This window comes from Mustelus asterias, chromosome 20, assembly GCF_964213995.1.
Source record: "Mustelus asterias chromosome 20, sMusAst1.hap1.1, whole genome shotgun sequence".
Lineage (NCBI taxonomy): Eukaryota > Metazoa > Chordata > Chondrichthyes > Carcharhiniformes > Triakidae > Mustelus > Mustelus asterias.
In genome coordinates this window covers 43,393,270-43,969,985 of record NC_135820.1, presented here as the reverse complement: position 1 = coordinate 43,969,985, position 576,716 = coordinate 43,393,270, and the positions used below count along the sequence as shown (strand labels likewise).

General features: G+C 42.7%; 2 protein-coding genes across 6 annotated transcripts; one reads left to right on the top strand and one right to left on the bottom strand.

Moving 5' to 3' along the window:
* Positions 1–145,800: 145,800 nt before the first annotated feature.
* Positions 145,801–251,238, top strand: LOC144508497 (tyrosine-protein phosphatase non-receptor type 1-like). 3 transcript variants are annotated; one of them, XM_078236470.1, is made up of 10 exons: positions 145,813–146,007; positions 162,143–162,253; positions 218,253–218,343; positions 224,546–224,646; positions 228,544–228,642; positions 233,321–233,458; positions 237,116–237,325; positions 238,305–238,466; positions 244,040–244,257; positions 246,248–251,238. In XM_078236470.1, exons 4-10 carry the CDS (start codon positions 224,611–224,613, stop codon positions 246,462–246,464), a joined length of 1,080 nt encoding a protein of 359 aa, XP_078092596.1. In that variant the 5' UTR covers positions 145,813–146,007; positions 162,143–162,253; positions 218,253–218,343; positions 224,546–224,610; the 3' UTR covers positions 246,465–251,238. The 3 variants fall into 3 exon arrangements, with proteins under 3 accessions (XP_078092595.1, XP_078092594.1, XP_078092596.1); XM_078236468.1 differs by lacking the exon at positions 162,143–162,253 and having other exon boundaries at positions 145,802–146,007; XM_078236469.1 differs by lacking the exons at positions 162,143–162,253; positions 237,116–237,325 and having other exon boundaries at positions 145,801–146,007.
* A 10,928-nt stretch (positions 251,239–262,166) lies between these two features.
* Positions 262,167–508,255, bottom strand: LOC144508496 (rho family-interacting cell polarization regulator 2-like). Of its 3 annotated transcripts, none has more exons than XM_078236465.1 (29): positions 507,912–508,255; positions 422,945–423,071; positions 415,002–415,154; positions 406,028–406,106; positions 399,820–399,843; positions 398,062–398,115; positions 388,886–389,035; positions 382,735–382,798; positions 378,913–378,956; positions 356,333–356,458; positions 352,963–353,108; positions 331,990–332,119; positions 331,029–331,697; positions 328,326–328,465; positions 323,720–323,882; positions 319,995–320,130; positions 313,983–314,144; positions 308,967–309,125; positions 297,375–297,504; positions 296,414–297,079; positions 293,711–293,850; positions 289,105–289,267; positions 285,380–285,515; positions 279,368–279,529; positions 274,352–274,510; positions 269,543–269,745; positions 268,078–268,161; positions 266,094–266,184; positions 262,167–262,447 (listed from the first exon to the last, which is right to left on the bottom strand). In XM_078236465.1, the coding sequence occupies exons 1-19, from the start codon at positions 507,949–507,951 to the stop codon at positions 297,476–297,478; spliced, it is 2,595 nt and encodes an 864-aa protein (XP_078092591.1). In that variant the 5' UTR covers positions 507,952–508,255; the 3' UTR covers positions 262,167–262,447; positions 266,094–266,184; positions 268,078–268,161; positions 269,543–269,745; positions 274,352–274,510; positions 279,368–279,529; positions 285,380–285,515; positions 289,105–289,267; positions 293,711–293,850; positions 296,414–297,079; positions 297,375–297,475. The 3 variants fall into 3 exon arrangements, with proteins under 3 accessions (XP_078092591.1, XP_078092592.1, XP_078092593.1); XM_078236466.1 differs by having other exon boundaries at positions 331,029–331,694; XM_078236467.1 differs by having other exon boundaries at positions 331,029–331,694; positions 331,990–332,053.
* Positions 508,256–576,716: the final 68,461 nt, after the last annotated feature.

Below are 576,716 nucleotides of genomic sequence, written 5' to 3'. Positions count from 1 at the left end.
GTATCTTCACGAAAGGGACTTTAGGGATTCATGAAGGCAATTTGCCACCACCTTCTCAGGGCAGTTAGGGATCAGCAACAAATTAGGGATGAGTTGGTCTTGCCAATGCTTCCCACATTTCAATGAAAGAATAACGAAAACGGATGCTGTGCTATTTAAAATTCTGTTTAAAAGTCTCGTTCTGGCCATAGTTTTGGAGCTAATTGCTGAATATTCTCATTTAAACCTGCCTGAAGGTGCCAAAATTGACACGTGTATCTTTAGCACACAAGTGTTGATTAAAAGCAGTTTCTATGGAGGGGTATGTGTAGCTACCACTGAATATGTGGAGTGCACTGCCTGAGAAATAATGATATGTATCAAGATGACTGAGAGCTGAGAGAGAAGGAGAAGGAGGGATGGTCTGTACCCACATGGCACGGTGGGGAAGGAGGCCACGGCTAATGTGATGGATGTGGGATGGCCCAGGAAGTCACAGCCAAGAGTACTGCTGCCAGGACATGGCTCCAGCGCTGCAACAAATGTAATGTTTTGACACAAGTGGTCAAGGTAAAATCCCATCTCATGAACATACCTCAAGAACTGCATCACAACCAGCATTACAGTCCCAACATATTGCATCCACCACCTAATTAGACACTAAGGGCAAAGTTTAATGTTTGAGACGTCTCACAGCTCAGACATATCTCACAGCTCTTCAACCATGTGCGCCATTACACACACAAACCTGTAAACACACTCATTCACATTAAATCACTCCCTCTCTTTTCCAGTATCAGGTAGAACATAACAGGAAGTAGCAAGATCTATCCAAGGGAGGGGAAACACAACTGCACAGGACCTGAACCTTAATAAGACACATTGCTAATGATTATCAGATGGGAAATGACAGACACTGTGGCCACAAGCAGAGTGTTCATTGTTTATTTTTGATGAAGACTGATTACATTAATTGGTTATCATTTTGTGTTCTTTATGAGGAATGGCTTGAGAGGATTGAGTAAAGATAGTAGACTTTTTGATAGAAGGAATAGACATCTCTCAGAAGCAGTCTTCAAATAGATGGCAGTGATCATTCCCTACACACACGCCCCTCCACCCCCACACACACACATACAGAATCCCTTATGGTGTCAGGTACAAGCAAACAAAACCCAAATTAGCACCCAAAACTGAGGATGCCGCTCAAGTCCTACAGTATCAATAGGATACTGCCCATTTCCCCTCATCAAAGAAACCCTAACAACAGGATGATATACTCACTGTACATTCCAAGAGCCAATTTACCAAGTAACCACTAAGTTCACGCAGCCAAGAAAATATGGAAAACCAACCCAAGAAAGCAGGATAACGAAGGGTTCATTTACCATGCTCGGGCACGCACCCCAATATATATTTCCCAAGCTCCAGCAATAAAACCCAGTCTTTTCCAGGATACATGATCTGTCTGTACCTTAACAGGAGACCAACAAGGATCCTTTAACCCCAAAATAATAAAAGTACAAAAGAAAAATGTGGCACCAAAAGTTCTAGCGGGGGTATGACCTTATCTGTCCTCATGGTGGGTAATGAACGCCCCCCAGAATGTGGGCAGAGTACAAGCATGTAATAGTTTCAGACCTCTTGAGTAACCACGTCATCACGTGACCATTCAATCTAAATTTCATAGGGGCGAATTGGAGGTGCTGTGGTGCATGTAGGTGGAAGTTAGAAAGCAGAGGAGTGACATTTATATACACCGAGGTCTTACAATACCACCTACAAGCTGAATAATCCCAAACTGAAAGCATTCATTTTCACAGCACATTTGACCAAACTAATATTGTCAGCAGAAAAATATTGTCGGAAAAAATTACAGAATGAAAGTAGTCTCAAATGGAAGGAGGTATAAAACATAATTCTCCCATGTTTGGCAAAGTCTTATTAAGTTAGCACATGGTCAAAATGTCAGACATTTGCAGCTATTGCTTCACACAGTATTTTAGCAACAGAATAATAAAATAATTACTGGATTTTTGTTGGCATTACTTTCACTGAGAAATTCTGAAACAAGGAAGTTTGACTGACCATAATATACTGGAAAGCATCTGTGTACAAAGCAAAACCAGCACTTTTTTATCTGGTTACTGGCAGTGGGCTATAACTATACAGTAATTTTCAGGATGCAACTTCCTAATTTTGCTTTTATTCTTAATATTTAACTTGTCATTGTTTCAGTTTTAATGTGAAAAATAGAACATTATCTTCGAAACACATTTCATTGCAAATGCGTCGAATGGAATGTGGTCATTTTTCAACTTCAAGAGGTTAAAAAAAAACCTTTTAGCGTAACACGCAAGCAGCTTCCCATTTACTTTGGTAGCACTTCATTACAGTGAAGCACACACATGTGAGAGATCCGGGGACTTTCACCTTTTTGGCCTATTGCCCTTTCTAGGTGTTATAGGTACAGACTGCTCAAAGAGGTTATACACCGGAATGAGCAATCTGCAACTTATTAGTACTTGAGGCAACAGACTTGTGATTTAATTGATCTGAAACACACGCAGAAATTCTGTCTTGCCACATCATTCATTTCAATATACAAAGGGTCATTTAATAAGGCTCAGCTCCTGCCATTGAAGATCATTAAATATGGACATGGTTCACCAAATGGTTCTATATTTTTATAGTCTTGTTTTCAGCCCATGTTCCCATCTAACAAGTCTTTGTGTTGGGAACAGAAATTATATCAGAGCAAATTATGCTGAATGTGTTCACCTGAAATTTTAAAGTGTATTAACACCTGCCCTGATTAGCAAAGAGGAATTGTAAGTGTATTAAGGAGGAGGCAATGCCTTAGTGGCATTATCACTAGATTATTAATCCAGAAATTCAGCTAATGTTCTGAGGAACTGGGTTCAAATCCTGCCACGGCAGAATTTAATTTAATAAAAAATATCTGGAATGACAAATCTAATGATTGTCGATTGTAAAAAAAACCCCATTTGGTTCAATAATGTCCTTTAGGGAAGGAAATCTGCCCTCCTTATCTGTTCTGGCCTACGTGTGACTCCAGAGCCACAGTAATGTGGTTGACTGTCAACTGCCATCAGGCAACTATGGATGGGCAATAAATGCTGGCTAGCCGGCGATGCCCGTGTGCTATGAATTAATAAAAAAAATCATAGATGTTGCTACATTGTGCTATTCAACCTGAAGCCATTACTCCATTTGATTCTTTTTCCTCCATGAAAAGTTTTCACAATGGAAACAAACTATCAGTGAAACTGGTTTGCAAAAACGTAAGAGATAAAAAAAAGGACATGGTCTCCTTGGTCAGACGTTGTGCCATACTTCAAATTCTTTACAGCTACTCAGATTGAATCATTCACATTTTTCAATTACCCAATGGACTGGACTGGCTTCAATGACCAACAGAGTCCACCTGGAGACCAAAAGAGAATACTGTGGCAGATACATTTAGTTTCTAATACAATAAATCTCTGGCCTTCGATAACAGGTTCAATCCCTGGAAGACTCGGGATATTGAGGCCCTGGACAAGAAGAAGAAAGTGGCACATGACATGCATAGGCAGCTGGGATCAAGTGAATCCCTTGAAGAGTATAGGGGGTGTAGGAGTAGAGTTAAGAGACAAATCAGGAGGACAAAAAGGGGACACGAGATTGTTTTGGCACATAAGGCAAAAGAGAATCCAAAGAGCTTCTACAAATACATAAAGGGCAAAAGAGTAACAAGGGAGAGAGTAGGGCCTCTTAAGGATCAACAAGGTCATCTGTGTGCAGATCCACAGAGATGGGTGAGATCCTAAATGAATATTTCTCATCAGTATTTACTGTTGAGAAAAGCATGGATGTTAGAGAACTTGGGGAAATAAATAGTGATGTTATGGTGAGTTATGGTGAGGTTGTATAAGACATTGGTGAGGCCGAATTTAGACTATTGTGTGCAGTTTTGGTCACCTAATTACAGGAAGGATATTAATAAGATTGAAAGAGTGCAGAGAAGGTTTACAAGGATGTTGCCAGGACTTGAGAAACTGAGTTACAGAGAAAGGTTGAATAGGTTAGGACTTTATTCCCTGGAGCGTAGAAGAATGAGGGGAGATTTGATAGAGGTGTATAAAATTATGATGGGTATAGATAGAGTGAATGCAAGCAGGCTTTTTCCACTGAGGCTAGGGGAGAAAAAAACTAGAGGATGTGGGTTAAGGATGAAGGGAGAAAAGTTTAAAGGGAATATTAGGGGGGGCTTCTTCTCACAGAGAGTGGTGGGAGTATGGAATGAGCTGCCAGAAGTGGTGAATGCGGGCTCACTTTTAACATTTAAGAAAAACTTGGACAGGTACATGGATGAGAGGGGTGTGGAGGGATATCGTCCAGGTGCAGGTCAGTGGGACTAGGCAGAAAAATGGTTCGGCACAGACAAGAAGAGCCAAAAGGCCTGTTTCTGTGCTGTAATGTTCTATGGTTCTATGATGTCTTGAGGAGAATACATATTACAGAGAAGGAGGTGCTGGAAGTCTTAAAGCGCATCAAGGTAGATAAATCCCTGGGACCCAATGAAGTGTATACCAGGACATTGTGGGAGGCTAGGGAGGAAATTGCAGGTCCCCTAGCCGAGATATTTGAATCATCGATTGTCACGGGTGAGGTGCCTAAAGATTGGAGAGTGGCAAATGTTGTGCCTTTGTTTAAAAAGGGCTGCAGGGAAAAGCCTGGGAACTGCAGGCCAGTGAGCCGCACATCTGTGGTGGGTAAGTTGTTGGAAAATATTTTGAGAGACAGGATCTACAGGCATTTAGAGTCGCAAGGACTGATTAGGGACAGTCAGCATGGCTTTGTGAGTGGAAAATCATGTCTCACAAATTTGATTGAGTTTTTTGAAGGGGTAACCAAGAAGGTAGATGAGGGCAGTGCAGTTGATGTTGTCTACATGGACTTTAGCAAGGCCTTTGACAAGGCACTGCATGGTAAGTTGTTTCATAAGGTTAAATCTCATGGGATCCAGGGTGAGGTATCTAAATGGATACAAAATTGGCTTCTTGACAGAAGCCAGAGGGTAATTGTAGAGGGTTGTTTTTCAAACTGGAGGCCTGTGACCAGCGGTGTGCCTCAGGGATCAGTGCTGGATCGATTGTCATTTGTCATTTATATTAATGATTTGAATGAGAATATAGGAGGCATGGTTAGTAAGTTTGCAGATGACACCAAGATTGGTGGTATAGTGGACAGTGAAGAAAGTTATCTCCAATTGCACCGGGATGTCGATCAATTGGACCAGTGGGCTGACGAATGGCAGATGGAATTTAATTTAGACAAATGCGAGGTGATGCATTTTGGTAGATTGAACCAGGGCAGGACTTACTCAGTTAATGGTAGGGTATTGGGTAGAGTTACAGAACAAAGAGATCTAGAGGTACATGTTCATAACTCCTTGAAAGTGGAGTCACAGGTGGACAGAGTGGTGAAGAAGGTATTCGGCATGCTTGGTTTCATCAGTCAGAACATTGAATACAGGAGTTGGGACGTATTGTTGAAGTTGTACAAGACATTGGCAAGGCCACACTTGGAATACTGTGTGCAGTTCTGGTCACCCTATTATGGAAAGGATATTACTATATTACTATATAGTACATAGGATGCTACTGGGACTTGATGGTTTGAATTATAAGGAGAGGCTGGATAGACTGGGGATTTTTTCTCTCGAGTGTAGGAGGCTGAGGGGTGATCTTATAGAGGTCTATAAAATAATGAGGGGCACAGATCAGCTAGATAGTCAATAGCTTTTCCCAAAGGTAGGGGAGTCTAAAACTAGAGGGCATAAATTTAAGGTGAGAGGGGAGAGATACAAAAGTGTCCAGAGGGGCAATTTCTTCACAGAGGGTGGTGAGTGTCTGGAACAAGCTGCCAAATTAGTAGTGGAGGCGGGTACAATTTTGTCTTTTAAAAAGCATTTAGATAGTTACATGGGTAAGATGGGTATAGTGGGATATGGGCCAAATGCGGGCAATTGGGATTAGCTTAGGGGTTTTTAAAAAAAGGGCGGCATGGACAAGTTGGGCCAAAGGGCCTTTTTCCATGCCATAAACCTCTATGGCTCTATAACAGGTCTTTTATTTAGCACCTTTACTATCCACAGATCAAATACTTAAAATCATGTTTAATATCCATTTTACTTATGAATCATGACATAACTCATTCCCCCCATCCACCTCCCCCCCCCCCCCCTTTGCTATTGTCTCAGACTCTTAAATTGGTGCATTCTTCAAATGTGGAACCTGATCCCTATTCTATCTTGAGATGATTGCTGTCCCTCCAGACTACCATTAGAGGATATTTTCTCACTCTAAGTGATTGGGCACAAGGCCATGAATGGTACTCAGTATAGAACATCAGGGGTATTGTTTGAAGATAATGGACAAGATTTTCTAGCCTCCCGCCATGTGTTTCTCGCAGTGGGAAGCATGTGCACCATTTGCCTGCACCTGGATCTTCTGATCCCACCGCTATCAATGGGATTGAATCCACCCCACGCTGCTGGGAATCCCACGACAGGGTTGCACCATCGGCGGGACCGGAAGATCCCACCGGGGTGAATAGCCGGCCAGCCAATATAGTGGACAATATATACTGAGCACATAATGTTCAGAAAAACCACAGTTAGCTCGACATCAGTCATCAGGAAAATGCAGGATTCCATTCTTAAGGAAGTGGTTACAAGGGATTTCTAAAATAATATTAACCAGGGCAATAGGGTTTTAATGTGTAAAATACTCATTAGCTGCTCTTTTAACCCAAGATTCTAAATTTAACAGTATCAGCACAAATTTCCCGGACCTGTAGGAAACCGTGAGGGAAATCAAGTTGAGACAGCAGCAGGGATTGATGGGGCTTAACAAAATGAAAGGTTATTGCTGACTAGACTTGTTCTGATAGTGTGTTTTCACTGCTTTGGAGGTGATCGTAAATACTTTAGGGGGCATAGAGGTTTACAGCATGGAAACAGTCCATTCAGCCCAACCTGTCCATGCCGCCCAGTTTTCACCACTAAGCTAGTCTCAATTGCCTGCATTTGGTCCATACCCCTCTATACCCACCTTACCCATGTAACTATCTAAATGTTTTTTAAAAGACAAAATTGTACCCGCCTCTACTACTGTCTCTGGCAGCTCGTTCACCACCCTCTGAGTGAACAAATTGCCCCTCTGGGCACTTGTATTTCTCCCCTCTCACATTAAACCAATGCCCTCTAGTTTTTGACTTCCTTACCTTTGGGAAAAGGTATTCTCTTGTAGGTCATCTCTTGTAGCTTGGAATATTTTGCCTCTGACCTGGACATCCCTTCCACCTTCAGGTCAGTATGGGAGTCATTTGTGCAGCTCTACATTGGAACCTCAGATGGACCCCATGTGTATCCGTGCACAGGCAGATTTGGCCACTGGTATAGGAGGCAGCAGGAGACTCTCAATGAGGTGGGGGTAGGTTCAAGGAGTCAGAAGTGGAAGCACTTTGAACACAGTCCCTGCTTCCATGTCCATTTTCTCTATCTTCCCTCCTATTGCCCAGCTGCTTTTCCATGCCAGCCAGGAGCTACAGCACACTTCAGCACTGAAGACCACGATGAGGTTTTCCTCCATCATGCTTAGAGTGGCAGACTGAGTGTGAAGAACATTGCATGCACTCAGTTGTCTGCTGCATCTGATGCACCTTGCTACTCTTTCCATGGACATGACCATCAGCGCAAAGACCTGAGACATCATGGCACTCATATTAAAGATAGACTCCACCAATCTCTCTCCAAGGATGCACAGTGCCTTTAGAAATGCTGGCAGAGCCTCACATTTTCTACTACTGGTCCAGAATTGATCACATCATCAATGGTCCCTGTGTGATACTTAATTCTGTCACATCATAGCTGAAAGGTCCAAACTCTCCATCGTCAACCGCAGGAATGTCAATACCAGGCCCTCCTCCCTGCAGCTGTCAAAGTGGCTGTGGCTGGTCCCTGAGGCTTAGCATCTCCATGCAGCTGAGTATAGCTAGCAGTGTACCCTCTGATAGTGGGACTCACCATTGCTGTCGCTGTTTCAAACATCTGGTTCTGCTCACTTTTGGTATGTTTCACCATGTGACAAGTCAACTTGGCTTCCCCAAGGCGGGCATGTATAAATTGGTGGATTATGTGCAAAAATTCCAAGAACAGCACATCCTCAGAGTGAGTAACCTCCTCAGAAGGGACTTCATTCTCCTCGAACACTGTCCCCTTAAAGACACTTGAAGGATTTCTGGGAACTGAAAGATCTGAATTAGAACTATCGAGGTGAGAGATTTCTAAGTTATCGTTGTGTACATGATCACTTTTCATTGCCTGCTGATATCAAGTCAACATGAGTGAGAGGCCATGTGGCTGTGTGATATTTAATTCTGTCACATGGTAGCTGGAAAGGCCCCAACTCTCCATCTCCAACCGCAGGCATGTCAACAGCAGGCTTAACACCAGCCCTCTTTCCCTGCAGCTGTCAAAGTGGCTGTGACTAGATCTCTGCGTCTCTGACTTTTCCTGGTGTTCTGTGCACTCTCCTGCTACAAGGGGAGAAAGAAAAGACCCCTGTGTGTGTGAGCTGTGGAATGTTTTGCGAGGATGGAAGGACAAAATTTATGGATGGTCAGCTGTGAGATGTGACATTGCAATACGATGTGTCAGTGGTGGTTGATGGGATCCAAATGCAGAATAATGTTAAAAAGACAAAGTTAACTCTTCTCTATCTGAATGCATAATGCATCTTAATTCACAACAAGGTAGATGATCTCAAGATGCAAACCAAGGTCAATGGATATGATTGAATTGCAATTTCAGAGATGTGGTCACAGAGTGATCAGGACTGGGACCTGACTATTCAGGGATGTTCATCATTTAGCAAAGATAGGCAAAGAAGAAAAGGAGGTGGGGTAGCACTGTTAATAAGGGATTTAATAAGGATTAAATAAGGATTAGAAGTTAATAAGGATTAGCACATTAGTGAGAGAGGACCTTAGATTGAAGCATTAAGATGTCGAGTCAGTTTGGGTGCAATTAAACAGCAAGGGGCAGAAAATATTGGTGGGGGTTGTTTATAGGCCACCAAATTATAAGGTAATGTTGGGCATGGTATAAATCAGGAAATTACAGCTGCATGTAACATAGGTAATAATAATAATGGGTAACTTTAATTTATATTTAGACTGGGTAAATGTAATTTGCACTGATGCTATAGAAGATAAATTCCTGGAGTGTGGATTTCTGGGGCAGTACACTGAGGAATCAACGAGGGATCGGGCAGTTTTAGATTCTGATCTGATTTGATTTATTATTGTCACATGTATTAACATAGAGTGAAAAGTATTGTTTCTTGCATGCTATACAGACAAAACATACCGTTCATAGAGAAGGAAACGAGAGAGTGCAGAATGTAGCATTACAGTCATAGCTAGAGTGGTCCATTCAAAAGTCTGACGGCAGCAGAGAAGAAGCTGTTCTTGAGTCGATTGGTATGTGACCTCAGAATTTTGTATCTTTTTCCCGATGGAAGAAGGTGGAAGAGAGAATGTCCAGGGTATGCGGGGTCCTTAATTATGCTGGCTGCTTTGCTGAGGCAGCAAGAAGTGTAGACAGAGTCAATGGATGGGAGGCTGGTTTGCGTGATGGATTGGGCTACATTCACAGCTTTTTGTAGTTGCTTGCGGTCTTGGGCAGAGCAGGAGCCATACCAAGCTATGATACAACCAGAAAGAATGCTTTCTATGGTGCATCTGTAAAAGTTGGTGAGCGTCGTAGCTGACATGCCAAATTTCCTCAATCTTCTGAAACTAGTATCCTATCTGAACAGAGGAAATTATGATGGAATGAGGGGCAAGTTGGCTATGGTTCATTGGTAAAATACATTAAAAGATTTGATGGTAGACAGGTAATGGAAAGTATCTAAAGAAATATTTCACGGTCCACAGCAAATATACATCTTAATGAAGGAAGGTAAAGAACATCTCCCACAAATACTAGGGAACCAAGGGGCGAGTGAAAATGAGGAACTGAAAGAAATTAGACTTAATAAAGAGACAGTAATCAAAAAATTAATTGGATTGAAGTTTGATAAATCCCTTGGACCACATGAGCTGTAGTCCAAAGCATTGAAGGAGGCATTGATGGGCTTTCTTAACTATAATGTTGGCATGGGAGTTTAGGACAGGTATTTGGTGATCTGGACACCTAAAAACTTGAAGGTCTCGACCCTTTCTACTTGGTCCCCATTGATGTAGACAGGGACATGTTCTCCTTAATGCTTCCTGAAGTCGATGACAATCTCCTTCGTTTTGCTGACATTGAGGGAGAGATTATTGTCGCTGCACCAGTTCACCAGATTCTCTATCTCGTTCCTGTACTTTGTCTCATTATTGTTTGAGATCCAACCCACTACGGTGGTGTCGTCAGCAAACTTGAAAATTGAATTGGAGGGGAATTTGGTCACACAGTCATGTGTGTATAAGAAGTATAGTAGGGGGCTGAGTACACAGCTTTGTGGGCACGGTATTGAGGATGATTGTGGAGGAGGTGTTGTTGCCTATCCTTACTGATTGTGGTCTGTGAGTTAGGAAAACAGTAAAGTTGCCATAAGGGAATAGTGACCATAATATGATAGAGTTTTACATTAAGTTTGAAAGTGATATAGTTCATTCTGAAACTAGTATCCTATCTGAACAGAGGAAATTATGATGGACTGAGGGGCAAGTTGGCTATGGTTCATTGGTAAAATACATTAAAAGATTTGATGGTAGACAGGTAATGGAAAGTATCTAAAGAAATATTTCACGGTCCACAGCAAATATACATCTTCATGAAGGAAGATAAAGAACATCTCCCACAAATACTAGGGAACCAAGGGGCGAGTGAAAATGAGGAACTGAAAGAAATTAGACTTAATAAAGAGACAGTCATCAAAAAATTAATTGGATTGAAGTTTGATAAATCCCTTGGACCACATGGGCTGTAGTCCAAAGCATTGAAGGAGGCAGCTATAGAGATAATGGATGCATTGGTCATTATCTTCCAAAATTCTATAGATTCTGAAATGGTCCCTGCGGCCTGAAAAGTAACAGATGTAACCCCGCTATTTAAGAAGGAAGGGAGAGAGAGAGAACTGACCATTTGTTTGACATCGGTAGTAGGGAAAATGTTAGGATCTATTATAAAGGACATGGTAACCAGACACTTGGAAAATAGTGAAATGATTGGGCTGAGTCAACATGGATTTTTGAAAGGGAAATCATGTTTGGCAAACCTGACGGTTAAAAGAGCACTCACCTGATGAAGGGGCAGCACTCCGAAAGCGAGTGGATTTTGCTACCAAATAAACCTGTTGGACTTTAACCTGGTGTTGTGAGACTTCTTACTGTGTTCACCCCAGTCGAACGCCAGCATCTCCACATCATGGTTAAAAGAGAACCAGTGGATGTGATGCGTTTGGATTTTCAAAAATCTTTCGTTAAGGTGCTAAACGGGAGGTTAACAAAATTAAAGCACATTGGGTTGGAGGTAATATACTGCTGTGGATTGACAATTGGTTAACAAATAGAAAACTGAGAGTAGGAATTAATGGGTCATTTTGAGAATGGAAGGCTGTGACGAGTGGGGTACGTAAGAGTCAGTGATTGGGCCAGAGCTGTTCACAATCTATATAAATGATTTGGATGTGGGGACCAAATGTAATATTTCCAAATTTGCTGATGACACAAAAACAAGGTGTGAGTGTGAGTTGTGAGGAGGATACAAGGAAGCTTCAAGGAGATTTGGTCAGGCTAAGTGAATGGGCAAGAAAACGGCAAATGGAATATAATGTGAGTAAGTGTGAAGTTATCCACTTTGGTAGAAAAACAGAAAGGCAGAGTATTTCTTAAATGGTGAGAGGTTGGGAAGTGTTGGTGTTTAAAGGGACCTGGCTGTCCTCATTCACGAGTTACTAAAAGCGAGCATGCAGGTGCAGCAAGCAATTAGGAAGGCAAATTATATGTTGGCCTTCGTCACAAGGGGATTTGAATACCGGAGTAAAAATGTCTTGCTGCAGTTGTAAAGAGCCGTGGTGAGTCCATGCCTGTAGTATTATGCATAGTTTTGGTCTCCTTATCTAATGAGGGATACTAATCCCTGGGATGGTGGGAATGTCTTATGAGGGGAGATTGTGAAAACTGGGCCTGTGTTTTCTAGAGTTTTCAAGAATGATAGGTGATGCGCGATTAAATCACTCGGGAGGCTGGATCGTACCCGGGAAATAAAGGCTTTTATTACTAACAAGAATGGAGCATACTATATACAATACAATCCCAGACTAAAGGGTCACCAGGCAGTGCAGTGACCTTTATACTCCTCCAGGTAGGCGGAGCCAACTGGAGTGTACCACAGAACAATATCAACAGGTAGAACAGCCCAACCCTAACCCCAACAGTGACAACAGTAACATATCTACAAGTACCCATAGTGCTGACCAGCTATGGTTCACCACATTCACCCCTCCTTTAAAACAAAGGCCGGCGGGGCAAAAAAAAACAGAACAACTGTTCATATATTCACAAGTTCAGTCGTATTGGAGGACCGCACCGTCTCTGCGACCTCCTCAACACTGGCGGTAACGCCGGTTCTGGTGACCGTGGTGACCTTCTCTCCAAGGCGGTGTCCAGTGACTCCTCCAGTTCCTCACGGACAGGTGGACCTCGAGGTGGCGACAATCTGCTGGACTCGAGCACGCCTCGAGGTGGCGACAATCTCCTGGACTCAGGCAAGCTGTACACGGGAGTAAGAGGATTAAGTGGTGGTCCCGATACTGCCCGTGCCGTGTCAGGAGGGGAGATAAAGGTCAAGGGGTCCCTAACTAGGGGTGTGGGAGCGACTGGGGTTTCTAAGTCCCCTGCAGGCACCAGATCTCTAATAGAGACCGTGTCCTCTCGCCCGTCAGGATATGCCACATAGGCATATTGAGGGTTGGCGAGGAGGAGATGGACCTGTTCAACCAAAGGGTCGGACTTGCGGGTCCTAACATGCCGCCGCAGGAGGACAGGTCCTGAGTACATCAACCAAGACGGCAATGAGATCCCAGAGGAAGACTTCCTAGGGAAGGAAAACATCCTCTCATGTGGAGTAGCGTTGGTTGCCGTACACAGGAGGGACCGGATGGAATGGAGCGCAACAGAGAATACCTCTTGCCAACGGGAGACTGGAAGACCTTTAGACCTCAACGCCAGTAAGACAGCCTTCCAGACTGTAGCATTTTCTCTTTCAACCTGTCCGTTACCCCTGGGGTTGTAACTCGTAGTTCTACTTGAGGCAATCCCTTTTGAGAGCAGGTATTGCCTCAAGTTGTCACTCATAAATGACGAGCCCCTATCACTGTGGATATAGCTGGGGTAACCGAACAGGGTGAAAAGATCTCGTAATGCTTTGATAACCGTGGCAGCGGTCATGTCTGAACAGGGAATGGCAAAAGGGAATCGTGATTTATGGTTCACCACAATAGGTGATAGCTTTGAAACTTATAAAATTTTTACAGTGCATACAGGTAGGTGTAGGAAGAGTATTTCCCCTGGCTGGTGAGTCTAGAAGCAGGGGACACAGTCTCAGATGAAGGGACAGGTCAGGCTGAGATGAGGAGGAATTTCTTCAGTCAGAGAGTGGTGAATCTTTGGAATTCTCTACCCCTGAAGGCTGTGGACGCTCAGTCATTGAGCATGTTCAAGACAGAAATCAATGGATTTCCAGATCATAGATTCATAGAATCTCTACAGCACAGAAGGAGGCCATTGAGCCCATCGAGTCTGCACCAACTACAATCCCACACAGGCCCTATCCCAAGACCCCATGCATTTGACCTGAGCTAGTCCTCCTGACACTAAGGGGTAATTTAGCATGGGAAATCCACCTAATCCGCACATCTTTGGACTGTAGGAGGAAACGGGAGCACCCGGAGGAAACCCACACAGACACGGGGAGAATGTACAAACTCCACACAGATAGTGGCCCAAGCCGAGAATCGAACCCAGGTCCCTGTACTGTGAGGCAGCAGTGCTAACCACGGTGCCGCCGTGCCGCCCAGATGCTAATAACATCAAGGGATAGAGGGATAGTGGAAAAAATTTGCATAAGAGCTAAATGTATCTGTATCTGCCATAATCTATGTGAATAGTGATGCAGGCTCGATGGGTCGAATGTCCTACTCCTGCTCCCATTTCCTATTTTCCTGAGTAAATGCTGAGAGGTTGTTTCCCCTTGGTGGAGAGTCTAGAAGTAGAGGAAATTGATTCAGGAGAAGAGGCTGATTATTTAAGATTGAGATGAGGAAGAATTTCTTCACTCAGAGGATTGTGAATCTTTCGAATTCTGTACTCAGAGGACTGTGGATGTTCTGTCGAGAGTATATTCAAGGTGGAGGTTGATAGATCTTTAGGACTCCAAGCGAACAACAGGATATAAAATTCAGGTGGGAAAATGGAGTTAAGGTCAAAGATCAGCCATGATCTTTCTCCAAGGAGATAAAGAAAGGTGAGAAAATTATAGTCTGTTTTAATCCATCTGGGGAGAAACCCAGAAGTCTCCTCCAGATATTTCATTTCCCCCATGCATTGTTTTAATACACTCACTAATGAATTTATCTTCCATTTCTGCCTGCAACATTTCAACGTAGTGTTAACATGTTTTTAAAATTACAGAGGTAGGTAATTCTTCATGGGCCTAACAAAATTGCAGTATATAATTCCAAGTTTGTCTGTCAGAAATTAATCACAAATCTCCTCCTGGGAAACATTCAACTATCCACTGAAGGATCTGCAAAGAAAAACAGTTGGAAGGAATCCAATTGACAAGTTTACTCACTTAACCCTTTTGTGAACAATTTCAAAGCTATAGTTTATATTTATTAGTGTTACAAATAGGATTACATTAACACTGCAATGAAGTTACTGTGAAAATCCCTTAGTCACCACACTCTGACACCTGTTCGGGTACACTGAGGGAGAATTTAGCATGGCCAACACACAACAGGTCTTTCAGTCTGTGGGAGGAAACCGGAGCACCCGGAGGAAATCCACATAGAAAACCCACATGGGGAGAAAGTGCAGACTCCACATAGACAGTGACCCAAGCTGGGAATCAAACCAGTGCCCCTGGCACTGTGAGGCAGTTACTGCTATGGGGTTTTATTTTACTCATTCGTGGGACAAGGGTGTTGCCGGCTGGCCAGCATTTATTGTCCATCTCTACTACGAGTATAACTCTATGCATGGGTAAAGCTATTTTTGTAGTTCATTCTGCTACAAAAGAAACTGGCATAACAAATATTGATCCTGTTTATTGAATTGCATGGCTGGGTAGCGAAAATCTCATATGTAGTCCAAAGTTAATCAATGGATCCATTGTTTGCCCAGGATAAGATGTTGCAGATTATTAGTGCACGAGATCTCACATCATTGAAGAAATTCAAAAGCTGACTTTTGCATTAGTCACAAACAAAGTGGTAAAACCAGTATGATCCAATCAATTTGATCTTTTCACAGCATGTAGACCAGAACAACAGGGTAGGGAAAGAACCAGGACACGAGACAGCGATTTGGGTTAGCCATTATAGAACAATGCTTTTGAGAGGTGGATAACTCTGACAAGGTTACATTTATTATCCAGCCTTAATTATCTCAATCTTACAACTAAGTAGCTTGCTGGTCTTGTTGGCATTTGAGTTCTCAACATCTGTGTTGCTACTCGGAATCCTAATCAGCATAACTGCCGAATATTATCATGAGTACGCGGCTCGGGTAAGCATAAGAAATTGGAGCCTCTTTTCAAATATGCGCCTGTGGTGTATTTACTGGGGCATCTCCTAGTGCAGGCAAAAAGTTTCCTTCGATGAAGACGTTAAATTGTACGGCTTTATCAACATTTGTTGCATAATTTTTCTGAGTCTCTGCCTGATGGCACCCAATGAAAAAAAAAAATCACTAAGGAAGTGAACGTTGGAACTTGTGGCTAGCCCCATTAGATTACAGAATCTGTAAATAGGCAGCAAGCAACTGCAGTTTCAGGACAGCAGCGGGGTAAGTTTGACATTTACTTCAGACAACAAGACAGCCCAAGGGCTGTAGGCCATCGAGTTGTTGTTTTTGACGGAGAATATGCCCTTCAACAAGACACTCAGTTGATCAAAAGAACTCTGTGGCAACTGTCCATTTTCAAAGGTGTTGTCTCACAAATGTGAGGGCTAGGGCATAGAAATGAGCTATGCCTGGAACTCCATACTAGTTTTGCCGTATTCAAAGTCAAGTGGATTTTTGTGCCAAGATGAGGGGGTGGAAGAAAAAAGTTAGACAAAGCCACACCATTGGGTGATGTGGCTTCAAAATTTTCCACACAATTGTTTACATCTGCTTTCCTAGCTATTAACACTGGCAATGATTTCACCAACGTAGTGTAATAAAGCAAGACAAATATTCCTGGGCATGATGAAATGAACTGGATAGCAAATGGGTGTGACTTATCAATAAAAAGTTAGACTCTGATTCCATTAAACTGCTACCACGTCAGCACATTTCGAGAACAGTACAAATCCATACATTGTACCTCACAGACTAAGATGCTGGAACCTAATCAGACTCAAGAAAAACACCATTTAATTGCTACCCTGTCTTCAAATAGTAAGTAGTCCAGGAACCCATCCATTTTAATTTAAGATAAACTATGCAAACCAGTCTTAGAGTTGTCCTGAGGCCCTCTAGCACGATAGATAAAAGTCAAATCTGTACATATTTTCTTTTCTAAGATTACATCAGTAACTTTGGTACAGTCATCTTTGGCTCTGCCTTGTTTTACTACCTTATATACACACATCCAACAGGAAATGTAAACTTAATTTTAGGATCTGCTCCGTCTTTTGCAATATTGAGATTTGTGAAAGGTGGGCAGTGAATACAAGGTGGTATATGCATTGAGAAGGTTCTGAAGATACCCTAAATTGTATAGGCATAGCTCTAGCAGCTTCAATTGTTTTGTTATAAATCGTATAATAGTAATGAAGAAAAGATCATAGAACAAAGACAAACAATGAACACTGCATTTTGCCAGGAGAGCAGGAATCTTAGGGAAACCTGTAATAGAATACCAATGAGTAAAGTGACAGATTTCCCACAAATGAGAAGATGAGGAGCATTGAGGTTCACCAAAAGATAGTTAACTAAGTATTTGAATTTCCGCATGTCAGCAGTGAAGTTTGCAAGGGTTGACACTGCCTGGGAGAGACAGTCGGAGCCAAAATATGCCATTTGGTTGACGTGTGTTAATCTACATTGAAGTTTTACGATTACAATGCAACTCTTTTAAGTTTATTCCAACAATAATCGACAAATGATTACTAAGAAATATAAATCTGCAAATATTATTTGAGGCAATGATCACAACATTTTAGAAGGGAGAGGTTAGCAATTCTTTGCACTCATTATTTGAATATGGAATACTTTCCCCATGTAGCTAATGAGGGCAGATTATAAAATAAATAACAAGAAATTAGATGAATATTTGAAAAGTAATATAAAAAGCAATGGAGAAAGACAGGAAAAGTGGTTAACTCCAAATGAGGACCTAGAATGAGCACAAACAAGATAGTTTGAACAACATTATTTTATGATTGTTTTAATTTGGTGTGACCTTTTGTGACTAGAAATCAAGATGACTGCTTTCAGATTTGAATCTGGCCAAAGGAAGTACCCAGCAAACAGTATTTAGTGAACTTTCTTATTCGATTCACCCATACAGTAATAGTTGCAACTTTAGATGAATTTGTTTTCAGTAATGTTTCTACTGCACAAGAACGAAGTAAACACAGAAATGAGAGAACTCCCCACATTCAGTCTCTTATGCTACAGCACCACCACTGGCAGCAACAACTGAATGCCACGGAAATGTAAATGCAACCTTGCATTCTATAAATACTGAAAACATTTAGGTTTTCCTACATGTTAACAACATGTTTCAAATGTAAGTTAACTTTTCAGGTCTGTGACACCTAAAACATTTATCCCTCCACAGATGCTGCTTGACCTGTTGAATATTTCCAGCGTCTTCTGTTTTTGTTTCACATTTTCAGCATCTGCAATATTTTGCTTCTGTTTCAAATCTAAATCTCATTTACTGTATCCCTCATTTTGTGAGCACAAGCACGCAATTTGAAACTGCCTCTAATCACACAGATTGACAAAAGTCATTCTGATGCCTCTGTGCGGTGCTCAATGTTGATGATATATCTACACTATCATACTCATAGGGCGAAATTTTACCGGCACGTCCACCCGAAGTTCGTACAATCCCGCCCAAGGCCAACGGAGAATGCGTTCTCCGAGCCTCACCCGCCCCAATTCCCAGGGTGGACATGCCAGTAAAATTCCAACCATGGTGTACAGCGTTTTTGAAGAGACATTCAGATCTAGTTTTAATCTGCACTGTTACTCTTCCCTAATTTGACCATAGAATCTCTACAGTGCAGAAGGAGGCCATTCGGCCCATCGAGTCTGCACCAACCACAATCCCACCCAGGCCCTATTCCTGTAACCCCACATATTTACCCTGCTCCTAGAGTCCTAGAGTCAATTTGGCATGGCCAATTATTCTAACCCGCACATCTTTCGAGTGTTGGAGGAAACTGGAGTACCCGGTGGAAACCCACACAGACACGGGGAGAATGTGAAAACTCTACACAGGCAGTGGCCCCGAGGCCAGAATTGAACCCGGGTCCCTGGGTGCCGCCCCGGAAGTATTGGCTTCCACTTCTCTGCAGACTTGGTTTAGAAATTTAAACATAAATAAAGGACAAAACACTATTAAAGTAGCAGTAATTTGTATTAATCTGTGGACATTTCTTTTGTTGATTGCGCTCAATGCTAGTCATGTATTATGTACGATAACAGAAAGATGCTGGAAAAACTCAGTAGATCTGGCGGCATCTCTGGAGAGAGAAACAGGGTCGATGTTTCGAATTCTCTCGAGCTAAAAGGAGGTAGAAATATGATGGATTTTATACTTCACTGCTAGTTATGTATTGTGCTTTGGATGCAACCTGTTTCACTTGGGTCATTTTTGTTACGTTAAAGGGCTGTATAATTTGAACTTGTTAATATAAGTGAATTGTTGGTGTTTACATTCACTGTCTCAGTTTTATACTTACATTTAACAATTTTATTTTTATTCTTTACATTCACATTCTTAATATTGTCCCCAAATGTGGTCTGAAAGCTTGCTCCACCTGTATTGTGTGATTCCATTTTGTAGCAACGAAGCACATTGCATTCAATACATAGATTACATTTTGTAAAATAGCCACTACAAATGTATGAGCAGTCAGTCTCAGACCTTTGCAGAAGACATGATAAAGGACAGTTCATTCTTCACAAGCTAGCAATAACGGTTTGAAATATTGATTCCGATGGTATTATTTGTACAACCTTGTTAGCACTAGTGGTGCGTGTCTAGAGTGGTGAGTGTCTGGAACAAGCTGCCAGAGGTTGTAATAGAGGCGGGTACAATTTTGTCTTTTAAAAAGCGTTTAGCAGTTACATGGGTAAGATGGATATAGAGGGATATGGGCCAAACACGGGCAATTGGGACTAGCTTAGGGGTTTAAAAAAAGGGCAGCATGGACAAGTTGGGCCAAAGGGCCTCTTTCCATACTATGAACCTCTATGACTCTGGTGCCTGGCTGATGATTTGTCCTTCTAACATTAAGTAGTTGGGAATAATCAGTAACAGCAATTTTCAACTTTTCTTTCACTTTCTGCAATGGGGTCTTTGCATAATCTCTGATTAAAGTGCCATTTAAATAAGGACTTTGCTGCAACATCTCTCTCACTTGACTAATCATAGAATCCCTATAGTGCAGAAGGAGGCCTTTTGGCCCATCAAATCTGCACTGACCACATTCCCACATAGGCCCTATTCCCACAACCCCACATATTTACCTGGCTAATCCCCTGACACTAGGGTCAATTTAGCATGGCCAATCAATCTAACCCGCATATCTTTGGACTGTGGGAAGAAACCAGAGCATCTGGAGGAAACGCATGGAGGAAACCCACTAGAGCCCTCCTATAATATAACTCGCATGATTCAAACTTTTCTGAATTGTCACAGCTCAGTTGCTATTTAGCATATGTCTCCTCCATACGTTGGTCCGTCTTTTGTCAGCTGCTGTACACCACCATCAACAGGTAAAACAACTCTTATTTATTCAGACAAGCCCTTTTTTATCACTCATTCACTAGGACTAATGGTATGAACCATGAAACACATCAATTGACATGTCCTAATTTAAATGATTTTGAGCAGCAAGCTTTTGTGAATTTAACGATGAAAAAGATTATTTATTAGCACTCACTTGCCCTGAAGTTTAAACGTGAGATTATACACGCACTACCACACACACAAAGACTAGATATAGATTAAGGATATAAAATCTGAACGTGTTCAGTCTCTTTTGTAGCAGGCCTTAGTTCATTTCTTTTTTAAAAATAAAGCTTTTAAGTTTGTAATATCTCTATGCCTGTATTGGACATGACAGTATTGTCCATAGTTTATGACCACACTTAGCCTAATAAACATGCACCAGACATTCTGAAAATTAGTGGTTATCGGATCCATGTCTTGCTGTAACCTTTTCAACATTTAATATTCTTGGGGGGCGATTTTACCATTTTGATTCTAAGTGCTGAATATAGGCATAATTCAGATCCGACTTGGAAACCTTTTCTCAGGCGCCCTCATGCGCAATTAGCCTGAAAAAAAAATCGCAAGCCTGAATTGCCCTGTAAGCGGGGCTTATTGTGCCCAAAACGCTGCTGCTCCAAACGGAGCCTTCAACCGCGCATGCACAGTAAAAGAAAATTGAAAAGCGCTCCCCTGCCACATTGCACTCGGGCCAGTTAATGCCTCCCCCGGCCCCCACAGACATTACCCCACCCCCACAACATTAAGACCCACTTATCCCCCCAACCCCTCACCACCCAGACTGATCGCAGCCTCCTCCTACCTTCCCCTCCACCGATCTCAGGCAGAGTGGCAGCGGACCCCCCTTTCTCCTCACTTATCTCAAGCAGAGTGGGAGCGGACCTCCCCCCCTACCCCTTCACTCATCTCAGGCAGAGTGGCAGCGGACCTCCCCCCTTCCCCCTCACTCATCTCAGACAGAGTGGCAGCGGACCTCCCCCCCACTTTCCCCTCACTCATCTCAGGCAGAGTGGCAGCGGACCTCCCCCCCTTCCCCCTCACTCATCTCAGACAGAGTGGCAGCGGACCTCCCCATTCCCCCTCACTCATCTCAGGCAGAGTGGCAGCGGACCTCCCCCCACTTTCCCCTCACTCATCTCAGGCAGAGTGGCAGCGGACCTCCCCCCCTTCCCCCTCACTCATCTCAGACAGAGTGGCAGCGGACCTCCCCCCACTTTCCCCTCACTCATCTCAGGCAGAGTGGCAGCGGACCTCCCCCACTTTCCCCTCACTCATCTCAGACAGAGTGGCAGCGGACCTCCCCATTCCCCCTCACTCATCTCAGGCAGAGTGGCAGCCGAGGCCCCCCTCTTCCCCTCCACCAATCTCAGGCAGAGTGATCCACCCTGCCCCCTCCACCCTACAGATATCAGGCAGAGTGATCCCCCTCACCCCCACCCCGGACCCTCCTGCTCAAGGCCCCCATCTCCTCTGGAATCCGATGGCTGTGTGACACCTCTCTCTCCCCTGTCTCCAATCATTGATGTGGAGATGCCGGCGTTGGACTGGGGTAAGCACAGTAAGAAGTCTCACAACACCAGGTTAAAGTCCAACAGGTTTATTTGGCAGCAATAGCTTTCGGAGTCTCAAGCTCCTTCATCTGGTGAGTGAGGACTTGTGCTCAGAAACAGGGCATAGAAAGACACAAACTCAATTTACAAGATAATGGTTGGAATGCGAGTCTTTACAGGTAATCAAGTCTTAAAGGTACAGACAATGTGAGTGGAGAGAGGGCCAAGCACAGGTTAAAGAGATGTGTATTGTCTCCAGCCAGGACAGTTAGTGAGATTTTGCAAGCCCAGGCAAGTCGTGGGGGTTACAGATAGTGTGACATGAACCCAAGATCCTGGTTGAGGCCATCCTCATGTGTGCGGAACTTAGCAATCAGTTTCTGCTCAGCAATTCTGCCCTGTCATGTGTGGTGAAGGCCACCTTGGAGAACGCTTTCCCGAAGATCAGAGGCTGAATGCCCGTAACTGCTGAAGTGTTCCCCAAGGGATTGTCGAGCGGTGTTCATTCATCCGTTGTCGTAGCGTCTGCATGGTCTCCCCAATGTACCATGCCTCGGGACATCCTTTCCTGCAGCGTATCAGGTAGACAATGTTGGCCAAGTTGCAAGAGTACCTGGTGGATGGGGTTCTCACGTGAGATGATGGCATCCGTGTCGATGATCCGGCACGTCTTGCAGAGGTTGCTGTGGCAAGGTTGTGTCGTGTCGTGGTCACTGTTCTCCTGAAGGCTGGGTAGTTTGCTGCGGACAGTGGTCTCTCCACTCACATTGACTGTACCTTTAAGACTTGATTACCTGTAAAAACTCGCATTCCAACCATTATCTTGTAAATTGAGTTTGTGTCTTTATATGCCCTGTTTCTGAGCACAAGTCCTCACTCACCTGATGAAGGAGCTTGAGACTCCAAAAGCTAGTGCTGCCAAATAAACCTGTTGGACTTTAACCTGGTGTTGTGAGACTTCTTACTGTCCCAATCAGTGAGGCACTCATCCATCCCGCTCCCCCCTCTCCATCAGCACACCTGCAAGTGCTCACTTCCCTTCCCCTCAATGTTAACAAGCAAACTGTATGGAACTTGCTGGAATGCTCTGCCAAACTGCCTGCAGCTGATCTGCCCTAACAAGGGGCAGCTCCATTAAAAACCCAAGGATGGACAGGCAGGAAAAAAATGAGCACACGACTAGCTCCCTGATTTTCTGAGGGTGACCTCGGGGGACTGCTGGATGCAGCAGAGGCGATGCAGGACACCCTCTTCCCCCCAGGAGGACAAGATCCGGGGGGCTGATGGCCATGCGGCCTGAGAGGAAGTCACTGCCTCGGTCAGTGCCAGGGCAGTGGCCCCCCGAACCACGAAGCAGTGCCGGAAGAAACCGTGCAGCAAGGGTGAGTGCTGAACCTCATTTTGCATGTTCCTCCGTATTTCCCCCAGATCCTCCCATCCCCAGCACCCTGCATACTTCCAGCTCCTGACCCCCAAGCACCTCCTTCCTTTCCCCCCAATGAGCCCTGCTGTACTTGCCCTCTAAGGGCCACCACCAGATACTCTGCAGGAGTCACGCCACCATTTATTTCATGGCTCCTTCTGTCTCCACAGAAGAAGACCAAGCACAACATCCATGAGAGGGCAAAGACAGGGGGTAGTGAGCCAGACCTCCAGGTCCTCACCCGCTTTGAGGAGCGGGGGCTGGAGCTCTCCAGAAAAGGGAGGATGCAGGCTGTCAACGACAGCATGGTCGGGCTGCCGTCAAGATGTGAGCACCTGTCATTCCTCCACTCACTTTGAGGCAACTTCTTGGGGGCACGAGTTTAGCGTGCAAGGGGCAAGGTGCAAAGGAGATATACAAGGCATGTTTATTCGCACAGAGAGGGTAGTGGATGCCTGGAACTCACTGCCGGGGAGGTCTTAGATGCAGATACGATAGTGACCTTTAAGGGGCATCTCTACAGCTATGTGAATGGGATGGGAATAGAGGCACATGGCCCCTGGAAGGGCTAACAAATCAAATGGGCAGCCTGGTCACTACAGGCTTGGAGAGCCGAAGGGACTGTTCATGTGATATAATTTTGTTGGTGCTTTGTTCTGTGTTCAATGGAGACATGTGAACCATGTGTTTGGCATCTGGGATTCCTCTCCCTCCTTTGCACTTAACCTTATGTCCTGTGTTGCAGGGACAGATTCGAACACTCCAGGGCTTTCTGGACCGTAGGCCCCAGCTACAGCACCCACCCATCCTGATTATGACAGCTCAGACGAGTCCTCAGAGGATATAGGTGAAGGGACCTCTGAAAGTGGCACCGTTTATCCGTCAGCTTCCACCTCACAACTCACCATCCCAGATACTGACACGTCGTTTTGTCCAGTGAGTGTTGAGGCTTCTGGGTCACTCTCTGGTGAGCACGACACATCTGCTGATGTACATTGGGTGGAGGAGGGAACATCCGAGGCCTCTGGCAAGCGGGGTTCTGCCGGAGCCGAGGACTCTGCTGGCCCTAGGCTATGTACCGGTCCTCTGAGATCACTTCTCCCTCAGCTGCTGGAGATGCAGCGACAGAGCCAGGGAATGCTGACGGCCACACTGGGCCAACTGCGAGGCTGTTGGGAGGAGTCCCAAAGCTTTCAGGTGGACCAGCTATTGTCTGTCTTGCGTGCTTCCCAGGCCAATACTGCAAGGGTGGCGTCTGCAGTGGAAAGCCTGGGGCAGGAGATCCTCACCATGAGTGGCAGGCTCCAAGCGATGGCAGAGTTGCAGCAGAGGGACTGAACAGGCTTTTCGAGATTCTGCAGCCCCTGGCTGAAAGTCTCGAGAACTTGCAGGAGACCCAGCGGGACAGCACTGAGACACAGCGGGCTATGGCAGCAACCCTGGAGAATGTGGCCCAGTCTGAGGTCATGGCTGAGGGCTTGCAGAGCATGGCCCAATCTCAGAGGGCACTTGCTGTGACCATTGAGAGATGGCCCCTGACTCAAGTGGCCATTGCAGAGGGGTCGAACACCATGGGTAGGACGCAAGTGGTCCTCCAGGACTGGTAGTGCCAGAGCTCCTGGAGCTCACTGCAGAAGCACCACTGTCCCATGGAGTGACCCAAGGGCCCACAGGAACCCCAAGGGAGGAGAAAGGACTCGAGCCCATGCTGGGGCCTTCCAGCCAGGAGACTGTAGCTGTGGCAACACCTTCTGACCCCCCTCCCTTCCTGACACCGGCGCATCTCAGGGGCAGTGGGATGAAGAGGGTGTCATTGGAAACATCCCAGACACCTGGAAGCAGGCCAGGGCCCTCAAGGTCCAGGGCCTCCAGCGGACGCCCTGGACCTTGAGGATTGTTTTCACTGGAAAGATGGAGGCTGAGGGGAGACCTGATAGAGGTCTACAAAATTATGAGAGGCATAGACAGGGTGGATAGTCAGAGGCTTTTTCCTCGGGTGGAAGTGTCAATTACAAGGGGGCACAGGTTCAAGATGAGAGGGGAAAAGTTTAAGGGAGATGTGCGGGAGAAGTTTTTCATGCAGAGAGTAATCATAGAAATCATAGAAACCCTACAGTGCAGAAGGAGGCCATTCAGCCCATCGAGTCTGCACCGACCACAATCCCACCCAGGCCCTACCCCCACATATTTTACCCGCTAATCCCTCTAACCTACGCATTCCAGGACTCTAAGGGGCAATTTTTAACTTGGCCAATCAACCTAACCCGCACATCTTTGGACTGTGGGAGGAAACCGGAGCACCCGGAGAAAACCCACGCAGACACGAGGAGAATGTGCAAACTCCACACAGACAGTGACCCGAGCCGGGAATCGAACCTGGGACCCTGGAGCTGTGAAGCAGCAGTGCTAACCACTGTGCTACCGTGCCGTGCCTGGAACATGCTGCCAGAGCAGGTGGTGGAAGCAGGCACATTAGCAACATTTAAGAGGCATCTGGATGGGTACATGAATCAGGAGGGAGTACGGACCATTAAGCGCAGTTTTTTTTTATTTTAGTTAGGGCATCATGATCGGCACAAGCTTGGAGGACTGAAGGGCCTGTTCCTGTGCTGTACTTTTCTTTGTTCTTTTTAAGAACGAGCTGCAGGGTTTATTGCCTTTGTCAAATTCTGACAATTCCACATAGCTGCAACTGAGCCTGGCTTCCTCATGAACTGCAAAAGGTTTTCCTCCATTAATGCCCAGCTGGTGTTTGACCAACTCATGCCAATGTTCTCCCATCTCATTATATCTGCTGCCTCCAGCAGCCCAGGAGTTACTCTCTCTGACCAGGCTGACTTCTAGTATGCTTGGCTGGTTGTCCAACTTCAAAATCCAAGGACGCCAGCAGAAATCAGATACCAACAACAACCATAAGTAAACAGAGCAGTTCAATGGGTAACAACAGTTCTGTTTCTGAACTGGTCTAGGGGGCTCCAATGATACTGCCCTGAGAGAGTGTTAAAGATAATAATGGTGCACTACCTCCTACACGGCACGGTAGCACAGTGGTCAGCACTGCTGCTTCACAGCTCCAGGGTCCCGGGTTCGATTCCCGGCTCGGGTCAATGTCTGTGTGGAGTTTGCACATTCTCCCTGTGTCTGCGTGGGTTTCCTCCGGGTGCTCCGGTTTCCTCCCACAGTCCAAAGATGTGCGGGTTAGGTTGATTGGCCAGGTTAAAAATTGCCCCTTAGAGTCCTGGGATGCGTAGGTTAGAGGGATTAGTGGGTAAATATGTGGGGTTAGGGCCTGGGTGGGATTGTGGTCGGTGCAGACTCGATGGGCTGAATGGCCTCCTTCTGCACTGTAGGGTTTCTATGATTTCTATGATAACATATGAACAAGGAGTAGGAGTCAACCCTTCAGCCCCTTGAGTTTACTCTGCCATTTAATAAGATAACGGCTGATGTGATAGTAACCTCAAATTTGCAACCTGCCTACACCAATAACCTATCACCCCCTTGTTTACCAAGAATATATCCACCTTTGCCTTAAAAATATTCAAAGACTCAGCTTCTACTGTCTTTTCTGGAAGAGAATTTGAAAGACTCATGAACCTCTCAGAAAAACAAATTCACTTCATCTCCGTTTTAAATGAGCAACCCCTTAGTTTTAAACAGTGAAGCCTGGCTCTGGATTCTCTCACAAGAGGAAACATCCTCTCCATATCACCCTGTGAACACCCCTCAGGATCTTATGTCGTTCAATCAAGTCACCTTCTGCTACGATGGAAAAACTACTGTTACAAACAGTTGAAGATGACCATTCACCACATGAAGAGGAGGAAACTGATCACCCAGAGGGTACAGCAGTATCAGAAGGTCTGCAACATCAGTCTACAACCAAAGCTGTACACCAACCAAAAGAGAAAATGCTGGAAAATCTCAGCAGATCTGGCAACATCTGTACAGAGAGAAAAGAGCTGACGTTTCGAGTCCAGATGACCCTTTGTCAAAGCTTTGTCAAAACTGTACACCAACAGTGCTTTGACCATTATTCCTTCTCCCACTGCTACTACAATCTTCATTTCCTTTGCTGGACATCGTCTGAAACAATCCATTTTCCTCCCAATGAATGAATGACCATCCTACTGACTATCATGTCACAGTTGCCATGGAGCTACTTCATAGACAACATAACCAAATGAAAGGGTGCTACACTTTGATCCTATAGGAGACCTTGTGGAACAGTGGCAACAAACCTACTGCTGGACCAGAAGCTCCGGGTTTGAGTCCAACCCCAGGACCTGTTGGCCACAGAAGGTGCATTCATCGCAGTTCAATGGACTGATAATCAGCTCAGAAATCCTTCCCAAAGAGAATAGAAAGTATGGGTGTGAAGGTGTACTAATAACAACAACTTTAATCTCATTGACAATTGGCAAAGGAAATAGCAAGATCCTACTGTCACATGACCTACTATTACTATAGTTCCTCCTGTGGCTCCCCGCCACCTCGCACTGAGTTTTTAGAATGGGAAGCTGATGGTGGTTGATGCTCAGATGAGAGTTTCTTAGATGCTTATGGTTGGTGATCAATGGGAACTGGGATCTCAGATAGCCTACAAGTTACAACATCAAAATGGCCTGTAGTTTGATTGCTTGAGGAAAGAGTAAAGGTAGATGAGAAGACCAATCCAAACTCACCTCCAGTGCTTTCTCCTGCTGATATTGATATGTTGCGAGCCAGTCATTCCTATTGGAATAACAGAGAGTTGATCTTATAAAGTGTACTGATTTGTAAGGCAACTTCATATGGAGTGTATGCTGAGAAGCAGCAAGAAGTGAGCAGGATAGGGAGGTACTAATGTGCCAGCAGCTCTGTGCCAGAAAGCTGTAAGTTGTTAGCAACAGAATAAAATGTTTTGAAGTTGTTGAAGTGGAAGAACGTGCCTGTTTCAAGGACAGCAGCAGTTAATTGTGGGCTAGATAGAGAAGAAGGACGGTTGATGCAGTGACCCATTATAAATTAAGAGTGATGGGGAATGGTGGTGTGGGGAGCTGTGACAGGGAGCTGAAGAGAAAAAAAATGAAACTGATCATAACACAGGATTGACATAAGGCGGATAATTAGCCTATGCTGAATTAGCCAACCTGAATTTGCTGGCAATGAGAAGAATACAATTGAGATTACCACCTAATAAGTCCAAAGATGTGCGGGTTAGGTTGATTGGCCATGTTAAAATTGCCTCTTAGTGTCCTGGGATGCATAGATTAGAGGGATTAGCAGGTGGAATACGTAGGGATATGGGGGTAGGGCCTGGGTGGGATTGTGGTCGGTGCAGACTCGATGGGCCGAATGGCCTCTTTCTGTACTGTAGGGTTTCTATGATTTTCTATGATTTTCTATGAATAACCTATATTATTTATTATGCTACTCAGAGATTCTGTTCTTCATTACCATCCAAGGAAGGGGAATGGGGGGAGGAACCGGTGAAACTTGAACTGCACCTGTGCAGAGCCAAGTGATGACAAAATTGAAATTGGTTGTGGTCCATGGTTAACTAACCTGCCAGCCCTCACTGTCTCATTCTCAATTCACTTGAAGATCGCAGCTGTTCATGAAATCACTTGCTAAAATTAAATTAAGTGAAATTTTTGAGCCAAATGCATAGCGGGGGCAGTGGGTGAAATGGTAAGAACCTAATATTCAGTCACAAGAACATAGGAATTGGAAGAAAAACAAAGATCAATCTAGTTTGCCTGCTACCAATTTTGTTATGGAGTTGACAACTAATGATATCAATCAATAAGTACATGTTTCCACCATCTCTCGAGGGAGCCTGTTCCAAAGATTGGCCTCTAGCTCACTAAAATTTGGGTAGAATTGTATTCAAACGGAGCCACGTGAAGGGGGGAGGCTTATAGAACATAGAACAGTACAGCACAGGAAACAGGCCCTTCGGCCCTCCAAGCCTGTGCCGCTCCTTGGTCCAACTAGACCAATCGTTTGTATCCCTCCATTCCCAGGCTGCTCATGTGACTATCCAGGTAAGTCTTAAACGATGTCAGCGTGCCTGCCTCCACCACCCTACTTGGCAGCGCATTCCAGGCCCCCACCACCCTCTGTGTAAAAAACATCCCTCTAATATCTGAGTTATACTTCACCCCTCTCACCTTGAGCCCGTGACCCCTCGTGAACGTCACTTCTGATCTGGGAAAAAGCTTCCCACCGTTCACCCTATCTATCCCCTTCATAATCTTGTACACCTCTATTAGGTCTCCCCTCATTCTCCGTCTTTCCAGGGAGAACAACCCCAGTTTACCCAATCTCTCCTCATAGCTAAGACCCTCCATACCAGGCAACATCCTGGTAAACCTTCTCTGCACTCTCTCTAACGCCTCCACGTCCTTCTGGTAGTGCGGCGACCAGAACTGGACGCAGTACTCCAAATGTGGCCTAACCAGCGTTCTATACAGCTGCATCATCAGACTCCAGCTTTTATACTCTATACCCCGTCCTATAAAGGCAAGCATACCATATGCCTTCTTCACCACCTTCTCCACCTGTGTTGCCACCTTCAAGGATTTGTGGACCTAGGTCCCTCTGTGTTTCTATACTCCTGATGACTCTGCCATTTATTGTATAACTCCTCCCTCCATTATTTCTTCCAAAATGCATCACTTCGCATTTATCCGGATTAAACTCCATCTGCCACCTCTCCGCCCAATTTTCCAGCCTATCTATATCCTGCTGTATTGCCCGACAATGCTCTTCGCTATCCGCAAGTCCAGCCATCTTCGTGTCATCCGCAAACTTGCTGATTACACCAGTTACACCTTCTTCCAAATCATTTATATATATCACAAATAGCAGAGGTCCCAGTATAGAGCCCTGCGGAACACCACTGGTCACAGACCTCCAGCCGGAAAAAGACCCTTCGACCACTACCCTCTATCTCCTATGGCCAACACAGTAAGAAGTTTAACAACACCAGGTTAAAGTCCAACAGGTTTATTTGGTAGCAAAAGCCACACAAGCTTTCGGAGCTGCAAGCCCCTTCTTCAGGTGAGTGGGAATTCTGTTCACAAACAGAGCATATAAAGACACAAACTCAATTTACATGAATAATGGTTGGAATGCGAATACTTACAACTAATCACGTCTTTAAGAAACAAAACAGCATGAGTGGAGAGAGCATCAAGACAGGCTAAAAAGATGTGTGTTGTCTCCAGACAAGACAGCCAGTGAAACTCTGTGGGGGTTACAAATAGTGGGACATGAACCCAATATCCCGGTTGAGGCCGTCCTCGTGTGTGCGGAACATGTCAAAGGTCAGCTACATTTTCAACTTCAACATTGACTTTCTGCAGCATCCGGAAAGTTCCTAATTGAATCACCCTGGATGGGGCCTCCCCCTGGAGTTGACATACCAAAACAAAGATCATCTGCAGAATTTACACTTGATGTTTTGGAATTTATCCAATACACAAGTCCAGACTCCATGGATGGGATTTTCCGGCCGCGCTCACCCCAAGATCGGAAAATCCTGCCCAAGGTCAACGGACCTTTGCATGGTCCTGTCCCACCCAGTACGATTCCCGTGGCGAGCGGGACGGGAAAATGCCACTCTGTGTCTCAGAGTTGAAACGATAACAGTGAAAGTTGGGTAAAAATCAATTAATCCTGATTAAATGTGAAGAACTCATCCATTACATCCATTGTAGATCAATGGCATTCAGCTTCAAACTATCCTAGATGGAAATGGCAGCTAATCCTGTGACTGAAACTGGCTTCTAACACTAAAATCCTTGAAGACACAAAAAGACCTGCAAAGAACACTGCAAAACATTGCAATTTCCGATAAAGGCTATGTCATCTTTGTCTTTAAGAACCTGGAGACTTGTAAAATCTTAAAAAGTCTCCCAGTCAGTTTTCTAAACCCGGTCCACCTAAAAAGAAATTGAAACTCTTGATTGAAAATTGAAAGTGACTTGCTGAATATTTATCTCTTCGAGGAAATCCTGTAATAATCCTGATATCTGACTCCAGCTATTTCAATTCATCTCAACTAGAATTCTGGAGTGGAGAAGACTCCTTTCTTTACCAGGCACACAATGACTACAACAAGTAGGAGCAGCGCTCCGAAAGCTAATGGCATTTGCTACCAAATAAACTTGTTGGACTTTAACCTGGTGTTGTTAAAATTCTTACTATGTTTACCCCAGTCCAACACCGGCATCTCCACATCACCCTTACTATAAGCCAGACACATGAACTATTCTATCTCAGTAATGCTAATCTCCATGTCAGTAATCTCAGTATAAACAATTCTTTTGATAATATTTGTGATAGTACACAATTTCTCAAAATGTATTTGTGGGTGTGTGCGTGCATGCGTGCTTGCTAAGCGATTGACATAGTATTTAGACCTCTGGAGTGAATGCATGGATAAATAATCCTTTTTATTTAAACCCAGAAAAGCTTGCTACTGTTATTTAATTGACTACACACTCTTGGGGTTAAGAAACATGCGCATCTTCCTCTCCAAAAACTACAGTGATTATAGACATTAAAGGGAAGGGTAAAAGGGTTTCAGTTTACTCCCGACCCTGTCCTTAACAACATAAAAAAAAGTCAAAGCACCTTGTCTAAGAGAAAAGTGTAGTCTTTATTGCACTTAACTCAACCTAAGTAAAATGATAAAAATGCTTCCACAAACTTGAACTTTACACACACCAAGAAGTTGCAGAGTGGGAAGATAAAGTAAACAGGCTTTTTAAGAGTTCAATAAAAGTTAAAGATACACAGATCTTGTAGACTTGGATGATGCCAGACTGGCTCAGTGGTTCCTTAGAATTTGGTGTTGAGGTGGTTTCATAGAATCATAGAATCCTACAGTGCAAGAGGAAGCCATTCAGCCCATCGAATCTGTACAGACCACAATCTCACCCAGGCCCTATACCCATAACCCCATGCATTTATCCTAGCTAGTCCCCCTGACAATAGGAGGCAATTTATCATGGCCAATCCACCTAACCCGCACATCTTTGGACCGTGGGCAGAAACTGGAGCACCCGGAGGAAATCCACGCAGACACGAGGAGAACACGCAAGCTCCACACAGACAGTGACCCAAGCTGGGAATCGAACCCAAGTCCCTGGTGCTGTAAGGCAGCAATGCTAACCACTGTGCCACCGTGCCACATGTTGATGGTTGATTTATCTTTTCTTATGAATATGACAGCTGCTGGATTAATGCTTTAAAACTCTGCCTGTGACATGTGGATAGTCAAGTAGCAAACAGAGATCAAGTTTGCAGCATGGATGGAGAAAGAGAGGGAGAGAGAGAGGGTGTCCACTCGGGATGTTATGTTCCTTGGTTCTTCTGTGCTGTTAGTTTCCAGATTTGCTTGTTTCTCCCTGGTCCTTGGAGTCATAAGATTTATCAGAAGTCAGTTTCAACCATGTGACCACATGATCAATACCTCTAAGATCCACACAAATGATTCAGAACCTCCACCTGAACTATCAATACTCAGCCTCATCCTACTGGCATCTCACAACCATCTCTCACATTAACCTCCACAACTGTTTTCATTCCATCTTCAACATATGTCCCACTTTCCACACTCATAACTCTCTGCATTCTATCATTTCAGGAGGAATGTGGACAACTCCAAAGAGAGGCAGAGAACAGGGGATAGATCTTCAGTCATAGCCACTGTGATTGTATTGGAGGAGGGTAGCTCGAGATCAGCAGAGTGGCACACACAGTAGGTGTTGGTGATGAAAGCCATTGGCCCAGAGACTTAGGGCCTGATTTTACCAGAACTTCGCGCCCGTTTTCAGGCGCGAAATCGTGGTAAAGTTGGGCGTCGGGCCTTTAACGCGACCTGCACCCGAATCTGAGCAGATCGCGCCTTTACCGATACCCGATAGGTCAGGCCTGCGCCCGAATCGGGCGGCCCGACGATTTAAATGCATTTGCATGCATTTAAATCAACTTAATGAACCGCGCACCCAACTCTACCGCCAAACCCCACTTTACCGTCTTCTGGCCCGATCCCCGTCCGTGCTGTAACCGACCTGCAAAATAAAAGTCTGAAGTCGCTGCTGCAGCCTCCGAAGAGCGGGGTCAGAGACTGCAACGGCTCTCTAACCCAGGTCATCCTCTGGTCGGGGCAGGAGGGGGGTGGGAGGAGGAGAGGGGGTGTGACGTCTCATCCCCTGTGGGGGGGGGGGGGGGGGGAGGAAAGGGGGTGTGATGTCTCATCCTCTGGTCGGGGGGGTTCCGCTGCCTGTCTGCGGCCGATGCCTCCTGGCACCATCACTGGTACACTACCAGCCACAGATTACTCTTCCTGCAGGGGCAAGACAGCGGGAGAGATGGCTGTGGCTGGTAGTGAACCAGTGATGGTGCATCCCTTTACACTGTGGAATCGGCCACTGTGGAATCGGCCGGATCTGCTTCACCTTCTTAGCGAGGAATCGCTTCATCCTGAAGGTTTCGTGGGATGGCATGGCCGCACGTCCACTCTGGCAGGAGACATCGGCCTCAGACTGGCAGCCGACCCCCCCCCACCGCCCCCCCCCCCCCGACCAGAGGATGAGACGTCACACCCCCTCTCCTCCCCCCCCCGACCAGAGGATGAGACGTCACACCCCCTCTCCTCCCCGCCCCCCCAACCCCCCCCCCCTCCCTCCCCCCAACCAGGGGATGAGACATCCCTCTCCTCCCCCCCCCCAGGGGATGATCGGTCACACGCCCCCCCTCCCCCACCCCCCCCCCCCCTCCCCCCCCCCACCACCCCCGACCAGAGGATGAACGTCAGCGAGCCGCTCTCTCCGCTTTCTGCTTTTTTCTTTCGAGCCCGGGCGCGCTGTCAGATTTTTTTCGAACTGCGCATGCGCAGTTCAGAGCTCCGATCGTTCCGGCAGCGCTAAGCCCCGGCCACGGCGTGGATCGGGCCGGAGCCAGCAAAACGCGTATGGGCGCGCTGGAAAGAGGATTCCAGGCGCGGATCTATTTGACACCCAGATTCGGCACTTAGGCTCAAAATGGTAAAATTCCCCCCTTAGTGGCAGAATTAGGTGATGAACTGCCACTTGACACCAGTAACTGAAATTTCATTATTTGCACTTTTTCTACCATTGTACTGAATATACTTTTTCCCAATGTCAGCACCAACTCATGTCTTTCATCTTCCACAGATCCTTAATGGGTGATAAGGAGCTGATGCGGGAGGAGGCTGAAGAGTCTCAGAAAAGGGCGAGCATTCTCAGGATGGATTGTTCCATGACTCATGCACATGCTGCATCAGCACAAATATACATATAGCAGTGGATACTAGAGTAAAGATAGCAAGGTTGTTACATGATCTGGCACAAGACACATGCAATAGGAACTAGAACAAGGATGTCAGTGGACAGTTTCTGTTGGAGGGTGCAGGACACTCCAAGCTCTTGACCTGAATGCTGAGCCTTGGGGGAGAGCAACAATTTGTGCATATATACCCCTTGTTCCTGCACTCCCCTTTAGAATTGTTCTCTTTATTTTATCTTGCCTCACCTCATTCTTCTTGCCAAAATATACCACTTCACACTTCTCTGAATTAAATTTCATCTGCCACATGTCGGTCCATTCCTCAAACCAGTCTATGAACTCTTGAAGTTTGACACCGTCTTCCTCATAGTTCACAATACTTGCAAATCTTGTGTCATCTGCAAATTTTGAAATTATGTCCTGCACACTCAAGTCTAGGTTACTAATCTGATCAAGAAAAGCAGTGGTCCTCGTAACAGCCCATATAGACCCTTACTGTATACATTCCTCCAGTCCAAAACACAATCGTTTACCACTACTGTTTCCTATCACTCAGCACATTGTTTCCACATATCATCTCATATCATCTTTCAACTTTTCTTTTCCAGAGAAAAATGATAAATTCACACAATTGCTTATCCTAATCTTATCTCTCGTTATTCTGATTGTGGTCTTCAGTGTCTTTTCAATAGCTGCAAAATCTTTATGTACTGCAGCAACCAGAACTGCATACAGTATCCCAAGGCTTCATCAAAGTGGCAGGATGATGTCAATATTTAAGCTCAGTAGTGACCTTTTAATGCATCACGATATTACATTAATTTAGCTCGCTGCCAATGAGCATTGTTAATTGTCAACCAGGGGCCATAGATCTCTTATTTTTCATGCATATTATTTTCTTCCCATTTAAGTAATAGTACCTTCTGAGATTTATTTTACATGTTACCATGCCCTGGTGCAATAGTGCATGTAAAGCTAATACAAGGACATGAAAAGTGTTGTAGACAAGCACTGGAATTTTTGTCTGGCTGTAAATATGCTGGTGTTTAACACATTTACTACTAACTGGTTCAAAGAGATACTGATTCATTCAAAACCAATTCAAACTCATTCAATGGGAGAAGAATAAAATGTTGGGGTGGGCTGTACGGGAGGGGGTAGTGAAATACTTTAAAAAGGACTAATTTATCTTCAGAGAAAAATTAACAAGGCATGGAATGAACTTCAGAAAAGAATGGTAAAGGCAAATATCCTTTAATAACTTAGAAAAAACTGTATACCGTGGTAGGGGGAGATTGCAGTCTTTGGATTTTGGATGAATGATATGGGCCTTCCTCACCTACGTCAATTTTGTAACCTTAAGTAATAAGAAAAGATTTGTTCATGTTAAAATCACTACAGCAATATGTTTACCCCAGCAAGTTTCATTGCTGGATATTGTAGAGAGGCATTCCTAAAGATCCATGGAGGATATGATAGAAGTGTTTGAGTTATTAATAAACAGAAGTATGTTGTGATCATACAATGTTATTTTATGTATGTACCATATTGGCATTGCCAGATATTCCAAGGGCAATACAAGGAGAGCTGCACATTGGTTATTTTGAGTTTCAAATTTACAGCCCCTAAGCTTGTATACATGCAAATACAAACGACTTATTACACCAGCAAGCATGAACACATTTCCACGTCCCCATTACTATTCTGTGAAAAATACTACCACTTCTAAAACAACAACCACCTTGCATTTATCCACAGAATAACTTACAAAACCACCTCAATGGATGCCAAGCCAAAGCAGGAAATATTAGGAGTGAATACAAACTTAGTTAAATAGATTAAACAGTTTTAAGGGGGATGTCAAAAGGATAGGGAGTGATAGCATCGAGAGTTTATTGGAGGAATTCTCAAGTGTGAGGTCTAGACAGCTGAAGGTGTAAGCTACTGATAGAGTGGCAAACAATGAAGGGTATACACAGGAACTCAGTCAGTGGAATGGAGAGTTTGAGGGAGTGGGGGGGATGGGGGGGGGTGGCGGTGGTGTGCAGCAAGTAAATTCGGAAGGGGGGGGGTCAAGGACTTTGGGGAACTCTGATGGTCACAACATGGAACGAGAAAGGGAAGGTATTGCTGGAGTTGTACAACTGATAATTGAATAGGTAAGAGTGGGAGCAAACAAGGACTCTCCCACTGAACTGGACAATGAAAATGATGGGAATTATTTATACTGGTGTGATTGATTCTGTGTAAGACTGCACAGAGCTTGAGGAATACACAATATTCACAGATGATATTATTTGTAAGCTGGATTAGAGAAATTAATTCGCTGTGCTGGGGATAGATTCCCATTCTGAGAGATTGAAAAAGTGGTTGTGGGGAAAATGGAGTTTAATGAGACAGTCACTGCGATTCTCTGAAAATGAAACAAAGTGCTCCCGCCGGCAGCAAAACTGGAGTGTTTCCCATTGGCATTAGCAGTGTCTGTCAGGCGGGATTCACCTACCTTTAGTATATAAAAATATTCATAGCGATCCCCTAGTGAAAAGGGAAGAATCCCATTTGGTGGTACATCAAATTTTCTATCCACCTGCGATAATTCATGCACCAAAGCCCAGCCCATGTGTACTAACTTTAGAAATTGGAGAGTGAGCACAGGCTGATGAACACTGCAGACAAAATTTAAATGAGGCCTGGGATTTCAAATGGCCCACGTCTTCCACAGTGGGGGGAATTCCTGGCTGCCCTGCTCCATCCCTTCACATCCTCCTAAATGCATCTAGTGCTAAAAATCAATCTTACAAATACTGAAAATTCTTACATTCGAAATTAAACTATTAGAAATTCAACATTACAGAGCACATCAGATTAGTATGGATGTTGCAGAAAATTCTCAGAAATTTTCCATCACAGAATAATTTTTGCCACTGAATAGTTCCCAGCATCATATTTTAACACGTTACATCAAACATAAATGTTCATTATACAGGTTGGAAACACTAAAGATATAGGGCACGATCTTACCTGCTGTTCATGCCACACTCCCGCTGCAGCGAAGTGGGCGAATTTGATGGCCAGCCAAATCTCCGCTCACTGCGACGGGATGAGAAAATCCCACCGGCATGAATGGTGGTAAGATTCCAGCCATATATTTAAATTCCAAATGCAATACTAGCAATTGAAATCTGAGAAGATTTGTTGCATATTACAGTTCACTTCAATTTATTTTTCCAAGACAAAGAAAGTAGTCTAGAATTAGCATGATGTATATTTAATAAATATCTAAAGCACAGGAAGTAGGTATGATTTTTAAGCCAAGTTTCCTTAACTTCTCAATCGTACACTTGATCATATAGCTAGGAGCTTTCTAATCCCTTGCCATTCTTGATGCCACCTTGGAGGAAGTTCTTGTCAAAGATGCTTTATTATTTGAATCGTGACTCATTACATTAACATACATTGTATATTGTAGCAAAATGTTTGTCAGCTTTCTGAATTTATACAATGTTTTCTTATTCCTATCCACTTTGGTTAATACTTTTAAAAATGAAAGATTAACATTAAGAATGGCTTTTATTGTAAATCTTAGTCATAAATGCTAAACCATGGAGACGATTTTGAAACCTCCAACCAAGTGGAAACCCAGTAGTATGGCCCTGAAAATAGACGGAGTGACTTTACCTCCAGTTCCTGACAACGTGGTTTTCTCTATCTTCTCCAGGGTTTATTGTCAATTGACCAAAGCCCTATAGCAGCGTACTCATGGCTATGTAAGTCAGAGTCATGACATGACATGATCCTAATTACCAGTTTAAAATAATACTAGTGTCGGTAAATAGTCCAGCCAAAGAAGGTAAGTTTAAATCAATTTTGTGGGTCAGGATAGACAGAAATGCTCCCCAGACTCCACAGAATACAACCTGGCCACTCTCACATTGTATCCCCCACCAAGCTTATCTTATTCTAGTCCAGGTTGCCTGATATTGCACTGGCCCAGAGCACGCAGACTGCCCTGAGCTGATCATTTTTCTGTCTCCAACTTGCTAGTCTCAGCCCTCAAAGCCTGGCCTTGCAAGGTGGAATGGAATCATCAGTATCAAGCAGTGGGAGAAGAACTCAATAAGATGGTTACTGAAAATTTCACCTGCAATCATAATCTTTTTCTATCAAGTTTTAAAAAGGCATTCCACAACTTAAAATTGCAACAGCAAGACAAATTAAAAAGCAAAAATTTGACATGCTGGCTATCAGATATTGTTTCAAAATGTGAAGCAGCACCATCACATTGAAACTACTGATCTCAATTGGTTACAACTCTCTATAAAGTTAGTTAGTATTCAGTGTGAAAATAAAGACATTGTAATAAAGGTCTGGAGCATGCAGTAAATCAGAAAATGGCCATCAAGCAAAAGCCCAGAATTAATTCCACGTCACTCCTTTCTGGCCTTGAACTGTGTGTAGAGAGAAACAAGAAAATAGCCTTGACTACTCTAATCCCTTCCTCTAGAAGAAATAAATTCTCGTCTGTTGTATAATGTTTATATTTCCACCCTTCATTTAGAATGCAAAGATCGGACTTTCACAGCAAGAAATAAGAAACATAAGAACAAGCAATCAATTCATTTATTGTGCTCTGTATTGACATTGGGTGTGCATCAGATAATGGATGCTTTGATTGTAAAGTATACCTCCTTAGGCCTCAGGGACCAACATCCATTAAAAAAACATTTCTAATAGTAGAATGTCAATGTGACATTTTCCAATTATTGAAACAAATGGAGCATGAATTTGTCCTCACGCAGGGAACAATAAAACTGAACATAATGTTTTGCCAAATGCCTTAGTGAAGTCTTTGTTTCTGACTTTTATAACTTAATAAGTATCAGGAAAAAGTGTCCTTCTTTGCCTATTTTTGTGGGGTGAAGGTTGGGATGTTTCAGAAGAAAAAGGGGGTAAAATCTTAGTGCAACATGTATGATGGAGAGATCCAGAGTGTGTAGGTCTTTTCTTGGGTTATCCTATTAGTCTGCCACCATACCCTGTTCATACATTTATTCCGACACATGGTTATTGTTTTATAATAAAGGTTCTGACGCAAGGATTCACTCATAGGACTGAATTTTACCAGACCCCACATTGCTTGCTCCCTGACATTGTTCCGCTGCTGGGTGGTGGGGGGAGGTGGAGGGTTTGGGGAGAGGGGGTGGTTCCCAGTTGTGGATGAGAAGCGGATTGGATGTGGATCGGCCTTCATGATATCCATTATTAAGGCTCCAATTAGGGCCATGAATGGGCTGGTGGCAATTTGTCACTCACTGTTGGGTCCACTCCCTCCCCCCACCACATGGGATGTCTCCAGTTTCATGGAGTCAGCCACCTTGCAACTGACCAGAAGGCCCATTGGAGCCAGATGTAGGCCGGGTAGGCAGCCCCCATCCAACAATCTGATCAAGAGGAGTTTCCCTTTTGGCCGCTGACTTTCTGAATTTATTATTTTTATTTTATTTACCTGGAGTACCCCAGGATTTTAGGCTTGCCTCCGCAATGCCCATCTCTCCCAGTGGCATTACTGAGGTTTCAGAGCTGCCAGCTTTCTGACTGGGCTGGTTGTTTCAAGAACCTGGCCCCAGTTTTTAATTGGATGGCCTGTGGTAAATTCGGCGAGCAAGTCCTCGTTCTTCGCCTTGATGTCAGTTTCCTAAATTATGTGGTAAAATTCAGCCCTATTATTCTTTGAGGTTGGGGCTAATTTTGCAATAGTTGCTCAAGATCTGCTGGGACTACATCAGTGGGCCTGCGAGTAATGTGGTAACAGGATGGATGGAGCTGGGGATGTTGTGTGAGGTCTGTTTCTGAAAACTGAAATGCTAAAACTCATTAAAACAAGCAACACAAACTGGCATGGGCATAAAGAGGGCAAACAAAGTGCTGTGGTCCATTCCCTGAGTAACAGAATACAGAAAGCAGGAATATTACATTTGTGTAGAACCTTGGTTAGACCACACTTGAATACTGTGCGCAGTTCTAGTCCTTCATATGACAAAAAAGGATATTGAAAAACTTGGTGAAAGTGTAGATAGATTTGCAAGGTTATTGCCCGTAATGAAAGGAAGCAACTATCAGGTAAGGTTGAGCAGACTGAGGCTTCGTTTTCTCTGGAAAAGAGAAGACCTGATAGAAGTCTTTATACTTATGAAGGGGTTTCATTGGGCGGATATGGAGAAATTGTTTCCAATTGTGGGTCTGTTCAGAATATAAGGTTGTAAGATTGACAGGTTTTTGTCAGAGAAAGATATTAAGGGTTACTAAACTAAAGTAGGTGAGTGGAACTAAGGTAAAAATCAGCCATATCCAAATGATAAATATCAGATTGCAAGTAGCAACTAATTTGCAAAGAAAATATTTGCATAGAAATTGATAAGAAATGGAAATCACTGCCACGAGGAGGTGAAGCAGGTAGTATCGATACATTTGAGGGATTCATATATGAGTCAGAACCTATACCATCATTTATCCATAGCATCAGTAAAACTGCATGTTGCCTCAGACCCCTTGGGTGATCTGTAACAAATCACCACCATATGGGTAAGAAGGGAATGGAGAGATGTGAGGAAGCAGAATGAGTTTGATAGAGTTTGAAGAGGCAGGTATGGAGTGTTATCACCAGCATAGACCAGTTGAATTAACGGTTTGTTGTCTGTGCTGTACCATCTAAGTAATACAATTCCTGACTGAGGTCCAGGAGGACAGGGAATATAATTGTGTGAGGAGTCTAGACAGACAAATTCTGTACTGTATTCCTCATAAACAGGAAGGAATATAATTTTGGACAATAGCAGCAGAAATGCAATTGGGTAGAGCAACACTAATTTACAAAATGAAACTAGCCTGAATAATATGTCCCATCTTGGTGGGCGGCACTTGCACCCAGAAGTGGGTGTCTTTCTGACTCCCACCCCCACTGTTGAAGAATGCAGTATACAACGGCAGTTAGCCCATTGTGGGCCTCAGGGCTGGTTTCAAGGCTGCAAGGCTGAATGTATTTCTCCTGTCCACCCAATCACAGCTGGATGCTGGGATATCCAGTGTCCACAGCTATGACCAGGAAGGAAGTCATGGCAACTCATTTAAAAGGCCACTTTGCACAGGCAGTTTCAAATGACACAGCAAATGTGAGAGTCTTCAATTTATGATCAGTATTTATTTGTCGGAGATCGTACCAGACATTGTTTGAGGTGAGGTTCTTCTGTAAATGGTCTTGAAATGTCCAGAATTGGAGATGTTTCTCACCAGTGAGCACATACGGCATACAGTCTGGTCATAGAAAGTCTTTCATGATCTTAATAAGAACATAAGAACTAGGAGCAGGAGTAGGTCATCTGGCCCCTCGAGCCTGCTCTGCCATTTAATAAGATCATGCTGACCTTTTCGTGGACTTAGCTCCACTTACCCGCCTGCTCACCATAACCCTTAATTCCTTTACTGTTCAAAAATTTATCTATCCTTGCCTTGAAAACGTTCAATGAGGTAGCCTCAACTGCTTCACTGGGCAGGGAATTCCATAGATTCACAACCCTTTGTGTGAAGAAGTTCCTCCTCAATTCAGTCCTAAATCTGCTACCCCTTATTTTGAGGCTATGCCCCCTAGTTCTAGTTTCACCCGCTAGTGGAAACAACTTCCCTGCTTCCATTTTATCTGTTCCCTTCATAATCTTATGTTTCTATAAGATCTCCCCTCATTCTTCTGAATTCCAATGAGTATAGCCCCAGTCTACGCAGTCTCTCCTCATAAGCCAACCCTCTCAACTCCGGAATCAACCTAGTGAATCTCCTCCAGTGCCAGTATATCCTTTCTCAAGTAAGGAGACCAAAACTGTACATAGTACTCCAGGTGTGGCCTCACCAGCACCTCATACAGCCACAACATAACCTCGCTGTTTTTAAACTCCATCCCTCTAGCAATAACGGACAAAATTCCATTTGCCCTCTTAATTACCTGCTGCACCTGCAAACCAACTCCTTGAGATTCCTGCACAAGGATACCCAGGTCCCTCTGCACAGCAGCATGCTGCAATTTTTTACCATTTAAATAATAGTCCATTTTGCTGTTATTCCTACCATTGTACTCCATCTACTAGACCCTCGCCCACTCACTTAGACTATCTATATCCCTTTGCAGACTTTCAGCGTCCTCTGCACACTTTGCTCTGCCACCCATCTTAGTGTCATCTGCGATTTTTGACACACTACACTTGGTCCCCAACTCCAAATCATCTGTGTAAATCGTAAACAATTGCGGTCCCAACACTGATCCCTGAGGCACACCGCTAGTCACTGATCGCCAACCAGAAAAACATCCATTTACCCCCATTCTTTGCTTTCTGTTAGTTAACCAATCCTCTATCCATGCTAATACATTACTCGTAACACCGTGCACCTTTATCTTATGTAGCAGTCTTTGGTACGGCACCTTGTCAAATGCCTTCTGGAAATCCAGATAGACCACATCTACAGCTTCTCCATTGTCCACTGCGCATGTAATGTTCTCAAAGAATTCCACCAAATTAGTCAAACATAACCTTCCCTTCATGAACCCATGATGCGGCTTACCAATGGGACAATTTATATCCATTTATAATGTTGAGAAACTGTTTTGTTCTATCATGTTTTCCACCATAGATGGCTGAGACAAGAGAACAAAGGGCGAGGAAGCAGCAAAAGGCCATAACAGCCCTGTATTTTGACGATGATTCCATCCACACCCTCCTCCAGGCTATGTTCACCAGGAGTGAGGTCCTAGTGCCAGCAGACAGGAATCTGCTGGCATTAGGACCTCTCTCTATGACACCTTCAGCCTGGGAGAAGGCAGAGGTCAGCAGCATGGGTGTCATGCCTTGTACCTTGACACAATATAGGAAGAGGCTGAAAGACCTCTTCAGATCAGCAACGGTGAATAAGCCCTCACCCTTGTTCCAGGAGGGAATAGGGAAGGCTCGAAAATGCTGGAGCCTTATGAGAGATGCCTGAGGCCCAAGGCAACATTATGCAACAACGGCATTGTTTGTGGACCCGATGCCTCTGTAGAGGTGTCATTGTGGTGGCAGGAGAAGACCTTATACATGAGGAAGATGCACAGTGTCTTGGCTGCCAAGCATTGTGCTGATCATGCATTTCTCTCTTACCTTTGAATATAAGAACTAGAAGCAGGAGTTGAAAATTTACTCCCTTGAGCCTGCTCCTCCATTCAGTATGGCCATGGCTGATCTCAGCTCAGCCTCATCTCCTCCATCCTGCCTGCTCCCCAGAACCCTTCATCCCACGACTGATTAAAAACTATCTATCTCCTTCTTAAATTAGTTTAATGTTCTGGTGTCCACTGCAGTCTGGAGTAGAGAATTCCACAGAAATGGGATGACATCCCACCGAAGAGTGATAATCTTTGCATTTCCCATTTCTCTCTTACTTTTGAAGTGGGATGACATTTAAGCTAAGCGTGATAATCATTGCAATGTAACATCTACTCTCATAAAAAATGGGCCCACTATTCCAGGGAAAGAAGCAGGACTGGACGTCGAATGTCAGATCTGGCAATCCTGGTGCCACAGGAGGAGAATGTTCTCCTGTTGACCTCAACAGAAGCTACTCGATCCATCAGCAGAGGCAGGATTGGAGGAAAGCATGGATCTGGTGAGTTTGAAAGGAGCTGAAACTGGGACACAGAGGGGGAGAGGGCAAGTGGAAGGCGTACTAATGCTTGGCATGCTTTCATGAATGATTAATGTGTTGTTCCTGCTCAAAGATAGGGAAGCTTCCTAGTGGAAACCTTGTGATGTTGCTGCAAGTTGTGGTTTAATAGTTGCTATATGTCAGATCTCTTGGTTCGTATGCTTCTAATGGTGCTGGCATTGTGACTTTGAATTCTGTTGAATGCTTCCAAGTGGTAACTAATGCCCATTTTTCTGCGTCTCCTATGCAGGTGAAGCCCCTTCAGCAGAAAACGTCAGATTTGTTGGTCCAATTATTGCCTCTGAGGATGAAGATGAACCCTCAGAGGATGCAGCATCCCTCACCCTGCACCAAGCACCAGCACGGATACTGGCACCTAGGCAGGGATTAACATGCCAGACAAGGGCAGGCACAATCTAGTAAAGACACTTCACATTCACACATGTAGCTGCTGGACAGTGTAGTGGAGCAGGCCTCGGGCAGTTGGAGGAGTGGTTGAGATAGTCCGAAGACTGATTCCCAGTCGGATGATGAGCCTCTGGAGTTGTCTGTGAGGCAGAAGATGCTGGATGTCCAGCGCAAGTTACATGGAGATTTGGCGGGTACACCAGAAAGTTTGCTCACTCTGGCCTGGTCTGTCCTTCCAGGCCATTTGCACTGTGATCACCCATTCTTTAGAGTGACAAGCTTTCCCTGAGGACAGACTGGCAACTTTCCCAGATGGGAAAACATACCATCCTGCTGCCACTATCATAGGTATATACTCTGACCTGCACATTATCACCCTGGCTCTGAGGTCAGGGGTCCAGACTGGGAATCTGTATACTTAGCTTCTAGGGCCTCACAGGAAGGCTGGAGGACCAATCGGTCCTCTTGGCAATGGATGAGTGGCTGCTGCTGCCATCTGGCACCCCCCTCTCAGGGCATTTCTGATGGGGCAGCCTCTCCTCCGCCATTGCACAGTCCTGGTCAATTGCTATGGCATCAGAAGCTTCTCTTGTGATTCAACAGGAGTCTTTCAGAGTGGCAGGGCCCTCAAGACCTCAGCCACATGAAGGGCGGCCACCAGAGGTATCCATAGTAATGGAGAAGCAGGTTAGCAGGTGGGTGGGGAGCACTGTGACGAAGCACTCGGAAACATTTTTCAAAAGCTCCACTGTAGTCATCAAATGGGTCACATGGGTGCTCATTGTGTATGTCTTAAATAGATGTGTCATAGCGAAAACATCGCTAAACCTGACATTTAATATCCAGAGCTCCTTGGGTGATGAGAGAGATAGAGATTAAAGTGAAGAAGAAAAAAATGTCTTTGTGACAGAGGTCAGGTGGATAATACAACTGAGAACTAGGCTAAATATAGAAGGTTCAGAGGGGAAGAATCTTAGAATTCCTACAGTGCAGAAGGAGGCCATTCGGCCCATTGAGCATGCACTAACAATCCCACCCAGGCCCTATCCCCCTAAACCCACACATCTACCTTGCTAGTTCTCCTGACATTAAGGGGCAATATAGCATGGCCAACTAACATAACCTGCACATCTTTGGAGTGTGGGAGGAAACCGGAGCACCCGGAGGAAACCCACACAGATACAGTGAGAATGTGTAAACTCCACACAGACAGTGACCCAAGGCCGGAATTCAACCGGGGTCCCTGCCTCTGTGAGGCAGCAGTGCTAACCACTGTGCTGGAAATGATAAAGCAAATAAGCAAAGCAAAGAGGGAGTATGAAAAGAGACTGGCAGATAATATAAAAGGAATCCTAAAATCTTTTGTATGCATATAAATAGTAACAAGATGGTAAAAGGAGGAATAGGGCTGATTAGGGACCACAAAGGGGATTTACGGGGGGGGGGGGGGGGGGGGGGCGGAGAACATAGCTGAGGTATTTGCATCTGTCTTGATCAAGGAAGAAGATACCACCCAAGTCATAGTGAAAGAGGAGGTAACTCAGACACCTGAAGGGTTTAAAATTGACAAAGGAGCAAGTACTGAGTAAGAGGTCTGAAAGGCCAAATCATGATTTCAGCAGATAACAGGATGAGACAGACAGACAATTGTTTAAAGAGCTAGCTCACCATCTCTTCTCAAGAGCAATACATGCTGCCTTTCCTAACAACTCCCACATTGTGAATGAATGGCCTGATGGGTGTTTAAGTAACAGTGAGGCTGTTTTGTATAAATTAGTTATAAAGTGCAGGCATTTATTGTAAAAAAAATCCCTATAGTCAGCAAAAATGTCATCATTATGGAAGTTATTTTCAAAAGTCAGAACTATCTCTGCATTTTAAATGGGTGAGCAGTCCTGACAGAAGGAGGCCTTCACAATTTGTGAAGTGGTGGATGGCCCTTGCAAACATGAATTTTCACAGATTTGGATTTAATAAACAAGATGTTAGTTCACTCGGTGAGGTCTTGAAAAAGTTACGATTCTTTGGAACTGACAGAATCTGTTAATTATAAATCAGTTCTGGAAACCTCCACTATCAATATCTTCATCCTAATGCCTATCAAGTAATCCACTGCACGAGCAGCACAGCCTTACTCAATTGGTCCTGTTATTTTGAAGCTGCTAATGTAGAATACCGTGACACCTGGGTGGCACGGTGGCGCAGTGGTTAGCACTGCTGCCTCACACTGCCAGGGGCCCGAGTTCAATTCCCTGCCTGGTTCACTGTCTGTGCAGAGTCTACACGTTCTCACCATGTCTGTGTAGGTTTCCGCCGTGTGCTCCGGTTCCTCCCACAGTCCGAAAGACGTGTTGGTTAGGTGCATTGACCATACTAAATTCTCCCTTAGAGTACTCGAACACACGCCAGAGTGTGGCGACTAAGAGGTTTTCACGGTGGCTTCATTACAGTGTTAATGTGAGCCTACTTGTGACACTAATAAATAAACTTTAAACCTCACTCCAGCCCATGTTCATTAGAATTTGCATTAAGTCAAAAGAACTTCAAAATCCTGCATTAACATGATCCTCGGCAATCTCTGGTAATAGAAAACATCAGAATCTTGTAGATGCAAACTTGTGCATTTCAAATAAAACAAAATCAGAACTAGGATCAAACTAACCTTACCAAATTCCATCTAACTGTTAGAATCACAGTTTCATAACAAATTTAAAATGGCTACCATTTAGTACTGGCCAAGACATGAATTTTTTTACCAGACAAAATTGTCATTTTTATTACATGGGTATAGTTGCTAGAATAAAATAGTTGTCATTCTACTCTGTCTATAACAAGGACATCAAAATATTCCACGGTATTATGTTTAAAACATCATCTGCAGTGTACAAATATGGTGATAACGCATAGGCTACAATCTCATCCCCCAACTTCCCCACAGATCCCCACATATGAAGCTTGCACTAATTTCATTTCTGGGCTGGCATTTAGCCCCCAGCCCAATCCTCGTCTCACAGCTTCAGCACAACATCGCACCAAGAGCAACCTAACTTTTCACTCTCTCAAATATAATTATAACAATCGTAACATCGTAACATTTCTTAGGTCTGAAAAATCCTGGTGTTCCTGGCAAGTGATTATGCCTGGATGCTAACCACTCAGAAGCTGGAGTTTCTTTTGACATTTGGAATTTTAAAGTGGTATTTCGCCAACAAAGTGCACATGAAAAGTATTTCAACTGAAACAAAATCTGCATTGAAGTCAGACATTCTGGGCTGTATTTAGTGGAGCAGACCAGGGGATCTCCCCCTCCAGCTGGGGTAGAGGGTAAGAGAGCCGTGACCTACTTTTGCGGGACTCTCCTGCAGAATCTCCAGCTGAACTGAGTCTGAAGCTGGGCACTGGAGCTGAGGTCACGGTATAAACGATGGCATGAGAAATGTTGGGAGACCAAAGCCCAGTTTGTTTCTTTTTATCTCTGATGATCAGCCAAGCTGATGATACTAAATTATGAGGTATTGTTGATAGCGAAGAAGATTATTAAAAATTACAGGGGGGTCTTGATCAGTTCGTGGAGTGGGCCGAGGATTAGCAAATTTATTTCAATGCAGATAAGTGTGAGGTGTTGCATTTTGAAAAGTCAAACCAGGGTAGGACTTACACACTGAATGGTAGGGCCCTGGGGAGTGTTGAGGAACAGAGGGACTTAGGAATACAAGTACATAGTTCGTTGAAAGCAGTGTCACAGGTAGACAGGGTGGTGAAGAAGGTGTTTAGCACACTGGCCTTTATCAGCCAGGGCACTGAGCGTACGAGTTGGGACACTGGACGGAATGTTACTGCCACGCTCACCGCAAAACCGGAAAATCCCATCCGAGGTCAATGGACCTTTGCATGGTTCCCCCCTCCCCGCCCGCTACAACTCCCGTGGCGGGCGGGACAGGAAAACTCCCCCACATTATGTTATAGTTGTATAAGTCATTGGTGAAGCTGCACTCGGAGTATTGTGTACTGTTTTGGACACCCAGTTATAGGAAAGACATTGATAAACTGGAAAGAGTACAAAGAAGATTTACGAGGATGTTTCCAGGACTAGTGAGCCTGAGTTGTAGGGAGAGGTTGGCCAGTCTAGCACTTTATCCCTTGGAATGTAGGAGAATGAGGGGTGACCTTATTGATCATGAAGGGCATCGATAGGATAAACGCACATTGTCTTTTTCCCAGGGAAGGGGAATTGAAAACTAGACGACATAGGTTTAAGGTGAGAGGAGAAAGATTTAAAAGGGACCTGAGGGGCAACTTCTTCACACAGAGGGTGCTGCATATGTGGAATGAGCTGCCAGAGAAAGTGATTGAGGCAGGTACAATAGCAACATTTAAAAAGCATTTAGATAAGCACTTGAATGGGAAAGGATTCAAGGGATATGGGCCAAACATGGGCAATTAGGGCTAACTGAGAGGCACCATGGTCAGCATGGACCGGTTAGTCGAAGGGCCTGTTTCCGTGCTGTATTATGACTCTATGACTCTAAGCATTCTTCATTCTCTTTAATTACTTTGCTCTTCCTGCCAGTTCAATGGTACTAAAATCTCCCATGTCGCAGCTGTAAGCTATGGCTCAATTGGCAGCACACTGAGTTAAAGGTTGTGCATGCAAGTCTCAGTCCCAGGACTACAGCAGAAAATTCTAAGCTGATGGTGAAAGTATTACAGTGCTAGAATTGCCACCTTTGGATGAGATGTTAAACCAAGGCTCTGCCTGGTCCCTCAGGTTGATGTAAAAGATCCCATAACATTATTTTGAATAAGAGCAGCATTCTGGACAACAATTATCCCTCAATCAATATCACAAAAGTAGATTAACTTGTCATTATCACGTTACTGTTTGTGGGAGCTTGCTCTGCACAATATGGTTGCCATGTTTTCTACATTACAACAGTGACTACACTTCTAAATTACTTAATTGACTGCAAGGTGCTTTGGGAAATCCTAAGGCTGTGAAAGGCGCTATGCAAATACAAGTCTTTTGTTTAGTCCTTTTTCCAGAACTGAGCTGACGCTAATTAATTTTTCTCCAGCTGCGTTGAGCTTCTTGTTGGCAGACTGTTTGTTCTTTGCAGCCAGTTAAATCCATCAACTCAAATTCTCCTATGCAGAGGGAGTCATGTCAGTTGGAGCTGCCCACAGGTAATTTGAATCAGTTTGTTTAATTAGATGTAAAAATACAATGTTTAGCCAACCAATAAGTACCAGCAGAGAATCTGTCCTCAATGGGGCAAAGTCTGTTATTTTGGATTGTGGCAGCAGCACTGCCATTTGAATATTAACCTTGGGAGCAACAAATGTTCCACCCAGGTTGATGTTTGTATGTGGAGTTGGTGACCTTATGGTGTGTCACATCGGCAACAAATTAATATACTGGGCAGAATTTAATGCCCAGTCTCATGACAAGTTTGGTGGCAGGGGCATTTAATCAGGCAGGAGGGAGTTGGACTCAGACTTCACCCCATCCTCACTGCTACCTACAATTAATTCTAAAAAGGGTCAATAATCAGATCCAACTGCACCCCACCACCAATTCTATTTTAAAGACCTCCCTTCATGTGATCAAACAAAATGTTGTCTTTAATATAGAGAATTGCTCAGGTATGTATTGATATTCAAGTCATTGTATATTCACCAAAACTTGAGAAGTAACAATACTAATAGCACCCAATCCTGATATTGAAGAAACTCAGTTAAAGATTTACTGAATCTGTACTTGATCATTTTAAATTATAATTACCAGATATTTGGTAGAAAGGGGCAGCATGGTAGCACAGTGATTAGCACTGCTGCCTCACAGTGCCAGGGATCTGGGCTTGATTCCCGGCTTGGGTCACTGTCCGTGCAGAATCTGCACATTCTCCCCGTGTCTGTGGGGGTTCCCTCCGGGTCCCCCAGTTTCTCCTCACAGTCCAAAAGACATGCTGGTTAGGTGCACTGGCTATGCTAAATTCTCCCTCAGTGTACCCGAACAGTGCCAGGATGTGGCGATTAGGGGATTTTCACAGTAACTTAATTGCAGTGTTAATGTAAGCCTACTTGAGACTAATAAATAAACTTTTTACTTTTAAGGCTTTTTGATCTATTAAACCTTTCACAAAGCAAATACAATCTGCTGTATTTTGAGTTAATTCCAGTTAGTTAATTTCCTGAAATACCCTTTATTGCATAAAAGCAATTAACTGAACCCGAAAGAACCTTTCCAGTTCTACATTCAACCCAATTTAACTGGTCTCTGCAGATGATAACCTCCAAGCCCCAGTTACACAATAACCCACAGAACATTTTGTCACTTCGGGCTAAATTAAATCCTCAATTGGATGTCCTAATATTTAACAGCTCTTGATTAACATAGTATGTCAAGTAACTTAACTTTGAACTTGCTCACTACATAAATTATTACTTTGCTGGAGGAGAGTGTGGGAACCTGCAGTCCTGAAAATTCCAGGGGCCCAGCCCACAAATGCAATACTTCTAGTGAACCCCTGCTCACCATAGTCTTAAACCAGAGGTCACACCTCATACCCCAGGGACAGAAACTTTCATTCATTTACGGGATGTGAGCAACACCAGCGAGGCCAGTATCTGTTGCCCATCCCTAATTACTCTTGCGAAGGTGGTGATGAGCTGCCTACTTAAACCACTGCAGTCCATCTGGTGTAGATACACCCACAGGGTTGTCAGTGAGGTTTTTAACCCAGGGACAGTGAAGGAATGGTGATATTATTGTAAGTCAGGATGGTGTATGACTTGAAGACAACTTGCAGGTGGCGGCCTTCCCATGTGTCTACTGCCCTAGTTGTCCTTCTAGGTTGCAGGGTTTGTGGATTTGGAGGCCGCTGTTGAATCTTTGCGAGTTGCTACATACATCTTGCAGGTACACATTACTGCCAATGCGCAAGTGGTGGAAGGAGTAATTGTTTAAGGTGGTGGAGGGGGTACCAATTAAAAGCACCTGCTTTGCCCTCAATGGTGTTGAGCTTCTTAAGTGATATTGGATCCAGGCTAGTGGAGAGAATATCCATCACACTCCAAGCTTGTACCTTGTAGGTGTGGAGAAGTTTGAGGAGTTAGGAGGAGAGTTACTTGCCACAGGAGAGGATTCTTAGAGACAGGATGTATGTGCATTTAGAACGGAACAATCTCATTAGTGACAGGCAGCATGGTTTTGTAAGAGGGAGGTCGTGCCTTACAAATTTGGTGGAGTTTTTTGAGGAAGTGACAAAAACGGTTGATGAAGGAAGGGCCGTGGATGTCGTCTATATGGATTTCAGTAAGGCATTTGACAAAGTCCCACATGGCAGGTTGGTTCAGAAGGTTAAGGCTCATGGGATACAAGGAGAAGTGGCTAGATGGGTGGAAAACTGGCTTGGCCATAGGAGACAGAGGGTAGTGGTCGAAGGGTCTTTTTCCGGCTGGAGGTCTGTGACCAGTGGTGTTCCGCAGGGCTCTGTACTGGGACCTCTGCTATTTGTGATATATATAAATGATTTGGAAGAAGGTGTAACTGGTGTAATCAGCAAGTTTGCGGATGACACGAAGATGGCTGGACTTGCGGATAGCGAAGAGCATTGTCGGGCAATACAGCAGGATATAGATAGGCTGGAAAATTGGGCGGAGAGGTGGCAGATGGAGTTTAATCCGGATAAATGCGAAGTGATGCATTTTGGAAGAAATAATGTAGGGAGGAGTTATACAATAAATGGCAGAGTCATCAGGAGTATAGAAACACAGAGGGACCTAGGTGTGCAGGTCCACAAATCCTTGAAGGTGGCAACACAGGTGGAGAAGGTGGTGAAGAAGGCATATGGTATGCTTGCCTTTATAGGACGGGGTATAGAGTATAAAAGCTGGAGTCTGATGATGCAGCTGTATAGAACGCTGGTTAGGCCACATTTGGAGTTCTGCGTCCAGTTCTGGTCGCCGCACTACCAGAAGGACATGGAGGCGTTAGAGAGAGTGTAGAGAAGGTTTACCAGGATGTTACCTGGTATGGAGGGTCTTAGCTATGAGGAGAGATTGGGTAAACTGGGGTTGTTCTCCCTGGAAAGACGGAGAATGAGGGGAGATCTAATAGAGGTGTACAAGATTATGAAGGGGATAGATAGAGTGAACGGTGGGAAGCTTTTTCCCAGATCAGAAGTGACGTTCACGAGGGGTCACGGGCTCAAGGTGAGAGGGGCGAAGTATAACTCAGATATTAGAGGGATTTTTTTTACACAGAGGGTGGTGGGGGCCTGGAATGCGCTGCCAAGTAGGCACGCTGACATCGTTTAAGATTTACCTGGATAGTCACATGAGCAGCCTGGGAATGGAGAGATACAAATGAATGGTCTAGTTGGACCAAGGAGCGGCACAGGCTTGGAGTGCCGAAGGGCCTGTTTCCTGTGCTGTACTGTTCTTTGTTCTTTGTTTGTTCACAGAACTCTCAATCTTTGACATGCTCTTGTGGTCACAGTATGGCTGGTCTGGTGAAATTTCTGGTGAATAGTAACCCAACGGATGTTGACAGTACAAGAGTACAATGGTAGTAGCAGTCAAAGGCAAGGGGAGATGGCTGGATCTTACCTTATTAGAAGTGATCATCGCCTGGCAGTTGTGTGACACAAATGTTACTTTGCAGCCCAGGCCTGAATTTAGTCTTGATCATGCTGCATGTGGACTTTGACTGTTTCAGAACTATTCTTGCTCAAGGACTGCCTACAGGACATGCCCAGGAATGGTGATGGAGGAGTCTGAGCAATTGGTTGTAAGGTTTGATCACTGAGAATGACTTTGTCAGGCTATAGCTTGACTAGTATATGACACAACTCCCCCAGTTTTGCCACAAGTCCTCTGATGTTAGTGAAGAAGACTTTGCAAGGATTACTGGGCAGGATATGCCTTTGTCAACCTAGCCCAATACTGAGTAGCTCGCCGGTTTTATTGTTATTCACCTTTCTGTAACAATTTGAAACAATTGCGTGACTTATGAGGCTATTCCAGAAAACTATTAAGAATATTTGTGTGTCAGGAATTCCAGGCTGGGAAAGGACAGCAGATTTCCTTTCCTAAAGGGAGGACGTTAATGAACCAGATGAGCTTTAATGACAAAATGGCAATTTCATTACTGACACCAGTTTTTGTATTCTAGATTTGTTAATTAGCTGAATTTTAAATGTCACCAGTTGCCGTGATTTGAACTCCAGAGCATTAACCTTTGGATTACTACTCAAGTAACATCACCACTCTGCAACCATTCCCATCTTTTAGTTGACTGGTGTGGATGTATTTTGCCTGCAAGGGTGCTTCAATGGTGTCCACTCCAAGCTACCCAAACTTCACCACATGGTCAACCTGCGGGCAAGTAGCAGGTAATAATGTTCCCTATTAAATCAATTACTTTCTTCTCAGCAATTTATGTGGACTTCTGACACCAATACTATTGAGGTCTATGGAATAGGCAATGGGAAGAATTGCCTTGGAAAGCCTGAGAACTCTCTCAGACATGCCCATTTGCCATTGAAAGGGGGACCAGAAAAGCCACCTTGTGTTTCCATCCATTTGAATTTGGAAAAGGTGTTATCTAATGGTGTATAGGTTAGGTGGATTAGCCATAGTAAATGCACAGGATTGCAGGGAAATGGTGGGGGTTTGGGCCTCAGTAAGATGCTCTAAGAGTTCATAAGTCCATAAGATATAAGTGTAGAATTAGGCCGTTCGGCCCATCAAGTCTGCTCCGCCATTCAATCATGACTGATATGCTCTTCATCCCCATTTTCCTGCCTTCTCCCCATAACCCTTCAACCCATTACCAATTAAAAATCCTTCTAATTCCTCCTTAAATTTGCTCACTGTCCCAGCATCCACCACACTTTGGTTGAAGAGTTGGTACAGACTCAATGGTCTGAATGACCTTCTTTTGCACTGTAGGAATTCTGTGATTCTAAAGTGGGAGGAACCAGTGAGGCCAGACCATGCTGCAGATGGTTCATTGTAGTCTTATAATCCCTTGTGACAGGAGCAGCTCTCTGATAACCTTCCAATCATAAAAAATCCTTTTGTCTTTCTTCATATGAAATTTTAGATAATCCTATGATTTTAGTTTCAGAAACAATTTAAATTGATGTGCATGAAAGGCATTGCACTGCAAATTATCTGCTGTACAACATTTTTACTGCGTATAACATGGAACATACAGCGCAGAAGCAGGCCATTTGTGGGCCAACTGATGTATGTTGGCATCTATCCTCCACATTAGCCTTCTTCCATCCTACTTTGTCTAACGTTATCAGCATGCCCTCCTACTTCTTTCTCCTTCATATACTTCCATGGCTTCCCCTTAAATGCATCAATGCTATATTTGCCTCAAAAATTCCATGTGGTACTTTTGACATTCTAACACTCTGAAAAGTCTCCTGAATTTCCTATTGCATTTATTGATGACTGTCTTATATTTATGATCCCTTAGTGTTGGTCACCCCCACAAGTGGAAACATCTTTTCTATATCCACTCTATCTTAACTTTGTAATCGATTATGACCTAAGTCAATGTATTATTTTCAGCCTGAATGGTGCAGCTTGACAGCATGGTATTTGCCATCTTTTGTAGTAGCCAGGACTGTCCATTGGGCACCAATGAAACTTTAGGCGTGAAACCTCAAGGTGCAAGGGCAATTATTAATCCTGCGACTCCAATTTGCAGATTGGATCAATGTGTCAATTTCTTATCCTTGCAATCTGTCTTTGAAAATTTCTATTGATTGTAACAAGAATAGGCAAAAGCTTGAATTGCGAAATGTCCATATTCTGGTTTCTATTGCCCTCATGTGTTCTTCAACTTGGACCTGAAAGCTGCATAAATAGCTGAAATTCTTACCATTCCTCTCACCATCATCTGGTGACCTATTAATCTGCAGGACAGTAGTAGGGGGAGACAAAAAAAAAACTTCATTTCTGCTAAGCCTCAATGGCTAAGCTGTTTTACTGTATCACATCGACAGAAAGCTGTGGCTCCTTGTTACTCCCCAGCTTGACTTTTCGTGGAAAACCCATGTGCCAAAAAAAGAGCAAAATGCTCTAGAATTTACCAATAATATATGTAGACTGAGTGGTCATGAGAAAACGTGATGACCTATCTACAAAAGAGCTCACGTGTCGGGGGCATGGGAGTTATCCCCGGGAGTAGGGTAGAGTACAAGCATGAAGTGGCTGTTAAGATGGTGAAGAAACTACTCTTCATTATAAGTCCTATGATTTGGGAACCCAACACATTTACATGGTGTCAGGAATTGGCAGTATGGCAAAAGGACTTTGCCACATCAACCCGCTCATCTTTGATGAAAACATTGCAGATAGTTGGGAAAGATTCGAGAAGGAGCGGCGTATTTACTACAGCATTGCATTGTCTGACAAGTCAAAAAAGGTACAGATTTATATCTTATTAAACTTAGCGGGCCCCGAGGCGCTCATGAAATTCGAGTCATTTGTTTTCTAAATGGAGGAGGAAAAAGAGGACCCTGAAATAATTCTAAAAGAGTTTGAGAATATCTGTCTTCCAGAAAAAAAAAATCCTCGACAGACATACATTCAATTCAACAAACCAAAGAGCAGATGAATCAATACAATCTTACACAGCCATCTGAAAATCTTGGCAAAGAAATGAGCGTTTGGAACTCTCACTAACAAACTGATTCAGGATTGAATAGTTTGTGAAATTCACAGTGATTTAGTCCGTATGCAGCTGCTGTGACAATAAGGTTTAAGTTTGCAATCAGCTATTGTATCTGCATGTTAAACGAACAATCAGAAAAAAGCAGAGGTTTTAGGCAAGAAACAAAACTATTCACAGTTCAAAATGCACCCTGCTCCAACCGCAGTGACCAGGGCCCTCAGAGCAGATCACCTGTTTTGCATATGGTAAATAATGCAACAAATGTGGAAAGTGGAATCGCTTAATTAAATGCTGCGAAGCGAAACCACAGGAGCTTTCCTCTGCCATCAGCAACATGGCAGCTGGTAGGTCCTCCAGGGGTAGGAGTGCCAGCAAGGTGAATGAACTGGAGCTCAGCCAAAGCAGTGAAGTGACAGAGCCTCCAACAACATTCTATTGTGAGAGTGTCAACACCATCACAGAAAAGGATGAGATCTTCACCATCCTCAACATGATTTGCAGTAACACACGACTGAAGGTTAAGATTGACACTGAAGCAAAGTGCATCATATTGTTCAGCTGAATCCTCTACAGTGAATGCTCTACAACAACAGGCTTCAGAGATGAAGCATACAGGGACCTCTTCAACTGTGACATCATTGGCAAGCGACCAGTTGTATATCACATGAGACTAGATGGTTCATTACCACCAACAGTCTGTGCTCTGAGAAGAGTACCAGTCGCCATGAAGCAGAAAGTAGTCAATGAGCTGCATTGGCTAACAGCACTAGGTGTCATAACTCTGATAGACGAGGCCACCAAATGGGTTTCAGCAATGGTGAAGAAAGTTGACATGGTTAGTCTATGCATTGACCCAGTGCACTTGAACAAAACGCTGCTCAGACCTCATCACCCTATAAATACAGTGAAACAGGTGATAGCGGACATGTCAAATGCTAAAGTGTTCAACATCCTCGATGTGAAATGTGGAATCTGGCAGAGCCTGTTAGATTAGAAATGATGCATATCTTCATCTCATCCTCGACAGAATCCGGACCATACAGCTCAAACATTATCCTGCCAAATGCAGATTCAGGGTCAATCAGGTTTCTTACGTGGGTCATCTACTCACAGCCAATGGTGTAAAACCCGATCCAGATAAGACAATAGCTATTCAACAGATAGCCAATCTTGTGGACAAACACACTCTACAGCGTTTTCTTGGTATGACAAGTTATGTTTCTACATTCATTCCGTGTTATAGTGAGGTCACTGGAACTCTTTTGTCAATTCCTCCACAAGGATGTCGAATGGTGCTGGCAAGAGCATCACATGCGGTCTTCAACAGACTCAAGCAGGCACTCTCAGCCCTACTATCAGTATTACATTACTTTGACACTTAGCACCTGTATTCATACCAGTAGATGCCTCCCAGCATAGACTTGGCACAGTCTGCATCCAGAATGGCAGACCAATAGGCTTTGCTTCGAGGGCCCTCACTGACATTGAGACTCATTATGCACTGATTGAAAAGGAACTTCTTGCTTTAATCTTTGCTTGTCAGAAATTTCATGACTTTGTCATCCTGCAATTGTTAAAACAGATCATCAGAAACTCCTAACTAGCCTAAGAAAGCCTCTCTACACTTGTCCCCACGACTGCAATGCATGTAGCTAAACGCATGTTGCTAAAGCTACAATCTCAGCGTCATCTGCAAATGTGGTAAGGAGCAGGATTTGACTGGTGGCCTCTCCAGAGCCTTCCTACCCACTACAGATCAGACAGATCATGACAATAGTGGTGCTGTCCTCTTGTTAAATTCAGGAACTCAAAGATGCCTTACAGACAGTCATCACATCCAGACAATTGCATGGCATCATTGTGAGGAGCTGGCCACAGTTCTCAAGGAGCTACCCCATAAGCTCTGCATATTCTTCACTATCAGACGTGAACTAACCGTACAGGATGGACTGTTACTACATGGTCAGCAATTCATCATCCCCACTTCTCTTCAGAAGTACTGCACCCAACAACTTCACCAATTGCTTCTCAATCTGTGTGGCCTGAGAGCATCATTCACATTGGTTTCATTTTTGGGCTGCAACAGAGCCTTAGTAGTAGGAATGTGGTCTTGGTTGTGCTGACAAGGGTAGGGCTTATCGTGCTAGATTTTGCAGGCTGAGTGGTGCAGCATAGTACCTGTATGATCTCAGGCACATTTTTCTAGAACATGCTTGGCTGAGAGTACTGCCTGTTCCACCAGATTGTTTGACTGTGGATAGAAGGGACTGTTCATGATATGCTCAAAGTCCCATGCATGTATAAAGTTATGAAATTCTGTGAATATGAATGGGCGAGCGTTGTCTGTCATGAGTCTCTGCGGGATGCTGTGTGTGGCAAAATTGTCTCTTGAGCTTGATGATGACTGTGTTACTTGTCATGTTTGGCTTTTGAATCTCATCTTTCTGCAACAAAAAGTGGAGGAGGAAAAGGAGACGCGATAAACTATGCACCAGCTGCGACAGTTTAATCCATGTTTCATTGTATTTGTAAATAGATCTGTATTCTTAGCCTGTTTAACTTGTGGGTTACAAAATGGTCTGTACATGATTTCTGATGGCACACACTGTTACATCTCATGCCACCAGATGTTCCAGCTAAATGGGGAAGATGTAGGCCGAATGGTCACATGACAACATGATGGCATGGCTTCAAAAGAGGTCATGCCTTGGAATCGCGGGAGTTATTCCAGGGAGTGCGGGCAGAGTACAAGTATGAAGTAGCTGCTAAGCTAGTGAATAAACTGTTCGTTATAGGTCCTTATTGTTTGTGATTCTGTGTTGTCTAGGAACCCAAAACATGTAAAATCATCTTAAATTACATTCCAAATAATAATGCTTTTGCCCAAGCTTGCTGCATGAAAAACAAGAGTTAATTGCTGGTACAAACATTAAACCAAATACGCAGGTCTTACAATTATAACCTGTAAATATTGGCACACAAGCAATAATCCATTGGTATGTAATGCTTTTTGGTTTGCTCAGTTGGCTGAACAGCTGGTTCATAACGTCAACTGGGGTTCAATTCCTGTACCAGCTGCTGCTTCCATGAAGGTCCCGCCTCCTTAACCTTGCCCCCTCACCCGAGGTGTGGTGACACTCAGGTTAATCACGACCAATCAGCTCTCTCTCAAAGGGAAGAGAAGCAGTCCTCTGGAATGCTGGCAACTTTCAATGCTTATATCTGCAGTTTTAACAGATGCATTAACTTGTCAGTTGGTGTGCCTATCCTGCAGATACCCCAAAACAGTACAATATTTTTCTCCCTGAAGCAATCCCCACCTGGAAGGTGAGCTCGTCAGTCTCTGCTGGAAAGTTGCACCCAAAACCTTTCCACAATGGGAGAAAGAGAATCAGCTGAGAATTTATTTCTATATTGGCAGCACTGTTTCCCAATGGCTCAGAGCTTTGCACAGGGCCCAGTAGCTACAAAATCCAACATGAGCTGGATTAATTCAGGAAACATTGCCTTGAAGGTGACTTCCTCACTGTAGGATTTGAATGTGCCAGTCACATTTGGGTGAGGAAAATGTACTCTAAAACTTAAAAGAAAGTATTAAACAAGTTTTCTGACCCTCTCATCAAGACAGCGAATTCTCCATTATCCAGTTTGTATTGTACTTAACATGTCCACCTTCAGGAAAACAGGGATGTAGGTTGTGCTGGGAGAACACAACAGGTGAGCTGCTCTGTGTAGGAATTCCAGATTTTTAATAATACCCCAGCTATATGTTCTTTTTTGTCAACTTAGATCAAAACAGTTTATCTTAAATATACATCGACTTAGTCTCATTATTTTAAAGACTTGGATTATGTTCTTATCATTTTGCGGAATGTAAGTTTACAATTGTGGCTGGAAAATAGTGAACATTTGCCCTGTAATGTTTTACTACATGACAGCAGTGTGCAAGGTACCTTACTGCCAGTTCAAACTCGGGAAATTTAACCTCAGAATTTACATAAACTCTTTGTTGAGACATTGGCATGACAACCCTCTGGCACAAATGATTCCCTGTATAGCTCCGGGCACTGCAAGCACTCACACACATGAAGTATTTTGTAAGTCGCTGGCTGGCTGCCTCATGTAAAGCCTTGAGGCACTCAGTCCAAGAAAAGAAATAAAAAGAAAGATTTGCATTTATATAGTGCCTTAGACCACAGCAGGGCTTCTCAAAGCATCTTACAGACAATAGAGTGCTTTTACAGTGTAGTCACTCTTGCAATTTAGGAATAATGACAATAAACTCGTACACAGCAAGCTTCCCAAAATAGTATTGTGATAATAACTAGATCACTTGTTCTAGTCATATTGGTTGAGGGATAACTATTATCCAGGACACCAGGGCAAAGAGAAGCGGAAAGCACATGCTCAGGATATTCCAACCTATTAGTCAGGTAAGAAATATTATCATTTTGGAGGACTTCTCTTATCTGTTCTAGCAATTGTGCTTTAAGGTAAACAGAGAATAATAACTTTAAAATATTCCATACAAAAACACCATGGCTGGGATTTTACAGCTCTATGTAGGCAGGTTGGCAGGTGGTATAAAATTGTTCAACATTCCCAGTGCCCACCCACTCCTGGGTCAATTGAGGCCTGGCACACAAGTGACTCCTTCCCCCTGCCACTGAGATTTTACCCACAGTTGGAATGCCACACCAAGTGTACAACCCAGCGGCTTTAACTGCTCAGACTCATAACAGGTAAGGGGATACCTCCTTTCTGGGCTCCCCCTGCTTTCATTGGAGGGCTCACCCCAATGACTTCCCACCACTGAGGTTTCCCTCCCCTCCTGCTCTGTTTACCCGCTACCCCCCAACACCTCCCCTTTAGTAAAGCGTTTGACAAAGTCCCTCATGGTAGGCTGGTGAAAAAGGTTGGATCTCATGGGATAAAGGGAGATGGCTAGATGGGTGGAGAACTGGCTTGGTCACACAAGACAGAGGGTGGTAATGGAAGGGTCTTTTTCCGGCTGGAGGCCTGTGACTAGTGGTGTTCCACAGGGCTCTGTATTGGGACCTCTGCTGTTTGTGATTTATATAAATGATCTGGAAGAAGGTGTAACTGGGGTGATCAGTAAGTTTGCGGACGACACAAAATTGGCAGGACTTGCAGATAGTGAGGAGCATTGTCAGAAGCTACAGAAGGATATAGATAGGCTGGAAATTTGGGCAAAGAAATGGCAGATGGAGTTCAATCCTGATAAATGCGAAGTGATGCATTTTGGTAGAAATAATGTAGGGAGGAGCTATACGATAAATGGCAGAACCATAAAGGGTGTAGATACACAGAGGGACCTGGGTGTGCAAGTCCACAGATCCTTGAAGGTGACGTCACAGGTGGAGAAGGTGGTGAAGAAGGCATATGGCATGCTTGCCTTTATAGGACGGGGCATAGAGTATAAAAGTTGGGGTCTGATGTTGCAGATGTATAGAACGTTGGTTCGGCCGCATTTGGAATACTGCGTCCAGTTCTGGTCGCCACACTACCAGAAGGACGTGGCGGCTTTGGAGAGAGTACAGAGGAGGTTTACCAGGATGTTGCCTGGTATGGAGGGGCTTAGTTATGAGGAGAGATTGGGTAAACTGGGGTTGTTCTCCCTGGAAAGACGGAGGATGAGGGGAGACTTAATAGAGGTATGAAAGGCATAGATAGGGTGAACGGTGGGAAGCTTTTCCCCAGGTCGGTGGTGACGTTCACGAGGGGTCATAGGTTCAAGGTGAAGGGGGGAGATTTAACACAGATATCAGAAGCTCATATTTTACACAGAGGGTGGTGGGGGCCTGGAATGCGCTGCCAGGCAAGGTGGTGGAGGCGGACACACTGGGAACGTTTAAGACTTATGTAGATAGCCATATGAACGGAGTGGGAATGGAGGGATACAAAAGAATGGTCTAGTTTGGACCAGGGAGCGGCACGGGCTTGGAGGGCCGAAGGGCCTGTTCCTGTGCTGTATTGTTCTTTGTTCTTGCCCCACCTCACCGTGGACTACCAGCCTAGGTCAACAGATCAGCTGATAAATGACTTCAAGGCAAACCACCAAAGTTGGGGTATTCTCACCCAACCCTATATTCTGGGGGGCAGGGACCCTGCTCCCAGCATAAAATTTGGTCCCATGATAGACAAAGAGAGAGTTTTGAATGGAATCAAATTTTGGCCCTCAGTGAACTGTGTGGTAAAAATAAGTCAGTTAATTACATTGATCCCCCCCCACCCCCCGCCCCACTGCCCTACCCCACCCCTCATGAACACAATGGAAACTTGTCCCATCCTTACAATGCTTAGCATTTATTCAAAATCTGAATGAGGAGAACGGTTATGGAGATTAGTAGCAGTTCATTCATTCATTTTGACTACAGATTGAAGCAACTTATTTAGATGAGCCTTAGCTCAGTGGAGCTACTCCTACTTGATGGCTTGAATTTTCAGGATGGTGAGAGCTTGGTGCCCGCCATCCTGAGAGTTGGCGGGGAATGCATCGCCACTAACTGTGATCAGCCTGCTGCCATTTTACTCTCAACTGGGAGGCGGTAGCGTAGTGGTATTAACACTGGACTAGTAATCCAGAGACCCAGGGTGATGCGCTGAGGACTCAGGTTCGAATCCCACTATGGCAAATGGTGAAATTTGAATTCAATTAAAAAATTGCAATTACAAGTCTAATGATGACCATGAAACCATGTTGATTGTTGAACCCATCTGATTCACTAATATCTTTTAGGGAAGGAAATATGCCATCTTTACCCGGTCAGGCCAACATATGAATCCAGACCCACAGATATGTGGCTGACTCTTAAATGCCCTTTGAAATGGTTGAGCACATTGCTCAGTTTAAGGGCAATTAGGAGTGAACAACAGATGTTGACCCAGCCAGTGATGCACGCATCCCCTAAACGAATAAAAAAATGACAGCAGGCAGGACCTCTGTCTGCACTTGAATGGAAGTCCCACCTTGGAGAGTTGTTGACCAATCAGATTGGCCAACAGCTCTCCAGCTCCTCAAAGTACAGTGCTGCAGTGGCTGGAAGAGGTACTGAGCCTAAGTCCCTGCACTTCAGGTAAATACCAGAGGCTCTGGGGAAGGAAGGGTAGGGCATTCCCTTGTTGGGGGGGGAATGGAGTCTGCACTTGGATGGAAGTCCTGCCTTGGAGAGTTGTTGACCAATCAGATTAGCCACTCCCAAGACTTCAACACATAACTTAGGCCAACAATAATTGTTGATTATACTGTCAGAGGAGTTATCTTTCAGGTATGGCATAAGAGAGCCCCTAAAAGTATTTAAATAGAGGTTTTCCCATTGATCAGCTCTACATTTATTCCCTAACTCACACTTAAAACAAATGATCTGGTTATTTATTTCATGCTTTCTCTCTTGATGAAGGGCCAAATCCACTTAACTCACAAGTTAACAAAATAAGACTTTGCTGGGGAAATAATTGGCAGATGACTCCCATCTGCCCACTTGAGATTAAGTATTAGGAATTCAGTGATGTAAAACTTACACTCGTGATATCAACTATGTACGGATACCAGTAAATACAGAAGCAGTTCAAACAATAGTTACTGTAACATATTACTCACCAAAACCACAAGCAATAATATTTAACAAGCACTCATAGGCAGGCAACAGCTAATGACGTGATTGCATGTTTTCCCAAGGAGTATCTATGGAAAAAAACAGATGTTTTGGCATGGTACCCAAGTGCTTGACGGGACTAGTCTGGATCTTCTACTTCAAAATAATGCAACCAAGATACACTTCACCAGTAAGCATGTACTAATACCATATACAGCAAATGTATTTCAAACTGGAAAATACTTTCTAAAAAAGTACACATTCATAAAATGACTATCCAGCCTTTAATACCAGAAGATTCTATTAATTCTATACGGCGCCTTACTTAGCACGTGTTTACTTAAATCAGTAAATCGCAATTTGGCAAAGGACTGATTTTCTTTTCCACTATTTATTATGTAAATGTACACTATGGGCGGAATTTTACTGGCACGTTCGCCCGAGGTTCGAACGATCTCGCCCGAGGCCAACGGAAAATGCTGTTGTCTGAGCCTCACCCGCCCCCCCGAATCAGGGCAGGCGTGCCAGTAAAACTTCGGCCTATTGAACTGAATATGTTCATATCCATAACTTGCTCATATTGCTGATATTCGCATTGTCCGCAATTTGTAGGATAGTTTATTTTCTGTTTTATCATTAATGATTAAATATAATTAATGTGATTCAGCAGCAAGATTATTACCTCCAAGCTTCCATCCCAATCACACACCAACCTGACTTGACATTTATCACCATTCCTTTATGGTCACTGAATCAAAATCCTAGAATTCTTTACCTGAGGGGATTGTGGGAATGTCAGCATGAGGATTGTGTGAGGTAAAACACAAATGTGAGGTAATGCATTTTGGAAGGTCTAATACAGATAGGAAATATACAGTAAATGACAGAACCCTTAGGAGTATTGATAGGCAAAGGGATCTGGGCGTACAGGTACACAGGTCACTGAAAGTGGCAATGCAGGTGGAGAAGGTAGTCAAGAAGGCATACGGCATGCCTGCCTTCATCGGCCGGGGTATTGAGTTTAAAAATTGGCAAGTCATGTTGCAGCTTCATAGAACCTTAGTTAGGCCGCACTTAGAATATAGTGTTCAATTCTGGTCGCCATACTACCAGAAGGATGTGGAGGCTTTGGAGAGGGTACAGAAAAGATTTACCAGGATGTTTGCCTGGTATGGAGGGCATTAGCTACGAGGAGAAGTTGGAGAAACTTGGTTTGTTCTCACTGGAGCGACGGAGGTTGAGGGGAGACCTGATAGAAGTCTACAAGATTATGAGAGGCATGGACAGAGTGGATAGTCAGAAGCTTTTTCCCAGAGTGGAAGAGTCAATTACTAGGGGGCATAGATTTAAGGTGCGAGGGGCAAGGTTTAAAGGAAATGTGCGAGGCAGATATTTTACACAGAGAGTAGTGGGTGCCTGGAACTCGTTGCCGGGGGAGGTAGTGGAAGCGGATACGGTAGTGACTTTTAAGGGGCGTCTTGATAAGTACATGAATAGGATGGGAATAGAGGGATATGATCCCCGGAAGGGTAGGGGTTTTAGTTAAGTTGGGCAGCATGGTCGGTGCAGGTTTGAAGGGCCGAAGGGCCTGTTTCTGTGCTGTAATTTTCTTTGTTCTTTGTTCTTTGATTGCAGGGATTCGAGGAAAAAGCCCACCTTTAGCTTCTCAGGGCAACTAGAGATCAACAATAAATGCAGCCCTGCCAGTGGTACTCACATCCTGAGAACAATTATTTGTACTAACCCTTCCACCTGCTATATTATTTTGACAAAAATGTTCAAGTTTGTACCAAGGGACTGCAATGCTAGGAAACTTTCATTCATTTGAAAACAGATTTTTCTTTGTTTATTTACGGGATGTTGACGTTGCTGGCTAGGCCAGTATTTATTGCCCATTCCTAGTTGCCTTTGAGAAGGTGGTGGTGAGCTGCCTGCTTGAATCACTGATGTCTCTGAGGTGTAGGTACACCCACATTGCTGTTAGGGAATTCCAGGATTTTTGACCCAGTGACAGTGAAGGAATGACGGTGATGGCTTGCAGGGAAACCTCCAGGTGGTGGTGTTCCAAGGTATCTGCTGCCCTTGTCCTTCTGGATGGTGGTGGTCATAGGTTGGAACCTTGGTGATGCGGTGCATCTGGTGGGTGGTACACATTGCTGCCACAGTTCATCGGTGGTGGAGAGATTGAATGGTTGTGGATGGGGTGCTAATCAAATGGCTGCTTTGGCCTGGATGGTGTCAAGCTTCTTAAGTATTGTTGGAGCTGCACTCATACAGGCAATTGGAGAGTATTCCATCATGCCCCTGACTTGCACCTTGTAGCTGGCGGACAGGCTTTGGGGAGTCAAGAGGTGAGTTACTCTCGGCAAGATTCCTAGCCTTTTACCTGCACTTGTAGCCACAGTATTTATATTACCAATCCAGTTCAGTTTCTGCTCAATGGTAACCCCCGGGATGTTGATCACATTGATCGCATAAAGAATGTTCGGTTCCATTATTATGCAAAAATATATAATAAATATATAAGAAAAATATATAATGTTTGTGTTTTTGGGACATTAAATAGTATGGGAGTTGCACTTATTTAAGATTATAAAACAAGATATCAAAGCAAGCTCCCGGTACCAGTGAAACCTCCTTCCTAACAGCACTGTAGGCGCACTTACACTACATGGACTGCAGTGATTCAAGAAGTGGAGATGCCGGCGTTGGACTGGGGTAAACACAGTAAGAGTTTTAACAACACCAGGTTAAAGTCCAACAGGTTTATTTGGTAGCAAATGCCATTCGCTTTCGGAGCGCTGCTCCTTCGTCAGATGCAGCGCTCCGAAAGCGAATGGCATTTTGCTACCAAATAAACCTGTTGGACTTTAACCTGGTGTTGTTAAAACTCTTACTGTGATTCAAGAAGGCAGATCACCATTACCTTTTCAGATGTTATTAGTGATGGACCATAAATGTTGGCTGAGCCAGCGATGCCAACATTCCATGAAAGAATGAAAAAAGGCCTAATTTAAATTGGGAACATTTCATGTATCTATGAATTAATTGGAAATGGCCAAATTCCTGGCAGTTTTGTTATGAATTCTCCTCAGAAAACTCCTTGTGCATCTCATAAGCACAATTTAAAAAGCATCCGGGTCTTGATTTTCAGCAGATGGAAGAAGAGAAAGAAATGAATAATGCCTGGACATTCTAAGACCTAAGGGGAAAAATAAATCTTTGGAAAGTAATAGTAGTAGCAAGGATAGTGTCTGCAAAAGGCAAAAAATAACTTTAAAAATGTCACTAAAAATATTTTTTAGGAAGAGATCTGACAAGGGCTGAATGAGCTTTTGTCGAGTGTACAGCTGTCTAACCGGTCTTCACAGGGTAAGACAGTTGATGGCAAATCAACAGTATCCATTTTACACCCAGCCCAAATTTTTTCTCCATTGAATAGGAATAATTTTAACATGTGGTGGATTGATGCGATTTGATTCTAGAGTAGATGATATATTAGGAGGCTGGAAAGCAAGTGAAGCCCAGCCCACAACAGTATTTTAATATCGCATCTGTTGGGAGAAATAACATTGAGTCAGGTCAGCTGAAGCAAGAATTGGGGCAGTTGTCAGAGACCACTGGCAATGCAAGGGAATGATTTTTGGTATACATGTGCTGGTGTGGGAAGGGGAATGGAAGGCAGGAGCAGGAGCAGCTCAAGAATTCATTCCATCTAGGGCTCATGGGACTGCTCTCAGCCCTCCAGGAATCCTCCTAAAAAAAAAATCGCTATTGTTTGTATGTGGTCACTGCTTCCTTGTGTTTGTCTGGTGGGCTTACCACTAAGCATGCCTTACCCACCAAGTTCCAGATAAAGTAGCATTGTGCACTGACAACATTATCAAGCCATGGGTTTTGCATCTCAGTTAGGCAATGGCATGTTTATAGCAGTAACCTAGGCTGAGTTAAAAGTCATCAAAGAGCAAAGGACACCAGTTGGGAACAGAGTAACAATCACCTGATTAAAATTGATCTGAATTGAGAACAAAATATTGCAATGTAGAAAACAACGTGCCAATGCTTTTATCATGACTGACGACTAATTTTACCTCTACTATTGCACTCTATGACAACAAGGTCCAGTCTGAGTGCTGTTATGAAGACATATTTCATGAGGTTTACCCAGATGGCAATTGGAAGCTTGAGAAGATACAGTTAGAAGTATAGTAACATCATCTCTGCTTCACAACAGTTCATTGTTACGAGATGGTTCTTCTATCTTGAACTTGAGGCGTGTGGCTTGGTGAGTAGACAGAATATGGTCATACTTTGATGTGCTTGCATGCCGGAGCCACGACATCTGAGAGAATGTGGACAGATTCCTCCATCCATGGTTGCAGTCTGGTGATGGCCTCTGACAACTCTGCCTGATGTTTTTATGCCTGTCCTTGTACCTCCAGCCTTTTTCTCAGGGCCGATTCCAGAGGATCACCATCGGACTCAGACTCAGCAGGGGTTTGATCTACAGCAGTTCTTTGAGTGTTGTGGAGCTTAGCTGTCACTGCCTGCACCTGCTGTGGAAAATGTCCATCAAGCGATCATTAGGTTGTGATCCCAAGCCTACTTTAGAATTATGACCCACCAAGGTGTGTGGATGTGCACTGCTGCAAGCTTCAGGTAAACGCAGCAATGGGTCTTCCGTAAATGCTTCTTCTGCTCCTCATTTTAGGTGCCCTGGGGTTGGGGCTGAGGCCTTTGCTTGGCATCTTCCTCTGCCTATTCTTGCTGCTGGCTAGAATAAAGAGAAAATATAATTAGTGATTGAATAGGCGGGCTGCTACATCATAAGTCACCCACAGTCATTGTCCACGTATGGTCGATGTATACTGGATGAACATTCATTGGCTTGTTGGGGAAGATCAATCACATTTTCCACGCAGAAACAATCTCTGTCCTGTTCCTCATGGAAAGGCAGTGTTCTAAGCTAAGGGGTACTAACTCTGGTCTTTGCTCTCTCCGGTTGATTGTGAGCTATCTTGTACTGCTGAAAGACAGTTGATAGCCTGTGAGCACTATGGATTCAAGAGCATTTCAGAGGCATGCATGCTTGTTGGGTGTGCTGAGTCCTCTCCAGTAAGGGATTAAACTGTTGTTTGTGCAGGATCTTACATGAAATAGTGATTTTAAAGTAACTGGCAGACATTCAGCACTGATGTCCCATCTGCTGGTAATGTGTGACATCCCTATGGACTCTAATCCTCAGACTGCCTGATGCCCTTATGAGGGTGTGAGTTTGGAGTGTGTAGAAGTTTCACTTACGCTGGTGGAGTACATCAGATCATTCGTTTCCTGCACTGCAGGGCCGTCCTTTATTGTGTCCCACTGTAGTGCTGACCTCCCAGCTGACCTCTTCCCAGGCCGGCTTGGTCAATTAGAAAGACCTCCTGCTCCCATCCTGAGGAAAGGACATCTCCCACTTTCTGGACAGCTCAAGAGAATCCCCAGGGAGGCCTCGTTAAACCGTAGAGCCGAGGGTTTGTTTCATTTGGGTATCATGATAATGCAGAAGTTCACAACACACCTGGTTTGCTGTGGGTGAATGTCTGCGCAGTGTTTAAATATGATGCCAAGAACTCCGACCCCATGAGGTAATGGAGGGACGGATGAATTCCTGCCGACACCACCACAAAATTCAACGAGTTCCTCATCGCTGAATAATTAATTAACTAAAAAATGAAAAATCGAGTGCAAATTTCTTTGCTGCCGCCCAGCAGGAATCATGCCAACATTCCCGCCCCCCCCACCACACTTAGCGTCCAGAATGGAAAATTCCACTCTTTGTCTTTAACTACTTACATTGAATTTCTCTAACTCCCTTTTTACAACTAGAGATTCCACTCAACCCCGGCTCTTCTCCTCCCCAAGTCACATTCCTGGGGGATTCAATCTCCCACAGTACTGTCAGCCATTAGGCAGAAGCTGTGGAGGCATGGAGGCTTTCTTCTGCATCTGGGAGGGCATCTGCAGAATAGGAACAACACTTTAGCAACATTGCTGGGAAGCAAAGTGTAGGTTTCAGGATGACTTAACAATAAGGATAATTAAGACTTTTCAATAAAAGAAATCCAAGATAGAAGACTGAAGAACATCGACCTGGACACCCTGGGACTATGAGGAATGATCATCAACTCCAGGGAAGACTGTCACAGCTGTGTCATACATTGCTGAAGATTGAAAACAGATTGAAGGTCTGAGATTTCAGTGAACCTAGACAACAAAGGAAAGAGCAACAAAATTCCTGTAAGACTGTCAGGAAAAGAGAAGTAATGATGTCCCAATTATATTTTCAGAGGACTGTCTACTTCCTGTTGGGGTGGTAAGAGAGCAACATTTCTCTCTGTATGATGTTGTTGCACTGTGGGCAATGGAATCATAGAAGCCCACAGTGCAGAAGGTCATTCGACCCATCGAGTCTGCACCGACCACAATCCCACCCAGGCCCTATCTCCATAACCTCATGCATTTACCCTAGCTAGCCCCCCTGACACTAAGTCATCCTGAAACGCTGACAATTTAGCACGGCCAATCCACCTAATCTGCACATCTTTGGGCTGTGGGAGGAAACCGGAGCACCCGGAGGAAACCCACGCAGACACGGGGAGAACGTGCAACCTCCACACAGACAGTGACCCAAGGCGGGAATCAAACCCGGGTCCCTGGCGCTGTGAGGCAGTAGTGCTAACCACTGTGCCACCATGCAGCCCAAAGGAATGGAAGGAATTGTTGAGGGTATGGAGACAAGACAGCCTCAGCTTCTGTAAGGAGACAAATCTCCTGTCGATAATTGTAAGGAACAAGATCACTGTACAGGATTCTGCAGCTTCAGGAGTGCTAATGATTCTGCTAGTTTCTGTGCTAACCTCTAGCTCTGGAGGGAAGAAGACTTTCAGCTCTTTAGCAGGGTGATCCTCTATGGACTCTGACATGGTGTCAGGCAAGGCAGTTTCTGTCGAAGACACTTGATGACATTAGGAGATAGATTAAGCAATACATTGGCTTGTTCAGTGGAACAAAGATCTGAATGCTGCTCAGCCGCTAAAAACACAGCTAACTCACCTAAAAAAACAGCAGACTTCATCTGGTGCATCCATGAACTGGAAAGACAAATCATCCTCTAGGGCCTCAATTTCAACAGATCACTCAGTGCTGCAAGTGATTCTTCCCCATCACTCTCTAGGAAGAACCAATTCAGGTCCAGCAGGTCTTCATGGGATGGTTACCATCTGATGCAGTGCCTTCTATATCCACCACTTCTAACCTTACTTCATGAAGAGCTTTGATCTCCGCCTGGAGTCTAATGGATGGTGTATCTGTAAAATAAAGGAGCTTGCTGCTGATTGCATGAACTTCCTCAGCTTCTAGCAGGTGAATTTCCATTAGTTCTAAATAAGAGGTTGAAGACCATTCCACGATAGTGATGGGAATTTCACAGGAATCATAGTGGATGGGGGACGGACCATGCAAAGGTCCATTAACCTTGGGTGGGTTTTCCGGTCTTGGGTCAGAAAATCCCACCGAGTGAGTCATTCAAATGATGAGCATCATCTGATTTTTTTGAGGATTCCTGGAAATATGCCAACTTTGCCAATCAGTAAGGATGTACATTGATGGTTAAAAACATAGAGCAAATCAACAATCTGTCACCCCTTGCATCAAAGAGGAGCAATAATCCTGCCTTTGATTGGTTAGGTGGATTGGCCATGCTAAATTGCTCCTTCATGTCTAAAGATGTGTAGGCTAGGTGGATTAGGTAAATGCATGGGGTTACGGGGATAGGCGGAGCAGAAGGCCTGGGTGGGATGCTCTTTTGGAGAGTCAGTGCAGACGCTATGGGCTGAATGGCCTCTTTCTGCACTGTAGGGATTCTGTGGTTCTATGGTACGGCTGATGTGTCCCAGCCAACAAGCCAAGCCAGTTTGATGAGTGAAAACAAACTTGGGAGCTCTGCTTTTGAGAGGGCTGCCACATTTGCGATTTTGCCCTGCCAGGATATATTCATAACACTCTGCAGACAGCAAAGATGGAAATTGTTGAGCTTCTTTTCTTGATAACTGTAAGTTGTCCATGTTAAACAGCCGTATGCAACAAGGTGCTGAAGACAAAGATCTTATAAACAATCAGCTTGGTCCTAAGGGTCGGGTTGGCATTATTCCATGCATGTTTTGTAAGTTAGCCAAAGGGGTTCATGCGCGCATGAAGCTCTAATGAAGGGACAAATTGCCTATCACTGTATCATCCGAGGTAACAGAATTTGTTAACCACTTCCAATGTTAGTGCGATCAGGGGCAGAGATGCAACACTTTATCCTAACAAGTTACAGACATGTGGGAAAGAGCCCATGAGCCTTTGTAGTTAAATTTTCTTGTGAGTGACTAGCTCGGTGTCATCCACGTAAAGCAGTTCTTTGACTGGGACACAGTGCATTTTTGTCTTCACTTTCAGCTTTGATAGATTGTATTGTAAAGTGAAAGGTGGGTAAATGTACCCTGACTAACCTTGACCAGTTTGCAGGAAACCTTTTTAACTCAGGCACGTGACACGGTGGGATAGAGTCAGGCGAAGACCCTGCACAACTTTAGTGAACACTTTATCAAGGAAAAACAATATTTATCAGACTCTACTATTGTACTTAAACTAAACTCTATCAATCTCTTCACAGGACTCTTCAATAAACAATCTCAAATCTACACTAGCTATTTACTTCTGACACCCACTTCCAAGGTTTTGCTACACCGTATCCACAGGTCCCTATCACTGTATTTGAATTTTTTGTCTGAAAAGACTGGTAATACACCTTCAATAAGGCTGGGACAGGCTGTTCCTCGGTCTTTGAGAGTTGGCTGATGTTACAGGATCTGCAGCCCTCGATTTGGGCTTCTCCTCTTATCTAGGGCTGGTTCTGGTCTTCAGGTTGTCTCACCAGGGTGGACTTCTAGGTCTAGTCAGTCTGATGATGCTCGCCACAAGGTACAAGAAGCTGGAAGTGCAATGCTGCTCGGATGCCAGTCAAAGGTGCTCTCCGGAGACGCTGTTAAAAAGGCGCAAAAGCAGAGAGAGCTGGGCTTCAAGTTGCCCATTTTATTCCCCTCTTCACGCCTTTCTCAAAGATCCTGTGACCTGAGTCCAATACTAACATTGGGCAGGGCCAGAAGATCTAATGAGGTGGCCACTTTGCATACTTGGATGTCACAAAACGTGGTTTTGAACCTTCAGCTGCCAAATGCTGTCCTTGTCACATTATGCCTCTGGCTTTCTACTGAGCTGGATGCCACCAAGTCTGCGTAGCATTCCTCTAACAAAGCAGGTTCACTGGAGGTGTAAACAGCAGTTTATTCTGAAACAATGTGGCCTTTAGCATCTGACCAGGCCACTCCAGGCCTGTCTTGTTTCAACGGGAAGTTGATTATCCAAGGCCTGGCTGCATGAATACTGTCTGTTCCAGTGCTGCAGTTTGCAAATGGCAGAGTTTGGTTAGGTTTAAACTTGGCTTCCACATTTCAAGTTTTTATAGAATCCCTACATTGCAGAAGGAGGCCATTCAGCCCAACGAGTCTGCATCAACCACAATCCCACCCAGGCCCTATCCCCATAACCCTATACATTTACCCGAGCTAGCCCCCCTGACACTAAGGGGCAATTAAGCATGGCCAATCCACCTAACCCGCACATCTTTGGACTTTGAAGCACCTGAAAGAAACCCGCGCAGACACGGGGAGAACGTGCAAACTTCACACAGACAGTGACCCAAGTCAGGAATCAAACCCGGGTCCCTGGTGCTGTGAGGCAGCAGCGCGAACTACTGTGCCATTATCCATGATCATGAGAAATATCAACATTTCTGTAACAATCCTGGAGTTCATGGGTCACCTGATCACAGTACAGCTTGACGTCGTCTATGTGAGTGACTCCTTCCAGGTATGTTGGGAAGGTAAAGGTCAAGAGCTTGGAGAATAAAATGCCAATCAGAGTTGGGTCCTGGACACAGTCCCTGTTTCACTCCATTCTTCCCTCTGAAACTATGAGAATTGAAACCAGTGTATGCTGTCACGGAAGGAGCAGATTAGAGAAAGGAGCTTTGGTGAGCAGGTAATTTCCCTCAAAATCATTGATGAGATCTACATAGAGTGGCATACTCTGTTCCCTACACTTCTCTTGTAGCTGACACATGGAGAATCACAGAATGGTTACAACACAGAAGGATGCCCCATTCAGCCATCATGTCTATGGTGGTTCCCAAAGGAACAATTTACCTTGGGTCAGTCCCCCACGACACTGCACATTCTTCCTTTCCAGATAATAATCTTGAATGCTGTGATTGAACCTTCCTTCACCATACTCTGAGGCAGTGCATTCAAATTGTAACCACAAATTAATGAATTAAATTCCTCAGCTATGTGGTGTGATTTGAACTCATACCCCTGGATTATTGGTCCAGCTCTCTGGATTACTAGCCCAGCAACTTAACCTTTATGTTGCCATTCCATGATCAGGCCCACAATAGATCTGCCACCATGGAAACTGTCCTGTGCTGCCGGATGCACTCAGTCTGCAAGTGAATTAAGTTTTTAAAGTATGATCATAGAATTGAGGCTTTCTCCAAATGGCAGGGTTGTGTGGTATCGTGGTCACTGTTCTCTTGAAGGCTGGGTAGTTTGCTGCGGACAATGGTCTGTTTGAGGTTGTGCAGTTGTTTGAAGGCAAGAAGTGGGGGTGTGGGGATGGGCTTGGCGAGATGTTCATCTTCATCAATGACTTGTTGAAGGCTCCGGAGAAGATGTCGTAGCTTCTCCGCTCCGGGGATGTACTGGACGACGAAGAGTACTCTGTCCGCCGTGTCCCTTCGTCGTCCAGTATTTCCCCGGAGCGGAGTAGCTATGACATCTTCTCCGGAGCCTTCAACATGTCATTGATGAAGATGAACATCTCACCAAGGCCATCCCCACACCCCCACTTTTTGCCTTCAAACAACTGCACAACCTCAAACAAACCATTGTCCGCAGCAAGCTACCCAGCCTTAGGGAAAAATGACCACGACACCACACTACCCTGCCACAGCAACCTCTGCAAGACATGCCGGATCATCGACACGGATGCCATCATCTCACGTGAGAACACCATCCACCAGGTACACGGTACATACACTTGCAACTTGGCCAACGTTGTCTACCACCCCCACGACTTGCCTGGGCTTGCAAAATTTCACTAACTGTCCTGGCTGGAGATAATATACATCTCTTTAACCTGTGCTTAACCCTCTCTCCACTCACATTGTCTGTACCTTTAAAACTTGATTACCTGTAAAGAATCGCATTCCAATCATTATTCTGTAAATTGAGTTTGTGTCTTTATATGCCCTGTTTGTGAACTGAAATCCCACTCACCTGATGAAGGAGCAGCGCTTTGAAAGCTAGTGGCTTTTGCTACCAAATAAACCTGTTGGACTTTAACCTGGTGTTGTGAGACTTCTTACTGTGTTTACCCCAGTCCAACGCCGGCATCTCCACATCACGTTCTTCCAGAACCATATGACTTCAGACTTCATTGCAGCCTTGGTTCAAACGTGGTCAAAAAAGCTGAATTCTAAAGGTTAGGTAAGAGTGACTGCCTTTGACATCGGCAGCATTTAACTGAGTGTGGAATCAATATGCCCGGCTTAATTGAAGTCAATGGGAATTATGGGCAAACCTTTCCACTGCTTGGAGTCATACCTAGCACAAAAGTGGATATTTGCAGCTGTCGGAGGCCAATAATCTCAGACCCAGAGTATTGCTTTTGGAGTTTCTCAGGGCAATGTCTTAGCTCCAATCATTTTCAGCTGCTTCATCAATGACTTACACTCCATCAAAGTGGGGATGATTTCAGTTTTCAGTCCCAGTCACAACTCCTCAAATAATGAGTTTATGCTGCAGCTAGAAAGACCTGGACAATATTTACGTTTGGCTGATAAACGGGAAGTAACATTCATGCCATATGAGCAACAGGCAATGCCAGACTAGTCTAACCATTTTCCCTGGATATTCATCAGCATTACCTTCGCTCGATCACCCACCATCCTGATTGACCAGAAACTCAACTAGACCAGTCATATAAATACTGTGGCTACAAGAGCTGGTCAAAGTCTGTTTATTCTGCTGCGAGTAACTCACACTGTGACTCCCCAAAATTCCAGTATCTACAAGGCACACATCAGCAGTGTGATGGAATGCTCTCCAATTGCCTTGATGAATACAGCTCCAGGAGACGCTCCTCACCAGTCAGGACAAAGAAGTCCATTTTATTGGCATCCATCCATCACAATAAACATTCACTCCCTCCACCACCGGTGCACTATGACAGCAATATGTACCATCCATAAGATGCACTTATGCACTTGTGTTGCACTGTTGCAACTTGCCAAAGCTTCTTAGACAGCAAATTTCAAATCGCAGCCTCTGATGCTCTGAAAGATAGCAAGAGCAGCATAGGCAGCAGCTGAACCTCAATTTGAGAATGACTTCTACTCAGGATCATGAGTTTTTGCCATGGATCTTCATATAACTGAATAGGATGATTCTCAACCTGCAGACCCTTGGGCAAATGGGGCAAGACATTCCATGAGATAGTACATTCCAGAGAGCAGGATTTTCTCCCTTTTATTTCCTTATCTGCCTCATCATTAAGATATTGTGACAGATGCAGCTTGATGGGCAAGTTATACCACCATTGTGAATGATTAATAGCGAGCTTGTCCTAGTCATTAATGTCAATGCGACCAGGCTTCCAGGGGAACTTCAGAGTGTCTCTGAAGCTTTCTTTGTCCTCCCCTAATGTGTTGGTTATCTGAGAGTTAAAAAAACAGGATGTGGCAGTGTAGATTGCTTTCAGCCATCTGGACAAGGTGACCAGTGTGTCGAAGTTGATTTTTGCAGGAGTTTTGCCTAAATGTTTGTGGAGCTGGTTTCAACAAGGATACTAAATGTTTGTTTAAAGATCCTCACATTGAATTTGGAGGATACAGCGGAGGACAGATTTCTTTAGCAATCTCCAGTGTCACTGATACATAGTCAAGGTCTCACTGCAGCACAGGAACACAATGTAAACAAGTGCACTTTACACAAGGACTTTTGTTGACTTGCAGAGATCTTTGTTGTCAAATGCTCACTGCCATAGTTTGTAGAAGGCTGAGCTGGCCTAGCTGATCTGGTGTTGATCACTTCATCAATGGTGACCTTTTGAGAGAGTTGGCTGCCAAGCTATGGGAGGTTCCCCTTCAACATGTGTGGGAGATGGAATATTTGGTGGGCCAAAGGAAACATGCTGTGCCTGTGCTCTCCCTATTTCCTATCTGAACACACCCCATTGCTCTGCTGGAGATGTTCCCCCAAGAAGGTGTTCCCAGCCTACTTTGGCTAGATCCTGCATTATTCTAATAAAATCTTCCTTCCCCTCATCCAAAACCATTTTTTGCAGATACTTTTTTTCTTTTTCCATAACAAACTTAAATTGTATGTGTGTGGTCGCTATCACTAAATGCTTTCCCACTGCCATGAACACCTCTCCAGGTTCATTCCCCAGATTAAGGTCCAGCACTGCACTTTCCCTTGTTGGACCTTCTACATATTGTCATAAAAAGCTCTTCTGAATACATTTCAAGAAATCTACCCCCTCTAAACCTTTTAGACTATGACTATCCCAATTGATGTTGCGGAAGTTGTAATCCACTAATTCAATTATCCTATTCTCATTATTTTTGGTTATGAGTTAAGAACAACAAATTTACTTGCTGTCTACTTTCAATGGAATCAGTGTGGGAAAGCCACGAATTACCACCCTGAAAAATGGGGTAAGCCAATTTTCAGCCTTGGATCTCATAGCATGGTAGTGAATCCGGATACATCAATAGAGGTTGTTGAAAATGTCCTCCTAAACATGGTAGCTCAAAATATCATAAATTAAATTTGTTTGAACAGCACATGTGGTTTGTGGACCATTGCTTTATGTAGTCACTAAAAGTACTCATTCTCATGTCTCTTAATTTGGAATTGGTTATCACCCTTGAAGGCAGCAAATTACCAAGAAATAAGGCAGTTAGTGACAGCAATGAAAAAAACAAAAGAAAGACTTGCAATTATATAGTGCTCATCACAATCACCAGATGTTTCAAAACACTGTACAACCAAATAAGCTGGCACAGTGGTTAACACTGCTGCCTCACAGCGCTAGGGACTTGGGTTCAATTCCTGGCTTGGGTCACTGTCTGAGCGGAGTCTGCACGCTCCCCCTGTGTCTGCATGGGTTTCCTCCCAGTCCAAAAGATGGGCTGGTTAGGTGCATTGGCCATGCTAAATTCTCCCTCAGTGTACTCGAACAGGCTCCGGAGTGTAGCAACTTGGGGATTTTCACAGTATCTTCATTGCAGTGTTAATGTAAACTTACTTGTGACACTAATAAATAAACTTATAAGCATTTTTTGAGGAATTGCCAGTGTGGTAATGTAGGAAACACAGCAGGTAATTTGTGCACAGCAAGCTCCCACAAACATTAATGTGATAATAACCAGATAATCTGTTTTTGTGATGTTGGCTGGGCAGCACGGTGGCACAGTGGTTAGCACTGCTACCTCATAGTTCCAGGGACTCGGGTTCAAATCCAGCCTCGGGTGACTGTGTGGAGTTTGCACGTTCTCTCCGTGTGTGCGTGGCTTTCCTCCGGATGCTCCGGTTTCCTCCCACTGTCCAAAGATGTGGGGTTAGGTGAATTGGCCATGCTAAATTGCCCATTAGCGTCAGGGAGACTAGCAGGCTAAACACGTGAGGTTATGGGGTCTGGGTGGGATTGTTGTCGGCGCAGGCTCGATGGGCCCAATGGTCTCTTTCTGCACTGTAGGGATTCTATGATAAATATTGGTCAAAACACTGAGGGATAATTTCATTGCTTTCTTCAAAATAGCACCATGGAATCTATTATATTCACCTGAGACGATAGATGTGGCCTTGGTTTAATGTCTTATCTGAAAGACAGCACCTCTGGCTGTGCAGTACTCCCAGTAAGAAGTTTAACAACACCAGGTTAAAGTCCAACAGGTTCATTTGGTAGCAAAAGCCACAAGCTTTTGGAGGTTTTTGCTACCAAATAAACCTGTTGGACTTTAACCTGGTGTTGTTAAACTTCTTACTGTGTTTACCCCAGTCCAACACCGGCATCTCCACATCAGTGCAGTACTCCCTCAGTACCACACTGGAGTGTCAATTTTGAGTTTTGTACTCCAGTTATAGAGTTAGACTCAAAACTTTGGACTCAGATGTGAGAATGCCACCAACTGAGCCATGTGTGCTTGGGGTAAGTACCTCAATCACCATGTGGTTTTGCTTTCCTCTCATCTATTCTAGCATAAATCCTATGCTTGGCATTGACATTCAGGCATATTGTTGAAGAAAGACTCCAGAAATCTCAATAAAACCAACTAATCAAAAGTACCTTTGATAACTGACAAAACAGCAATGATACTGAATTTAAAATTTTGGGGTCGACTTCCCACTACATTGCAGTTTTTTTGTGTCAGTCAAAAATAAACACAAACAAGCAGCTGAATGATGTCAGTAGTGAACTGTGGTTTGACAGGAAATACAAGCCGCAGCCCAAAAATGGGCAGTGTCAAGCCAAGTAATAATGTTTATCAAAGGCAGATAAATAACTTTGCAATGGCCTATTTATTTAAAGGGTCAATAGAAGCCACAAATGACGTTCTACACAGCACATCATTTTTTAAAAAATCACCACAAAGAAATAATTTTTTTCAGCAGAGAGTTGTATGTGAGAGTCTGCCACAAAGGCAGTCAGGGAAAATGAGAGGAAAGTTCAAAAACTTTACACTATTTTAGCAGGGAAGGGTTGACATTTGAAAAATGCCTTTCTCTCTCAGTCACGTCAGACACAATGTTAGGAACAAGCTGTTTTTCCACAAAACATTTATTTATTGGTCGATATGTATTGCAAAGTATGTCTATCTTTAAAATATGACTCCAAAGTAGTTTACTTTTCTCATGCCTAGTGGGTGACTCTGGGACAAATGGATGTAATCAAAAGAGGAGAGACAAGTCATTCAGGGGAGAATTTAGGAACAAATTTTAATGGACACCTCTATGGCAGTGGCAGGTTTGGTAAAATAATAGGGAGCTACGCAAGACGTGATCTTGCCACTAAGACATTTACCCAGCAACAGGACTAAATGCAGAGCAGCTACCTTCTGCAAAGAAGTGGGCAACTGATTTGCATAATTAAAGGCCTTATTCAGGGCCATTTTATAGGGAAGGCAGCTCCTGTGGAATTTAACTCTTGCACCTACACTGGCCCCTGAATATCTTTTTTTAAACTTACGTCAGAGCTCCTGGGTTCTCCTGCATGCCTCACTGGGCCTCTGATTGGGCTGGCAGTATCAGGAGCCTGCCTGCCATCCTAATTGGACAACGGGCCCATGGTGGACAACTGCAAGGCTTCCTGTCATGAGATTGCAGAGCCGGCCGCAGCAAGTGCGGACTTCTAGACCTGTTTTTTATCCCAAAGCTCAGGGTACAAGATAGGCCTAGGAAACATTTCTTCGTAGTAGAAGTGACGCACTTTCACCCACAGAAGCGAGCGCAGTTAATAATTTAAAATCTTATGCTGATAGATTTTTTCTTGAAAAAGTCCTAGTTCTGAGTCATGGAGTGGCGATTCTATCAGTCCGCTGCGCTGCTTTTATAGTGCAGCGGGCTGGGAGAAGCGGAGGCCATTTCGCAGGCTCCCCACTGGGCCCCACAGCCTCTCCAAGTCTCTGGCTGCCGGACTTCTAGCATCGTCAGCTCCACACCAGAAATCAGCGTGGAGCTGTATAGTTTATTTAAGTGTGCATTTCAGTCTATTTTGCACCCCATTAGTGGGCCTGGGACTGACGTTTCCGGGCCTGCAAGTGTCTCTGCCCCTCACCCCGCCATGAGTGGTTCACTCGAGCAGGGTTTACTATGGCCCCCCACTTGCAGGGAGCTGGTGGCCTGACCCCACTGGAGTGAAGGGAGCATTTGAGGCCCCCCAGAGGGTCAGGGATAAGGTGGGGATGCCCCCTGGGCAGTGCCACCTTGGCAGTACCAGCCTGGCCCCCTGGCACTGCCCAAGGGGCAAAGTGGCACTGCCCACCAGGCATCAGGCAATGCCAAGGGACTGGGGCCTAATGGGGGTAGGGCCGAAAGGGGTGCGGCCATTTTGATGGGGCAATCAGTGGAGGTGGGGCACCCTGCTGCCATTCTGCATAGGGATAGCGAGCAGAGGCAGGGAGGCCAGCGAACGGGACTGGGCATCGGGGTGGGGCAAGGGGTTGGCCTACCACTGGGGGGGGTGGGGGGGGTCAGAGCTGCTGTGCGGGGGTGCAGGGGGAATTAGGAGATCAGGGTTACTGGGGTTGGGGGGAAGATCAAGGTGGGGGGTTCGAGGCTGGCTGGACATGTTGATAGGGCCAGCGATCAGGCTGTGGGGGGCTTGGAGGGGCAGCGATAGGGGGTTGCTGTGCTGGCCAGCGATGGGGCTGCCCAGCAATCGGGAGACTCGCAGTGCAGAGGCCACTGTGCATACGCCGGTCTTGGCGTTGACAAATCAGCACATGCCCAGTGGCCCGCTTAGCGTTACGTTGCCAGCCTCTCCAACGTGAATAGGCCCCACCCACGGATTTTTGGAGTGATTTATGCTCGTGCACTTTGCAGTGCACAAAGTATGGGAGATTCAGAAACCAGTTTTTCCGCCAATTTGACAGAATTTTTATGAGAGAATCACCCTATGGTTTTATGTAGAAGGTACCAAACTCAATCCCATCTTTACCTGATCATCCACAATCCCCACTAAAGTCACTGGATTGTGATCAGAAGTAAAGAAACTAAATTGATTTTCCTCTTCCTAACGATAGGAAATTCAAGCCAATTGTAGCATCTCTACAGTCACCCTGGGAAATTAACATATTCTGAAAATTGGATTTGGTACCTACTTTTTTTTTGCTACATCATTCATGGAGATTAAAATTAATGGGGGCAAAAAACAAGGAGGTGGGGAGTTGATCAAATACCGGCAACCTCAACTGTCATTTGAAGTATCGGAAGGAGTGCATTGCCTATTTTGTTTATTCCATGTTAACATCAAGAGGTTGAGGACACTGGACCTACTAGCACCATCGCAGCTGCAGTGCTGAAAAGCTGTGCACAGAACTAGCTGCATCTTTAGCCAAGCTGGTTTGGTATGCCTGGCATTGACCTGATAATGTGGAAGATTTTTTTTATTCCTTCATGGGACATGGGCGTCGCTGACTGGCCAGTATTTATTGCCCAGTCTTAGTTGTCCGTGGAGGGCGGTTGAGAGTCAACCACATTGCTGTGGCTCTGGAGTCACATATAGACCAGATCAGGTTAGAACAGCAGATTTCCTTCCCTAAAGGACACGAGTGAGCCAGATTGTTTTATCCAACAATTGACAATGGTTTCATGATCATTAGTAGATTCTTAATTCCAGATTTTTTTTATTGAATTCAAATTCCACCATATGCCGCAGTGGGATTCGAACTCTGGTCACCAAAACATTAGCTGAGTTTCTGGATTAATAATCTAGCGATAATACCACTAGGCCATCGCCACCCCATAAATGTGGAAGATTACGCAGGTGTGTTCTATCCACAGAAAAGGGATAAATCTCACTCAACCGATTAGTGCCCTAACATAAAACCAAAAAACTACAGATGCTGGAAAGCTGAAATAAAAACACAAAATGCTGGAAAAACTCAGCAGGCCTGGCAGCATCTGTAGAGCTCAAGCTTAAGTTCTGAAGAAAAGTTATACAGGCTCAAAACACTGGGGTAAGTTTTCTGGTCCTGCCCACCACAGGAATCGTTGTGGGCAGGACTGAAAATTTGGCAGACCATTTAAAGGCCCATTGACCTTGGATGGGAATTTCCAGCCGCAGGGCTGTCACAACCGAGGAATCTCGCCAATTACCTCTTCTTTCTCCCTCCTACTGCGGTTTTCCAGCATTTTCTGCTTTAATGCCCTTACAGACTCCTCACAATCGCAGATAAAATGATGGAAGGAGTCGTCAATGGTGTTACCAAGAGGCGCCTACTCAACTATATGCAATTCAGGCTCCATCTGAACCACTTGGCTCCAAAAATGGACATTTGAACTTACCGACAGAGAAAAGTGAAAGTATTTATAGATTACTGCAAATACTCTATAAAAAGAGGTACAATTTAAGCGCTAAACAACAGCTTTGCTTTGTCAGCCTCCCACTGTGAAGCAAAAGTATTTCTTTCCAAAGTAAATCCATTGTGGCTTGAAGTGGCAAACCACATTGGTTTCTCATGCCAAGGAGCAGTGGGACATAGTTTCACAGTCAGGATTCCTCAAATGATGCATATTCTATTTCAATGTGATTGTTGCAAGAAGACTTTGAGTGTGGTCAAAGCTGTTCCCCACACAAAGAAAGGATAAACTGGAACTCAGAATGTTACTCTGATCTGTTCCATTGCATTCCAAGTGTCCACAGGGGACTCAGTATTGGCAAAAGAAACTGAGGAGTCCAGTCCATGGTACATTCTCAGCCAAGGAGTAAAAGGAAATGTAAATGTCACAAAAGAGGCTAAAAACAGACATTTCTAATCACCGTATACACAAAAATATATTCAACCAAATCATAGAATCATAGAATGGTTAGAGGAAAGAAGGAAACCATTCAACCCACTGTGTCCTTGGTGTCTCTGCAACAGCAATTTACCTGCTCCCACTCCCTTGACTTTTTCACATAGCCCTGCAAATATTTCCACTTCAGATAATTATCCAATTCTCTTTTTAAGGTCTTGATCGGAAACCTCAGGTAGAGCATTCCACATCTTAACCAGGCACGGTGTAAAAAGATGTTTCTTCATGTCACTGTTGGTTCTTTTGCTAATCACCTTAAATCGGTGTTCTCTGGTTCTTGGCCCTACTGCCAATGAAACTGTTTCTTCCTATTTTCTCTGACCTCTCATGATTTTGAACACCTCTCACAAATCTCCCTTATTCTTCTCTTCCCCAAGGAGAACAGCCATTGCTTCTCCAATCTATCCAAGTAGGTGAAGTTTCTCATCCTGGAACCATTCTTGTGAATCTTTCCTGCAATCTTTCTAATTCCTTCACGTCCCTCCTAAAACGCGGTGTCTAGAATTGAACACAATATTCCAGATGAGGGCAAATCAGTGTTTTACACAAATGTATCAGAACTTTCTGGCTTTTCTATTCTATGCCCTATTTATAAAGCCCAGGTTCTTAAGACAAGCCTCACTATGCATTTGGCTGAGAGATCAGCATCCATTAATCTGTTGAAACAGCTGTTCCCAAGGGAAAACATTGCTTCATTGTCAGCTCTTTTTCTTAGACTTATTTGTGAAATCCACAATGTTTATTTGATACATTAAAGGTCTGGATGATTGACACTTTTACAGGGTTGTAGTAAAAGCAATCTTTTTAAACAGGTTATGAATGAATGACATTTTCGAAAGCTTGTCCATAGATGGCATTGCACAATAGAGTTCTGTATGGAGTGTACATTGGGTGGAAGGGAATGGAAGTTCCATAGGTTGGCATGGTGGGTGTTTAGGGGTGTTTGGGGTTGGATAGAGGGATGTTGGTGGGTATTGAGAGTATGAGAGTATGAGGGGATGGGTTGAGAGGCATGATTTGACATGGATTGGGCATAGGGAGTGGGTGAGGGGGTTTGAGGGTAGAAGCATCCTGCTTGATTGGCATGCAATTCACCATTTAACAGTCACACCCTCCATCACCGATGCACAATGGCAGCAGTGCATACCATCATGAATGCTTTAATCATGGAAATGGTTCATCTTCAGGGATTAAGAATACTCTAGAAGAGTTTGTGTTTTTTAAAAGATGCTGTCCCTTAAAGGGTTAATGCAATGGTTCTGGTTGTTGCTGTTCTTGGATGGGACAGCATTTTACAAGAAAAGGTAATTAAACAGTTTTAAAGAAACTGGAACCTTCTTGACTCCGGTGGACTGTTTACAAAAGGTCAGGTGGCAGTTTATGACTTGGGAAAAAATTCTGTTAATGAGCTGGTAGACTGTTTCTGCTGTGGAGGAAACAAGAAGGATCAACTGCTTGTGTGAACCAGGTGGTCATGTGGGACGCTGAGATAACGCAGGTACAAAAGGGGTCACGTGTTGGGAGTGCGGCAGTTCTCCCCGGAACGTGGACAGAGATGCAGCATGTTAGAGATGCTTAGAGTTAACAATAAACCTTTATTGTTCTAAGCCCTTGGTCGCCAGTACTTCGACAGCTGGGGTAAAGAAGACAACAGTTCCTGAAGTTTCAGACCCAGTCCAAAGAAAACAGTGAGTGGAAGTTGCTCTGAAATTGACTGACTGCAAGATTTCCTCAAAGTCTTCCTATAAAGTACTGCAAGACTCAGCGATTTGTTCACAGACCAATGCCAAGAGACCAACTGTGTAACCTGGACACCATTTCAAGTCCTCCACCATTTAGCATGAATGAATCATAGAATCATAGAATCTTGCAGTGCAGAAGGAGGCCATTCGGCCCATCGAATCTGCATCGATCACAACCCAACCAGGCCCTATCCTCATAACCCCACGCATTTACCCTAGCTAGTCCCCCTGACATTAAGGTTCAATTTAGCATGGCCAATCCACCTAAGACACACATCTTGGGACTGTGGGAGGAAACGGGAGGACCTGGAGGAAACCCACACAGACACAGGGAGACTGTGCAAACTCCACACAGACAGTGACCCAGCCGGGAATCGAACCCGGGTGGGTCCCTAGCGCTGTGAGGCAGCAGTGCTAATCACTGTGCCACTATGCCACCCCATTTATCCATTTCCCTTCCGCTCTTGAAGCAGAGTTCCTCTATTTTATTTGTGTGAGTGTGTATGTGAAAAAGAGTGTTAGTGTATTTAGAAAAAGTACTTTCATCTTTCATACTGAATGTTAATAAGCTTTGCATTTCTACTTGAAAAGTCTGGTTTTATAATAAACTAATAATTTTGTTTTTTATCTGTTATGATGGCCACGGAGGATCGACAATCGATCTCCACATGGGCCTCGTGGAATACAAGCTCCTAGGGAAGAAGCAGGGTGATGACAGAAGACTGATCTTGCTAAGATGATTACATCAGTGATGAGGGTGGGATGGCAGGGGCCTTCATCTGGTGGAGGAGAAGGTGAGGGCCATTAATGAGGTGCTATCTCCAAAAAACCTCACAGAATTTAAATTCTTCCTCGGACTAGTGAACTATTATGGGAAATTTATTCTGAATTTAGTTCCCTTACTAGGCCCCCCTTGCATTCCCTATTATGGAACATCAAAGATGGTCGGAGGGGCGGAGGGAGGGGGTGTCACAGCTGGAGGCTTTCAACAGCATAAACAGCTAATTTATTGGCCCATTTTGACCCCTAAAAGGACCTTATCTTGACATGCGATGCCTCCCTTATGGGTTTGGGCGATACTGGCACGTCGTTGGAGTGATGAAACAAAGAACCTTTTGCATATGCATCTACGATCCTCTCAGATGCTGAGCGTGGGTATTCTCAGATCAAGAAAGAGGAGTTGGCAGTTGTCTTCGCCTTTAAGAAATTCCATCAATACGTCTATAGTAGACACTTCATCATAGCAACAGATCATAAACCACTGCCCGGACTTTTTCAAGAAGACCAAAGTAATATCCATGCCCCCATTGCCTCCACCCAAAGACAATGTTGGGCCTTGTTGCTGGCAACCTAAGAATACCTCCTAGAGCGCCGCACCAGGACCCGGATAACTAACGCCGACACACTGAGTTGTCTGCCATTACCCATAAGCCCGGCTTCACTACCAGCTGTGGAAGAGGTTGCAACGATTTTCAATTCTTTGGACACCTTGCCAGCACCTGCAAGGAAATCAAGGCCTGGACACTAAAAGAACCCAGTCTTATCTAAATTAAACAATTAAACATGTAGTACTACATTGGGGATTCAGCAGACAACCCTCAGATGAAATGAAAAACTACTTAACGAAGAAAAATGAACTTAGCACTGAGGATGGCATTATCATCTGGAATTCCTATATAGTTGTCCCTCGCCCAGTGTGACATCCAATACTTATGGAATTACGCCATAGTCACCCTGAGATTTCGAAGATAAAAATGCCAGGAGCTACATATGGTGGCCTGGCCTTGACGCAGGCATTGCCTACTTGGTCAGACAGTGTGAGTCGTGCCAAGAGAATCAAAAACTGCTCCCCCCCCACCAGCCTCCCTACATCCATGGGAGTGGCTTGATAGGCACTGGTGTAAGAGCATATGGATTTCACTGGGCCTTTTTCATAGAATCATAGAATCATAGAATCCCTACAGTGCAGAAGGAGGCCATTCGGCCCATCGAGTCTGCACCGACCACAATCCCACCCAGACCCTACCCCCACATATTTTACCCACTAATCCCTCTAACCTACGCATCTCAGGACTCTAAGGGGCAATTTTTAACCTGGCCAATCAACCTAACTCGCACATCTTTGGACTGTGGGAGGAAACCGGAGCACCCGGAGGAAACCCACGCAGACACGAGGAGAATGTGCAAACTCCACACAGACAGTGACCCGAGCCGGGAATCGAACCCGGGACCCTGGAGCTGTGAAGCAGCAGTGCTAACCACTGTGCTACCGTGCCGCCCATTTTAGGTTCCATTTTCTTAATTATGGTCGACACGCTTTCCAAATGGTTGGAGATACATCCCATGAGCACCGCCACTTCTCATGATATCATTGAGAAGGATGGGACGCATGGGATACTTGAAGTTCTGGTCTCTGACAATAGCACTGAGGAAAGTAGCAAGGCTACATAGGTCTCCTGAGTAGAAAAAATCAGCTGATAACACAGAAAACTGTACTCTGCTCCAACTGCTAAGTAGAGTTTCACCCTAGTGAGCCTTACAAATAGGCTGTATTCCCAAATAGTCAGGAAAGGGAGATAAAAGAGTTGGGTGAAGGAATAGGGTAAGGCTAAGAAACCATTAAAGGGTTAATTGTACAATCAAGGAAAGAAGAAAAAATAAGTGTAAAACTGACACTTTTCTCTCATCTGTCATGAGTTGTTAGAAAAGGTCATTTAAGCCTCTATTCATGTTGATCAAATATTCACTTATAGCCTATGATCAATCATAATTAGCCACTGTAGAACAATGAATTCATTATAGAACTGATTAGCTAAAATCTGGATTAAATTTAAGACAAAATGTTGTTTGTCAAGAATTTTCATACATCAAATGCAAAAGAGAAATTACCTCCAACCTAATGCCAGTAATGATCATGATAAATAGCCAGCAATGTTCTTTTGTAGCTTTTTCAAAGCAAAAACAGAGAGGAAGAAAACAGGGTCAATGTTTTGAATTTTCATGACCATTCTTCAGAATTAAAGAGAGAGAAATTGTGATTATATTAACTGCACCTTCCATGACAACTTGGTCCATGCCTCCATCATGCCCAACGCTTCACCACCTTCTCATGGATCCTTTCCTTGCAATGTACAAGGTGGAACACCTGCCCTTTTGCCTCTTCCCTCCTCACTGCTGAGGACCCTCAAGCACTCCTTTCAGGTGAAGCAACATTTTAAATGTATTTCCTTCAATTTGCTCTACTGCAGTCGCTGCTGCTAATGTGGCCTCTTCTACATTGGGAAAACTAAATGCAGACTGGGTGAGTGCTTTGTGGAACATCTTTACTCAGCTTGCAAGCGTAACACCAACCTTTCTGTTGATGTGGACCGGGGTGAGCACAGTAAGAAGTCTCACAACACCACGTTAAAGTCCAACAGGTTTATTTGGTAGCACGAGCTTTCGGAGCGCTGCTCCTTCATCAGGTGAGCTTGGTGTTGTGAGACTTGTTTCTGTTGATCGCCATTTCAACTCAACATCTTGCTCACATGCCCACATGTCCATCCTTGGCCTGCTGCAATGCGCCAGTGAAACCCAAAACAAACTGGAGGTGCAGCACCTCATCTCCCAATTAGGCACATTACAGTTCTCAAGACTGAACATTGAGCTCAACAGCTTTAGACTGTGACCTTTCTCCATCTTTATCTTTTTTTATATCTCAAGCATGCATTTCTTACTTCGCAAAAGCCCTGCCCACCCCCCCCCCCCCCCCCCCCCACTGGGCCATCTATCACTTGTTCTTAAGTTTTGCTACATCATTGTGGCAATCTCTCCCAGCTCCCACTAAACACTGTTCCAGCTGTTCCACCCTGTCTTATATATAATCACATTTTCCCCTCTCTTTAGTTCTGAAGAAGGGTCTCAAAATGTTAGCTCTGTTTTCTCTCCCTATGGATGTTGCCAGACACATTGCCCGGAATCTAACCAGCGTTCACGCAGGTGGTATTTTCCCATCTCGCTGCAATGAATGGAGATTTGGTTGACCGCCAAATTTTCTGACTTCACTGCAGCAGGAGCGTGGCATGAACGGGTGGTAAGATCACGCCCATTGAGTTTTTTCAGCTTTCTCCATTTTTACTTGTTCATTCATTACATAATTACAGGCAATCTTCGAAACATTTTTCTCTCATATAGAAATGGCAGAGAACACAAAACACGGGTAAAAGCATATGCTTTTTAATCTATCTTCCCACAGTGAGCGAAATAAACAGGGGCTGAATTTTATGACCCCCCTCCTGCCAGCAAGATTTTCCAGTCCTGATGAAGTCAATGGATCTTTAAATAATTTGCTGCATTTATGGCCCCAACCCCACCAGTACAGGGCTGTAAAATTCCACTATTTTGCTCTGGAAAATGATGAATCAGAGGCAAAGAGATTGTAGAATTACCAGTGACCACTCATTACTTCCACCATGTTGTATTATAGTGCCACAACTAAGCACCATGTTGTATTTTGGGTTCGGCTGTGGTGTCTCAATTATGGGATCTTGAGACCTGCATGTTTAAACATGAACCATTTATTGCTAATAATGAATTATATATAGATTCTTGTTAATGTCATGAATGGTGCTGCTTCTCCCACGCAAGCAGCTTTTAGAGTGTCCTGGGTCTATTACCATGTGACTCTATGCATCATACCATGGGCAGTGCTATCTATTCTCCAGTCACACATTAACCCTTGCTCTACTGAACACCTTTGCATTACAATGGCACGCAGGCATATAATACATTGTACTACATTACAATCACAAACAGCAATGTAAAGAAGTTAATACTATTGCACAGCTATGGAAAAGCCATCAATTTTTCCACTTCCTCACTCCCCATTTCAAATGTTTAATGATTCCCTAAATATACATAATTTGCTAACAATGAAATTGAGATGTGATCTACTCCTAAGCCAACTGCATGAAGCTGTGCAAAGAGGTTACTTAGCAACTTCCTTCCTTTGCTGTAGGGTAGTGTTTGACCTGTGTGGGCTTCTTTCTTAAGTAACATGATGGCTATCAGGAAATTGCCACGAGCAATGACAGTGTGAACCTGGCAACATACCATTCTGAAACAGAATGTTGAGCCATTGAAGTGTTACTTTAACACACAATCTTAATCATTGACTAGTGCAGCTCAGAAAGCCCATTGAGTCTGCACTAGCTCATTTGAAGAGTTAATCCCCACCTTTCACCAATTACCTGTAATTCTTTTCTCCTTCAACTCCAACTTCTGAACAGTCCTATTCAATTTGATTTCACATCCTATCAGGCAGCATATTCCAAATCCAACAAGAGAAAGCCTAACTATCTCCACCTGACATTCAATGACATTGCCATCAGCAAATCCTGAACATTAACAACCTGAGGGTCATGAATGACCAGAACCCAATCTGCAACAGATGCATCAATACTGTGGCTACTGAATTCCCTGTGGTCCAAGGGGTTTCACACATCGAGATTTCGAGTTAAGATCGTTGAGTACTCGTGAGCAGATAACCCTCCCACTTTTGATTTGGCATAATTGTTTTGCCACCCTCAACGAGATCTGCCTTGAATTCAGCTAGTAACATGCATTGCAACTTGGGGTCTAACTCTCAAATTTAACAACACTCTGTAAGGTCCCCAGTGTGAAATGTTTGAGACCAAGACATTTGTTGATTTTGGGATTTTCTGGATTATAAAATGATGTTAGAATGCCAAACCACATGTGTTTGAACCAGAAAATACCACGGCAATAAATAAACTGACGCATAAAGCACTGATGAAACACAACAACACAATAATAAAAATTGTCTTTCTTATCCAAATACAGGATCTTCCATTTCCGTCACCAAAAGTACTGTGGTTAATTTCTGGACAACTGGTGTTTCTGTTCAACAGATTTCCGGACTCGAGAAGCAACAGTGTAATAAAATAAGTGAACATTAACAATGGCAAATCATAGGGCGTGATTCTCCGGCCGCGCTCGCCCCAAAACCAGAGAATCCCGCCCGAGGTCAAAGGACTTTTGGGTGGTCCATCCGGAACCCTCCCCCCCGCACCCAACCGCCCGCTACAATTCCGGTGACAGGCAGGACGGGAGAACTCCCCCCATAAATGTTTGGAGTACAGATTCATCAGTTGAAGGGGGATGGTATGTGGTGATCAGCGGGAGGCTTCCTTTCCCATTTTTGACCCAATGCCATGAGACTTCATGGGGTTTGAAGTCAGTGTTGTGGACTCTCAGGGCAACTCTCTCCAGACTGTAGACCACTGTGCCACTGTGGATGGTCTGTCCTGCCAGTGGAACAGACCATACCCAGAGATGATGATGGTGGTGTCTGGGACATTTTAAGATATGATTCAGTGAGTATGACTGTCAGGCTGTTGCTTGACTAGTCTTTGTGACAGCTCTCCCAATTTTGGCACAAGCTCCCAAATGTTAATAAGGAGGACTTTGCAGGGTCAACAGTGACATTGTTGTTTCTGGTACCTAGGTCGGTGCCAGGTTGTCTCTCTGGTTTCATTCCTTTTTGACTTTGTAGTGGTATGATACAACTGAGCAGCTTGCCAGGCCATTTCAGAGGGCATTTGGGAGTCATCCACATTGCTGTGGCTCTAGTGTCACATGTGGGCCAGACCAGAAAATGACAGATGTTTTCCTCCCCTGTAGGACAGTAGTGAACCTGATGGATTTTACAATAGGCAATGATCACTATTACTAGATTTAGCTATTAATTCCAGATTTATTAATTAATTGAATTCAAATTCCATCAGCTGCCATGGTGGGATTTGAACTCATGTCCCCGGAGCATTCGTTTGGGCCTCTGATTACTAGTCAATGGATTAGCTGTTCTTGCCATGTACAAGCCACCACAATGAACAAGAAGCTGGCTGATTTGTGACAAAGCATAGCTGCATTACACGTGACTGATGACTCCCCTTCGCAGCACAACCATATGTGAACTGTGCACATATAACAAGCTGCAACCAGGAATGCCTTGGGATAGACCAGTGGTGTTCTAAAATGTTCCAATGACGTACTACTTGGAAGGAACCTTACAAAACAGAACCTGTCGCCAAATTATTCTGTTGTGTTCTACACTACCTGACTCTTATGTTGATGCAGTGCTTGCCATCTGGCCCTCAGTGAGCACTATGAGATAAGGAAGAAAAGGAGGAGGAGGAAGAGAGGAAACGGAAGAAGATAGGAGAAGAAAGGGAGGCAGCATCTGGGAACCCATAGTAGGCTTAGAGTTTTACAGTGCAGAAGGAGGCCATTCGGCCCATTGAGTCTGCACTGATCACAATCCCACCGAGCCTCCATCCCCATAACCCCATGCACCTACTCTAGCTAGTCCCCCTGACACAAAGGGGCAATTGAGAATGGCCAATCTATCTAACCCGCACATCTTTGGATGGTGGGAAGAAACCGGAGCACCCGGAGGAAATATACGCAGACACGGGGAGAATGTGCAAACTCCACACAGACAGTGACCCAAGCCGGGAATCGAACCTGGGTGGTCCCTGGTACTATGAGGCAGCAATGCTAACCACTGTGCCACTTTGCTGTCCCAGATCACATTCCCATTGATCAGATTCCAGCTCCACTGAAAACAATCTCATATTGCCATTATTCTTCCACCATTCTCCACTTTTCACCTGCTGGTTCGGAACATCACAGCATCATCTTGGCCAGAAATTTGAAATAAGACACCAGAAATAAAACATATGACAACTTTGTCCAACAATATTTTCAATGACACATACAAAACTAAAACATTTACCCTGTGTATTCCATTATTGTCTATCTTGCAAGTGCTTTGTCTGGCCTAGTTTTCCTCAGCAGTAGGTTTCACAAAGCTGCTGACTTTCACTGTTTTTTTATTCATATGTGGGGCATGGCTGGCCAGCATTCATTTCCGACCCAAGGACGGCAGATTTCCTTCCCTAAAGGACATTAGTGAACCAGATGGGTTTTTCCGACAATCGACGATGGTTTAATTCTTAATTCCAGATAGTTTTTATTGAATTCAAATTTCACCATCTTCCAAGGCGTGATTCAAATTTCAGTCCCCCGAACATTAGCTGAGTTTGTGGATTAATAGTCTAGCGATAATACCACTAGGCCATCACCTCCCCATGCAGGTCATGACAGAAGGCCTTGCATGACACCCTGTAGCAGTTTTGGGCCATATGGGTATGGGTATCACTACCCCAAAGTGTGGTGGGGTGAGTAAATTTAAGGAGGAGTTAGACAGATTTTTAATTGGTAATGGGTTGAAGGGTTATGGGGAGAAGGCAGGAAAATGGGGATGAGGAGCATATCAGCCATGATCGAATGGCAGAGCGGACTCAATGAGCCAAATTGCCTAATTCTGTTCCTATATCTTATTAACTTATGAACTTTAGACTGTGCCACCATAGCATGACAGTAGCAGTCTGGACTAACTTCAGAAGAAGCAATGGCAGAGTTGCAGTGTTAGGAGCATGAACATGATCCTGCTGAGCGAGGACAATAGGTTCTTGGACAATGGAGCCACTACCATTCCACTGTAATCTTAGCAATCTACAACAGCAAAGACTGATGGACTGCAGAGAAAGCTAACATGAACACTGAAAACTTTAGAGAGAATCAGAACATTTGGACACTTGCCTTCATCCACATTCAGTTTCCTTTGCCAATGTCCCTTTCTACAATTCTTATTATTTTAATTTTAAACTTAACATTGGTTCTATCTAACTTTCCTTATTCTGGCATCTTTTTAAATTTAAATAGCTCACTCACTTGTTTTTGTAAATACATGGGGATTCACCATCTAGTCTGGTAGAGTTTGCTTTTTGACTGAACACAACAAAGAACAAAGAAAATTATAGCACAGGAACAGGCCCTCCAAGCCTGCACTAACCATGCTGCCCTTCTGAACTAAAACCCCTTACCCTTCCGGGGACCATATCCCTCTATTCCCATCCTATTCATGCATTTGTCAAAATGCCCCTTAAAAGTCACTATCATATCCCACTATCATATCTAACAGCCAATACAAATTTAGAATCGTAATGGTCCACATGATCGCAATTGCTGTGACTAGGCCAACTACTGACACAATTTGCAAGCATCAGACCACTATTCAACAATTATTTTATTGTCTTCCCTGCAGTGTGATTAAGCCCTAGCTGGATAACTTGTCTGCAGGGACATTCCATGGCTGCTTCTGGGCCCGACTGCTCACCATGATAGGATTTGTGGTAGAAATGATGTGACGCTATTAGTGCCCAACATTATTACAGTATTAATCAGGCAATGACTTACAGCATCCATATATGTGCAAATATCAGGAATTTGCTGTCTATGTTATTCTGCTCCTGCGGAAGTGTCAAGAAGTAAACACGTGGTTCGGTGTGAAATTGATGTGCTTAAATGACGGATGGCCACTAAATTCACAGGAAAATGTTAGGAGTCCATTCCTGTGCAAGTCAATTTTTAGTTTTTCCACACTCCCCACACCAAACCTACCTACAACATGCTGGGAAAACTCTCCTGTATACTTTAGTACGAATTCTTTTATCTGATTGGTTAAGGCCAGTTGCTCTGTTCATGAGATCCAGATAAGCTATACCGTTCGCTGTGCAAAAAAATCTTTCCTAAGAGTCACAGTGCACAAGCCCATAGAAAGTGTATGGTCAAGTGTGAGTGTAAAGGACAGCTGGCTCCATCTGTTCACCACTGACCACAAAGTCTGGACCTATGCACATACAAGAAGGAAAAGATGCTCTCTCCCCCTGCCCCAAATTGTATCATCAATGGGGAATTCTATTAGTGTTGGTATACTATATCACTGGGTCTTTCAAGAATAATACTTGTTTTGATTTCATGCAGAAATTTTTATTGTAGTTCTTAAACTGTAAGAAAGCATTTGTGTGGGTTGTTCTAGTAATAGAATGGATTTTGTAATATGATGTGCATGGAGTAGGGGATGCAGGTTTGTAGTGGTCAATGAGCAAAGTATTTACAGCCTGTAAACCTTTGTGTTGGTATGCACGTAAGACTTACATAAAGTAGGGAAAACAAACAAAACCTGTTCCTATGCTTTGCACGTAATGAAATAATCCATCATGTTATTTTTTTCAACGAGCAACGGTAATTGCGCATGTAATAATTTTTAACATTAGAAGTGCAGTACAGTTACAGAATCACGTGAAACCGCATCAGTCTTTCTCAACAACTACGCATTTCATATACAGAGGAAATTGGTACTTCCTTTGTGCTAAATTCATCTCTCAAGCTTTAGGCTGCAGCGAGATATGTGACGTACCAATCTCTGCTGATGTCATCATAACAACATCTTCAGTAGATCTAACCACCTTCAAAATATCCACATCCTGAAAATCCATTCAGAGGGAAAGTACATTTGATACATGCACAACTAACATCACAGAAAGACGCCTCATTAGCATATGTTGTTTGTGGCTTACTGCTGATAACCTAATTTCACATCCTTGCTTTCGCCCCCAAAAGAAGTGTTACTTATTCCTGTTTTGGTATTTTTAAAAGAACCCTGCTATATGCCCCCAAAATCTTAAACGATGACACTTTAATTGGTGCATTTCCTTACTTGCATAAAAATTTCTGAAGATGGCTGATGTTTTTTCAGAACCTGTCAGGGCCATTTATTTAGATAACAAATATTCCAGTCGGGCATATTATTTGCATAAAATATACCACAGCATCGTGTAAAATACAGGAGAAGAGTAACAACTACTGGCTCAGTGGTGGCATTCTCACTTCTGAGTCAGAAAATTGTGAACACAAGTCTCACATAATACCTGCTGGCACTTCAGTGAGTTGATTCTTTTGGTGGACTCAGCAGCATTTATCACACAACCAACATCCTCAAAATAGCTTAACTAGTTACTTACCTCAGTGCAACTTGAGGGACCTTGCTGTGCAAATTAGCTGTCATGTTTCTCTATAATTATGACAATTCAAATAGTACTTCATTAGCTATTAAAAATATTGGCGCTTCCTGAGATCAAAAAGGTGCAAGATAACTGCATATTCTTTGTTTTATGCAAGAGGCTGTGCAATCTTCATCGACTATCAGGAAAATCAACAGGATCAGATGGTTATACTTCAGTTTTAAGCACAACACGCCAGCTAAAGTATGGCCTCAACATCCAACTGGTCAACTCCTATTAGAACCATAGATCAATAGAATTCCTAGTGCAGAAGGAGGCCATTCAGCCCATCGTATTTGCACGATCTCTCCGAAAGAGCATCTTACTCAGGTCAACTGTACATCAGGAAAGTCCTAGGGCACGATCTTATTACATCTACTTTCAGCGAGGTGAGGTAGCAAGATCAGGCAGGAGGTGAAAAATCGGGTTCGCGTCTGGTTTTCTGCCTCCCCGATCATACCGGCACTGTTTTGTCGGCGAATTCAGTTTCAAAGGGCATGATTTAAATATTAATGACATTCTTTGCATATGTGATTATGTGCTTTGCATGTCATTAACGAGTCCTGGACGCTATTGTCCAGACTCTCTTACCTTTACCACCTCACCAATTGAGGTTCTCCCTGGCGAGAATCACATATGGTCCGCACCAACGAGATAGCCTCACCGAGGAGAGGGGGGGAGACAGGACTCAGAGGCCATTGAAACCCCTGAGTGGTCAGGGCCAGGGCTGGGCAGTGTCCATGGAGCAGTGCCAGCCTGGCAGTGCCTGCCTGGCAGCCTAGCAGTGCCCACTGGACATCCTGGGACTACCCACCGGGCACACTGACCCTGCCCACCAGGCATCATAATCGCCAAAGGGCGGAGCCAGTGGGGTGGAGCTAGAGTGAGGTGGAGCTATGACAGGGGACAGAGCATGGAGACAAGGTGTGAGCTTCACAGCGGTGGGAGGGAGGGAACTCTGCAAGGGGTGTGGTGATGTCTGTGGTGGGGGATGAGGGGGAAACTGGTGGAGGTTTCATTGTAGCTTTTGTTGGGCTTTTGGACTTGCCTCACTGGGACTCTCTCCTGGTACCAGCCCATCATTTTTCACAATTTCCTCAGTGTCTAGGGAGCCGCACTTTGGCCTGCTACTGACTGTTCAACAACTTCACTACTTAGACAAACAACTACACTACTTGCTGGCAGTAGCACTGGCTCTTGGGATGGTGCCCGTCTCCTCAAATGATCTATGTGTTTCTTCAAAGCCTTGTCCTGCATTTTCGTTTCATTGGATAGTGGCCTTGGCTTGGCCAGAACAACTCCTGTGATCCATAAGCCTTCACTTCCTCTGAAATTTTCTCATTTTGCCATCCATGCAGTATCGTATGTTTAATCTTCGATTCTCTATTTGTCCAGTACTTAATTTGCTGTGCGGTCACAGACAAAGAATCCAGGAAGTTTAAGGCCATTACAATCTCTTGTGATACCAGAGGGGGTGGCATGCTTTCTGGTAATGGAAGGTAACTTTAGGTATCTGCATTGGTTATGTGAGCCCTAGCCATTGTTTGAAAGTATATTTATAAGCCAACAAGAACAATGCCCACTGCTATATTCTAACAGAAGCAATTGGTAGAATTATTTTGACTTCCCTGAAAAGCCCTAAAAGTGGTATATGGTCTGTGATGATGGCAAAATGTCTCCTGTAAATGTATTGATTAAACTTCTTGATGCCATAGATAACAGCTAGACCTTCTTTATCCATCTGGGAATATCCTCTTTCTGTGTCTGATAGGGTTCTTGATACAGATCCAATGAGTCTCTCGGACCTGTCATCCATTATATGGGTTAACATAGCCCCAATTCCACATGGTGATGTATCACATTTAAGTACTAAAGTTAAAGTTTATTTATTAGTCACAAGTAAGACTTACATTAACACTCAAATGAAATTACTGTGAAATTCCCCTAGTTGCCACACTCCGGCGCTTGTTCAGGTCACTGCACCGAACAGCAAAAAACTATTTACTATCTTCTTAGAGGAGTTGAAATGCACTAATAAGTATGTTGACTGAAGTGCCTGCTTAACTTGGTTAAAAGCCTATTTTTGTGGTGCCTCCCATCTATCTCTGGTGCTCCATTAACAGCACATGCAATGCTGCTAGCAATGATGATAGATTTGGGAGAAACAGCTCATATTGGTTAACCATCCCAAGAAAGCATTTGAGTTCTGAGATGTTCGTCTGGGCCGGTGCCTCCTTAATCTCTCTCAGTTTGTCCACCATAGGGTGTAACCATCAAGAATCCAACCGATAACCAAGGTAAACCACCTCATTTGCTTGGAAGATGCACTTTTCTCTTTTTAGACGCAGTCCTGCCTCCTGAAATTCTTGGCCAAATGTTCTTCTTCAGTGGATCCTGTTATAAAAACATTGTCCAAATTTAGAATAACTCTGGGCAAACCCTGCAGCAACTCTCCATAGTTGAAAGATGTGGAAACTGCTATGTCCACTTTTTCAAGTTGGACTCAAATTGGATTGAATGGAAGAACAGACTTCTTCTTGAGGCTGCTAGTTTTTTCCTTCTGGGTTGTTTTGGGCTCCCCTGCAGATCACCATGAAGACGCAACTCTCCAATTTGCACTTCACTAAATCCCCCTTGCATGACTACAGTGGTGGCAGGAGTACAGTTCTACACATTTCCCACCAGCCACTGCAATGGCAGAGTCAAAGGATGTCATGAACTTATGGTCCAAAATGATCTTTGTCTGTTCCACCAAGAGAGACTGGCCAATTATCAGGGCAATTTTTTGAATGAAGACAGAGCTCTTTTAAAGCTGCCTTTGTAGTTGTGGACAACTTTACTCTGGAAGCACGACTTATGAAGTTTTAGAAAAACCGGTATACTCTGAACAGCGCCCAGTCAAGCTCTGTTCCTGTGTGTGGACGCTGAAAGGCACAGAGGCTTGCTTATCGTGGCAATTCCTCTCCAAATACAACTTTAAACAGTTTAATACTGCAACTATGTCATGAAGTTTTTATGCAATAGGAATGCGTAGAAAAGATTCTCTCAAAACTTCCTAAGCATTCAGTAACTCAGTAATATATTTGTGGATATATTTGCCCTGGCACGCCCCGATGCTGTGTTTTACACATGTCCCCAGTTTCAACAAACCTGTGAGACTGCACTAGCTCGCTCCATGGCCTCCATCTATACAGCATGTATCTGTGCTTTAACAGGGACTGGCTCGCACAGCAACATCTATAATCTTCAAATCAAATTGAGCTAGCAGCAGTCTTTGATCAACTAAGCCCAGAATTTATTGTTTACTTCGTGAATCATGTGGTTGATTATCTGATGTTGCAGTTGAACTGCAGTTATCTGATGCTGCATTAGGTGTAGCATAGGATGTGACCTCATTATTGTATACGTCCACGTATAATGTAGGATAGCATCTTTGAAGCATTTTCTGAGGTCAATATGTCTTACTTTTATACACGTGCGCAGCTTTTATACAGAATAGGATATAAAGCTGATGTAAACCTGCTAACAACTTTGCAAGTACCTTCGTCATATGTTCTTTTATTACATATGCTCATCCTTTTGATTATACTAGCTGCCACTTTGCAGTACTGCTTTACGAAAAACAGCTGTGAATACCCAAAAAAGTTTTCAATGAGCATTAATCTGGTTAATAACTGCGGCACCTCCTGCAGCACTTGAGTGTTTGTTTCTTCTTCTATCACCATTCACATGGTCATCTGTCACATTCAGCAGGGGTTAAGGCGTTACATTTGCAATCTGAAGGCAAAATGAAAGGGAACGTCTTATATTCCAGAATAAGGCGGTTATTGAATGCGTTTGACACTTCAGCTGGCAGCTGCCAAGCACATTTTTATAGCTGCCCACGCTGACAGAATGATGTTTGACAAGTTAAATTGGGTATTGACTTTACTAATCCACTGAATGTCATCATGTAATCCTAGCAGAAATAGCAAAACCAAAAATTGAAATCTTTCTGTCAATTGTCAGTTGATCCATTTTTTATGCCATAACTCAAACATTAATTTACATTGTCGAGCTATTTAGCAGGTTTTCAATAGCAATATTAAAGAAATGCTTGAGAAATCAATGGAAGAATGCATTTGTTTTCGGTTTGCATTTTTATTGTAATTTTCCTCTCCAGCCTCCACAATCCTCTATGAGAATTAGCTGCAATTGGAGGACGGCCATATGTAAGAAGGACATAATGACGTCCCTCCAAATACCACTGTTACACAACTCAACAGAATGGCCTTCACTCGAAAGGCTCCCACTTAGGCTGGTTTTCCCTTACTTCCAGCAGATGCTGATTAAAAAAACAGTGAGGCTCACCTTTTAAAAAGTTGGACACTTACTCCACATATACATCCCCTAACACTCTGCCTAGGCTGTACTTTGGTTAACATGTTAGATTTTCATGCAAAATATAAAAATGTCCCTACTTTTCTGGTCCACCATAAATTTAAATTAAAAAATCTTATTTTTCTGGGTCCACACCAGCATCCGCTTTACTGGGTACGCTTGGCATTCAGAAAATGTTGTGCAGCTGGGGGTTAAAATCCTATTGAGAAGTGAGTGACATAATTGGTCACAAAATTTAGAGCATTAATTGGGTCCCCCCCAAGCACCTCACACATCTGAAACCAAGCAGTTCAAACGTTGGACTGAGGGATATCTGCTTCAAATTTGCTTTTGACACCTATGAGGAACACAAGCAATTACGTGAAGGAGCGCTATGAGAGCCAGATAACCACCCAGTGTAAAATCAAGAAAGCCACTGGCAAGCCAGCATTTGTTACTCATCCCTAATTGCCCTTGAGAAGATAGTGATCCAAGGTGCTGTTAGATAAGGAGTTCCAGAAGTTTGAAACACATAATGATGAATGAACAGCAATATATTTCTAAGTGAGGATGATATGCAACTTGGAGGGGGAACTTGCTGTAGGTGTTGTTCTCGTGCACCTGCTGCACTTATTCTTCTACATGGTTGAAGTGGAGGTTTGGAGGGTGCTGCCTCGCTGAACAACATCTTGTACGTGGTACACACTGCAGTGTGTGTGATGATGGAAGGAGCAAATGCTTAAGATAGTAAATGCATGACAATAAAGCAGGATGTTTTGTCTTTGAGTGTAGTTGCTTCTGCCCTTTTCCAGAAGAGCGGAGAATATTCCATCAGACTCTGACTCGCACCTTGTAGATGGTGAAATTGGCTTTGAGAAATCAAGATGTGAGTTACCCACCACAGAATACCCAGTCTCTGACCTGCTAGTGAAGCCATTATATTTGGCTTGTTCAGTTGGTTTCTGGTCAAATGGTGCTGATGGTGGGGGATTCATTAATGGTACACCACTGAAGGCTGTGGCGGGGTTGGTGGTGGGCGGGGGCGTTGGGGAGGGAGACTGGACTCTGTCTGTTGGAGATGGTCATTGCCTGGCCCTTATACAAATGTTACTTGCCACTTATCAGTTCAAGCCTAAATATTGTGCCTCAACGTCCAGGAGTGGCAGAGTTGGATTACCAATCCATCCCTACTAATCTTCAATTTTTAAAAATCCTTTCTTACACTGCTTTGTATTAAGGCTGGGCAAGAATTGTATGAGGCAGTGCGCTCCTGGGACCTTTTGTCGAGGCCTTTGGTATTGGATTGAAGGAGACCATGCTGATTTTACGATACTAATTGGGCAGTCAGGGGATGGGTTGGACAGTGAGGATGATCAGGAAGTCTTGCTGTCCAAACCCACCTTTCAGAATTTGGAGGCAGACTTAAAAACATTCCAAAATACCACCCGGAGTCAGTGAAGAAAGTGCCTTGTCCAGTCGAAAAGCCACCAAGGAGCATAGTTGGAAGTGCGCCACCATTAAAGAGCAGTGGTGTTCCATAGGATATGGAACATATTGGGAAAGCAATCCCTCACAAAGTCAAAGGCCCCAGCTAGGAAGCCAGTAATTGACTTTGCTGATCACACTGTGGTGAATTTAAACCCCAAATTGGACCTAAAAGAGTTAGGGTGATGCTTCACCCAGTTGATAAGCCAACTGGAGACAAAGCAAGAACTGAATCCCCACTTGAGGCCAGCAAATGGGACAGGTTAGGGGAAGATTACCTTCTAAAACAAAGGAGTAAGAGAGGAGGGTCTACCCCAAAGCAGGCAGAGATAATGGAAATCATGAGGAGAAGAGCAGAGGAAGCCATGCAGAGATAAGCTCTGGTAAACCAGATGTAACCAAAGTAGTAATTAGATCTGTAAAAGTACCTGGTTTGAACCTGTCAATTCACGGGTTCAAAGGCAGGCCTGACCAGAATACTTCAGCCGAACAGCCAAACTAATTTGCATAGTAACAGCCTTTGCAAAAGACAGCATGTTGTTAGTAATCTGGGAGCTAACAGTCAAGTGAAACACCCGAACCCCAGTGATGATACTTAATCCAGCATCACAGGAAGGGCCTGACAGAGCTACTGATCAGAAATGACATTAACATAAAAAACATTGAGACCTTGAAACAAACCTAATCTGTAAATGAATGTAACCAACCTCTTGAAAAAAAATGCAAGCAGGTTATCTGGGGTCTAAAATTAGTTTAGGGTCATCTGGCTATTGACTATTGCTAGGAGAATGAATGGTGTTTGTGAGAGTGTTTGTTGTTTTATAATTGTTTTTCCTTTTATACTGAAAAGAGAATGAATCTCATTTAATTCCCACAAAGGAGAGGGAAGTGTCTTGATGAGGGAGGAAGAACCTTGAATTATGTACAAAAATATTGAACTTTAAATAAGAGCTGTGGCTTTAGAAATGGGCACAGTAAGAAGTCTCACAACACCAGGTTAAAGTCCAACAGGTTTATTTGGAATCACGGGCTTTCGGAGCGCGGCTCCTTCATCAGATGAGTGGAGAGGTAGGTTCACAAGCACGGCATATATAGGCAAAGACACAATTGCAAGATAATTACAGATTGGAACATTGTTGAAGCAAAGCAAGTCAGCAAAGCCACAGCTGAAAAAGAAACAGGACAGTTTCCCTGACAATCTCAAGACTGATTATTTGCCTGTTGAAGTCAGTGCTGCTCAAATCATGAATCTCAACAGCCACAATGTTCATCATCGACTCCTCATGGACAAGTCAAGGTCTGTTTCATATACTTTTTTTTAACTTACTTAGTATGGACTCAATTATCACTTTTAATCTGTATGAATGTATATGCATGTTTTTCATCTTTTTCTTGTGTTTAGTAGTTAATAAATTCACTCTTTAACTTAAAAAGCCTGTTAAAATGTTCCTTTAAAAACATAAATATCAGGACTGGGAAAGCTATCTGCAAAAGGAGGGATCCTTTTTTATATTAATCTTGTTGCGACCAATTGAGGAGTTTGAATAAAGGAGGGGAGCCAGTTCATTCCTCCTCACCCAAGGCATAACAATTTGGTGGTATCCCAGCCGGAAATTAACAAATTGAGGGATCTTGGCCGGGTTAACAAATCTGGGGAACTGCACCTGGGCGGACAGTGGTGACAAGTGCCGTAACTTCATGAGTGACAGATATGCCAGGCTATGAACTGACAAATTATGGTAGAATACAATTCTGCTGCTGCGAATGGTCCACAGCACTTCAAGGATGCCTAGTTTTGAGTTGCTAGAACTGTTTTGAATCTAACCCATTTAACACAGCGGTGGTACCACACAACACAACACACGGGATGTCCTCAACATGAATGCAGGTCTTTGTTTCCAAAAAGGACAATGCAGTGGTCACTCTTATCATCACTGTCATGGACAGATGAACCTGCAGCATGTAGATTGATTAAGATGAGGTGCTGGAGGCTTCTGCTTTGTGTTGGGATTTTCACCATCGGCAACCTGCAACTATATCCTTCAGGACTCAACTAGCTTGTTCATTCATAGCACTACCAAGTCATTCTTGGTGAGAGTTTGAAGTTTTCCATCCAGGGTCTCTGCATCTTTGCTTGCAAGGGCTGTTCAACCTGGAGGAGCACTGGTTCATCAGCTGAGGTTGATAAGTGGCAATTAGCAGATTTATTTTCCCATGTTTAATCTTGATAACTAGGCAGGATAGATTTTGTCTTGATGGGTCTGGAAATGCCCTTCTGCTCGATTAAGGGTTACAAGTTAGCAAGGAACGAGCTGAAAAAGGGGCTTAGGAGAGCTAGGAGGGGACATGAAAAGTCCTTGGTGGGTCGGATCAAGGAAAACCCCAAAGGAAGGTTAGGGCCGGTCAAGGACAGTAGTGGGAACTTGTGTATGGAGTCAGTAGAGATAGGCGAAGTGATGAATGAATACTTTTCTTCAGTGTTCACCAAGGAGAGGGGCCATGTTTTTGAGGAAGAGAAGGTGTTACAGGATAATAGGCTGGAGGAAGTAGATGTTCGGAGGGAGGATGTCCTGGCAGTTTTGAATAAACTGAAGGTCGATAAGTCCCCTGGGCCTGATGAAATGTATCCTAGGATTCTTTGGGAGGCAAGGGATGAGATTGCAGAGCCTTTGGCTTTGATCTTTAGGTCCTCACTGTCCACGGGGATGGTGCCAGAGGACTGGAGAGTGGCGAATGTTGTTCCTCTGTTTAAGAAAGGGAATAGAAATGACCCTGGTAATTATAGACCGGTTCGTCTTACTTCGGTGGTTGGTAAATTGATGGAAAAGGTCCTTAGGGATGGGATTTACGACCATCTTGAAAGATGCGGATTAATCCGGGATAGTCAGCACGGATTCGTGAAGGGCAAGTCGTGCCTCACAAATTTGATTGAATATTTTGAGGAGGTAACTAAGTGTGTTGATGAAGGTAGGGCAGTCGATGTCATATACATGGATTTTAGTAAGGCGTTTGATAAGGTCCCCCATGGTCGGCTTATGATGAAAGTGAGGAGGTGTGGGATAGAGGGAAAGTTGGCCGATTGGATAGGTAACTGGCTGTCTGATCGAAGACAGAGGGTGGTGGTGGATGGAAAATTTTCGGATTGGAGGCAGGTTGCTAGCAGAGTGCCACAGGGATCAGTGCTTGGTCCTCTGCTCTTTGTGATTTTTATTAATGACTTAGAGGAGGGGGCTGAAGGGTGGGTCAGTAAATTTGCTGATGACACCAAGATTGGTGGAGTAGTGGATGAGGTGGAGGGCTGTTGTAGGCTGCAAAGAGACATAAATAGGATGCAAAGCTGGGCTGAAAAATGGCAAATGGAGTTTAACCCTGATAAATGTGAGGTGATTCATTTTGGTAGGACTACTTTAAATGTGGATTACAGGGTCAAAGGTAGGGTTCTGAAGACTGTGGAGGAACAGAGAGATCTTGGGGTCCATATCCACACATCTCTAAAGGTTGCCACTCAAGTGGATAGAGCTGTGAAGAAGGCCTATAGTGTGTTAGCTTTTATTAACAGGGGGTTGGAGTTTAAGAGCCATGGGGTTATGCTGCAACTGTACAGGACCTTGGTGAGACCACATTTGGAATATTGTGTGCAGTTCTGGTCACCTCACTATAAGAAGGATGTGGAAGCACTGGAAAGAGTGCAGAGGAGATTTACCAGGATGCTGCCTGGTTTGGAGGGTAGGTCTTATGAGGAAAGGTTGAGGGAGCTAGGGCTGTTCTCTCTGGAGCGGAGGAGGCTGAGGGGAGACTTAATAGAGGTTTATAAAATGATGAAGGGGATAGATAGAGTGAACGTTCAAAGACTATTTCCTCGGGTGGATGGAGCTATTACAAGGGGGCATAACTATAGGGTTCGTGGTGGGAGATATAGGAAGGATATCAGAGGTTGGTTCTTTACGCAGAGAGTGGTTGGGGTGTGGAATGGACTGCCTGCAGTGATAGTGGAGTCAGACACTTTAGGAACATTTAAGCGGTTATTGGATAGGCACATGGAGCACACCAGGATGATAGGGAGTGGGATAGCTTGATCTTGGTTTCAGATGAAGCTCGACACAACATCGTGGGCCGAAAGGCCTGTTCTGTGCTGTACTGTTCTATGTTTTATGTACTCACCAGCAAGGATATTCAGAATGATAGTGACCAGACAAGACTGTGCAGCAGAGGGAATTGGAGGTGGAAGATGTCTCGGTTCCTAAACAATCATCTTCTAATGATGAGAATGTTTCAGAATTGGAGGAGAGTGAGCGCAATGAGCTTTATGAAGGTTGAGTTCCCATCTCCAGATCAGCTACATAAATAGTTGCCTGGGATTCCCTAATAGCTTGAAAATTCAGCTCGCCACTCACACAGGAAGAAATGAAAAAGGAAATCCTCCCACATGCTCGCACTGCCTCCGCCACTTGAGCACTACCACCCCCAATCTTTTGTACAAAAAAGTTATTCAATCAAGGAAATGATGAATGCACATCCCCAACAAGGTTCTGTCGCATGTATTGGCATTGATTGTGAAGCAACTGAAAAAGTAAGTTGACATTAAGGGTGCAATAATTGGCATTCATAAGCAAGACAAAGTGGAAATTAAAAAATGGATGCTACTAAAAAAAAGAATATTTTACAACATAACATTTTTATCAAACACTGATCAGAAATGCTTGGTTTATTGCAATAGCTTTCCCTTATACCTCCTACCACTTCCACCTGCTGTATCACTTGTGGCTTCAGCAAAGTCAGGGCGGCACGGTAGCACAGTGGTTAGCACTGCTGCTTCACAGCTCCAGGGACCTGGGTTCAATTCCCGGCTTGGGTCACTGTCTGTGTGGATTTTGCACATTCTCCTCGTGCTGCGTGGGTTTCCTCCGGGTGCACCTGTTTCCTCCCACAGTCCAAAGATGTGTGGGTTAGGTTGATTGGCCATGCTAAAATTGCCCTTAGTGTCCTGGGATGTGTAGGTTAGAGGATAAATATGCAGGGATATGGGGGTAGGGTTGGGTGGGATTATGGTTGGTGCAGACTCGATGGGCCGAATGGCCTCTTTCTGTGCTGTAGGGTTTCTAAGATTCTTCTAAGAATATAAAGGCAGGCGACTCAGATCCCGAGCCAGATTGCTAAAATATTTTTGGCCTATGTCTTCCAGGATTTGGAGCACTTAAAAGTCCCACTAAAGGCTCTTCCACCTATAGCTCTACAGAGGAAGACAAGGCTGCAAATTGGTTACTAGTTGGAGTTGAGGCTGGCAATGGGTGAGACATGGGAGCACTTTGACTGAAGTTTCTGCTTCCGTGGTTTTTTACATCATCCCTCGTCTGGGCCAGCAACACAACACTTCCACCACTCTGTTGAGGATGAGCTTGGTTTACATCAATGACACACTGTATTCCATGAATTAAGAAATCTGCTGTGATAACCACCATGAGGTCCATGGGGAATTACTGACTGATCGCCTTCTGGGGCTCGTTGAGTATCTGCTCCCCTGGTAACAAGCTGTGACCTGCCCAGCTGGAATTCATTACCTGAGCTTTTTATAAAGCCAGCTAGGACTGGGCCTAAATAAAGGCAAAATACTGCAGATGTTGGAATCTGTAACAAAAACAGAAAAAGCTGGAAAATTTCAGCAAAGCTTTGACGAAGGGTCATCCTGACTCGAAACGTTGGCTCTATTCTCTCTCCACAGATGCTGTCAGACCTGCTGAGATTTTCCTGCATTTTCTGTTTTTGTTCCAGGTCTGGGCCTGCTGAACTGTAGTCCCAGGCAGGGATTAGTGTGTGTACACCACGATAGTGGTTTTACTTTGCATTCTGTAATAAACCACGTCCAGTTGGGCCTCCTGAGTCATTACATCTGTTATTCCATTTAAGGCAGATGATATCTCCTGCACCCCTGTTGTCATGGCCCGCATAGATTCATTTGACAGTCATGCTTGAAGCTTTGCCAAGGCAGCCACTCTCTCCATGGCAGATGTTTGAAAGCACCACCGACAGCAATTCATTTCTATTGGATTTGGACTCATATATCTTCTCTGCTGTTGTGGATAGTGTGCATGGCATTTCTATTTTATAACTATACAAACTATATTTGTAATCTTTATCTCTATATAGCTTTATCTCTATCATTTTCCTTCTCAAAGATGACCAGAAAGCTTGTGCTCATTTGGGAGGTGTGAACCACTAGGTTAAAACCCAGCTAACCTTTGGACCCACCAAAGTACAAATATTTGATGCATGGTTATATATCTGCGATTCGAAAGAACTACATTCTTCTAAGAAATCATTGTCATGCATGTCATGGTACTCTACACTGAAGGCTCTGGAAGAGAAAATAAACAGATGAATAATCATGGCAGAGTGATCTTGACAAACACACTCAGACTTCCCCCAGTTCAGTCACTGATGAAATAAAGTTAGCAAGCATGTCAGAGATATTTGTAACTCTATCACCTGGCATCTACATCTCTCCAGTCTGTCCATCTCCAATTGACACGGATGCAGATTTACCCTTATCCTCGTGGCCTCCTACTCTGCATCTGCTTACTGAAAAAGTTGTGGTAGACCACTTCAAAACCACTCCATCTTCCTCATTTTTCGCATTCTCTTCTCCTACGACGAGTGATAGAACAGTCCTGAGATTGACTGAATATCATATATTCACCTAATGGTTGCAGTGCATTCAATGGAGATGACTATCAGGCAAATACATCACAATCAGGATCGACCAGAATTGGAGTGGTAGATAGATAAATGGGGAAGTGCATAGGAAGTAAAGGCTGAGTATTGTTGAAATTTAAATGGATGTTAGGAGTGATGTGATGGAACATGCTTAGTAAAACAGAGTGGTGGGGAGATAGTTGCATATATCATGCAGGTGAATCAACAACTGTATTCACTTTTCCTGACTAAATTAGTTAATTAAACCACCCCCTGGACTATGTTACCGGGGGTACAATGTGCTTGCTACATGCCACCTCCAACCGTGCCTTGTTGGTGAGAGCATCAGATGTCTTCCTCCCAGTCATGGTGAAAAAAATCTCCCTCCTTTTTCTGATTGCACCCAGCAGAAAGCCAAGGGAAGAGTTGGCTTTGTCTGTCAATTCATGTTCAACAACATTTGCCATCTCCTTCCAAAGCCTCCTAGCTCTTCCAAATTCCATTTTTGTGTTGGCTCTATTTAATCAATTTGCAATTGTGCCATGTGGTATGCATCATGCCCCATCTGCAGCTGAGATAGAAAAGTCGGAATGAAAAATTTAATTAGGCACTCAACTTTAAATTGGAGATCCAGCCCATTAAGTTTTCTTCTGACTTTATGCACCATGGCTGAGAACTTGCCTTTGTCTCAATCTCGAGCCCAGTCTCATGCTTTGAAACTTACCAAAGAAAATGGAGTATCTACTGAGCCTAGAGTCAGTCACAATCTCTTCCAACGAACTCATTACTGATCTAACATTTCTAACTTTAGATCAAACCACACAGTAAATAAATTGCAACTAGATAATTAATTTAATTCCATTGTTTCCAATCCCACCCTATAATTAGTTGGGGGAATATCTTACAAACTGCAGATCAGATTTTATTGGCATCTGCCAATTGTACAAAACTGTATCTACAAGTGAGAAGAATTATTCAAAATATACATTCACCAACATGGCCACACAATCGCTAATTTTGGAAAATCATAGTCCTGCAATTAGTTAGATGAAAAAAATGAACATTATATGTCGTCAATGGAAGACAGGATATTTATCACCCTGGAATGAAGTGTTTACTAATCATCCATTGTAAAAATGTTCCATATCATATATTATCTACACAGATTTTTACTCCGATTTTTAATTTTGGCCAAATCCAGATGTATTTGTTGCTATGGTGAAAATTTGGATCAGATAGTCTTGTCATTTTGCATGCTCTTTGAATATACATACATACATAGCCATGCTAGATGTTTGTATTCTGGAAGTTACAGGAAAGGTTGGGGAACCCAGCAGATTGATCCCTGAAAAAAATCAGGACCTACTGATGGAAAAATTATTGAACTGAAATATTAACTTTTTTTCTCTTTCCATAAATGCTGTCTGAACTGCTGAGAGATCCCAGCATTTACTGTTTCTAATTATGAGTAATAGCTGGGGTGGATAATGTTAGACTGTACAGTAAAATGTCTTTCATGACTCTTAGCTTACCTTGTATGCAATTTTAGCATGCATCTGGAGCATTGCAGTGCATTCTGGCCATGAATGAACCATTGAACTGAATTAAATTGAAGCGGCTATGAGTACCTGCATGGGCCCCAGTAGTGCCTGTCTTTTTGTGAGGAATGTGGAACATTCCTCAGTCCAGTACTACTCAGGCCCACTCCCAGAAATCTTTTTCTATGACACCGATGACTGTATTATTGCTGCTTCATGCTCTCATCTGCACCTGGAAAAAACTATCAATTTTCTTTCCAATTTCCACCTCTCTATTACCTTCAAATGGTCTATCTCCAATACTTCCCTTTCCTTCCTTGACCTCTCTGTCTCTGTTTCTGGTGATGCACTGACCACCAATATTCATTACAAACCTACAACTAATCCAACTACATCTCCTAACACCCCATTTCCGGTAAGGACTTCATCCAATTCTCCCAGTGTCTCTTCCTATGTCGCCTGATGATGACACCTTCAAAAATGGTGCTCCTTAACCGAGCTATGCCCCGCCCTGTGGTTGACAGGGCAATCAACTGGGTTCGACTCATTTCCCCCCATCTCTGGCCTCACCTCTTCTCCTTCCCCCAGAACCATGATAGGTTCCCTCTTGTTCTCACTTTCCACCCCACAAATCTCCGCTATTTCCGCCAACTCCAGCATGATGCCACCATGAAACACATCTTCCCCTCACCCCATCCATTAACATTCTGCAGGTACCTCTCTCTCTGTGACATCCTGGTCCAATCCTCCATTACCCCCAAATTATCATCCCCTTCTCGCATTACCTTCCCTTGCAACACTCATCACTTTACCTCCTTCCTCCTCACCGTTCAAGGACCTAAATATTCCTTTCAGGTGAAACATTTCAATTTAATCTACTGCATTCACTACTCCCAATGCGATCTCCTCTACATTGGGGAGATTAAGCACAGACTGGGTGACTGCTTTGCAGAACACTTTTGCTCAGTCCGCAAACATGATCCCAACCTTCCTGTTGCATGTCATTTTAACTCAGCATCTTGCTCTCATGCCCATATATCCGTTCTGGCCTGCTGCAATGCTCCAATAAAGCCCAAAACAAACTGGTGAAGCAGCAACTCCTCTTCCGATTAGGCATGTTACAGCCTTCTGGACTCAACATTGAGGTCAACAACTTTACACTGTAACCTTTCTCCTCCATCTTGACCCCTTTTTAAAAAATCCAAAATGTTTTTTTCTCAATAAACCCCCCCTCCCACTGTGATATCTGTCACTTGTTCTTTTATTTGCTCTCACTGAGCACTGACCTTTGTTCTCCCAATAACATATTCTGCTATCTTACCTTTATGCCACTACCAGCACCTCCTTTTGCCCTTCACACTACCATTAACATTTCCTCTGTCTCATGTCCTACACATCTTTGTTGCAATCTCTCCTAGCTCCCACCTATCACTGATCTTCTACACTACTGCAGTTACTCCACCCCCTCTTATACAGTAAATACACATTTCTCCCTCTCTTTAACTCTGAAGAAGCCATATGGGCTCAAAATAGTGTTTCACTCTCTCTCCACAGATGCTACCAGACCTGCTGAGTTTTTCCTACATTTTTGGCTTTTAATTCAGACTTCCAGTGTCTACAGTATTTTGCTTTATTATAAACTGGTAGCCTTAATGCCCTAGTGAAATCCAGATCATGCTTACATATGATTCAAAGTTGACCCAAAAGACACACTGGTAAAAGTATGCAAACACATTGCAAAAGAGGCCCAGTCACCCACAGAATACCTGACAACTTCGTTCTGATGGGGATATTTATATACTGAGTTGTAGTTTTGATTATTTCACAATATATTTTGCTGGAGATTTCTTCCTTATTACAGATACTTGAGAACACCCAAATATGTAAAAGGAGCAATTCCAAAGGTCATGTCTCTACCCATGTTGCGTGCAAAGATGCACCGAATCTCACTCTAATCATATGATTGAATTCAAGTCGAACCACCATCAGTTTAAAAGTAAAGAAATAATTAATGATATTCAAAGTTAAAAGTGTAGACTTCTTCCAGTTATCATTTTTTCTCCTAACATTCATACTGTCTCAGAACTACATGTATATGATACAGTAATAGTAAAGTGTTTTACTCCCAAATTAACGCTCATAACAAGATTAAAATCTGGATATTTTAATTCAGTTGCTGAAATAGTCATGCTTTATTATTACTAGCTCATGTGCAATGGTAAAGTATTTATTTTGTTACCTAGGGTTAGTTTCAGCTTATCTATTAACTACTTTGTATTGGGATCAGGGAACACATATGTTAGGATAGTATGCAATAAAGTTTCACTATATTTTAGGTCATGGTTCTGTGATTTCCTATATTAAGAGCATTCTTTTAAGACAACTAAAACATGAACTGGCAATTTATTGCCAACCGCAATTTATTTTGATAAATATTGAATGGAACTTGGACAATAACTTGGCAGAATGGTGTTGTAATCTCGAGTGTGATTCTTAGACCCAGAAACAGTAAAATTCCAAATGGTATGTTTATTTCCTTTCTGCCATTACGAGTAAGCAGCAGTATTTATATTGAAATCCATTCATTCATACTGAAGACTATTTCTAGGCTTGGAGCCAACTTTAGGCTGACGTCACACTGCACACTAGGAACACAATGTGCTGGCAGAGGAACAAATATTCACTCTGGTAAAGAACATGCAAACGCATGTCCAGAAAATTTATACTGAGTGGTGGAGCTAGTTAAATAGTCTTAAATCATTTCACCTGGCTTTCATCATGATATGCTCTTCCTCCTAGGACTGCCTCTGGCTGGAAAGTGTAACAAGTACAAGGTCTTAATAACATATATGATGGGAACAGAGTGCAGACGAATTTAATTCCATGATATGTTCACTTACTTAGAGAAAGTTAAACTAGGAGAATGACCATGACAAAACTGAGTCAGTGAGGCAAATTCACAATTACGCCAGGTCACCACCTTTCCTTTCATTACTTGTACCTGTGCCTAGGAGGCCATGACGTAGTAGTATTGTTGCTGGACTAGTAATCCAGAGACCCAGGGTAATGCTCTGGGGATCTGGGTATGAATTCCACCGTGGCAGATGGTGAAATTTGAATTCAGTTTTAAGAAATGTGGAATTAAAATAAAAAGTCTAGTGATGACCTTGAAACCATTGTCAATTGTCACAAGAATCCATCTGGTTCACTAATGTCCTTTAGGGAAGGAAATCTGCTGTCCTTAGTTGGTCTGGCGTTTATGTGACTCCATAGAACCATAGAACCATAGAAAATTACAGCTCAGAAACAGGCCTTTTGGCCCTTCTTGTCTCTGCCGAACCATTTTTTGCCTAGTCCCACTGACCTGCACTTGGACCATATCCCTCCACACCCCTCTCATCCATGAACCCGTCCAAGTTTTTCTTAAATGTTAAAAGTGACCCCGCATTTACCACTTTATCCGGCAGCTTATTCCACACTCCCACCACTCTCTGCGTGAAGAAGCCCCCCCTAATATTCCCTTTAAACTTTTCTCCTTTCACCCTTAACCCATGCCCTCTGGTTTTTTTCTCCCCTAGCCTCAGCGGAAAAAGCCTGCTTGCATTCACTCTATCTATACCCATCAAAATCTTATACACCTTTATCAAATCTCCCCTCAATCTTCTACGCTCCAGGGAATAAAGTCCCAACCTATTCAATCTCTCTCTGTAACTCAGCTTCTCAAGTCCCGGCAACATCCTTGTGAACCTTCTCTGCACTCTTTCAACCTTATTTACATCCTTCCTGTAACTAGGTGACCAAAACTGTACACAATACTCCAAATTCGGCCTCACCAATGCCTTATATAACCTTACCATAACACTCCAACTTTTATCCTCGATACTCCGATTTATAAAGGCCAATGTACCAAAGGCACTCTTTACGACCCTATCCACCTGTGACGTCACTTTTAGGGAATTCTATACCTGTATTCCCAGATCCCTCTGTTCAACTGCACTCTTCAGAGTCCTACCATTTACCCTGTACGTTCTACTTTGGTTTGTCCTTCCAAAGTGCAATATCTCACACTTGTCTGCGTTAAATTCCATTTGCCATTTTTCAGCCCATTTTTCTAGTTGGTCCAAATCCCTCTGCAAGCTTTGAAAACCTTCCTCACTGTCCACGACACCTTCAATCTTTGTATCATCAGCAAACTTGCCGATCCAATTTATCACATTATCATCCAGATCATTGATATAGATGACAAACAACAATGGACCCAACACCGATCCCTGCGGCACACCACTAGTCACAGGCCTCCACTCAGAGAAGCAATCCTCCACAACCACTCTCTGGCTTCTTCCATTGAGCCAGTGTCTAATCCAAGTTACTACCTCCCCATGTATACCTAGCGACTGAACCTTCCTAACTAACCTCCCATGAGGGACCTTGTCAAAGGCCTTGCTGAAATCCAGGTAGACAACATCCACCGCCTTCCCTTCATCCACTTTCCTGGTAACCTCCTCGAAAAACTCTAATAGATTGGTCAAACATGACCTACCACGCACAAAGCCATGTTGACTCTCCCTAATAAGTCCCTGTCTATCCAAATATTTGTAGATCCTATCCCTTATCACACCTTCCAATAACTTGCCCACCACCGATGTCAAACTTACTGGCCTATAATTTCCCGGATTTCTTTTGGAACCTTTTTTAAACAACGGAACAACATGAACCACCCTCCAATCATCCGGCACCTCCCCCGTGAATACTGACATTTTAAATATGTCTGCCAGGGCCCCTGCAAGTTCAACACTAGCTTCCCTCAAGGTCCGTGGGAATACCCTGTCCGGTCCTGGGGATTTATCCACTCTGATTTGCCTCAAGACAGCGAGCACCTCCTCCCCTTTAATCTGTAAAGGTTCCATGACCTCCCTACCTGTTTGCCCTATTTCCGTAGACTCCATGCCCGTTTCCTCAGTAAATACGGATGCAAAAAAACCATTTAGTATCTCCCCCATCTCTTTTGGTTCCATACGCAGTCTACCACTCTGGTCTTCAAGAGGACCAATTTTATCCCTCACTATCCTTTTGCTCCTAACATACCGATAGAAGCTCTTTGGATTTTCCTTCACTCTGTCTGCCAAAGCAACCTCATGTCTTCTTTTAGCCCTCCTGATTTCCCTCTTAAGTAGCTTCTTGCACTTTTTATACTCCTCGAGCATCTGATCTGTTCCTTGCTGCCTGTACATTTCATGCAACTCTCTCTTCCTCTTAATCAGTGTTACAATCTCCCTCGAGAACCAAGGTTCCTTATTCCGATTTACTTTGCCTTTAATCCTGACAGGAACATACAAACTCTGCACTCTCAAAATTTCTCCTTTGAAGGCCTCCCACTTTCCATTTACATCCTTACCAGAGAACAGCCTGTTCCAATCCACACTTCCCAGATCCCTTCTCATTTCATCAAATTTGGCCTTTTTCCAGTTCAGAACTTCAACCCGAAGACCAGATCTATCCTTATCCATGATCAGGTTGAAACTAATGGCATTATGATCACTGGATCCAAAGTGTTCCCTCACACTCACATCCATCACCTGCCCCAACTCATTTCCCAATAGGAGATCCAATATCGCATCCTCTCTAGTTGGCACCTCTATATACTGATGTAGAAAATTCTCCTGAACACATTTTACAAACTCTACCCCATCTAAACCTTTAACAGTATGCGAGTCCCAATCTATATGTGGAAAATTAAAATCCCCTACTATCACAGCTTTATGGTTCTTGCAGTTGTCAGCTATCTCTCCGCTGATTTACTCCTCCAATTCTCGCTGACTATTGGGTGGTCTATAATACAACCCCATTAATGTGGTCATACCTTTCTTGTTTCTCAGCTCCACCCATAGGGCCTCTGTAGACAAGCTCCCTAATCTATCCTGCCTGAGTACCGCTGTAACATTTTCCCTGACCAACAATGCCACCCCCCCACCTTTTATCCCTCTGCCTCTATCCCGCCTGAAACATTGGAACCCTGGAACATTGAGCTGCCAGTCCTGCCCCTCCTGTAGCCAAGTTTCACTAATGGCTATAATGTCATATTTCCATGTGTCTATCCACGCCTTCAGCTCATCTGCCTTCCCCACAATACTCCTGGCATTGAAATAGACACACCTCAAAAGATTATTTCCACCACACTCTACCCTTCCATTTGTGATTTTGCTTGAACTAACCTGTCTTTTTTACCCCTGCTTCACTATCTGCTCTGGCACTCTGGTTCCCATCCCCCTGCAAATCTAGTTTAAACGCTCCCCAATAACACTAGCAAATCTCCCTGCAAGTATATTGGCCCCCTTGTAGTTTAGGTGTAACCCGTCTCTCTTGTACAGGTCCCACCTGCCCCAGAAGAGGTCCCAATGATCCAAGAATTGGAAACCCTGCCCCCTGCACCAGTTCCTCAGCCACGTGTTCATCCGCCCAAGCATCCTACTCCTGCCCTCACTGGCATGTGGCTCAGGTAGCAATCCTGAGATTACTACCCTCGGGGTCCTGCTTTTTAACTTCCTTCCAAGCTCTTTGTACTCACTCTTTAGGACCTCCTCACTCTTCCTTCCCACGTCATTGGTACCGATGTGTACCACGACATCTGGCTGATCACCTTCCCATTTTAGAACGCTGTGCACGCGATCAGAGACATCGCTGACCTTGGCACCTGGGAGGCAACAAACCATGCGGGTGTCTCTGTCTCGACCACAGAACCTCCTGTCTGTACCTCTGACCGTTGAGTCCCCTATCACTACTGCTCTCCTCTTCTTCATCCCACCATTTTGCGCTGTAGAACTAGACTCAGTATCAGAGTTCCGGCTGTCACAGCTTGTCCCAGGTAAAGCATCTCCCACAACAGTATCCAATTCAGTATACCTGTTGTGGCAGGGTATGGCCACAGGGGAACCCTGCTCTGCCTGTCCTTTCACACTGCCATTTCCTCTCCTTACAGTAACCCAATTTCCTGTACTCTGCTGCTTAGGTGTAACTATCTCCCTAAAGCTACTGTCTATATACTTCTCATTCTCCCGAATTAGATGGCGATGGACTCCAGACCCACAGCAATGTGGTTGACTCTTAAATGCCCTCAGGGATGGGCAATAAATGCTGGCCAGCCAGTGACGCCCTCTTCCCATAAAGAAATTTTAAAAAGGAAGCGGGAATGATGCTTAATTTGAAGTTTTATATTAAACTCATTAGCTTTGTCACTGTAAGTTGACATTTCAATAAAGGATCTTTATAGAAGAAAACCTTAAAGGGATACGCTGAGGTGTTTTAATGTTGCTGATCCATTTCTGTATCCAATGGGAAATTCAGAGGTTTTGGAAATGAGAGCTATCACCCTAAAACTGCCATAATTTTTGTAACAACAATGCTCGAAAGGTTTCTAGATGGTGTCATATAGACTTAAGTTGGATGCAATGACCAATATTTTTAAGTGATTTATTTTGACTCCCATTTGTTGGTCCTCATTTTATGTTAATGAAAGATCCAGATGAAGTAGACTTTCCAACCGCAATGATAACATGCATTTGCATAGCATCTTTAATATAACAAAATACTGCAAAGTTCAGGGTCAAAGCTGAGAAGGAGTAGAGCAATAAAGTGTTTCAGTATCGATCATGGAGTCAAATAAAGTACAGATGAAATCAAACTCTCTGGATAAATGCATTTAAAGGAATTATGAAATCATTAATACTGCGAATCATCTACCAGCCAGGTGGCTATTAAAACGCATGCACATTATCTGTACCCTGCTAAAGACAGCATATTTAGTGTAGCTCCCAGCTCTTTACTTCAGGCTGCCTGATGTTACAGATAATAGGCCAGATCTTCTGACCTGTGGCTGGGATTCTCCAGTCCTGCCGCATTGAATAGAGATTTGGCTGAGCACCAAATTCTCTGTTCTCGCTGGCAGCGGCGGCAGGGCATGAATGGTTGGAGAATTTCAGCCAATATCTTTCCAAATGCATTGGTTGGGAGATAAGAAGTAGAGAGGAGAGGCATTGGGAATATCTGATTGACAGTAATGTGACAAGTGATATTTCCCATGGATGTGTACTGGGATCTTGGTTTTGTACCATTTTTATTAATCACTTGAAGGAAGTAATCGAGAGCCACATAACAAAGTTTCCAAATATTAATCAAAAGCTGAGAGTAGGAAATGAACAAAGAAACAAATGAATGGGTAAAATTATGGCAGATGGAGTCCAATATGGGGAAGTATGAGGTTGGAATGTGGACCTTATTCTCAAAGGGGTTGGAAAAAGAAAATAAAAAAGTGAATATTTCCACGGGGCAGGACCTTGGTCAGACACCATTCACAATACAAGGTGGAATCTTCTGCCCTTTCTAGTGGCATCTTTGGAGGTGGAGAGGGTACTTAATCGGGTGAGAGGATTGAGGGTGAGCAACCTTTCTGCCTCCAACTTGATAAAGTTCAGGGTTGGAAGACTCGTGGCCGACCTTTCTGTCCCATGGCAAATTGAGGGCCTCATCCCACTGCTACTGGTTTTAACTTAGCTGCGGGTTGGCCTGTCACCAAGAGGTGCGCACAACAAGTAAACCTTTGCAGGCCGCTTTATCTTCCAGGGGTAGAGGGTCCCTCCTTCAAAGTCACACAGTGCCTGATTGAGGAACCTGGCATCAAGAAGGTGGGGCCCACTGAGATCCAACCCTGCCTTTGCTGCCAAATCCCCATACCCGAGACCCCACCCCGTAAAACCCATCCACTCAATACTTACCTGTGGCCTGGATCACTCCATAACCCTGGCCCTCTGGTGAGTATCTTCCCTGCAGCAGTAACCGCTGCCTGCTCTGTGGTGCAACTGAGCAAAAGAGCTGCTGGCTCTCAGCAGCTGGGACTTCTTCCCCTGGGGTCCTCATAAGAACATAAGAAATAGGAGCAGGAGTAGGCCATCTAGCCCCTCGAGCCTGCCCCGCCGTTCAATAAGATCATGGCTGATCTGACGTGGATCAGTACCACTTACCCGCCTGATCCCCATAAACCTTAATTCCCTTACCGATCAGGAATCCATCCATCCGCGCTTTAAACATATTCAGCGAGGTAGCCTCCACCACCTCAGTGGGCAGAGAATTCCAGAGATTCACCACCCTCTGGGAGAAGAAGTTCCTCCTCAACCCTGTCTTAAACCAACCCCCCTTTATTTTGAGGCTGTGTCCTCTAGTTTTAACTTCCTTACTAAGTGGAAAGAATCTCTCCGCCTCCACCCTATCCAGCCCCCGCATTATCTTATAAGTCTCCATAAGATCCCCCCTCATCCTTCTAAACTCCAACGAGTACAAACCCAATCTCCTCAGCCTCTCCTCATAATCCAAACCCCTCATCTCCGGTATCAACCTGGTGAACCTTCTCTGCACTCCCTCCAATGCCAATATATCCTTCCTCATATAAGGGGACCAATACTGCACACAGTATTCCAGCTGCGGCCTCACCAATGCCCTGTACAGGTGCATCAAGACATCCCTGCTTTTATATTCGATCCCCCTCGCGATATAGGCCAACATCCCATTTGCCTTCTTGATCACCTGTTGTACCTGCAGACTGGGCTTTTGCGTCTCATGCACAAGGACCCCCTGGGAAAGGCCCACCTGCTGGCCTCCTGGTTGCTTGATTGGCTGGTTATTTTGCAGGCTTTTCCAAAAAGAGGCAAGATGGGCCCTTGCTGACTCTCCAACTGGCTATTGAGACTGTGCCACCTTCACAAGATTCTGCCCATAGTGTTCAGAGTTGGGCACCACAAATCAGAAAACATATATTTTTATTTTAAATATATTATCATTTGGAAATTGTCTGGGGCGGGGGGGGGGTGAGCAATGGAGATTTACCAGAATGATACTAAGGTTTATATTGTCATGAGAACTTGTTTCATAAACTTGGTTTGTCTTCACTTAAGTTTACAAGATTGAGGAATGATTTAATCAACTTGTTTAAAACAATTAAAGGATCCAGTAAGTTAAAACCTATGTGTTGGCAGAATCTAAGCCAGAAGACAATCTAAAGATTAGGGATAGGCCATTTAGGAAGCAGTTTTTTGTAAAATTGTGGTCGAAATATTGAATTCACTTCCTTAAAAAGCTGAGGATGTAGAATTCGGTAAAGGTATGGAACAAAGGTAAGTACAAAGAACAAAGCAGCACAGGAACAGGCCCTTCGGCCCTCCAAGCCTGCGCCGCTCATGTGCCCAACGAGACCATTCGTTTGTATCCCTCTATTCCCAGTCTGTTCATGTGGCTATCTAGATAAGTCTTAAACGATCCCAGCGTGTCCGCCTCAATCACCTTGCTTGGCAGTGCATTCCAGGCCCCCACCACCCTCTGTGTAAAATACGTCCCCCTGACATCTGTGTTGAACCTTGCCCCCCTCACCTTAAACCCGTGACCCCTTGTGTTCGTCACCTCCGACCTGGGAAAAAGCTTCCCACTGTTCACCCTATCTATGCCCTTCATAATTTTATACACCTCTATTAGGTCGCCCCTCATCCTCCGTCTTTCCAGGGAGAACAACCCCAGTTTACCCAATCTCTCCTCATAGCTAAGACCCTCCATACCAGGCAACATCCTGGTAAACCTTTTCTGTACTCTCTCCAAAGCCTCCACGTCCTTCTGGTAGTGTGACGACCAGAATTGGACACAGTATTCCAAATGTGGCCTAACCAACGTTCTATACAGCTGCAACATCATATGCCAACTTTTATATTCTATGCCCCTGTAAATGGAATTAAGATACAGATTATCCAGAATCCACATGAATGGTGGAACAAACTCAAAGGGCTGAACGGTCTGCCTTTGTTCCAATGATGTATAATAGTGATACGCTGACACATAATAGTGAGCCTGTTATATCTGTCACTCTATGTGATCTGAGGAAAATTAGGTTCCAGGGGTGTGAGAACAACATTTAAAAACGAATATTGTGGAGCGTTCCTATTTAAACTACATTTTCAAAAATTAAAAGGCAAATAGAAATACTAGTAAGGCGGCTGGTTTGGCTCAGTTGACTGGACAGCTGGTTCATGATGCAGAGCAACGTCAACAGGAGAGGTTCAATTCCCGGCTGAGGTTATTCAAGAAGGCCCCGCCTTCTCAACTTTGCCCCTTGCCTTAGGTGTGGTCATCTTCAGGATAAAATTATACCAGTCAGCTCTCCCCTTTGAAGGGGAGCCTCTAGTTTTCTGGGACTATAGTGACTTAACCTTAATAAAAACTAATTTGGACTTGTAAGATCTAACAGCGAATTTTTGTGAAAAGGTGTTTTAATTAGAAATGTAAAAAAAAAGCACTTGCTTCACGTTCTGTAACGTTACACTGCAAGGGGTACCAATGTTACGTACAAAACCAACAAAGCATTTACATAAAGGTAACAAGCAGCACATCAGATAAGTATCACTCCCATACCATATTTTCTGGTCCACAGCACCATCTAAAGGTTTTGTGCTAATGATCAAGCAAATTTACTTGTAAAAGTAAAACCTTTGAATGGTGTGCTGGGAAGGTAGTAGGTGAGCCACTACTGTCCTCAACACTTTTGGCTGGAAAGACAAAAATTAGCTGGGCCTTGGAAGTTGCTCGTGTGTGTGTATGGTGAATAGATCCCTGAAAGTCATTTGTCATCAATCACACATGAAGAATGACAACTCAGGCATGGTACAATAGGGTTGTTGATACATGTGGAAACATACTGCAGCAGGAATCACCTGAAGAGAAGAAAAAGGAAAGAATGCTGAAGAAAACAAACATCTCGCCGAGCTTTCCAAAGCACGCCTATCAATGTTTGTTCAATAATATTACAACTGAAGAATTAGAAGACAAATTGTTGTGGCTCTGCATGTGTGTATGACTTACCAGAGAGAATGCTGTATTTTAATTCCAGTCAACAAAATATTTTGTTTAAAATGTGAAAATAATCAAGAATAATAAAAATCAATGACATGAACACATCTGTGTAGAAATCTATGTTAAATATCCCCAGATTTTAGGTACATACATGTCATATTCATAGAAATGAATAAAAGCTGACCAACTGGCTCAACAAAGCTGACAAATTAAACAGAATGAGGTGTGGGGGTTTTCATAAAGTTCAAGATGTACCCAACATTCCATCACCAGCAAAGTGAAAGATTGTGACAGAAAATGGAAGATTCTTCCTGATTTCTTGTGGAGAAATTATGTCAAAAAGTTGTCTCACTCGAGACCTGAGCACAAAAATTCAAGCTGGCACTCCAGTCTGGTATGAGGGAGGTTGGCACTTCAGGAAGTGTGGTCTTTCAGATGACATGTTAAAGCAAGGCTTTGTCCGCCCTTTCAGGTGAATGTGGATAATCACTTCGCACTATTTCAAAGAGCAGGGGAGTTCTCCCCAGTGTCCTGACCAAATATGTAACCCTCAATGAAAAAAAGATAACCTGGTCATTATCACAATGCTGTTCTGGGACTTGCTATCTGCATTTCCTATATTACATAGTGACAACACGTCACTGGCTGTAAAGTGCATGGGTGAGTCCTGAGATGATGAAAGGCACTATGGAAATACAAGTTTTCATTTTTTTTCATAGTGTTACTTTATTGTCAGTGATAAGGAGGCACTCTTCTATTTCTCAGTTCAAAGGGATCCTACATGCCCCCCCTCTCAGTTCAGATAGACAATTCTCGCACTCTTCTGCGGGTTCCAATTCACAAAAGCATTCTTCTCCCATTTGGTTTTGCACCACCTCCCTCCTGCCCTCTTTGAATAAATGTGGGTGCTCATTCCTGCTCCTCCCTCCAAGTTTCATGCTAGCCCCACTCAGAATGTTGTTACTTTTCTCTTCCTACCATCAGATCATGCTGGCAGTCTCACCTTCATGCCTTCCCTCCCCACTTCATTTTGTCATTTCTCACCATCACCTTCATTTATTTTCCTCATCCTCCAGTTAATGTTGGGATCCTTTCCACTCACCTCTGTCTCTTGCTCTAACCTGCAATACTGATTGCAGCTCCTACATAATACTGTTGGTCCAGTGGCCGGAATTTGACCACTTGCCACGGGCAGGAATTCTCACCAACACTGTGCAGCAGAGTTCCAGCTCTTGACACAGCAGCAGCAACTGCTCAAGGCTGGCAACAAGAATGAGGAAATGAGCTGGTTCTTGTCTGAACACGAAGCAGTGAATAGTTATTGAATAATTCAAATTTGACTTACACCAAAAGAACATCCAAAATCATTTGATTTCATTTGTTTAATTCAAAATGCTTGTTAATTTGAATTTTCCTGTACAATCAATAACTTTAAATTAAAACTAAAGATGAAATTTAGGGAGACCAAGGAACTTTAATAGGCAATAAACATGGCAAAGCAGCAATAAATAGTCAATAGCATTTTGAATCACATAGCCACAATAGTAAGTTATTGTGTCACGCCCAGTAAAGGCATGTCATATTATGAACTTTCACTCAATAATTTTAAAATTGAACACAAACAAGGTGTAAAGATGGCTGCCACAAATCATGTGACTTGTGACATTTGGACCACAATCAGTATCAAGTCTCTGGCAAATAATTAAATATGGATATCGGTGATGGTACTTCACAACCATTTTTGAATTCACACATCTCATTGCTTAAACGTGGGCCAACACCTAAAGGTTATGGAGATTCCAAACTGTTTGTCTCTGTGTTTCATTCTAGACCAAAAGGAAAATTGAAACTCTCCATGATGACCTCTCTCATCCAAGCAATTCTGAGTGGGGCTCAGAAGTGCTAACCCAGCAATCATGTGATCAAAACTAATTTCAGTGATGGCACCTTTATTACCCGGACACAGCAGATCCATCAGAACAATTAGTCAGAATCAAACCCTGAAACTAGCTGAATGCCATCAAGCAGCCAAAGTACTTAACCTGTTTCAGTTTCAAAGTTCAACCAAGAAAGAACCGCCTAGATATTCAACTACAAGAAGTATCACAAATAGCTGTGAACCTTTTGCATTACAAGACCCTCACTTCAAATTTAAATCATCAAATCTATTCAAGAACCTCAAGCCAGCCGCATGGGAGACCAGAAATCATAAATCAGAGACTGAATTAACTGTAATTTGTAATAGTCCACAATCTTTGGGCCTGATTTTACCAAAACTTCGTGCCCGTCGCGGTAAAGTTGGGCGTCGGGCCTATACCGCGATCTGCACCCGATTCCGAGCAGATCGTGGCTTTACCGACACCCGATTCGGGCACAGGTCCGGCCTGCGCCCGAATCGGGCGGCTCGATGATTTAAATGCATTAGCATGCATTTAAATCGACTTAATGAACCGCGTGCCCGACCCTAGCGCCAAATCCCACTTTACCGACTTCTGGTCCGATCCGCGTGCACGCTGTTACTGACCTGCAAAATAAAAGTCTGAAGTCGCCGCTGCAGCCTCCGAAGAGCGGGGTCAGAGACTGCAACGGCTCTCTGACCCAGGTCATCCTCTGGTCGGGGCGGGAGGGGAGTGGGAGGAGGAGAGGGAGTGTGACGTCTCATCCTCTTGGGGGGGGTGGGAGGGGAGGGAGTGTGACCGATCATCCCCTGGAGGGGGGTGAAGAGGGGGTGTGACGTCTCATCCTCTGGTGGGGGGGTGGGAGGGGAGGGGGTGTGACGTTTCATCCTCTGGTCAGGGAGGTTCCGCTGCCTGTCTGTGGCCGATCCCTCCTGGCACCATCACTGGTACACTACCAGCCACAGATTACTCTTCCCTGCAGGTGCAAGAGAGCGGGAGAGATGGCTGTGGCTGGTACTGTACCAGTGATGGTGCATGGGGGGATCGGCCGCCGACAGGCAGCAGAACCCCCCCGACCAGAGGATGATACGTCACACCCCCTCCCCCCCCCCCTTCCAGGGGATGACACGTCACACCCCCTCCCTTCCCACGCACCCCCCCCCCCCCCCCAGGGGATGAGACATCACACCCCCTCTCCTCCTCCCCCCCCCAGGAGATGATACATCACACCACCTCTCCACCACCCCCCCAGGGGATGATCGGTCACACCCCCTCCCCTCCTACCCACCCACCCCCCCCCGACCAGAGGATGAACGTCAAAGAGCCGCTCTCTCCGCTTTCTGCTCTTTTTTTCACGCCCAGGCGCGCTGTCAGATTTTTTTCGAATTGCGCATGCGCAGTTCAGAGCTCCAATCGGTCCGCCAGCGCTAAACCCCGCCCACAGCACGGATCGGGCCGGAGCCGGCAAAACGCGTAAGGGCGCACTGCAAAGAGGATTCCAGGCATGGATCTGTTTGACGCCCAGATCCGGCACGTAGACTCAAAATGGTAAAAATCCCCCCTTTATCTATATCCAGTCTTTGTGTGTGCATGTGAAACTGAGTGTGTAACTTTGAGTTAATTCAAAGTAAGTGTGTGAGAATAAATAACCAGCTTTATTTTAACCTCACACACGCTTGCTACAGTTCCTGACTCTGCAGAGAATGGTTATGCCTATCCCAATATCCCCGATCATCCCCACTAAATTCCAAAACTCCCAGGTCCATTCTCTTCCCTTTATCAATTGCTCTCCTGAAACCCCATTCCTGTCTCCATCTCAAGGGCCTCAAGGGCAGCATGGTGGCACAGTGATAGCACTGAAGCCTCACAGCACCAGGGACCCCAGGTTCAATTCCGGCATAGGGTGACTGTCTATGTGGAGTTTGCACATTCTCCCCGTGTCTGTGTAGGTTTCCTCCAGGTCCTCCGGTTTCCTCCCACAGTCTAAAGATGTGCAGGTTAGGAGCACTGGCCGTGGTAAATTGACCCTTAGTGTCCCAAGATGTGCAGGTTAGTTGGCTTAGCCATCGCAAATGATTTGATTTATTATTGTCACATATATTAATATACACTGAAAAGTATTGTTTCTTGCATGCTATACAAAGCATACCATACATAGGGAAGGAAAGGAGAGAGAGTGCAGAATGTAGTATTACAGTCATAGCTAGGGTGTAGAGAAAGATCAACTTAATATGAGGCAGGTCCATTTGAAAGTCTGATGGCAGCAAAGGAAAAGCTGTTCTTGAGGTTGGTATGTGTCCTCAGACTTTTATATCTTTTTCCTGACAGAAGAAGGTGGAAGAGTCCAGGGTGTGTGGGGTCCTTGATTATTCTGGCTGCTTTTCCAGGGCAGCGGGAAGTGTAGACAGTGTCAATGGATGGGAGGCTGGTTTGCATGATGGACTGGGCTTCGTTCACGACTCTTTGTAGTTTTTTGCAGTCTTGGACAGAGCAGGAGCCATACCAAGCTGTGATACAACCAGAAAGAGTGTATCTTTGTTGGTGAAAGTCGTAGCAGACATTGCAAATTTCCTTAGCCTTCTGAGGAAGTAGAGGCATTGGTGGGCTTTCTTAACTGTAGCGTCAGCATGGAGGGACCAGGACAGGTTGTTGATCTGGACACCTAGAAACTTGAAGCTCTCAAGCATTTCCACTTCATTCCCGTTGATGTAGACAGGGGCATGCCCTTCTGTACGATTCCTGAAGTCGATGACTATCTCCTTCGTTTGTGGGGGATGGGGCGGGGAAGAGGGCCTGGATAAAAAACATTCTGTCAACAAGTCAGTACAGACTCAATGGACCAAATGGCCTCCCTTCTGCACTGTAGCGATTCCATGATTTCACGGACCACCACTCTAAATATTGACACCCTCCCAATTGCTGAGATCTGAATGTGGAGAGTATTCCATCACACTCTGACTTATGCCTTGAGTAGATGGTGGACTCAGGTTTTGGGGAGTATGGAGGTAATTTACTCACTGCAGAATTCCCAGCCTCTGACCTGGTGTTGCACCATGTTTTTTATGGCAGGTACAGTTCAGTTTCTGGTCAATGATAACCTCCCCAGGGTGTTAATAGTGGGGGGGATTTGTAATGGTAATGCCATTGAAGGTTAAGGAAAGATGCTGATCTCTTTTATTGGAGATGGTCAGTGCCTGGCATCTGTGTGGAGCAAATGTACTTGCCATTTGTCAGCCTAAGTCTGAATGTTGTCCAAGTGTTGCTGCATTTGACATGGTTGCTTTAGTATCTGAGGAGTCGTGAATGGTGTTGATCATTGTGTAATCAATAGGGAACATTCCCACTTCTAACCTATGATGGAGGAAGGGCCATTGCTGAAGCAGCTGAAGACGGTTGGGCTCAGGACACTATCCTGAGGAACTCCTGCAACAATGTCCTGAGATTGAGATTGATCTCCAACAACAACAACTTTGTGCTAGGCATGATTCCAACCAGTAGAGTTTTCCCCTGGTTGTCAATGACCAGTTTTGCTAGAGCCTGGAGTTCAGCTGTTTTGTCCATTTTTGGACCACGGTTGTAATGTGGTCAAGAGCTGAGTGCACCTGTAGAAATCAAACTGAGCATCAGTGAGCAGGTTGTTGTTGTGTAAGTGCTGTTTGATACCAGCGTTGATAACAATTTCCATCACTTTGCTGATGATCATATGTAGACTGATGGGATAGTAATTGGCTGGTTTAGATTTGTGTGCTTCTATTCTATCAATGAGACAGGACATGTGACATTGTTTGTGATTCTGTAATGTAAGATTCAGTGAGAGTATGACTACATCAGGCTGTTGCTTGACTAGCCTATGGGACAGCTCTCCCAATTTTAGCATAAGCTCCCAACTGTTAATAAAGAGGACTTTGCAGGGTCGACAGGGCTAGGTGTGCTATTGGTTTTAGTGCTGAGGTTGATACCGGGTGGTCCATTTAGTTTCACTCCTTTTTAACTTTGTAGCAATTTGGTACAACTGAGAGACCATTAAAGAGTCAACCCTTTTTGACTGTCAGTGTGGAGTCATATGTAGGAAAGACCGGGTAAGGATAACTGACTTCCTTCCCTTTGGGCACTTATGAACCAGATGGGTTTTTGCAACAATTGACAATAGTTTCATAGCCAGCTTTTATTTCCAGGTTTATTAATTCAATTTAAATTCCACCAGCTGCCATGGTGAGATTATCCTGGGTCTCTGAATTACAAGTCTATTAACATTGCCAATATGTCACCACCTCCCCTTTGTTATTTAACTTAATTAGATTTCAAGTTTAGAATATTACTCAATTATTATTCATAGTTACATTGTAGAATTTAACTATTTATGCTATACATTTAATATGATACTTATATTTCCCCAATACCGTTATAAACAACTTTGGCCCCAGTTGAGAGGGGGATAAAAAACATAAATCATCGACCTGCATATCTAATTAATACCTTCAGCCTTCGTCTCTCAGGTCTTGCTGTCTCTGGCTTCCTCTTCTGGACCATTTCCTTTTGTGAAGGTCAGAACAGCACCATCTCCCTCACTGTACTGGATTCTCTCGCTTGCCAAATTCAAAAATTTAAGCTGTCTCCACCTGTCTCCTTCGTGCTATTTAATCATATTGGTATGAACTATGTAAAATATGAATTTCTATTCTGATTACAATCTTTGTTTTGACATTAGAAAATTCAATTACTGAGGACAAACTACAAAACTATTTGTTTTCCAGGAAACACAATGGCTCAAATCTTTCAGTCTCCAGATCGCCGGAAAGCAGATGTATGACCCAAGATGCAAGTTGTGACCCCTCAGAAGTCCTGACTCTGGGAATTGCCTGGGAAGTTTGAAATTCTAGTGGTCGATTTCCCTGCTTGTTGGGACCCTCCCAAAAAAGTCTCCAACTTGGAGTTCAAGTCTGAGATTTTGTACAGTTACAGCATACTAACCTGGATAGTTATGCAGTAAATGTGAGACTGTACAATTTCTGGGTAATTATACAACTGATCCACTCTCCCAGACTCTCACATCAACCACCCGATTACCCACTGAACCCCACCTAACCCCTCTGAACCACACCATTCCCCCCACTAAACAAGACTAGTCCCCGCCACATGACCAGCCTGTCCCTTAACAACTCCCCCAACCACCAGAGTGCCCCAACCCTAGCCTGACCAGCCATTCCTCCCATAACACCCTGACCCCCAACTTCCCCCATCAACCCAACCTGATTACCCCCCCACCAGCTGACACCCCAACTGCAAACCAATTTGATGAGCCCCCGAACCGACAACCCTTCCTGACGCAACCTGACTATCTCCCTGACCCAAATTACCTGCCAATCACCTACTATCTCACCTACCTGCCACCCTGCCCACTTCATTCATCTGCCAGCCTACACACTTACCTCACCCACCTGCCCATTCGCTCATTCATCCACTCACCCATTCACTAACATTCACACTGAACATTTAAATTTATCTTATGGCAGCTAGTGCCATAAAAAAGGGGCTTAGCTTCATGCACCGATTTTCTTTGCTGCTTTCTGTAAGGATTCCTGTGCTGAGGGGGTTCTTCTGCATCATGGAGATGTAGAATTCAGAACGTTATCAATGTATGCAGCTGAGTGGGTAATATTGTGTGGATGCATCGGTGCCATTTCTGATCAGACGTTTCGGGCCATTAAGGAATTCAATTGGTTTATCAACAAACCACGGTGATAAAATATTCATATACGAATCTTCATTTTAAATTACGTACATGCAGAATCCCATTCAAAATGTTTCTATATGTTTACATTGTGATGTTCACATAAAGTGTTACATGAAGACGACTTTGCGGACTGGACGTATGTACCATACACACATCTCGTGCTCACTGGAATTTGGAGGTATTATGAGGATTGGGGTTGTATGCCAAATAGAATTTCTAGATTTACCAGCATCAGCAGTGGCCCTGAGGGCATTGGGAAGGAGGTTTGTGGTTTGTTATTCCTGAGTTGGGATTTTAGGGTCCTGCAGTATTTTAAGGGGGGTAGTTGTTGTTTGCTAATCAGGCAGTAATGAATTTTAAACAATAGCTGAAATATAAATTGTTACGACTGGGTGAGATGTTAAACTGTAAGCAACATATAGATAAAACTATTAAAAGGATCAATTGAGGCAAAACATTACTTAAAAGTATAGGAAACATTGAAAAGGGACACCAGTAAGCAATAAAATCAAAAAAGGAACATCAGATATAATAAAATACGCAAAAAGGATGCAAATAGAAAGGTAGTAAATAATAGAAGTAAAATTAAAATGGTGGCTTTGAGATTTCTTTACTGTGGAACATTGGTGGGGTGATAGAGAAAGTATGTCAACTGCATTCTTGTTTGGAAGGTGAATGGGTTTGTTAATTGATTCTGGCAGAGCAAGAGAGGATGAAAAACAATATGTTAAAGTAAATTAATCCATGTATTCCCTCACTAGTTAATCACATCTTTTTCAAACTATGCAAATAATAAGTACAATTGTCCCCTTGCCAACTTAGGTGCAATTTCATCAAAAGTTTTAAGAATCAAAAATTTATTCAGCTGATTTCAATTTCAAGATTTTTGACAACAACTTGTATTCCTTTTCTTTAACATAGGAACACAACCCTTGGGACTTCACAGAGGCATAAGATAAACTGCATAACAGACCAGAGAAAGATCACAAGAGAACGCACTGCATGCTGACATAAGAACATAAGAAATAGGAGCAGGAGTAGGCCATCTAGCTCCTCAAGCCTGCTCCGCCATTCAATAAGATCATGACTGATCTGATAGTGGGTTCAGTTCCACTTACCCGCCCGCTCCCCATAACCCTTAATTCCCTTAATGGTTAAAAATCTATCTATCTGTGATTTAAACACATTTAACGAGGTAGCCTCTACTGCTTCATTGGGCAGAGAATTCTAAAGATTCACTACCCTCTGGGAGAAGAAGTTCCTCCTCAACTCTGTTCTAAATTGACTCCCCCGTATTTTGAGGCTATGCCCCCTAGTTCTTGTTTCCATTGTAAGTGGAAATAACCTCGCTGCTTCTACCCTGTCTAGCCCCTTCATTATCTTACATGTCTCTATAAGATCTCCCCTCAACCTTCTAAACTCCAATGAGTACAGGCCCAGTCTACTCAATCTCTCCTCATAAGCTAACCCCCTCATCTCGGAATCAACCTGGTGAACCTTCTCTGTACCCCCTCCAAAGCTAATATATCCTTTCTTAAATAAGGGGACCAAAATTGTACACAGTACTCTAGGTGCGGCCTCACCAGTACCCTGTACAGTTGCAGCATGACCTCCCTGCTTTTATACTCCATCCCTCTCGCGATAAAAGCCAACATTCCATTTGCCTTCTTGATTACCTGCTGCACCTGCAAACTGAGTTTTTGTGATTCATGCACAAGGACCCCCAGGTCCCTCTGCACAGTAGCATGTTGTAATTTTTCACCGTTTAAATAATAGTCCATTTTACTATTATTCCTTCCAAAGTGGATAACCTCATACTTACCAACGTTATACTCCATCTGCCAGATCCTTGCCCACTCACTTAGCCTATCCAAATCTCTCGGCAGACTCTCTGTGTCCTCTATGCAATTTGTTTTCCCACTCATCTTTGTGTCATCCACAAACTTTGTTACCCTACACTCGGTCCCGTCCTCCAGATCGTCTATGTATATGGTAAATAGTTGAGGCCCTAGCACCGATTCCTGCGGCACGCCACTAGTCACTGATTGCCAACCAGAAAAGCACCCATTTATTCCGACTCTCTGCTTTCTGTTAGATAGCCAATCCTCAATCCACGCTAACACTTTACCCCCAAATCTTATGCAGCAACCTTTTGTGAGGTACCTTATCGAATGCCTTCTGGAAATCTAAATACACCACAATCCACGGGTTCTCCTCTGTCAACCGCACTCATTATATCTTCTGACACTGTTCTCCAACACTCAGTTTATTCTGAAAACACTAAAGACACTGCAATGGGTGGGCATCAGTTCTGGGAGCACATAAACTTTACACTGCAAACACTTCTCATCCCAGTCATCGTCACTTTGACAAAATATTTGGACGTTGTTTTTCTGTAACATAATACAGGAAATTATCTTCTATCTTTTGTGATAGAATGATTTTATGAGTGCTCAGGAGAAACAAGACATCAGATTCTTCCTGTATCTTGATTTTTAAAAACTGCAACTGCTACAGAGTCCAGCATTTTTTATAAACTATTTCTTATTTTTTACTTTCTTGAGTGCTTTAATTATCTAATTGCCCATCTTGCTCCCTTGTGATCACAAGGCTTCTACTGATTGCTTTAATTTTCATTGTCTCCCCTTAAATCCAAGCAGAACTGTGAATTGTCTATTCCAGAAACAGTATTCAACTACTCTATCTTTCAGTGCATTGGCTGGCCAATAAACTGTACCTGTGAGAGCACAGCGGCTTTAATGTAAAACTTGCAAATTGGCTTCATTTGTGTATATAGGTGAGAATTACACCAATATATACAGCCACTAGATGGCAGTATATGCTCAAAACAAATTTGATGGCGTCCACATCGAGAAATCAATTGAATTACATTTCCAATCTATTAACATACTGGTTCCCTTGACAACACAATTAATCCCTATCAAATCCTTTGCAAGGGCGTGGACTGCAAATATCTGCCAACTGCAGCTATGATAAAGAAACAGTTACATTTCTATAGCGCAATTTCAGGACATCCAAAAAACTTTAGAGACAACAAAGTACTTTGGAAGTGCAGGTATAGGTGTAATGTCGAAAATATAAGAGCTAATTTACACACACAGCAAGGTTCCACAAACAGCAATGTAATAATAACCAGATAAACAATAAATATTGGCCAAGACACTAGGATGAATGTCCCTGCTGTTCTTCAGATACTGCTGTGGGACCTTTTACTTCCACCTAAAAGGGAGAGGGGCCACAATTTAACATTTCATCTTCTCCAATAGTATGTACCACATATGAACATACAAACTGGGAGCAGGAGCATCAAGCCTGCTCAGCCATATCATAAGATCATGACTGTTCTGATTGTAACCTCAACACCACATTCTTGCTTAACCCCGATAACCTCTCGCCCCTTTGTTAATCAATAATCTATCTAGCTCTGCCTTAAAAATATTCAAAGCCTCTGCTTCCACTGCCTTTTGAGGAAGAGAGAAAAGACTCTCAACCTTCTGGGAGAAAAAAAAATCTCATTTCTGTCTTAAATGGGTGACCCCTTATTTTTAAACCGTGACCCCTAGCTCTAGATTCTCCCACAAGAGGAAACATCGTCTCCACATCCACTCTATCAGGACTTCTCAGGATCTTAACAGTTTTGATCAAGACCCCTCATACTCTGCTGAACAAGCCTAACCTTACTTTCTTATCTTTATATCAGTAAATTTTGCAACCATATCTTCAGTGCCTTTATCTAAGTCATTAATATAAATTGTAAAGAGTTGAGGCTCCAGCACTGATCCCTGCGGCACACCACTCATTACATCCTGCCAACCAGAAAAGACCCATTTATGGCTACCCTCTATTTCCTTTTAGCTAGCCAAGCTTCTATGCATGCCAATATATTACCCCCTACACCATGAGCTTTTATTTTCGCAATAACCTTTGAACCTTATCAAATGCCTTCCGGAAATCTAAGTACAGTACATCCACAGGTTCGCTTTATCCACAGCACATGTGACTCCTTTAAAGAACTCCAATAAATTGGTTAAACGTGACTTCCCTTTCACAAAACCATGTTAACTCCGCCTGGTTGCCTTGAATTTTTCTAGTGGCCTGCGAGAACATCTTTAATATTTGCTTCTAATATTTTCCCTATGACAGATGTTAAGCTAACTGGCCTGTAGCATTCTGCTTTCTGTCTCCCATGCTTTTTGAGTAAACGAGTTACATTTACTATTTTCCAATAAGATGGAACTTTCCTCAAATCTAGGGAGTTTCGAAAAATTAAAACCAACGTATCAACTCTCTCACCAGCCATTTCCATTCAAGACCTTAGGGTGAAGACCCTCAGGACCTGGGGATTTGTCAGTATGGAACCCCAACAATTTGCTCAATAACACTTCTCTGATGATTGTAATTTTCCTGAGTTCCTCCCTTCCTTCCATTTCCTAATTTACAGCTATTTCTAGGATTTTACTTGTGTCTTCTATGATAAAGACCGAGGAAAAATATCTGTTCAATTATCTGCCATCTCCATACTATCCATTATTAATTCCTCAAATCCCCTTTCTGTAGGACCAACAATCATGTTTTAAACTCTTTTATTAATTAAATATATCAGTAGAAATTCTTACTCTTGGTATTTATAATTTTAGCCATTTTCCTCTCATATTCTATTTTTTTCCCTCCTCATTAATCTTTTTTGTCATTCTTTGCTATTCTTTCTATTCTGTCCAATCTTCCGACCTGCTACCCATATTTGTGCAATTATAGGCTTTTTCTTTAAGTCTGATGCTACTTTTAACTTCTTAGTTAACCATGTATAGTGTGTCCTCCCCTTGGAAGTTTTCTTTCTCATTGGAATGTAACTATCCTATGCATTTTGAAATATCCCTTTCGTCTGCCACTGCAACTCTGTTGACCTATCCCTTAACCTTGTTTGCTAGTTCACTTTAGATAGCCCTGCTTTCATGTTCTCATAATTATTCTTATTTAAGTTTAGAATAATAGTCTTGGACCCACTCTCCTCTCTCAAACTGAATTTCCAATAAATTCAGTTTGAGAGAGGAGAGTGGGAGGAGAGTGGGCGGCACGGTAGCACAATGGTTAGCACTGCTGCTTCACAGCTCCAGGGACCTGGGTTTGATTCCCGGCTTGGGTCACTATCTGTGTGGAGTTTGTACATTCTCCTCGTGTCTGCGTGGGTTTCCTCCGGGTGCTCCGGTTTCCTCCCACAATCCAAAGATGTGCAGGTCAGGTTGATTGGCCATGCTAAAATTGCCCCTTAGTGTCCTGAGATGCATAGATTAGTGGGTAAATATGTAGGGATATGGGGGTAGGGCCTGGGTGGGATTGTGGTCGGTGTAGGCTCAATGGGGCCCAATGGCCTCTTTCTGCACTATAGGGTTTCTATGATTCTATGAATGTAAAATTCAATCACAGGTCGTCTTTATATTTATCTCTTCCAGTGTTTATTTAGTAAATTTGTTGCCCAGTATGAAACTAACCCATGAGTACCTGAAGTTCCCAGGTCTGATTTTCTGTTTGTACTGTGCCACTTTTGAATTGCACTGAGTGCTGTTTAAATATCACTTACACCTGATGTGCAAGTCCCATGAAGTCAATGGCATTATCAAAATAAAATTTAAAGGGTTTAGTAAGGCCATGCAGAAGACCCAGTTTTTACCAGTTTCAGAGCATCTGGCAACAGTTATTTGGTGTGGACCACTGGCTGCGCAAGACTCATGCATCAAAAGCTGGTGGCACAGCGAGAAAGGCAGTACAAAAGCCACTTCAGTCAGAACAGCAGAGCTCTAAAGTTTGCTTTAGTGATTGGTGCCAGAAGGGTTGCCTGTATAGATCTGAGTGAGGCAAAGACAAAGAATGCTTCCATGGTGAAAAATACATATAAACATTTGTTGACATGATGAATGGTGAAGTGCCCGAGGACAATTGCTGCTTATGGAAAATGGCTCAGCCTGACTGAGCAACTGTAGGAGAGCAAATTAGAAGGATTCAAATAAAACTCTTTCATTCTAATCGGCTGATCAACTTGAGGGTAGAGAAAACACTGGCACTGGAGAAAATGCAGCCAAATGAGTTCCAGCCAAAACCTAGATCCACCATTTGGAATTTGTGGTTGGATGAAGCTGATTGAATTGCAAGACCTGACATAAATCACTGCTAATTAAATCAAGCTACCATTAGGAAATTAGCTTCTTGTTAGTAAATCAAGTAGGAAATTAATTTTATAAATAACTTGGGAGTTGTCTTTCAAGAAAATATAGTGGTAGTGTAACTGGCACGGATAGACCATTCATCTCCGCCTCTATTTGAGTTATTTTATCTAAATGAATCATCTTTTTCATTCAGCATTGCTAAGCAAACTTAAATATGTAACAAAACAGAATCTGTTCCTCCACCACATTTAATCCTGTCAGGTTATGCAAAAATATGCAATCTGTGTGTTTCCTTTTCAAAGAGGCAATTATCTAATGCAACAATAAGACATAATTTAAAGGGTTATTTGGCAACTCTCAAATACCATAAACAATGGTCAATTTCACTGATTGGCATATTTCATGGTAAAATGGACAGAAACATAGTAACAATTTCAGAAAATCCCAGAATCTATGCACTAAAAAGGAAGATGACATGATCAGTCACTGTACACTATTTGGTGTGATATGATGTGCATATAGCTTTAAGGACTGTCTCTTAAATTATCGCCAATCATCACTAACCTTGACAGGATGTGACATATTAGTCCTATGACATGTAGTCAGTCTGCAGCAGTAGGTTGGTGATCAGATGTACTGTACTCTCCTAGTAAATCCATCTTATCTTCCAATAAAGAAACCACATAATTATTTCACCAATCCTCGTATATGATTTATACAGTTACATTGAAGAGAAGCAGAACAACGCTATTGGAGCTGAAATCCATACAAAGTGCAGATGGAGGCTATTTAGCCCATCGGGTGAAAGGAGAAAAGTTTAAAGGGAATATTGGGGGGGCTTCTTCACGCAGAGAGTGGTGGGAGTGTGGAATGAGCTGCCGGATAAAGTGGTAAATGTGGGCTCACTGTTAACATTTAAGAAAAACTTGGACGGGTTCATGGATGAGAGGGGTGTGGAGGGATATGGTCCAAGTGCAGGTCAGTGGGACTAGGCAAAAAATGGTTCGGCCCAGACAAGAAGGGCCAAAAGGCCTGTTTCTGAGCTGTAATTTTCTATGGTTCTATCTGCACTGACTTTCTGACGGAGCATCTTACCCAGGCCTACCCCTGGCCCTAGCCCCATAACCCCGCTAATCTCCCTAATCTACACAATTTGGGACACTCAAGGGCCAATCCATCTAACCTGCACAACTCTGGATGTGGGAGGAAGCACCCAGAGGAAACCCATGCAGACACTGGGACAACATGCAAGCTCCGCATGGAGAAGACCGGAATCAAACCCCGGGTCCCTGGCGCGGTGAGGCAGCAGTGCTGCCTTAATGGTTTCTCATTACACCAATGAACAAATCACACAAACAAATGCTGTCAGGTGGCAAAAAAAACACTGAGCAAGTTGTATTCAAAAACAGCATTTTCTGTTTTTGTTTCAGATTTCAGCATCTGCAGAATTTTGCTTTTAAGCAAGTTGCATTTTTATGCAGAAACTTCCCAGATATAACTAGTGCAGAAAATTTAAGTGAAAAAACTTTCAATGGCAAAAAACATCTCCGTGTAATGGGAGACTGGCATATCATAAATATTATGTTACAGAACAACTGGATTAAAGTGTCAGCAAGTTTGAAAGGCTTGATCTGTAGGAAAATATCACTTTTTTTACAATTTACCGGAGGTTCGACAACATTTTATGGAACAGCCTCTGGTTCAAAAGAGTGCAAGAAAGAATATATTCGAAAGAATATGGGTGGGACTTTACAGCCTCACTCGTCCCGAAACCATAAAATACTGCCCGAGGTCAACGGAGCTTTCCATGGTCCCCCCTCGCCTGCTCTGATTCCCCTGGTGGGCGGGACGGTAAAATTCCGGCCTATATTTGGGAGCCATAGCTTCTGCATACTACAGATAACACTGGTTAGAAAAAACAGACAAGTGAACTGCATTTAAGGCAAACTGAAATGCACTTGCTGATTAATTTTAAACTTCAGGTGCTGCCTATCAAGTATTTCAAAAACATGTAGGGGCCTGACAAAATAAGGATAAATGAAAGAAAAATGAAAAGAGTGTGTTTTCTTGAAATATGGGTAAATTTAATGAAAAAGACATTTACCATTGTTCTTTGTTTTCTTGTGCTATCCTGTTTACTGGGCCCAATACCGTGAACAGATACTGTTTGTTTGAGTGATGTAAGCTAAGCCAATCCGTTTTCTAGAGAGCTGCACTTGAAGCCAATCAGATTACTTAGGGGGAGGGAAAAAGAAAAACGGCGGGAGGCAGAGGAAGCTGCAGTGGGGAGACACACGTGGGGAAGAGGAGCTGTTTCCATGCCGTAAAAACCCAGTTTTAAACGTCGAGGCAAATAATATTCGTAGACTAACATACTTCACAGTATGGGCACAAATATTACTGTGCAGTTAAAGCTCGTGTTTGTCGCAGTTTAGTAACTCGTTTCCTCCAGTTTGAAGTGAAAGGCAGCAAGGTTTAGTCCTGTTTGTTATTTTCATTACTGTTGAGAAAAAGTGTAAAGCGCATCATCTTGTACTCTCAAGCGTGGACGTTTCTGCTAGAAACTGCTGGTGAGGGACAGTCAGCTATAAACGCCAAGCATAGTTTTCACTGAGAAGACGGAGAGAACGAGGATTAGCTGAAGCTAACTTGCTAAGTAGCACTGCCGAGGAGGACAGACTTCAGCGCACTGGACCTGCGTCACTACATGGACAGCTTGCTGCATTTTTCTTTCCTGCTGCATCATCTTCCCGCTCGCAGTGTGTCGTGGTTGCGTGAGTAACTGGAGACTATACTATCAGACACTGAATGGTATCAGCAGTGTGTTGTTGAGGGCGTGTTTTCCTCATATGTGCACCAACGTATGGGCCCCAACGTTTATAAATCCAAGCCCTTGGTAATAATTTGAACTTTCTCAGGGTTGAAACTGTTTAATTGAAAAATCTTTAGTTTGGGACTCTTTACCTGTTTTATGAGACGCAACAATGCAAGAAAATAAATTTATTTTTGTTATTCCTTTTGCATGGTTGTCCTGAACCTTTTCTTATTATAAGGTTTACATACTTACCATTTTAGGAGGCACCGCGCTATTATTAATAGGTTATTACCCTAGATTGCAACTGCATACACTAATCCTTTTCATTCACGCCTGTACTGACATTTATTGGTAAATAGGAAATTTAGCCTAGCTCAACACCAACCGCTAAGAACTCAGGATCCTGTTAATTGAACATTTACATAGTAGCCCCTTATAACATCAAGCACATCACAGGTACAGCTTTACTTAACTCAGCTGGTCAGAGCATATAGTCAGCAGGGGGTTACAAACATAAAACAGGAAAATTGCTAAACTGCTTTATTTCCAGGATGCTCCTCAGATGTCATCTTCAGTAACTAAAGGAGACTCCTTTGGTACGTAAAACACACTGATTCACCCATTCTTAGCAATTTTTCCCAGAAAGCAAGACCTGAAGTTTTTCTTTCCTCGCCCAAAGATTTCCCTTCCTTTCCCCTTTGCTAAAGAAAGGGCTGAAATTCAATAGGCATTCCTTGCACTCTGCTTATCCAGGTGTCCATTCTCCAACAGTGAAATTAGACTGCGATAACAATAGATTACTGGGCCATACAAGTTAAAACATTTTAGTCAAAAACTTAGTGAATAATGAAGCAAAATGAAAACATTTACAATTTTTACTGCAATTATTGCAAAATAAAACAAGTTATTAAGTTCAAAAGGAATTGGGAACAACCTGTCCTGGTTCCCCCCACGCCGACACTATAGTTAAGAAAGCCCACCAATGCCTCTACTTTCTCAGAAGACAAGGAAATTTGGCAAGTCAGTTACGACTCTCACCAACTTTTACAGATGCACTATAGAAAGTATTACAGCTTGGCATGGCTCCTGCTCTGCCCAAGACTGCAAGAAATTACAAAAGGTCGTGAATGTAACCCAATCCATTACGCAAACCAGCCTCCCATCCATTGACTCTGTCTACACTTCCCACTGCCTCGGCAAAGCAGCCAGCATAATTAAAGACCCACGCACCCCAGACATTCTCTCTTCCACCTTCTTCCATCGGGAAAAAGATACAAAAGTCTGAGGTCACGTACCAACCGACTCAAGAACAGTTTCTTTCCTGTTGCCATCAGACTTTTGAATGGACCGACCTTGCATTAAGTTGATCTTTCTCTACACCCTAGCTATGGCTATAACACTACATTCTGCACTCTCTCCTTTCCTTCCCTATGTATGGTATGCTTCGTCTGTATAGCGTACAAGAAACAATACTTTTCACTGTATACTAATACATGTGGCAATAATAAATCAAATCAACTCAAGGAAACTGGCCTTTGTGTTGGGACATGCAAGGTATTAACTGCAAGACTCTCTGATTTGGGGTATGTGGAAGACTAAGAATTATGACTTGGAAGCACTCAGTGAAGTTGGGCTGTAGTAGCATTGAAGTTTGAAAAATAAAGGCAGGTACCACTCAGCCAAGAGGGGGTATGAGACTTGACAATATTTTGAGGGGTGGCTTTCGGGAATGTGGTCTGGGTGTAACAGTAAGGTGCTACAATTTAGGAGATCTAAATACTATTTCTCTCACACCGATTACTGTACACTTAAGGTTATACTCAGGCAATTCCCTTTATGATGGACATTTTGGGTTGCATGTTCTAGGATTAAGAATGACCTTATTTTACTGAGATTTCACTGAAGGTTCAAATTACTGTAGTATTCTTACTGTGTCTTTTATGGATCTGAAAACATTTCACCCAGAATCTGGCTTGTACAAACAAATGCTATGACAAAATATACTAAAACAATTTTCTTTGCGATAAAAAATCCTAGGAATTTCAGGGGCCAGGTGCCTTTATTTCTAGAGTGGCCAGGAACCGAAACTGACCAGATCAACAAGATTTGGCTAGCCTTTTGTGTTGTTTTCACGGTCGGTACTCAGAAACTATTTGGGTCAAAGTATCCTTGGTAGCAGGGCAGTCTCTATTTGAAATGGTGTTCTACACGAAACTGCACTCGGAGTTAAATAGACCAATTGGAAACATCCCAGAAGTTTAGGCTGAACTTTCAGCTTGGAAAAACAGCTAATGTCTCACTTTAACAGCTGTGACATGAAAGGCTTGTTTTGACCTGCATTCACTATAAAGTGTAGTTCAACTGGTGAGATTGAGATACTCAATTAACAAATCTCAACACCCAAGTGCGGCATTACATTGTTTGTGCTGTTTTATTCATTGGTCTTGCAAACTATAGACTGTGATAAATAGCTATAGAATAAGTGTTGCAATCCCTTGAAGTCTGGTTCTATATTTGCTAAATACCTGCACCATCAGTAATTTACTGTAATTCTATTTGTTTATTTTTAATGTAAATCTACAGTTCAACTTGATTAAAATAGTTTGATAGTGCTGTATTTAGAGCCTTTTTGTAGGCAGGAAGACATGGTGATCATCCTATATGGCCTCTGAAACAATGCACTATGGTTAGGAGGTAATTAGTTATTCCATTAGAACTCTATCCCACTCACAGACCACATCATGCTGCAGTTTTCAGTTCATGGGAGACGCAATCTGCTTATGAACATTGCCCCTCTGCCTTGAGCCAGTACTGGGTGAAAGCTTGAATTGTAAGCGATGAAGGCAAAAGAAATTGAATAAAGTCCTAAAATGCATTGGAGATTAGAATAATACTGCAAAAAAACCCCAGAAACTTTCAGGATTTCTGAGTTAGTTGTGCAATTTTGATAATTTCTTTATGTCTTAAAATCTATTGTAAGAATCTCATGGAGAAAACAGCGTTGAAGTCTTCATTATTTGTCTACTTTTTATCTTTAATATTTCTAAGAAAGACCACTGTTTGGATAAGATGTACTCTTTGCACTATCTGGTTTTGCACTCAATGCCAGTATTTTGTTTTGTTTTCTCACAATTCTTTCCACCATGGAGATCAAAACTTTTTTTTAAATTCAGGAATTAAAAACAGAGAATGCTGGAAATACTCAGCAGGTCAGGCAGCATCTGTGGAGAGAGAAACAAAGTTTAAATTTTTTTTATATCCAATCAAAAACCAAATTGGTCCAATCAAAGTCCCTACGAGAGACACATTACAGATCCAAGCTGACAAGACAGGCCCCATTTTTCCTGTCTTGGGCTCAATCAACAAGACCCAAGCTGATAGGAGCAGGTATTACCGAGGAGCTCCACTGCTAGCTCTGAGCTTCATTTTAGCCAAAAGGCCCAGATGGCGTTTTTAAAAATTGCTTCAAATGAAGCCTCAGTGTAATCTCATTGGCTTCTATCAAGTGTAGGGTCAAACTTCTACACTTGATCTTAGCCAAAAGGAATATTGCAGGCTGATGCCCTTTCATCAGAACTGGGAAAAGTTAGAGATATAATAGGTTTTGAACAAGGGGTGTGTCGGAGAAGAAGGAAAGGGAGGTATGTGATAGAGTCAAAGATAGGATGGATTGAAGTGTTACTCTTAAAGGACCAAAGGAAATGGTGATGGGGTAGGAAAAGAAATAACAAAGCCAAAGATATATTGCTGTCCAAAAGTAAAAAGAGGAAAGGCAATGCATGCAAAGAAAAGGAAACAAAATAGTGTGGGATGGGAGGGCAGAATTTATGGTCTAAATTTGTTGAACTCAAGGTTGATCCAGAAAGCTGTAAAGTGCCTAATTGAAAGATGAGGTACAGCTCCTCCAGCTTACATTGTGTTAGTCATGTCATATGCCCTTAAAACCTATTAGAAAGGTGGACATTTAGTTTTTCAAAGAACTATAAACTACGGATAATTCACCTTAACAAATCCAAAGGGTCAGGTGACATGTTTGGTTATTTCTGTGTACACATCTGAACGGATCCCTGGGGAGTTACTTAAAATGCAAGTTGTCTTCCCAAATGCTGATTGACTACCCCTCTTTATTTCGATTGAAGAGATTTAAAATGGCACTATGAGGATGGAATTTCAAATAAAGACACTTTGAAGGCTTATCATAGCTGAAATATTTATGAGATAGCAAACAGTTTTCATTGCGTGACAATTACATTTGCCAGCAACCCATTGTGTGTACAGAACAATGCATTGATACTGTTGCTGCATGATAAAAACTGGCTTGTGATAAGAAAGGTCAGAAATACATTATTAAATCCACAAGGACAGGCCATGGCAAGTCAATCAGTGATTCAAAGACCATAGGGTTGCCACTTTGTCCAACACAAGAGAAGACCCTGCCAGGAAAATCTTCATTGGCAGACATGTGAGTTTAATTCATTTTACCAACAGATTATATTTCTTCACTACAGAAGTTCAACCACAACTTCGACTGAAAATACAACAAAAACGTCAAACCTTCATTTTCTCTTCTTCAGTGAACGAAAAGAAAATATCAGGCCTGCAAAGTTCCCAACCATAATCATAGAATCCTACAGTGCAAAAGAAGGCCATTCGGCCCATCGAGTCTGCACCAACCACTATCCCACCCAGGCCCTTTCCCATAGCCCCATGTATTTACCCTAGCTAGTTCTCCTGACATTAAGGGGCAATTTATCATGGCCAATCCACCTAACCCGCACATCTTTGGACTGTGGGAGGAAATCGGAGCACCCGGAGGAAACCCACGCAGACACTGGGAGAACGTGCAGACTCTACACAGACTGGGAATTGAACCCGGATCTCTGGCGCTGTGAGGCAGCAGTGCTAACCACTGTGCCACCCTTCCCAAATGCTGATCTTGAAGGACTAAAATATGACTAATATTTTCAAACTCTTTTTAGAGATATCAGTGCATGCTACCAATTTTGTAATCATTGGGTGGGTGTTTGTTGCATACATGTTTGGGTGTCGTGAGATGAATGTTCATCATTTCTTTTGATTTAAACTTATCAGAAAGCCAGCTTTTTGTGACTCCTCTTAAAATTCACAGCACTCAAAGGGTTAAAACACTCTTCAAACATACATCTCGCTGAAAAAGGGAAACATTATGCCACATCTCTCCTCAGTAACTGTTGAGCTTCACTAGAACACAGCAGCAGTCAGCTAGAGATATCAGTTTTGGGTATGGGTTCCCTTTCAAAAAAGGCAAATGAATCATACTTTGTTATAAAAACAGAAAATGCTGGAAAATCTCAGCAGGTCGGACAGCATCTGTGGAGAGAGAATGGAGCCAGCGTTTCGAGTCTCGATGACCCTTCGTCAGAGCTATAAATTATGCCTTTCATTAACAGGTTAACTTGGGTTGTGTTGGTTACTGTCTCTGACCCAACTCTCAGCCTCTAGGCTTCACCTATTGTGGGCTAGTTTTGTTAACTATTGGATTTTTAAAAAAATTCATTTTATGGTATGTGAGCATTGCTAGCTTAGCATTTATTGCCCTCTTCTTCAGAGGTCAGTTGAGAGTCAACCACATTGCCGTGGCTCTGGAAGTCACATGTAGTAAGAAGTTTAACAACACCAGGTTAAAGTCCAACAGGTTTATTTGGTAGCAAAAGCCACACAAGCTTTCGAGGCTCTGAGCCCCTTCTTCAGGTGAGTGGGAATTCTGTTCACAAACAGAACTTATAAGACACAGACTCAATTTACATGAATAATGGTTGGAATGCGAATACTTACAACTAATCCAGTCTTTAAGAAACAAAACAATGGGAGTGGAGAGAGCATCAAGACAGGCTAAAAAGATGTGTATTGTCTCCAGACAAGACAGCCAGTGAAACTCTGCAGGTCCACGCAACTGTGGGAGTTACAAATAGTGTGACATAAATTCTGATTCTAGGATCGCATGATAAAGACTCAGGAGGAAAAAAGCAGAAATATTTATGTGAAATAGTGTGACATAAACCCAATATCCCGGTTGAGGCCGTCCTTGTGTGTGCGGAACCTGGCTATCAGTTTCTGCTCCGCGACTCTGCGCTGTCGTGTGTCGCGAAGGCCGCCTTGGCCATGTAGGCCAGGCCAGGTAAGGACAGCAAATTTCCTTCCCTAAACGGCATTAAGTGAACCAGACGTGATTTTCAGACAATAGCTTCGTGGTCAAATTTAATTCCAGATTTTTACTGAATTCAAATTTCACCATCTGCTCGGGTGGGATTCGAACCTAATCTCCCAGAGCATTACACTGGGTCTCTGGATTACCCAGTCTAGTGACAATACCATTACACCGCTGCCTCCCCCCCCCCCCCCCATCCAGACTAGGGGCAGGTTTTGAAGCCAGGAGTGAGAGATGTGATCAAGACTCTCTCCCACCTTCCAGAAACTTCCACCAGCAGCAGGGCCTGGGGAGGGAAACTACATCTCCCAGAAGACACTGCGAAACTCCCAAGATTACATGTAAACACAGAGGAGGCGAACTTCTCCCAGATTCCACTTGACTCCCAGTACAGCAATTCGATCCTCCTTTCCAGTAAAGGGAAAAAAAATCTGATTCGACAGACGTGAGAATTTCGGCGGTTATCCCGAAATGCCGCCTGGGCGCCCGGTGTCGGTGACGTCACTTCCGGCGGAGAGAGAGAGAGAGAGAGAACTACAAGTCCCAGCAGGCAATTGGCGGAGGCGGATGTCAATCATGTGTGTGTGTGTGGGGGGGGAGGTGCATTTCCGGTGTGCTGTCGGAGCCCGTCTCCTTGGTGTGTGAGGGAGCTTGAAGAGATGAAGCGGTAGAAGCGAAGCGGGGGGTGGCGGAATTTCACAGCGTTAAGCGAGGCCCCCCCGGGTGGCACAAGGCGTTGAGACCCAGCCATGGAGCAGGAGTTCGCGGAGATCGACAAAAACGGGAACTGGCCGACGCTGTACCAGGTGAGGGCGGTGCGAAGTGTCCCGGGGAGTTTGGGGGAGCGCAGAGCGCGCGGCCCGGACATTGGCACCCTTATCTCCCCCCCCCCCCTCCACCCGGTCAGCCCCAGCCCCCCCCCCGGGGGGGTCGAGTTACATGCTGGCTGAGTGGAAGGGGAAGTGTTGGCCGGTGGTGAAGGATGCACCTGGGTCCCATATACCGGCAGCTCCTGTGTCGGTTTGGGGGGGGGGGGGGCGGGTTTCTGGAGTGTAAGCAGTCGGTGTGGGAGCCGCTTGCGGATTGTGGCGGGGTGGATGGGGGGGGGTTTGTCCTGTTAATTAATTAGTGCTGTCAACAGCCACTCCAACAAATTACTGTACCAGCGTTCAAACCAAACAATATGCCTCTGAGAGGCACATTGACCCTCACCGGCTTTCCGAGCTTGCACAGACCTAATGTCTATAAGATTACCCCTGGTGTCGGGCAAACTTGATCATGGAAAAACATTGTTCCCTGAATTCATCATCAATCGTCGGGTTGTTAAACAACATCCAGCTTCTATCTTTCTTTCAACCACGAATATTTAACGGTGATTACTGACGCATAAAAGTAAGATTGCGTTTTGAAATGATCTCGATCAAATATCAACCCTACAACATTAATGTGGTCGTCCCCCACATGCTCTCAACGATTCGTTTTCCTGTACATGAGGCTGACTCTTAATTCGTGGAAGTAATGTTGCAAATTCGGAAAGGTTTTGACGTTTAAGTCGGGATGTAAAAATTCACTTGGTCGCATGTATCCAAAGACTAGATTTTTTAAAACTATAAACTTGGGTAAGTATTTTTTTGTTTTAAAAAAAGTTTGGTCCTAGTAAAATGTGCAAGGCCTTAGAATCGTTCACTTTCCTTATTTTGTCTGTAGCAAATGGATCTTTTAATCTATAAAACTCTTTCATTGTGGACGGAGCCAGGTCATATGGCTGTGGAAACTGAAGTGAGTCTGATAAAGCTTTTGAGGGAAAGTTTGAGAGTGATTTCTGAGGTTTGGCATTTCTACCTTAGATTTTGTAAAGGGTCAACAGATATCAGATTGTGTGTTTGTTGTAGGGAAAATGTGTGGCGACTTTGAGACATTTACGTCAGCTTTAATTTAAGAGTGCACTTAATATAGGGGAAATCTTCCAAACTGCTTTGCAGAAGGGAGTGAAAAGATCTGACCAGCCAAATACTGAGTTAAGGAGATGTGGGGAAAAGTAAGAAGGATTTGTATACAAGCTTTTAAAAATCACTGAGACAGAATGGTGAATATTGTTGAGGAAGGAAGCAATAGTTGAGCAGGAATGAATATGGCATGGGATGAGGGCAACAAAAACAGAAAATGCTGGAAAATCTCAGCAGGTCTGACGAAGGGTCATCTAGACAAAACATTGGTTCTATTCTCTCCCCATAGATGCCGTCAGACATGCAGAGATTTTCCAGCATTTTCTGTTTTTGTTGCCCTCATCCCATGTTCTATTTTGTTTCAGATTCCAGCATCTGCAGTATTTTGCTTTTATCGATAGGATGAGGGCAGGAAGTTTCATAACAAAGTTCATGTTAGGTGTAGCCTGGGAGGTTGTCGAGCTGTGGAGAAGTTTAGCATGGTGATGGTAAAAGCATAGTGGCTAAGAAACCTGTCCCAGTTTCAACCTCACCACTTTGCCATCGCTCGGTTCCAACCCATACCCAGGCTGGATCTGTTTGACCCATGGACCACTTCTGCTGATCACTGCAATTTATCCCAGGAAATTGTACAACAATGCCAGATATGCATATTTGAAAGAATTTTTCCTTTGCCATGTAAAAGTTGTGTCGAACTTCCATTTATGCTTCCAACTTCTAAATTTTCAAACTTCAATTCCTTAGTGCTTGAAACCTTTACCACAGTAAACAATTTGCCTGGATTAAGAATGTCAACCCACTGCAGGGTCTTAAACTTCAAATTAATTGCATTTCCTTTTTTACAAAAAATGTCCAATTCTTGAATTTTTCCTTATAGTTTTGGTTTATCTCTGTTCACTTTTGTCTATAACGGTTCATACGTAATATCTTCACAACTAACTGCTAACTGTGCTCGGGGAGCAAGGTGGTTGGTGTTTGCTGCAGTATTTCATATAACAATCCAGCATCTTGATTTTGTATGTATTTGATCCAAACCACTTGGCATATTTGGGTTTTTTTGCTTACTATAGTCCAGCAGTCCACTTAGTAGATCCTGTTCTTAATGAACGCAAGAAGTAACTGTTCCAAACATACTTATCCTGGTTTTGTTCCTTGCTTTGATATTATTGTACTCTTATCTACGTTGGATAGTATTTACCATTATTTCAAGTCCCTAAATCTGACTGTTAGTATTTGGGTTGCCACCTATTTTAAGTAATTTATACAACCTAGTATATGCTGGTCGCAATCACTCGAGCACACCTAGAATATTGTGTGCAATTTTGTCTCCTTTTCTGAGGAAGGATGTTCTTGCTCTTGAGGGAGTGCAGCGAAGGTTTACCAGGCTGATTCCAGGGATGGTGGGACTGATGCACGAGGAGAAATTGACTAGGTTTGGATTGTTTTCACTGGAGTTCAGACGAATGAGGGGGGAATCTCAGAATTATATAATTCTAACGGGACTAGACAGGGTAGATATAGGAAGGATGTTCCTGATGGTGGGGGTGTCCAGAACCAGGGATCACAGTATGCACAATTGTGCACATAATGGTGCTTCCAAGTAGTTTGCAGTGAGTTAGGATGACTATGGACCAGCAATGTCATAATTCAGATTGCATGTAGAATGCCCTGAATAATATCTCTGATTTGACTGGGGAACATAGGAAATCGGAACAGAAGTAGGCTATTCAGCCCCATTTAATACGATCTTGGCTGATTGAACACTTCAATGCCTTTGACACACACTATCCCCATAACTCTTTACGTTATTGTTAATCAGAAATATATCTCTGCTTTAATTCCATTCCATTAGCCTTCCTAATAGTTTGTTGCACCTGCATGCTAGCTTTCAGTGACTTATGGCCAAAGAATTCCTGGCTGCATTTACCTTGTCAAGACCTGTAAGAATTTTGTAAGAAGCCCCACCATCCTAGACATAGTGATGACCAACTGATAATTTAGCTGTGAGGTTTCTTAAAAATGATCTGGTGACACATCACCTTGCAAAAAGCAAAATCGTTTTATCTTGTGTTCTTTCGGGGTGATGTTTCCATGATTGATTGTTTTTTGCATGTCTGAATTTTGATGTGTTTTAGATCTAAGATTTAAACTGAAATTCCTGTCACCTATCAAATTTTGAATCTGGTGTATTTTGGTGTTTAGTGTGGAATTTCCTTTCATACTGTTGATATACTTTCATGGTGAACTTGAGAATTTTAATTTGGAGAAATTTGCTTCTGCAGCAAAAAAATGTTTGTTCTGTTGATCAAGGAACTGCAATTCCTTGACTTGAGGGTGAATTGTAAATCCTACAGAGTATTTGAGGACCAGGACCTCAAACCTGAGAATATGGTCATTGTTTACTGGACAGTGGTGATCCCCAGACTCCTGTATACTTTGGAGATTTGGATGATGTGCAGCAGGCACCTCAAAACACAGGAGAAGTACCAGTTGCAAAGCCTTCGCAAGATTTCTAAATTTGCTGGTAAGAAAGATGGTCCAACAGCAGCATTCTCTCCCAAGCCAACTTGCCCAGCGTTGAGGTGCTAATAACGAAGAACAGTACGGCACAGGAACACCAAGCCTGCGCTGACACATGACCCCTTGCTAAGCCAAAGTCCTTTTAACTCTACCTGATCAGTATCCCTCTATTCCCTATGTAATCATGTATTTGTCAAGATGCCTCTTAACCATTGCTATTGTATCTGCTTCTACCACCACCTCTGGCAGTGCATTCCAAGCACCTAACTATCCTCTGAAAAAACTTGCCTTTCATATCTCCTTTAAACTTTTCCCCCTTTTACCTTAAACATCAAATCCTACAGTGCAGAAGGAGGCCATTCGGCCAATTGAGTTTGCACTGACCACAATCCCACCCAGGCCCTAACCCCATGCATTTACCCTAGCTAGTCTCTCTGACACTAAGGGGCAATTTAGCATAGCCAATACACCGATCCTGTACATCTTTGGACCGTGGGAGGAAACCGGAGCACCTGGAGAAAACCTGCTCAGACATGGGGAGAATGTGCAAACTCCGCACAGTGATCCAAGCTGGGAATCGAACCCGGGTCCCTGGCGCTGAGGCAGCCGTCCTAACCACTGTGCCAATGTGCCGCCCACATGTTCCCTAGTAATTCACATTTCTACCCTGGGGAAAAATATACCAATTATTCATTTTAATCACTAAACCAGCCATGTCAATTATGTATCTAACAGTAGTCTCCTGAAACAACTGGTCTACTTGAAACTTGGTCATGGGCAAGGGAATCCCAGGACGACACTGGAAATGCTTTATGGGTGTCCTCAAAGCATTCCTGAAGAGGAATCCCTGCCAACTCGCTGGTCCCTGGCCTGTGACTGACCAAAAAGAAGGTTCATTCAGGAAAACACCAACGCATTGAGTGACTTCATCAGGGACATGCAGCAATAAAGTTGAGGTGTTGAAGGAAGTGTACCAATCTCCAAACAACCTAGCTACAAAACCCTTCCAAGTATCACTGGCTCCACATGTGTGAGGGTCAGCAGATCACACATTGGACTTGCAGCCATCTCAACCTAATAATGCCAGATTGAAAATAAGTCATCCTCAATCCCAAGGGAGAGAACATTGCAGTTTTGATTTGAAATGTGACTTTTGAATGGATGGAAAATTGATTCTCGTGCGTCCAAATAAATTAAGAAAGAGGAAGAACTGATGTAATATAGGGAATTGTCTGTCAATTTACATTTGGCAAGTTCCCACAAAAACAATGATATATAAATTGTTCAGGAGCAATCTGATACGACCTGAGAGCGAACTTGCAATGGTAACATTGCTTATGGCTGTGTCGCACTAGGAAATGCGTTTTGTTTTTCTCAAAAGTCAATCAAAAAAGTGGCTTAATTTCTGCATTGAAACCTATGAGGTTGCTCATCTTGTAACACACCTACAGTCAGTCACCAGTGGAACTGATGTAAATGACAAAAAATGCTTTGCCGGCTGCTTACAGCCGGTACTTGTCTGAACGGAATTTTGCAAGTGAGCTTGTCCAGAACTGCTTTGATTTGGGTCATGTTCCAGAGTATTGCAAACTTTGAGTTTAATCATCAGCTCTGCTAAGTATGCAAGGAAAGATGTTTGGTAATAAAAGTATCCATTCATTCATAGGTCAGCTATAGCAAGTTGAAGCATCTTAACGCCTACAGTCATGTTAGCTGCAGGGAACTCAATTTGGTGATGTTCATGTATGAAGCATGTAGCACTTGGTTGAAGAAAACTGGCAACTTGTGCCTCATTTTAATTGCTTACAACATTCTGACTGTATGTAGTATCAGTGTCTCTGTCTGGTCTTAGTCAGAGGTTTTAATGACCAAAAATTAATATTGTTTTCGGCTCACCAAAATTTGGCTGCTTTCAAATTGTAACCATGTAGTAGAAACAAATTAATTTATTCTTGTATTGTAGGTCTGGTTTTCTGTTAGCATCTTGTTAAATTATCTAGAATCATTGTTTTGGTCACCAGTTGATTATTTGTGTGCTTTGGATTACAGGGTGGTGGGGGAAGTAACTCATGAATTTCTTTGGGATGTGTACCATTCTACAGCATTGTTGATGGCCTTTTGGGGATTAAAACCAGCTTCACTTAAACAAACAAAATCTGAATTTCGTGATAGTAGTATATCCGAACAGATGAATAAGCTTGTTGGTTTTTGCTTTTATTCTTAATTGCAGTCAATTTGGTCGTCATTGAATAATTTTTCTGATGGCTACAAAGTTAGCTCTCTGAATGATGATTCAGTTACAAAGATGACATGAGGAATGTCATTTTTGCCATCTAGTTCAGACATCCAGATCTAGATTCACAAAATATGTTTAGGCATTGACGAAACACTGGTTTAAACAAATTTTAAAATAGAATACATTTTGAATCCTATTTCTTTTGTTGTACAAATATGTGCGTTTCTTTAGATTTGTTTACCATTTAATATTAAGGTGAAACTCTGAATCTTTCGCAGGTATTTTAGTTTGAACAAGGTACATTTGAAATATTCAGTCCATGTGATGGTGTTTCAATTATAAATATCAAAGGGCAAAAATCAATCATGTTTGGAGATGAAAGTCTGTTTGTTTTGTTGCATTGCTGTAAGGTCGCCAAAGTGCCAGAGGGCCATTGGTTGCTCCCCCCCTTTTCAGGTAGACAGCGTGCTAACTAATGGTGATTTAATCTGAGGTTCACAACACTTCAGGCGAGGGGCAAAGTTAAGAAGGCAGGGTCTTCATGGATAACCCCAGCCAGTATGGGAATTGAACCCGTGCTGTCGGTGCCATTCTGCATCATGAACCAGCCGTCCGACTAACTGACGACAACCCCCCCCCACTCGACTTTTATAAAATAAATGCACCAATGTTTACAAATTACAAGCAAAGATCAGAAGACCAATCTAGGAATGTGTGCCCAGAATTAACAACTCTAACCAGAGTGCTATAAATTTTGCTTATACTTCCCCTCACTTGTATTCTTGATTCAGCTTTCTGGTTAAATATTCTCAAGCATCTGTGTGGTTTTAGAAAATCAAAAGCCGCTTCTCAGCAGTGTAATTAGCTAAAGAGTTGATGCCAAGCTAAAGAAGACAAGTTTGGTCAAAAGTGGTAGATATTAAAGGTGGAAAGGTTTTCCAAGGGAATTTCAAAACTCGGGGGCCTAGATAGATGAATGCCCAGGTGTGGTGGTTGAAGGAAGTTGGGGGTACGTAAGGTCAGAATTGGAGTAATAGAGTTTTCTGAGGGCTGTGAACATGGAGTTGGAGCAGGTGAGGCTATGGATGAGCATAGTATGTTTGAAGCATTGCTGGGCATTGAGTTCTGGGGTAGCATAGTTTTAGGTGAACTCCAGTTTCAGGGTGGAAGGTGGGATGCTACAGCATTGGAGTAGTCTACTCTGAAGGTAACGAAAGTTTGGAGGTTGTTTTCTGCATCAAATGGAGTGGTGGGAGGTACCTGGAGATGGGTGATATGGAGATGTAAGTAGCAATCTTAGCATCTGAGAGAACATGGAATCGGGGGACTTAGCCCTGGGTCTAGTTCATCAATTTTACTGTACTAATCTGAAGCAGTTTTCTCCATAAAATCCCTCTGCCATTGTTATGCCCACTTTTTGAAATTTCTGGTCTTGCTTCCTCTGGTTAGCACTGAAGGTCAACAACTTTCTACCTGAGGAACCTTATCTTAAAATAATTTAAAATTTACATAAGATAAAAACTATTGGAAAGTGCCAGATGAAAATTTGACAAGTTGTTAAATGCCTCTAGTAGAATGCATAATTTTTGTATTTGTAATAAAATGCATGTATTGAATATATCTGTTACAATAATGACTCACATCTGTCTGAAAACAGAACATTTTTAGAATGTGCCAGGCATCAATGTTAACTGAGTAAACAAAATCTTGCTTGGGAAATTCAGTTGACTGCTGTATTGGAGCAGTGTGGCACCTGGGTAGTTGTCCACTTTGCCACTTTCACACCTGATTTTAAACTAATAAGGCAGGGATGGGGTCCACAGCAGTAGGCCAGAGTACAGAGATTGGCGAACTCAGTAAATGGGTCCAGTAAAGCCAAGAGAAATAAAACACAGGAGTGTACAAACGTGACTGGACAAATGGCCTGAGGTGTAACCAAATGAGAAAATGCTGGAAAATCTCAACAGGTCTGGCAGCATCTGTACGGAGAGAAAAGAGCTGACGTTTGAGTCCAGATGACCCTTTGTCAAAGCTCATGTGTTTGCTTTAATGCAAGGAGTATGATGGGTAAGGCGGATGAACTTCAGGCTTGGATTACTAGATACATATGATGTAGCAATTAAGGAGACTTGGATGAAAAAAGGGCAGGACTGGCATCTTAGCATTCCAGGATTTGGATGCTTCAGGTGAGATAGAAAGGGTGACAAAATAGGTGGGGGTGTTGCTTTACTGATTAGGGAAAATGTCAGAGTTATACAGAGAGGGGACACCTTGGTGGGATTATGCAGTGAGGCCATGTGGGTAGAGCTCTGGAACAGGAGCGCTGGGGTTGTACTACAGACCTCTCAACAGCCAGTGGAGGAACTGATATGTCATCAGATTATGGGAAGATGCAAGAACAACAGGGTTGTTGAGATGGGCGATTTTAAGTTCCCCAACATAGACTTGGATTCCTTTACTACCAGGGGCTTGGACGGGGCAAAGTTTGTTCAGTGTCCGAGTGCTTGAGGCACTATGCAGAAAGGACAGATGATTGTTTCAGTGGGGGACCATTTTGGAAAGTGATCACAATTCTATAAGTTTCAATATACTTGTAGAAAAGAACAGAAGTAGACCCGGAGTGAAAGTACTAAACTGGGGGAAGACTAACTATGACAGTATTAGGCAGGAGCTTGGGAATGTAGACTGGGAGTGGCTGTTTGAGTAGATCCACATCCAATATGTGGGAGTCTTTTAAAAGTCAGTTGTTAACCATTCAGGACAAGTATGTTGTGCAGGTTCGGTGAATTGGCCATGCTAAATTGCCCGAGTGTCCCGGAATGCGTAGATTAGTGGGATAAATATGTGGAATTATGGGCATAGGGCCTGGGTGGGATTGTTGTCTGTGCAGGCTCGATGGGCTGAATGGCCACCTTCTGCACTGTAGGATTTCTATAATTGTGAGCTTAATGAAAATGTCAGGAAATTGAAATGGATAAGGCACTTGAGGAATACAAAGATTGCAGGTAAGAGCTTAAAACAGGAACTTGGGGCTAAAAGGCACCACAAAATGTCTTTGGCAGGCAGGATTAAGGAGAATCCCAAAGTTTTTTTGTATGTATGCAAGGAGGAAGAGTGTAGTTATGGAAAGGGTGGATCCACTCGAGGACAGTGGAGGGAATTTGTGTGGAACCAGATGAGGTTGGTGAGTACTTTGCATCAGTATTCACAAAGGAGAATGATGTGGTGGATGGTGAGTGCAGAAAGAAGGATGTTGACATTCTAGGACATGTTGAGATAAAAAGGCAGGTATTGGCGGTTTTGAAAAACATTAAGGTGGGACAAGTCTCCAGGGGCAGATAGGGTCTATCCTAGAATACAGAGAGGCGAGGGAAGAAATTGCTGAGGCCTTGGTCAAAATCTTTGTATCCTCTTTAGCCACGGGTGAGGTGCCAGTGGATTGAAGAGTAGCTAACATTGTTCCTCTGTTTAAGTAGGACAAAAGAGACAATCCGAGAAATTACAGGCCTGTGAGTCTTGCATCAGTGGTGGGGAAATTATTGGAGAAGATTCTCGGGGATAGGATGTACTGGCGCTTGGAAGAGAATAGGCTTATTAGCTATAAGCAGCATGGTTCTGTGAAGGAGAGATCATGTCTCAAACTTGATTGAGTTCTTTGAGGAAGTGACCAGAAAAATTAATCAGGACAGGGCAGTGGATGTTGTATACATGGACTTTAAAGCCTTCGATAAGTTCCTTATGGCAGGCTGATACAGAAGATGGAGTCACATGGGATCAGAGGTGAGCTGGTAAGATGGATACAAAACTGGCTTGGGCATAGAAAGCAGTAGCAGTGGAAGGATGAGGGTGGCAGTGGTTAGCACTGCTGCCTCAGCACCATGGATCCAGGTTCAATTCCAGCCTCGGGTCACTGTCTGTGCAGAGTCTGTACTTTTTCCCGTGTCTGCGTGAGTTACCTCTGGGTGCTCTAGTTTCCTCCCACACTCCAAAGATGTGTGGGTTAGGTGGATTGGCCATGATATATTGCCCCTTGATGTCAGGGGGACCAGCAGGGTGGGGATATGGTCTGGGTGGGATTGTCAGTGCAGACTCAATGGGCCAAATGGCCTCCTTCTGCTCTGTCTCGATTCTATAGATTCTACTTTTCTAACTAGAGGTCTGTGAGAAGTAGTGTTCCACAAGGATCAGTGCTGGGCCCTATATGATTTGGAGGAAATGTAGGTGGTCTGATTAGTAAATTTGCAAATGATACAAAAATTGGGGAGTAGAGGATACAGCAGGATATAAAGAAAAAGCTGGAGTCCTGGACCAAAAATGGCGGATGGAATTTAACCTGGACAAACGTGAGATGATGCGATTTGGAAGGTCTACTGCAGAAGGAAAATATGCAGTAAATGGTAGCGTCCTTAGAAATATTAGCATACAGAGGGATCAAGGCATGCAGATTCACAGTTCCCTGAAGGTGGCAACTCAGGTGGACAAGGTGGTCAAGAAGGCATGTGGTATGCTGGCCTTCGGTGGGGGCATTGAGTATAGGAATTGGAAAATCATGTTGTCGCTGTATAAGACTTTGGTGAGGCCGCATTTGGAGTATTGTGTACAATTCTGGTTGCCACATTACCAGAAGGATGTTGGTGCATTGGAAAGGGTGGAGAAGAGATTTAGCAGGATGTTGCCTGGTTTAGAGGATATGGACTATGAAGAAAGGTTGAACAAACTTGGGTTGTTTTCATTGGCATATTGGAGGATGAAGGGGGGACCTGAGAGAGGTTTGCAAGATTATATGACAGGCTTGGATAGTGTGGATAGTCAGTCTTTTTTCCAGGGTGGAAGGGTCAATTACTCGGGGGCATGGGTTGAAAGTGAGAGGAGGAATGTTTAAAAGAGATGTAAGGGGCAAGTTTTTCACACAGGGTGGTGAATGCCTGGGACGCTCTGCCGGAGGAGATGGTGGAAGCAGATTCTATAACACCTTTTAATAGGCATCTGGATAGATGCATGACTAGGCAGGGAATAGAAGGATATGGACTATGTTGGGGTTTTTTTTTCAGAGACTTAAGTATTGAGCTGAACTTTAGCTAATACAAAGACTCTCAATGACAGTATCCTGGTGAAAGACATTCTTTATGACCAACATATGCTGGGAGAAACGTGCTGGGTATTCCAACACTTCTCTGAAGTTACATTACATTGACAGTATAATTATACAATTCCCAAAAGTCATTTTACCCATCCCCTGGCTCCTTCCAGCTGGACATGAACCAATCATCATCAGTGCAGGTCAATCAATTATTAGTAAATGGCATATACCTTGGCCAATTACGTTTATTCTCTGACAGCATGGGAACAGTGGCTATGAATGATTTCTGACTCTTTTTCCCATGGCCATTTGTTTCTTGCTCCAGACCCTCATCTGGTTTAATGTTTTGTCTATTCATTAAGCTGCGTGGGATCACTAGCTTTGTCCTTGGCTGATGAATGTTCTATTCATGAGGGCAGTCTGGAGCCCATGCGGATAAGAGCTGTACTTCTGTGAGTGTGTATTGTTATAAAGAATATGGTTCACTTTACTTAACTACTTCCCATGATGCCTTACATCCTGGCTAATGGCAGAGTTCTATGCTTTTTCAATAACGCACTTTCAGAAATACATGTTTAAATTCTCTAACTGTGGTTGTGTTTCTATGCAGATAGAACCTCCTGTAAATATATGTATAAGGCAGTCTGTGATTCTTATCCTAAGTTAACCCACTCTGTTCTAATAGTCTTTATTAGTGTTTTAGTCCCAGGGTCTTTTGAAGTCCTCTAACAGACCACATAGAGGCAAGGAAATATTAGGTTAGAAAGGCATCTGTGTTGACACAGACTTGGTGGGCTGAAGGGCCTGTTGCTGTGCTGTATTGTTCGTTGTCTATTCCTGCACTCTGGCCCTTGAACCCACGCAGTGCAGCTTGACCTGAATTGATGACTTAAAATCCGACAAATTCTAAAATGCAGCACAGCCTCGAGATTGAGTTTTGAGACGTTGCACTTGTATTAGGGGGAAAAAGAATTCAAAATAAGTCTAGCTCCAAATGGTTTTTGATTTAATTATTTTGTTTAAGTTAGCTTTAGGGAGCAAAAACTTCTTTCAGTTCAGATGTGTAGAATTAAGACTTTCTGGCTAGATTGTAGATTTTTTAAAGAAAGCTTTTTACTAGCACATTCAGCACAATTTTTCATCAACTCTATTACAAACAGTAATGGGCAAAGGCATCATCTATAACCATGCTTCGTTGTACCACCTCAAACAGGTTTATATAATGTTTTTATTAAAATCATTTGAAACACAATTTTTTTAGGTTTTTGTTTAGGTTTCTTTTCATGTTAATGTGATCCAACAGAGAGGTTGGGAGCCACAAATGAGATGTTGAAGAACCACAGATTGCCACCACCTGCTCTAGCCTATGTAATTTCATAATTACATTGAGTTTGAGGTCAGGTCATTTTTGTAAATCATCAGTAGTTGTCTCAGTGCCAAGCTCTGAAGAACCCCTTCGTAATTTCAGTTGTTTCTCCAGATGACTACTCCTTTTGTACCTATTTTTTGTTTCTTATCCATTCTTTGGGTTCACCCAGAATCATTGCAGCTTTTAGTTTAATTAATAGCCTTTCATGTGGAACTTTATCAGCAGTCAAGCGTATCATTTACGACAGTCCATTTGGGGATAGTCCTTTTTCTTTTTTTAAAAAAAAAGCTACGTTTGGTGAGACGCAACGTTTTGAGTTCATGCTGACTGCTTTTAACTATTATTACACACCGAGTCAATTTTACTTCATGATCGATTTTATAATGAATGGAAGAAAATCTAATGGATCGGTAATTCTGTTTCACCATTTTTGAATGTGCCACAAATCCTGTTTGTAATCGACCTGCTCAGTGGCCATTATTGATACAATCGTAACAAGTGTCTCGCCGACCTCCTGATTATCTCAACACGGTGAGAGAAGTACCAATCTTCACTGGGCATTTATCTGTTTTGAGCTCATTTGACCTGTTTAAAATTTCTAATCTAATTTATAATGGAAGTCATTAATTTTATTTAAAATACCCCTAACCGGAAGACATGTTGCTCATCTCTTCCCTTGTGAAAGTCTGGAGGAAAGATTCACTTGCCATTTCCACCTCATCTTTGTTTTCAATCCAATTGGTGTCTTGTGATTTTCATCTCTCTTTTGAGGTGAGTTTTATTGCTATGCTCGCTGAGATGCTGTAACTTCTTCCGACTCATGGCTTTTCTGATGATGCCTTTAACATGTTTATGCATTTTCTTCCAGCTATCCAGCTGAATGCATTTCATCCTGCAGAATTTGTACAGGCCATTTTTTTTTTGTCAGTTTTAATTTATTTCTTAATCCATCTGGCACCACATTTACTTTGACTGAGCTTGCTGGTTTTGGAAATGTCCTCCATGCTGTAACATTGTTCCACTTGGTTTCTATGAAGGAGCTGTTGGAAAACACATTTTCCTTTCATTTAATCAGATTAAGTGCTTTGAAGTTCTGGATCTGACTCCTAGTCTCGGATTTCTGACTCCCAGAGCATAGAGTCATAGAGGTTTACAGCATGGAAACAGGCCCTTCGGCCCAACTTGTCCATGCTGCCCCTTTTTAAAAAAAACCCTAAGCTAGTCCCAATTGCCCGCGTTTGGCCCATATCCCTCTATACCCATCGTACCCATGTAACTATCTAAATGCTTTTTAAAAGATAAAATTGTACCCGCCTCCACCACTACCTCTGGCAGCCACCCACCACCCTCTGTGTGAAAAAAAAATTGCACCTCTGGACCCTTTTGTATCTCTCCCCTCTCACCTTAAACATATGCCCTCTAGTTTTAGACTCCCCTACCTTTGGGAAAAGATATTGACTATCTAGCTGATCTATGTCCCTCATTATTTTATAGACCTCGAAGATCACCCCTCAGCTTCCTACGCTCCAGAGAAAAAAGTCTCAGTCTATCGAACTTCTCATAGAACCATAGAAAATTACAGCTCAGAAACAGGCCTTTTGGCCCTTCTTGTCTGTGTCGAACCATTTTTTGCCTAGTCCCACTGACCTGCACTTGGACCATATCCCTCCACACCCCTCTCATCCATGAACCCATCCAAGTTTTTCTTGAATGTTAAAAGCATTTACCACTTTATCCGGCAGCTAATTCCACACTCCCACCACTCTCTGCGTGAATAAGCCCCCCTAATATTCTCTTTAAACTTTTCTCCTTTCACCCTTAACCCATGCCCTCTGGTCTTTTTCTCCCCTAGCCTCAGCGGAAAAAGCCTGCTTGCATTCACTCTATCTATACCCATCAAAATCTTATACACCTCTATCAAATCTCCCCTCATTCTTCTGCACTCCAGGGAATAAAGACCCAACCTATTCAATCTCTCTCTGTAACTCAGCTTCTCAAGTCCCGGCAACATCCTTGTGAACCTTCTCTGCACTCTTTCAACCTTATTTACATCCTCCCTGTAACTAGGTGACCAAAACTGTACACAATACTCTAAATTCGGCCTCACCAATGCCTTATATAACCTTACCATATACTCGATACTCCGATTTATAAAGGCCAATGTACCAAAGGCACTCTCCTTATAACTCAAACCATCAAGTCCCACATGTTAAAGTTTATCACTTTATAGTTGACCTGGGATGCTGATACTTCCACATCTAGCACATATTCCAGCTCATTAAAAAAATACCATGCAAGTCCAGAACCACTTGTCATTACTTCCTTGACATGCTTGGTCAAAAAACAATCATTATGCATACCAATTCTGAGTGCAAACCACTTCCCCAATTTAAATAAAATCACACTCTCTTTTTCGGGTCCAACTTAATTGTGCTGAACACAGGTGAGAAATCTGCTGACACTTCAAGAAATAATCATCTGTTTCATTTTTTTTCATGCTTTAGAATTTTACATATATTTGGAAACTTGTTTGTTTTGACAAGTATTTGCATTCCTTTATTCCTGATTTGAGTGTATTTTGATTAGGTCTGCATCATTTGCACCATGGTTGGCACAGTAGTTAGCACTGGTGCCTCACAGCACCAGGGACCCAGGTTCAATTCCAGCCTCAAGTCACTGTCTGTGTGGAGTGTGCACATTTTCCCTGTGTCTGCGTGGGTTTCCTCTAGGTGCTGGGTTTCCTCTCACACTCCAAAGATGTGCAGGTTAGGTTGATTGGCCATGCTGAATTGCCCCTTAGTGTCAGGGCAATGAGGACGGTAAATACAGAGATAGGGTGGGATTGTATAATGGCCAAATGGCTAAATTCTGCACTTTAGGGGTTCTATGATTTCTTTCATGGACAACAGCCCTTGCATACAGTTATTACTGGGCTTCAAACTCTGGGGTAATACAAAGAGTATTGGTGAAGAGTCATGTTGGTATTTTCTGTTCACGAAGGAACAGATTTGGTGTTGGACTTGAGGAAGCCTGGAATCATAATGGCATGGTTATCACGTTGCGAGTCTAGCTTAGTAGATCCACTGGTTTTTTTCCTGCCTGGCAATTTTATATATTCGTATGTTGCATATTCCTCCTCTGTTCTTTTTCACAATATTTGTTAGTTTATAATCTGAACCAGATTATAACCTGAAATGGTGCAGTGTTACTGTTGTCTGAAATCTAGGTGATCACAAGATTTACAGCACGTGGTAATCAAAACAGTGATGAGGTACTCCTGTCTTATCCTTGCTTTATTATTTCAATAACAGTGAGAATTTTTAATTTGTTCATGAGATGTGAGCATTGTTATCAAGGCAGCATTTATTGTCAGTCTTAATTGCCCTTGAAGGTGGTGGTGAGTTGCAGTCTTGCCACATTGCGGGCCATGTGGTGTAGGTGCACAGAGTTGTTGGTGAGGGCGTTCCAGGTTTTTAATCAAGGGACAGAATATTTCCAACTTAGTTTGTATGGAGCTTGGAGGGGAACTTAATGCAGTGGTGTTCCCATGTGCCGGCTGCTTTTGCCCTTCTAAGCAGAGGTCATCGGTTTGGAAGGTGCTCTTGAAGGAGCCTTGGTGAGTTACTGTAATGAGTCTTGTAGATGGCACACACTGCTGGAACTGTGCACTGGTGGTGGATGGAGTTGATGTTTATAGTGGTTGTCAGGATGCAGTTTTTTCTACTGTATTTCTTTAGCTAATGTCAGACAATAGTTTGTGTACTGATGTCATCCACCTTTTTACTCCTAGACTTTTAAGACGTTTTGAGTGAAAGGCTATTTTAACAGAAGGAGAAGACATGGTGGTAAAGTGGAAGGACTGTCTGTGAAATGTATTAGTTGGCTGTTGGAAGTTAGACAGGTAAGATGTAACAAATTAAAGAGCAAGGATTTTAATTGAATCCAGTGGAAGTTGAGGATATGGACGGAGTGACATCTTGGGGCTCTGACACCAACAATACAACATTTGTTTCCCATTTCCCTATATCCATTAAAATATATAAGCAGAAGCCATATCCACACTTGCCAAAATAACAGAAGTAATAGCTATTGCCATGCTCACCCCTGTGCCAATATCATTAACTATCATTACCACAGGTAAAATGAAGCATGAATGTGAGCTGTTGATGGGGACACTATGGTCACCTTCTGTGCTCTGATGTTACGGCTGCATCTTCTTCTGCCACTGGAGGTAATATTCCAGCTGCAGGCCATGGTACAGCTGGGGGTCTACTAATGCAACTAAAAATCCAGCAGGCACTATTTAAACAAAAAGATCATGGTTCAGGTGTGAGGAAGGGCGATGAACTCTGGATTACCCTTGGATAGCACCTGGGAAAGTCGATCAAGTGACAAGAGGCAGCATGGAGTATTACAGCACTTCTGGAAATTTACAATACTTGCATTTGGGGCTTGAAATTAATTTTAGAAGTGCAGCTTCAGAAGCATTCAAACACGATGTCAGTTTAGCTGTGACTTGTATTATGTGGGGTGAGGGAAGAGGCAAAAGCTGCAGCCATTGCACATCTCTGGATACAGTGTACGATATTGGGTAGTGACACCTTCATGTATTTTCACACGTTTAAAAATTACTTAATTGTTGGCCCACACCCTTAGCAACAAGCTTCTTTCCTTGCACACTTAGCAGATTTGATGATTTAACTCCAAGTTTGCAATGCTCTGGGTTCAGTTTTTTAAAAAAAAAGTAGGGTGGATTACTTCCTTTTTTAATCTTGGGGTCCCTGCTGAATTATCCCTGTTGCATGTTGGAAACTTCGTATAAAGAACTGGGTCAGATGCTGCCATCTTGATCAATATTTCAATGTGAAAGATATAATTTGTAGGGTTTGTGTAGGGAAGCAGCAACATATGTGGAAATTTTGGGGCAGGTTAGATTGTGTAACTGCTGACGAGCAGAAGTGACTAAGCTTTCCATCTGTCTTGTCAGCCTTGATTCAGTAATAGGACTTTTGCCTCCGACTCTGGGCTGAGATTCTGTGGTCTCTGCCATTGAGTGTACATTATTCAAATAAGAGCAGTGACAGTGTCTTATTTATTCATCAAGCCAATATTTCTCAACCAAGTTTTAAAAAAATGTATATTTTATTTAATTAGTGTTAGTTGGACATTGTACTAAACATATATATTACAGCACTGACAACATGCCAAGAGTAATTGCCTGTGAAGCACTTGAGGATATCCTAAAGTTGCAAAAGGCGTGATATCTTCCGTCATCCTCTTTGTTACGTAGTTTCCTAGTTAATCCTTACTATCATTTTTGGGAATTTTCATCATATTGAACAAGTCGGAAGCATGTGCCCCAATTCTTTATATGAAGTTCCCAACATGCAGCAGGGACCCCAAGATTAAAAAGGAAGTAATCCACCATATCTTTATAACTGAACCCAGCATATTGCGAACTTGTAGCGAGTGTGCGAGGAAAGAAGCTCATTGCTAAGGATATGTGCCAACAATTAAGTAATTTTTAAACTTGTGATGTGTCACCACTCAGTATTGTACACTATCCAAAAATGTACAATGGCTGCAGCTTTTGTCTCTTTTCCCTCACCCCACATAACACAAGGTATAGTTAAAATGATGGTGTGCTAAGGTTGCTGAAGCTGCACTTTTTAAAAAGCTCCAACTATAAGTATTGTAAATTTCTGCAATACTGTGATCATCGTTTGGGCTATTTCAAAAGTACTTCGTTGAGAATGCGAAGCTCTTCAGAGATGCTTGTAATTTTATGGCTGAGAAAGTGTTTAATTCAAGTCGCAGCACAAACCTGATCACCTGAAGCTGTGATATTAGATTGAAGCTAATTGAAGAGCTTCTGTTGACTCTAGTGAACAATCCTATTCTATTAACACCTGGGGCAGGTTGAATGAATTGAAGCAAGTGATCAGCTTCTATTAACTTGTCATACGCAGGTTTGAAATTGCAATGATGAATGATCAGTCTGTTTTTCAATCATTGCCCTGAACGATCAACCTGTGTTTCAATCATTTCCTTGGAGTACCTTCACATTTGGGCTAGCTTAAGACCATGACGGTTATTTAATGGTAGATCAGAAGGGAAAATTGGCAGGTGTTTCACCTTCTACCAAGATACCACCAACAAGTCTCCTGTTTCACCAGAGGCCCAAACATCCTGGACCACTGCTACACAAATATCAAAAATGCCTGCCATTCTATTGCCCGTCCACACTTGGTAAATCAGATCACAAGGCTGTGCTCTTGCTCCCGGCTTACAAGCAAAAACTGAAATGGGGAAATCCGTCAAAGGTGTGCAATGTTGGTCTGAGGAATCAGATGATCTCCTACAGGAGCTGCTTAGAGTCAGTAAACGGGTCAGTATTGAAAAACACTGCGATCAGCATGAACGAGTACGCCACTACGTAACATTAGTAAGTGTGTGGAAGACAGTGCCAAACAAGTAAATTCATGTGTTTCCCAACTGGAAACCATGGATGTAGAGAGAGCCACTGCTAAAGTCTAGGTCTGAGGTGTTCCAAGTTGGGTGACCCTGACCTATACAAGAGAGCCAGACATGATCTACAGAGATCCATCAAAATGCCAAAAGACAGTACCGGACCAAGCTAGAATCCCAGGCTAGCCTCACGGACTCCCACCAACTATGGCAAGGTCTGTGAGACATACCGGGTGACAAGATGAAGGTAGGTAAAATTGCCAGCTCCAATGCACCCCACCCTGATGAGCTCAATACATTCTCTGCCTGTTTTGAGCAAGAGCATGTCCTCCAACCCGGAAGCCTCGGATGAACCTGTTTACGAGGTCACCATTGCAGATGTCAGAGCAGCCTTTTCGAAGGTCAACCCATGGAAAGCAACTGGCCCAGATGGGGTACCCGGACGAGCACTCGGGTCTTGCGTGGACCAGCTCGCAGGAATATTTGCAGACATCTTCAACCCCTCTTTATACCAATCTGAGGTCCCTGCCTGCTTCAAGATGACCATCATCATCCCGGTATCAAAGAAAAGCCTGGCAGCGTGCCGTAATGACTATTGTCTGGTGGCTCTGACATCCATCATTATGAAGTGCTTCAAAGTTAGTCAGGGCAGAAATCCATTCCTGTCTCCTGGACTGCCTGGATCCACTACAGTTTGCCTATCGCTGCAACAGGACCACAGCAGGCTCCATCTCCCTGGCCCGGCACTCCTGGAACACCTAGATAACAAAGACACCTATGTCAGACTCCTATTCGTAGACTACAGCTCAGCCTTTAACACCATTATTTCTACAATACTTATCTCCAAACTCCATGGCCTGGGGCTCGGTTCCTCCCTCTGCAACTGGATCCTAGACTTCCTAGTAAGGATAGGCGACAACGCCTCCATGATCATCCTCAACCCCGGTGTTCCACGGCTGTGTCAGTCCCTTACTATACTCCTTATACACCTATGACTGTATGACGAAATTTGCCGATGACACCACAGTACAGGGTCAGAACTCAAACAATGACGAGATAGAGAATGTGGTGAACTGACGCGATGACAATCTGTCTCTCACTGTCAACAAAACAACGGAGATAGTCTTTGACTTCAGGTAGCGTAGTGGAGGACATTCCCCTGTCTACATCAATGGGGACGAAGTAGAAATGGTTGAGAGCTTCAAGTTTTTGGGTGTCCAGGTTGCCAACAACCTATCCTGGTCCCTCCATGCGCAAGTCATCGTTAAGAAAGCCCACCAACGCCTCTACTTTCTCAGGAGACTAAGGAAATTTGGCATGTCCACTACAACTCTCCAATTTCTACAAATGCACCATCAAAAGCATTCTTTCCGGTTGTATCAAAGCTTGGTATGACTCCTGCTCTGTCTGAGACCATAAGAAATTAAGGATTGAATGAAGCCCAGTCCATCACTCAAATCAGCCTCCCATCCATTGACACTGTCTACACTTCCTGCTGCCTCAGAACAGCAGCCAGCATAATCAAGGACCCTACGCATCCCAAACATACTCTCTTCCACCTGCTTCTGTCGGAAACAAAGATACCGAAGCCTGAGATCGTGTACCAACCAAGTCAAAAAATTGCTGCTTTGCTGCCATCAGACCTTTGAATGGACCCACCTCACATTAAGTTGATCTTGATCTTTCTCTCTATCCTAGTTATGACTGTAACACTACATTCTGCGCACTTTCCATTCCTTCCCTATGTACGGTATGCTTTGTCTGTATAGCGCACAAGTAATAATACTTTTCACTATATACCAATACATGTGACAATAAATTAAATCTGTTTTTAGTGAACTGACTTTGGGATCCATTATGGAATTTTTTCAGTGCAATTTTAACTAGGCCAATATATACTTTAGCTTCTGCTATTGTTTCTGTATCTTGGGTGCAAAACCAATTCATGATTTGTAGCTGTGATCTGCAGTGCTGATCAAATGTTAGGAGATTCAACATGAACTTGTGGAAAAACCAACAGTTCATGCTCCATCTCCCTGGAGGGTGTATTTAATTGCTTGTTGGGAGAAGATTTGAGACTAGTTGCTACATGAGGAAAAGCACTTTGGTTCTAGGCCTAAGCAAACTCTGTGGCAGTCGGGTAATAAAAATGGGATGTGTTCTTATTGCAGTGACTCAAAAAGGATCTTTGGAAAAAGAACGGAACTGAAAATTTGAGAACTTTCTTCCCAGTCTATTAGTTGCTATTATACATGTGTATTATGTGGTATTTTCAGAAAACAATTTTGTGAACAAAGTGTTATTATCATGCATTTTAGTTGAAGTGTTTTACATGTTGCCATTGTCTAACTTTTTAAGATCCTAAGTGACTTGTGACTGTAGTCAAATAGAAATGAAAGAATCTGTGGCAGGAAAGGAAGCATTTGGCCCATTGTATCTTTGCCAGCCAAAACATATTGGCTTAATTCTAATTTCAGCTTTCGGTTTGAGCCCTGTAACTACTTCAAGTGCATATCTATATATTTTTTAAACAATTAAGGTTTCTGCCTCTGCCACTTATTTCAGGCAGAGACTTCCAGACATTTTTCCCTCCGCTTCACTCTAATCCTTCTGTCAATGAAAATTTATATTCTGGCTATTGACTCGCTCACACCACCACCCCTCTCCCACTGGATAGGACCTCAGTTGCCACATGAGAGAGCTAATGCACCGTCTCACTCGGGCCTTGAGCAATCCTAATACTTGCTGTTGTGTGCCAGCCAGCATGGAAGTAATGCTTGGAACCAACACACTGCTCATTGAAAATTGTGTCTAATTAACACTGGAGTGCTAAACCTGCAGGTGCTTTTTATCACCTCCAGGCAAGTTTACATTATAGTAAACAGCAATTTGGACCAAATGGTATACTGAAAGCAGACCTTCAAACAGGTATAACTTATGAGTGCAGCATCCCTTTTGCCAATTTTCATCTTTTCACCAAATAACCATTTCAATTTATCTTCACTACTGTAAAATATTTTCTAACCAATATATTTGTGCAGAGCTAATACAGGATTAGGAAGATAATTTGCAAAAGGCTCTAAATCATCTTGACTTTCCAGGATCAATGCTCAAATGTCCACACCCTCAAATAACAATTAAAATCACTTGGGTAAACTCTCTACATTATCTTCCTCATGTTCACCACTCTCTGTAGTTAAATTAACTCAGTGCATTTTGTCTCTTCTAAACCTGAGCCCAACTCCCCTGTTGCAGAGTTTGAAGCCACCTGAAACTTTTATTGTTATTTGAATAACCTGTTCCTTTACAAATCTTGAGTAATATCTCTAATAAAGCAAATTGCGCAGATGCTGGAAATCTGAAATTAAAACAGAAGGCACTGGAAATACTCAACACACTTGGCAGCACCTCCTGGAGAGAGAGAAGCAATTAATGAATCAAATATTACTCTTAAAAGTTTTAAATGTTTGTCTTTCGCTTTCAATGGATGCTGCCATTCCTCCTGAGTATTTCCAGCACTTGCTATTAGAACAAAAGAACAAAGAACAATACAGCACAGGAACAGGCCCTTCGGCCCTCCAAGCCCGCGCCGCTCCCTGGTCCAAACGAGACCATTCTTTTGTATCCCTCCATTCCCACTCCATTCATGTGGCTATCTAGATCAGTCTTAAACATTCCTGGTGTGTCTGCCTCCACCACCTTGCCCGGCAGCGCATTCCAGGCCCCCACCACCCTCTGTCTAAAATACGTCCTTCTGATATCAGTGTTAAACCACCCCCCTCTCCCCTCTCACCTTGAACCCCCCTCTCACCGTGAACCTATGACCCCTTGTGAACGTCACCACCGACCTGGGAAAAAGCTTCCCACCGTTCACCCTATCTATGCCTTTCATAATTTTATACACCTCTATTAGGTCACCCCTCATCCTCTGTCTTTCCAGTGAGAACAACCCCAGTTTACCCAATCTCTCCTCCTAACTAAGCCCTTCCATACCAGGCAACATCCTGGTAAACCTCCTCTGCACTCTCTCTAAAGCCTCCACGTCCTTCTGGTAGTGTGGCGACCAGAACTGGACGCAGTATTCCAAATGCGGCCGAACCAACGTTCTATACAACTGCAACATCAGACCCCAATGTTTATACTCTATGCCCCGTCCTATAAAGGCAAGCATGCCATATGCCTTATTCGCTACCTTCTCCACCTGTGGCGTCACCTTCAAGGATCTGTGGAGTTGCACACCGAGGTCCCTCTGCGTATCTACACCCCTTATGGTTCTGCCATTTATCGTATAGCTCCACCCTACGTTAGTTCTACCAAAATGCATCACTTCGCATTTATCTGGATTGAACTCCATCTGCCATTTCTTTGCCCAAATTTCCAGCCTATCTATATCCTTCTGTAGCCTCTGACAATGTTCCTCACTATCTGCAAGTCCAGCCATTTTTGTGTCGTCCGCAAACTTACTGATCACCCCAGTTACACCTTCTTCCAGATCGTTTATATAAATCACAAACAGCAGAGGTCCCAATACAGAGCCCTGTGGAACACCACTAGTCACAGGCATCCAGCCGGAAAAAGACCCTTCCACTACCACCCTCTGTCTTCTGTGACCAAGCCAGTTCCCCACCCATCTAGCCACCTCCCCCTTTATCCCATGAGATCCAACCTTTTGCACCAACCTACCATGAGGGACTTTGTCAAACACTTTACTAAAGTCCATATAGACGACATCCACGGCCCTTCCCTCGTCAACCATTCTAGTCACTTCTTCAAAAAACTCCACCAGGTTAGTGAGGCAGGACCTCCCTCTCTCAAAACCATGCTGACTATCGTTAATGAGTTTATTTCTTTCTAAATGCGCATACATCCTATCTCTAAGAATCCTCTCCAACAACTTCCCAACCAAGCTCACCATCCTATAATTTCCCGGGTTATCCTTCCTACCCTTCTTAAATAACGGGACCACATTAGCTATCCTCCAATCTTCTGGGACCTCACCTGTGTCTAGTGATGAGACAAAGATTTGCGTCAGAGTCCCAGCGATTTCATCTCTCATCTCCCTGAGCAGCCTCTAATTTTTCTGTTCTTTGTCCCAGAGTGAATGACCCCAGGCTCCTCGATCTCCCCTATGGTGGCACAGTTAGCATTGCTGCCTCTCGGAGACCCAGGTTCGATTCCAGCCTTGGGTCACAGTCTGTGTGGAGTTTGCACATTCTCCCCATGTCTGCATGGGTTTCCTCCGGGTGCTCCGGTTTCCTCCCACAGTCCAAAAGACATGCTGGTTAGGTTCATTAGCCATGCTAAATTCTCTCTCCATGTACCCGAACAGGTGCCAGAGTGTGGCGATTGGGGGATTTTCACAGCAACTTCATTGCAGTATTAATGTAAGCCTACTTGTAACTAATAAATAGACTGATCTAGAGAGAGGCCTATAGCTATGTATCAGTTCTATTGCCATTTTCTACACTGCATTCAGTTTCTGGATATTCTTGCTGTAGAATGGCGACTGCAATTTTACTCAGGGCAATATTTCCCAATTTTTATTTCTAACTTTAGTTGCACTGTCACTTGTACGAAACATAGATGTAAAATGGATAACTAGTCTATTATCACCTGTTGTGCAATAGTGTAAAATTGTCCCCTTTTTTAATCACCTTGGATTTGTGCTCTATCTCCCTGATTATGCATCCAAAAATCTGGTTGGTTTTCTATTTTGCAGCTTTTAAGGTGGTGTATGTTGTTACACTCAACACTCCATCAGGGCTGAGTTAATTGGGGAAATAAAACTGCACAGAAGCAGAAGCAATTTATTAGGCGCCCTGTAATTCTGTGCCTCTCCAACAAGGTACAGGCAAAATCAAATAGCAAATGATCTGGACAGATTTGATGGGCAGGTGGGTGGGTGAATGACAAATGCAAAATTAATGAGACTAAAGAAGTAAACAGTGGAAATCTAAGCTAAATTACAGGAATCAAGACCCATCATGGAGTGATCTGAGGGTACAGTTGAATTGATTACTTCGCCTATAGTAAAACTACGCATGTTAGGGAACAAACCTCATCCAGGGGTATTTTTATCAGATGTCCCAGTTTGTTGTAATCTACATGTCTGACAAACATTTTACATTTTCTTCAAATATTTTTATTGTGGATTATCTAAAATCAGGTTGTAGTGGCACACTCTGATCTCTAAGCTGCTGTCAGTGTATCCAGTTCGGGTGCAGTGGAGTCATACTGCCCTACATACTTGGACGTGTGAGCAGAATTCTGCTTGCAAGTGCTGTGTTCAGTGTGAATGGTGGTATCCACTTTCAGAACATATAATGTTTTAGTTTAATCATTTTGCCTGATTACATGTAAAAATTCAGAAACTTTCTGTAATTTCCCCTTCTACATCTAATATATATGATAGTTTAATGACATTGTTCAACTCATCTAATAAGAAGCAAGGGAAGGAGAAAACTAAATCCAGACTGTCTGTCTTCTATATGTGCTGTTTTTAATTGTACATTTATTATTGATTGCGGTTTCTTGTGCAGTTGACTAAAATTAACATCCATCATTCAGCAATGAGAAAAAAATAAATTGAGGAAGGGTGTACATGTATTGGGAAACGTTACCTAATGTCAATCAATGTTTATATCTTTTTTCTAAAAGATTGATGTAATTTTCTCCACTAGTCAAGCAATATCAGGTTTGTGACTAAACAAATGATATTGTCAGTATAAAATGAATATATATAAACGTATCAGATGACAGCCTTTTGGCTCAGTGATCATCACCATTGCTTCTGAGTCAGATTGTTATTGAGGCTCAAGTTAGGCCTTCAGTATAAGTTGCATGTCAATGCCCTCATGTCATGAAGCTTGAAACTACAACCAAGAAGAATTAATATTTGTGCTTGAGTTTGAGAAATCCCTTGTGCAATCTACACAGTTTCAAAACTGGTTGCCCCCACTACACCCAGAGTAATTGAGGCAGCAAATTCAACCCTGAAAGATGCTGTTGTAATGCAGTCCTTGTGTGGTTTGGATCCTCAATGAAGTACTTAAATTATGAGATATGTACTTTAGTGCCTATAGTTTAGGCATAACATGTTGATTTGTAATATTTTAATTTTACCCTTTTGATTCCATTGAATACTTGGCTGTTACCTCCTGAATTTGTTTGTGTTTGTTATTGTAAAATAGTTACATGTTGGCATATTTTAATCTGGCTACTTGGCCTTTTAATAATTTTGTGATGCAAGTTTAAAGTTTATTTATTAATGTCACAGGTAGGCTTGCATTAACACTGCAATGAAGTTACTGTGAAAATCCCCTAGTCACCACACTCCAGCACCTGTTTGGGTACACCTGAGGGAGAATTTGGCGTGGCGAATGCACCTAACCAGCATGTCTTTCAAAGTGTTGGAGGAACCTGGAGCACCCAGAGGAAACCTGCACAGACACGGAGAATGTGCAGATGCCGCATAGACAGTGACCCAAGCTGAGAATCGAACCCAGATCCCTGGCACTGAGGCAGCAGTGCTAACCACTGTGCCACCCTGCAGTGCATTTCGGCCTTGAGGCTGAATATATGTGCCACGTCAAAACCTCGAGCACTACTACAGACGCTGGAAATTTTAGCCAATAGGCAGCATGGTAAGTGATTAACACTGCTGCCGTACAGCACCAGGGTCGCAGGTTCATTTCTGGCCTTGGGTGCAAGTTCTCCCCGTGTCTGCAAGGGTTTCCTCCCGGATGCTCCTGTTTCCTCCCACAGTCCAAATATGTGCAGGTTAGGTGGATTGGCCGTGGTAAATGTGTGTGGTTACAGTGGGGGGGGGAGGGCCCTCTCTTTGAGGACCAGGATCTCAAACCAGAGATTAAGGTCATGGTTTGCCAGGCAGCAGTGATCCCTACACTTGTATACTTTGACTTAATCTACAGAAAACAGCTCAAAGCACTGGAGAAATATTCCAAATCCAGTGGCAGGGAAAGCAGTTCAATAGTATGGTCCTCTCCCAAGCAACATACCCAGCATTGAGGGGCTAATCTCACAAACTAGCTCCATAGGTGGGAAGTGTTATTTGAATGTCTGACACCACCTCCTGAAGCAGTTGCTCTGTTTGAAACTTGGTCAGTGCAAGAAATCCCCACTAGGACAGTGCAAATGCATTAGGGGTGTCCTAAAACCTCCTTAGAGAGAGCAACTCTTGCCTTGTCCTTCAAGCATCATGTGGGAGAGTCTGCAGATCATGTATTGGACTTATTAGCCATCTCAGAACCCACTGAAGCAGAGTGGAGGCAAGTCCTCCTCAATCCTGAGGGATTACCTAATTTAGCCTGCCACAAAAAATCCTGCAGTGCTAGTCATTTGGTCTTTATCTAGAATCAAACTTTTGTTGAAGGAAAAGTCATCATTCGTAGATGTCATTCTTGAATGAAAGCAAGTTATTCTGATACCCATATACCATACAGAGCCCTAAATGTGGCAACCTTGGGACCAAGTCCATGCTGGTTTTTGGATCTTGCCAGTTTTTGGGTTTTTCAAGTAAGGATTGCAAAGGGAAGTTTTGAAAGAAACGGGCAATGTTGGGAGATAAGTCAGGAAATTCTTTAGAGCTGTTTCTAAACCATCACTGCTACTTTGCCAGAAGCATGGTAGGAGTTCTGTTTCCGCATGTAAATGGAGTTCCTGCTCAATGTCAACAAAGTGTTGGTGCTGGAGTGAGCAGTGGCAAGGAATTTCCCAGTTGCACAGTCAGAATAAAAATGAGAGAAAGTCAGGTGATGGCAGCTAGAAACAAAAATCCAGTTTTTGGACACCTTTAATGTTATAGTCAACCATTCTTTACCTTTAGTCCCTCCTGAAACCATAAACATTTACAGTGACAGCTGCCTGGGTTCTGTCCTCGCTGTAGTATCCTAAGCTCAACCAACTTCAGCTGCTCATCAATGACCTTCCTTTCAGCTTAAGGTCAGAAGTGGGAATGTTTGCTGGTGATTTTGTTGACCGTTTGCAGTGACTCAGATACTGAAGCGGTTCATGTCCAAATGCAGCAAGACCTGGACAAGATCTATCCTTGGGCTGACAACTAAGAAGTAAAATTTGCACCACACAAATGCCAGGCAATGACCATCTCTAACAAAGAATCTAGCCATTGTTCCTTGGTATTCAATGGCATTACCTCATTATCAACATCCTGGGGCTACCATTGACCAGAAACTGAACTGGGCTAGCCATATAAATACAGTGACTGCAAGCGTTAGTCTCTCTAACAGCACAGTGGGTGTACCTTCACCACAAAGACTGCAGCAGTTTGAGAAGACAGCTCACCACCACCTTCTCGAGGGCAATTAGGATCTGGCAATGATTGCTGGCCTAGCCAGCAAGCCCACATTCCTTGAATGGATTAAAGAAAAGTCAGAGGCTCAGAATCCTGCAGTGAATAACTCTTCTCCTGACTCCCCAAAGCTTGTCCTGTCACAATCTACAAGGCACAAGTCAGGAGTGTGATGGGACACTATCCTTTTAACTGGATGAATGTGGCTCCAATAACACAAGAAGCCTGATGCCATCCAGGATAAAGCAGCCCACTAGACTGGCATCTCATTCACAAACATTCACTTCCTCCACTGGAGGAGTGGCAGCAGTGTATGCAATCTAGAAGATTTTCTGCAGTGACACCAAGGTTGCTTAGCACCCTCCAAATCCACAGACTGCTACCATCTAGAAGGACAAGAGTTCCCCTCCAAGCCAAGCATCGTCCTGACTTGGAAATATATTGCCGTTGCTTTACTGTCAGTGGATCAGAATCCTGGAGCTCCCTCCCTAACAGCGCTGTAGGTGTATCTACACCACATGGATGGCAGCGGTTCAAGAAGGTAGTTCACCACCATCTTAAGGGCAATAGATTATGGCCCAGCCAACAATGCCCACATCCCATGAATAAGTTTTTAAGTAACACTGGCTCTTCCATCTGAAATTGTGCAAAGTATGAACATAATTAAAACAATATGGTTTGAAATAAGTACTGGGATGTGTTTGAGTAATGCACTACATGTGTATTTACATTTCATGCACAGATGCTGATTCTTGGGGGGTGGGGGGGGGGGGAACTTCAAGGAATTTCCTGCGTAGTCTTGGACACCATGGGCACGCTTGCGTGCACCCAAACAGCACTCCTTAGCTGGGTGTTAATTTTGAGCATTAAATATTTTTCCTGTAATTGATGCTATTCTGTCCAGTACTGATAAGTTTTTAGGCCACAACTGAGCAAAAAGCCACACTTGGTCATTTGCCAAATGACAATGGGTTGTTCTGTATTACAAAACAGGCATTTACTTGTAATGAAGACAAAGTGCTGGAAAAGCACAGCAGATTTGAGCGGCACGGTAGCACCGTGGTTAGCTCCGGGGACCTGGGTTCGATTCCCGGCTTGGGTCACTGTCTGTGTGGAGTTTGCACATTCTCCTCGTGTCTGCGTGGGTTTCCTCCGGGTGCTCCGGTTTCCTCCCACAGTCCAAAGATGTGCGGGTTAGGTTGATTGGCCATGCTAAAAATTTGCCCCTTAGAGTCCTGAGATGCATAGGTTAGAGGGGTTAGCAGGTAAATATGTAGAGATATGGGGGTAGGGCCTGGGTGGGATTGTGGTCGGTGCAGACTCGATGGGTCAAATGGCCTCTTTCTGCATTATCGGGTTTCTATGATTCTATGATCTGACAGCACCTGTGGAGAGAGAAACAGTTAATGTTTCAAGCACAATATGATTCTTCAAAGCTGGGCATTAAGTGAACTAGATGCACTTGTGCTTCAAAAAATGATAAAGAACAGAACGTTGTGAGGCTGCTACTGCTCTTTTACTTTCACATGATAGCAGAAGTGTTTTTTTTAAGATGGGGTAGTAACAGTTTTGCAGGTGCCATTTCCTTTTATATTTGCATATTGAGGAGTTATTTTTGTCCTACTTGCTGTGGTGCAAACAGTAGATTTTGTTACATTTCTAGAAGCTCCTTTTAATACCTCTTTAATAGCTCTCTGACCATTCTGAATCAGTGGGTCATGTGCGTGTGGAAATGTTCCAACCATGTAAAAGGCATTTCCTTAGTGGTCTGAGAGCAAAAGATTTGTGTGTATGTGGCCACCTTTAATTTGAGTGGCTCAAATTAAAATTAACACAATAGTATAATATGATTCTTAATCATCAGAAAGATTAGTTTATTGCAAAAGTACAACTGGAAGTTAATAACTTTATCACTTTTACTTAAGTAAAATGCATATTTAAAAAGAGATATTTGGAGACTGATTTGCAATCTCATCTTTGAGAAATCATTGCAGGTCCGTTGTTTTAATTCCTTCTGTCCAAAGGAGTGTAGCAGCTATGATGGCTTTTGAAGTCTAACAGTCGTAGGTGGGCTTGATAGGTAGATCGGAGGCTACCAGAGTATAAAGGCTCCTTTCCTTAATGGAAACGCAAGTTATTGGCACTTGTGCTAGAGGCCTGGACCAGAACCCGAAGTTTCATTAGCAAGCCAGACTAGATACCAACAATTTTTCTATTTTGGCATAAATGTGAGGATAGGATGCTTCACTCAAGGAGTAATTCCAGTGACAAATTAGTCATCTTTTATAGTAAAACAAACTTTAGTTAATAATTGTTGAACAATATTTAAACATTTAAAAAAAAACTTTCAACTCCTCACTTAGCACTATTTCGATTCCAAATAAGCAGCAACACTCAAATGCCCCTTTAAATAGTTATCAGCCATAAATATGCTTGCTGTAATCAGTGTAGACTGTCTTGAAGCTTTCAAAAAGAAAAATGAGTTTCGGAGCTGCATGCGTGTAAACCTGTCTTCAAATAATTTCCAGCTAGAATTGCAATGTTAAACTGCAAAAGTGATTTCTCTCTGCTACAGATCTAACACTGCACAACCACATCATCATGACCCTATCAATCACTAATCGGAAATCCCAGGGGAACTTAAGTAAACAAAAGTCCATTAACTTGCCACTTGCAAGGCTGAAATGACTAACCAGCTCTCCCAGCATCTGAGCTGATTTTTAAACAAAAACACACTTGGTTGACTGGTTTCTTAGATCAGGGGTGATTTTTATGAAAGCCTTGTTCTAACTCTGATGACTACTAACCTCAATTCTCACATGGCTTGTGGCTGGAGAGCTGTGCTGTTACCGTCTCTGCCGCACATGACTTTTTACAGTTATATAGTTCATAAAGAACTGATATGTTAAATTAAATGAATTTTTGTTCCATAAGGCAAAGCAGTTAATAAAATTGCAGTCATTTGAAGTCTTTCCTGTCAGTATCAATGAATATAATTGCATGTCCATGACACCTATCTTGGATATCCTTGGGGATGTTCAGTTGCATACATGGTCTTATCAGTATAATTTGGCTAACGAACTCTGCTTGAATTGGCAGAATTTTTTCCCACCTGTTATCTCAGTTTTACAACCAAGTCAGTATGTGTCCTTGGGTACAGACTGGAAGGTGGATATTTAATGTAGGCTTGGCGGGTGAACAGACCACTATCAGTATGAAACATTATCTATTTTAAAATTTCCCCTACAACATGAGCAAGATAATTCTCAAAATTAAAGTAACCAATTTCCAATATTTCACTTGAATCACAACTCCCTGGCTTTGGCAGCAGGCAATGATCTCTGGTGTATCAGCTGTTTGTTGGTTGACAATAAACATGCTGCCACAAAATATTTATTGGTCATCCTCTCAACAGGATGAGAGAACTGAAATTTCCTGTTCCCTTCCCTTGTCTGTAATCAGTTTGTGTATTTGAAAATGAAGATGTATGTTTGTTACAGGCAACATGCTTTTCATGGGTTTAAATAAAATTATTTGTTCACATGTTCATCCCAAGCATCTCACCACTAAGTCAATCGCACTGACACACTGACCTGCCAGGGAAATACAGTTAGAGAGTAGTGCACTTTTACAGGCCCCAAAAGGTAGTTTGAAATTCACTTGTTTTGGGAAGAGCATAAGTTGTAGGCTACTGGTGGATGGTCTAGGTGGATTCAGTAGCCAGAGATCTTATAGAAACATTGCAAGATTTCCTTGGAGATGTATCTTCACTAGATAACAAAGTTAGGTACTTGTAGCCTTATCAGGAGGTCAGGTTTTTAATGCTGGCTGACTTGAAAAAGAGCAAGCTTGGAGATTTAATATATTAAATTCTGTTTTTTTATGGACATTCTGCAAACAGTAGCCACAGCGATTACAGCAAACTGTGGTTTCTCCCTGGTTGTTGAGGTAATAAGATTCATTATCGGAATACTATTTCAGTCATATAGACTCATAGAGGTTTACAGCACGGAAACAGGCCCTTCGGCCCAACTTGTCCATGCTGCCCTTTTTAAAAAAAATCCCTGAGCTAATCCCAGTTGCCCGCATTTGGCCCATATCCCTCTATACCCATCGTACCCATGTAACTATCTAAATGTTTTTTAAAAGGCAAAATTGTACCCGCCTCTACTACTACCTCTGGCACCTTGTTCGAGAGACACTCCACCCTCTGTGAAGAAATTGCCCCTCTGGACACTTGTATCTCTCCCCTCATCTTAAACCTATGCCCTCTAGTTTTAGACTCCCCTACCTTTGGGAAAAGATATTGACTATCTAGCTGATCTATGCCCCTCATTATTTTATAGACCTTTATAAGATCACTTCTCCGCCTCCTACGCTCCAGAGAAAGAAGTCCCAGTCTATCCAGCCTCTCCTTATAACTCGAACCATCATGTCCCGGTAGCATCCTAGCAAATCTTTTCTGCACTCTTTCTAGTTTAATAATATCCTTTCTATAATAGGGTGACCAGAATTGCACACAGTATTCCAAGTGTGGCCTTACCAATATCTTGTACAGCTTCAACAAGACATTCCAACTCCTGTATTCAATGTTCTGACCAATGAAACCAAGCATGCCGAATGCCTTCTTAACCACTCTGTCCACCTGTGACTCCACTTTCAAGGAGCTATGAACATGTACCCCTAGGTCTTTGTTCTGTAACTCTCCCCAACGCTCTACCATTAACTGAGTAAGTCCTGCCCTGGTTCAATCTACCAAAATGCATCACCTCACATTTGCCATAATTAAACTCCATCTACCATCCGTCAGCCCACTGGTCCAATTGATCAAGATCCCGTTGCAATTGGAGATAACTTTCTTCACTGTCCACTATGCCACCAATCTTGGTGTCACCTGCAAACTTACTAACCATGCCTCCTATATTCTCATCCAAATCATTAATATAAATGACAAATAACAGTGGACCCAGCACTGATCCCTGAGGCACACCGCTGGTCGCAGGCCTCCAGTTTGAAAAACAACTCTCTAACCACCCTGATCAAAACTTCAAACCATTCTAGGTAGACAGTAGAAGTTGGAAACCATTCCTATACAAATGGAGAATAATTGGGGCGTTATTTGTACTTATGATCTGGTTTCTCTACAGCTCCTTTTGTATTTTGGCTTTTGGTGTTGGAGTCTGGAAGTCCATTAATTTTGTGTTTTTGACAAGTTCCACAGATGATTTTCATTTTGGTATCTCTATTCAAGGAGGCATTCCATCCATGGTTGTTTAATTAGAAACTTTCCCAAAATTTGACAATTGCAAAAATCACTTAACCCTCACCAGCCTTTTTAACATTTATTTTTGAAAGATCCGGCTATTTAAGAAAGTTTTATACTGAACACAATTAGTGTTAAGAATATGACATGCCTTTAGTGGACATAGCAGCCACTGTCTGACCAGAGCTCTAACTTCTAATTGAAAAGGAATTATCCATATTGCTATCTTCATAAACAGACTTGTGTTCCCTCCATCAAGTACTTAATTTGTTTTTAAACTAAATGTCTTGATGTTTGATTTTACAAGCTGCCTTTTTGGGAATGAGCACATTTTTGGGTTGGAGGGTGCAAGGTCAGGCCGCCTTGAACTCCAGTAATACTACCTTGAGATGCAGCAAGTGGAAATTATGCTGGATTTCGAGGGGATAATGTTGGAAGTGGCTAGCTCGGAGCAGCATTGACTCAAACCTGCCAAAGGGTACCATATCGTCCTTAACTGGTCAGGGTGAAAGTTGTGGGTATGTGGCAGGAAAAAAATCATATTACAAAAAATACTTGCAAATTTTACTTCAGTCACATCTCATTTTCTCCTTTCCCTGGCCACTCAATCCCAGTTTGTAAATGTTTAATGTATATATAAACGTGTATAATGGAAATGCATTTAAAACAAGTAAACAATTTAATTTTAGGTAAGGATTTCCATTATAAATGATAGACATGTCAATGCTAGATGTTGACATGAAAAACCAAACTCCAAGTAGTTGGAAAGTAAGGTTTGTGGATATGAAATGTGCACTAATAGACAATTTATCATACAAATATCTATATGTTCATACACTTAAATTTTAGTAGTCATAAATAATTTTGCAAATTTTTCTACAAATCACATGTCTATTATTTTAAGCCGAAGAGCAGTCAAAACATTTTTCTATATCATGGAGAAAAGCTGGCAAATGTAGGACGAGATTTGCAATTGGGAGAAGGTTAACAGTCTCCAGTTCTGAAACGATGCACTCTGTTTAAAACTTTATGACAGAAAGCTGAGTTGCTAGCAAGTGAATTGCATAAGCACACATGAACTCCTTTCTAATCAAGTGGACTGCATTAACATTGTTCTCCGATTATTGCACCAGGCACGCACACATTGATTTAATTCCTCTCTAACTACACTCGTGACCAGCCCTGATTTGCCTTTAAAATGTTTTGTACATAATACAAAGTTTTCTGACATCTTTTGAGAGGTAAAACTATTATGTGACTGTGCCTAATTGTCTCTGGCAGGCTCATTAGCTTGAATCGGATGTTTACACACCAACTTAATTTTTTGTAACTTATCCAATTTGAACATTTTTAGATTAGATGCATTTCAGTGCCTGGGGTTCTAAAGTCACTTTGTGTTCCGCGACAGCTTTTGTTACTGGGGCTATCTTATTTTGAAAGGGGCAAGTTGTAGTGCGCACCTGTGTTTGAGTCTGTCATCGATTTAAAACCATACATTTCCATTAAAAAAAATACAGCAGGACTATTTTAATTCTAAAATACAAAGCAATAGTTATTCTGTATAGAATCCCTACAGTGCAGGAGGTGGCTATTCGACCCATTGAGCCTGCACTGACCACGATCCCACCCAGACCTTATCCCCATAACTCCATGTATTTACCCTGTTAATCCCCCTGACACTTGAGGGGCAATTTACCATAGCCGATCAACCTAACCTGCACATCTTTGGATTGTGGGAGGAAACCAGAGCACCCAAACAGACACAAGGAGAACGTGCAAACTCCCCACACAGTCACATGGAGGCCAGAATTGAACCCGGGTCCCTAGGTGAGCAGTGCACATATCTCTACAGGGTTCTTAAATATGTTGAATATAATTTTACCAGAATACTGGCATGAAGATGTGATTGAGTGTAATCTGGAAAAATAAGTCTGCAAGTCACCTGAGACTTGTAAAAGCAGAACTCTGAAGCAAGTATGTGTTGTGGCAAATATTGCTGGAAAAGATGAAAGCTTTTTTGCTTTCTGGAAAAGATGCAACATTAGAGATGGATCAAAATATTGATTTTTGGTAAGAGTTGATTAGCATGCTGTAGTCTGGAGCAAAGATATCCAATTTGTGACCCTGGGTTACTCGTCTCATAGGGCCTCCTCACTGGCTCACGAAACTAAAGCAACTTGATCCTTTTCTCATAGTTACTTTCTATAGTTACTAATTTGTGTCTCCAGTTGTTTGGAAAAGGTTATTGCCTCAATGATTACTAAATTGGAATACCAAGATCCTTTGATATCACCAAGTCAACATTTTGCCATCTAAACTAAGTGGTGCAATCTAAAGGTGAAACCTTTAAATAACTGGTCTGTACAATATCAAAAGAGGAACATGCATTGATCTCTTTACTGCATCAGTGTTATTCTCCTTGGGACAAATTGCCTATATGAAGCTTAGGTTCATTATTGTGATGAATGTGTACAAAACAACTGTGAATAATGCAGGAAGCAAACGTGTGAAGGGAAGTGTTCCAGGATGTTTTGAGCACTATTTCTGTTCTTCCGCTCCACCACTCATTACTTTGTTATGACAACTGCATATAAAGAATTGAAGGTGTTCAGACTTTGTCACAATTGTACCTTCCATTTATTTTATTAGATTTGGAAAGAAGTGTAAAACTCAAAACCAGCATTGAGTGCATTTATAAAGACTGCAATTTGAAACTGGACCTTTTCTTGTTTATCATCCAAGAATGTCGCAATATTAACATAATTGTGATATAAAATAGAACCAGTTACAAGTGTGATTGGCCCCATCTCATTTTCGAGTACCTCTATCTTTTTGCTTATAATTGCACAGAATTATCAGCTGTTGCACACTTGGTAGCATTCTCACGTTGAGACAAAAGTAAATGCAGTTCAAGTCCCACACCAGACACTTGAATACGGAAGTCTCAGCTGACACTTGTGCTGTGTTGAGGGAGTGCTGCACAGTTGGAGGTGTCATCTTTTGGTAGTGACATTAAACGCATTCTAGGTGTAAAAGATCCCATGACATTGAAGAACAGTAGAGTCATTATTTCCAGTAGCCTAGCCAATATTTATCCCGCCATTGATATGACTGTACCAGATTATCTAGTCATTATCACATTACTTATGGGTGCTTGCTGTGCATAAGATTGGCAGGTTTTCTAGATTGCAACAGTGACTGCACCCACTTCATTGGATATAAAGCAGTTTAGCCATATGGTTATACAAAAGGTGCTTACATAAATGCAAATCTTTCTTTTCCATCCAGAATGTAGCAAGGCAGTTGGTCTGATCCATCCAAACCAGCATTTATGCTTTTTTCGCCCCTCCTACTTCCTCCTCTTGATTACGTGCAAAATCTGAATATTACAGATGCTGGCAAATCTGAAATAAAACCATGCTGGAAATCCTCAGCTGGTCAGACAGCATCTTTTGAGAGTGTTAACATTTCAAATCAATGTCATTTCTCAGAATGGAGAAAGTTTAGAAACGTGATGGGTTTTGAGCAAGTGAAAGAGGGTGGAAAAGAACAAACCAGAAGGGTGAAGATTAAATAACAGTTGGTGGTGCAGGGCCCAAAGGGACAAGAAGAGAAACAAAGTAAATATCAAGAGGTGGTATGAATGACAGAATGGTGGACAGCTAGCTGACATCTGAAAACAAGAACAAACGAGAGTTAAACAGAAAACCACAAGATAGAGGAAGTCAAATGAGGGTAGAAATTACAGCATGAAATTATTGAACTTAATGGTGAGTCTGGAAGGCAATAGAGTACATAATCCAAAAGTGAGGTACTGTTCCTTGAACTTGTGGTGAGATTTGTTTAAAGTTTGTTTATTGGTGTTACAAGTAGGCTCACATTAACACTGCAATGAAGTTACTGTGAAAATCCCCTAGTCGCCACGCTCCGGCACCTGTTTGGGTGGGCTGAGGGAGAATTTAGCATGGCCAACGTACCTAACCAGCACATCTTTCAGACTGAGAAGAAACCAGAGCACCCAGAGGAAACCCACGCAGACTCGGGAAGAATGTGCAGATTCTGCATAGACAGTGACCCAAGCCGGGAATCGAACCCAGGTCCCTGGCACTGAGGCAGCAGTGCTAACCACTGTGCCAACATGACTCTTTGGACCACTGCAGAGACTAAGGACAAGAGGTCAGTGTGAAAATGAAGTGGAGAATTAAAACGAGTGATCAGAGGCTCATCGTGTCTGCACTGACTCCCCGAATGAGCAATTCACTTAGGGCTATGGAGAGAAGGCAGGAGAAAGACACTATGTATTTTCAGATAAGTATAATTCCTATTTGAACGCTGCATTTGAACCTACCTCCACCACAGTTCCAGTGAGTGTATTCCAGACTTTAAACTTGCTGCACGAAAATGTTTTATCCCCTTTTGCTTTTAGCAATTGCTTATAATCTGTGCAGCCTTGTTCTTAAACCTTTCAAGTTTCTTCCTATCTACTTTGTCCAGACCTCTCAATTTTGAATAGCTCTACCAAATCTCTCAGCCTTATTTTCTCCAAGAAACACAGTCCTAAATTCTCCAATTTATCTTCATAACTTAAGTTCCTCCATCCCTGGGACTATTCTTGAGTCTTTTCTGCACTCTCACCAATGCCTTCACATCCTAAAGATTGGACAGTGCCACGGCCGAGGGCTGAAATGCTCTCTCTCATACAAATTCAACATAGCCTCCTTGTTCTATATGCTTTAACCAGTTTATTACCTGCCCTCTCACCTTCAATGACTTAATATTGAAATTTGAACTCTATACTAAAACCCAGGATAAGAAAACTCTTGTTGGGGTATAACCTCATTGCAAAAAGGATAATCACTAATTAAGAATATAAACAAGGTTTATTGGACAAGAAAGATCTTCTAGTTGAGGCATGGCATGATGTACTATCTTTCCTCTGGATCCCAGGACTTCTGGGGTCTTCTCGTGGTCCTTAAGACATGGCCTCATGACTCGAGCCTTAAAGATTTTACCTTCATTAAATGCTCCCCCACTCATCTCTCCTAGTCTACAATTGATGCTGACTGCTGGCTTTCTCTTTCTTGAAGTAATTACCTCAACTTACTTTTGAATTCTAATACTGATCTGACATTGATACTTTGGATGACTTGTAGCAAATTCCTTGCCTTACTTCTGGATTCCTGTGGCAATCCTTAGCCTATAGTCACCTTTTAGATTTCTTGTGGCAAAACTGAAACATTGTCTGTTGACTGGCACAACTACTAATCCCCAATTCATGCCTGGCAAGAGCATTTTTTTAGCAAGTCTCCTGAGATTGTACCTCTTGGCAGATGCAAAGAACCCAATGCTGTCCCCCTATTTTAATGTACTTTTTTGAGGCAACTTTTGCAACAATTCGCCCAAGTCTGAACTTCTGTGTAAATATAACCAATAACGTTTCCAAAATATTTGAATGGGGGACCAATGGCTTCCCTACAACAAGCGAACCTTGACTTTTTCATAGAATCCTACAGTGCAGAAGGAGGCCATTTGGCCTATCAAGTCTGCACCTACCACAATCCTGCCCAGGCCCCATCCCCATGCATTTACGCTAGCTAGTCTCCCTGACACTGAGGCAATTTAGCATGGCCAATCAACCTAAACCGCACATCTTTGGACTGATTTGATTTATTATTGTCACATATTAGCCTACGGTGAAAAGTGTTGTTTCTTGCACGCTATACAGACAAAACATACTGTTCAAAAAGCAGGAATTGAAAGAGTGCAGAATGTAGTGTTACAGTCATAGCAAGGGTGTAGAGGAAGGTCGACTTAATGCAAGGTAGGTCCATTCAAAAGTTTGGCAGCAGGGAAAAAGGTGTTCTTGGGTTGGTTGGTACATGACCTCAGACTTGTATCTTTTTCCTGTCGGGGGTGCATGGAGTCCTTAATTATTCTGGCTGAGGCAGCAGGAAGTGTAGACCAAGTCAATGGGTGGCAGGCTGGTTTGCTTGATGGATTGGGCTACATTCATGACCTTTTGTAGTTCCTTGCTGTCTTGGGCAGAGCAGACACAGGGAGAACATGCAAACTCCACACAGTGACCCAAGCCAGGAACCGAACCTAGGTACGTGCTGCTGTGCTAACCACTGCCACCGTGCCGCCCAGATTCTACTCCTCAGACTATCTTTTTAGCCAATCAGTAACCCAGATTCAGCTCCTGTTTACTGCTAATGCTGGACACTGGTGCCTGAATGTAATAACCCAAGACATCCTTTCTGAATTATTTTGCATTTCTCCACATTGAACTTCATCTGTCCATCCATTCCACCAATTTGCAAAATGTTGAGTCAAGCTTGCAGAATGAACAAACATGTTCGCAAAACAGCTACTGATCTGCATTTGGTTTCCCCAGTGTAGAATTATGCTGTGAACAGTAAGTAGTGTACCAAATTGAAAGTAGTACATCTAAGCTGCAGTTTCACCTGGAAGGAATGTTTGGGACCTAGGGCAGAGGAGGTTGAAAGTGCAGATGATGCATCTGTTGTGTTTGCATGCAACAGTAGAAGGGCAGAAGCTGTTAGTGATTTGAAAAACGATAGAGGTGCTATGAAAGGAACAGACCCTTTGGGATGCTGAAATGGCTGGCAAAGTGGTTTTGTATTATGCTGGAGGTGATCGAAATGGTGGTCTCACCTCTGGCCCTCCTCTCTCTACCTCCTTCACTGTCATCGTTTCCATCCCCCCCCCCCCATCTCTCCCCAAATTCAAGACATATCACTTGACTACCTTCATTACTTCCTTTTGCCCTAAATTAAGTACACTGTCTCATCTCGATCTTAAAACCTCGCATTTGCAACTAGATTTTAAGAAATAGTTAACTGAGAACAAGTTCAGCCGAGTGATAGATGGAGACTGTTTGGGCCTCCATTCCAGGAAGAAGCTGAGAGCCCTTCGGCCTTCCAGGTGAGGGCTGAAGTGTAGTTAGATTGGACGTCCATGGTGAAGGGGGGAAGGTAAGGGTCAGGAAATTGGAACCTGTTGGTGTGACGTTATCAGAGGAGTCACTGAATTTGATGCTGGCAGTATCGATCTTGCATCTATTTGGATTGTTGGGCAATTATCCATTTACACAAGCTGTTTGTATTGTAAAATGCTCCCACTGCCTCCCTTAAATTAATGCACCCATGATTCCAACCCCTTGAATGCATGAGTTTTTTTCCTTTGGACATCTGTACTGTAATTGGTGTTCTCACTTGCAGCGCTGATCTTTTTTGGACTTAAAGCAGTGGGCAATTTGATTGCCGTTGAGTCCAAAAGTTTTCTTCTCTTGTAGAACAATATAAGTAGTTTCAAACTCCAAATGGTGCAGTCACAAACTAATAATGAAGCAACCAATAGCCAAGTGGACAGTTCTCCATTTTGCAGTACTAGCATCTTACAAAGACCTGACGAGAGAGGTTAAGGACATTCTGTCTGTTTGAAGCAAGCTCCGAGCATTTTTCACCTAAATTTTTATTGATTTGCAAGCCGACCACAAGGAGAATGTTTTCTTTTATTCAAGCACTGCTGCCTACATATAACTAGCACTGAGCAATGCTATGAGGAGATCAGTTCTAACAGCCAGCTGCAATTCAAGGGCTTTTTCGCCCCTTTTCTAAGCTCTTAAAACATTTTAAAATAGGAGATGAGCAGCAAGGAAAGGTAAATTCCTTCCCTTACTTTGAAGATTAATGTTCAATTATTAGCTTCAGTTTAACTCCTGGTCACAAACTGAATTTTTTAAAAAATTACTTCATTCTTAAAGCTATAAAGCCAATGCTCAGGGTGGACCGGGAAGACCTAAATCTATTCCTTGCTGCATAAACAATATTCAAACTCTAGTTCAATCTAACTCATGGTCCCCACCAGGAAGACAAACAAGGTCCCAGCTGACAAGATAAAACATTGCAACCCATCTTGGGCTTGATTGGACGCTTGTTTTAAAAAGGGTATAGTTGGATCTTTTGTTTTCCTCAGCCAGTGGATTCCCTGTCTAAACTCATCAGTTATGTACGTCCTGACAGGGCCAACAGAAGTTTTACTGGAAATTTTGAGGTAAAGATGAGAAAAACTAAAGGGCTGATTTATAAAGATAACTTTCATTTATTTTGAAACCTTGACTAATGCTGAAATTTAGGAATACATTTATGTTTGCAATTGAGAATGACCAGGTCATAGGAGTCAATTTTTGGTAACTATTTTAAAACTTGACTTGATATTCAATAGGTAGAAATTTGTAGGTTGCATGGCATGTTAGTGAATCATGACATTTTGTGATGGCAGTGTTTGATTATTGTACTATTCCTATCTTAAAGTTCTTGAGTTATATCTACCAGTGATAATTTAGAAAGTTTGTATCAATTTACAAGAACATAATTCAGTTTAATTCATAGATTCAAGATAAGTAGCAATAGGTGTAGAGGGGACATGAAGAACTTTTTTACGCAAAGGGTGGTTGGTGTCTGGAATTTGCTGCCCGAGTTGGTAGTGGAGGCAGAGACCCTAAACTCTTTTTTTAGAAAGTATCTGGATATGCACCTTAAGTGATGGAAGCTACAGGGCTATGGGCCGGATGCAGGAAGGTGGAATTAGGCACCTGGGTGTCCTCAGACTGGCATGGACAAGATGGGCTGAATGGCCTCCTTCTTTGCTGTAACTTTTCTATGGTTCTATAGAAGTAAGTCTGCTCCTCCATCCAATAAGATCATGGCTGACCTGATTGCGGCCTTAAGCTCCCAACAACCCTTGACTCCCTTGTAAATTAAGAATCCGCCTAAATGCTGGGATGGTGACCTTCTGCAAACAACTTGAGCTATAATAGCTATTGTTGCCAGTCCCATGCCAATGTTTATTCTACACGCAAGCCTCCTCCCATCTTCTTTCTTATAAATCTGCCATTGTAATCGTCTATTCCCTCTGCCTTCATATACACTTTATTAGAGGGAATGTTTGGTCCATAAATTGGCAGTAAGTCTTGCACAGCACAAAGTACAGTGAGGACACATGGGGAAGTGAAGAATATGGGTGACAGATTGTAACGGAAAGGTTACTTATCCAGTTTGTTGCTGAATTCAATTCAAGCAGTCTTCTGACCTATCATGCAACATGGGAAGGCATCCAATCAGGTAGAGGGGGAAAAGATGAGGCAGTAACACGTGAATGACCACTGCTTTATATCTTAAAAATCGAGATCAAGCAAAAATGGTCTAGGAGCATGTTTTTAGTGCTTAGTGCTTGGGAATATTGTAGTTGAGTTACCTTTAAGCCAATTCCAAGTTGTTGGTCTCTCCTGTTCAAATGTTTTAGCCCTGTATGTAAAGTCAATTAACGAGAGAAAAGAGGTAAGATTGCTTAAAGCACCTATTTATGTTCATATGTCTATTAAAGTGCTATGGACCAGAGGACTTTGCAGTGATAGTAATTCAGCAAGGTCTTGGTTTATAATAGTGCTCTGAGCTGAAATTGGCAACGATTTTTTTCTGCTATCACATTAATGGGCATTACTGTCCGGTTGTATTAACTTGATAAACTGTAGTAAGTGTGAATTGAATTCGTAAACAGTTAACTGTTTCTCTTCACAGGTGTTGCCTGACAGCTGAGTGTTTCCAGCACTGTTCCTATTTCAGATTTCCAGCATTTGCAGTGCTATTCTTTTGATACAGCAATAAGTGTTTATTTCTATTCCGCTTTTCAACTTTGTAAAATAAAATGTAGGGATTCACACTTGATGCACTGTTTATCAAGTTAAAAGCCATTTGGACAGTAATATCCATTAATCAAACCGTTCTGACCTGACCTGAAATGTTAACCCCTTTTTCTCTCCACCCATGCTGCCATGTCTACTAAGTAACCTTGTTTATTCCTCCAGTGGTTATTGTGTATATACTTCCGTGTTTTGAGAGTTTGGATAGAAAATGGGTACAGTGTAAGATTAAAAAAAAGACCTGGGGAGAGTGTTTGAAGAGGGTCGCCAGAGGTAGTATCCAGGGTTGCTCGCGTAGTAATACTGAGATGTTAAGGGACTGTGGCCCAAAGGAGGGGGACAAAGGCTGAGGGAAAAGTCACCAAAAAGATATTGGAGTGAAAAGTAAATCAGTTAGGAAAATGTGGGGGATTGCGGAGTATAGAATCGAACAATGCACCGGAGGTGATATATAGGCTTGATTTTAAGGTATATAAGGTATAAGAATTTTTTTCTGATTGCAACTTTTACCAGAGAACGGCATGCTGAATAATGCCTGCAATCAATTTGTTATTTGAACAGTGATGTTAGAATTTAATGGACTGGAATTTCCTCTTGTGCCATAAATGACTCAATGATTCTTGTGATTATTTCAACCCAGTAACAGCTTAATATATGCAGAATAAAATAAAATAGCGCCCTAGATTTTTAAATGCACAGGAAATGTATTAATTATCTGACCAGTTGTCACTAACAGTCAATTGAAGCCAATTTACGAAGTAAAACCAAAGGGCACCAAACAATTCCCAGCTGCAGAAATCATCAATTAGTTTTTAAAATACTCATTTCTTGGCAATCGCACACCTCTCAATATGCTGGAAGGTGTTCCGTTCCAGTCGTCATTGCACCATGGATACGCAGATTAAAAGGGATCTAACCTTTCAGTTTATGCGAAATTGTGTCTCAAATTTGGATCTGACCTCAACACAGCAGAACTGGCCGTATCTGATGCATTCTGGGAGCAATTTGTCAATTGGTTTCTACTCGGTGTGCAATGTAATGAGATGAAATAATTAATATTGAGGATTCAGAATATATATGGAATAATAGGTGCATAGTGCCAATGACAAATGGATGTGCAAACCAGCTTTCTGAAGGATGTAACGTTCTAATTTTAAGAAAAAGATTGCAATGATACAAAAATATCTGTTTACATATGACCTAAAAAAAACAGTTGCTGTTTAACCAGTCTTTCCTGTTTCAGGAAATTGGTGCCATAATTGTCAAACTGTCCCACTGATGATTGCAATAAACATTTCTCAGAAATAAAAACTTGTAACAATATATTTCCAAATGTTTTGGAAACGCAAGTGCTGAATACTTTCCTAGAAATAGCCTGTGGAAAATGCTTTCTGCTGATGCTCCAAATATACCTAAACCATTTACAGCTAGAGCAAGAACTATAGATCAAACCTATTTTGCTAACCACTGTGCACAGTGGTTAGCACTGCTGCCTCAGTGTCAGGAACCTGGGTTCCTGTGTGGAGTTTGCACGTTCTCCCCGTGTCTGTGGGTTTTCTCCAGGTGCTCAGGTTTCCTCCCACAGTCCAAAGATGTGCAGGCGAGGTGGATTGGCCATGCTAAATTGTCACTTGATGTCCCAAGATGTAGGTTATGGAGATTAGCAGGGTAAATTTGTGGGGTTTTGGGAATAGGGCAAGGGGGCAGGCTTGGGAAAAGATGCTCTGACAAGAGTCGGTGCAGACTCGATGGGTCAAATGGCCTCCTGCACTGTAGGGGTTCTATTTGATGAATTGTATAATATTTAAAGTGAAAGTGTTTATTTGTTAAAGTATCCTTCAATGATCCTGTTTTTTGAATGCGTGAGGTTAGGATGAGCATCTTTAAGAGATGCTGCAGATTGTGCCAGAGATATTTGCATGGAGGGCCCGGTTGCACTTGTCAGTTGAGCGAGCTAGATATTCCATAACTGTTGTGTCAATGAGCCCTGCAAAATTGGAGTCAATGGGAATCAGGAGAAAAGTTCTCCATTGATTGGAGTCATACCGCACAAAGGAAAATGGTTGTGATTTTTGGAAGTCAATCATCTCAGTCCCAGGACATTGTTGCAGGAATTCCTCAGGATAGTTGTAGGCCCATCCACCTTCAACTGCTTCATCAGTGTTCAATCAATGTTCACCACCAAGGTGGTGGCAGTGAAAGTGGAAGGTGGTGGATGGTGTACTATTCAAGCGTGCTACATTGTCCCGGTTGGTGTTGTGCTTCTTGAATATTGTTGGAGCTGCACCTATTCAATCAAGTGGAGAGTATTCCATCACACTCCTGACGTGTAGATGGCGGACAGACTTTGGGGAATCATGAGGTCAGTTACTGCAGAATTCTTGGTCCCCTCTTTGTAGCCATTGTATTTATATGGCTGCTCTGTTCAGTTTCTGATCAATGATACCCCCCACGGTGTTAGTGGGAGAATTCAGCATTGGCAATGTCATTGAATATCAAGGTGAGGTAGTTAGATTCTCTTTTTTTCATTTGTGGGACATGGGTATTACTGGCTGGCCAGCATTTATTGCCCATCCCTCGTTGCCCTTGAAGGTGGTGGTGAGCTGCCTGCCACCTTGAATTGCTGCAGTCCACATGCTCTGAGTTGACCCACAATGCCGTTAGGGAGGAAATTCCAGGATTTTGATTCAGCGACTGTGAAGCAACAGCAATATATCTCCAAGTCCAGGATGGTGAGTGGCTTTGAGGGGAACTTGCAGGTGGTGTTCCTATGCACCTGCTGCCCTTGTCGTTCTAGATGGAAGTAGTCATGGGTTTGGAAGGTGCTGTCCAAACATCTTTGCTGGAGATGGTTGTTGCCTGGCACTTGTGTGGTGAGAATCTTGCTTGACAGTTATCAGCCCCAGTCTGAATGTTGTCCAGGTCTTACTGCACATGGGCACAGACTGCTTTAGTATTTAAGGAATGACAAATGATGCTGAATGTTGTGCAGTCATGAGTGAACATTCCCACTTCCTCCATTGTAATGGAGGGACAGTCATTGATGAAGCAGTTGAAGGTGGATGGGCTTACAACTATCCTGAGGAACTCCTGCAATGATGTCCTGAGACTGAGATGATTAACTTCCAAAAACCGCAACCATTTTCCTTTGTGCGGTATGACTCCAATCAATGGTGAACTTTTCTCCTGATTCCAGTTGACTCCAGTTTTGCCAGGGCTCATTGATACCGTGCTTGGTCAAGTGGTGCCTTGATGTTGAGGGTAGTCACAATCGCCTCACTTGATGGGACAGTATTTGGCCAGATCGGCTTTTTATATACAGCACATACCTGGGCAATTTTCTACATTGCCAGGTAGATGTTATTATGCATCTAGCTGTTATGGAGCAGCTTGGCTAGGGGTGTAGCCAGTTCTGGGGCAAAAGTCTTCCATGTTATTGCCAGAAAATTGTTAGAGCCCATAGGTTTGCAGTATCCAGTGTTTTCAGCCACTTAATATCACATGGAGTGAATCAAATTGGCTGAAAACTGGCATTTGTGATGTTGGGGACCTTTTTGGAGGAGGCAGAGATGGATTATACACTCAGCACCTCTGGCTGAAGATGTTTGCAAATACTTCAGCCTTGACTTTTGCACTAGTGTTCTGGACATCTTCCATCATTAGGATGGGCTACTTGTGGAGCTGCCATCTCCAGTTGGTTGTGGGATCTCTTGGCCCTTTCTATTGCGGTTCCACTGCTTGGCATGCAAATAGTCCTGAGTTGTAGCCTCACTAGGTTGACGCATCAATTTTAGGTGCTGCTCCTGGCATACCCTCCTACTATCTTGATTAAATCAGGGTTGATCCTCTAGTTTGATGGTGGTAGTTGTAGAGTTGGGGATATGCTGGGCCATGTGGTTATGGCTTCTGCTGCTGCTGACTCAGTGCCTCATACTCAGTTTTGAGTTGCTGGATCTGTTCAAATCTATCCCATTCAGCGTGGTGATCATGCCGCACCACATAATGAATGATCTGCAATATAAAGACAGGACTTTGTCGTCACAAGGACAGTGCAATGGTTACTCCTACCAATACTGACATGGACAGCTGCTTCTGTGATGGGCCGAGGACAAGTAAGTATTTTTTTTCTGGTTTGGCCTGCAGCAAGTGGTGAGGGAACCAGTCTAGCAGCTATGTCCTGCAGGATGTTGCCAGCTTGGTCATTGGTGATCAAAGAATCCGTACTGTACAAAAGGAGGCCATTTGGCCCATCCATCCTGCACTGACAACAATCCCACCCAGACCCTATCCCCATAACCCCACATATTACCCTACTAATCCCCCTGACAGTAATGGACAATTTAGCATGGCAAATCCACCTAACCCGCATATCTTTGGACTGTGGGAGGAACCGGAACACCCAGAGGAAACCCACGCAGACACCTGGAGAACGTGCAAACTGCACACAAGACAGTGAACCAAGCCCGGGAATCGAACCCATTTGGCGCTGAGAGGCAGCAGTGCTAACCACTGCCACCATGATACCAAACACCACTTGATAATGGGCATTGAAGTGCCCCAACCTCTGCATTCTGTTTTCTTGCCACTGTGCTTGTTTGACTGCTGCGACGGAGGGAGGGATGACGTAGGTGGTGATCAGGAGGTTTCCTTGCCCATATTTGACATGACACCTGAGACTTCCATGGGGTCCAGAGTCTCTTGAGGACTGCCATGGCAACTTCCTCCTGACTGTATACCTGCCCGTGGGAAGGAGATACCCAGGCATCAGTTTCAGAACTGGTACTTGTAAGGGGATGAGTGAATAATGGTGTCTCTTCTGGAAGTTTCCCCATCTCTTGAACTTGGAAAAACAAGAGATTTGATGCGAGGACATTGAGGTAGATTGCAGCAGGAGCAGCAGCGAAGTACATTGCTGTGTTTTTTATCAACAGCAAGGGAATTTTTCTTTTGGTGCTGGTGGGTGCTGTAGATGTAAGTGAAATTCTTTCCTTAATCCTTGTTGGGTTGTTCAATTTCTAATGGCATTGTTGCCATGTGCTGGGAGTAATGCTGGGGTTATTCACCAGTTCCCACCTCTGCTCACTGCTGCTATGAAATACACTAGGGTACCTGGCAACGATCACATGGGAATACAGCTTCCCTTCTATATTCCCACCCGTAGCTCCCTGGCACTAAATGTCAAACCTGAGGGCCTGACCTTCAATCTGTTCTATTTGTGCAACCGTTATTTCATCATGAGCGGTAGAAAAGTGCACTTCTCTGAAGAGGTTCATACAGCCTTTAAATTGCTGTAATTCTGGCTGTTATCCTGCCATCCCAATGGGTAAGCAAGCAAGTAGATTGTGCAAGTTGTGGTGATAACCAGCATTGGCCAGAGTCATTTTAATGTCAAATAGTTCAGAGCACCCACCAAGATGACCAGATAGTCAATCAAAATTGATCCCACTGTTTCACTCCTTTCACACCAGTTTGAATTTTACAGTTCTTAGACCAGCATTGCTCTGAGTGAGATTATAGTTGTGTTGAAAGTTGGATTTGGTTCTTCCCATCCAGATGTGGAATGGGGTCAGAACTCCGATCTGAATTTCAACTCTATTTTGATTTTAATTTCCTATAACGGGTTGCAATATCTGTTTCAGTGGCTTTAGGCTGGCTTCAAACGTTACACTCAGAGGTACATAATTCAAAGTCATTATGTTGCCAGTTGTCCTGGAAGGAATTTTGGACATAGCTCATTAGAATTGATACATCTATTCACTATGTAAATTGCATGTATTATTTAGCAACATTTTGAAAACTAAGTGAGGGGGACAATAGTTGTCTTCTAGTTACTCATTTACAAATGCACTCGGTACTGTATAATTGAGAATGTAGTCAGTTTTCCTGGTGATTAGGTTTATTGCACAAAAATTAGCCTTTAAGCAGAAAAAAACAAAGGTGTACAACCAGTTGCATTTTGTAAGTTTCTAAATGCTTATTTACCTACAATAAAACCAGAGACCATAGCGAGGTAGGAAATGAAGGTCATGTCCTTATCAGTAAATCCTACATTAGTTTCATGTTGGATACTCCATAGCTGAGGAAGGTATCAACATGGAAACTTTTTAATAATTTATGATAACTTGAACTGTTGTCCTGTGTTCCCACTAACAAATATCTTTAAACCATTAAAATAGATTTTGTTTCTTCTGCCCAAAGCACGTTATCTCTGGCAGTTTGTACTTCCTCTGTTCTATAATTTTCTGTTGTATAAACTGAATTACTGGCAGCCACCCTGTCTATCTTTCCAGGAAAAATCACAGGATGAGAAATACAAAAAACAATTGAACATGGATATTTCGGAGAAATAATTCTGTGCTGTTAGTTGGATCATATTCTATAAATAGGGATGTAAATACAAAGGCGTAAGACTTGACAACTACAACACATGCAGGCAGTGAGGCATACCACATTTGTACGTTCTATAAGAAAACTTCTCGTGTAGTTAAATTAAATTTAGTAAAATCAGTAAAATTAATTTGACTGCTGATAGTTACAAAATGTACACCAGTTAAACAAATAACTAGATGTTTGACCAGTGGAATTCAGAATAGTTAGATGTGGAGTGATGTATTTTGGGAAAAGATGGAATGGACATAAACTTTGAACATTCTCAATACATTGGAGAATCATTTGCATTAAGCTCTAGATAAATCTTTCTTCAGATGGGAAAGGTTATTAAAAAGGCAAATCAGTATCTGGTTTTGAGGAATAGAGAAGAGGCAATGATGCTCCAAAGGTGGAGCAATTAAAATTGGATTTCTTTATTAGTCCATGGGATATGGGCACTGCCGACAAAGCCAGCGTTTATTGACCATCCCTAATTGCCCTTAAAGATGATAGTGAACTGTAATTTTGAACCACTGCATTCCATGTGGTGTAGGTACACCTACAGCATACAGCTGTTGGGAAGGAAGCTCCAGGATTTTGACCCAATGCCACTGATGGAACATGAATATATTCTAAGGTAAGATGGTATGTAAATTGGAGAAGTTACACGTAGTGGTGTCCATTTACTTGCTGCCAGCAGAAACCCCATTTGACTATTGTTGGAAGGTATTGTCGAAGGAGCCTTAGTGATTTGCTGCAGTGCATCTTGTAGATGGTAAACACTGCAGCCATGGTGCAGCAGATGTGGCTAGGGTGCTGATAAAGGATTCACTTTATCCTAGATGGTGTTGAGCATGAGTGGAACTGTACTTCTCCAGATAAGAGGGGGTATTACATCATATTCATAACTTGCACCTTATGATCTGACTTGGGAATCAGGAGGAGTGTTAATTGCTGCTGAATTCCCTTCTTGGACCTGCTCTTATAGCCACATTAAGTTTCTGGTCAATGGCCTCTCCAGGATGATGTTGGAGGGTGATTTAGTGATGGTAATACTGCTTGCTTAAGGGTGATGGTTAGATTCTCTTTTGTTGGGGATGGGCATTGCCTGGCACTTCGTGACTGTTACCTACTGCTTATTGGCCTAAACCTGAATGTTGTTTTGGTCTTGCTTGTGGACATGAATGGTTTCACTATTTGAGGAGTTGCAATCATGAGCAAACATTGCTATTTATGACCTTGTGATGAAGGGAAGGTTATTCAAGCAGCTGAAGATGGTTGAGCATAGGACACTACACTGAGGATGTCCTGGGGCTAAGGCGATTGAGCTCCAACAACCACCTTCCTTTGTGCTAGGTATGACTCCAACTAACAATTTTCTCCTGAACCCAATTGACTTCAATTTTGTGAGGGTTTCTTGATTTCACATTTGATCAAATGCTGCCTTGGTGTTGAGTGCAATCTCTCCCATCTTACCTCCTGGATTTCAGTTTTTTTTTGTCCATGCCTGGACCATGGCTGTAATGAGGTCTGGAGCTGGTTGGCAGAACTCAAACTGAACATCAGTGAGCTAGCTGGTGCTAAGTAAGTGCAGCTTGATAACACTGTCATTCCATTACTTTGCTGCTGATTGAGACTGGTGCGGTAATGACCAGATTGGATTTTTCCTGTGTTTTATAGACCGGGCATGCCTGGGCAAATTTCCACATCTGTTCAATGCGGTGTTGTAGCTGTACAACAGCCCTTGCTACCCTCACTGTTTCTTCCAAGTGGTATTCAGTTGAGGGAGGGTGATGTGTTGTAATTAAGTCATTTCCTTGCCCATGTTTGATCTATTTGTAGGGTCCATAGTTGATGATGACTCCCAGGGTCACTGTTCCCAATTCTCTACTGCTGTCACTGGGACATGGCATATCCAGAGATAGTGATGGAGTTTGGGGCATTGGCTAAAAGTTATTCACAAAACTGGTCCCTCTGCATTGTAGGGATTCTGATTCCATATTGAATTCCAGCATTTTCCTGATTGATGTCAGGCTAACTGGCCTGTAGTTCCCTTTTTTTCACTTTCCCTCCCCTCTTTATTTGCTACTGTCCAATCCCAACCAAGATTTGTTCAAACTATTACTTGACTGTAGGACAACTCAAGGTCAACTCAGTTGAATATCATTGGTGGCACAGTGGTTAGCACTGCTGCTTCACAGCGCCAGGGACCTGGGTTCGATTCCCAGCTTGCCCCCGCCCCCCGTGTCTGCGTGGGTTTTCTCTGGGTGCTCCAGTGTCCTCCCACACCCTGAAAGACGTGCTGGTTAGGTGCATTTACCCGGACAGGCGCCGAAGTATGGCGACTAGGGGAATTTCACAGTAACTTCATTGCAGTGTTAATGTAAGCCTACTTGTGACTAATAAATTAACTAACTTTTTGTCGTTTCTGGTGTTGAGGTCAATGAAAGATGGTTTGTCCATCCAGTTTTATTCTTTGACTTTTCAGTGGTTTGCAGTGTTCAAAATGCATGGGCAGCCCTAAAAAGCCTGCAAAGAAAAAAAATCATACATAGAAACCAAACCTGTGAGGGACTACTCTGATCACAGAATCTCATGCTCACTGCTGCAGTTCCTCCAATAGCAGATTCTTTTCTCCTGCTCTACAACTTCAGGAGCAGCAAGAGTGGGAGACAGAACCTGTGATCAGAAGAGTTGAAGCAGTTACCTTGCCCAATCATGATTTTCAGTGTCATGTTACCACCTCCATATTAATTATTGTGGCACAGTGGTTAGCACTGTTACCTCAGTCTCCGGGACCTAGGTTCAAATCTGGCCTCCGGTGGTGGCATGGACAAATTGGGCCGAAGGGCCTGTTTCTATGCTGTAACCTCTATGACTCTCTGTCTGTGTGGAGTTTGCACATTCTTTCCATGTCTGCATGGGTTTCCTCCGGGTGCTTCGGTTTCCTCCCACGCTCCAAAGATATGCAGGTTAGGTTGATTGGACATGGTAAATTGCCCCTTAGTGTCAGGGGGATTACCAGGGTAAATACATGGGATTATGGGGAAAGGGCCTGAGTGGGATTGTTGTCAATGCAAGCTAGATGGGCCAAATGGTCTCTTTCTACATTGTAGGGATTCTGATTCCATATTGAATTCCAGCATTTTCCTGATGTCAGGCTAACTGGCCTATAGTTCCCTTTTTTCACTTTCGTTCCTCTCTTTATGGCAGTATTATATTTGCTACTGTCCAATCCAGCCAAGATTTGTTCAATCTGAGAAATTTTGGAAGATCCCAGATGGTGATCCCTATTTCCCATTATAACTTGCCTCATTTTGCATACATTTAGAAGCCCTTGCAATACGTTTATAGATCTGACAAGTTCAGCCTTTCTTTTTTCTATCTGTTAATTTTTTGGTCATCCTTTTACCAGTATATGAAATTCTTCCAATCCTTGGGTTTACTGGTTTTGGCAATATTAAAAACCGTTTAATCTAATTATCTCTAACCTCTGTAGTTACTCACAGGTGGATTTGTTTCTGTGGAGTTTTGATTTCTCAATAGAATGCAGACTCATTGCGAATTATAAAATATTTCTTTAAATGTTCACCATTCCTCATCTACTGCCATACTGTTAATCTAATTTCTCCATCTGAGCCAATTTGCCCTTCTTACCTCTGTAATTAGTTTTGAACTTAAATTCAATACTCTAGCTTTATGTATCTACATAATTCGCCAATGTATTAACCTTCATATTGATTGCTCTTTCCTAGATGATCCTTTGATATGGAGTGACTAATTATAAAAGATCTAAAATAACCTCTTTGCTGTTTGCTTCTATAATGTATTGTTCTGGGAAACTGTAGAAATCATTCCATGAACTTGTCCCTTGAATTACTTTTTGCTAAGTTGATTTGACAAGTCTATATGAAGGTTGAAGGATAAATTTAATGATTAATTATCATCTAACAGTATAACTACTGTCACCAGCGATTTTTGACCATGGTTATTTATCTCCTCCCATAATTATTCCACTTCTCTTCCATGCCAAGGTCCTTCCACACTCCTGTCTTTATGCCATTCTTTCAATGTCCATATTATTACGATGCTATCCCATTACATTTCTTAACATTTCAGACTGATGACCCTTTGTCATTCTAAAAAGGGATCAGCAATGCAAAGGCAGCATTTTTATTGCCCTTAAGGTAATGGTAAGCTGTTGCCTTGAACTGCTGCAGCCCATGTGGTGGAGGTGCTATTAGGAAGGATATTCCAGGATTTTGACCCAGTGATAGTCTCAAGTCAGGTGGTGTGACTTGGAGAGTGGCCTAAAGATGGTGGTGTTCCCATGCATATGTTGCCTTGTCCTTCTAGGTATTGGCAGTCATGGGTTTGGTTAGTGCTGTTGGAGGAGCCTTGGAAGGTTGCTGCAATGCATCTTGTAGTTGGTGTACACCAGTTGTGGGTGGGGTGCCAATCAAGTGAGCCACTTTGGCCTGTTGAGCTTCTTGAGTATTGTTGTCGCTGCACTCCTCCAGGCAGAGTATTGCATCACACTCCTGACTTGTGTCTTGTAGATGGTGGACATGCTTTAGGGAATTTATATCTATTTGTGATATAAATGATTTGGAAGAAGGTGTAACTGGTGTTATCAGCAAGTTTGCAGATGACACGCAGATGGCTGGACTTGCGGATAGCGATGAGCATTGTTGGGCAATACAGCAGGATATAGATAGGCTGGAAAATTGGGCGAAGAGGTGGCAGATGGAATTTAATCCGGATAAATGTGAAGTGATGCATTTTGGAAGAAATAATGTAGGGAGGAGTTATACAGTAAATGGCAGAGCCATCAAGAGTATAGAAACACAGGGACCTAGGTGTGCAAATCCACAAATCCTTGAAGGTGACAACACAGGTGGAGAAGGTGTGAAGAAGGCATACGGTATGTTTGCCTTTATAGGACGGGGTATAGAGTATAAAAGCTGGAGTCTGATGATGCAGCTGTATAGAACGCTGGTTAGGCCACATTTAGAGTACTGCGTCCAGTTCTGGTCGCCGCACTACCAGAAGGACGTGGAGGCGTTAGAGAGAGTGCAGAGAAGATTTACCAGGATGTTGCCGGGTATGGAGGGTCTTGGCTATGAGGAGAGATTGGGTAAACTGGGGTGGTTCTCCCTGGAAAGACGGAGAATGAGGGGAGATCTAATAGAGGTGTACAAGATTATGAAGAGGATAGATAGGGTGAACGGTGGGAAACTTATTCCCAGATCAGAAGTGACGATCACGAGGGGTCACGGGCTCAAGGTGAGAGGGGCGCAGTATAACTCCGATATTAGAGGGATGTTTTTCACACCGAGGGTGGTGCGGGCCTAGAACGTGCTGTCAAGTAGGGTGGTGGAGGCAGACACGCTGACATCATTTAAGACTTACCTGGATAGTCACATGAGCAGCCTGGGAATGGAGGGATACAAACGATTGGTCTAGTTGGACCAAGGAGCGGCACAGGCTTGGAGGGCTGAAGGGCCTGTTTCCTGTGCTGTACTGTTCTTTGTTCTTTGAATCAGGTGATGAGTTACCCACCCCAGAGTTCCCAGCCTATTCTTGTATCTATAGTATATGTCGAGTTCAGTTTCTGGTCAGTCTTAACCCCTCAGGATCATAGAAATCATAGAAACCCTACAGTGCAGAAGGAGGCCATTCGGCCCATCGAGTCTGCACTGACCACAGTCCCACCCAGGCCCGACCCCCACATATTTACCCGCTAACCTACGCATCCCAGGACTCTAAGGGGCAATTTTTAACCTGGCCAATCAACCTAACCCGCACATCTTTGGACTGTGGGAGGAAACCGGAGCACCCGGAGGAAACCCACGCAGACACAAGGAGAATGTGCAAACTCCACACAGACAGTGACCCGAGCCGGGAATCGAACCCAGGACCCTGGAGCTGTGAAGCAGCAGTGCTAACCACTGTGCTACCGTGCCGCCCTCAATTTCTTGCATTTGTATGATTTCTTGTATGATGCCACTATGTTGATAGTGGTAGCTTTCCACAATGGTAACGCCATTGAATACCATGGGATGATGGTTAAATTCTCTCATTGGAGGTGATCATTGCGTGGCATTTTTGAGCTGCAACTGTTACTTGCCACTTGCCAACCCAAACCTGAATGTTATTCAGGTCTTGCATCTGGACATGGGACTGTTTCAGTATGAGTCACAAATGGTACTGAACATCCTCGCTTCTGACCTTCTGGAGGGGAAGTAATTGATGAAGCGGGTAAAGTTGATTTGGCCGAGGGCAGTACCCTGAGGAATTACTTCAGTGATGTCCTGGACTGAGACAATTGACCTTCAACGACCACAACCATCTTCCTTTGTGCCAAGTATGACTCCAACCACTGGAGTCCATTTTTGTCAGGGTTCCTTGATGCCAGTCTTCACACTCAGCTACACACAGTTGCTCATCTCACCTCCTGAGTTCTGCTGTTTTGTCCATGTTTGGACTAAAGTGTGGGTGGTTGGGGGTATGTTTGATTTCAGACTGCTCTGTGTTCAGATTGTACTTTTTTTTACCAAAACATCTTGCACTTAATATGTTGACATTCATTTGCATGATATGCCTATATTGCAAAGTTCATTAATATTGTCTTGTGCTCAAGTTACAGTCCTCAGTATTGACTGTTTTCTCCTCAGCCCACCATACTGCCCCTGTATGATGCTGTCTGTAAATTTAGAAATGTTTTCTAAATTACAGGTTAATATTGTCAACAACATGATATTGAAGACCTGTATGCTGCCACTGTCCTGATTGTACCATTGAGTTTCAGTACAAGTGGAAGATTCTGTAGCTGGAGTTATTTAGCTTTGTGTACAGGGCCTACGCTAACAGAAGCAGGTAGAGCAAAACTTCAAAGTTCTTATTGCTGCAAATGTACAGCAGTTTCATTACAGTAGGACTGATCAACAGTGAGAGGGAAGAGAAAATTAGTTGAATAGATTTTATTGAAGAGCTAGAATTAGAGCATTGCGCATTCCCTGTAAATTATTTATAGGTACCCCCTGTGCAAGCTGCTCAAGTTGTCCCCTTTATTGTAACTTGCAAAATGGTACCCTGCATTCAAATAAACAGACCTTGCATGATGAAAGAAATTGAGGGAGGGCCATTGATTGAAATTGATAGAGGAAGTGTGATTCTCATTCCAATGAGGAAATTAAAAATATTAAAACAAAGGATGTGAAATTAGCTAATTTTTCCACATTATACTCCATCTGCTAAATGTTTACCCAGTTATTTAACCTATCTATGCCCTTTGCAGATTCAGTGTCATCCTCCACAATTTGCTTTCCCACCTATCTTTGTTTCATCAAATTTGGCTGCAATACACCTAGTCTCGTCAATCAAGTTATTTATGTATGTCATAAATAGTTGATGCTGCAGCATTGATGCTTGTGGCACTTGCTAGTTAATTTGCCAATTTGAAAATGGCCCTCTTTTATCCTGGCACTGTTTCCAATTAGCCAATCCTCCATCCATGTTAAAATAACATACCCACACTATCTTCTGTAGTAACCTTTAGAAATGGCATGGTGGTTAACATTGCTGCTTTTCAGCGCCAGGAACCTGGGTTCAATTCCGACCTTGGGCGACTGTCTTGGTGAAATTTGCACATTCTCCATGTCTGCATGGGTTTCCTCTGGATGCTCTGGTTTCCTTACATTTATTCCCACCATCCAAAGATGTGCAGGTTAGGTGGATTGGCCATGCTAAATTGCCCCTCATTGTCCCAAGATGTGTAAATTAGGGGTATTAGCAGGCTAAATATGTGGGGTTAAAAAGAGTCTGGATGAGATGCTCTGTCAGAGTCTGTGCAGACTCAATGGGCTGAATGGCTTCCTTCTGCACTGTAAGGATGATATGATATGGTGTCTTATAGAACACTTTTTGGAACACTAATAAATTTGTTGAACGCTATTTCCCTTTCATAAAACCATGTTGATTCTAGCAGTAACTCTTGTGATCAAACATTTGGTTGTGGGCACAGATTTGCTTTCCATGTGGTTATTCATGGGTTTGTTTGAAGGGCAAGAGCAATCACCGTTCAGATGTGATGACTCGACCAATACCAAAGCAAAATACTGTGGATACAGGAAAACTAAGTGATGAAAACAGTCAACAGTGGAAAACTGTAAGCATTCTGTCATTGCTCCACACACAGTCGACAACTTCTGGAGTCCATACAGGAGTCAAAATCCAGAAAACTCCACTCTTGTGCTATTAATCTCACTCTTTGAAAACCTTTTAAGTGAGATATAATTGGATTTTTAACGGCATACTTTCTGCAAATGTTTTAGCAGTAATAATGTCAAATTTCCCCAACAAAAATGATTTTTTAATTCACAATCTGAAAATTAAAATTAAAGGATTAATTACATTTTTAATTCCGCGTGATTTGCACCTTCCTTGTTTGCTAACATCACTTGCTGCAGGTCAACATGTCTCCTATTCTTAGAGGGTAAGCTGGCACAGTGATGAGCACTGCTGCCTCACAGCGCCAGGGACCCAAGTTCGATTCCCACCTCGGGTCACTGTCTGTATGGAGTCTGCATGTTCTCTGCGTGTCTGTGTGGGTTTTCGCCAGGTACTCCAGTTTCCTCCCACAGCCTGACAGACGTGCTGGTTAGGTTCGTTGGCCATGCTAAAGTCTCCCTCAGTGTACCCAAACAGGCGCCGGAGTGTGGCAACTAGGGGATTTTCATAGTAACTTTATTACAGTGTTAATGTAAGCCTACTTGTGACACTAATAAATAAACTTTAAGATTATAGGAGAACTTGAGCCGGGAGATGACTGTTGTTGAGTGTTGGTTGGCCAAATATGTTGCGAAGCTGGAATAGTTGGCCTTGTGGTAAAGGGGTTTGAAATTCAGCTCTGCATCAAAGGGGAGAGAGAATAAGAATGCATGTATGTGTATTGTCAGGTTTGGGTCTGTTTGTATTCCAGCGTACAGCTCTGATATTTGATCAAATCTGGTGCAATGTTCATTTTGGTTGGTTAATACTTTAAGTTTAAGTTTGCTTGAATTGTTCAATTCCAAAGGGTCTAATGCATCATAAAATAGCTGTTCAAACTATTATGTTATGCTTGCATATATTTGTGAACTGTTGTCAAATAAACTTTATCAATTGCATCTTTATTAAATTGCATCTTTTATTAAATTTGCATCTTTCACAATAACTTGCTCCTTAGAGCCAACTTTTTTTACATAGGACGTGAACATTGTTCATCTGTTTTTGTTCCAATTTAAATCACCTGAGTTGTGTACTCATTTTGATTTTGTTTCACATCGTCTGGTGACCTTTAGCTTATTGCTGTTCTCTTTAAACCCCTTCATTGTCTTTTCTTTGCTGAGATCTCTTTGTGGATCTGTATTGCGTATGTATAGAATTGATCTGAAATCTAAAATTGAAACAACTTTCACTACCAGCATTTATATTGAAGCAATTTTAAAATATGTTGTACACTAGTTAGCACTGTGTAGAAGTAGCAGCTTACCTGATATTCTGTCACTTTGCATGTTGGCACGTATTAGAGATTGTTTTAGCCAGCTTCTCATATTTTATGAGAGAAGTGAAGAAAATTTGAAATAATAATTGGATGAATTGATGTGTGCAGTGAAGTAAAAGTTTATTTATTAGTCACAAGTAGGCTTACATTCGCACTGCAATGATACCTTGAAAATCCCCTAGGCGCCACACTTCAGCACCTGTTCAGGTATACTGAGGGAGAATTTAGCATGGCCAGTTCACCTAACCACATCTTTGGACTGTGCGGGGGGGGGGGAACTGGAGCACCCGGAGGAAACCCACACTGACACTGGGAGAACGCGCAAACTCCACACAGACAATGACCCAAGCTGGGAACTGAACCCAGGTCCCTGGCGCTGTGAGGCAGCAGTGCTAACCACTGTGCCACCATGCTGCCCCAAGTGGCCATTGTGTACAGGTACTTGCAGATCAGTGCACTGCCTTAATTTCTGTATTTGTGCATTTAAAGAACTGAAGTATATGTATTTTTTCATCCACTAAAAATGAACAGATGGGGATTCCAGCTTGTCACCTATCATTATGAAATTACATTGCATTTTTCAAGCAAGAAAATGCCTCCATTTTTAAACTACAATGAATTCATATTCCAAATGTATGTATTGATCTGTACTACAATGGAACTCTGAGGATGATCAAATTTGTCTTGAACTAGAGGATGAAGAAATACCCCTCATCTTGTACTACAGGCATTTTGCACATTCCGAGAGGAGTCAATAATGTACGAATAGTTCAATTATTTGTGACCAGTGTTTTCCATGTCATTGCCCTTATTGTTTTTAGCCTAAGATACCAGATGACTGAATTACTGCCTTGTGGTTTACATCAATGAGGGTTCTGATGTATTTGCAACATTGAACTTCATGCTCAGCAACATAACCCCTGCAGTTTGAATGATATCCATAACATCATTGCTAACTTTGTGCTCTGTCATAGATCAGATGTTTTATGCAGCAAGCATAAATGTAGATTTAAAGAGCTTGTAGTTATGTAGGTATCCTTTATTTCCAAAAGCACTGCTCCTTTTTTGACCAGGTTTTGTATTCTCTGCCATAAGACATAGGAGCAGAATTAGGCCACTCGGCCCATCGAGTCTGCTCTGCCATTCAACCATGGCTGATATTTTTCTCATTCCCATTCTCCTGCTTTTTCCCCATAACCCCTGATCCACTTGTTAATCAAGAACCTATCTATCTCTGTCTTAAAGACACTCAATGACCTGGCCTCCACAGCCTTCTGCAGCAAAGAGTTCCACAGATTTACCACACTCTGGCTGAAGAAATTCCTCCTCATCTCTGTTTTAAAGGATCCTCGTTTCAGCCTGAGGTTGTGCCTTCTGTTTCTAGTTTTTCTGACTAGTGGAAACATCCTCTCCATGTCCACTCTATCCAGGCCTCGGAGTATCCTGTAAGTTTCAATAAGATTCCCCCCTCTTCCTTCTAAACTCCAACGAGTAAGGTGGCACGGTAGCACAGTGGTTAGCACTGCTGCTTCACAGCTCCAGGGACCTGGGTTCAATTCCCGGCTTGGGTCACTGTCTGTGTGGAGTTTGCACATTCTCCTCGCGTCTGCGTGGGTTTCCTCCGGGTGCTCCGGTTTCCTCCCACAGTCCAAAGATGTGCAGGTTAGGTTGATTGGCCATGCTAAAATTGCCCCTTAGTGTCCTGAGATGCGTAGGTTAGACGGATTAGTGAGTGAAATATGTAGGGATATGGGCCTGGGTGGGATTGTGGTCGGTGCAGACTCGATGGGCCGAATGGCCTCTTTCTGTACTGTAGGGTTTCTATGATGATTTCTATGATGAGTACAGACCAGAGTCCTCAACTGTTCCTCAGAGGACAAGCTTTTCATTCCAGGGTTCATTCTTGTGAACCTCTGCTGGACCCTTTCCAAGGCCGGCACATCTTTCCTTAGATATGGGGCCCAAAACTGCTCACAATACTCCAAATGGGGCCTGACCAGAGGCTTACACAGCCTCAGAAGTACATCCCTGCTCTTGTATTCTAGCCCTTTCGAGATCTCCAAATCAGATTTTTGCATCAGAAGAAGTGTACTTTTGAGTGGTTGAGATGAGGGGAAGAGAGAAGTGGAAGGAAGTCATGCCTTGAAAATGGACATGGTCCATTGATCATTCTGCAGCACCTTCCTAAACTGAAAGTTAGGTTTAATTAATGTTATCAAACAAGTATCAATTCCAAATTAATACTTTATAGTCCCAAATTTATAAAATTATACTTGAATAGCATAGAATCATAGAAACCCCACAGTGCAAAAGGAGGCCATTTGGCCCATCGAGTCTGCACCGACAACAATCCCACCTAGGCCTTATTCCCACAACCCCACACATTTGCCCCACTAATCCCTCTAACCTACACATTCCAGGACACTAAGGGGCAATTTTGCATGGCCAATCAACCTAACGCGCACATCCTTGGACCGCGGGAGGAAACCAGAGCACCCAGAGGAAACCCAAGCAGACACGGGGAGAATGTACAAACTCCCACGCAGACAGTGACCCAAGCCAGGAATCGAACCCAGGTCCTTGGAGCTGTGAGGCAGCAGTGCTAACCACTGTGCCATCCACTGGAATGTGTTCAGTTTTATAAACTTGTATCTTTTTGGTCAGAGTAGGTTTGTAAAAAAAGGACTCTGCAGCAGATAATGTCTTCTCATAGGAACGTTTGATGGGGGCGAACATTTGATTTTGTTCTGCACAATAGTGAGTCAGTATGATTCAAATCCAAAAGATTAAGGATGTTAAATCAAAGTCATTTCAAATAAATGTATTGCATATGATGCATTGCAGAAATCTTGCTGTCTGCCACTTGCACTCAGAACGATGAAAACTTTAGTGCTAGAAGCATGTAGCTACTTGAGAACTGATGCTTCTTAACAAAAATTGTACTTGATCATATATTCTCAATCTAAGATGTACAAAATTTGCAAATTGCCATTGCCCTCAAAGCTTTTTTGAAATCTTGCAAAAGCTGACATACCTTGTGGTATTAAAAGTTTGCATATATACATTGTCAGTGTAGGATACTAAAACTTGAAGTAAACGGTTTGCATGAAACAATGCAAATAAGGAAACTGAATACCCATAGGACTGCAGTCAAACATCTGTTCCCTAGATCAGCTATTGGGGTTCTGATGTTTTTATACTGCAAGATGTCTTGGACTTTATCAGCTTTGTGCAATTGTAACTTGATCTGTTAACTGTAGCAGTGATGTTTGGTAGCTCTTGTTAACCACATTTCTGGCAGGAGCTGTCATGTGTTTTCTCAGAAAGGATTCTACGAGAGATTAAAACAAAGGCTATCCTGGCAGCAATCTACAGGATGTGACACGGCAATGCCTTGGAACTTGTATTTTCTTGTTCTGGTGGTTAATTGTGAACTTGAAGACTTTAACACAACTTTCAGCCCAGAGTATCTAACTTGATCAGTGCTACATGCACAGTCAAAGAATTACTAAATTCCTTGTTGCAGCTACCAAGTTAACTACTTGGGTAAAGCAGAGTCTTCTCTCTTGACCTGAAAAATAATTTTCTCATCTAAAGGTCACAAAGGCAGTGCTTTACAATTAACATCCTTCTCTTGTGGGTCTCCCAAATCTTGCATAATCTCATGTGAGGGCAGAAGTCTCTTGCCAGTTCTGCTCAAACTGTTGCAAGTGAATTTGTGGAAATAACTTGGTGATTTTCCTCCATTTTATTTTTGACTCCCTTCAGAAAGAGTGCTTTCCTCTGCTTAGACTTTTCCAACACAGGCCAACTGGTAAGCTGATGTAGTGTGCAAGGAGTTGGCAGGAATTGTGTTCATTCCAGCTGTTGCAGGACCATGTCACCATTTTTGTAACTTTGCTTTGAGGAATCATGACCGTGCATATAATGTTGTTATCCTGGAGCAGACCCCCAAATGTTTGATACAATAATTTAGGGGCCAGTAGCATTTAGTTTATAATGTAAAAATTGAAATTCAAGATTCTTAGAATGAAGCCACAAGATTCTGCAGGTTTTGAACAGACAAAAAAAAAACCATTATCTTGTACTCTAGCATTCAGGATTAATGAGTTGCATATTAATGAACAAGCAAAACTTTTGCTACTGTACAATAATAGCAAATGTGACCAGGACATGTCCCGTGGATTTCTCAGCAACCCACCCAGATGTCAGTAAGCAGTCAAATAATGTCATTGAATCTTGCTCGGGACCAACTTTCACTTTCAAAGATCAAGCCACTCCAACCTGCACTGCCTCAATGACTGCACACCTTCCAGGATTTCAGTCTCCTCTCCCAGAACACTCTTCCCCTACATTTGTGTGTCTGCACTCCTGCCTCCACTTGCCCAATTTCTGCTCTTCAATGGCCAGCTAGTTTCACTGCGCTAACACTTCCCTGGAGTTCACCAAGCTCCAATTTCTCCAAGTTACAAATAGATCTCCTGGCTCTAATCCTTTCCAACATGGAGCCAGTGACCATCTGCCTCCCCAGGAATTCTTCTAACGTTACAAAGCTGTCAAAGAAGTCTTGGGACTTCTGAGCCCCAACTACACAGCAATTCATTTTGTTTCCTGCAGCCTGTTAACAGCAGCACCTTTTCCTCTGCTGCAAACACACACAGATAAATTGAAACCCTAGAAATTTCTTAAGCCCCATCATCTCTATTACAGTGTAACCTTCCAGGGATCACTGCTTTAAATCAATTGTAGCTATAACTCCCAAAACAACTGTGGGCTGCATTTCTTTGCGAGCAATGTAGAAACCTGGTCTTCAATTCTCTGGTTAAATAAGTCCACCTGTTGTTTTATGGTCTTGCTTTTCTAGCTGTTAACCCATTTAAGTCAACATGGCTACAGCTTTGTGTAGTCTTCAAACTGCTTTAGTTGCATTCATCCCATTTTCTGCAGTTAACTTTCATCTTTCCAGAACTAAAAATTATCTCAATATTACTATGAACTATAGTAACAGAATTGCAAAGTCATTGTGGCAGTTTTATTCATGGTTCAGCCAGCTTTAGAATATTGACTTTTGAGTGCAGTGGTTCTTTAAATGGGCATTAAATGAACTGTTTAAATCCCAGTTACCAAAGAGTTTTAAAACTCAACTATGTAGATTTGGAAACAATATCTTGTATCTTTGACCAAAAGTACAGTAGTGAATTTGGCAGTGTTCAACCAAAGCAGCAATTTTAGATTGTCAAAGTGAGCAGAATGAATAAATGCAAGCACAAAGTTAAACGCAGAAAATGTTTAAAAAATGCAATGAGTAATCTGCATTTGTCGAGGGAAAATGGAGTGCCACTACCAGCTGCTCAGGTTATTAATCCTGCTGATACACAGATTTATCTCATTTATTTTGTACAACTCTAATGAGTTGAAAACCTAGTTTTATATACATTTTTTATGGCCCATATTCTCTCTAATTCTGTTCTACCAGTCAAGTGCTCAGTAAACTCTTTCGTAAGATATTCTCAGAATATGGTACTGCTGCTTATTGATATGCCAGGAAAACTGTATTTGAGTATCGTTATCATTCAATGTGGAATGAAGCCTCGCTCTGTGTTTCATTTAATTGATATCTAATTAGTCCCACTCTCCTCCTCTTTCCCTATAGGGAAATGTTTCTGCTTCAAATGTTTATCTAAATCTCTTGGATGTCATTGAATCAGCTTCCAGTATACTTCCAGGTAGCAAACTCTAGGTCAGAAACATGCTTTGATTTTTAATTCTTTATATTTCATCCTGAATCTTTGTCCTCCTCCTATTGGAAACAATTTTTTCTCTATTTACTTGACCAAATCCTTCATATTTTTGAATGGCTGTCTATTCCAGAACCTCATTCCTGCATTTATACAGTATCTTTCATGACTTCAGAATGTGGATCCCCAGAACATTAGCTAAGTTCCTGGATTAAGAGTCTAGCAATAATACCACTAGGCCATCGCCTCCCCATAAAGAACAAAGAAAATTACAGCACAGGAACAGGCCCTTTGGACCTCCAAGCCTGCACTGACCACACTGCCCGGCTGAACAAAAGCCCCCCACCCTTCTGGGGACCATATCCTTCTATTCCCATCCTATTCATGTATTTGTCAAGGCGCCTTTTAAAAATCACTATCATATCTGCTTCCACTACCTCCCTCGGCAGCGAGTTCCAGGCACCCACCATTCTCTGTTTTTTTAAAAAAAAAACTTGCCTCGTACATCTCTTTAAACCTTGCACCTTAAACCTATGCCCCCTAGTAATTGACTCTTCCACCCTGGGAAGAAGCTTCTGACTATTCACTCTGTCCATGCCCCTCATAATCTTGTAGACTTCTTTCAGGTCGCCCTTCAACCTCTGTCGTTCCAGTGAGAACAAATCAAGTTTCTCCAAACTCTCCTCATAGCTAATGCCCTCCATACCAGGCAACATCCTGGTAAATCTTTTCTGTACCCTCTCCAAAGCCTCCACCATTCTGGTAGTGTGGCGACCAGAATTGAACACTATATTCCAAGTGTGGCCTAACTAAGGTTCTATAAAACTGCAACATGACTTGCCAATTTTTAAACTCAATACCCGGCCGATGAAGGCAAGCATGCTGTATGCCTTCTTAATTACCTTCTCTACCTGCGTTGCCATTTTCAGTGACCTGTGTACCTGTACACCCAGATCCCTCTGCCTATCAATACTCTTAAGGGTTTTTCCATTTATTGTATATTTCCTATTGTATTAGATCTTCCAAAATGTATTACCTCACATTTGTCTGGATTAAACTCCATCTGCCATCTCTCTGTCCAAGTCTCCAACCGATCTATATCCCCTGATGGTCCTCATCACTATCCGCAAATCCACCAATCTTTGTGTCATCTGCAAACTTATTAATCAAACCAGTTACGTTTTCCCATAACTATCAGACAGCAACGGTCCCAGCACTGATCCCTAAGGAAGCCACTTGTCACAGCCCTCCATTCAGAAACGCACCCTTCCACTGCCACCTATGTCTTCTATGACCGAGTAAGAAGTCTCACAACACCAGGTTAAAGTCCAACAGGTTTATTTGGTAGCAAATACCATAAGCTTTCGGAGCAATGCTCCTTCGTCAGATGGAGTGGTCTCTGTTCTCAAACAGGGCACAGACACAGAAATCAAATTACAGAATACTGATTAGAATGCAAATCTCTACAGACAGCCAGGTCTTAAATGCACAGACAATGTGGGTGGAGGGAGCATTCAACACAGGTTAAAGAGATGTGTATTGTCTCCAGACAGTACAGCTTGTGAAATTGTGCAAGTCCAGGAGTCAAGCTGTGGGGGTTACTGATAATGTGACATAAATCCAACATCCCGGTTTAGACCGTCCTCATGTGTGCGGAACTTGGCTATCAGTTTCTGCTCAGTGACTCTGCGCTGTCGTGTGTCGTGAAGGCCGCCTTGGAAAACGCTTACCTGAAGAGTTGCAAGAGTAGGTACATGGTACCTACTCTTGCAACTCGGCCAACGTTGTCTACCTGATACGCTGCAAGAAAGGATGTCCCGAGGCATGGTACATTGGGGAAACCATGCAGACGCTACGACAACGGATGAATGAACACCGCTCGACAATCACCAGGCAAGACTGTTCTCTTCCTGTGGGGGAGCACTTCAGCAGTCACGGGCATTCAGCCTTGGATCTTCAGGTAAGCGTTCTCCAAGGCGGCCTTCACGACACACGACAGCGCAGAGTCACTGAGCAGAAACTGATAGCCAAGTTCCGCACACATGAGGACGGTCTAAACCGGGATGTTGGATTTATGTCACATTATCAGTAACCCCCACAGCTTGACTCCTGGACTTGCACAATTTCACAAGCTGTACTGTCTGGAGACAATACACATCTCTTTAACCTGTGTTGAATGCTCCCTCCACCCACATTGTCTGTGCATTTAAGACCTGGCTGTCTGTAGAGATTTGCATTCTAATCAGTATTCTGTAATTTGATTTCTGTGTCTGTGCCCTGTTTGAGAACAGAGACCACTCCATCTGACGAAGGAGCATTGCTCCGAAAGCTTATGGTATTTGCTACCAAATAAACCTGTTGGACTTTAACCTGGTGTTGTGAGACTTCTTACTGTGCTTACCCCAGTCCAACGCCGGCATCTCCACTTCTATGACCGAGCCAGTTCTGTATCCACCTCTGATCCCACGCGACTTCACCTTCTGCACCAGTCTGCCATGAAGGACCTTGTCAAAGGCCTTACTGCAGTAGTCCATGTAGACAACATCCATTGCCCTACCCTCATCAATCATCTTCGTCACTTCCTTGAAAAACTCAATCAAGTTAGTGAGACACGACCTCCCCTTCACAAAACCATGTTGCCTCTCGCTAATACGTCCACTTATTTGCAAGTGGGAGTAAATCCTGTCTCGAAGAATCCTCTCCAATAATTTTCCTACCCCTGACGTCAGGCTCACCGCCCTGTAATTATCTGGATTATTCTTGCTACCTTAAACAATGGAACAGCATTGGCTATTCTCCAATCCTCTGGGACCTCCCCTGTAATTTGGAGATGCCGGCTTTGGACTGAGGTAAGCACAGTAAGAAGTCAGGTTAAAGATCAACAGGTTTATTTGGCAGCACAGGCTTTCGGAGCGCTGCTCCTTCATCAGGTAAGTGAAGACTTGTGTTCATAAACAGGGCATATACAGACACAAACTCAATTTACAAGATAATGGTTAGAATTTGAGTCTTTACAGGTAATCAAGTCTTTAAAGGTGTAGAGAGAGGGCTAAGCACAAGTTAGAGATGTGTATTGTCTCCAGCCAGGACAGTTAGTGAGATTTTGCAAGCCCAGGCACGTCATGGGACTTACAGATAGTGCGACATGGACCCAAGATCCCGGTTGAGGCCGTCCCCATGTGTGCGGAACTTGGCTATCAGTTTCTGCTCAGCGATTCTGTGTTGTCGTGTGTCATGAAGGCTGCCTTGGAGAACGCTTATCCGAAGATCAGAGGCTCCCGTGACTGCTGAAGTGTTCCCCAACTGGAAGGGAACACTCTTGCCTGGTGATTGTCGTAGTGTCTGCATGGTCTCCCCAATGTACCATGCCTTGGGACATCCTTTCCTGCAGCGTATCAGATAGACAACGTTGGCCGAGTCGCAAGAGTATGTACTCTGTACCTGGTGGATGGTGTTCTCACGTGAGATGATGGCATCCGTGTCGATGATCCGGCACGTCTTGCAGAGGTTGCTGTGTGGTGTCGTGGTCACTGTTCTCCTGAAGGCTGGGTAGTTTGCTGCAGACAGTGGTCTGTTTTGAGGTTGTGCGGTTGTTTGAAGGCACGAAGTGGGGGTATGGGGATGGCCTTGGCGAGATGTTCGTCTTCATCGATGACATGTTGAAGGCTTCGGAGAAGATGTCGTAGCTGCTCTGCTCCGGGGAAGTACTGGACGACGAAGGGTACTCTGTCCACCGTGTCCCGTGTTTGTCTTCTGAGGAGGTCGGTGCGGTTTTTCCTCTCCACTTCTTGCCTTCAAACAACTGCACAATCTCAAACAGACCATTGTTGGATAGTTGGACTATCTACGTACTGTTTCAAGAAGCCCTCCTGGGATACTCCTTACAAACTGCCCCATTCACGCCCCTAGCACTAAGTGAGTCCCAGTCAATTAGGGGAAGTTAAAATCTCCCACCACAGCAACCCTGTTACTTTTACACCTTGCCAAAATCAGTCTACATATCTGTTCCTCTATCTTCTGGCAGTTGGGCGGCCTACAGTAGACCCCCGACATTGTGACTACGCCCATCCTATTCCTGAGCTCTACCCAAATTGCCTCACTGTATGAGCCCTCCGAGGTGTCCTCCCGCAGTACAGCTGTGATATTCTCTTTAACCAGTGCAACTCCCCCACCCCTTTTACACCCCCTCTATCCCACCTGAAACATCTGTATTCTGGGACGTTAAGCTGCCAATCCTGTCCTTCCCTTAATCAAGTCTCTGTAATAGCAACAACATCACAGTGTCAAGTACTAATCCAAGCTGCCTTCACCTGTTACACTTCTCGCATTGAAACAAATGCACTTTAGTCCACCAGACCCTCTTTGATTAGCAACCACACAAAAAAGACATTTTGTTTTTTTTAAAATGTTGTTCGAGGGCTACATGTTAGCCAAAACTGGGGGAACTCCTATGCTCGGAGTTCGATGGAATTATTTACGCCCCCTGAAGGGGTAGATTCACTTCTGTTAGGAAAGTTGGCACATCTAGCATTGCAGAACCCCCTCAGTACGGAAGTGTCAGGTTAAATGATTCCCTCAGGTTTTGAGAGTGGAATCTGATGCCAAAATTTTTAATTAAAGTAGCACCATGGCTTTGGGCAGGAATGTTTTAACAAGTAGTACTAAACCTCTGCAATTAAACTATAAATGTATCACAAACTATTTTTGCAATCATTCCAGCACAGACAAAACCATATAATTCTAAAACCAAAATTATTGTAATTGTGGAGAACTGTTTTTTGGGATTTTGTTCTTTACTGTTCATGTCCCACTATTAGCCCTCAAAAAGGGGATTGGAATATATGGAGCAGAAAATATGGCAAAGCTAAGGGGAAGAGTGAAACTAACTGAAGTACTTATTGAAGGAGCTAATATTGAACCTGCATCAACCATCCCATCAGAGTGCATTTCAACTTAAACACTCATTGCATAAAAATTTTTGCCCTCATTTGTGTCTGTTAGAAAAAGCCATGGGAACAAGTTTCTCTCATTATTTTGTTCGAACGCCATGGTGTAAAAGCCTTCAATCCATAAAATCAGCCATTTACTACAACTCCATTTTCTGTCCTGTGACCAATTTGTATTCATGATGTGGAGATGCTGCCGTTGGACTGGGGTAAACACAGTAAGAAGTTAACAACACCAGGTTAAAGTCCAACAGGTTTATTTGGTAGCAAAAGCCACACAAAAGCTTTTGCTACCAAATAAACCTGTTGGACTTTAACCTGGTGTTGTTAAACTTCTTACCAATTTGTATTGACACTGTTGAAGTCTGTTTTATCTCCTGGGATTCAACATTGCTTATAAACCTAATAGGTAGTACTTAATCAACGCATTTTGGAAATCTGTGACTTCATTACTTCCTCTGCCTCATCAAATAAACTCAATCAAGATGGTTGAGTGTGATTTATCTATATCAGATCCATACTGGATTTCGTTTTAAATGCTTGTAAAAATGACTACTTTTGGGGGGAAAATGAACACTTCCTAACAAATGTTAGACCAGTCCCTTTTTAATTGTCTAGTATGTTCTGGCACTTTTTTTTGAACAAGATGCAATATTTGGTGTTTTTCAGTCTTTTGGCCCCCCCTCCCTGTATCTAAAAGGTTGGAAGATCATAGATTTCGTGCAGTACAGAAGAGGCCGTTCAGCCCATCGAATTTGCACCAACTCTCTGACAGAGTATCGTATCCAGATCCCCTCCCCTACTCTAACACTTTAACCCTACATATTTACCATGGCCAATCCACCTAACCTGCACATTTTTGGACTGGGGTTGATTGGGGTCAGCACTTCCGAAATTTCTACCGTTGTTTCTCTCTGCAGCCTTCAATGCGTCCCATTGGGACTAGGTGAGTTAGGAGACTTTACTCAGCTATTGGGTGCTGTAACTCCAAGTTGCTGGGTGCAACAATAATTATGTAATGTAAAAATAATGTTTAATGGTACTAGTTTCATGCTTTATACTCTGGATCAAAATTTCAGTGGAATCAATGATTTTGAAGGATCGTGTATGACTTAAAGGTCTGACTTCCCCTAAAGTTGCTTCATATTTGTTCCATTGACTACTATTCATGTGACCAACAGTGAAGAGTTTCAGTCAAACCCAGTAACTTTGAGAAAGATTGGGGTGCTGGCATTTTTCTTCCTTTCCCTAGTATAGTGTGCTGCTTCAATGAACATTGCAGCCAATAGTCTTTTGAAAGTCCTGCAATGAACTGAACACATTTGTAAGCAAAAGTGAAGGTGAGTCTGTTCCAGCAGTTGATTCTGGAGAAAGGCAAATTGAAATTTAACACTGACTGCTAGTACACGCATATTTTTAGACCTGTTTGGATCTGTTACTTTAAGTTTCTCACCATGCTGCAAATCAGAGACTTTGTAGCTGAAGGTAAGTCTGATTTCCATAGAAGGCTATATACGGTCTTTCTTGGAAAGGACAATTTGAGTTTGCCTTTTTATTCATCATTTTGGGATTCTCTTGTAAATATGTCTACATAACTTGGTGAGAAAGGTACTATCAAACTGGAATCAAGTTTTAGAAATAATAGCACCATAAGAGTCTTAACTTATTAACAGGGCAGGTCAACTTGGTAATTTTACATAAAATCATTCATTATATACTGCACAAACACTCATATTTATAAGACAATTCCAAGTTCCCTGCAGTCATTCCCCCCTCCCCCCTGGAAAATTGCTGTTTTATGCAGCTGCTCCTTTACTTGGAAATCCAACTCTGCTGCATACTGTGAATGAAAATTCCTCCTGAGGGAGTGTTTTGAAATATCAGGAACTTGTCTCCACGAAACACAAGAGCAGTTGGATTTCAAGGAAAGTGGCAGAAAAGATGGGTGCCTCTGACCAGGGTGAGTAGAATGGAAGATAAATACCTCTAGGCGCAGGAGTTAAAAAGAACTGCAGGGGAAGGGCATTCGTGCCATACAAGTTATTTTCCATTAGTTCTGAATTAACTAGCAATTAAAGAAAACTACTTGCTCTTATAGCAGCAATATTGCTTATCTTTGCCGAATATTTGAAGTGCATTGTTGTTGATACTCCAGTGCGGTTTCATTTCACTTTTATATTTGAAAGTCCTAGGTCCCAAAGTCGCTATCAGCTTTGGCCAAAGTACTTCAAATTAAAGGGAGAGTATCTTTGTCTGCTGCAATTTATTTGAAGTGCCACTACCCATTGTGATGAAAGAATTTAGATTTTTGAAGGAAAGTTGTTGACTGTTGTTCCAGGAATGATTTGAGCTGTTTACATTACTGTTTTAATTAAGTCATTGCCTTGGACAGTGAGTGGTTTTTCAGTTTTCTTCTGTTTCCTTAATATAATTGTGCAATCTGGTTATACTGTTAGAATGTAGTTGCCTTGGAATGTTCATGCCTCTTTTACAATAATTCCCATTTTGCAATTCCAGGATATCCGACATCAAGCCAGTGACTTCCCTTGTAAAGTAGCCAAGCTTCCAGAAAACAGAAATCGGAACAGATATAGAGATGTCAGCCCATGTAAGTACAAGGGAAAAGCTCTCAATTGCTGCAAAAGGTGTACATGTATTATATTCTGATTTCCTGCTGGCTTGGAATTTGCTCAATGTGAAGCATTCCAACAATTTTAATTTTAATTGAAAAGTAACGCCAGAACTGTGTTGCATACTAATAAATACCAGCAAGTGCGACACTTAAAGCTGTGCATTTATTGACTGCATTTCTGCTCTAGGCTAGATGGTTGACACTTGTTACTATTCAAAAGTATGTTGAGAAAATTATTTTATCCGTTGCACTTCCTTTCTCCAAACTGCCAGTTGCCCTGTAACTGGTGGATGTGAAGTAAGCGGGCCTTCTTTGAACTTCAATTTTTAACCAGTATATATTTTGGGAGAAAAATAGTCTGCACTGAATCGCTAAATATACTGCAACTGTTAAAACAGTCTTAATACCCAGCACCCAAGTCATAATCAGGGCCATTAGTTTACAGTTAGTTAATTTGTTCAAAATCTTTTTACAAATGTTGTGATGTCAGTATTTTGAATGTAGTCCATGATTTTGTGAAAAGTTACTTGCTTGAAGTTATGTCCATAATTTTGACTTCTGTACTACCCTCATGTGAAAGTGAAGACAGTCACCAGCTTTGCTTCTTCAAATCAGAGGGCTCAGACTCTAATCCCTTTGGCACAAATTGCTTGCACCCATGTTACATTGTTCTAAATCTTTATAACCGGAAATGTCCCAAGCCACTTGTAAATGGGCATATGGTGAACAGATGCATAAACAGGGATAGATTTGGAGGAATGAACAAAAGTTTGACCAAAAAGATGGGTTTGGAGAAAGTTTTTAAAAAGAGGTAGAGAGATTTAGGATGACATTCAGTTTAGGAAATTGGCAAATGGGAGCCAATCCAGGATGAAGTGATGAGCTAACAAAACCAGAGGGATGCAGTCAAGTTTTGGACAAGTTGTAAATTTTGGGAGGGTAGAAAATCGGATGTCTGTAGAGAAAGCATTGATGTAATTAAGCTGAAGAGGTAAAAAAGCTATATGTACTCTTCAGGGATGGATTGAGCTGTGGTGGAAGCAGGCAGTGTTACAGCAGTGAAGGAAAGTGGCTTTTGGAAGGAATTTTAGGTATGGGATTTAAAGCTCAATGGAGTTGGTCTGGCTGCTCAAGATAGGTGTGTGGTAATGTGGTTCATAATGGTGACTTTGATCTGATGCTGGTTGTCAGGCAGCCATTGCTATGGTTTTTAAAAATGAGAACAAACTAAGGAAAGCAAATAGAAGAAAATCTCATCAAATATTGCAGCAACAAATGAGTTTACATGTTACAACCAGCTGACGAGGGATGAGTTGATTCCCTTTCCACTCTGTTTGATCATAGGGTATTTAATTTGAAAGGATGTGCTTGCCAATTCTCTAAGTGCTTAACTGTTTACACACTGATCATAAAAGGGCCAAACAGATAAGTTTTTCTTGACAAAGGAAGGAGCTATTTCATTGCACTTGAACCAATTTGGGTAAAATAATAAAATACACACCAACTTTCACATGCATAGACAAACAGGGCTGACACCAAAGCCCTATTATGTGGCAAGCAGTAATCTACTTGTTAAGACACATCTGGGTAATTATAACAAAGTAGACTATGCAGTTGTGGGTGCTAAAGCCATGGGATGGATGTTAATGTAGAGATGGTAAGACACAGATTCTCTAGGATCTCCTAGTGTGGGAAAATAAAATACAAAAAAAGACTTGGAGAATGTTGGCTAATTTTGTTAGAACAGGCAAAATTAATTTGATAGAAATTTTAAAAATATATAGAATAGTAGGTAGAAACAGACTGCCATACCTGGAGGAGACAGCTGTAACAGTTGAGATTTAGGGCAAAGACTCTTTGCACAGGTATTACCCAAGTCATATTAATAGCTGGTAGCAGTTCAGAGAAGGTTCACTCCACTCATTCCTGAGATGAGGCTCTTATGAAGAAAAGTTGGGCCTATACCCAATAGTTTAGAAGAATAAGAAATAATCTTTTCAAAACATAAGATATTGAGGAGACTTGATAGGCTGGATACCGGGAGGATGTTTCCCCTTGTGGGATGGACTAGAACTAGGGTACACAATTTAAGAATAAGAGGAGAAACCTTTTCTGAGGGTCATTGATATGTGGATTTCTTTCCTGGATTTCTCTTTTTCCCAGAAAGCAGTGGAGACTGGGCAATTGAATTTATTTAAGGCTGAGTTAGATTTTTGCCTAATGGACTGAATGGCCTATTCTTTCTCTTAATCTCTGGAACATAACACAGGGCTTATGTAATTTAAAAATAGTGTAGATAGAAGGAAAGGTGACTAAAGAAATATGGGACGAGGACGCACCTGTGATTGGGAATACTACTCATTTGGAGGCTAAGCACCTACACACTGATTAGATCAAATGATTTATTTCTATGTTGTAATTTCTGTCATCAGTGGAGATGGTGGTGATGGGCCAAGAGAACCATTAGAGCAGATATGGAAGCTCAATTATACCACAGAGGGGTAGAACTTTGGGTTTGGAATAGATCCTTCGAAGACTGCAGGAGTAATGGGGTGAATGTGGGAACTATGCTCTATAATAGGAGAGAGGTGGGGAAGATTGATGTAGTGAGCTGCTCAATATAAATGGTTAAGAACACAAAAGGACAATGCATCAAAGTCACGGCAACAAAGGGGATGATTTTTGTGACTTTGGTTAAACCATTTAAACATACAGGAGCCAGACTGGAGAGAATTGATGGAATATTAGGAGAGATTGGAATGACCACTGGCAACAATATGTTTAAGGACATTTGAGCAAGAAAGGTGGAGATGTGACAGTTGCGGGCAGTGTTGGAAAGCTTGAATTTTTTTGAGGATAATCGTTTTGAAATAGTCAATTGGAGTGTTGGGAACCATTGATGTCAGCTATCATGGAGGCAGAGAAAAATTTGATTGGGGAGGGAATTGAGTGAGCAGGAACCCATTTATTGGACAGATTGCAATACACCTGAGGATAATAAGCGAGAAGTTTAAAAACTACTTTCCTAGAGGCAGTTAATAGGTGTTTAAAAGCCTCTTAACAGAAATATTGCACATTATATGGGAGATTAAAAATGGTTGTACCAATGTGCAAAAGACAATAGGATGAGTCAGACATAGTTCCGAAGTTTTAAGTTTTTCTAATTTCAGTTAATGAAGTAATGCATGTAGATCCATTTCTTTTCAATTTAAATGCTAAGAGTTAAATATCAGAAACATTAAAAATTAAGATACTCTAGTAGAATATATAACAAAGAATAATCTGCATTATAGCTAATTCATTTTCCATCATGGAAATATAAAATTAGGGAGGAAAGTAAACTCCAATTAATACAAAAAATAGCACAGTTCCATATACATTAGTGCCTGGGAAGTTTTAAAATATCTCCTGATAGTTTATGGGTTCTAGACTAGACTGGAGGGCAAATGTGCAATCAAGTCTTAGAAACATATGTTGAAACAGTACTGTAATATAAATCTCTAATTTAAATGATGGACCTAAATTCATTGCATTAAGACTAATATATAAATGAGAGATTGAGGAAGGAATGCCAGTTGGATAGATGGTCTGATTAGAAGAGGAAGTAGTCATTAAAAACTATATAATTAGAAACCAACCTGTCTGACCGCGTTCAGAATGTTTGAGGGCCTGTGTCATGAACATTATCTAATATTTCATGTTTACTTGTGGTACTCAGTGAAAATTAAACAGTTTTTAAGAGCTTCTGCAAGTCCTGGTAAGATTCACTGGGGTGATGTAAAGAATAGTAGGAAAGTAATGTAATTTATATAAGAAAAATCTAAGGCAATTCAACCATTTTCTCAAGTTTAGTTAGACATGCTTATCTTTTCAGGCAGCCCACGGACCTAATTGACTGCATTCTAGTTTTAAGTCCAGGTCACAGAAGAAGATGGTACATAAAGTGCAGGGTCAAATGGAATATAATTTTAGTGTTACAATCTGTACAATTAATTTTAAATTCTAATTCTCAAGAGCTGATGAACAAATTTCAGAATGATATTGTTTGGTACAATGAATGGAATTTCAAAATTTAAAAAGCTGAAGGGTTAAGAAAATAAACAATTGCTCAGCAAGAGCATAGCAATAGGTGAAGTTTTTAATGCAATAAAAATCCACTGAGACAGTCAGTGTATATGGGTGCGTGAATGTGTTTATATGCTGGTGTGTGGTGGCGAGTGTGAGAAAACATGAGACTGGCATCAGGCACACATTCATTGCCACATACTCACTGTCTCTCACTGCCCTCCACACACACTTCCACTCCCCCACACCACCTTGATCCAGCGGTGATCTCACTCTCACCTTTCTTCTTGAAAAAAATTGAGATCATGAGAGATCTGAGCGTCCCTCAGCTCTGAACACAAAAAACACCATCTGTTCCCCCGTCCTGCCCCCAACTGTATGTCCATCTTTCCACATGGTCCCAGCCAGAATCAAAGATATTCAAAACATACCCAGCAACTGATGACTGGCTCATCCAACCACAGGCTGGCTTCACTCTATAATGGCTGCTGATGGACGCACTGCATGGAGAAACCAACCTGTGATTAACTGAGCCGGCACTGAGCATTTCTTGAAATTCTTTCCAAGAAATTTTGAAGTTGAACCAAACCTACACTCAGACGACTTAGCGGGCCACTAAAAAATGCCTTGTGGATCACATCCTGTCCGTGGGCCTCACTTTGGACAAGCTGCTTTACACTATCCTTAAGTAACTATTTAATATTCCTGCAATCAGTCCAAGGTGATTCTTGGTTCCTAAGGGTTTACATCTGTTCTTTTCCTTTTTCAGCGTGGACATGTTTAATTTCCAAACTGTCTTTCACAGTGAGATTTTATTTCCCCAGAAATTCTTCCTCTACTGCAAGCTACATGAATCTTCCAGCCTCATTTTAACTCAATTTGGTCTTATCAATCTGTGTCCAAGCTTCCCACCCAAATTCTTGCTTCTTGCTACCTTTAGCCGCTCTCCCTCACTGGATCCTGAACTGGCCTTGTCTGAGTGTCTCAGGGATATCTTAAGCCATTTCCATCTCCATGGCAGCATGAATCACATGGACTTTGTATCCAGATTGAAATGCTAGCCAGCGAAACCTTGAAACCCCAACTAAATCTTGGAAGTAAATGGACAGTTTAAAGCACAACTGTTTACAACTCAACATTTTCTGGGAATTTGCTGCCTTTTTCCCTAAGTGTAAACACATTCCTCCCAGTAAAATAATCTGGGCCTCCTTCACCACCAGGCTTGCTTTAAAGCAGACTTCAGAACAGGTCACATGATTCCCCCCCCCCCCCCCCCCCCGATTTTATCCTTAATTGAACCTTTAGTGTTTTGAATTTCTTTATAACAAAAGACCTTAGATGATGAAACACAGAGGTCCACTTAAAATAAAATTTCACCTCCTAGAGAAATTTAAACCGCATGGATTTTTTTTCTCTCTCAATGGTAGTGACAATTGACAAGATCCAGATTTTCACCTCTTTTGATTAGAGTAGTTTGAAGTTTTGAGATGGAGGTGAGAACCCCTCAATTGTAACAGACCAAATTTCAAAACTTGGGTTATACTTCGTAAAGAAAGCTCTAATCTGGCACTGAATATCCCTCCCCTTATTTATCTTTATTCATCATTTATTGAACTTCAATTTCCAGAAAACCCATTCCCACAGGCTTTAAAAGAAAAGTGTACATGTTTCATTATTTTATGCAGAATTAATTTTTAATGCAGTGACCCAAACAGGCGTGTTTCTTGAACTCCCTCCTTTTGCTACTTGAAAACATAATGAAACACCCAAGATTTAGAAATGTCAGAAGGATTTGGCTTTCTCTGTTCATTTGGTTAAAGCTGTTCTTAGTTTCATTTTATGACATTGGATCAAGCCAATTTCATATTCAGACAATTTTTAAGCTTGACTGCTGCAGTCTTAAAAGTATTTTTTGTTTTTTCTGGGCAAAATGCTTGGCTCTGAAGAATGCAGCTTGCACTTGCCACAGATACGTTTTTAAAATCATCCAAATGTTTAATGTTGCTGTGTGTTACTAGTAGCTTGATTGGCACCTCCTAGGTGCTTAAGTGCATTATTAAAAATATAGCTGAAATATAATGCTCACTACTTACTTTTCTTCTTAAATATAAAGTTGACCACAGTCGAATTAAGTTGCAGCAAGGTGATAACGACTATGTCAATGCAAGCTTGATTAAGATGGAAGAGGCTCAAAGGAGCTACATTCTGACTCAGGTGAGCAATTTTAAAAGTTGCATATAGAGCAAAATACCTTGACAAATCACTTGCTTTATCCTAATGTATTATTGGCATTAAGACATCAATTAATTTCTGAAGTATCATTTTGAGCATTTGGCATAAATGAAAACTTCAAATACTATCTTTTTATACCCAATATGACGACTTCAGCTCCAACATTATCCAAATTCATTTAATTTGACACCTTTCTCCAGCAGGTAGGATTTAGAAGAAAGATGTTCTGGTCTTTGCCTCCGTGTAATTAGAATTGTTTCCTTTTCAGAATACATCTAAATCTGGCAAAGTATGCAAATTCAGTTGTTGGACTTTCGTGGTAGCTAAACTTATGGAACAGGATTTCCCACCCGGCCACCCAAAGAGTCAGAGGATAATGCATTCCAGCTGACTCTGGCTGTCCCACAGCTATTTAACGTCTCTTATTCGGGAGGAAGTTCTGCCTTGGAGAGATGCTGGCTAATCTGATTGTAGCTCTGTAGTCACAGCAACACCAGTAGCAGCATGACCAGGATTTTGGATTACAAGCAGCCCCGAGCTTTAGTGTCCCAGAGTCCAGGATCAGATAAGTGCAGGTAATCCTGTGATGAGGTTAGGGTCTGGATGGAGAAGCTAGCTGGGTGAGGGAGCATGCAATGGGGGAATGGTTGGTAGACCTTGTGGGAGAGAGATTCTCAATGTGGAAGGGAGGCAGGCACCGACCCCATTCTAACCAAGGCTTGAAATGGATCATTTGTTGGACTTCTCATCAGGAATCAATGCCTTAACTGCCATTAATTTCCCTCTTAAGGCCCTTGATTGGAGCAGAGACAGCAGGCTGGCATAGGCCTTGCCCATCCACGTAAAATTATGAACAGTTTGGGGTAGGTGGAAAAGCCATCTGGAATTTTGACCCCCCCCCCCCCCCTTCTGGCTACAATCCTGCCCAGCGGGCAACTGTTGTATTCTGCCGATGGTGTATTTTTAGTAGACATGACATTATGCACGGGGAACTGTTTTCTGTATTTCCTACTGTCAAATCTAAAATTCTAACATGCCTTGCATTAAAGTATGTATATTCAAATTTGAAATTCACATTGCATTAAACTGCATTGATTTTTGCATTGTGACCTAGGCAATTAACTCTTGCAGGCACAAATTGAAAATTTTTTAAAAATGCTTCAACTTTGTTTCAAAACTCCTCGGCTACACTACAAAATTTCCATGTAATCTGTTTGTTTGGAAGGAAAGCAGCTGCCAATAAATACAGACTTTATCTTGATTTACATGTTGTGCATCCATTGCCAAATTAACAAGAGATCTAGTGTTGGCCATCAACACTCAGGAGCATAGGAACAGGAGTAGGCCATTCAGCCCATCGAGCGTGTTTTGCCAGTCAATGAGGTCATGGCTGATCTATGGCCTAACTCCATATATCTGCCTTTGGCCCAAATCCCTTAATGTATCTATCTTGGATTTAGAATTAGCATAGATCTAGCATCGACGGCGGCACGGTAGCACAGTGGTTAGCACTGGTGCTTCACAGCTCCAGGGTCCCGGGTTCGATTCCCGGCTCGGGTCACTGTCTGTGTGGAGTTTGCACATTCTCCTCGTGTCTGCGTGGGTTTCCTCCGGGAGCTCCGGTTTCCTCCCACAGTCCAAAGATGTGCGGGTTAGGTTAATTGGCCAGGTTAAAAAAATTGCTCCTTAGAGTCCTGGGATGCGTAGGTTAGAGGTATTAGTGGGTAAAATATGTGGAGGTAGGGCCTGGGTGGGATTGTGGTCGTTGCAGACTCGATGGGCCGAATGGCCTCCTTCTGCACTGTAGGGTTTCTATGACTGCCATTCGTGGAAGAGTTCCACCTTTTGTGTGTTGAAGTGCTTCCTAACATCTCTCCTGAACATCTGGCCCTATTTTTTTTAGACAATGCACCCAGGTTCTAGAATGTGCAACCAGTGGAAATAGCTTACATTTTATCTGCCCTGTATTTTCCTGGTACCTTAAACTTCGACCCAATCATTCCATAATCTTCTCAATTCTCAAGAAAACAAAACTAATTTGTGTAAGGGCGGCACGGTAGCACAGTGGTTAGCACTGCTGCTTCACAGCTCCAGGGACCTGGGTTCGATTCCCGGCTTGGGTCACTGTCTGTGTGGAGTTTGCACATTCTCCTCGTGTCTGCGTGGGTTTCCTCCGGGTGCTCCGGTTTCCTCCCACAGTCCAAAGATGTGCGGGTTAGGTTGATTGGCTGTGCTAAAATTGCCCCTTAGTGTCTTGAGATGCGTAGGTTAGAGGGATTAGCGGGTGGATATGGGGGTAGGGCCTGGGTGGGATTGTGGTCGGTGTAGACTCGATGGGCCGAATGGCCTCTTTCTACACTGTAGGGTTTCTATGATTCTATGAATCTCCTCCTCGTAGTTCAACCCCTAAAGTCCAGATATCATTCTTGTAAACCTATGCTGCACTCCCTCCAAGATCAGAATATCCTTTCTAAGACGTGGTGCTCACAGAACTCGATGGGGTCTAACCAGGGTTTTGGATAGCTGCAGCATAACTTCTGCATCTTTGTACTCCAGTTCTCTAGATATAAAGGCCAGCATTCCATTAGGTTACTTACTGATATTGTTGAGCCTCAAGTTCAGTTCCAAGCAATAATCCTCTCCACTGTCCCAGAACCCAACCATTAAAAAAAAGTGCTTGTACATCTGCTGGTCAGCCTGGATTAATGTATATCTATTACATTGGATATTCTGAAGCTGTTGAGTTTATTCAATCTATAACTTAACTAGCAAAACCCGTCAGTGGGTCTGTGACATTTGATTACATTTTATAGTTTTAAAAATACTTCTTTATATAGCACCTTTCACAGCTCTTTACAGCCAAGTGAATACTTCTGAAGTGTAGTCACCAAAGTAGGAAAGTGCATTTAATTTCAAATTAAGGATGTGGTCAATGATATTCTATAGCTTCCCACTAGGAAAAGAACTACATTTACAGATGTACTTCACTGCATGATTAATCACAGTATTTCAGAATGATCTGACATTCTAAGCATCTTTTAAAAGAAAGGACTTGAATTTATGTGGTGCCTTTTGCAACCTCAACATCCTGAAGCAATTTGCAGCTAATTAAGTACTACTTTAAGAGTAGCCACTGGAATGTGGGGTAACACAAGTCAGTTGCGCACACGTAAATTGTTAATGATATTAACTCGAGGATAAATATTGGTCAGGACACTGGAAGAGTTCCCCCACTCGTATTCATAGTACCAGGAGATCTTTTGCGTCACTTTAAAGAAGGCAAAATCTTAGTTAAATGGCTTATCTGAATAATGACATCTCCAGCAGTAGATCACTCTTGAGTGCTGGACTGGGGCTTCGACCCACAAACTTTCTGACAGGTGACAGGGCTAACACTGACCCAAGATTGACAACTATAATTTATTGATCCTCAATGGAATCTTGTTTTAAAAATGTTTGTTACCAATTAGAGATGTGGAAAGAATCACTAAAGGGATTCGCCTGTTGATATCAATTAAGCCCTTCCTCATCCTTCAAACTGCCTGTAATGGAAATTTTATGAGACTCTATGGAAACATTGTACAAATGAAAATAACTAGGAATTTAAGCTACGGAACTCCTTTGCCTAAGTTTTAGTGATTTGCTGCAGAATGTCTGCCATTTTAATGGGGGTTGTCTGTAGATTTTTTTATATCTTCATTGCTTAATTGAATACATTTCCTATTTAATTTTCTTTGAGTTGAAGCTTTCAAATCTCCGATCCTATTGACTAAGTTCCAAAAGGAGTTGGTAACTGATTTTGGTAACAAAATTGTTCTACTGTTCTTAATCACACAGAATGGCAGCATGTATCAATTAATTTTTGTATTGCTTTTACAGGGTCCTCTTCCAAATACTTGCGGTCATTTCTGGGAAATGGTTTGGGAGCAGAAGTCTAGGGGCGTTGTCATGCTCAACAGAGTAATTGAAAAGGGATCAGTAAGTAGTTGAGTTTAATGCTGTTCATTGAGTAAGCCTATGCACAGAGAAGTTGTCAAGAATCATATGGAACCAATAATTTTCTTAATTGAAAATTAATTCACAATCCCAATTACTTATCAATCAGTAAGAGTTACTGACTCCAGCATGTTTGAGCTTAGAATTACATTGTGCGTAAAGAAATGGACTATTTTACTCGAGCATAAGGTAGATTTAATGGGCCATGATAATAGAATGTAGTTGCGTAATTCTATCTTGGCTCTCTCTCAACACAAGATGACCTTGGGTACAGCAATGTTGCTTCAGGAAGTGCATTTTTAAATTAAAGCTATATAGTTTATTTCTCTTCTGCTTCCGCCTCCTCTCCTCCTCCTTATGAATAGTCTCAGCACATCATTTAAAAGCAAGCCCTCTTATGTTTTTAAACAGTGTTTTTAAACCAATGCCACTCATAATGTCTGATTGCCAGAGGTTAAAATCACTCTAACCACTTGTCGTAGGTGTATCTGCAACAGTTAGCTTGGTAAGGATGAGGTCAAGTGAGTTGATGAAATTTTGCAATTTGGGGTAAGAGTGGGAAATGGCAAATCATCCTTGCATTTAAAGAGGCAGTAGACCCAAATAGGAATCGGACAGAATATTCCACCTCTCCCACAAAAAGACAGGTGTACCTGGAACCCATATTAGTTCATAGCAATACTTTTTCTTAGGATGAAATGAATGGAGTAAAACATTCTTCAATGTATGAAGGTGTGCAGCCAGACAGAACGGGGGGGCAGTGGTTAGGACTGCTGCCTCACAGTGCCATGGTCCCAGGTTCAATTCCAGCCTTGGGGTGACTCTGGAGTTTGCACGTTCTCCCAGTGTCTGCATTGATAGAGGTAGGAAGAAACTGGAGAAGTGAAGGGGGGTGATATGCTGGTGCATGAGATTACCGAATGTGGTTTTATACAATTCTACTGCTTCCAACGGCCCACCATGCCTCATGGTTGCCCAATCCTAAGTTGCTAGAGATCTCCCAATTAGCATGGTGGTTGTGCCACACAACACAATGAAAGGTACCTTTAATGTGAAGGTGAGGCTGTCTCCACAAGACTGTGGTGGTCACACCTACCAATGCTGTCATTCGGATAAATCTACAACTGGTAGATTGGCGAGCAAGATAAAATAGGTTGTCCCCTCTTATCAGTTCCCTCACCATCTACCGCAGACTACTATGTCCTTTAGGGCTTCCACCTCGGTCAGTAGTGGTATAATCACTTGGTGATGGACAGTAAAGACCCCCACCCAGAGTACATTCTATGCCCTTGCCACCCTCAGTTCTTCCTCCATGGTTTTCAGCATGGAGTACTAATTCATAGCTGAGGGGGAGCCTAGGTTTCTTTGCCCATGTTTGACTTGATGGCACGAGACTTTATGGGGTCCAGAATCTGTGTCCCCTAATATTTTAACACCAGCTTTACAACAGCTTGCTTTAACCAAATCTGTCATATTCCTCTGCCTCGCTATCAGGTCTCCCCTTAACCACTTGTTCACCTTCTGTACTTACAGAACTGACAGCCTTTGGTTGCCAGCAGCCCAAGCAGTAAGAAATATGTTTTTCCTTCCTTGAGTTGCTAAGATTCATTTTGGACTCAGGGCAGAAGTAGACAATTCAGCCCCTCAAGCCTGCTCCACTATTCAATACGATCATGGCCGATCTCATCTCGGCCTCAGATTCCTTTCTTGCCCGTTCTCCATAGCCTTTAACCCATTGCTAATTAAAAATCTGTTTATCTTGTGTCCCAGCATTCAGCACACACTGGGATAGTGAATTCCACAGATTCATGACCCTTTTGAGACAAGTAGTTTCTCCTCATCTGTTTTAAATCTGCTACTCTTTATCCTAAATCTATGATCTCTTGATCTACATTGTCCCACAAGAGGGAACATCCGCTCTACATCTACTTTGCCAGTACCCTTAGCATCTTTGTGCCTCAATTAGATCTCTTCTCATTCTTCTAAACTTTGGAGCGTAAAGGTCTACACTCCTCAATGTCTCTTCATAAGACAAATCCCTCATCTTTAGAATCAATTAGTGAACCACCTCTGGACGGCCTCTAATGCCACTACATCCTTCCTCCGAAAAGGGGACCAAAACTGTACACAGTACTCCAGTTGTAATCTAGCCAATGCCTTGTTTGTTGCAGCAACATTTCTTTACTTTTATACTCTCTTCCTTTAGCTATAACTAAAATTCCATTTGCTTTCCTTATTACCAGCATACCAGTTTTCTATAACTAATTCACAAAATCTCCCAGATCTCTCTGCATTGGAGCACCATGAAGTCTCTCTCCATTTAGACTTTCCTTTTTCCAACCAAAATGGGTGACCTCGCACTCATTCACATTAAACTCCATCTGCCCCATTTTGGTCCACTTACCTAACCTATCAATATCCATTTGTAAATTTCTGATTTGCTCACAACGTGCTATTCCACCGATTTTAGTGTAATTTGCAAAATTGGCTATAGTACTTTCTGTCCCTGTCCCCAAGTCATTAATATAAATAGTTGGGACCCGAGGACCGAACCCTGTGGGCCCAATTTTGCCATCGCGTTGTGCCCATTTTCGGGTGCAAAAACTGGGTAAAGTTGGGCGTGAGGCAAGTAGCATGATCCGCACCCACCTCTGCCAGTTCCTACTTTATGAAGGCCCGAAAATGGCCGCGTTCGGGACTGTGCCCGAAACGGGCGCGACGGCCATTTAAATGTATTTGCATACATTCAAATTGATTGGTCTGCATGCCCAACTTTATTAGCACTTCTCCCTTTACCAATGCGTTCGCCCAGCCAGAATCGGCGCAAAACAGACATGCTCCATAAAAGTCAGATTCGGGCACTCCAGTTAGTGAGGAGGTAGGTGCCTAGCATCCAACGGCTCTCTGCTCAAGATCAGTGGGGGAGGAGGGTCCGCTGCTACTCTCTGTGATTAGTGTGGGAGGGGGGGGGGAGGAATCACTCTGCCTGAGATCAGTGGGGGGGCGGAAGGACCTGCGATCTGGGGATTTGGGAGATAAGGGAGTCAGTAATGTTCTGGGGGTGGAAAAATGTCTGTGGAGACCAGGGGGAGGCACTATTCGGCCCAGGAGGATGTGGCAAGGGAGCAGCATTCTAACTTTTTTCTGCGCATGCGTAGTTGGAGGTGCCAATTGGAGCTGCAGGATTTCGGACGCATTAAGCCCCACGTACAGCGCAATTCAAAATCATTGACATTTTTGCAGGCAGTATGGATGGGGACCTGAGAACGGGTCTAAAAGTCAGACCCGAAACACTCCCAGTTTCAAGTCCGCCCAGCACTTAAAATCAAAATGATAAAATAAGGCCCTGTGGCACCCCAAAAGTTGCATCTTGCTAACCAGAAAAAGTCCCATTTATCCAGACTCTGCCTTTTGTCAGTTAGCCAGTCTTCTATCCAAGCTAATCAATTACCCCTAACCCCATGTAATCTTAACCTTGTGGAGTAACCTTCTGTACGGCACCTTATCAAATCCGTTCCTGAAGTCTAGGTATACTACATCTGCAGGATCTCCATTATCCACTTGGAATATTGGAGCAAATTACTCAAACATGATTTATCCTTCATAAAACCATGCTGACTCTGGATTGCGTTTTGACTTTCCAAATTCCTGCTATTACTTCTCTATTAATAGAGTTTAACAATTTCCCAACAGGTGTTAAACTAACTGGTCTATGGTTTCCTACTTTCTGCCTCCTTCCTTTTTTAAAAAAAAATTTCAGTACTCATAATAAAATCACTTGTTGTGGTAACACATCTGGCCAGATTTATAAATGCTGAAGTTATTTGCATGTCAGTGTTTGCTGTCTTTAATTAAATTATTTCTCCCAAACTGAATATTACTTTCATCCCATGTTATGGTCCGTAGAAGCTTAAAGCTTACTCATTACTGATATTAGGCTGACCTGCCTATAGCTACCTGGTGTATTATTTTCCCGTTCATGAATAGTTGTGCTGTATTGGCAACATTCAATCATGTGAAGTTACTTTGTAATCAACATATTTGAAAGATTATGGTCAGAGTCTCTGTTTCCCCTCCGATTTTTCTCTCGACAGTCTAGGAAGTGTGCCATCAGGGCCCAATGTCTTTTCTACTTGAGTTTCAACGGGATTTTCCCCTCATTTTCTGTTACTTTTAGTTATCCAGTACAGTTAGTCATCTGCTATTCTTGCCGACTTGCATGTCCAGTATCTCATTCTTCTGAGAAAGCTAACACAAGTGCTTCTGTTTCCCTTATCTGTAATCAGCCATATTTTTTCTTCAATCTATCCTTTCTGAATTTACTCCAAATCTCAAAAATTTGACTTAATTCGAATAAAATGAAATATTTTTCATACTATTAGAAAGCAAAATACTACATTCCAAACTCGTGAGGCTGCTTTTTTTGGTGGTGCTAATATTTTTACGTACCTAAAACATTTCCAAGTTTTCTATGTAGTTGTTTATTTTCATTAATCCTCAAACATGTTATCAAGCCAGAAATAACTGTTTATTAAATATTAGCTAGTTCAACAAACCTTTGAGAGAATATTAAAATAATGAGTTGGTTCACTTGTAATAGCAGAAAGTATTAACAGCATAAGATAAAGCCAACTTTCATGAAATTTTCTTTCAATTCTAGGTCAAATGTGCACGGTATTGGCCAAGTAAAGAAGAAGTGGACATGATATTTGCAGACACAAAATTCAAACTAACGTTGATTTCTGAAGATGTAAAATCATACTATACAGTACGGCAATTGGAAGTGGAAAACCTTGCAGTAAGTGAATCTGCAGATGTTGAATTTGGGAATTTCAGCTTTTGAAATATAACTCTTTCCATTGTGTAGAACTCCCCATGGGTAATGGTATTGGCTTAATTTCCACTGCAAAATTTCTATGACCAAAATTAGATGAAATATTAGTGAAGTATTTATATTAGACACACTTGTATGGTACTTTAGGGTACACAAATTTTCATTATAGTTTTGCTCTCAAGACTACAAAATTAAAAGGATTTCTCATGTACGTGGATGGAGGAAAAGATGTGAAGGAACCACGAAGGGAAGTGTGCGTGAATTGTTTTTTATATAATCAATCACCTAATAATTTCTTCAATCAGAACTAATCTGTAAATAAGTTGAATTTATATTGAGCCTTTCATAACCTTAAAGCATTCTCAAATCACTTTACATACATCCAGTTCCTTTAGAAATGCATTCACTCAAAGGCTCTATAAGAACTTTACTCCGTAAAAACATTGTTCTGAGTATCTAGTTTAACTTTGAAATCTAGGTTATTTGGGTAATGACGCAGAAGATCCTTAATTTTAAAGAGTCACTTAGTAGCACAGAACCTGAATTGCTGAAAAAGAAGAGATGCTGTTGCAATTTTTTGATTTGCACTCTATGCAAGAATGGCAAACTTGAAAGGAAGCAACAATCCATACTGCTGCCTTTGCGCTGTAACTATTTTATCATTTTGCATGCCATCTGTGCAAAGGCAAGTCCTTTGTATGAAGAAATGGAAATTGCTATGGGTGAATATCATGTTTTTTCCATTGATCCAAGCTAGAAGAAAATGGTTTTGCAGATCAGCAGAAATTAAATTGAAATCTTTTTCAATTTGTTAGCTCATGCTCAAATAATGGCTTAGCTGGTAGCACTCTCCTGATTCAAGGATATAGGTGCAATCCCCATGACGGAATTGAGCACATCACCTAGCTGGCACTTCAGTGCAGCACAGACAAATGTTCCATTGTCATATTTTTGCCATATAATGAATGAAGTATTAAACTGAAGTCCTATTTGCAACTTCACGTGATACAAAATATCCCATGGCAAACTGGAGGGAGAGCAGGAAGTTCTCTATTTTGGTCAATATTCACCCTTGGCAGCTGATCATTTCACCTAATTATTTATGGTACTTGTCTGTCCACAAACTGGTTGCCTACAGAAATGATTGCACTTCAAAACAAATGATTTTTAAAAAATAATCCTTCCTTGGATGTAAGCAAAACTGACATTGGCCAACATTTATTGTCCCATTCCTAAACATGCTTGAGAAGATGGTGATGAACTGCCTTCTTGGACCACTGCAGTCCACAATACTGTTAGGGAGGGAGTTCCAGAATTTTGACCCAGCGACATTGAAGCAAAGGCAATTTGGTCCCCAAATCAGGATGAAGTGTGACTCAAGAGAACTCGCAGGTGGCGTTCCCATGCACTTGCTGCCCTTGTCCTTCTAGATCATAGGTTGTTGGTTTGGGAGGTGCTGTCGAAGGACCCTTGGCCAGTTGCTGCAATGCACATTATAGATGTTATACACTGCTGTCCATGTACACCCACGATGGAGGGAATGAATGCTTTAAGGTGGTTGATGGGGTTAGAATCATGAGGGTGACTTTGCTTTGGATGGTGTCAAGCTTCGTGTTGTTGGAGCTGCACTCAAGCAAGCAAGTGGAGCGTTTTCCATGTTCTTGACTTCTGCTTTGTAGATGGTGAATTGACGTCATTTGAGTAGTCAGGAGATTTGTTATTCCCCACCTAACTGCCAGCCTCAGAACATGCTCTTGTTACAGTATTTATTTGGCTGGTCCAATTAAGATGCGTTATCACTTGAATGGGGGTTCAGTGATGGTTATTCTGTTGAATGTCATAGAGGGACGAGGATTGGATTCTCTCTTGCAGGAGATGGTCATTGTCTGGCACTTGTGTAGTGCCAGTTGAATGTTCCTGAGGAGGAAAGAGGCAGAGCTTTAAGAAGGGAATTCCAAAGCTTGTGGCCTACGAAGCTGAAAACACAGCCTCCAATTGTGAAGCATTTAATATCTGGGAGACTTGAAGCCAGAATTAGATGAACACATGTCTTGAAAGGTTTTAAGATGGGGTGAAACTAGAGTTTAGGAAGGGAAAGGTCACTGGAGGATTTGAAAACCAGAATGAGATTTCTAAAATCTGTCTGCTTTCCTGAAGCCTGTGTAAGTTCAAGGTTGATGAGGCGAATGGATTAATTCCGAATTAAGACACAGGCAGCAGAGTTTTGGGTGACCTCTACTTTAGTGAATAGAGTGTGGACAGTCACTAAGAATGCATTGGAATGGTCAAGTGTAGAGTAAGCAAGAGGCACTCTTCCTGGATGTTTATGATCTGATTGTCAGAATCAGCTCTGACTACAGTAAACTATGGAATCTCTCCAAAAGATGATAATTGTCACGTGGTATATGTCCATGAGTGGCATACTACTTGCACAAATCCAAACCAATGAAGTACGTGTTTTAATGTAACACATACAGCAGCCAGTTTGTGGACAGCAAGGTCCCACAAACCACAAAATGATCATGACCGTTTAATTTTTTTGTAATATTGATTGAGGGATAAATATTCACCATTACACGAGGAATATGTCCCTCCTACTCTTGAAATTGTGCCATTTAGATATTTTGCATTCAGCTCTGTTTAACTTCTCCTCCTGAAAAAAGTGACAACTCAGAGTGCAGCACTCCCTCAATAGGAGTATCAGTCTAGATTTTTGTGCTCAAGTCTCCGGTGTAAGAATTGAACCCACGACCTTCTCTCGAATGCAAGGCAGCTACTGACTGAGGCAAAACTGACACGATGATGCCTATTGGGAAACTATTTAATGATGAAAGAAACCATGGCTGAGTCTAACCTCGCCCTCAGTTGGCCTCCATACGCAATCACTTTCCAATATAAGATATTAGTTAACAGTCTGAAATGTAAATCCTGATTCATTTTTTCCTCCTTTAACTAGCTGGTTAAAACCAGTTGCATTGTCCCAACTAATGTAAAATAAAAAAACTACTCCAGATGCTGGAAATCTGAAATAAAAACAGAAAATGGTGGTTAACTGAGCAGGTCTGGCAACATCTGAGAAACAGTTAATGTTTCAAGCCCATACAACCTTGTAGAGCATGAATGGAATCATGGAACCCTGAGCCCTGTAATTTATCAAATATTAATGGTTAATTTTGTTAAAGTAATATTTCTGCTTTTAGTATTGAAACAAAATTAAAACTGATTTTGAATTGGATGTTATTGCTGGTGAGTCTGAATATCTGTGGTCTGTTTAGTTGAGTTGCAGTTGTAGTGATTGTTTCTTTTATTTCCAAAGTGAGTGATCAATATAATTGAAATATTAAAGCAAATGTACTTGATGCACATTGTTTATATATTGAGCATTGCCTAAAAGAGAAGTACATAGTTTTTATTAGGTACTATGATCTGTTAATATTTAGTTAACTTGCACTCTCCCTAGTTCCTTTAGTGGGCATAATAATTTGGATATTTCCAGAAGAAGTTTGTATTTTGGAAGGTGTATGTGTTGAAGGCTAAAATCTTTGAATAGAAAGCATTTCATTTGCAAGAGTATCGTACAATTAACACACTTATTTCTCCATTATCATCTTGCCTATTTAGACCAAAGAAACCAGGGAAATTTTGCACTTTCATTATACCACATGGCCTGATTTTGGAGTTCCAGAATCTCCTGCTTCTTTCCTTAACTTCCTTTTCAAAGTGAGGGAATCTGGCTCGCTGAATCCAGAGCATGGACCTATTATGGTTCATTGCAGTGCGGGGATAGGACGATCTGGCACTTTTTCTCTGGTTGATACTTGTCTCCTCCTGGTAAGTAGATTTCGATATTTTATACTTGATTTTTTTTAACTGATTTCTGGACTTGATCTTAAAAATGTCATGATTATGACTGTGCACACAAGGAAATTTATTAGTCAAATGATCTAGTTATTTTTCTGGACGTAATTGGCACAAACTGCAAACTTCCTAGCAGCACGTTGTACTTGATTCTCAGAAAAAGTACTGGATATAATTATCAGCCAGGAAAAGGTCTCGAGAAACCCAAGAGAAAATAAGGCGATAAACAACTTGAGCAGCAGCTGCTTAAAAGAATCACTTCTGTTTGAGAATCCATCTTTACTAAGGAAATTCATTTGTTTTGTTTTCTCAATTATTTCTGCAGAAAATATTGCTGCAAGCTCAATATTTTGGCGACCGAATATTTATTCCTGCAAATAGATGGTCAATCCAGCTATCAATTTTAGTTACTAGTAGTTGATGGAACGGTCAAATTTACAAACGTTTTACTGCCCCCTAATTTGCCTCAGGAATTCGGAACTAAAATTACTTGATTCCCCCAGGATATCCTTCCAGTCTTAAAGCAACAGCTCCTTTACAGCTGTGCATCGCAGCTATGCTGCAGATTCCAGACAAATAGCCATAACTTGCTCTTCATCCAGTTACTACCTGGAGTGCCACATTTAATCTAAATATATAGGTATAGAGACTAATTTAGAAACTGACACCCGGAGAAATACTGAATGCAAATTTTCAAATGCTCTTTATAGAGCATTGACCGATTGATTATGTAACATTTTGCATTCAAGAAGTTAATTCTCTTCACTTACTCACTGCCCCACACACATGCTCTCATGTACACTAAAACATGTGCATATGCACTTATTATGAAAAGAAACTCTTAACAAGCAGTAAGGATACTTTGGTATCCCAAGAGTCCAGCAAGAATGACTGGAATTGTGACTCGGCTGTGATTTTCTTGATCTAATGCCAATGTTTCACTCATTTGCAGATGGACAAGCGGAAAGATCCTTTGTCCGTGAACGTTAAACAAGTTTTATTAGAAATGAGGAAATATCGTATGGGCCTCATTCAAACAGCTGATCAAATGCGTTTCTCTTATATGGCTATTATCGAAGGGGCAAAGTTCATTATGGGAGACTCTTCTGTACAAGTAAGTACTTCAATTTTGTTTATTAATTTGACTTAACGGCAAATAATGAAATTGCTTTTTTATATAGCATTTTACGCAGGATAGGTCAAAACATTTCACACCCAACGCAATTTTTTTGGAACATTATGTAGATAAATACTAAAGCCAGTTAATGTACATTAAGGTGCAACAAACAGCAAATAAGATCATTGATTATTTTACTTTTATTTTACTATTTTAAAGATGAGATCACTGAGTACTTGGAAGTGTGAGATAAAATAGGACTGAATCAGCACGGTTTTGTCAAGGGGAGGTCATGTCTGACAAATCTGTTAGAGTTCTTTGAGGAGGTAACAAGGAAGTTAGATAAAGGAGAACCAGTGGATGTGATTTATTTAGATTTCCAAAAAACCTTTGACAAGGTGCTCTATAGGAGACTGTTAAATAAATTAAGAGTCCATGGTGTTAGGGTAGGATCCTGGCATGGATAGAGGACTGGCTGACTGGCAGAGTGGGGATAAAGGGGTCTTTTTCAGGATGGCAGCTGGTGACTAGTGATGTGTTTCAGGGGTTGGTGCTGGGACCACAACTTTTCACAATATACGTTAACGATTTGGAGGAAGGAACTGTTGCTAAGTTTGCAGATGATACAAAGATATGTAGAGGGACAGGTGGTATTGAGGAAGCAGGGGGGCTGCAGAAGGACTTGGACAAGTTAGGAGAGTGGGTAAAGAAGTGGCAGATGGAATACAGTGTGGATAGGTGTGAGGTTATGCACTTTGGAAGGAGGAATGGGGCATAGTCTACCTAAATGGAGAAATGCTTAGGAAATCAGAAGCACAAAGGGACTTGGGCGTCCTTGTTCAAGATTCTCAAAGTTAACATGCAGGATCAGTCGGCAGTTAGGAATGCAAATGCAATGTTAGCATTCGTGTCGAGAGGGCTAGAATACAAGAACAGGAATGTATTTCTGAGGCTGTGAACAGTTTTGGGCCTCATATGTAAGGAAGGATGTATTGGCCTTGGAAAGCGTCCAGAGGAGGTTCACAAGAATGATCCCTGGAATGAAGAGCTTGTCGTATGAGGAATGGCTGAGGACTCTTGGGTTTGTAGTCGTTGGAGTTTAGAAGGATGAGGGGGGATCTTATTGAGACTTATAGGATACTGCGAGGCCTGGATAGAGTGGATGTGGAGAGGATGGTTCCACTAGTAGGAAAAACTAGAAACAGAGGGCATGACCTCAGACTAAAGGGACGATCCTTTAAAACGGAGATGAGGAGGAATTTCTTCAGCCAGTGTGTTGAATCTGTGGAACTCTTTGCCGCAGAAGGCTATGGAAGCCAGATCATTGAGTGTCTTTAAGACCGAGATAGATAGGTTCTTGATTAACAAGGGGAACAGGGGTTATGGGGAAAAGGCAAGAGAATGGGGATGAGAAAAATATCAGCCATGATTGAATGGCGGAGCAGACTCGATGGGCCGAGTGGCCTAATTCTGCTCCTATGTCTTATGGTGTTGGTTGAGGGAGGTCTTTGCATAGTGCCATTGGGATGCTTTACACACACCTGAACAGGCACTTCAGAATCATACAGTGCAGAAGTGGCCGTTCGGCCTATCGAGTCTGTACCGAAACATTAGAAACACCTGAACTCTTTCCTAGCCCCATCTGCCAGCACTTGGCCCATAGCCCTGAATGTTGTGCCATGTGCTCATCCAGGTACTTTTTAAAGGATGTGAGGCAACCTGCCTCTAACATCCACCCAGGTAGCACATTCCAGACCATCACCCACCCTGCACCGCCCCCCCCAAAACCTCCTGCCCCTCACCTTGAATCAGTGTCCCTTGTGATTGACCATTCAACCAAGGAGAACAACTGCTCCTTATCCACTCTGTCCGTGCCCCTCATAATCTTGTACACCGCAATCTGGTCGCCCCTCAGTTTTCTCTGCTGAACAAAATCATGATGTGGAGATGTCAGCATTGGACTGGGGTAAACACAGTAAGATGTCTGACAACATGAGGTTAAAGTCCAACAGGTTTATTTGGTAGCAAAAGCCACTAGCTTTCAGAGTGCTGCCCCTTCGTCAGGTAAGTGGGAGTTCTGTTCACAAACAGGGCATATAAAGACACAAACTCAATTTACAAGATAATGGTTGGAATGCGAGTCTTTACAGGTAATCAAGTCTTAAAGGTATAGACAATGAGTGGAGAGAGCGTTAAGCACAGGTTAAAGAGATGTGTATTGTCTCCAGTCAGGACAGTTAGTGAGATTTTGCAAGCCCAGGCAAGTCGTGGAGGTTACAGAAAGTGTGACATGAACCCAAGATCCCGGTTGAGGCCGTCCTCGTGTGTGCGGAACTTGGCTATCAGTTTCTGCTCAGTGACTCTGCATTGTCATGTGTCGTGAAGCCCTCTGATCTTCGAGTAAGCGTTCTCCAAGGCAGCCTTCACGACACACGACAATACAGAGTCGCTGAGCAGAGACTGATAGCCAAGTTCCGCACACATGAGGATGGCGTCAACCGGGATCTTGGGTTCATGTCACACTATCTGTAACTTCCATGACTTGCCTGGGCTTGCAAAATCTCTCAAACTGTCCTGTCTGGAGACAATACACATCTTGGTGGGATAGGTAGGCCTAGTAATCGCTAAGGTGGACTCGTGTTCGGCACAGCTTTGTGGGCTGAGGGGCCTGTATTGTGCTGTGGTTTTTCTATGTTTCTATGTATCTGGGGTCACCGCTGCAGATGTCAGAGCAGCTTTCTTGAAGGTCAACCCATGGAAAGCAGGATAAGGTTCCCCACAGTAAGCTATTGCAGAAAATACGGACGCATGGGATTGAGGGTGATTTAGCGGTTTGGATCAGGAATTGGCTAGCTGTAAGAACAGTAAGAAGTCTCACAACACCAGGTTAAAGTCCAACAGGTTTATTTGGTAGCAAATACCATAAGCTTTCGGAGTGCTGCTCCTTCGTCAGATGGAGTGAAAATCTGTTCTCCAACAGTGCACAGAGACACAACATCAAGTTACAGAATACTAATTAGAATGCAAATCTCTACAGCCAGCCAGGTCTTAAAGGTACAGATAATGTGGGTGGAGGGAACATTAAACACAGGTTAAAGAGATGTGTATTGTCTCCAGACAGAACAGCTAGTAAGATTCTGCAAGATCAGGAGGCAAGCTGTGGGGGTTACTGATAATGTGACATAAATCCAACATCCCGGTTTAGGCCGTCCTCGTGTGCGGAACTTGGCTATCAGTTTCTGCTCAGCGACTCTGCGCTGTCGTGTGTCGTGAAGGCCGCCTTGGAGAACGCTTACCTGAAGATCCAAGGCTGAATGCCGTGACTGCTGAAGTGCTCCCCCACAGGAAGAGAACAGTCTTGCCTGGTGATTGTCGAGCGGTGTTCATTCATCCGTTGTCGTAGCGTCTGCATGGTTTCCCCAATGTACCATGCCTCGGGACATCCTTTCCTGCAGCGTATCAGGTAGACAACGTTGGCCGAGTTGCAAGAGTATGTACCGTGTACCTGGTAGATGGTGTTCTCACGTGAGATGATGGCATCCGTGTCGATGATCCGGCACGTCTTGCAGAGGTTGCTGTGGCAGGGTTGTGTGGTGTCATGGTCACTGTTCTCCTGAAGGCTGGGTAGTTTGCTGCGGACAATGGTCTGTTTGAGGTTGCGTGGTTGTTTGAAGGCAAGAAGTGGGGGTGTGGGGAGACCATTACTGTGCTGTAATGTTCTATCTCTTTAACCTGTACTTAACGCTCTCTCCACTCACATTGTCTGTACCTTTAAGACTTGATTACCTGTAAAGACTCTCATTCCAACCATTATTTTGTAAATTGAGGTTTGTCTATATATGCCCTGTTTGTGAACAGAACTCCCACTTACCTGACGAAGGGGCAGCACTCCGAAAGCTAGTGGCTTTTGCTACCAAATAAACCTGTTGGACTTTAACCTGGTGTTGAGACTTCTTACAACGAAAACAACCCAAGCCTACGCAACGTCTCTTCATAACTTTAATGTTCCATCCCAGGCAGCATCCTGGTAAATCTCCTCTGCACCCCCTCCAGTACAATCACATCCTTCGTATAATGTGGTGACCAGAACTGCACACAGTACTCCAGCTGTGGCCTCACCAAAGTTCTATACAACTCCATCATGATTTCTCTGTTTTTGTAATCTATGCCTCGTTTAGTAAAGGCAAGTGTCTCCTATGCCTTTTTCACAATCCTCCTAACATGCCCTTCCATCTTCAGAGATCTATGGGCAATCATACCAAGATCCCTTTGTTCCACAGAACTTCCTAGTGTCCTACCATTCATTGAGTATTTCCTTTCAAATTACTCTTTCCAAAGTGTATCACCTCACACTTTTCAGGGTTAAATTCTATTTACCCATTTGACCATTCTATCTATATCATCTTGTAGCCCAAGACACTCCACCTCACTGTTAACCACCTGGTCAATTTTTATGTCATCGCAAACTTAGTAATCCTACCCCCACATAGTCATCAATGTCATTTATATAAATGACATAATAGGGGGCCCAACACAGATCCTTGTGATACACCACTGGACCCTGGCTTCCAGTCACTAAAGCAGCCCTCTGTCATCATCCTCTGTCTCTTGTGGAGGAGACTAGAACTAGGGAACACAGTTTACAAATAAGATATCTCCCTTTTAAGAGATGAGAAGAAATTTCTTCGAAGGCCAATAGTCTCTGGGGTTTTCTTCCTCAAAGTAGTGGAGGCTAGGTCATTACATTTATTCAAGATTGAGTTGAATAGATTTTTGATAAGGAAATTAAGGAGGGCCGACTGGAAAGTGTAGTTGAGCTCGCATCAACTCTGCCATGATCTTATTGAATGGTAGAGCAAGCACAAAGCTCCTAAAAAGTCCTATGTTTTTATACGTTGCTTTTGTCTCATTCGCTCTCCCTATCTTCAGTTCTTAAGAGAAATGAATTTGAACAGTCTCAACCGTTTTCCGAAATAGCTTTGCAAAGCATAAAGCTGTCCAAATATTGACCTGAAATGGATCTAATTTAACAGTCTCACTTCAGGCACAGCAGTGGTTGGCGTAGGAAATGGAAAATTCATTTTGGTTTTGTAGAGGATACTGATCTGTGCCTGGGGCTGCACTGATATGGCACTGTCAGTATTCTATTTGAAAACTACAAAACAAGTGAGTGACTGAAAATTAGAAGGATGGATGGGTTAATTAACTGGTGCTTGCAGACCAGGAAGGTCCGGGTGAATGTGCAGTTAGCTGGTCTCAGCTGAGCTATTAATGGAACCACTAAAATTAGCTTTGTTTTGAGCTGTGTTGAAGAGAAATATCAACTGTTTCTGCACCCGATTCCAGTGTAGTCATCTCATTCCGCTGCAAATTCCATGTCTGTGGACATCTGGGTAGAACTGGATTAGGCTGAACAGTACCGTCCCCATTCTCTTGATGTCAGGTGCTTATGTTCAAGCTTGATGGATAGCTGCCTGTAATAATGGAATCTTACTAAAGAGGAAGGTAGAGGGAGAAAATAATTTGGTCAACCAACTTTGACTACCTTTTAAAACATGTTTTAATTTAAGGAACAGTGGAAAGAACTGTCCAATGAAGACCTTGACCCACCTCCAGAGCATAGTCCTCCACCTCCACGGCCTCCAAAAAGAGCAACTGAGACACCCAATGGAAAAACGCCAGATCATAGGATATGCTTTACAGACCCAGATGAGAGAACGTGTAAAGAAAGCATGGAAGAAATCCATGATGGCATGAAGAACCAACTTACCAGGCCGAGAGTAGAAAGGTATTTATAAGGACCAAGCTACCTGACCAGTTCAAAGCAATTGTACAATTAGATGTGTTTTTTCCTTTAAACGAGTCAGTATATGTTCTAAGGACATTCTGACATTGCATTCAAATTTGAAAGCAGGTGTTCGCAGGGGAAAGAAGTCTAAACTTACTGGTGCATAATTTTATGCTAAATTAAAAAAAGAAACTCCTAAAAGCTGCTTTGAGGATACTAACTGACCTTTTCTGAATTTAGCTGTGAGTCAATAACTCTGCATTGCAAGAGCATTGTTGAAAGTCTCTGCTCCTGGATTAAGTGTGGGCAATTAGACTGAGTCAGTGAAACTGTGGTATTTAAGTCCAAAATAACATTGATGCATTCAATAGTAGTCATTTAATGGTAAATAGTTTGACTTATTTACTGTTCTCTTGTAAATCAAACATCATACTTAATTTTCCACCAGAGAAAATAATCTACCTTTTTATAATCAACAGTGGAATCTTGTGCAATTGTCTAGGAAATTTACTTGGGCCACAGTTGCCTTAAGCTGGGATAGGTATGATTGTACCAAATAATCACTTTCTTTTGCAATGTTGTTTTATTAATAAATTGTAGGGAATCCTATTGGGCTGATGATTTAGCAGCAATTTGAAGCAAGGTTAAAAAAACAAAATTCTTGCTCATCTAAGAATCTCTTCAGTCACGATCTCTCTTTTTCCCAAGTGAAAGTTTACTTAGTGTTATTCAGAGTATTTCAACATGTTTGTCCAACGGTTTGATGTAGTGAATACATGAATCAAGCTGACCAAGGCAGGCCCAGGTTCAATCTTCCGTCTGCTGATTTTGGTGGAATGATCAGTGGATATGTACAAAATGTATTTGTTAACATGGCATTCTATTGTTTATTATTCAAACATTTGCATTCCATTCAAATTCAAAGCTGATATTGCAAGGTGTGAGTTTTTTGGAAAGGATGAACCAATTTTAACTATGGTGGTCTAGTTTGGAACCATAACTGAAAAACATGGTAAAATGTCTCCCTGGCCAATAAAGCTCAATGGTAGATCATATTGTAATGTGTTGACTGGCAAAACTGGTATATCGTTTCTATAATTGACATCATGCAAACATTAGTTTATAGGATGTATTATACAATACAATAATGCATATCAGCTATTTGATAACTGCAAACCTGCAGGTCCTATGTCTATAGTTTCTGAAGCTGGATTATAGGGATACAATCCAAAAATGTGCAGGTTAGGTTGATTGGCCAGGATAAATTGCCCCTTAATGTCAGGGGGATTAGGAGGGTAAATATGTGGAGTTACGGGGATAGGACAGGACCTGGGTGGGATTATTGTCGGTGCAGACTTGATAGGCCAAATGGCGCCCTTCTGCAATGTTGATTCTATGATCAGGTGATGTAGTTTCTAGTGGGATTGTAGGGATGTCATAGAATCATAGAAACCCTACAGTGCAGAAAGAGGCCATTCGGCCCATCGAGTCTGCACCGACCACAATACCACCCAGGCCCCCTCCCCGTATCCCTACGTATTTACCAGCTAATCCCTCTAAACTATGCATCTCGGGACACTAAGGGGCAATTTAGCATGGGCAATCAACCTAACCCACACACCTTTGGACTATGGGAGGAAACTGGAGCACCTGGAGGAAACTCACGCAGACACAGGGAGAATGTGCAAACTCCACACAGACAATGTGATGATTTTACTGGGGGTTTATTGTCCTGCGGTCCCAAAAATATAATCAGATTTCAAGGTATTAAATATTCAAGAAGAAGCCGTAAAATGGCAATTAGATGTTGTATTGACAAATTAAGAATCTCCAGAAAGCTGCATATCCTGTTGTATCAGTGCTAATTGTGCCATTTTAATCCAAATCTGAAATATACAATTTATCAGATGAAGAAACCATCAGCCAGTGTTATAAAACATGCATACTTCTCAATATTTTTCTACTTTGTCCTTTTTCTTGTCCTTTTTAGTTCAGAACCAGAACTTCGGAAAAGGCATATTGGCGAGAGTGGATCTGTGCCCACGCAGACAAGCGAACAGATTAATTCAGCAAGAAGTGAAGAGGTTGAAGAGGTGGTGGAGGAGAAAGATTCATGGTTGCATTGGAAACCTTTTGTGGTTAATGTATGTGTGGTCACTGCTTTTGCAGCTGGGGCTTACCTCTGTTACAAGGCATGCTTCCATTGACAAATATCTGGAGGATAAATGTATGTATTATACAGTATAGTAAAACAAAATATTTGATGTTTTGAAAAGCTGGAGGGTCCATGTCTTAAGAAGCAAACCTAGTTTCTGAGGCTGGAGCTTTGGTGCGATTATAAGGAAATGATAATGCACTATGGTTTGTTGTAGTTCCATGGTCCCAAGAGCATAACATTCAAATCTCAGGGCCTTGAATATTCAGGAGAAAGCAGTAAAAATGCCAAATAGCTCTTTTTTGTGTGTGTGTGTATGCGCGCGTGTGCCAGGAGAGGGAGGGTGCTGTACATTGCATTCTTTTTAATATTGAGAAATTAATCACATTCAGGAAAATACATGTCTTGTAACCCTAGCAAACCTAATTCATGATTACACAGTAATGTCAGTTGTGCCATTTTTTTCGATCTAACGAAAATGCCCAAATATGTTATGTTCTTTAGAAACAGAATGTAGCATTTATGTTAAAATTGCATTTTATTTCCAAACAGCTAGTCAAAAATGTATTTTCTAACAACTTGGGCTGCATCTGTGGTGAAATTGCATTAATCTCAGCAAAGCTTTGGCTTTACGTTGTCGCTTTTGTTAAAACAGGTCTGCTAAGAGGCTTCCACTGCTGCTCAGGGTGTCCCAGCAAAATAGACCTCTTCAACTGTGTCTGTTAAATATTTTGCATTGTACAAGTGCTTGTGTTCTTGCTTGCACAAACATCTGAATGCAAAGTGAGTTAACTGGCTCTTGGCCTTTTATTTAGCAACCATATAATGGAGGAGGGGGTAATACAACAAAATGCAAAACACTTCCACCAGCATTTTTACAGCTGCACCACAAAAAAACTTAAACTGTTATATCTGCAACTTAACATCTTTCACTCCATATTTATTTGTAACTGTAGTCAATTTTTTTAGCCACTGATGTACTAAAAGTATAGCATTTTTCATCAGAGCCTTGCATTAAAAGGCTCATAGTAAAATAAAATACCTCATGCCAGTACTGGAAGCTGACCACCACCTGCCCCGTAAAGGATAGGGTACCAGTACATCATCTGAGGGAACATTGTAAGTAGTCAGTATATAGTTTTGTTGTCTTAAGAGAATGAAAAGATTTGACATTTTTGGCTCATGTATATGAAAATACAGGGATACTAATATATAATAGGAAATCAGTGTGTAAGCTATAGATTTGCTTTTTTTTAATGATCGTCAATGGTCTGGATGTATATTGTATCCTGGCAGTTGTACATTGGTACTCAATGTAGTAGAATGCATGCAGACTCTTACTAGCATCATTAAATATGAAATTGCTTGGAAGATGAAAGATGTATATCTTAATTACTACTGTGAACATGTGTTGCATAAATTGAAAATAATTGCATGATCTGGTTGGTAATAATGACAGTGGTTATGAGGCAGACACTGAAAAGTTAATCCTTCAGTGGTTGATTTCCATGATGGGCGTTTTATATAAAAGCTAGCATACCTGTGTTTCAATCTATTATGGCATGTGTATATATAAATATATATATCGAGGGTGTTTTTTTTAAAACAGTGTCATTGAGATGTTCCTCACATTTCAAGTACACAGGATCAAGTTCAAACATTCCAAAATTGTCTACAGGGCTTGTTCACGCCTCTCTTTCTGCTGTCTTAATCAGGACACAGTTCTATAAGTGCTTAAATTTGATGGCTAAGGTCAACTTTGGAGATTTTTGTTTTCAGGTATGGCTCTCAACTGGCCTCGTGCATCTTACAGGAATGAGACTGACTCCCTCTAAAGTATACATTACCAGTTTTTTGGTTGACTTGAAGCACTTTGTTGAGCTTCACCCAGAAAATTCTGCATTTAGATCAGTGCTAAGCCCTATTCCAGTTCAATCTAGCAGAAGTGAGGAGTGAATAAACTCAAAAGTTTAAACTAAAAGACGTGTATAATGTAGTTTGGTGTGTGTACAGAAGAATTAAAAGGTGGTGTGTTGGTATACCTCTTAAATGACAAGAATGCTAAATAGCTGCTTTAATGTAAATGAGCTATTGAGCTGCGATGCTGGATGCCTTAATTAAAATTCTCCTTGGCTCTTGCTCTTTACTGCATGGCCATACCAATAAGATGATTGAACAGATAAAACTATTAGTGGCTGATGACCATTTTGCTACTATGAACAGATTGTGGACCATTTATAAAATGTAAATTTTCCATAAAAATGGTAATTCAAGGAACTTATAATGTTTAGAAGAATTGATCCTTAACTATTTTACCAAGGAGATGTGCTTTTCCTCCTTCAGTCGGAAAAGAAGCAAGGTGAACACCATTGTAGTTCTTAGTACTGTTCAGTATCAACGTTGCATCCCAGATCCCCAGTTCCATTACCATTAATTGGCTTGTGTATAATTCCAAATTCAACTTGCAATAAATTTTGGAATGTGAATGTTATGTGCAACTAGTGGACAAATATATAGGATTTGCACCTCACGGGATGTCAGCCATTTGAAAAACAAATTTTAAATTTGGAAGAATCTTTATCCTCTTCCCCACTTCCCATTTCCAGACCATTCTATAACTCTGGCTAATAGGAAGGAAAGGCAAAAGGTTTAGAATGGTGAATATTGTGTGGTCAGAGCAGTTTATAGCCACTTTTTTGGATGCTAAAATCTGGCAGCGTGTGCAGCTCATCAGTAAAATGACACCAGTTACTGGGATTGGAAGCCTAATTAATTTGGAATCATCTATAGCAAATATAATCACTGACTTGTGAAATTACCTATGTTTGATAAACCTTTATGAAAATAACAGCTTGTAATTGGAATACTTTGTTGAATTCAAGCTATAAAAATGTACTTGCTCAAACATGTGAAGGTGTACAAAGCTGTGTACTTTGTTGAATTTTGGTCTAGAATGAATGTCCAGATTTTCAGTGAACACAAACTGTAATATTTAAATACTGATTTATCATTTTGGGATCTTAAATTTAAAGGATTAGGGCAACCCAAAATTCAACCAGTTCTGCATAGGAAGTTGGTCAACATTATGAAAGCTGTGTTAACCGCTCCTGCACCACCATTCATTTAGAGCAGTATTGTCCAATATGTTTGTCACTCAACACGTGGAGCAAGTTGAAGCCGTTCATTTATAGAACTGCTCAAAACTGAATGACATTAAAAGTTGCCACAGTGAGTATGAATGTGTGTGACTCACTAGACTACTTTTTGTCATCTGTCTCTAATTGAGCATGGAAGAATCAACCATATTGTTAGACGGGTCACCTACGTTTATCAGAATATGGTTCAGTTGAGTTTTTAGCTATGTGAAAACTGAAGAGCCACTTGCTCAATGACACAACAAAAATAGCCTGCCTTTTGTTACCTTCTCTGTCCCTGTTCAGTCTGAATGATGAATCTGTGGAACTACTCTGAAGTGCTATAAAAGCAGTGCTGGCCTTCAGAAAGACTCTTGTTTTTTTTAGTGAATCTGGTGACACGGGGGATGCTAACTGAAAAACTTGATTTTATTTAGCTGATTGGCTTTTGAAAACCAGTTGAGGTGCATGAGCAATGTACAGCACTGTATGGCTGCCAATAATGTTTGAAATTGTCAGATTAGGCAAGCTGGGACCGTGCAACAAGATCCAAAGTGCTCTGTCTTATCTTGGCTCATTTCAGTAGATCTTTTGAAAGACATGGGGAGCTATTGAGGTAACAGGAGAGATTACAGAAGGCCAGAGTTCTATTAAATGTCCAAACAGTGTTCAGAAATGGTAGGTAAGAGAACCTAAGCAAGACAAGTCTGCATAGAGACCAATGCGTAGAGATCGTTCTTTCCCAAGTTTTCTGATAAAATAGAGAAAGTTTACTCTTGAAGATTTTTTTAAAAATAAACTGGAGCAGTCAAAGATGGGGCAGTTTTTTATTTAGCAGATTGTTGTCACCATTTTGGACAATGTGCAACTTACTTTGTGAAAGTTTGACTGTAAAACCCTTTTGAAGTTAGTTGTTCTCCTGATCCTGGCAGTGAGTGTCAGTGTTGATTTCTGATTGTTTGAAATCTTGAGTCTATTTTCAAAAGATTGTGCTTTTGTTTTATTAATTTTGTATGTGTTTTGCATCATGTGGCAGATATGTTGCCCTGATTACTGGAAGTTTTGCAAGCATTGGAATCCGATTGGACAACATTGACGTAGAATAGTATTGGTATTGCGATGGCTACCTCCATATAAATGATATTAATCTTGACCTTCTATTCATTTCGTCAGGTGCACTGAAATGTGCATTTTAGATTAACAGCAACCAGTCGTCCCAGGTATAATTGGTCACAAAGTACATTTTTGCCACATAATGATGTGAACCAGCATCCGTTCAAGTGACAGTATTGCAGTAACATTATTCATAACATGCTATCAGTTGCCATCAATGAATCCTAAAATTATGCAAAGGTATTTTTCTCTCTCTAAGGAGATGTTCACTTTCTGTATTTTAAATGGCTGAGGATTAGGGAAATCTGTTCAGTATTTTATTTGTATGGCCTTGCAGATGACACAATTCTTATGTCTGGTGTTGCTGAGAATGCCTCTAGGTAGGAGCACATGAGTGCTGATGTTTCTTTTTCTCCTGTTGTCTTCCCAGCAATGTGATTGTTTAAATATAATGGTTAACAAATTCCATAAGATCACACTAGTTTTCATAAATTTCAGGGATGTGTCTGACTTAACTGGAATTATTTTTGTTTTTATTGATGTGCTTTTGGACCAAATATAAACGATTTTAAAAAAATACCAACTTGTTTTTCATTGTGATATGTTGAACACAGCTTGTTTTTATAAAATTTCTCAGTGGAATTGTAGCTTTTAATTTAAAATTATAAATTAATTGCTTGCACTAAGTGTTTGTCATTAGCATGACTTCAAATAAAACCATAAAACCGAAAGTTTGATCTTTGAATGTCCTCTCCTAAGTGCACTGCCAAACAACTTTCAATGCTAACCAGCCCACTCCCAGAATTCTGAAATACAAATTGTGCACCTTTATTTTTACAGTCTCTTTCTTTATATAAATTACAGGTAAGCACTTGGGAGCTGAAAAGTTGCACTTTTCTGTACCTGTAATAACATTTGAGATACACTGTTTTTTAACTTGAGCTGGTGTGATCTTTTAACATGTTCCTACTTGACTGTTTCACATTTTTTACTGTTTCACATTTTTATTAGCTTTTTGCCACAAGTAGTAAACAGCTTTGTGTATTTTATTTTACTTGTACAATATCTTGTAGACTAAGAACTGTATTGCTGTTTTCTAGGCAGTATTAGCCACCTCTGCATGTATTGATATTGTATGATTTTTCTACGGTTTTTATATTGTTCAACCATTTAACAAAGGGTCTGAGGGCTTTTTGAGCATTTACAGACTTTGCAGACAATTTTCCATTTTACAAGCTGGCTTTCAAGTGCATCACATAATCATTAATTGAAAATAAAACCAATTTGAAAGCAAATCTCATGTTTCATCATGATGTGATATTTTAAACTGCAAACTTCACCTCCAGTTAAAAGCTTAAAACCTTGGTTAGCTAGTTTTAAAGCAGTGTATAATAAAGATATTTTTAAGACTAATTACTTTGATTGTCAGTTGCCAATAAACAATTGGGAAGATTCTTCTGAGCTGGTTTTCAACCTTTACAATGATTAATTTGGGGCTTTTTGCTTTATTGTCAAAGGTTTTTCCTTGTTAATTCGATGTGTACTTTCTCTGTTACCATGCATTAATTCACACCCCTGTAGCAATGCACAGTACCTAATTTGCTAGTTAATCTGGACTGCGGTGTTTTTCTATTTGTTTTTCAAATGTACAAATCCTCTTTTGTGGATTTTTTTTCATGAGATGCAAGTGGCATTGGCAAGGCCAGCATTTCTTGCTCATCCCTAATTGCCTTTGAACTGAGTGGCTTGCTAATGTGGCCAATAAGACATTAATGAACCAGATAGGACTTGGGCCTCTGGATTACTAGTCCAATGGCATTACCACCACGTCACCATCTCCCCACTCTACATGACCCTACAGTCGGTTTCTCTCATCTGTCGGTCTTTGGAGTGTTTTGCATGCGACTACTAGGGAGATTCTAGGACCCTTATACTTTGTCAGAAAAGGTTAGTCATCCTGGGTAGGTAAATCCTCTCTGATGCATTTTGAATCTTACTGTGAGAATCTTCAGACAAGTTAACCAGAGAACCATAAAGTGAACTGGCCAGATTTCAACTAGTTGTGAAATTTGAAAATTTAAGTTGAGGCTGTAGATAAGAATGCATAAATGAGCATGTTTGTCAACATCATGATTCCATTTTACATTCTTTCACTGAACCATCACATTGATATTCCAGTCTGCCATCTCAATTTGGACTACGGACAATGTGTTCACTTGAAATGCTGGAATGCAAGGTAGCTACGGTAAGTCAAATGACTCTTCGAGGAGCAGCTAAACCATCTAAAGTAAGTTACAAGATTTAGGACATGCGGATACAGGGCCTCGCCTGCCCCGATTCTGGGTCAGGCAAGGCGGTAAAATTCTGGCCTGGGACTCGAACCAAACCTGTTTGAGGGGGGGAGGAATGGTTGCAAAAACTTAAATGATGGCACACAGGATAAGTATGCAGTGGATGAGTATGGAGTACTCAATGGTTAAGAGAAATCTAACCTTGGCTTAATTTGAACATTAAAGACATGCTGATAGTTTGTTATACATAACAGCTACAAAGCTGGAAATTTGACAGCTGTAATGTAAAAGTTCATCTTTATAACTGAGTTTTGAGAATGATTTAGAAAATCCAGTGTTCTAAAGGATTGTTGCATGCTTTCACATGTCATAGCACTATGCCAAATACAAAGAGAAATTATTGAGTAGAAACCAAATGATTCTCAGTTCATCGTTCTGTATTGACGAGAGACGAACACTTCAGGATTTTTTATCTTCAACAATGTGAGCTATTACCTCCATTGGACTCTGTTGTGAACTCACTCCCAGGGCAACTCCCTCCCACCTCTATCACTGCCACTACCTCTGCTGGGTCTTTCCTGTCTGTGCAACAGGATATTCCCAGGGATAGTGATCTGTATTATCTGTAAGATATGATTCCATGAGTATGACTGTGTCAGGCTGTTGCTTGAATAGTCTATGGGACAGCTCTCCCAATTTTGGCACAAGCCCTCAGGTGTTAGTAAGGAGGACTTTGCAAGGTCAACAGGGCCATTGTTGCTTCTTGCTACATAGTTCATACAGTTTCATATTGACTTTATAACTGTTTGATATAAAATGGTTTGCTAGGCCATTTCAGAGGGTGTTTATAAGAGTCAACCATATAGCTCTGGAATCTCATAGGTCAGATCAGGTAAGGATGGAAGGTTTCCTTCCCTCCAGGATACTAGAGAACCAGATGATTTTTTGCAACAATCCACAATGGCTTCATGGTCATTATTCGACTTTATTTCAAGATTTTCAAGATATGGGCGGCACGGTAGCACAGTGGTTAGCACTGCTGCTTCACAGCTCCAGGGACCTGGGTTCGAATCCCGGCTCGGGTCACTGTGTGGAGTTTGCACCCTGACAGAATTTGGCTCCATGTCATCACATTTTTGCAACCTTCCTAATCTGTGTCACCGCCTGTCTGGCATTCAATATTGGATAAGCAAAAAGCATTGCTCAACTCCAACCCTGCCTTAACTCATCCGCTGAAACCTCCATATCTTTTTTTTTAAAACTCTAGACTTGATGATTCCAATGCTCTCCTGATCAGCCTTCCGTCTTCTAATCTATGTAAATTTGTGTTCTGCCCATATCTTAACCTGCATGAGGTTTCATCACCATTATATCTGTGTATGCTGATTTTTTTTTTGTTGCTTCCTGGTCCACCAACATATCTGTTGTAAAATCGTCTTTCTTGTTTCCCTTCTATGGCCCAACAAGGGAAGGAGTTGTGCTGGATCTAATTTTAGGAATGAAGCCGGACAGGTGGCTAAGGTGATGGTGGGAGAGCATTTCAATGATAGCGATTACGTGGTACAATTTAAGCTTGTTATGAGCAAAGAAATAGACTAGTTGCAAAAAGAAGTTTTGGATTGGGGAACAGCAGGCAGCATCTGGCTAAGGTAGATTGGGAATAGCTACTAGTGGGGGAATCTACAGATGAACAGTGGAGGGCATTCAAAAAGGAAATAGAGAGGCTACATGTTCCTTCTAGGGTGATAGGAAGGAGTAACAAACCTAGAGAACCATGGATGACCAAAAATATTCAGGATGGAGAAGGAAATTAGAGACTTTTAGCAGGTACAAGGGGAGCAATTCAGCAGAGGTATTAGTGAAGTGCAGGTGGAGCTTAAAGCAATTAGAAAAGCCTAAGATCTTCAAATATATCAATGGGAAGAGGATAAACAGGGAAAGAGTTAGGGCCCATTACAAACCAAGGGGACAATTTGTGGGTGGAGCCAGAGGACATTGGTAGAATGAACGAAAACTTCATATCTATCTTCACCCAAGAGAATGAGGATGGAGGAATGGAGCACAGACTGCAAGGTTCTTGAGCGGACTGACGGAGAGAGACAAGATATTGGAGGTGATGGCAGGCTTAAATGGACATCTCTCCAGGTCTGGATGAAATGTGTCCCAGGCCGCTGAGGGAGGCAAGGGAGGAGATTGCAGAGGCTCTGACCCAATTTTTTCAATTCCTCTCTGGCCACGAAGGAGGTGCTACAGATTTGGAGAACTGCTAATATGGTCCTGCTTTTAAGAAAGGTTGTAGAGATAGGCCAGGAACTACAGGCCAGTGAACCTCATGTCAGTGGTAGGGGAACTATTAGAGAAAATTCTGAAGGAGACTATGTATCTCCATTTGGAGAGGCAAAGCTTGATCAGGGATAGTCAGCATAGCTTCGTCAGAGAAAGGTCATGCCTAACAAATTTGATTGAATTCTTTTGAGGTGACCAGGTGTGTAGGTGAGGGTAGTGTAGATGATGTAGTTTATAAGTATTTCACCAAGTCTTTGACAAGGTCCCACTTGTGAGACTATAAAGAGGGCAAATGCACATGGAATACACAGTAATTTGATAAAGTGGATTCAAAATTGGCTCAGTTGTAGGAGACAGAAGGTGATGACAAAAGACTGCTTTAGTGACTAGAAGCCAGAGTCCAGAGGTGTACCACAGAGATCTGTGCTGGGTCCCATATTTGTAATTTATATAAACAACATAGATGACTGTGGGGGTGTAGGATTAGTAAGTCTGGATGACAGATTGGCTGGGCGGTTAACAGTGAGGCTACAACATGGTATAGATGGGATGATCAAATGGGCAGATAAGTGGCAGATGGAATTTAACCCTGAAAAGTGAGAGGTGATGCACTTTGGAAGGAGTAATTTGACAAATATTCAATGAACGACATAATACTTGTAAGTTCTGTGGAACAAAGGGACCTTTAGTGTGTTTGTCCATAGATCTCTGAAGATCTATGGGCATGTAGTAGGGTTGTGAAAAAAGCATATGGAACACTTACCTTTATGAATTGAGGCATAGATTACAAAAGCAGGGAAGTATGTTGGAGTTGTATAGAACTTTGGTGAGGCCATGGCTAGAGTAGTGTGTGCAGTTCTGGTTATCACGTTATAGGAAGGATGTGATTACACTAGAGGGGTGCAGATGAGATTCACCAGGATGCTGGAACATTTTAAGTTATGAAGAGAAGTTAAATAGGGTTGGGTTATTTTTGTCGGAGCAAAGAATACGGAGGGGCCACCTGTTCGAGGGACAAGGAGCAGCTGTTCCCCTTAGTTGAAAGGTCAGTCATGAGGGAACACACATTCAAGGTGAGGGGTAGGACATTTAGGGGGGGATGTGAGGAAAAATCTTTTTTACCCAGAGGGTGGTGGCAATCTGGAATGCGCTACCTGGGACGGTGATAAAGGCAAGCTTCCTCGCGTCCTTTAAAAAGTACCTGGGTGAGCACTTGGCACACAACATTCAAAGCTATGGCCCAAGTGCTGGAAAATGGGATTAGGTAGGAAGTCAGATGTTTCATGTCAGTGCAGAGTCAATGAGCTGAAAGGCCTCTTCTGCACTGTATGATTCTACCTCTACCTGTCCTATCCCCTCAGACTTGGAGAACTCTGCTCTTTTATTATCTCCCACATACCCTTGATTTTAATTGCTTCACCAATTAGTGTCTGTGCTTCCAGCTGTCTTGGTCCTAAGCTTTGGACTTTATTCATAAACCTTTCTACCTCATCTTTTAAGATGCTCCTTAATCTATCTCTAATCAAACCTTCTGGCCGTCTGTGGTTCAATGTCAAAAATATTTTCATTGAAACTGCTGTTACTTGCCTTATGTAAATACAAGTTGTTGTGCTAAATTGAGATGTGATTGCAAGGATGTAGGCAGGAAGTGGTTATTGGTGGATTTAGATTTGCTAGAGACCAGACACTAGTGGTGTCCTGTTGTTGTTCACTTTAACTAGTTTCCTGGATGTAGGTGGAAGATCATATCTGCAAATTTGTAGATGATGCCAAAATCTTTGAAAGGACTGTAGACAATACTTTGAAGTGTACCTTGATGTACTGGGAGATTGAACTAATGACTGGCAAAGTGTTTAATTTGAAACAGTGCAGTGTTATTCGTGTGAGCAAATCAAATACTTCACATATATACACTCAGGAGAAAGCATTAAAAACGTGGTAGAAAGAGCTGGGCATTCTGAAGGTTTGTGATAGTTGAGTGAGCAAGTGTTGGGAGTGTATTCAACAATTGATTCTGATACAAGGCATGCTATTTTGTGCGACAAGAACTTGGTTTGTCCTTGCTTTGAATATGTCCCACCTTTGATCTCCTCACATGGGTGATATTGAGAAAAAGTTGCAGAAGAGGTCCATTAGACTTCCCCATTCGAAGCATCGTGGTTAACAAGATTGGCTAAAATGTTGGGATTCTACATTTCAGACTGAAATTATCTGAGGTTTATAAATGAAGAAAATGAGTAGTAGTCAAGTTGACTGTCTCAATTAAACATGTTAGGTAAGAACAGGGGCCACAATTAGTTTGTGTAAAGCTAAAAATAGATTAGATGACAAGGTAAGTCTTCTCCCAAAGAATAGTGGTCCTCTTTATGGTGGGGAGAGGGAAGGTAGATATTACAAGGAATTTGAGGCCAGTGACCAGTTTTGATCACCTAGGAAAGGTCTCAAATTTGCCTGGTTTTTTCTTTTTATATCTCAAATGATAACATGGTTTTTTGGGGGGGGTTAATACACAAGGTATCACAACTGTGAAACAAGCTGGAGGTGGGGGCTGGGATAGTCTTTGGCTCTCTTTGTAAGCTGCTGGCATTGTACAGGACTCCTGGTCAATATTTCAGTATGGGCTATTTGAGGCCAATTAACACTGCAGGGTAAAGTCAAGTCATGCATGATGAATATAATGTTTAGATTTTCAAAATGTGTTGATAAAGTTTACTTATGGTTTTTTTTAAGATTAAAACCCTTGTGGCATGGAGAGAATGACATAAGGATTGAAAGTAGGGAAGAAGAATGTAGTGTGCCCCCTTGAAAATTGTCTGTGTAAATGATTTAGACATGTAAAAAGAGAAAATACCAGTATTGGTCAAAATATTTCCTAATTGATCAGCTAAAGAAAAATGTGGAAGCATCCACAAAGATATAGGAAAGCGGTATATAGCAATCTGTTTCCCTATGTGCAATTGTGGGATTCTAAAGTCCAGTGACCCCACATGCACGCACAATTTTATTAATGGATTGAAATTTGTCTTTCCTAAAGGTGGTCTCCTCTCTTGGATTGCTTTTTGCAGGAGATGCCTATTTTCCCGTTACTTATTGAAGCTGTAGGCAGGATCAGCTCAGTCCCAACAGTGGGCCAGCACCAGGATGTTCCCAGAGGTGGCATCCTAATTGGCCACCTCTGAGCCTTGACAGCCATGATGTGGAGATGCCGGCGTTGGACTGGGGTAAACACAGTAAGAAGTTTAACAACACCAGGTTAAAGTCCAACAGGTTTATTTGGTAGCAAAAGCCACACAAGCTTTCGGAGCTCTAAGCCCCTTCAGGTGAGTGGGAATTCTGTTCACAAACAGAGCTTATAAAGACACAGACTCAATTTACATGAATAATGGTTGGAATGCGAATACTTACAACTAATCAAGTCTTTAAGAAACGAAACAATGTGAGTGGAGAGAGCATCAAGACGGGCTAAAAAGATGTGTATTGTCTCCAGACAAGACAGCCAGTGAAACTCTGCAGGTCCACGCAACTGTGGGAGTTACAAATAGTGTGACATGAACCCAATATCCCGGTTGAGGCCGTCCTCGTGTGTGCGGAACTTGGCTATCAGTTACTGCTCAGCGACTCTGCGCTGTCGTGTGTCGCGAAGGCCGCCTTGAAGAACGCTTACCCGAATATCAGAGGCCGAATGACCGTGACTGCTGAAGTGCTCCCCAACAGGAAGAGAACAGTCTTGCCTGGTGATTGTCGAGCGGTGTTCATTCATCCGTTGTCGCAGCGTCTGCATAGTTTCCCCAATGTACCATGCCTCGGGACATCCTTTCTTGCAGCGTATCAGGTAGACAACGTTGGCCGAATTGCAAGAGTATGTACCGTGTACCTGGTGGATGGTGTTCTCACGTGAGATGATGGCATCTGTGTCGATGATCCGGCACGTCTTGCAGAGGTTGCTGTGGCAGGGTTGTGTGGTGTCATGGTCACTGTTCTCCTGAAGGCTGGGTAGTTTGCTGCGGACAATGGTCTGTTTGAGGTTGTGCGGTTGTTTGAAGGCAAGAAGTGGGGGTGTGGGGATGGCCTTGGCGAGATGTTCGTCTTCATCAATGACATGTTGAAGGCGAACATCTCGCCAAGGCCATCCCCACACCCCCACTTCTTGCCTTCAAACAACCGCACAACCTCAAACAGACCATTGTCCGCAGCAAACTACCCAGCCTTCAGGAGAACAGTGACCATGACACCACACAACCCTGCCACAGCAACCTCTGCAAGACGTGCCGGATCATCGACACAGATGCCATCATCTCACGTGAGAACACCATCCACCAGGTACACGGTACATACTCTTGCAATTCGGCCAACGTTGTCTACCTGATACGCTGCAAGAAAGGATGTCCCGAGGCATGGTACATTGGGGAAACTATGCAGACGCTGCGACAACGGATGAATGAACACCGCTCGACAATCACCAGGCAAGACTGTTCTCTTCCTGTTGGGGAGCACTTCAGCAGTCACGGGCATTCGGCCTCTGATATTCGGGTAAGCGTTCTCCAAGGCGGCCTTCGCGACACACGACAGCGCAGAGTCGATGAGCAGAAACTGATAGCCAAGTTCCGCACACACGAGGACGGCCTCAACCGGGATATTGGGTTCATGTCACACTATTTGTAACTCCCACAGTTGCGTGGACCTGCAGAGTTTCACTGGCTGTCTTGTCTGGAGACAATACACATCTTTTTAGCCTGTCTTGATGCTCTCTCCACTCACATTGTTTTGTTTCTTAAAGACTTGATTAGTTGTAAGTATTCGCATTCCAACCATTATTCATGTAAATTGAGTCTGTGTCTTTATAAGCTCTGTTTGTGAACAGAATTCCCACTCACCTGAAGAATGGGCTTAGAGCTCCGAAAGCTTGTGTGGCTTTTGCTACCAAATAAACCTGCTGGACTTTAACCTGGTGTTGTTAAACTTCTTACCTTGACAGCCCCACAGGAAGAGGTAAATACTGCTGAGCCCAGTAGGATATCAAGAGGGTCTCAACATGGAAACACACTGGGAGAGGTAAATGTTATAATAAAAAGGGCAGGCCCCCCCAGATTAATTGTTAAGGCCTCAAACTTGTTCTTGCCCATGGATCCTCTGGCTTTAATGGCTCCTCTAGGACTGCTTCTTCATGGAACAATTAGCCTCCATATGAAGCTAGAAAAATGCTGGAGCCCTGTAATTCTTCTTTAGATATGTTAATTGGCTTAAGTGTCTCTGTTTAGTAGGCAGCCAATTCATCACATTGTGCACAATGGGAACTTTCCCCTGTAGGAATGTGTCGGGAAGTATTCCCAACCCATTTCTTATTTTCCCAGCCATCCCTGCTTCCAAACCTATCATTAATGTGAATCTTTGGAATTCTCTACCCCAGAGGGTTGAGGATACTTCATTGTTGAATATATTTAAAGCTGAGATAGTGTTTTGGTGTTTTAAAATTCCCAGATTATGGGGGAACCTGACAAGTTATTTTGAAACCCTAGATCAGCCATGATCGTATTCAATGGCGGAGCAGGCTCGATGGGCCATATGATTTACTCCCATTTCATGTGTTATGTTCAACCCAGGTGGGAAAATGCTGCTCTTTAATTACTACTTACAGCAAATGGTTAAAATTCAGACATTATATTTTAGTTAGGAATGAGGAACCCATGCAAAAGATTTTATACTCGGGTGTTAATTTTATTGTGTTTGCTTACCACACTGTAATTCAATGTTCTAAATTAAGGATAAATACCTACAGCAGTTTGCATGATTCAACCAATATTATTCTACTACAAAATAATCCATCATTGAGCTTTCGGGCAGCTTGATCAGTAGAATGTCTACATCCATGGAAATTGAGATGATACAATGCCTTTAAGAAATGAATTTTGATCATGTTTTGTGTGAAGGGTATGTTTAAAATTCAGCTCCATTTTACAAGGTGCTGATTTGTCTGGGCAGCAGGCAGTTCAAATGTTGGGATAGATATCTTGTATGTATGCATTGTTCAAATATTAAATGCTGAGCTAAATCGTAGTTAAACCATGTTGTTAAGTAAAGTTTTTGATAAAAGCTTCCCAGTTTGTCAGTAGAATCATGCTTGGAATGAAACATCATATCCTCACATTACCAGAAATAGCAAATAGTTGGAGTCTGATCTAACTTGATATACCTTGGGGTTTTTGGTCCGTACCCTAACAAAATCTACCACTGACATATTCCAAACCAAATGCTTGGTTGTTGTATAGATACATATCCACCTACTCAAGCTTGAAGAACTTGGGTTCATTTTGAGGTTTAGGAGCCGCCTCCTCTCCAAGCATATGTAAGTATATGCTGGATTTTAGCCTGTTAATGTTATGCAGTTTGCCCTCACAAAGCACCAGTAAACATATTGAAGCTTTAGTTTGCAGGGCCATCAGAACTAGTTACTTGGGATTTTTTCCCCCCATCAAGTTTACCCATGAAATATACCCGAGGTTTGACTCCATTCTAACATCCTAGCACAAGGTATTTTGTCATTGATTCGAGGCAAAGTTTTCCCATTGATACCTCCAAGAAGGATAGCTAATTGTTTAGATGACAATTCCATATTTAGACTACAAGAGGCAAACATTTATTCCGTGTCTGCTTGAAAGTAATAAATGGCTCCGGTTTAATCAAGTCAGAAATGGGTTTTCTTTTATAAGTTTTGCAGCGAACTCTACAAAATCTTTGTTTAAAGTGCATCATTTATTCAGTTAAAGTTTGGTAATACGTCTTTGTCCACACACTTATATAGACATTTTAACACACTGAAGTTCAGAATATTTGGATTAACAATTATAAAAACAATCTATTTTAAGAATCTGAAACTTCTCTATGAAACATTTGCAAGTTTTAAAAGAAAAGCAGTGCAGCAATATGGATCAGTAATCTAAATCACACCACTTTATTGCACACCAACACCAAATAACCACTTGTATGAGACAAAAATATAAATGTTGCATTTTGACTGCAAATCTTTATACAAGAAATAGTATAAGCAAAATTATTGAATACAAGCACATTATTTACCGATGCTTATTATGGTTGGTTTTGAAAAGAATAATTAAATCTTCAGAGAATGGTAATTTCGGTAATTGAATTTTGGTTCAAGCCTCCTTCATGCCATAACATGTCCACCTTCTCAAAAGCCAAACGACCTTTCTCACCTGTACAATGAGATGAAAGATAATCTAAGCAATATGTAACAGACCTGCACATGTTCAACAATATAATACATTTGTCAGGCAAATATTTTATTAGTTTGACTTATAAATTGGTTAAAATAACAGTTCAGAATTTTGCTGATTTTCTCGATCAATAGTTAATGTGAAAGGACCTCATGAAATTGAGTTGCCAATCAAACATAGGAAAACATCCCAGAAGGATAAGGGGCAAAATGGATGTTGAACCAAAGAAGGAATTATTAGGATGATGGAGTTATTAGCATGATTAGAGGGGGAAGGTTTAGGTGCCAAGTGGAATGGCAGAGGAGTTCAGAAGGAATTTTTAGATCATGGAGCCCATGCACTGAGGTGTATCTACCAATGACCTGCAAACTTCAGCACAAGAAGACAGGTTTGTAGCACTATGTAATTCAAGGATGCGAATTCTAAATTTTGAGATACAGATTGAAGAGTCAGTGTAGCTCAATGAAGATAAAAGAGCTGGATCAGCAGAATTTATGGAGGAAGAGCATTGTAATAGTTGAACTTGCAGGTGATGGGTATGGGCGAGTGTTTCAATGGTAGATCAGCTTAGTCTGGGGTGGAAGCAGGTGATGTTACCAGCAAAGAAGTAGGCAGTTTTTGAATGGAGAGTTTGTGGTATTTACAGTGTCTGGAGTTTAATAGGACAAAGGTTGAGAAGTCTGTGTTAGGCTGAGATGGAGACAATGATAAGAGTTTGTGTTAGGAGCCAAAAATGATAGATTTTATATTCCCAATGTTTGGCTGGAGGGAATTGTGCCTCCTCCAAGACCAAATGTCAGCCAAGTAATTCATTGTATGAACTGTGCTTTCACATTCTGAGGTATATAAATGCAATTATTGTATTATACAATTAGCATTAGAACTTTTATTCATTTTGGCTATTTGATTTATAATAAGCTTGGCACACACATTGAATGTGAAATTCTGTACTAGAGAATGTTGAGTCATAGTTTGCACATATTGTCCCATTATGACCCTTGAGTTTTGTCTTAAAATTTAAAAATGAATGTTCATATTTAGATTTACCAAGTGGAAAAGTTGGGAAACAATTATACTGTTGGACCAACCAAGTATATGCACGGGGTTATGGGGATAGGATGGGCTGGGTAAGATGTTCTTTTGGAGGATTGGTGCAGACTCGATGGACCAAATGGCAGCCTCCTGCACTGTAGGGATTCTATGGAAATGTGATGGATTGTATACTGTGGAAGAGGTGGAGGAAAGCAGAAGGGCAAGGATAGGTGGGCAAAGATGTCATGGATACAAGACAAAGGGAGCATTAATGATAGTATTTAAAGACTTAAGGCATCCACGTTCACCAAGTGCAAAAGTTTGAGAGACTTGGAAAACAAGAATCTTGTTTTCTGATTCACCCTGTCCCTTGCCGGTGACGGTAATGAAGTTCCTGACTTTTCTTTCAATACACTTCCATATAATTAGTGGGCTTCCCTATCATATTGTTTCCTCCCCCACCCCCACATTGATGTGACATCATGTTAGCAAGGTTTACAACTGCTTTTTAAAAAACATGAGCCAGAGGCAGGGAATTCACTGGGGGCGCACAGCTAAGTATAACCTGCAGAGGAAAAGCCTGGGCTGTCCCTTGGGGTACAGCTGGGGAGGGACCTCCAGGGAGCTGCATTGGAGGGAAAGAAGGGGTCACATGTGTTTTTGGGAGGGAGGGAGTCCCACCCTACTCCACCAGTGCGATTCCCATGGAACCCCCTGTAGTGCAGAAGGAGACCATTTGGCCCTTTGAGTCTGCACTGACTTTCCAAAAGAGCACTCTACTTGAGTCCACTCTCCTGCCCTGTCCCTGTAATCCTGTGCATTGATCCTGGCCAATCCACCTAACTTGTACATTTTTGGACTGTATAAGGAAACTGGAGCACCCGGAGGAAACCCACACAGACAAGAACATGCAAACTCCTGACAGTCACACAAGACTGGAATTGCTGTGAAACAGCAGTGCTCCCTTTTGTGGCTTGGGTCATTCCTCCAGATTTCGTCTGCACAGCGAGCTGGATTATCTGGAAAGAAAAGTTGGTTTTCTCAGCTCCACCAGCAAGTTCAGATGGTATAGTGTGTTAAAAGCAGAACAAAGTCAGTGCTCTCAGAAACCAAAATGTAAGTTACAGGCTAAACTGTGAGGGGAGAAGAAAGGACAGAGTTCATGGCCTGAAGTTGTTAAACCCAATGGTTATTGTATGTGGAGATGCTGGTATTGGACTGGGGTGGACACAGTAAGAAATCTCACAACAACAGGGGAGTGCACTTCAGGGGGTTCTATGACCCATCATCATGCTGGTGGAGCCGGGTGGGAGGGGTGGGAGCCCCCCCCCTCCCCCCAAAATACGTGACCCCTTCCCCCAAAACAGACATGACTCCTTCTGCCCCTCCAATGCAGCTCCCTGGAGGCCCCTCCCTAGCTGTAGCCCAGGGGGCAGTGCCAGGGTACTCACCTGATGGAGCAGCTCTCCGAAAGCTCGTGATACCAAATAAACTTGTTGGACTTTAGTCACTGCTCACAATGCATTCTCTTTGTTGGGAGACTAAATACAGACTGGGACTGCTTTGCGGAACACCTTCACTTGAGGCTGCGAGTGTGAGCATGACCTTGACCTTCCCATCCATGGCCTGCTGCAATCTTCAAGTGAAACCCAATGCAAACTGGAGGAATTGCCTTCTGGTCTTAATTTTGCATTCAACAACTTCAAACCATGAGCTGTCCTCTTTTTTTCACTTCTTTGAGTCCAGTCTGTAACTTTTTCTTACATTTTGCTTTCAGAAAACAATGACTTTTGTTCTGCTATTAACATAGAATCATAGAAACCCTACAGTGTAGAAAGAGGCCATTGGGCCCATCGAGTCTGCACCGACCCCAATCCCACCCAGGCCCTAACCCCATATCCCTATATATTTACCCGCTAATCCCTCTAACCTACGCATCTCAGGATACTAAAGGGCAATTTTAGCATAGCCAATCAACCTAACCTGCACATCTTTGGACTGTGGGAGGAAACCGGATCACCCGGAGGAAACCCACGCAGTCACGAGGAGAATGTGCAAACTCCACACAGACAGTGACTCAAGCTGGGAATCGAACCCAGGTCCCTGGAGCTGTGAAGCAGCAGTGCTAACCACTGTGCTACCCTATGAACATGTTCTACCATCTGACCTTTAGGTCAGCATTAGATGCGTCCTTAGTCCATAAAGCTGTTGTTAACTCATTTTGTGTCCATGGCATTTTTGTCAAATCTCTCCTGAGCTCCCACTGATCCCTGACCTATTTTGCCCCATCTTGCAGAGTATAAAATCACATTTCTGCCTCTCTCCAGCTCTGAAGAAGAATTACACAAATTCAAAATGTTAACTGTTTCTCTCTCCACAGATACTGCCAGCCCTACTGAGTTTTTCCAGAATTCAGTTTTTATTTGAGAAGTTTAGATTTTGCAGTTCATTCAACAGCTTCGTGAATCAATCCAGAAAAGCAGCTGACTAATTGCTGCTTTGATGAGATACTAGAAGGCAACTGGTACTTAAAATGTGCTCCACAAGGAAGATAAAAAATTAACGAGAAAGAGTAAAAAAGGAAAAGCATTACCAAAAGAGTGGAGGGTTTCTCGTGCTGTGTCACGCACATTCACTGTTTGAGAGTGGCACAAGCTGGCAATCTGTTCAATACTTTCCATAGCCTTGAAGGAAGAACAAATTGAGATCACATTCTACCATCTATTTGTGAGAGCAAGTTTAATAGTTCTGTTGCATCTTGAGTATCTGGCCAACTCTTCACTTGTGTTTGCAATATGCAACTTGATGATGTAGTAAATTTCATGGGCTGCCCAACGTGCTATTTTGATCATTTTGCAAGGCAGAATGCACCCTCATCAGATTTGTTCAGTCCAAAACTACTAACCAAATTTGTTAAGAGTTTAAAAAGTAGCAAGAAGTTGGAGGTACAGAAATGAAATCAATACACTTTTTTTTAGCTCTGGAAAACCAAGACTCCTGCTCAGGGGCCGTGGCAGCTGGTGGATTCTGATTTTCAATTAATAAATCTGGAACATAAGGCTAGTGTCAGTCATGATGACCAAGACAATCATCATCAAATGTTGTAAAATCTGGTTTGCTAATGCTCTTTAGGGGAGGCAATATGCCATCCTTACTTAGCCTGGCAGACAGGTGTCTCCAGACCCACACCAATGTGGTTGACTCTTAACACCTCTCTGAAATGACTCAGCAAACCACTCAGTCCAAGGGCAATTAAGGATGGGCAACAAATGCTGGCTTTGCCAGAAAATCACATGAAAGAGTAAAATTAAGTTTTTGATTAAGCAGACATTTGGAATATAAGTTTGTAAACTTCAGATAAAATGGGGAGGACACTTAATTATTTTGAAGTAGACATGAAAACTGAACCAAGAATGGTTAGTAACAATGTCTTTACATGAAAAGATACTTTTATGTCACTGGTATTACATTTTAGACATTATGACCACAGCTTTCTAGCCACATCTGATTAGTTTTCTGGTGGACAGGGTTGAAAATATATGGAGTGCAATCTGCTGCACTCTCCATGTTCCGCTTCCACTACTACTTTTCAAGAGGTCAACAGTGTAAGATGTTCTCATTCCTATCCAGGTGTGTACAATAACATTGAAATATGGCCTCCACCGGTGAGCCTCAGGGGTTAGCACGTAAAAGTTAAAAGAGCTTTTAGGGCATCAAAAAAGAGGAACTTATGCAAGTGCTGCCTAAGTATGCTCCATCAATGAAAGTAGACATTTTCTCTTTTAAAAAGCATCTGGCAGCTCAGTGTCTGCCTTATTATTGTACTCGTGATGTGGAGATGCTGGCGTTGGACTGGGGTAAACACAGTAACAACTGGTGTTGTTAAAACTCTTTCTGTTATTATTGTACTACAGCAACCTCCAGGCCTGCCATAGGAAGTCATTGGCCCCAGACAGGCATGAATTCCCTCTACAGGCACAGGAACCAGTTCTCCTTATGAATGTGTTCTCAGATTGGAAATATGGCCGGAATCTGGGTATATACCTGGAACCAGTGCAAGAGCTACCTCCTCAGTCATTGTCCCACACCACCACCTATCTTAGCCTAAGTCTAAAGTATTTCAAGATATCACCTGATTGGTTCAGTTAAGGATTAACATTTCAAAGATGATCCAATAGTCCAGTGAAATTTAATAGTCCTATGAACTCCTTAATAATTTTGTATTGTCTTTAAGATTAAAATATTTTTATGATTCCAGCTCATGAAAGGGTTCTTTAAATTCACAATATATTGACCTTTCTGAAACATTGTGAAGGTTATTTCATTGTTTAATACATAAGTACTTTGTTCTGCTTATTGGTCCATCTGATCAGTTAACTGTTTTTATGATTTATATTAATCATCAGAGCCTACTCTGCTGAAAGTGGAACTTAGCTGTACATATGGATCTTACAAATTACAAAATTAATTGTATGCATTAATGATGGGTTTAAGGACTTTTATTTCTTTTGAAATAGTTGCAAATAAATTTGTGCTGCTGTCAGTAGAAGCATGAAGTCTACAAGACCCGAACATACCTTCAGTTGTTTCAGTGCCATGCAGGCAGCTCTCTGGAGTTGTGTATCTTTTTCTTGCAAGGTTTCTGTGTAATAGGCCAAAGCCTGAGGAATGTGAAATTGGACTTATTAGCCAGTTATAAATTGTTAAAATGTCAAATACATTAACCATAGCATTGAATCCAGGGCACAAAACACCACTGAATTGATACTTGGGTACTATTGATATTCTGTGATACATTTGTTAGATTTTGTTACAGTGGGGAATTACATGGCACATCCTATTCTTTCGACTTGTTTGTGCAAGTGTAGGTTTTTAAATTTTGTCTACAAAGTTGCTGGTAGTGTCAGCTAATGATAGCACAGCAAGGGCATCTGAGGACCTTGGGGAACAAGAAGTAGTCTAGCTGTTCCATCAATGAGATTAAAGAATTGAAAAATAAAATGAGGAATGACTAAGAAGAGTGAATTAAATGTCAAATCCAATACAGAAAGAGAATTGAGGAAAGAAAGCTGATTGAGAGAGAAAGGTACATAAAGTTAAAAACAATTTTAAAATGTCAAATTTAAGATTTGAACAAATGCACAACCTGTTGGAATGAGACCCAATACTTAACAATGGTCACATCATCAAAGTAACACTTGTTAATTGTAAGACTTAATTGGCCTTTAGACTCATGACAGAGTTAATGTGCTAATGCAACACCTTAAAAATTGTGGGGAGGTTAAACAGGTGATGCTGTTTTCACAAAACTAATGGAGGAGTGATACAAATCAGCCAGCAACTTGTGGTGATTTGCATTGAGATTTATTTTCTCCATTATATGAGATGCAGGGTGATTTCCACATTAATAACGATGAGTTTGATCCCATATTATTATTTCACCAAAAACTGGCTCATTATTTCTAAGTACATTGAAAGCTTTATGTCTCTATAGAAATTCATAGTAGTTTAATAAACAATGTAGCTAAATATGACTTTTTACAACCTGATCTTTTTCTCTTGATTTTCTCTTTGATTATTTCATTTTGCTATTGAGTTTCTTCAGTGTAACTTGCTAAAAAAAATTACTTGCATTTATAGTGCTTTTCACGATCACCAGATGTTTCAAAACATTTACAGTCAGTGAAATACTTTTTGAAGTGTAAGTGCTGTTGTAATGTAGGAAAAATTATGGTTCTTTTAATATCTGTGGAAACCTATTTCCATTTTAAAATAGGCCCTTTATGTTTTTATCTGCTCACTGTAAACTTGCTTCTATTTTACAAGGAGGCTAAAATATGGAAATATTTTGAGTTCAACTCTTTCATAGTTTTCACATTCACACCATATCTTTATCTAAAGTAAATGTTATTAATGGCTTTAAGTTCCAGTTAGCTGATTTGCATTTTTCGTAAGTCCGGCTAAATAAAACAGTAAACGTTATATTTTTGTCCTTTTTTAAAAATACAATGTATTCACAGCATAAAAACAATCATTGCTTACCTTTGCTCTAAAAATATTATTTGCTAAAGCACTACGAAGGAATGAGGTTACAGCTTGTGTCACCTTGGGGTTCTCATCTAACTGAAGAATACTGATTGCCTGTAAGGTTTGGTGCAGAGGCTGTAGCTCAGAGACTAACTTTTCTTTTAACTTTTTCAGTGTCTTCATCTTCTGCACTGTTTGTAGAGCTTCAGGGAGAAATACTAAAAACATAAAAGAACCAAAAGAATAAAAAATGGCAATCTGTGCAAAGTGTTGAATAATTCAGGTTATTCTTGTTCTTTAAATATGCAATTTCATAAAAGGATTCTTTTTAAGAAATGCTAATTTTCTAAGTGGTCTACTCCTGCTATTATTTTAGAAAACATTCAGTTTCTCAAACCTGCTCCTCTGCCATTCAGCACGATCATAAATAACTTGTTTCAGTAATGTTTGCCATGAAACTATGATCAATTGTCACAAAAACTCATCTTTAGGGATGGAAATCTGCCATACATACCTGTCTTGCCAACATGCAACTCCAAACCCACATCGGTGGTTGACTCTTAATTGCCCTCTGAAATGGCCTAGCAAGCCACTCAGTTCAAATGTAATTAGGGATGGGCAGCAAATACTGTCCTTGCCAGCAATACCTAGATCCAATCTCCAACGCTCATTAGAGAAGAGAATTCCATGTCTAATGACCCCAGGGGAAAAAATCCTCCTCTGTCTTAAATGGAATACCCGCTATTTTAAGACACAAGTTTTAGACCCACATTTTCAACCCTCAAACGGAATATGAAATTCTAGTATGTTCTGATCACTCATGCCTAAAGGATCCTTTACTATGAAATCATTAATCCTGCCTCATTACACATGTAAGAAGTTTAACAACACCAGGTTAAAGTCCAACAGGTTTATTTGGTAGCAAAAGCTACACAAGCTTTCGAAGCTCTAAGCCCCTTCTTCAGGTGAGTGGGAATTCTGTTCACAAACAGAGTTTATAAAGACACAGACTCAATTTTCCAACGCCGGCATCTCCACATCATTACACATGACCAGGTGTAATATAACCTGCTCCTTGGTTGGTTCCGAAATGTATTAATCTAAGGAACTGTCCCAAATATATTCTATGAACTCATCCTTTAGGTGACCTTTGCCAACTTGGTTCATCCAAACTATATGAAGGTTAAAATTGTCCACAATTATTGCAGTACCTTTCTTCAAAGTCCCCATTATTTCCTGATTCACATGCAGTTTTACAGTGTAGCCAAGATTTGGGGGTTTATAAACTGGCCACACCCTCCTTTGTTGTTCTTTATCTCCACCTAAACTAATTCTACAACTTGACTTTCCAAACCGTGATCATTGTCCTGTATTGATCTCATCCTTTTAATAACAGAGCTACCCCTGCTCATTTTCCTTTCTTCCCATTCATCCAAAATGTCAAATATCCTTGAATATTCAGGTTTGTCTTGGTCACCTTGCAACCACATCTGTGTTATGGCTAACCTATCACGCTCATTAATTTCTATTTGTGCTACCAAGACATCCATCTTATTCTGAACCTGGTGAGCATTCGGAGAAGCTTTTAATTATACCTTTTCACCGTTTTTTTCCTTATTTGACATTATTTGGTGATGCAACCTTACGTTTGTATGCTCTGTGTCTTCCTGTCGCATTCTAGTTATCATTATTTGTAACACTACTCTGCATTAATACCTCATCCTTTCTCTTTAATTTTCCAAATCTCTCATCACGTGAACCCTCCCTCTATCCTGCAAATGTTTTTTCAAAGTCATACAAATTTTGTGCTCATACATTTAATTATTGATGTACAGAAGTTTGAATAATTTGAAACACCTCTGAATCAGCTAAACTATATGAATCGGCAAAAAACAATCTGCTGGTGGGTGGGGTGGGGTGGGCGAGGGGAGGGGGTGACGGTGGGTGCAAATGTTTGTTCATTGTTGATTTATTCTGGTTTTGCTCAAAAGAGCTTGAGTCAGCATCCTATCTAATCATTTGGAAACATTTCTCCTTTTTAATTAGTGAGTAATACAGTACACTTTCGTGGTGCAATTTTATAAATCAAGAACAAAATATGGGCCAGGATTTTACAGCCTCGTCAGTGTCTGCCCTTCCACTGGATGTGGCAGGCCATTTAAACTGTCGTTTACTTTGGCGGGATCATAATATTCCACTGGACGAGAGGGTCTGTAAAATCCTGGCCATGGTTTTTACCTACCTATCATAGTCTTGGTCCCCACCCTTTCTCAGCTGTTTTATTGAAAACCATGCTGCCCATTTCTTCTGCTCCTCCCAAATTATTAACAACAACTTGCAATACATTAACAACCCTTCTCAAAACTGACACAATTTAAACCTGGATTATCAACTGCACCCACATAATTTGTTTGCAACAACAGCATAGAAAAATATTTCAACATGCATCACAAGCATAATTGGACACAAAATGGAAACGCCGCCAAGGAAGGAAATTAGCAGAGGAGTGACCAAAGGATATGTGACTATTTGTAATAAGGATGGACAAATTAAATAGGAGTATTGATGACAAAAGTGGTGAAGTTATGCTGAGCCTTTATAAAGTTCTTGTTAGGCCACAACTAGTGTTGTTATCCAGTTCTGATGTGTACATTTTAGGAAAAATATGAGGGTCCTTGAGAGATGTAGAGAAGATTTACCAAAATGGTTTCAAGTATGAGGGATTTTAGACACCATGTTAGATTGGAAAAGCTGGGGTTGTTTTCCTTGGAACAAAAGGAGAGAGTTGATAGAGGTGTACAAGATTACGACAGGGTTAGAGAAAGCAAAGATATTCTGATTCGCTAATGGTATAACGACTAGAGAAACACAGATTTAAGATTTTGGATGAGGTGCAGGGAGAATGTGAGGAAGCACTTTTTTATGCAGCCAGTGTTAACCTGGAATCATTGCCCATGAAAGTGATTGAAGTGAAAACAATCAGTGATTTCAAAATGGAATTGGATGGGTATTTGAGAGAAATAAACTTGCAAAGCTGCAGAAAAAGAGCAGGGAATGGATTGCTCTGTGGGAAGCCGGCATGGACTCGATTGTTTGAATGGGAGGCCATTTTTGCCCATATGACAGTACTCCATATTAAATGCATTGGCCTGGAGTTTCTGCATTGTTGCACTGTTTTTATTTAGCATACTCATCTGAAATCACCCAAACTAACACAAAAAAATGAATTTTAAGTGCAATGTATATTCAGCCCAAATTGAGTTTCCACAATCTCTTTTGCACTGCTTTAAAAAGACAATGTGCTAGAAGGTGACCCCACCCACAAAAGTGGCCACACTCCCAAGCTGAATAACACATCGATGCAAGTGTTTGAAGTCATGCAATGAGTTTGAGCAGAAACCAGAGGAAGAAAAACACTTCCCAAAACTGGCACATTTTGCATCTGTATCACTGATTACACCCAAAATGGAAACTGTTGCCCAATCTATTTCACATATGTAATTGTGTTTGTTACTTTTGTCTGGAAGAAGTTATAGAACTCATTACTTGATGCATACATTGAGCCTTTATAGAAATTATTCCATCGCACTATCAAAGATGAAATACCTCTAGTCTGATGCTGATTATAAATCTGTTTGGCTTCTATCCATAGCTCATTCCAGTGAAAAGTGGAACCTTCTTATAGCATTAAAAAAAATCCTTTCTCCAAATTACAAAGCCAGTGTTCAGAATGGACAGGGCAAGACCCTAATCCATCTCCTTGCATTCTCCAAAAAACAATTCAAATTGAATCCAATTCATGGTCCTCCAAAAGAGAAATGCTAGATCCAAGCTGATAAGAACAGGCATTACACCTGATCTTGGGTTTGATCCTATGCTTGATCTTAGCCAAAAGGCTGAGAAGTTCCCAACAGCATTTCACTCTGAAAATATCAAGATTGTGTCACTTTTGCTAATCGTTCTGATTTATTCCTAGATATTATTGAGGAAATCCTACTTAACAGATGTACTAGAGATGCCATTGTTTTGTGCGGTGACTATATCTATGAATGGTCCAAATACCTAACATAAAACTGGAAGATTCTTTTTAGTTGCTAAATCTTAAAATGCAGATGACTCCAAAGCTCCATATGTTTGCATCCACGTTTTTTAATGTAGGTCTGCTTTCCAATGACAACTCAGGACATAATGCACAGGTTAAACCATATAATTAACAGCTCCAAGTAGTGGTTTGTGTCATATACCTGCTTATAGCTAGGAGATCTTTATACTGTATTTGTACAGTGCTGTAAATTGTTGTACACACATATCAAACTAATGAGCAAATTATCAACTTACACTATTGACTAATTAGCAAAATGAAACGTTTGTTTTGTTTGTGGCTTTGCAACTTTCTCTGTCACAGATTAGATTTCATTGATGTACATATCTGCATTAAATATCACGGCCATGTATAATGTGGGGTAATGCATAGGCATCACAGATGAAGTTTTGACTCAAAAATTGTATGTTTTGGTTGAACCTTAGGAGGTAGATAAAAGGGTCTTGCTGGGGTAGAGTCCTAAGAATGGTAACATTGATTAACATTCAGTCTGAAGTGCAGATCCAATTCATCCAATTCTAAGGTGCTTTGAGATATTATGGCTATGGTATGTTTAAACTTTAGTCTTAATCCACTGAAATTTGTTTGATGTATTTACAACTTGGCACAACTGCAGCAAAAAATCTTGTAATTCAAACATAATTGCATTAGTTCATAAATTTCTGTTAAATCAATAGCTACACATTCCAGTTTTAGTACAAGCAAGTAACATTTTCTCCTACCTTCCTTTGCAAGTCTGGTCAGATGTGTTCCCAGCTGAGTAATTTTGAACTTTTTTACATAGTTGAAAAACTGGAAGACTGTCACCACTTCCTCAGAGACATTAGGACAGAGCAGTAATTCACAACAGCTGACAATCTGGTGCAGTAGTGTTCTGAATACTTACAAAAACATAAAAACAGTAAAAATTTAAAGACTTAATGTTATTACAGACTGCTTTGAGAAAAGTTGTATGACAATGTAAGATCAACTAGAAATTCATTTGTGATCAACCTTCAAAAAGGAATTCATCCTTGCAACAATTTAATGGGGGAGGGGCATCCAACCATTGGCAATAGCTTGACTCTCACTATCTTATTTTGTTAGTGTCACAAGTAGGTTTACATTAATACTGCAATGAAGTTACTGTGAAAATCCGCTAGAGGCCACACTCCGGCACCTGTTCAGGTACATTGAGGGAGAATTTAGCATAGCCAATGTCTTTCGGACTGTGGGAGGAAACCCACGCAGAGACGGGGAGAATGTGCATCCTCTGCACAGACATTCACCCAAGCCGGAATTGAACCCAGGTTCCTGGTGCTGTGTGGCAGCAATGCTTGCCACTGTGCCACCCATTAGAACCCTGTCTACGATAGGAGGCAATCAGTGCAAGTTTTTCTTCTACATAGTTCATGAACCCAGCTACAAGGAAAAAGTAATGTGACACCAAGGACAGGAGAATTATGATTTATGTACAAAAGGTAGAAAAAGTTACATTTCGGTATCTCGGTAAAATGGTCACAGACCTTGGTAATTCATTTCCTTTTCATAATTGTTTACTCCAGCCTAATCCACTTTGACTTGAATCATAATGTTGCTGACATTTTTGTTTATTGCATTTCTCTAAAATGCCTAACAATTTTTCTTAATGTTGTTTGACTCAGACCTGAATCTAAAATTTTAGCGTGATTAAACTTGACAACCGCTCAGTCTCAATAAACACTATATTCTCTGCTGTATAACATAATAGCTGTCCTTGTCTGTTGTAACTTTTTGTAGTTTACTCCCACACCATCAGAAGGACACATACTTTCATAGTTTCAACACATGTTGTTTTGTTGAGCCAATGAATGGTATATCACATTAGAAAACATCTACCTCCTATACTTGTAATCACTGCTCCCAGCCCTTCTCCCCATCATAAACATTTGATGAAAAGAAGAAATACATAAGACTGTAGAAATGCAAAGCAAGTGAGTCATCATTGACTAAGAAAGGGCAGGTTAATTCTGGCCCCTTCGTATGTATGTACTGGCTTGTTTTATACACTTTGTTTGTACTTTGAAAATCCAATATGTGCAATCTTTTTTAATATAGCTGAGTGAAAGTGATTACCTTAACCTTTAGTGCAATACGTTTTTATGAAGGTAACGCTAAAATGTTCTGCAATTTTTATTTTGATGCTAGAATTCTGAAGGGTAGAACCACTATAAAGTGGAATGTAATTGGATTTGGTAACAAAAATGGACAGTTAATATTTATAACAAAAGCGTGGGGTCGTTAGTTCCTTGGTACATCCTCCATGGCAATGCCTCAACCAGAATCAACTTGCCAATCAATCAGCATGATTCTCTCAGAGAAACATAGAATATAGGAAATGGAGTAGGCCATTCAGCCCTTCGAGCCTGCTCTGTCATTTATTATGATCACGGTTGATCATCCAGCTCAATAGCCTGTTTCTATCATATTCCTTGATCCCCTTTGCCCCTAATAACTCTTCCTTAAAAGCATACAGTGGGCGATTTACCCACCTCATGGGCCTAAGAATTGGTTCTGCACCTGGTGCCAAATGGTTTGCAATGGTCCTGGCCCCTTTCTACTGGTGCAAACCAGATTGCGCCCAGAAAGGCGTGAGCCAGATTAGCATGAGATTGACCTGATCTCAATCTCATTTAGCAATTTTAGCATGCGATCATTCCCCCCACTCCCCTGCTTTCCAGAATGTTCCCTCCGGTGGGATGTCACACAGGCGTGAACTAATACTAATCTCCACTAGCAGAAACCAGACACAGTGGCCATGCAGGGAGGATCAGAGGCCATTGAAGCCCCTGGGTGGTCAGGGGCATAGCCAGGTAGTGCCCATTGGGCAGTGCTGGTGGGCACTGCCAGTGTGCCTGGGCAGTGGTAAGGGGATGTGGCCTGAGTGGGGGCTAGGGTGGGAGGATTTGTGCAGGGAGTGGGGGGGGGTTAGTGAATGTTGGAGTCATGATGGGGGACACATCAGGATGCTGACAAACAGTGTCAGGGAGGGGAGTGGTCAGAACATGCTGCCGATGAGATAAGGGTCTCGATGGAGGAAAGGGATCGCCTAGTGCACTGAGTGATTGGGGCACCCTTGTGAAATGTTGCCCGAGCTCTGCAGTCACGTTCACCAATGTGTTTAGGCCTTACCCCCCTTAGTACTGAAGTGCAACTCACCACTCTCCAAAAAAGTGACAGTGTGGGACAATTGCAGTCTGGAGCGTGCCCGATGGACCGGCACAGAGCACTCCGGTCCTCTCGTTGTTGACGTTTTTTGGGAAAATTCTACCCACAATGTTTTGGCCTCAACAACTTTGTGTTAGCGAATTCCACAGGCTTATCACTTGCTGAGTGAAGAAATTTCCCCTTATCTCAGTCCTAAATAGTCTATCTCTCAGCCTCAGACTGTGACCCCTGGTTCTGGGTTTCCCCCACCAACAGAAACGTCCTTTCTCAGCTAAGGAAATGAAAAATGCACACAATATTCTAGGTGTGGTCTGACCAAGGCCCTGTATAATTGCAGCAAGACATCAATGCTCCTGTACTTGAATCCTCTCACTATGAAGGCCAACATACCATTTGCCTTCTTTACCTCCTGCTACATCTGCATGCTTCTCTCATACTGCTCCCTTTGAAATTTGGGCATTCTTACAACTGTTCTGATGAGCACAAGATGAAAAGCTTTGACTGTGTGTCACTTTTTTCAGCAATAATTAATATTTAAGATTGGGGCCTCAACATTTCACTCTGCATTATGTCACTAATAAAGAACCAAAAGCAAAATACAAAGATAGTGAAAATCTAAAAACATAAACAGAAAATCTAATAATACTCAGGTCAAGCAGTAGTTGCGGAAAAATAAATTGATGTTTCAGGTCAATTAGCCAATGAAAGGTTAACTCTGTTTTTCCCTCTGCACAGTTACTGTCTGACCTGAATATTTTATTTGCAATAGAGAATGACTATCCAAGTTTGCAAATGGCCCGAAGGTTGATATCATAGTAGGTAGTATTGACAGGAACAGAACTATCAATGTCTTGACAGTTTTAAGGTGAAAGGTAAATCTGGGATAGAAGGATTTCAAGGCAGTTAAGACTAAGTTCACCCATTTTTGACCAAAAAAGGATAGATTATTTAAATAGCAAAAACTTAGGAATAGGGGAGGTCAAAAGAGACATAAGTGACCATGTCACTGAAATGTAATGGTCAGGTGCAAAAATATTTTAAAAGGCTCATGAAATATTAATCTTTATACCTAGCAGGTTAGAATATAAAAAGGAGGAAGTTCTGCTACAGCTCTAGAAAGCCTTGTTTAGACCACACCTGAAGAACTCTGTAGCATTATGAGCTCAAAGGGTTAAATCATGTAGAAAATTTATATAAATTAGCCTTGCATTCCCTGGAATATAGAAGGTTAATGGGTTATTTGTAGAGGGTTTAATGAAAAAATTAATGGGGTAGAGGGGGTAGAAACTTTTTCCATGGTGGGGGAATCTAGGACAGGAGAGAAGTTAAAAACTATTTCTTTATAAAGGGTGGTAGAAATGTGGAACTCTCTTAAAAAGCAGTAGATACCAGCTCAAACTTTAAGTTTCAGCGTGGTTGATTTCATCTAGTGAAGAATATGAAGTAATCTGGAGTCAAATGGGGTTAGGATATATATCGGTCATGATCGATTTGAATGGTGGAACAGGTTTGAGGAGCTAAATGGCCTATTCCTATTCATATGTTCCAAAATAAAATTCCAGTCATGTGAAGAAAGCAAATTACATGTTTAATTGTCCCATCAAGTTGCATGAATTAGTCATAGAGATTTACAGCATGGAAACAGGCCCTTCAGCCCAACTTGTCCATGGTGCCCTTTTTTTAAACCCCTAAGCTAATCCCAATTGCCCACGTTTGGCCCATATCCCTCTGTACCTATCTTACCCATGTAACTGTCTAAACATTTTTTAAAAGACAAAATTGTACCTGCCTCTATTACTATCTCTGGCAGCTTGTTCCAGACACTTACCACCCTCTGCGTGAAAACAACTGCCCCTCTGGACACTTTTGTATCTCTCCCCTTAAACCTATGCCCTCTAGTTTTAGACTCCCCTACTGTTGGGAAAAGATATTGACTATCTAGCTGATCGATGCCCCTCATTATTTTATAGGCCTCTATAAGATCACCCCTCAGCCTTCTATGCTCCAGAGAAAAAAGTCCCAGTCTATCCAGCCTCTCCTTATAACTCGAACTATCAAGTCCCAGTAGCATCCTAGTAAATCTTTTTTGCACTCTTTCTAGTTTAATAATATATTTTCTATAATAGGGTGACCAGAACTGTACAGTAAATTTTGTCAAGAGCAGTTTACAAGAAAGTATCTTAACTTCATTTTGACTTTATTATGTGAGCATTATGAATTTGTTTTTGTAAATCGTCGATGTTGCGATTGGAGCCTTGAGCAGGTGAAGTTATTAACATGTCAATTACAAGGAGTTGAATAACTGGACAAAGTCAGTCTTGAAGCTTATTTAATTTCCCATGGGTTGTGTTGCTCAAATGGTGCATGGAAATAATACAAAATATGTTTTTAACAATTTAAAAAAATATATCCTGTTCCAATTGCATGCTAAAATCAACTCAAAGTATTCATTGCCATAATGTTCAAATTATTTGAAGCTATTGACTCATGATAGATATAACAGAAATTCCCATTCCAGAATACCTGTTAAACATGAACTAAAAACAGCTTACCTCTTTCAGTCTGTCCTGGGTACCTTGCAGCCACTTTCTGTGTATAACAATTTCTTAGTTGTGTCAGGAACTTCTCAGCTGATAAATATAAAACACAATCTGTCTCTGTGCATTTATCCCAGAATGATAGGACTGATTTCCCCATCTTTGATTTTGGAATGACTGAAATCAAAAATGTTAAAATGCAATTCGTATTAGAATAATTTCTGAAAGGAATTTTAAATACTATTGTTCATCTTTTAGTGCAATAGAAATGTCAATGTTGGTTCTTAATGAGACACCCTTTTTTAAAGAAAAAAAAACACCATGTCCCTATAAATCATCCACTGGTTCCACTTGTCACAGGAATTTTGATTTACTTAATGAAGTAAAGTGGCATTTGACTTTATATATAGCCTAGAGTGTTTCCCAGATTAAAACCATCACTTCTACAATGACTCACATTATGTTGCTGATCATTCAAAGAATAATATTATCAATAATGCTAAACTGCTTATGTAGACTGTATTTATAAGTAGGCAACAAAAGCTTTATTAGTTAATGCTACTGAAGAGAGAAGTTGAGTGATGAACTCCTAGAATGCATAAATCATGTGCGAAAACAAGCTTTAAATATCTTTGTTAGGTATAATTTACTAGATGATTAAAACTTGAAATGTTTCAAGAACTATATCAAGTCCAGGTGTGGACAAGCTATCAAACAATACAACTTAAAGGGAGTGAGAACCAGTTGAAATTTTAAAATACAAGATCCAGGTTTCACAAAGCCAAACACAATTTTTGGCAGCTAATAGAATTATTCAGCTCAGAGGAAAAAGAAAGGTGATCAGAATGATGAACAAATGGTTGCCATACTCAATCAAATTTTTAAATTGATCCATGTGCTTTATATTTAATCTTTTCAGGTTTAAGAAACATCACCACCTTGACCCATTGCAATTGAGAGTGGAGCCTTAGACTTTGTTTGCACGTCAACTTATTCAATTCAATGAGGTGATGATCTACAGCTATTTCATCAGGAATTACCCCAAAATATCAATAATAGGGTTAATATCAATAGATTTTCCACATGTATGAAAAAGTTAAGAACACAGGGACCAGAAATTAGCCAGCATTGGACATGACCAAACGTATTAAACAGTGTTGCAAGAGCCAAATGACATCTTGCACAGGCAGGATCCAGTCCTGAGTACATTCTAGCACGTCTAATTCCAGAAAGAGCGATGAAGAATGTTAAATTGAAGCAGATCCTATCTAATACACAATGATGAAGAATGCACTCTGAAAAGAATCGCCTGCCAGAAAGCTCAGTACTTAACAAAGAACAATACAGCACAGGAATAGGCCCTTTGACCCATCAAGTCTGTGCCAACACAGATCTAATCTAATATTTTCTTGTGTCTACATGGTCCAAATGCATCTATTCCCTGCCTGTTCAGCTATCTATCCAGATGCCTCTTGATCGTTGCTATAGAATCTGCTTCCACCATCTCCTCCGGCAGAATGTTCCAGGCATTCGCTACCTTGTGTGTGGAAAAACTTGCCCCTTACATCTCTCTCAAACTTTCCCCCTCTCACGTTCAACCTATGCCCTCAAGTAATTGATCCATTGACCCTTCAACCCTGGAAAAAAGACTGACTATCCACTATATCCAAGCCCGTCATAATCTTGTAAACATCTATCAGGTCTCCCCTCATCCTCCGCTCCAATGAAAAAATCCAAGTTTGTTCAACCTTTCTTCATAGTCCATATCCTCCAAACCAGGCAACATCCTGGTAAATCTCTTCTGCACCCTTTCCAATGCATCAACTTCCTTCCGGTAGTGTGGCAACGAGAATTGTACACAATACTCCAAATGCGGCCTAACCAAAGCCTTATACAGTTGCAACATGATTTTCCAATTCCTATACTCAACACCCCAACTGGTGAAAGCCAGCAGACCATATGCCTTCTTGACCATCTTGTTCACCTGAATTGCCACCTTCAGGGAACTGTGAATCTGCCTAGATCCTTCTGTATGATAATATTTCTAAGGGCTCTACCATTTACTGCAGTAGACCTTCCAAATTGCATCACCTCACATTTGTCCGGGTTAAATTCCATCTGCCATCTTTGAGCCCATGTCTCCAGCCAATTTATCCTGCTGTATCCTCTGACAATCCTCCTCACTATCCGCTACTCCCCCAATTTTTGTATCATCTGCAAATTTACTAATCAGACCACCTACATTTTACTCCAAATCATTCATATATATTACAAACAACAGAGGCCCCAGCACTGATTCTTGTGGAACATCGCTTGTCACAGACCTCCACTTAGAAAAGTACCCTTCCACTGCTACTCTCTGCTTTCTATGCCCAAGCCAGTTTTGTATCCATCTTACCAGCTCACCTCTGATCGCTTATCACTTCACCTTCTGTATCAGCCTGCCATGAGGAACCTTATCGAAGGCTTTTACTAAAGTCCATGTATACAACATCCACTGCCCAGCGGTGGTCAATTTTTCTTGTCACTTCCTCAAAGAACTCAATCAAGTTTGTGAGACATGACCACCCCTTCACAAAATCATACTGCCTATCGTTAATAAGCCTATTCTCTTCCAGATGTGAGTACATCCTGTCCCTAAGAATCTTTTCCAATAATTTCCCCACCACTGATGAGGCTCTCAGGCCTGTAATTTCCTGGGTTGTCTCTTCTGCCCTTCTTAAACAGAGGAACAACGTTAGCTACTCTCCAATCCTCTGGTACCTCGCCTGTGGCTAAAGAGGATATAAAGATTTTGGCCAAGGCCTCAGCAATTTCTTTCCTCACCTCTCAGTATTCTGGGATAGACCCTATCTGTCCCTGGTGACTTGTCCACCTTAATGTTTTTCAAAACTTCCAATACCGCCTCCCTTTTTATCTCAACATGTTCTAGAATGTCAACATCCTCCTTTCTATACTCCCCATCCACCACATTCTTCTCCTTTTGTGAATACTGATGCAAAGTACTCATTAAGGACCTCACCCACCTCATCTGGCTCCACACACAGATTCCCTCCACTGTCCTTGAGTGGACCTACCCTTTCCCTAGCTACCCTATTCCTTCGCATAAAGAACCTTGGGATTCTCCTTAATCCTGCCTGCCAACATTTCATGGGCCCTTTTAGCCCTCCTAACTGCTTAAGTTCTTTCCTGCTCTCTTTGCATTCCTCGAGCCTTATCAGTTTTCAATTTCCTAAAATTTATGTGCGCCTCCTTCTTCTTTTTCACTATGCTCACAATCTCTCGTCATCCAGGGTTCCCCAATCTTGCCATCTTTATTTTTATAGGAACATACTTGTCCTGAATTGTTAACAACTGAGCCCCACTCCCAAGATGTCCTAATGTTAGCTAAAGACAGACCAAAGGGTTTTTGAATAATGATATAAATGCATAAAACAGAGTCTTTTAACATGGGATTTACACCTAACAAAGATCAACCAGGCTGTCAGGAGATAGAGAAGGAAAGGAAGCAAAATATTTACTGGTAAAACTACATTAACTCACTATTTCTTGTACCTTTCCAGATTTATAGAGCTTCCACAGTTATACAAAGCATATGACCTTCTATCATCCTAGTTTCATGGCTTTCTGGTGCCAATTGGCTTAGTAGCTACAGTAAATGAGATGTTAATTATTTGAAGTTTTGTATAAAGTCTGGCATTTATCATTCTAAATTTCCTTGTAATTTTCATTTTCAACCCTTTAGGTCTTTTCCATCTAACTTCTAAAACTAAAGGTTGCTATTATTATAGTCCTGATAGACAATAGCACAAGTTTTACCCCAAAAATATCATCTGTGTTCCTAATGTCAATTATGGTTTTGCAAAACACCACAGGGAATGAGGAGGAAACAATTTAAGGGAATCATCTCAAACTCTTCGCTATCCATGCCCACAAACAGCCAAATAAAAAACATCATTAAAGAGGTGTTGAGCCAGGAAGCCAACTTGTTCTCTCCCCCCTGCCCCAGCAGAACAAAAAACTTACATTTATATAGCACCATTAACCTCAGGATGTTCTATTTACAGCAATTAAGTACTTTTTAAGTACAAGCACTGTTGCAATGTTTGCAACAAATTTCCATTGTTGTTTATACAATGGCAACATATTATTGATATGTTTTTAGGGTTTAGTCTTTGGGACCACAGGATTATGCTGTCATCAGCTTAAGATGTTAAAGCAAAGGTCGTTTTATGGAATTTATATTTGTATGGAACATACAGACATTATATAAATGTTTTGTATTACATATAAACATTAGAAATAAGGTATAGTTTTCAGTGAGTTTAATGTAATGTTTACGTGCCCAGAAGGGCAAAATTCTCTAGTTAGATTCATGCTGGACAAAGGTGTTTGTATCCGTGGGGGCTGGTTTCAATTCAAACTATGAATTTATTGTGCTTGGAGAGGGTTTCAGTGTGAAGGGTAGCTTAGCAGCTGGAGGCGCTTATAAGGTAGAAAAACATTTGAATTTTAGGTTTAGTTAGAAATATTGTAGGTGGGGACAAAGCACCAGGGAGTGAACATCCCTCAACTCTGCCAGTAGAAGCTGGACAGGACAAGGGAGTTGTAAAAAATGCAGGCTTCCTTAGGAACAAGGTACAGTCGAGGAAAGAATGTCATGAGTCGACTGAAGTTAAGAGAACAGAGACCAAGGTATTGTTCAGAAGAATTCAAGGAAAAGCAAACAAAGGGTTTGGAGTTAGAGGCAATTGAAATAACAAGATTTAAAATGGACAGCAGACAGAGGTAAATCAAATGTTTGATGCCATTTTACTGGAAGCTTGGGGGAAAAAAAAGAGTTAAAGCAATTGTGAACAGTTAAGACAAAGAAATCATAAAGTGGTTGGTGTAAAACCTGGACTGAATTTGCTGTTAAAAGTAGAGTGGAAGCTTTGTTTAAAACTGTCATTTGGAAAACCTGGATTGGATTTCAGAATATAAACTGCTAAAAGGAAACATTATTGTAAATAAAGATTTTAAATTGTTTATTTTTTGGGAGTGAAGTTTGGAAACTCCCACGTGACAATCATCTGGAGGGATTCTGAACAGAAATCCACAGACACTAACTTAGGTTCAGAGTGGAGTGTGTGTTTTCGACCACAGCCAATCTGTGTGCCTAAACAGGCATTGGGTTACTGAGACCATTGCACCTTAAAATATACTTTGTAATCTAAGTTATTCTTAAAATCTTTATATTCATTAAACCAAGGGGGGGGGGGGGGGAAGCAAAGGAGTATTGCATCATAATCCAATTTTTTCATGTTTAATGTTTCTTCCCTTGTTGTTAAACCCAATTAGCAGTCCTGTGACTCTGTTCCTCCATGTTTTACAGAAGTTACAATCTTTGGAGCCAGGGTTCCCATTGTGGGATCTTCCTGTCCAGTTAGAACATCAACTGGGGTTGTAACAAAGTACAATACAATAAAGCAATACAACATTTTTTAAAGTGTAATTTTCATTCTTAAATGATTCATCTTGATATTGTTCCATCTAATGAGGTGATGCATTCTGCTGTAAGAGCCAATTTGCATTAATCAAGTTAATCATGAAAAATGAGCTAAATGGAATGGATCTGGCATTTCAATAAAAATAAAGCAATTTAAAGCCATGAACCACAAAATATTTACTTTTTATTTTGAGGATATTTTTAGAAAACCATATTATACAGTAATGGACAAGGTAATGCAAATGTCCACAATAAATGCTAAAACCGTATCTAATGTTAAAAAACTTTTACTTTTAAATCTCAATATCCATTACAAAATTACCCAGAGGTTGAAATCTATAAATTAAAAATAGGATTTCCTTTGTCTGTAATTCTAGTGAAGCCCTGATATATTTCCTGTTTCTTAATATATCAGTCCCCCTATTTCAAACAATCTGAATCTAACTTATTATAAATATTTTTCCATAACATAACATTCCAATGGTGCTCATAGATGAATTCTGGCATGCTGTCTATAATTATGGTCATTTCATACAAACCTTCTTCCACCGATTTAATATTCCCTGACCTCTCGTGAGAAATGTGAGCTATATTCTCCAGTACCAGGATCTGTTGAGAGAGCTCCTCTAATATGCAATTCTGGAGGGCAGCTACACAACCAGTTGATGTAAATCTCTGAAATATAAATTAAATTGTGAGCCCCAAGAAGCAAGTTAGCTTGGCCCCTCTGTTTTTAAAATGTGAGATAGATTAAACATTATGCATCTTATTATATTTATTTATTGTGCTTTAACATAACGCAGTTCACCAATGTTCTAAAACCACATGAGTTAGGTTATGCAGAATTTGTTACATCCTGATTAGAAAGGGGTTAAGCAGTCTTATAGTACAGTTCTGGTCGTGGAGAGCTGGAATTGGATATCATCTGCATATATGTGGAAGCTGAATCCATTCTGGGATGATGTCATCAAAGGAAAGCATAGAGATGAGGCAAAGAGGGACATTGGATCTATTCCTGGGAGACTATTCATAAAATAGGCATTTCTAGAGATGAATTTGTTACAACTGGATAGGTAAGAGTGGAACCAAGTGAGTTCAGTCTCACCATGCTGAATGTAAGGAGAGGATTATCTAAACAACTGTGCAAAAGACTTAAGAGAAAATGAGGAAAGATAAAACACTACTGCTAATGTTATAGAAGGTGTCCAGACAAAACTCTTGGAGTTAGTGAATTCTTTCTTCAAACTAGTAATACTGTATTTTCATCAAGTTAACACAGGAGCCCTTTAAAAATGGCAGGTGGGTCCTGATTCACAACCCCATTCCCAGGCTGTCTAATTTTAAAGAATCTGTCAGAAGCCTGCAATCCTGACCCGGCCAACTCCATTGTGGAGATTGGTAACTCCTACTCCATAATTTTCACAAAGTTAGGCTAGATTTTTAAAGAGTCGTGGTTCACAATCCCTTAAAGGAGTCATGCACACAAAAATGCATTGGTGAACCTTTTAAAGGCAAGTTAAAAAGACCTCCTTCATGCCCCCGTGTGCTCTATGTCAGAGAATCTGAGCTGCCAATCAAATGTTTCCTCTGGAAATGATGACTCATGTACACTTGGCTGAGTGCCTAAACATCTATTAGAATAACAAAATACCAATTCTCCAGAGGAAATATTGTTGGACTAACAACTCTGGCTCTCTGATCTCTGTGGTCAATTTCACTACATTTGTGGACAAAAATATGTGGTTTCAAGGGTTTATGGTTTTTGAAACTTCATAGGACTGGATGGTTGGCACTTGTTTCCAAGCATGTGGGAAAGTGCTCAAAGGATTGCATTTTTCAAATCTTTTATTTAGATCTCCCAATTTACACTGGTGTTCATTGGTTCTAGAAAGTGTACAGTGGATCATGGGCATGGAAGTTCCGGAGTTTGGCATAGGAAGTATGAGGGTGCTGAAGGGGCTGTGGAAGGGCAGAGCTTGACATAAAGAACTTGAGGGGATGGGGCATGCGGTGGTATGGATGGGGAATGTTTGGAAAGAGAAGTAGGTGGAGTGGGTGAGGGTTGGAGGGGCTGTGTGTTTTTGTTTTACTGGGACAAGGTCCCATGGCATTCCAGGAGGGCGTTTTGAACAGCCTGCCTCAGCACCTGGCAGGTTCAAGCCTTAAGCTTTGTTTTGTCACGGCTCACTTTCAAGGTATCAATGTGGATAATAAATAACTGGACGATCGCTTTTCCCCTGATGTGGATCTATAATGATTATTGCATATAATCATTCCTTTCTTATTATTCCTTAAATTGTTTCCTTTCTTCCTCCTATTTAAGGCCTGGATAAAGTATATCAAGGTTACAGCCTACTATCCTCAGATTATGTACATCTGAGAGTAAAATACGGTACTTGAAATTTGCAGTAACTACTCTTGTTTCAGAAAACTCACAGGAAAAATATTCCCATGTATCAAAGGGATGGGGGAGCTTTCATTACCTCAGACGTATAATTCTGAGAATCTAAAGCAGATAGAAAATTCTAAGCAAGCATAAATCAATTTTATATGAAATAGAGTAGCACAGATCCAAATGTGCAACAATACACTTAAAGTTTACAAGCTAGGAGTACATTTAAACATATTCTGTAACCCAGTCTTGTTATGTGATATTTCATTAGTATTCTGTACTTTAATATTTTAAGACTTGAAAATCCTTGAGACATCAGTTATTCTAAAAATGAAAATATAACATTTATTTTACACTTTCAAAAGTAATTAGCATCATTAAGTTTAAACTGTATAGGTTTTGCAAATTAAAATGAAATAAATCATGATGTCAGATCAGTCTAAAAGCAGAACTTTCCTTTAGATTTGTCAAGACATGAAGAATAATTGAGTGCAGACTAATAACAAAATTCAACATTCCCTCTTAAAATTGGGGTGGGGGGAAGGTGGTATGTGGAATTGGACAAAAGGAATGTAAATGAGGATACAGAAGGCTGAGAAGGTGCTAAGAGTGTCCATTAAATGATCAGAATGCGAGAATGGCAGAACAGAGGTACAGATTCATAGAATCATAGAAACCCTACAGTGCAGAAGGAGGCCATTCGGCCCATCGAGTCTGCACCGACCACAATCCCACCCAGGCCCTACACCCACATATTTACCCGCTAGTCCCTCTAACCTACGCATCCCAGGACTCTAAGGGGCAATTTCTTTTTTATAACCTGGCCAATCAACCTGACCTGCACATCTTTGGACTGTGGGAGGAAACCGGAGCACCCGGAGGAAACCCACGCAGACACGAGGAGAATGTGCAAACTCCACACAGACAGTGACCCGAGCCGGGAATCGAACCCGGGACCCTGGAGCTGTGAAGCAGCAGTGCTAACCACTGTGCTACCCATTGTTAAAGGACTGCCTGAGGAATGTGGCAGTTGCCCTGAAGGGGGTTGGGGGGTGTGCGGGGAGGGTGTGGAAAGGGGGAGAGCTGGAATGGAGAAGTGGAAAAATAGGAAGTGAAAAAGGAGGATGATAAAATGGATGAATGAGATTAAATGAAATGGAATAAAATGAATGGAAATGGAGCGAAGGTGGCGGAGAGAGTTCATCCTCTGTAGCTGTTGAACTCCATGTTCAGTCCAGAAGGCTGTAAAGTGCCCAATTGTAAGATGAGGTACTGTTCCTTCAGTTTGGGTTAGGGTTCACTTCTGGACTGAACAATCATTCATCCATTTTATCATCCTTCATTTTCACTTCTATTTTTCCACTTCTTCATTCCAGCTCTCCTTTCCACACCCCTCCACACGCCTTCAGTGCAACTGCCACATTCCTCAGGCAGTGTTTTAACAATCTGTACCTGTTCTGCCATTCCCGCATTCCGATTACTTAATGGACACTCTTAGCACCTTCTCAGCCTTCTGTATCCTCACTTACATTCCCTTTGTCCCATTCCACCCCCTCCTTCTCCCTCCGCCAATAGTATAGATGTCTGCTGATTCTCTTTGCTCTTATGTCTGATGAAGGGTCATCTAGACTCGAAACATTGGCTCTATTCTCTCCCCACAGATGGTGTCAGACCTGCTGAGATTTTCCAGCATTTTCTGATTTTATTTCCTCTGTTAATATGAATATATGGATACAGTCAACTTCCGAAAACCATTTTTTTCAGAGAAAGCAAAGAAGAATTCTGGGGATACCTTAGCACGAGCTGTTTTGTATTATGCAAATAGCTAAAAGAGAGGAAACAAATAATTGCAATTAATTTTACCCTACCTACCTGTAGAAGTCTCCTGCACAACTGCAGGTGAGTCAAGAGTACTTGATCAAGAGACACATTTTCTGATGTGAGGGCAAGGGTTCCTGTTGCTTTAATTCCTAAATCTCCATTCTTAGTCAGTAAGTCATGCTGACAAATATTGCCTCTATTGTATGTACCAGTCCTGTCAAATGATAAATTTTGGAAGAAAAATAAATTGGAACAAAGCACAATAGATAATAGGATCCACTCAAATCAATATTTAAAAATGCAGTTAAAATGAGGAAAATCCATAATTCTGTACAACACTTAAAAAGTAGCAGATTTGGAATGCTTTAAACTTGTGCAAACAAGTGCAAAATGCTGTAGGCTAATTAGCTGCTGGCCCAATGATTACAGGCATGCAGATTTCTCTAGATGCTAAACTAAACATTTATTAACTGAGTTTAGTGTTTTCCTAGATTTAATTTTGAAATCCACAGAAATTTCAGTACAGAAGGAATCCCATTCTGCCCATGTTATTTTTACAACTCTTCATTCTAATTCGATCTCCATGCTGTGTCCTTCTGCCCTCTATATAGTGATTGGTTCTTTTAATTTATTTTCTATTTTAATAACCTTGTCTGACAAAGGTATCAGATGAACATTCTCTGCCAAATTGAAGGCAAGGCTAATGGTACTTGCTGTTAATTGTGGATAAATGTTACAGCATCATTTGGTGAGGAGTAGATACACAGTTATTAATTGTGTATATTGTATATGGAAAGTTGCTGTCTGAGGTGCTCCCTGGGTAACTTTGAAAAAAGACATCTTGCCTTTAGCCTCCCTATTTTTTTCAGAACTTGTGACATTCTCCCATTAATTACTTATTAAACTTAGCACAGAAAGTTAAGTCATGTAGCATACATAAAAGCTCTGGAGGAAAATGTAGGTGTTCTGATTAGTAAGTTTGCAGATGACACATAAATTGGTGAAGTTGCAGATAGTGAAAAGGATTGTCAAAGGATATTGCAGGATATAGAAAGATTGCAGACTTGGACAGATTGCAGAGAAATGGCAGATGGAGTTTAATACAGACAAGTGCAAGGTGATGCATTTTTTTGAAGAACAAATTCAGATGCGAATTAAATAGCAGAACCTTTAGGAACACAGATATACAGAGGGATCTGGGTGTACAGGTCCACAGATCCCTGAAAGTGGCAACACAGGTGATTAAAGTGGTTAAGAAGACATACAGCATGCTTGCCTTCATCAGCAGGGGCATCAAGTATAAAAGTTGGCAAGTTATGTTACAGCTGTATAAAACTTTAGTTAGGTCACATTTGGAATGTTGCTTGCAGTTCTGGTTGCCACACCCACAGAAGGACATGGATGCTTTGGGGAGGGTGCAAAGAAGGTTTATTGGGATGTTGCCTGGTCTGGAGAGTTTCAGGTACGAGGAGAGGTTGAATACACTCAGATTGTTTTCACTGGAAAGACGGAGGCTGAGGGGCTGATTGAAGTGTACAAAATTATGAGAGGCATAGGTAGGGTGGATAGTCAGAGGCTTTTTCCCAGGGTGGAAGGGTTGACAGCAAGAAGGCACAGGTTTAAGGCGAGAGATGGTAAGTTTAGAGGGTGGTGTGTGCCTGGCATGCACTGCCAGTGGAGATGATGAAAGTAGGCATGTTAGCAACATTCAAAGTGTATCTTGATAATCACATGAATGGAAGGTGAGCAGAGGGATAGGAATCACATATCAGTGCAGGCTCGGTGGGCTGAAGGGCCTGTTCCTGTACTGTATTGTTCTTAGTTTTAAACTACATCAACTGCACTACCCTCACCTACACTCCTGGTCATCTCCTCAAAAAAATTCAATCAAATTTGTTAGGCATGACCTCCCTCTGATAAAGCCATGCTGACTATCTCTGATTAACCTTGGCCTCTCCAAATAGAGATAGATTCTCTCCTTCAGAATTTTCTCCAATAGTTTCCCTACCACTGACATGTGACTCATTCATATGTAGTTCCCTGGTTTATCTCTACAATCCTTCTTAAACAGCGGAACCACATTAGTTGTTCTCTAGTCATCTGGCAGCTCAACCGTGACCAGAGAGGAATTAAAAATTTGAGTCAGAATCCCTGCAACGTCCTCCACTGCCTCCCACAGCAGCCTGAGACATCTGGACCTGAAGATTTGTCCACTTAAGCTTGCCAGCACCTCCAATACCTTGTCATTACCTATGTCAATTTGCTCAGGAACTCATAGTTTCATCCTCATTCTTTTGGATGAAGCTGGATGTGAAGTTTTCATTCAACACTCTACATATGTCCTGTGGCTCCACCCATAGATTGCCCCCTAATGGGCCCTACACTTTCCCTGGTCATTCTCTTCCCATTGATATAGTTACAGAATATCCTGGGATTTTTGCCTACTTTTACCAGCCAGGGCTTTCTCATATTCCCTCTTTGCTCACCTACTTGCTCGCTTAAGCTCCACCCTGCCTTTTCTGTATTTCATGATGCCTCTGCTGATTTCCCTCCCTCGTACCTGCTAAAAAGCATTATCTTATATCCTGAATATCTCTGGTCATCCATGGTTCTCTGAGCTTGTCCTGCTTATCACCCTAGAGTGAACATGTTGGGCTTGTACCATCCCAGTTCACTGCTTTTCTGTAGATTTCCCCACAAGTGGCTGTTCTCAGTCTATCTTGGCCAAATCCTGCCTTATTTTACTAAAATCCGCTCTCCCTTAATCTAAAGCTTTCTTTTTGCAATTTTTTGTCCATAACAAGCTTACATTTACCATAATATAAAAGCAAATTCTGCAGATGCTGGAATCTGGAACAATAAGAGAAAATGCTTGTCAGGTCATCCTGACTCAAAGCGTTGGCCCTATTCTCTCTCCACAGATGCTGTCAGACCTGCTGAGATTTTCCAGCATTTTCTGATTTTGTTTTAAAGTGTACCATGTTGTGGTTGCTATCACCAAAATGCTCCCCCACCATCTCAACAACCGGTCTGGTTTCATTCCCCAGAATTAGGTCCAGCACTGCACTGTCCCTTGTTGGACCGACCCACCCCCGCCCCCCCTCCCCCCACCACCCCCCACATTTCACCTAAAAGGTTCTCCTTTACACATTTCAAGAAATCCACTCCACCCAAGACCTCAACATTGTCTATCCCAATTAATGTTGGGACAATTGAAATCACCAAATATAATTACCCTATTGCTATTATTTTTACATCCCTCTGCAAATTGTGTACATAATTGCTCCTCAACTTCCCACTGACTATATGGGGTCTATAATAAACGCCACCGATTTGGATGCCCCTTGATTGTTTCTAAGCTCTACCCACAAAGCTTCATTTGATGCTCCCTTTAAGATATCATCTCTCCTTCCTGTAGTATCTGATTCCTTAACTAATACTGCAATGCCTCCTCTTTTTATCACCCTCTCCTGTCTCACCTGAAGATTCTATATGCCAGGATGTTGAGTTGCCAATCCTACCCCTCCCTCAACCACATCTGTGATGGCTACTATATCACAATTCCACATGTCAATGCTCACCCTTAACTCATCCATTTTACCTGTAATATTCCTGGCATTAACAGTGGTTTTATGGTCACCATTAGACTTTTAATTCCACATTTCTATTGAATTCAAATTTCGCCATCTCTCCATATTAAACTCCATCTGCCATAGTTTTGCCCACACACCTGATTTGTCTATGATCCTTTGCAAATTCCTGCTCACATCTATGTAACTTACTGTGCCTCCTAACTCAATGCCATTTGCAAACTTGGATGTACAGCTCTCTATTCTTTTATCCAGATTCTTAATATATAGGCCTTAACTTCTGTGGAGTGGCAGTCTTGTTTAAATTGCCATCCTGTCTTTATTTCTTACCCTGAAATGCAGTCACTCCACAGAATAGTGCAGCGTACTATTTAAATTATAGTAACAGATGGTTCCCAGTACAAGACAATTACAAATGGAAGTTTGAACTTCCCAAGCAATTGCTGTGTAATCCTTACCTAGGGACCTCCAGGGTGGGGTGGCAGGGGAGTCTGGGCATTACCCAATGTATCTTTGACATACCTTCTGGGTACAGCACCCTGGAGATCAGAAATTATGGGCCCATATGGTCAAAAACTGAGGCCTCAGTGCAGATCCCTAAGGATTACTACATGTCACACACACGCTGGCAATACCGTCAAAGGGGACACATTATGAAAACCCCATTGCAAAAACAGAATTAAATCTTTGCACCTCCAATCAACGTAACCAAGACTAATTTCAAGACTGGTGGGATTTCAACCCCATCTACCCGCCATGGTGTGTTTTGCAGCGTTGAAGACGGCCCACCATTGGCTGGCAGAGGGATCATTTGCTGTCAATTGTGTTTCCCATTGTTTGCACCTGCAGTTGGCGAAATTGGACAATCCTGCCTGCAGAAATGGCTGGAAAATCTTACCCAATGACCTATTTTTGATGCATTACACTAAAATAACCTGAATAATTGAATTTGATTCTAGTCTTGCAATTACTTGGTTATGTTTTCAAGAAGTATTTTTTTTGTCTTGTTTCGAAACACTTTGTTGGCAATGAATGCATGGGTATGGGGTTTGTTGTTTTTCAGTTACCTTTCATCCTTTATTCTAATGCTCCCGGAACATGAAAGATTATCTTCACTTGAATCAGCATTTAGGAAGTTGAAGCTTTCTAAGACTGTTTCAACAGTCAAACTGATAGTAGATGTACTTGAGCTATCTGTTATTTCCCTCTGTTTAAAAAAAACAACTTTTAAAACAAAGAAATCTAACAGTTTAGTTTAAATTGCCTCATTCTATCACAGTTCACCATCAATTATGGAGTATAAACTATATCCATCAGTAATTTATACCTTTACAATATAGTAAAAACATTGTATCAATATGTAAGGTATTCTCATGTCTAGATGATTAAGGTGTGCCTTACATGACACAATTTGCTGTCATGCTTCCTATTACTCAAATCTGATGTTACGCAATGTACTTTCCTGACTAATTATCAGGTTTAACAGAAAGCTATATAAAAAAGCAAATATTTCACAACTGGAATTTTGATAATACAGCACAATAAGGTGGAATAGAACAGTTAGAACATTGAGACCTATTTCCAACATATTCCAGACTGCATGCGCAGAGGCCCTGAACCGTCAGCCTCCTGGGTGGGAATAGGTCCCGCCCCCTGAAATCTAATGATATTCACGCTAGTGGCCTCTGCATTGCACTGAGTGTGGGAGATTCTAGTGTGAACTCCCACTGAAAAAAACAGCGTGATTTACTTCAGTTTTCCTGCAAATTCAACACTTAGAACATTTTTGGGAGAATCCCGGCCAATATTTCTGGTGCAGTCTCACCAAGCCTCCTATATAATTGCAGCAACACTTCTTTAGTCCTGTACTCAAGTCCTCTTACAATAAAAGCCAACAGACAATTTGCCTCCCTAATTGTTTGATGCATTTGCATGTTAGCATTCAGTGACTGATGAACAAGGATACCCAGGTCCTTATGGACATTATTCACTTCTTGGCCTTTTGGCTAAGATCAAGTGTCAGATCAATCTCAAGATGGGATGCAATGCCTCATCTCGTCAGCCTAGATCTTGTTCGACTCTCTTGTGAGGCCCCTAATTAGATTAAATTGGAATTTGAATTTGGTTTTTGGAGCAAGCAAGGAATTAATTTGGGTTTGCCTGGTCCACTCTGAACATTGGCTTTGTAACTTTAAGAACACGTAAAAAATAAAAACACTTCACGATCTCTCACCATCTAAAAAAAATCACCCATTGTTCTATTATAGATTTTCCTGTCAATTTCTGGTTTCATTTTACCCCAGCTGGATCACTTTTCATTACATTGAAATTAGTGCTCTTTCAATTTAGAAGTTTTATGTTGGTTTGCTCCTTGTTTTTCTCTATTACTAATCTAAACTTATGATAGGATGGTCACTCAAATGTTCCCCTAGAGAGTCTTGGTTCAGTTGGCCACCTCATATCCCAGAACCAGATGCTTCCTTTCTAGATGGGCTGAGAACATACTAATAAAGGAAATTCTCCTGAACATGTTTTAGAAACTTCCTCCCCCTCCTTACCCTTTACTTTGATATTTGGGTAATTAAAGTTCCCAAGACTTACCACTGTCTGAGACATCTCTCTGATTTCCCTGCAAATTTGTTCCTCTACCTTTCTCTCACTATTTAGAGATCTATAGGATAACACAATTAGTGCAATCATACCCTTCTTACCTTGAACCCAAATGGTTTCTCTCCATGCCCCTTCAAGGACAGCCCTGCTTTCCAACACTGAAATACCTTCTCTCTATCAGTACTTCCATCCTAGTTCCCACTATTCCTTCTCTATCTTTTAGGGCTGTGACTGATCAACCCATGGAATCATCAAGGAAGGCAAATACGTTCCCCTTGCTCTCCACTCAAATCACAAAGCTGGCAATTTGCACCATTATACTTCCAGGGGATTAGATGCTTCTGTTGGTGGACAGCTGTGTTCAGCCACTGATAGAAGTCACTTGCTCACAACAAGATGTACTCCAATTGACCCAATTTCAGAACATGATTCTGCTCTCACTCCAAGTTTCTGGACAGAACATAATTTTAACACCCTCAATAACAATTTGAGACCACACTAACATCTAACTAAATAGTAGATGAAGTTGTATGTGCTATTTAATATTGTTATGCTCACATCATACACTTGTGAACGTATGAACATAATGGACATTTTTATTTTACAAGGGAGCATAGGATATGCCCAATTTACCTTGACAAAATGGACACCAGCTTGGATGAAACCATTAAGAGTTCATTACCAGGGACTGCCAACATCCATTTCTCCCTCAGCAAAAAAAGAATTTTCAGGCCTGCTATGCTAAGTAATATTGACTTTAGGGACTTAAAGAAACACCTCTTTAGATCTTTAAAAATTATCTTTCATTTGTGTTTGCATGGTGTTTGTCTTGTGTGAATGAGTGGGTGTTTGTTATGAAAATATTTTTGGTACTGTGAAAATAAGCATTTATCCTTAAGTCTGGTTTCCGTCTCTTCTTTAAAGTCACAAGAGTTAAACACTTCTCTAAAATAAGTATTGTGGTCAGTCAAGAAGTGGAAAAAAGGGAGAAAATTATCCCACAATTCTCCCTTGTCGGTAACTATTTTACATTAAAAGGAGCATAAATTTAGTTTTACTGGATATTAAAAGATTCTCCACCTGTTTTTTCCATGAAAATATTAAAATACCAGCTTCAACTTACAGATCTGATAATTGTTGGAGAAACACTAGGACCATACCTTCAGGCTATCTCTCAAATGCAGAACCTGCTGCTCTAGATTCTGAAGTTCCTGATAGTTTTTTTGATCCGTCCTTAGAATAATCAATATTTCTTGCAGTACAGTTCCTATATTCACTGAAATAAAATCTGTCCTTGTATTCTTTCCAGAAGACACTGAAGCGCTATTTTTATGTGTATTGAATACTGTCATAGTTCTCTGTGGACCTAACGATTTGGTGAGATCTGCATTTCTAACGTGGCCTGTTGAGTTCCATTCAGCAAATTTCCTACTTGGCTGCTGAAGCTTCTGCTGTGGCTCGACATGCAAAGCAGATTTTGCCATCGCTGAACAACTTTGAAATTGTCTGGCTTGTGTCGAATCTCTTGGAAATTCTTTTTGATTTGGATAGCTTGCTTTTACATACGGTGATTGTGCGATCATTCCTGTAGGGGCAGCTCCTTGCAAGCAATGGGATAATTCCATAGGTGATTCTTGAACAGCTAATGTGTCATCAGTGAAGTGACTGTTTCCTTGCTTGTCTATATTTGCGTAATTGTAAAATTTCTCATTCTCCGGCACCGATGACAAATGTGTACTGTGGTATCCATTTCCTAAATGACTAAAGATAAAAGTTCCTTTTGTTTCATTGCATAATAGAGGTAGTGCATCCTCTTGTCCAATGTGCTGCTTGTAACAGAATAGAAAATAGAGGATTAATACACCCCTTCATAATGACAGTATTAAGATATAACTGAGTTAACTTATTGAGACATATAAAGTTACTAGATTTTTTTTCACAATTTGTGCTATTTTATACAAGGCATGTCAATACAAGATTATATCATACATCCTAAACATGAGTCAACACCTGGCAGTTATTTCCTGTTAAGATTAACTTTAATTTATTAACCTTGACTGTCAAAAGTTACAGAAAAGCATTGTTTATTGCAATATGACACATTCATTTTGAGATACTCACAGAGAAGTACTTGTCCCTGAAGCTGGGGGTGCTGGGAGGTGTCCAGTTATACACAGAACATTTCCTACTTGGTAAAGAGAATTTGGTGATAGATCCAGATGTTACTGAAACTTCATCATTATCAAATGGACTGTGACAAAGCAAAGGTAGGAGAGAAATTAAAAGCAGACACAAACATTAAAAACCTCAATTCAGGCTTCCGTATGATACTTCTGAAATAAAAATGTTTAATTTTGTCAGACAGGGCTGGATTTTTGCTCCGGAGGTAGATAACTTGAGTCAGGAGATTTTCCAGCTCATAAGACCAAAAGACATATAAGCAGAATTAGGCCACTCGACCCATCGAGTCTGCTCCACCATTCAATCATGGCTGATATTTTTCTCATCCCCATTCTCCTGCCTTTTCCCCATAACTCCTGATCCCATTATTAATCAAGAAGCTATCTATCTCTATCTTAAGCCTCCACAGCCTTCTGCAGCAAAGAGTTCCATAGATTCACCACTCTCTGGCTGAAGAAATTCCTCCTCATATCTGTTTTAAAGGATCATCCCTTTAGCCTGAGGTTGTGCCCTCTGGTTCTAGTTTTTCCTACTAGTGGAAATATCCTCTCCATGTCCACTCTATCCAGGCCTCGCAGTATCCTGCAAGTTTCAATAAGATCCCTCCTCATCCTTCTAAACTCCGAGTATAGATCCAGAGTCCTCAACTGTTCCTCATATGACAAGTTCTTCATTCCAGGAATCTTTCTTGTGAACTTCCTCTGGACCCTTTCCAAGGCCAGCACATCCTTCCTTAGATATGGGGCCCAAAACTACTCACAATAGTCCAAATGAGGTCTGAGCCTTATACAGCCTCAGAAGTACATCCCTGCTCTTGTATTCTAGCCCTCTTGACATGAGTGCTAACATTGCATTTGCCTTCCTAACTGCCGACTGAACCTGCACGTTAACCTTAAGAGAATCTTGAACAAGGACTCCCAAGTCCCTTTGTGTTTCTGATTTCCTAAGCATTTTCCCATTAAGAAAATAGTCTATGCCTCCATTCCTCCTTCCAAAGTGCATAACCTCACACTTCTACACATTGTATTCCATCTGCCACTTCTTTTCCCACTCTCCTAACCTGTCCAAGTCCTTCTGCAGCCTCCCTAATTCCTCAATATTACCTGTCCCTCTACATATCTTTGTATCATCTGCAAACTTAGCAACAGTGCCTTCAGTTCCTTCCTCCAAATAATTAATGTATATTGTGAAAAGTTGTGGTCCCAGCACTGACCCCTGAGGCACACCACTAGTCACGAGCTGCCATCCTGAAAAAGACCTCTTTATCCCCACTCTCTGCTTTCTGCCAGTCAACCAATCCTCTATCCATGCCATGATCTTACCCTTAACACCATAGGCACTTACTTATTTAACAGTCTCCTAAAAGGCACCTTGTCAAAGGCCTTTTGGAAATCTAAATAAATCACATCCACTGGTTCTCCTTTATCTAAGTTCCTTGTTACCTCCTCAAAGAACTCTAACAGATTTGTCAGACATGACCTCCCCTTGACAAAACCGTGCTGACTCAGTCCTACTTTACCATGCACTTCCAAGTACTCTGCAATCTCATCTTTAATAATGGACTCAGCTCAGCAGATCTGCCTTAGGAAAAACATGCCCTGAATGGCATGATTCTCACTGGAGCGGGGAAGGGCTTGTGGCTGAGGTGGTGGCAGTTGTAGGGTATAGTCAGGTCAGTCGTGGGAGTTGCTGGCTGCAAAGGTGGTTTATTTAAATATCAAGCCTCGGTTCACTGCAACTTTGTCCCAGTAGTTTCGTTAAACAATGGGCCCATTAATTCTTGCCCCCCACCCCACCTACTCCCTATGTGAATACATGCAAACTCACAAACACGCTCCCATTACCATGGCTCCTCAGAGCCTTTATGCCAACTTACTATTAACTCATGACAACCCATGCCTCCCACCGACCACTCTTTGCCCTTACACCGTCCATGCCAGCTCACTGAGCATCCATCATAGATGGACATCAAGAGCCATGCTGGGATGAAATAAAATTAAGTTCCAGAACTAGGTCTCATCCGTTATTTTCAAAGATCTTTGGAAAAATCTAATCTGTAGTATTTCTCTTGCACGTTAGCCCATTAATATAATCTGTAAAATGTGAAATGAGTCTCATGAAGGAATTTCAGTTTCCTAACCAAATGTTGAGTTTGCAAATATAAACTCCATGCTTTTTTTTTTAGGCAATTCTGCATTATAAACAATGAGATCTTAATTGTACTTCCAAACTTAAGCTTGTAAGAAAATAATATCAGAATGGATGGGAGCAGGAGGTGGCTATTTGCCCCACTGAGCCTGTTATGCCATTCAATAAAATCACGACTGATCTGATTAGATCATAGATCCCTACAGTGCAGAAGGAGGCTATTCAGCCCATCAAGTCTGCACTGACAGGTCCTATCCCCATAATCCCATTCATTTACCCTAGCTAGCCCCCTGACACTAAGGGGCAATTTTGCTTGGCCAATCCAGCTAACCTGAAAATCTCTGATCTGTGGGCGGAAACCGGAGCACCTGGAGGAAACCCACGCAGACACGGGGAGAACGTGCAAACTCCACACACAGTGACACAAGCCAGGAATCGAACCCGGGTCCCTGGTGCTGTGAGGCAGCAGTGCTAACCACTGTGTCACTGTGCCGCCCATTGATTGTGACCTCAATGCTACTTTCTTGCCATCCTCCATTATCCTTGTTTCCATGGTCAATCAAAAACATGTCTAATTCAGCCTTGAACATATTCAATAACTCTCCCTTCACTGTTATCTGTGGAAGAGAATTCCAAAGATTAATAACCATCTGAAAGAAGAAATTCCTCCTCATTTCATCTCAGATGGGAGCCCCTTATCTTTAAACTGTGCCCTCTAGTTCTAGATTCTCCCATAGGATAAAACACCCTCTCAGCATCTGTAATCTTAAACCCTCTCAGATTCTTATAAGATCACCTCTCATTCTTATAAACTCCAACGAGTAGAGGCCCAAATTGCTCAACATTTCCTCACAGGCCAATCGCTTCATGCCAGGAATTAGCCAAGTGAATATTCTGTGAATTGCTTCCAATGCAAGTATATCTTTCCTTAAATAAAGTGACCAAAACTGTAACATGATTCCAGGTGTGGTCTCACCAATGCCCTGTACATCCGTAGCAAGACTTACCTACTTTTATACTCCATCCCCCTTGCAATAAAGGGCAAGAGTCCATTTGTCTTCCTAATTACTTGCTGTACCTTGATACTAACATTTTATGAATCAAGTACAAGGACACCAAATCATTCTTTACTGCAACATTCTGCAATTCCTCTCCATTTAAATAATATTCTATTTTTCTATTCTTCCTGCCAAAGTGGACAACCTCTCACTTTCTCACATTATACTCAATGCTTGCCCATTCACCTAACCTATCTATACAGACTCTTTGTATCCTTCTTAAAACCCGCTTTCCTACCTATCTTCATATCATCTGCAAATTCGGCTATAATAGTTAGTCACTTCATCCAAGTCTTTACCATGAAAAATAAATAGTTGAACCCCCAGCACTGATCTCTGCAGCATGCCACTAGTTACAGTCTGTCAACTTGAAAATAATCTATTTATCCCAACTTTCTATTTCCTTTCATTTGCCAATCCTCTGTCCATGCTAAAATGTCACCCCCAACACCGTGAGCTCTTACTTTTATCTTTAATGTGGCGCCATATCAAATGTCTTTTGAAAATCCAAATACACTACATCTACTGGTTCCCCTTTGTACAACCTAATTATTACATCCTCAACGAATCTCTTATATAGATTTAAAGATAGCCTGACCAAAAAAAAAATAGAATGCGTCAGAACTCTGACTACATTTATGAGCAAACACCTCTATGGAATCCATGAAAGATTTATTTTTTTAATTTGCTGAATCCACCATTAATCAGATCCCCAGTTCAGTTAGTTCACATTGAATGGAAGAGGATGGAGAACCGAATAGGTTTAACAGGAATGGAAAAAAAACCAGGTCATATCTCCCATCTTCTCCCAATAGCGGGTTCTCCTGTGGTGGGATTGGCAAGTCATTGAAATCCCTGTTCACATCAACAGGACTGGAAAATTCCACCAACATGAAGGGCTAGAAAATTCTGGCCCTTAAGAGTGCAATTCAACTTATGTATCCCACAGTAAAGAAATAAAACAAAGAACAGCATTGGTAGAGGCCCAAGAGCAGGCTATGAGCCCAACGTAGCAAGGTGTTACCCTGCAAATTGACTTTGAAGGAATAACTGAAATAAGACATATTAATGTGTACTTCCTGCAAGTGTCATACTTAATTTCTGTAATATAATCCCATCACAATTTGTTGAAAACTGCCCATTACGATAATATGGGACAGACTCCGATTTGTAGGAACTGGAGAAGGCCAGTCAGCCCGTCAAGTCAGCTCTGCCATTCAATTAGATCATAGCTGGTTATCTACCTCAACATCACTTTTCCGTGCTATCTCCGTATCCCTTGATGCCACTTGTCTGCAGAAATCTATGAATTGCTGTCTTGAACATACTCAATGATTGAGCTTCCAGCCCTCTGGAGTAGAGAATTCAAAAAATTCACCACCCTCAGTGAAGAAATTCCTCCTCATCTCAGTCTTAAATGGCCTTACCCTAATTTTGAGACTATGTCCCCTGGTTCTGGATTCACCAGTCAAGGGAAACATTATATCTATATCCACCCTATTGTCAGAGTTCTCTTGGGTAACAGCAATCTAAAGGCACTCAGTCGACTCTTTACACAAACAGCGCTGGACACCATGCATCCAATGCAAGGCCTTTACTTATGCACAAGGAGAACTCCGGATAACTGGAGCAGTTCTGAGGTTACAGAGAAACAGCTCAGCAGTTATAGTCAATTACAGCAAATCAGGAACAAGAGATTTTTCACATCTTTCCTTGACATACATATTTGCCAATTAAATCCTGGCTTTTCGCCCTTTCTCAGTCGATGAAAAATTGACTTCTGCTAATCCTTCATTTGCATAGCATATTCTCATATCTTGCCTTTGGTATTTGTTATGGAAAAAATCTGATCTTGCTCACCCTCTGGTGAATGCTGAAAAAGGAAAATGTTATAGGACCTGTGAAAAAATAGCAGAGACTGACTCCTTTTGAAAGTCAGTAAGCTGATAAGCATTTTCCACTACTGTATAGAGAAAGCATAAACTTTTTAATTTGAACACTTTAACTTCTGCACAATTTAACTTCCAAACTATGAAACTTCAATCTGAACATTGTAACTTCCACACTTCCATGCCCTTATGAATTTTGTAGATCTTAATAAGATCACTGCTCATTCTTCAAATCTCTGGAGAATATAGGACAAGTTTCTTCAATCTTTCCTCATAAGATAATCCTACCATCCCGGGGACTGGTCTGGTGAACCTCAATTGCACTCCCTCTATGGCAAATATATGCTTCCTTAGATAAGGAGACAAAAATGGCACACAAAGTGTTGTCTCACTAAGGTTCTATAAAATTGCAGCAAGACCTCTTCACTCAAGTCTCCTTGCGATGATGGTCAACATATCATTTGCCTTCCTTATCGCTTGCTGCACGCACCTGCATGTTAATGACTCATGAACAAGGACACCCAGGTCCCTTTGAGTACGACCATTTAAGTAATATTTTGTATTTCTGTTTCTTCTACCAAAGTGGATAGCTTCACATTTATTCACATTATATTCCATCTGCCATGTTCTTGCCCATTCATTTAGCCTGTCCAAGTCTATTTGCATCCTCGTCATAACTTATATTATCACCTAATTTTGTGCTATCAAATTCACCATAAGGAATGCCACAGGAGATGCATTCCCATAAATATTAAGTAGTTTTATGCTAATTAGAATCATACTTCAAAATGTCAAACCTTGAAACAGTTGCAAAGTAATCTTAAAAATGAAAGATAATTGGTCATTGTCATGGACCCTAAGGTGTATCAGCTATTGTAATTTCTATTTCAATTACCTCAGCTATTTATTACCACCTCCAGTTATGTTGATTTGCCTATACAGTACAGTGGCTTTAAAGGGACATGCCACGTTAGTAGCTAACTATCATTGAGAGCACTTTGCCATGGTTAGCACTGCTGCCTCACAGTGCCAGGGACCCGGGTTCAGTTCCAGCTTTGAGTGACTCTCTGTGTGGAGTTTGCAAATTCTCCCTGTGTGGGTTAATTCCAGGTGCTCTGGCTTCCTCCTACAGTAAGAAGTTTAACAACACCAGGTTAAAGTCCAACAGGTTTATTTGGTAGCAAAAGCCACACAAGCTTTCGGAGCTGCAAGCCCCTTCTTCAGGTGAGTGGGAATTCGAATTCCCACTCACCTGAAGAAGGGGCTTGCAGCTCCGAAAGCTTGTGTGGCTTTTGCTACCAAATAAACCTGTTGGACTTTAACCTGGTGTTGTTAAACTTCTTACTGTGTTTACCCCAGTCCAACGCCGGCATCTCCACATCATTCCTCCTACAGTCCACAGATGTGCAGGTTAGATGGATTGGCCATGTTAAATTGACCCTTAGTGTCAGCGGGATTAGCAGGGTAAATATGTGGGGTTATGGGGATAGGGCCTGGGGTTGTTGTCAGTGCAGGCTCGATGGGCTGAATGGCCTCCTTCTGCACCGTAGGGATTCTATGAAAAGTCTAATGGTGACCGTAAATTAATTTAAATTGTTGTCAAAATCCATCTGGTTCACTAATATGCTTCAGGGAAGGAAATCTGCCATCCTTACCTGATGATGTGACTCCAGACCCACAGCAATGTAGAAGAATAGAATGTTGTTGTTGACTCTTAAAAATGCCTTCTGAAATGGCCTAGCAAACCACTCAGTTCAAGGGCAATTAGAGATGGACAATAAATGCTGGCCCAACTAGTGACGCTCACATCCCATGAGCGAATGAAAAAAGAAGCAATGAGGTCAATAGAGAGAGGCAAATCCTGTCAATTGAAGTACCTATACATATCTGCTGATTCCTAACTAATTCCCTACCCATGACAATAACTTATCTCTCGGGTAGAACTTACAATCAGGAACTTGCAGACTGTTCTATGAATAGCCAGTCTTTTGTCAATCATAAACTATACATGTTACTTTAATGACACATTCCAAATTTCTAATTGGATGTGCAGAAAATTATCATTCTACAACTAATCTCAGAGTGGAATTCAGAACAACAGGGGAAAAGATCTTCACAGCGCATCACATCCCCACATTATTAATTCATAACCAGCACAGTGACGATTCCACTTAAAAGACAATCAGTGCAATCTCAGCACAAGAAAACACGAAAGAGTAGCACGTGCGAGTAATTTTTTTGCAACATTGTTTTCTATATATACAGAAATGACAGTATTGCATACCAGATGATGCTATTGCTTAAACTAAAACTGTGATTTGTACAGGAAATGCTGTCATAACAGAATGCTACCTTAAGGTGGCAATATTGATCTGGAACTCAGTCTGCGAATCATAGAATCCCTAAATTGCAGAAAGTGGCCATTTGGCCCATCGAGCCTGCACGGACTCTCTAACAGAGCATCCCACCCAGGCCCTATCCCTGTAGCCCCACATATTTACCCCGCTAATCCCCCTACCCACACATCATGGGACACTAAAGGGTAATTTAGCATGGCCAATTCACCTAACCTGCACATATTTTCATGAGAAGCTATATCAAATAATAGAAAAAGGGGCACTTTTACATTACACAGAAAAAGATTTGATGATAAAGGCTACTGCTAGTTACAGTGTTGTTTGTACTCACAGGACTGAATATAATGTTGTAAAGCATAAATTAAAATTTATGGGTTAGGTTGTACTGTTGCACTGTACGGGTTAGATTGATTGGCCAGGTTAAAAATTGCCCCTTAGAGTCCTGGGATGCATAGGTTAGAGGGATTAGCAGGTAAATATGTGGGGGTAGGGTCTGGGTGGGATTGTGGTCGGTGCAGACTCGATGGGCCGAATGGCTTCCTTCTGCACTGTAGGGTTTCTATGTTTCTATGTAAAAGCAATATCAATTCAGTCGGACTTCTAATGGATTTTAGGTGCTACTTGGATAAACCATAGGAAAATATTTTAGACATATTTCATAGTTATAAAGTATTGTTACAGTTCTCATTGAAGGAATCCTGGTTGGAGTCATACCCCAGCACAAGAGAAAATGTTTGTGGCTGTTCAAGGTCAACCATCTCAGCCCCAGGATATCACTGCAGGAGTTCCTCAGGGTAGTGTCCTTGGCCCAACAATCATCAGTTGCTTCATCAATGAAGATTCCATGATAAGGTCAGAAGTGGGGATGTTTGCTGATGATTACAGCACCATTCACAACTCTTCAGATATTGAAGCAGTTCCAAATGCAGAAAGATCTGGACAATATTCAGGCTTGTGTTGACATGTGGCAAGTAATATTCATGTCATACAAGTACCAAGCAATGACCATCACCAACAAGAGAGACTCTAACTATGAGCACTTGACATTCAATGACATTACCATCGCAGAATGCCCCACTATCAACAATCCAGAAACTGAATTGACCAGAAACTGAATTGCACCAGCCATTGAAATACTGGGGCTTACAAAAACAGGTCAGAGGCTGGGAATTCTGAAGAGAGTAACTCGCCTCCTGACTCCTCAAAGTCTGTCCACAATCTATAAGGCACAAGTCAAGAGTATGGTGGAATACTCTCCACTTACCTAGTTGAGTGCAGCTCCATCAACATTCAAGAAATTTGACACTATCCAGGACAAAACAGCCCACTTGATTGCCTTGCTATCTATCACCTCCAACATCTTTTCGCTCCACCACCAAAACACAGTGGCAGCAGCGTGTACCATCTACAAGAACTCACCAAGGCTCCTTCAACAGCAACTTTTAAACCTATGACCTTCAACACCTCGAATGACAAGGACAGCAGATAGATGGGAACACCACCACCTGCAAGTTCCCGTCCAAGTTCACACACCATCCTGACTTAGAACAAATCTCTGTTCCCTCACTGTCACTGGCTCAAAATCCTGCAACTCCCTCCGAAGCAGCACTGAGAGTGTACCAACACAACAAGAGGGTATAGGTTTAAGGTGAGAGGGGAGAGATACAAAAGTGTCCAGAGGGGCAATTTTTTCATACAGAGGGTGGTGAGTGTCTGGAACAAGCTGCCAGAGGTAGTGGCAGAGGCGGATACAATTTTGTCTTTTAAAAAGCATTTAGATAGTTACATGGGTAAGATGGGTATAGAGGGATATGGGCCAAATGCAAGCAATTGGGATTAGTTTAAGGGTTTAAAAAAAAGGGTGGCATGGCCAAGTTGGGCCGAAGGGCCTGTTTCCATGCTGTAAACCTCTATGACTCTATAACACCACATGAACTGCAGTAGTTCAAGAAACTGGCTTACGAGCACCTTTCTGGCACAGTGGCAGTACCGCCTTACAATGCCAGGGACCGAGTACGATTCCAGTCTTGGGTGAATATGTGTGCAGTTTGCACGTTCTCCCCATGTCAATGTGGGTTTCCTCTGGGTGCTCCAGTTTCCACCCACAGTCCAAAGATGTGTAGGTTAGATAGATTAGCCAATGGAATTGCGGATGGTTACAGAGATAGGGCAGGGGATGGGCCTGGGTAAGATGTCTTTCAGAGAGTTGGTGCAGGCTTGATGGGCTGAATAGCCTCTTTCTGCACTGCAGGAATTCGATGGTTCTATAGTTTCCAAGGTGCAATTAGAGATGGGCAATAAAATTGCTGGCCTAGCTAGCAATGCCCATGTCCTGTGAAAGAATAAAAAGTAAATAAACATGTTAATGGGACTGTGTGCCTCAGTTTCTGCAACATTTTAGATTTCACATTTTGAGACTTCTCAGGGTTGGGGAACCCAACATCTGTAGGAGAATAAGGGCCAAATCTAGCAGATAAGTTGCAGATCAATCATGATTTTGTTGATCACACTCGAGGGGTTAAATGGCCTGTTCCTGTTCTTATATCTCTATTGTAAATGCCTTTCCAGCACCTTCTCCAGCTCCTCCGAGCTAACCTGCTTCCATTGGTCTCCCTGTCTGTGATTTGTTGAACGCCCCACTCTTCCCCAAATGCCTCAATCTCCGGGCTGACCCCCACCACCACTAAAATTGCTCCAAACCTCCACCCCGATCCAGTCCCAGACTACAGCCTTCTAACTTAGGTTTTCTCATCCCACAACCAGTCAGCCTCTCAATCTAGCTAGTTGCCAGCTGGGAAGCATGGGAAACTTCCTGCATTTCTGGACTTCTCATCACGCCTCCCTGCTCCCTGCCCACCTCACCGTCAATTTTGAGGCCATTATTTCTCTCAACAATATGCTTATGGCCTGCTGTAAAAGTTTTGCTTAGGTAAAAACATATACTGCACATGATTAAAAACGTGGTCAGCTAGTAGAGGTTTTTAAAAAATGTGTTGAATACTTAACAACAATTTGCTTTTATTTAACACACTAATATAATTAATAACCTAAGGTGAGAAAAGGCAAGGCCTAACATCAGGCATTAGAGAAATATGAATTAGGGGAAGTGACCAAAGAATAGATGAACACAAGAAATAGGAGCAAATGGTCGAGTCTGTTCTGTCATTCAGTAAGATTATGGTTGATCACATGCTTCTACTCCACTTTCCCACCTGCTTCCCATATGCCTTGATTCCATAAGAGACCAAAAATCAGTCTATCTCAGCCTTAAATATATTCAACAATGGAGCCTTCACAACCATCTAGGGTAGAGAGTTCCAAAGATTCACAGCCACTTAGAATCATAGAATCTCTACCATACAGAAGGAAGCCATTTGGCCCATCAAGTCGGTACCGACCGCAATCCCACCCAGGCCCTATTTCCATAACCCCACACATTCACCTTGTTAATCCCCGTGACACTAGGGTCAATTTAGCATGACCAATCAATCTAACCCGCACATCTTTGGACTGGGGGAGCAAACCGGAGCACCTGGAGGAAACCCATGCAGGTTGTACACACATATCAAACTAATGAGCAAATTATCAACTTACACTATTGACTAATTAGCAAAATGAAACGTTTGTTTTGTTTGTGGCTTTGCAACTTTCTCTGTCACAGATTAGATTTCATTGATGTACATATCTGCATTAAATATCACGGCCATGTATAATGTGGGGTAATGCATAGGCATCACAGATGAAGTTTTGACTCAAAAATTGTATGTTTTGGTTGAACCTTAGGAGGTAGATAAAAGGGTCTTGCTGGGGTAGAGTCCTAAGAATGGTAACATTGATTAACATTCAGTCTGAAGTGCAGATCCAATTCATCCAATTCTAAGGTGCTTTGAGATATTATGGCTATGGTATGTTTAAACTTTAGTCTTAATCCACTGAAATTTGTTTGATGTATTTACAACTTGGCACAACTGCAGCAAAAAATCTTGTAATTCAAACATAATTGCATTAGTTCATAAATTTCTGTTAAATCAATAGCTACACATTCCAGTTTTAGTACAAGCAAGTAACATTTTCTCCTACCTTCCTTTGCAAGTCTGGTCAGATGTGTTCCCAGCTGAGTAATTTTGAACTTTTTTACATAGTTGAAAAACTGGAAGACTGTCACCACTTCCTCAGAGACATTAGGACAGAGCAGTAATTCACAACAGCTGACAATCTGGTGCAGTAGTGTTCTGAATACTTACAAAAACATAAAAACAGTAAAAATTTAAAGACTTAATGTTATTACAGACTGCTTTGAGAAAAGTTGTATGACAATGTAAGATCAACTAGAAATTCATTTGTGATCAACCTTCAAAAAGGAATTCATCCTTGCAACAATTTAATGGGGGAGGGGCATCCAACCATTGGCAATAGCTTGACTCTCACTATCTTATTTTGTTAGTGTCACAAGTAGGTTTACATTAATACTGCAATGAAGTTACTGTGAAAATCCGCTAGAGGCCACACTCCGGCACCTGTTCAGGTACATTGAGGGAGAATTTAGCATAGCCAATGTCTTTCGGACTGTGGGAGGAAACCCACGCAGAGACGGGGAGAATGTGCATCCTCTGCACAGACATTCACCCAAGCCGGAATTGAACCCAGGTTCCTGGTGCTGTGTGGCAGCAATGCTTGCCACTGTGCCACCCATTAGAACCCTGTCTACGATAGGAGGCAATCAGTGCAAGTTTTTCTTCTACATAGTTCATGAACCCAGCTACAAGGAAAAAGTAATGTGACACCAAGGACAGGAGAATTATGATTTATGTACAAAAGGTAGAAAAAGTTACATTTCGGTATCTCGGTAAAATGGTCACAGACCTTGGTAATTCATTTCCTTTTCATAATTGTTTACTCCAGCCTAATCCACTTTGACTTGAATCATAATGTTGCTGACATTTTTGTTTATTGCATTTCTCTAAAATGCCTAACAATTTTTCTTAATGTTGTTTGACTCAGACCTGAATCTAAAATTTTAGCGTGATTAAACTTGACAACCGCTCAGTCTCAATAAACACTATATTCTCTGCTGTATAACATAATAGCTGTCCTTGTCTGTTGTAACTTTTTGTAGTTTACTCCCACACCATCAGAAGGACACATACTTTCATAGTTTCAACACATGTTGTTTTGTTGAGCCAATGAATGGTATATCACATTAGAAAACATCTACCTCCTATACTTGTAATCACTGCTCCCAGCCCTTCTCCCCATCATAAACATTTGATGAAAAGAAGAAATACATAAGACTGTAGAAATGCAAAGCAAGTGAGTCATCATTGACTAAGAAAGGGCAGGTTAATTCTGGCCCCTTCGTATGTATGTACTGGCTTGTTTTATACACTTTGTTTGTACTTTGAAAATCCAATATGTGCAATCTTTTTTAATATAGCTGAGTGAAAGTGATTACCTTAACCTTTAGTGCAATACGTTTTTATGAAGGTAACGCTAAAATGTTCTGCAATTTTTATTTTGATGCTAGAATTCTGAAGGGTAGAACCACTATAAAGTGGAATGTAATTGGATTTGGTAACAAAAATGGACAGTTAATATTTATAACAAAAGCGTGGGGTCGTTAGTTCCTTGGTACATCCTCCATGGCAATGCCTCAACCAGAATCAACTTGCCAATCAATCAGCATGATTCTCTCAGAGAAACATAGAATATAGGAAATGGAGTAGGCCATTCAGCCCTTCGAGCCTGCTCTGTCATTTATTATGATCACGGTTGATCATCCAGCTCAATAGCCTGTTTCTATCATATTCCTTGATCCCCTTTGCCCCTAATAACTCTTCCTTAAAAGCATACAGTGGGCGATTTACCCACCTCATGGGCCTAAGAATTGGTTCTGCACCTGGTGCCAAATGGTTTGCAATGGTCCTGGCCCCTTTCTACTGGTGCAAACCAGATTGCGCCCAGAAAGGCGTGAGCCAGATTAGCATGAGATTGACCTGATCTCAATCTCATTTAGCAATTTTAGCATGCGATCATTCCCCCCACTCCCCTGCTTTCCAGAATGTTCCCTCCGGTGGGATGTCACACAGGCGTGAACTAATACTAATCTCCACTAGCAGAAACCAGACACAGTGGCCATGCAGGGAGGATCAGAGGCCATTGAAGCCCCTGGGTGGTCAGGGGCATAGCCAGGTAGTGCCCATTGGGCAGTGCTGGTGGGCACTGCCAGTGTGCCTGGGCAGTGGTAAGGGGATGTGGCCTGAGTGGGGGCTAGGGTGGGAGGATTTGTGCAGGGAGTGGGGGGGGGTTAGTGAATGTTGGAGTCATGATGGGGGACACATCAGGATGCTGACAAACAGTGTCAGGGAGGGGAGTGGTCAGAACATGCTGCCGATGAGATAAGGGTCTCGATGGAGGAAAGGGATCGCCTAGTGCACTGAGTGATTGGGGCACCCTTGTGAAATGTTGCCCGAGCTCTGCAGTCACGTTCACCAATGTGTTTAGGCCTTACCCCCCTTAGTACTGAAGTGCAACTCACCACTCTCCAAAAAAGTGACAGTGTGGGACAATTGCAGTCTGGAGCGTGCCCGATGGACCGGCACAGAGCACTCCGGTCCTCTCGTTGTTGACGTTTTTTGGGAAAATTCTACCCACAATGTTTTGGCCTCAACAACTTTGTGTTAGCGAATTCCACAGGCTTATCACTTGCTGAGTGAAGAAATTTCCCCTTATCTCAGTCCTAAATAGTCTATCTCTCAGCCTCAGACTGTGACCCCTGGTTCTGGGTTTCCCCCACCAACAGAAACGTCCTTTCTCAGCTAAGGAAATGAAAAATGCACACAATATTCTAGGTGTGGTCTGACCAAGGCCCTGTATAATTGCAGCAAGACATCAATGCTCCTGTACTTGAATCCTCTCACTATGAAGGCCAACATACCATTTGCCTTCTTTACCTCCTGCTACATCTGCATGCTTCTCTCATACTGCTCCCTTTGAAATTTGGGCATTCTTACAACTGTTCTGATGAGCACAAGATGAAAAGCTTTGACTGTGTGTCACTTTTTTCAGCAATAATTAATATTTAAGATTGGGGCCTCAACATTTCACTCTGCATTATGTCACTAATAAAGAACCAAAAGCAAAATACAAAGATAGTGAAAATCTAAAAACATAAACAGAAAATCTAATAATACTCAGGTCAAGCAGTAGTTGCGGAAAAATAAATTGATGTTTCAGGTCAATTAGCCAATGAAAGGTTAACTCTGTTTTTCCCTCTGCACAGTTACTGTCTGACCTGAATATTTTATTTGCAATAGAGAATGACTATCCAAGTTTGCAAATGGCCCGAAGGTTGATATCATAGTAGGTAGTATTGACAGGAACAGAACTATCAATGTCTTGACAGTTTTAAGGTGAAAGGTAAATCTGGGATAGAAGGATTTCAAGGCAGTTAAGACTAAGTTCACCCATTTTTGACCAAAAAAGGATAGATTATTTAAATAGCAAAAACTTAGGAATAGGGGAGGTCAAAAGAGACATAAGTGACCATGTCACTGAAATGTAATGGTCAGGTGCAAAAATATTTTAAAAGGCTCATGAAATATTAATCTTTATACCTAGCAGGTTAGAATATAAAAAGGAGGAAGTTCTGCTACAGCTCTAGAAAGCCTTGTTTAGACCACACCTGAAGAACTCTGTAGCATTATGAGCTCAAAGGGTTAAATCATGTAGAAAATTTATATAAATTAGCCTTGCATTCCCTGGAATATAGAAGGTTAATGGGTTATTTGTAGAGGGTTTAATGAAAAAATTAATGGGGTAGAGGGGGTAGAAACTTTTTCCATGGTGGGGGAATCTAGGACAGGAGAGAAGTTAAAAACTATTTCTTTATAAAGGGTGGTAGAAATGTGGAACTCTCTTAAAAAGCAGTAGATACCAGCTCAAACTTTAAGTTTCAGCGTGGTTGATTTCATCTAGTGAAGAATATGAAGTAATCTGGAGTCAAATGGGGTTAGGATATATATCGGTCATGATCGATTTGAATGGTGGAACAGGTTTGAGGAGCTAAATGGCCTATTCCTATTCATATGTTCCAAAATAAAATTCCAGTCATGTGAAGAAAGCAAATTACATGTTTAATTGTCCCATCAAGTTGCATGAATTAGTCATAGAGATTTACAGCATGGAAACAGGCCCTTCAGCCCAACTTGTCCATGGTGCCCTTTTTTTAAACCCCTAAGCTAATCCCAATTGCCCACGTTTGGCCCATATCCCTCTGTACCTATCTTACCCATGTAACTGTCTAAACATTTTTTAAAAGACAAAATTGTACCTGCCTCTATTACTATCTCTGGCAGCTTGTTCCAGACACTTACCACCCTCTGCGTGAAAACAACTGCCCCTCTGGACACTTTTGTATCTCTCCCCTTAAACCTATGCCCTCTAGTTTTAGACTCCCCTACTGTTGGGAAAAGATATTGACTATCTAGCTGATCGATGCCCCTCATTATTTTATAGGCCTCTATAAGATCACCCCTCAGCCTTCTATGCTCCAGAGAAAAAAGTCCCAGTCTATCCAGCCTCTCCTTATAACTCGAACTATCAAGTCCCAGTAGCATCCTAGTAAATCTTTTTTGCACTCTTTCTAGTTTAATAATATATTTTCTATAATAGGGTGACCAGAACTGTACAGTAAATTTTGTCAAGAGCAGTTTACAAGAAAGTATCTTAACTTCATTTTGACTTTATTATGTGAGCATTATGAATTTGTTTTTGTAAATCGTCGATGTTGCGATTGGAGCCTTGAGCAGGTGAAGTTATTAACATGTCAATTACAAGGAGTTGAATAACTGGACAAAGTCAGTCTTGAAGCTTATTTAATTTCCCATGGGTTGTGTTGCTCAAATGGTGCATGGAAATAATACAAAATATGTTTTTAACAATTTAAAAAAATATATCCTGTTCCAATTGCATGCTAAAATCAACTCAAAGTATTCATTGCCATAATGTTCAAATTATTTGAAGCTATTGACTCATGATAGATATAACAGAAATTCCCATTCCAGAATACCTGTTAAACATGAACTAAAAACAGCTTACCTCTTTCAGTCTGTCCTGGGTACCTTGCAGCCACTTTCTGTGTATAACAATTTCTTAGTTGTGTCAGGAACTTCTCAGCTGATAAATATAAAACACAATCTGTCTCTGTGCATTTATCCCAGAATGATAGGACTGATTTCCCCATCTTTGATTTTGGAATGACTGAAATCAAAAATGTTAAAATGCAATTCGTATTAGAATAATTTCTGAAAGGAATTTTAAATACTATTGTTCATCTTTTAGTGCAATAGAAATGTCAATGTTGGTTCTTAATGAGACACCCTTTTTTAAAGAAAAAAAAACACCATGTCCCTATAAATCATCCACTGGTTCCACTTGTCACAGGAATTTTGATTTACTTAATGAAGTAAAGTGGCATTTGACTTTATATATAGCCTAGAGTGTTTCCCAGATTAAAACCATCACTTCTACAATGACTCACATTATGTTGCTGATCATTCAAAGAATAATATTATCAATAATGCTAAACTGCTTATGTAGACTGTATTTATAAGTAGGCAACAAAAGCTTTATTAGTTAATGCTACTGAAGAGAGAAGTTGAGTGATGAACTCCTAGAATGCATAAATCATGTGCGAAAACAAGCTTTAAATATCTTTGTTAGGTATAATTTACTAGATGATTAAAACTTGAAATGTTTCAAGAACTATATCAAGTCCAGGTGTGGACAAGCTATCAAACAATACAACTTAAAGGGAGTGAGAACCAGTTGAAATTTTAAAATACAAGATCCAGGTTTCACAAAGCCAAACACAATTTTTGGCAGCTAATAGAATTATTCAGCTCAGAGGAAAAAGAAAGGTGATCAGAATGATGAACAAATGGTTGCCATACTCAATCAAATTTTTAAATTGATCCATGTGCTTTATATTTAATCTTTTCAGGTTTAAGAAACATCACCACCTTGACCCATTGCAATTGAGAGTGGAGCCTTAGACTTTGTTTGCACGTCAACTTATTCAATTCAATGAGGTGATGATCTACAGCTATTTCATCAGGAATTACCCCAAAATATCAATAATAGGGTTAATATCAATAGATTTTCCACATGTATGAAAAAGTTAAGAACACAGGGACCAGAAATTAGCCAGCATTGGACATGACCAAACGTATTAAACAGTGTTGCAAGAGCCAAATGACATCTTGCACAGGCAGGATCCAGTCCTGAGTACATTCTAGCACGTCTAATTCCAGAAAGAGCGATGAAGAATGTTAAATTGAAGCAGATCCTATCTAATACACAATGATGAAGAATGCACTCTGAAAAGAATCGCCTGCCAGAAAGCTCAGTACTTAACAAAGAACAATACAGCACAGGAATAGGCCCTTTGACCCATCAAGTCTGTGCCAACACAGATCTAATCTAATATTTTCTTGTGTCTACATGGTCCAAATGCATCTATTCCCTGCCTGTTCAGCTATCTATCCAGATGCCTCTTGATCGTTGCTATAGAATCTGCTTCCACCATCTCCTCCGGCAGAATGTTCCAGGCATTCGCTACCTTGTGTGTGGAAAAACTTGCCCCTTACATCTCTCTCAAACTTTCCCCCTCTCACGTTCAACCTATGCCCTCAAGTAATTGATCCATTGACCCTTCAACCCTGGAAAAAAGACTGACTATCCACTATATCCAAGCCCGTCATAATCTTGTAAACATCTATCAGGTCTCCCCTCATCCTCCGCTCCAATGAAAAAATCCAAGTTTGTTCAACCTTTCTTCATAGTCCATATCCTCCAAACCAGGCAACATCCTGGTAAATCTCTTCTGCACCCTTTCCAATGCATCAACTTCCTTCCGGTAGTGTGGCAACGAGAATTGTACACAATACTCCAAATGCGGCCTAACCAAAGCCTTATACAGTTGCAACATGATTTTCCAATTCCTATACTCAACACCCCAACTGGTGAAAGCCAGCAGACCATATGCCTTCTTGACCATCTTGTTCACCTGAATTGCCACCTTCAGGGAACTGTGAATCTGCCTAGATCCTTCTGTATGATAATATTTCTAAGGGCTCTACCATTTACTGCAGTAGACCTTCCAAATTGCATCACCTCACATTTGTCCGGGTTAAATTCCATCTGCCATCTTTGAGCCCATGTCTCCAGCCAATTTATCCTGCTGTATCCTCTGACAATCCTCCTCACTATCCGCTACTCCCCCAATTTTTGTATCATCTGCAAATTTACTAATCAGACCACCTACATTTTACTCCAAATCATTCATATATATTACAAACAACAGAGGCCCCAGCACTGATTCTTGTGGAACATCGCTTGTCACAGACCTCCACTTAGAAAAGTACCCTTCCACTGCTACTCTCTGCTTTCTATGCCCAAGCCAGTTTTGTATCCATCTTACCAGCTCACCTCTGATCGCTTATCACTTCACCTTCTGTATCAGCCTGCCATGAGGAACCTTATCGAAGGCTTTTACTAAAGTCCATGTATACAACATCCACTGCCCAGCGGTGGTCAATTTTTCTTGTCACTTCCTCAAAGAACTCAATCAAGTTTGTGAGACATGACCACCCCTTCACAAAATCATACTGCCTATCGTTAATAAGCCTATTCTCTTCCAGATGTGAGTACATCCTGTCCCTAAGAATCTTTTCCAATAATTTCCCCACCACTGATGAGGCTCTCAGGCCTGTAATTTCCTGGGTTGTCTCTTCTGCCCTTCTTAAACAGAGGAACAACGTTAGCTACTCTCCAATCCTCTGGTACCTCGCCTGTGGCTAAAGAGGATATAAAGATTTTGGCCAAGGCCTCAGCAATTTCTTTCCTCACCTCTCAGTATTCTGGGATAGACCCTATCTGTCCCTGGTGACTTGTCCACCTTAATGTTTTTCAAAACTTCCAATACCGCCTCCCTTTTTATCTCAACATGTTCTAGAATGTCAACATCCTCCTTTCTATACTCCCCATCCACCACATTCTTCTCCTTTTGTGAATACTGATGCAAAGTACTCATTAAGGACCTCACCCACCTCATCTGGCTCCACACACAGATTCCCTCCACTGTCCTTGAGTGGACCTACCCTTTCCCTAGCTACCCTATTCCTTCGCATAAAGAACCTTGGGATTCTCCTTAATCCTGCCTGCCAACATTTCATGGGCCCTTTTAGCCCTCCTAACTGCTTAAGTTCTTTCCTGCTCTCTTTGCATTCCTCGAGCCTTATCAGTTTTCAATTTCCTAAAATTTATGTGCGCCTCCTTCTTCTTTTTCACTATGCTCACAATCTCTCGTCATCCAGGGTTCCCCAATCTTGCCATCTTTATTTTTATAGGAACATACTTGTCCTGAATTGTTAACAACTGAGCCCCACTCCCAAGATGTCCTAATGTTAGCTAAAGACAGACCAAAGGGTTTTTGAATAATGATATAAATGCATAAAACAGAGTCTTTTAACATGGGATTTACACCTAACAAAGATCAACCAGGCTGTCAGGAGATAGAGAAGGAAAGGAAGCAAAATATTTACTGGTAAAACTACATTAACTCACTATTTCTTGTACCTTTCCAGATTTATAGAGCTTCCACAGTTATACAAAGCATATGACCTTCTATCATCCTAGTTTCATGGCTTTCTGGTGCCAATTGGCTTAGTAGCTACAGTAAATGAGATGTTAATTATTTGAAGTTTTGTATAAAGTCTGGCATTTATCATTCTAAATTTCCTTGTAATTTTCATTTTCAACCCTTTAGGTCTTTTCCATCTAACTTCTAAAACTAAAGGTTGCTATTATTATAGTCCTGATAGACAATAGCACAAGTTTTACCCCAAAAATATCATCTGTGTTCCTAATGTCAATTATGGTTTTGCAAAACACCACAGGGAATGAGGAGGAAACAATTTAAGGGAATCATCTCAAACTCTTCGCTATCCATGCCCACAAACAGCCAAATAAAAAACATCATTAAAGAGGTGTTGAGCCAGGAAGCCAACTTGTTCTCTCCCCCCTGCCCCAGCAGAACAAAAAACTTACATTTATATAGCACCATTAACCTCAGGATGTTCTATTTACAGCAATTAAGTACTTTTTAAGTACAAGCACTGTTGCAATGTTTGCAACAAATTTCCATTGTTGTTTATACAATGGCAACATATTATTGATATGTTTTTAGGGTTTAGTCTTTGGGACCACAGGATTATGCTGTCATCAGCTTAAGATGTTAAAGCAAAGGTCGTTTTATGGAATTTATATTTGTATGGAACATACAGACATTATATAAATGTTTTGTATTACATATAAACATTAGAAATAAGGTATAGTTTTCAGTGAGTTTAATGTAATGTTTACGTGCCCAGAAGGGCAAAATTCTCTAGTTAGATTCATGCTGGACAAAGGTGTTTGTATCCGTGGGGGCTGGTTTCAATTCAAACTATGAATTTATTGTGCTTGGAGAGGGTTTCAGTGTGAAGGGTAGCTTAGCAGCTGGAGGCGCTTATAAGGTAGAAAAACATTTGAATTTTAGGTTTAGTTAGAAATATTGTAGGTGGGGACAAAGCACCAGGGAGTGAACATCCCTCAACTCTGCCAGTAGAAGCTGGACAGGACAAGGGAGTTGTAAAAAATGCAGGCTTCCTTAGGAACAAGGTACAGTCGAGGAAAGAATGTCATGAGTCGACTGAAGTTAAGAGAACAGAGACCAAGGTATTGTTCAGAAGAATTCAAGGAAAAGCAAACAAAGGGTTTGGAGTTAGAGGCAATTGAAATAACAAGATTTAAAATGGACAGCAGACAGAGGTAAATCAAATGTTTGATGCCATTTTACTGGAAGCTTGGGGGAAAAAAAAGAGTTAAAGCAATTGTGAACAGTTAAGACAAAGAAATCATAAAGTGGTTGGTGTAAAACCTGGACTGAATTTGCTGTTAAAAGTAGAGTGGAAGCTTTGTTTAAAACTGTCATTTGGAAAACCTGGATTGGATTTCAGAATATAAACTGCTAAAAGGAAACATTATTGTAAATAAAGATTTTAAATTGTTTATTTTTTGGGAGTGAAGTTTGGAAACTCCCACGTGACAATCATCTGGAGGGATTCTGAACAGAAATCCACAGACACTAACTTAGGTTCAGAGTGGAGTGTGTGTTTTCGACCACAGCCAATCTGTGTGCCTAAACAGGCATTGGGTTACTGAGACCATTGCACCTTAAAATATACTTTGTAATCTAAGTTATTCTTAAAATCTTTATATTCATTAAACCAAGGGGGGGGGGGGGGGAAGCAAAGGAGTATTGCATCATAATCCAATTTTTTCATGTTTAATGTTTCTTCCCTTGTTGTTAAACCCAATTAGCAGTCCTGTGACTCTGTTCCTCCATGTTTTACAGAAGTTACAATCTTTGGAGCCAGGGTTCCCATTGTGGGATCTTCCTGTCCAGTTAGAACATCAACTGGGGTTGTAACAAAGTACAATACAATAAAGCAATACAACATTTTTTAAAGTGTAATTTTCATTCTTAAATGATTCATCTTGATATTGTTCCATCTAATGAGGTGATGCATTCTGCTGTAAGAGCCAATTTGCATTAATCAAGTTAATCATGAAAAATGAGCTAAATGGAATGGATCTGGCATTTCAATAAAAATAAAGCAATTTAAAGCCATGAACCACAAAATATTTACTTTTTATTTTGAGGATATTTTTAGAAAACCATATTATACAGTAATGGACAAGGTAATGCAAATGTCCACAATAAATGCTAAAACCGTATCTAATGTTAAAAAACTTTTACTTTTAAATCTCAATATCCATTACAAAATTACCCAGAGGTTGAAATCTATAAATTAAAAATAGGATTTCCTTTGTCTGTAATTCTAGTGAAGCCCTGATATATTTCCTGTTTCTTAATATATCAGTCCCCCTATTTCAAACAATCTGAATCTAACTTATTATAAATATTTTTCCATAACATAACATTCCAATGGTGCTCATAGATGAATTCTGGCATGCTGTCTATAATTATGGTCATTTCATACAAACCTTCTTCCACCGATTTAATATTCCCTGACCTCTCGTGAGAAATGTGAGCTATATTCTCCAGTACCAGGATCTGTTGAGAGAGCTCCTCTAATATGCAATTCTGGAGGGCAGCTACACAACCAGTTGATGTAAATCTCTGAAATATAAATTAAATTGTGAGCCCCAAGAAGCAAGTTAGCTTGGCCCCTCTGTTTTTAAAATGTGAGATAGATTAAACATTATGCATCTTATTATATTTATTTATTGTGCTTTAACATAACGCAGTTCACCAATGTTCTAAAACCACATGAGTTAGGTTATGCAGAATTTGTTACATCCTGATTAGAAAGGGGTTAAGCAGTCTTATAGTACAGTTCTGGTCGTGGAGAGCTGGAATTGGATATCATCTGCATATATGTGGAAGCTGAATCCATTCTGGGATGATGTCATCAAAGGAAAGCATAGAGATGAGGCAAAGAGGGACATTGGATCTATTCCTGGGAGACTATTCATAAAATAGGCATTTCTAGAGATGAATTTGTTACAACTGGATAGGTAAGAGTGGAACCAAGTGAGTTCAGTCTCACCATGCTGAATGTAAGGAGAGGATTATCTAAACAACTGTGCAAAAGACTTAAGAGAAAATGAGGAAAGATAAAACACTACTGCTAATGTTATAGAAGGTGTCCAGACAAAACTCTTGGAGTTAGTGAATTCTTTCTTCAAACTAGTAATACTGTATTTTCATCAAGTTAACACAGGAGCCCTTTAAAAATGGCAGGTGGGTCCTGATTCACAACCCCATTCCCAGGCTGTCTAATTTTAAAGAATCTGTCAGAAGCCTGCAATCCTGACCCGGCCAACTCCATTGTGGAGATTGGTAACTCCTACTCCATAATTTTCACAAAGTTAGGCTAGATTTTTAAAGAGTCGTGGTTCACAATCCCTTAAAGGAGTCATGCACACAAAAATGCATTGGTGAACCTTTTAAAGGCAAGTTAAAAAGACCTCCTTCATGCCCCCGTGTGCTCTATGTCAGAGAATCTGAGCTGCCAATCAAATGTTTCCTCTGGAAATGATGACTCATGTACACTTGGCTGAGTGCCTAAACATCTATTAGAATAACAAAATACCAATTCTCCAGAGGAAATATTGTTGGACTAACAACTCTGGCTCTCTGATCTCTGTGGTCAATTTCACTACATTTGTGGACAAAAATATGTGGTTTCAAGGGTTTATGGTTTTTGAAACTTCATAGGACTGGATGGTTGGCACTTGTTTCCAAGCATGTGGGAAAGTGCTCAAAGGATTGCATTTTTCAAATCTTTTATTTAGATCTCCCAATTTACACTGGTGTTCATTGGTTCTAGAAAGTGTACAGTGGATCATGGGCATGGAAGTTCCGGAGTTTGGCATAGGAAGTATGAGGGTGCTGAAGGGGCTGTGGAAGGGCAGAGCTTGACATAAAGAACTTGAGGGGATGGGGCATGCGGTGGTATGGATGGGGAATGTTTGGAAAGAGAAGTAGGTGGAGTGGGTGAGGGTTGGAGGGGCTGTGTGTTTTTGTTTTACTGGGACAAGGTCCCATGGCATTCCAGGAGGGCGTTTTGAACAGCCTGCCTCAGCACCTGGCAGGTTCAAGCCTTAAGCTTTGTTTTGTCACGGCTCACTTTCAAGGTATCAATGTGGATAATAAATAACTGGACGATCGCTTTTCCCCTGATGTGGATCTATAATGATTATTGCATATAATCATTCCTTTCTTATTATTCCTTAAATTGTTTCCTTTCTTCCTCCTATTTAAGGCCTGGATAAAGTATATCAAGGTTACAGCCTACTATCCTCAGATTATGTACATCTGAGAGTAAAATACGGTACTTGAAATTTGCAGTAACTACTCTTGTTTCAGAAAACTCACAGGAAAAATATTCCCATGTATCAAAGGGATGGGGGAGCTTTCATTACCTCAGACGTATAATTCTGAGAATCTAAAGCAGATAGAAAATTCTAAGCAAGCATAAATCAATTTTATATGAAATAGAGTAGCACAGATCCAAATGTGCAACAATACACTTAAAGTTTACAAGCTAGGAGTACATTTAAACATATTCTGTAACCCAGTCTTGTTATGTGATATTTCATTAGTATTCTGTACTTTAATATTTTAAGACTTGAAAATCCTTGAGACATCAGTTATTCTAAAAATGAAAATATAACATTTATTTTACACTTTCAAAAGTAATTAGCATCATTAAGTTTAAACTGTATAGGTTTTGCAAATTAAAATGAAATAAATCATGATGTCAGATCAGTCTAAAAGCAGAACTTTCCTTTAGATTTGTCAAGACATGAAGAATAATTGAGTGCAGACTAATAACAAAATTCAACATTCCCTCTTAAAATTGGGGTGGGGGGAAGGTGGTATGTGGAATTGGACAAAAGGAATGTAAATGAGGATACAGAAGGCTGAGAAGGTGCTAAGAGTGTCCATTAAATGATCAGAATGCGAGAATGGCAGAACAGAGGTACAGATTCATAGAATCATAGAAACCCTACAGTGCAGAAGGAGGCCATTCGGCCCATCGAGTCTGCACCGACCACAATCCCACCCAGGCCCTACACCCACATATTTACCCGCTAGTCCCTCTAACCTACGCATCCCAGGACTCTAAGGGGCAATTTCTTTTTTATAACCTGGCCAATCAACCTGACCTGCACATCTTTGGACTGTGGGAGGAAACCGGAGCACCCGGAGGAAACCCACGCAGACACGAGGAGAATGTGCAAACTCCACACAGACAGTGACCCGAGCCGGGAATCGAACCCGGGACCCTGGAGCTGTGAAGCAGCAGTGCTAACCACTGTGCTACCCATTGTTAAAGGACTGCCTGAGGAATGTGGCAGTTGCCCTGAAGGGGGTTGGGGGGTGTGCGGGGAGGGTGTGGAAAGGGGGAGAGCTGGAATGGAGAAGTGGAAAAATAGGAAGTGAAAAAGGAGGATGATAAAATGGATGAATGAGATTAAATGAAATGGAATAAAATGAATGGAAATGGAGCGAAGGTGGCGGAGAGAGTTCATCCTCTGTAGCTGTTGAACTCCATGTTCAGTCCAGAAGGCTGTAAAGTGCCCAATTGTAAGATGAGGTACTGTTCCTTCAGTTTGGGTTAGGGTTCACTTCTGGACTGAACAATCATTCATCCATTTTATCATCCTTCATTTTCACTTCTATTTTTCCACTTCTTCATTCCAGCTCTCCTTTCCACACCCCTCCACACGCCTTCAGTGCAACTGCCACATTCCTCAGGCAGTGTTTTAACAATCTGTACCTGTTCTGCCATTCCCGCATTCCGATTACTTAATGGACACTCTTAGCACCTTCTCAGCCTTCTGTATCCTCACTTACATTCCCTTTGTCCCATTCCACCCCCTCCTTCTCCCTCCGCCAATAGTATAGATGTCTGCTGATTCTCTTTGCTCTTATGTCTGATGAAGGGTCATCTAGACTCGAAACATTGGCTCTATTCTCTCCCCACAGATGGTGTCAGACCTGCTGAGATTTTCCAGCATTTTCTGATTTTATTTCCTCTGTTAATATGAATATATGGATACAGTCAACTTCCGAAAACCATTTTTTTCAGAGAAAGCAAAGAAGAATTCTGGGGATACCTTAGCACGAGCTGTTTTGTATTATGCAAATAGCTAAAAGAGAGGAAACAAATAATTGCAATTAATTTTACCCTACCTACCTGTAGAAGTCTCCTGCACAACTGCAGGTGAGTCAAGAGTACTTGATCAAGAGACACATTTTCTGATGTGAGGGCAAGGGTTCCTGTTGCTTTAATTCCTAAATCTCCATTCTTAGTCAGTAAGTCATGCTGACAAATATTGCCTCTATTGTATGTACCAGTCCTGTCAAATGATAAATTTTGGAAGAAAAATAAATTGGAACAAAGCACAATAGATAATAGGATCCACTCAAATCAATATTTAAAAATGCAGTTAAAATGAGGAAAATCCATAATTCTGTACAACACTTAAAAAGTAGCAGATTTGGAATGCTTTAAACTTGTGCAAACAAGTGCAAAATGCTGTAGGCTAATTAGCTGCTGGCCCAATGATTACAGGCATGCAGATTTCTCTAGATGCTAAACTAAACATTTATTAACTGAGTTTAGTGTTTTCCTAGATTTAATTTTGAAATCCACAGAAATTTCAGTACAGAAGGAATCCCATTCTGCCCATGTTATTTTTACAACTCTTCATTCTAATTCGATCTCCATGCTGTGTCCTTCTGCCCTCTATATAGTGATTGGTTCTTTTAATTTATTTTCTATTTTAATAACCTTGTCTGACAAAGGTATCAGATGAACATTCTCTGCCAAATTGAAGGCAAGGCTAATGGTACTTGCTGTTAATTGTGGATAAATGTTACAGCATCATTTGGTGAGGAGTAGATACACAGTTATTAATTGTGTATATTGTATATGGAAAGTTGCTGTCTGAGGTGCTCCCTGGGTAACTTTGAAAAAAGACATCTTGCCTTTAGCCTCCCTATTTTTTTCAGAACTTGTGACATTCTCCCATTAATTACTTATTAAACTTAGCACAGAAAGTTAAGTCATGTAGCATACATAAAAGCTCTGGAGGAAAATGTAGGTGTTCTGATTAGTAAGTTTGCAGATGACACATAAATTGGTGAAGTTGCAGATAGTGAAAAGGATTGTCAAAGGATATTGCAGGATATAGAAAGATTGCAGACTTGGACAGATTGCAGAGAAATGGCAGATGGAGTTTAATACAGACAAGTGCAAGGTGATGCATTTTTTTGAAGAACAAATTCAGATGCGAATTAAATAGCAGAACCTTTAGGAACACAGATATACAGAGGGATCTGGGTGTACAGGTCCACAGATCCCTGAAAGTGGCAACACAGGTGATTAAAGTGGTTAAGAAGACATACAGCATGCTTGCCTTCATCAGCAGGGGCATCAAGTATAAAAGTTGGCAAGTTATGTTACAGCTGTATAAAACTTTAGTTAGGTCACATTTGGAATGTTGCTTGCAGTTCTGGTTGCCACACCCACAGAAGGACATGGATGCTTTGGGGAGGGTGCAAAGAAGGTTTATTGGGATGTTGCCTGGTCTGGAGAGTTTCAGGTACGAGGAGAGGTTGAATACACTCAGATTGTTTTCACTGGAAAGACGGAGGCTGAGGGGCTGATTGAAGTGTACAAAATTATGAGAGGCATAGGTAGGGTGGATAGTCAGAGGCTTTTTCCCAGGGTGGAAGGGTTGACAGCAAGAAGGCACAGGTTTAAGGCGAGAGATGGTAAGTTTAGAGGGTGGTGTGTGCCTGGCATGCACTGCCAGTGGAGATGATGAAAGTAGGCATGTTAGCAACATTCAAAGTGTATCTTGATAATCACATGAATGGAAGGTGAGCAGAGGGATAGGAATCACATATCAGTGCAGGCTCGGTGGGCTGAAGGGCCTGTTCCTGTACTGTATTGTTCTTAGTTTTAAACTACATCAACTGCACTACCCTCACCTACACTCCTGGTCATCTCCTCAAAAAAATTCAATCAAATTTGTTAGGCATGACCTCCCTCTGATAAAGCCATGCTGACTATCTCTGATTAACCTTGGCCTCTCCAAATAGAGATAGATTCTCTCCTTCAGAATTTTCTCCAATAGTTTCCCTACCACTGACATGTGACTCATTCATATGTAGTTCCCTGGTTTATCTCTACAATCCTTCTTAAACAGCGGAACCACATTAGTTGTTCTCTAGTCATCTGGCAGCTCAACCGTGACCAGAGAGGAATTAAAAATTTGAGTCAGAATCCCTGCAACGTCCTCCACTGCCTCCCACAGCAGCCTGAGACATCTGGACCTGAAGATTTGTCCACTTAAGCTTGCCAGCACCTCCAATACCTTGTCATTACCTATGTCAATTTGCTCAGGAACTCATAGTTTCATCCTCATTCTTTTGGATGAAGCTGGATGTGAAGTTTTCATTCAACACTCTACATATGTCCTGTGGCTCCACCCATAGATTGCCCCCTAATGGGCCCTACACTTTCCCTGGTCATTCTCTTCCCATTGATATAGTTACAGAATATCCTGGGATTTTTGCCTACTTTTACCAGCCAGGGCTTTCTCATATTCCCTCTTTGCTCACCTACTTGCTCGCTTAAGCTCCACCCTGCCTTTTCTGTATTTCATGATGCCTCTGCTGATTTCCCTCCCTCGTACCTGCTAAAAAGCATTATCTTATATCCTGAATATCTCTGGTCATCCATGGTTCTCTGAGCTTGTCCTGCTTATCACCCTAGAGTGAACATGTTGGGCTTGTACCATCCCAGTTCACTGCTTTTCTGTAGATTTCCCCACAAGTGGCTGTTCTCAGTCTATCTTGGCCAAATCCTGCCTTATTTTACTAAAATCCGCTCTCCCTTAATCTAAAGCTTTCTTTTTGCAATTTTTTGTCCATAACAAGCTTACATTTACCATAATATAAAAGCAAATTCTGCAGATGCTGGAATCTGGAACAATAAGAGAAAATGCTTGTCAGGTCATCCTGACTCAAAGCGTTGGCCCTATTCTCTCTCCACAGATGCTGTCAGACCTGCTGAGATTTTCCAGCATTTTCTGATTTTGTTTTAAAGTGTACCATGTTGTGGTTGCTATCACCAAAATGCTCCCCCACCATCTCAACAACCGGTCTGGTTTCATTCCCCAGAATTAGGTCCAGCACTGCACTGTCCCTTGTTGGACCGACCCACCCCCGCCCCCCCTCCCCCCACCACCCCCCACATTTCACCTAAAAGGTTCTCCTTTACACATTTCAAGAAATCCACTCCACCCAAGACCTCAACATTGTCTATCCCAATTAATGTTGGGACAATTGAAATCACCAAATATAATTACCCTATTGCTATTATTTTTACATCCCTCTGCAAATTGTGTACATAATTGCTCCTCAACTTCCCACTGACTATATGGGGTCTATAATAAACGCCACCGATTTGGATGCCCCTTGATTGTTTCTAAGCTCTACCCACAAAGCTTCATTTGATGCTCCCTTTAAGATATCATCTCTCCTTCCTGTAGTATCTGATTCCTTAACTAATACTGCAATGCCTCCTCTTTTTATCACCCTCTCCTGTCTCACCTGAAGATTCTATATGCCAGGATGTTGAGTTGCCAATCCTACCCCTCCCTCAACCACATCTGTGATGGCTACTATATCACAATTCCACATGTCAATGCTCACCCTTAACTCATCCATTTTACCTGTAATATTCCTGGCATTAACAGTGGTTTTATGGTCACCATTAGACTTTTAATTCCACATTTCTATTGAATTCAAATTTCGCCATCTCTCCATATTAAACTCCATCTGCCATAGTTTTGCCCACACACCTGATTTGTCTATGATCCTTTGCAAATTCCTGCTCACATCTATGTAACTTACTGTGCCTCCTAACTCAATGCCATTTGCAAACTTGGATGTACAGCTCTCTATTCTTTTATCCAGATTCTTAATATATAGGCCTTAACTTCTGTGGAGTGGCAGTCTTGTTTAAATTGCCATCCTGTCTTTATTTCTTACCCTGAAATGCAGTCACTCCACAGAATAGTGCAGCGTACTATTTAAATTATAGTAACAGATGGTTCCCAGTACAAGACAATTACAAATGGAAGTTTGAACTTCCCAAGCAATTGCTGTGTAATCCTTACCTAGGGACCTCCAGGGTGGGGTGGCAGGGGAGTCTGGGCATTACCCAATGTATCTTTGACATACCTTCTGGGTACAGCACCCTGGAGATCAGAAATTATGGGCCCATATGGTCAAAAACTGAGGCCTCAGTGCAGATCCCTAAGGATTACTACATGTCACACACACGCTGGCAATACCGTCAAAGGGGACACATTATGAAAACCCCATTGCAAAAACAGAATTAAATCTTTGCACCTCCAATCAACGTAACCAAGACTAATTTCAAGACTGGTGGGATTTCAACCCCATCTACCCGCCATGGTGTGTTTTGCAGCGTTGAAGACGGCCCACCATTGGCTGGCAGAGGGATCATTTGCTGTCAATTGTGTTTCCCATTGTTTGCACCTGCAGTTGGCGAAATTGGACAATCCTGCCTGCAGAAATGGCTGGAAAATCTTACCCAATGACCTATTTTTGATGCATTACACTAAAATAACCTGAATAATTGAATTTGATTCTAGTCTTGCAATTACTTGGTTATGTTTTCAAGAAGTATTTTTTTTGTCTTGTTTCGAAACACTTTGTTGGCAATGAATGCATGGGTATGGGGTTTGTTGTTTTTCAGTTACCTTTCATCCTTTATTCTAATGCTCCCGGAACATGAAAGATTATCTTCACTTGAATCAGCATTTAGGAAGTTGAAGCTTTCTAAGACTGTTTCAACAGTCAAACTGATAGTAGATGTACTTGAGCTATCTGTTATTTCCCTCTGTTTAAAAAAAACAACTTTTAAAACAAAGAAATCTAACAGTTTAGTTTAAATTGCCTCATTCTATCACAGTTCACCATCAATTATGGAGTATAAACTATATCCATCAGTAATTTATACCTTTACAATATAGTAAAAACATTGTATCAATATGTAAGGTATTCTCATGTCTAGATGATTAAGGTGTGCCTTACATGACACAATTTGCTGTCATGCTTCCTATTACTCAAATCTGATGTTACGCAATGTACTTTCCTGACTAATTATCAGGTTTAACAGAAAGCTATATAAAAAAGCAAATATTTCACAACTGGAATTTTGATAATACAGCACAATAAGGTGGAATAGAACAGTTAGAACATTGAGACCTATTTCCAACATATTCCAGACTGCATGCGCAGAGGCCCTGAACCGTCAGCCTCCTGGGTGGGAATAGGTCCCGCCCCCTGAAATCTAATGATATTCACGCTAGTGGCCTCTGCATTGCACTGAGTGTGGGAGATTCTAGTGTGAACTCCCACTGAAAAAAACAGCGTGATTTACTTCAGTTTTCCTGCAAATTCAACACTTAGAACATTTTTGGGAGAATCCCGGCCAATATTTCTGGTGCAGTCTCACCAAGCCTCCTATATAATTGCAGCAACACTTCTTTAGTCCTGTACTCAAGTCCTCTTACAATAAAAGCCAACAGACAATTTGCCTCCCTAATTGTTTGATGCATTTGCATGTTAGCATTCAGTGACTGATGAACAAGGATACCCAGGTCCTTATGGACATTATTCACTTCTTGGCCTTTTGGCTAAGATCAAGTGTCAGATCAATCTCAAGATGGGATGCAATGCCTCATCTCGTCAGCCTAGATCTTGTTCGACTCTCTTGTGAGGCCCCTAATTAGATTAAATTGGAATTTGAATTTGGTTTTTGGAGCAAGCAAGGAATTAATTTGGGTTTGCCTGGTCCACTCTGAACATTGGCTTTGTAACTTTAAGAACACGTAAAAAATAAAAACACTTCACGATCTCTCACCATCTAAAAAAAATCACCCATTGTTCTATTATAGATTTTCCTGTCAATTTCTGGTTTCATTTTACCCCAGCTGGATCACTTTTCATTACATTGAAATTAGTGCTCTTTCAATTTAGAAGTTTTATGTTGGTTTGCTCCTTGTTTTTCTCTATTACTAATCTAAACTTATGATAGGATGGTCACTCAAATGTTCCCCTAGAGAGTCTTGGTTCAGTTGGCCACCTCATATCCCAGAACCAGATGCTTCCTTTCTAGATGGGCTGAGAACATACTAATAAAGGAAATTCTCCTGAACATGTTTTAGAAACTTCCTCCCCCTCCTTACCCTTTACTTTGATATTTGGGTAATTAAAGTTCCCAAGACTTACCACTGTCTGAGACATCTCTCTGATTTCCCTGCAAATTTGTTCCTCTACCTTTCTCTCACTATTTAGAGATCTATAGGATAACACAATTAGTGCAATCATACCCTTCTTACCTTGAACCCAAATGGTTTCTCTCCATGCCCCTTCAAGGACAGCCCTGCTTTCCAACACTGAAATACCTTCTCTCTATCAGTACTTCCATCCTAGTTCCCACTATTCCTTCTCTATCTTTTAGGGCTGTGACTGATCAACCCATGGAATCATCAAGGAAGGCAAATACGTTCCCCTTGCTCTCCACTCAAATCACAAAGCTGGCAATTTGCACCATTATACTTCCAGGGGATTAGATGCTTCTGTTGGTGGACAGCTGTGTTCAGCCACTGATAGAAGTCACTTGCTCACAACAAGATGTACTCCAATTGACCCAATTTCAGAACATGATTCTGCTCTCACTCCAAGTTTCTGGACAGAACATAATTTTAACACCCTCAATAACAATTTGAGACCACACTAACATCTAACTAAATAGTAGATGAAGTTGTATGTGCTATTTAATATTGTTATGCTCACATCATACACTTGTGAACGTATGAACATAATGGACATTTTTATTTTACAAGGGAGCATAGGATATGCCCAATTTACCTTGACAAAATGGACACCAGCTTGGATGAAACCATTAAGAGTTCATTACCAGGGACTGCCAACATCCATTTCTCCCTCAGCAAAAAAAGAATTTTCAGGCCTGCTATGCTAAGTAATATTGACTTTAGGGACTTAAAGAAACACCTCTTTAGATCTTTAAAAATTATCTTTCATTTGTGTTTGCATGGTGTTTGTCTTGTGTGAATGAGTGGGTGTTTGTTATGAAAATATTTTTGGTACTGTGAAAATAAGCATTTATCCTTAAGTCTGGTTTCCGTCTCTTCTTTAAAGTCACAAGAGTTAAACACTTCTCTAAAATAAGTATTGTGGTCAGTCAAGAAGTGGAAAAAAGGGAGAAAATTATCCCACAATTCTCCCTTGTCGGTAACTATTTTACATTAAAAGGAGCATAAATTTAGTTTTACTGGATATTAAAAGATTCTCCACCTGTTTTTTCCATGAAAATATTAAAATACCAGCTTCAACTTACAGATCTGATAATTGTTGGAGAAACACTAGGACCATACCTTCAGGCTATCTCTCAAATGCAGAACCTGCTGCTCTAGATTCTGAAGTTCCTGATAGTTTTTTTGATCCGTCCTTAGAATAATCAATATTTCTTGCAGTACAGTTCCTATATTCACTGAAATAAAATCTGTCCTTGTATTCTTTCCAGAAGACACTGAAGCGCTATTTTTATGTGTATTGAATACTGTCATAGTTCTCTGTGGACCTAACGATTTGGTGAGATCTGCATTTCTAACGTGGCCTGTTGAGTTCCATTCAGCAAATTTCCTACTTGGCTGCTGAAGCTTCTGCTGTGGCTCGACATGCAAAGCAGATTTTGCCATCGCTGAACAACTTTGAAATTGTCTGGCTTGTGTCGAATCTCTTGGAAATTCTTTTTGATTTGGATAGCTTGCTTTTACATACGGTGATTGTGCGATCATTCCTGTAGGGGCAGCTCCTTGCAAGCAATGGGATAATTCCATAGGTGATTCTTGAACAGCTAATGTGTCATCAGTGAAGTGACTGTTTCCTTGCTTGTCTATATTTGCGTAATTGTAAAATTTCTCATTCTCCGGCACCGATGACAAATGTGTACTGTGGTATCCATTTCCTAAATGACTAAAGATAAAAGTTCCTTTTGTTTCATTGCATAATAGAGGTAGTGCATCCTCTTGTCCAATGTGCTGCTTGTAACAGAATAGAAAATAGAGGATTAATACACCCCTTCATAATGACAGTATTAAGATATAACTGAGTTAACTTATTGAGACATATAAAGTTACTAGATTTTTTTTCACAATTTGTGCTATTTTATACAAGGCATGTCAATACAAGATTATATCATACATCCTAAACATGAGTCAACACCTGGCAGTTATTTCCTGTTAAGATTAACTTTAATTTATTAACCTTGACTGTCAAAAGTTACAGAAAAGCATTGTTTATTGCAATATGACACATTCATTTTGAGATACTCACAGAGAAGTACTTGTCCCTGAAGCTGGGGGTGCTGGGAGGTGTCCAGTTATACACAGAACATTTCCTACTTGGTAAAGAGAATTTGGTGATAGATCCAGATGTTACTGAAACTTCATCATTATCAAATGGACTGTGACAAAGCAAAGGTAGGAGAGAAATTAAAAGCAGACACAAACATTAAAAACCTCAATTCAGGCTTCCGTATGATACTTCTGAAATAAAAATGTTTAATTTTGTCAGACAGGGCTGGATTTTTGCTCCGGAGGTAGATAACTTGAGTCAGGAGATTTTCCAGCTCATAAGACCAAAAGACATATAAGCAGAATTAGGCCACTCGACCCATCGAGTCTGCTCCACCATTCAATCATGGCTGATATTTTTCTCATCCCCATTCTCCTGCCTTTTCCCCATAACTCCTGATCCCATTATTAATCAAGAAGCTATCTATCTCTATCTTAAGCCTCCACAGCCTTCTGCAGCAAAGAGTTCCATAGATTCACCACTCTCTGGCTGAAGAAATTCCTCCTCATATCTGTTTTAAAGGATCATCCCTTTAGCCTGAGGTTGTGCCCTCTGGTTCTAGTTTTTCCTACTAGTGGAAATATCCTCTCCATGTCCACTCTATCCAGGCCTCGCAGTATCCTGCAAGTTTCAATAAGATCCCTCCTCATCCTTCTAAACTCCGAGTATAGATCCAGAGTCCTCAACTGTTCCTCATATGACAAGTTCTTCATTCCAGGAATCTTTCTTGTGAACTTCCTCTGGACCCTTTCCAAGGCCAGCACATCCTTCCTTAGATATGGGGCCCAAAACTACTCACAATAGTCCAAATGAGGTCTGAGCCTTATACAGCCTCAGAAGTACATCCCTGCTCTTGTATTCTAGCCCTCTTGACATGAGTGCTAACATTGCATTTGCCTTCCTAACTGCCGACTGAACCTGCACGTTAACCTTAAGAGAATCTTGAACAAGGACTCCCAAGTCCCTTTGTGTTTCTGATTTCCTAAGCATTTTCCCATTAAGAAAATAGTCTATGCCTCCATTCCTCCTTCCAAAGTGCATAACCTCACACTTCTACACATTGTATTCCATCTGCCACTTCTTTTCCCACTCTCCTAACCTGTCCAAGTCCTTCTGCAGCCTCCCTAATTCCTCAATATTACCTGTCCCTCTACATATCTTTGTATCATCTGCAAACTTAGCAACAGTGCCTTCAGTTCCTTCCTCCAAATAATTAATGTATATTGTGAAAAGTTGTGGTCCCAGCACTGACCCCTGAGGCACACCACTAGTCACGAGCTGCCATCCTGAAAAAGACCTCTTTATCCCCACTCTCTGCTTTCTGCCAGTCAACCAATCCTCTATCCATGCCATGATCTTACCCTTAACACCATAGGCACTTACTTATTTAACAGTCTCCTAAAAGGCACCTTGTCAAAGGCCTTTTGGAAATCTAAATAAATCACATCCACTGGTTCTCCTTTATCTAAGTTCCTTGTTACCTCCTCAAAGAACTCTAACAGATTTGTCAGACATGACCTCCCCTTGACAAAACCGTGCTGACTCAGTCCTACTTTACCATGCACTTCCAAGTACTCTGCAATCTCATCTTTAATAATGGACTCAGCTCAGCAGATCTGCCTTAGGAAAAACATGCCCTGAATGGCATGATTCTCACTGGAGCGGGGAAGGGCTTGTGGCTGAGGTGGTGGCAGTTGTAGGGTATAGTCAGGTCAGTCGTGGGAGTTGCTGGCTGCAAAGGTGGTTTATTTAAATATCAAGCCTCGGTTCACTGCAACTTTGTCCCAGTAGTTTCGTTAAACAATGGGCCCATTAATTCTTGCCCCCCACCCCACCTACTCCCTATGTGAATACATGCAAACTCACAAACACGCTCCCATTACCATGGCTCCTCAGAGCCTTTATGCCAACTTACTATTAACTCATGACAACCCATGCCTCCCACCGACCACTCTTTGCCCTTACACCGTCCATGCCAGCTCACTGAGCATCCATCATAGATGGACATCAAGAGCCATGCTGGGATGAAATAAAATTAAGTTCCAGAACTAGGTCTCATCCGTTATTTTCAAAGATCTTTGGAAAAATCTAATCTGTAGTATTTCTCTTGCACGTTAGCCCATTAATATAATCTGTAAAATGTGAAATGAGTCTCATGAAGGAATTTCAGTTTCCTAACCAAATGTTGAGTTTGCAAATATAAACTCCATGCTTTTTTTTTTAGGCAATTCTGCATTATAAACAATGAGATCTTAATTGTACTTCCAAACTTAAGCTTGTAAGAAAATAATATCAGAATGGATGGGAGCAGGAGGTGGCTATTTGCCCCACTGAGCCTGTTATGCCATTCAATAAAATCACGACTGATCTGATTAGATCATAGATCCCTACAGTGCAGAAGGAGGCTATTCAGCCCATCAAGTCTGCACTGACAGGTCCTATCCCCATAATCCCATTCATTTACCCTAGCTAGCCCCCTGACACTAAGGGGCAATTTTGCTTGGCCAATCCAGCTAACCTGAAAATCTCTGATCTGTGGGCGGAAACCGGAGCACCTGGAGGAAACCCACGCAGACACGGGGAGAACGTGCAAACTCCACACACAGTGACACAAGCCAGGAATCGAACCCGGGTCCCTGGTGCTGTGAGGCAGCAGTGCTAACCACTGTGTCACTGTGCCGCCCATTGATTGTGACCTCAATGCTACTTTCTTGCCATCCTCCATTATCCTTGTTTCCATGGTCAATCAAAAACATGTCTAATTCAGCCTTGAACATATTCAATAACTCTCCCTTCACTGTTATCTGTGGAAGAGAATTCCAAAGATTAATAACCATCTGAAAGAAGAAATTCCTCCTCATTTCATCTCAGATGGGAGCCCCTTATCTTTAAACTGTGCCCTCTAGTTCTAGATTCTCCCATAGGATAAAACACCCTCTCAGCATCTGTAATCTTAAACCCTCTCAGATTCTTATAAGATCACCTCTCATTCTTATAAACTCCAACGAGTAGAGGCCCAAATTGCTCAACATTTCCTCACAGGCCAATCGCTTCATGCCAGGAATTAGCCAAGTGAATATTCTGTGAATTGCTTCCAATGCAAGTATATCTTTCCTTAAATAAAGTGACCAAAACTGTAACATGATTCCAGGTGTGGTCTCACCAATGCCCTGTACATCCGTAGCAAGACTTACCTACTTTTATACTCCATCCCCCTTGCAATAAAGGGCAAGAGTCCATTTGTCTTCCTAATTACTTGCTGTACCTTGATACTAACATTTTATGAATCAAGTACAAGGACACCAAATCATTCTTTACTGCAACATTCTGCAATTCCTCTCCATTTAAATAATATTCTATTTTTCTATTCTTCCTGCCAAAGTGGACAACCTCTCACTTTCTCACATTATACTCAATGCTTGCCCATTCACCTAACCTATCTATACAGACTCTTTGTATCCTTCTTAAAACCCGCTTTCCTACCTATCTTCATATCATCTGCAAATTCGGCTATAATAGTTAGTCACTTCATCCAAGTCTTTACCATGAAAAATAAATAGTTGAACCCCCAGCACTGATCTCTGCAGCATGCCACTAGTTACAGTCTGTCAACTTGAAAATAATCTATTTATCCCAACTTTCTATTTCCTTTCATTTGCCAATCCTCTGTCCATGCTAAAATGTCACCCCCAACACCGTGAGCTCTTACTTTTATCTTTAATGTGGCGCCATATCAAATGTCTTTTGAAAATCCAAATACACTACATCTACTGGTTCCCCTTTGTACAACCTAATTATTACATCCTCAACGAATCTCTTATATAGATTTAAAGATAGCCTGACCAAAAAAAAAATAGAATGCGTCAGAACTCTGACTACATTTATGAGCAAACACCTCTATGGAATCCATGAAAGATTTATTTTTTTAATTTGCTGAATCCACCATTAATCAGATCCCCAGTTCAGTTAGTTCACATTGAATGGAAGAGGATGGAGAACCGAATAGGTTTAACAGGAATGGAAAAAAAACCAGGTCATATCTCCCATCTTCTCCCAATAGCGGGTTCTCCTGTGGTGGGATTGGCAAGTCATTGAAATCCCTGTTCACATCAACAGGACTGGAAAATTCCACCAACATGAAGGGCTAGAAAATTCTGGCCCTTAAGAGTGCAATTCAACTTATGTATCCCACAGTAAAGAAATAAAACAAAGAACAGCATTGGTAGAGGCCCAAGAGCAGGCTATGAGCCCAACGTAGCAAGGTGTTACCCTGCAAATTGACTTTGAAGGAATAACTGAAATAAGACATATTAATGTGTACTTCCTGCAAGTGTCATACTTAATTTCTGTAATATAATCCCATCACAATTTGTTGAAAACTGCCCATTACGATAATATGGGACAGACTCCGATTTGTAGGAACTGGAGAAGGCCAGTCAGCCCGTCAAGTCAGCTCTGCCATTCAATTAGATCATAGCTGGTTATCTACCTCAACATCACTTTTCCGTGCTATCTCCGTATCCCTTGATGCCACTTGTCTGCAGAAATCTATGAATTGCTGTCTTGAACATACTCAATGATTGAGCTTCCAGCCCTCTGGAGTAGAGAATTCAAAAAATTCACCACCCTCAGTGAAGAAATTCCTCCTCATCTCAGTCTTAAATGGCCTTACCCTAATTTTGAGACTATGTCCCCTGGTTCTGGATTCACCAGTCAAGGGAAACATTATATCTATATCCACCCTATTGTCAGAGTTCTCTTGGGTAACAGCAATCTAAAGGCACTCAGTCGACTCTTTACACAAACAGCGCTGGACACCATGCATCCAATGCAAGGCCTTTACTTATGCACAAGGAGAACTCCGGATAACTGGAGCAGTTCTGAGGTTACAGAGAAACAGCTCAGCAGTTATAGTCAATTACAGCAAATCAGGAACAAGAGATTTTTCACATCTTTCCTTGACATACATATTTGCCAATTAAATCCTGGCTTTTCGCCCTTTCTCAGTCGATGAAAAATTGACTTCTGCTAATCCTTCATTTGCATAGCATATTCTCATATCTTGCCTTTGGTATTTGTTATGGAAAAAATCTGATCTTGCTCACCCTCTGGTGAATGCTGAAAAAGGAAAATGTTATAGGACCTGTGAAAAAATAGCAGAGACTGACTCCTTTTGAAAGTCAGTAAGCTGATAAGCATTTTCCACTACTGTATAGAGAAAGCATAAACTTTTTAATTTGAACACTTTAACTTCTGCACAATTTAACTTCCAAACTATGAAACTTCAATCTGAACATTGTAACTTCCACACTTCCATGCCCTTATGAATTTTGTAGATCTTAATAAGATCACTGCTCATTCTTCAAATCTCTGGAGAATATAGGACAAGTTTCTTCAATCTTTCCTCATAAGATAATCCTACCATCCCGGGGACTGGTCTGGTGAACCTCAATTGCACTCCCTCTATGGCAAATATATGCTTCCTTAGATAAGGAGACAAAAATGGCACACAAAGTGTTGTCTCACTAAGGTTCTATAAAATTGCAGCAAGACCTCTTCACTCAAGTCTCCTTGCGATGATGGTCAACATATCATTTGCCTTCCTTATCGCTTGCTGCACGCACCTGCATGTTAATGACTCATGAACAAGGACACCCAGGTCCCTTTGAGTACGACCATTTAAGTAATATTTTGTATTTCTGTTTCTTCTACCAAAGTGGATAGCTTCACATTTATTCACATTATATTCCATCTGCCATGTTCTTGCCCATTCATTTAGCCTGTCCAAGTCTATTTGCATCCTCGTCATAACTTATATTATCACCTAATTTTGTGCTATCAAATTCACCATAAGGAATGCCACAGGAGATGCATTCCCATAAATATTAAGTAGTTTTATGCTAATTAGAATCATACTTCAAAATGTCAAACCTTGAAACAGTTGCAAAGTAATCTTAAAAATGAAAGATAATTGGTCATTGTCATGGACCCTAAGGTGTATCAGCTATTGTAATTTCTATTTCAATTACCTCAGCTATTTATTACCACCTCCAGTTATGTTGATTTGCCTATACAGTACAGTGGCTTTAAAGGGACATGCCACGTTAGTAGCTAACTATCATTGAGAGCACTTTGCCATGGTTAGCACTGCTGCCTCACAGTGCCAGGGACCCGGGTTCAGTTCCAGCTTTGAGTGACTCTCTGTGTGGAGTTTGCAAATTCTCCCTGTGTGGGTTAATTCCAGGTGCTCTGGCTTCCTCCTACAGTAAGAAGTTTAACAACACCAGGTTAAAGTCCAACAGGTTTATTTGGTAGCAAAAGCCACACAAGCTTTCGGAGCTGCAAGCCCCTTCTTCAGGTGAGTGGGAATTCGAATTCCCACTCACCTGAAGAAGGGGCTTGCAGCTCCGAAAGCTTGTGTGGCTTTTGCTACCAAATAAACCTGTTGGACTTTAACCTGGTGTTGTTAAACTTCTTACTGTGTTTACCCCAGTCCAACGCCGGCATCTCCACATCATTCCTCCTACAGTCCACAGATGTGCAGGTTAGATGGATTGGCCATGTTAAATTGACCCTTAGTGTCAGCGGGATTAGCAGGGTAAATATGTGGGGTTATGGGGATAGGGCCTGGGGTTGTTGTCAGTGCAGGCTCGATGGGCTGAATGGCCTCCTTCTGCACCGTAGGGATTCTATGAAAAGTCTAATGGTGACCGTAAATTAATTTAAATTGTTGTCAAAATCCATCTGGTTCACTAATATGCTTCAGGGAAGGAAATCTGCCATCCTTACCTGATGATGTGACTCCAGACCCACAGCAATGTAGAAGAATAGAATGTTGTTGTTGACTCTTAAAAATGCCTTCTGAAATGGCCTAGCAAACCACTCAGTTCAAGGGCAATTAGAGATGGACAATAAATGCTGGCCCAACTAGTGACGCTCACATCCCATGAGCGAATGAAAAAAGAAGCAATGAGGTCAATAGAGAGAGGCAAATCCTGTCAATTGAAGTACCTATACATATCTGCTGATTCCTAACTAATTCCCTACCCATGACAATAACTTATCTCTCGGGTAGAACTTACAATCAGGAACTTGCAGACTGTTCTATGAATAGCCAGTCTTTTGTCAATCATAAACTATACATGTTACTTTAATGACACATTCCAAATTTCTAATTGGATGTGCAGAAAATTATCATTCTACAACTAATCTCAGAGTGGAATTCAGAACAACAGGGGAAAAGATCTTCACAGCGCATCACATCCCCACATTATTAATTCATAACCAGCACAGTGACGATTCCACTTAAAAGACAATCAGTGCAATCTCAGCACAAGAAAACACGAAAGAGTAGCACGTGCGAGTAATTTTTTTGCAACATTGTTTTCTATATATACAGAAATGACAGTATTGCATACCAGATGATGCTATTGCTTAAACTAAAACTGTGATTTGTACAGGAAATGCTGTCATAACAGAATGCTACCTTAAGGTGGCAATATTGATCTGGAACTCAGTCTGCGAATCATAGAATCCCTAAATTGCAGAAAGTGGCCATTTGGCCCATCGAGCCTGCACGGACTCTCTAACAGAGCATCCCACCCAGGCCCTATCCCTGTAGCCCCACATATTTACCCCGCTAATCCCCCTACCCACACATCATGGGACACTAAAGGGTAATTTAGCATGGCCAATTCACCTAACCTGCACATATTTTCATGAGAAGCTATATCAAATAATAGAAAAAGGGGCACTTTTACATTACACAGAAAAAGATTTGATGATAAAGGCTACTGCTAGTTACAGTGTTGTTTGTACTCACAGGACTGAATATAATGTTGTAAAGCATAAATTAAAATTTATGGGTTAGGTTGTACTGTTGCACTGTACGGGTTAGATTGATTGGCCAGGTTAAAAATTGCCCCTTAGAGTCCTGGGATGCATAGGTTAGAGGGATTAGCAGGTAAATATGTGGGGGTAGGGTCTGGGTGGGATTGTGGTCGGTGCAGACTCGATGGGCCGAATGGCTTCCTTCTGCACTGTAGGGTTTCTATGTTTCTATGTAAAAGCAATATCAATTCAGTCGGACTTCTAATGGATTTTAGGTGCTACTTGGATAAACCATAGGAAAATATTTTAGACATATTTCATAGTTATAAAGTATTGTTACAGTTCTCATTGAAGGAATCCTGGTTGGAGTCATACCCCAGCACAAGAGAAAATGTTTGTGGCTGTTCAAGGTCAACCATCTCAGCCCCAGGATATCACTGCAGGAGTTCCTCAGGGTAGTGTCCTTGGCCCAACAATCATCAGTTGCTTCATCAATGAAGATTCCATGATAAGGTCAGAAGTGGGGATGTTTGCTGATGATTACAGCACCATTCACAACTCTTCAGATATTGAAGCAGTTCCAAATGCAGAAAGATCTGGACAATATTCAGGCTTGTGTTGACATGTGGCAAGTAATATTCATGTCATACAAGTACCAAGCAATGACCATCACCAACAAGAGAGACTCTAACTATGAGCACTTGACATTCAATGACATTACCATCGCAGAATGCCCCACTATCAACAATCCAGAAACTGAATTGACCAGAAACTGAATTGCACCAGCCATTGAAATACTGGGGCTTACAAAAACAGGTCAGAGGCTGGGAATTCTGAAGAGAGTAACTCGCCTCCTGACTCCTCAAAGTCTGTCCACAATCTATAAGGCACAAGTCAAGAGTATGGTGGAATACTCTCCACTTACCTAGTTGAGTGCAGCTCCATCAACATTCAAGAAATTTGACACTATCCAGGACAAAACAGCCCACTTGATTGCCTTGCTATCTATCACCTCCAACATCTTTTCGCTCCACCACCAAAACACAGTGGCAGCAGCGTGTACCATCTACAAGAACTCACCAAGGCTCCTTCAACAGCAACTTTTAAACCTATGACCTTCAACACCTCGAATGACAAGGACAGCAGATAGATGGGAACACCACCACCTGCAAGTTCCCGTCCAAGTTCACACACCATCCTGACTTAGAACAAATCTCTGTTCCCTCACTGTCACTGGCTCAAAATCCTGCAACTCCCTCCGAAGCAGCACTGAGAGTGTACCAACACAACAAGAGGGTATAGGTTTAAGGTGAGAGGGGAGAGATACAAAAGTGTCCAGAGGGGCAATTTTTTCATACAGAGGGTGGTGAGTGTCTGGAACAAGCTGCCAGAGGTAGTGGCAGAGGCGGATACAATTTTGTCTTTTAAAAAGCATTTAGATAGTTACATGGGTAAGATGGGTATAGAGGGATATGGGCCAAATGCAAGCAATTGGGATTAGTTTAAGGGTTTAAAAAAAAGGGTGGCATGGCCAAGTTGGGCCGAAGGGCCTGTTTCCATGCTGTAAACCTCTATGACTCTATAACACCACATGAACTGCAGTAGTTCAAGAAACTGGCTTACGAGCACCTTTCTGGCACAGTGGCAGTACCGCCTTACAATGCCAGGGACCGAGTACGATTCCAGTCTTGGGTGAATATGTGTGCAGTTTGCACGTTCTCCCCATGTCAATGTGGGTTTCCTCTGGGTGCTCCAGTTTCCACCCACAGTCCAAAGATGTGTAGGTTAGATAGATTAGCCAATGGAATTGCGGATGGTTACAGAGATAGGGCAGGGGATGGGCCTGGGTAAGATGTCTTTCAGAGAGTTGGTGCAGGCTTGATGGGCTGAATAGCCTCTTTCTGCACTGCAGGAATTCGATGGTTCTATAGTTTCCAAGGTGCAATTAGAGATGGGCAATAAAATTGCTGGCCTAGCTAGCAATGCCCATGTCCTGTGAAAGAATAAAAAGTAAATAAACATGTTAATGGGACTGTGTGCCTCAGTTTCTGCAACATTTTAGATTTCACATTTTGAGACTTCTCAGGGTTGGGGAACCCAACATCTGTAGGAGAATAAGGGCCAAATCTAGCAGATAAGTTGCAGATCAATCATGATTTTGTTGATCACACTCGAGGGGTTAAATGGCCTGTTCCTGTTCTTATATCTCTATTGTAAATGCCTTTCCAGCACCTTCTCCAGCTCCTCCGAGCTAACCTGCTTCCATTGGTCTCCCTGTCTGTGATTTGTTGAACGCCCCACTCTTCCCCAAATGCCTCAATCTCCGGGCTGACCCCCACCACCACTAAAATTGCTCCAAACCTCCACCCCGATCCAGTCCCAGACTACAGCCTTCTAACTTAGGTTTTCTCATCCCACAACCAGTCAGCCTCTCAATCTAGCTAGTTGCCAGCTGGGAAGCATGGGAAACTTCCTGCATTTCTGGACTTCTCATCACGCCTCCCTGCTCCCTGCCCACCTCACCGTCAATTTTGAGGCCATTATTTCTCTCAACAATATGCTTATGGCCTGCTGTAAAAGTTTTGCTTAGGTAAAAACATATACTGCACATGATTAAAAACGTGGTCAGCTAGTAGAGGTTTTTAAAAAATGTGTTGAATACTTAACAACAATTTGCTTTTATTTAACACACTAATATAATTAATAACCTAAGGTGAGAAAAGGCAAGGCCTAACATCAGGCATTAGAGAAATATGAATTAGGGGAAGTGACCAAAGAATAGATGAACACAAGAAATAGGAGCAAATGGTCGAGTCTGTTCTGTCATTCAGTAAGATTATGGTTGATCACATGCTTCTACTCCACTTTCCCACCTGCTTCCCATATGCCTTGATTCCATAAGAGACCAAAAATCAGTCTATCTCAGCCTTAAATATATTCAACAATGGAGCCTTCACAACCATCTAGGGTAGAGAGTTCCAAAGATTCACAGCCACTTAGAATCATAGAATCTCTACCATACAGAAGGAAGCCATTTGGCCCATCAAGTCGGTACCGACCGCAATCCCACCCAGGCCCTATTTCCATAACCCCACACATTCACCTTGTTAATCCCCGTGACACTAGGGTCAATTTAGCATGACCAATCAATCTAACCCGCACATCTTTGGACTGGGGGAGCAAACCGGAGCACCTGGAGGAAACCCATGCAGACATGGAGAGAAAGTGCAAACTCTACACAGACAGTGACCGAGGCCGGGATTGAACCTGGGTCCCTAGCGCTGTGAGGTAGCCTTGTTAACAACTGTGCCACCGTGCCGCCCTTGGAGTCAAATAGCTTTTTCTCAGTCCTAAATGGTTGTCCCCTTACTCTGAGACTGTGCCCTTGTGTTTTGTTTTCCCTAACCAATAGAGACACAAGCGCCCCCCCCCCCCCCCCACCCCACCCCCCCACCCCGAGTTATGTATGTTTCAGTGAGATCACCTCTCATTCGTCTAAATTTCAGAGAATAAGCGCCCAATTTACACAGCCTCTCATCATAGCACAACCCATTCTTTCAGGAATAATTTGGTGAACTTTCACTGCACTGCCTCTGATATATGTTGGCCAGGATTCTCCCCAAAAAAAGCAAAGTGCCCAACAGGCAGGAAAATGGGAGATTTTCCGGCCCGTTTTTTGGGCGTTCTCACCTGAACGAATCTCCGTCACTCTGTGCTTCACAGAGTGCCTCAGAGAGATTCACACCAGAAAGTGGAGGGTGGGGCCTCATCCCACTAGAGAGGCCAGAATCAGCACGCTCAACAGGCCACTATGAATGCGCTAATCTGTCAGTGGGGAGATCGGCACATGCACTCCGGCACCCCCATCACCGGCCTCCTCCTCCTGATCGCTGGCCTTCCTGATTCCCCCCACCCACCCCACCAATTACTGGTCTGCCTGACTCCCCTCCCCTGGCCAGCTCTGATCTCCTCCCCCTTGGCCAGCCTCAATCACCCCCTTTCCCTCCCCCACCGATCTCATGGCTGGGTGGCAACGGGTCCCCCCACCACCACCGATCATGCCCCCCAGTATAGCCTGTCCCTGGCACTGCCCAATGCCTAGTGAGCGGTGTCAGGGTGCCAGGCTGGCACTGGCCAAGGGGGTCCCCACCTGCTTCGACCTCCTGGGGAGCAGGGGGCCTTAATGGCTTCTGTCCCCACCAGTGGGGTGAGCACACCTGTTCCCAGTTGTGAAGAACAGTTGTAAACCACGCTGGTGGAAACCTCTCCCAGCGCGGGGTGGTGACACCAGCAGGCCCAGAGACTACTGTCCTGGGTTTGCTAATCATATGGAAATTCAGATTACCATATGTTAATCAGGTCCGTGCCAATTTCCGGTGTGGGGCTGATTACATGAGAAAAAAGGGTTTGGGGATTCGCAATAAGCCAGACACTGCCCGCGAGTCCCCCTGCTGATGTCTCTCGGCCTGCTGCACTACTCAAACAACGCAGCGGGCTGGGAGATTCCCGGTCGTCTTTCCTTAAATATGAAGACCAGAACTGCACACAGTATTGTAGATGTGCTCTCACCAAATCCTATACAATTGTAACAAGTCTTATTTATTCCTGTACTTCAAACCCTTGGAGCAAAGCAAATCATGCCTTTTGCCTTCCTACTTGCTTGCTGTATTTAGTCCCTTGAGTTTCTCCAATAAATTTTCTCTGCTGGTATTAATTTCTTCACTATTTTCAGCTTGTAGGTTCCCCTCTATTTCTGATAAGCAACTTGCATCTTCTACTGTGAAGACACACACAAAATATTTGGTTAATGACTGTCATTTCCTCATTCCCCATGATAATTTCTCCTGTTTCTGCTTCTAGGGGGCCAACATTTACTTTAATTATTCTCTTCCTTTTTATTTACTTACCAAAGCTCTTATAATCTGTCTTGGTAATTTACTCTCATTTTTTATTTTTTTCCCTTTTCATTAACCTTTCTAGCATTCCTTTTCTGGTTTCTAAAACACTCCCAATCCTGAGACTTGATACTGTTTATAAGCTTCTTTTAAATTTAACTTCCTGAGTGACGAACGTACGGATCTTTCTTGCTGAGTTCTTTGTTTTCAACTGAATATATTTTTGTTTTCTTGGCACAATACATCAATACATTTTGAGGAGGCTTGTTTAAAAGTGAAAAAAATACATCAGATTCAAATTGTCAAAGCTTCAATTAACAAGTCACGAATAGCTAATACCAATGGACTGCAATCTCTTTTATCCAACATTTAAATGCTCGCCATAATGTCATCGTTTTGTGCATCATTCTTAGTTAGATTGCTTGGTATTTTACTTTTTTCTGGTGAGAGTATGAATACAATTAGGGAAAGTTTAATAGTGCATTAGAATCTAAAGTCTAAAAATTTATCATCAATGTTAAATGATTTCTGAATCTTTTTTTAAGAATACAGGGGCCCTAATAACAGTCACTTTACATTCTCTGAAGTTAGTTATTGAATCTTTAGCATCCAACTTCAGGTTAAATATATTTGTTTCTGTGCAGTGATTCTACATATACAATATGCCATTTAACTGTAAATTGTTGTAGAAAAACTAGAAATTACTCAAAAGCAGAGAAGACTGTTGATAGCAATAATTTACCTTTATAGCCCACTTAATAAAATAAAAAATCCCAAGGTTCTTCACAGGGGTACTAAGGGATCATGATGCAGGAACGTGAAGGATAAAGATTCTTAAAATAGGGAACAGAGTTGGGGGAGGGGAAGGGGTAATGTTGGCGGAAGGTAAAAGCTGGGCAGCAACACAGAATTAAAAGAATAGTGGGCTTGCTTTGGAATGTAGTAAGTTGCACAGGTAGAAAGAAGCAAGGCCAAAGGGGGATTTAAAAATGAGAATGATTAGGGATCTAGTTGACAGGAGCGCAAGATAGAATATATAAAATGAGAATTAAACTTAAGTCTCTTTTCAGAAAACAGATTTTGTTTCAATTTCAGTTAAAAACCAGACTTTCTGATGCGAATGTTTATAGATAATAAATAACGGCCCAGTACAATCAAGGTAATTCAGTGAGCTCCTGATCTCAACCGTGCTACTGAAGGGAAGAAAGGGAGCAAAGTGTTGGCTAATATACACAGGTAAATAACTCTGGGGTGCGATCATGCATCTCCGAGCAAGTAATTTAATAATAACATTGAAAAAAGTCTGCAAGCAGGTCCCTGAATATCTTGAGTACTAGGTAATATTACATGGTGCTGGAGGACAGAAAAATTATAAGGCCAAAGAAAGCAAATTTCTTTTCTAACATACAGTGCAAATAAACTTTTAAAATCTCAGGTATTATTGAGACATCAAGGATGAAGGATTTAACTTTCAGAATTTGGACAGGAGTATAACTCTGCTTCAAATTAGTTGATATTGGCTACAATGAAAATCCAAATTCCACTGGGATGATTCAGTTTTAGGGATGCCCAAACAAACATGCACAGAATGACCTGGACTCAAAGAATTAGAACAATCATTTCACATAGGTCACACAGGTTTAACTCCCAACAGAGAGCAATGGTTTCATCTGCCAGCCAAATGTTTCATGAATCCAGCTATTCAGATCCCCTTGTTTACAGCCATTGCAGTTTAATGGACATTACTAGGTTTGCATCGTTTAAAAAATATATTTATGTTTCCTTTCCCTCTTTTCCTTCAGCATTCCCACTTCTGCTTGACATGGGCCTGGATTTTCACCAGGTTTGGATGACTCAGCAGCCCTTTATAATTGTCAGGCAGGTCCCAATTCCGGGTCCCCCGGTCCCATTCCAAGTTGTCTGATTTTCAGGAGTGCCTTTAAAGGATAAGGGGCTGGTTCCTGTCAAAACTCTGCATCCAGCACTCCCAACCTAGCTGGGTAAATTGCAGGGATAGGCATGTCCTATTATTCTGAAGTTTGCATGGAGTCAAGCTAGGTTTTGAAAGAGACATGGTTCACAGCCTCTCTGACAAGCAGTGAAATCTAGTCTGCATGAGGAGACCTTTCAAGAAACAGGTTCATACCCCTATGCCAACTTATGCACCTCACCAAGCTCCTTCTCTCCTCATGTTTCTTAAGCCCTTTCCATCCACTCTCTATGGTTCCTTATACCCACAATGCCAAACAATGAGATTTCCATGCCCATTGACCCTCTCACAATACAGAGAAGCCATACAACCTGTGGTGACAGTAGGATGTATAAAAAAAGCTTTAAAATAATGAATTTATGACTTCCTATTATGTTAAAAAAGTAATTTCACCAGAAGTCAATAAAAGTGTCAATTATCTAGACATTTTAATTGCGAAACAAGCCCACAGTTGCCCCTTGGCAATGAAGATCCTGCCTTTGTAGGCACTTTCTCCCAAGGTCAGCAGGCTGAGCCAGGAATTTTCCCAACTCTCACGACCTATCTCGAGGATGAAAATTCAGGCCGCAGTTCCAACTGGTTGGCTAGTAGTCAAGCCTCACCAGTTCCACGCTAGAATCAATCACTAAACATTGCGTCAAAACCAGGTGCATTTTTTGTCCCTTCTATATTCTCTTCCCTCCCCTAAGAGGCACCTTTTACACCACTCAGTGCACAAGATCAGTTACATACACACTGAAAATTGCAAAAGCACATCTTGGATGCAGAAATTCACACCAGATTCCAAATGCACACTAACCTCCAAACCTACAGTAGTGTGCATAAATTTATAATATGTAGGGTATTTGGCCATCTGGTTTTGAACAGCCATGTTTTGAAGCAGGCTGCTCAAAATGTTTGTAAATGTAAAATAGACGCAAAGTTTTCAAAAGTTTATTTCATCAATGACACTTTGAAGAGTTAGAAGTCAGGGTTATTAAGATGTTTCATTGAATTTATTTTAGCAACACAAAAAGGTTACAGCAACAGTAGCACCCTCTATCTATTCCTGAACAGGTAAAGGCTAGAGACACGATAATCAAGTAGCCTTCTCCCCTTAAAATATCAAGTCTAAATGCTAATTAGTGACTGAGAGGTTAAGTCCAGCACCTGGTAGGAATTAAGGGAAGTTTATCCAGAAGTTGGGGGTAGACAAGATAAAGATCAAATAGAAGGCCAGGGAGAAAGAAATGACAGATAATGAGGGGTCAAATGGAAGCACTATGAGGGAGAGTTAGGAGGAGGGGTATAGACATATTGGGTCAGATTTTGTTATGCTATGGATTGGGATCAGGTGCAATTTAAACCTCAGGGTCCCCAAGAACCTCTCTGGATCCCAACACCTCCAGGGTGCACTTCATTTTTCAAAGCAAGGCCAGTATGAAGGGAACAGGGAGCCTGGTCATCTCCAATTAACATCTCAATCATCATGTTTAGGAGATTGTTAATAGGATGTGGAGGTCAGGACTGCAATTTATAAAAGGGATTCCAGTAAACCCAAACAGCTTGCTGCCCATTAGTGCACAGCTGTTCGGTTCAAACTAAGGCAAAGTGTAAGTTTTTAAATAACATGAACATTATTGGAACTTGGGGCATCTTGCTACTGATCATGCACAATACCTCTAATGTGGTTGTGTAGACACTTTCCCAAGCTTTTGTGACTGGTCTGCTATTTTGGATAGTGCACTGGAGACAATAGCCACATCCTGGAACCCCCAGTGCCACTAATCGGGGGCCGTGCTCACCTCTAGCCAATTACAGAACTTACATTTAAAAATATCATTGAGAGAGTGATGAATTGAGGAGCAAGGACTGGGCAGGACCTGGAATTTATCCAGGCGTCAAATCTCTGGCCCCATTTGTAATAATTAAAAATAAAACTGGCACTAAGCAAAATCAATATGAAAGTTAGAGATTTTAAATTACATCAATACTGATAAAAGTTAAACATTAAAAAAAACCTTTCACAAAGACAAATACATTGACAAAATAAAGCTAGTTGGTAAGGAATGAAGGTTTGAAAATTAGTTAGGTGAGAACTGTCGATGTTCCTCACCAGAAGGGAAGCAAAACAGAGATAGAATACAGCTAGGACCGTCTACTGCAATTGGCCATTACAATTACCCAGGGAATCAATGCTGAGAACTATCAGACAATGAAGCCTAACTGTAACTACCGAGGTAATGGAATCATTCAATTTTGATTAATGATGTGACATAAAATGCAATATTTTGTCCAAGAGAATTACAAACTACTAACTACTGTTCCAATGCCTGAGGACAAGTAGTTGGGCAGATTCCCTCAAACCAGAACAAAATCCTTCAGGATGTTCCACACCACTCCCTGCATACCTTTGCAACTTTAAACAACTCTGGAAGCCAAACAATCATGGCAAGAGCCAATGGAAAACAATCAGCAACTAATGTTTAGGTTGTTGATGAGCTCTTTAAATAGGGATTGGGGTGTGTGTTAAAAAAGGCATTAGCTGGAGCATTGAACTTTAAAATGGTACTGCTGATATCAATTCAGTATAAGATGCTAATTGCCTGATGACTGCCTTCTCTGCAAACTTCCAAGTTCCCTGCACAAGTGCCAACACCCTCACCAAAATGGTATCCAGTGTGGCTAGCACAAGGTGTGTGTGTTGACCAGGGATGCCATTTTGGAGGCAAAATACCACCTTTGGTACTGAAAGAATAGGCACAAAATGACAAATTTCATCACCAATGGGTGGGATTTTCCAGCTGCATCCTCTGCCAGGATTGTCCAGTCCTGCCAAAGTCAATTGACTTTTGGCTGGGCTGCCAAATCTCCCACAGTGGGTCCCTCAGGGCTGGAAAATCCCAGCCAATAAGTCTGGTAAAATCAATGTTTTGTCAAGTACAAGACAATTTACATCAATGTTTACTGTGCTGAAGTATATCAAGTAAATTAATTCTGTAATGATTCTGGGGATAAGCCACAACCAATCTTGGACTCCAAATTCACTTTCCTGCCTGCTCCCTATAATCCCTTGATTCCCTGAGGGATCCAAGATCTGTCTATCTCAGTACTAAATACAGTCAACAATGGAGCATCCACAATCCTTTGAGTGAAGAAATCTTTCTTCATCTTAGTCCCAAGAAATCTCCCCATTGTCCTAAGACTGTGCACTCAAGTTCTGGATTCCCCAACCAATGGAAACAACCTTAGGATCTACCCTGTCAAGACCCTTAGAATCTTGTGTATTTCAACAAGACCACCTCTCATTCTTCCAAGCTCCAGAGAGTATAGGCACAATTTACTCAGCCTCACATCATAGGACAACCCTCTCATTCCAGGGATCAACTTGGTGAACTTTTACTATACTGCCTTCAATGCAAGTATATCCTTTTTTAAATATGGAGACTAAAACTGCTACAACATTCCAGACGTGGTCTCACCAAAGCTCAGTACAAAAGCAGCAACAGGTATTTGTTCCTGTACTCCAATCCCCTTGTAATAAAGTCATTTTCCTTCATAATTGCTTGCTGTACCTGCATTATAACTTTGAGTTCCTGATACAAGTACATCCATGTCTCTACAAACATCAACATTTACAAGTTTCTTGCATTTTAAAAAATATTCTGATTTATCATTCTTATGACCAAATTGAATAACCTCACAATTCCCCACATTATGTTCCATCTGTCATTTTGTTGCCTACTCACTTAACCTGGCTATATCTCTTTCCAACCTCTCTGTGTCCTCCTAAAAAAAACTTAGATACATTATTCTCTGACTAAGTTATTAACATAGTTGGTAAATAGCTGAAGTCCCAGCACTGATCCCTGTGACACTCATCACAACCTGCAAATTGAAAGTGCTCCATTTATGCCTACTCTGCTTCCTATCAATTAACCAATTTGTTATTTCTTTCGATACCAATCAAGTAGCTCTTTCGGCACCAATCAAGTAAACGAACTCAAATTAACTTAGGGACAAAGTAAAAGGGGCGGCTCCCCAAAAGGAAGGGGGGAACAGCCCGAACCAAAATCAAAGTCGAAAGGAAACTTAAAACGTCAAACCAAAAGGTGATTATCGGGGTCGATAATACACCCCAGCCCCTGCGGCGCCCAGCGGTCGCGGAAGGCGTCAACCGCGCCCGTGGACACCGCATGCTCCCTCTCCAGAGACACCTGGCCGCGAATGTAGCCGCGGTAGAGGGGCAGACAGTCGGGATGGACGGCCCCGTCGATCGCCCGCTGCCTGGACCTATTGATGGCGCGTCTCGCCAGGCCCAGGAGCAGGTTCACGAGGAGGTCGGCATCCCGACCCGCCCCTCTCCGCACCAGGTGCCCGTAGATCAGGAGCGTGGGACTGAAGTGCAAACAAAACATCAGTAAGAGGTGTTTGAGGAAACCAAAAAGGGTGTGCAGCCTAAAACACAGAACGTAGACATGGTCCACGGACTCCACGAGGCCACAGAAAGGGCAGTCTCGGGAGCCCGTGTACCGGAAAAACCTACGGTTGCACGGCACTGCTGCGTGCAGCACCCTCCACCCCAGGTCCCCGAGATAATTGGGGGAGATCCCTCCGTAGAGGGACCTCCACTGGGGACCTCCGCCGCCCGGCGGCAACAAGGAATTAACCAATTTGTTATCCATGCTAATATATTCCCCCAACTCTACCTTGCCTATTAACCTTTTGTTTGGCACCTGGAAATCTAGGATTACTAGATCTATAGGCTTCCCTTTATCTATTGTTATATCCTCCAAAGATTCTAGTAAATGTGTCAAACATGATTTGCTTTTTGTAATATCATGTTGACTCTGTCTGATCATGCTATGATTTTCTAAGTGCATTATTAAGACTTCCATAATAGATTCAAGCATTTCCCGATGACTGATGTCAGACCAATTGGCCTATAGCTCCCTGTTTTAATTCTCCCTCCTTTCTTGAATATCAGTGTTACATTTGCTAACTTGCAATCTGCTGTGACTATGTGAAAATCATGACCGAGCATCATTTTTGTACAGTATTCTGCGAACAGAAACATGCAAACAGAAACATGGAAAATAGAATACTTGAATAAGTAAAATAATTTTTATAATAATTTATCACTTTTATATTTCAGTTCAGTATTTATAGCTACATTATTTTCCGATTCATTCACTTGTTAGGTAATCTAACATTATTTTATAATCCAGCAAATTCCGAAATCCATAAATGATTTGGCCACCAGCATTGTAGATTGAAGAGGTTGCACTGTATGCTGACAGAGGAGAAATTCTATTAGGAACTGTGTCTTAGTTAATATAGAATATTCAGTTGGATGGGAGCACAACAAATGATTCAATTTTAGATTTGGTGTTAGAGAAAAGTTTTTTTCCTAAATCTTATGTGTGATAGACATAACATGCCCTTTCACAATCAGCACATCAGTTTGAAATGGTTTTAAATGTGCTAGGCTAATATATTCATTTAAAAATTGTATGTAGAGCATTAATGAATGGAAATGAGCTACTTCTACTTCTCTTGATTTGTGTACATATGTTTATTCCAACATGAAATGCACCAATACTTAAAGCTTTAAATGTTATTGGATAAAATGTATAAAGGAAAGAACCATTTAACAATATAGTGGTGTGGATTGCATGTGTGCCTACACTTATATTTTGGCATTTTTAATAGTCAGTTGCTTTTTCTACAATATATAATGATAATTATTTAAAAGATTTGAGCTGCAACTTGCAACAGAATTAAATATTTACTCCTTGCATGTTATTATGCTTTAATCAGCATATAGTAAAACAGTTTGTTTGCAAACAGGATTTTCCTGTTTATAAAAGAAATAAATGGAAATGACACCAGCCTGTTAATGCATTCACATTGCTATGATAAATAGTTTAAATGCACAGAATGCTTGAGCCACAAGACTACTAATCTGATGCAAGTCGGATTGTTATATTTCTGACCGTAGTAAGCTCAGGTTCCTTGGCAGGATTTTCAGGTGAAACCATAAGTCAATATCAACAGGAACGTCTGATGCAATAACATTTTTCAATGCAATTCCATAAGAGAAAGGGAGACACTATCACTAAGACTAGCAAGAGTGGACATATGAGGCTTCACTGTCACATTTAAAAGTTTATCTGTAATTTAACATTCTAAATATAAAATGAAATCTGGTAGACTCAAGCACCACATTCTCTTTGAATATGTTGTATCAATACTTACTCCCACATGATTTCCAGCTGAAGTTTAATAGTGCCTAGATCAGTAATATCCACAATCATTATCTGAGGTTGTGCAGAAAAGAAATCTGCACTTTCACAAGTCACTGTTCCAACCAAAACAGTCATCAGCCCTTTCAACTCAGCAACCTATGAAGAGAAAATTCAGTTCACAAGTGACCTTTTCCACAACTCCGTAGAATGAATCAGAAAAATATCATAAAATTCAGGAAATCTTTCAACTTACATACAACACAATAGGGCTGGCAAAAGTTGTGAACTTGTTTTCTTGTACATGTATACCCCATTTAAACTAGGTTGTAATAGCATATTTTCATTTTTCTGTGGTTAGTAAGTTAAGGGCATTCCCCAGTAGCTACTGCAATTTTCATTTTAGCACAGAGCGTGTCCAGTCATTTAAAAAAACTTCTGCTTAGCTGTCTCTCCCACCATTCCAGCTACCTGTCTCACCCTGACCCTCACCGTCCCACCCCGCCTCACCCTGACACACCCCCTCACTGCTTCACCCTGACCCTCCCCCCTTGCTATCTCACTGTGACCCTCCCCGTTTGCTGCCTCACCCTAACCTCCCCACACCACCTCACCGAGCTTTCCTCTTGCCACTTCACTCTGACCCTCCCTTCCTCACCCTGACCATCCCCTTCGCCGCCTCACCCTGACCCTCCCCCTCGCTGCTTCACCCTGACCCTGCCCTCACCACTTCACCTTGAGCCTTCCCCTTACTGCTTCACCGCGAGCCTCCCAATCACCACCTCTTCACACCCCTCTGACTTGTTGCATCTTCCTAGCCCTCCTGCCCACCACCTTTCCTGATCTTCCCACTCAGTACTTCTCCTCTGTCTTCCCACCCACTGCTTCACCCCGACCCTCCCACTCACTGCCTCTCACTGACTTTTCCAGTTGCTGCGTCTCCCAACATGCTGCTTCCCTCTCCCAAATTTCCCACTCACTACTTGCCTTGCACTCCCAAACCTTCCAATGTGCTGCTTCTCTTCTGCTCCCCAACCCTCCGACTCACCACTTCCTCTCATTCCCTGATCCTTCCAATCACTCCTTCTCTTTCTGTCCCTCTCACTTCTTCCCTCTCCCATGCTCTCAGTCACAGTGACAGTTCAGGAGAGGAACGCAGCAATCGCGAGGATGTGGGGAGAAGGAAAGTTGGGACTAAGTGGGTCAGGGAATGAGAAGATGTGGTGAGTGGGGGAAATCAGACAGCAGGAGGGAAGTGAAGAGTGAGAGTCAGGGAGTAGGTGGGAAGCAGCAAGCAGGACCGAAGTAAGGAAGAAGGTTAGGGAGGAGAAGAAAACAGCAGATGGGAGAGGCAGCAGCAAGCTGAAGATAGGAGATGGCAAGCAGGGGCTAAGTCATTAAGACTTAGAAAGTAACAAAGAATTAGTAAGTTATTAACAGGAGTTTTGGGCCAGTTAGGTTCAAAGCACCAATAGCTTTTTCATGTAAAAATTACAGATCCTTATTACATGTTTTCTAATGGAAAAGTAATTTTCGTTTAGCACACTGTCTTTAGGAACAAATCAGGAGTACTAAGGGATACCTGTGTATAAATAAGTCTATATTAAGCATAAATAAGTTTATATTAAGTGCACTTGGTCTAATTTTACAATCCTTGGTTAAGATTTGTGGATATCTCTTAACACGAATTAGAGATGCAAATGAGGACCAAGTATTATTTGCATTATCAAGAGAAATGAAACAGAGCAGCAACAGATAATCGAAAATACAAAAAAACTGTAACTGATAACATAATTCATTCTCAAGAGCTATGATCCTGCACACATCCATGTGAAGTCTAAGCTGTCAATTAGAGTGCAATTCTTAACTATTTTGCTGTTCATGTCAGGGGCGGCACGGTGGCAAAGTGGTTAGCACTGCTGCCTCACAGTGCCAGGGGACCCTGGTTCGATTCCGGCCTTGGGACACTGTGTGGAATTTGCATTTTCTCCCCCTGTCTGTGTGGGTTTCCTCCAGGTGCTCCGGTTTCCTCCTACACTCCAAAGATGTGCCCTTTAGTGTCGGGGGGGGGGGGGCTAGGAGAGTAAATATGTGGGGTTATGGGAATAGGACCTGGGAGGGTTAGGACCTGGAGGGGATAGGACCTGGGTGGGATTGTTGTCAGTGCAGACTTGATGGGCCAAATGGCTCCTTCTCCACTGTAGATTCTATGAAATCTCCAATTCTGAAATGTTTCAATTATCTAGAGCATATACTGAATTGGAAACCTTAACAAGAGATTCAAAGCAGTGATGCAGCCAACCCAGACACTAAAGTTGAGGTTACCAGACAGTATGAAGACAATTATTTTCATTATGGTATTACCAATTATTAGGGACGAATACGCGTCACGTAAAAAGTTAGGCACTAAAATGAGCATTGCGATTACTTGCTACAGCATAGAATCATTTGTGCAAGACTGTTTGATAACAGTCACACATGTCCATTTAAGTACAATTTGTGGTCAGTAGATTATTTACCAACCTCATTACTCATTAGTAATTGCTAATTATTTAGGGTTGTTTTCACGGATCGTAATTTCAAAAGTTAGACTGTAATCAAGGCCTCATTGTTTAAATCAAAAATGTGGTCCGTGGTCGCAATGCTCTATTAATATATTGTATCGTCATTCAACTTTCTCTATGTGAAGATGTTTGTTTTGTGGTATCCAATCATGTTGCCTCATTTAGTGCACCCTGTTTGTGATATTGCTTTTGGTTCCACAATTATAAGGAACCATCAACTATTTGGAAAATAATTTGGCCTAAATTGCATCATAACATTTTGACATTTTGAAGGAATTCCTAGAAAATTATCTGGTTGTCAAAAGGTTAATTATTTTCCAGGGATAAATAAATCTAACCTTGTGCTTTTGAAAAGTCTCTAAACAAAACAAACGAGTAAAGTTGACCCACACTATTTCAAATATTTGGTTGAAAATATACACCATCAAGATACGCAATATATTTGGGTAATCTCAATCCAGTTTCTCACGGATCCAAGCATAAAAATAATTATAACGCCCCTTCAAAATTCACTTTCCTCCCTTTCACTACACTCAAGATTTCTGCAATAAATGTATATGATCAGTTACTCAACTCATTTAAAATTGGCCTCCAAGTAGTTATAGGAATGAGTGATCAGAGAATTATAAACATTCTCCAGGTGTCGTATGGAAACTCATCTGGCAGGGGTTAAGACAACTTATTGGTGCAAAGAGGGAGTTTTATCTCTATCTGGTCCTTGCTACATCTAACCTAGGAACAATTGATGCTCGCACTTAATGCAGAATTTTAATGAAAATTTACAGTAAAGCCATTCAACTGTAATTTACAAATAAGCACCTTTATTTCAATGTCTTCATTAACGTGAGGTAGGAAGGCCATTTCTTCTTCATCCCATGTTTGTCTGTCATCAGCATCAATCTTTCCTTTTAACTTCCACCTCTGTCGACCATATTTAATCAATACCTGTATAAAAGTAAAGAGAGCAGATTTTTTCAGAGCATGATCCTGTAGTGAGACAGAGACACTTCAAAACTCAAAACAGAATTTTGAGTATAACATTATTCTTTGCATGATGTTGGATGGTTACATGTTGTTTATATGAGATAATTTCTATCAAAAAGCATTACATTATAGGATAGAAATTCTAGAACAGGATCTCCAATAGCTTGGCAAATTTATCCAGGATGTAACTCAGCTACCCAGTTTGTAGTTTGGTTTTCACTTTAAATAGTATTTGGAGCTGTCTTTGGGTAACTTGTGGCCTGGCCTGTATTGGGAAGTTTTCCCACTTCTTATGAGTTGACTTAGCTCTAATTCTGATAGGTTTCTACAAAATCTTCTTTAGTTACACTATAATAAGCTTCCAAGTAAGTACTTCTCTCTCTTGTCCAGACTATTCTATCTTACTGTCTCAGCCTTTAGCACGTGACTGCTGATGTCACTGTTACATCATGGTGCACATCACTATCTCATTACCATAACTATTAACCCATCATTCTACGTTTGTCCTCAAGAATAATCTCAACTTTTTACTAACAATCTTAAAACTATTTTCATAAACTACTTACTTTCACTTTTTGAACTTCTGTGCTGTACTGTTACAGATTCTATTTGACTCCTATCCTTCCCCTCCTCCAAGTCGATATTATAAAGAGCTTCAGTCTCCCACAATGTTCTCAGCTCTCTGGGAGAACATTGTGAACATATACAGTCACTTGTCTTTTCCCTGGCAAACAAACACATTGCCGAAGTGTGATACCAGCTTTCCATGACTGCTGGTAACTGGGCTGTAATCTCTACCACTACTGAATGAAACCACTTCAGTGAAAGACTGATTACAGAGAGAAGACTTCAGGACATGGGCAATCACACTCTCTTGAACAGGAAGAGGACAGACTAGCACTCTCTTTGGAATCTCTTGCTCCATCTTGGCTTATTGGAGAAAGGCTTGAGAAGATGAAGTATCTTCAACTTTGGTGAAGAATTGTATAGCATATCATTCACTACTGCATTGCAAATGAAAAAGTATTCACTAGCTGAGATTTGAACAAAGCTGGAAAACTAGAGGAAGAATGACAAAAATCCTGTAAGAAGTTTAACAACACCAGGTTAAAGTCCAACAAGTTTATTTGGTAGCAAATGCCACTAGCTTTCGGAGCGCTGTCCCTTCGTCAGGTGGAGTGGAGAAATGCTCACAAACAGATCATACAGAGACACAAACTCAATTTACTCAATTGAGCATTTCTCCACTCCACCTGACGAAGGAGCAGCGCTCCGAAAGCTTGTGGCATTTGCTACCAAATAAACCTGTTGGACTTTAACCTGGTGTTGTTAAACTTCTTACTGTGTTTACCCCAGTCCAACGCCGGCATCGCCACATCATAAAAATCCTGCAGACATCGCAGTATATGAAGAAAATATGACTTTCCTATGACACCAAGGATACTACCTTCACTTTCTGTAGGTATTGCCAACACTCGCTCTCACACTTGCAGTCACAGCTCAGATACAGACCACCACACATACTTTAGTCAATAGCTTCGAGCCTCTTGTTAGACAGTGGTTTAGGAATGTGGAACAAAAGGAATAAGAGATTCATAATGATGAAACACTATAATCTGATCTCACAGTCATCAGCTCAGGTATCAGATAGCATAGAGGCAAGATCTGCATGTGGTGATTTTCCAGACACAAGTGGTCTGCAATCAGGGTGAGGGATAAGAGTAAAGCAGGTGCCAGCCCCACAGAGGGTGAAATCACACAGATCAGAGTTTACTATAGAGGACTCAGATGAGGACTCTGTTGGGCCAACATTGATGAAAAGGCTGGTGGGCATGTATGTTGAAATGCTTGCTATATTGGCAAGCCTGCCAGAAAGTCGTTGTCACTGTTAAAGAGTGATAGAGGTTTACAGCATGGAAACAGGCCCTTCGGCCCAACTTGTTCATGCTGCCCTTTTTTTAAAAAAAACCCTAAACTAATCCGAATTGCCCGCATTTGGCCCATATCCCTCTATACCCATCGTACCCATGTAACCATCTAAATGCTTTTTAAAAGATAAAATTGTACCCGCCTCTGCTACTACCTCTGGCAGCTTGTTCCAGACACTCACCACCCTCTGTGTGAAAAAATTGCCCTTCTGGACACTTTTGTATCTCTCCCCTCTCACCTTAAACCCATGCCCTCTAGTTTTAGACTCCCCTGCCTTTGGGAAAAGATATTGATTATCTACCTTATCTATGCCCCTCATTATTTTATAGACCTCTATAAGGTCACCCCTCAGCCTCCTGTTCATAACTCAATCCATCAAGTCCCGGTAGCATCCTAGTAAATCTTTTCTGCACTCTTTCTAGTTTAATAATATCCTTTCTATAATAGGGTGACCAAAATTGCACACAGTATTCCAAGTGTGGCCTTACTAATGTCTTGTACAACTTCAACAAGACATCTCAACTCCTGTATTCAATGTTCTGACCGATGAAACCAAGCATGCTGAATGCCTTCTTCACCACTCTGTCCACCTGTGACTCCACTTTCAAGGAGCTATGAACATGTACCTCAAGATCTCTTTGTTCTGTAACTCTCCCCAACCCCCTACCATTAACTGAGTAAGTCCTGCCCTGGTTCAATCTACCAAAATGCATCACCTCGCATTTGTCTAAATTAAACTCCATCTGCCATTCATCAGCCCACTGGCCCAATTGATCAAGATCCCGTTGCAATTAGAGATAACTTTCTTCACTGTCCACTATGCCATCAATCTTGGTGTCATCTGCAAACTTACTAACCATGCCCCCTATATTCTCATCCAAGAGATGGAGGAGTCTGTCATCAACTTGGACAGGGTTTTATGCAGAACTTGGTGCCCAGCACAGAAGTGGTGACCAACTCCATGAGTACACTAGTGGACCCAACCATGTGCCTGATGGCCATACCTTAGCTTTCACTGCAGCAGAATGGAAACTCAGCACATGCAGATCTTGCCTCTGTTTCACATGCAGTGTGAATATCTGAGTTGATGACTGAGTGTGAGACTTAGTGATAGTGATTCATCATTATCAATCACTTCTTTTTGCTCTCACATCCCTACATCACTGCCTAGCAGATTATGCAGGATAAGCAGAAGTCACCCAATATCTGGTCACTGCAATGGATGCTTAGGCTGAAATTCTGCAATCTCACCTGTTGATATACAAATGCAGGTTGCTGTCATGCAGGTTGTGAATACCAGTGCTCAAAGAGATTTGCAAGGCCTTACAGCAGTCTAGCAATCTGTCCATACTGGGATTGCTGAGGCATCGTGCCAGGGAGGAGAGGGTGGCTCCATGAAGCAGAAATGTGCTGTCCACCTTTGGAATAGCAGCATTAACCTTTCCACCACCGCCACTCCACCACTGTCCTTGCAATTGCCATTCTACCAGCCAGCCCAGACTGCTGCTGCCCTGGGTGAGGTGGTCCAGACTAAAGCCTAGCAGCCTAAGACCAGGACTGCTTGAGGTCATCCTGCGGTTTCCTCCACTGAAAGTCAGCAGTTTTCCACTAGCAGCGCTGCGGTACAAGTAGGCCAGACAAAAGCACACAGAAGACAGCTACAAAGGGATTGCACACGGGTAACTAGTTGACTTTCTATGTAATATTGGATGGTTTGCTTGATAATGTTGGTTTAGAATGTTGATTTTGCAGCGGTTTTTATTTCAGCATTCTGGCCAAGAAGGCATTATGATGATGACTAACAGGGTAGGTGAGGTGTGGGACTGTTGAATGGGCAATTGGGGGTTATGTTCATTGATACCTGGTAAGCCAATCATGGGCAGCTGGCTGGAAGGGATGCATTCCTTGTCTCCTTCTATCTTCCTCATCCTCTTTAGCTGGTAGGCATATAGCCAGCGGCAATGATGTGCCCTCATGATGGCGAGGTTGTGCAAGATGCAGCAGAGCATGACAAATCATGACACATACTTTGATGAGTATTGCAGGGTTTCTCCAGAATGGTGCAGGATGTGGGTATATTGCTTTGACACTCTAATTATGTCTGCTTGATGATATTTTATGCGGCAGCATGGCTTTCATCGTGTGCATGCTAACCATGTGTTGTTGAGCTGTGGACCAGAATCATGATAAAGGTGAAAAGTGTATATTTATTGTTGCCCAGTCGTGATTCTCTGAGTTTGTGCTGGTGGCTCAAATACTAATAGTATAGCAGACTGGCACAGAACGAAGGTACCATGGCTATTGCTGGGACACAGGTTATTTTAGTTGAATCATGTGCTGAGCATGGTCACACACCAACTGTACACTCTGCGAGTGGTTCTCTGCATATGAATGTCATGCCTACAAAGCAATCTGTGAGTAATCAATGGCCCCCTGCAAAATCGAAAGCCTGCTAACTTAGTGAAGCCACATACACACTGTGCCTAAGAAAGCAACATAATCCTCCCTCTTACCATACATACAATATGTCAATGACCTGCCTGACGCAGCAGCAGACAGTAAACTGTGAGATGTTAAGAGATGTCACCTGTTTCAACATGGAAAGATCCTGACACAGAGAAATTCATGGCTACAGTCACCTTCAGAGCCAACTGCAAGGGCAGAGCCAGGGCAGGGACTCTGGAGGATGAGGGGAGACTTAATAGAGGTGTATAAAATTATGAAAGGCATAGATAGGGTGAACGGTGGGAAGCTTTTCCCCGGGTCGGTGGTGACGTTCACGAGGGGTCATAGGTTCAAGGTGAAGGGGGGGAGGTTTAACACAGACATCAGAAGGACATATTTCACACAGAGGGTCGTGGGGGCCTGGAATGTGTTGCCGGGCAAGGTGGTGGAGGCGGACACACTGGGAACGTTTAAGACTTATCTAGACAGCTATATGAACGGAGTGGGAATGGAGGGATACAAAAGAGTGGTCTAGTTTGGACCAGGGAGCGGCGCGGGCTAATTGTTCCTGGTTTCTCGTTTCAAGGCTTCATTCTATGATCATCTTGCTGGTGCCAGTACAGAGTGAGACTGCGGATAGTTGGGAACCTGTCTCGGGGGCAGGGAATTCATATGGTGTTCGTGGAAGTGGAAATGACTAGGGTTGGGAAGCATTTTCCGATCGGGGCCATTGTGATCTCCTGGACTCGTTTCGATCGCCTCAGGGGGTCGGAGAGGAATTTCCCAGATTCGGCGCGGGCTTGGAGGGCCGAAGGGCCTGTTCCTGTGCTGTATTGTTCTTTGTTCTTTGTTGTTCTTTGTCCAGCCACACTCTAAAATTGCAGGATTTGAGTGGGAACTCCTTTGTAAAATGGAGACCTCATTGTTCTTTGCTGAAGGGTAAAAGAATGCCCCCCTTATGACCCTGGTAAGATCCCAGCACCTCTTCATTTTTTCTCCTTTTGTGAGAAACTTGTCTTCCTTTACTTTGCCCTAGCTCAATCTTTCTATCTTACTGGCCAATGGAATCGCATGACTTCAAACAAGTGGTCTGCACAGAAACATTGAAGTGAAAAGTAAGGCTTTCACTATATGAAACACCATTCTCTGCAAATTTCACCAACTTTAAGTAGTTGTAGAAAACTCACAGCCCTTCTACAGTTCAGCAGCTGCCTGTAGACCTCACCAAGCAGCTAGATTGAAAGTGGTTTATGATTTCTTTAAACTGTACCAGTGGTGAGAGATTCTTCCTGCTGGTGAATAGATGTTCAGTTGTGCATGTTTAAGGGAGGACATTAGCTGGAATGCTGAGGTCAAAAATGGCATTGCTGCATAAAGTCAGCTTTGCACACTGACTCACAATCTATTCATAATGCCCCCCCCCCCCCCCCCACCATCAACATCCCCAACAAAATGGCACCTGGAGCGGCTAGTTCCTGAAGTATGTGCTTATAGTACAGATGCCATTTAGTACCCTAAATACCACAAATAGCACTGAAAATATAGAGCCAAATCTTATGATCAATATTTCTTACTGCGTATATAACAGATGATGACACATTTAAATAATGGTCAGTTGGGAGAGGTATAGGACAATGCCTAGCACCTGTGGAATTATATTCCAATGAGGAGTGCTTCAGGACGAAGAAAATTAGGGGCTAAAATTCTATTACATCGCCTTAAATAAGAATTGAACTACAAAGAGGCCTGAATGGATGCATACAAAAGTAAAAAGAGAATGTTTTAAATAAGCATTAATTAGAATTTTTTAATCAAAAAATTCAATTCAATCTGAAACTATACGTGGGTTGAGCGTGTTCTTGTTTAACTGTTTTTGCATAAATGCAAAATTCCACCTCCTCCACACACTTATTGATTCAAGGAGAAGAATTCTTCTTTACTCATATTGTTCCAACACGTTTGAACACCCCATGCTAACTGACCCAAGGTCTATGGAGTCAGATTGCTTTTGGCAAGCCTCAGTACTTCTGGCACACAACACATGCATCCCTGGGTAAACAAACTTTCAGAGAATAAACAGAATTGAAAGAATTATTTTAATTTAAATGTCTGTTTTTGCAAGATAAACTGACTTTTAAAATCATCATTTTGTAATCTTGTCCTTGTAGCTTCTTCATTCCACATTCTTCGTACACAAGAGTGTGTTTCCTATTGGCGCTTCAGAGTCACATGCTTAAGACAAGATGTTGCCAACATCAGCTGGATGCATGATTTGTTGTTCCCAATGTGCCTGAGTATCAGTTCATTTCCCTTCAGCTGCAATATTGTGTCCATTGTGACCCAGTAACAGTTACATACCTCAAATCTTGGATCTTACTGTAGATAAGTAAAGTGTCCTGTCTTCTCTTAGATTGTTTGCTAAATCAGAATGTCTTTGAAGAGTAAGGGTTGGTGGGAAAAAAACATCCAGATGTTTTGTCCTTCAGGTCTCCAAACAAATGAAACTGACACTAAATGCCTTCTTTAACTCCTGCAGGAGGGCTAAATCTTACCAGAATGTTGTTTCCAGCAAGAAAACCAGCGTGTTTTCGGTTTTCTCCCAGATCTTATTTCACTCTGCCAGAAAAAAATCAAGAGGGTGTGTTTCACCACCCCCTCCCCCAACCCACCACAAAGTCTCAAGAGTTCCCCTCCCTATCCTTGATCGGAGTTGCACCTCACTACCCGTTTCTGCCCACACCGAGCATCAACCCCTTCTCCCCCCCATCATGATCACTGGCCCCTTCCCCCCAACCACTGGCCTTCTCCCCCCTTCCCGAACATCAGCCCCTTCTGCCCCCTCCTCAACCATTAGCCTCTGCCCCTCCCCGACCATTAGTGTCTCCCCCCCCCACAGACCATCGGCCCCTTCCCCAGCAGCCCCTCCCAACAGTATGAGCCTGCACCCAACTCCACCACCATCAGCAACCCCCCACCTCTTAAATGGCCAACATCGCCAGACCCAACTCTTCCATCCATTCCCAGCCACCACCACAACGAAATGAATATCACCTCCCCCCCCGCCCCCCCATGAGGCTATCACTGGGGCCCGCCCCTTGAGACAAGTTGGCACTCTCAGGTTGGCACAAAAACTAAAGAAAGTGTTGCTGGCGGCATAAAGGTAAGATAGCAGAATGTGTTAATAGCAGAACAAGGGTCAGTTCTGTGTGAAAGCAAAATTTAAGAATAAGTACAGATGGCCTTGTTATTGTTTGTGTGTGGGGAGGGGGCAGAGGGGGGGGGGGGTGTTCAAAATGGAGGGGTCAAGATGCAGCTGGGCCAAAAATTGGATTATGAAAGGAGGTCAGAATGGAGGAGAGAGTTCATGGTTTGAAGTTGCTAAACTCAATCTTAAATCCTTGTGGGGCACATGATTAATACATTTGTCACCAAGTTTCTGAGGCCTAACATATCATGGGGTCCATAGGTGCTATCCAATACTACAAGCTTCTCACCACTTCTTGCTGCATAAATATGGCTCTATTATAACACCTGCATGAAGTTGGTTTCTTCTGTGTGTCAGGACTTTGTCAACTATGAGCCTACTTCCAACAACAACCTCAGCCATTACTGTAATAAAACATCTCAAGGCACTTCACAGATGGGGAAGAAGGATTTAAGAAGTTGGCTTGTAGTAGAATCCTGAAATAGCGCACAGTTTTTCAGATCAGAGCAGGACCCATTACTGCTTATGTCTGTTGTATCTGTTCAAGTCTGCATCCCTTTCAGTTAATCTCCAATCAGCGGAGGGTGAACTTCATTTCTCTAAGATGCTGACCTCTATGGGAAATTTTCTGAGCAGAAATTCTTTGATTCAGTTATGCTTCTAGACCTTAAATTGGCCCAGTTGCAATTGACTGAGTTTACACACATCCACAGGTTTAACCAACCAAGAAATGTACAAGAATCAGTTACCAAACTAGCATAATCAAACACAGATTAAATAAATCTTAGAACACTGCGTCTTCCAAGCACCTGAAAGTAACCAACCCTATGTCTGCATCTTGACTATTGCTAGTCAGTAATTTTTCTATGTCCTTGCTTTTTTCTGTGTACTAGAACCCAAAGATTATTTAGAGTGTGTGTTTGGGAATTGGTTAGCCACCAATGGCTTGAAAAGTGCATACATCTACTTGCCATTTTGACAGCACCACTGAAATCCCTTTTGTTCAGTTTCAGAAGATAAAACTACTCATTTAATAGTATTACTATTCAACTTCCCATTGGCACAAAGGTAAATACAAAGAGTGCATTAAGACATGTAGCATGTGTCAGGCTCTGTGTGTACATCTATGTCTGATGTATCATCTGTCTGATGATACATCAGACAGACTTGCCTGTGTGCACGTCTGTCTGATGCATCATTGATAAATAATTTCCTTGCACACTTCTTTATTCCCCCCACCCCCAGTACTGTTGAGGGTGCAGAAGACTTGAACAGGGCCAGCCACCATAATTGTAATAATGATGTAATGATTCCACAATACCCATGTCCAGGCACCCTTTGTTTTGCTAAGAGCACTCTCAACTGTCCAACATAAGAAATGTGAATGGAATTAATAACCATATTTCATATGCTTTTAGCTTATGTATCTTAAGGCATCTTCAACAATTGAAGTTGGTTTGATATACAATTCTATTAAGGTTCATATTGCCGCCATTTTGCCTCTATTAACTCTTATTTTTTGGTTTATTAGTTAATCTTCAACTTCTGTCTGGACTTATGAAGGCTACCTTGAAATTGTGCTCATTTAGACCTGTGTTGAATCCAAAATTGAGTTCTTAATTTATCACCATCACAGATTATTCACATTTGCATTCAAGGTTCTACAACAGTCAAATAGGGCATACAATGATGTGAGCAAGATCACTCACTCATTAGCAGTGCCCCAACACCAAGAAATATTTTAGAATTCCTATCTTGCTTGATAATCCACAAGAATATACTTCCCTTTCAGATGTCAGAACACTCCAAACATGAGTGCAGGAACCTATATGATGATTTGGGGTCATTAAAGAGTGCAAATATCTGTTTTAATTTAAAGAAATAGCATATAACAGAAAAACCTCATACATACATTTAAAATTCCTTGATTTTCTTTAAATTGCATTCACTGGCTCGGACATAATCATTCAGATATTCGTAATAATGCATTTATTATTTAGAAGCTATTTCTGTTCTGTGTAATATTATATGAATGACCCATCAAAAATCCTACTGACAATAAAGAAAAGTTAGATTATTCTTCAGTGCTATGTAAAAGAAATGGTACAATTGAAGGAATCATCTTGAAAAGCAATCTCACAGCTTTATTTTCCTGGAACAAACACCGAAAATTTCTATCCTGGGATTCACCGGCGCTGCTGAAAGTAATTGGAGTTTTGGTTGAAATGCCAAATTCCATGTTCTTACTTGCAGCGGGCCAGCCACTGACGAGATTGGGGAATCCCACAGTCAGGTAAGACACAGAAGATTTGTCACCATTAGATTGTGTTGTATGAATTGCAGTCAGATAAACATTTTTGGAAGAAATATGCATGTGTATTTCCACAAAACATGCAAACTATAAATTAGTCCCATTTTTAGATCCACATAGGAGCATTGTGACTGAGTAATAGCTTCTTCTGTATGTACTGCATATCTCTCTTTTTCTTTTTGTAACAAACAGCATTACTGTCCTCAGTATATGAAATAATAGATACTGCACACTTTCTACTGGCTAATGTTTGAAAAGGAGCTTGGGCCTTCTGGTGGCTGACCCAAAACTTAAACATAGAACTGGCTGCAGTACTGACATTAGACTGCTTTCCTCAGACAAGCATACCCACATAAATAGCTGAAGTGAACTGGGATACTAGGCTCGGGAATAGATCAATAAATAAGCACTAGCAGACATTTAAGGGGATGTTGTAGAGTACTCAGAATAAGTATACTCCTTTGTAAAGAAACATTCTAAAGGGAAGACCCACCATCCATGATTAAATAATGGATTTAAATAATTGATTATTATTACTAATAAAGATTAACAACTAAGTTAGGGAAAGCATTAAACTCGAGGGTAAAGCATATAACTGCATAAAGATATTGGCAGATCAGATGATTGGTTATGATATAAAGAACAGCAGAGAAACTACTGAAACAATTTAAAGGTTAATCAGGAGAAAGAAATTAGAGTATGAGTAGAAGCTACATAGGAATGTAAAAATGGATAGCAAGAGTTTCTACAAGTATTTAAAAAGGAAAGGATTAAGTAAAGTGCAAGCTGGTCCTCTTGAAAGTGAGGTTGGGGAGTTAATAGTAGATATCAACAAAATTGTATATGAAATGAACATATAGTTTGCTTTTGTCTTCACTATAGATGATACAAAAAATATTCCAGCCACAGCTGTAAGTCAGGAAGTGGAAGAGAGAGAAGAACTTGGTGAAATGACAATCATTAGGGAAGCAGTACTGAGTAAACTGCTAATGAGGTAGTAGATGTCCTGGTGTTAATTTTCCAAAACTCACCAGATTCTGGAAAAGTTCCATCAAAACTGAAAAGTAGCAAATACAGTCCATCTATTCAAGAATGCAGGGAGGCAGAAAACAGGAAACTATAGGCCAGTTAGCTTGATGTCTGTCATGGGGAAGGTATTAGAATTGATCATTAAAGCTGGGCACCTAAATAACTCAAGATACCTTGGGAAGAGTCAGCATAGTTTTGTGGAAGAGAAATCATGTTTAACCAATTTATTAGAGTTCTTTGAATGGGTAACATGTGCTATGGATAAAGAGGAGCCTGTTACATGGGAAAATGTGAAGTTGTTCATTTTGGCAGGAAGATTAAAAAAGCAAAGTATTACTTAATGGGGAACAACTGCAGAATTCCAAGACATAGAGGGAATTAAGTATTGTAGTGCATGAGTCACAAAATATTAGTATGTAAGTACAGCATGTAATCAAGAAGGCTAATGGAATGCTATCCTTTAGTATGAGAGGAATTTAACATAAAAGCAAGGTTGTTGTTGCACTTCACTTATAGGGCATTGGTGAAACCACATTTCAAGTAAGGGAGGATGTAAATGTGTTGGAGCCAAATGTGTTCACAGCAAGTTTACTAGATTGAGATGTGGAATGAGCAGGTTGTCTTATGAGGAAAGGTTGGTCAGGTTGGGCTTGTTTCCATTGGAGTTTAGAAGAGTGAGGGGTGACTTGATTGAAGTATGTAACATCGCGAATGTGCTTGACAAGGTGGACGTGGAAAGGGTGTTTCCCACTGTGGGTGAGTTCAGACTAGGGCGCACTGTTTTAAAATTAGGGGTCACCCTTATAGGACAGAGATGAGGTATAACTTTTTCTCTCAAAGGATTGTGCAACATTTGAACTCTTGGCCTCAGAAGATGGTGGGGATCTCTGAATATTTTTAAGGCAGAGGTAATAGATTCTTGTTCGGCAAGAAAATCAAAGGTTATCAGAGGTAAATGTGAATGTAGAATTCGAAATACAAACAGATCAGCCATGATCTTATTGAATGGCAGGATAGGATCGAAGGACCAAATAGCCTACTTCTGCTCCTACTTCGTATGTTTTTACATTTGTAAATATGTTATAACCTTTTCAAACTTGAGCAGAAACTAAAAAGAGTAGATGACTGAACTTCATATCATTATGGTAGATCAATGGCCTTCATCAATATTAAATGGATAGCCAATCGTTGACACTGATAAAGGTGCCTGTAATTGATGTGACAATTGTAAACAGTTAGCACCTTGGATTCTATAATGCTTTCCCCTGATCTGGCCCCAGATAGAGCCCTTTGAAATCAAGCAATCTGAATCAAATTTGACAGATTATCTGTTCAGAACCACCATCTATGTCCTGTATTAAGACCTTGCACAGCATTAGTTTCCACATGTACACTGACTCTTATCTCTCCTCCAATATTACTATATTATCAGACTGCCCACCTGACATTCAGCGTTGGATGAGCATAAATATACTCCAATTAGGTATTCGGAGGATTGAAGCTATTGTGGGCTAGGTCCCAAGTAATGGAATATCTTCCTTATATTTCTCTGCCTTGTTATCCTCCTTTAAGAAACTCCTTAAAACCTACTTGTTTGTCCAAGCTTTTGGTCATAGGATGAATATCTTCTTATATGACTCAGTGTCATACTTAGATTTACAATGCTTTTGTAAAATGCTTGGTATGTTTCATTACATTAAAGGTGCTACATATTGTTAAAAAACAAATACTTACCTTCGTCTAGATGGAGATCGAGGGCTGCATTTTCTAGCAGGCCCAAGTGTTCTAAACATTTGCCGTATGTGGCAGGGTGATAGACTGTTCATGCTCCATTCTAATTTGTTTTTGTTTTAGTTAAAGGGCTAGGCCACTGGGGATCACAGAATCATAGAAACCCTACAGCACAGAAAGAGGCCATTCTGCCCATCGAGTCTGCACCCACCCAGGCCCTACCCCCATACCCCTACATATTTTACCCACTAATCCCTCTAACCCACGCATCTCAGGACACTAAGGGCAATTTTAGCATGGCCAATCAACCTAACCCGCACATCTTTGGACTGTGGGAGGAAACCGGAGCACCCAGAGGAAACCCACGCAGACACGAGGAGAAGGTGCAAACTCCACACAGACAGTGACCCAAGCCGGGAATCGAACCCAGGTCCCTGGAGCTGTGAAGCAGCAGTGCTAACCACTGTGCTACCGTGCCGCCCACTTCTGGGATATTGGGAATGTATCTGCATGCCTGGAAAATAAGGGTCACGGTACCCAGGTTTGGTGCCATATCATGATGAGTCCTAAGACTGAGAGATGGAACCCAGGGAGAGGGAACCCAGAGAGGGGGAACCCAATGAGAGGTCCCTGTGAGAGAAACCAGAAAGGGAGCTGGTGAAGAAGCCACTCGGAGGGGGAGGCCACTGGATGGAGATCACCTGAAGGAACCACCGAGGAGAGAAACCAGTGGGGAGCGGAGCAAAAGAAGGGGCTCTAGGCAGCAAAAGTGGTGATATTGGCTGGCTGCAGCAAGTGAAGGCTCGGGAGAAGACCTGGAAAGCTGAACAGTCAGTGGAAGGTCAGTGACTGTGCTATGGACCGATGGGGAAAATATAACCCTTTAGAGCAGTGGTGTTCTGCTTAGCATGGCTGAAAAACTGCAGTTGTGCCCATGAATCAGTCCTGGAGTGTAGCATCAGGATGCCAGTGGAACATGGTCTTGGAAGAAATTCAGCCATCAATATGTGAGCAGTCGTTGAGGCAATCCAAGTTGGAACAACCTCAGGAGAGAATTTAGAGGCGAGCTCTTCGAAGATGAAGATTGGAAATCCATCATGAGGGAGACAGAGTTTACATAACTCACAATGTGCACTGATGTCTGGGTGAGTTGTGAAGAAATCCATGTGATCTGTCTTGGTTGCATCTGCCATTTATTGTGCAGTGTGGTGACTTCGACCACAGTTTACCTGTTAATTTGCATGTACTTCACATTGATTCTGAATGTTAGAGTACAGGATAAATATTGTAAGTTGTTTTATTTTCCTGACTTTGTAGAGTAAAATTTATTTTGTTTGTTCAAAAACCATAGAATCTTGTGCCTACATTCTCTTAGCAAAGTACCTGGGATCTCAAACTTTGTCTACTTTAAACAAGAGGTTGCTGGTTCCGAACTGACTGTGCCAAAATTTGGGGGTCTGATCCAGGATCTCAACAATAAATATACGTTCCTGTTGTTACATGTTGATTCTATCCACAGAGCTTGCAAAAGGCAATTGGAACGTAAGGCAGTAATGGAATGATGAAGGGCATTTGGAGGAGACAGTTCAGGTACAAACTAAGCATATTCCTTTGAAGGGAAACATAGAGCAAAGCAAATGAACCTGAGATAACAAAGCAAATAAAAATTAAAATGAAGCAGAAAAAAATGTATGATGAATGCCAGAAATGCAATTTAGTTAATTATCAGGAAGATTATGGTACATAGTGAAGGGAATTGAAAAAGCTAATTTAAGAAACATAGCGATTTCACCAGAAAAGATTGCCAGTTAATATCAGTTGATCTCTAAAATGTTTTACAAAGGTTTAAGTGTAAGCAACTGGCTCGGGGGAAAAAGATGTGCTATTAAAGAGTTAAGGACAACTTTTAATGTAGAGGCAGAGGACATAGCTGAAGTATTAAATTAATCATTTGCATCTGTCTTTAAAAGGAAGTGGATGACGTGAAGGCTATTTGGGTTTATAAATAGAGGAATGGAATATAAAAGTAAAGAGATTATGCGAAAGACATTCAAAGGGTATAGGGGACAGAAAGGAAAATGAAGTTAAGGTGTCAGCCAGATCAGCCATGATCCTATTGAATAGCAAAGCAACCTCAACGGACCAAATGATCTACTTCTGGTCCTAGATTGTATGTTCTACAACTTAAAATTAATCTTAGGCCTTCGCTGGAGTACTGTGGACATTTCTGGTTACCACACTTTAGGCAAGATTTAAAGGCCTAAGAAAGAGGACAGGAGAAGTTTTCAGCATATTGCTAGGGATGAGAGACACTTCAGTTGTGAGAAGATGTTGAAAAAACAATAGGGCTGTTCTGTTGGTAGATAAATAACTTAAAACTCTCACATTAGGTCTGCACTGGTTCTTTCAAACAGCACTTCAGTCAAACTCTGGCTCTCTCCCCATATTCCTACAATAAATATTTTCTCCTTTGAGTATTAATCCAATTCTCTTTTGAAAGCTATTAATGAAACTATTTTCACCCCTTCTGGTTCTTCAACTAATCACATTAAATTGGGATCTCTGATTATTGACAGTTCAGCCAAAGGAACGTTTCCCTTTATTTACTCCATCTAAACCCCTCATGATTTTTAAACACTTATATATCTATTCTGCTTTTAATCTCCTTGTGGTGGACCTCAGTTGTGCCTTTGTCCTATATGGACCACCGTTGTGTGTGCTTGTCATACCTGGACACATCCCCTTCCAGTTTGGCTCCTCCCCTCGGCACCTAGTATAAAGGTGGCTGTCTCCTCCCCCTTGTTCAGTCCAGGACGGTTATTTGTTGGGATCTGCTCCTGATTCTGTTGTGAATAAAAGCCTACACTTGTATTGGCACGCCGGTAGTCTTTCGCCTTATTGATAGCGCATCAATTTTATTCACAACAGTTACCAGCATGGAGCAGTTTCTAAAACCCGACAAGTTAGCATTAGACCCTCAAGAGGTTGGAGCCTCTGATAAATTTGATCATTGGTTGGACTGCTTCGAAGCATTCGTCGGCACCATCGCCACCGACGCTGCTAAACTCCACGTGCTCCGCGCCCGGGTAAGCGAAGCTATCTATGGAATCTTCCAGAATGCTGCTACATACCCGGACGCTATCGAACTCCTAAAAGGGCAGTTCCGAAAGAGCCCTAACGTGGTTTACGCCAGACATCTCCTAACTACCCGCAAGCAGCAGCCAGGAGAATCGTGCGCCCAATTTCTGCGCGCCCTGCGGGTCCTAGCTCGAGCTTGTGACTGTAAGGCTGTTACAGCAGCTCAGAACACGGAGGACCTGATCCGCGACGCCTACGTTGCGGGCATTGAGTCTACATACATCCGGCAGCGCCTGCTGGAACAAGATGACCTAGATCTCCGAAGAACAGCCACGATGGCTGAAACATTAGAAGCGGTATCTCACAATCTCGGGTCTTACCTTGCATCCCGTTCTACCGATGGCTCCACCGCGACGGCTGTTCCGGCGGGGCCCAAATGTTACTTTTGCGGCCTACCCAAGCACCCTCGGCGTCGCTGCCTGGCGAAGGATGCGATTTGCTCCGGGTGCGGTAAGCTAGGCCACTTCGCTAAAGTCTGCCGGGCAAAGCCGCTTCCGAAGCCTCGTGGCGCCATGTGTGTTCCACGGGTGCAGCCATCTTTAATGCAGGCGGCGGCTGCGCGCGAATCGCCATCTTTGATGCGGTCACCGGAAGCGCGGGAATCGCCATCTTTGAGACTGGCATCAAGACGCGCTGAGCAGGAAGCTTTATCCGTGACGTCATCAGACGGCGACGAAGACGGATTCTTCTTTGATTCGACAGTGGCATCGATTTGCCTGGACCAGTCGCAGCCACATCAACTCTCCAAGTCAATAATGGAGATCAAGGTAAATGGTCATGCAGAAAACTGCCTGTTCGACTGAGGGAGCACAGAAAGTTTTATACACCCTCGCACAGTGCGTCAATATGTCCTTCCCGTGCGACCCTGGAGCCAGACCATCTCCATGGCCTCGAATTCCCACTCAGTGGAGGTCCTCGGGTGCTGTTTGGTGACGCTGATGGTACAGGGCACAGTCTACGAGCGTTTTCGGCTCCTCGTGCTGCCGCAACTCTGCGCAGCTGTACTGTTGGGGTTAGATTTCCTCAGCCATCTTAGGAGCGTTACCCTGCAGTATGATGGCCCTTATCCCCCGCTCTCCGTCTGCCAGGCGCCGTCACGGCAGCGCCCCTCGCGCACCACCTGCAGTCTCTCGACCCTCAAGATCACCCCCCCCGCCCCCCTTATTTGATAACCTCACCCCGGATTGTAGGCCCATAGCCACCAAGAGTAGGCGCTATAGTGCGGATGACCGGGCCTTCATTCGGTCCGAGGTACAACGTCTGCTCCGGGAAAGGATTATTCAGGCCAGCACCAGCCCCTGGAGGGCGCAAGTGGTCGTAGTTAAATCGGGGGAGAAACACCGCATGGTGATTGACTACAGCCAGACCATAAACAGGTATACCCAACTAGATGCGTATCCTCTTCCCCGTATCGCAGACATAGTCAACCGCATCGCGCACTATAGGGTTTTCTCGACGATCAATTTGAAATCGGCTTACCACCAGCTCCCTATCCGCTCGGAGGATCGCCCATATACTGCCTTTGAGGCGGATGGCCGCCTCTACCAGTTCCTCCGAGTTCCCCTTTGGTGTCACCAATGGGGTCTCAGTCTTTCAGCGGGCTATGGATCAAATGGTAGACCAGCATGGGCTACGAGCCACTTTCCCGTATCTGGATAACGTCACCATCTGCGGCCATGACCTGCAGGACCATGATGCCAACCTACAAAAATTCCTTCGTACGGCCACTCTCCTGAACCTCACATATAATGAGGCGAAGTGTGTTTTCCGGACACGCCGCCTCGCCATCCTTGGGTACGTGATAGAAAATGGTGTCCTTGGCCCCGACCCAGCCCGTATGCGTCCCCTTATGCAGCTTCCCCTTCCTACTACCCTCAAAGCACTGAGGAGATGCCTGGGCTTCTTCTCCTATTATGCCCAGTGGGTTCCCCGTTACGTGGATAAAGCCCGTCCGCTCCTAAAATCGACCTCTTTTCCCCTGGCGGAGGAGGCCCGTCGGGCCTTCGACGACATCAAAGCGGACATCGCGAAGGCCGCGATGCATGCTGTGGACGAATCCATCCCATTCCAAGTGGAAAGTGATGCGTCTGACTTTGCCCTAGCCGCCACCCTTAACCAGAGGGGCCGTCCGGTGGCCTTCTTTTTCCGGACCTTACAAGGCCCTGAGATTCGACACTCCTCGGTCGAGAAGGAGGCCCAGGCCATCGTGGAAGCCGTCCGGCACTGGGGCCATTATCTTGCGGGCCAACGATTCACCTTAATTACGGACCAGCGGTCAGTTGCCTTCCTGTTTAACACCAGGCAAAAGGGCAAGATTAAGAATGACAAGATCTTGCAGTGGAGGATTGAGCTTTCCACCTACAGATATGACATCATGTACCGGCCCGGGAAGCTCAAAGAGCCCCCAGATGCCCTGTCCCGTGGATCATGTGCCAGCGCCCAACTAGACCAGCTACAGTCCCTCCATAACGACCTGTCACCCGGGTGTCACCAGGTATTTCCATTTTGTCAAGTCCTGTAACCTGCCCTACTCCCTCGAGGAAGTCCGGACGATTACCAGGCAATGCAGGGTCTGCGCTGAGTGCAAACCGCAGTTCTACCGGCCAGGTAGGGCGCACCTTGTAAAGGACACTCGCGCGTTTGAGCGCCTTAGCATTGATTTTAAAGGCCCCCTCCCCTCCTCTAACCGCAATGTTTATTTCCTGAATATCATTGATGAATACTCACGTTTCCCTTTTGCCTTCCCCTGCTCGGACATGACCACGGCTACAGTGATTCGGACCCTGAACAAGCTCTTCACCCTGTTCGGCTTCCCAGCCTATGTTCATAGTGATCGTGGGTCCTCTTTCATGAGTGACGAGCTGAGGCAGTACCTGCTCACCAAAGGCGTTGCCTCCAGCCGCACCACTAGCTATAACCCCAGGGGCAATGGTCAAGTAGAGCGGGAGAACGCAACCGTCTGGAAGGCCGTTCTATTAGCGTTACGGTCTAGGGGCCTTCCAGTCAGCCGTTGGCAAGACGTCCTTCTGGACGCATTACATTCCATTAGGTCACTCTTGTGCACAGCGACCAATACGACCCCTCACGAGCGGATGTTTTCGTTTCCCAGGAAGTCCTCCTCGGGTACTTCTCTCCTGGATTGGCTGATGTCCGGGGCCCGTCCTGCTTCGGAAGCATGTCCGGACCCATAAGGCAGATCCCTTGGTCGAGGAGGTCCAATTGCTCCACGCTAATCCTCAATATGCTTACGTAGCGTACCCTGATGGGCGGGAGGACACGGTTTCTGTCCGTGACTTGGCACCCGCGGGTGCCCCTGAGGTCACCACGTCCTTCCGCCCCACGGTCCCTGGTGTTGTCCACTTGGAGACTGCTACGCCTCTTCCTCCCTCAGTCCCTGTCCCCAATGTAGTGCGCCCAGAGCCTGTTGCGGCCCCCCACCCCCCAGCTTCGGTTCCCACTGTTCCCCATACGCCACCAGGGCCACTGCTCGCTCCTCTCGCCCCTGTGTACAGGTCGCTTGAGTCGCCACCACGCAGTACCCGACGACTGGACGGGACGACGGATCGGTCCGCTTCACACCACCTGGCGCCTTCTCTCGATGCTCACTGTACGGAGCCTGGGCCGACATCGCTCCCTGCTCGGACGACTCTGCGACCTGCACTACGACGATCGCGACGGCGGATCAAGCCACCGGTTCGTCTGGACTTGTAATATTGTTTCCGCTTCACCCCCGTGTTGTTTTTGTAAAGGAAGGGGTGAATGTGGTGGACCTCAGTTGTGCCTTTGTCCTATATGGACCACCGTTGTGTGTGCTTGTCATACCTGGACACATCCCCTTCCAGTTTGGCTCCTCCCCTCGGCACCTAGTATAAAGGTGGCTGTCTCCTCCCCCTTGTTCAGTCCAGGTTGGTTATTTGTTGGGATCTGCTCCTGATTCTGTTGTGAATAAAAGCCTACACTTGTATTGGCACACCGGTAGTCTTTCGCCTTATTGATAGCGCATCACTCCTCTTTGCCAACAAAAACAATCCCAGCTTCTTCAGTCTATCAACATTAATTGTAAGGATGCTTTGCATTCTTCCAGGCAAAGGTGCCAGTGTCTTCCAAGTTTCATGAGGTTGGAAGTGTGAATGAGACAATTGGGAGGCCCTATTATACGTCACAGGAATGTCAGCTGTCCGTTGAGCAAAGGCTCATTCTCTCTTACTGTTTGTAGGGGAAAATGGTTCATAATATCAGGACAAATTCAGAGATAAGTGGTGGAGTGCTGGACACTCACGAGCAGAAGAGGAGGCTGTGGAACTGGCCAAAGGGTAAGGTAAAGGGAGAATCAGGGGTGCAAAGAGAGAAAAAATGAAAAAGCCTCAAGCTTGATGTCGATCAGAGGGCAGAAAGGAGATTCAGAAAGAGAAGGATGGGAGGAGGGAATGTGAACAACATGAACCTAATTGTTTTTGTCTTCCCATGAAGGTTTTCATATTCCAGAGGAACCTCCTGGATATTTCTGCGCAGAGAAGAACCATGTGGTTGCTACTCCACCTATCTAGTGCTGCATGTGGTGTTCCAGGGTCCAGTTACTAGAGGCTGAATGTCATTGATATTCATCGTGAGCTGCCCCAAACTTTCTTATGGTAAATGCCGACTTTAGCATGCCACATTGGTCCAGACGTGTTCTGGAGCGTTCAGATATTCAATCAGCAATTTCTCTGAGGGTTAGAAATATCAAGCTGAAGGTGGAAAGCTGCAGGATATACTGCTGAGGGCAAAGGTTTGTGCTGTGTGGAAAGCGGGGAGGAGAGGAATGAAGAAGTGGAGAGGGAATGCAGGCCTAAAGGGGGGAACAAGGGGAGGTTGGGTGTGATATGCAAAAGAGAGGGATTCATCGGGAGTTGTGAAATAGGTAACCTGGTATGGAGCAGGAGGACAGGAAGGGCCATGTCGGGCTGTGGGTGATGGGTGGCAGTAGTATTTTGCAGATGTGAAGGTGCATGCGGGGGGGGATGGTGTGCATGGGGATGTATTTAGTTGTAAAGGGGCATGGGGATGTGTGGACATGTGTAGGTGCATGGGGATGTGTGCAGGTGTGTAGGGGCATGGGGATGTATTCAGATGTGAAGGGGCATGGGGATGTGTGGAGATGTGTAGGTGCATGGGGATGTGTGAAGGGGCATGAGAGGTGTGCAGGTGTAAAGGGCATAGGGGTTGGACAGGTGTGAAATGGCATGGGGAGTGTGTTTGCCTATAGTTATGGGAGTGGGATGATTGCCCCACTACCAAAAAAGGCAGGAAACCCCCCAACTGCATAATTAATTAGGCTGGGTCATGCAATACAGTGAGATCCCAGAGACCTTTGCAATTTGAAACACTCCCCCTCCCCAGCATGGGACTTAGTTCCAGAAGGGAATTTCCACCCTTTGTCTTTGTCTTCACAGCACTTGGACATTGATAGAGTGGAATCACTTCCTGTCAATAAAGGCTGCAAGTTGGTCCCAGGGAACCTTGATTAGAATATGGATTCAATTGATCACAGCACTTGTGGGAAGTCTGCAATGACTGTGAAGCACACAAACCTCTCTGCCTGGCTCTCTGGTCAATCTCATAAAACAGATTTACAGAGTTGTTCCTTCATCTGTTGGAGCTAGTTAAAAACTACCACTTAATAGGCCATCACTCGGATTCAATGCATCCAAAGCTAAAACTTACAATACACCTTGAAATTAATTATTATCTTGAGAAGCCAGTTTGCAAAATATTGACACTTTACTCGAGAAATGAAAAACAAGCTGCATAGCAAACATACAGAAGCATGCCAATAGGCCCCTCTGTTTTTCCAGTGAGGACTACCATCAAGTGATCCATCTTAAATCTTTTTAAGTCTTGGATGTGCTTACTTTTCTACAGACATGTGCCTGTTAATAACCAACTCTGCTTTGTTACAGAATGGAAAGAACAAAGGTCATTCATTTATTTTTCACCTTTAACACAGCAAAAGTTTCTATGATGCTTCACAAAATGTTATCAAACAAAGTTTGACACTGAGTCACATCATATGATGCCAGGGTCAGTGCTCAAAAGTTTGATCGAAGTTTTCAAGGAGCATCTTAAAGGAGGAAAGAGTGGTAGAGAGGCAAAGAGGTTTACGGGTGGAATTCTAGAGCTTAGAGTCTTGGCAACTGAAGGCACAGCCACCAATGGTCAAGCGTTTGAGAAGCCCAAGAGGTCTGGAATTGGAGAAACGTGAATGTTTTGGAGACTTGTATGACCAAAGGGAATTATGTGGATAGGGAGGAGCGAGACAATAAAGGGGATTTGAAAACAAGGATGAGCATTTTTAAAATGGAAATTTTAAATTTCCCCCAACATTCAGTTGCAGGAGCAATTTTGAGGGTGGTATCATATCTTTAAGCTTTAAAAAGGTGCAGGGACCTACAGTTAAAAACAATTTTAACTTGTCAAAGTCACATCCAAAATTTGAACTATAGTAAAGGCCTCTGACCAAAGGGATTTTAATTACATGCATTTTATATTTACCACTTGCTACCTTAGTAAAAATAAATTATTAGTGCAATTCTGGGAAAGGGTAAATCTGAAAAAATATAATGGATGTGTGATGGAGTAAAATCTTACCTCATAATGATCTCCAGGGCATAAACGAGCAAAACCAATCAAACCTAAAAACAGGGGAAAGACAGTTAGTATTTAGAATAAAAAGCAGTTCCAATCACATGTTTGCTGGGTACACCAAAGTGTACTACCAGTTGGCATAAGAAAAGCAGATTTACATTTCCATAGCACCTTTCACAACATCTGAACATTCAAAAGTGTTTTAAAGCCAATTAAATGCTTTTAAAGTGTATGCACTGATACAATGTACGGAAACATGGCAGCCAATTTGTGCATGGCAAGGTCCCATAAACAAGAATGAAGTGCGTGACTGTATAATCCATTTTAGTGATATTGGTTGAGGGTTAATATTGGCCAAGACACCATAAATACTCTCCCATTCATTTGTTTGAATGGGGTCTTTTACATCTCAAGATCTTGGGCGGGGCCTCACTATAGTCGCATTCAAAAGACAGTGACTTCTGATTCAGAGACAACAGTATCACCTCAGAACCAAAGTTGACACTCACAAAGTTAACATGCGCATTAGAAAAATAAAGTTATTATCTGAAAAATTGTTCAATCGCCCACCCCAAACAATAATATGCTTTTTAGGAAAGAAAAGATACTATAGCTGAGTTAACATCTCAGCTGTAAATTAGAGCACTAAATTTGGTCTCAAGTATCCAATGGGACAATTGGGAGGATTCCTTCTCCTAATTTGTATTCAGTATGTCTGCTGGAAGTGTCCTTGTGTGGGAAAATCAGGCGAAGGTGGGATTGACATGGCTGTGATGCTTCCCACAATTGACTGGTTTTCCAACACTGTCTGGGGTGATGCATGAAATATGACTAATTGGATGAGCTAGGCCATTTTAGGGAATTTAGTTCTGAGCTTCCTCAGATTCGCAGGAGAGCTCGTCCTTTTCACCTTGATGTGCAAAGGTTGATCCCTGGCCCAGACCATCCCTCCACTAGTGGTGTCCATATCCAGCTATCTGGAGGCCTATGTACCTCATCATAATTGGTATGGTAGCATTTAGACCTACTCTGGGATTTTCCCCCAACGTTGTACTAGCTGGGGATTCATAGTTGATTTGATTTATTATTGTCACATGTATTAACATACAATGAAAAGTATTGTTTCTTGCGTGCTATACAGACAAAGCACACCGTTCATAGAGAAGAAAACGAGAGAGTGTAGAATGTTACAATCATAGCCAAGGGCGTAGAGAAAGATCAACTTCATGCAAGGTAAGCCCATTCAAAAGTCTGACAGCAGCAGGGAAGAAGTTGTTCTTGAGTCGGTTGGTACGTGACCTCAGACTTTTGTATCTTTTTCCTGACGGAAGAAGGTGGGAGAGAGAATGTCTGGGGTGCATGGGGTCCTTAATTATGCTGGCTGCTTTGCTGAGGCAGCGGGAAGTGTAGACAGAATCAATGGATGGGAGGCTGGTTTGCGTGATGGATTGGGCTACACTCATGACCTTTTGTAGTTCCTTGCAGTCTTGGGCAGAGCAGGAACCATACCAAGCTGTGATACAACCAGAAAAAATGCTTTCTATGGTGCATCTGTAAAAGTTGGTGAGAGTCGTAACTGACATGCCAAATTTCCTTAGTCTGAGCAAGTAGAGGCATTGGTGGGCTTTCTTAACTATAGTATCAGCATAGGGGGATCAGGACAGGTTGTTGGTGATCTGGACATCTAAAAATTTGAAGCTCTCGACCCTTTCTGCTTCTTCCCTGTTGATGTAGACAGGGGCATGTTCTCCTTTATGCTTCCTGAAGTCGATGACAATCTCCTTCATTTTGTTGACATTGAGGGAGAGATTATTGTTGCCACACCAGTTCTCCAGATTCTCTATCTCATTCCTGTACTTTTTTTCTACTTGCAGCAAGTTTCTGCAGCAAGTTTTCTACTTGCTGAATATCTTCTCCTTTATCTCCAATTTCTGACAATAGAGATGTAGCTAAAGATTAATAAAGATCATCAGTCAATCAAGAAATGGACAAGTCAATGGTCCAATGTTTTCCCTTTTCTTTTGTTCAGTATTACTGTTGCCATAGAAAATGTTCTTTTTCCAAAACATAATCCAACAGAACACGTTACAATCCTGTTAGACACCGATAATATTTAAAGAAGAAATCTGAACACCAAGCAATTAACCAACAGAGCTACCCCGCGTAATTATTTAAACGAAACAAATATCAAAACGAATTAAATAAAGTAGTATTATTAACTGAACACTATAGCTCTACTTTCTATTTCCCCCAAGAGTTCTCTCTTACAAAACTTTTCAGGTTAATTGACTTATCCTTGGATCAATTGAAAAGGTATATCGCCGCTCTCCAGATTTCAGTCTGATTTCTCTTCAGTGTTCCAGCTATTTACCTAGTACACAATTTCATTAGGGTCCTTGCATTAACTTTTAGTGAAGTGGCCCTCTGATTTCTTTATCAACCTCATGAATCTAGATTCCACAGTTCAAGCATGGGCCTCCCTACGATTCCTACACAGTGACTTAAAATATCAGAAAACATCCTTAATTTCCAATAGCCTACTATAATGGTTTCAAACTACAAACAAGCTGATTGCCTCCAGGACTCCAACTACGACTGTGTTTTGTTGAGAGAATTACAATAAATTCCTTTAGCTTCCAGATAAACAAATCTTTCAGCTGTTTCTCCCCTTACCAACTTTGTCTGATATTGAGTGTCAGGTTCCAAACACAGGCTGCATCATGGACAATAAATTTATCCTCAATCTACTTTAGTTGGAGGTCTGGTTTTATCACTTAACTTTTGAGAAGCTACCAGGCATAGAAGACCCAAAGCTGACAGAGTCTCTTAGCTGCTTTTCAAAAATCTATCAACCAGTCTTGCCCACTAGCTTTGTTCTAATTGAATTTGTAGAGATATACTGGAAAACAAAAAATCGCACTAAGCTCCTCCCATCTCCATGCCAAAATTACACCCATGGCCTGTTTCCAGATAGAAATATATATATTTTTTTCAAATTTTAATTTCAAAAGCTTTTCTTAATTCTTGGAAAAAACATGAATAACTTTCCTTACTTGAAAAGCTGTAAAGGTCATGTCTCCAGTTCTTCCTCTAAGTCCACTTGCTGTTTATGGTCTTACCTTTCTGACCGTTGACTCTAAAGTTAACATGGTCCAAACTTTTAAGTGTAATAAACTCCAAGCTTATTTGAATTGCATTTACTTGAGGGTTACTTTTACATTGCTCATACAGATATCCCCATCTTCTATAGTTAAACTTTAGTTCCTAAAATAGTCAAGCATAGTGGAGGACATGCCCCTGTCTACATCAATGGGGACGAAATGGAAATGGTTGAGAGCTTCAAGTTTCTAAGTGTCTAGATCACCAACAATCTGTCTTGGTTCCTCCACGTCAACACTATAGTTAGGAAAGCATATCACTGCCTCTACTTTCTCAGGAGGCTAAGGAAATTTGGCATGTCCGCTATGACTTTCACCAACTTTTACAGATGCACCATAGAAAGCATCCTTTCTGGTTGTGTCACAGCTTGGTACGGCTCCTGCTCTGTCCAAGACTGCAAGAGACTACAAAGGGTGGTGAGCAAAGCCTAGTCCATCATGCAAACCAGCCTCCCATACATTGACTCTGTCTACACCTCCTGCTGCCTTGGTAAAGCAGCCAGCATAAACAAGGGCCCTCACGCATCCCAGACATATTCTCTTCTACCTTCTTCCGTTGGGAAAGAGATACAAAAGTCTCAGATCACAATTCTATTCCACTTTCTTTAAAAAAAGTCAGATTTAATTATTATTAAACATTATTTTGTTTGAGTCAAATAAAAGTTACCTTTCATTCTGATGTGAAACTCCCCCAGGAGAATTTCTAATGTTCTCTCAATCACACACATATCCTACAGAAAGGAAAAGAATGGAATTATTTATGATATTAGTGCAAGAATAAATCTAAGCATTTTGCATATGTTTCAATTCTGCATTTGTAATATAAAATTTTACTACAAAATAAAAAGATTATAATTTTTATAGATCAGCCAGTTACTTTCCATATGTTTTCTGTGATTCAGAGAAGGAGCTCTGAAATGAGAAATGGTTATACAATATTTTTCAAATCCATTCAGAGCTGTGTTCTCTGAGAATAATAGTGCTGTAGCAGGATCATTCATTAGGTGTATTCTTTTGTAGTCACTACACTAATTTTACCTATTAAAGTGTAGAATTCCTCAACAAAACAGATGCTTAAAACATGGCTGGAACTTTTCTGCTGTTCATGCCAGTGGAATCTTTCAGTCCCGTCAACGGCACATCCCTATCCTGGGTTACACAGCAGCAAGGGGTGCATTCAATGAGAAACCCCATTGACAATGATGGGACCAGAAGATCCAGCTGTCAGCCAATTGCGGGATGCCTCCCACTGCTGCAAAACATGCAGTAAATCCCAACCTATGGTTCAGCAAAACAATTACCATTGGTTATACAGAAATGGATATTTCATCCAGGGGCCCACACTTGAAGAGTTAAAACATAGGCCAGAACCTTCTGGTCATTCACGTTGGCAAGATCTTTTGGTCCCACCGATGACGCACCCCCGTCTCAGATTTCCTGGTGGCATGGGGTGGAGTCAATGGGAAATCCCATTGACAGTGGTGGGACCAGAAGATCCTGCCACCAGCCAACAGTACGCTGCCTTCTGCCTTGAGAAAGATGCCATGGGGAGGCTAAAGACCGCCCAGAGTCTCTAATGGACAATTATCTGTTTTAAAATAAAAGCTTTCCTGCTCATGTGAGTTACTATACAGCAGATTAATGAAGCAAGAAGGATCATTACATTACAAATTCAAGTTAACTGTAGGAACTGAATTTAATTGGCACAAGCCTGAGGAAGATAATAAATTGCCATGGACAGCTGGAGAGCTTAGACATTTTTGGGTTCATTTTAAATATTTCCTGCTCAATTCAATAGGCGAAGAATTTGATACGGCTCAATAACTGTTGCGTTACAAGATTAGCCCATTGAAAGTAATGTGGGCAACGTGCAAACTTTATGCTCATTTCCATGATTATGGCATGCAGTCCACTGATAAACACACTGCTGAGTGGCTGCATATTTAAGAGCAGCCCAAGTTCATGTGAGGCTAGCGTCCATTAAAGCTAGCCTGCACTTCTTAAAACCAATTTATACTAAAATCTGGCTGCAGCTGATTAGGATTATTCAACTGATTAGGAAACACATTGGAAAGCTGGAAGAAACCTCTGCAATGACACAGCAGTCCAGATAGAGGACTCCTGGGTTCATGGATGCAGTACTAGAGGTCTTCGTGCGGGAGGCTGAAAGGGGAGAGGTGCTATAACCACATGGTATCAGGCCACCCCACCCCAACACACTGATTGCTCACCATCCTTAACATTTTACCACATAAATCCTTATTTTGGGCAACATTTTATGTTGTACCTTATCCAATGCCTTTTTGAAATCCAAATACATTACATCTACTGGTTCTCCTTTCTCCTGTCGGTTATATCTTCAAATAATTATAATAGATTTGTCAAATATAATTTTCCTTTCATGAAACCATGTTGTCACTTCTTGATGTTATTATGGTTTTCTAAAAGTCCTGCTGGAGAATGGTTAGCTCAGTTGGCTGGATAGCTAGTATATGGTTTAGAATGATGCTAACAATATGCATTGCAATCTAATTCCAACTGAGGTAGACTTGGGACCTGCCTCATTGCCCTGCCCCTCAGAGTGGAAGGTGATGGCAAACCATGACTGGCAAAAATCTGCCAAGAATATGGCTCAGGATGAAGCACCAACAGACAATGAGCCAAAAATCTGCCTTTGGCAAAAGCACACATGAGGGATGGCAAATGTCCTGCTACAGGAGTTACAGGATTTTGAGTCAGCAACAGTGAAAGAATGATGCAATACTTCCAAGTCAGGTTAATGCATGGAAGGAAACTTGCAGGTGGTTGTCCAATGCATCTATTTCCCTTGTTTGTCTAGATTGGAAAGACTGTGAGTTTGGAATGTGCTGTGCTGTCAAAGGAATCTTGGGGAGTTGCTGCTGTGCAACTTGTCGATGGTACGCACTACAGCCATTGTGCATTGGTGATGGATGGAGTGAATGCTTAAGGTGGTAGATGGGGTGCCAGTCAAGCTAGCTGTTTTCTCCTGCATGGTGTCCAGCTTTTTAAGTGTCTTTGGAGCTACAATCATCCAGGCAGGTGGGAAGCATTCCATCACATTCATCTTGTAGGTGTGGACAGGATTTTGGGAGTTAGGAGTTGACATTTTCACTGTAGAATTATCTGCCTCTGACTGCCCTTGTAGTCAAGTATTTGTATGGCTAATCAATTTCAGTTTCTGGTCAATGGTAATCTCCAGGATCTTGATGGTTGGGGACTGAGCAATGATAATGCTGTCGAATGTCAATGGGAAATAGTTAGATTGGTTCATTATCTGAGGATTTGTGAATGGAACTAAAAACTGTGTAATGATCAGTGAACATCCCCTCTTCTGACCTTAAATTGGAGGGAGGTCAATGATGAAGCAGCTGAAGATGTTTGGACTTAGGTTATAGCCATGAAGGACTCCTGCAGAGATGCCTTCATGCTGAGATGACTGGTCCCCAACATGATCAGGCCAGACCCTATGGAGTGTCAATGTGTGCATAGGGGTGTATCTCAGGTCATGGAGGATCCTCAGTTGTAGCCAGGGAGGAGTGGAGAATTGTTGGTTCTGTCAGACCCTTGTTTGTACATAATAATTTATTATTGGCAATGAGCCCTTTCATACTTTGAGTCACATTGAGTTGCCTTCAATTTATTACATCAACATTTTACAATTTATATAAATGACTTGGATAAAGGGACTGAAGATATAGTTGCTAAAGTTGTTAATGATGCAAAGATAGATAGGATTATAAGATGTAAAGAGGGCATAAGGATACTACAAAGGGATATAGAAAGTTTAAGTGAGGGGGCAAATGGAGTATAAGATGGGAAAATGCAACATTGTCCATTTTGGCAGGAAAAGTATAAAAAGCATATTATCTAATGGTAAGAAATTGTAGAGCTCTGAGTTCATGAATCAAAAAAGGCCCAGATGCAAGTACAGCAGGTAATTGGGAACACATGAAGCAAGTGTGGAATACAAGGAAAGTAGAAAGAAACTTAAGCAAGGAGTAAGGAGGGCTAAAAGGGGTCACGAAAAGTCATTGGCCAGCAGGATTAAGGAAAATCCCAAGACTTTTTATACATATATAAAGAGCAAGAGGGTTGGCCCACTCAAGGGCAGGGGAGGGAATCTATGCATGGAGCCAGAGGAAATGGGTGAGGTAATAAATGAGTACTTTGCGTCAGTATTCACCAAAGAGAAAGACTTGGTGGATGATGAATCTGGGAAAGGGTGTGTAGATAGTTTGAGTCATGTTGAGATCAAAAGGAGGTGGTATTGGGGTTCTTGCGAAACATTAAGGTAGACAAGTCCCCAGGGCCTGATGGGATATACCCCAAAATACTGAAAGAGGCAAGGGAGGAAATTGCTGGGGCCTTGAGAGAAATCTTTGTATCCTCACTGGCTACAGGGGAGGTCCCAGAGGATTGGAGAATAGCCAATGTTGTTCCTTTGCTTAAAAAGGGTAGCAAGAATAATCCAGGTAATTACAGGCCCGTGAGCCTTACGTCAGTGGTAGGGTAATTATTCGAGAGGATTCTTCGAGACAGGATTTACTCCCACTTGGAAATAAGTGGATGTATTAGTGAGAGGCAACATGGTTTTGTGAAGGGGAGGTCGTGTCTCACTAACTTGATCGATTTTGAGAGGAAGTGATGAAGATGATTGATGAGGGTAGGGCAGTGGATGTTGTTTACATGGACTTCAGTAAGGCCTTTGACAAGGTCCCTCATGGCAGACTGGTGCAGAAGGTGAAGTCGCATGGGATCAGAGGTGAGCTCGCAAGGTGGATACAGAACTGGCTCGGTCATAGAAGACAGAAAGTACCAGTGGAAGGGTGCATTTCTGAATGGAGGGCTGTGACAAGTGGCATTACTCAGGGATCAGTGCTGGGACCTTTGCTGTTTGTAATATGTATATATATATATAAATGATTTGGAGGAAAATGTAACTGGTTTGATTAGTAAGTTTGCGGATGACACAAAGGTTGGTGGATTTGCGGACAGTGATGAGGACCATCAGAGGATACAGCAGGATATAGATCACTTAGAGAGTTGGGCAGAGAGGTGGCAGATGGAGTTTAATCTGGACAAATGTGAGTTAATGCATTTTGGAAGGTCTAATGCAGATAGGAAATATACAATAAATGGCAGAATCCTGGTCACTGAAAGTGGCAACACAGGCACAGAAGGTAGTCGAGAAGGCGTTCAGCATGCTTGCCTTCCTCGGCTGCGGCACTGAATTTAAAAATTGGAAAGTCAAGTTGCAGCTTTATAGAACCTTAGTTAGGCCGCACTTGGAATATAATGTTCAATTCTGGTTGCCACACTACCAGAAAGATATGGATGCTTTGGAGAGGGTACAGAAAAGATTTACCAGGATGTTGCCTGGTATGGAGGGCATTAGCCATGAGGAGAAGATGGAGAAACTTGGTTTGTCCTCACTGGAACGACGGAGGTTGAGGGGCGACCTGATAGAAGACTACAAGATTATGAGGGGCATGGACAGAGTGGATAGTCAGAAGCTTTTTCCCAGGGTGGAAGAGTCAATTACTAGGGAGCATAGGTTTAAAGTGTGACTGGCAAGGTTTAAAGGAGATGTGTGAGGCAAGTTTTTTTACTCAGAGGGTGGAGGGTGCCTGGAACTCGCTGCTGGGGGTGGTAGTGGAAGCAGATACAATAGTGAATTTTAAGGAGCATCTGGACAAATACATGAATAGGATGGGAATAGAGGGATATGGTCCCCGGAAGGGTAGGGGGCTTTAGTTCAATTGGGCAGCATGGTCGGTGCAGGCTTGGAGGGCCAAAGAGCCTGTTCCTGTGTTGTAATTTTCTTTGTCCTTTGTAATTAGGAAAGCGAATAGAATGTTATCATTTATAATGAGAGGAATTCCATACAAAAGTAGGGAGGTTGTGCTTCAGTTATACAGGGCTTTGGTGAGAACACTCCTAGATTACTGTGTACAGTATTGATTTCCTTATTTAAGAAAAGATGTAAATGAGTTGGAAGCAGTTCAGAGAAGGTTTTCTGAACTCATACTTGGATTGGGCTGATTGTCTCATGAGGAAAGGTTGGATAGGCTAGGCTTGTATCCCAAGAGTTTAGAAGAGGCGACTTGATTGAAACATAAGACCCTGAGGAGTTTTGACAGAGTCGACATGGAGAGGATGTTTCCTCTTGTGGTAGAATCTAATACTAGGGACCACTGTTTAAAAATAAGGGGTCGCCCATTTAGGGCAGAGATGAGAAGAACTCTTTTCTCTGAGATGGTTGTGAGCCTTTGGAGCTCTTCCTCAAAAGGCAGTGGAAGCAATCTTTGAATATTTTAAGGCGGAGGTAGATAGCTTCTTCTTAAGCAAGGAGGTAGCTTCTTCTTAAGCAAGGAGGTGAAAGGTTATTGGGGGAATGTGGAGTTGAGGTTACAAGCAATTTAGCCATGAATTTATTGAATGATGAAGCAGGCTCAAGGGGCCGAGAGGTCCTAATTCATATGTTCATATGTTTTTATATGTTCATATGAATTAGAAAAGACAACAGGTGGGATTTTACGGCCTCGCTCAAGTGAGACCGGAAAATCCCACCCGAGGAAAACGGACATTTCCATTGTCCGCCCCTCGCTTGCTCCAATTACGTGGCAGGCTGGGCAATAAACTTCCGGCGATTAAGTTGCAAAAAAAAAGATTAATTTATATGCCCAAAATTTAGCCTAGTTATAACCTGTTTAAAAAATTGATAAATCAGAGCCTATTTTACTATGTTCGGAGCTATCAAATAAATTCAAAGTGCTTAAAGTAAAAAGATGGAATACCTCTGTACATTCCCTGTAGTTTCTGTTAATCTCTATCAATGTTTCCCGTGATCCTTTGGTGGAAGGAGACACAGAGTAAGCTTGCTTCATGTTGTTTGCACCATTGCGTAGCCGCCATTGGATGAAATAGGATTCATATAGTTCTTCTATCTGGATGATAATTAATTACAACAATAAGATTGGAGGGTTTAAATGCACATTGCTGTAAGTGAAACTTTGTAAAGACCCAATCTTTCCATGGCAATTAATATTTCTACAAAGCTTAAGCTATTTCTCCATTTACAAAATGTAAAGTATAATAATAGAATCATACAGCATGGAAGCCATTCAGCCCGTCATTTTATTTATTCACAGGATATGGATATGATGAACAAGGCCACCATTTATTGCCCATTCCTAACCGCCCTTGAGAAAAAGCTGCCTTCTTGAACCATTGAAATCCATGTGGTGTAGATTCAACCATTGTGCTGTTAAGGATTCTAAGATTTTGACCCAGTGACAGTGAAGAAGTGGCAATTCAGGATACCATGTGACTTGATTGGGAACTTACAGAGGTGGTGGTGTTCCCCTACCTTAGATCCCCTTGTTCTTCATGGAGGTAGAGGAAGGTGCTGCCAAAGTAGGTTTGTCAAGTTGCTGGAGTGAACCGGTGGTGGAGGGAATAAATATTTAAGATGGTGAAAGGGGTGTCAATCTGTCCACGATGGTGTCAGGATTCTCATGTGTTGTTGCTACACTCATCCAGACAAGTGGAGAGTACTCCATCACACTCCTGACTTATGCCTTGTAAAAGGTGGCGAGGCTTTGGGGACTCAGGAGGTGAGTTGCCACAGAATTCCCCAGCCTCTGACCTGCTCTTATAGCCTCAGTATTTAGGGAATGGCTGTCAACCCAGCAGTCCAGAAAGAATAGGCAGGTTGTGCAGGAATCCCCTGGACTCCCGCTCACAAATCGGTATTCTATTGTGGAAGCTGATAAGGGCACTGGTACCTCATAGGAGCGCAGACAGAGCCAAGCTTCCCTTCTTTCCTCTAGTCCCTTGAGCTAAGGTGTGACCACCTCTCTAAATGTGCTATCCATGTAACTCAGCCTTGCGGATGTGTCACAGTGTCTCCAGTCGCTGCTCAAGGTCCAAAACCCAGGGCTCCAGTTCTTGCAGCTGGTAACACTTCCTGAACATGTGGCGATCTAGGACACTGGCAGCATCCAAGAACCCCCACGTGACAAGCAATACATTCCATCGGCTATCCTCGCCTGACATATCTTAAATATAAAATTTACATCTTAGACCAGAACAAATCTAGATACAGATAATAAATAATACCTCTCTCAATAAATAATAGATTTTTGGTACACAAGCGACTTTACTGCACAGGGGGGAGGGGGGGAGGAAGAAGAAGAATGGAAGAACAATAGTGATAGAGGATTCATTAGTCAGGAGATCATTTAGGCGTTTCTGTGGCCGAAGATGTGACTCCAGGATGGTGTGTTGCCACCCTCATGCCAGGCTCAGAGATGTGATCGAACTGTTGCAGGGCATCCTGAAAGGGGTGGGTGATGAGTTAGAGGTCATGGTACACGTTGAAATGAATGATATAGATAAACTGAAGAATGAGGTCTTGCATCGAGAATTCAGGGAGCTTGGCAATTGATTGAAAAGCAGGATTTCTATAGTTGTAGGGGGCAGGTAAGTGCCAAACGAGCATGAAAACGGGAGAGAATTGTGCCCATTTTTGGGCGAACTCTCAGACACGATCTTATGCCACTTTGTGAAAAAAATGAGGCAAAGTATGATTCACACCTCAACATAGCTGAACTCATTCTGACATGCTTCCTTTCCTATAACATAACATGTCTCTGTCCCCTCTCCCTGCCAAACTACTTTAAACTCTTCCCAACAGCACTAGCAAACCTACCTGCAAGGATGTTGGCCCCAATGTGATTCAGGTGCAGACTGTACCTTTCCCAGAAACAGTCCCAGTGATCCAGAAATCTAAAACCTTCCCTCCTGCACCAACTCTTGAGCCACACATTCATCTGTCCTATTTCTATGCTCGCTCGCACGTGGTACAAGGAGTTATCCAGAGATTATGGGAGCGATCTAACTGGCTCATTCCACCGGTCAATTGATGTGGCCAGCCGGTTAGAAAGTGAGCGAAGCGAAAAGCCAGCTTCATGGCCAGTTTCTCGCCTCTCATAGTATCACAAGAAGGTACAAATGGGACAGTCTGCACCTGAATCCCATTGGGGCCAACATCCTTGCAGGTAGGTTTGCTAGTGCTATTGGAAAGAGTTTAAACTAGTTTGGCTGGGAGAGGGGACAGAAACACATTATGTTACAGGAAAGGAAGCATGTCAGAGTGCGTTCAGCTATGTTGAGTGTCAAGAGAGTTAGCAAGGCTGGATGGTCTTTAATGCTAGGAGTGTAATAGGTAAGACTGATGAGTTGAGGACATGGATTGACACATGGAAATGTGATATTGTTACCATCAAAGAAACCTGGTGGAGGGAAGGGCAAGACTGGTAATTCAATATTCCAGGATTTAGGATCGTTAGGCAAGACAGAGGAGGGTGCAAAAAGGAAGGTGGTGTAGCACTATGAATTAAGAGGTCAATTGCTGCAATAAGGATTCTCCCAAAAAAGTTCTAAGCGCTGAATTCAAGGGAAAACCGATGTAAATGATGATTGTTTTTTCAGTGGGACTTTACACAAGAATCTCCCACACTGCAATGCAGAGGTCACAATTGTGAACATAATTAAAAGCTCTGCTGGCCAGCCCAGGTCCCCCACAGTGATGCCCCATCATCCCCCCACAGCCTGATTGCGGCCCCCACGATCATTTCCAGGCCAACCCCGACCACACCCCCCTCCCCCTCCATCCAAGTGCGCCCCAATTTTCAGTCCCCCCCATCCCCACCAGCAGTGACGATCCCCCCCGCCTACCCGCAGATCCACCCTGGGAAAATCCACCCCCCATGGGAGGCAGACCTCCCCACCAGACATCTTCCTCACGACCCCCCCCACCTCCCCCGTCCCCCCACCTCCCCCCCACCCCCCTCCCCCCGCCCCCCTCCAACAGGAGGCCACAGCTGGAGTACTGTGCACAGTTCTGGTCACCTCACTGTAGGAAGGATATGATTGCATAAGTGGGGGTACAGAGAAGAGTCAGCAGAATGTTGCCTGTGATGGAGCATTTGAACTATAAGGAGAAACTTGATAGGCTTGGGTTGTTTTCTTTAGAGCAGAGAAGGTTGAGGAGGGATATGATTTAGGTGTATAAGATTATGAGGAGTATGGATAGAATGAATAGGAAGCAGCGGCTCCTTTTGGCTGAGGGGTCAACTACGAGGGGGCATAGTTTTAGGATGAAGGGCAGGAGTTTCAGAGGGGATTTGAGAAAAAGAAAATTTCACTCAGAGGATGGTGAGAATCTGGAATGCAAAGCCTGGGAAGGTAGTGGAGACCGGAAACCTCACAATCTTTAAAAAATATTTGGATGACCACTTGAAATATCATAACATTCAAGGATATGGGACAAGTGGTGGAAAATAGGATTAGCATGACTTTAGTGGTAGTTATTGTCAGTGCAGATTCGGGCCAAAGGGTTTTTTCTGCGCTGTACGACTCTATGACTTTCTGTGAGGGTCTGAAGCATGATTTCGGTGTGAGGGAGACCACTCTCAAGAGACATGCCGGAGCAAGAATTTTATCTGTTACAGATGCAGAAAGAAGGGTCACCTGTCAGCTAGATGTAGCGCGAAGCAGGCTGCACAGAAAGCTCCAGGAAAAAAAATGATAAAAACAAACCCTGTGAATAAGCTGGTGGAGTAACCAAAAGGAGGTATCTGAGGTTTACACATTCAATAATGTGCAGCTTAGCAAGATACCTCCCATAGAGATTGTTTTAATGGTCAATGGATGCTCCGTGAAAATGGAAGTCGACACTGGTGCTGTGGCCACTGTCATAGGAGAAAACATGTACAGACATCCCCAGTAAGGATTGCAACCCTCAAGTCTTAGCCATTCTAAGGCTACTCTGGCAACATACTCTGGAGAGACACTAAAAATAGAGGGGACAACGCCCGTACCTGCATCCTACAGGAACAAGTCCGCTCAGCTACCCATCATAGTGATTGAAGGACAGAGACCCCATCTCATGAGACGGGACTGGTTGAAACAAATAAACTGAACTGGCTGGAAATATTTACCATCCTGGATGGAGTGATTCCATGAGCCCCTATGCAAATAACAAGAGGTATTCCAGAGAGAATTGGATTGATAAAAAGGGTTAAAGCTAAAATTTACCTAAACTAAGAGGCCACACCTAGGTTTTTCCGAGCTCGCCCAGTGCTCTATACGTCACACCAGAAAGTAGAGGTTGAACTGAAGAGGTTGGTACACCTGAGCATCATCAAGCTGCTATCAGACTTTTGAATGGACCTCATACTAAGTTGATCTTTCTCTGCACCCTAGCTATGACTGTAATACTACATTCTGCACCCTCTCCTTTCCTTCTCTATGCATGGTATGCTTTGTCTGTATAGCATGCAAGAAACAATGCTTTTCACTGTATACTAATACATGTGACAATAAATCAAACCAAATCAAGCCTCTCTGAAAGAGTACCATGACTCTCACATAGGGGAAAGATCATTTAATGTTGACGACCTTGTTTTAGCAAGGAATTTTGGTGGCGGATTGGTGCCAGGGAAGACTGTGGAGAAGACGGAACATGTCTCATATGTGGTGGAGGCACAGGATAGTTGAGTTAAAAAGCGTATCGACTACTTGTCAATGAAGGTGGGTGTAGGTCTGGGAGACAAACAAGTGGTCCTCTACATACCTGCTTCTGAACTTGAGGTTTCGATGCTTGGAGTTGGACTAAGTTGGAGTTGGCTTCAGTGGCCAAGGCAGAAGAAGGGCCCAGCAACAGTCTAGCATCCTGTGTTTTTGACAGCTGAGGGGCCCCTGGCAGAATTGTGGAATATGCCAGGGTCTGGAACACTCCGGACAGACTGACATTATGAACTAGCCCTCCCTTTCACCCCCAGTGTCCCCATTGTAATTTTGTTTCTGTATACCTAAATGTGTAACTGTTCTTCTCTGCTGTTTTATCTTAGGTATAGCTCAAGGAGTTTGGGGGGGGGGGGAAGAAATGTGGTAGCATGGTCCCTTCAAGAGGTGATTCTTCGCAGGCCATGTGACCTAGCCAGAAACCTCGGCCAATCAGAAGCATGGGTGCACATCTCTGGGGCTGGAAGTCAGCAGAGCAAGTTGGGGAGTTGTTGGGAGCAGACTTGTGTTGTCGTGTTGCAAATCCTTTAGTTGTAAATAGTTTCTTCTCATTGAATAAATCTTTTTGTTTTATACTTGCCATACTGAGTAACCTCGAGTTGTTATACCTATATTGACCTATGATTTTTGTTCTAATGAATAAGATTATTATTTGGGAAGAGTGGTGACTGAAGATAAAAAAACTATTTAGGCAGCAGCAGAATACGGAAATTATATTATACCTTCAGGTTAACCTTTAGCCATAGCGTATTTATATAGTCAGTATACTGTCATGAATGCGCCAGCAGGTTCAAAGCCACCAACATTTCCAAAGATATTTTCACAGGATGTGAATCCCGATAATGAGATTAGCAGTTGTAGACTGACCAAAATAAATACATCATCCTGCTAATAGGAAACAGTTTGGGTAGGTGATTGCACCATTCAGGGAAGACATATATATGTTATTTTTTTAGAACCAACAGAAGCCGAGGGGATAGACAGCCAAATACACAGAGAGAATCTTCAAAGGGAAACAATGATTTAACTGGCAACCTTTTCGTGAAAGAAGGGAACAGATTCCATTCAGCAGCCTGAGAGGCAGATTCCATCCAGCAGCCTATAAGCCAGTTCTAGTGCAGGAAACCCTCGTACAGGCAGTTAAAACCCATCACTGAACCACAGAGACATTCCCTAGAATAACTACTCAATTGTATACAGTGTGGTAACCATAAGCTGGTCTTTATTAACAGATCTTGGATTGGATGTTGTTAGGGAAGAAGGTGTCCTGAAAGAGTTCAGACCTTCTAAATGTACTTTCGATCAGAAGGGTCATTCCTACTTAAACTGTGTGGGTGAGTTTAGTCGTCATGGTGGCACAATGGTTAGCACTGCTGCCTCACAGCTCCAGGGACCCGGGTTCAATTCCCGGCTTGGGTCACTGACTGTGTGGAGTTTGCATGTTCTCCCCTTGTCTGCATGGGTTTCCTTCAGGTACTCCAGTTTCCTCCCACAGTCTGAAAGACGTGTTGGTTAGGTGCATTGGCCATGCTAAATTCTCCTTCAGTGTACCCGAACAGGTACAAGAGTGTGGCAGTTAGGGGATTTTCACAGTAATTTCATTGCAGTGTTAATGTAAGCCCACTTGTGACACTAATAAATAAAATTTAAACTTTAATCTTGTAGGTAACTGTCTTAGATTATTATAGTCTTGTTCATATGTATGTCTTTTCTTTATTGTAATAGCCTTTAATAATTGTTATATTAGGGCTGGGCTGGTTACTGTTCTCACTGGGTATTGCATGTGGCTCTTTACACTATTCCTGTGAACAAAATTATACACAACCACAAACCAGTGTTTCCAAGTTGGGACATACTCACAGATAACATCAGCTGGGTTTGTGACAATATACTGCAGTCTGATGGGGATTCATAAAGACACCAGCAAAGTGAGGACACCAGCAAAACTTGATGGTTGAAAGGGCTAACTCTGTATCAAGCTAAGGGCTGTGAGAGCAGCAAAGAACAGGATGTGCAGCTATGGAACAAACATGGGAATTGATTGGGCAGTGACTGTTACCATGCCTTGAACACTGCTGCCAGGGACCCGGGTTCGATTCCCAGCTTGGGTCACTGTCTGTGTGGAGTTTGCACATTCTCCCCGTGTCTGCATGGGTTTCCTCTGGGTGCTCCGGTTTCCTCCCACAGTCCAAAGATGTGTGGGTTAGGTGGATTGGCCATGCTAAATTGCCCCTTGGTGTCACGGGGACTAGCTAGGGTAAATACTTTGAGTTGTGGGGGTGGGGCCTGGGTGGGATTGTGGTTGGTGCAGGCGCGATGGGCTGAATGGCCTACTTCTGCACTGTGGGATTCTATGACTCTACGATTCTATGAACTGACAGTGATGGAACACAGGTCTCTAAGAGAATTACAACCCCCTGACAGAGGCACGACTTTCATTATTCGTGACCAAAAAGACTGGCTGATTAGTGCCTGTGCTGTGAGTACATGACTGGAAGTATAATCAGTACCAGCAGGGTCTCAATAAGGAGAACAGGCACAGAGACAATGGCAGCAGCACCCGGGGATCAACAACTGTACAAGAAGCAGCAAGATCCCGAGTCTGGGACTTGGAGACATCGGAACAAAACCCATCAGCAGGGAATCTGATCAATTCGCCTCGCCATGGGTAGTATCTCTGTTGTGAGTTTGGATTTTTTGTGAAGTTCTGATATCTTTTGAAAACTTGTGTGTAAAATGGAGTAGGTCAAAGATTAGTTACTTTGTGTGTGACAAAGTAAGTCAGAGGTTAGTTACTGTGTGAATAACAAAGTTTGATGCCTGCTGTAATTTTATGGTAACAATAAAGGGGATTTGTTGTACAATAATTCGAGAGTTTGAGTTTCTTTGTCCACAGCATCAGTTGACAAAAGCATTAAAAGTGTTTTATACAAAGTGCATTGGAGGATGTACGGCAAAGGTTCACTAGATTGGTCACTGGGATACTTAGCCTCTCATCATAGGGTTGTCCTATGATGAGAGGCTAAGTAAATTGGGTTTATATTCTCTGGCGTTTAGAATAATAAGGTGATCTGATTGAAACATTCAAAACTATTAAGGGGGTCAACAGGGTAGATACTCAGATGTCAATTCTCCTTGCTGGACAATCTACAACAAAGGGGGCACATTTTCAGGATAAAGGGCTGATCATTTAGGACTGAGATGAGATGATACTTCTTCGCTCAAAGGGCTGTGATTCATTGGTATTCTCTACCAATGAACCAGAGAGTTGGTGGACGCAGCATCATTGAATATATTTAAGTCTTAGGTAGACAAATGTTTGGTCTCAGGAAATCAAGAGATCTGGGGAGTGGGTGGGAAGTGGAATTGAAGCCCAAGATCAACAATGAATGACAGATCAATCTTGATGGGCTGTATCATCTTCTCTTGCTCTTTTTTCTCATGTTCTTATGATAATTGTTCCTGGAAATCTCTAACCATCAGAAACTGCTAAATGTAATCATTTGTTAAGATATTAAATTGATTTTTTTCTTGTTGCACTCTAAACATAGGTGATGCTAAATGTATTGTCCATCTCTAGTTTTCCTGAGAAGATAGTGCTTCACCCTCTTGTAGTGATTGTTTTTACACCAGTTGGTTTGCAAGGCCATTTCAGAAGGCATCCATGTTATAGGTGTGGAGAATTTGAACAGCACAGTCAGAAAGTTCTGTTCTGAAATAATCACATAAACTGCTGAGAAAATTTGAGACTGATATAGAAACTCAACTTCCAGAGGCAAGAAGTCAATAATGCAGCACTTAGCCTTTAAGCCATAATGGATTTAACTTTAATAATATGAAAACTCCATTGTAAAGGTCATGTTATAACTTGCTGCCATGGTTTCCATGGTAATTGTGTGACAGAACAGGCTGTTCCTGGATATTAAGGAAAATCAGTCCAGCAAAACATTTCAACGTGTCATGGTGCTGTGTTTTTAAACAGGGTAGTAAAAAATGTCACAGATTTTAGATTTATTATGTGGCCAATAGAGCAAAGGTTATATGGTGTGATGTAAAAAAAATGCATTTGTACTGCTTTCCAAATGCATTTGTGACTGCTTTCCAAGTGCTTGTACAACAAAAGTTTTATTTCTTTCCCACATTTCAAAAATCTGCACTTAATTCAATGAACTCGAGTGACTTTTATAACTTATGAAGTTAAACCTATTGCCCTTAATACATTATATTTCACTGAAAAACTCATGTGAAGCAGCAGTTAGGAGAAAGCCAGCTGGGTCATCCAAGACACTGCTTTTATGAACCATCTGAAGCCACTTGAATTGTACCCTTTTAATCAAAAAACAAACAATGATTTTGTTATTTGTGAGCTGCAAATTCTTACCCTGCTGATGTGAAACTCCAGTTTCCTGATGTATCTCTCAGTGGTCCTAATTTGCTGAAAAAGGATAATATTGATGAGTGACCAAAAGTAACTAATGCTGATTCTATACTGATACAAATAGTCTCCCAATCTTTGTGTTATAGTTCTGCCCTCAAAAATCCCACTAAGAATTTAAACTGCTTTCCAGCTGCTTTTTGCCTTTTTCTGTCTATTATTTGCAAAAGTGTTCATAAAACAAACTCCATAGAGTTGAAAATGATAGACCAGGGAGACAGCCTGGCCGTCAGCTCACTGACATTGGGCTCCCTTGATGTAATTTCCAGGTGGGCTTCTAAATTGGAAAGCAACTCACCCACCATTTATGGGCAGGAGGCTGTTACATAAATAAATCAGGGTCCCATGTGATTTGTAAGATCCATTAGCAATTTTCAGGCAAGGGGTAAACGAACTAATGCTCAGGAAAATTTAGGACTTTAGTCAATACATGGGAAGGAATTGAATGACTACCCCTGTGGTATGTTTGGTGGCTGGGGCCATTTGATCAGGCGGAGTTTGGGGATCTTGCCATCTTCTCACCTCCACCCCAATTAAGTTTGTGGCATGAAGGCCTGTGGACAGCCTTCTCATCCAGGCACCATTGAGGCCTTTAAGTAGATGATTAATGCGCACTTTAGGGCTCCTCCTCTTGTCACTGGTAGTAACTCAGCAGCTGGTAGAGGGATAGGGATCACCATGTGGAAAGCATGACAAGCAAACCAGTGCAGGATTGCTTTTGTTTGCGGGCTTCCAGGTTGGCTGGGGGGGGGAGGGGGGGGCATGTCCTTCATTCAAAGGCACAAAGTGCTTGATCAAGGATCTGAGCATTGGGAAAGGGGGGGCCTGCTGAAAGCCATCCCTCTGTTTTGATCCTCCCCTTGACCCTTATCCCATCATTGCTCACCTCTAGTGTGACATCCAGCGTCAATACAAACCCTCAGGCAGATGTCATATCAGCAGCAGTCACCACTTCCTCAGTGGCACTGACATTCAACAGAACTGTGGATTCTGATTTGTCAGTAGCTTTTTACAGGAAGATTTCCACCCTCAGGGTCCTTGATCTTCAGATAGCCCACTACTGTTCCACTAATTGCCTGATTGGCACTTAATATGGTAGGTCTTCCCTAAAAGAAGCAATGTGGGACTCTCGCTGGCTCTCCAGCTGGTGGATGAGACCCCTATTGCCTCCATTAAATACCGCCCTCAGCTTCTAGAGGCAAGAAGTCAATATTGCAGCACCTGGTTCCTTACAATGATAGATTTGACTTTAACAATATGAAAGCTCCTTTGTAAAAGGTAATTCTCAAGCAGAGATTTACCATGACTGCCATTATGAATGAAAAGGATGTTCTTTTTGAAATTTGCAGGCAGTGAACAATTGATTGATGCTCAAGAAAGGGCCCAAAATATTTTTGGGTGGGGTAGAATTTTTGTTGGGCCAGGAGATGTTGCATGGTTCCTGCTGGTTCCACAAAAATATTGTGGATTGCTGCAGGACCTTGCTCAATCCCCTCACACATAGCTTTTGGTGAACCGGGTCAATTACCCACCATTTGGCACTTGCAGCTTGCCAGCATTCTTTCAAATGAAACCAGAATCTGAAAATAGTGTAAACATTTTGACACCAGCTTCGGGCAGGCTAAGCAGCCAATACCCCAGCTTGGTGACCGATTCAGGTAGAAATTGGAAATCCCTCCCCATATATATTGAATGCACACTTACCTTATCTAGATCATATAAAAAAGCCTGGAACATAAGGAATATAAATATTAGTATTCTATCTTCTTCAAAAGCGCTACAGAAGCAAGCCACAAGCACAATGAACCAGAGAAATTTATTACAATCTTTTCCCACCCTTCCCATAATGTAATCTAATGATGCAATGTGTAAGTAATATGTTCAATAGCTAAGCTAAGACTTGACAACACCATACCAACATCAGTACTGAGCATTTAGAAAACCTAATTATTTGGAAAGACATCCCAAAGTATTACAGAGTTATGAGGAAAATATTTGCTATCAAATGAGGAAAATTGATGTGGTGACCAAAGGACCAAAGTTCAAGTTTGTGGATCTCAGCAAGGATGTAAGGAAGGTTGGGGAGCCAGTTTCAAGAGGCCAGGCTGAGAGTTAGATTGGGGGTTACTCTGGAGCCTGGAGTTGAAGGAGTACCTCTGATGTGACTAAGTGACCTGCAAAGAAGGTCTAATACTAGCCTGCACAGTTAAAGTTGCTTAGCCTCTTTAATGGCAGGCCCACCCCTCCACCCCCCCGCAAGTGTAGGTAAAGTAGCAGGGGCAGGATAAGACCTTTCAATGGCTCTTAAAGGCAAGGATGGGTGGGCTGTCCAACGTTGCCTCCCTCCACCGCACCCACCCTCCCCGGCAGAATTTCAGACAGTTGGAGTCGGGCAGGTAGTGGACAGTGTGGAGTAGGGTAGGCCCGCTGGCTGGAGAGTTGCCGGGGTCTTCGTGTCACCTTTTTCAGGGAAGCTCCATCACATTGAGTGTCACTCAGACACTTTGCAGGATCGTGAGGGACCTTCCCCAGGATCAAAAACCCTGGGTGTGGAAGTCCGGCCCACCATGAGCAGCTGACCAATAATAAGCTGGAATCTCTATTGAACAGCAATTCCACAGGGGAGGCAGTCGCTGCTGCTGTTACAACACTCATTAGGCTTAGGATCATTGATGGAGCAAGGCTACAGGTGAAGATGGCAGGAGGAAATTCGTAAAATGGGTTTCCTGGTGGTTCAGCAGAGTTGGGGGTAGGGGGTTGTGTTTCTACAGCAAGAGCTGGGGGTTTGGGGGTTTAGCACTATGAGGGCCCCTTCTTTCCAATTTTCATTGAATGGCAAAGTAGACTTGATGGGCCAAATGGCCTACTTCTGCTCCTATGTCTTTGGTCTTATGGATGTTGATTTCAATACCATATGGGTACTATAGGAGAGTTGGTCAATATTACAGAGAGAAGTAGACTGTTTGGTAATAGAGGTGGAACTCAGGGTCAAGCAGAATGCCAAGGTTATGAATAGTCTGATTCTGCCCGAGACAGTGGCTAATGAGGGGGCTGGAGTCAATGCCAAAGATATGGAGTTTGTGATGGAACTTGAATATAATGGATGACATTCATAATATTTGTCATCCATGCGCTGGATATAGGCAAAAATAATGTGTTTTCTTTATCCACAATACTACAAGCAAGTTTGTCACAAGAATATTTTATGGGGACTGATAACCCTTTGGTAGTGTGCAGGTTAATTTATCTGCATAAAAATTATTTTATTACACTTGTTATCCAATATGCAATAACTGTTAAAAGATCTTGCAAGTAAATTTTATGCTAGTCCATTAATAAATACTGAACTACAAAATTAAATTGCTGTGATGTTTCTTGAACAAAAACACAGTAAGTGCTTTATTTCCATCCTAGTTTCTGGAGGAGGAAACAAGTGCATTAATAATATTCTAAACCATCATTATTGAAGCACTTCTGAATCACAACTAGCAGAACTTAATGATAAATGATGGACTAGAGTTTAATAGATACAATGGAGTGACTTTTATTCCCCAGATATATGTCACCATCAACAGCAACACCAAACAGTTGTTTAATGAAATATGAATCACACCAAACTAATATTGTTTAAATTAATGAGGAATGCAAATCTTAAGGATTTGAAAACTTTGACTCATCAGTATCACAATGCTATAAATGTTAAAGGACGTTAAAGGACTGGATTTAATGGTTTCTGGCAGGGTGAGGGAGGCGGAACAGGAGGTGCATGGCAAATCAAATGCGAATTTGCCAATGGGTGGCTGCCCAGAGGGAAGACCATTCAATTAGCAGTGGGAAAGGTGGCTCCACACTCAATATGGTGTGTATATTCAGTGGAAGAGGGTTAGGCTGTGAACTACAAGTTATAGAGGATCATAGAATACCTACAGTGCCGAAGGAGGCCATTTGGCCATTGAGGCTGCACTGTCAACAATCCCACCCAGGCCCTATTCCCGTGACCCCACGTATTTACCCTGATTATCTCCCTGACACTAAGGGACAGTTTAACACCACACATCTTTGGAGTGTGGGAGGAAACCCACAGAGACACAGGGACAATGTACAAATTCCACATAGGCAGTCACCCAAGGCTGGTATTGAACCCACGTCCTTGGCACTGTAAGGCAGCACTGCTAACCACTGTGCCACCTGCCATCCATTTAAAGACAACATGGCAAGTATGCATGATCCATGCTTGGTGACAACACTCCTTGAAGAAAGCAGTTTTGAGGTGGGACACTGAAACAGTGGAGCAGCAACAGGCGATAGAATGCTTTTTCCATGCTGTAGACTCATGTCAGCAGTGTCTCATTCAGCACTCTTGTCTAAGACTAAATAACATTTGAATAATAAGTTCGGAAAAAGAGTCATATTCTGCCATTTAACTCTGTTTGTCTTTCCACAGAGGCTGAAAGATCAACTGACTATTTCTAGCACTTTCTGCTTCAAATCCTCATTACTTCTTGCAGCTGATAGGCCAAATGATTGAACTGAGGAGCCATTCATGGTCTAAGCCCAATGATGGGGCGGCACGGTAGCACAGTGGTTAGCACTGCTGCTTCACAGCTCCAGGGTCCCGGGTTCGATTCCCGGCTCGGGTCACTGTCTGTGTGGAGTTTGCACATTCTCCTCGTGTTTGCGTGGGTTTCCTCCGGGTGCTCCGGTTTCCTCCCACAGTCCAAAGATGTGCGGGTTAGGTTGATTGGCCAGGTTAAAATTGCCCCTGAGATGCGTAGGTTAGAGGGATTAGCGGGTAAATATGTGGGGGTAGGGCCTGGGTGGGATTGTGGTCGGTGCGGACTCGATGGGCCAAATGGCCTCCTTCTGCACTGTAGGGTTTCTATGATTTCTATGATTTCTATGATGACTTCCTTCTTGTCCTCAGAGTTGTCCTAAGACTGGTTGTCATCAGAGAATGTGGCTTGGCCTAATGAAGGAGCCTCCCCCTCTGGAGCACCAGGTTGTGTATGATGCAGCAGACCGCGATGGATTTGCCAGAATCCACATTTTGCACTGAGAATGAACAAAGAACAAAGAACAGTACAGCACAGGAAACAGGCCCTTCGGCCCTCCAAGCCTGTGCCGCTCCTTGGTCCAACTAGACCAATCGTTTGTATTCCTCCATTCCCAGGCTGCTCATGTGACTATCCAGGTAAGTCTTAAATGATGTCAGCGTGCCTGCCTCCACCACCCTACTTGGCAGCGCATTCCAGGCCCCCACCACCCTTTGTGTAAAAAACGTTCCTCTGATATCCGAGTTATACTTCGCCCCTCTCACCTTGAGCCCGTGACCCCTCGTGATCGTCACGTCCGACCTGGGAAAAAGCTTCCCACTGTTCACCCTATCTATACCCTTCATAATCTTGTACACCTCTATTAGATCTCCCCTCATTCTCCGTCTTTCCAGGGAGAACAACCCCAGTCTACCCAATCTTTCCTCATAGCTAAGACCCTCCATACCAGGCAACATCCTGGTAAACCTTCTCTGCACTCTCTCTAACGCCTCCACGTCCTTCTGGTAGTGCGGCGGCCAGAACTGGACGCAGTACTCCAAATGTGGCCTAACCAGCGTTCTATACAGCTGCATCATCAAACTCCAGCTTTTATACTCTATACCCCGTCCTATAAAGGCAAGCATACCATATGCCTTCTTCACCACCTTCTCCACCTGTGTTGCCACCTTCAAGGATTTGTGGACTTGCACACCTAGGTCCCTCTGTGTTTCTATACTCCTGATGACTCTGCCATTTATTGTATGCTGAACACCTTAGCATTTGGCATGTCTGCCATCATGTGTTCCACTGTCTTTATAGAGTGATGAGGTCTGAGCAGCGCCTTGTTGCACTGGGTCAATAGATATCCTGACCATGCCATTTTTCTTTACTGCGGTCACCATTACTGAATACCATTCTGTGGTTTTGTCTATCGGAGTTATGACACCTAGTGCTGTCATCCAATGCAGCTCATTGACTACTTTCTGCTTCATGGCTACTGGACTCCGTTTGGAGCTCTGACTGCTGGTGGTACTGAGTCACCTAATCACACGTGATATACAACTGGTAGCTTACCAATGATGTCATAATTGCAAAGGGCTTTGTATGTTATCATTTCTGGAGCCTGAAATTGCGACGTACGTACTTCTGGACCAAGATGAATGAGTCCCAATGTAATGCCATCCCAAAGACCTAGTAGTATCCTTGCATTCTGTTCGACTATATGAAATGTGAAATTGTCCCGTGTGCATTAGACAGTGCTTACACCTTTGGTGTGGATGGTTTGTCCACCATAAGCCATGAGGTCTGCCTGGGTGCTGGGGTCTAGTGCTAATTATGGGTCTAGTTCCCATAACATTCCGGTGGATAATATGTTGCACTTTGCTCCAGTGTCAATCTTTATCTTTAGTCTTGCGTTGTTGCCAATTACGTTGATCTCACCCTTTTCTGTGACAATGTCAACAATTTTGCAATAGAGTGTTGTTGAAGGCTCTGTAGCTTTGTTGCTTTGGCTGAACTGTAATTTATTCACCTGAATAATGCTCCTATCCATGGAGTACTCTCCCGCTGTCATGTTACTGATGGCAGAGGAGGGCTGCGTGGTTTTGATCTGCAGCACTTCGCAAAGTGATTCCATTTCCAACATTTGTTGCATCTTTTACTATATGTAAAATAAACCATTCTGTTTGGAGGGTGCTGGCCACTGCAGTTGGAGCAGGGTGCTGTGCTGTGAATATTTCTGTTTCCCACCTGTAATCTCTGCTTCTTTTTTCTGATTGGATGTTTAACATACAGGTACTAATGGCTGTTTGTAATGTTAGATCTTTCTCTCACAGCAGCTGCTTGTGGACTAAATTGCTATGAATTCCACACATCATCCAATCCCTGATTGGATCATCAGTGAGCGTTTCAAACACACATTTCTTTGCCAATATTTTCAAGGTGGCGTCTAAGATTGTATTGATTTAGCCACTCTTTGGTAAGTTGAGTTGAATGCATGTCTATCTAGGGTTATGTTTTTTTTAAACCGGGAAACGGATATTCTCAAACTTTGTAGGGTCCTCTTTTTCCTCCTCTGCCTGGAAAGCAAATGAGTCAATATTTTCAATGCCTCAGAGCCTGCTAAGCTTAACAGAGTGTAGCCTGTACTCTTTGTGACTCGTCAAACAATGCAGCATCACAGTAACTATGTCACTCCTCAAACTTTTCCCAAATATCTGCAATATTTTCATTAAGAATGAGTGAGTCGATGTGGCGAAGTCCTTGTGCCATACCGTCAACTTCTGACACCATGTAAATGTTGTGGGGTCCTGAATCGTTGACAGCAAGGACTTCCAACAATTAATGGTTTATTCAGTAGCTTAGCACCTACTTTAGTTTAGCAGCTACTTCAACACTTGTGCTCTGAATACACTCCCGGGGATTACACCCACGTTGCTGCCACGTGAGCTTTTTGTAGCCATGCCATCACGTTCTCATGTGATCATTCAATCTACAATTATTACATCAGCATCATAAGCCACGAGATCCACCTGGGTGCTGGGGTCTGGCGCTGCATATGGGTCTAGTTCCATAACATTCAGCTGGATAATATATTGCACTTTACTTCTGATATTAACCCTTTACTCTACAGAAATCCCACCTTTCAGGTGTTCCAAGACATAGGTGGGAATGGGAAGTGGAAATAGTCCAATCTCTGAATTCCCACCTCCCACATGAATATTTAGCTCATATTTTATACTGCTCTAGTGCTATCAGTTTTCTAAAATTCCACCAAGAGTTCAAAAAGTAGGTATTCAGAAATGATGGAATAATACAAACAAAAGTGGCCTGTATAACTCCAAATAAATGAACAATAATTTTGCTATTTATCTACATACCAGCCTGGAGTTTCTTTTCACGTCTTTCTGTTGCATGGTTAGCAAATCCAATTCATTCTGATGAGTTTCAAGAAATTCACTGCAATAAAAGGAAGATAGTTGTCAATCCACGAAAATCTAATATTTTCCTAGGAAAATACTCTGCCTCACAGTTCTGTTCTCTGTGCTAGAGGGCAGTTGTTGCCATCTGGGTGGTTTCCAGTGACGTTTGATTCCTATAAGAGCTGTGATCTGCCCCAGCTCAAAACACCACATCAGGAACGGATGGTTGTACTTGCAGTTGAGCAAACCAAACCTAGTTAAAGCTGTATATAAAAAAGGCTTAAGTCACACCTTTGGAGTTGAACTTCCAGTGATTGACAAACATCAGGGGAGGAGTATCTACATGGTAAAGTGGGCAGTGCCAGCTATGATTTGGTGCTCTCACTTCTAAATTAGAAAATTGTGAATTCTGCTCCAGAAACAAAGGTGGAATTTTCCAGACCCCCCCCCCCCCATAGTGGGTTTAAGGGCAGATGGGGTTCAATTTGTCAGGAGCTAAAAAAAAAATTGGTTCCCCATCAGTATAAAATAACAATGGGATCTTCCACTCCCACTTACCATTGGGGTTGCAATTCCTGCCAGAGGCCAGCGTGAAACCAATTTGCATCCTGCTAATGGGATGCAGATGAAAGCTTGATAGGAACCAAACGCCCCCCCCCCCCTTCCTTCTTACCCCTCCACCCCGCTCCACCCCCAGCCCCCATCAACCGTGTTGCCTACAGGAAATCATGCCAGTCCAGAACATGTCTGGACTGACATGATATGTAAATATCAGCACTTATTTTCGGAAGGCCTGGGAAAGTTTGAGAAAATTAGGAAAACATGGAAGCCTCAAGTGACCAAACCCTGGGACACCAAATGCAGCAATGGGTAGATGGAGCATCAACTACATGGATCATCTATGCACAGCAACATCCAGGAGGTGGATGTTGTCAACATAGCCACTTCTCACAGGGTCCAAATCTTAATGCAGCAACTTCTCCCAGGGTCTGGATATTCAAGCAGCAATTTCTGCCAGGGTCCAGAACTTCAAGCAGCAACTTCTCCCAGGGTCAGGATCGTGAAGCAACAACTTCTCCCAGGGTCAGGATCGTTAAGCAGCAACTTCTCCTCGGGTCTGAATCTTTAAGTAGTCACTTCTTACAGGCTTCGGATCGTAACATTGCAGGAGATACTGGGAGATGTCATGGTGTGTGCTGGGGAGGGGGGAAATAAACGGGGAGCAGAGGAATGAAGAAGTGGAACAGGTGTGGAGGCCTAGAGAAGGGAGGGGGAGGGTGGGGATGGTCGGGAAAGAGATTCAGCTGGAGTGTTGCAATGCATGAACTAGCATGGAGTTGGAGGGTGAGAAGTGTCATGCTAGAGTGTGGGCCAGGGTTAGGCTTGTGGAGGTGTGGATGGCCATCGGGAAATGAGGGGCCCTTCTTCTGCTTGATCTAATCAAAGCCTTCAAGGAAGAAGTGTTGACTGCAGTCTGCATTCTCCACTCCTTGTATCTGTGAATGGATACAATTGAACAATGAATGGTCATTTCCGCGGAAGGGTCTTCCTCTATATACAAGAGATGAATGCAATTTCCACTCCATGACTTTCCCTTAGTCACCTTCTGTATCCCCTCCAACAACACTCAGCATCCCTTCACTTGACATCACCACAGTCAACAATAAATATTTTTATTTCCAAATACAGCAACAGCTCAGAACAGGAAATGGAGCACAAGTCAGTATTGTATCAAACTTCATTCCCAATCAGTTATTTCAGGGCGGGCCTGTCAAACTGGTACTGTCCCATGCCATTCTCAGGGGCTCCCAGTCTCTTCAAGTTGGTGATGTGATCTCCGAGCTTCTCAATCATCTTCATTCAGAGGGGAAAGGAGTTCAGAGGGACAGGTCAGTGGACTCAATGGAGGATTCCTGGGGGACATACTGATGGTACCAATGGTAGGAAGGGATGGTGACAGTTAAAGGGGGCAGTGGCAGCCAGTAGGGTAGGAGAGTGAGACTGTGGTGATGTCAAGTGAAGGGGTGCTGAGTGTTATTGGAGGGGATGGAGAAGGAGACTAAGGGAAAGTCATGGAGTGGAAATTGCATTCCGCGGGAACAACCATTCATTGTTCAATTGTATCCATTCACAGATACAAAGTGGAGTGGATGATGCAGGTTGCACACAACACTTCTTCCTTGAAGGCTTTGATTAGATCAAGCAGAAGAAGGGCCCACTGCCAATTGGCACAGCTCAAGGATGACTGTTGTTCTGAGGAACAAGAGCCAACGAGACCTCAGGAAGATCTAGATGCCAATGAGGAGGGACCATATCCACAAAAATGTTTGATGTGACCAAGGATCTACAGAAGACACAGCTTATACATGGAGGCGAGTGAAAGACAGTGCTGCAGGCATTTTTGTTTGTCTCAGGATATGTTAGCTCATATTTGCCACATCTCTATGCGAGACTGATACTACAATGACTTGGGGCTGAAGGAGGAAAAATATACAGATGGGTACACATAGGATGATGGCCTGGCACACAAACAGTCACCTGGGAAAGAGACATTAAACAGACACTGACTTTCAGTACAAACAGCCACCTGAAATTAAAACATAAAGGACAGACAGCTATCCAAAGTTAAACATGCAGGAATCAAGTCTTACAGGAAGCCAGCCAAGGCTTAAAGATAAGGACAATAGGGATAGATAATGAGATTAACTACAGGTGGGATCTGGAATACATAACTGCAGGAAAACCAATTACTGTAAACTACTGTATGAATAGACCGAAACTAAAGTCATTGATAGTCACTGACGTAGGAAATGTATCCATTCATAGAACAATGCGATGTTAACATGATTATGTCTGTATCTGTCTGTATTTGTCTATAACGATGTGTTGAACGATCGATCACCTACTTGATTGCAACAATGTGATAATGGCTAGATGTCCGGTCCATCTATTGTGTAAAGGGTATAAAGATGGACCGCTCCTATTGTCTCATTGAGAGAAGGTTTTGCTGCTTGTTAGTACCTTTTCTCCACGAAGCTTCGTTAAATAAAACTGTATTGTTGAAACCTTCAAGTCTGACTCACAAGTGGCATTTTTCCCACAACAGGGCATATCCAATGCAGGTCACTCTGAAGGTCACCACCACACTGTACTTTAGATCCACTGTAGATCCTTCTAGGACTCCACTGGTGATCTTTGCAAAATCTCACAATTGTTGACACACACATGTATAAGGAAGATGACAGATGCCTTCTTTAATATAGCTCATCATTACATGCAATTCTACATGGATGGGGCAAGCCAGGCTGCTAGAACTGTTGGATTCGCAGCAATTTCACACTTTCCACAAGTGTAGGGCACCATTGACTGCACACATGTGGCCTTGAGAACTGCTTGGCAGCAGCCTGTGAAATCCATTCATCGAAGAGGATTTCACTCTGTGAACATAGCAGACATCATTAGGCAACTACACACAGTGCAGTCCTTTCAACCATGGCTCCAACAAGTCAAAAGCAATTGCATTCTTCAAGAGGATGCAACATTATTGCACACATAAATGCCCTCTTGCCAATGTGACAGCTGCTTAGCAAGGTGACTCTAAGACAAAAACATTAATTGGTTAGTGCTGATTGTCTAAAGAGGGAGCTACATCCAGACAACACTATCTCTCCATTTATGCACAATTAATGCAGAGGTCACATTTTGATACTGAGCCCCAAGATGCCATTGGATATCAAGACACAATGATCTGAAACATGACAGCATAAACACAAAACTGCAAGTTAAGTTAGCACTCACAGGGAGTGGTTCAGCAGGATCATTATGTGATTATTGACAAATACTCATAACCCTACATTCATCAGAAGCCTGCCAAGTTTACCTGCTGCATTACCTTAGCATCTGGGGAGATGTGGGCCAATCAGATTTTTCATTCATTTCCTTCATCAATATGGCTGTGCATTCAGAAGATGTACCAGAGTATTGCTTTCATATCACGACAATCCTTGACATTGTCCTTCTCACAAAGGCCAATCATTTCTAGGAATCCTAAGCCAATGAGTGCACAGTCATGCCTTGAATTATATATTGATTTGAGCTCAGTGAACTCAGAGATTTTGTGAAGCACGGCTAGCGAGAGAAAGTTCAAGTTGCCAAATTCTGGTCCTGGGTCTCCAAGATGGCCACCACCCTTTCTGTGAAGACTTTAATGCACTTGCATGCTGGAGCCGTGACATCAGTCAGAATGTGGACAGACTCCTCCATCCTTTGTGCTAGTCTGGTGATGGTTTCTGACAACCCTGCCCATTATTCCCCAGCTGGTCTTTGCATCTCCACATTTCGCTCAGGGCTGATTCCAGAGGTTTGTCATCAGACTAAGACTCTGAAGGGGCCTGGTCTCAGAGACCTCAGCTGTCACTGCTTCCATGTCCTGTGGACAATTTTCCATGAGGTGATCACCAGATTGTGACTCCGAGCCTACTCTAGAACTATGTTCCACTGAGGTACATGTGTCTGTGCTAGTGCAGGGTCCATGTGAATGCAATAATGGATCTTCATCAGATTCTTTCTCTGGCTTCTCATCTAAGGTGCCCTGGGGATTGAGGCTGATGCGCTAGTTGGAGCTCTTCCTCCTTGCTGGTGGCTGGAATAGAGAAACAAGTTGACTATTGATTGACTAGGCAGGCACCAACATTATAGGTTGCACACAGTCATTATCTCCATGTTGTCGAAGCATATTGGATGGACCCTCGCTGGCTTCTTGTGGGAGGTCAATCTCGCTTTCCATACAGGAGCAATCTCTATCTTCTCCAGGGAACTTGCTACTTGCTTCCCCTGGGAGGAGAATGTCCCGAGCTCTGGGGTCTTCCTCCAGCCTTTGCTCTCTCCTGTCGGTTGTGAGCAATTTTGTCCTTGCATAAAGACAGATGGATTGCCTGTGAGCACTATGGATGAAAGAGCATTTCAGAAGAATGCAAGCATATTGAGTGTGTTGAGTCCACCCCAACAAGGGATTGAAACTTAGTTTGTCCAGGATCTTATATGAGCTGCTGATCTTAAAATGGCTGGCAGATAATCAGTGCTAATTTCCCATCCACTGATAATGTATGACATCCCTGTGAACTCTAACCATTAGACTGCCTGATGCTCTATGAGAGTGTGAGTTTGCGTTCATTTTTCACTTTTTGAATGTCACAGGTGATGAACCCCACCACCCCCCCATCACCCAGGGACCTCCTCCCAAACCAGAGTAGTCAGGTGGGAGGGCATCCTGATCTTATCCCTCAGAAAGAGGAGCCTGTGCCTTTCCTGGAGGTGAATCTCCAGGGAGGCCTAGCTGAATTGTGAAGCCAAGGCTTTGTTGTGTTTGGGCAGCAGGGTAATGCAGACATCCATGGCCTTCAATGAGTAAATGTCTGTACAGATTCCATTTAAATGTGGTACCAGGACCTTTACCCCTATGAAGTAATGGTTGGACATGAATCACTGCCCACCCTGCCATGAGATTCAATGTGCTCCTTGTTGATGCATAATTAATTAGTTTAAAAGCAAAAAAATCAAGCATGAAAATCCACCCTTCCAGCAAATGGGACTCAAGTTGACTTTCCCACCTGCCAGTAGATTTGGTCTCCAGAATGGAAAATTCCGTGCAACAATACATTCCTAAGGACGTCCATGGAAATTTTGAATTTTGCCTTTACAAATTATATGCACGATTTTCCCAGCCCGCTGTGCGGCTTGAGTAGCGCAGCAGGCTGGAAAATGTCAGCGGGTGGTCAAAAATGGGAATCGGGACCAGTGTCTGGCTGGTTGCGATCTGACGTGGAAATGCCGGCGTTGGACTGGGGTAAACACAGTAAGGAGTCTAACAGCACCAGGTTAAAGTCCAACAGGTTTATTTGGTAGCATGTGAAGGCCTTCACGACACATGACAGCGCAGAGTTGCTGAGCAGAAACTGATAGCCAAGTTCCACACACATGAGGACGGCCTAAACCGGGATGTTGGGTTTATGTCATACTATCAGTAACCCCCACAGCTTGCCTGTTGGACTTGCAGAATCTCACTGGCTGTCCTGTCTGGAGACAATACACATCTCTTTAACCTGTGCTTAATGCTCCCTCCACTCACATTGTCTGTATCTTTAAGACCTGGTTGGCTGTAGAAATTTGCATTCTAATCAGTATTCTGTAACTTGATTTTGTGTCTCTGTGCCCTGTTTGAGAGCAGATTTCCACTCCATCCGACGAAGGAGCAGCGCTCCGAAAGCTAGTGGCATTTGCTACCAAATAAACCTGTTGGACTTTAACCTGGTGTTGTTAGACTCCTTACTGTGGTTGCGATCTTCCCAAACCATTTTTTCGACATAATTAGCCTCGCACCGGGGAACAGCTTGAGGCTGATTGCAATATTCAGAAGCTGCTCTACATCTATTTAGCGAGCCCAGGACGCAATCATCCTGGCTCTCTAATGTTTTTGACCCCACAAGCGGAGGTCCACACCAACGGGGATCATGTATGGTCCCCATCAACGGGGACCAGGTGTGATGGGCTTGCTGGTGGGACCAGAGGTCATTGAGCCCCTGGGAGGCTGGGGGCATGGGGGTGCCCCTTGGGCAGTGCCAGATTGGCACTGCCAGCTTGGCACTGCCAGCCTGGCACCCTGGCAGTACCAGCCTGGCACCCTGGCAGTACCAACCTGCTACCCAGCACTACCCATTGGGTACCCTGGCACTGCCCAGCAGGCGCCGGGCAGTGCTGCGAGTCGGGCCGTGAGGAGACAGAGCCAGACAGGGCAGAGCCAGACCTGATTGGAGGGAGGAAGGAGGGGAGGGAATGAGGGCAGTTCTGCAAGGTGGGGGGGCTGGGGGCTGGTGGTGGGATCGGAGATCAGAGACCAGGTCCAGCCATTGGAAGGTCAGCATTGGGGCAGAGGGGTGGCTGTCAGGGCCGGCAATGTCAGGGCTGGTGGGGGGTCAGGGCTAGTGATCGGGAGGTCGGCAATGGGGTGGGGGTTGGTGCTTGTCAACCAATCTCCCAGTATACTAGGAGATCGACACATGCACTCTGCCCCCTCAGCATGCTGATGCCGGCCTCTTGGGCGGGATTAGGCCCCACCCCTTCACCCCCACAGGCATAAATCCCCTGATGACCTCTGTGGTGCACTGAGTGCCGGAAATTCATTCAACTAAAAACGGCTGTGAAAATCTTCCATATTCTCGCCCAGTTGGGCACTTAGTAAAATTTTAATGTGGAGATGCCGGCGTTGGACTGGGGTAAACACAGTAAGAGTTTTAACAACACCAGGTTAAAGCGTATCAGGTAGACAACGTTGGCCGAGTTGCAAGAGTACGTACCGTGTACCTGGTAGATAACATTGATGAAGACAAACATCTCGCCAAGGCCATCCCCACACCCCCACTTCCTGCCTTCAAACAACTGCACAACCTCAAACAGACCATTGTCCTCAGCAAACTACCCAGCCTTCAGGAGAACAGTGACCACGACACCACACAACCGTGCCACAGCCACCTCTGCAAGGCGTGCCGGATCATCGACACAGATGCCATCATCTCACGTGAGAACACCATCTACCAGGTACACGGTACCTACTCTTGCAACTCGGCCAACGTTGTCTACCTGATACGCTGCAGGAAAGGATGTCCCGAGGCATGGTACATTGGGGAAACCATGCAGAAGCTGCGACAACGGATGAATGAACACCGCTTGACAATCACCAGGCAAGACTGTTCTCTTCCTGTGGGAGAGCACTTCAGCCGTCACGGGCATTCAGCCTCTGATCTTCGGGTAAGCGTTCTCCAAGGCGGCCTTCATGACATATGACAGCGCAGAGGCGCCGAGCAGAAACTGATAGACAAGTTCCGCACACGAGTACGGCCTAAACCGGGATCTTGGGTTTATGTCACATTATCAGTAACCCCCACAGTTTGCCTCCTGGACTTGCAGAATCTCACTGGCTGCCCTGTCTGGAGACAATACACATCTCTTTAACCTGTGCTTAATGCTCCCTCCACTCACATTGTCTGTATCTTTAAGACCTGGTTGGCTGTAGAGATTCGCATTTTAATCAGTATTCTGTAACTTGATTTTGTGTCTCTGTATGCCCTGTTTGAGAGCAGATATCCACTCCATCTGACAAAGGAGCAGCGCTCCGAAAGCTAATGGCATTTGCTACCAAATAAACCTGTTGGACTTTAACCTGGTGTTAAAACACTTACTGAGTAAAATTTTATGCAGCTTTAAATTCACAATTACCATTTTTATATAGCTTAGTAAAGGAAAATCAGAGTGACATTTACATGTTAACAAACCCTTAATTGGACCACCATGTTACCTCAACAGTAACGTGCACACATCCAATCTCCACCCATTCATTGTCCTTCCAGGACTTAGCTCACAAATCTCATCCCATTTCCAATTTTTGCTCTTTCTCCTGTACCTCATTTTATACTAACACTCTTCCACTCCCTTCTGAATTTAAGCAGTACTCCCAGTCCCACCCTCAGTCTCCAATCCAGTTAATCTGCTATTCATCTTCCACTCCTCCAGTTCGAGGTAGCACTAATCTTCTCAGTCTTTCTTCTTCATTTTGCTCACCCCAAAGCATTGTTTCCAACTTCTTCTCCTTTCTTGTCTAAACCACCATCCTCTGTTCATTTGATCTCACTCATTTCTGGTGGGTAAAGCCATGGAACAAGACCCTTTGTCCTCAATACCATCCTAGCCTTAATGACAGAGAATATAGACTGCATATACTGCAGGCATGAACTTATTTTCTTCGTGATCATTATAAGGATTAGTTAGCACTCTGGCTAATTTTACCAAATAACACTATTGCATAGACCATTGCTGAATAGAGTATGTCATACTTTAAATGGTTCCTTTATGTCATTGTACAATTTACATTGGCTCTTACTTTAGTCCTTGCCGCAATGATTTGCATATTTTCTCCACTCGGTTAGGCTGTGGCTCCAGGCTACTGGAGTTTTTTTGTGCAGCGACATGCCTCTTTGTTAATTTTACTAACGGCAATCTTGACCTTGAAGAACTTCTACTGACAGGAGAAACTCTGCAAAATAAAATTGTAGCATTGTTAATTAATTTTAAATCAACAAAATATATTTGAATGTCTGTTAGTTTTCATATATAATTGTCTTATGTGCATAGAAGGCTATGTTAACAATGTATGTTTACAATATAACTATATTTTATGCTGAAAAAAAAGTTCTATTTAGCATGCCCTTCAGGCATGTGTATTCAACAGGTCTAACCTGAATTAATTAGCTGAGTTAGTATTGGATAGATACCATTGTGTAGAATCTAATAAGAATTTGGCAGAGTGTCGTTCTGGTGAAAAAAACTGGCATGGGACTCTGCAGCTTCACTGGTCAGTTTTCTCTCCAGCTTTTGTGACGTCAACTGCAAAAAAAAAAGTGGCTGGGGGTTGCACTCCAAGTCTGGCGAGGCGGAGACTCTTAGAGCTGGGAGCGGGCTCCACGGAGATCGGGATGCCATTTTTAAAGGGCACCCTACTGGAAATGTTTTTTATCTCCGCCCTCCCTCCACCATGGAGGTATCTGTAACCTCCCCCAAACCTATCCCCCCTCCTCCCCTGCCCGACAATCATCACCGGAATCCTACTGCCCCCCACTGATCATCCTGACATTGGCTCTCTTCTCCCCAATCATCCCAGCATTGGCCTCCCCCCGAGAGCATCAGCGACATCCTCATCACTAACATTCCCTCTCCCCCCACACCACCACAAATGAGGCTCCCCCCTAGGGCCTGCCCCCAGCACAGGTTGGCACCGGCAGGGGAACTATAGTGACCTTTGCATTCCAGGGGATCCCCTCAAAAGGTTCACGTCTGGGTGAACCTATTGTAAACATTGCTGACGTGATTTAGCGAGAGGGGAAGATCTGGTGAGTATGGGGTGTATAATTATGTTTAAATGTATTAAAATCAGGTTCATACCCATGATGGGCCTGGACCTGATTATGTTGATGGCGAGGCATGGCAAAAATCAGAAATCGCAATCTCGCCGGCTCTCCAAGTGAACATTATGACTTAGTGCCATTTTGAGACAGGTTAGTTTTACCCTACTGATGATTACAAAGTGTTGTTTCAATAGTAATCCTGCTCAGTACGAGACGAACCGCAGGTTTGGATATTTGGTGTACGTGCTTGGCTGAGGAGCCAATGGTGCGAAGCTACCATCCGTGGGATTATGACTGAATGCCTCTAAGTCAGAATACCGCCTAAAAAAATGGCTTTTTCCCATACTCATACACTTTGTTTCTATTCAAATAATTATCTAATGTTCTCTTGAATGCCTCAATTTAACCCGCCTCTAAGGTTTCAGGCAGTGCTTTCCAGATCCAAAGTCTTGCATGCTTTCCTGAGAAAACATAAAGAAATCTCATGACGCTATTTTGAAGATCTGGGGAGCTTTCCCTGGTGTCTTGGCCAATATTTATCACTCAATTAACATCATAAAGTAGATCAGTTGGTTATTATCACATTGTTTTTTGTGGAAGCTTGTTGTATGCAGATTGGCTTCCAAATTACAATAATGAGTACATATCAAAAATGTTCAAAACCGGTTCTAAAGCACCTCAAGCTGTCTCGTTGTCATGAAAGGCACTACGTAAGTGCAAGTCTTTTTTCCTTTACTGAAGGTGGACGTAGGGTGGACTCCCCAAATATAATCTAATTTACCAAGAATGGAGACTGTGTAGTTTGCTTTTGGTGTGCTGACTTCCTCTAAATGTCATCATTCTACACAGTTGACATTTTACAGCATGTAATTTGTGAATTTGCTATCTGATTGGAAGCATATGCATATTTTGAACATTGGGAAATAAATTTAGAACTTAAAGAGCTACAAGGCATATTATTTCCATGAATCATTTCTTTAAGGACTGTAGTCTTTGCATCACGTCCAAAAATTCTGCAACACTAAGGTTTCTTTAGTAAATTGTGAAAGAAAATGCCTCATGAATTTTCTGATCTGTTGACGTGATTCCGCGAAAAAAAATCCACGTTTTCTTGTAAAATATCCTTTTAGAAAATAAGTAACAGTAAACAATCTTGTTGTTCAGAATCAAAACAGCTTTGTAAGCTAGATTATCCTTGGGCTGTTACATTTATCACACCCAGTGTCCCAATGGCAGCCTCCAAGTTAATTGTTCACCCACATAGAGAGTATATCTCACTGCATTTATTTAAATTTATTAAAGATATGTTGAATGTCTGGCATTGTGGAGGTGTTGTTGAAAAAAAAATCTCCTATTTTATCATTGAACTGGATGCTGTTCCCTCACATCTCCACTCGTGAAATATAAATACCATGATATTTGCCGTGGTATCATAGAATCATCAGGACCAGGGAGAGAAATCATGAGCCCTGATATTTCTCCTGTTTCCAAGCCCCTTAGTTCTCCCATCCCCCTCCATGCCTTACATCCTCCTGTGCCCAGAATTGTGAACCACAGTCACAGTGGGGCCAAACTGTTTTATTTAGCTTTAGCAAAATTTATTAGCTTATGTACTCAATGCCTCTATTTCTAAAATCCATTTACAGCTGAGATTTCAGAATGATACACTTTACAACCACGGCTTTGTCAGACAATTTCACAAAACTTGGTCATTCATATTATGCAACTAGCTCTGTTTCTTCAAACCAGGTCCTTTGCAATACTCGGTCAGCAACATCCAATGTGAACCTCGCAAACATCACAATTAACAATTCTATATACAAATGAGAATATCTTGAGCTAACAGTGACATTTTCCATTGGTGTATGACTGCTGGTTTCATTTCCAAGTCTAAAAACGGCAAACTTTTAAATTAGCACCAATCAATACACCTACAATAATGTGCTATTTCTACCCAGACAAGTGGGCTTTGTTAACAAAACAATGGGGCGAGAAGTATTTTCTCATTTTAAAATGAAACTAACCACACTTGCAAATGCCCAGCACGGAGTTAATAGAAGGTGGGTAAAGTAGTGCAGATGTAGGGAACCTGAAATATAAACAGGAAATGCTAGAATGACTCAGCAGACCAGGCAACATCCGTGGAAAGAGAAACAGAGTCAATGGACAGAATTTTACCAACATTTGTTAGTGTCAGGCTTTGACTGAAAACCAGCATGTATCTCTCCAGATGCACAGCTGAGTTATCAGACCAGATTTTCTGGCCCTGAGTGCACAGAAAATCTGGGGGCATGGTTTACACCGTCACTCTGATAGGGTGGGGTTTGATGGAGCTGGCAAGGCCGGCTATACACAGATTGGGACACCATCTTTAAAAGGTGCTCTGATCAGCGCTGAAAATTAACTCCTCCCCAACCCATCACAGACACAGAGGCCTCCCCCCACCATAAGCAGAGGGGCAACCACTCAAAGAACAAAGAAAGGTACAGCACAGCAACAGGTCCTTTGGCAGATTATGATGCCCGAACTAAACTAAAAAAAAACACCTTCCGCCCTTACTCGGTCCATATTCCTCTATTCCCTCCTATTCATGTACCCATCCGGATGCCTCTTAAATGTTGCTAATGTGCCTGCTTCCACCACCTCCTTTGACTGTGCATTCCAGGCACCCACCACTCTCTGCGTGAAAAGCTTCCCCCGCACATCTCTATTAAACTTTCCCCCTCTCACCTTGAACCTGTACCACCTTGTAATTGACACTTACACCCTAGGAAAAAGCCTATAACTATCTACCCTGTCTATGCCTCTCATAATTTTGTAGACCTCTATCAGATCTCCCTTCAGCCTCCGTCTTTCCAGTAAAAACAATTCTTGTTGATTCAACCTCTCCTCATAGTCAATATCCCCGAAACAGGGGCATTAATCCCTCCCCCACACCCCCACCACACAAGTATTGGCGATTCTCAACCCTCCCTCCCCGCCCACCACAGAGGTATCAGGGGCTCACCTCCCTCCCCCACCACACAAGTGGTCAGCTCTCTCCCCCACTTTGGAGCTAATGGGGGCTCTCCTCCCTCCCCCCCGCCACCTCCCCACCACACAAGTATCATGAATCTTCCCCCTCTCTCCCCAGCACACAAGCCTCAGGGACTCTCCTCCCCCCACGCCCCAGGCATGTTCCTCTCTTCGGGGACTATACTTAATAACTTAATAAATTTGAAATTTATTAAAATATATGGAAATGAGGTTCATGCCTATGTCACCGGCGCAAGGCAGGGAAAATCAGGAAATTATTTTAGCCAATGAGAATCTCGCTTCCCGACTCTCGTGGGATTTTGTGCCCACATTGCCATTTATGCATGGCTACAAAATTCCCCCACCCCCTTCCCCCTCAGTGTTTCAGATCTACGAATTCCAATAGTTCTGATGTTTCTCTCTGCACATGTGCCACTAGGTATGCTGGGCATTTTGAACACTTCCCATTTCTAATGGAGCAAAAGTAACCCCTTTTGCCAACCTCCAAAAAGCAATGAGACTTCCTGTGTGCCTCTCATTCCTCTTCAGTAAGAAACCCGGCAACAGCTGCCTGAGATCTGGTTGGCACAACATTAAACAAGAGATTTGAAAAAAACTATGGTATGAAGGAAACAAACAACTTGCTGAGGTTAAAAAGTCAAAGCAATAAATTGATAATTTAAAAAACGATTAATAAAAATGACCATTAAAGCCAAAAAATAAAAGCTTTTTTGCCTTTTCATTTAAAAAGCAGAGACAGACTAGGCCCCAACTGGGGCCATCTGATCATTGAGGGAATAAACAGTCAGGAAGGGCCAGGGCAAGGCTACAGACACCATCAGCTTGATGGAGGGAGGAGACATCAATAGGGGAAGCCAGTGCCAGCAATACCAAGGGAGAGAGAGGAGGTCTGGAGGAAAAGCCAGGGCCAGAGCCATATCATTAATGAGGGACTAAGAAGAGGCAAATATCATTGTGTCATTCCTCAGTCTTTTAATTTTGGCACAAGTCTTCCTGAAATCAATAAACTACAAAATAAAATTTTATTTTTTAAAACCCAGAACTGACTACTTTAGAGGCAGTAGCCAGTACAAAATTCAAACATGTATGCTAGAAAATGCCTGGCTTGGTTACTATTCTGAGCCGACTAACCTCATACTGTGTGGCAGTTTGGATGTTGCAATTCAATTCAGTACTGTTGGGTTTTGAAGAGAAAAAAGCAGCCAGGATCTGTGATCCTGATCATTACCTAGTGCTAAAAACATGGCTGTCAACAAGTATTATTTTAGGGTCAGCCATGATACTCTACACAAGTGGATCCTCTGCCAGTATTCACAATCCAGGCTCACATTTAAGAACAAAAGAACATAAGAAACAGGAGCAGGAGGAGGCCATCAGGCCTATTGAGTCTGTTCTACCATTCAATACAATCATGGCATGATTCCACTGTTACGACCAAGTGCGGTTTCCCAAAAGTTATCTATTGATCTTGGCGAGACCCCTTGATTTGTCACCATCTGGCTGGGATATCCCCTAAGTGTAACAAACCCAGATGAGGAGAGATGATTGGCTCCATGTCTTTATTCAACCCACCCTTGCCTGGTGGCAACAAAGATTTAATGTAACAAGGTTTCCTTTCCCTTGGCTACCTTTTCCAGATCCAATAGTTCTGTTTAAAAAGGAGACCATTCAACCAGGCTTTCTTGAGTTATGACAGAGGAAGTTTATTTACTAATAAAAGGTAAGGAGAAACGGTAATGCATCTACATTCATTCAGATTAGAGATTGAGTCCAAAAGTAAGTAAATATTTAAAAAGTTATACGCAACAGTCTTTGAGTTGCGAGGGGTGGATGATGATGCATTGCGGCCATTAAGATTGTTTTCAGTATAGTTGGCTTCTGCTGATGAACAGCTGATTCTTTGGTTCAGGTGTTGTGTAGTTCGGTAGCTTGGTAGAGGTTTCAGTTCTTTTCCAGCTGTGATCCTTCTGCTAACTTATTGACTTTCACCTAAGGGGAGATAGGTTTTGATATTCCTCCGAAGGCTAGCTTTCTTTACAGGGGCCATGCCTCAGTTAGTGCATTCTCTTCAGTTTGACACACACGAACATGCGCGCACATGTGCACAGTGCGCACTCTAAAAGGACCGGAACGTACTAGCCTGTCTAGGTCATTATACCCAGAATCTTGGAGATGAGAGGGCCATTATGTTTCTCCGTCCGTACTGAAGATGGTAATCTGTCTTTGGATATTTTACTAGTACCTTGTCTAGAAACACAGGGAGAGGTTCCGTTGTTCCTTCGAGAAACCTCCTGCAGCCATTCCTAGTTGTACGTTCTCAGCAACTTTCAGTGTCTGTGTCCATTTTGAAAAATGTACAACTTAGATCGTTTTTAAAGTCCAATATTTTCTTATATAATTCCAGGGGGTTTTTTTTCCATCATCATGACACATATCTCTTGATTCCTTGACAGATTTGATCACTCATCACTTTTTGATAAGCATTGAGCTGCCAGAACTTGTAGAATTGCATCCCAGCAAGAAACAATGGGGATAAAATTGGTTCAATACAGCAATCTGCATCTCCATAAGGTCGTCATGAGCAAGAGGATTCTTAAAGCAATTAGCATTAGGGGCTTAATTCAGTAAATAAAGAGCAGAGGGAAAAGAGAAAAATGGGAGGATTGTGGCTGGGGAACCAAAGGTACTGTTTAACAGAAGGATTTTAATGAGGTTTGTATAAATAGGGAGGGAGAGCTGACCATGCAGAAAATTTGAAAGGGTTATTATAGTCATGTAGCAGAGATTATGGGCAAAGAGGAGGCCAGTGTTAGAAGAGTGAAGGATTGATGCATGTATGAAGGACTGCTGGAGATCACTCAGGCAAGGCCATGCTGTATTTGAAATCAAGGGTTTGCAACAGATAAGCTGGCCGGGGATCCTTCATGTTCAAGATGGTAAAAGCATGGACTAGGGTTTCAGTAGTCTGAATGAGGCTATTTTTGGCCAGTCACATTTTTTCTCTGGAGTTTCCATTACTCTCTTTCATTACTGCAGAAAACTGGGAGAACACCTGTGGATTTTCAGAACCATAACCTTAAATGTATCTTAACTACTACCATGTATTTGCAAGACGAAGAAACAGATTGTTAAAATATTATACATAGAATTTACAACACAGAAATAGAGTCATACCAATGTTTATGCTCCACATAAACCTTCTTCCATTCTATTTACTTTACCTCCCTATTGCCATATATCTTTCTTTTTCATCCAGCTTCCTCCGAAATGCATGAATATTTGGACTTACTCTCAAATTTTACAATCAATCCATAAATGTTTTGATAGCTTCACTATGGCACTTGAACTTCACTCTCATGGGTTTTGACATAATCAAAAGTTCGTGTTTAAACCATCTGTGTTATAGCTTAGCCCCTTTCATAGTCATCTTTCAGATATTGTACTCTTTTAATTCTGACTAACAAACAATCTAACATGCAAATAATCAAAAAAACTCCATAACACAACGCTTGATTAAAAAAGAGTGAACTTACAGCTATGGATGCAAGTTACCAGCTCAGTCGCTTGCTTTGTTATGCAATCTCACCCAGCAGTTGCATTACTAGTGCAGTGCTGACTAAAGGTGAGGAATAACCTCAGGACGAGGGGACAATGGCATGAATCAAGGCATTTCAACAGGTGTGTGCTTCCTGTATGGTGTAAGCACAGCATATTTGACAACACAGTGCAGAAATCAATTTGCACTTTTGGTGAAGAAAAATCCAGCTGCTTTGCTTTAGAAAAGAAAAGCATTGATTTGATTTTTCTTCGTAATTTCTATTCATTAGAAAATTGGTCAGTTATCACATAATGTATTCACACTTGCATAAGCTCCTTTAATACTCACTGGGTTCTTCTGCTTTGCATTGAACCAAAGCCAGCAAATGAACGGCTGCGGTTGACCCCACTAGAATCAGCAGGAGAGGCAAAATGCAGTTTCACAGACATTATTCCCAGGGATCTTGATATAATTCCTATAGATAGGTAAGGAAAATTAATCAGATACAAGACAACACATTTAAAAAAATCTATTCCTTGGGTCATCGGCAAGGGAAGAATTTTTTGAGTTGATAAAATTTAGAAGGAAGTTATGTAAACAAAGTCTTGCATTTTTAGAATTACATATTAACAGAACATTCTTAAATGCTCTTTCTGCTTTCTGAGCAGATTGGGTTTGTACTCGTTGGAATTTAGAAGGCTGAGGGGGGGATCTTATAGAGACCTATAAGATAATGAAGGGGCTGGATAGGGTAGAGGTGGAGAGATTCTTTCCACTTAGAAAGGAAACTAGAACTAGAGGGCACAGCCTCAAAATAAAGGGGGGTCAGTTTAGGACACAGTTGAGGAGGAACTTCTTCTCTCAGAGGGTGGTGAATCTCTGGAATTCTCTGCCCACTGAAGTAGTGGAGGCTACCTCGTTGAATATGTTTAAATCACGGATAGATGGATTCCTGATCGGTAAGGGAATTAGGGGTTATAGGGATCAGGCAGGTAAGTGGAACTGATCCACTTCAGATCAGCCATGATCTTATTGAATGGCGGGGCAGGCTCGAGGGGCTAGATGGCCTACTCCTGCTCCTATTTCTTATGTTCTTATGTTCTTATGTCTTTGCTCTGTGTAGTATACCATTTTTACAGTAATTTCTGGGAAATTATCTGAAAGATGAATCCCATCGAGAAACAAACACAACTGGAACACATGGAACAACAGAGCTATGACAGATGCAAAATCCTTGTTAAACAAATGGCATTGATTCCAATGCATTCCTGAATGATTCTATAATTCAGAAGCATTTAATGTGTAAATGTTGAACAACTCCCATTCACTATTCATGCCCATGTTGTTGTATTAACAGACCAACTGAGTAGGAGGAGGACACCAGATTTTATAACTCTCATACAGTAATATTGCTCATGTTGAGGCATACTATTTGCAGCCTGCCTCCTTATCACCTTATATTTGTATCTGGGATATTGTAGTAGGGCAACCCAGGGAGCATGGGCTGCAGCAGGAGAGGAAAGAATGAAAAGGGTTAAACAGACAGTCTGACTGTAGTATCCACACTCACTGCAGGTAGACACTTGACAAATTACAAATAACTACATCCCAAACAGTCACCCCCAAGGTGAGATCTTTCCGAGGTTACAGTAACAATAAGAAAATTGATACCACTTTTCAAGACTCCACACTGTCTAGAGGGGCTATTGTGCCTCTGGAAAACTAATCAAGTATCAGGGAAATGGGGACAACTAACACACCGTAGAAATTGGCTTGATAACTACAGTACTTTGATATTGCAAACAGGTACACAGGATACGTTCAGAAAACGATTAAAGATAAAGCTCACAGGACAATGGGTCAGCATAATGTGATCAAAACAGAACTTTAACAAATTTAAAGTAACAATACGATGACCTAATCGAAATGTAGAGCTTTGTAATGTGAAAACGTATAAGAATATGTAAGAACCTATGATTGGCAGAGTATCTCAGGAACAAGCTGGAATTACAGCTCCCAAGTACTGCTGAACCTCATGCATGTTGAATAAAACCATTTTTCTTGGAAGTTCTATACGGTCTTGGAATACTCAGTTTAAACATTCCCTCCAACAGATATATATTTAGGTGGCTAACTGAGCTTCCATTTACAGCCTGACTAATAGCAGGGTCTTTTCAACATTTGAATGAGAAATTGAGAGTAAGAATGTAACAGGAAGAAGAAAAATTGGTTGGGTGGATGACATTAAGACATGGACTGAGGTAGGTTTGGTGAAAGCCAGAGAAGAACCAAAACATGCCAGGCAATGGTGACAACAAACTAATTGTGAGGTACTGACAGAACTCAAATTGAGTCCTGTTTCCTCATCTCACTTTCCACAACAAATTAAACCAAAGGGAACGTCATTATTATATAGGGGTGGAATTTTCCGCCAGTGGAATTTTCCACTCCCATCAAAGTCAATGGACTTTTGAATGGCTCGCCACATTTTGCAGCCTCATCCCCTCCATGACAGTGGCATAAAATTCAGCCCGTATGACTCTCCCAGTTTCCATGCAGCAAGCGTAACTACCCCACCAAAACAGTAAATAATGTTAAAATAAAATTCACCATAAATACATTTGTCTAATGTGAGAGATGGCCATCCTTCACCCAACAACTGCACCCAAAGGCACAATTGAAATCAAGAAGTCATGAATGGACAACAATATTCAATCACCCTGAGCTCCAATATAATGTCACATACTAGACAAGATTAGAAGACTCCCAATAAAAATCTAGTGATACTGCCAAATTGGAAGCTCACATATATAGATGGTCGGCATATATATAGGGCGGCACGGTAGCACAGTGGTTAGCACTGCTGCTTCACAGCTCCAGGGTCCTGGGTTCGATTCCCGGCTCGGGTCACTGTCTGTGTGGAGTTTGCACATTCTCCTCGTGTCTGCGTGGGTTTCCTCCGGGTGCTCCGGTTTCCTCCCACAGTCCAAAGATGTGCGGGTTAGGTTGATTGGCCAGGTTAAAAATTGTCCCTTAGAGTCCTGGGATGCGTAGGTTAGAGGGATTAGCAGGTAAAAATATGTGGGGGTAGGGCCTGGGTGGGATTGTGGTCGGTGCAGACTCGATGGGCCGAATGGCCTCCTTCTGCACTGTAGGGTTTCTATGTTTCTATGGTCGAGCTAGAATAACAGCAAAGACAAAATACATTCCCCAAAGGTGAATTGATTCTGGCATTAAGACAAGAATGTTCAGAGGCTTTAAAGGAGAATAAAGAAAGAAATTGCATTTATATCACATTCTCAGGACATCTCAAAGGATTTTAAGCGCAATGGATAATTTTACAGTGCAGTTGTCTGATTGTGATAAGAACATAAGAACATAAGAAATAGGAGCAGGAGTAGGCCATCTAGCCCCTCGAGCCTGCCCCGCCATTCAATAAGGTCATGGCTGATCTGAAGTGGATCAGTTCCACTTACCCGCCTGATCCCTATAACCCCTAATTCCCTTACCGATCAGGAATCCATCTATTCCTGACTTAAACATATTCAACAAGGTAGCCTCCACCACTTCAGTGGGCAGAGAATTCCAGAGATTCACCACCCTCTGAGAGAAGAAGTTCCTCCTCAACTGTGTCCTAAACTGACCCCCCTTTATTTTGAGGCTGTGCCCTCTAGTTCTAGTTTCCTTTCTAAGTGGAAAGAATCTCTCCACCTCTACCCTATCCAGCACCTTCATTATCTTATAGGTCTCTATAAGATCCCCCCTCAGCCTTCTAAATTCCAACAAGTACAAACACAATCTGCTCAGTCTCTCCTCATAATCAACACCCTTCTTCTCTGCACTCCCTCCAAGGCCAATATATCCTTCCGCAAATAAGGGGACCAATACTGCACACAGTATTCCAGCTGCGGCCTCACCAATGCCCTGTACAGATGCAGCAAGACATCTCTGCTTTTATATTTTATCCCCCTTGCGATATAGGCCAACATCCCATTTGCCTTCTTGATCACCTGTTGCACCTGCAGATTGGGTTTTTGTGTCTCATGCACAAGGACCCCCAGGTCCCTCTGCACAGCAGCATGTTGTAATTTCTTTCCATTTAGATAATAATCCAATTTGCTATTATTTCCTCCAAAGTGAATAACCTCGCATTTGTTAACGTTATACTCCATCTGCCAGATCCTCGCCCACTCACTCAGCCTGTCCAAATCTCTCTGCAGACCTTCTACGCCCTCCACATGATTCACTTTTCCACTTATCTTTGTGTCGTCTGCAAACTTTGTTACCCTACACTCAGTCCCCTCCTCCAGATCGTCTACATAAATGGTAAATAGTTGAGGCCCCAGTACCAATCCCTGCGGCACGCCACTAGTTACCATCTGCCAACCAGAAAAGCACCCATTTATTCCGACTCTCTGATAAATTTATGTCCAAATAACAAATAAATAAATACATCCCCAAATAATTTATTTTTTGAAAGTGTTGAGAATCAAATGTTGGCCAGGACACTGGGGGACTTTACAACTCCTCTTTAAATCATGAAATGAAATATTTCACATTAACCGGAAAAGTCAGATAGAGCATCAGTTTAATGTTTCATCTGAAAGAAGATGGGGGCGATTCTCCCATCCCGATGTGCTAATATTTTAATGCGTCCGGCCAGGAGAATCGCATGTGGGTCGATTAGCGGGGCCCACGCATGCGTTCCCGACACGCACGCATCTTTGAGCGCCGGATATCCGGTGCGTTCGGAACCACGCTAGAAATTGGTGGGAACAGCAGACAAGTTATTTTAACGTTATTTAACTGTCTTTATTGGGCCAGGACTAATGTCTCCGGGCCCAACAGCATCTCCCACCCGTCAGTACAATTTCACTCTGGTGGGGTTCAGGCTCGCTCCCCACTAGCGGGAGACCCTGCTGGAGTGAAGCAGGGGCAATTGGGGCGCTCCAGGGGGGTAGGCGGTGGAGAGGGTGGTGCCCCCCGGCACTGTCAGCCTAGGCCCTCTGGCAATGCCCAAGGGGAAAAGTTCCCATACCCAGGGGGCACCTTGGCACTGCCCATCGGGCATGGGGCAGTGCCTAAGGGTAACTGGTGTGGGTGGGGGACCTGCTGCCACTCTGCCATTGGGATCACTCGGGAATGGAGGGAGGCCAGCGATTGGGGCGGGCTGGACGGTGTCTGCCTCCCATGGGGGTGGGGTCTGCCGGGATGGGTGGGGGGGGGGGGGAGGGGGGGGGATCCTCACTGCTGGGTGGGGGGGCTGGCCAGAGAATGCTCATGGGGGCCACGTTTGGGCCACAGGGACAGCACTGCGAGGGTCCCGGGCTGGCTAATGATTGAGCTAGCCAGCAAACTGCAGACTGACAGTTTGGGGCCACTGCGCATGCGCAGAGGCTCAGAAGTGTTAGACTCCAGCATGAATAGTCCCCACCCCCTGAGCTTTTAATGATATTCAATTATATGGGTTACTTATGTTCAACAATATAAGTTTCCAGACCTCTTAGTGAGGGACTAAACAACTTTTACAATAGATTTTGCCCCCACTGCAGATTTGATTAATTTAATTTAAATGACATTCCAGTGCAATGCTAAGTGAGTGCTTATCACATCAGAGATATTGGGGGCAATTCTCCCAAAAATGTTCGAAGTGCTGAATTCACAGTAAAACTGGTGTAAATCACAATTGTTTTTTCAGTGGGAGTTCACACTTGGGAGATTCAAGTGTGAACTCCCACTGAAAAAACAATCGTGATTTACACCAGTTTTCGTGTGAATTCAGCACTTAGAACATTTTTGGGAGAATTGCCCCCAATATCTCTGATGTGATAAGCACTCAGCACTGCACTGGAATGTCATTTAAATTAAGTTAAATTAAATTAATCAAATCTGCAGTGGGGACAAAATCTGTTGTAAAAATTGTTTAGTCCCTCACTAAGAGGTCTGAAAACTTACATGGTTGAACATAAGTAACCCATAACTACAAACAGATCCAAAGTACTGTCATGCATGGGTGCCATCTACATTCTGGCTCCTTCCAGAATCTACCACACAGTCTACTATCATGTGACTCTCTGAATCATACCATGGGCAGTACTGCTCTCGCGTTCCACATTAACCCTTACTCTGTTGAACACTCTCATCTTAAAATGGCATGCTGCTAACCCTTAAAGGCATATTGCAAGGAAATCCACAACCTTTTGATTCCACAGCATGAGTGCTACTAACTAACCTGATCGGACTAACCGGACGAAATGATAACTTGGCAATAGTGCAACAAAATCCAAACGGAAGAAGATGGAAGAGAAGAAATAATGTAGAAAGGCGGCACAGTGGTTAGCATTGCTGTCTCACAGTGTCAGGGACCTGTGCTCAATTCCGGCCTTGGGTAACTGTCAGTGTGGAGTTTGCACATTCTCCCTGTGTCTGCGTGAGTTTCCTCTGGATGCTCCGGTTTCCTCCCACAGTCCAAAGATGTGCAAGTTAGGTGGATTGGTGATGCTAAATTGACCCTTAGTGTCAGGCAGATTATCTGGGTAAATACGTGGGGTTACGGAGATAAGGCCTGGGTGGGATTGTTGACGGTGCAGGCTCGATGGGCCGAATGGCCTCCTTCTGCACTGTAAAGATTTCATGAGGAACAGTTGAGTAATAGTTGAGCACCCAAGATTAAGTGCTAAAAGCAAACAATTCTGTTTATGTAAAGATTGGATCTGGTTCTTCTAAGTATGAAGCTAATTACAGACACTGGCTGAAGCCAATACAGCTGGTGTTAGAGGACTTCAGGTCATTGCCACAATGTGCATCATGTCAAAGCTTCTTTACTGGGAATATTGGTTTTAAAAACAGATAAACTTGCATTTATATCATGCCTCTCATGACCTCTGGATGTCCCAAAGCTCTTTACAGCCAATAAAATATAGTCACTGTTGCAATGTAAGAAAAGCAGTAGCCAATTTACAAACAGTAAGTTCCCACAAATAGCAATATGATCATGTTCAGGTAATCTGGTTCTTTTAGTAATGTTGATTGGCCAGGATACCAGGAAAATTCCCTGCATCAGCTTCAAAACAGTATTATGGAATATTTTATATCAAGCTGACAGAATAGCATGGGCCTCAGTTCAACAAGTCATCTGAAGCAGTGTTTTCAACATTACCTCAGTACTACCAGAGTGTCAGCCTAACTTTTTGAATTCAATTCTCTGGAGTTGGATATAACCCATCAACTTCTGACTCAGAGGTGAAAATGTTACCCATTGAACCATGGCAAACACAGCTAGAGCGAATCGTCAAACATTCTAAGAAACCTCATGGAGAGAGAGAGGGGAGTAGCTCAGCAGCAAGGATCTGGAGCATCACTGTGAATATTCACAGTAAATAGCTTGTTCCTTTAAGTTAAGCTTTCCCTTGACAGTTTATACAACTTTGATACCAGTGGAATAAAGGAACCCTGTGTTTTTCACCTTTGCGCAGTTCATGTACTTAAAGAAGTATGAGTAAATTGCTGTTCAACTCAGAAGGAGTGTTTGGGGCCTTGGATGGTGAGAAGGGAGGACATTAAAGGGCAAGTGTTGCATCTCCTGAGGCTTGCTTGTACTTGTTTCAATTGAATATACTGGCCGGAATTCTCCGACCATTCATGTCCCTCCATCTCTGCCAGCGAGGATGAAGAATTTGGCGATCAGCCAAATCTTTGTTCACTGCAGTGGGACCAGAAAATCCCGCTGGTATGAACAGCCAGAGAATTCTGGCCACTGTATTCCAAGGTGGATGGACTTCTGAGGGAACTGACAGCAATGGAGCATTTCAACAAGTCCTGAGACCCAGACCAAGTTAGTTGGGAGCAGCAATGGGGGTGGATGGAACGTTTTTGAATCAAAAATCTATAAAACAGGGAGAAAAATCTAAATGTGATGTCACATGAAAGTGATTGATGAGCATTTCTCTTTTTTTCCCTTTCTAAACTAGGAATTGTTTAAAGTAAGATGCAGGAAATTAAAGAATTCAATTGGGGATATGTGAAATTGTAATTGAATTTACAATAGGTGTATTAGCTTAGAGCAGCTTTCACTTGATGCAGATTTCACCAGTGTAAGGGAATTTGGTGAATGTGAGAAGTCAGTTGTAAAGAATCAAAGGTGCTGCTTGATATATAAAAAATAAATACAAAAGGGTTAAATTAGGACTGTGGGCTAAGTTACAGTAAAGATCTAAATCATACAACCAAACTCAATAAGTTGAGCAAGGTTATTATTTAGGATAGAAACTATAAAGTGACAATTGAGTGGCATTTCAAAAAATTAAAAACCTAATTAGCTAATTAGTGCAGGTAAGGTGTTGCAGCTGTAACATGTGAGACACCAGTGTGATTTACAACAGTTGCATCTGCAATAGATGGCTGCAGCTAGAGGAACTTCAGTTTAGAGTTTATGAGCCAGGGTCTAAGCTTCAGATAGTACAATGTATCGGGGAAGGAAAAAGTTACATGGACATTTTTCTAGGAGATAGTCACAAACCTTCAGATTTTTTTCCATGGTCAGGGATAAGAGGGAGCTGTGCATAAGGCAGGTAAGAGGATTTAGAAGGTAACATTGGAGGAAGTTCAGCCCCTTGTACTTGACCAACAATACAAGGTTCTTGCAGCCTTTGTGGACAAGAGTGGGGTCTGCAGGAATCATGAACATTGTGATAGAGGGGACCATTCAAGTTGGGGCAGTAAAAAGAAATGTAGTAGTGGTAGGGGACAGTATAATAAGGGGATAGATACTGTTCTCTGCAACATCGAGCCTGTGCCCCAAAGGCTATGTTGCCTGCCTCGTATCAAGGTTAAATTAACCTCGAGGCTCAAGTGGAACTTGGGCTGAAATTTACCGGCCGTTCCCGCCAGCAGGATCTTCCGGTCCTGTCCAAGGTGAGCGTCATTGTGGATGCCCCGGTGGTAGAGGGTGCAAACGATGTCAAAACATGTCGAAAACACATTGACAGTGGCTGGACTGGAAGATCTTATTCCAGCCCATGAGGGGGCTGCCTCTCCCACCATGAAACACTCTGCAGATGGGGGCGAGGAAGTGGAAACTCCCGCACTTGTAGTAGGAGGGGAAAGATCAAATTGTTGTGGACTGCATAAGAACCAATGGTAGAAGTGGACTTATAATGAAACACAGCGTGCCTTGGACCCCAACCAATGCAGGTGCCCCATCCTGGCCATTGGCTTTGGGGCACCAATCAGAGTCTGAAATCTCTAAAATCACTGATAAGCTCATTTGTATTTCTTTAGCCTATCAGCATGAATGCAGAGCAACATTGGGCTCTGGTTGGTGGTGGCCAACCAAGCAGCAGGCAAGCCAGTGAGTGAGCCAGCTCATTTCCCGAGGTCATCGTCGTCGAGCAAAGGTGAGGTGCAAGGGCTGAGGAGGTGCCAGCAGTCGTTGAGGCCAGCAGCAAGGCTGAGGAGGGCTGGTGAACAATGAAACAAGGGCGAAGGTGAGGTGAGGAGGCCAGGCAGGAGGCAAGCCAGTGAGTGAGCTAGCGCGTTTCCCAAAGTCATTGTTGGGAAGGGGTGACGTGGGAGGGCTGAGGAGTCATCGAGAGGAATAGTGGGGCGACACGACTGGGCCAGCAGGCTGAGGAGGGCTTGTCAACCAAGAGTAATGCCATACCATAGTCAGGCAGCCAGTGAGCCAGCAGAACAGCAAGGTCATCGAGTGAACAGGGAAAACTTGAACCCGAGGGCTGAGGAGTGCATAAAAAGCCTGATCATTCAGAAAATGCATTCATTAAAATCAAGAAAGATCAGAAAACATGAAGCAACACTATCAATCTGGCAGTCAAAAGCACAGAAAATTGAAGGCAAGGCAAGAGGACAAAGCTAGGCAAAAAGACATTGCCATTTTACTGTAAAATGTTTGAAGTATTGAGCAGTGCACAAACTGCACATTCATCCTCATCCACCAAAAGTATCGATAAATTATCTAATGATTTCAACTTGTTGATTTTCGGAGATACCACATCGTCTGAAAAAGTTGAACAAGAAGTTCAAAAACAAGAAGAAGTGAACCCTAAAATCGGAATGGAACTACAAGATACTCTTGATTCGTCTGCTGCTGAAGCGAGGGAAGGAACTTACCCTGAAGACATTGCCTTATGGTGAAAATCTGTTCCACTGGGTATGATAGAATATTTCATACTAAATGAACCAGATAACGTAGGTAATATGGAAAATTGAGAAAACAATTTGAGGTTGGAGGCCGGACACAGGTTAGAAATCTTCATTAGTCCCATTTTCTGACAGTAAAGATAATGGGATGACAGAAACTAAAAGTAGATTGATTTCTTCAGAAAACTCAAAGGCAGTCTAGTGTTATGTTGCAAATTATTCCCTGACTCCTGTAAAAGCATTAATTGATGGGTACTCTAACTGGACAAATGTCACAAGAGATTTTGCTGATTATGAAACTTCCAAAGACCATATTAAAGCTATGTGTGCATCCGTTCAAAGATGTCAGTTATCTGGGAGAATTGGTTCTGCGTTAGGCTCAGTTTGAAAAGGAGTTCTTACTGGAGGAAACTGCTGAGCCGCGTTGATGAGTCATCATTGTCAACTCAAAGAGGTAAATTTTTAGCCTGCCTTAAACATCTCAGTGAATTTGATGAGCTTCTCAAAGAGTATTTGTAAAATGATAAATTTTGTGGCTCAGGAAAGACCAACTTCAACACACAGAACCAACAACTTCATCACTATAATGGCACAAAGCCAATTCACTAATGAAGAGACGCTAAATACTATTCCATAATAGTTGATTCAACACCAGATGTGAGTCATGTGGACAAATTAACATTAAATTTAAGGTATGTGACCAGTGATGGTGAAGTTGTGGAGCAATAGAGGAATTTTGTCCTTCATTGCTAGAGGGATGGAGTTTAAAAACAGCGAGGTTATGTTGCAGCTGTATAAGGTGCTGGTGAGGCCACACCTGGAGTACTGTGTACAGTTTTGGTCTCCTTATTTGAGAAAGGATATACTGGCACTGGAGGGGGTGCAGAGGAGATTCACTAGGTTGATTCCGGAGTTGAGAGGGTTGGCTTATGAGGAGAGACTGAGTAGACTGGGGCTATACTCATTGGAATTCAGAAGAATGAGGGGAGATCTTACAGAAACATATAAGATTATGAAGGGAATAAATAAGATAGAAGCAGGGAAGTTGTTTCCACTGGCGGGTGAAACTAGAACTCGGAGGCATAGCCTCAAAATAAGAGGAAGCAGATTTAGGACTGAGTTGAGGAGGAACTTTTTCACACAAAGGGTTGTGAATCTGTGGAATTCCCTGCCCAGTGAAGCAGTTGAGGCTACCTCACTGAATTTTTTTAAGGCAAGGATGGATACATTTTTGAACAGTAAAGGAATTAAGGATTATGGTGAGCGGGCGGGTAAGTGGAGCTGAGTCCACAAAAAGATCAGCCATGATCTACTTGAATGGCGGAGCAGGCTCGAGGGGCCAGACGGTTCTTATGTTCTTATTTCTGTTTTGTTCAGCTACAATCCCACACTTCTGATCATCTCAAAACAACAGTTTTGGAATCATTGCAAATTTGGGATTGGACATCAAAAATTGTCATGGGCCTATCTTCAAATATGGCAGGCAAATATTCAGGTCTACAAGCAGGACTAAACAACGCAAGCCCCTGTGCATTATTCATCACATGTTCCAGTTACCCCTTGAATTTAATCTGCCACACTGCAGCTGACTCCTGTGAGACAGGTGTATCTCTTTGACTTTGTTCAAAACTTTTTTCAGTTTCCACACATCAGTAGAATATGTTGCAATCATGCTTGGAGCAGACACAGGGAAAACATTTGATGGTAAAAATAATTTGTGACATCAGGTGGTCCACCCATGCAAATGCTGTTTTGGCATTGAAACTGAATTTTGTTGATATCAAAGAAACCTTATCAGATATAGCTGCATCAAATTCAAATAAACCACATGTGAAAGCTGAAGCAAGATCCTTAACAAAGAAGTTTTAAAAGTACAATATTGGTGTTTTTGCTGTTTTGTGGAACCATTTACTTCAAAGAATTAATGCTGTCAATAAATCACTGCAAAATGTTGATACAACTTTATTGAATGCTGCACAATTGTAAGATATTTTGTCATGTAAGTTCAAGATGACTATAGCTCGGTGGAAGTAGAGGCAATAACATTAACAAAAAATGTTTGGTCCCTCATGATGAGAAGCATATAAGACTCAGGGAATTATTTTTCAATGAAACTAGAGACAATTAAGTCACTTTAAAAGGGAAAGAGAAGATCAGTGTTGAAACTGTCAATGTTATTTGTGACACTGCCATTTGACATTAAATGGTGTTACCATCAGTGAATTCCCCCACTGTTGACATCCTTGGGGTTACCATTGACCAGAAACTGAACTGAACTCACCACATTAACACAGTGGTTACAAGAGCAGGTCAAGAGGCTAGAAATACTGTGGCGAGTAACTCATCTCCTGACTCCCCAAAGCCTATCCACCATCTATAAGGCACAAGTCAGGAGTGTGATGGAATACTCCCCACTTGCCTGGATGGGTGCAGCTCCAGTGACACTCAAGAAGCTTGATACCATCCAGGACAAAACAGCCCGCTTCATTGGCATCACATCTACAAACGTCCACTCCCTCCATCACTGATGCTCAACAGCAGCAGTATGTACTATCTACAAGATGCACTGCAGCAATTCACCAAAGATCCTTAGACAGCACCTTCCAAACCCACAACCACTTCCATCTGGAAGAAGGGCAGCACATACATGGGAACACCACCAACTGCAAGTTCGCCTCCAAGCCAGTCACCATCCCGACTTGGAAATATATTGCCATTCCTTTGCAGTTGCTAGGTCAAAATCCTGGAATTCCCTCCCTAACGGCAATGTGGGTCAACCCACAGCATGTGCCGATCTCCACTCTGACAGTGGCAGGGGACACCTCACTTCCCCACCCTACACACATGCTCTTACCAGCCTAAAATTAAATGAAAAAAGGGCCTTAATAGGTGAAAGGGTGGAATTCCATCTAAGGCCCTGCTTGCCAAGCGTGAAATTATGTCTGGGTTTGGGTTTGCAGGTTCCGGGGAATTCCATCCATTTAATTTTACACTCCCCCCACTTCCCCACCTTGAGGGACACATAAAATTCTGCCCATAAGATTTTGAGGGTGCTTTGTTGATAGTTTCAAAATTAATAGTTTTAGAGTGACTATCATTTTGTAGTTTGAATTAATATGCTATTAAGCATTTTGTGCGAAATTGACAAAAACCATTGCAATAAAGACAAATTCTGCATTATTGGAAACTAGGCAGATTAGTTCAGTAGATAGTATTAATTGTGAGACAATTAAAGAATAAATAATTCATTAATAAATATGTTAGAAAGGCTGAAAAAGTTATCTGGAGCACAAATGTTTATAAATTTTATAGTTATAAACATATTATTAACACTTGATTATTAATACAGATTCTTAAAATGCTGTGTGAATTATAAGTGGACAGGAAAAGAAACATAACATTACTTGTTAACCTTGACGGGGGAATGAATTGGCTCCTGTTCAAGATATCTCAACTTTAAATGACAGACAGCTATGTTAACCAATTATTGGCTAACTAGGATAAGAAATATAGCTTGAGAGAAGCATCTTCTTAAAATTGAGACAAAGGGCCCGATTATCCCACCTCTTCAGACAGCTGGCAGGAATCCCAATGCCCCGGCGAATGGTGCATTGGTCAAAAATCAAGATTCCGACAGGCATGAAGGCTCTCGGGATTCACCTCACTCGCTCCACTTGCTCCGATCCCACTATTAGTCAATGGTAGGCCATTGAGAATGGAAGTCAACATGGGAGCCACTGCAACTGTACTAGGGGAGCAGGCCTACAGGTATCTGCGAGAAGGGGTCCAGTCTCTGAAATAAATGAACACTCAACAAAACTGGCAACATACATGAGAGAAGGATTGTGGGTACAACTGAAACCCGTGAGCTATTGGCAACAATCTGCCCAACTTCAATTGATTGTGGTGTCTGGGCAAGGACCAAGTCTTATGGGCTGCAACTGTATCCAAGAAATAAAACTCAACTTGTTGGGAATTTTCAGAATGAAGGAGGCCAGTATGAAGTAATCCAGGACATTTTTCAAGCTGAACTTGGGAAGATTAAAAGCTTGAAGGCAAAAGTTCGTATAGACCCAGCACAAAATTTTTCAGGGCTAGACCTGTGTCCGACGCTTTGTTGGAGAAAGTCATAACCAAACTAAAATGACTAGAAGTGGGTCCAGTTGCAGAATGGATAGCACCCATGTTGCCTGTGATAGAAGCAGGCAAAACAGTCTGCATCTGTGGAGACTAAATTGTTAGTAAACCAGGCTGCAAAGCTGGACAAATACCCTATCCCAAAGATAGAGGATTTATATGCAACACTGTCTGGGGGACAATCATACGCAAAATTAGATATAAGACCATAAGACATAGGAGCAGAATTAGGCCAGTCGGCCCATCGAGTCTGCTCCGCCATTCAATCATGGCTCATATTTTTCTCATCCCCATTCTCCTGCCTTTTCCCCATAACTTCTGATCCCCTTATCAATCAAGAACCTATTTATCTCTGTCTTAAAGACACTCCATGACCTGGCTTCACAGCCTTCTCCGGCAAAGAGTTCCACAGATTCACCACTCTCTGGCTGAAGAGATTCCTCCTCATCTCTGTTTTAAAGGATCGTCCCTTTACCCTGAGGATGTGCCCTCTGGTTGTAGTTTTTTCCTACAAGTGGAAACATCCTCTCCACGTCCACTCTATTCAGGCCTTGCAGTATCCTGTAAGTTTCAATAAGATCCCCATTCCTACATGAGCCAAGCCTATCAACAGTCGGAGTTGAATGATGCTTCTAGAGGCTACGTGACTACTAACACCCATAAAAATTATGGGGACGATTCTCCCGGCCCGCTGCACTGCTCTAGCAGCACAGCAAGATGGCAGACAACAACAGAGGTTGTTTTGCAGGCTTCCCGCTGGGCGTCGCATCCTCCGCATGTCTCCCAGCTGAAGATTTCTAGTTCCATCAGTTCTGTGCCGGAAATCGATGCGGAGCTGATTACAATATGGAAATATTCATTTCCACGTCGTTAGCAGGCCCAGGACTGAAGTCTCTGGGTCCAGAGCATTCCCACCACCACCCCCCATCCACCGCCAGCAGTGGTTCACTACAGCAGAGTTTAAAACTGCACCCCACGAAAGGGGGGGGGGGGGGAACCTAGGGGCTTGGCTCGGGGCGGTCCAAGTCATTGGGGGGTGGGGTGGTCAGCAATGGGGGTTTGCAGGACTCGCCAGCAATCGGGGGGCCCGCAATGCCAGGCCTCTGCACATACGCCGATCTCCACTCTGACAGATCGGCGCATGCGCAATGGCCCACTCAGCGCTATGTTGCCGACCTCTCGGACAGGAATAGATTTCCCCCTGATTTCCAGAGGGAATCCCGCTTGGGCATCTGTGATACAAAGAGTGTCGGAGATTCATTCTGAAAATCAGAAAAAAATTGGCAGGAGTTACTCCCATTTTCACGCAAATTGGGGACTTAGAATTATTTTGGGAGAAACTCAGCCTATATCAGTAATACATTCTTGCTTTTCAGCTGCTCATCAGCTTGCACAATATTTCAAAGAACCATGGAAAGTTTATTAGAGGGCTTGCCATGCATCATATATATGGATGATGTATTGATTACTGGTGCAACTGAAGAACATTTGATTAATCTGGAAGAAGTACCGAGAAGATTTCAGAAGGCGGGGGTTCACCTAAAAACAGAAAATTGCACTTTCCAGACCAACGAAATAGCTTTCCCTCAGCTACCATGTAGATGCATAGGGATTGCATCTTATGGAGGACAAAATGAGTACAATAAAGGAGGCACTGGTCCCGAGAAAAGTCTCTGAGCTTAAATCATTCCAGCGATGGTTAATTATTACAGGCGTTTCCTGCCAAATCTGTCAACACTGTTGGCTCTTTTACATGTGTTACTGAAGAAATACCAGAGATGATTCTGGAAAGCACCACAGAAAGAAGCATTTATTAAGGTCAAGCAACTATTACAGTCATCTTGCCCACTGGTACATTTTGATCATTCCAAGAAGTTAGTACTGATGTATGACACCTCCCCATACCGCATTGGGGCAATTTTGTCTCAGAGAATGGATGATGGGTCTGAGATGCCTATTGCATGTGTTGAGAACCCTTTCAGAAGCTGAGAAAGGTTATTTGCAAATAGAAAAAGAAGGGCTGTCTGTGGAGTACAGAATGAGAAAATTCCACCAGTATGTCTATGAAAGACATTTTACTGTTGTGACATATCACAAGCTACTGTTGGGTCTGTTCAAGATGTGGAGATGCCGACGTTGGACTTGGGTGGGCACAGTAAGAAGTCTCACAACGCCAGGTTAAAGTCCAACAGGTTTATTTCAAATCACAAGCTTTCGGAGTGCTGCTCCTTCATCAGGGGACTCGAAGCAGCGCTCCAAAAGCCCGTGATTTTAAATAAGCCTGTTGGACTTTAACCTGGTCTTGAGACTTCTTACTGGGTCTATTCAAGGAGGACAAAGTTATCTCACTGATTGCATCAGCCAGGATTCAACACTGGGCCTTGATTTTATTGGCCTATGAATTCATATTTGAACTCCGACTAGGGACTGATGCCCTCAGTCAACTTCCACTGCCAGAGAACACTGCACCTTTCCACCATCAAACTCCACTCCCAGTGGCTCTAGAAATTGTGATGGTAATGAATTTCCTGGACACTTCCACGTCAGCACAACAAATAAAATTTTGGACCTGCAGATAGTCACTATTTTCAAAGAAAAGACACAAAATATTGGCAGGTTAGCAGAATGAAATCATTTCCAAAATTATGAAGCCATACCACATTTGGAAAGGTGAGTTTAGGTGTGAAGACCGCACCATTCTATGGGGAGCGAGAGTAGCCATCCCTGTGCCAGAGAGGGAAGTGCTCCTTGCAGAGTTGCATAGTGTTCATCTGGGCATGTCAAAAATGAAGATGCTTGCTAAAATCTGTATTTGGTGGCATGGCATCGATGACAATATTGAAAGACTTGTGAAGCACTGCGATTAGTGCCAGTTCCAGCAGAAGTCACCTGCTACATCCTTGGGAATAGCCAGGTCAGCCATGGTTGCGAGTCCACAACAAATATGTGGGACTATTTTTGGGCACCATGTTTCTAGTATTGATAGAAGCCAACTCCAAACGGATGGAGGTATTTAAGATGAGATCCACAACTTCACATTCCACAGTTCAGAAGTTTTACTAGTGCTTCACATCCCATCGAGTACCTGAAGTACTTGTGTCAGATATTTCAAAGTTCATATCTTTCAATGGGATAAAGCACATAAAGACTGCAGCATATTGTCCCCCATCCAATGGACTGGCTGAGCAGGCAATCCAGACTTACAAGGCTGGCAGCTTAAATAGTCAGCTTCTTCTTTGGAAACAAAAATAGCTCAGTTCTTTTCAGTTTACAAGACCACTCCACATTCAATTCTTGGTATCTCTCCAGCAGAACTATTGGTGGGTCATCACCTAAGAACCAGGCTAAGACTAGTATTTCCAAATTTAGTGGGAGGGTAGAGGCAAGACACTGGCAAAAGAGAAACCATGATTTGACTAAAGATGCAAGATCATTTGAAATAGGTGACCAGTCTATGTGAAAAACTTCAGAGGTGGCCCAAGCTGGGTTCCAGGAATTGTTGTGGCCAAGACAGGACATTGTCTTATGAAGTGAGTGTGCAAGACAGGATTTTGAGGAAACATGAGATCCATTTGCTTGGAGGTGAGTCATCCCGAGAGTCAGTGTCAGTCTGATTCGTTGTTGCCAGCGGGAAACATTGTTGGCTTTCCGAGTAGTGAAATGTCCAGTCAGCCTGCAACAGGTGAGAATAATGTTCCAATCGAAACAGAGGAGGTTGAAGCATCAATATCAAAAGAGAGACCAAGTGTGACAGTTTCTACAGAAAGTACCCCAGCTGGTGGAGTTGCACCATTCTACAAGGAAGCGGAAGCCACCAGAGAGACTGAGTTTTTGATGAACTGATTAAAAGTGTTCATTGTTGTAAATTATTGGGGATTGTATACATTAACTACAATTCTGTGTATAAAGGAACTTGGGGGTGGAGTTGGCGGGGGGGGGGGGAGGGGAAGAGGGATGTGGGATCTGGCACCTTTCAGGGGTGATCTTCTGGAATGGTCACATGACCTGGCTGATCAGTCAGGAACCAAGTTGGGGCTTAACTCCAATTTGTCTGAGTTTATCCCAACAGTTAGATCCTAAAGTCATAGCTGGAGGCATTGAATCTGCATCACCCTGTAAATAGTTGTTGTTTGTTAAAAAACATTTATAGTCCTTTCTTAACTGGTGGAGCCAAGTTACTCCAGCCACCTGGTCTACTCCTGCTCATATTTTATGTGTTCTCAGTGTACACTCAAGGAAAATCTCCTCATTTTTAAACAAGGCACTCCACAGCCTTCTAGAAACTGCATTCAATTCAACAATTTCAGATCATTCCTTCTGCCCCATTTTTATTGGACAGTAGTTGTTGCTGTGATTTTGCCTTCCCATCGTACATCCTCTGGACATATCTTTTGTTTCTATATTTGTCCCACTACTATCTTATTTTTTCTATTGCTATCATCAATTTTATCACTTGATCCCTTGCCTTCCACCATATCTCTGACCTTTCTGTTTGTTCTCTACCTCACCCCTTGCCCCTCCCCCTTCAGCCTTTCTGTAAACATTCCCAATTCCAAAGAAGAGTCACCAATCTGAAACACAAAGTGTTGTCTCGGGCGGGGAAAGCGAGGGCGGCTGCCAGCTGCCTTGCTGACTTTTCCCACTGTATTTTCAAACACTTAGAAACAAAAATGAAAGAGGTGGGTTCCACGATGTCATGTTGGCAGGGCAGAATGAACCTCACCCGTCAACAATCTCAGCTCCTGCCAGATCGGGTGCTGTTTTTAAAGGTCACCTCAATCAAAATAAATAAATAAAAGAAGAAGCATCACATGGAAAGCCCCCACCATGAACAGGGCATTGCCAGGGGGAAGTGACAGTACTGTCTGGGCATGACACTCCGCCCCAGGAGCAGTACTTACCTGGGCGCCCCTGACAGGTTCCTTTCGCCAGGTCCCCATTTGTCAAAAGCTGTTGTAAACATGCTCGCATGATGGGGAGGGGGGGGGGGGGGGGGGGGGGGGGTGAGGGGGGGGGGAGGGAAGAGTCATCAAGGGGTTGATACAGCAGGGAGGCCCACTAATGCCATGTAAATGTTTGCCAATGGGGTTCCTGACCTTTCATGTCAGGAATGCCATTACGTCATTGGCGGGCCGTGGGGACAATCTCAATGGGAAATCCCAGTAGTGTAAATGCCATTTGGAAACTTCTGCTGGATTCTCTGCCCCCTCTGGTCTTTTCTATTTTTAGTTCAGATTTCCAACATCTGCAGTATTTTTCTCTTGTACAAAATTATTGATTTGTTGGCTCTGAGGTAGGCAAACATGAATTACACTTTTGGGTCTGGTAGATAGGGAGAAATTGTTTCTATTTGTGGAAGGATCAAGGACCAGCAGATTCCAATTCACGGTGATTACAATTTTTGTTTGCCAATGTGGGAAAACGCTTTTTTAGGCAGGTAGTGGTTAGGATTTGGAATGCACTATCTGAAAGTGTGGTGGAGGCAGATTCAATGGCAACTTTCATTGTATCATCATCCAAAGAGGAAACATTTGCAGGGCTACAGGGAAAAAGCAGGGGAAAAGCACTAGTTAACTGCTCTTGCAGAGAGCCAGCACAGAGAAAATGGCCCGAATGATCTCCGAGAACTGTAACCACTTGATTTGATCATACATTTGATTTCAAGGGGACCCAATTCATTCATTGATGGTTGGTGCAACTGTTGAAAGAGAAAGCGTACCTAGAAGGTTTGAATTGTAACATCCACCCTTTAAATAAGCACAGGAAGATATGTGAGATTGGTTGGAACCTATCCTAAGCAATCTCCTTTCTTGAGAGAAATTGCCTTGTCTACAAATACAACTTCATCCAGTGAGCTGAAATTAGGAAGACATGTGGGGGAGAACCTGCATTCCAACACTCCAGTAGGGCCCCTTTTTTTAAAATCTAAAAACATCTGGACACTTCAATGCCATGAGTAATCTGGCACTCTTACAACCATTGTGTTTTATATCTTTAACATCTTTCATTGAATATATTGTATCAATTTCTTCTTCACCCTGAACAATCATTCCAGTTTATACCATCATTACTAGTACAGTTAAACGTGCCCAGGTATCAAAAAGCGGCTTATATAGAAACAAAGAAACATATGACAGGAGCAGGAGGTAGTTGTATACCAGTGGTGTTAGTAATAAGCAGTGAAAATATTTTGCATATGTTCATTGATATATCTACAGCTGCAAGAACTGAAATGGTCTTCCTTGTTTCCAATCATTAGCTCCTTATTCTGTTCCATATTCCATAGAATTGTTTATTTGTTTTGCAACTCATTAATTCTGAGGTTTTTAAAGCATTTTTAGAGACTGCTGAACCATTGGAGGAACTGGTTTTGGACAGGTATTGATGTTGCCAGCATGATTAGACTAAAATGAATGTGTATTGTTGTAGCTGAAGCATTTCATGATGCGTACATCACCTATGTAGGATAGAAATGTTAATACACATTTACTTATTCCCTGTGCAATAATTACTCATTCTATTTTGGTCATGTAATGTGAAATACAGCCTTAAACCAATGGTGCAAATTGACTGTGATTTAATTGAGAATTGCTGAAGAAGATTTTAAATGAGTCACTCCGGTTCTATCCTGCACTTGGGAGAGATTAAAATTGTGTAATTAAAGTCAGTTGGAAGCAGAGTTTACTACCTGCCTCTCTTTTAGGCTAATCCATGTTCACAATTTTTTTAAAAAGCGTAAATCCCCTAAATAGATTCCTCAATATTCACTAATATATAATCAAAGATTTTCAAGATTTGGGGAATAGTTTGTGAAGAATAGTACCAAAAATGACATCAATGAAAATTGTCCTTTTTTTTGTAAAGGATAATTAATTAGCCATAGACCACAAAGGACCATAGGGATCTATCTCAATCAGAGAGAGAAAATTACTTATATACATTGAAGGGCATCACTCCAGATCAAATGTGGGGCAAGACAAGGAGGCAGGTCTCCATAAGCTACCACAGCCAGTTCAGGGATTGAACCCATGCTGTTAGAATTATAATACAACACACTCTAGCCATATAGCCAACTGAGCTTACCGATCACCACAGATAGACTGATAAATAGACAGATAGATCAACTCTACAAGTACACAATCTTATAATCCCAGCTGATATTAATACTGGACAGATCAGATCCCAGAGTGAAACCTGACTTAATAGATCCTAATTTTTTTTTGAAAACTTGTAAGTAAATTACTGAACAAATTCACAGGAATCTGCTGCTGAACATTTAATTCAAAGAATAAAGTCTTTACTAAAACAAGAAAAGTGAATTTTATTATACCAGACAAAAAGAAGTTGGAAAGATGACAATACAAACACAAGAAGATTATTCAAGTTAACACTTCTTCTTTACCCCAGCAGCACCTTTACAGACACATAATCCAGTGAAGAGTTACCACTAGCTTGACACAAAGGCTTCTCACTTGGGACTGGCACAGTTGCAAATGGTTTTCTTCCGGTGAATTCCTGAACATTAACTTGATGCTTTTCACCCAACTCGTATCTCTTTCCCCAAGACACCCAAAAACCGTACTCTAAACTCACTGTTTCTTTAACTGCGGAAAAAACAAATGAATTCCCTAAACTCAGTCTTCCTATTGCACCTCTGCTAAATTAATCACTTTACTGAGATCCATACTGAGTATTCAGTCAACAATTGCCCTTAATAATCTTGTAGTCTTTCATATCAGAGAACTTAACATTTATGCCCTTTCTCTCTGATTCACACAGAAGTCTTTCTGTCTCAACCCTGTCTTTTATTATGTCTATTTTCCTGGACCACTGTCGCGAGGCAGCAGTAAAGATTTTTCGATTTTATGTTTTTTTCCCCAGAATCACTAAAATTTTAACCCTTTCTAACCCATCTCCTTAACTTCAGGGGTTATTAAACCTCAATAAAAAAATATATATAAATAAACCCAAAAGACTTGACTTTTTAGGTGGGAGACTCCCAGGCTCCAAGACTCACAAACGTAAATGAAACTGAAACCATTTTACCTTACATAACACAAACATATATATATATAATATATTATATATATATTCAATTTAAAAATTATACATTGTTCATAACAGTAAGAAAATTTGAGACATAGCTGACCAATGAAAGTCTGCACTAGAAAATACTGAAAAATATGAGAGCTAAAGGTAGAATCATTTAGCATTAACAGGAGCAAGATGAAGATGAGTAGTAACTGTTGCTTGGCTATGGGTCTTATCTATTGTCTAAAATGGCATCTGCAATGTGCATATTTTTAGGTGCCATATTGGTGAGGGATTTTGTGCATGTGAACAGCCACCGATAGTATGCAGAGCAATCAGTTCATGATGTTAATCATCATGCGATGCTGATTTGATGTCAACAATGCCATTTTGGAGCTCAACGTTCCTGCATGCACTCTCTCTCTTAACCAAGGCTGAATATGCATTTAGCAGCTGGAAAGATGGCCCAGCAATGCAATTTAAAGGAATAATCAACTGCTTACGGCAGAGTTTTTCAACCAGGGTTCCCCAGAACCCAAAATTTTCCGGAGCAACCTGAGCATCAAGTTATTTGAAAACTGTACTAAATCTTTCAAGATATATTGATCTAACATTTAGTTAAAAATATTCACTTATTCAATAATGTCTTACTTCATTTTTATTTTAGGTAATGTATATATATATGGGAGGAGGGAGAGAGAGTTGGGCCTTCACCAAATTTCACAATATATTACAGGGTTCTTTAACCAAAAAAAGGTTGAAAACAATATTTAGTAATTTTCTGACAACAGAGTTCAGGAGCAAGAGCGTGAAAAGGAGGAAGAAGAAGAGGAAGCATATAAAGGCCGAATTTGAGTTCCATTTGATAGTAAATGTTGGTAGGGGTAATAGGGATGTGATGAAATAAGCAGTGTCTGAGGCTAGTGGTGCAGTTGGTCAGATGTGACATTTGGAGATGCATTTAATGACCATGACCACTTATCTGAGGTCACTGAATTTCTTGCAGTACAACATCAGGTCTATGGGACTTGACCACTGACATTGGCCTCCATGATCATGTGCTTACACTGCCTTCTGCATTTGCATTGGGTTTGGGCTTCCTGGCCTTCTGCAGATATAGGACATTCTTTCTCCTTTGCATCTCCTCCAATAAGCCTTCAGTATAACATCTGAAAAACATTTAATCCCCCTCTCTCCCATGTTTTGCAATTGCTCAATGTTTCACAAGTCTGATTCACTTCCAGACCAACTGCCAGAACCTACTCAAGACACAATGCACCTGCTTTTAAAAGATGCAGGTTAGCTTTAAACTGTTCAAGCTAGCTTTAACTGGTACTAACCATTCACGATATTGGTTCCCTCTTGGTGGGCTCAGAGGTCCCACCAATCAACAGCGTGGTTATCACTGACAGGATGCTGAAATTGTTTAAAACAGCAGACAGCATGAAGTTGGTGGGGGCTACTAAATATAGCGCACATCATGTTTTCACCCAGATTTGGACATATTTCCAGTGTCAAAATAAAAGGATTGTTTTTTTCCCTTTGTTTATCATGGCTTCAACAACATAAATAAATGATCTTCCAATTTCTCCAGAGTGGAAAAAGTTAACTGCATTTCTAAATATAAAAAATATTCTTTAAAGCTGAGAAAGTGGAGTATCTTCCCACAGGATTGGTTTGAAATATTACAACAGGGAAAATGGTGCTTAAGACTAGCACTAGATGCACTCCAACTAATCATCTGAAGGCATAAAGGATCAATGTAAATAGGGTGGCTCATTGTAAACAATTATATTCAATCAAACAGCTTGGATGTGTCCATCGTACTTTCATATAATATCATTGTGCAGTTTGTATAAGGCAGTCCACACAGCACCCAGATCACACCTCTTTAGCACTTGGTGACATCAATTGGCTGAATTTTTGTTTTGGTACCTGCTTGATCAGCTTCAGCCTTTTGGGAGATGAAAGTTACTGGAATCCTGGAAAGGAGACTAATAGGATGGTGCCTTGAAATTATTTTAGCCTGGATAAGAATAAGTTTAAAACCTGCTGAAAGAGACTTCTTCCTGCTTGAACTAGGTCGGTCATATTGATAATGCCTACCAGCAGCTTAGAAGCAAACAAACAAATAATCTTAAGCAGATATTGATTTAAACTATCTGCAAGAGACTCATGAACTATAGTACATTAAAGTGGATTAGGTTCTTAACTTGCAGCTCAGGCATAAAACCAACATTGTGGAACACACATTCATTACAGAAACTTATGTTTTTTTTACCATTGATTTCAATGCAGCTGATAATCAGGAGTTTTCTATAATAAATTGCCAACCCACGACATCAATTTATGTCCAGGCAGCAAATTGACAATGTGCCCCAGTATGTTTGGACAGACTAAAAGTTACATCTAAAATTCCAGATTCCATGTATGTCAGTTTCTTGGAAACTTTTGTTATTTATCACATTAATGTAGCCATGCATGGCTGTGTATTAACACAGTGAGATACTGTCATTAAACCAGTGAGCATGTCATCAATTAATGTCGAAAAGACAGAACTCACTTTCGGACAATTTGGTCATTCACTTTAAGTTACAGACTTTCAAGCAGTCTTTTGGAGAAGGGCGCAAATAATCTGTGTCGTGGAATGGTTGCACATTGGTTCTGTTCATCTCCATCCTCCTTGATTCCCTAGATGGTGAGTCCCAAACTCATATCCAACTGGCTGAGAAGTATTTGGCTCGAGGGAGAGAAATCCTTGGCTGATCCAAATCTTACCATTATTACATACAATACACAATCATTGCCAGGGTGAAAATTTTGGAGAAACAAGGCCATACTCTAAATTACTGATATACATCCTTTCCATTTATTTCCTGACCATTCTCAGCTTTTCTGTTGCATTTTTTTGTCTCCTCTAACCCAAACAAGTCTCTGCTGCTCAAGTTATATAATGTTTCACATTTTAAAACAAAGTTCTTTTTTCAAATCTCTGAACTTCTGATATTGTTGTTGTCCCACAGCTTTTACTCATATCACTTATCTGTTTCTGTCCAACCACAGTTGGACTTAATTTTCTCTATGTATTCTTATTAATCGAATAAAAATGTTCTGCATGACCCAATCACTCAGAAGCAGGTCTAGCTGTTCCTGAATCTGAAGGAATAGGAGCAGGTAAAACACATAATTTGGCATCAACCCCTGTCTCCTTATGAAGCTTCTTCAAATATCATCCAATCTAAGGAATGGGAATGCCATGATGTATCATGATGCGGAGGGCAGGCATCATCACTGGTAGTGAGAAAATCCAACAAAGAATCGGCCAGAGTCTTTCTTGCACACCTCCCAGTAGCACAGATAGAGACATAGAAACAAGTTACCTGTCTATCCTTTTGGCCAGGGATGATGTGTGATATGAGGCTAAAAGACTGGATGAATATTGAAATAACTTAAAAATAAAACAAAACATGTATTGTATTCTGCAAGGGCATTTTTGAGTTCCCATATTACACACATAACCTCCTTGGTTACTGCACCTCACAGAACTTTACTATCTGACACAGAAAAAAAGTTTTACAAACATATATGATCAAAAAAAATGCCTGTTGTGCCTATTCTAACTAAATAGACACAACAGAATTCTATATAGCAGACACATACCTGATATCAGTAAGCAGTGTCTGTCCTGAGCTTTATGTAGAACTGAATATTAAGCTTTTGGAGAGCTGCTTCTCTTTCTTGGCAGGTAAAATTTTTGCCATATGGAGTAAATTTAGATGCACACCACATTTGCTTAGAAACCTCCTTGCAGAATTATGGGACTTTAGCAAGTGAGTGATTGGTTCCAGAGTTGTCAGGAAATCAAAACTAAAAAAAAAATGTTTTTGCTTTTAAAACCTTTTTGATAAAGACCAGTTTTCTTCAACAAAGCACAGAATTTTTAAAATTCTGTTCCTGTCACACAGGAAAAGATGGTTAATAACTTATCATGGTCATGTAAATGAAAACTATCACAGCTGTTTCATCTAATTGCTAAAACCTACAGGTTAAACTGACCGCTATTAGAGGCTCAGCAATGTAAGAATCCAGGGATACCATGCTGCAATGCGGTTACATTACAATTTATTTGTGTGTTTTATAGTGCACATTTTAAAATGCCTTTTGTGGCAATGGTCCATCCCTGCAGGTCCATTACAGTACCATGTATGAACAACCTTTGGCGAACCCCGATCCAGCTAACCCTAAAAGACCCTTGTTAAACATTCCTAACCTTCTCACATTGCATCCTTTCTACACTGTGTATAGTGTGCTGGCAACTTCAACTCCCAAGTATCATGTGTGATATTTATCGTAACTTCAAAAAATAAAAGCATTATTTTTCTTAAGTTTTTTAATATCAAGTTACCTTTTTATATGAATCTTGGTGTTTTATACTTAGTAAGGAATGTGGTGTCGGCAGTTGTTATAGTTTTACTTAATTTCTTATAATGTATGTTATAAATTGCCAATATAATGCTTATTGAAATATACTTTTTTTAATTGAATGAAGGTTGAGTAGAATAGGAAAAAAAACAGTAGATAAATTATATTGTGAATTGATGATGTGAACTTAGTTTTAAATACCTAGATAAGAAGACAGGAAGGTTGAGGCAATTTCACAACTGTGAGATCCTGGAATACAGAGGTATGTTTTTCGAATGAATTATGGTAGTTATGAATACAGTCCAATTTCATAATTGAATCCAGTGAACTACTGATCCCTTGGAAGAGCCAAGTAAGCTGGACTGTTCCAAGCATGGAGATTTGTGCTTTGACATGAGAATGCAAGTTTAGCACAGGGATCAATTGAACCTGAATTTTTAATCTGGGCCACAATATTTCATGTAATTGGTGAACAGATCATTTACAGCTTGTGCTACTAGGATGACAAGACACCTTTAAAAATCAAGTAAATGTATTCACACATTATTCACACACAATTGGGCGGCACGGTAGCACAGTGGTTAGCACTGCTGCTTCACAGCTCCAGGGTCCCGGGTTCGATTCCCGGCTCGGGTCACTGTCTGTGTGGAGTTTGCACATTCTCCTCGTGTCTGCATGGGTTTCCTCCGGGTGCTCCGGTTTCCTCCCACAGTCCAAAGATGTGCGGGTTAGGTTGATTGGCCAGGTTAAAAAAAAATTGCCCCTTAGAGTCCTGAGATGTGTAGGTTAGAGGGATTAGTGGGTAAATATGTGGGGATAGGGCCTGGGTGGGATTGTGGTCGGTGCAGACTCGATGGGCCGAATGGCCTCCTTCTGCACTGTAGGGTTTCTATGATTATGATCTGCCAACTGGTTAAATATTTGATTCTGGAGGAAACATTTCCTGTTTGCTATTTGCAAGAAAATCATAAACGCATGTATGAAGAATGTGTTTATAATTTCACTCTGAATAATGAACATAGAAAACTGATGCACTCTGCCCCCCTGGTCAGTGCCTTTTTTGAGATTGCATTCATGAGGTCTAGAAACAAATACCGGGCAAAGGGACCATGGGTGATTTTCCACACCACACTCTCCAATTGAACAAGGCTTTGGCTTTATTATCTGAGATTGTTTGGCATACTGTCATTTTGCTCTCATGTGCTGTAATTTATAATGACATTGCATTCTGTTCAATTCAGTGGGAGACATTCTGGACTGAATTTTAAACTCAGTGAAGTTTTAACACTTCTGCTGCTGATTTTGTAAAGTCAGATACTGTTCATCCAATGTTTCATTAACTGCATTCACTATAATCAATTATTTTTGTTCTTTCCTTTCAATTTTCCCTGTTCTTTCAAATGCACTGCGCTGCTTCAAGAAATACTACACAAACTATACTGATTCCTTGGGGTGTGCAGACATCACCACAGGTCACTATCATGCTTGGCCCACACAGTATTGTTCAAGTAATGTCAATGAGAAAACCTTTGTGGTCTGCACAGATAGCAACCAATAGAGCTGTCTGCCCCAGGGAAATCAATATATTGGACTATTTTTTTCTGCCATTTCCTCTTGCCATTAGCGGGTATGGGAATTGTAATATGTATTTACTCTGCACCCAGCTGAGGTGATGTAAGTTATATGCAAACTTTGTACTGCCTGCTCAGCCCACTGATTGTGGCACTGCTAACTGGCTGCATGCTTAGAGAGGGCCCAGCTCCATACATGGCTAGCATGATTCACAGTTACTCTGCACTTTTTGAAGACTGCTAGCCTCTTAAAAGGGGAAATGCATTCAGGCTGGAGTATTTGAGGAAAAGAGGAAAACCACCAATGGAACAACAGATCAGAGAAAGAGGGTTCCAAAGTTCTCTGATGCCTTTGGTCAGGAAGTCGAAAGAAAGAGAGCAGTCATGTTTCTGCAGTGGCTCTCAAGGCATACCTTGAAAAGGAAATGGCAGTAGGTGGCCAGGGAGGTGAATTCCAGAAGCCTGGCTCCAAGAAACTGGCTGCAGAATCAGAAAAAGTTTGACTCCCTTACACGAGTGGTCAAGCTCTGTGAATACATTTCCTAGTGACATCTCCTAACCAGCCCACTGCCAATCTTTCACCCTGTTTAATGCACTGCAGCCTCAACAATCAGCAATTAGATCTCATGTTGAACATTCAGATTCTCAACCTCACCCTCACATTTAATGATGCGAGAAGCATCATTTTGTCTCCTTGTAGCTTTCACATACTTCTAGCTATTCAGCTATGACAGGCACCCAGACATATTGCAGTATATTCACTGATATTCTTTCTCATTTCTTGCAGGACAAAGTCACACATAACTGGTGGGGACAGGCACGTCACATCATTTGAGTTCCTTGGTGGAGACAATCTCTGTACTATATTTGAGGTGCCTGCTGTACATAGTCTACATTTTTGAGCCATATAGGAGCATGGGTATCACTACTGCTCTGTAGACCATGGGTTTTGTGCCAATTCTGAGGTCCTGGTCTTCAAACACTCTCCTCCTCAGGTGATCAAAGGCTGCATTGACACACTAAGGTGGTGTTAAACCTCCTTGGCTATAGGAGCTGACTGAGACCATTGGTCCCATATCGCCTAGTACATTGCGGAAGATAACATGTTCCCATATTTTGCACCTTCTCAAATTCCACATCACCTCATCCCATTACTTAACATGAAGTATAAATTGCAGATGGTGTGACCATGAACTTCTTGCTTTCCACCCGACATCCCTCCCCTTCTGATTTCCCGCTTCAGATACTCAAAACTTTCCATTTCACTGTGGAGGATGCGAACAAGGATAGACAACTGATAATGAAACATCTTCACATGATCTAACACATGAGCCGGAATTTTACCGCCTCTCCCACCTCGGGATTGGAGCAGGCGAGGCTTGCAGAATGAAATTCTCCCTTGGCCTCGGGTGGGATTTTACGTGCCTTGTCCGAGCCAGGTCATAAAATCCCACCCATGGAGTCACCAACTCAGATAGTGGCACTGTACATACTTTGGAGAGCAATATGGAGGCAGGATTAGCTCATTCTGAGTCACCAGGCATGAATGGGTTGTAGCCAGGCCTGGGAGAAAGTGTAGTGTGTGGGCCAGCTCCCTAGAGGATGGGATCATGCACAATCATCCCACAAGGAACTCAGATGAGGCCTTGATGGGATGGTGTACAGTAAAATGCTGATGGGAATGCAGACAGACCTGCTTATTGCATTGGCAGGCCTGGCACAAAGCCTATTATCAGTTCCAACTTGGCACAGGGCTTTGCACAGAGCTTGGAGTCCAACCTTTCCAGCATGGAACGGCCAACTCCAGGACAGCCCTTGCAGATCCAACCTTTATGCAGTGTCTGCCAGCTTATGTCACAGCTGCAGCACAAGCAGAATCCTTGTAACATCTTAGTGCAGTAGTGGAAGCTCAGACTGAGGTCATGAGATCCAGGCTTGTTGCCATGCAAGCCCAACTTCATGCTATGCAGGCTGAAACTGCGACCACAGTGACTGCAAGCACCAATCCTCAAAGGGGCATACAGGTTCTCATAGCAATGCAGCAAGCTGTGCTCTCGCAGATTCCTATGATTGCTGAAGTGTCACCACAGGGACTGACAGTGGCTCCATGGTGCACAAGATTGCTGTCCTCACTTGGGATGACAACAATTGTGCTCCTACCACTGCCACTTTGCCAGTGCCTTTGCTGTTACCTGTCAAGTTGACAGCTCAGAGTGCTGCCACCCATGTTGAGGTGGTGCAATCTAATGCCGGGCCCTCAAGACCAAGAGCTGCTTGAGGGCTTCCTATAAGGTACTCCCCCCATGAAAGTCAGCATCATTTCCTCAGCTGGCCTACAGCTATTGGCTTAACACTGCTTAGGAGCATTAGGACAGTCAAAAGAACATGAGAGACAAGCCTTAAGAAAATAAACAAGGGTAAATATTGATCACAGTGCATAGGTTAACCCAGTGTAAGTCAACCCCATCTTATAGGCCACAAAAACCATGTTTTTACATATACTCAGTGTATAATTTGACCCCTTTTTCAGTTCAACATGTTATATTTGAAATAGTAGTCAGCTTCAATTTCTCACCCCACAAATGGATGTCTTACTTTCCAGTATATTATAACTACAAGAGATTATGGTGCATTCACCTCCATTTTGGCTGCCTCCAAAAGTTTGTGACCATCCTCCTCCGCCTGCTCCATGATGACAAGTTGTGATTCTGACCAATGGATTCAGCACAGAACCAATCCATGTTCGGACTGGGGTCAAGCAAGGCTGTGTCATTGAACTGATGCTCTTCTTAATCTTCCTTGCTGCAATGCTCCATCTCACCCTCAACCTTGGGAACCTACTGTCAACAAGGGTAGACATCGACAAAGAGGTTTAACACCACCTTATTGTGCCAACGCAGCCTTTGATCGCCTGAGAAAGAGAGTATTTGAAGACCAGGACCTCAGAACTGGCACAAAACTCATGGTCTACAGAGCAGTAGTGATACCCACCCTCCTATATGGCTCAAATAATGTGCAGTAGGCACCTCAAAACACTGGAGAAGTACAACCAGCACTGCCTCTGTAAGAACTTGCAAATCCATTGATAGGATAGGCACATCAATGTCAGTGTTCTCGCTCAGACCAACATACTTAGCATCAAAGTATTGACCACGCTCAGGCCACATAGCTTGACACGGGACTCCCAAAACAAGAGGCGAGCCCAAGAAGGCAGAGGAAATGCTTCAAGGACATCCTCAAAGCTTCCTTTAAAGAGAGCAACATTCCCATCGACACCTGGAACTCCCTGGCCCAAGACCATCTGAAGTGGAGGAAAAGCATCCAGGAAGGAGCTGAATACCTTGCTTTTCATCGCTAAGAACAAACTGAAGCCAAGAATCAACAGCGAATGCGTAACAACCTGGGCAGCCCCCACCTGCCTCTCCAACCACTACCTATGACAGAGACTGTAGTTCATGCATTAGCCGCCTCAGACATCTGGGAATTGTTTTTAGTGTGGAAACAAGTCTTCCTCAACTCCAAGGGACTGCCAAAGAAGAAGAGAAGTGAGACAACCCCATCTTATAGGCCACAAAATCTGTTTACATATACTCAGTGTATAATTCCACCCCCTTTTCAGCCACAATATGATATATTTGCATTAGTTGTCACCTTCAATTTTCACCCACAAATGGATATTTTACTTCCCAGCACATTATAACTGGGTGCAAGAGATCAATCAGGCATTATGGGCTTTGTTGTGAAGGGAGTTTAAAACATGTTGATACAGAGCAGACCCTATATGGCAAAGGACAAAGGTGGCAACCATCATACCCATGCTGGTGGTCCATTTTTATACTCGGTGTATGAGTTGACTCCTGTTTTTGGAGGAATCTTTTGAGACTTCAAACATTGACTTATACAGCAATATGTACAGTATTTCAGAATTTTGGCCTGGAGGATGCTGTGATACGCTGTAGTACAGGGATGACAAATGTGAAATTATGGAGCAACTGTAGTGGGGATAAGATTTTTGCACATCATCACAGATCCTCTTCGACCAACTCACCTCCCTGGCTAGCAGTCCTGAGTAACAATGCCCCCCATGCCCCCTGCCCATATCCAGAGGGTAATTGCAACAGGCAAGCCACTGGAGAGGCTATACTCCAATCCAAGCCTATCTTTATTCAATTACCAGCTGTATACCTGCTCTCACACCAATCCATATGACTAAACCCACCATGTTGAGGAGTAACAACTGAGGACCTATAGCAGGAGAATTGGGAGGGGAAAACATCTGCCAGAAACCATATTCTTGTCATAGACTATTTGTCCACTTTTGGCTTTGATCTCTCACAAGGTTGGCCTCTTGGAGAATGAGCTCCCTTACTGTGGTAACAATTACCTGCCCAATGAGGGAGTCTCACCTGTGTATATTTTGAGGAGTGTCAAGTGTACTGACACTCTGGATTCTGACCAGAAGCACCCTTAGGAGTGGAAACAAGTTTGTAAATAAAGGGAACCTTGTGAAGGGACACTGGCCTCTGAGGAGTTAGTTCAAACTCCCATGGTGAAAGTGGGATCTTTTAAACCATTTGGACTGGCTAAGGCCTCTGTGCAGCCATTCAGCATCAGTGCGGTTGCTAAGATTATCCTGGTTACAGCTCTGCAGTCCAAACAAAGGCTCAAATTGTTGAGGAGTGTCCACTGACTAAACTTGAAGGCGGGATCAAAGAACTCCATCTAGTCACTGACAAGACTGTTGCTAAGCTCTGTGACTGTACATAAGTTAAATAATAAATGATGCTGACAGACATTCGAACTCCACTGCAATCTTCGGTAAAGTACTGAAGCATTCTCTCTTGACTGCAACATCTTTTCAGATCTCCTCCAACAACATGGTACTTCCACCCACCCTGCAGGAACTAAAGGAAGTCAAAAGCACCTCACATTGAATTCCCATGCTGATCCCTTTAAGCAGCATCCATGGGACCCAAAGTGCAGTTGACATACATTTAGCTGGGAGTATTTAAGAGAGTGCATTACCAGGCCTTACAAGGTTCAAAATTATTTTGGTGCACACTTGGCAAACTTGTGCTTGAGCTCTCTGCAACTGTAGCACCTTCATTGGCATTACAGGGCTGAATTTTACAGCCAAGCTGGGACCTTGCTGCTTTGTGTAGCTAAAGGAAGCACATTGGCTATTGTAACCTTTCCTTTGTGATCCATAAGTGCAGCAGACATTTTTATAATCCTATACTTGTTAAAATGATAGGACCTTATCTTGTTAAAATCTTTCACCAGCTTTAATATTCATTTGCCCTGAAAAAATAAATTAATGATGCAACATATGCTGAAAATATTACTTGCATATCATTTCCCTTTTTAAAAACACCAACAAAGCCATATTCTAGTTAATATATTTTCTCGAACTTTATTCAGTTAGAGAAGAAGACCCCATTTACTTGGACCTAAAACAGAATCCAGAATAAATTGACAGCATATAGCTATTGTTTGTTTCACTGCCCATTAAATACAATGAAATTAATGTAGGAGAGGCAAATACATTATTTTAGAATCTCAGTACTCAGTCAGAATGTCAAATCACCAATTGTTATTTGGCCTTTGCCCATCCATTAAACTGGCAAGAAAATTGTCAAAAACAAAACATATTCAAAATCCAGCAATCAATGCAAATATAATTCATACCAGGATCAGGTTCTCCAAGTGACTATTTGGCTCTAGCGCTGCTTGGCATTATTTACTCACTGGATTTCGCCGCATACAATGTTTTTGTTATTTTCTTAGTCAGATTTCTTTCTTATTCGTTCTTGAGTTATGGCTGGCTAGGCTAGCATGTATTGCCCATCACTAATTGCCCTTGAGAAGGTGATGGTGAACCACCTTTTTCAACTGCTGCAGTCTATTGCAAATAGTATTTGATTAAAACAACACTTTAGATTTTTGTTTTTTGTGGCTTATAACTAAATTATATTTTCCAGGGAATATTCAGCATTGAAACAGGTCTTTTGGCCCAAACGGTGTGTACACTCCATATTGAGTCTCTTCCCAATCTATCTCATTTCATCGTTTCAACATATCTTTCTATTCCCTTTTCTGTCAGCCTGGTTTCCCATTTAAATCATCTAAGCTATTTGCCTTAACCACTTTGGCAGTATTAAGCACCACATTCTAACCACTGTCTGAGTAAAGAAGTTCTGAGCATTATATTAAAAGATTAAATCCTGGGAGGTCTTGTTTTTGACTAATATTTGCACTTTGGTTTCCCCTCAAGATTGAGTCTATCTCTTCTTGCAGGAAGGAGTGAAATTGAGATAAAGATGTGGGCCGGGATTCTCCAGCTGCAAATGCCCCATGACTGGAAATTCCCACCTGAGTTCAATGGACCTTTAAATGGCCTGCCGAATTTTCTGTTTCGCCCACTACGATTCCCGGGACAATTTCAGCCCTTATATTGGCTGGAATTGTCCGTCCCTGCCAAGGGTGGGGATTGTGGTGCAACAGGGGTGTGGTGGTGAATATGACAGGATGAAAAAAAACAGATCCCAACAGCAGGAAATAACAATGGGAACTTGCAGTCCTGACTGTCATGCAGGATTATGGTGGGTTGCTATTTCCACTAAAGGCCTTTGAGAATTTAAAAGAGAATCCGACCGGAATTCTCCCCACCCCCCCCCCGACTCGGCATATCAGCTGCACCAGCAGTGGGATTTCATATTGGTCCGGAATGTGACTGGATTAACATCGTGTTGCGATGACGAGGACTTTCCGCTATGGTCCAGCCTGTCCACTTGCAACGGGGGTGTGTGTGCTGGAACAAGAGAGGGAGGGATGGATGGGGGGGTGGGGGGGGTGGGGGGGCAGGGGGAGGGATGGATGGGGGGGGGGGGGGGAGGATGGATCGGGGGGGAGGGGGAGGGATGGATGGGGGGGGGGAGGATGGATCGGGGGGGAGGGGAGGGATGGATGGGGGGGGAGGCATGGAAGGGGGGGAGGCATGGATGGGGGGGGGCAAGGGGTGGATGGGGGGCAGGGGATGGATGGGGGGCAGGGGATGGATGGGGGGCAGGGGATGGATGGGGGGCAGGGGATGGATGGGGGGCAGGGGATGGATGGGGGGAGGGGATGGATGGGGGGAATGGATGGGGGGGGAGGCAGGCAAGTCAAGGGTGCTGGAACACGGGAGGCAGGGGAGGTAAAAACTGAGGGGGGGGGGCGGTTCAGAAGGCTGGGGGCTGGAGCTAGAAGGAATCATGGAGCCTTGCAGGAGATGGTCGGGGAGCAGGGACTAGTGTTGTGCCGAGGCCATAGAAAATCAGTGGACAGGGGTAGATCAAGGTGTTTTGGTGGGGGGGGGAGGGACGCAGTTGAGGGGGTGGACGGTAGGGTTCAGAGGAAGCAGTCTGTGATGTCGGGATCAAATCAAAGGTACAAGTGGTGGGAGGCCACAGTAGGGTAGAAGGGTGAGGGTCCGTCTGTGACTGGTGCAGAACCAATTTGGATGGTTGGAGGAGCCATAGACCCAAGGGCTGGGAAGAGTAAGGGTGGGCCTGGGGACCCTTACAGGTGTGGGTTCATCAGCGAAGGCAGTGGAAGGGTTGTGGTGATGGGTTGCAGGGTGACGTGGGGGTGGGAGGAGTTCAAGGGTGATAGATAGGAGGGTGAAGATAACACTGTGGTAGGGTCAATGGTAATGGGAGTGGGTGAGGGCTACAAGAGGAAAGTAGAAGTGACAGTCTGAAAGCTCATGTGCACCATTCTGATGCTAAAGCAACAGCACTGAGTCCTCAGGGAATGCTGGTTGGGAGGAGAGTCATCAGGTGGGCGAGGCTGAAGGTCAGCTTAACTAGACAACTGAAGGGGGAATCCAATAAGCTCTCCTGCCATGGGAGAGATCTTTCTAAAAACTCAGAAAGTCAGTGGGACAAAGGAAATGTTGAAGGCTTCTTGCACATGGCTCAAAAAGACCTTGGCAAAATTAATGCCTCCAAGTGAATGCATGATTCAAGAGGTTAGACCCAGCCTGCCTCACTTCCTTGAAAGGTGGGAGGGAGAGACACACAAGCATTAAAACAAACAGTGGCCAGAAAAGCCCAGCAGATCTCTGTAAAGTGAAAGGAATCATATATTTACAAAGGTGCAACAACTATTTAAATGCTTCTACACCTGCACTACCAGACTGAACTTAGAACTTAATTTTCTTTACCCTACCACTATACCTAGGTACTTCCTCCACTGCAAAGTTGGAGGCAGCTTTCTTGGTTGGTGTCCTCTGGAGGGCTGAGGTCTGAAGGGGTCCCAGCCTTTATTGAGTCTCCTGCACTGGGGCAGATGCACCCTTAGCAATTCCAGAGACAGGAGCTGATGTGGTTGCAGGCAAAGGGGACCTGGAACACCTGGACACCCTTGGGGGTCCTGGGTGAAAGTCTCAGGGTATCTGCCTGATGCCCCTTCTCCTCAAAGAATTTCTGCTTTCAGTGTGGCTGGGTCAGCAAGCCACAGTTGCCTACCTACCAACAGACCACATGGACTGCAATGGAACTTTGGGCAACATCCCAGCACCTTGCAAAAGGCTTTTATGCTTGGGCAGATGTTGACCTTGCCATTGATGCCCACTTTCAAGTATCCATCCAGTGAGGTGAGTATGGGGAGTAGAGGGTTCACTAACCCTAGCGGTACAAATTATTCATTCACTTTCTGCATTGCAGGGCGATCCTCCACTCTAAATATGTGGCATTGACCACCCTGGTGACTTCCTCCTAGGCAGGAGTGGTGAGACAAGTGAATCTCCTCCCCCATCCCTGGGAAAGAAGATGTCCTTTCTGTCCTCTACGGCCTGCAGTAGAGTCTCTAGTGAGGCATCACTGAAGGGGCGGCCAGTTCCTGCTGCTTTCTGGATGACATGTCTGTCTTGCAGAGTCTTTGCACAGTGCATGAATGAATGTCTGGGTGCTTTTTGAATATGGCGCCTGGATATGATGGTGAGGCATAAAACTTCCTGCCCACCCCGCCACACAATTTGGTGTTAAACACCTGGCTACATAATTAATAAACTCGACATTGCATGATTCGGCAAGTTTACCCACTGCATTCTGCGGCAGGCATTCCTCCATCTTCCCGTGCCCACCACGGAATTTAAGCCCAGAGTGGTAAATCCCAGCCATTGTGTCTAATAATTAAACACTGCCGACTTCAGTAAAATGAAAATATTTTGTATGAAGTTACTTATACTTTAGGAAGTACAAGAAATAAATAGAAAAATACATTTGAAGACCTCAGTTTTGAATTGGTGAATAATTTGATGATAAAGTATTTAAGTATATTGATGAAATTACATCACCTAAACTAGAAATAATTTTAAGCGCATTGAGGTTGAATGGAGAGCAAAGGAATTTCTTCTGCCTCACAAATATAACATGGTAACATAAAATGACAAAACTAAGTGAAAATTGAATCGGATTTGACAGGTCAGATCTCCTAATGTATTAATGCTTGCTCTTGGGATGGATTCCTCTAAATTATCTATCAGATTTTCAGCTCAAAAGGGCGAACCTTTGCAAATGCAGTGGTAGTTTAATTTTCAGTGCACTGGTTGTCCTTTACAACACAACCTAAGTAAAGATATTCTATTGTAAAACCAATATGGATGATTTTCTTTGACTTTCTAATGTGCTATAGTAATAAATGTGAGAACTGGCTTTGACTCATCGGTTCAATTGATATTGGTGCATTAACTTTCTCAAGATGATGAATCACTTTGTGTGTGTGTATAGTGCAACTATAGGTCTCAAAAACACAACTATTGAATTAGTTCCCGCTGGGCATTATATTGCCTGACTCTGAATTTAATTCTCATTGGCAGAATGGATCACTACATGATTGAACAGAATTCTGCTCTCATCTGTTAACTCTAAGGGCCCGATTTTACCAACAATTTGTGCCCGTTTTCGGGCGCGAAATCGCGGTAAAGTCAGGTGTGAGGCCTTTATCGTGATTTGCACCCGCGTCCGCGCAGATCGACACTTTACTGAGACCCGTGAATGGCGGGGATCCGTTCCGCACCCAAATTGGGCGCAACAACGATTTAAATGCATTTGCATGCATTTAAATTGAATTAATGAACTGCCCACCCAACTCTATCAGCATTTCCCCCTTTACCACCGCATTCGCCGATCCGGAACTGCGCTTTTAGGGACCTGCTAAATAAAAGTCTGAGTCGGGTGCTCCAGCCTCTGAAGAACGTGTTCAGAGCTTCCAACGGCTCTCTGGCTCAGATCAGTGGTGGGGGGGAGGAAGGAGGTGGGTCAGATCATTCTCTGGTTGGAGGGGGGAGGAGGGGAGTGAGGTCAGATTGTTGTCGGGTTGCGGGGGGGGGGGGGGAGAAGGAGGCGGGTCAGATGTATCTCTGCCGGGGGGGGGGGAGGCAATCGTCGTCTGGTGGTGGGGGGGGGGGGAGGTGGGTCAGATGTTCCTCTGGAGTGGGGGGGGTGGGGGGGAGTGAGGCCAGACCATTCTCTGGTGGGGTGGGGGGGGGAGTGAGGCAAGTTTGTTGTCGGGGGGGGGGGGAAGTGAGGCCAGATCGTCGTCTGGGGGGGAGGGGGGTGGGGGAGAGTGAGGCCAGATCGTCGTCTGGGGGGGGGGGGGGGAGTGAGCCAGATCGTTGTACGGGTGGGGGGGGGGGGGAGTGAGGCCAGACCATTCTCTGTAGGGGGGGGGAGGGAGTGAGGCCAGATCGTTGTCTTGGGGGGGGGAGGAGGGAATGAAGCCAGATCGTTGTCTTGCGGGGGGGGGGGGGGGAGGGGGGGAGTGAGGCTAGATCATTGTCTTGGGGAGGGGGAGGAGGGAGGCGGGTAAGGTGTATCTCAGGGAGGGGGGGCAGATGGATCTCTGGTGGGGAAGGCAGATGGATCTCTGGTGGGGGGGCAGATGGATCTCTGTTGGGGGGGGCAGATGGATCTCTGGTGGGGGGGCAGATGGATCTCTGGTGGAGGGGCAGATGGATCTCTGGTGGGGGGGCAGATGGATCTCTGGTGGGGGCAGGGGGGTCCGCTGCCACTCTGCGGGCGATCGGTGGGGGGGGAGGGGGTCAGGGGTGGCGATCGGTCTGGGTAGTGGTGGGGTGAATAAGGGACACACACACACATCACTGTCCTGCTTATCCACCACCCCCCGCTACCCAGACCGATCGCCACCCCTACCCCCTCCCCCCCACCGATCACCCGCAGAGTGGCAGCAGACCCCCCTGCGCCCCCCGCACCCCCACCAAAGATCCATCTGCTCCCCCATCAGAGATCCATCTGCACCCCCCCCCCTCCACCCCGAGATACACCCTCGCTCCTGCTTTTCGCTCCTGGGCCGCTTTCTCTGCTTTCTGCGACTCGGGAGCGATCCGACACGGGCATGCTTTTTCCAATTTTTTTCTAACTGCACATGCGCAGCTCAGAGCTCTGATTGTTCCGGCAGCGCTAAGTCCCGCCCACAGTGTGAATCAGACTGGAGATGGCTGAGAGCGTTTGGGGGCGCCTGGAAGTGGATTTCTAAGTTGGATCTGTTCTACGCCCAGATTCGGCACTTAGAATGAAAATGGTAAAATCAGGCCCTAAGTGACTTGACAGCAAGAGTGGAAATACCTGCTTTATTTAACACAAAACCGGATTCTCTAAGTTTATAATCAAGAGGAAAATCACAAGATTGCTAGGTAATCTCTATGAGGTAATTAAAGCTGAGGGAAATAATTTTGTCCACCTTAATTTGTCTATCCAAAAGTATCTGAAGTCCAACTCCAATGCAACATCTAACTGGTTCTTTAATAATTATATGGTTGTCACCTCTACAATCCTATCCAGAAATCCATTCTATGTAATAATTATTCTAGATTAGGAAGTACTTCCAAATACTAGTCCTAAATTTGACTTTTAATTGCTTGAACCTGTGTCCCTTGTCCTACTCTCACAATTTTTAATTATGTTGCTCCTCAAGCAGTCCCATAGGGTGTCAGAATTCAAACCTCGTACCGCTGCCAGTTCTTCATCACACCTTTTGACAGTGGTGTAAACGTAGCAATATTACTGCACTTGTTCCAAAATGATGAGGAAGATAAGGGCCAGAAATAAGCAAGTGTTGCCCTAACAATTGCAATTCAGCATTTTCTATGTTGTGGAGATAGCCAAAAGACAACAGTCTTTACCTACTTATCTCATATTAACCAAGCATATATAGTGCCAGAAATACATAATAGGGAATAAAATGATTCTAAAAATATAGTTTTTGTAGAAAAATAATTGATCAGATAATTGATCATTGAATTACTGAACTGTGTCGAATATGCACAATTATAACTCAATTAATAACAATGGTCCAATTTTATTTAGCATATCTTCACACCCACACTGTTTTTCCCTTTGGGAAATAGTAGGAAAGTGGTGCCGGATTCCCGAGCTGATTATCAGCTTATTGAACCACATTACAAATGCTCCTTCCATGGCCAACCAGTTCAGGCATTGGTCTCGAATCTGGAGCTTCTGGTCCAACGGTAGGGACGCTACCACTGCACACAATACCTCCAAATAATGTAATGATTCCTCCTGTGCAAAATTCTGTTCTGGTCCTGAAATGTTAAAATTCTGGATTTGATTTCTACTTATTAAAGCCTGTTCTTGAATGTGTTGCAAGTTTGAATTGGAGGACCTCAGGTCCTGTACAAAGGGTTGCTCTTGCGAAGGCATAATAGCAATACATGGTAAAAGCCAGTCCTGTTAGTCCATATTCTCTGCAAACTGTGCTTCTAACAGAATGCAAGCCCCCCCAGCTGGGGGCTTCCCAAATGCTAATTGATCTTATTCTACCACCTATATACACATGCTGAGATTTTTCTTTTGTCAACTAAACTGTAGGAGAATCATATCATTCATTTGTGCCATTCTGACACAAATACCATGTTTTGCACTCTATTCAAATCTTGAGGTTAAGGGGTGAAAGATTGCACTCCACAAATCAACCAGAATAAATAATGCCGTATTGTTTACACAACTATATAGTGCACCTCAAATTATAGATCACAACAAATGCAATCTTCTAGTTCATCTGGAAATGGAATTTGTACTCAAAAGAGAAAGCAGGAATGTTAAATTACTCATTGCTCTTTGTTCACTTAAGCAGAGAGCTTTACACGCAATTCTAGGTACTGAACTTCAGCATAGCAGTAGGAAAGTATAATGCCATTGGTTTCTCTCAGAGCTAACAAGCTTTCTAATTCTTGGCTGGTGGACTATAATGGAACATCAGATTCTATCAATTGGAATCACATTGTTAGACATAGCAAGAATTCTTCGAACATTCCAAGTTTCTGAAACACATTCATTCAGATCAAGATCCACCATATATAAATAAACAGAAAGCACTCCGTCTTACCAGTAGAAATCCAAAGCTCGAGCGACTGATATCTGAGGAGTTAGTTGATTCTTCAGAATTTATAAATCGCCTATTTTGTTTATCTAGTTTGTCACATTGATTTAATTACTTCAGCATTTCCTGACTTGACTATTCTCTGTCGTCTTTTTTTCCTGGACTGTTCTAAACTCTTTGCCTATGAACCCTGAGATCCCCTGTGAGAGTTACTTATGAGGAAGTTTAACACAAACTGTTAACTTTTCAATTCCCATTGGTAAATTACTCCAACTGGCAGTGTGCCATTGATGATGTTTGCTTGGAACATTGCATTCCAGTTTAAGATAGTTTGTAGAAACTGTTTCATAAATATGAAATCTTGACAAATATGTGATGGGATTTCAGCCCTGACAATTAGTTACATTTTTTTCAGTTTTGTGTTGACTGCAGTTGATGGATCCCAAACTTCAGATGATAACGAGATTGTATTGGGTGCATTCTAATCCACAGTATGTATTGATCAGAAGTGGTTTAGCTTTGTATCCATGCAAACAGTGTTGTGTAATTCAGATCCCAACAGATAAATAGAATGAGACTACCATCATCATGAGAACATAAGAAATAGAAGCAAGAGTAAACCATACAGCCCATTGAAACTGCTCTATCATTCAATAAAGTCATGACTGAACTTCTATATCAACTCCACTTCACTGGTCTATTTCCTTTCCGCAATCCAAAGATGTGCAGGTTATGTGAATTGGGTATGCTAAATTGCCCCTTAGTATCCTAAGTGGGCGGCATGGTAGCACAGTGGTTAGCATTGCTGCTTCACAGCTCCAGGGACCTGAGTTCGATTCCCGGCTTGGGTCACTGTCTGTGTGGAGTTTGCACATTCTCCTCGTGCCTGCGTGGGTTTCCGCCAGGTGCTCCGGTTTCCTCCCACAGTCCAAAGATGTGCGGGTTAGCTTGATTGCACCTTAGTGTCCTGGGATGCGTAGATTAGAGGGATTAGCGGGTAAAATGTGTAGGGATATGGGGGTGGGACCTGGGTGGGATTGTGGTCGGTGCAAACTCGATGGGCCGAATGGCCTCTTTCTGTGCTGTAAGGTTTCTATGATTTCTATGAAGATGTGTAGGTTAGGGGGATTAGCATAAATACATGAGGTTGTGGGGATAGGGCCTGGGTAAGATGTTGGCCGCGATTCTCCCATCCCGCTGCGCTAAAAAAAGGTTCAATGAACTCACATGAAAGGTAAGAATGCATCTTCGAATGTCATATCCAACCAACTGCACTGCTAACCTCAGACACTTCAACTCACCACACTGTCATCACTCATTTAAACAATCTTTTATCAATCAAGCACTTAATTAACATTCATAAACTCCATCACCCCCTCTTACACAGCACTGTTGCAAGCTACTCACCCACATCTCACAGCTTTAATCACTGTCAGCTATTCAACCAAGACAGCCATATCAACCAAACAGATTGCACCATATTCATTGCCATATTTACATTTCTCTTGTAGGAGAAGACAGTGTACAACTAGAGGCAGCAGGAGTTATCTAAAAGGAACAATTCTATGTCCTAACCACCATGGAGGAGATCATGATGGCTATTATTGGGAAAGTGCTTGCTGAGGTTGTAGTGAAAGGGGCAGGTACCATCGAAGATGATGGCATCTTCATGCCTAATCTTCCTTTATAACTTGAAATAACTAAATAAAGCACCCAATACTTGTTGAATCTTAAAAGCCAGAAGAAATCAACCAGCAACTTGCCTGTTAGCAACTTATGATTCCTTTAAATAGTACTGGTGGGTTCCATCCTACTGCTAGATGTGTATGCAGCTGTGCAACATTAAGAGAAAGCAAAAACTGGTATACTGAGCTCCAAAATAGCATCACTGGTGTCAAATCAGTATTGAACATAGAAACATAGAAACATAGAAAAACTACAGCACAAAACAGGCCCTTCGGATTGACGTTATGATCAGTCTATCGAACATAGATAACATTTAAAGTTTATTTATTAGTCACAAGTAAGGCTTACAACACTGCAATGAACTTACTATGAACTTCCCCTAGTCACCAAAGTCCGGCGCACCTGTTCGGGTCAATGTACCTAACCAGCATGTCTTTCAGACTGTGGGAGGAAACCGTAGCACTTGGAGGAAACCCACGCAGACACGGGGAGAACATGCAAACTCCACACAGACAGTAACCCAAGCCAGGAATCGAACGTGGGTCCCTGGCGCTGTGAAGCAGCAGTGCTAACCACTGTGCTATCGCGCCACCCCTGTGTACATGCTAATGCCCTTGCTAAACTGGCACCTGATGCAATTCATCCCACTGGTGTGCACACCTGCTACAGACACTGGGGGGTGATTCTCCCAGTCCGCTGTGCTGCTCTAGCCAAGCTGCCGGATTTCCGGCGTCACCTACTCCGCGCCAGAAATCGGTGCGGAGCTGAATAAATTATATAAATGTTCATTAGCATATCATTAGCAGGCCCAGGACTGAAGTCTCCGGACCCATTAGCCTCTCCCTCCCTGCCAGGAGGCTTTCACTCCAGCGTGGTTTACAACAGTTCCCCACGAACAAGAGCTAGCGACCTGACCCCGCTGGAGTGAAGGGGGCCATGGAAGACCCGCAGAGGATCAGTGGCAAGGGGAGGGGTGCCCCCTGTGCATTGCCAGCCTGGCAATGCCAGCCTGGCCACCTGACACTGCCCAAGGGGCAAAGTGGCAATACCCAGGGGGCACCTTGGCACTGTCCACCAGGCATTGGGCAGTGCTGTGGAGGTGAGGGTGTGTCGGGGCTGCAGGGAGGGAAGGTGAGGGGCTGCAGAGAGGGGTTGGGACTGTGTCAGGGGGAGAAATCGGGACTGCCGGGGGAGGGGGTGGAGTGGGGAGGAGAGATCGAGGTGGGCCGGGGGGGTGGCGTGGAGGGGGGGGGGGGGGGGGGGGGGGGGGTGGTGCTCGGGGCTGGCCTGAATACGTGTCCGGGAGGCCAGCGATCAGGGACCGTTCTGACAGATCGGTGCATGTGCAGTGGCCCACTTAGCGCTATGCTGCAGGCCTCTCCAGCTGGGTCTTTACATATTCATATTTATGGAATTTAATAAATCATTCAATCTGGACTGCTGATTTCTTTTTTTTAACCATAATGTTAAATTTCAGACTAAATATTTATTTTATATTCCATGGTATGAGCCCAGCTTCTTCCGCATAACATGCAAGGGCTCTACTGATTTACTTTGTAGGCCTTAGTAATTGCTTTATTTTTCACCTTTCCATTTGCTACGATGATTTGATTTGATTTGATTTATTATTGTCACATATATTGGTAGACAGTGAAAAGTATTGTTTCTTGTGCACTATACAGACAAAGCATATCAGTTCATAGAGAAGGAAAAGAAAGAGTGCAGAATATAATGTTATAGTCATAGCTAGGGTGTAGAGAAAGATCAACTTAATGCGAGGTCGGTCCATTCAAAAATCTAATGGCCGGAGGGAAGATGCTGTTCTTGAGTCAGTTGGTACGTGTCCTTAGACTTTTGTATATTTGGGAATCAGGCTTACCTGCTCTGGCCCCAGGTTCTTCCAAAAGCAACTCTGAAACTTGGAGCTGTTCAATCTGCAGATCAGCATGAGCAAAAATGGATAATGACTGCCATAAAGGCACATTCATTGGCCAGGGGCGAGAGGAAAAGAAACATTTTCCCTGTCTCTCTCTTTTATTCCAATGAATTTTTAGTATTAAAACAATAGTGCAAACTCAATAAATATTTGAAAAGGGAAGAGTTTGCAAGAGTAATATTTTAATTTTGTTCATTGTTTAAATTATAAGTTGCAGACCCAGTAGTTATGGAGCAGGACATTGTGGTCCACACACAAAACAGTTCCCAAATCAACAAAACTGTGTTATTTCTTGTGAGAATTACAAATCATTTTATTTTCTCCCCAGTGTCTTGGGATCATGCACTACCTTCACTGTGAGAATGATGTGAAGAGACCCAGAAGGCTAGGATAATGCTAAATTACTGCTGCAGTAGCCTACCCAATCTCCACCACTAATATGATATTGACTTCAACGTTAGAAGATGCATAACAGTAGCTAAAGGTGATAATTCCTACAACTTTTCTCCATGTAAGGCAGTCTCCAGCATCTCCTCACAGTGGAGTATTTTAGATCAAAAATTCATTCATTGCATCCCTATGTGACAGTTCAGTATTGTAATACTTCAGGAAGCCATGGAGTCAGCAATCTGAATTACTGCCAGACAAATTAAATATACTTACGTTAATGCTTTATAAATATATTGTTATTGAATTCATTGTGTGACAACTGTTTTTACATTGTGTTAAATGAAGTGTTGAGCTAGTTCCAGATGCACGTGTTTTAACACCTGCAGCTAAAAGCAACTCCAGAATAAACTTCTCAAATTTTCACCAAGTGTAAGATATACACTCAGCCTCTATCATGCTATAGATCATAGAACAACTCATCTAGTCCCACTGCCCCACCATTTTCCTGTACTCCAGCAATTTTTTTTACCTCAGATAATTATCCAATTTTCTTTTGAAAAACTCAATTGAATCTGCCGCCACCACAATTTCAGACACAGAGGAGGCAATCTTACTGTTGTATCCCGTCGGCCAATGGGTAAGAGCCGGTAAGATCATGCGAGAGCCAAAAAATCAGGTTTACGCCTGATTTCTCGTCCTTACATTCTTACCAGCACTGGGTATCCAGTGTGATCAACTTTGTTTAGGTAGGCTGAGAGCAGCAGAGGGTGAGTGACAGGCCTGTGTTGCCAGAGACCTGCTAATGCACAATAGTGCCCTCTGCTTCTCTCAGCCAGCGTTCGGGTGATTCAGTGTGTGGGTAATAATGTGGGGGGCTGGGATGCTTAGTGGAGGATGAGGGTGGGGTGGAGGGCGTCCTCTGAGGGGTGGGGTTGTGGACAGTGTACCATGCAAGGCTCAGTTTGGATGTTTAAAATAGTTACTCTGAAATTAGAAGTGCTTTTTCTCTTTCTAACTTTTTCAGGGTAACTATTCATCTAAAACTGGCAGAACCATCCAAAGTTAGCGATTTAAATCGTTTTGTCGGATGGTTCCCAGCCCAGCACAATTGCTTTGGGGAAGTTAGCCCTTCTGGACGATTGCCGTGTAAACCCTTATGTGGGAACTTCCTAGAGGGATTCCCCAGCTTGGCTTTAGGTTACCCCCAAATGTGATGCTGAGGAGGCCAAAAGATTATGGCCCATTAATTACATTACTAAATAAATTCAATTCAAATGTTTTTTTTTGCGCAGGCGTGATTTACAATCTTGTGAAATAGCAATGGACTCAATTACAAGATAGAAACTTTTCACTCCCATTTAACAGACATAGCTATCTGAATTCTGCTTTCAATTAACTTTAGACTCCAAAAATATTGAGAATTAAATGATTAAAGGGTAGAGAGGACTCATGAGTGAGCACTGGAATTTATCTACCTCTTCACTTTCTCCTTCCATTTCCACTTCCTTCCACCTTGCCTCCACCAATTCCTTCCACATCCTTCTTGTCCCCCTTGCAAAACCTCCACTACCCCTGACACCCCATCCTCTTTCTTCACCCTCCTCACTTTTTTTGCTTCCTCTTTATCTATATCTATATCTTTATCTATATCTATTCCTATTCTTCAAGTTCTCCTCTTCACCCACTTCATGAGGCTTTAACCACAACCCCCCTAGTGGTTAACACAGATTGGAGGCTAGTACACCACTTTCAAGCTTCTTTTCCCAAGCTAGATCCACTTTACTGTTACTGGCTTTGGCTTTTGGGTTGACTCGGGATCCCTTTAATAATGGCAGGTGGGTACCAATCCCAGAATTCCCAACCCCAATCCTGAGCTTTCTAAATTTTGGGAGTGCCTTTAAAGGTGTGGGCTGGTTCCTATCAAAAGCTTAACATCTGGTACTCTCGACTTGGCCAGATTAGTTGAGGAAATAGGCATGTCCTACTCCTCCACAATGTTAATGAAGTCTGGCCCAGTTTTTAAAGAGTCATGGTTTATGGCCCATTAGAAGAGTCTTGAACCCTAGTGCGCATGAGGAGACATTTTAAGAAGTAAATTCAAATGATTCCCCCCTCATGCCTATTGACCCTCATCCACCCCCAATATCCTCTTATGCTTCCTATGTCCCTCTATCAACCAGGTATTGCCATAACTGTCTGGACTCTCAGCCAAGCCTCATTATGTATATTTGGCTGAGAGCCTAGGCAGCTATTGGAGTAATAGAACAGCTGCTGCCCAGAGGAAACATTGTTTGATTGACAGCTCAGGCTCTCTGCTGTCAATTTCACAATATTTGTTGACACAAGTTAACTGGTTTCAAGGAGTGGCATTTGAAACTTCAAGGGACAGTTTTACTGGCTTGCAGCCTAGACTTTGTTTAATTCAAGCATAGGAGGGAGTTATCAATGGATTACTTTATCTCAAAGTTTTTTTTTACACATATACACTATGTGGTTCATCAGTTGTACAAAGTGTACAGTTGATCAATGGAAATGGAAGTGCCATAGCTTGGCATGGGCACATGAGGGGACACATGTGGCGGCACGGTAGCACAGTGGTTAGCACTGCGGCACGGTAGCACAGTGGTTAGCACTGCTGCTTCACAGCTCCAGGGACCTGGGTTCGATTCCCGGCTTGGGTCACTGCCTGTGTGGAGTTTGCACATTCTCCTCATGTCTGCGTGGGTTTCCTCCGGGTGCTCCGGTTTCCTCCCACAGTCCAAAGATGTGCGGGTTAGGTTGATTGGCCATGCTAAAATTGCCCCTTACTGTCCTGGGATGCATAGATTAGAGGGATTAGTGGGTAAAATATGTAGGGATATGGGGGTAGGGCCTGGGTGGGATTGTGGTCGGTGCAGACTCGATGGGCTGAATGGCCTCTTTCTGTGCTGTAGGGTTTCTATGATGTCTATGACATGGGGCGGTGGGGGGACATGGTTGCTTGAATGGGGCATAGGAGTATTTGGAGGGTGAAGGCATGTAAGGGCTGGCACCTTTTAACTAGCCCACCACTTCACCCGCTAGCTCCTGTGGCTGTCTCCACACTTCTTCCCTGGTCAGTTGGCCCACCTCCAGCCTGCACCCAGCCCCCACTAATGAAGACCCTGCCTATATGGGAACTTCCTTCCAAGGCGGGCTGGCCAAGTCAGGAATTTTCCCAACTCCCGCTACCTGCCTCAAGGATGAAAATACAGGCCAAAATATTTGCTTAGCTTCTCTGCCATTTCCATATTACCCATTATAAATTCTCCTGTCTCTGCCTGTACTGGGCCTACATTTGTCTTTGCTAATCATTTCTTTTTTATATACCTATAGAAGCTTCTATAGTCCATTTTTAAGTTCTCACTAGTTTAATTTTAATTTCATACCCTATTTTTTCTTTATTTATCAGTTTCTTTGTCCTCCTTTGCTGAGTTCTAAAATGCTCCCAATCCTCAGACTTACTACATTTTTGTAATTTCTCATTAGCCATGGTTGGATCAGTTTTCCTGCTGGGTTTTTTTCTGTTTTAAAGGAATGTAAACTTGTTGTAAACCATGTATAAATTCTTTAAATTCCAGTCAATTCTGGTTACCGTTATACTTCTTAAAGTAATTTTTCAATCTACTACTGCCAACTTGACCCTCATACCTATGTTGTTTCCTTTATGTAGATTTAAGACCCTAGTTTTAGACTGAACTACATCACCTTCAAACTTTATGTAAAATTCCATCACAGCATCCCTAAAGGCTCCTCTATCAATTCAGTGAATGTCTAAATGTTTAAGTGCTGTGACTGTAAAAGACACACACTAACTGATTTTTTTGTAAGTTTTAAAAGTCATAGAGTCATACAGGTTTACAGCATGGAAACAGGCCCTTCGTCCCAACTTGTCCATGCCCCTCTTTTTTTTAAAAAACCACTCAGTTAATCCCAATTGCCCACATTTGGCCCATATCCCTCTATACCCATCTTACCCATGTAACTGTCTAAATGCTTTTTAAAGAACCCGCCACTACTACTACCTCTGGCAGCTTGTTCCAGACACTCACCACCCTCTGTGTGGAAAAAATTGCCCCTTTGGACCCTTTTGTACATCTCCCCTCTCACCTTAAACCTATGCCCTCTAGTTTTAGACTCCCCTACCTTTGGGGAAAGATATTGACTATCTAGCTGATCTATGATCTATGATCTTATAGACCTCTATAAGATCACCCCTCAGCCTTCTACCTCCAGAGAAAAAAGTCCCAGTCTATTCAGCCTCTCCTTATAACTCAAACCATCAAGTCCCAGTAAATCTTTTCTGCACTCTTTCTAGTTTAATAGTATCCTTTCTATAATAGAGTGACCAGAACTGTACACAGTATTCCAAATGTGGCCTTACCAATGTCTTGTATAACTTCAACAAGGCATCCCAACTCCTGTATTCAATGTTCTGACCAATGAAACCAAGCATGCTGAATGCCTTCTTCACCACTCTGTCCACCTGTGACTCCACTTTCAAGGAGCTATGAACATGTACTCCTAGATCTCTTTGTTCTGTAACTCTCTCCAATGCCCTACCATTAACTGAGTAAGTCCTGCCCTGGTTCAATCTACCAAAATGCATCACCTCGCATTTATCTTATTTAAACTCCATCTGCCATTCATCAGCCCACTGGCCCAGAGAAAAGGAAATCGTATTTATTAACACATGATCTATAAAAAAATGATTTAAAAATACTCCAGCTTACAGTCACACTTGCATCAAAGAGATTCATACACACCCAGAAGTCAGTTACGAAGGGGATGGGTAAGTTAAATTGCTTATGTGTCCAGAAAGAAAGTTGATCATATAGGGATCTTGTAGGTTAATGGATGGTTTTGGGCCAGATACAGCGTAGACACAATTCAAATACTTGATCTCTGTCTTTTCTTCTGGAGTCAGCAGCTGCTTGGTTTACATTGAAAACTCTGGCTGTGGTATTTGACTGGTTGGATGCAAGCAAGGCACAAGCATGCAGAATAGAGAGAGAGATAAGGATTCCAAATCCTCTTCTTACAGTTAACCACCCAAGATCTTTCTGGTCTCTGACTTCTCTGGAAAAACAGTTTATTTCAAAAGTGTTCGCTTTCTATCACATGACCTCCATTTGCAAACTGGCCAGTTACCAAATATTGTTACAAGCTGGGGAACTCTCATTCCAGGTCCATTGTTCACAGCGATTAGATTACATAGTGGTGGAATCCGCTTCTCAGCAGTGATCAATTGTCCAAAGTGATTAAGTTTAATGTCTTGGTCTGCACCCCACCTGAATTGTTTTTTGACTTATTCAAGGGCTGTGGGCTTCACTGGCTAGCCCAACATTCATTGCCCATCCCTAATTGTCCATGAGAAGGTGGTGGTGGTAAACGGTCTTCTTGAACCACTGCAGTCCACGTGATGTAGGTACACCCACAGTGCTGCTAGTGGGGGAGTTGCAGGATTTTGATCCACTGATGGTGAAGAATCAGTGAGATATTTCCATGTCAGGATGGAGGGTGGCTTAGAGGGGAACTTCCAGGTGGTAATGTTCCCATGTGTCTGTTGCCCTCGTCCTTCTAAATGGTAGACATTGTGGATTTGGAAGGTGATGTCGAAGGAGCCTTGGTAAGTTCCTGCAGTGTATCTTGTAGATGGTACACACTGCTATGGTGCGTTGGTGGTGGAGGGAGTGAATGTTTGTGGATTTAAGCGGCGCTGGATTGCACTCAGCCAGGCAAGTTAAAAATATTCCATCACACTCTTGATTTGTGCCTTGTAGATGGTGGACTGGCTTTGGGGAGACAGGAGGTGAGTTACTTGCTGCAGAATTCCTAGCTTGTGACCTGCTCCAATTCAGTTTCTGGACAATGGTAATCCTCAGGATGTTGATAGTGGGGAATTCAGTGATGGTAATGCCATTGAATATCATCGGGCAGTGGTTAGATTCTCTCTGATTGGAGATTGTCATTGCCTGACATTTGTGTGTGGCATGAATGTTATTTGTCACTTGTCAGCCGAAGCCTGGATATTGTCCAGGTCTCGGTGCATTTGGACTTAGACTGCTTCAGTATCTGAACATTGTGCAATCATTAGCAAACATCCCCATTTCTGACCTTATGATGGAAGGAAGAACATTGATGAAGCGGCTGAAGATGGCTGGATATTCCCCTAAGGAACCTCTGCAGTGATGTCCTGGAGCTGAGATGACTGACCTCAAACAATCACAACCATCTTCCTTTGTGCTAGGTATGACTCTAATCCACAGAGAGTTTCCCCCCTGATCCCCATTGACTCCAGGTTTGCTAGGGCTCCTTGATGTCATATTTGGTCAAATGCGGCCTGAATATCAAGGGCAGTCACTCTTAAATTTAGCCTTTTTTCATGTTTGAACTGAGGCAGTATGGGGTGAGGAGCTGGTGGCTCTGGTGGAACCCAAACTGAGCATCAATGAGCAGGTTATTCCTAAACCAGTGCCGCCTGATTGCACTGTTGATGACCCCTTCCATCACTTAACCAATGATCGAGAGTAGATGGATGGGGCTGTAATTGGCATGTTGGATTTGTCCTGTTTTTTCTGTACAGGACATACAGATTATGTTTGAATATCTGTGAATAGTTCAGGGGATGGGTTATTTTCACTTATTTAAGTTCATTGTCTCTAGTGGGCTATTTTCAAACGGCACAACTTTTTTCTGATAACTTTTGTAATTTGCAAGGTGAAGCAAAGTAAATATTCAGCCAACCTGTGAACTGCTGTTAGGTTCAGTTTTAAATGCTGTTGTCATTCCTTTTAATCTTAGAATCATAGAATCCCTACAGTGCAGAAGGAGGCCATTCAACCCTTCGAGTTTGCACCAACAACAATCCCACCCAGGCCCTATCCCCGTAACCCCACATACTTACCCAGTAATCCTTCTAACCTACGCATCCCGGGACACTAAGGGGCAATTTTGCACCTAACCCGCACATCTTTGGACTGTGGGAGGAAACCAGAGCACCCGGAGGAAACCCACGCAGACACGGGGAGAACGTGCAAGCTCCACACTCCACAAGCCGGGAATCGAACTCAGGTCCCTGGAGCTGTGAGATAGCAGTTCCAACCACTGTGTCACCATGCCGCCCCTATCCTGTAGTTTCAGTCCACTCAATCAATAAAATTATTTTCCATATAAAACATAACACTCTGTATGATTTAATCAATGAAAACTTTGCAGAAACTTTCAATGTACATATATATATCTTTGTTAGCATAGAAACAGTCAAATCCAGGCATTCCTTTAAAGTTAATCTTTACAGTGGTGCAAGAGGCCGGAAGGTCAATAAGGAAGTACAGATTTAGTTCTGGCATTAGGATACTCTTCACACAAAGAATCTTCAATATTTGATTTGGCATTCTGGGTCAAGCAATAGAAGTAATAAATATGTTATACAAAACAGTTGGTTACCTTGATGGTAATGCTATTAATTGTTCAGTGGGAGATGTTAAAAGCAGTCAGTTACCATTCTAGAAGGATGAGCCCAAATGGAATGAGTGGCCTTTCTCATGTAGTATTTATCTTGCGACAATTTGATGAGGTTGTAGTAATTTTGCGTGCTAACAATAACTCCAGCATGAATGTGGACACAGTTTATGATTCACTAGGCATTAGCCAAGCTCAAGAGCGTACTACCAAGTTACCACCAACATGTCTTCTATTTCACCAGAGGCCCAAATATCCTTGACCACTGCTACACAAGTATCAAACATGTCTACCACTCTATCGCCCACCCACACTTTGGCAAATCAGACCACAAGGCTGTGCTCCTGCTCCCGGCTTACAAGCAAAAACTGAAGCGGGAGAATCCAACAAAGAAAGTCATGCCATGTTGGTCTGAGGAATCTGATGATCTCCTATGAGACTGCTTGGAGTCAGTGAACTGGTCAGTATTTAAAACCTCTGCGACCAGCCTGAACGAGTATGGCACTACAGTAACTGACTTCATTAATAAGTGTGTAGAAAACAGTGTGCCAAAGAAGCAAGTCTGCGTGTTTCCCAACCGGAAACTATGGATGAACAGGGAAATCCACTGCTTGCTGAAGTCTAGGTCTGAGGCGTTCAAGTCAGGCGACCCTGACCTATACAAGAAATGATGTGGAGAGTATTCTGTAATTTGATTTCTGTGTCTGTGTACTGTTTGAGAACAGATATCCACTCCATCTGACGAAGGAGCTCTGCTCCGAAAGCTTATGGTATTTGCTACCAAATAAACCTGTTGGACTTTAACCTGGTGTTGTGAGACTTCTTACTGTGCTATACAAGAAAGCCAGATACGATCTAAGGAGATCCAGCAAAGATGCCAAAAGACAGTATCGGACCAAGCTAAAGTCCCAGGCTAGCCACACAGACCCCGCCGACTATGGCAAGGTCTGCAAGACATAACAAGGTAGAAGATGAAGACACGTAAAATCGCTGGCTCCAACTCACCCCTCCCTCATGAGCTCAATGCATTCTATGCCGTTTGAGCAAGATGTCAGCGAGCGCATGCCCTCCACCCTGGAAGCCTTGGATGAACCTGTATCTGAGGTCACCATTGCAGATGTCAGAGCAGCTTCTCAAAAGTCAACCCACAGAAAGCGACTGGCCCGGATGGGGTACCTGGACGAGCACTCAGATCCTGTGTGGATCAGCTGGCGGGGTATTCGCAGACATCTTCAGCCTCTCTTTACAATAATCTGAGGTCCCTATCTGCTTCAAGACGACGACCATCATCCTGGTACCTAAGAAAAGCCAAGCAGTGTGCCTTAATGACTATCGTCCTGTGGCTCTGACATCCATCATTATGAAGTGCTTCGAAAGGCTGCGTCATGGCATGAATCAATTCCAGCCTCCCGGACAGCCTGGATCAAAGAACAAAGAACAATACAGTACAGGAAGAGGCTCTTCGGCCCTCCAAGCCTGCGCCGCTCCCTGGTCCAAACTAAACCATTCTTTTGTATCCCTCCATTCCCACTCCGTTCATGTGGCTATCTAGATAAGTCTTTAACGTTCCCAGTGTGTCCGCCTCCACCACCTTGCCCGGCAGCGCATTCCAGGCCCCCACCACCCTCTGTGTAAAATACGTCCTTCTGATATCCGTGTCAAACCTCCCCCTCCTCACCTTGAACCTATGACCCCTCGTGAACGTCACCACCGACCTGGGATAAAGCTTCCCACCGTCCACCCTATCTATGCCTTTCATAATTTTATACACCTCTATTAGGTCACCCCTCATCCTCCATCTTTCCAGTGAGAACAACCCCAGTTTACCCAATCTCTCCTCATAACTAAGCCCTTCCATACCAGGCAACATCCTGGTAAACCTCCTCTGCACTCTCTCTAAAGCCTCCATGTCCTTCTGGTAGTGTGGCGACCAGAACTGGGTGCAGTATTCCAAATGCGGCCGAACCAACGTTCTATACAACTGCAACATCAGACCCCAACTTTTATACTCTATGCCCCGTCTTATAAAGGCAAGCATGCCATATGCCTTCTTCACTACCTTCTCCACCTGTGACATCACCTTCAAGGATCTGTGGACTTGCACACCCAGGTCCCTCTGCGTATCTACACCCTTTATGGTTCTGCCATTTATCATATAGCTCCCCCCTATGTTAGTTCTACCAAAATGCATCACGACAGTTTGTCTACTGCTGCAACAGGTTCACAGCAGACGCCATCTCCCTGGCCCTGCACTCAACCCTGGAACACCTAGATAACAAAGACACCGTTGTCAGACTCCTATTTATTGACTACAGCTCAGGCTTCAACACTATTATTCCTACGAAACTGATCTCCAAACTCCGTGGCCTGGGCTTTGGCTCCTCCCTCTGCGACCGGATCCTGAACTTCCTAACCCACAGACCACAATCACTAAGGATAGACAACAACACCTCCTCCATCATCATCCTCTGCACCGGTGTCCCACAAAGCTGTGTTCTCATACTATACTCCTTATACACCTATTACTGTGTGGCCAAATTCCCCTCCAACTCAATTTTCATGTTTGCTGATGACACCACCGTAATGGATCTCAAACAATGACAAGACAGAGTACAGAAATGAAATAGAGAATCTGCTGAACTGGTGCTACAACAATAATCTCTCCCTTCTTGTCAACAAAACGAAGGAGATCGTCATCGACTTCAGGAAGCATGGAGGAGAACATGCCCCTGTCTACATCAATGGGGATGAAGTAGAAAGGGTCGAGAGCTTCAAGTTTTTAGGTGTCCGAATCACCAACAACCTGTCCTGGTCGCCCCATGCCGACACTATAGTTAAGAAAGCCCACCAATGCCTCTAATTTCTCACAAAACTAAGGAAATTTGGCATGACAGCTACAACTCTCACCAACTTTTACAGATGCACCATAGAAAGCATTCTTTCTGGTTGTATCACAGCTTGGTGTGGCTCCTGCTCGCAAGAAACTACAAAAGGTCATGAATGTAGCCCAATCCATCATGCAAAGCAGCCTCCCATCCATTGACTCTGTCTACACTTCCTGCTGCCTCGGCAAAGCAGCCAGCATAATTAAGGACCCCACACACCCTGGACATTCTCTCTTCCACCTTCTGAGGTCACGTACCAACCGACTCAAGAACAGCTTCTTCCTTCCTGCCATCAGACTTTTGAATGGACCTACCTTGCATTGAGTTCATCTTTCTCTACATCCTAGCTATGACTGTAACACTACATTCTGCACTGTCTCGTTTCCTTCTCTATGAATGGTATGCTCTGTTTGTATAGCTTGCAAGAAACAATACTTTTCACTGTATGCTAATACATGTGACAATAATAAATCAAATGAAATGAAATCAAAGTTTCTAATTTTCCAACATGTGGGGCCGAATTCAATGGCCCTGTCACAGGGGGTGTGGGACTGGAAAATGTAGCAAGCCATTCAAACGTCCATTGACTTCAGTGGGAGCAGAAAATCCCACTGGCAGAAAATTCCACCCACGATCGTCAAAAGGGGGAACTGAATGGAGGTCAGTAACTCACTTACATCTTCACACGTGATGGGAGAAAAGAGAGGCGAGTGCAGGCCACTTCTCACTTTGTGTTTGAGCAGGGAGAAGAAAACAAAATTAGAATTATTTCACAGGACAAATTGTGTGTTGTCCTGCCAGTAAGGTGGGACCTTGCATGCATGCAACATTTATCAGAAAATAAGGTGCCTCCAATTTCCAAAAGCCACTTGTTGTGTATAAGGGTTCAACAGCAGCACAAGGCCTTTGGAAAGTTACCTTTGTACGCCTGCATGCTGGGTCTCACCAGCTCGGATAAATGTGTAAAATATTTCTCTTGCAAACATGTTTAACATGTGCTGTTTTATTCACTAGCATTAGTAGTTTAGTCTAAATGGATCACTTCTTTCTGGCCCATTGAAGAAGCATGCAGAATAATGTCCAATAAATATGGTAAACATTGGCACAAACAGTTGTTATCATGGTTAACCACCATCATGAACATGCCATGACACTCAGTATGATTTACTGCATATCGTAAACATTATTTCGTTTTGGGGTCAATAACACCGAAGTGATAGAAGCAGGGGTTATGCATTTATTATGAAGTCCTGGGTTTAACTGCCTGAACAATGACCCCCAGTTCTCTATGAGAAAGAAGCTTTGAGATAATGGAACTAACTATAGACACCTAAATCCCATGAAAGAATAAAAATAAGATTGGCTTACACACAAAATACTGATGATTTTCCTTGAAAACTATAGTCACTGTAGTACACTGTTACAGCAATAAAAAGCAGTACAATACTTTCAAACAAGTTCATAATAGTAATTAATTAAGTGGTATAGTTTGAACTCAAAATTGCCCTTTTTATATTTCATTAAAACAGACAGTTCTTTACCTTCTCTGTTCTTCGAGCTGTAAAATAGTGTTTTATACATTTACGTTTTATTTTACATTTGAACCAAGCCTAATCAACGAACAGGACAGAATAGTACAAGAGAAGATAAATTGCAGGTCCAAAGAAGAGTCACACTGGACTCGGAATGTTGGCCTGGATTTTCATCCTTGAAGTGGGTGAGGGGAGTCAAGAAAATGTTTGGCTCTGCTCACCTACTACTGGAGAAAGTGCGCACAAAGGCAGGAACATCATTGTTGGGGGCTGGGTGTAGGTTGGAATCTGGCCAGCTGGCCCAGGAAGAACTACAGAGGCAGCTACAGGGGCTGTCAAGTGTAGAGGTGGACTGTTTAAAAGGCCTTCCTTGGTGCAGAGGGGCTTTCTTCCAGTTAAAATAAAAATGCAAAGGCCTTCCAACCCTTACTCCTCACATCCCTCAGTCACCAAACGCTCCCTATGCCATCTGCCCCAAAGTTCCCTGATGATCCCTATGCCAAGCTCTGTCTTTCCACCCACCCCCTTAGGGTTCTCATGCCCTCTATGCTAAACTTTTCCCTTCCACACTCCCCCTCAGGGCCCTCATGGCACCTATGTCCCTCTACCCACCCCCTACGGTTGCTCATATCCCCATTCCGAGCTCTGGCACTTCCATGTCCCCATTAACCCATTCAGAACCAATGAGCCACATAATGTACAGTGGTATGTATATAAGACCTTTGAAAGAAGTGATCCATTGATATCTTTCTCCAATACTTGTAAAGCTAATAAATCAGCCAGATCCTTTGAAGTTTCAAGAACCTAAAAACACAAACCCTTGAAATCATTTATTACATAAACAAACAATGTGAAATTGACTGCAGAGATCAGAGAGGCTGAGCTGTCAGCCAAATAATGCTTCCTCTGGGGCACTGGTGTTCTTGTATTCTAATAGCTAATATTTTCAAGGATAGGAGACCATTATCAATGGATTACATTTTTTCTTTTTTTTTACATGAACCACTATATACTATTGATTCATTGGCCCTAGAAAGTGTACAAGTGGCCAATGGGCATGGAATAACTTGGCACATGAGGCATGAGGGCAATAGGAGTTGGGTAGAAATACATGAGGCAAAATGGATTTGAAGGTATGGGAACTGAGAAAACTTTGGCATGGGGGCATAAGAGCTTAGGTTGAAGGGCAATGTTTGCCATGGGGCATGAGAGGACATGGGGGGTGTGTGGAGACATAACTTGACAGAGGAGGCATGAGGAGGAAGTTTTGACCTTACCTTTTAAAGGTCCAGCTCATGCATGTTGGGATTCATGACTCCCCTGCAGGACTGTGAACCACGGCTCTTTAAAAACCTGGCCTAAATACATGAAAATTGCAGAATAGACTTATCTCTGCAATGGAGCCAACCAGCTCAAGAGTGCTATATATGGGTTTTTGACAGGAGCCAGCCCACACCTTTTAAAGGCACTCCCAAAAATCACATAGCCTGGGAATGGGGTCGAGAATCTCAGAATCAGGACCCACTCGCCATTTTTAAAGGCTCTTGAGTCATCCCACCTGAGTTAAAATCAAGGCTCTTAACTCTGTTTCTCTCTTCACAGATATTGAAATTTTTCGGCACTGTCCATTCTTATTTCAGATTTCCAACATCCCCAGTATTTTACTTTTATAAGTTACAGAGGAACTGAGTTATCACAGCTCAAATTTTGCTGTCTGCATGGTAGAACCTGCTCGCCCTTCGTCTCGCTGACAAATGCCCACATGGCTTACTGGACTTTTGAGCAGAAATTTCTCCAACCAGGTATTTAGTCCAGTGTGGTGCCCTTTGTAGCGCATCTGTGGTGTCTGTGAGCAGGACAAGAGCAGCAAGACCACTTTCTATGCAACTTGCACCTCATTCTCCATTACTATTATTTAACAATGTGGTGCAGGCGCCGCAGTGCTGTCTGCACCTGAGGAAACAAGGCAAGGCAGCAGAAAGTCATTAGAAAAAGTCCCAGGCAACAAATTTCTCACCCATAGAATCCATATGAAGAGATATAAAGCAGGAAATAAAAATAAAATTTAAATAGTTACAGAAAGTGAAACAAAGATTGAGAAGAACAGGTCGGATTATGGGAGAGAGAGATAAAAGAGACAAACAGAAAATGCTAAAAAAGATTGAAAATCTTCAACAGGAATTAACTTCTAAAGGATTGAGAGTCCACACTTAAAATTTTTGATTTTCAGGGCTAGAGATGTTGTTTGTTAATAATTATCACTTGTCACACCACTAAATGTTCAATGAATGCACCAGCCCTAACTTTTTCTGACAATTTTAATGGGAACTATTGGACCATGAGTTTACAGCATTACAGTGATCTCAGTGTCAAATCTATTGGTGTTATACGCAGTTTGCGGAGGAGTAGGGTATTGCTAACAGCAACCTCCCGTATTGAACAGTACATGTGTGGATGCCAGAAGTTGGTGAGCATTTTCTCCATTATAATGCTGAATGTTAATACCCACACAAAAACATGGGCGCATGTTTATATGAGTTTAAAATGTAACTTCTTAAAGGGTTACAATGGCTATAGTTCAAACTATTAAAATAACATGCATTTAACCTATGGATATGTTGTAATGTCCATTTATTGAAAACTTATGTTGATTTTGATGCAGCTGAGTTTTTTGAAGCATTTTTCTGATTAATGCAGAAAGACAAAAGAAATTAAACAATATGCAAGAAAACTATTTGAGTCAGTCACAACTACTATCATACCATTGTATTTACTCACATTATTCAGTAACTTATGTCATATTTTTATTGGTCTTGTGATTAAATCCAGTTGTGGAGAGGTTGGGATAAGCATGGGTCGCTATCTGGCTCCCCAAATAAAGAAAGGCTTCTCTGAGAACTTGACCTCAGTGGTTGTTTTGGCACACAAAACCAGTTTATGAAAATACAATCCATAATGGAATTCCCAAATGTCCTGCATGGTAACCTAACTCTTCCTCTCTTATCTCACAATCATTCTCTTTCTTTAAGTAACACATCCAAAATGCATCTGATTTAACGTTGGAGGAAACATGGATACTTTTTTTCTTTCTTTGTATTTAAATTCCTCAATTTACATGATGAAAGTTGAAAACATTTAAAGAATAGTTGTGGTTTTAATTGATGGGCTGTAGAATGGGCAATAGTCTGGACTTTCAAATTCTCAACCTTCTACATTTCTAATAATTAATATACTAGTAATATGGCATGTAGATTAAAGGAAGGATTTCAATGAGGAAATTGAATGGGTGGCAGGCTTGCTAAACAGTAACTTGCTAACAGTGAAGAGAGATGGTGGTGTAATGGTAATGGCTGGACGAGTAATCCACAGACTTAGGTAATGCTCTAGAGATGTGACTTCAAATCCCACCACTGCAGTTTGTGTAATTTGAATTCAACTAATAAATCTGAAATATAAAGTTAATCCCAGGAATGGTGATCATGAAACTATCATCTATTGTCATAAAAACCCATCTGGTTTATTAATGCCCTTTAGGGAAGGAAATCTGCTATCGTTACCTGGTCTGGCCCACTTGTGTCTCCAGACCCACAGAAATGAGGTTGACTCTTAAGCAGCCTCTGAAATGGCCCAGCAAGCCATTCAATTCAAGGGCAGATGGGTAGGCATCAAACATTGGCCTTGCCAGTGATGCCCACGTCCCATGAAAGAAAAGGAAAACATCACTAAACTAATAACTTACTAAACCAATTATCCAATAGAGCAGATTAGAATGTTCAGAGCAAAACAGAGAGTTTGTTCATCCATCCAACCTAAAGTGTGCAGACTATCAATAACTTTACTGGGAATCCAGTATGTTTTCATTGATAAGATGATTTATTTTCCCGCCACTGCAGCATTCATCGTCATTGGCAGGCCTTGCAGGATTCCAGGTTTACTTTGATGCTGAATTATGGAATAATGCACTGATTAGAAAGCCAAACATGAAATCAGAAAAGCATTAAAAACTATGGAAGCAAAGCTCCAGTAGTCTACAACCATCACCTGAACAACGTGATTCAACAATTAATTTTAAAAGAATTTCCTGCTACCTATTTATTTGCTAGTTATACAGTTTTGAAGAAATTCTACATATGAGAATTTCATTGTGTCTCTTCATGCTGCTGTATGGAGCTGAGAACTCACATTACTGGGGGGATTCTCTGATCTTGTTCATCCTGCTACCAATGCCAGCGAGAATGGAGAATTTGGACTGGAGAATCCCAGCCATGGGTGAGCCCCGAGGTTTCCAGCATATATTTTTATGAAATATTGCATCGTGGCTTTTTCCTAAAATTTTAAAAAACTGGACAAAGACTTTAAAAAAGCTTATGCTATATCTGCCTGTAGCCTTGAACAAAAGTAACTCTCCTGGCAGTATCAGAGAAGCCAACACCTTGCTATCTCTAATGATATGCTAATGATCCTGTGGGCTGCAGAGACTAAATATCAAAGGGAATGATACAAAGCCCATCTACATTTCATAGGCCAGAGTTGGCCACCAGAGTCTCCTAGTCTGCTAGGACAAAGGACCCTGCAACCTCCTTTCAAATTCTTAATGGTAGGAACATTAACAACCTCAGGAACCCAGGCAAAGGAATATACAATTTGTCAAAGCCAAAGCGAAGAGGTGGGAGTCATGTGACATGACCCCCAGCTGGAGGAACCTCGTAAATTGCAAAGCTCAGTCAACCATCTTTTATCTAGCAAGCAGCAGCTCAGGAAAAGGCCTCTGTCCAGGTTTAAATGCCTATGCCCCATCTGATGGGACTTCTGAAATTCTATACCATAGTCTAAAAGACTAATTCATCGCTGTGTGTCTGTTAGGGTCTCAGACAGAACCCCAAGTTTTATTAGGATGCCAGACTAGACCGCAATAAATTTTCTATTTTGGCACAAATGTGAGGATGGGAGGTATCGCTCTAGGAGTAATTCCACTGTCAAATTAGAGTAAAACAAACTTTATTTGATAATACAGTTTAAATATAACTCTAACAAATGAATCAGCTTGACCATTAACAGTTGAACAGTACTTAAAAATGAAAAGGAAACAACTTTATTTTGTAATTTATTACTGTTTTAGTTACAAATAAGCAACATTCCTCTTACAGACATAAATGCCACTTTAAATTCAGTTAGCAACCATAAACATACTTTGTACAATGAATGTAGGAAGTCTTGAAATTTTGAGATAGAGTTCCAGAAGCCTGCAAAATTCTTTTAACTTCAACCAAGCTTCAACTGCAAACTAAACTCCTTTCTGCAAAAGCTTTTTCTCTCCTACAAACCCAGGACTGCACATAAATCACATCATCACATAGCCCTGTCAATCACTCTAATCAGAAATCCCAGGGGAACCAAAGTAAACATGATAACTCTACTTAACCACTTGCGAGGCTAAAATAAGTAATTATCTTGCTCTCCTAGCATTCCCATCAGACATACTGACTACGTGTTGAATAAAGCTGAAGTTTTAAACATTCCCCTTAAACACAAATCAACCATATATACATCTCAACTGCACTACTATCATCACAGCGTCCATCTCATTGGAAGTCAACTCTACAGGAAAAGTGAATTACCCAACATCAGTTCAGCCAGCATCCCTCTCTGAAGAAATTTACCATTGGACATTTGATTCTGAACTCAGGATTCACAGGAAACAATAATTCTTTGTTCTGTGGTCTTTGTCGTGTAAATCCTTCTTTCTCTATCTCTCCTTTTGTTTAATGAAGGCACTGGGCGCTATGTAGTGACACCCCCCCTCTCATGTTTTGAGTGTGTGCAAATAAACTAATCTTCTGAGTTTACCCTATCACGTGTCTGCTGTGGGGTTACTAACTGAGAGGTTGGAAAATATGCCACAGCTTATGAATGGGAAATCAAAATCAAAACACCTTTCTGTTTACAGATGGATGATGAGAGGAGAAAGCAGGGCTGTTTAAATTGATCCCTGCCCCTGTCTGTAACAGGGGATTGGTTTTCAGTATATATGTTCCAAGTCTTCAACATGAGGTAACATTAAACTGAGAGGAATAATAACTTGTATTTACATAGCACCTTTAATGGAGTAAAATGTCTCAAGATGTTTCACGGGAGCATTTTCAACAAAGTTTGATATTGAACCACATAAAGATGAACAAACAAAGATATAAGGCATGAATATGCTGGGAAGAGAGCGTGCAAGGCCAAAACTACGTTTCACGCCAGGCTATCTTCCCAGCCCTGATTTGCCGGCGAGAACAGCTTCGCACCCTGAAAAAACGAGAAGCCTATTTAAATGGAATTGATTACGTTTAAATGTAGTTACCGGATTTGGCACGGCTGCTTCCACCCTCCTGGATGCTTCCTCCCTCACTGGCAAGACGTCATGCCAGCGAGAATCACTACTGCTCTGCAGTAGCAGGGAGCAGGTGCCAAGGCCACTCCGAGAGGAATGAAGCTCCCAGGTGGTCAAGGGCATGACCATCGGGCAGTGCCAGACTGGCATTACTCACCTGGCACCATGGTAATGCCCAGTTGAGCACCATAAGTGTGCCGGGGCAGTGCCAATGGAGTGGGGCCCAAGTGGGAGTGAGGTTTGCACAATAACAGGAGGGGGAGGGCTTATGTGGGGTGGGGTCTATGTAAGGGGGATGTTTGAATAATAACAGGGGGCTTTTGCGGAGGGGAACGGCGCAATGTAGGGGTCTCTGTAGGGGGGAGGTCATGCAATGGAGTGGGGGTGTGCAGGGTGGGTCACGGAGCAGGTCGTGATGGGGGGGGGGTATGTTGGGGTCCGCCAGGGGACTCATTGGGAGGATCCTGATGCCCTGATGCTAGCAACCCATGGTGGTATGATAGGGTGACAATGTTGCCGCCAATGATGGAATCCGAGGTACGTAAGGAGGTATCCCGGTTCACTGGGAGATAGAGCACCCTGCGCAATGGCACTTGAGCGTTCTGAAGCCAGCTTCCTTGGCGTGCGTAGGCTCCGTCCCCCCACCAGCTCAAAGCTCTGTTGTCAGAAAAACTGACAGGAGGATTTCAGTGCCAAGCTTGCCTAAAAGACCAGCATGGAGGACTCCCATTTTGATGCTGTTATGACACTTTAAAAACATTTTGGGAAAATTCCACCCATAGACTTTAAAGATCATCTTAAAGAAGGAAAGAAGGGCATAGGGATTTAAAAGGAAATTTCAGAGCATAGAGTTCTGGCAGCTAATGGCACAGCTGCCTGTGGCGGGGCAATAAAAATCAGCAATCCATAAAAGCAATTAACTTGCAGGGCTATAGATGTAAAAGAGATTACAGAGGTAGGGAAAGGTGATGCCCCCATGGAGGGATTTGAAAACAAGGAATTTAAAACCAAAGCATTACTTAAGTGGAAGACGACGTAGGTAAGCAAGCATAGTGGTGATAGATAAATGGGACTTGGTGCAAGAGCAGAGTTTTGGATAAGCTTAAGTGTATGGTGCATGGAAGATGAGGAGCTAGGTCGGAGAGTATTTAAATAGTCAAATCTAGCGGTAACAAACGCATGGATGAGGGTTTCAGCAACAGATGAGCAGAAGCAGAGGCAGAGTTAGGCAATACTATTGAGGTGGAAATAGGCAATCTTGGTGATGCTGCAGGCATGTCAAAAGATGTTGTCGTGTACTGCAGTTTAATTAAAAGCTATTCTGTAGTTGATGATCAGACAATTCAACTGGTGGCCAGTCACAGCAAGTGACTAAAATATATGTTTTAGTTTGTTTTTAGAATGTTATATGATTAAAAAACTAAAAATGCTTTGTCAAGCTTGGACAACAGCAAACTTCCAAAGCTATCAAGAATATGGCTGTGCTGGGAACTTACCCAAGCTCCCCATTGAAGATATCCTTAGATTTGGGCAATTTAGGATTTACACCTGAAAATCATATTCATTAAAATTAATTAGGCCAGTAAAGAAAAAAATGTTGAAGAATGGAATCTCAGGAAGTTTTACTATTTTACAATTTTAAAATGCATGTGTGAAAAAAATGGAAATTTGATTCTTTAAACATCAAAGTATTCAATATTAGTTTTAAGATTGCTGAATGTATAAAAGAGTTTTGTAAATGCAATTTATAATTTTTTTGCAATTTTGGGACTGAGATTTAATTGCTTCAGGCAATAACTGTTACAGATTTAGATGTACATCTTTGTTCCTGGAATCTTTAAATTGAATAAATGGATCAAGAATTTATAGCCAACCCCAGGCTATAGATGGACTATTAAGAAAACATCTGTGGCTCACAGCTGTTAAGGGTCACAGGTACAACAAGTCCTGATATTGTAAAATTATTGGTTACTGAACAAAAGTTCACAGTGAAATACTTCCTTTGATTAAACAATTCATTATGTCATACATAAATTGAAGAAGTCATACCGTACAATGAATACTTTTTGGAGAATGAACTTGCTTTAATTTTTAGCTTTTGCGTACCTTAAAATGTGGGGAAATAATGAAACTATACAATCATGTATTTTAAACAAGCGGGTTAGATCTCTTTTCCACCCATTTATTATATTCTGTCATATACCGCATCTGTCTGTTCTCTTGCTGTGGTCTGCCTAGCCTATGCACTTCTTCAAAGGGGCAACTGGGTGATGTGTTAATGAGTCCTAATCTGAGATCAGGGAATTAGTGGAGTGAAGTACAGAACATGAGTCCCACAATTCCTTGAAATCATTTTAGGTGTTGCTATATACTATACCATTTCTATATCACTCATTTCTGTTAGCTCATCTTATCCCCATTATATGCCTTTGACACTTATATTGCAGATGAGATTTTGTTCTCATATTTTGTTTTCTTCGAAAGCATCAATGAGATTATTTGCTCACTGTCAGCCACTTCCTTTTGATATGGGAAAAATGTATCAAAAGTTGATACTGGACCAAGTCAATTTTTTGGTCTTTGCCATTTTAACTTAACCATTTGGTTAGCTAAAAGAACAGTTTTGCAGTTGGCATTTATTAAAACAAAGATTTTTTGAAGTTACTACTGAAGAGAAAAGGTAAATGGAAATTTTAAAGTTTGAGAAAAGCAGGAATAAGTCAGCATGAAGTGTAATTCCTGGAAAAGAATACTAAAAATATAAACAGCAATATTGGGAAGAGTAACGAAGAAAAACAGGACAATGAGTGAACACAAAGTGCTTGAGTTATTTTTATGTAATTTTTTTTCTTTTTTTTGTATATATTTTGGTAATTTAGAGTTAATCTTGACTAAGAAAACAAATGCTGATGTTTGATGGTTATTGCAACTGTAGTCACAGCACAGGTGGAATAAACAAAATTATGATACGCATTTTTCCATTTTTCTCGGGACAGGTCAGTCCAAGCGCTGTACCTGCACTGCAGGTCAAAGCCTTTTGTAAACAAAATGGACTAATCTAATTCAAGCCATTTTAGGAGTGGGATTTACTTGGCAATTTGTCTGAAGTATTCATTGACATAGAGATACAGAAGATAAGAAATGGACAGGTATTATATCAACTTACTGGCAGAGGAAACTTATCTGGTTCCAGTTAGTTCATAAATGTCTTTTGATCAAACCTTCAGTTGAAGTTCAAAGGCTACCAGTTACTCAAATACACCAACTTCAACAAGATTAGGTTTTGTCAGTTCTCATTCCGACCCAGAAGATGAAGAGATACCTGGAAACCAGATGCTCTGTATTTTGGAAAGGAAAAGCTGATAGTTGCAGTGTATTCTGGTTACATTCAAATTGGTGTTTAATAATCTTAGATTTTAATGTACATGGCAAATACTAGTGGCAAGAAAAAACTATTTCCAATTTACATTACCTCTCAAATTTTACTAGTGATAACAGCTGGCTGATACTGAATAAATAACAATTGGGGTAATTTTCAGCTTGAGTGATTGGGTGACATAAACTGAAGGAGTGGATTTAGAGTATTAAGTCATTGGCATACCCTCAAATGTAAATACTACTTTAGAAATGTTACTGAATTTTATGAAAATAATCAAAGTACATCAATAATTCTTATTGGTGGCTATTTTTCATTTTATTACTAGGAGTATATTTGCAAAGTTTTGAATATTCACTTGAGTAAAATTGATGAGAAGAATTCATATGTCATAATTGTTGCCATTTTTTCTGTTTACTGCCTGTGAAGGTAGGCTGTGGGAGGATAGAAGTAAGTCGCACTGGATAAGAGGCCTGCTTCTGGTAAGTGACAACAATTTGCTTTATATAGAATAATTAACATTAAAAATGCTCAAAGGAGTTAAGGTGTATCATGGAAGGAGTTACGTTGAAAATTAGTAAAAAGGAGTGATATTGTACATGTGATTTAATTAGCAGAAGATAAAGGCACTGATCACCTCAGAAACTCACTACAGTAGCAGCTTGGAAGCTCATTTACCACAGGCCAAAATTGGAAGCTGCTGAGACTGCTGAAGGTAGCACAAGTAGCAAAGAGAGTGATGCACCATACATGTTAAGGCAACGCACAAATTCATAACCAATTAAGCAGTTACAATAAGCAGGAGATTTGAATGCATAGAAAGACATAATTTGATTACAGCTATGGTACTATTTGAATATCTTTTGCTTGCTAAAAGATGTAATTGTAGTAGCATTGAAATAAAGGCAAAACAAGAGAACTGAGTCTGCCTTTCATTTTACTTGATGGATTCAACTTAATTTAAAATCAGAAGCAAAACTAGGTCAAAGGAAGAAATGAATTGTGGCCAAGATATAGTTCAAAAGTTGAGTGGGTAAAGTAAAGGTTTGTTGGATAGATGAGTTTTGAGAATGTTTTAAAGATAGGTAGACAGATGGAGGTATTAGGCAGTGTACATCAGAATAGATGTGATATGGCTGGACTATTAAAGTGATCTATGGGATTGCTGTTAACTTAAGTTGAATTCTTCTCATAAAACTTAATCCTTCACTGGTAGAATTTTTTTCATGGACACTAGATGGAAATCTTCCTATAAAGTTCAAAATCTTTCCTGCCAGAAGTGATCTTCTGCCTGCAACTTGGAAGATGGCCCCGATAATGCTCAAGGTGAAAACTGCGTCTAATTCTGGGTACCACGTTTTAGGAAGAATGTGAAGGCATTTTACAGGGTTCAGAAAAGATTTATGAGAATGGTTCCAGTGATGAGAGACTTTGGTTATATGAATAGATTAGTGAAGCTGGCGCTGTTTAGAATGATGTGGAGATGCCGGCGTTGGACTGGGGTAAGCACAGTAAGAAGTCTCACAACACCAGGTTAAAGTCCAACAGGTTTATTTGGTAGCACAAGCCACAAGCTGTCGGAGCGCTGCCCCTTCATCAGGTGAGTGGGAGTTCTGTTCACAAACAGGGCATATAAAGACACAAACTCAATTTACAAAATAATGGTTGGAATGCGAGTCTTTACAGGTAATCAAGTCTTAAAGGTATAGACAATGTGAGTGGAGAGAGGGCTAAGCACAGGTTAAAGGTAGCTTCTGCTACCAAATAAACTTGTTGGACTTTAACCTGGTGTTGAGAGACTTCTTACTGTTCTGTTTAGAATCACATTGCAGAAGGAGGCCATTCGGCCTATCAAGTCTGCACTGACTCACCGACGGAGCATCTCACCCAGGCCCAACCCACACAGCATTCCCTTAATGCCACCCATTTACCCCACTAATCCATCTAAGTTGGGACACTAATGGTCAATCCACTTAACATATCTTTGGACTGTGGGAAGAAACCGGAGCATGATGGCACAGTGGTTCTGGCCTCGGGTCAGTTTGTGTGAAACTTTCACATTCTCCCCATGTCTGCGCGAATTTCCTCCGGGTACTCCCACAGTCCAAAGATGTGCGCGTTAGGGTGATCGGCCATGCTAAATTGACCCTAGAGTCAGGGGATTAGCAGGGTAAATATGTGGAGTTACGGGAATAGGGCCTGGGTGGGATTGTGGTCGGTGCAGACTCAAATGTACTGAATGGCCTCTTTCTGCACTGCAGGGATTCCATGACTCACCCAGAGGAAACCTATGCAGACATGGGGACCCAATGCTGGAATTAAACCTGGGTCTCTGCCGGTGTGAGGCAGCAGTGCTAGCCACTGTGTTCTCCTTAGAGAAGAGAAGGCTGAGGGAATGTTTGAAAGAGGTGCTCAAACTCATAAAGGGTCTGGATAGAACAAAGAACAAAAGAACGAAGAACAATACAGTACAGGAACAGGCCCTTCGGCCCTCCAAGCCCACGCCGCTCCCTAGTCCAAACTAGACCATTCTTTTGTATCCCTCCATTCCCACTCCGTTCATGTGGCTATCTAGATAAGCCTTAAATGTTCCCACTGTGTCCGCCTCCACCACCTTGCCCGGCAGCGCATTCCAGGCCCCCACCACCCTCTGATATCCGTGTTAAACCTCCCCCCCCTCACTTTGAACCTATGACCCCTCGTGAACGTCACCACCGACATGGGAAAAAGCTTCCCACCGTTCACCCTATCTATGCCTTTCATAATTTTATACACCTCTATTAGGTCACCCCTCATCCTCCGCCTTTCCAGTGAGAACAACCCCAGTTTACTCAATCTCTCCTCATAACTAAGCCCTTCCATACCAGGCAACATCCTGATAAACCTCCTCTGCACTCTCTCTAAAGCCTCCACGTCCTTCTGGTAGTGTGGCGACCAGAGCTGGGCGCAGTATTCCAAATGTGGCTGAACCAACGTTCTATACAACTGCAACATCAGACCCCAACTTTTATACTCTATGCCCCGTCTTATAAAGGCAAGCATGCCATATGCCTTCTTCACTACCTTCTCCACCTGTGACATCACCTTCAAGGATCTGTGGACTTGCACACCCAGGTCCCTCTGCGTATCTACACCCTTTATGGTTCTGCCATTTATCGTAAAGCTCCCCCTACGTTAGTTCTACCAAAATGCATCACTTCGCATTTATCTGGATTGAACTCCATCTGCCATTTCTTTGCCCAAATTTCCAGCCTATCTATATCCTTCTGTAGCTTCTGACAATGTTCCTCACTATCTGCAAGTCCAGCCATTTTTGTGTCGTCCGCAAACTTACTGATCACCCCAGTTACACCTTCTTCCAGATTGTTTATATAAATCACAAACAGCAGAGGTCCCAATACAGAGCCCTGCGGAACACCACTAGTCGCATGTATCCAGCCGGAAAAAGACCCTTCCACTATCACCCTCTGTCTTCTGTGACCAAGCCAGTTCTCCACCCATCTAGCCACCTCCCCCCTTTACCCCATGAGATCCAACCTTTTGCACCAACCTACCATGAGGGACTTTGTCAAATGCTTTACTAAAGTCCATATTGACGACATCCACGGCCCTTCCCTCGTCACCATTCTCGTCACTTCTTCAAAAAACTCCACCAGGTTAGTGAGGCAGGACCTCCCTCTCACAAAACCATGCTGACTGTCGTTAATGAGTTTATTCCTTTCTAAATGCGCATACATCCTATCTCTAAGAATCCTCTCCAACAACTTTCCTACCACGGACGTCAAGCTCACCGGCCTATAATTTCCCGGGTTATCCTTCCTACCCTTCTTAAATAACGGGACCACATTAGCTATCCTCCAATCCTCTGGGACCTCACCTGTGTCCAGTGACGAGACAAAGATTTGTGTCAGAGGCCCAGCGATTTCATCTCTCGTCTCCCTGAGCAGCCTTGGATAGATTCCATCAGGCCCTGGGGATTTGTCAGTCTTTATATTCCCTAAAAAACCTAACACTTCCTCCCTTGTAATGGAGATTTTCGCTTAGGGGTCAACACTCCCCTCCGAGACACTCCCAGTCAACACATCCCTCTCCTTTGTGAATACCGACGCAAAGTATTCATTTAGGATCTCCCCTACTTCTTTGGGCTCCAAGCATAATTCCCCACTTTTGTCCCTGAGAGGTCCGATTTCTTTCCCTGACAACCCTTAGATAGAGTAGATAGGGAGAAACCATTCCCACAGGGGGAAGTGTGGAAGATGAGATGACAATGATTTAAGGTGATTGCCAAAAGAGGACAACATGAAGAAAACCCTTTTTAAGTACATAGTTAGGATCTGGAAGGCAGTGCCTGTGAGTGCAGTGGAGGCAGTTCCAATCATGGTTTTTAAAAATGACTACACTGCCAGGGTATCACTGTGACAATGTCACTGCCAGGGTGTCAGTGCCAGTATGGCAAGGGACTGCCATACTGATGTTCTTTGAAACTTCCTGAGTTAATGCAAGTACTATATAAATGCATGTCTTTCTTTATTAGTGGATATATCTTTCTGCTACTAACATTGAGAGTTGTGCAAATCTGTTGATCTCTGTTGGCTTTCACACTTCTGAAGGCATAGCCCAACAGAGATTGGAATAGATCTAACAGGAATGTAATACTGGTCATGGCATCTGGGTCCCTGGCGGTGTGAGGCAGCAGTGCTAGCCACTGTGTTCTTCTTAGAGAAGAGAAGGCTGAGGGAATGTTTGAAAGAGGTGCAGGGTGGCACTGCCAAGGGAGGGGTCGAGTCAGTTCACCCTCATGCCTGCGTGGTGTGGAGGAGGAGGAGGTGACCCATATATTTAATGGTGGTTGGGGAGGGTGGGGGGCTGCCCTTCTGTGGTGAAGGTTTGGAAGTGCTCCTTTGGTTTGCTGGGGAGGAGAGGTTGCCATTTCCACGGTGTGCGGGCCTGGCAATGAACTATGAGATCGGGGCGTCCTTTAAAGATGGTGCCCCGATCCTGTGAAGCCGGGCTGGCCGGTGTATTCCCATTGGGGATTTTTTTCACAACGAAAGGTGGTTGAATCCCGCCTGGCAAGCGCTGCCAATGCCATAGGGAAATTATTTTTCCAGCTGGCAGCAACACTTTGTTTTTATTCCATAGAATCACGGCCACTATCTCTCGCATAAAATTCACAGATTCCATCCCTCAGTATCAGAGAAATGCAGGGTAAGTTGTAACTAGACTGGTGCAACAGAGAGTATTTCCTGTAATCTTAACCCAGCCATTCTGGGCGGCCAGAGTACCACAGATGCCATGACCAGTATTACATTCCTGTCAGATCTATTCCAATCTCTGTTGGGCTATGCCTCCAAAAGTGTGAGAGCCAACAGAGATCAACAGATTTGCACAACTCTCAACGTTAGTAGCAGAAAGATATATCCACTAATAAAGAAAGACATGCATTTATGTAGTACTTACATTAACTCAGGATGTTTCAAAGAACATCAAACCCAAACAAGTACTTTTGAAGTGTAGCAATGTTCCAATGTAAAGCTGTATTCTCCCAACTTACAACAAAAATAAATCAAGCATCTGTGGGACATATTCAGAGCCATTAATATAGGGAATTAGATTTTTCTGAAAGTCCTCCAGGCGGGTAGTGTGAATGGGGAGGTGGTGGTGGCAGCCAATTAAAGATGGTAACTCAGCTCTCAGAACAGCCAGCCCAATTAGCGGGCCCGCATTTCGGCAGGGCCACCAATTGAGGTGACCACTGCTAAGGCTACAGAAAAAAAAAGAGATGGCATCTTCATGTTGAGGCATTATGCAGTTAAATTACTCCACTGGAGCACAACGATGTCCATTGTGAATCTCATTGATTGCAGAGTCAAAAGACCTACAAGGGTGAGCAAAAATTCAGTCCTAAGACTGAACTAATCTTTAAAAGTTTTGAAGCTATTTATCAGTCAGAGAAGTCAATTTCATTCAGCCCAGGTTCAGTCACGTGGAGTCCGAGTTACATTGAAAAAAACGTTTTAAAAACTCTGCCAAAGCCTTTGAATCACCCTAAAAAAGCCTCCAAAATGGTCCAAATCTTTGATTAAAAAATTCAGTGCAAGAAATGGACCCCTTTGAGGTCAGGTCTGTGAATGGCACCCAAACCCAACAAACGCAGGAAGAAGCATTGAAGAAAATGTTACTGCAGCACCTTCTTCAAAAGTGAAACAACATTTAAGGCTGTACTCCCTTGAGCTGAAAAGCAACTATGGATAATAAATAAACCCTACCAGTTCAATTGGACTGATACAAGGGCCAGACCAGGTGCAGAATTGGGGATATTGGTGATAAAGATTTCCACGATAAATGATAGCTTCAAGATTACACAAGACAGAGGATGAACAAGTGAATTACACTACTTTATTCTGTAGGTCTTATAGCCAATTATATCATTATGAGGCAAGAAATAAATTAACCTTCAGTTAAGTTTGAAAATGTTCTGAAACCTTTCAATACCTACTTAAATTTAAGAAGTAATAAAATTTTAGAACAAGCAAAATTCAACAAGCAAGTCCAGCAGCCTGAAAATAAATTATACAGATTGGCTGAAGGCTGTGATTACAGTGACCTTAAGCCAGAGCTCAAACAAAACCAAATAGCAGTCCAAGTGGCTGACGATGCCCTTTGAGACATAACTGCAAGCAAAAGAAGATCAGACTCAGGAAAAGGCAATCCAAATAGTTAGGCAGTCTGAAATTCATCAACAACACTAATCCATTTTATGAGTGTGGTGAACCATCGTTGGTTACCACTGTGGGGTTATTCCAATGTTACTGTTGGGTTAGGGTGTTGCCACTGTGGGGGTTGTTATAATGTTGTTGGGTTAGGGTGTTTACACTGTGGGATTAATATACCTGTGGTAGATGTTGTTATGGCACATCCCGGTCGGGCCCCGCCTCCTGGGGAGAGGTATAAGACCCTCTGCTCAGGCGGGACCCCTCCAGTCTGGATTGGTGTACTCGTGTTAGATAGTTCCATTGTTTGTCAATAAAAGCCTTCAATCGCTGAAGCCTTGTACCTCGTGCTTGATTGTCGCGCATCAATGAGGCAAGGTTAGGCCATGGCGCAGAGCAAGCCCAACAGTCCAGCTCATAAAGCAGCAATAGAACAGGGAGACTTGAGGCCAAGGAAGACTATACCCAAACAGCCTTCAAGATGGTGGGAGACCATGCCAGCACTGTGGAGCCAAAAAGCCTCATAGGCGAGAGCAATTCTGCAGTGTTTCAACTGCAACTACTGGGCACTTTGGAAAGCTGTGCAAGTTTAAGACATTAAGATGTGTGGAGGATCCTAAAATAGCACATGAGGAAGTATTCCAACTGTTCTCCTTGGGTGAGATCCCAGATTCTCCTTTTGAAATGCTGACATCTCTGTAAATGGTCACGTCACCTATCTAAAATTAGACACCAGAGCGTGTTAAGGTCCTCTCGGATAAGATACCTGACTGAAAGACTTCTCACTACAAACAGCAGACAAATCACTCTACAGCCTTGGAGAAATTTGACTTCTGGTCATAGACATGAACCGAGAACCAGTCTGCCATGGCCACAAGCAGTTTTTCAAAATTTTACATGTCATCTGAAACCAATTCCTTTCTTTCTTAGGCAGGGATCGTTGTGTTGCCCTTAACCTCCTCAAAATGGCAGAAGACATCAAAACAACCTTTGTGCCTGAGAGGTCCATAGTGAAGACATGTTCGACTGAGACTCTAACTCTGAATTGTCTTCACTTTTTGCAGAGTTAGTTTGTCCAACTCCCTTGCAGGTGGCAGAAACCCCTCAATGGTTGGCCAAATCTTCATATAATCACCACTATAGTTCATGCAAAATACAGACATGAGAATGATCAGCAACAGAAAGGTGAGCCCCTAATTCAAGCTCCAACACTTGCTATCACACAACCTGGGAACACCATGACCACAAAACTGCAATGTCCAGCAGAACTGCGCAATAGAAAGGCTATGCTGAAACAAGAGGAGTCTCCTCATCGAGGTAAACCTCCTATTATACATTTAAGCAAATCAAGTGGAGGCAACTAAGTGCCAGAAACACAGAATACTATGATTTCAACTCCAAGTCAACAAAGCTTGCCCAAAGCAACTATGTATTGGAGAATTTATGATAGAACATAGAACATAGAACATTACAGCGCAGAACAGGCCCTTCGGCCCACGATGTTGCACCGACCAGTTAAAAAAAAAAAAACTGTGACCCTCCAACCTAAACCAATTTCTTTTCGTCCATGAACCTATCTACGGATCTCTTAAACGCCCCCAAACTAGGCGCATTTACTACTGATGCTGGCAGGGCATTCCAATCCCTCACCACCCTCTGGGTAAAGAACCTACCCCTGACATCGGTTCTATAACTACCCCCCCTCAATTTAAAGCCATGCCCCCTCGTGCTGGATTTCTCCATCAGAGGAAAAAGGCTATCACTATCCACCCTATCTAAACCTCTAATCATCTTATATGTTTCAATAAGATCCCCTCTTAGCCGCCGCCTTTCCAGCGAAAACAATCCCAAATCCCTCAGCCTCTCCTCATAGGATCTCCCCTCCATACCAGGCAACATCCTGGTAAACCTCCTCTGCACCCTCTCCAAAGCCTCCACATCCTTCCTGTAATGTGGGGACCAGAACTGCACACAGTACTCCAAGTGCGGCCGCACCAGAGTTGTGTACAGTTGCAACATAACGCTACGACTCCTAAATTCAATCCCCCTACCAATAAACGCCAAGACACCATATGCCTTCTTAACAACCTTATCTACTTGATTCCCAACTTTCAGGGATCTATGCACACATACACCTAGATCCCTCTGCTCCTCCACACTATTCAAAGTCCTCCCGTTAGCCCTATACTCAACACATCTGTTATTCCTACCAAAGTGAATTACCTCACACTTCTCCGCATTAAACTCCATCCGCCACCTCTCGGCCCAACTTTGCAACCTGTCTAAGTCTTCCTGCAAACTACGACACCCTTCCTCACTGTCTACCACACCACCGACTTTGGTGTCATCAGCAAATTTGCTAATCCACCCAACTATACCCTCATCCAGATCATTAATAAATATTACAAACAGCAGTGGCCCCAAAACAGATCCCTGAGGTACACCACTTGTAACCGCACTCCATGATGAATATTTACTATCAACCACCACCCTCTGTTTCCTATCCGCTAGCCAATTCCTGATCCAATTTCCTAGATCACCCCCAATCCCATACATCTGCATTTTCTGCAGAAGCCTACCATGGTGAACCTTATCAAACGCCTTACTAAAATCCATATATACCACGTCCACTGCCTTGCCCCCATCCACCTCCTTGGTCACTTTCTCAAAAAACTCAATAAGGTTAGTAAGGCACGACCTACCTGCCACAAAACCATGCTGACTATCACCTATCAATTCATTACTCTCCAAATAACTATAAATCCTATCCCTTATAATTTTTTTCAACATCTTGCCGACAACAGAAGTGAGACTCACCGGTCTATAATTCCCGGGGAAGTCTCTGTTCCCTTTCTTAAACAATGGGACAACATTCGCTAACCTCCAATCTTCTGGTACTATACCAGAGGCCAACGACGACCTGAAGATCAGAGCCAGAGGCTCTGCAATCACTTCTCTTGCCTCCCAGAGAATCCTTGGATAAATCCCATCCGGACCAGGGGATTTATCTATTTTCAGACCCTCCAGAATATCCTGCACATCCTCCTTATCAACTGTAATACTGTCTATTCTACTCCCTTGCAACCCAGTGTCCTCCTCAGCTATATTCATGTCCCCTTGCGTGAACACCGAAGAGAAATATTGGTTCAATGCTTCACCAATCTCCTCCGGTTCCACACATAACTTCCCTCTGCCATCTATAACTGGCCCTAAACTTGCCCTAACCAACCTTCTGTTCTTGACATACCTATAGAACGCCTTAGGATTCTCTTTAACCCTATCCGCCAAAGTCTTCTCATGTCCCCTTTTAGCCCTTCTAAGCTCGCTCTTCAACTCCCTCTTAGCCAATCTAAAGCTTTCTAGTGCACTACCCGAGTGCTCACGTCTCATCCGAACATAAGCCTCCTTTTTCTTTTTAACCAACAAAGAAACTTTTTTGGTGCACCACGGTTCCCTAGCCCTACCAATTCCTCCTTGCCTGACAGGGACATACCTATCACAGACTCGCAGTAGCTGCTCCTTGAAAAAACTCCACATGTCGGACGTTCCCAGTCCCTGTAATCTCCTAGTCCAACCTATGTTTCCTAATTCTCTCCTAATAGCCTCATAATTACCCTTCCCCCAGCTAAAACCATTGGCCCGAGGTTCATGCCTATCCCTTTCCATCACTAAGGTGAACGTAACCGAATTGTGGTCACTATCACCAAAATGCACACCAACTTCCAAGTCTAGCACCTGGTCTGGCTCATTTCCCAGCACCAGATCCAATATAGCCTCACCTCTAGTTGGCCTGTCTACATACTGAGTCAAAAAACCTTCCTGCACGCTTTGAACAAAAACTGACCCCTCTAACGAGCTAGAGCTATAACAATTCCAGTCAATATTAGTCAAGTTAAAATCCCCCATAACAATTGCCCTATTACTTTCACTCCTAAGCAGGATTGACTCCGCAATCCTTTCCTCAACCTCTCTAGAACTTTTAGGAGGTCTATAAAAGACTCCCAACAGGGTGACCTCTCCTCTCCTATTTCTAATCTCCGCCCATACTACCTCAACAGATAAGTCCTCATCAAACCTCCTCTCTGACACTGTGATACAATCTCTGACCAATAATGCTACCCCTCCCCCTCTTCTACCTCCTTCCCTACTTCGACTAAAACATTTGAACCCCGGGACCTGCAGCATCCATTCCTGCCCCTGCTCTATCCATGTCTCTGAAATAGCCACAACATCGAAGTCCCAGGTACTGATCCACGCTGCAAGTTCACCCACTTTATTGCGAATACTCCTGGCATTGAAGTATACACATTTCAAACCCTGCTCCACCCCACCTCTGCAATGCCGTGCATTGCAGTCCCCATCCATGCATCCCTCACTTTCAGCCCCACTACTCAGGATCCCTCCCCCCCCCCGAATCAGTTTAAACCTCCCTGCATGGCCTTAGCAAATTTACCCCCCAGGATATTGGTCCCCTTCTGATTAAGGTGTAGACCATCCTTCTCATAGAGGTCACACCTTCCCCAGTACGAGCCCCAATTGCTTAAGTACCTGAACCCCTCCCTCCTGCACCATCCCCTCAGCCATGAATTCAAACCTTCCCTCTCCCTATTCCTCTCTAAACTATCCTGTGGTACAGGCAAGAGTCCAGAGATAACCACTCTGTCAGTCTTGGCCTTTAGTTTCCACCCCAACTCCATAAATCCCTGCCTAATATCCCCTTCCCCTATCCTCCCTATGTCGTGTGTCCCCACATGTACAATAACTTGTGGTTTATCTCCCTCCCCCCTAAGAGTCCTGAATACCCTGTCAGACACATCCCGGACCCCAGCCCCTGGTAGGCAACACACCAACCCTGAGTCCCTACCTTTAGTTCCGACCCTCCTATCTTGGCTTGTGGTTTTTGCCTTTCTAATTATTAAATTATTTAAATTATTTTCCTGTGTCAAATCCTTTCACTTTTGCAAAAATTAAGCACCAAGGAAGAAACTAAAGCACTTGCATTGATATAGTGCCTTTCATGCCCTCAGGACATGGTGCAAGTGCAGCACCACATTACTCTGAAGGCTATATGAACAGAACTATATGAACAGAACTTTGCATGATGACAACATTCTGAAGCATTCTCCCCACAAGCCATCATAAATTCTCCAATACACAGTGCAACATGAACTAAACACAAAAACTCTTTAAACTGATCAAAATTCTAGCATCAATACATTGAGACCACGGGCAGAATTTGACGAGACTTTTTCTAAGTGTCTAGCGAGCGTGACAACGGGAGAGTTCGTGATCAGTGTTTTTGAGTGAGTTTTCACATCCAATCTTATGCACTCGGTCATTGAAAATATGGACTAGACCATTTCTAGCCACTGGAGGCAGTGGGCAGGCTTAATTTGACAGACAGCTTGCAGCTCAGATCGGAGCCACAATCTGCGCACGTGCAAAAAAAGCAGTTCTCCTGACAGAATCCCCTCCCCCACACACACCCCGGCCAGATACAGCCTCCCTCTCCCCCCCACGGACATCAGGGACCCCCCCAGCCCCCAACATTACTGACCCCTTTGCCCCCCCCAGTCCCTGGACCTCCATTGTACATGGCTCCCTCATCATCCCCCTGGCTCCGATTGCTGAGTGACAAGATACTCTCTCTCCCCTGCCCCTGATCATCACAGAGGCAAAAATCCATATTCCACCCCCCCACTCCATCAGCACACTTGCAAGTGCCGACTTGGCTTCCCAGTCATGGTAATAAGGCAAACATTAAACCCACCGGAATGCTCTAACAGGTGCATGACTTACCCAGACTGCCTGCAGCTGATCTGCTCCAACAAGGAGAACTCTCCATAAAAATCCCAAGGATGGATAGAGAGGCAGGCAGTGCAGGAAGAAATGGCCTCCAGGAAGACAGCTCCCCGATTTTCAGATGCAGATCTAGCCAGGTTGTTAGAGGCGGTGGAGGAAGGGTGTGACACCCTCTTCCCCCCAGCAGGACACTGCCCGAGGGGAAGGGATAGAAACAAAGCCTGGGAGGTGGTGGCAGCATGCGTTAGTACCAGGGCACTTGCCAGGAGGACCAGGGAGCAGTGCCACGAAAAACTGAATGACCTAATCTGGGCATCAAGGGTGGGTGTTTAACCTCATTTAGCATCTTCCCCATAAGTGACCTCCAAATCCCCCCATCCCCAGCACCCTGCATGCTCCCAGCCCTTGACCCCCAAGCACATCCCTCCTCCCCCCCCAGGGTCCTCGGAGGGCCACCCCCTCCTACCCTCTAAGACTCATGCCATCAGATTTTACGTGGCTCCTTCTGTGCCCACAGGAGAAGAATGCCCATTAACACTAGCAGAGGGCAAAGACAGGGAGTGGTGTGCCTGAGATCAGGGTTCTCACCCCCTTTGAGGACCGGGCACTGGAGCTTGCTGTGGAGGAGGGGATCCGGACCATTAGACCATTAGCATGGTCAGGCTGGAGCATAGAAGTGAGCACTTACCGGTTCTCCACTCATTGGAGATATCTGAAGTAAGTTGCACGCAGCCCAGATTCCCCGCCCCCCACCCCCTGCAGCTGGCCCCCTGCAATCACTTCTCCCTCAACTACTGGAGATGGAACAGAGCCAGGGAATTCAGGAGGGGCTAACAACAACACTGGACCGACTGCTAGGCTGTTGGGAGGAGTCCCAAAACTTTCAGGCAGACCAGCTATTGCCTGTCTTGTGTGGTCCCCAGACCAACACTGCAAGGGTGGCATCCACGGTGGAAAGCCTGGGGCAGAAAATCCTCACCATGAGTCGCAAAGTCCAAGTGATGGCCGAGTCACAGCAGGCCATGGTGGAGTTCCAGATGACCTCAACAGACTTATTGAGATTCTGCGGCCCATGGATGAGAGGCCCGAGAGGTTGCAGGAGACCCAGCGGGACAGTGCTGAGACACAGTGGGCTATGGCTGCAGCCCTTGAGAACATGGTCCACTCACAGAGGGTCACAGCTGTGATCCTGCAGAGCTTGCAAGAGACACAGTGGGACAGCATCGAGACACAGCGGGTTATGACAGCAGCCTTTGAGAATGTGGCCCACTCACAGAGGGACATGCCTGAGGAGCTGCAGAGCATGGCCCAGTCTCAGAGGGCAACTGCTGCTGCCATTGACAGGTGGCCCCTGACTCAGAGGACCATTGCAGAGGGCTCCGCCACCATGGCAAGAACGCAGGTCGTCCTCCAGGACTGATAGGCCAAGTGACGCCAGAGCTTTTGGAGTTCACTGCAGAAGCACCATCATCCCATGGAGTGACCCAGGAGCCCACAGGAACCCTGAGGGAGGAGGAAGGGCTTGAGCCTAAGCTGGGGCTTTCCTCCCGGAGACTGCGACTGTGGGTATCCTAGAGGTAGTGGGATAAAGAGGGTGTCATGCATACATCCCTAACACCTGGAAGCCGGCCGGGGCCCTCAAGGTCCAGGTCCTCCAGAGGACACTTGCCAAGGGTATCACAGACCATGGGGCGTGGTGGGCAGCTGACCACCTCCACCTCCAATGTACATCCTGGGGAGACACCGAGACGTAATGGAAGGCCACGTAAAGTTAAGAAGTTGTAGCGACACTAAGATGGCAAAGGTGAAGGGCAACACAAGTTAAATAGAATATTTAGGCACTTTAAAGTCTCTCTTTCAATGTTTTTATATTATCATTTATTTTGAAGGCACTTCTATTGGCACAGCTGCGACTAATCTGTCTCTGATTAGCCTCGAACAGGAATGTACTTACCCCAGTGGTCACCAGAGGGACCCTGCACGTTGATGTCAGTGGGGAAAGCCCCTCAATACATGGGTACTGTGAAAATCAAGGCGCTCAAATAATTCACTGACTACAACGGGTGGCATGCATTGGCAGTGACTTACATTTGCCATGGCATCCCCAGAACCCAAGAGAGATTCCCTCCCTACCACCTCACCCGCCCAGGGCCTTGCATTGGTGTTTAATGCTCCTTTACCCATTACTCAGATATGGGACCAGGTGCCAGCATGCATGCAGAGCTCAGGTAGGAGTCAAACTAGTTTGCACCAGGACATCACAATAGCAACATAGCGAGTCACCATCACCCACCTGCCTGCCACAGAAACTCGCTAACACAGCCCAGGCCCACCACTCTGGTGTTACACTGTTGCAGGAGATTGTGGGACTGCACAGGGAGGGGGGATGGAACCCACGTGTGGCAAAAAGAGCCCCAAGTGACCAAAGCGAATGGTGATCAGGACCTCCCTCGCCTCCCTGACCCTTACTGCCACCAGTCCTTCAGCGCCTGGGTGGTGTTGCTCATCATTGTCATCCTCCTCCTCCTCCTGGGCAGCCTCCTCCTCAGCGACACCTGGCTGGTCAGCCTCCACGTCCTCCTCCTCCAAAAGGAATCCTCACTACTGTGTCAGGTTGTGTAGGGCACAGCACACCACTACAATGCGGGACAATATCAGGGGGCTATATTGGAGGGCCCTGCCAGAGCGGTCAGGCACCTGAACCACATTTTGACCAGCCCTATGCACCGGTCCACTGTTGAACAGGTGGCAACATGAGATTCATTATATCGGGTCTCCGCCTCAGTTTCAGGCCTCCGCACAGGTGTCATCAGCCAAGTCCAAAGCGGGGTACCCCATGTCCCCCACGAGCCATCCCTGCATTCTGGGCTCCTCCTCAAAGACTTCCAGGACATCGGAGCTCCTCAATATAAAACTGCTGGGATGTCTGGTGCAGACGTGCAAGATGTTTAGCTGATGGTCACACACGAACTGCACATTTATTGAATGAAAGCCCTTTCTGTTCATGAATCTTCCTGGATTCTTGACCGGGACCTTGAGGGCGGCGTGGGTGCAGTCTATAGCCCCCTGCACATTTGACATCCTTGCGATGGCCGCAAATTCTGATGCCCGGGCTTCCTGCTGGGCCTGGTCCAGGACAAATTTTATATACTGGCCAATCCGGACATTCAGGGCATCTGTGACCTCCTTCACACACTTGTGGACAGATTGAGAAATTACACAAAGGTCTCCACTGGCAGTCTGGAAGGACCCGCTGGAGTAAAAGTTTAAGGTGGCCATCACTTTCACAGTCACCAGGAGTGGGTGCTCCCCCCGTGTCCCGGGGTGCCAGGTCTTGCAAGAAGTGGCACAGGTGTTGTACTGTCTCCTTTTGGAGTCGTAGCCGTTGGTGGCACATGATGTCCAACTGTTGCTCAAAGGACACTCGCATGCAGAATTGCCAGGGTCTCTGCTCCCTCATTCTCCTGCACCACCCCCCCCCCCCCAAAAACCCTGGGGCAAATGGCAGCCACATCCTGCCTCCAGCAGCCATCTCCATCTATTCCTGTGAGTTGTAAGGCCTGGGCCTCCTCTGCCTGCAATTCATCCTTCTGCTCCTTTTCCTCAGCTTCAGCAGCAACCAAAAGAACAGTAAGGTCAATTGGTTGCACTGCAAAAGCCATCTTGCCAATCTGAAGTGGGGGGAGGCGTTGTTGGGGAAGGGGAGAGACAGATGGAGAGGTTAAAGAACTCTGCTCACCGCCCAGCCCAGCAACACATATTCCCCACATTCCCCCCCCCCACAGCCCCCCAGAATGGCAACACAGCTCCCCCCATTCTCCCCCCTCACAAAGGCACACCCAATACCCATGCAGTAGTGGCTCCAGGCAGTGCAGCTTGACAAATCCTGAGGCCGCAGCACTGCCACTTCAGACAGTTTCCAGCCCATCCTCCACCAACAACAGTGCTTGCTGCTGCCAGCACTAGGACCCAGAGTCAGCGCTAAGACCTGAGGTCAGTGCTCAGACCCAGGTCCATGCTGAGAGTCTGAAGTCAGAACCCCATGAGCAACAACAGCCCCCCACCCTCCCACACACTTGCAGGCTCCCCCGATCCAAAATGCAACATGGCCACCATGAAACAAGCCACCCCTTCCCCCAGAGCAGTACGGAGCAGTTGAAAGCAGAGACTTAGCTCCTTGCTCACCCTCACTGCTCCAGCACCTGAAACTGACTTTCATATAGGAGGCAATTTCCTTACCAGTTGCAGTATACGAGGTCGTTAAGGCAAGTGAGCTGGGACGATTGGGAGTGAAGTTAGCTAATTGCATTGTGATGAATGCAAAAAAATGTAAATTGACGTTTTGCCTGTTTTGGGCAGGGTCCCAATTGCACCACTTTTTTTGGTGGTAAAATGGGAATGGGCGCGCAAATGGGTACAATTCCTGCTAGTCACATTGCACCCGATTTTATGACTTTTTCCCGGCGCAAAACAGGCACGATGAGGTCATAAAATTCCCCCCCATGTTATGTCTGAGGCAAATTACTTTCATTAGCCCAAAACGTCTTCTAAAAACAAAAAGATTTTTTTAAAAGTTCCACTTATTTTTATTTTATCATGGGATTGCTTTAATCTACAATAAACACATGAGAAAGTAGAAACTTGCACACATCTGGTACTGAATGTTAGTGTATGTTTTATTATCACGTCATGTGATGTTTTGTTGAGTAAGTTGAATGCACACTATAGCCGAGAAGCTGACATTTGAGAGCAGGGTAAGCAATGTTGGTGACCAATGAACTGGCATTAATCTCCTATTTCAGAAGGATACTGGATAGCAGTGATATAAATGGCATGCATCTCCTTTACTGATTAAATACAGGGAATAAATATGTGGTGCATATGACTGCATAAATTATTATTAACTGCTATGCTGCAAGTGTACTGTAAAAAGAGTAATGTAGGTGATCAGCATCACAAAAGTCCACATTCATTTTGGGAAAGGCACAAATATCTAACTGTGCCAAGTGAAAAGAATCCTAGAATATTAGAAACTGAGAGCAGAAGACCATTTTACCTATTGTGTCTGTTGGCTCTTAGAAAGAACTGCAAATCATCATAGCACATTGTGTTAAAGAAATTAAGCATTTGAAGTTTTCAGGAGCATTTTGTGGGACAAAATACTGCAGCTAAACTGTGAAGGCTAGTTTCAAGGGCTGAATAAAGAGTGCAAGACTCTGAAGCAGCCATTGGTTGCAAATTCTGTACTGAGAAAGTTTTACATGTCACAATTAATCCAGCCTCTTTTTACAAAGATTATTATTTTCTGTGTAGGAAATGTGTAGTAACTGTCCCAAAAACAAAAATGATTTACAGATCTCATACACAAGCTAGTTACATTTTTTGACATACTTGTAAAAAATTGCTCTGCTTACCTCTATATAACGTCCTGATGTTGATTGCTTCTGAGGTCATATATGACTTAATGCACCCGTGGTTTTTTTCACACTGTTTTCAAGAACTACGTAAAGGCAGCAATATGCATGCTGCTGATAGAAGATTATCTGAGGAGTGGTAAGCAGCAATTTGTTATCAAGAAGGAACATTCCAAGAAGCAATTATAAAGTTGGTAACAAACATAAACTTTCTGTTTGCTGGTGTTTCAACATTCTGTTACTTTACAGGATGGAGTATAAGCTCTATTTTTTCACTTATTTCCTGCCATGCAGTTGAGCTAAGTCTGGAACTGTTAAACTAGTTCTTAAATTAACAGTATGCTGAGTCTGTATAATGTTTCCAGTATGCTATCAGCTGCATGCCATTAATCAAACATCTGTTTTTACTTTTTAACTGGAGTGTATGTTTTTACTCTTTTACCTGGGATGCTCAGGAAAATCATTATAATTACTGCAAACATTGCTCTTTAATAGACTTCAGAAGTGCATACATATATGGAAAAGCATATCCTACTGATTTGTTCTGGGGCTGTTCAATACTTGTAGTTCAGTATTGTAGTCACAATTCTTTGAAATATATCTGTTGAACATTGTAAGTAAATTGGTTTTATTTCCAGTGCAGAGTGTTGTTGTGAACACTCTTTGGAAAATTGGGGCTACAACGTTGTATTCATGATACCGCTGCGACACTCGCTGCGACAGAGCCTCAACTGCTAAAATTACCCCCAACATATTTTCCAAACAAGTTCTCATCCGAGTTAAAATTAGGGTTAGCTGTTTTAAAATGTATGTCTAGCTCCCCTACTGGAACACTGGGTAAGGACACTAGCTGATGTACTGAGCTAACAAACCAGTTTGAGTTAATTTGAAGCAGCAATAATTATAAATGTCATCTGTGCCTCTAGGTTAAAGCGAGATTACCACTTCCAATTGTTATCTAGCTTTGTGGCTGCGATTGCCACCACAGTTGCTTAATCTGATAACATTCACTGTTTATCATTTTACATGAATTAGAACCACTTGGTCTTTGAATTGCAGACTCTGGTTAGACATTTTCCTGGGGGCTTCGTCCATCACATGCCTCTAGCCACTTCACCCCCCAAACCTCCATTATTTGTTTATCCTTACAACCCACCGACTCCCCATACCAAATGGAAAACAAACACTCTTTGTTACCCAATTGAATGATTCCTCACTCTCCAATATTTATCCATCTCCAATACTTTAATAAACTAAATTGTTCAAAGAAAATGAAAATAAGGTATAAAGGGTTAGAAATTCAACCCAGTAGTGGCGCAAATGGGTGGTGTCAGATCAGTCAGCTGTTAGACACAGCATCAGATATTTAAATCTATTGATTGCAATGGAACGGATTATCAGGGCTGCGCATAACAGACTGTCACTGCAATTTTTTAATAATGCCCTGATGATTTTCTTCCTAGGTTGCTTACAAAACTGCCCTGGAGATGAATCTTTAATTTCTCCAAGTCTGGAAGATTGGCAATCCTAGGTGAGGTGGAGGTCTGATAACACCTGACCTCAGTCAGTGATTCCAGGAAATAACTTCAGAAAATTGGAAAGAAAAACAGCATCTGTCAGACCCTTAAAAGAATAAGAATGCTGGGCTAAAAATTCATCTGCCTCAATATTTGGATGCAGGGACAGCGATTCACAGCCAGCCCACACCTCTTCAGATCAACATGAGGAAGGCATAAAATTCATGTACTCACTTCATCTAAGTGACAGTAGTATTAGTTTAACACTGTTTTGGTTCCTTGACATTGTCAGCAACAGTAAACAGCAGATGGCCCCAGCAACATTGTTTGCTGGTGACATAAGAACATAAGAACATAAGAAATAGGAGCAGGAGTAGGCCATCTAGCCCCTCGAGCCTGCCCCGCCATTCAATAAGATCATGGCTGATCTGACGTGGATCAGTACCACTTACCCGCCTGATCCCCATAACCCTTAATTCCCTTACCGATCAGGAATCCATCCATCCGCGCTTTAAACATATTCAGCGAGGTAGCCTCCACCACCTCAGTGGGCAGAGAATTCCAGAGATTCACCACCCTCTGGGAGAAGAAGTTCCTCCTCAACTCTGTCTTAAACCGACCCCCCTTTATTTTGAGGCTGTGTCCTCTAGTTTTAACTTCCTTACTAAGTGGAAAGAATCTCTCCGCCTCCACCCTATCCAGCCCCCGCATTATCTTATAAGTCTCCATAAGATCCCCCCTCATCCTTCTAAACTCCAACGAGTACAAACCCAATCTCCTCAGCCTCTCCTCATAATCCAAACCCCTCATCTCCGGTATCAACCTGGTGAACCTTCTCTGCACTCCCTCCAATGCCAATATATCCTTCCTCATATAAGGGGACCAATACTGCACACAGTATTCCAGCTGCGGCCTCACCAATGCCCTGTACAGGTGCATCAAGACATCCCTGCTTTTATATTCTATCCCCTTCGCAATATAGGCCAACATCCCGTTTGCCTTCTTGATCACCTGTTGTACCTGCAGACTAGGCTTTTGCGTCTCATGCACAAGGACCCCCAGGTCCCTTTGCACGGTAGCATGTTTTAATTTGTTTCCATTGAGATAGTAATCCCATTTGTTATTATTTCCTCCAAAGTGTATAACCTCGCATTTATCAACGTTATACTCCATTTGCCATATCCTCGTCCACTCACTCAGCCTGTCCAAATCTCTCTGCAGATCTTCTCCGTCCTCCACACGATTCACTTTTCCACTTATCTTTGTGTCGTCTGCAAACTTCGTTACCCTACACTCCGTCCCCTCCTCCAGATCATCTATATAAATGGTAAATAGTTGCGGCCCGAGTACCGATCCCTGCGGCACGCCACTAGTTACCTTCCTCCAACCGGAAAAACACCCATTTATTCCGACTCTTTGCTTCCTGTCGGATAGCCAGTCCCCAATCCACTTTAACACACTACCCCCAACTCCGTGTGCCCTAATCTTCTTCAGTAGCCTTTTATGGGGCACCTTATCAAACGCCTTTTGGAAATCCAAAAACACCGCATCCACCGGTTCTCCTCCATCAACCGCCCTAGTCACATCTTCATAAAAATCCAACATGTTCGTCAAGCACGACTTGCCCCTCATGAATCCATGCTGCGTCTGATTGATCGAACCATTTCTATCCAGATGCCCTGCTATCTCCTCTTTAATAATGGATTCCAGCATTTTCCCTACTACAGACGTTAAGCTGACCGGCCTATAGTTACCCGCCTTTTGTCTCCTTCCTTTTTTAAACAGCGGCGTAACATTAGCCGTTTTCCAATCAACCGGCACTACCCCAGAATGCAATGAGTTTTGATAAATAATCACTAACGCATCCACTATTACCTCTGACATTTCTTTCAATACCCTGGGATGCATTCCATCCGGACCCGGGGACTTATCCACCTTCAGTCCCATTAGTCTACCCAGCACTGCCTCTCTGGTAACATTAATTGTATTAAGTATTTCTCCTGCTGCCAACCCTCTATCGTTAATATTTGGCAAACTATTTGTGTCCTCCACCGTGAAGACCGACACAAAAAACTTATTTAAAGACTCAGCCATATCCTCATTTCCCACTATTAACTCCCCCCTCTCGTCCTCCAAGGGTCCAACATTCACTCTAGCCACTCTATTCCTTTTTATATATTTATAAAAACTTTTACTATCATTTTTTATATTAATTGCTAGCCTAGCTTCATAGTCTATCCTTCCTTTCTTTATCGCTTTCTTAGTCTCTCTTTGTTGTTTCTTAAATTTTTCCCAATCACTTGTTTCTCCACTATTTTTGGCCACTCTGTACGCAGCTGTTTTTATTTTAATACTCTCCTTTATTTCCTTCGTTATCCACGGCTGGTTCTCCCTTTTCTTACAATCCTTGTTTTTTGCTGGAATATATTTTTGCTGAGAACTGAAAAGGATCTCCTTAAAAATCCTCCACTGTTCCTCAGCTATCCTACCTGCCAGCCGGCTCTCCCAGTCTACCTTAGCCAATTCATCCCTCATCCTATCATATTTCCCTCTGTTCAAACAGAGGACACTGGTTTGGGACCAAACTTTCTCCTCTTCCATCTGAATCAGAAATTCGACCATATTGTGGTCACTAGACCCAAGAGGGTCCTTCACAATAAGATCCTTAATTCTACCTACCTCGTTACACAATACCAGATCCAAAATAGCTCGTTCCCTCGTCGGTTCCGTCACATGCTGTTCAAGGAAACTATCCCGTTAGGAGCGGACGGGTTTTATCCGCGTAACGGGGAACCCACTGGGCACAGTAGGAGAAGAAGCCCAGGCATCTCCTCAGTGCTTCGAGAGTAGTAGGGAGGGGAAGCTGCATAAGGGGACGCATACGGGCTGGGTCGGGACCAAGGACACCATTTTCTACCACGTACCCAAGGATGGCGAGGCGGCATGTCCGAAAGACACACTTCGCCTCATTATATGTCAGATTCTGATAATCCCAACCTACAAGACATCAAACAGGGAAGTTGTCTCTCAAATGGAAGCTGCATAAAACAATTGCTGCAATGGAAATTTGTGCAAACTGAACATCAGGGCTGTCAGAGGATCCAAAGTGAGGGATGCGAACTGAAGGTGTCAGTGGAGCAGGTGGGCTGGAGGAGAGATGCCATGGCCCACAGGATGTCAGGAGATCTCCAAGGCCTAACTTCAAAAGTGTGTGTGAGCAGGTGGCCTGAAAGTCAACTCTTGGAGTCTGGGAGGATCTGGCAGCTTGGCTACAAGAGGTCTAAGGTCCTCAGGTTAGTGATTACATTTCTTTATGACATGTCTTGCCCAGTGTGGTGGACTTCAGTTGTGCCTTTGTCCTACTTGGACCACCATTGTGTGTTTGTTATGCCTGGGCACATCCCCTGCCGGCTCGGCTCCTCCCCTTGTCACCTAGTATAAAGGCGGCTGTCTCCTCCCCCTTGTTCAGTCCGGGTCGGTTACCTGTTGGGATGTGCTCCTGATTCTGGTATGAATAAAAGCCTACAGTTGTATTGGCACACAAGTAGTCTTTTGCCTAATTGATAGTGCATCAATTTTATTCATAACATTTGACCGACATGGAGCAGCTTTTAAAACCCGACAAGTTAACATTAGACCCTCAAGAGGTCGGAGTCTCTGATAAATTTGACCATTGGCTGGACTGCTTTGAAGCATTCATCGACGCTGCTGCGGCCGTCGACTCCGACGTGCTCCACGTGCTCCGCGCCCGGGTAAGCGATGCAGTCTACGGTATCTCCCGGGATGCTACTACATATGCGGACGCTATAGAACTCTTAAAAGGGCAGTTTTGAAAGAGCCCTAACATGGTCTACGCCAGACATCTCCTGGCTACCCGCAAGCAGCAGCCAGGAGAAGCGTGCGCCCAATTTCTGCACGCCCTGCGGGTCCTAGCTCAAGCTTGCGACTGTAAGGCTGTTTCAGCAGCTCAGTTTTCCAGCGGGCCATGGATCAAATGGTGGACTAGCACGGGCTACGGGCCACCTTCCCGTATCTGGATAACGTCACCATCTGCGGCCATGACCTGCAGGACCAGGATGCCAACCTACAAAAATTCCTCCGTACGGCCACTCTCCTGAATCTGACATATAATGAGGCGAAGTGTGTCTTTCGGACATGCCGCCTCGCCATCCTTGGGTACGTGGTAGAAAATGGTGTCCTTGGTCCCGACCCAGCCCGTATGCGTCCCCTTATGCAGCTTCCCCTCCCTACTACTCTCGAAGCACTGAGGAGATGCCTGGGCTTCTTCTCCTACTGTGCCCAGTGGGTTCCCCGTTACGCGGATAAAACCCGTCCGCTCCTAAAATCGACCTCTTTTCCCCTGGCGGAGAAGGCCCGTTGGGCCTTCGACGACATCAAAGCGGACATCGCGAAGGCCGCGATGCATGCTGTGGATGAATCCATCCCATTCCAAGTGGAAAGTGATGCGTCTGACTTTGCCCTCGCCGCCACCCTTAACCAAAGGGGCCGTCCGGTGGCCTTTTATTCCCGGACCCTACAAGGCCCTGAGATTCGACACTCCTCGGTTGAGAAGGAGGCCCAGGCCATCGTGGAAGCCGTCCTGCACTGCCGCCATTATCTTGCGGGCCAACGGTTCACTTTAATTACGGACCAGCGGTCCGTTGCCTTCCTGTTTAACACCAGGCAGAGAGGCAAGATTAAGAATGACAAGATCTTGGGGTGGAGGATTGAACTCTCCACCTACAGATATGACATCATGTACTGGCCTGGGAAGCACAATGAGCCCCAGACGCCCTGTCCCGTGGAACATGTGCCAGCGCCCAACTGGACCAGCTACAGTCCCTCCATAACGATCTCTGTCACCCGGGTGTCACCAGATTTTTCCACTTTGTCAAAGCCCGTAACCTGCCCTACTCCCTCGAGGAAGTCCGGATGATTACCAGGCAATGCAGGGTCTGCGCTGAGTGCAAACCGCAGTTCTACCGGCCAGGTGGGGCGCACCTTATAAAGGCCACTCGTGCGTTTGAGCGCCTCAGCATTGATTTTAAAGGCCCCCTCCCTTCCTCTAACCGTAATGTTTATTTTCTGAATGTCATCGACGAATACTCGCGTTTCCCTTTTGCCTTCCCCTGCCCGGACATGACCACGGCTACGGTGATTCGGACCCTGAACACGCTCTTCACCCTGTTCGGCTTTCCATCCTATATTCATAGCGACCGTGGGTCCTCATTCATGAGTGACGGGCTGCGGCAGTACTTGCTCGCCAAAGGCATTGCCTCCAGCTGCACCACTAGCTATAACCCCAGGGGTAATGGTCAAGTAGAGCGGGTGAACGCAACCGTCTGGAAGGCTGTTCTATTAGCGCTACAGTCTAGGGGCCTTCCAGTCAGCCATTGGCAAGACGTCCTCCCGGACGCATTACATTCAATTAGGTCACTCTTGTGTACAGCGACCAATACGACCCCTCAAGAGCGGATGTTCACTTTTCTCAGAAAGTCCTCCTCGGGGATTTCGCTCCCAGCTTGGCTGATGTCCCCGGGGCCTGTTCTGCTTCGGAAGCATGTCCGGACCCATAAGGTCGAGGAGGTCCAATTGCTCCACGCTAATCCTCAATACGCTTATGTAGCGTACCCTGACGGGCGGGAGGACACGGTCTCTGTCCGCGACCTGGCACCCGCAGGTGCCCCTGAGGCCACCACGTCCCTCCGCCCCTCTGTCCCTTGTGTCGAGCGCCCAGAGACCGCTACGCCCCTTCCCCCTTCAGTCCCAGTCTCCCATATGGTGCGCCCAGAGCCCACTACGGCCCTCCACCCCCCAGCGCCAGTTCCAACTGTTCTCCATACGCCACCAGGGCCACAGCTCACTCCCCTCACCCCTATGTACAGTTCGCTTGAGTCGCTGGAGCCGTCGCCACGCAGTACCCGACTACTGGATGGGACGATGGATGGGTCCGCCTCACACCACCTGGCGCCTCCTCTCAACGCTCACTGCATGGAGCCTGGGCTCCCTGCTCGGACGACCCTGCGACCTGCACTACGACGATCGCGACGGCGGATCAAGCCATCGGTTCGTCTGGACTTGTGATATTGTTTCCGCTTCACCCCGTGTTGTTTTTTTAAAGGAGGGGTGAATGTGGTGGACTTCAGTTGTGCCTTTGTCCTACTTGGACCACTGTTGTGTGTTTGTTATGCCTGGGCACATCCCCTGCCGGCTCGGCTCCTCCCCTTGCCACCTAGTAGAAAGGTGGCTGTCTCCTCCCCCTTGTTCAGTCCGGGTCGGTTACCTGTTGGGGTGTGCTCCTGATTCTGTTATAAATAAAAGCCTACAGTTGTATTGGCACACAAGTAGTCTTTTGCCTAATTGATAGTGCATCACCCAGCATAATACCAGCCTCTCAAATTGTTCAATGCACCACACTCCCATAATGACTAGTAGCACTCCTCAGCACTTAAGACTCACACCTAACATTTAGGTGCTCCCACACCCTATCCCCACACTCCTACATATGCTTCCATCCACATACCCATCTCTCACTTCCTCCACTTCAGACATTAAGCTATGGCAGGCATGTCACCAAAACACTGCTAGTATTCTATCCTCTCTCTTTCAGGTGTTCCGGATAGGAGACAGGAGGAAATATATATCTCCCTCTCTCTCTCTGTCAGCCTGGCTACTTATAAAGTTCTTTTTTTTTCCTGTTTTACAAAATTGACAATTGCTGGGCTGATAAAATGGTTCCAGTTGATCACATGCTGGCTTCTGGAAGTTTCTGAGCAGTGTGAAAGCGAACAAAGGCTAATACCTCACACTCCCTGAATGTAGCACTCTTTGCATGACCAAAGCCAAACAATGGATTAGCAGATGAGATGTCTGCCCCAGCCAGCTAACAAAGACAGGTGTTTGTGGTTCCTAATCTCCAAAATGGTGCTAAGAGCCCCACCATTACCTACTCTAAAAACGGTTTCAACCAGGACACTTGTTGGCTGAATTGCTCAACTTGAAACCAACCTGTCACAGGACCGAGATTTGATCTGTCTGAATTCCTGTAATTATACAACTATTGAATTTTATCTTCAGTCACTGTTAGGCCTCAGAAGAAAAGCAGGATTCTAGACAAGTAGTCTATCATTATCTATCATTTACCATTTGATCGATAGCAGCAGAATGAACTCTGTCCAGTTTTAAAATTGTCTGGCCCTCATCTACATTGTGAACTACTAGAATATTTGTACTTCCGTCTATGTGCCTTCTCCCACCATGGAATTCCTCATTTCTGGAAAGATGAATTATCGTCCAACAGTCAGCCTGCTGCCCTTTGAAGGAATATGTCATTGGACTTTTGATTCTGGACTCACATAAAACACAACTCTTGGGGGGAATTCTCCCGTCCCACCCGTCACAGGAATCGTAGCAGGCAGGTAAAGGTCCACTCACCTCAGACGGGATGCTCTGGTTTTTGGGCGAGCACAGCCAGAGAATCCCACCCCGTGTTTTTAGCTTGGTCTTGCTCTCTACTCACGTTTTTCCCTGATCCCTCTTTTATTGTATGAGTCCAAAAAGGGGTGGAAGTTGCAAAAAGCCCTTCCTGCATTTTATGTACATGTCAAATAAATCAGCCCTCTTATTGTACTTTATCTCAAGTTTGCTATGGCGTTACTAATAGAGGATTGGACCATGCCAAATGGAAGGGTTTTGGAAAATACACCACCCACTTATAAAGGGGGAGATCTGAAATCAAAAACACCTTTCTGTTTACGGACAAGTAGTGAAAGGAGAAATCAGGGATGTTTAAATTAATCCGCCTCATGTCCCTAACAGAAATTGGGAAATCACATCTAGGTTTGACCCAATTTGAATTTGACCAGAGTCAAATTTAAGAGGTGAATTTAAGAGATAAAAGGATCAACTGGAAGCCAAAAGAGGGCAATTCAGTGGCTGGCACTAATTTTAACCCAAATACACACAGCACAACAAACTCTTTTAATCTCACAGTGGAACAACATCATATTTCAAATGTAAGTATAGAAAAGGAAGTATAAACTTACCCTCCCTGAGTCCGGAACAGATAGAATCAGAACCAAAAATGATTGGAGACCAGTATTTAAGATAGTTACCCTAGCAACCAAATGGCTAGGAGAGCTGGAAAGGAGGAGACTAGAGAGTATGTTCCAGGAAAGAGAGGGAAAAAGAGAGAGTGTTCCAGAAAAGAGAGAGAGAGAGAGACAGAGAAAGGAGAGTTCCAGGAAAGAGAATAACAGACAGCAAAAGATACTGGACATTAAATTAAAAGCTCAAGAAGCCAAGAGGGAATTCCAAAAGGATATGATGGAATTAGTTGTATTGTGGGGAAATGACATGGTGAGGTATCAATTACAGAATTACAGTGCCCCAAGAAGCCAGAACAGTACAGATAGAATGAACAACACAATGATTTCAGCAAAATTCTGAAGTGTGGCAGAAGGCTGAAAAAGCTTAGAGACCTCAACAGGGAGCGAAATAGACCATTAGGAATAAGGTGGTTCTAGGAACAATACCTGAATTTAAAAAGGCTGAAATTAGGCCAGTAAAATTGAATGAGGCCAAAACCAAGTAGTAGAAATCTGCAGAAGGGCAGAAAGCTGGAGAAGATCCAGCGGCCCAAAGGAGTGGGTTAACACCGATAGACCTCAAGCGAAAGCCACTCCAAGGTAGCATGGCAAAGCCAGGCCAAAAACATTAAAAGAGATAAAGAGAAGGTCTCTAGAATCCAAAATAGATTCCCAGTATCCCAGAGTTAAATCTGGACCTGAGAAGTCCTACAGCAGGGAAATAAATAGTAAGGAAGAAGCCCCATGTAGCCAAAGAGCCAGCAAGTAAACAGGTTAATAATAAGCCCAGAAAGCAAAACTTTAAGGACTTGCCCCAAGTATGGCTAGCAAAATCCTTATATCCAGCATTAAATAGGGGCCCAGAAAGTCTCAGACCCACCCAGCAAATTTAAAAGGAAAGAAGCGCATACCCGTTTGAGGAGCAGGAGGTCCAGCTAACTGAAACATTCTTTCCAAATTTTAGAAGAGTAATGCCAGGAAAGTACTTGAATACATACACTGCTGGCAAGGAAACTACCTTGGCTAGATTTAAATCAAAAGGAGCCTACACCCCTGTTGGGTGAACAGGAGGTCTGGCTACTCAAAACTCGCCTTTCCAAATTTGAGGCAGACCCAAGAGATTCCCAAATACCCAGAATTGTTCAGGAAGCTGCTTTCCCCAGTTGAAAAACCACCAGTGATGGTAGATAGAGCTGCAACTCCATTAGAGAGTAGTGGTGTTCCTGAGGACGTGGTATTGTTAAGAAAGCACCACCTCCAAAGCCAACGGCCCCGACCAGGAAGCTGGTAATTGATTTTGCCAACCATTTTATGGCAGGTTAAAATGTGGAGCAGAAAAGTTCCCAGATTGGTCCAGAAAGAGTGAGGGTGTTGCCTGCCCCAACTGATAAGTCACTCAGAGGTACAGCAAGAGCTGACTATCCTCCAGAGGGCTGTAGTATCCCAAGGGATTTGCTACCAAATAAACCTGTTGGACTTTAACCTGGTGTTGTGAGACTTCCTACTGTGCGTATCCCAAAGGACACAGAACCTATCACCCAACTGACCAGCTGATTGGACCTCCTGTCACCACCATTATGCAGAATTGCCAGACAGAACGAACCACTCCCTTTAAAATGATCCATAACCCTCCAACAGGCTATAGCCCTATAGCCATATCCAGTATGAATTCAGGAGATGTCCCTTCCAGAAGGCCATTTTCCTGTTATCACAGTGCAGACAGGCTGGCCCAAGTTCAAGGTCCAACTGCCCACTTGCTGCTGTGCCAACCAAAAGCCCCTTGCACTTTCCAGCTGTGTTAGAATTTGAGCCAGAAACTCCTAAAAAGACCAAAGTCATTGAAAACACCCACATGCCTGACTCCAACAGAGGGAAATAAAGTCAGCATTTTAGCTCTGAATAGACTTCTCCAGGCAGTTGAATTTCAACTCCTCCTAAGTTACCTAAACGTTCCTTAACCCCAGGACCAGACAAGTTCCTTTTGGACCCTTGTCCTGGATTTAAACCTGGCAAAAAGGAAAATTCAACAGGGAAATGTCATTTCCGCTACTAACTGTCTGATGTACCAGCACAAATGAAAAAATGCATGTATACTTCTGCACTTCCTATCTCCCTTTCCTACGACCACAATTTTTAAAATGAAATGAAATGGCATTAATTTTACTTTCTCCAATGGGGAAGCATGTCCCAGCCAAGACAACAGAAGAAATATACATATTATATATGCATCTTAGTCAGCCTGGCTACCTCATAAATTTATTTTATTCTGTTTTTCAAATTGGAAATTACAGGGCTGATAAAATGGTTCCTGATTGCATGCTGGCTTCTGGATGTTTCTGAGCAGTCTGAAAGCAAACAAAGGCTAATACCTCACACCCCCCTGGATGTAACACTCCTTGCATTGTGTAAACATTCCAGCCAAACTAGCAGAATGGATTAGCAGATGAGATGTCTGCCCCAGGCAGCTATGGACAAAAGCAGCCGTTTGTGACTCCTAATCTCCAATGTGGTGCTAATGACTCCACCATTATCCGCTCCAAAACATAATGATTTACTAGGATGCTTGATGGTTTGAGTTTATAAGGAGAGGCTGGATATACTGGAACTTTTTCCCCTGGTCCGTAGGAGGCTCAGGGTGATCTTATAGAGGTCTATAAAATTATGAGGGGCATAGATAAGGTAGATAGTCAACATCTTTTCCCAAAGGTAGGGGAGTCTAAAACTAGAGGGCATAGGTTTAAGGTAGGGGATAGAGATACAAAAAGATCCAGAGGGGCAATTTTTTCACTCAGAGGATGATGAGTGTTTGGAATGAGCTGCTAGAGGCAGTAGTAGAGGCAGGTACAATTTTGTCTTTTAAAATGCATTTGGACAGTTACATGGGTAAGATGGGTACAGAGGGATATGGGCCAACTGTGGGCAATTGGGACTAGCTTAGTGTTTAAAACTGGGTGGCATGGACAAGTTGGGCCAAACAGCTTGTTTCCATGCTGTAAACCTCTACGACTCTATGAGTTTCAACCAAGTATGCCGTTAGCCGAATAGCTCAACCCAAAACCATCCTGCTATATCACTGAGACTTGAGCTGTTTGACTTTTGGATTTTATCTTCAGTCATTGTTTAACTTCAGAAGAGAAGCAGGATTCCAGGCAAACAGCCTTTCACATTTTGCCATGTGCCATCTGACAGGGTAGCAACAGAAAGAGTTCTGTCCAGGTTTAAAATTGCCCGGCCCTCATCTACACTGTGAACACCTGGAACACTGGAATTTCTGTATTTGTGCCTTCAGGGCTAATTCAACTCTATGTGCCTTTTCCTATCATGGAAGTCCTTCCTTCTGGAAAGACAGATCACCCTACAACAATTAGGCTGCTACCCTCTGAAGAGACATGCCACCACACTTTTGATTCTGGACTCTAATTGTATGAGTACAAAAAGAGGCGGATGTTGTAAAAACCCCTCGTGTTTTGTGGGTGTGTAAAATAAATCAACTCTCTTATTTTACCTTATTTCAAGTTTGATGTGGGGTTATTAATAGATGTTTGGATCATACAAAACTGAAGTGTTGGGAAAAATATGTCACCACTATCAAAGGGGGAAATCAGAAATTAAGAACACCTTCCTGTTTATGGACAGGTAATGAGAGAAGAAATCCGCTGTTTAAATTAATCCCCCTCCAGTCCATAACACAGAACAAGGCAGCACATGACAAAATGAAGCTGACCATGCAGTAATTTCAATGCAGCGTTAACGTAAGCCTGCTTGTGATACTAATAAATAAACTCAAACACAGTCAACAAGTAGCAAAAACTCCCCAGGTTACTAAAGTCCTACTGAGAATGCATAATGATGCTGGCTGCAATAGAACCTGTAGCGTTCAACGCCGCTGAGGCCCAAAAGGACTTACGTTGCAAATTGAGTATGCAGACAGAGAATGGGCTACCTTCAGTTGCCAGAGACATAATGCTAGAGGAGACTCAGACTCTCCAGAGCCACAGTGATCTCCCTCTACGAGATGTAGGCAGAGGATATAGCTGCCAACTGCGTTGGTGGTTAGCCAATGCCAATGGCCTTAAAGGTGTCTGTTGCACTGAATTGCTTTGTCACTGGATCTCAGTTTTTTAAGTTCTTTGCAGATGCAATGTTCTGATGGGCAGGTCAGTACATAGCATTTTCAATGGAGCACCAGTCAACTGGGAAGAGACAGAAGCTATGCAGTGATCGTGGATTTGCCCAGAGTGTAGGGAGCAATAGACAGCACTGTTAAATAAAATGTCGAGTAGGTCTGTGGCCACAATTGATGAATTATGCCGATATGCACAAAGTACCTGGGCAGCAGACATAACCTGTACATTCTCCGAAACTTCCAGGTGCTAGACATGTTCAATGAACCTGATGCCTTGGATGGTAGGCTTCTGGGTGACAAGGGTTATCTTTTGAAGAGATAGCTCATGATGCCAGTGAGGGCCCCTAGAACAGACGCAAAAAGAAGCTATTATGACAGCTACAGAACCACCAGAGCCATAGTTGAACAGACAATTGGATTGCTAAGGATGAGGTTCTGATGCTTGGACAGATCAGGAGGCACATTGCAGTACACCTCATCCAGAGTTTCAGTAATAGTTGTGTGCTACACTCCCTGTAAGCTTGCCATTCAGAGAAGGGATGCCCTGGAGGAAGAGGAATGCCAGTTAGCAGACATTCCTCTGATGATGCAAATGAAGAGGGGGTAAGGGGACACCCTAACAGACAGGTGGATGGTCCTATATGTGAGCACATGATTGACCGTGAAATAAGGGATGCCTTGATAAGGCATAGATCAGGAATTCTCAGCCTCAGAGGTGCATGCACTGCCTGTGTCTCAATGTCATTGCATTTAAAATGTGAGCTCACTGAGAAGGTGAGTAGCATTGTCACACTTACCGGGCAAGATTTTCCCAGAAATTGGCAAAGGCTGATGGTAGGCAGGAAAAGCGGCATTGAACCCGCTGATTGCAATGGTGACCTTTCCCACGATATAGTGCAGCACTTAGTGCCAAAACGTTTTATCCACGGGTTCCATGCCATATCACTGGTGGGGCGGGCTATGATTCTCCCACCCCACCATCACCTTAGTGCTGCAATCACCAGTGTGCCAGGGTAAGTCACTCTTCTCATCATTCTTAACTCACACACTCACATACCCATTACACATCCACAGGGATCTCACTCGCTGCCAGCTCAAGGGACACCACCACTCATTCTCCAACACACATCTTCATTTCCCTTGAGGGTCATCACCTCACTGGTCCCACTCACCATCAACACATGCATATATCCTTATCCTGCTTATACTTTCTCCATCGCTTTTCATACAGGAGAATCTGGCACACAACATGAGAGATCCCAGATTGGCGGAGGGATGCCAGAATTCAAGGTCCACACAGACTTCAAAGTCACAGCCATCCAGCTGGCCAGGGAAACTGTTGACTGCTCCTGTGCTAATGGTAAGGTCAACAGTGATAAATCAAGTGAAGATCCAGCACTGCACCATCCATCAGCCAACACTGCTGTTTGTTACTCCTCAGACGGTGCAGCATTGCCAACTCTCTAAACGAATGTAGTTGTATGCTCAATCGGCCAATGGTACAGGTACACCATGGAAGTCAGCGATTTTGTATGTTAGTGCACCAAGGGCTAAATGCTGAGCAGCAATCTGTGGCACTCACACAGATAAGTAGTGCTTGAGTTTGCATAATTATGTGACTAGTTTGACTCCAGGCATGTCAATTGAGTTACACCTGAAAGGTCTCAGCTGCAATAGGGAATGATCACTGGCATGTCTTTCCATTAGCCTTGCCTCTGTCAACATCCCGTCTTCAAAAGCCTCCCCCTTCCCCACAGATATGAGTGGAACCATCAGTCTGTGATGACTGCCTACCCATCCACTGTACAGCTCCAGGCTTCCCTTCCTTCTGTGAGACCCTGCCAAGAAGCCCTTGGCCCAGCAGCAGAAGGCATCCTCAGGTACAGTGGTTTTCATACTTGAAAGTCTTCCCTTGTCTAAGTGAAGATCCTCGTCACCCTCTACCACGCTCCCAGTACTCCAAAGTCTTGCCCCATTAACCCTCAAGTCTTCCTTTGTATCCTGAAGTCAACCCCGGTACTCTCCGACGCGGCCCCAGTACCTTGGAATCTTGAATTTGAAATTTGAAATTGAATTTGGGCGGCACGGTAGCACAGTGGTTAGCACTGCTGCTTCACAGCTCCAGGGACCTGGGTTCAATCCTCGGCTTGGGTCACTGTCTGTGTGGAGTTTGCACATTCTCCTTGTGTCTGCGTGGGTTTCCTCCAGGTGCTCCGGTTTCCTCCCACAGTCCAAAGATGTGCGGGTTAGGTTGATTGGCCATGCTAAAATTGCCCTTAGTGTCCTGGGATGCGTAGGTTCGACGGATTAGTGGGTAAATGTGTGGGGATATGGGGGTGGGATTGTGGTCGGTGCAGACTCGATGGGCCGAATGGCCTCTTTCTGTGCTGTGGGGTTTCTAAGACTTGTTCCACCCTGGTAACCTTGAGTCTCGTCCTCACTACCCTCTGACCAAGCTCCCATTAAGTCTTCTGTCTGGTAGCCTTGAATCTTTCCCCAAATATTCTCCAACTAGGTCCTTGGTACTCCAGAGTCTTTCCCCCGGTACCATCTGACTAGGCTGCTGGTCTCCCTCTAGTGTTACCCTGGTCTCCCTCCAGTGTTATCCCAGTCACTCCTGGGTCAAGCCTGGTCACCCCCAAGTCAAAGGCTTGCCATTCTCTATCAGAGCCAGTATTCCCAAGTCAACCCCCCTTAATACAAGGAGCCACTCCGTGAGTGCTGTGCTCACCTCCTTCCAGGCCATTGCCAATGATTACAGCTCCCAGACATCCCACCCTGCTGCTTGGATGGGGTAGAGGGAGCATGAATTGTTCAATGTTAGGGCTTAAAACTCATTTTGAAACCAACAATTAGCTCATTGCCAATTTATACAGTGTGCAGCAATGGCAAGGGTGGACGTTGGAAATCCACCCACTTCTGGGTGAGAGTCCCACCCACTGAAACACAACATATTTGCCAGAATTCTATCGTCCCGTCCACCACGGAATCAGAGCAGGCAAGAGGTGGACAACGGAAATGTCCGTTGACCTCAGGCGGGAATTTCCGATCTCGCTTGATTAATGTTACTGCGGTCCTACCTTGATGCTTTATGCTTCTTTTACTAAGAATGGACAATGCAAACACAGCCAGAACCTGCACCGCCAAACTTGAATCTGGGTGTCACGTCAGCCAGTTGGGTTATATGATGTCAAGATAGCACCAATTCAAGGTGTTCAGATGTATGCAAGGGTGCAGCTGCGTACTCCCATGTTTCCGAAGAATATCGTGCAAGTCATGCAAGTAGAGTTCAGCGGCGTAGCCTATCCTTGGAAAGTCAAGTAGTCCTTCACAGCATCGTCTGCTTTTGAAATTAGTGCTCAGAGTGTTCAAACATTACAATACTGTTAGAGTTGTGTATGAGTTATTTTGAAGAGTCAGAATTGTGGCCAAATGGGCCACCTAAAATGGCGATTTGTAAAGCACTCTGGGACAATTGGGCAAGAACTAAAACAGCAGGCTGTAGCCTAAAGGACAGAGATAAACAGGTTGCAAATCAGACGACTGAATACACAGGATATAGGCCATCTCTAGGACAAAAGAGACTTTCTGGTCAAACTGCGTTGTTTACCAGACATAGGGGCGCCGTAACCACTTATTTGGGAGGGAGGTGTGTGTCCTACGTGCCCCCAGCACCTACAGACATGGCCGTTGGGGACACACCCAGAGATTGGTGAGGCAGCACCCAATTGGATTTTATCGATCAGGTTGATCAAGTCCTGATTGATTGATTGGCAATGGCCAAAAGGGGCGCGAACACCAACGAGGTATAAAAGGTGCCGCACAACAGAAAAAGCTCTCTCTCTCTCTCTGACCCCACATACAAGCTACAACAACAATGACCGCCGCTTTGGCTAAGATCAAGTGTGGTCTGCTGATTTTTTTTTTATTTCAAAAATATACTTGATTCACAAAAAAAAACTCTCCAATATAACATTGCAAAATGACAGATCCAAAAGTCATAAACAGTGCAAAAAAGAATCATTTTTACAGTACAATACAGTGCTTATTTACAAAACATTACATTTCGTTACATTTCATTTCTTAAAACTATGTACATACGTCACAGTTTACTGTGTGCCGTTATTTTTCAGATTGGCACACAGTTACGCAGGCCGAGGGTATTCTGCAGTTACCCGGCCCTCGGTCTGCCTCGGTTGAGACGCTTTACATGGTGGCCTTTCCCCATTGTGCCTTGGCGGCGGCTGCCCCAAGCTTGAGTGCGTCCCTGAGCACGTAGTCCTGGACCTTGGAATGTGCCAGTCTGCAACACTCGGTCGAGGACAATTCTTTCAGCTGGAAGATCAGCAAGTTTCGGGCGGACCACAGCGTGTCCTTCATCGAGTTGATGACCCTCCAGCAGCAGTTGATATTTGTCTCGGTGTGCGTCCCCGGAAACAGCCTGTAGAGCACAGAGTCCTGCGTCACCGAGCTGCTCGGGACGAACCGCGACAAATACCACTGCATCTCGTTCCATACCTTCTTTGCAAAGGCACATTCCACAAGGAGGTGTGCGACCGTCTCATCAGCCCCGCAGCCGCTTCGAGGGCAGCGTGCGGTGAGGTTGAGACCTCGGGTGTGCATAAAGGATCTGACGGGGAGTGCCCTTCTCACCACCAGCCAAGCCAGGTCTTGGTGCTTGTTTGTGAGTTCTGGTGATGAGGCATTCTGCCAAATGACATTGACAGTCTGCTCAGGGAACCATCCGACAGGATCTGCCGTCTCCTTTTCTCTCAGGGCCTCAAGGACATTATGTGCTGACCACTGCTTGATAGCCATGTGGTCAAAGGTGTGTTTCCGGAAGAATTTCTCCACGAAGGACAGGTGCTGCGGTACGGTCCAACTACTTGGAGCGTTCCGCGGCAATGTGGCCAGACCCATCCTCCGCAACACTTGGGACAGGTAGAACCTCAAAGAATAGTGGCACTTGCTGTTACTGTATCGAGGATCTACACACAGCTTGATGCAGCCGCACACAAAGGTGGCCATTAGGATGAGGGCGGCGTTGGGAACGTTTTTCCCTCCGTTCTCTGGAGATTTGTGCATCGCCTCCCTCCGGACGCGATCCATCTTTGATCTCCAGATAAATTTGAAGATGGCCTGGGTCACTGCTGCTGCGCAGGATTTTGGGGATCGGCCACACCTGCGTCACGTACAACAACACGGACAGTACCTCGCATCGGATCACAAGGTTTTTCCCAGTGATAGAGAGGGATCTGTACCTGAGATGAAACCTCTGTTCTCTGATATTATGATGGGATTGGTCTTAGCTGTTGATTTTAATAGCTTTAGTGTGAGGTCTGCTGATGCTGCACTTGGTTGAGGTCATTGGGTTGCATTTAAGCTTCATTTACATATGAAGCAATTTTTAAAAGCGGCATCTCAGCCTTTTGGCTGAGATGCAAATGCAATCAAGCCTTGGAGGAGGAAGACCTGCGCCTACTCCAATCAGCTTGGCTCATGTAGATCAGGCCCAAGACAGGGGTTGCATACCCTGTTTTGTCAGCTTGGATCAGAAATGTCTCAACTTGTTGAGACTCTGAATTGGACTTGATTTGATTGAATTGGAAAAGTATTTTTAAAAAACAGTGACCGTCGCCAGCAACGACCAGCACGAGGAGAGCCACCACACCCGAGAAGGAAGGAAAACCAGAGCCAGAGTGGCAGACCAGACCAAAGGACCAGACTACGCAGACTACTACAGAGACCAGCACACAGATAAAGGCCAATGTCTGCTTGGGTACTTGCCAGTCACGCAAAGTTAAGTCAAGGTCTAGTATTGGACTTGAACTTTAGTATTTTCTGTAAGATTACTGATTGTGTGTTTTAAATAAATATTGGTTAAGTCAAGGTCTAGTATTGGACTTGAACTTTAGTATTTTCTGTAAGATTATTGATTGTGTGTTTTAAATAAATATTGGTTAAGTCAAGGTCTAGTATTGGACTTGAACTTTAGTATTTTCTGTAAGATTATTGATTGTGTGTTTTAAATAAATATTGGTTGTACTAACAAGAATTCTACTCACAATTCTTTGTCCATCGTATAAGGGTTAAAATAGACCGTGCGGCAGGCATAACAGAGTCAAGATGTGGTCAGCTACTTCCCTGATTGTCCTCATCAAGAGCACAATTAATTGAAGAGAAAATAGTCTTAATAAAAATTTCCATTATATATGTTGTGCATTGAGGTTAGAGTCACAATTTATAGAAGAAAGATGGATACAAAAACACAATTATTTCACTGTAAAGAATAATTATCATCAAGAAGAGGACACACTCAATTTCTTTCAGCAGAGCAGAATGAACACTTGTAGTTTTAAGGTAAATTACTACAGCTTTCACTTGTAACTTTATTCCAAATAGCTTTAAGGAAAAAGACTCTCATTTAACTGTACTTCAATTTCCTTGGAACATGAGAAGTTTTCAGGGTAGAGGTAGGCTATTCACAAATTGTATCTGTGCCAGCACTTTGCTTGAGAAATCCAAAACAAGTTTCACTGAGCTGTTTTCTTTCACATAGTTATAAATCTGTTTCAAATATTTTTCCCTAAAAGATGCAGGGCTAAAATTAATCTGTGCCCATTACTTGAATTTGGGGGTTACAATTCATGACCATCCTATGCTGGTTCTAGTCAAAGCACTGCTGACAGTCCCAAAGGAGCAGAGCAGGATTGTGCTGATAGCTTGTGGTGCAGCCAGACTTCTGTTCTTCAGGGCAGTTGTCCCTCTTAAAGGTAAGCTGTACTGAATGATAGGGGGCTTCTACTGACCATTACTGCTGCAATGCTAAATAATGAATATAGACTGTCAGGGCACAGAAGGGGTTCCAGGATCTGCAGTATTGGAGACCTCAGTGGTGGAGGTAGACAGGAAAAGAAAAGCCATAACTTTGCAGGGAACCAGAAGGCCCTCAAGGACAACCCTCAGAAGTGATTGAGAACAGAAGATTAGGGAAGTCAATTCCCAGTGTCAAGACTTGAACACCAGCCAGAAGTATCACAAGTGTAATGACCTCACACAAGTGTTCAATGACAGTGAATATATCTTCACATAGCATCTCCTATCCACCATACAACCATGCTTTCACCATGCTCAATGCACCTCATCCCAAGCACTCACCCAGCAGCAGCCCCAGGCATGCAGAACTCATACATAACTTGCTCTGCCTCGTCCTCATACACCTATCAATACTGCCAGCCTCATATCCACTTCTTGCCATCTCCACATGGCGCCAGTGATTCAGCTACTGCAGGCACATCACCCACACACAGTTGTTGTTAGCATATCTTATATGCTAACCATACTGTCTTCTAGTGTGGGAAGTGGTAAAAGGATTTCCAAGCTGATTATCAACCCGTTGAACCATGTTGGACACTCCTTTCTTGGCCAACAAGTCCTGGCATTGGCGTCGAACCTGAAGCTTCTGGTCCAGCGATAGGGATGCTACCATTGTGCCACTAGGCCTCCATACTACCCACATATAGTGCTACATAATCTAACATTCTGTCCTCTCCCTGCACAATAGAAGCAACCAGAGCAGGACTAGTGAGGGACAAGACCAGCTGTATCTCCTGAATACAAAGGAGATAGCATTCTGCATCATGGCCTCATTGAGAATATTGAGGATAATGGTATGTTCCTGTCTTATGTCCCTTCTCAACTCCCAGCTCACTCTCACCTATCTGGCATATTGAGCAGTGGCAGGTAGTGTGATCGTGGGCCTCTTGCTTCCCAATCCAGAACCCCTCCTTCACCCGGACCTTTCCTTCTGCTTTTCCACCTTCAAACACTCAATAATTGCATCCTGCCCAACCATAGTCCCAGGAGGAGGAGGAGAGAGCAACACCACACAAATTATGAAGAAGCACCATCACTTGATGCAGCCAGCAACTCAGATTGTGGAACAGGCTAGTAAAGAGTTACAATCAGCACATGGTGAGTCACCAAGTCTGAGTAGGGGCAGCCAGGCTAGGGATGAAAAATGATTAATTTGCCAACTCACCATATGGGTACTTCAGGATACTTTCAGCTACTTTACAACAGTAGAAGTTCTCCAAACAAGGTGGGTGCCTGTTCCTTTAACTGACTCGGATACAGGGCCCAACTTGCAGCTGAATGCTTGATCTGCTGTGAATGATGTGTGAATTTGTTAACTGCATGGTGGTGGGATGGAACATGCTCTACGCCTCTTACCCTCCCTGCTGATTCTAAGACACAACCCATGACCTATTTCTCAGTCCACTCCCACTTTTGTTGTTAGTGGGGCGAGGGCAAATTTAGTGGATGGACATCATGTCAGCCAGTGGGGATGTACGGTGTTGAAGTAATGCTAAGTAACCTGCTTCTGATGTATGCAGGTTACCATTCCTGGGAGTACCCTTCTCAAGATGCTACACTACATAAGCCTTGCCAGAAGCAGCTGGTGGTGCAGCACTCACCAGAGAAGTGCACTCAGTTACTCCAACAATGTCTCAAGCAGTGCCATGATAACAAGATTCTCACCCACAAAGTCTTTCACTTCAGTCATTCTCAAGTGAGAAAATATTCTAAATTCCAAAAACCCCTTGTAAAAATAAATGTACCCTAATTTCTTTCCTCACTCTCCTGAATGTCAATTTTCATTTGATGACTTCTTGTTGATCAGACCAAAAAAGAGTTTTCCTTATTCACTATCTCAAGAACCCCATTATTGTTTTAATGTGACTATCAAATCTTCTCTTAGGCTTCTCTGCTGCAATATTCCAATCCCTAACATTATCCTGGTGAATCCTTAGGCTCTCTATAACAACTGATGGGTCCAAGCACTAAAACACCATGGGCAGAATTTAATTCCACGCGCCCTCCCCACCAACAACAAAAGTGGGAGTGGACTGGGAAATAGGTCAAGGGTTGTGCCTTAGAATCAGCAGGGAGGGGAAGAGGCGTAGGGCATGTTCCATCTCACCACCCTGCCCGCCCCAATTAAGTCTGGTGTGGTAGGTTGAGGATGGTCTTCCCACCCAAAGGTCAAGCTCCACAATAACCATTCTTCCCTATCATCGGGGTCTGCCTTTCTGACCCCCCAGTGAACTCAACCCATTTACTTAAATTCTGAGATTTATTTCATATGGCTGCTTCGGAGTCTGCTGCAGCATCCATTTATTGGCCAGCAGCTCTTGCGGGTGGGCTCTTTCCCTATAGAGGCAGTAAAATGCCTGATTGACATTAAATTCTGTTTGAGCTTCCAAAAATGGTCAAAATTGATTTGCTTTCCAGCTGATGAATGGGTCCACCATCAGGGCCATCAAATTCCATGTTTCCAATAATAGCAGCCAAGTAATGTGAAACACCTCGAGATGTTTTACTATTTTAAAGTCACTATATAAATGCAAGTTATTGTTGTTATTGATGAGATGGAACCTTATTATTAAGCCAGAAGTCAACTTTTGCAGATAAAATATAGGCAGATGTAAATTAGTGTAATGTATCCAAATCTTCACGTTCTTAATCAAGTGACCTATTCAAAATTAACAGTTGTTTCAGAAGATCCAGCAAAAAAAGATATTGTTTTATTGCAAAGCATCCCTCTCTCCATAATGTCCAGTTTTGTACTTTCATTGGCATTGCTAGTCTCCAAAGATGGCAAGCTGTTAACTTTACAGTCACATTTGAATTAATTCGCTCTTATCATTAAAGAAGGCCTCCATTTTATGAGAGATGCAAAGGAATCTATGGCAGAACATAAGTATCTTAGAATCCCTACAATGCAGAAGCAGGCCATTCGGCCCATCGAGCCTGCACCAACAACAGTCCCAGCCAGCCCCTATCCCTGTAACTCCCCCCTCCCCCATATTTACCCTGCTAGTCTCCCTGACACTGAGGGGCAATTTAGCATGGCCAATCCATTGCACATCTTTGGACCGTGGGAGGAAACCGGAGCACCCAGAGGAAACCCAAGCAGTCACGGGGAGAATGTACAAATTCCACACAGACAGTGACCTGAGGCCGGAATTGAACCTGGGTCCCTGGCGCTGTGAGGCAGCAGTGCTAACCATTGTGTCACTGGGCCACCCCCGTCTCCATCAGCAAAGCTTGATAAGCAGATGACTAAGTCACTGTGTTTTTGCTAAAATCGTTGATGGATTTTTTCTTCATTGGGTTGGATTGTTCTAGCTAAGAGAGTTACAGCTGTTATCAAACTTGACTTCATTCTCAAGTCCTTGAACTTAACTTTCTTTCTAAAATCTTTACATAGAAATGCCCCAGCACATTCTGCAGAATATCAGTTTATTTTCTGGGCATAATGAACTCCTTAGGAGTGGTGACATTTTTGTTAACATTGAACATTTTATGCCTACCAATGGAAATGGTCAAATCAAGGGAAGATACTGCTAAACATCAGAAACCTGCTCACTCTAGATTCTAGGTTCCATATTGACATTTTCAATGGAATACCGTCAATATTTCATCTATGGATCAATCCACCTTTCTATGTGATTCTGACAAAATTATGAAAGGCACATTGGCCAGATTTTCTGCCCACCCCATGCAGCAGGTTTTCCTGCAGCAGAGGCAGGAAGCTATGCAAATGACCATTGACTTTGGCCGGACCGGAAGCTCCCACCAGTAGCCAATAGCTCACTGCCCCAGTCACTGGGGGACTCTTCATAGGATGCCGATATTGGTGTGACCAGAAGTTCCTGCCGGCAGGAAGGGCCGGAAAATCCCGCCCATTGCATAATGACTTTGTTGAAATGTAACTTGAAAATTGTGCTCTTTGTGTAGAGTATCTAAAAAGCTTCTTGTTTCATCCAGTTTCATAGATTTTTGTCATTAGGGTGTGGTGAACCATAGATGGTTACCACTATGGGTACTGAACCATAGATGGTTATTACTATGGGTACTTGTACATATGTTACTCTTGTTACTGTTGGGGTTAGGGTTGGGGTGTTCCACCTGTTGGCATTGTTCTGTGGTACACTCCGGTTGGCTCCGCCTTCCTATAGGAGTATATAGGTCACTGCACTTCCTAGTGACCCTTTAGTTTGGGATTGTATTGTTAAGCAGTATGCTCTATTCTTGTTGCTAATAAAAGTCTTTATTTCCCGGGTACGATCCAGCCTCCCGAGTGAATTAATCGCGCATCATAGGGTTACAAGTTTTCTAGAATCCTGTCTGACAGAACAGAGTACATGCATTAATTCTTGAGTTTACAGCTAGCTTTCAGTAACACAAAATTCAACTGCAACAGGCAATGCCAAATACAATACAAAATACAGTAAATAAAGTACAAAAATGTCACCACTCCTAAAGAAGTCATTCTGCCCAGAAAATAAACTGATACTTTACAGAATGTGCTGAGGCTTTTCTATGGGGCGGCACAGTGGTTAGCACTGCTGCCTCACAGCGCCAGGGATCCGGGTTCAATTCCCAGCTTGGGTCACTGTCTGTGCAGAGTCTGCACGTTGCCTGTGTGGGTTTCCTCCGGGTGCTCCAGTTTCCTCCCACAGTCTGAAAGACATGCTGGTTAAGTGCATTGGCCATGCTAAACTCTTCTTCAGTGTACCCAAACAGGTGCCAGAATGTGGTGCCTAAGGGATTTTCACAGTGGCTTCATTGCAGTGTTAAAGTAAGCCTACTTGTGACACGAATAAATAAAAAGCTTTTTAAAAAATCTATCAATGGCATAGTCTTTAATAAAGCACAGCTTTATGCCACAGGCAACTTATGAGGAAAAAATCAAATTTCTCAATATTTTTTCAATATCACTGTCACACACTATGAAACAGTTTTTTGTCTGAGTATGGGTGTGACTAGTTTTATTGAACCGAATACAGTTTGACTGCAAGGGTCAAAACATCAATATGGAGTAGGTGTGATGGCAAGTGGTTGAAGTGGAAATGAACAGATTGCCTTGATAGCTATGTGGGTGCAATCATTGTCCCTCTGGGCTTGAGAAAATCCATCAATGGCAAAAACCCCAGAAGACTCTAAACCTGTGCTTGCCCATCAATCTCAAATGGATGCAGTCGTCTGCTTTTTGGAATAGCACATCCGTGACCTGCCTGATGGCATGATGTGCTGCCCACTGAGAGGTACCACCCAGGTTTACAACTGATCCCTGAAACAACCCAGGTGTAAAAATTCAGCACCACAGTGACTTTGACAGCTGCAGGTAGGAGACGTCCTTAGGAGGTGGTCAGGCATCAGGTCATTGTGAACCTATGTGCAAATGTCTGAGACCATCTGCTTATGCCACTATTATTTTGTCATTTAAAGGTAGCTGTCTCTTGGTGGTACATCTTATTGGCCTTGGTTAGTGCCTTCTTCCCAATGCAGCCCTTCACTGTGCTCATCTGGCCTTCCCCTAACAAGGAGGGTACTGCTTTGAAGCTCCTTCTTGCTACACTGCCCAATCTTGGAGCAGTTTGCTCCCATTGAAAGTCCCTCAAGTGTCAGTCGTTCATTCAGGAGGGCTTCCTCTGCTAAACTCTGCTGCACAAGCGATGCCAGATATCTCACATCCCTCTCAGAATGTTGGCCTTTATTGCAAGAAGGATGGAGTATAAAGCAGGCAAGTCTTGCTGCAACTGTACAGGACATTGATGAGACCACACCTGTAAGGCTTTTTAAATAAGTAATTCATTCATAACTTTCTCCAATGCTGAAAAAAAACGTAATTCCTAATTTAAGGAATGATATACTTGAATTGAAAACTGTTCAGAGAAGGTTCAATAGGCTGATTCCTGTGTTGAAGGTTTTGCTTTGTGAGGAAAGATCGAGAAGGTTACAATACTTGCTGGTGTTTAGAAGAATGAAAGGTGGGGTGGGATTCTCCAGCTGCACGTACCCCAAGACCAGAAATTCCTGCCTGAACTCAACGGACATTTAAATGGTCCGCTGAATTTTCTGTCTGGCCTGCTATGATTTCTGAGGCAGGAATGACAGGAGAATTTCGACTGTGATCTCATACAAAACTCTGAGGGGGCTTGACAAGGTAGATGCTGAGAGGATGTTTCTCCTCATGGAGGAGTTTAGAATAGGGGGACACAATTTAAAAGAAATGGATCTCCATTTCTGATGGGGATGAGGAGGGATTTTTTCTCTCATAGGATTCTTAATCTTTGGAATTCTCTTCCACAGAGACTAGTGAGGATAGGTCATTGAATATATTCAGGGCTGAGTAAGACAGATTTTTGATCTACAAGAGAGTCAAAGGTTGTGGGGGAGTGGCAGGAAAGTGGAGTTAAGGCCCAAATCAGATGAGCTATTATCTTATTAAATGGCAGAGCAGATCCAATGAGCCAAATGGCCTACTTCTGCTCCTATTTCTTCTGACCTTATTTCTCAGGTTTTTGTGTATGATTATGCTATTGATATTCATGTTAAATTATTTTTCCTTAATGACATTCAATAGCCCCTCCCCCACTCCAAAATGTGGTTTTATATTTTCACATTCAACGCCCTCTCCCCACCCCCATTCCATAATTGTGTTTTGAAGCACGGAGTGAGGAGGAATAATGGGCCATAAATTCCGTAGAGTGACAATCGGAGTCAGATTGCTACTCTGCTCCTGGATAGTTGCTTTAAAATGAAAATGAAGCTGCTCCATTCTCACCCAACTGTTTAACTCACCCTGGGTGAGGAAGGTGCAGAAAAGTGGGTTCTGGAGGGCCTTCTATTTAGGGCTGCTAAATTGGAAGGAAGGAGGCATGTTCTCTTGTTTACAGCACTAACTGCATTAAAGCAGGCAAGTTAAAGGACCAGTTACTTTGGGAAACCAGAGGGAAAGTAGGTTTGTAAGATAAGTGAATAGGATGGGGCTTGGGGTTGGGCAGTGGGGGATAGTCAGTGGGGAGATGGTCAGTGGGGGAATCAGGTGATCGGGGGGGTTGTTCAGTAGGTGTTGTGGTAGTAGAGGGATCTGAGTGGTGTGTAGGGATGGTGGTCAGTTTGGGATGCTGGTCAATGGGGAACGTCGGGTGTTCAGTGGGGGGGGGGTGGTCAGTGAGACAGGTCAGTAGTGGAGTGGACAATCCATCATGCCTCCCATCCATTGACCTATCTACACTTCCTGCTGCCTTGGCAAAGCAGCCAGCATAATTAAGGACCCCATGCACCCCGGACATTCTCTCTTCCACCTTCTTCCATCAGGAAAAAGATACAAAAGTCTGAGGTACCAACCGACTCAAGAACAGCTTCTTCCCTGCTGCTGTCATACTTTTGAATGGACTTATCTTGCATTAAGTTGATCTTTCTCTACACCCTACCTATGACTGTAACACTACATTCTGCACTCTCTCGTTTCCTTCTCTATGAACGGTATGTTTTGTCTGTATAGCGCACAAGAAACAATACTTTTCACTATATGTTAATACATGTGACAATAATAAATCAAATCAAATCAATCAGGGGATTGGGGAGATATTTGGGCGATGGGGAAGACAGGTATTTATTCAGCGCGGAGAGGGAAAAGCGGGGTGATGGGAAGGGCAGTCGGTGACAGGTGGGAAAGTATTCAGGATGTGGGAGAGCTGTTTAAGGTATTGGGGTGTAGTTGGGTGTGAGGAGGGCAGTCGGGTCGATGGGCATGTAGTTGAGGTTGGGCAGGCAATAGCCAAAGCCAATCAGGTGCAGGGGGTGTAGTCGGGTGATGGGGAGAGAGTTGCAGAGTTGGGGTGCATCAAGGGAGTGGGGGTCTGGTCAGTAGGTGGGGAGGACACTCGGGTTGGTGGAGGTGTATCTGTACTGGGGGGAGGGTGAGGGGGGTGTGTTCAAGGTTGGGGGTGGTGAGGGCACTTGGGGTTGAGGAGATGTTTGGAGGGTGGGGAGGACAGTTGTGGAGTGGGGGTGTCGTTGGGGGGTGGGGAGGGCATTGGGGGCTTTGGGGTGTATTGATGAGTGGGGAGAGTAGGCGGGGAGAGAAAATCATGGGCTGGCTAGGGCTGCCGGAGGGTTGGGGGGGGGATAGTTAATGCCAGTGCATCTATAGGGTGCCTCCCCAGGTATGACACAACAGGGAACGGAAGTTATGGGCCACTTAGTTCCTTATCATCTCTACTATTGAAGATTTGAATCACTGTCTCAAAAGACTATGTAAATATTTAAACCACAGAATGATGTAACCATTTAGATGATTTACTTCCCGTTGAATTCCTTATATATTTATAGAAAAAAGAATGAAGAAGAGTACAGCATAGGAACAGGCCCTCCCTTTGGCCCACCAAGTCTGTGCCGATACAGATGCCTTTCCTATCTAATATTTTCTTACCTCTATGTGGTCCATATCCCTCTTTTCCCTGCTTATGCAGGTATCTATCCAGATGCCTCTTGAACGTTGTCATAGAATCTGCTTCCACCACCTCCTCTGGCAGTGTATTCCAGGCATTCACCACCCTCTGTGTGAAAAACTTGCCCCTTATATCTCTTTTAAACTTTCCCCTTCTCACTTTAAATCTATGCACCCGAATAACTGACCCTTTGACCCAGGGAAAAAGATTCTGACTATCCACTCTATCCAAGCCTGTCATAATCTTGTAAACCTCTATCAGGTCCCCCCTCATCCTCCAATGATCCAATGAAAACAATCCAAGTTTATTCAACCTTTCTTCACAGTCCATATCCTCCAAACCAGGCAATGTCCTGGTAAATCTCTTCGGCACCTTTACCAATGTGTACACATCCCTCTGGTAGTGTGGCGACCAGAATTGTACACAATACTCCAAATGCGGCCTAACCAAAGTCTTATACTGCTGCAACATGGTTTTCCTATACTCAACACCCCAACCGATGAAAACCAGCATGCCATATTCCTTCTTGACCACCTTGTCCACCTGAGTTGCCACGTTCAGAGAACTGTTGATCTGCATGCCTAGACCCCTCTGTATGCTAATATTTTTAAGGGCTCTACCATTTACTGTATACTTTCCTTCTGTAGTAGACCTTCCAAATCGCATCACCTCACATTTGTCCAGGGTAAATTCCATCTGCCACTTTTGGCCAGGTCTTCAGCCGATTTATATCCTGTTGATTCCTCTGACAATCCTCCTCACTATCCGTTCCTTCCCCAATTTCTGTATCACCTGCAAATTTACAGATCAGACCACCTACATTTTCCTCCAAATCATTTATTTCTATAACAAACAACAGAGGCCTCTGCACTGATCCTTGTGGAATACCGCTTGTCACAGTTAAAAAAGTACCCTTCCACAGCTACTCTCTGCTTTCTATGCCCAAGCTCGCTTTGTATCCATCTTACCAGCTCACCTCGGATCCCATATGACTTCACCTTCTGTATCAGCCTCCCATGAGGAACCTTACTGAAGGCTTTACTAAAGTCCATGTATACAATATCCACTGCCCTGCCCTGGTCAATTTTTCTTGTCACTTCCTCAAAGAACTCAATCAAGTTTGTGAGACATGACCTCCCCTTCACAAAACGGTGCTGCCTGTATATTGTACCTAAATACACGCAGTAGATGGAACAAGGTAAATGAGCTTGTTGCGCACATTGAAATTGACCAGTACGATGTTGTGGGCATCACAGAGACGTGGCTGCAATGGGATCAGGGCTGAGATCTAAATATCCAAGGATATGTGTCCTATCGAAAGGACAGGCAGATGGGCAAAGGGGGCGGGGGTTGCATTGTTAGTAAGGAATGAAGTTAAATCGCTAGCAAGAAGTGATATAGGATCAGAAAGTATAGAATCTCTGTGGGTAAAGTTGAGGAATCGCAAAGGTAAAAAAACCCCGATGGGAGCAGTAGCCAGGATGTGGGGCAGAAAATAAATCAGGAGATAGAAAAGGCAGATAAAAAAGGCAATATTACAATAATCATGGGGGACTGCAATATGCAGGTGGACTGGGAAAATCAGGTAGGGAGTGGATCCCAAGAAAAAGAATTTGTGAAATGTCTAAGAGATGGCTTTTTGGAGCAGCTTATGACAGAGCCTACTAGGGAACAGGCAATTCTGGATTTGGTGATGTGTAATGAGGCAGACTTAATTAGGGAACTTAAGGTGAAGGAACCCTTAGGGAGCAGCGACCACAATCTGATCAAATTTACCCTGCAGTTTGAGATGGAAAAGCTGGAATCAGATGTAACAGTATTACAATTAAATAAAGGTAACTACAAAGACATGAGGGAGGAGCTGGCCAGAGTTGATTGGAAAGGGAGCCTAGCAGGGAAGACAGTGGAACAGCAATGGCAGGAGTTTTTGAGAGTTATTTGGGAGGCACAACAGAAATTCATCCCAAGGAGGAGGAGACATGCTAAGGGGCGGACGAGGCATCCATGGCTGACGAGGGAAGTCAAGGATAGCGTAAAAGCAAAAGAAAAAGCATACAAAGTGGCAAGAATTAGTGGGAAACCAGAGGATTGGGAAGCGAGCAGAGGACAACTAAAAGAGCAATAAGGGGAGAGAAGATGAAATATGAGTGTAAGCTAGCTAGTAATATAAAAGGAGATAGGAAGAATTTTTTTCAATATATGAAAGATTAGAGCAGTGGTTCCCAAAGGGTGCGGCGCGCCACACTGGTGCAGCGAGAGAGGATGGCAAGTGTGGCGGGATGATTCAAGGACAATCAAAGAAACATTTAAACATGGTTTAAACAAGCATTGTTTTGTACTTTCTGGATGTCCCATGATCATATTATAAAGTAGTTGTGTTCTATGTTATGAATCAAGCACTGCGAAGAGTTGGTTTTTTTTATTTTTGAATGTATTTCTTATCAATAAAAAATTCGGTGTGGCGTGAGCAAATTTTTATTCCGAAAGCGTGGCCCAGTGAAAAAAGTTTGGGAACCACTGGATTAGAGAGAGGCAAAAATAGCCATTGGACCACTGGAAAATGAAGCTGGAGAAGTAATAATAGGAAACAAAGCTATGGCAGAGGAACTGAATAGTTACTTTGCATCAGTCTTCAGGGTGGAAGACACCAGTGGAATGCCAGAGCTCCAGGAGAGTTGGGGACACAGGTAAGTGTAGTGGCCATCACTAAGGAGAAGGTTCTGGGGAAACTGAAAGGTCTGAAGATGGATTAATTACCTGGACCGGATGGACTACACCCCAGGGTTCTAAAAGAGATAGCTGAGGGAATTGTGGAGGCATTGGTGGTGATCTTTCAGGAATCACTGGAGGCAGGGATTGGTAAGATTGGTAAGTAGCTAATGTAACACCGCTGTTTAAGAAGGGAGGGAGATAACAGATGGGAAATTATAGGCCAGTTAGCCTGACTTCGGTCATTGGCAAGATTTTAGAGTCCATTATTAAAAATGCGATCGCAGCGTACTTGGAAGTGCATGATAAAATAGGGCTGAGTCAGCGCAGCTTTGTCAAGGGGAGGTCATGTCTGACAAATCTGTTAGAGGTAGATGAACTTGGGGCGTGGATTGGTACTTGGGACTACGATGTTGTGGCCATTACGGAGACGTGGGTAGAACAAGGACAGGAATGGTTGTTGGACGTTCCGGGCTATAGATGTTTCACTAAGTGTAGGGAAGCTGGTAAAAGAGGTGGAGGAGTGGCATTGTTAATCAAGGATAGTTTAACGGCTGCGGAAAGGCACTTCGTGGGGGATCTGCACACTGAGGTAATATGGGCTGAAGTTAGAAATAGGAAAGGAGCGGTCACGTTGCTAGGAGTTTACTATAGGCCCCCAAATAGTAATAGAGATGTGGAGGAAGAAATTGCTAAGCAGATTATGGATATGTGTGGGGGTCACAGGGTAGTTGTCATGGGGGACTTTAACTTTCCAAATATTGATTGGAACCTTTGTAGGTCAAATAGTTTGGATGGGGCAGTTTTTGTGCAGTGTGTGCGGGAGGGTTTCCTGACACAATATGTGGATGGGCCGACTAGAGGTGAGGCCACATTGGATTTGGTACTGGGAAATGAACCGGGCCAAGTGTTAGATTTGGTTGTGGGAGAGCAATTTGGAGATAGTGACCACAATTCGGTGTCTTTTGTTATTGCAATGGTTATTGCAATGATTGAGGGTTACAAGTTAGCAAGGAATGAGCTGAAAAAGGGGCTTAGGAGAGCTAGGAGGGGACATGAGAAGTCCTTGGCGGGTCGGATCAAGGAAAACCCCAAGGCTTTTTACTCTTATGTGAGGAATAAAAGAATGACCAGGGTGAGGTTAGGGCCGGTCAAGGACAGTAGTGGGAACTTGTGTATGGAGTCAGCAGAGATAGGCGAGGTGATGAATGAATACTTTTCTTCAGTGTTCACCAAGGAGAGGGGCCATGTTTTTGAGGAAGAGAAGGTGTTACAGGCTAATAGGCTGGAGGAAATAGATGTTCGGAGGGAGGGTGTCTTGGCAGTTTTGAATAAACTGAAGGTCGATAAGTCCCCTGGGCCTGATGAAATGTATCCTAGGATTCTGTGGGAGGCAAGGGATGAGATTGCAGAGCCTTTGGCGTTGATCTTTGGGTCCTCACTGTCCACGGGGATGGTGCCAGAGGACTGGAGAATGGCGAATGTTGTTCCTCTGTTTAAGAAAGGGAATAGAAATGACCCTGGTAATTATAGACCGGTTAGTCTTACTTCGGTGGTTGGTAAATTGATGGAAAGGGTCCTTAGGGATGGGATTTACGACCATTTAGAAAGATGCGGATTAATCCGAGATAGTCAGCACGGATTCGTGAAGGGCAAGTCGTGCCTCACAAATTTGAAAGAATTTTTTGAGGAGGTAACTAAGTGTGTTGATGAAGGTAGGGCAGTTGATGTCATATACATGGATTTTAGTAAGGCGTTTGATAAGGTCCCCCATGGTCGGCTTATGATGAAAGTGAGGAGGTGTGGGATAGCGGGAAAGTTGGCCGATTGGATAGGTAACTGGCTGTCTGACCGAAGACAGAGGGTGGTGGTCGATGGAAAATTTTCGGATTGGAGGCAGGTTGCTAGTGGTGTGCCGCAGGGATCAGTGCTTGGTCCTCTGCTCTTTGTGATTTTTATTAATGACTTAGAGGAGGGGGCTGAAGGGTGGATCAGTAAATTTGCTGATGACACCAAGATTGGTGGAGTAGTGGATGAGGTGGAGGGCTGTTGTAGGCTGCAAAGAGACATAGATAGGATGCAAAGCTGGGCTGAAAAATGGCAAATGGAGTTTAACCCTGATAAATGTGAGGTGATTCATTTTGGTAGGACTAATTTAAATGTGGATTACAGGGTCAAAGGTAGGGTTCTGAAGACTGTGGAGGAACAGAGAGATCTTGGGGTCCATATCCACAGATCTCTAAAGGTTGCCACTCAAGTGGATAGAGCTGTGAAGAAGGCCTATAGTGTGTTAGCTTTTATTAACAGGGGGTTGGAGTTTAAGAGCCGTGGGGTTATGCTGCAACTGTACAGGACCTTGGTGAGACCACATTTGGAATATTGTGTGCAGTTCTGGTCACCTCACTATAAGAAGGATGTGGAAGCGCTGGAAAGAGTGCAGAGGAGATTTACCAGGATGCTGCCTGGTTTGGACGGTAGGTCACATGAGGAAAGGTTGAGGGAGCTAGGGCTGTTCTCTCTGGAGCGGAGGAGGCTGAGGGGAGACTTAATAGAGGTGTATAAAATGATGAAGGGGATAGATAGAGTGAACGTTCAAAGACTATTTCCTCGGGTGGATGGAGCTATTACAAGGGGGCATAACTATAGGGTTCGTGGTGGGAGATACTGGACGGATATCAGAGGTAGGTTCTTTACGCAGAGAGTGGTTGGGGTGTGGAATGGACTGCCTGCAGTGATAGTGGAGTCAGACACTTTAGAAACATTTAAGCGGTTATTGGATAGGCACATGGAGCACACCAGGATGATAGGGAGTGGGATAGCTTGATCTTGGTTTCAGATAAAGCTCGGCACAACATCGTGGGCCGAAGGGCCTGTTCTGTGCTGTACTGTTCTATGTTCTATGTTCTAGTTCTTTGAGGAGGTATCAAGGAAGTTAGATAAAGGAGAACCAGTGGACGTGATTTATTTAGATTTCCAAAAGACCTTTGACAAGGTGCCACATAGAAGACTGTTAAATAAGTTAAGTGCCAATGGTGTTAAGGGTGAGATCCTGGCATGGATAGAGGATTGACTGACTGGCAGAAGGCAGAGAGTGGGGATAAAGGGGTCTTTCTCAGGATGGCAGCCGGTGACTAGTGGTGTGCCTCAGGGGTCAGTGCTAGGACCACAACTTTTCACAATATACATTAATGATTTGGAGGAACGAACTGAAGGCACTGTTGCTAAATTTGCAGATGATACAAAGATATGTAGAGGGACCGGTATATTGAGGAAGCAGGGGGGCTGCAGAAGGACATGGGCAGGTTAGGAGAGTGGGCAAAGAAGTGGTAGATGGAATACAATTGGAAAAATGTGAGGTAATGCACTTTGAAAGGAGGAATGGAGGCATAGACTATTTTCTAAATGGGAAAATGCTTAGGAAATCAGGAACACAAAGGGATTTGGGAGTCCTTGTTCAAGATTCTCTTAAGGTTAGCATGCAGGTTCAGTCGGCAGTTAGTAAGGCAAATACAATGTTAGCATTGATGTCAAGAGGACTAGAATACAAGAACAGGGATGTACTTCTGAGGCTGTATAAGGCTCTGGTCAGACCCCATTTAGAGTATTGTGAGCAGTTTTGGGCCCCGTATCTAAGGAAGGATGTGCGCGCCTGGAAAGGGTCCAGAGGAGGTTCACAAGAACGATCCCTGGAATAAAGAGCTTGTCGTATGAGGAACTGTTGAGGACTCTGGGTCTGTACTCTTTGGAGTTTAGAAGGATGGGGGAGGATCTTATTGAAACTTACAGGATACTGTGAGGCCTGGATAGAATGGACGTGGAGAGGATGTTTCCACTAGTAGGAAAAACTAGAACCAGAGGGCACAATCTCAGGCTAAAGGGACGATCCTTTAAAACAGAGATGAGGAGGAATTATTTCAGCCAGAGAGTGGTGAATCTGTGGAACTCTTTGCCGCAGAGGCTGTGGAGGCCAGGTCATTGAGTGTCTTTAAGACAGAGATAGATAGGTTCTTGATTAATAAGGGGATCAGGGGTTATGGAGAAAAGGCAGGAGAAAAGGAATGAGAAAAATATCAGCCATGATTGAATGGTGGAGCAGACTCGATGGGTCGAGTGGCCTAATTCTGCTCCTATGTCTTATGGTCTTACGGTCTATTTCTAATAAGCCTATTCTCTTCCAGATGTGAGTACACCCTGTCCCTAAGAATCTTTTCTAATAACTTCCCCACCACTGATGTGAGGCTCACAGGCCTGTAATTTCCTGGATTGTCTCTTCTGCCCTTCTTAAACAGAGGAACAATGTTAGCTACTCTCCAATCCTTTGGTACCTCGCCCGTGGCTAAAGAAGATAAAAAGATTTTGGCCAAGGCCTCAGCAATTTCTTCCCTCGCCTCTCTCAGTATTCTGGGATAGATCCTATCTGGCCCTGGGGACTTGTCCATCTTAATGTTTTTCAAAGCCTCCAATACCTCCTCCCTTTTTATCTCAACATGTTCTCGAATGTCAACATTCTCCTTTCTACAGTCACCTTCCACCACATCCTTCTACTTTGTGAATACTGATGCAAAGTACTCATTAAGGATCTCACCCACCTCATTTGGCACCACACACACAAATTCCCTCCACTGACCTTGAATGAACCTACCCCTTCCTTAGATAGCCTCTTCCTCCTTATAAACGCATAAAAAGCTTTGGGATTCTCCTTAATCCTGCCTGCCAAGGACATTTCATGGCCCCTTTATGACCTCCTAAGCCCCTGTTCAATCTCTTTCCTACTATCTTTGTAGTCCTGTTTTCAATTTCCTGAAATTTATGTATGCTTTCTTCTTCTTTTTCACTCAGCTCACAATCTCTCGTCATCCAGGGTTCACAAATCTTGCCATCTTTATCCTTCATCTTTACAGGGACATACTTGTCCTGAATTGTTAACAACTGACTTTTAAAAGACTCCCACATATCAGATGTGGATTTACCCTCAAACAGCCACCCCCAGTCTACATTCCCTAGCTCCTGCCTAATACTGTTGTAGATAGCCTTCTCCCAGTTTAATATTTTCACTCTGGGACTACTTCTATCCTTTTCTACAAGTATCTTGAAACTTATGGAATTGTGATCACTGTTCCAAAATGGTCCCTCACTGAGACATCAATCACCTGTCCGAGCTCATTTCCCAGAACCAGGTCTAAGATAGTCCAACTCGGGAAGGGGCTATCTACATATTGCCTCAAGAAGCATTCTTGGACACACTGAAAAAATTCTGCCCCGTCCAAGCCTGGCACTAAAGGAATCCCAGTCTATGTTGGAGAAGTTATCACCCATTACAACAACTCTGTTGTTTTTACATCTTCCCATAATTTGCTGACATTCCCACCTCTTTTGTCACCCTCTCTATCTCGCCTGGAGCATCTAAATCCTGGAATGCTAAGCTGCCAGTCCTGCCCTTCCTTCATCCAAGTCTCTGTAGTTGCCACAACATTCCTCCGCTTCACACTGACTGTTGGGAGGTCTGTAGTACAACAATAGTGTGACGGCACCACTCCTGTTCCTGAGTTCTATCCATATGGCCTCACTGCATGATCCCACCAAGCTGTTCTCCCTCTGTATAGCTGTGATATTCTCCCTAATCAGTAAGGCAACATTCCCACCTCTTTTGTCACCCTCTCTATCTCGCCTGGAGCATCTAAATCCTGGAATGCTAAGCTGCCAGTCCTGCCCTTCCTTCATCCAAGTCTCTGTAGTTGCCACAACATCATAGTTCCATGTAGTAATCCAAGGTTTAAGTTCATCCGCCTTACTAGTCATACTCCTTGCGTTAAATCAAACACATCTCAGACCATCTGTCCTCTCGTGTTTTGTGCACTCTCCCTGTGTTTTATTTCTCTTAGTCTTACTGGACCCATTCACTGAGTTCTCCACAGTCTCTGTACTCTGTACTGTGGCCCTTTTCGATTTTTGTCTTTTATGTTTTGAACAGATGCTTCTATTTTCTTTGGTACAAGATGAATATCGTTCACTTAATAAAATGCCTTCTTGGAGACATTTTATTGATAATTTTTTATTGTGTTAACATTGACTTAATCTTTCTAATCCTTTTGCTTCTTTAAAAGCCAGTACTTGCTTTTGTTCTCCAAAAGTAACAATTTGTTTTTTAATTATCAAGTCTTTTTGAATGGAATTCCAAATTCCTAAATTCAATTTTGTTTTCAAGCAATGGGGTCAATTTTCATCTGCACTGGCGGGGTGGTAACCCAAAAGAGTAAATCGCTCACACATCATAGAATCTACACAATGAATGGAAATGAGAAGAAACTGTGACCAATGACAGAAGGGTCAGTGACCAGAGGACAGCAGTTTAAGGTGATTAGCAAAAGAACCAGAGGCAACATGAAGAAATGTTTTTATATAGCCACCATTGTGATGTGGAATGCAATGCCTGAAAGAATGGCAGATTCAGATTCAAAAGAAAATTGGATAAGTACTTAAGGAAAACAAGATACAAGGCTATGGAGAAGATGTCCAAAGATGTTGTGTGGTTAGGTTGATTAGCCATGCTAAATTGCCCCTTAGTGTCCTGGGATGTGTAGGTTAGAGGGATTAGCGGGGTAAATTTGTGGGACAGGGGTGGGATTGTTGTCGGTGCAGACTCGATGGGCCAAATGGCCTCCTTCTGCACTGGGGTTTCTATGATTTCTATGAGAAAGAGCAGTGAAGTAGGAATAATTAAATAGATTTACGAAAAACTTGGCACAGGCAGGAGGGGTCAAATAGCTTCCAACTGTGTGGTATCATTCTATGATTCTTTGAATGGAAAGAAAATTGGATCATTTCTACTCTATCAGATTACTGCCCAGCAACGAAGATGAAAATTTATTCCCAGTGATAAACTTACCACCTAATAAGGCACTGGATCGGCAGTGATTCCTCACAGAAATTTACGACTTTTGATATAGTTTTGATGTTGACTTCTTGTTTATGATGTTAATCTCTTCATTTCCAAAATTCTAATACAGGTTTATTTCTCGCTTGCATATAATTGTCAAAAAAAGAAGTATTGTCATCTAGAATCATAGAATCCCTACAGTGCAGAAAGAGGCCATTCGGCCCATCGAGTCTGCACCGACTCTCCAAAATAGCATCCCACCCAGGCTCTGTCCTCTTAACTCCATGCATTTAACCAGCTAATCCCTTAACCTACACATCTTTGAACACGAAGTAATTTAGCATGGCCAATCCACCTAACCTGCGCATCTTTGGGCTGTGGGAAGAAACCAGAGCACCCAAAGGAAACCCGCGCAGATACGGGAGAAAGTGCAAACTCCACACCGTCACCCAAGGCTAGAATTGAACTAGCATCCCTGGCGCTGTGAGGCAGCAGTGCTAACCACTGTGCCACCATGCCGTTCTATGCAAACCTTCTTCCAAAATTTCTATTATAATAGTTTTTAAGTCTCTTGATGTTATAAAAAGGAGCATCAGAGTTTAATGAATCTTACTGTGAAAACGATATGCTAGTCATTCAAGTACATTACGTAAACTAAACTACTGAGCTAGTTTGAAATTTTGCCCTGTCGTATAATGTTTTTATGGAGGCAAATATATGTGGCATTACAATAGTTTTTTTTGTTTTATGTAAATGTCAGTACATACTTGAATTCATTGTTCATTGAGTTTTGGGAGTTGATTCAGTTCTGATAACTTTCTAACTTAATGTTATCTTCTTGCTTATTGATGGTGCCAAGGTTAGAGGAACAAGAGGAAAGGTGAAGGGAGTACCCGAGATTTTGGCTGCACAGTTGTGGTTGGGGATAGAAAAATGTTAGCCTTATCTTGCGCTCGAAGCAACATAGCTTCTTCTGTTTTGATGCTATTTGAATAGGAGTCCATTCAAGACTGATATCAGATGTGGGCAGTTTCATTTCAGTGTTGAATAATTTTTCTTTGCCTCTTTGTCTCAGATCAATTCACCAGCACAACCATACACTTTATATCAAGTACAAGCTTAATGTGCATTCAAACTATTCATTTGTTAGTACAGAACGTGATTATTGCTGAAAAGAAATATACGATTGAAGCTTTTTGTTTTGCATTCATCAGGACAGCTACACAAGATAAACCAACAGTGAAGGGAACAACAATTTATACTGTTTGGGAAGAGAGTGCTGATTGGTTGGGAAGTGGACTTTATTAATAGAGGTGTTGCTATGGAGAATACAACAGAGAACAGTTAACTGTAAATTGCCAAATGTTTTGGCACATCAGAGACACTTTGCGGAATAATGACTACCCTGATCAGGTCATTGTTCACTGGACACCACACAAACTCATGAATGGGCAGAAGGTTGCCACTTTTGGCCCTGAAATGTTCCCAGGCCATCTCAGACTACCTTGGAAGGGTAAGGTGTCTCAGAAATTTGAGCAACAAGTAAAGCTAGCAGTTGCACGCTGTTACAAAGGAGTAGCAACAGGAGTTGTATTCTTCACAAATAGGATGCTGTTCTCAAGCCAATAGATTTTCTGACTATCACACAAGTAATGTGTATACAAATATCAGTGCCAGTGTGATGCCAAGTGTGGAGCCTGGATGTCCCAGTGACCAGCAGATCATCATCAAACAGCACATCCTTTCAGCTGTTCACGTAATCATGTAATGATACATCATAAAGTACTAACTTTGCAATCACTTGCTAAACAATTCTGATTATGCTAAGAATTACACTGGAAACCATTTAAGATTATTAGTTGGGTTTGCATTGTGGCTTATTCATGCAAGCTAGAGGTCACATATATTCACACACAGGATCCTGTCCTTTGCAACAGAGCATATCCATACATTATGCCACTATTTCCAACTAAAAAACACTTGTGGGTCCACCATCCATCAGAATCAACCTGCCTGGTATGAATTTGAAACAAAAGCTTGGTAGTTAACTGTTCTTTGCTGCACTCCACATGGCAACACCTCTACCAGTCAGAGTTCACTTGCCAACCAATCAGCACTCTTTTCTCATGTAATATAAATTGTTCCTCCCTTTGTTGTTGGTTTATCTTGCGTAGTTGGTCCTGCTGCGTGCAAGACACAATACTTTGATAACATGTCTCTCTTTTCAGTAATATTCAAACTATTTTAGAATCATATAGTTCACTGTTTATTTATGGATAGATGCACTGACGTAGCTTTTCAAGCAAATTGTTTTCTTAACAAGCAAATCATTAAATTGACCAGAAGCACAATGGCCAACAAATAGAAGGACTTAGTTGTGAAGTCTTGCAACAGAGACAAACCTTTCATAATTTTTAAATCATCATGTAAATAAGATATTACATTGAAACTTTTCAATAATCATGTCTGATAAATATGACCTCTTTACTAATAAACTCGCTTTCTATTTTTTAACCTTTCACACAATACCTGCAAAAACATTTGGTTTATTTCCAATATTGCAATACAAAAATGCACATGATCACAGAAACATTTCATAAATACACCCTTTGTACTGTTTTTGGTTTGGCGCAAAATACATTTTGCAGGCCTCAAAACTAACATAGTGACTAAATGAAATATATTAATATTGAAAACAAATAACATTACCTTGATGTGCATCTTAGATCATTTGCAATAAGCAAATGAAAGGGTGGGACCATAATCAAATTACTTTCGTTCCAAGACTGACACAAACAACTTCTTCCAAGTTTTCTAGAGGAAGACTTAAAAGCTCGGTTTCTGTGTCTTGAGGTTTATTCAGTATATCTGCCCAGAGTTACATCAGCAGAATAGTCTGTTTACATACCTATAACCTTAGTACGGTGAGAGAATTTTTTCTCACGATCTAGATATTTAACAACATTTCTTAACGGATACTGGTAAATCTCTGCATTGCAATTTCATGTAATGATACATCATCCACTTCGCTGGCTTACAGTAACTAACAAAACAATAACAGCTTTCTTTCTAAATTATACCAAATGTTAATCACATGCTCAGAAAAAAATGACTAGAGACTGAAGAAATAAAGCTACTGTTGTCACAAACTGCAGAGATATAAATTTACATTTTGAGTAATACTGTTCTTGCATGTAAAATTTAACATGCAAGTCTGCTCTGCGCTTTTTTTTTACCAAATAACTGATATGGTATTATACCCTTTCATAGCCTGGCTGAACAAAGCTAAATACACCATTTTAACAGTTGAAGTAAACCTTATTCTATTTTCTCTGATCTAATTTCTCTAATTAAAATCAGATAATGTTAAAACCATAAATGATCCAGACTGTTTTGAATAATTTAATGTGAGGCAAGTCTGTTTTTTTTTGTAGACTTCTGTCTTTAATTACTGACAAGGTTAGTAATGTCGACTTTGCTGATGTTTATCAATTCTGGTCCAGAGCTGGATTACAGAAATGTTAAAAATGACAACTGATTTTTATTTTTCATGCAGCTTCCTGTAACTATATTTTGGTATGCAAGCTCATACAGCAGGATTATTTTTAAGTGCATAAAGCAGGTGTGACGAAGAACAATTTATTTCTTCAGCTGATGGATAGAGATTAGTTCCTCATGATAGACTCACTGTCAATCTGCTCAATTACACCCTCACCCCTACCTCTGATGTCTTTCCCGTGCTGGTCAGTCCCCATGGTACAGTTGGCAAATCCACTCACTTACATAAAAAGGTACAGGCTTGAATATACCTGGAGGACAATATCTAATACTACTGTGCTCTGCTGTCTTCTGCCAAAACTGCTCACTATTTTAGAATTCGCCTCTAAAGTAATAATAACCGTCTCGTTAGAACTCTTTACCCTGCTCCTTCTACCATCATCTCCAACAAGTGTAAGGAGTTAACAAAAGTGTTTGTTGCTAAGATTTGGGACAATTTATTCAGCTGCCTCTGCTGGATCCCTTAATTATCCTTATCCATCAAGCCAAGCTTTTCACCCGGTCTTAGACATGCACTTTGCCTGAGCCTACATTATTCTTTAGTTTCTTTCTTGTCCCACTTCATGCTCTTTCCAAGTTAATTTTGTCCATGAGAGCCACCACCTGCTCTCTCTATCATATTCCCATTAACTGCCGACTACCCAACTTTCAAACCATGCCTTGAGGCTACAGTTTTCTCTCCTCAGGTACTGTCCACTTGCGAGCTCACTGTCCTTACAACCCACTGTCCCATCTCCAATATGCCTTACCTTTCCAAAATCTTTAAAAGTATTGAGCCTCCAATATCCAAGTCCAATTTTTACACAACTCCATGTTTGAACCTCCTCAAATAGGTTTCCATTCTCACAGCAGCACTGAAAGAGCCCTAATCAAAGTCACATACAACATCCTCTGTTATTACGACTGTGTTTCACTATCCCTCCATATTCTTCTCAACTGCTCTGCAATCTTTGACACCATCAACCATTCCAGCCCCCTCCATCACCTCTCCTTTTGCCCAGCAGAAAGGAATTGCATTTGCCTCGTTCTACTCTTACTGACATAGTGATGACTATTGATTTGGTTGGATTTTCAATCCAGGGTCAGCAAGCCTGATGCCCGGATCATTCCTGGATGCTGAAACTGTGCCACATCGGCATCACTGATACAACAATATTTTGATATGCAGTGGCTGGAGACAAATTTGATGCCCAAGTAGTCCTGGGCTCCGTCTAGATGCAGGAACTGGCTCTGGAAGGCAATTCACAAAGGCAGAAGCAGCTATGATTGAGCTTGCCATTGCCATGTGGAATGGAGCAGGCAGAAGAGCAGACATCCAGCAACCTCATGGTCCAAACAAGTACCTAAACATTCCTCCATCAGGTACTTAATCCACTCTGCTCAAGAGCTGACAATTTTGTGCCAACACATAAGCACCTGAGTTTAACTTTTCCTTTTTTTCAAGAATTTAAATCAGCAGAACAATAAATAATGGCCCCTTGATGTGCACCCAACAGATATTCACAAGCATGACCCAATCACTGAACTGACAAAGGTAAGCCTTTTAAATTATTCTGCAGGGTTTCAATTTTTTTTCCAAATGTCATGGGAAGACAAATAAGAGATTGGGCAGGAAATATTGCTGATCTAGGTCTGTGTCTAATTGAAACTGTACAGCCAATCTCAAGAAAACGATATTGTGATTAAAAATGGAACACCAAAAGGTGGGATTTTAGTTTAAGGTTCTTTTTGGCATATCTTTTACCCAAGGAAATAACTGGAGCTTGAGAGCTTTGACAGAAATTGTAAATGACCTATATAACAGGTCGAATTTTCTTTATATTATACTAAAATCTAAGGTTGCAGTCAACAGCAATGCAGCCTACTCCTGGATATCAGGTGGGAGGGGGAATTTCTAACTCTAAAAATAATTCTCAGTATCTAAATCCAGAGGTACTGGGTGAAAATGAATTCTGGCGTGTACCAGCATCCACTTTTCTCCTCAGACTGGACAGTCAGAAAAGATATTGCTTCAAAATAAACGGAACCTAAAAGTTAGGTTGGTGCATATTCCAAGGTATCAAGCCATTCTTTACAGTAGGCAGACTTATGACTGTATTCTCAGAACCCTGCATTCTTGTGAGGTAGATACACATCTTTTTGACTTTGTTGAATCCGGGCTTAGCCCCACTAATTCTAAATCCACTACTGGTGACTATATTTCAAAAAATACTTCATTGCATTCAAGTGCTTTGGAATGGCCTGTGATAGCTGTATGAATGCAAGTCTTTCTTAATTTCTTCCTAAGATCTCCTGCAATGTCTTCCCTTCTTGTCCCTTCACTGCTACCAGTGGAGTCCCCTCAAATCTATTCTAGACGTCCTCTTACTTCTCATCTACATGCTGCCCCTTGGCAACATTAACTGAAGATATAACCTTAAGTTCCAGAGATATGATTAATGATACCCAGCTCTGTATCACCACCAGGGGCGGAATTTTCCGGCTGCACTTGCCCCAAGGCCGGAAATTCCTGCCCAAGGTCAATGGACCTTTGCACGGTCCGCTGAATTTTCTGTCCCGCCCGCTTCAACTCCCATGGTGCCCAGGACAGGAAAATTCCGAGCCACATCTTCTGATCCCTGCATTACGCTGTGTTATCTGTTTATCCAACATTCGATCCTTGTTGAACTGAATTTCCTTCAATTAATCATTGAGAAACCCAAGGCCATTGTCTCCAACCCCAAACAAAAATCTAGTACCCTCACCATTGATTCCATCTCCCTCCCTGGCCACTGTTATAGTGATCCAGAATATTTGCTGTCTCAGCATCGTTTTGGATCCTGAGTTTATTACCCTCGAGACTCCATGGAGAGACCATTGTATTGCAACATAGAAAAACTTACCACATGAGCCCTCAGGGAAGATGGAGGTTTGGCGGCGTACATCAGCTGTGCCCCTTGGAGGCATCTAATTCCATCCCTCCCTTCATCACTGCCTCTGACAGCAGCAGATGGCAAATCACACAGAATGAATGGCAGCTCCAGTTTTTGCAGAAATCTCAGTGTTATGAAACCCATGAGTCAGGGACCAAATCTGCTGTCGCGTGGGCTTCACCATAGGGAGAAAGTAATAAAGGCAATCTGAATAGTGTGTGAGGGAGGGTTCTTGCACATGGTTGTCATCACTCCAGTCAAAGAGCAATGTCTCCATGCACAATCATGTATGAATGGGTGAAACATTTATCTCTGTTCCTCTAGGATGTCCTTCCCCTAGAAGTGGTGGGGATTGCATGTCTAGATGGAAGCAAGACACAGGGTTTGGTCACTCTGAGATGGAGGCAAATCTGGAATGAATGTCCTGCAATCAGTTCATAGATCCACTAAGGCTATATGATGCAGACTCCAGACAACCTTGCCTTGCTACTGGCCCTTGTCCAGATGATGAGGAGGGGGGACTGGAGCAGAGTGGCACAGTGCCAGGAGGAGCAAAAGCCTGAGCAAAAAGAGGCAGCAGGGTCACAGAAAGGTCAGGTTGCTGGCAACCAAGGGCCAGTGTGACTGCAAGCATTGGGCTGATCATGGGTATGTTGCAGTGGCTACATCCTGTAGTACTCTGAAGTGCCACAGCTTTTAAAAGGATTTTGATGATTTCAAGGCTGACTCCTTGGGGACAAGGGATACCCCCAGAAGACCTGGTTGATGATGCCAATTTGCCATCCACAGAGTGCTGCTGAGGAGGGGTACAATGCATTGTAATGCCATGCATTACATGACTCCACAGGGTCCATGTTTTTATGGACAAAGGCCTCCTAAAGCTGAGGTTCAGATGTTTGGACCACTGAGGTGGTGTCTTTGAGATTGACCAGAGAGAGAGTCCTGGGTCATCCTTGTCTTCTGCACCCTGCACAACCTTGCACTACAAAGGGATGGCATCTTGCCTGAGGGAGACATGGAGGACTGAGATGTCTCCACTAACGATGAAGACGGTCAAGGGGACTGTGATAACAAGGGCCAGAGTGTCGTGGAGGTACAGGCAGATGCCATTGCAATAGTACAACGTGGCAGACTGGCTCATGACAATCTGATAGTCAACAGGTTCCAGTCAGAGAAAGCTGCCAATACATGAACTTCACTATTCACTATATTAACATTGTTCCTGCATGCACCCTGCAGAGTCCTGTGAGAACTGCTCATGCTTCACATTGATAGCTTCACCAGTCCTTGGCATGGTCCAGCACACTACTCTTTCACATCAATAGATTTCTTCAACGAGAGCTGGGGCACTTTGATAGAATTCCTACAGTACAAAAGGAGGCCATTCGACCCATCAAGATTGCACCAACAAGTATCCCACCCTGCCCTATCCCTGTAACCCCACTTATTTACCCTGTTAATCCCCCTGACACTGAAGGGCAATTTAGCATGGCAAATCCATTAAACCCACACATCTTTGAAGTGTGGGAGTGTGGTGAACCATCGTTGGTTCCCACTGGATAGTACTGAGCCAGGGTCTGGCCAGTACTACAAGGATGTACATATGTTACTGTTGGGTTGTGCTACTTGTTGCTGTTGGGGTTAGGGTGGGGTTGTTACACCTTTGTACTGTAGTGTTGTGGTACATCCCAGTCGGGCTCCGCCTCCTGGGAGAGGTATAAAAGTCCCTGCTCTGGCCGGGACCCCTTCAGTCTGGGATAGTGTATATAATTATTGGCTGCTTCATTACAGTAAATAAAAGCCTTTTATTTACCGAGCATCTGGCCTCGTGTTTGAGAAGCGCATCAGGGAGGAAACTGGAGCACCCAGAGGAAACCCACGCAGACACGAGGAGAACATGCAAACTCCACACAGTCACCCGAGGCTGAATTGAACCCAGGTCCCTGGCGCTGTGAGGCAGAAGTGCTAACCACTGTACCACCGTGCTGCCCCAATTCCCCCAGAGATTGCAACTTTGATTGAGAACTTTGATTGCAGTCTTTTTACATTGTACTGCAGCCCTTAATAAGGAGAGGAGCAGGCCAAACTAATCTCCATGTGAAGTCTCACAAAAGCTTCAGTAAACTACACATACACCTCTTTAACCCTACACCCAATCCCTCTCGCAGTCAAGGCTAACTTGCCCATTGCCTCCTTTTTTGCATTCTTTACCTGCATGTTCACCCAAATTTACAAATCATCAAGGATGGCCAGTAACAATTGGATGTTCCAATCTTTATCTGAACATATAGGGCAGCCTCCGGTTTTCTACTGTTAAGAAGACATTGTGAACAATAAAACTGCATCTACAGTTTTCCTTGCCAAACAAATAGCATGCTCAACTTCCTTCGAGTACTCCTGGCAACCACTGACATCTCACATCAGGGCAACAGCAGAAGGAGGTGCAATGACCTCGCTGAATACTTTGTGCAGAGGTTTTCGGAGGTCATGACATGGTGAGCTGTGATTAATGGCTTGCATGATGTGTGTCTAGGTTGCACACTCACAAATAATGATTAATCCAGTACCGCTGCATCAAATTACCACTATGCCACCATCTAACTCCACCCACCCCCCCACCCCAAATTTATAGAAGAAAATTCCTAACTTCCCTTAGCCGGTAGAATTGTTTCCTAGCTGGCTCTAATTTTCAGGCAATGTCCCCTAGTCCCAGTGGAAATATCATATCGGTTTCCTTTGATGAGTTGAGAGCCTTGATAAAATCTTCCTTTAATCTTTCAAATTCTAGGGAATACAACCCTCATTTGTGTCATCCCTCTTTATAATTTAACCTTTGGAGTCCAAGTACCATTCAAGCAAATCTATGATGCACTCTTTCTAAGTTCAGTACATCCTTAATAGGGTTGAACATGGTACTGGAATTGAACATGGTACTGGAATAGAAAATTTGCAGTTTACTTTGGAGTACATTGGAACTTTAGGGGCATCTGCAGTGGAAATTCACGTGATAGAGAGCCTAATGCCAGTCCTCCCCTGATGTGAATACTTAGACTGCTGGAATACAAGGCTTGGAATGCAACTTCACCTCTTCCTTCAATAGGAAATCAGCCTCCCATCCATTGACTCTGTCTACACTTCCCGCTGCCTCGGCAATGCAGCCAGCATAATTAAGGACCCCACGCACCCCGGACATTCCTTCTTCCGTCGGGAAAAAGATACAAAAGTTTGAGGTCACGTACCAACCGACTCAAGAACAGCTTCTTCCCTGCTGCTGTCAGATTTTTGAATGGACTTACCTTGCATTAAGCTGATCTTTCTCTACACCCTAGCTATGACTGTAACACTACATTCTGCACTTTCTCATTTCCTTCTCTATGAACGGTATGCTTTGTCTGCATAGCAAGAAACAATACTTTTCACTGTATGTTAATACATGTGACAATAATAAATCAAATCAAATCAAAGGTTTGCTGACTGAATGGAGAGAGCCAATAATACATATTGGTACCATGGGATCTGCTCACTACAGATCAATGCCCACGAGGGCAGAGGCAGACATGAAGTGGATAGTGTTGCTGGCTCTCGCAATGACATGATATACACACCATTCCACCATCTCATTCTGATAATGGATACGGACAACTGCACCTGCACCTATAGGAATACTGCAATTTGAAATTGTGAGATGGGGCCTGAGTTTGCCAAAGTCCTAGTATTACCTCAATCCAAAGGACCTTTTGTAAACACAGCTACCAGGCACTTCACACCTTCCAGCTATGTAAGTTGCATTGAAAATAAGCACAGAATTAGGTCATGAAACTCAATGCATACATACATTTAGGAAGAAAAAGCATAATGATAGCTCAGTGTAAATTAAAGAAACTTACCACCTTGCCAAATAAACATGGTAGCAGTTGAGTTGCAGTGCATGCAGACTGTTTCATAGCTATGGTTATAGGAAATACATGTGCAGTTGAGAAGAATAGGGGAGAGATGCAATGAGGATAGTGATTTAACCTACAACATGGGAAAGACATAGAAAAGACTATTGCACATGTAAATAGTGAATGGAGTAATTAAAAATGGTGACGATTATGAAACTCTGCCAAATGGCTCTTACAGCTAGCAAAGATATTTTAGTGGGTGGAAGTTCTAGTTCCTTAGTGACACCCCCACATCACTATTCTGTGGTGTGTTACTTTGGCAGCTCCACGTGAAAGAAAGAACTTGCATTCATAAATCACCTTTACATGAACTCTGGGCATCACAAAGTGATTTACAACCAGTAAAATGTAACAAATGCAGCAGTGACTGTAAATGTAGTGTCCTCATTGAGCAGTATCTTATGAAGAAAACAGCAACACATCCAAACATCTGCTGACACTATAGCCTGGTGTGTTCAGTAATAGCTCTGGCGAAGATGCTCATCTCATCATATTGGTGGTCCAAGGTGCCACAGCAGGTCATGGGACAAGGCCACAGAATTCTGGGGATGAATTTTGCAACAAGGCTGCAGATCCCGCCATTGGGATTGGAAACAGGAGATGCTTCCACTTGGAAATTGCTGCATGCAATCCTCTGGCGGTCAATCAATTAATAAATGGTCGGCACATGGATCAGCAAGGGAGTGGAAGTGGTGTGGGGTCACACCACGAGAGGTTCCACATGTAAAGGGCAGCTAGCACTTAACAAAACAGTGACCGTCGGGAAAACTTAAGAAAGGAAGGAAAATGGCGGGTGAGAACGGCAGGAGGAATAACACAGGTGGCCCCATGATTTAGCAATGCCTCCTTCCAGGATCTCCTCCAGGCTGCAAAGGACAAAACAAGAGATCCTCCCCCCAGAATGGGAGGAGACCAGCATCACCAAGTAAGCCTGGACAATCACCCCCAGAACCTAGGTCCAGTGCCACAAGTACATCAGTACTCTGGCAGGGTGAGTACTCCATACCTCTTTTCCCATTGAGTCTTGCATGTAGCAACGCAAGAGGATGAGTTTGGTGGAGAGAGGGTGATCACCCAATCATGGTAAAGGAGTTAAATTGAAGCATATCTTGTGAAATGCATGGCCGCATCTTCGTGAAAGGAGTCCAGTTTTGATTGCTGACCCCCCTACAAGGTTCCTTGAGAGTGAGTACATACAGGAGGCTTTCATTTTCCCTTATCATGTACCACTTGGCTATCACCAGCACAGGAATTGTGTTTGTCTTGTTGGGCAGAGTCATATTCATCTTTCTGTTTGCAGAAGACAACCCCTAAGTTCATGGAACAGGATAAGATCTGGCCACCTTCACCCCCTTGGAAGAAAAAGAGGTGTTGGAACTGACAGGGCAGCACAGTGGTCACTCCATCATTGATGGCGAGATAGGAGTGCAAACCTAACAAAGTGAGTGGTTTAATGCACAGACACAAGGCAACCCTGGCACATGAGACATGGTGCATACGTGCAAACTATTGGACACATTAAACTCAACATCAGGAGTGGTTCATAATTAGATTCAGGATCAAAAGCTGGTGAGCATACCACATACTCACCTGAGCAGTTTAGGAATGGTAATTTTGTATTAAAATGAACAAAGGCTTCCTTCATTACCTTATATGCTTCCTCGCATTTAGGTGTCCAATACCATAACTGTTTAACATACAATAGATTATGTAATGGTTTCAAGAGGTAGCTAATTTGGAGACAAATTTCCCATAATTGTTCCCATCATAATTGACTAGACCTAAAAATGGCCTTAACTGCGTCACATTCCTTGGACATGGAGCCTCCATGATGGTTTCCATTTTCTTACGTTCTTTATGTAGCCCTTTGCTATTGATAACATGGCCCAAATATTGTATCGAAGTTTGGAAAAAGTCACATTTCTCTTTCTTGTTGCACAGGCCATGTACTTGAAGACATTTCAGCATTGTTTCTAGGTTCATCAAATGTTCCTGTTTACTTGCACTCGTAATCAAAACATTGTCAAGATAACATTGTACCCCAGGTACACCACTAAGTATTTGGTCCATTGACCACTGAAATAACACAGGTGCCAAAGTGATTCCCAAGGGGCAGGAAAGGCCCTTGTGGGTAACAATAGAAAGCAAAGATTAAAATTCGGTTGCAACCTTCAATTGCAGGTAAGCCTATGATAGGTCAATTTTGCTGAACTTGCCCACCTGCAAGACCCACAAAAAAAATCCTTGACGGCGGCAGTAGATACTGATCCACACATAACTCCAAATTTATGGTCACCTTAAAATCCCCACAAATGCGAACTATACCATCCTGTTTCATGACAGGCACAAGTGTGTAGCCTACTCATCAGTGATAACGGGTTCTATGACAACAATGTTGACAAATTGCTCTAACTCTGATTCAAGCTTCAGATGAATTGCATATGGTGCCACCCTCACTTTGAAGATTTTTTGGTTGGCTATTTGGCTTGATTTTGAGTTTCACTTCTATTCCTTCCATTAAGCCAAGTGTATCTTTGAATATATTCATATCTGTTCAGTATGTGCTGCAGGTCAGTCTTTCCATTGACCAATTGGCTTGCAGCGTTCCAGTCCAGCTTGATCTTCTCCAGCCAACACCATCCAAAGAGAGCCGGGAAATTTCCTTGGACCACGTGGAGAGGCAACTCCACCATTTGTCCTCTCAGCTCTACCTTGACAATGATGTAGCCTTTCAATTGCACAATTTCTTACTTATATGTTCTTAAGATCACATTTACTGGCTTTAAGGGCAGATGCTTCAATTTCTGTTGATATGATGTCTTGGGGACTTAAGACACAGCACCTGTGTCAACTTCCATTTTGACTGATGGTCCACTCAGCGTAGAGATTACCCAAAATCAGTGAGATTAATCTTGAATGGATAACACACTCAATCTTAACTTCTCATCAGACTCCTGAAACATCACTTCCTGACTGCTGTCATTCTCATCAGCCATGTTATAAACTCTTTTCACTGAATTTATCTCATTCGTTTTTTTCAGTGTGTCCAGGTTCTTTTACTGCCCATTCTTTTCAGGAAACCCTAATCCCTTCCAACAAGCTCTTGCAATGTGGCCACAATTCTTGCACTGACTGTGCTTTTGATCATTGTTTGCAAGTCTGGTGAAGATCTAAAGCAAAAGTTTGTTCAATGCCCTGAGTGCCCTTCATGATTCCTATTGGTGTAGGCTTCAAGTGCCTTATGATAGACAGCCGGGGTAACAAACTTTATTACAGAGATTGAGAGACAATATTGGAGTCACGTCATTGCTTTCTTAGAAATATGTGTGATGGAGGTGACACCCTTGCATTGAGATGGAAGACAAGTATTAGCAGTTTAGTTGTAGGAGTTGCCGAGGCCTCCTTAGTCTTCCTGCCTCCCGGAATGTTCATTAAGTCTGCCTCCATCCTCAACCTGTTGCTGTCTAGGTTCCTCCTCAGATCTAACTGTAAAGTCTTCTTCTGAGGCATGAGGAGCTGCAACAATATCCTCATCCTTGAGTGGCCCCACCTTTCCAGTGCCAGGTTGTTCAGGGCCTAGCAGACCACAACGATAAGAAACACATTGCAGGGAATCCCCGGAAAGGTCCAGGCAGCGGAACCACATCTTCAGTAGCCCTATTGTCCTCTCAACCATCACCTTTGTGGACGCATGACTACAATTGTATCTCTCTGCCTCTGTCTTAGGGTGCTCGATTGATGCCATGAGCCACCTTTTCAAAGGATACCCTCTGTCACCCAGAAACCAACCATCTCGCTGAGCTGGAGCCATAAACAGCTTTGGCACCTGGGAGTGCCAAAGTATGTGTGCATCATGGGAGTTGCCAAGGTACATTGTGCAGACTTACAGAATCTGGACCTTGTGTCATATATCATCTACATGTTTATGAAGTGGTAGCCTTTCCTATTTACAAAGGCACCCGCTGGTGCCTTGATGGTGACATGAATGAAGTCTATGGCACCCTGGATGCAGGGAAAAGCAGCAATGACTGCAAAGTCTCTGGCTTGCTCAGCCTGGCTGGCTTGATCCATCCGGTAGTGAATGAATGTGAGGACCCCTGAAGAGAGAGTCAATTCAACGCAGCTATGGACAATTGATTGGGGTACTTCACACATATCCCCCACTGAAAGATCCCCATAAAAACTAAGGGCTCCTGTGACCTTCAGAGTCACAGGCATTGAGTGCCAACTCATAGAGTTGGAGGCGGTCTCCAGCCCAATCTTCTGGCATAATGACATTACTGATCCTAGAGAGGCGGAGCTTCCTGCAACACTGGACCTTGGACATGTTGAGATAGTTGGATCGCTTTGGAAGCAAGATAGTGACATTTTCTGCAGTCTCGTCCACCTTGCTGTCACTGCTGGCCTGTGCCTGCGTCTTTTCTCCCACAGGTCTCTCCTACAATGCTACCAGGGTGCACCTGGCCTCCTCTTCTTCCTCAGAGGAGGTCCCCACAACTGAAGACACAATCCTCATCTGTTTAGATGACAATCCTGTGCACTGAAGGCTGCACTGGGCAGAAATGCTCCAACAGAGTTGACAAAACAGAGACCTCAGAACAAGGCTAACAAAGCACATACTTCAGAAGAAACCAGGGGAAAAAGTCTGGAGCCTTAACAATAAAGCAAAAACAACCTCTCACCTGAACTCCTAACAACTTACACATCCTGTGCTCCTGCCACCTTTGTCCTGCCCTTAGATGAAAAAACTGAAAAGTAGGTTGGCCACCTGCCCATGTTGCATCAGCAACGTAAAGTTCAAGTCAATTTCCCTTTTAATTGTCTTAAGTGGCTGATTAATTGTTGGCAGGTGCGCAACCGAATCCCGCACGCACTGGCGACTGTAATATCGCGCAAGGGTGCAATGACATTGGGATGCATGCTCGACATCATCACACACAATTTAACATCCTTCTGGATCAGCAGCACACTTGAAAATAAAATGTTAAATTCTGCTCTTGGAATCCAGATGTCAAACACAAAAGCCGCCAATTTCACTGAGCAGCCATTCAACTGAAGTCGAAAAGGAGGCAGGCGCTTCTTGATAGGTTAGTAAGCATTAAACCTTTAATAATCTGCTAACTACTCCTCTTAAAACATCTTTTTGATGGTCATTTCTTCCCAACATTTAAATTTCCATGCTTGGGTTGGTTTTTTATGAATGGACCAGAGTGCAAGCCCCAGACATTGTCTGGTTATGGGATGGTCATTGTGTATTGGAAGAGACTATTCAGCCCATCTGGCCAATGCTGCTCTCTGAAAGGACAATTGAGTTATTGGGACTCACACCATCCCTTCCACATGCTCCATTCATCTGCATTTTACAAAAAACACTTTAAATATTCACACGTGTGTGTAGGATTTATGCTGTTAAATTATAATTAACCTATATTTGGTGACAATTTGATCTGGTTTATCAGGGAGTAGAAAATCTGCGGTACCAGTATTATCATGCAATGGAAGTTAAGCCTTTTTAAAAATTCATTTGTGGGACACAGGCATCGCTGGTTGGCCAGCATTTATTGCCCATCCCTAGTTGCCTTTGAGAAGATGGTGGTGAGCTGCCTTCTTGAATTGCTGCAATCCACGTGCTGTGGGTTGACCCACAATGCCATTAGAGAGGGAATTCCAGGATTTTGACCCAGCAACTGCGAAGGAACGGCGATATGTTTCCAAGTCAGGATGGTGAGTGGCTTGGAGGGGAACTTGCAGGTGGTGGTGTTCCCATGTATCTGGTGCCCTTCTCCTTCTAAATGGAAGTGGTCGTGGGTTTGGAAGTGCTGTCTAAAGATCTTTGGTGAATTGCTACAGTGCATCTTGTAGGTAGTACACACTGCTGCTACTGAGCATCAGTGGTGGAGGGAGTAGATGTGGTGCCAATCAAGTGGGCTGCTTTGTCCTGGTTGGTGTCAAGCTTCTTGAGTGTTGTTGGAGCTGCACCCATCCAGGCAAGTGGGGAGTATTGCATCACACTCCTTGTAGATGGTGGATTTGGGGCATCAGGAGGTGAGTTACTCGCCGCAGTATTCCTAGCCTCTGACCTGCTCTTGTAGCCACTGTGTTTATGTGGTGAGTCCAGCTGAGTTTCTGGTCAATGGTAACCCCAAGGATGTTGACAGTGGGGGATTCAGTGATGGTAACACCATTGAATGTCATGGGGCAGTGGTATATTTCTGTATCTTTAAAGACAGTCTACTTTAAGCAAGCAAATTGGATTGAATATTCTTTACCTGCGTATGTGATGCGTAAAACTATCACAGCTCTTAACTCGGCATTTACATTTAGGAGAAGCTATCAAGATAAATGCACTGCAACATTTGCATAGAATGAAAAACTGGGAGTTGATAAGAGAGAATGCTCTTTTTCTTTGCTGGGTCCTGAGGAGGCCTGACAATGAAGCTGCACACAGGGCCCCACAAACTTCAAATTCACCACTGCACAAGTGAATAGAGTGTCAAATTGTGAAGATTTACCTTTCTTGTTGGATTAATATAGGATTAGTGTATAGCTCTGATTAAGGGGCTCTATTCTCTCTCCACAGATGCTGTCAGACCTGCTGAGATTTCCCAGCATTTTCTGCTTTTGTTTCAGATTCCAGCATCCGCAGTATTTTGCTTTTATCTTGGTGTATTTTGTGCTACATCTCCTTCGATATTTTGTGGCCCTGCGGGACTTAGTGTTACTCTGGCAACTTCTAGGGTCTGATCACACAGCATCATACTGCATATGGTTAACATTTCATCTTTTCCCGATGTTCAATGTGCTATTGGGCACAGGACGATAGAATGATAAATGAAGGGGGTGGCAGCAAGGCCGCAGAAAGATTAGAGTATATTGACATGAATCCAACCAGTAGTAATGGTCATAGGAAATGTCTGTATTTGGACAAAGTGAGCACGTGTTAATAGCCATTTCCTCCGTGTATAGTCCTTGTCTACAAGTTTCCACCCCTGAAGGATTTCAGGGGTCCAGAAAAGCTGAGGCTCCTGGGACTGCCAAAGTATCCAATGTGTTGTGGCTGTTTCCTGGAAGAATCCAGACATGGCCCTGAACCCAATGTCTCTCTCAACTTGACTATGTGCATTGGTTGAGAAACATGTATATTCACAGGTTCTCTTGAACAGGGCATTAGTCATCACCTTGATGCATTGATGTGATATCATACAAATTTCCAGATCATTAGAGAGATCCTGACATGTAGAGGTTCAATGCCATAGTGACTTTCAGCGCCACTTTCATATACATAGGCACTGCCTTCCATTGAGCTCATCTTATCCTCCAGCATGGCACAAAGATCAGTGATGATATCCCTGAACAGACCCTTCATTGAAACATTTGTAGGTTTGTAGGTGGCACAGCCTTGGACTGTGGGCTCTCTGTGCAGGAAAGCCTCTTTTGCTCTCAGTGTGCTGTTCACGAGTCCCTCTGTCCCCTTCCCCTGCATCCCCATACCAAGGCAGGCTGTCCTCTTGTTCTTAAGAATCCCCACTGCCTATGGTTGGACGCCCCCTCCCTCTCAAGTGCTCCTCCTCCTTAGTAGAAGTCCTGAAATCTGATGAAAGAACCGCATGGCAGATCGCCTCAGTTTTCCAGGCCTCTAATGTGCTCTGATGGCATGCCCCCCGCAGTTCTTCCCCTCCTTTCCTGACTTTGATTGCCGTATGCTCTACCCTGCCTGGCACACCACACTGGTTTTTACAATGGCTGTCAGAGAAAGCCAATGCTAGGTTCCAACATGCCTGCCACCTCGTTTTACTGGGCGAGGCTCTGAAGCCCCAGGATTACCATGCCCCATTAGTAAACATTTTGAAACCCATAAAAATACTATTAACTTGCCAATTAGTTGGTTAAATTACCTTCCCACTGCACTTAAGTTTACTGTCTTCCAGTCATGTTAGTTGCTGCCAGGAATATCTGACAACGATATGAAGATGCCCTCAGAATAATCTGCCTCGTCTCCAAGCCTCTCTCCAAAGGGCCCTGATCTTCTCAGATCTATCTTTGCAATATTTGGTTAGGATTTAGGAATGGGTGCACTGCGGACTCCTTTAAACTGAACATATTATACATAGTGCCAAGGAAAAGAATAATTTTGTGCAGATGTCATAATACAAGCTGCTTACTGATTGATTTAGTTCACATATGACCCACTATACCAGTTGCAGGACTGTATTTGTGCAATCAATCATGCCTTACATTTTGAAAATCCTGTTATTTGGAAGAATCCCAGGGCTTTGTTGCTGTTGCTTCTTGTCTAAAGAATCTGTAACAGCTTGTTCTTGCAAACATTGCTTCAGTCACCTGATTAATGTATCTGTGGAATGCAAACTGGCTGATTTTACTGATGTCCCCACCCCCAGCATGGAAAGAGATAGAAGCAAAAAAAGTTCAGAGTGACCTTTGCAGCTAGTGGAAATGCTATGCTTCCCCAATGTGAGGTCATCCTGAAAAATGTGGCTCAAATCAGTCACTACAATCTTGCTGAATCTCAATCTTTTCTGGATGTATGGCTGCTAGACTTAGTGAAATTAATTGTGCTGGAGCCAATAGGTGTAGTTGACAGGATAAAGGGGTTAGAAGCCCTCCTTTGGTACCGGAGCCATTTTTTCACTGGCATCTAAGCACTTTCCAATGCTATTGCCTTTTTTTCCTCCTGAGTAAAACACATGCTGAAGAATTCCTAGAAGAACACCTACTATGTTGAAATGGTGTGATCAGAGAAGCTATGGTATCCTCAAAGCAACTCTGCAAATATCCTATATCCAACAGAACTACAGAACCAGAAACACAATTGAAATCGCTACTGAATGTTGCTGGCTGGTCCTTTCAATAACTGTGTAGGTTAGACTAGCAACAATTAACTTTGAGATTGTGACCAGTAAAAGGTATGCAAGTAGTATTACATAATTTCCATGTCATATAATTTTATTTCAGCTGGAATTTTACTGCCGTGCCTGCCATGGGAATCGAAGCGAGTGAAGGGCAGACAATGGGAAGGTCCATTGACCTCGGGCTAGATTTTATGTTTTCTGAACAAGTGAGGCCTTAAAACTCCACCCTTCATGTGGGAAGCACCTTCAGCCAGCCCCAATATTGAGCAGCAAAAGCCACACAAAGCCAGCAGAGAAGGGATTTTACAGGTTATTGTCCCTTTTAAATGTTCCATCATAATGGCCTTCACAATAACAACTGTCACATTTATTCTAATATGCAAATTTAATATGGGGAAAGAGACTGGCATGTCTGCTTCAAGTACCCATGATGTGGAGATGCCTGCGTTGGACTGGACTGAGCACAGTAAGTCATCTCACAACACCAGATTAAAGTCCAACAGGTTTATTTGGAGTCACGAGCTTCAGAGCGCTGCACCTTCCTCAGGCGAGTGGAGAGTTGGGTTCACAAACATGGCATATATAGAAAGAGACAGAGAAAGAGATATATAGTCTCTGTCTATATATGCCATGTTTGTGAACCCAACTCTCCATTCACCTGAGGAAGGAGCAGTGCTCCAAAAGCTCGTGATTCCAAATAAACCTGCTGGACTTTAACCTGGTATTGAGGGACTCCCTACTGTCCAAACTTCCAAATCTGATTCTCTCTTGTACAAGTTGTTGTTGCAAATGACTTCAGAGGTTCCTAGGGATAACTGAAAGAGAATGCAAGTGTTGAGGGAAATATTTTTATTGTAAAGAGCTCGCGTACATAATGAATGCTAGAACTGAATGTCTCCTGTCAGGTCGGAGACTTGCACAATATTTTTGTGATAACTAAATGTCAGGCCCCTTTTACACTGAAGGTATTTTTGCATCCATTTGCCATCTCCTTTTAAATGATAATTTCTTTAAAACCACTAAGCAACATATTATGTTAAGTTACATGGCATTTTCCCACTGACACCAATTGTGCAATGTAATTGTTCTCATTGTGCCTCTTGCCTCACAATTTCAGAGAAATTAGGGTTATCACTGGAAAAACTGTGGGTGCACAATTCTGTATGCAAGGATGATGCTACTGAGAAGTTTATGATTCTGCTATGAATCCATGAAGCAGAAAATATTAGCTCATTGTTATTATTCCAGGATATTACTGTTACAGCTGCATATAGAATCAAGTCAAAAAGGTACATTCTCTTCCCATGTTGCAAACCATTATTTCTGTAGATTAGATTGTCAATGAAATAAAAATGAGAAAAGATAACAGAATTCTTCTTAAAACCATTATAAAAACAAATAATCCAGACAGAAATGATAATCATAGAATGAATGTTAAACACTGCCCTCTATTGAACAAAATACAAAAACTGAAAATCAATTTGAATTTATTTGATTACTCTGGTTTTCACCCTAATAACCATTCAATTTCCTCACCTAAATGTTCAGCCTCAATTAATGCGGGTTTGTTTTTGAGAAAAATTCTCGATGTATATTTTCATACAGCTTAATTTTCGTAAATGAGTACACAAAGTCATTGCAAGGCAGTTACCTGAATTGCTAGGCTAAGTCTCCAGGGGTCTTTGCTATTGGACTTTAAGGCAAGTCCACTAACAGCATCTTTAGTCTTGCACCCTCATTAGGTTTAAACTCAAGTATGGTGGCTATCATCAAATCTCACAATGAAGGAAAAAAATTATTTGTGTTAGACTCCCTTGTGGCTATAGATGATCTCTGGCATTAACAGGGTGATGAGTTTATCCAATGCAATTTTGAGGCCATTAACATCTGACGCAATGTTCCCTCTAATTTCCTCTTGTGGGGGAGACTAGAACCAGGGGACACCATGTAGAACCATAGAATTGTAGAAGAGTTACAGTGCAGAAAGAGGCCATTCAACACACTGTTTCCGCGCCGGCCAAAAAGGGAAAAAATAAATTAGTAAAAGGGTCTGGTATATATAGGGTTAGCACAGTAAGAAGTCTCACAACACCAGGTTAAAGTCCAACAGGTTTATTTGGTAGCAAATACCATAAGCTTTCGGAGCGCTGCCGCTTCGTCAGATGGAGTGAAAATCTGTTCTCCAACAGTGCACAGAGACACAACATCAAGTTACAGAATACTAATTAGAATGCAAATCTCTACAGCCAGCCAGGTCTTAAAGGTACAGATAATGTGGGTGGAGGGAACATTAAACACACAATACACATCTCTTTAACCTGTGTTTAATGTTCCCTCCACCCACATTATCTGTACCTTTAAGACCTGGCTGGCTGTAGAGATTTGCATTCTAATTAGTATTCTGTAACTTGATGTTGTGTCTCTGTGCACTGTTGGAGAACAGATTTTCACTCCATCTGACGAAGGGGCAGCGCTCCGAAAGCTTATGGTATTTGCTACCAAATAAACCTGTTGGACTTTAACCTGGTGTTGTGAGACTTCTTACTGTGCTTACCCCAGTCCAACGCCGGCATCTCCACATCATATATATGGTTAACATGGGACTGGTATAGTACTGCCCACACAATGATGTAACAGAACACATAGGGGTCAATCAAGTGTTGGACAGTGACGTCTGCACGAGCAAGCATGGAGACAGCTCCAAGCTTGAACGATGTTTTATTGTATGTGTATATAGTTCTTGTAGTTAATAAATACATTTAGTTAACCTATTTAAGACTATAAAGACTCACTAAAATCTACTGAATTGTATCCAATACCCTAAAGCACACATTTAAGAACAAGAGGTCTCTCTTTCCAGATGGAGGTGTGAAGAAACTTTTCCTCTTAATGTTGTCAATATGTGGAAAAACAAAGATTAGGTCATTGGATTTATTCAAGGCTGAGTTGGATAGATTTTTGATAGGCAAAGGGAGTCAAGGGTTAAGGGAACCAACAAGAGGGTGGATTTGGGACCACAACCAGATCAACCATGATCTTATTGAATGGTGGACTAGGTGTAAAGGGCCAGACTGTCACCCCCTGCTCCTATGTCCTACATTCCAATATTTTTAATTTCCCTTGGCTGTCGACATCCCATTTTATGCACTGTATGGTCCTTTTACCATTGTCACACAGTCTGATTGTCTCTTGCACAGCATGTTCCAAATTTCTGTGCAACCATGTACTCACACCGCTTAGAAGTAATGTTGGTTTTGCTTAGTTAAAATTTGGTAAAGATTTAGTCATTTTACAGTGTGGGCTGATTCTTCATTGTAGAATTTGTGAACTTAAATCATTGAAAACTATATGTATGACAGATGTTTAAAACTTGTTAACTATAACTACCTGGGAACATGTTGAATATGTTTTGTCCTGCACGTGAAGCAAACTCAATAATTTATGAAGTGATGAGTGAGATATATATTGTGAGCTGCGCAAGTGGAATAAAGTAACATTCATCATATTATCAGGTATAGAGAACAGCTGATCCATTTGCTAATCGTGTCAACATTCCTTTTGTCTTGTCAGCACTGAAAGTACTCAAAAATTGTGGTCAACTGATCTACAAGATCCTGCGGTATCAATTAGCTTTAAAATGCACCTTGGACAACCAATGATTAGTGAATTATTTTAGTTTTTGCTTATATTACAAACAAAGCTGATTTCATGATGAAAATGAAAAGGATATATGTTTCTTTTCTTTCTCGAGTCTGTGCATATACAAGGCATCTGAATCTTAGAGGCAGGTAAATAAATCACTCAGTTAATTATAACTTGAAAGAGGCAAATGAACAGATGTTTGTGTACCTTCACGCAAATCACATTGGTACTGTTAGACCAGGATATACAAGGCATATTGTTAGACATAACAGGGGAAATCTTCCATTCTGGAGTTTAGTGGTGGGAGTGAGAGTGATTTCTGCAGAGGGCACAGCTGACCACGCATGATCTCACACTATTCATGGCCAGCCGTCCCATCCGCCCCCCGTGGAAATTCCACATGTATGTATGTATGTATGCAAGCATGAATCTCAGGGTGAGGAGGGTGGGCAAAAAGTCACTCTCCCCACTGTTACTTTATAAGGTCAAAGGTCCTGGCACCATAGTTAAAAGACACAAGGAGAGCCTCTCACTTACTGCAAGCCAGATGCATCAGTCTGGTTGTCATGCAAGATTCTGCATCAACCAAAATGTATCCGAGAAGACAACATTTGGTTCCACAGCTTAGCGATGCATCCCTGCAGGTTCTAGTCCAGGAATGGCAGCAAAATGATCTGCTGCACTCCACAGGTTAAGTGGCAAAGCCTACTCACTGAAAATTAACACTCATAAGGACATCAGGCAGTTTAAGTATGCAAGCATACAGGGATGTTAGACAGAAGTTTGAATTCCAGAACTCAACAGCAGATGGAACATGTGCACTGAATGTGTGGCCTTCATTCTCCCAATATTCTATCAGTGGCAGGACATCCCGTTTATTAATCTCTTACTGTGGAGGGCTTAGGAGCTGGCAAAGACATGTATGCTCCTAAACCAGTAGACCGTGCAGCCATATTAGCAATCTTTCCGTTAAGGATAAGAATGCACACAATAGGAGGGAGCTGGCCAAGACTAGTGGCGGCCTGCCAGACTATAATTCCTGTTCAGAAGTTATGTAAATAACTAATGTTTATTTACAGAGGCTTTCAGCCTCATGGCTGCAGGTCAGCTTCCAAGAAGGTTCTGGGAACAGAAACCTGATCCCCTACCATTTCCCGATTGGTTCCCTGAGTCATGTGACCCTTACTCTGCAGATGAATCCTTAAAGGGACAATCACCACATTCCCTTCCTCTCTGAGCCCCAAATGTCAATATTCAATTTACAAAGTCCAAGATCATTAAACATTTAGTACATGAACTTAGTCAATTATAAATTAAGTCTTTTAGGGGGTTTCCGAATCCTTGTTGAGTGGTGTAACTCCTCTTTTTGTGGCGTTTCCACAGGATTGCTGTCAACCAAAACCACAATGACAGGTGCCACTTCATTGGCAGTTCAGTTCTTTCTGTTTCCATGGAGATGTCAGTTGTGCCTGCCACAGGACAACCAGGTACTTCAGGGCTTGGCGAGTTGACAACGTTCCCAGATGGCAATATTGCTTCTGATAGCAGTACTGGCTGCTGGGGCAACTCTCACATGGTCTACCTATTTCCGGATGATCCTTCCTTCTACATCCACTTGATAAGACAGGGATCCATTTTATTTATATTTAATTATAATAGAGGCTTGCAGCCCCATGGCTGATTCCCCACACTGCTCCCCAATTGTTTCCCCAGGTCATGTGACCCTTACTGTGCAGATGGATCCTTAAAGGGGCAATTACCACAAAGATATTCAACTCCTCACCCCATTCAAAGAGGAGGGTGCAGAACTAGCCACGAGGATCAGGATAATGCTTGCACTGATGATAAGATAGGCTTCCTTGGAGAGTCCTGTGAGGATTCCGCTGTTGTGCCAAAAAGGTGAGACATTGTTTTACTAAGAGACCTTGCTTAAGGCATCCACTAAACCTTTCTTCTCTCAATTTCAAGTACCAGCAAGACAAAAGGGAAGCAAAGAAAGGAGACCACTCACAATGCAGTTGTATGATGTCTCAGAATTTAGAGAGAATGAACCTTCACGGCATTCATCACTGTCCTCCACGAGCGCAAAGACATTCATCTCAGTGGTTGAACTTCTAGAGTAGGTTTGGGGTCACAGTCACATCACAGACACAGATCCATGGGTGGAGGAAGTGACAGCCAAGGTCTCTGACACTCGGAGAACTGCTGAAGACCAGGCCCCTGCTCAGATCCTGCAGATAATGCACATATGGACTCGGCCACAAGAGACTTTATAGAGATGCAGAGACAGATAGGGGAACATCAGGTTGAGGTGCAAGAGGCCATGTAATGCCGGTTTATTGGGTGTTGGACCCTCAAAAGCAGACATCAGTTAAGCCTGGTTCCCTTTGGAATGGGTTAACAGTAATAGGGTGCCCCTTTGCTCCTACCAAAAAAATGAGATGATAATCCTACCAATTCTAGGGCTCTTCTGATACTGAACGTTTGAGAGGTTTTACAAACTGGGCAACATGGTCCATGAGATTTGCCGGCATATCATGCGCCTTCTACCCTCACCTCTCCCCGCAACCAGGTTTCTCCTTTCCTCCAATAAAAATCACTGCATATCATTCCTCTCCTTCCTGTAACCATTCAACAACTCCCTATTATCCTGGACCTAATTATCATTTTGGGGGCACATCCGCTCTTCCCTATTCCCATCACTGTGGTCCTGCCCATGCCCCACCTGACCCTGACCCCTCCCATTCGCAAGGTGAGCTGTACTCTGACTTAACAACTTTCTCCCCTGAGACCATCCATTACCTCCTCATGAGCCAAGCACCTCCACCCTAGCTGGTCCAACTTCCTCCTCTGACTGTATCTACTACATCCCAGAATCCTCATTCAAACCTTTCGGAGCAAATTCTTAATTCAGTGACCATGCCCTTTGGACACATCTCTCTACAATGCTTAGTGCCCAGAGAAGCTTCCACTACCCCACAAGGAGACAAAGTGATGCGTATCATGCATATTCTTCTAAATAAGCACCAGAGAGTCTGCTTACTTTCCTGGACACCCTTCCAACATTCCTGGGATTATCTAGCTTCTTTCCCTGTACACCTTTCAAACAAGCTCCGGACAGTCTGTCTTCCTTCCCAGGACAGCTTCCCATCCTCCTCCTCTGGTTCTCCCTTTAATGTCCAGCATCCTCTCCACCCTCTACCCTTCCGTGCTGGTACTCCCTCCATTGCCCAACCTCTGTTCCACCCGTCCCCACTGGCCTTAGCTCCCCTGTCCAGCCTTTTTGCTGCTTGGTCTACCAGCACCCAATCTCAAACAAGATGCATTTCTGAGTGATCTCCAAGAAAGCCAAAGCAACGGCTACCCACTTCAAAGTCCTGGAAGGAGTCAATCTCATCAGGTGCAAGCCACTTATATACAGTAAATGTGAATGTTTTAATTTCTGATTGGCAAGGAATTTAATTTGGAGAGGGAACTTACTTCTGGTAAGCAGGCCTTTTAATGAATATGGATGACATGCGAAAGAACATTCTGACATTGCTCGTTGGGAAGCTTGACCTATCTTTAAAGTCCTGAGAACTTAATTGCAAAAGTTCATCTCACCACTGGGCAACTGATTTTGGCTTCCCACCATGTTAAATTGCCCTGCTCACCAAGCTTCCTGTTGAAAGTGAGACAGGAAGATTGCAGCCAATAAAGGGGTTTAATCCTGCATCCGTTCAAGTCAATCTTAACTTTATGTTACTGGTAAATTGAAAAAATTAAAGTACTTTCAGACTGATAACATTTCACTGTACATCAAAAGGTGTTCCTTGATTGTAATGTCTTAGTTAATTTTTAATACAAAATTGTATGTGTAGTCACATAAACAGGATGTATCTGAAATGTTCATTCTAATTATGTTCTGACTAAAGTAGGGTTAGAGAGTATATAAAATATATCCAGAAAGCAGACAAATCTGGATTACTGAGACCCAGTGCCTAACAAATGTTTCAGAATAGATTGGGATTTATGTTTTTTGCAGATTGAACATACAGCTTATTAATCATGCTGTGAAACTCCTCCCTGGAGCCAGGCACGGGCATCACTGATCTACAGTTTCAATCTTATGCGATTTGCAGGGAGCTTCTCCTTGCCACCAAGTTATCAGTTTCAGCTCCTGGAACTGAATGTTGCAGATTTTCCCATTGCTCCCTATCTTTTGATAAAGTGAATTTGGCACAATATATTAATGAAAAATCACATGGAACATGTGAATATAATTTCCAGATTTTTGTTAATACTGGGTAAGGCCTATTTGAACAGTAATCAGTCTCATAGGGATGTGGTGTTTTTGTTGTCAAAACAACTAACACCTACAATTAGCCAGGAACTTCAGCCATGTCCTATAAATCATCATAATTTTTCCTTAATCCATGCTTTTATTAAAATCACATACATTTTGATTTTAGTGAGCTTATCAATCAGTGAACTGCATTCTTTAATGTGCAAGGACAGTGTATGAAGCTGGAGCTTCCTGTATCCCAAGCAGCAATTTGTCAGTGGTTGCAATATTGTCTATAACTGTAAGCATCTGGTTCTAATGTTTCTAAAACAGAAAAATGAGCTGGCTGGAATGCTATTGTTCTTTTGTTGATAGTCCATCCTTAAAGGTGTAGAATTCTTTTGATGGCTGCGAGTGTCCATTTTTAATAAGATCTTTGCTCGAGACTCAAGACTGTCTGGCGCTAGGAAATCAAAAAGTCACATGACTTGCAAAAACCATTTTAATATTGTGTTCAAATTTTTAAAATATTGACTGAAAGTTCATAATATACTGAAACATGACACGGTTTTCTGCCAATTGTAGAAAGAAATACTCAAAGAATGAGTTCTGAAGGTGACAGAGCCAAGAGGCTAAAGAAAATGAGAAGTCTGATCCTCCAAGTTTCTCAATCAAAATCCACTTGAATCACTACCAGGAATATGATTTCTTGAGGATCTCATTTCAATATTCTATAGTGAGTATCCCAGATACAAAGTAGCCTGGCTCTACTGGTGGCCTGTCTGTAGTGTCATGCTTAAGTCAGAGATAGCCACTTTGCCTCTGAGTCGAAGAGTTTTCTGTTCACACCTCATTCCAGAGTCAAGAGTACAAAAAATACACTTCAGTATAGTATAAGTGGAGTGCTGTCTTTCAGGTGATTTTGATCCAAGGCTTTATCTGCTCAGGAAAATATAAAAGATTTCATGGTACTATAAAGAATTCAACAAGTCCCCGAGCTAACATTTATCCTTCAATCAACGTCACTAAACATTTTATCTCACTGTTGTTTTTGAACCTTGCTATGTACCAACTGGCAGCTGTGTTTCCCTTAATTATAAAAGTGATTACACTTCAAAAGTAACTGATTGATTGCAAAGCACTTTGGGACAAATGAGAGGGAAAACTTACAAATACAAGTTTTTAAAAATGTCTTAATGTATCTAAGCTATGTCCATTATAACAGCTAATTGCACCACAAATATAATTATGTAGATAAAAGCAAAATACTGCAGATGCTGGAATCCGAAACAGAAAATGCTGAAAAATCTCAGCAGGTCTGACATCATCTGTGGAGAGAGAATAGATGATCAAGCTTTGGATCTGCTGGCTCTCTGATGTAGTGACAGAGATGTGCAGATTCAAAAGCCCCACTCATTTTGCTGGAACATTGTCCCAGGCCTATACATGGTTGCTAGTCCCAGAGGACCTAATAAATCAATTAAACAAAGCTAGCATTGCCCTTCAAGCTGTGTAAACAGCCCTGTACTGATTTAAGCCCATAGTGATTCTTGGAGCTCAACCATGCATTCATAATGAGGCAATCAGAAAAACAGATGCCTGGCCATCTGGTCAAACTACTGATGATACAGTTGCCAGATGTCCTCATTATGAATGATTTCCAATACTAATTAATGGACTCAGCCCTGCAGACAGTGTTGGCACCGCTTGAAGGAGAGTACTAGTTTTGTTTGAATGACATTTTTATGAGGTTGCAATAAACGACTTTGTGGTTTTCAAAACCTATTTGTTTATTTGTGCAAGATTAAGAGGTGTTACAAATATTAAAGCTTTATTAATTGATGCCATGAATGGCTGTGTTTGATTGACACTTTTGAGGTTGTAAGATTAGCAGTTTTTTTTTAAAGGGAATTTTGTGTGGGGGATTACAGCCCAATACATCTCCCAACTAGGTGAAAATGGCATAGCTTGGTAATAGAGGGCCAATTTTGAAACTTTGGCCCTGGAGGCCTCATTTTAACCATTTCTAACTCAATTCTAGGCAAGTAAGGAAAGGGAAAATCCAGCCAAAAGATTGATAGAAAGAGTTAGGGTTAGGCATGTAGGTAGGAAGTAAAGGCACATTGGTGAGGAATGAAAGCATAGCAATGTGTGTTCGCTGAGAATGAAGGGTGGGTCAATTTGAACCTTCTTTAAAAGATTAGGAAAGGAATAATATTTTAACAAAAAATATCATCAACAATGCTAGGGGGTAGAAAAAGTAATTAATTGGGTTAGGTAGAGGGAGAACTGAGTGAGCTGTCCCTGATTGTTGGATTTGATGGGAGAGCTTTAGATTGTAGGGAGACTACTGAAATATCCAGTGCCCTTACTGCAGACCAACAAAACATATGGACGCCTATCAAAGAAAAGCACACATTTCAAACAGCTTTAGGATATAAACAGAACACACCCCACACTATTGGCAAAGATGTGCAATGTATAACGAAAAAATCATAAAAGTATATTTTCAGGTATATCACAGGATTATTCAAAAGTACCAAAACATCCCTGTACCTTCTCCCAATAAGATTATGAAACTGAAAAATAATTTTAAACTTTGAACAAGGTTGCAAGAACAATATATAGTAAGCATTGGTAAACTTCCTTGAAATCCACAGAATACAAGATTTGTGATGGGTTTATACAAAATTTTACTCTGTCGTGGGTGGTCTACTAGAAACTTGTCATAAAAAGAGAAGTAATTATTGCACATGGTAGCAGCAAGTCTGATTTGGCTTCAGAAATGAAAATATTGATTTGGAGTTAATGTCCAATGAGGTTTTTGAAAAGATATGGTTTTATGTTCCAGAAATAAAATCATTAAATTTAAATATCTGAATAGTTCTAAGTGCATTCTGAAAGCAATAAGCACAACAAATAATTTATGTTATGACACTATTGAATTGTTCCAATAATGATCTGTAGATTTAATCCTTTGAAGAATTTCAA

Excerpts from the sequence above, each read along its gene's own strand:
- LOC144508497 (XM_078236468.1), top strand. The coding sequence starts at position 145,951 with ATGGAGCAGGAGTTCGCGGAGATCGACAAAAACGGGAACTGGCCGACG. Across the intron at positions 146,008-218,252 it reads ACTGGCCGACGCTGTACCAG|GATATCCGACATCAAGCCAG; the intron begins GTGAGGGCGGTG and ends TTGCAATTCCAG. Across the intron at positions 238,467-244,039 it reads TGGGAGACTCTTCTGTACAA|GAACAGTGGAAAGAACTGTC; the intron begins GTAAGTACTTCA and ends TTTTAATTTAAG.
- LOC144508496 (XM_078236465.1), bottom strand. The coding sequence starts at position 507,951 with ATGACCTCAGAAGCAATCAACATCAGGACGTTATATAGAG. Across the intron at positions 406,107-415,001 it reads TCATTGCGGCAAGGACTAAA|TGAATTTCTTGAAACTCATC; the intron begins GTAAGAGCCAAT and ends CTTTTATTGCAG. Across the intron at positions 314,145-319,994 it reads TATTAAATCGGTGGAAGAAG|TCATTCCAAAATCAAAGATG; the intron begins GTTTGTATGAAA and ends TTTTGATTTCAG.